This window comes from Trichosurus vulpecula, chromosome 6, assembly GCF_011100635.1.
Source record: "Trichosurus vulpecula isolate mTriVul1 chromosome 6, mTriVul1.pri, whole genome shotgun sequence".
In the NCBI taxonomy this organism is placed as follows: Eukaryota; Metazoa; Chordata; class Mammalia; order Diprotodontia; family Phalangeridae; genus Trichosurus; species Trichosurus vulpecula.
The window spans coordinates 166,027,136-166,450,034 of record NC_050578.1 but is presented as its reverse complement, the minus strand read 5'-3'; the positions used below and the strand labels follow the sequence as shown (position 1 = coordinate 166,450,034).

Genomic DNA, 422,899 nt, shown 5'->3' with positions numbered 1-422,899 from the left:
GAGCCCTGGGCCTGGTGTCAGATTTGACCTCAGACACTTAAATAGCTATGTGACCCTGGGCAAATCACTTAGCCCTGTTTGCCTCAGTTTCCTCCTCTATAGAATGAGCCGGAGAAGGAAATGACAAACCACTCCAGTATTTTTGTCAAGAAAACCCCAAATGAGGTCACAAAGAGTTGAACATGACTTAACAACAACATAGTAAGGATGGTAACAGTGAAACCTCTCCCCCTATAAACCTGGGACATGTTCTTCCATAAATACATACAGCATCACTGAGAACATATGTAGAGTTCACAAGTGGAGAGGCACATATACAGGAAATACATTTGGAAACCACATATAAGAGCAGAGGCAACTTGTGCCTCTGGCGTCTCAGGGCTGTCATTATGCTGTCACACTGTCACACTCCTCTTGATAGCCATGGTCTCAGAGTTTCTGCAGGGCACACCTCCCCTGTTTGTAGATATTGTCCCCACTGAATGTCACAGAATGCTGCTTAGCTATTGGGTGGTAGTTGCCACCTCCAGCTTATGGAGGGGATACCCTGCCTTATGGTATTGCTATGTACTTTTGGAAAGATTGGAAGCAGGGTTCCATCATCCCTGGGTTCTGCCATTTCCTGACTTTGCACATATCTCATGAACTTGATTCCATAGTTGGACTTGACTCCACTGCCTGCTGCCATGTGCTTTAGCTGCAAGATTTCATTGCTAATGGGGGAAGGAGGAGAGAGAAATCCCTTCTATCCCCTATCTTGGTATATTTTCTAAGAAGTGCAAAGGAGAAGGTGAAGAATGAACTCAAGAATTGGGATTTTTTTCCTCCATACTTGGCTCAACTCTCAACACTCTCAGATTAGGGCTGCCTTGCTTTTCATCTAGGCCTGATAGGCATAGCTGGTCCTCTCAGCCAGTCATCAGGGGCCTTCATCTAATGGTTAATCTGTCCTTCACTTGTTTGCAGTCATGTCTGACTCTATGACCCCATCTAGGGTTTTCGTGGCACAGATACTGGAGTGGTTTGCCATTCCTTCTCCAGGTCATTTTACAGATGAGGAAACTGAGGCAAACAAGGTTAAATGACTTGCCCAGAGTTACACAGTTAGTAAATGTCCAAGGCCAGGTTTGAAATCAGAAAGATGAATTTTCCTGATTCCAGGCCCTGTACTCTATCCACTGTGCCACCTAGTTGCCCTCCTGATGAATGCTTAATGATCTATCATAATAATAATAGCCAAAATTTATATAGCAATTTAATGGTTGCAAAGCACTTAAACATATATTATCTCATTTGAGCCTTACCACAAGCCTATGAAGTAAGGACTAACATTATCCATATATTACAGATGTGGAAACTGAGGCTGATACGTGAAGTGACTTGTCCAGAGTGACACATCCAGTAAGTGTCTCAGGAAGGATTCAAATTCAGTTCTTCCCAACTCTGAGTCCAGTGCTCTATTTGCTAAGCAACTTCGCTGTCACACACCACCTAGCTACCACTGAGGGCAAATGGGCCCCTCAAAGTCTGGAAGGAGTACATGCTTACATTTCATTGCCTCTTTTACCTGTCCCCTATATCCTATAATTTCATCAAGTGGACTAGGGAACTCAACTGATCAGGAAAGGGTTCCTTGTTCAACACCCAACGACACATATCCTATTTCATTTCAACCTTGCAACAACCTTATGAGGTGAGTACTATGGCTATTACCATCCTTATCTTCTAGATAGGCTCAGAGACTTGTCCACTACCACACGGCTGGGAAATTTAAAGCCCAGACCTGACCCAGGTCCTCTGGATTCCAAGTCGAGCACTCTCTGTCTTTTATACCCTACTGCTTGTCTGTGTTACAGTTATATTTGTCTCTCAGTTATAAGTGTTCCAAAGTCTCTGCCCAGTTTCCATTTTCACTAGCTAAAAATGACTGATCTCCTAATGATGATGACTCAACATCAATCCAGTCGGACTGACACACACACACACTAAGAGACAGCGTAAAGCATTGGCCAAGGGGATCTCATTGCCTTGCATCCCTCCCTGTTTGTTGAGTGCGATATGGTGCCAGGTCAGACACTTCACCTATAGATGGCATGAGAGGCAATATGGCAGAGCGGAAAGAATGTAGGACTTGGAGTTAAGAGATGTGGGTGTTCAGCCCAGTTCTGTGTGACCTTGGGCAAGTCAGCTACTCTATCCCCTAGCTCCTAAGGCTGTGGAATGGAGGTAATGTTACTTGTATGGCTGGCCTCACAGGGCTGTTCTGATGAAAGACTGTGTAAACCTTAAAGCATAGAAATGTGAGGAGCCATTATCATTATGGACCATTCACTTTGCACTTAGCGTATAGCAGATCGAGAGTTACTTGTCCATGTTTTATTGCCCTAATTAAATTGTAAATTCATGGAATGCAAGGACCACCTGTCATATTTTGTATCTTCCACATCCCTGATAGAGTGGGGCATACAAGGTAGGTTCTTTAATAATAATAAAATAATAGTTAATATTTTGGCACTTTAAGGCCTGCCAAGTACTTGGATGCTCCTCCTATGAGGTGGAGGGGTTGTATTATCATGCCCATTTTACAGATGAGGAAACTGAAGCTGAGAGGTTAAGTGCTTCAACAAAGGTCACACAGTCAGTAAGCATCTGAGGAAGAATTTGAACCCAGATCTTCCTGGCTCTGAATATCTCCTGATAACCATGTTACCTCCATAGGCAGTCAATATCTGTTGTCAGTGATGATAAGGATGATGCTAGGCCAGCAATCTGCCCCAGGATGATCATCAGAGATCTTAGAACTTGACTCTTTGGGAGCCCAACTCATTGCTCATATAGGTAGTTTTGTTAAAGTTGTTAGTTAAAAAGTCTTCTTATTCTCAATCTCCACACGTGAACCAAAGTCACCTGCTTTAAGGATAGCTCCACTGACAGAGATGATAATACTAGCATATCTTAGTAGGTGGTTTGTGAATTGTTCCAGCCAGAATGTCCTTGACCAACCTCCTGGTGATGGCCTTTTGGCACCTAGCTGGGCTGGTCCTCAGACAATTGACAAGTAGTCTTTTGCTGGGCTGACACAAGAAAACTTTCTAGGCTATGTTTCATTAAAAAAAATGTCAAGGGGCAGCTAGGTAGTGCAGTGGACAGAGCACTGGGCCTGGAGTCAAGAGAATTTGAGTTCAAATCTTTTTTTAAAAATTTTTTTATTTTTCCATACTTTCTTATTTAATATTTTTTAGTTTTCAGCGTTGATTTCCACAAGATTTTGAGTTACAGATTTTCTCCCCATTTTTACCCTCCCCCCCACTCCAAGATAGCACATATTCTGATTTCCCTGTTCTCCAGTCAGCCCTCCCTTCTGTCACCCCACTCCCTCTAGCCCCCCCCCCATCCTTTTCCCCCTTACTTTCTTGTAGGGCAAGATAGATTTCTACGCCCCATTGCCTGTATAACTTATTTCCCAGTTGCATGCAAAAACAACTTTTTTTTGAGCATCTGCTTTTAAAACTTTGAGTTCCAAATTCTCTCCCCTCTTCCCTCTCCACCCACCTTCCCTAAGAAGGCAAGCAATTCAACTTAGGCCTTGCATGTACCATTATGCAAAACACTCCCATAAATAATCATGTTGTGAAAGACTACCTATATTTCCCTCCATCCTATCCTGTCCCCCGTTATTCAATTTTCTCCCTCGACCCTGTCCCTTTTCAAAAGTGTATGCCTTTGATTACTTCTTCCCCCATCTGCCCTCCCTTCTATTGTCCCCCCTTTTTTATCCCCTTCCCCCTACTTTCATGTGGGGTAAAATATCCAATTGAGTGTGTATGTTATTTCTCCTCAAGTCAAATCTGATGAGAGCAAGATTCACTCATTCCCCCTTATTTGCCCCCTCTTCCCCTCCAATGAACTGCTTTTTCTTGCCACTTTTATGTGAGATAATTTACCCTATTCTAACTCTCCCTTTCTCCCTCTCTCAATATATTCCTCTCTCACCCCTTAATTTGAGTTTATTTTTTTAGATATCATCCCTTCATATTCAACTCACCCTGTGCCCTCTGTCTACACACACACACACACACACACACACACACACATATATATATATGTATATATATGTATATTCTCTTCATACTGAAAAGGTCTCATGTATTACACACATCATCTTTCCATGTAGGAATGTAGGCAAAACAGTTCCACATTAGTAAGTCCCTTATGATTTCTCTTTCTTGTTTACCTTTTCATGTTTCTCTTGATTCTTGAGTTTAAAAGTCAAATTTTCTATTCAGCTCTGGTCTTTTCACTGAGAAAGCCTGAAAGTCCTCTATTTTATTGAAAATCCATATTTTGCCTTGGAGCATTATACATAGTTTTGCTGGGTAGGTGATTCTTGGTTTTAATCCTAACTCCTTTGACCTCCAGAATATCATATTCCAAGCCCTTCCATCCCTTAATGTGGAAGCTGTTAGATCTTGTGTTATCCTGATTGTGTTTCCACAGTACTCAAATTGTTTTTTTCTGGCTGCTTGCAATATTTTCTCCTTGACCTGGGAATTCTGGAATTTGGTGACAATATTCCTAGGAGTTTTCTTTTCGGGATCTTTTTCAGGAGGTGATTGGTAGATTCTTTCAATTTCTATTTTGTCCTCTGGCTCTAGAATATCAGGGCAGTTCTTGATAATTTCTTGAAAGATGATATCTAGGCTCTTTTTGATCATGGCTTTCAGGTAGTCCAATAATTTTTAAATTACCTCTCCTGGATCTATTCTCCAGGTCAGTGGTTTTTCTAATGAGATATTTCACATTGTCTTCCATTTTTTCATTCCTTTGGTTCTGTTTTATAATATCTTGATTTCTCATAAAGTCACTAGCTTTCACTTGCTCCAATCTAATTTTTAAGGTAGTATTTTCTTCAGTGGTCTTTTGGACCTCCTTTTCCATTTGGCTAATTCTGCCTTTCAAGGAATTCTTCTCCTCATTGCCTTTTTGGAGCTCTTTTGCCACTTGAGTTAGTCTATTTTTTAAGGTGTTGTTTTCTTCGGTATTTTTTTTGGGTCTCCTTTAGCAAGTCATTGACTTGTTTTTCATGGTTTTCTCGCATCACTCTCATTTCTCTTCCCAATTCTTCCTCCACTTCTCTAACTTGCTTTTCCAAATCCCTTTTGAGCTCTTCCATGGCCTGAGACCAGTTCATGTTTTTCTTGGAGGCTTTCGATGTAGGCTCTTTGACTTTGTTGACTTCTTCTGGCTGTATGTTTTGGTCTTCCAAAGAAAGATTCCAAAGTCAGTCTGAATCTGGATGCGTTTTTGCTGCCTGTTCATGTTCCCAGCCAACTACTTGACTCTTGAGCTTTTTATCAGGGTATGACTGCTTGTACTTTGTCCCAAGCTTTAGGGTCCAAGCACTGCTGTTTTCAGGGCTACTTCTACACAACAAGCTCTGCCACACCAGTGCTCCTGCTCCCCTGAGAACTGCCAACCTGGACAGCGACCGAGATCCAAGCAAGCTCTCCATTCCGGCTCTGATCTGCTGCTTAATTCCTCCCACCGGGTGGGCCTGGGGCTGACCATGCACTCCTTTCACTCCTTTCCAGCAGTTTTCCCCACTAACTGTCTCTGTTGTCTTTGGCGTTTGTGGGTTGAGAAGTCTGGTAAGTGCCACAGCTCAATGATTCAGGGCCCTACAGCCTGTTCCGCCGGTCTCCTGGTCTTGGTGGGTCCTGGTGCTGTGCTCTGCTCTGCTCCCAGCTCCATGTGATAGACCCTTCCCAGTGACCATCCATGTTTTCCTGGGCTGGAGCCCTGCTTCCCTCTGCTATTTTGTGGGTTCTGCAGCTCTAGTATTTGTTCAGAGCCATTATTTACAGGTGTTTGGAGGGATTTGGGGGAGAGCTTAAGCAAGTCCCTGCTTTCCAGCTGCCATCTTGGGTCCGCCCTCAAGTTCAAATCTTGCCTCAGATGAGGCAAGCTATGTGACACTAGCTATGTGACCCTGAACATGTCACTTAACTCTCATTGCCCCAAAAAAGAAAAAAAAAAAGGAAAAGCCAAATATGAGGCTATATCTGGGTTTGAATTTCACAATTCCTATTCTTTACCCTGGATTATCCCTACTATCTCTTCTGCTTCTTGCTTCTATGATACTGAATGTTTCAGGAGGGAAGCATTCCAATTGTACAAATAAATATTCTATCTCACTGAGAGGGAGTGTTGAATTGTGCATAGAGAGCTGGCCTTGGAGTCATTTTGAAAGACCTGGGTTCAAACTCTACCTCTGACACATACTGGCTTTATGAGCAAGGCAAATTATATGATATCTCAGTGCCCCAGGCAGCTCTCTAATACTATAATTTGCACAGAAGGTAATGACCTATAATACCTTCCTAACAAAGATGAAATCATAGGACTCATTAAAAAAAATCTTACTCAAATGGATGTTCACTGCTGCATGTCCATTTTTTTTATTATTTCATAACTGACTCTAGCACTTTGCACAGCTTCAGCTATAAACCTTTTCTTGTTTCTTCAAGCCGTATATACACCAACCCTTTCCTTTCCCTCTCGGCAGATGACCTAATCTTGTACTTTACCAGGAAAATGGTGGTCACCTGTCATGAGGTCCTTCTACACAATTCTGCTCAATGCCGTCTCTCATTCACTCCTGCCTTATTCCAGTCTCTAAGGAAGTGGTGACCCTGTCCCCTGCCAGAACCAACTCCTCTACTTATGCCTTTGATCCTCTCCTTTCTTTCTTTTTTGTCCTTTTCTAATCTTCAACTTTATCTTATTTACTGTGTCCTTCCCTAGTGCCTACAACCATGTCCAAATCCCCCCATATCCTTAAAAAAACCCAACTAAACCTTTATTTGATTTTCCATCTTTTGAAACTATTGTCCTGTATCTCTTTTTCACAGCCAAAATTCTAGAAGTCTACTGTTGCCTTCACTCCATTTCCCAGTCATTTCTTGACCTCTTCTAATCTGGTTTCAGTCTCCACCATTTGACTGAAATGGCCCTTTGCAAGGTTATCAATGCTCTTAATTGCTAAATCCACAGACCTTCACTCTAATCTTATCCTTTTGGATCTCACATTAGGGTTTAACACTGTTGAGCAGTGAGTGCTGGTGGCTTAACATTCTCTCCTCCCTAGGTTTTCCTGTTTCTGCTCTCTTCTGATTTCCCTTACTTTTCTGATTTTTCTTTTTCAGCCTCTTTGGCAAGGTCATCTCATTCTAGTCCTGCCCCCAGAGAGAGGTGTACCCCAGAAGACCTCAGTCTTCTCTCTACACTTTCCTCTATATTACTAGTTCACATGGATTTAATTATCATCTCTCCATAAATGATTCCCAAATCTACACATCTAGTTCACATCTCTCTCGAGTTATATTTCAGATCACCAAGTACCTGCTGGCATCACAACTGGGTTGCTCCATATGCACCTCAAACTCAAGAAGTCCAAAACAGAACTAATTCTCTTTCCTTCCCTCCTTCCTACCTATTTCTTGCCAGGGACAATACCATCCTTCCAATCAATCAGGTTTGAAAACTTGACCTCATCTCTTCCCTCTCCTTGCCCCTCCCATGTCCACTCAGTTGCCGGGAATCCTGAGCATGCCTCCATAATATTGTTCATCAGTGATTCCTTCTTTCTATTTGAGGCTGTTGCCTTAGTTCTGGCCCTCTGCCTCTCTTGCCTCCACCATTTCAATAATTTACCAACAGGAATCCCTCTACCCTTTCTAATCTATCTTTTACACCATAACTAAAGGGATATACTTAACATGACCAGGCCACTGTCTTGTTCAAGAAACTTCAGTATCTTCTTCCTCTTACCTCTAGGATAAAAGATATGCTCCTTGGATTTGGTATTTAAGCAAGCTCTTCACAATCTGGCTCTAAACTATCTTTCAGATAAATTTCAAATGATTTCCCCTCATAATCCTATATTCCAGCCAAACTCTTTGCCTTTGAACTAGCCAAACTGGAATGGTCTCTCCTCCTTCTCTGGGGCTTTTGGAACCCCTGCCACCTTCAAGGTTCAGTTTGAATGGGACCTCATAAATGAGCCTATCCCTTCATTTGCTAGTGTCCTCCCTCAGGCAAATTACTTTGCATATGTATACATTTTCTTATTTGGGTTCACGTTGTTTGTCCTCATTAGAATGTTGTAAACTCACTGAAGGCAGGAACTTCATTTGTGTCTTTCCTTAGGGCAGGCGCTTGTAAGTGCTTAATAAAATATCTGTTGAATCGAATCATACAACTCCATTAAAATACTGATCACTCGGACTTTTACATGGCTCCAATCAATTTGTAACAAACTCTAGCAAGGTTTTTAGTCTTATTCTCCACAATAATCAGCATTTCCTGAGAATTCCTTTAATTCTTGGGATAAATATTGATTGGTTGGATTGTGCCACTAGGGCTGAGAAGAAGCCAAGTCATCCAATACCCTCATAAAGGGAAATCGAGGCCTAAGGAGATTAGGACCGGCCCAAGGTCACATAAGTAGTGAGTGATTCAGCCAGGATCAGAACTTTGTGCACTTCTTGGCAATTTGCAGCAGAAGGTACACTAGCTGTAGAAAATGAGCATGAATTCTTGCTCTGCTATTTAACAGCAGTGTGACCTTGGGCAAATCACTACACCTTTTTTTGGGCCTCAGTCTTTTCATCTGTATAATAAGGCGCTTGGCCTAGCTAGCCCAGGGATTCTTAACATGCATGATGGACTCCATCGGCAGTCTGGTGAAGCCTGTGGACTTCTCAAGGGTGATGCTTTAAAGTACATAAAAATAAAATATGTAGGATTACAGAGGAACCTAACTATATTGAAATACAATTATCAGAAATATTTATCTAGCTAGGGATCCCAGGTTAAGAACCCCTGGATCTCTAAGGCTGGTCATTTTCAACTCGAGATCCCAGGACTCCACAGCGCTAGTCAATATGCTTTGCAGTCTACATTTCATTGTCTACACCCGCAGGCCTCCCTCCCACCCCCCCCACCCCCCCCCAATCTACTTCCTTTCTCTTTTCTCCTGGATCCCTGTTCCTGGATTCTGGCTTCCTCCCTTCCACTTTAGAGAAGGGGGCTTGGAGAAGGAACTAACTGTGACAGCAGTTGGGGGTGAGGGAAATTCAAGACTATCTCTTCTGCTGCATCAGACCATCCAACCTGTCACTGGAGTAACAGGAAAAACAGGTAAATTCCACTTTGGTTTCGGTACTTGACCATGGGACTGGAGCCCAGAGTCTGGGGATTTCCCAGTGCCAGACCAAAGGCCTTCGCAAACCTCATACAAGCTTCAGTCACCCTTGGCCAGCCGGCCCTTCTCTAGGAGCATGAAATACCTGACTCTCCCAGTTAAAAGGAATGGCCTATGTGACGACACAAATTCCAGTAAAGAAAAAGAGAAAGGTCATTGTGTGTATGATGGTTTTGCCTTTTTCTTCTTCTTTTTAAAGTGATCCAGTTGCTTAAAGCGGCCCCTGGACAGGTCAAGGGCTGTCGCTCCTCCCGCCTGCAGCCCCGAGAGGCCGTGGGAGAGTGGGACGCAGCTGGCTCTGTCCTGCAGATGCAGGCGGACACTGTCACTTCTCCGTGTCCCCCGGCGGAGGCCGCCCGCCCACAGCCGCAAAACTGTAGCACGCCCGGGTGTGCGCCCCGCTCTTCCCAGGTGCGGGGCCGGTCCCGCGGTTCTCCTTCGCCCTTGCCCAGGCCGGTGCGGGCTTTGGAGGCGGGTGACCTCCGCTAGAGGAGGAGGAAAGGAGGCCGGGGGGTGGGCACCGCAGTAGCGCCGCTTGTTTATTTTTAGGCGGTGGGGGTGGGGGGAGGAGGAGGAAGAGGAGGAGGAGGAGCGAGAGAAGGTGGGGAGCAGGAGCTGCGTCGCTGCCTCCCAGCGGGGACCCCGCTCACCCCGGCGGAGCGCAGCCGGCGCTGGGAAGTGCCGCTGCAGCAGCGTGTGCCCTCCCACCCCCTCCCCCAGGCCGCCCCCGCCCCCTCGCCAGGTCTCCCGGGGCGGTGTTGGCAGTCAGCCGGCGGCGGCGGCAGCGGCGGTGGTGGCGGTTGTGGAGGCGGCGGTGGCGGCCTCTAACCTCTCCCTCCAGCTTGCTAGGACCTGCCCTGGGTCAGGATAGGGAGGGAAGGGGGGCGCCGAACGACCCCTGCGTCCATTCTCCCATCTTCAGCGGCGGCCGAGTCTGCAGAGGACCCGGGGCGTTTGCAAATGGCTAGTCTTGGCTTGGGTCTGGAAGAGCTGCAGCACGACCCTCCCCCGGAGCCCGCCTTCCACGAGGCGCAGAAGTGGATCGAGGTAGGTGCCCGCCCGCCCCTGGTCAGGCTGGGGGAGTGGAGGAACAGGCAGCCGGGCTGGAGCCGGACATCATCATCCGTGCGGGCGTGGGGAAGCAGCTCCGGGTCGCCCAGAGCTCCCGCGCTGCGACTTCGCTGTCATGTTGGCAGGGGGAGTCTCCTGCGGAAGGACACCTGAATGGGGAGGGGAGGGGGGTGCACTGTAATTGTAGCGGGCGGAGGGGGAGGGAAACCGGTACTGTCTCCCGAGCCTGGAAATCTCAGCTCCAGCAGATTTCCGTGCTCTGAGCCGTGCCTTTCTCTGCGCGATCGAGAAAGCGCCGCAGGAAGAGAGGACCCGCAGATTCATTGGTTTGGTGCACATCCTTTGCATTGGAGGTGTTGGCTGAGAGCCAACCAGATTTCCAAAGATCCACCAAGATTTCCAAAATCTGTCTACTCCTCGCTGTAGTCTACAGCAAGAGGCTGACGCTAGGTGCTGAGGACCGGGGGTAGGCGGGGAGAAGAGAGAGGACCCCAACTATAGAAGCCTTTCTCTACCTTCCTATGTTGTATTTAAGGGACGCAGTGACCCAAACTGAGGCTCTAAGGACGGATATGGCTCTACAGTCTGAGGCAGCAGAATACCTGTAGACCCTAGGTCGCAAAAGTAAAGGGGGAGAAGGTGGCAAGGGGTTTGGAGCGCCCTTTTTCCCCTGTGTTACTAGAGGTGGAATTTAGTTGTGCCAAGAATCCAGAATTTTTGCTCGATTGTCATTTTTTTCACTTCTTACTGAATAAGGTGGTAGGCCGGAGAAATCCGTAGAATCACTCATTCCTAATCTAGGAGGCTCTGACCCACTTGAATTGGGTTATTCTGATTCACGATGAATATCAGATGATGTAGACCTCAAGTTTGGAATGCCTGAAATAGCCCTTTTAGAGGATATGCAAGAGGACCCCTCCCCCCCCCCTTTTGGGAGTGAAAAGTAAAAGGAGAACCTTTGTACTGGAGATAATATAATTAGTTGTTTGTTATTATTTTTAACAGCTTTTGGGGTTGTAAAACTATTAGTTTTTTAGGTTTTTAAAAGATGCACAATTGTCGATGCTGCTGCTTCCCTTAATTAGTTGACATGAGGTGAAATGCACAGTTCTCATTTGTCACTGATTGGGGTTTGAACAGTGATTAAGCATTTCAGAGTTCTAGCCTGCTAACCTCCTTTCTACGCAAAGTCACATACATATACTTATGTCCTAGGATATTACTATTGTATTGGGTTCTCTGTAGACTTCCTTCCAACTACCCAAATGCATGTTGGACCTAAAGACATTAGAACCGATGTCCCTTACAGATATGCCCAATTAAACCTTTATTCCTTCGTGTAAAATCCTCCGCTTTTACTTCTATTTCTATCAGTTCACAAGCATTTATTGTAGGTGCTGGGAATACAGCAAATACAGAACATGGACAGTACTTGCCCTCAAAAGGCTTACCTTCTACACAGCTGACTTTAGAAGCAGCTTTTATTTTTTAAATAGAACTTAATATTCAGTATGTGTAATTTCTAGAATCTTTTTTGGTTTTTAAGATTGCTAGAAAGCCAAAGCATTTACACCAAACAATGCTGGCATTCACAGTTCTTGCTGGGAGGGAGGGAAGAAGAAAGTCTAGTACCAAAGGCTTTTATGTGGCCTTTCATTTTTATTTTTTGACACTCAACTAAAGAAAATTCCTGTTTTGATAAATACTCTTTATTACTGGCAGCAGTGGCTGCCACATTTGTTTGAGACACATGTGAAGCACCTGTAATAACTGGGTTAGTAGACATCTGGATAAAGTATCCAGATGCTTTAACTTAAATTATTTAACTTCCTAGGTTTAAAAAAAAATCTCTTAAGTTGGGGCAAAAACACACTTTGAGAGTATCCATGGCATTATTGTGGTAAATGGTCTGTACCATGTTTCTTTATATAGAAATAAAACTGGTGCAGCTGCCTTTTAAGTGAGGTGTAATTCAGATTGAGTAATATCTTGAAGCAGGTAATTATCAGATTTTGCTCTGGTTCTTCAGTTAAAAGAGTAGGTTTGTTTTTCGGGGGTGGGGAGGGAGCACTTGATTTTTGTCACATTTCCTTCGGCTATGTACATAAACTCCTGTGGAGGCCCATCCTTGGCTGCCTCTGTGTTGTCCTTGATCTGCGTATTTATGTCTACTAAGATATGAAAACTAAAACTGGACTTGTTAGTAGAATTAAAGACTTTGTAAATGCACCATACCTGGTTGTGGGACTTTTCTTTTGAACCCTGTGTACATTATTAAAAGAGCATATCTCCTTTCATTTACAGCATCTCCATTTCATTGAAAGGGTATCTTCACTTCACAAGGGTATAATAAGCTGCTACCAGAGGGGGAAAAAAGAATCTGCCATAGTTGGTTTGTAGTGGTTAACAATCTTGAAATGTTAATGCTGAGTCTGCAAACCAGAATTAACCCAAGAGCCCTAACAGATGGTTTTGGCGAGCCCTGCCCTTTGAACAAAGCTTCCTAGGCTAATATAGTAATATAACTGCTAGAGTAACTCCTGGGGGTATTGTTATCTTCAGACGATCTCATCTTCTCTAGTAGCTGCATTGTTCTCCTGCTACATCCTCATTATTACGGCTTTGTTTTTACGTGGTTCTCTTAGTGCTAGGTTCCCACCGGCTGTTTCTGGTCAGGAATTTCACCATTTCCTAAGAATGCTTCCCTATGTGGAATAGGTTAATAATAAACAATGTTTTGATTTTTGCCTACATCTCGCAGCCCTTCTACTTTGTATATGTCGGCTAGAGAATATTTATTCTTAATACTGATACTTGAAAAAAAATTAGAAAACCAGCCCAGGGAAGAAATTCCAGTAGAGATAACTCATTAATGAGGACTCTCTGAGGCTGTGCAGTCCTGCCTTTTTGAGGAATACTTTACTGGGCAGGAAACCTGGCAAGGGAACTGTGGGCTATCTTTTACCACGGCTGGCAAAGGTCGGATTCCAAATGGGAGTCAGACTTAGAATAGGCGAGGTTGATGTGGGTACAGATAGTGTTGCTCAGCGACACTTCCAGCAACTTTTAATAGCTCTGGGAGCAGGTTGAATATTTTACTATGGGTTTTAGGAGAAGAAAGGCAGCTCAGAAAAGAAAAGGTCAGTCAACATTGACCTTGCTTAGGATCTTCAGACTTCCCCAGTTGTGGCTAGTTTGGAAAAAAAGTGTTATAAATCCCAAATTCTAGTGTAAAAACATAAATTAAAACTTTCCTGACATCATCTCAGCTACAAACAAAGGGTATCTTGGGATAGAAATGAAGTTATAAGCTGCATATTACTAAAACACAATAACATTATTTTTGGATTAGAGGAAAGTTTTAGTCATGTGAACTCATACAATAACTTCTGCTATATTAAAGCATATAAAATTACCCTGTAATATTTTAAGATAAAGATGTGCATACTCGATGCATTCTATGCTAAACAGTGACAAACAATAGGAACGATCATATACTTGACTATTTTTGGCCCAGGATTCAGAGGAACTTTAGTGAATAGAAACATATGTATCATTTCTTGCTAAGAGAATCCTCCTGGGCTGCATTGTTTAGACTAGAAGTGTTTTATAGTAGGTATGTGATTTCCACCCCATTTTTAAAATAATCCTTCATTAATTTACATTTACAGATAATGAAATTGAGACCCAAGAACATTTAAGTGACTTGCCCTTAGATTACACCTCTGTTGTCAGAAATGGAATTTGAACTCATGTCCTCAGACTTCAGAACCAGTGCTGTTTGTCTCATAGTTCCTTAATGATTCACATTTGTGACTGGGCTGCTAGGGTTTTGGGAAAGGCTAGACTCTGTCTACATGGGTGTAAGGACTTTTTCCAACTCTTTACTTATCCTTAGGAGGTTTGTTTGTGACCCAATTCAATTTTCACATGGGTGGAGAAATTAGTGCCTCAAGCGGAACACTTGGTTTGATCATTCCCTAATCCCACCCCACCCCATGTGGGATTATTTTCTTCTCTCAGGTTGGGTTTGGTTCAATTCAAATAAGAAACAGAGAGAGAGAGAGAGAGAGAGAGAGAGAGAGAGTGAGTTTGGGAGGGAGCAACTAAATTAGTAGGCCACTTTAGCTCTCCAAGATTGAATTTTTAATGTTACTTGGCAATGAAGAAATGCTTGTATGTGTCTAACCTTTGAGATAATCCAGCATTTAGTGATCAGTAAAGTATTAAATGACTGATGTAAGTACCAGAATGAACATGTGTCATTTGTCATTCATTCTAATTCTTTACATCTGTAGGGTTTTGAGGACTTTTATAACTTTTGGTTATAATCAAGATTTAAGTTTTCTTCACTGTCGTCTTTGGAGAGCCAAGGGATAGGAATAAAACCTTTTTGGCTGGATAAATAGAGGAAGTAGTGATCCATGAATGGATATGCAAATTAGACTATAATGCATCTTTCTGACAATGACATTTAAATAGTCTGAGTTGTTTGTATACATGGGCTGCTGTTACACAATACAGTCACGTGATTGGAGAACTGTGAGGTCCCAGTCTTTGAGAGGGTTGGGATAGGAGGTGGGGCTGGTACTTCTTGCCTAGGAGTCAGCCTGGAGACTGATTTATCATCATGGACTCCAGATGGGCAGAGCCAGAAGTATTGGCTATTTGCAGCAGAGTGGGCAGGATTAGGCTTGTGCTCCCAACAGCTTGGTTCTCCTGGCTCTGCCTACACTTGGCTGACTGAACATAATGGAGCTGCCATCCCGGACATCTGGCAGCGGCCTTCCCTGATTACAGTCAGTGCTAGGTGGGACAAGGCAAGATTGCAAGCCTTTGGCAGCCCTTGAAGGTGCATTGTCAGTTGATATTCATGATCAGTTGGTGATTACAGCTACAGAATTAAAAGAAAAAAAGCTTTATTGACACCTATTGCTTTTATATCAGTCATTGCTTGCTATTTCCCAGCCCCCATACTTCCTCATTGAACCTTCCTTGGGACGGCTAACGGCATCTGACCCTATGTGGACTGTTGCATTCCCTACTTGTCCCCAACTTCTGGGATTGAAATTGGTCATTACAATTAATCAGAATGAGTTGCCTTTCTGTGCTATTTTCGTTTACATTATTGTATTCATTGTGTACAGTGATCCTTTGGTTCTTCTTCCTTTGTTCTCTTAGTTTATGTATGTCTTCTTGTGTTTTTCTGAACTCATCATGTTTGCTGTTACTAAGAAAATGCTAATATTCTTTGACATTTCATGTAGCATATTTTTTTCAGCTATTTCCTAATCAATGGGCTTCTCTTTGTTTCCATTTTTTTGGTAGCTGCTGAATTCCAAATGAGTGGCTTATAGTATGGGAATGAAGCTGGGGGGTTGGGGACACAGGGTAAGTGGAACTGGCTTTCCCATTGATGGGTAAATCTGGAGGAGAAGCATACATTCCACGTTTAACCATATGAGGTTTTGCCATGTGTGTTAAAAGCCTTTCTGTATACTAACCAAATATGTGTCTAGATGGATCTTAGCAAGATCTCAGATACATGGAGATCATTTTCAGGAGGTTATCGTTCCCATTTTCATGTAGAGATGATAGCATGCCATTCTGTCTCCTCCATCTCCTGCATCTCCTCCTCCATCGCCTTCAGTCATTTTGACAGGTGCCTTAAGGTAGGCCCTATTCAGTTGTGCCAGTGATTTCAGAATGGCCTTTGGTCAGAATGAAGTTAAGAAATCAATCAAATATTGAGGATATCTGATGTAAAGAGGCTGGAATAAGAAGAAGAACCTTGTTTAAGGGTCCAGTGAAAGAAGATAATGGATGTAAACCTTTAAGTACTATAAAATGCCAGTTATTGTTATTATTTGCTGTCTGCTAAAACTTTGAATACCATGAGTACCCTTGCTTGTACCTCATGCTTCAAAAGTGGAACCTTAGCATGAGAATTACTTGTGCCTTATCTTACCAATTTCCCTCTTTCGGCTTTTTTGCTTCTATTCCTCTGCTGATGGGGAGAGGGGCAAGTTTAGGTGGTGAAATGAAATTTTATAAGTTAACCATTTCATTGTTGTTGGGTTGGTTTTTTAGTCATGTCCAACTTTTCATGATTGCATTTGGAGTTTTCTTGGTAAAGATACTGGAGTAGTTTGCCATTTCTTTCTCCAGCTCATTTTACAGATGAAGAAACTGAGGCAAACAGGGTTAAGTGACTTGTCCAAGGTCACACAGCTAGAAAGTATCTGAAGTCTGATTTGAACTCAGGAGGACGAGTCTTTCTGGCTCCAGGCGCAGCACTCTATGTACTATGGCACCGCCTAGCCGCCGTTGTTCTTTTGCTAAAAGCACAGGTATCTTATGAAATGGACACCTCTCCGAAATCTTTCCTGGATAGTCTACCCTATAATGCTGTCTCTTTTCTGAATTTGTACAGTATTTATTGTCTGTGTCACATATTCTGATAGTTGATCATATTTTCCCTTATATACTTCATTTGTTTTGTTTATCTTTCCCATGAGAGTGTAAACAAGCTTCTCGAGGCCCAGGATGGTGTCATATACCTTTGGTGTTATTACTTATTTTACTTCTTGATTTTGGGGTGAAGGAACATCGCTTCTGAGTGACCCCTTGTTTAAGTCCAGTTAGTCCTCTTGACCTTTGACCCTAATGGTAATAGCTGACATTTATATAGCGCTTTAGTTTTTAGAAGCACTTTATGTAATAGTGTTCTAAAATTTTTTATTTTTTTTTATTTTTTTGGAGGAGGGGAAGGCAGGGCAATTGCGGTTAAGTGACTTCCCCGAGGTCACACAGCTAGTAAGTGTGTCAAGAGTCTGAGGCCGGATTTGAACTGAGGTCCTCCTGACTCCAGGGCCAGTGCTCTACTCACTGCTCCACCTAGTTGCCCTGTGTTTTAAAAATTTTAAAACTTCTACGCATGATTTTATTTGATTCTCATGATTACACTGCCAGGTGGGTAACACTATAGGTAATAGTATCTCCATTTTACAGATGAAGACACTGAGGCTTAGAAAGGTTAAGTAACTTGTCCACCGACAGTCACACAGAACCAATAAATGCTGAGATAGGATTTCGATCTATCTTTCTTCATTTGACTCTTAAGTCCATCACTCATTTCACTAAAATGCACACACATCCAGCCCTCTGGAACTATTTCCTTGTGGCTCTTTGATTTCCATGGAGAACATTCTTTCCTTAGAGAATTTTACCTGGGGCAAGTCAGTTGTTAAGTTCAGTCAAAAGGTGTGCTCATAGAGGAGAGCAGTTTGATGGTCTTAGATATCCAGGCTCATAGTCTGAAAGCTGGTTAATTTGCAGAAGGCTGTTTTGTGACCTGGAAGAATTTTGGCTCACGTGTGAAGAGGCTAAGACCTTATGCTTTAGTGAGACTCTCATGATGGAGGATTAAATCAAATAACGTGTGTGTGTGTGTGTGTGTGCGCGTGCGCGCGTGTGTTGGTTGTTGGCTGAATTTTATTGCTGGATCATTGTCCAGGTTCATTTTGAGCCTAATTTAATGGTGGAAGGTTTTCCCGCCCCCCTCCTCTTACAAAGTACCATCTTTTGACTGATAGTTTTTGGGGGCTATTTGCTTAAAGACGTGGGCTGGAAAAGTCCTCCTTGTATATTTGAAGCAAAAGGTCAGTAGGTTTTAATACACTAAAGAATATTTATATAGTGCTTAAAATGTGCAGAGTACTATACCTATCTTACTTCATTGGAACAATCCTATGAGTAGGTGATCTTGTTATCCAAATTTTATAGATGAGGAAGCTCAGTTTGAGAGAAATTAAGTGACTTGCTCAGGGTCACACAGCTAATTCATGCCTTAGGATTTGACCTTGGGTCTTTCTGACTACAAGTTCAACATGTCATCTGCTCTACCACTGTAATGTCAAGCAAAGTGGGACATCTTCATTGTTTCTTTCTTTTTGGGTGCTTCTCAGCACTAAGGCAATCAAGTGCCTTTGATTGAGTCTTGCCTTTGTTTGTCAGAAGGCCCACACCCTTTTGCTAGTCATGAGAGGTGTGAAACGTGTGAAGCCCTTGAGAGATGTGAAGGGCTCTGATCCTGAAAAAGTGTGTATATACTCTGAGGTTAGCATTTTGTTGGGGCTCCCTCATTGAAAGAGTGTGGAGACTCTGGGTAGCCATTAAGGAGCCCCCCTGGCTTAGAAAAACCCAGATGTTGGTGCTTCTCTCTCTGGTAACTATGTATGTAATGTCTTGGCCAGACAGCTAGAAGCCCTGTCTGCTGATTTGTGTTTATTTGCTCTGTTTATATAACTTCTGCTTGCAGTTTCTGTTTTTATTTTCCCTGAAGTTCAGGGTGCTGACTTTTCCCCCTGAACTAAGTGAATGATATATGTATGTTTAATTAAACTGAGGTTGTAAACCCCTTAAAGTTGCTTTGCTTAGATCAAAGAACCCATGGTAGTAGCCCTCCTGTGCCCTGGTGTTATTGGCCTTACGCAGTCACAGTAGTGGCAAGTAGAATTGTTGTTACAACCGCCTGATGTGTTTCTTCTGATGCCTCATTGTGTGGTGCTGTGAACCTAGCATGATTCCATGCTAGTGGAACACATACTGTTTCACGCCTTACCAAGCTAGACAAGCTTCAGGTCTACATTAGTGATATGATAGACTGTCTCTATTATCATGGGATCTGAACCTGCCCAGCCCATGTTATAGGGGTATAGCATGAGAAACTTGGTCACTAGGTACCAGCTTGTTTTTGGCTGTAGAAACTCAAGAAACCACTAAAAGGGTTATGATTTATGTTTTTAGAGAAACTGTCTACACCCAGTGAAATCACAGATCATTGGAAATATTGACGTATATGTTCTCAGTGGAAAAATACCCAGAATTTCATCTGCGGGTATTATAATTAAAGAGGTAATGTCAAAGGAGAAAACTAACAGAAAAAAAAACCCCAAAACAATGCTTGTTTTAAAGTATTTGAGAAGGTCATCCCCCTCTTCCCGCTAGTAAAATCCTGAATGACATAGGAAAAAGCTGTGAAATGGAAAAATCTTTAGGGAAAAAAATGAGTGACACAAAGTTGGAAGGTTTTGTGTGTGAGGAAGGATATTCAGTTCAGTTTGGCTGAGGTAAAATTCCATGACTGTTACTGAGGGCAAAATTTTGAAGCGCAAGGTCCTCTTGCAGTGAATTCTGTCTCAATAGCTTTTGAACTTCAGGATGGGGGAAGAAACAAGATGAAATCACGTATTGATGTGGCATACTTCAGGGAAACCTTGACTGGAACTTTTTCTCATCTAAAAACTATTTTCTAGGATGGTTTTAGCAAAAAAATTTTCTTTCTCTATTGTGCCCATGAGAACAGACTCAAAAGGATCCACGACCTTCTTGCTGCGGATGTTTTCTCCAATGGCTTACTTAGATTAAAACCTCTCCATGACTGTCCATCGCACTATATTCTTTTCCACGTCCTCTCTTAAGATCCCTTCACAGAGGGGTAAGGGTAGGCTCAGCAGCAGTGGGTTTCCTTGCTTTTTATCTTAAGGGTACCAGTGGAGCGCTTGGATTATTGAACTTTTATCACTTGCTACTGCCACATAACCAACTCATATTTTTTTGCTCTTACATTTCACTGATGACATCCTTCAGTTCAGGTTTTTTCCCCCAAAAGTTCCTTCTTATTGTTCAGTTGTGTCTGACTCTTTGTGACCCCGTGGACCATAGTGTGCCAGGCTATTCTGTCCTCTACTATCGAAGAAGTCTGTTCAAGTTCATGTTTGTTGTTTCCATGACACCATCTGACCCATCCTCTGCCATCCCCTTGTCTTTTTTTGCGTGTCTTTTCCAGTGTCTTCCTATGTCTTCTCATCATGTGACCAAAGTATGTAAGCTTCAGCTTCAGTATTAGACTTTCCTGTGAATGGCCTGAATTAATTTCTTTAAATGTTGACTGCTTTTGATCTCCTTGCTGTCCAAAATTCTTCTCCAGCACCACAATATGAAAGTGTCAGTTCTGCACCCTCAGCTTTCCTTATAGTCTAACTCTTACAGCAATTCATTGCAACTGGAAAACCATGGCTTTGACTAAGTGGACCTTTATCAGCAGGGTGGTGTCTCTGCTTTTTAGTATACTGTCCAGCCATGAAGGAGGCTGAAGCAGGCACTGTGGACGGCTTTGAGTTTGGTCAAACATTGAAGACACCAAAGCCATGCACTGCATCTTGGGCTATTGCCAGTGACCCTGACTTTTTTCTTGCCACTGGACTTTAATGACTGGAAGAGAGAGTGAGGCTGATGCCTTTGTGCAGCTCTGCCTCACTTAAATCCAGTTTGCTTGGAAGTCAAGACATCACACCACAATGTCGTTGGTCCTCTTCTAAATGAAGGATGAACAACAGGGTGCCTAGCATGTGGTAGATACTTAATAAGTAATCCATTGATTGGTTGAATTTAAAACCATTCTGACCTACTTCAATCTCATGACAAGTTTTTTGCAGACTTTTTTCCCCTTCTACTGCTTAATCTTTAAACATACTGCTTTCTCCAAATAATCTACTTTGAATCTATGTAGGGAACAATTTTCCTCATAAACAAAATAGTAAAAGAGAAGGGGAGAAGGACTTAATTGCATTTTTGTTGTTACTTTATAAGTAACACACTGTAAAAAATATCTTAAACTTATTCTTTGTCAACTGGAACAGCCCTTATCTAAATGTGGATTTGTAAAGTTATTTTTGCCTCTAGTCAGCACTGATTTTTTTTTCTTAAAGTATTACTTTGTAAATTTTTATTTTAATGGGTGACTAGTACTTGAGAATATTAAAGACACAGTAGTAGGATGAACCAAATAGTTTTCCATTTCAATCATTTGGAAATTTACTTTTAGCTATGTTATGATTAAGAAATAATAGACTAAAGTACTTTTTGTAGCTATAGGTCTATACTTCATTTATTGAGAAGAATTATAATTTTTAAAATATGATGCTGCTGCATTTGCAGACAACCCAAGAGGAAGGGATGCTGTTTGTTGGTTTGTTCTAAACCAGCAACTCCTAAGAAGGTATTATATTTCTATATCAGCACTTCAACTTGATTGTATTTGATTGAAATGTTAAAGGTATGACATTAAAAAAATATACTGATGAGATTTTAAACAAACACTTAGCACAGTATCTGGCACATAGTAGGTGCTTAATAAATGTTTATTGAATCAAATTAAATTATTGAATAAACAAGCATGTGGAGAAGCTCTGTTAAGTTCTCCCTACATGTGTCCAGTGAGGAGCTCAAAATTATGCCTGGAAATAGATTTGACCTCATAGTCCAAAATTGTACTTGATAGCTGAATGTAGACTTTACTATTTAACAAGTGTCTACCATGTGTAATGCAGCATGCTAAATACTGGAAGAAGTATGGAGAGGTTAGTCATGGTCCCTGCCTTTAAATAGCTTCCAGTCTAGTATAGATACAACCTGTCTGTATAAGATTGCCCTGACCAAAGAGTACCATTTCTAAATCACATTATTAACACATTGTGACTAAAATCAACTATGAAGTTGCAGCCTTGCCATAACATTATTCGATAATTTAATTGCCATTATAACATTTAGGGCCTGGTTCCTATGGAACTAATTGATCTCTGTAGCTTTATTTACTGTGATTTTTTTTACTTTGTGTTTCTGTAAAATGAATTAATGTTAGATGGGTTTTACCTGTGCCTCACAGGTGTTTCGTTACATGTTCCTCTCATAGAGATGGCGTTGCACTGAAGCCTCAGGGGTCCATCTCGGCCTTTGGCTTCCTGAGCCTCATTTTGGTTCTTTCTCCAGTAGAGCATGCTACTAATATATGTACCAGAAGTGTAAATTAGAGTCTTGCCCTGAGATAGAATGTGAAACAGTGCAAAGAACGATGGAATTTCGAGTCCTGAGCACCCTGCCACTTCACTTACCTTGTCCGGTCCTTCTGCTTTTCTGTATAGTAATGAGGTGGTTGAAATAGACAATTTCTAAAGTCTCTTCCACCTCTAAATCTATGATCCTATTTTCCTTCAAACAGCTGACAGTTTAATTTGAGAATAGGAATATGAAAAATGAGAGAACACTACGACAATATGGGATGAAGTGCCTGATGGAGTGATGCCGACTCCAAGTGCTACAGGTCTTTAGAGAAGGAAAGAAGAGAGCGAGGGCCTTGTAGAAAAGCTGAGTCTTCACTTGGGTCTTGAAGAGAGGTTGAATTTGGACAGGCGGGAAGATATTCTAAGTAGGGGGAAAAGTTGGGAATTAGTATGGTTTCTGTGGAGAACACTAAGAGTCCCAGTCTGACTCCTGACAAAACAGTTGGAAGATGGGTTTGGACAGATAGGATAGGGCCTAATAATGAAGAACTGTGAAAATCAAAGGAGCTAAGAGCTATTCTCCAGAAGATAATTTCTTGAAGGACATAAATAGGGAATTCTTTTTAAAAATTTTTAATTTTCTTTGTAATTAGTGGAATAAAACAAGCATTTCGACTTATTTGATCAAAGTTGCTCTTAAAACAATGTTGCTGTTCAACATTGTGTGATGACTAACTTTGATAGACTTAGCTTTTCTCAGCAATGCAAGGATCTAAGACAACTCCAGAAGAATCATGATGGAAAATACTATCCACATCCACAAAAAGAACTATGGAGTCAGAATGCAGATTGAAGCATACTGTTTACTCTCTCTCTCTCTTTTGTTTTTTTATTTCTTCTTTCTTGTGGTTCCTCCCATTGGTTCTAATCCTTCTTTACAATATGACTAATGTGAAAATATGTTCAATATGACTGTATATGTAGAGCCTGTATCAGATGGCACACCATCTTGGGGAGGGGAGAGGGGAAAATTTAGAACTCAGAATCTTATGAAAGTGAATGTTGACAACTAAAAATAAATTGATTAAAAAAACAATATTGCTGTTACACAGCGTTCTCTTGGTTCTGCTCATTTCACTTCACTATTTTGTACAAGTCTGTCCATGTTTTTCTAAGAGACGAATTTATCAATAAACACCTGAAAAGTTGTTCAAGCTCTCACATAACCAGAAAAATTCAGATTGAGGCCACTCTGATTTACCACCTGATGCCCATTTAATCATAAACTCATTGTGCTAGAGCTGGAAGGGATTTTAGAGGGTCTCAAGCCAAAAGGTCTCATTTTACAGATGGGCAAAAATGAATGGACAGAGAGGTTAGTTAACCTTTGATTTTTCCAGGGTCACTAAGTGTCAGAGGCGGAATGTGAGTCCTGACTCTCCAGCATCCTATCCATTATGTCACTTTGCTTCTCCAAAGTGAAAAATAGAAAATTCATTTTGGGGGCTGTGGAGAAACAGGTACGCTACTACAGGACTGGTAGAGCTGGGAATTAGTGCAGTCTTTTGGGAAGGCAGTATGTATTATAAAATAAGACCTTCAACACAAAACTATTCATATCCTTTGACCCAGTAATTCCACTGTTAGATTTTATTTCTCCTCTCACTAATATTCTTATAATACAGTCTTGGCTGTGCAAAAAAAATTCATAGAAATATAAAAGCAAAGACAGTTGGGGATTGCTGAACAAATTGTGGTGTGTGGATGTCATGAAAGGTGATTCTGTGAATAAAATATGACAGATACGAATAAATATAGGAAGACTTCCATAAAATGATGCAGAATGAACAGCAAGCACAGACTTGAATTAGGGATTGGATCACATGAGTTCCTCAGTCAATGGGGGCCAGGAGGCTTTGTGGGAGATCTGATGAGCTTGCCAGCTAATGAGCCTTTCTTCTATAGGGACTTTGCTTCTCCCAGGATAGTGAAACCTCTCCTTTTCACCTTGTTGAGAAGAATAACCTAATTAAGTCTCAATAACTGGCTACCCTTAACTTTGAAGTAAGTTGTCTTCACTCTTGGAAAGGACAGATTTGTGGTTGGATTTACCCTTCTCTGCTGGCTTTTAAAAGGGAATCCATTTTTTAAATTAAAATTTTTTTTAATGACCATTTATTTCCCCTCCCACCTTCCCCAGTTGAAAACAAAAACACCAACAAAACCTTTGAACAAGCATCAGAATGCTTTTTCACTTTTCTTTTCCACCTGAGAGATCCTGAGAACACAGATGTTGACAGCAGCTTTAGAGACATCTCAACTATCTCCTCATATTCTATTTCCCTACTCATTGAAATCAATCAATTAATAAACATTTATTAAGCACCTGCTGTGTGCTAGGAGGATTCAAAAAGGAGAAAAAGACAGTCCTTGTCCTCAAGGAGCTTACAGTGGAATGGACTTTGTATTTTGTATTTCCTTATCTTACACTGTTACATCCCCTCAGTAGAATGCAAATTCTATCAGGTTAGAGACTGTTTCATTTTGCATCTTTGTTCCTAGTCCTAAGCACCATACCTAGCACTTGGTAGGTGCTTAATGTTGTTTGTTCCTCCTTCTCAAAGAGGACCATGACATCAGGAAGATGATACCAGACTTGCAATTGAATTGGATTTAAGTAAGGGAGAGCTGGGCAAGGTTACCAGTCTCACTCTGTCATCCAGAGCCATCTGGATCCAGGGGCCAGATAGGGATCAGGACAACTGGAGATGGTCCCCTAGGCACTTAATAATCACTTGTTGAAGGAGTGATGTTGCATGTCAGAAGTAGATGTGCTGTACTCATCCTATGTTGCTTGAGAGATTTCCTAGACCATGACATTCCTGAGCTCCAGTCCTCTAGCTGGGGGTGTGATGTGGTGGATTTCCTAGGTATTGTGATTCTAGAATCTGGCCTACTATCCAGAGAAAGTTGATTCCACTAAATTTGGGGGATTGCCTTCTTGAATTTAGGGCTTGCCTTGTGGATAATCCCAAATTTACTTGTCCTAGAATCCAGCCTTCTCACTTCTTGTATCTCACTTCTTACTCTTTGAGGAGTACCCTGCCTCATTTCCTTTTCTTCTGGCCTGTGATAGCTGAGGTCTCATACAGCTTGAGATCTAGGATCTCATGATCCTGAGTGAAGTTACCTGCCCATCCTCACCATTCCCTTCTAACAGCAGGCACTGTCTTTCCCTGACACTGTCACACCATTTATTATACTGCTCTGTGACAGGCTTTCCAGTAGATCTGAGAGTCTGCTACACAGGTGCCAGGCTGGCGTGGAATTCCTTGGCCTGATGAAGAGTAAATAGACCTTGTTGCTATCCCTCATGCTGTCAGGAAGTAAAATGGTTGGTCTATTTATTTATTTATTTTCAGGTGGTTAAAAAAAGTAGTTTATAAAATAGTTGCCTGGTGATAGGCAGTGATTGGGCACTTCAGGAGCTATGCTATGCTTGGCTTCTAGTTAAAGAGTATTAGTTGAAGGAATGATTTAGGAAGCTGGCCTTCTCATCATGCGCTTCTGTTGTCCTCTCATCACACGAAGTTCCTGTCTGCAGGGATTGAGATCATTTTTCTTTCTTTAAATAAACAAGCCCAAGGCATCCTGTCATTTTGGGTGACTTTTCTTTTTCTTCCTTCCCTTTCCTTTTTTCTCCCCCAGTTTGTTCTGTCTCTCTTAGCATCTTATCTCACTCCAAACAGCATACCCTGGAGCTCTGAGTCTGATATAAGTAGCTCAGAGAATTAGCCATTCAATTTATTTAGAGTGTTTTACAGTTTTGTTTTTTATGAAGAGAAAGATGAGAATTAAGGAGGAAGGGACCAAATACTAATTTTATTTATGTGGATGGATTTGTTTTCAATCAATCAACAAACATTTATTAAGTGCTTATTATGTGCCAGGCACTGTGCTAAGCTGTGTGCCTACTATGTGCTAGGTAGGCACCACACTCTTAAGTGTCAGGTTTCACTGAGGGATGAATAATATGAGGGTTACTCTGAAGTTTTGAAATCCTTTCTAATGGCAGTTAAATGTCTGGAACTTTAATAAAATGTACATCATTTAGGTGAAAAAAAAATGCCCAATAGTACTGATACATGAACAACGCCTTGCTCAACAATTGTAATGACATCATGGGAACACCGAGGAGACGCCTCCTTTCTGCCTTTCCTATGGAAAAAAAAGAGAGACAAGAGAACTTTAGTGCTATTGTCAGCTAACAGATGTTGTTATGATCCTAGATGACTCTTTTCCCAATGGGCCTTGCAAAATGTGATAAATATGAAGGGTGATAAAAAATGAGATCCTCATTCACTGCAAGCAGATCACCCCCAGGGAAGGGTGATTTCCAAGAATTAGTCTTTAAGACCCCTTGGAAGACCTCAGAGTTGCAGAAAAAGGCCAGGCTCCATGATGGTGTATGTAGAACTGCATGTCATGGGGAGGAGAAGCACTTTCCATGATAACTTGAGTGACTAATAAACACCTGTTATTATGGTTTTCCCAGGAGTCACATTCAGATGTCAAAAACAGAAGGGTTGGGAGTGTGTCTGAATATGCATTTACATGTGATTTGAATTTTTGCCTAGATAGAGTTTAGAATGCTTTCCCCTAACCCCATCCTGATTTCTCTTTTTTTTCTTCTCAGATACTTAGAAAAATTGATCCAGAATTCCTTCTTCTTTACTGGAATGTGTCTTTTCCCCTGTTGGTGTATCTCTACTAATTGGGAGAATAGAAAATTGTTTCAGGAATGTGATACTAATTATAAGATGATTCTAGATTTTAGGGAATTGGAGGCAGTTACCAGAAACTTTGCCAGCTCATCCATAGCACTTCTGCCACAGCTTAGAGAACATTGGTCTTGTACCCACATGGGAAAAAAAATGCATTGAAGAAGCTGTTAGGGATCCTTTTCGGGGTAGGGAAAAAAAAAGACAACCTCATAACTTGCAAGGGTGCCACATGCCAGTGGCTCTTATTACAACACAAATGTTTGGCTATAAGGTTTCCTTTGCTGGGATTCTGGATCTCTGAATCCAAAGGGACTTCACTGGGAACTCCAGAGCCCCTATCTGATATGGGTACATCTCAGACTATACTCCTTACTCAATTCAAGTCAATTCAACAAATATCTATTATGTGCCCACTATATTCTTTTAAAGAACATTTTATTTAATTTTTAATTTATGGAATAAAACAAGTATTTCCATAATATAGTAATAACAAAGATGTTTGCATGTGAAACTGCAAATCTATTATGTACAACTTGCTGTTCCTTTTAAATATATAATAAAACTATGTAAATTTTTTACCATATTCAGAAGTGTTCTGCTACAGGCTTGGGATATAGAGAAAAAAGAATCAGTCATCCTTAGGGAACTTACATGGGGGTGGGGTAGAGGAAGGATAACATGTACGGAGATAGATAAAATGCAGTTTCTGGAGGGAGAAAGTACCAACTACGAGAGAGATCTGGAAAGGCTTTCCATAGGAGGTGACACATGAGCTGAGCCTGGAGAGGTAGAGGAAGAGGAGGCCCTCTGAAAAAGTGCAGGGATCTGAGAACAACATATGGCAAGTTGGGTTTGGTTTGGGAAACAGCTGCTGTGCCAGTTTGGCTGGAACATAGAGGACGTGAACTTTGGCAATGATATGTAATATTCATATGAATAATTTCAAGGTCTGGAAAGGTGGGTTATAATTGCCAAATGGAGGCACTTGCATTTGATCCTGGATGCAATAGGGAACCACTGGAACTGCATGGTGAGGCATGTGTCTTAGGAATATTGATTTTGCAGTTGTGGGGGCTGGATTAAAGGGAGAACAAATAGAAGGGTATTGCAGTGGTCCAGGTAAGAGATGATGAGGGCTTAAATTAGGGTAATGACCTGTTTGAGTGGAGAGAAGGGAAAGGGGTAAGAGGGGTGCTAGAGTCATGGAGTCAACAAGATTGGTTATTGATTGGATGTGGTAGATGATGGAGAAGAAAGAGTTCAGGTTAGTTCAGAGATAGTGAACCTGAGAGAGTAGCAGCATCATTCATGGTGGTGTCCTCCATAGAAGTGGGAAGGGTTTTGGGGGAAAGAGATGGTGAGTTCTATTTTGGATTAAATGAATTTGCGAGGCTGATGGGATAGCCAGGTGTAGATATTCAGTAGGGAGTTGATGATGTTGGACTGAAGTTCAGGAGGGAGATTAGGACTTGGATATATAGATTTGGGAGTCATCTGCACAGAGGCCATTGAACCTAAAGGAGCTAATGAAAAAGAGATAGCGGTAGACATAGAGTTCAGGACAGAACTTTAAAAAAATGATTTATTTTATTTTTAATTTATGGAATAAGACAAACATTTCCATAACATAGTATAATAAAAAAGATTGCACATAAAACTGCAAATCTATTACAACTTGCTATTTCTTTTAAATGTATAATAAAATTATGTAAATTCTTTTCCTTTTTTTAATCCCTCCACTACCCTCCCCAGAGATGGCTACCATTAGACACAAATATTTATATATATGTAAAATCATTCTATACATACTTCTATTTATCATTTCTTTCTCTGGATATAGATGGCCTCTTCCTTCATATGTCCTTTATGGTTAATTTGGGCATTTATAGTAGTCAAAATGACTTAGTAGTGCAAAGTTGTTCTTAAAAGAGTCTTGTTGCTGTATCCAGTGTTCTCTTGGTTCTGCTCATTTTGCTCTTCGTTGTTTTGGCAAGTCTTCCATGTTTTTCTAAGATCATTGAGCTCATCATTTCTGATAGCGCAGTAGTATTCCAGCACAGTCATATACTACAACTTGTACAGTCATTCCCCAATTGATGGGCATCCCTGCCCTTTCCAGTTCTTTGCCACAACAAAGAGAGCTGCTCTCAACATTTTAGAACCTAGAGGTTTTTCCCTTTTTCCCTCATCTTTAGAAGTAGACCTAGTAGTGGTATTGCGGGGTCAAAAGGGTGTAGGCAGTTTAATAACTCTTTGGGGCATAATTCCAGATTGCTTTCCAAGTTCACAACTTTGAGGGATGCTCCCACAATGTTCAAAAGATGGATCATTTATTCAGCAAAGGGCATTGAGCAGGATTAGCCACCCAGGAGAATCAAAGCTGAGCAGTGTCATGGCAGCCAAAGGTGGATCAAGGACCCTGGAAGAAGGAGAGGTCTATGGTGTCAAAAGTTGGACAAAGTTGAGAGTCAAATTGAAACTTAGAAAAGGCCATTCATCTCACACAGTTAAGAGATCAACTTTGGGAGAGCAGTTTCAATCAAGGTTTGATGTCAGATTACCATGGGCAGAGAATTGAGTGGGAGGTGAGAAAGTGGAGTCAGTGAGTATAACTGACCCTGCTAATCCTTTCATTGATGGGGAGAAAAGATAGAGCAGAGTAGCTTGGAGGAATTCCAGGGTTGGGAGGCTTATATGATAACTGATGAGTGAGTGGGAGGCCTCAGGAAGTTTTACTTGTAGAATTCTAGACTCTGCTGGTCCAACAAACTCTAATCTCTCTCTGGAGCAGCCCATTTTCTTGATTTTGGAAACACAGGCACCCGTGTGAGCCAGTGGTCTTGACCGGTGGTCTTGACCTTGACCCGTAGCTTCATGGAAACGGACCTGTGCTTCTTGGGAGAATTTTGCTGTTTCAGAGCCATAGAATCTGAAAGTTTGAAGGGACAACAATGGCTGTTTAGTCCAAGCATATGAACCACTAGCAGATGAACAAGAATCCTTTTGAAAACATACCTGGGGGTACCTAGGTGGTCTAGCGGATAGAGCATTGGCTCCTGGAGTCTGGAGTTCAAATATGACCTCTGACACGTAATAGTTGTGTGAGCCTGGATAAGTCACTTAGCCCTGATTGCCTGGGGGGAGTGGGGAGAAACATACCTGACACGTGGTCATCCAGCCTTTATTTCCAGACCTGTGTCTAATAATGCAGAAGTGTTCCTCCCAAGGAAGCACAGCCCTCTTTTGGATTGCTCTTACTGCCGTCAGAAGTTCTTTCTTACATCAATCCAGCATTTACCTCTGAAATTTTTACCTTTTGTTCCAAGTTTCTCCCTCTAGGGACAAGTGGAGCAGTCCCGGTCCCTAGTCTAGGTGATAACCTTTCATTTATTTGAATACAATTATCACATATCTCTCTTAACCCCTTTCCACATCCAGGTCTTTTCTTCAAGCTCCATTCAACTTATTTTCACATGGCACAGCACAGTCTTATGGCCCTTTACAATTTTTGTCTGCACTCCTAGAATGATCTCCAGCTTATCCATATCCTTCCCAAAATATGGTGACTAGAATTAATACAATACTCCATGTGTGGTCTAGCTAGGGGAGAGGGGAGTGGGATTATTGGGTTTCACACCCTGGACACGGTGTATCTTTTTTTTTTTTGAGAAGGGAAGGCAGGGCAATTGGGGTTAAGTGACCTCCCCAAGGTCACACAGCTAGTAAGTGTGTCAAGTATCTGAGGCCAAATTTGAACTCAGGTCCTCCTGACTCCAGGGCTGGCGCTCTACTCAATGCGCTGCCTAGCTGCCCCCACTGTATATCTTTTAATGCAATATAGGATATTATTGGCTTTTTAAACCTGTTGATTTATATTGTCTGAAACAGCCAAATAGACTGCTTTTTGGCCCTTCCTCCCCCATCTTGTACTTGAGAATTTCAGTGTCCATGATCCCTTCAGATCCTGAATTGCTATCACAATAGCCATGCCTCCTAGTTTTGCATCAGGTACAAAATTGATAAGCATGTCAACTAGGCCTTTATTTAAGTAATGAATAAACACATTAGCATAGAGCTAAGCATAGGTAAAGGGAGCTAGGCTACTCAGTGGTTAAGAATGCTGGGTCTGAAGTTAGAGAGACCTGAGTTCAGATCCAGCCTCTGACATCTACTGTGTGATCATGGGGCAAGCCGCTTAACCTCTGTTTGCCTTAATCTGATGGAGAAGGAAATGGCAAACCACTCCAAGATCTTTGCCAAGAAAACCCCACAGACAGGATGGTTCATGGAGTCCACAGAGTAAGGCTTGATTGAACGACAACGACAAAGCACAGATATCTGGTGTACTCCACTGGAGATCGCCTTCCAAGTTGACATTGAATGATTAATGACTGCTTTTTGGGTCTGGTCATTCAAACAAGTTTCTGTCTGTAATTATAGTATTATTTGGACTGCACCTCTGTCGTGTTCATGGGAATACGCAGAGTTGGAGGAACATCTTTCTTTCCTTTCTTTTTCTATAATAATAATAATAAATAATAAATTTATATAGCATTTCCAATGTGTTAGAAGCTGGTAACCTGCTTTGTTGCACGTAGCTAATACTTGCCAGAACTAAGATTTCAGCCTAATCTCCTGAACTCCAAATCCAACGATCTTTTCTACCATACTCTGCTGCCTGTCTTCAAAGAGTGATTCCTGTGGAATAGTTTTCACGAAGAAAAAAAATTCGTGTTTATGCTGGCTTAATGAAATGTCACTAAGAAAAATCAAGGGAAATCTAATTTGTGTTTGAGGAGTTTATAAGGCTGGAGAAATGTCATTGTCCTCAAAGGCTCAAGTGTTTAATTTTCCTTTTTGTCTCTGTATCAGAATTAAATGCTACTTCATTGGCTAAAAAGGACCTAAGGAATCAATCACAATCCTATGGGGGTTCTGTCTCTCCTCCCTTTATACCATCTAGCATTATAACATGAGTTATAAGGTGGCTGACTTTGTTTTTTACCCATGAATACTTGTGACTTTTAAGTTTTCCTTTTGTTTCATTTTTCTTAGGTCGAGATAGTTTCTCAAGGAGACCAAGCATTAGAAATATCCAACCTGTTATTGTCCTCCAGTGGAAATGCTGGATCTGGGGAATGTTCAAATCTTAGCCTCAGCACTATCAGGCATCTGGGGACTTTCTAAAAGTGGGTACAGCTGCTTTTACACAGCGATTCTTGGTATTCAATGTCCCAGATTGGCACATCACAGCTGGCATAGTATATAACACTAGTATGAGAAGGGGGGAAGGTTATTTTTATAACTGGTGGTTAGCCTGCTGAAGTTTCATCAGGGTGCTTTAAAGCTTACTGTGTTTGTCAGTTTTCTTAGTTTGTCAAACAGATGTTTGTTCTTTCATGGGGTTGGTGGATTGGTGGGGTAGGGGCTGATGGTTTTCCAGATCTTTAGATCAACGAAAACTCTCTCACATGAAACAAATACAGATGGCATTGCTTTTTATCCTGTTGGTAGGGAATTTGCAGAATAAACACTTTCCCTCATTTTCATAGAATACAAAATGTCTTTGAGCTTTGGGCATGAGTTTCTTATTTGTGTGTGCTTTATTTTTTAATCTTCATCTTTATAGGCATCATTCCCCCTTCTAAAAAAGTCTGTGTGTTGTGGAGTACTGTTCTTCAAAATAATACAGTTGGTTATATGAAATAGTGAAGAGGCTAAAACTTGTTCCCTACAGATTTTAGGATTTCTTTATAACCAAAAGAGAAGATGGAGTTGTAGTGTTGAGGCGTTTTGTAGCAAATGATGTAAAATAAAGTAGAGGTTTGGTCCTTCTATTTTACAGAACTTATTTGGAGTTTTTTTCCTTTTCCTTGTAGATTTATTGGCTTTTTTTGTATGCTGTTATTCATTATTTAAGCTTTTGAGATCTTATGTTCTGAATATAAAATGAAGAAATTCTGTGCATGTATATGCACGTGATGAAGGTAGTCTTATATTCTTTGGTGACTTGAAACTTTGAACTATATGAAATTATCTTTAGACACTTTGTGACTTTTAATGTAAGCATTACTCTGTGGTCTGTAAGACAGAAAATTAAAGCCCCAGATGACTTTTTCCTTGCATAGCAATTAAGAAAAGATATTGGATTTTAATATCTAAGACATGTAGAAAATAATGTGCAAAATTATTTTAAAAGTAAAATGACCTTGACATGACACAATATACACATTTCTTCAGGTTTTTTTTTTTTAAGAAATACTCATACATCCTACTCTGTTAAATAGAGCAAAGAGAACTTAGTTTAACTTTTTCCCCTCTACTTATCCCAAATTGGAAGTGGTGCTTTTTTTTTACATCTGTAAGTTTTTTGATTATGCAGACAGGAAAAAATTATGCTCCAATTATTAGAAATTCTATTGTATTATGTTATGTACAGAAAGCAGGCTTGTGTAGAAAATAGAATATAGCTGTATTTACCCAGCCTCATCTTATCTGGGTGTTCACTTAGGGTAAACCAGGGATGGGGAACCTGTGGCCTCAAGTACGACCCTTTGAATTCAAACTTCACAGAACAAATCCCCTTAATAAAGGGATTTGTTCTGTAAAACTTGGACTCAGTCAAAAGTCTGTCCCCAAGGACCTAGAAGGCCACATGTGGACTCAAGGCTACAGATTCCCTATCCTTGAGGTAAATTTTTGTTTCCCCTGTTCAAACTAGCTTGTACAATAAATACTTTCCTTTTCCCTCCAGTAGGGTTGAGGGTTAATCTCCTTAAAGTTGTGCACATTCTGGAAAGGTTCCAGTGTATATCACTTTATGTAGCTAGGCTGTGTTGGACTTCTATATTCTAAGAGGGGGTGGGGTTTGGGGTGGGTCTGAGACATCTCCCTGGCAGATTTCAGCTCAGTAAGGTAAAATTGGAGCTATCCAAAAGTAATCTGAACTGCTGTGTGAAGTCAGGTTTCCTTTTTTGGAGGCATTACCTATGTAAGGGATGGTCTCTTATTGAGGATATTGTAGAAATGATTTGTGCATCAGGTGAGGTCTGGGTATAAGGTTAAATCACCGGTAAGGTCTCTTCCAATTCTATATTAATAAGTATGAATTGTGCCTGGTGCTGACCAGCCTACATAATAACAATAGCCTAGCATTTTGTGCTTGAAGGATTGAAAATTGTTATAAATGTTATCTAGCTCAAGAAGGAGATAATAAAGTAGCAAGTCCTGTCTTATCTCACTGATTTTCTGTGGATACAGGTGAACTTAAAAAACCAAGGTTTTCTCCTTGATATTGGAGGGGGAAAAGAATAGAGTAGGATTTCTGAAAAAAGAATGGTGGGTCAAAAATGTTGGCATTTTCAAAGTTGAACTACAACTCTTCGACTTTTAAGTAACTAAGTCAGTGATAGATCCAAAGATGAAAAATGGCAGCCCCTAATCTCAAGGACATACAGCCTAGCCAAGAGCTTAAGACATGTATGCAATCGAGTAGTATGAAAGGTAGAGTGTGAGAGGGACAATGGAGACATTTGGTCTGAGTGGGCTAGAAAGATTGATAATGGGGAGGTCACTCTCAACTGAGGGAATCAGGAAAGGCTTCATAGAGTATTTGGCACCCAAGGAAGATGTGGCCCTTGGGGAAAGAGAGATTTCAAATGGCAGGGCTGTAGAGGGGACAGAGTGCGTTCCAGACAAGAGAGGTGATCTTTGTGAGTAAGATTCAGGCCTCTGCTCTTATGGTATCTTCAACTTCTGTCTGTAATTATACAATGTATTCAACTTCTGTTTGTCATTTTGGAATTCAGTGGTATTTTTAATCAATCAATAAATTATCTCTTGGCTCTGTTGCCATTTAACAAGTTTTTTTTTTCTTTTGTAAATGAATGCATTTCCTTCATCTACTAATGATAAGCAGGCAGAAGTAAAAAAAAAATTGTCTGTATATGTTCATTGAACATCTGTTTCTTTTCTAATTTGCTTCTACAAGGAATAAGTCCTTGACAAGGAACTAGTATATATAGACATGTTATAGGCTTACTAGAATGGGGGTGGGGGGAAGGGATAAGCTTTCATTTATTGCCTACCATATGCCAGGCACTGTGGTAAGTGCTTTACAATTCCTTCCTAGAGGCCTATGTCTTTTTTTTGTTTGTTTGTTTTAAATTTCATTTTTTTATTCTGAACTTAAACACCAAAAATAGAGCATTTCTGTATATGCAACCTAACTCCACTTCATACCTTTTGCATTTTTAAAAAAGAAAGTATAGTAAATTATTTCCCTTTCAAACCTGTCCTGCTTGTCTTTTTCCTTCTGAACTTACTTCTGTTCTCTTTGTGCATTTAAAAAATGCTTGAATGGCTCATTCTTTTTTTTTTTTTTGTATCACTATTGTTAACTTCTTCTTTTACTCTTAACACTAGCCACCCCCCGCCCCCTCCAGTTAAATACACAGAGAAAGAAAATAAAATCCTTGTAACAAATAAGCATGGTCAAGTGAAACAAATAGACATAGTGGAGGTGCCCTCAAATATATGGCTTTTTTTTTTCCTTGAATCTAATTGTCTCCGTCAGGAGGTAGGTAACATGCTTTACCATATATCCTCTGTAGACACGGTTGGTCATGGCACTGATTAAAGTCTTTCGAAGTTGTTTTTCTTTTTATTATGTTGTCCCTGTATGAATCATTCTCAGGTTTTGTTCCCTTTACTTAGGGATTCTGTGAAATAATTTCTTTTGTCATTTCTTATGGCAAAATGATATTACATATATATTTATATACCACAATTTGTTCAAGCCTTCTGGAATAGTAGATTCTAGTTCTTTGCGTTTATTTCCCCTTTTACTCCCAACCCCATTTCAGGATCAAGAAGTTTTCGCTTATGATTGTTACTTCCTAGTATCATCCTCTTCTTAACCTCCCTCCCTCCTAATCCTGCTTGTTTCCCTACTGAATTCGATGTGTTTCTACACCCCACTTCGTGTGAGTATATGTGTGTATGTGTGTGCTCCTGTAATACTCTTTTGTTTCAGAAGCCTGCTCCCTCCATACTTTCTTCTTTCTGTGTGTATACTCTTCTTTTGTTTCTATACCCTCCCCCCACCCGCCCTGTTCCTTTTACCCTCCTTTCTCTTTCCCATACTGGCTCAGAACTGAGCCTCTGTACCACGAGGTCTTCTTTTTTCATGCCCTGTATGCTCATTGAAGACAATAAAGTTCTGATGGGACATTTGTCTCTTTTCCTCCTTTTATAACGTTAGCATGCCATCACCACACAACCTCTTCCAATTGCTCAAATATATTTACCTTTCTAGGTTTCTCCGGACTTGTGTTGTATTTAAATGTTCCTCGTCAGTTCTGGTCTTTCCATCAGAAATGCTTGAAAGTCCTCTATTCCACTAAAGATCCATTTTCCCCTACAGGATTAGACTAGACTTTTCAGGATAAGTTATTCTTGGTTATAAGCCTATGTAATATTTTAAATTAAGCTTTTTTTCTTTCTGTTAATAAGCAGGCTTTTATTTCCTTTCCCTCCCACTTCTGTCTCCCTACTGAAAAAAGAAAAAGAAAAAACAAGACTCTTATAACAAATATACATCGTCAAGCAAAATAAATTCCCATATTGATCATGTCTAAAAATATGTCTCATTCTTCGCCTTTTGTCCATTACTTCTTTATCAGGAAGCAGGTAGTATTCTTCATCAGCAGGTCTCTGGAATCATGGTTGCCCATTGCATTGTCCAGAGTTCTTAAGCCTTTATAGTTTTGTTGCTATGAAGTGTTCTGTTTCTGTTCATTTTGCATCAGTTTCATTGAAATTGTCCACTTTAGAATTTCTTGTGGAACAATAGTATTCCATTATATGCCTACATCATAATTTGTTCAGTCATTGCCCAACTGAGGGGGCACTCTCTTGGTTTTCACCACAAAAAGAACTACTAGAAATATTTTTGTATCCATGGGTCCTTGTGCTCTTTCCTACTAGTGGTATTGCTAGGTCAGAAGAGATGCATAATTCCAAATTGCTGTCCAGAATAGATGAATGGCTATTTTCTTGTAGCCCCTTCAACATTTGTCATTTTACTCTTTTGTTAGCGTCAGCATGATAGGTATGATAGAACCTCAGAGTTGCTTTAATTCACATATCTCTGATTATTAGTGTTATAAGCCTATATTTTTTTGCCTTTGGGAGTATTGTATTCTAAGATCTCTGATTTTAGTAGAAGCATCTGGGCCTTCTGTGATTCTGTTTTCTTGGTACTTAGGTTGTTTCTTTCTGGATATAGGATTCTCTTTGACACGGGATCACTTTGAATTTTGTCTATAGTATTCCTGAGAAATATCCTTTTGGATTATTTTTCAGGAGGTGATCACCAACTTCTTTCTGTTTTCATTTTGCTCTCTGGGTCTAATAGAATTGAAATTTTCATTTATGTTTTCTTGATATGTAATATTAAGGCTTTTAAAATAAATCATGCTTTTCAGTCCAGTGTGATTGTAAAATTATCTCTTCTTGACTTGTTTTCCAGGTTAGTTGTTTTTGGTACCTGATATCTTATATTTTCTTCCATTTTAGAAAATGGATTTTGTTCTAATATATCTTGCTCTTTTTCATTATCACTGATTTCTTTTTTTTAAAAATATATTCTAGTTTTCAGGTAAGTTTACTGCTTTCTCTTTAAGCTATTTATTCCCCTTCCAATTATTTCCTGTAGAGCTTTTATTTTATTTTTTAAATACTTTGATCCTTTTAGGCATTTATGAATTCCTTGTCGAAAGTTCAATTTTTTTCCTTTGCTTGGGGTTATTCTCTCCCTTTTTTAGGGAATCTAGAACCATCATAATTTTTTTATACTAGTTGGTATATTCTTTTGGTTACTTAGTTCTTCAGCTTTATTCCTGAGTTGAGGATTTATGTTAAGGCCAGGATTTGTTTCCATCTCTGCTTTTGGGTAGGTTGCTTAGTCTTGTTTGCTCTTATCCTCAGTTCCTCGAAGTTCCTGCTCTGACTTCCATTTCTGGTGATTCTACTTGGAGTTGACTTTTTAAAAAAAAATAGTTTTGGAGTAGAATAAGTCACTTATTGTAGTTTGTAATTGGATTTCTTGATCGTTATTGAGTCTGATAGGAATTTCCAGTTTTTGTTGAAGACTTTAAATTCCAGATGAGTCGCCTTTCTGCCTTGCATATGGTAGATGTTTAATAAATGTCTGTTGAATCGAGAAGCAGAGTGACGTAAGAGCGGTGGTGTGAAGGGATAAGCTGGAGGCTAGAAGACAAGTGAAGAAGGGCTTCAAAATGGGAAAGAATTAATGAGGGCCCTACCCAGGGTGGTAACATTGTGAGGAGAGATGACTGCATGAATGGGAAAGAAATCTAGGATTAAATTTGTTGAGAATTAGCAGGTGGTAGGTGGCCATGTATGGTGAGCAAAAGGAAAGAGTCAAAAATGACTGGAGTTATGAGCCTGAATGATTGGGAGGATTGAGGTAGAATAGAGAAGTAGAGAAGTTAGAAGGGAGAGCAGATTTTGTGTGAAGATGAATATAATTTTCAGTGTTGAATTTGTAGTATTAGCAGGGTATGTAGGTAGAGGCATCTAATCCAGGGCTTGAGTTCTGGGGAAACTGGGGGTAGGTTTTACAATTGACTGCATAAAGTGGTATTTAATTAAAGCTATGGGAGTGGATAAGTCCACCAAGGAAGAGAGTATAGAGAAAAGAGAAGAAAACCAAGGAGGATAAGGACCTATGTTTAAAGGAAGAAAAGAAGATGAGGATTATGTAAAAAAAGACAGAGAAGAGCACTAGCTGAGTGTGGTGTCATGGAAGTGAAAGGAAGACAGCAGATCTACAATGTCATATGTTTCAGAAAGGTCAAGCAGGATGACAGAAAAAAAGGCCATTGGGTTTAACAGTGAGTCATTCATTCATTAGTGAATGTCATTTTCTGGCAGGAGCCACACCAAAGGCTGGTACTAACAGCCTTTCCAGTGTGCCATAGGACCTGCCAGAGCTTGCACTATTAGAAATCTACAAAGGTACATGCATAAAATGAAGTAAATTATCCAAACATTGTTTTGATATTAGTTTTATTAGCTTATTTCGTTTATTTCGGTTTTACAAAATTAGGTCTCAGTTGAATTAGCTTGGTCATGAATAACATTGCTATTAAAATAATAACAGTTTCAAAAGATGAGAAACAGTTTGGAGTATAGAACCAATGGAGTGAAGCAAAACCTACCTGAGCTTTGTTTTCCACAGAGACCAACTTTTTATTTTTGCTTTCCTTGCTCAGATTTTTTTTTAGACTGTCAAAATCCATGAGCTTAATTCATGCAGAATAAACAACTATCATATAGAATTGTTATTACATTTCTATACAATGCCAAAGTAATTTAGCTCTTTTTCATGGGTTATTGGCACCTTATGATGGAAGCCTGTCACCATGGCCAAGACAGCCCTGTTTGGCTCATTACTCTGGTACTTTAAAAAAAAAAAGGGCATTTTCAATAGGATCCTAGTTGTGGATGGCTGATAGAATCAGACCTTAGGTTCTTAGGTTACATTTAAACACTACTAATGAAAAGGACTTTTAAAAAAATTATACCAATATTCATTTGCTTGGAACCTGTTATATTCTTGAATTTCATATAGGAGTCTCAGAATAAAGAGCTATTGTTGACTATACTTAATCTGAAAATCTCAATCATACTGGCCCTAGCAAGCCGTATTAGGGCTGCAGCTACAGGGCATTTAAGCCTGGTGCTTAAAGACTTTGGATTTCTTGGTGATTGGTAGTGGAAATAGATGTAGGTGCAAAAATGCTAAAGACATCACTTTATTTTTGATCTATGCTTTTAGTGTGTTTTGGTTTTTAGTACAGATTTCTTTACCACGAGCCACTATGAAATTCCACTAGGAAGCAAGTGTATTGGGAAGAGCCCAAGTTGCTGTCCCTTAGGATTTTGTAGTTGGAAAGAAAGTCAGATGATTCACCAAGCATTTGCTGTGTAGGGAGGAACCTGAGTACTCTGTAGAAATTATGGTAGGGTAAAAATATTATTGAAGGCAGCTAGGTGGTTTAGTGAATAAAGCATTGGGCCTGGAGTCAGGAAGATCTGAGTTCAAATCTGGTCTCAGACACCCCTTAGCTGTGTGATCCTGGGCAAATCACTTAATTTCTGTTTGCCTTAATCTGTTGGAGGAGGAAATGGCAAAGTATTTTTGCCAAGAAAACCCCATGAACAGCATTGGAGTGCTATGGTTTGTGAGGTCAAGAAGATATGGATATTATTGAACGACTGAACAATAACCGCGATATTACCATTTATTAAACTAAGACTATGATTTGTAATCCTTGTGTACTCTTGTGTAAGTCCCTAAAATTTGTGGCAACTGCCTCAAAATCCATATTCTGATCTGGGCTCTATTATATAGCCTAATGGGCTGATCTCTCTTTCTCAAGTATCTCCCTACTGGAATCCATCCTCCACTCAGCTGTCAAATTAATGTTCCTTAAGCACAGGTCTGACCATGACACTCTCCTCTTCAGTAAGTTACAGTCAGATTAATGTTCCTTAAGCACAGATCTGACCATGACATGTTCCTATTCAGGAAACTACAGTGGCTTTCTATCACCTCCAGGATCAGATGTAAAATCCTGTCATTCAAAGCCCTTCACACCCTGGTCCTGTCCTCTATGTCTAGTCCTATTATACCTTATGTAGCCTTTTCCCCTGCATACTCAATAATCCAGTGACACTGGCTTTCTTGCTGTTTTTCACACAAGACATCCATCTCTTGGCTTCTGGCATTTTTACTGTATGGCTCCCGTGTCCAGAAGTACTCTCCCTTCTCATCTCTGTCTGCCTCCTGGCTTCCTTCGCATCTCGGCTAAAATCCCATCTTCCAGGAGAAACCTTTCCTCATTTCTCCTTAATCCTAGTGTCTTTGCTCTATTGATACTCTCCAATTTATCCTGCATATATTTTGTTTGTACATAGTTTTTTATATGTCGTCTCTCTCGGTAGATTGAGTTCCTTGAGAACTGGGACTATCTTTTACTTTTCTTTGTAGTTTTCTTTGTATCTCTAGGGCTTAGCTTAGCAATGTGCCTGGTATACAGTAGGTGCTTAATAAATGCTTAGTGACTCATTCACTTTTAAGGATATCAGTGCAATACAGTGCAGAGAGTGCTTGTTTGAAGCTAGATGGCCTGGTGAATCCTGGCACTTGATTCTACTTCAGTTTCTTCATTTGTAAAATGAAGAAGTTATACTTGATAGACTCTCTAAGGTTCCTTTTCACCTTAGCTCTATGATCTTCTGACCTTTGGGCTTCAGTTTTCTCAGTTTCCTATTAGTTTAGATGACTGCTAAGGTATATTTCAATTAAAATTCTCTTAGTGCATAACATTGACTGCATTAGAATATATGATGACTGTGGAGCTGGTGGAGTAGGTAAGAATCACACTTAACTTTCCTTGCTCCTTTTCCATTCCCCTAAAATTTTGTTGTTATATGGTGATGGTTAGACATAAAAAACATGAACTCTTTAGCTATTTGATGACAAATATCCTAATATTAATTTGAGTACAAAGAGTTTTGTAAACAGTTTAGAAAGCTTTCTTCATTTAATCCTCCAGAGAATCCCATGATGTGGGGTAGATATTATTTTAGAAATGCAAAAACTATAGCTCAGCTAGGTTATGTGACTGGCCCAAGGTTACATATATAGAAAGTTTTAGTTTCTATTAAAATCTAGGTCTTCATATCCATATTCCACACGGTCCTGTTGAAGGTGCTCAAAGAGAGCCTGGCTCACTGCCCAACTCCTATAAAATGCCCTTAGTGAGAAAGAAATGGATAAATGTTTTTAGAGTTTACTGAGAGTTTTTCTGATGTGAATTGGCATTGAGGTTACTGACATTTTCTTGATCGTTGTTACTATCGGCTATGAATATAAGCACCAACTGCTGCCACCAAGGGGACCTTTCCCTTCCCTACCTAGACAGTCTACAAGCATTTAGTAAGTGTTTATTTTGTTAAGCTCTAGGATTACAAATACCAGCCCCCCCACCCCCCAAGAGAAAGGCTATGTCTGCCCACAGGGAGCTTTCTTTCTAGTGTAGGAAAACAGCACTTAAGCAGAAGCTGAAAAATTGTGGAGTAGAGGAGACTGAGGGAGAAGTTATGTGGATGGGAGCGGAAGGTGGGGCATGATAGAGAAAATCCTGACTACAGCCTAGAGAGAAATAAGACCAACTCTTATTGTCCCATTGCCATGCTGACTTTGTCTTAACCTCTGGTAGAGGTATTCTGGAACCCCGCTCTACTCTAGCCCTTGTACCCACTATACCCTTGGTAGGAGATCATCTGCTCTGCTGCCTTCCCTGCCTAAATACCACAAGCCCTTTCCATCTACCAAGAAATATTCATGAAACCTCCTTTTTTTGTATCGTCTCCCCAGTTCTGATGTGATCTTTTTAAGCAGAGACTGTTTTTGATTCTTTTGTTTGTGTCCCCAATGCTTAGCACATGGGAAGCTTAATAAATCATTTTTTCCGTTCCATTAACAAACATTCCTTTTATTAAGCTCTTTCTTGGTCAATGTCCATTTTCTTCATCACATCCCTAGGTATATTTATAAGTTGGGCATATTCTTGAGGGTGGGATCTCTATGTACTAGTTTTAAAAATAGCAGCATCTCCTGATATGAGTTAGATATGTTAACTCTTCCCTAATCTCTTTGATTTGCCACTTATGCCACCTGTTCGTTCACTAACAGAATTATCAAGCTTTCAGAGATTCAAAAAAAAGAACAAATCTGTTAAATATGAATAATTGAAATCTTTATCATTTTCTTAAGATGCTTCTTGGTACATTTGTCACAGAAGGCAATAGTTGTAATAAATGCAGGCAAATATATAGTTCTTATACCCTTTCCTCCTTTTTACCATTCCACAAATTATACTTTTTCTACTGATCATATATAATATTGAAGACTCAAATTAAAAAAATAACTTATTGTTGAATGGTTTTTTTAGCTGTCTATTTAAACTTGGCATGTGCTTGCTTTAAGATTTGCTTTAGACTCTCAATTTCCCAGAGGCTAGGGATAGTAGTGCTATTTCACTTCCTATAGCACCAGTTAAGGTGCTTACCATATCTCTTTGGTGATGATTTGTTGTAGTTCAGTTTGTTTTGTTTGTGTCATGACCCTATGGACCATTGGCACACCAGTGCTGTCCATGGGATTTTCTTGGCAAAGAAACTAGAGTGGTTTGCCATTTCCTTTTTCAGTGGACGAAGGCCAACAGCGGTTAGTTGACTTTCCCAGGGTCACGCAGCTAGTAATCTGAGATCCTGTTTGAGCTCAGGTCTTCCTGATTCCAGGCCCAGCACTCTATCTGCTGAGCCACCTAGCTGCCTCAGTGATGTTTAGTTTTGGGAATTTCCACGTTACTGAACATATTGGTTAGATTAAACTAATTTCACTAAACTTCACTAAACTGTTAGTCTGAATCTTTGAGGCATAATGTTGGCTGAGTTCTCAAAGATATACCAGTGGAACACAGTGTCTGGAGAGTGCTTCCAAGCTAGAAAGTATTTGAGTGTGCTCCTGTTGTTGGACTGTGTGTCTTTGGTCCAAGGACATCTGACTCCCTAAATTTGAGAGCCCTAACCACCAGGTTATGGATTTCCTGACAGCCAATTATTGAAAATTATCTGTTCAGTAACTGAGGAGTTACAATCTGTATTTGGTCAGGGGCTAGCAGTGCTGATGAGATCATAGAGCCTTGAAATGTTGAAGAAAGATGGGTGGCATTTTACAATGACATCAGAGGTGGATATTAAGAAATGATAAAACTATGTCTTCATAAACTGAAAAAGACTTGTGATAATTTAGTCCAAATCATAGAATTTCAAATGGGGAAGGGATCTTGGCACTCACAAGTACAACCCATAGCCCATCAGTAATGGTGTTTTGAATAGAAACTGATGTGGGCCGATTACATTTTAACCTGGTTGGGCAGCATTGGAAAATTTTGCCATCTGCAGGCTGTGAGTTTGACACCTGCTCTACAGTACCTCAATGAGTGCTTATCTTGCCTTCCCTTGAAGACCTAGGGAAGCAGGGTATTCTGCCTTTGGAAAGCCAAGGCACATCAAGCCTAAATCTGTCTTGTTCTCCACATTAGACTGTGAATTCCTTGAGAGCAAACACTGATTCCCTCTAGCCCACACCTTTCTTTGTATCTTAGGACTTAGCAAGTGGCTGACACATAGTAGGCACTTCATAAATGCTTGTTGACTTCTTGACTCTAAGACCAAGCAAAAGAAGTCCAGCTTCCTTCCATGTCATAGCCCTTCAAAGCAGCCATCAAGTCTTCCTCAAGGTTATGTCATTCTGTTCTCTTTGTCATGACAAATGTAAAATGTAAAATGACAAAGAACAGAAAAGTTGAATTTTAAGAAATGGAGCCATTGATATTTGTAAGCATTAATAATATTATTGCGAAGTATTATTATTAATACAGATCTGTTAAATCTATATATACTGATAGTTCAGGTCATTGAATTGTCTATCCAATGCAAAGCATATCCATTTGTTTTTTCCTCTTTGAATAGTGAGGCTGAACTCTTTTTAGATATAATTTATATCATTTAAGAGGCTTTGAAATGGTTTGTGGCAAAATAAAAAGTGTGGAGGAGAGCATCTGGAGCACCTCACCATTTATAGAAAATATCCTACCATATGGGCTCTCCATTGAACATCCTTCAAGAGTATGGCACATATCTTTCGAGTGTACGTCTCAGTTGATATTAGCTTTGCTCAGCAGCTTTATTATCTCTGGTGTAACTTGACAGGCAGGGAAGCTACATTGTTGGAGGAAAGGCATTCTTTTTTACCAAATCAAACTTTTTAAAGAATTCAATTAATTAATTAATTTTTAGATTTCAAAATTCACTTCCAAGTCTTAGAGTTTTAAATTTTCTCCTCCTCTCTCCCGCCTCCCCAAGATGGCATGCAATCTGATATAGACTCTATATATACATTCATGTTAAACATATTTTTACATTAGTCATTTTGTAAAGAAGAATTAGAACCAATGGGAGAGACCATGAGAAAGAAGAAACAAAACAAAAAAAAGAGAAAGAGCAAATAGTATGCTTCGATCTGCATTCTGACTCCATAGTTCTTTTTCTCGATGTGGATAACATTTTCCATCATGAGTCTTTTGGAGTTGTCTTTGATCTTTGCATTGCTGAAAAGAGCTAGGTCTATCAAAGTTGGTTAGTGGCTGTTACCGTGTACAGTGTTCTCTTTTTAAAAAAGTCAACCAACACTCATTGCACTGGAATTTAGTATCTTTTAGGTTTTTCAGCCAGTCGTATAATAATAATAATAATAATAATGATATAGTTTGCTATGGTTCCCTTATCATGCCATCATCAGAGATGCCCTTGATGCATGTGTGTATTATCTTCATATTTTGTAGATATACCATTCCAGAAATAAAGCAAAACCTATTAGTCACAGGTTTTTGTTGTTATTGTTTTATTTTAAATCAATATCTGTGATTTTTTTTTTCTGAGCCTTTGCTAATCTCCTCTCTTAGGACACATACCACGGACAGAGACTGCTGATGGAGAATAGATTGGGCCCACTGAAGAATTGAAGAGAAGAGAATTGGGCTGGGTTGCCTTTGGAAAATTGTGCAGTGCTTTTAGTAAATCTAAGCTTTAAATAAATGAAAACTTCTCCCTTAAACAAAGGCCCATCTTTTTTATATTTAGTGCTTCTGGTGTTTTGTTTTGGTTTGGTTTTTTTGGTGGTTGAAAGTACATATGGATTGTTCTTCATAGTCTCTGAAAGATTCAAGTCACAGATCTTCCAGTGGAGACACTGGTGGTGGATCTAAATAGGCTGTGACCAACAGAGTCCTGAGCAATAGATCATCAAAGATATAAAATGAGGTGGGCCACTCATCTGCCAAAGGATGGGGTAATAATAAATGATGATGATGATGATAACAGCTAGCATTTATATAGTGCTTTAAGGTTTGCGAAGCACTACAAATATTATCTCATTTTATCCTTAGAGCAACCCTGGGAGACAGATGCTGTTATTATCCCCATTTTACAGGTGAGGAACCTGAGGCAGACAGAAATTAAGTTCAGGGTCATATAGCTAGAGCCAGAGGCTGGATTTGAATTTGGATCTTCTACATTCCAAGATAAAGCAGCTTCATTGTTATTTGCACTAAGCCAAGTAATCTAAAGAAGATCCCCTCCTGTTTGGGTAGGGGTTTCTGTTTGTACTGATGTTGGTGGGATGTGTACCCGCATTGGTAAAGTCACAGATTCTTGAAATACTTAAATATAGGGTTGTGGGTCTTTTAATTTTTTTTACAAGAAATATTGGTCTGAAAGCATATCTCTTCGAGTTATTGTTTGTAAAGATTTGGAGTGCAAACGCTTCTCAAATGGGGTAGCGAGCAGGTGAAATTAGGTTTGGCTGAAACCCTGGGAAAATGTTAACAGTGAATGTCTTTTCTGCAACTGAACTGAAATCTGAGAAGATTCAGAGTTACTGTACGAGGTAGCTTTGTGCATATTTCTCCTATTGCTGAGACTGGAATTAGATGCTTGACAGGCATCTTATAATCAATCCCCAAAGACAAGCAGTTCTCATTCTAAGCCTTGTAGGAAAATTGGGAAACTAAAAAAGTCAAATAAGTACCTTTTCTCAGTTCTCTTTCTCCCTCTTCTCCCAACCTGTCAGATATTAATTTTGGGGGGCAGGGAGTTTACTGGGAGGAAAAACGTCAATTTTCGAAACAAAAAACCCAAACAATCTCTAACTCTTAGCAGGAGAGTTTTTTCTTCCTTTCGGTAAATTTCCTGTGGTGGTGCCCAGGACCATAAAATCCAAACTGTTTAGGAAGAATTCCATTAATTAACATTTATAGGCTGTCTGTTGCTATGAAACTGTAGGATGTGCCTTTAAAAAAAAGTTTTGCAGAAACAAAAAATCTGGCTTTCATTCTCAAGTGCCTCTTATCTTCTCTTCTTATCAGATGACTTGGATACAGAAATGTGAGGTGTGACTCTAAAGGAATGAATGAAACATTTCAACGTGTAGTTTAATGAGATTCATCTTATTTTTTATAGTTATGTCAAAAGAAGGTCTGATCGAATATACCTAGAAAATGCTTGGTTTTCTTGTTTGCTATACTAAGGGTGCCTAGTGGGAGAGAAGTTGTAGAAAGTAGTAGTGTGGAGAAGTGAGAAGGAAAAGAGAAAAGTGTAAAGTAATCAAGAATATTGGAAGGGGAGAGAGTGAGATGGTTTAGTAATTTAGGAGAAAATAAAGAGAAGTCATTTGTCAGTCAAAATGAAAGAATTGTTGTGAGGAGACCTCATTCTCCCCTACTACAGAGGCTCTTGCTTGCTATGTCAACTAAAATACCCTTTTAGTGACTCCATATCCTTCAGGAGAAATGGGAAATAGATAGGTATGTTTGGGGCAGTGTTAACAAAGACATAGTTAAATTACCTTAAAACACTTTTAAAATTAAATTGATTCTGTGTATGTACATGTTATTTCCTCCTAAAATCACGTAAACTCTTTGAGGATGAGACTCTTTCTTAGTCTTTATATCCTCAGTCCTTCACATACTGCTTGGAGCACAGTAGGCACTTAATAAATCTTTGTCAAATTAAATGGTTTATGCATGTGAGAAGTTGAACTGGGTTATATGAGACCAACATGAAATTTCTTTCCATTCTCATCTTTTACCTTATCAAAGAAAATCAAACCTCCTATTTCTGGGTAAATCTTATCCCAATTTGCTGCTGGTTTGGTATCGATGGTGTTCTTCATACATCTACTTTTATGCATCTATTTTAAATTCACGCTGGCATTAATCATGTTTGGAGAAGAATGTACTTTTTGGCAATTAGTGCTGAATGTGTAGCTGTGAGTAGAAGAGGCTTTTTTGCCCTAACTTTTCTGAAGAGAACTGAAACTGTATATATGTGTATATATATATGTATATAGATAGATAGATAGATAGATAGATATAGATATTTCAGAAACTGAAATATATATATATATAATATATTTTAAAAGTATTCTAACATGCCAGTAATACAATTTTCCTTTTCTAATAAAACTAACAGTTACAGAGCAAAAATTGGAAAATGATTCCTGTTTATTAAATAGCCTCTTTAAAGGCATTATGTATGTGCATGCACACATTTTTGTATATGTATGATCATTCAAGTATTTTGATTAACCTAGCTATTTTTCTTCTAAGTAGTCAAGGAAAATATGGGTCATAGTACTACATAGTACTACATTTTGTTGACTGGTTGAGAGAATGGCCATGGCATAGCAGGCTATAGCCCGTGTGAGATAGGCAAATGTGAAACTAAGTATATTTAAAAATTTTATAACTCCTTTGTTTCATATTTTTAAAATCCCAAAGTAACAGTATCTCAGTGCTGACAAAAAGATGTGATGATTAAATATTAGGAAATATGTAAAATAATATTTCCATTTGAAGATTTTGTTTCCTATAATGGCTGTTATGACTTTTCTAAGGCCTGGAAAATTCTCAGTGAATAAATTCCAATAAAGTGAGGTGAATGATGTGAAAATATCTTAGCTGTCACTGAGACTTTATGTTGCAATATTCTCATTTCAGTTCAATTATATAATACAAAACAACTAGTAATGTATTTGACAAATACTAAAGCCCTACCATCATTAAAAGAGATTCCTTGTTTTATGTATTTCTGTAATCAAACTATTCTACATTTTAGACCATCATTTTTTGCTGATCATAGGTAGTCTCTGTTTACTAAGAGTAACATCCATTTGTTTATTGAATTAGTAGAGATTATGAAGAAGCTGCTGTTAGGTTCTAGGGAAAATAGGATAAGTTTCAATCTCAGCCCTTATGGAGTTTATATTCCCATAAGAGTGGGTCCTTAAAAATATTTGGTAACTATGGAATGAGATACTTGAACAAAACCTGTTATCTATAATTTTCTCAGTCAATTTACATTTTTAAAAAATTAAAAAATTCCTACTATAGTTTCTTGATTTTTTTCCCCTTTAAATCTTATAAAGTTGTAATGTACTTGCTGTCAGGAATAGGTGATTCTGATGTGTGTAATTCAGTTCACTCAATTGTTTCTCCCACGTTTATGCCTTATACAGCATATTTGTCCATTTGTAGTTGACTTTTGTGGTAGAACTTTGAAGAATTTTTTTATTTTTTAGGAATAAAACATTTTTAATACAACGTCTAATCTACATTAGCAGGCTGGGAAAGAATGGATGTTTCTTCTGATGGAAAGTTCTTGTTGGTTAAATTATTTCCGCTTGTTTCAGGGCAAGCATTTGTTTGGATAAATTGCAGTTCTTGAAATGTTTTTGATGTGGCCTGATGTAATGAGGCTTATTGGGATCTGCACTTTTTAGCCATCATCTTTTGGGAAGGGGGTGGTTGAGGAAAAGTTACAGTATTCTGTAGGCATACCCAATGTTGTTTTGTAGCATTTTGTTAACTGATATTTTATCAAAATTTACTTGATAGCTGTGCTCTGACTCAAAGTCAGATAGCTTTCTTTGCTCAAAGTTTATACAAGATCCATGTTCTCATTAGGGTAGACTGACTAATTATTGGTACCTATGGTGGATGATTATTCAAATTTCATTTAGTGAATTTTCTCTAACAGCTGTAGTTGTGTAAGCAGACTCTAGACTTTCCTAAGTCTTCCTGTACTTTCAATTGATTGTGAATGGGTTACAAAGTCATAGGACAGTATTTCTTAATGAATGTTGAGATTAATCTTCACTACCGTGGTGCTTAATATTGAAACCAATCCAGCATGCATTTATTAAACATATGCTCCTGGCAAGCCCCTCTGCTAGGATTTAGGGATTACAAAAACAAAATGAAAATATAGACCCTGACCTCAGGAGTTTATATTTTGGTGGGTAGATACATTTAAATAGAAAATTATGCACAAGAAGGCTTCTTTGGAGGTGATAGTTGAGGTGATCCTGGAAGGAAAATAACTAGGTACTGATTTTAACAGGTGGAGGAAGAGGAACGCGTTGCACACGACTTGAAAGACAACCTGTATACAGTCATGTATAAGAAACAAGAAGGCTATTTTTACTGGAACACAGCATTTTGACTGGAAATAAGTTAGGAAAAGTAGGCAGGAGTCAGGGAGAAGGACTTTAAATGACAACCAGAGATGGAGAGGCTTCAGTTGAGTGTCATAGCTGAAAGTCAGATTGAGAAGAGAGCAGGGGGAGTGAGGAGGTGACAACAAGGAGCATTAATGTCCCTTTCTAGTAGGTTGGCAACAAAAAGGAAGAATAATATGGGATGATGATGGGATGAAGTGAAGGATTGGTCAAGAGACTTGGAAATGTTCATAGATCTCAGAGCAGAATCCAGGAGATAGGGAGATGGTGAATATTAGCAATGAAGCTGATAATTGAAAGAGTCTCCAGAAGGAGCTGAGAAGAGTTAAGATCAAGGGCAGAAGTAGAAAGGTTTAACCTTGCCCAGAAGAGGCACCTCTTTGTCATTGATTGAAGCAAGGTAGGAGACTGTGGGATGATGTTGAAGTTCTCAAGTGAAGGATAGCGCAGATGAGGGACTTTGTGAGGACCAATCTCTCTTTTCTTAATAAAGGAGGTGGTTAGATCTTTTGTCGAGAGAGAGGAGTGGATTGTATGCTTTAGGGACAATGAAAATACTTGAAGGTTTGTAATAGCCACTGTGAAGAGTGTGCTAGAAAGTCAACTAGGGAAGAAAGAAATGATTGCTGTGTAGCAGTGAGAACCAAGTTTGAGATTGATAACATAAATCCATACTGGATCTTTTGTAAATTTGAAAGGATGTGCATATAGATTTGTTAGAAGATGACTTTTCATGTGTAGTGGAAATAAACCTTTAGTTATAGTCTGAAACTTAGTGAATGAGGTTAAAGTTGTTTAATGTTCATTTGTAGTTGTCCTCAAAATAGGTGTGTTAGCTCTCATTCTCACAGTACCATTTTGCCAAAGTTTTTTAGATTAATACTTAAAAAACCCCAAACTTGAAAGTTTATCTTTTTATAGCTGTGATTCTTTGCAACCCTCTCCTAGAAGAGTTTAGCAATGGATTTAGAGTATCATATTCTAAGACAGTGACAGGCTTGTGTCATTGAAGTAAAAATATTGTAGCAAAATGTCTGAATAATTACACCCTCCCTTTGAAGGTGTGTAGCAACAAAGTCTTAGACTTTGTGGGAGCTGATTTTTGGAACAAAGTATATTGTAAAACCTTTCAGAGTGTGCTCTCCCCGCCCATCCCCCAAGATAGTTTTCTCTATGAAACTTTAAACATTCACGAAACATAAAAATGGTTGGTACTGTTTGTTAAACTACTAGAACACTTGCGAATTTGTATGTGGGTGGGTTTTATCTTTATACCCACATGGAATATCTGACTAGCCTCTCCTTACTGGGGTTTCTAAAGTTCTCACGTATCAGTTTAGGTCTACATGCCTAGCTTTAGTATAATGGAAGCTGAGTGGAGAACAGTATTTCCATGAGAATGTGTTCTCTCTTATAAAGAATCTTTGTGTAGGTTTAAGAGCTTTCAATGCTCTGTGTTTAGGTGAAAGTAAATCCTTTGTAAATCGAGGTTTTGTACTGCTTGCTTCCGCCTTCTTCCTGTTCATTCACCAGCTCTTCCCCATTAGTGCACTCAGGTTATGTAGGACATGGCTGGTGATGGGGGCAGGAGTTTTATCTACTTGGACAGAAGTCTGCCTTAATGAAGAATTGGCATTTTCTTTGTGCTGCCTGGGGCGCTGTCTCTGAAAGATTTTTTTATTCATCCCAGATTTGGCATTCTGGATTTCAATATTGAAATAGAACATGCAGATCTTTTTTTCCAATTACATGTAAAGATAGTTTTCAACATTCACTTTTATAAAATTTTGAGATCCAATTTTTTTTCTCCCTTCCTCTCCTCCCCCTTCCCCAGATGAGAAGAGATCCGATATAGGCTATACATGTACTGATTTTTTTTAAACTCAAGCATAGGACTTTACATTTATTTTTATGAAATTATATTTTTGTAAGAACATGCAATTACACATTCTCCTTTGATAAAATGATTTAAGAAAAGACAAACCTAATGACTCTAGGGCTAAGTTGGAACAAAAACAGTATTGGAACTATGAAGAAGATGAACATCTTTGTCAAACAAATGGGAAAAATTGTTAGAGAAAAAATTGATAGTTTTCCTCTCAGGACCCTCAGGTAATCCTCTTATCCATTTTGATTACAGAGCATTGGTGAAAGGCATTTTCTTTTTTTTTTTTTCTCAGCCAAAGAAAAATAAAGTTTATTAAAGATTCACTATATTGGGTGGACTCTTAGGGAGCCTGAGTGTTTGTGACGCTAATGCTAGCAGGCCAGAACAATCTGAGCAAAGCTAGATTGAATCTGAGCTGAAGGGCATTTTCTTACCAGGAATTCCCTTCACAAATGAAATCTGGTCCACTGCTTTTCCCCTCCCCCCCCCCCAATATTGGTGGGTTTAATGATATAAATTTAAAAAAAAGATTTTACAGAACAAGTATAATATAACACGGATGCCTCAAAAATGAAAAGAAGCATATTTGGGAATAAATATTGTCAGCAGATTTGAACAAAAACCTTAACAGAATCTGTCCAAACATGGAGCAAATTTTTGATCCTGTTGTACCATGTCCTGGCCTAAATTTAAATTGGGTTCATGGTCAAAGTTGCAGCACCACAGACTTATACTAACTTATCACTGGCCTTAAGATGCATTTAGTCACGTGGGCAGACCTATTCTATAGCCCTTGGGTGTCTGTTCAAGGATCAAAACTGAGTCTCTTAATGTCTCTGCTCCTATTACTGAGCACATGCATGGTTGCATTCATTTGGAAGCAGCAAGAAATAGGTGAGTGACTTCTATGTTGTCTTCAGTTTGATGCTGGAAGTGGATATAGAAGAAACTGGGTATTAGAGTCGTAGGGTCATAACTCTTGATCTGGAAACGTCTTCCAAGGCCGTCTTGTCCAACCGTCTCATTTTGTTGATGAAGAAATGGGCTCAGAGAGATTAAGTGACTTATCCAAGATCACACAGTAAGTGGCAGAGGTGAGGATTTGGACTCAAGTCCTCTGCCTCCAAATTCTTCCCAGGGCACTGCCTCTAAGTGAATGAATCAGATGTATAATGGGGCTCAGAAGTTTTTGTTTTCTAGACTTATATATAATTTACCTGATTTGCTGGATACTCAGCCTGATAAACGATCTACTGATCTCTGCTGTTATTCAGTCGTTTCATTTGTGTCCGACTCTTTGTGATCCCATTTTGGGGTTTTCTTGGCAGAGATACTGGGATGGTTTGCCATTCCCTCCTCCAGCTCATTTTACAGATCAGGAAACTGAGGCAAACAGTGTTAAGATGACTTGCCCAGGGTCACATAGCTAGTAAGTGTCTGAGGCCAGATTTGAAGGGTCAGTCTTCCGACTCCAGGCCCAGCACTCTATCCATTGCAACACCTAGCTTTGCCCTAATTTCTTTGTGTCCTCTGATGAACCGCATCTCAAGTCCATATAGTAACAATACTATTTGGAGTAGTTTTCATTTTAATTAAAACTGCCATCCTCCTGCTATCTGGTTGGGTTTTTTTTTTTTGTTTGTTTGTTTTTAACTCAGACTAAGTTCTTTAAGCCTAGGACACATTGGTCTGAGCAGTAGGAGCTTGGGAAGAGCTATAATGTGCTTTCGTTTCCTTGGAGATGATATCATTATATACTAGCCAGAGCCATAGTTATGAATTCTCACACTGGAACAAATTCCATCACTGAAGAAGCCAGAGGCCAGTCCTTCCAAGTCAATTGAGAGAGGCAGTAGCTTGACTCCCAGGGAATCCGATTCATGTCCCTGCCCCTTGAATGAAACCTTGGGAGTGAGTTGGCTGGGAACAGGGGTCAGGGAAGAAGAGAAGATAGCAGGTAGGGAAATAGTTATGAGGGCAAAAAAGGGCCGGCCGTGGTACAGAGACCATTGTAATGGAAGGACAGGTAAGGAAATGGGGCTTGGGTGCACCCGATGGCATGGGCTGTGGTAGGTCATGGAGGAACTACCCTACCCTTTATGTCATTGCCCTGGTTGTGAATGACTTTTATGTTCTGAGAAAAGATAGTACGGCATTTTCCCCACCCCATACTCCTTTAGCAACTGGATTGCAAGGTATAGATTTTGCTCTTACTTGGTAGTGGACACATTATGGACAGAAATGGGAAAGGGATATATAATTTAGAGTTAATTAAAATGCTCTTTATTCTTATATTTTTACAATGGAGCATTTAGTTCAGGACTAACAGAGTTGCCTCAGCTTACAATAACAATTTTCTGTTCTTTAGTTTTTTCTTTTCTATTATGACCATTTGAACTTTTGTAGTTGTGGACCTCATTGGATGGGGGAATTCAGGATAGGTTAATTATTGCCTCAGTTGTAACCATGGAGCTCTTTCAACACTGAGATTGGCCCTGATGTTTTTGATTTATTCCGAGGGTGGTCAGAAATGTGGTCATGGGAGTAATGTTCTTATTTAGGCTATCTGAGTTATGATCAGTCACTGTTTGTCTGAATTTGAACAAAAATCCATAATAAAAATATTTCATGTGAGAAGGGCTCACCCTAATCCATGAGTTCATGGGTTTATGTGTTTTGCCCTCTATACTTGCTTTCAACAATAAATTTTTGGGAAAGCTCAATTGTTTTAGATCTTTTTGGACTATCCTTGAAAGCTGTTTTGGGGTTGGCCGTGGAACTACAAAGTACTGACTAGACTTGTGGCGAGGTTGTGGTATAAATATTGCTTCACAATCTGGAAATGACACCAGTATTGGTCTAGATTTTTCTTTTTGGAAAATATAAAAAATCATGTTCTTCATGAACAGTTTCTGCAAACATAAAAAACATCACATCCCTCACAAATAAATAAGGCCAAGCTGAACTTGAATGTTTGAGTGATTAGCAGCAGCAGCAGCTTCTGACCTCAGTGCTTTGCATCTTGAGGACGTTCATTCATTCTCTGAATAACTTTGGAGTTTCCCCTTGTTGCTGATCATAACTATATTGGGCCCTGGGAGGAATTATTGAGGCACCCCAGAGAATTGTTAAAGTAAATGTTTTGGGACATGACAGTTTTGCCCTCAAGGAACTTTCAAATTGTGATGTAATTAATGGGGTCAGAAAGTTTACCTTGTTGAGTGAATCGTTAGACACAGAATCCTCGAGACAAAGGTTCAAATCCTGTTTCTGACATTAGCCTAAAAGGGCCAGGGTGTCCTGTTGCATCCTAGGTCCTCTCCAGTCATCCTGATGAATATCAGACCACTGGACCCAGATGTCTCTGGAGGACAAAGTGAGGCTGGTGAGCTTGCACAGCCCTCTCTCACTCAAATCAAAGTCAACCGCAAGTTGTGTCATCATTTCCCAATGTCATGGTCCTCTTCGAAAACGAAGGACAAACACAACCTGTGAGTAGCTGCCTGAAAAGGGGATACAGCTAGTTGGGTAAACTCAGACTGTCCTCTCCCTCTCCCTCTCCCTCCCTGCCCCCCCCCCCCATCCCTCACCCTTTCCTCCTCTTCGAAGGAAGATAAATTTTGATGGCCAGAATCTGCCCACTTAACTTGGGATTTACTGGCTAGATTTCTTCCCTCTTTTCTTAATTTTTCTTTCTTTCTTTCTTTCTTTCTTTCTTTCTTTCTTTCTTTCTTTCTTTCTTTCTTTCTTTCTTTCTTTCTTTCTTTCTTTCTTTCTTTCTTTCTTTCTTTCTTTCTTTCTTTCCTTCCTTCCTTCCTTCCTTCTTTCTGTCTTTCTCTCTCTCTTTCTTTTTCCCTTCCTTTCTTCCTTCCTTCCTTCCTTCCTCTCTCTCTCTCTCTCCCTCCCTCCCTCTCTCTCTCTCTTTATTTCTTCCTTTCACAAAAACTTAAACTCAGTTCATTCTGAAGCTCCTAGATTGGACAACAATAGGTCCCTGCCCAAGCTCCACTTAATGACTGTATTTTGGTCCCTCCTGGCTTATAGTGAATGTCAATGGTAACTCTTTCTCTTTGGAACAGCAACCTTGAGGGTCTTCCTCTCCCAGCTTGATTTTTTTTTCTTTTTTTCTAATTAAGGGGCCAGCCCCTGACTCACTTCTTAAAGAGGCCTATTCACTGAATGGCTATTACCTCACTCTAAATGAGTACATGAAAAGGCCTTAGCCTAAAAGGGCCAGGGTCTCCAATTGCATCCTGGGCCATCTCCAGTCATCCTGATGAATATCAGACCACTGGACCCAGATGTTTCTGTAGGACAAAGTGAGGCTGGTGACCTTGCACAGCCCTCCCTCCCTCAAATCAAAGTCAACTGCAAGTCATGTCATCATTTCCCTGATGTCATGGTCCTTTTCAAAAATGAAGGACAAACACAACAACAACAACCAACCTGACATTAGCTGTGTGACTCTGGGCAAAGTCATTTAACCTATCTGAGTCATAAGCAACTAAGAATATAAATTTTTGACAAATTTCTATCTGCACCATGGAGAGAGTTGTTGTGCTATTAAAATCACTGTTCCTTGAGAATTGAATGAATGAAAAAAGAATTTATTAAAGGTTCTCTGTGCTAATTAAAGGCACCACGCTAAGCCATGAAGATACAAATACTGGGAGAGGGAGAAAAAGAACCGGTAGGTGAGAGAAAGAGAGAGAGGGAAAGACCACTATTCTCAAGAAGCTTACGTTCTTTCTAAAATCTAATTTTTATTGATGTATTTTGTTCTTATATCACCTTCATTTGCCCCTGTATCTCTTCCCCTCCCTCCTTCCAGGGAGCTACTATTCTCTATGACCCCCCAAAAAATTTAAGGAAAAAGAAAGAAAAAAAACAGCAAGAAACAATCCACACATTAAAAAAAATTGACATTATATACAATGTTCTAGGTGGACCTCAGTCTCTGCAAAGGAGGTAGGGGAGAGATGGCTTCTTTCAAGGTTAGCACCCGGGATTACAACCTAGGTGTCATCCCGAACTCCTCACTTTCTCACCCATCATATCCAGTCTGTTACCAAGGCTTGTCAATTTCACCTTTGCAATATTTCTCACATCCACTTCCTTCTGTCTTTTGATACTCTCACCACCCAGAGCACAATGTATCCCCCTGGACTTTTGCAGTAGCCTCAAGCTTCTCTCCCCATTCCAGTCCATCACTCATTCAGCTGCCGAAAGTCGAGGTCTGACTATGTCCTCCCCGCCCCCCCCCCCCCCCCCCCCCCCGCCCCATTCAATAAGCTCCAATGGCTCTCTATTATTACCTCCAGGATCACATATAAATTCCTCTCTTTGACTTTTAAAGTCTTCCTAACGCAGCTCCCTTCTGCCTTTTGGCCTTCACACCTTCTTTCCTTCCTTCCTCCCTGCCTTCCTCCCTCCCTTCCTTCCTTCCTTCCACCGGCCTCCTCGTACAAGACCCTTCACCTCCTGACTTCCTGTGTTGTCACTGGCTGTCTCCAATGCCTGGAATTCTTTCCCTCATCACTTTGTCTCCTATCTTACCTGGCTTCCTTCAAGTCCTCACTAAAATTGTGCTTTCCTTAAGGCTGGTGCTTCCCCTCTGTGATTATCTGCAGTTTATCCCTTCTGTATCTTGTTTGTCCAGAGTTGTTTGCATGTGGTTTCCCTCATCATCACTGAGTTCCTTGAGAACAAGGACTTTTTAATTTTTTGCCTTTTTTTTAAGTTAAGCTTTGAAAAATTCGTTCACAATACAACTACTAGAAAACTAGAATTTTTAGCTGAAAAAGTGTACTAGACAGATACGAGCTTTTTGTTGTCGTAGTCTTATCAGATGTATGTACAACATTTCTGTTCTAATCTTCGGTGGCTTGTCTCAGCGATGTCATTGTATACAGTAATATTGTAATAATGTTGAAGAGTTCGTTGTTGGCTTCTCTACTTAAATTACCTCTGCTAGAATTTAGAGCTGCAATATAATTTGAAACAATGTGAAATTTGCCCGACTCATTCCCATTAAAATGTCGAATAATGTTAGATTTGTTTCCATATGACAGATTAACTGAATGGAAAACTATCGATTATTCTTCACTGCTCTTTAAAGTTCTTTTGGGAAAGGTCACTTTCTCCTAATGCCAAATCAGTTTTCAGATAAAAATGATCTTTGTCTTTTCTTCCTTCCTTTATTGTTGGTCTTTTGCTCTGGAAGAAGACCAACGACATCATGAAGGTGATGTCTTGACTTGTGCATAAATTGGATTTGAGTCGGGCAGAGCTGTGCATAGTCCTTCTTTTAAGAAATTAAAAAAAAATTAAAAAAAAAAAGAAGTCAGGCATGCACCTGGAATCCCAGCTGATGGAGAGGTGGAAGCTGGTGAACCTGTTAAACTGAGGAGTTTGGAGGTTCCTTGGGTCCTGCTGATTGATGGCAGCTCCAAGTTCAGTGTCATTGTGGTAAGCATAGGGAGGTTAGGGGTGACACAACACACTAGATTGCCTTAAGAAGGGACATACCCTCCAAGGTCAGAAATGGAGCAGGTCAGTGTTTCCTCCTGTGCCCATCAGCAGTGAGATTATCTCTGAGCCTGTTGAAATTTCAACCTGGGAGAGATGGGGAGACTTAGCCTTTAAAAAAAAAAAGAAAGCAAAAAATTCTAATGCTTCTTTATCTGTTAAGTTCCTTAGAATAGCTGAGTAAGGTTATTGTACTAAGAATTACTAAGAAATGGGTCAGAGTCATTTTTTACATTTTGTAGAGCAGAACAATCCTTTTATGTAAAAAAAAAAAGCAACTCTTCAGATGCCAATGAAAGCATAGAAAAATGAGGACTGGATTTAACAACCTATAGTAATAGGACAATTCCCGCTTCACATGAGATGCTGATTATAATGAGATATGTATCATTTTTAATAGGCTAGATTTTGTGATTCTTTATACTACCACATTGCTACATTACCAGATTGCTTCCAACTGAAAAATTCATTTTCCCTTAGAGCATTTCAACATTCTTCCTCTGTTTGGAGTCTCAGCTATTTTGAATTTTCACATTTTTGTATACAGTTAGGCTTGGTCATTGTCATACTCTTAATTTAGTACTACGTTTTAAAAGAAATAATTATTTCTTCCTGTTTCAGTTATTTTATAACGAACAAAGATCTACCAATTAAAGAGTGATCTGCATTCAGATAATCTCAAACTGAATGTAATCTAGTTTATATAATATAGGTTTGAAAAATGCTATATATTCTAAGGAACGTAGTAAATAAAGGAGTATTTGTTTTGTTTTGTTTTTTAAAGGATTTAAATCAACAGGCATTTATTAAGTACCAGCTATGTGCCAGGCACTGGTTCTGTGCTACCTGTGAGCCCTTGGCTACCTCTAAAGACCAGAGATTATAAAACAGAGAAGAGAATAAACATTATCTAGATCAGAAGTTACCTTTCATGTCTTCTGCTGATTAGGTGTAATTCTTATGACCATCAGGATTGCCTTGATTCTGCTTACCCACCTCTTTTCTGCCATAGTTATTTCCTACTCTTGACTGCTTCTTTTGGCCTTTGCCCTTTAAATTCTGTCTGATCTTTTTGAACCTGGCTATTTGTCTACAGTGTCCAAGAGACTCTTTCTTGCCTAGCCTTTCTTCTCTAGTCTTATTATATTCAGAGAGGTTCCTCAACAGATGAGGTGCAGAATGATCAATTTTTTCAGCCACAGTAACTCACAAAGACCATCTAATGCTAAGCTACAAAGGAATTAAACTCTATATTGAAAGACTACCAACACCAATAGAATTACAAATGGTAACAGTTGGGTATCTCTCAGATCTGCTTAGACAAATGTAACCAAAAAATAAGAAAGAAATGAAAAATCATAATAGAATCTCAGAAAAGTTAAATGTGATAAACCTTTGTTGCTTACTGCATAAAAATAAAAAATAGTACATATATGTTTCAGCTGTGCATGAAGGGGTATGCTGATAAGTATTTAACCACCTGGCCATGCCCCCCCAACCCCCAAATGTATTCACAACATACCTAAGTTTAATCTTCATTAGCGTTTTTTCTCTATCACTTTTTAAAGTTTAGACAATCAACAAAACAATAAATCAAGCCCCAATTTTGTAGTGTTTTTGAGTTCTGAAATATAAATGCTTATGAAAATTTAACAATTGAACAACTGACTTTCACCAATATGAGCTGGTTCCAACAAACACCCTACAAATAAATTTGGAAAAGGTAGGAATATTAAACACTCTGTGGGCCATGTCATGGTAAAGAAAGGGTTTGAATAACTAATCTTAAAGAATTTGTGGGACGAAGAATAATCAAAAAAATAAAGTAGATAGAAGATGCCCTTAAAGAGAATGCACTAGTAGCTGGGAGGAACTAGGAACCTTCCCTTGCTGCAGAAGGTGGTGTTTGAACTGATTCTTAAAGTGCCTAGGAATAATTCTGTAGAGGTAGGTCTTTCTTTCCTTTTAATAACATCCTTAAGCTTCGTAATGGGATCGCTGAATGACTGAGCAGGATCAGATTTATAAGCCTTATTATATATTGTCAGTTGGGTAGCTGGGTGGTGCAGTGGATGGAGCACTGGACCTGGAGTTGGCAAGATCTGAGTTCAAATGTGGCCTCAGACACTTACTAACTGTGTGACCCTGGCCAAGTCACTTAACCCTGTTTGCCTCCGTTTCTTCATATGTAAAATGAGCTGGAGAAGGAAATGACAAACCATTCACTGTCTTTGCCGAGAAAACCCCAAATGGGGTCACAAAGAGTTGAACATGACTGAACAACAACAAAAATATATTGTCATATTGTTTTCTAAATCGCTCCATTCCACAGCTTCCCACTCAGTGGTAGCTTTTGTGTTTCCCCACAGCTCTGTCAGTGTTGAATTGTGTTACATCATTTAACTATTTTTGAGAATTTTTAAAGTGCAAAGGGGCCTCTCAAGTTTGTTTTCATTTTTCTGATCATTAGAGAGTTTGGATAGTTTGTCAAATGATGTAACCTGGTAGCTTCTTATAGGAAGAAATAGAGACTACTAAGAATTACCTGACAATTTGGCCGTTTTGAAACAGATGATTACTTTTTAAAATCTGTATCCGTCAGTCAAGTATTTATTAAGCACCTTCTATGTGCCAGACACTGTGCTGAAGGCTGAGGATACAAAGAAAGGTAAAATACTAGTCCTCGTTCTCAAAAAGCTCAATCTAATGGGGGAGACGACGTGCAAAACTGTTACATACAAAAATGCTATATGAAAATCTTCTGTACAAGGTGTGATTTTAACTGGTATATGAAGGAAGCCAGGAGGTGGAGGTGAGAAGAGGAAAGCATTCCAAGGTTTGGAGGATAGCCAGTGAAAATAGCAGGAGTTGGGAGATGGAATGAACAGCAAGGAGGCCATTCTCTAGATTGTGTGGAGGCCGGGATATGTAAGGTGTCAGGAGACTGGGAAGGTGGTGGGGGTGGGCGCGGTTATGAAGAGCTTTGAATACCCAACAGAGGATTTTATATTTGATCCTAGAGGTGATAGGGAGCCAGCGGAATTTATTGGGTAGTCAGGTGGCGTGGGCAGACTTGCTCTTGAGGAAGCTAATTTTGACAGCTGAGCAGAGGATGCACTGGAGTGGGGGGCAGAGATGAGGCAGGATGACCAGCCAGAAGGCTCCTGGAATAGTCTAGACATGAAGTGATGAGGGCCTGCATCGGGGTAGTCAGAATGTCAAAGGGGAGAAGGAAGATGAAAACATAGAATCCGCAGGATTTAGCAACTGATTGGCTGTGGGGAGAGGAGAATAAGGAGTTTAACGTAGCTACAAGACTTCTAGTTTGAACTGTCCAGTAGGCAGCTGGAGGTGAGAGACTGGTATCAGCAGAGAGTTTAGGGCTGGAAAAGTAGATTTGAGAAATCATCAGCGCAGATGGCTTATGGATTGTTTCAACAATCTGGCTAGCAGCTTCTGTGGGGGTATAAGATCCTCCCACAGCCAGCACCCAGAAAGCTGGCAACAGCATAGGTTCTTTGGATCTCCTTAACTAAGGAAAGCAAGGTGAAGGGGTTGACAAGCTCACTTTAATTCAGCATACAAATATCAGTCACTTAGTTCAGGGGAGAAGGCCAGCACCCTGAACTTCAGAGCAACATACAAACAAAGTACAAACATCAACAGACAGACCTAATACAGATTCATAGTTACCCACATCTAGGTTCAGCCCGGGAGCTCAGAACAAGTGCTGGCCCAGAGTCATGCGCACCACCACCGCTGCGACAAAGGGCTCCTAAGAACAGACAGCCAACCCCTGGTTTTTATATCTTTTTCACACATGGGACTCACCCACGTGACCTAGAATCCTCACAAAGAGGCGGACTTAAACCCCGTGGTCTAAAAGCCTCTGCTCTCCCCGACATGTAAACTAAAAAGAGAGTAAAATGACATAACTTGTTTCTGTAAACTAGGCCCTCCCTGGAGTTAGCCCCACCTTGGGCCCCACCTTAGTTGCCAATCCACACCCACTAAGGTTTTAACACCTAATAGGGGTTTGGGCCTGGGGCTTAGCACCTAGTAAGGCTCAATGAATTACTCAAAGGGAACAAAAGCCCAACTATTCAAGGTCACTTGTTGAACTAAGTGCTAAGGAGCCCATTTTTGCTTACCAACACATGGATTCTAGATGTCAAGTTTATAGCAGAGATATTAATGACAAATAGTTAGATTCATTTTCCTTTTAGGAGGCAAGCAGGGGCATAAGCATTCTTTTTTGTTCCATGGTACTTTAAAGATCTGTGATTTTATTCTCTTCTCCCAGTGCTGAATTAAACGCCTTTATAGCTTAGTAGATGGTCTCTGTGAGTTACTGTGGCTGAAAACCTCTATTACTCCGCACCTCATCTGTTGAGGGACCTCTCTGAATATTATGAGACTGGAGCATAAGGGCTTCTTTCTTCATGAAGCCTTTCCTGGTCCCCTTCAAAAACAATCTTGGATTAATTTTGAATGTATTCTGCATGCACTTGGAGATGTTACATATATATGTGTATATATATATATATATATACATATATATATACATACATATATATATATATCTCCTCCAATAGAATGGAAGCTCCTTGAGAGCAGAAACTGTTTCACGTATATCTTTGTATGTCCAGCACTCAGCACAGTAAGCATTTAATAAATGCTAGTCGACTAACTGGGACAACAGATCCCCTTAGTAAAAGGATTTGTTCTGTAAAACTTGGACTCAGTCAGAAGGCCACCCCTCTTTAAGGACCTAGAAAGCCACGTGTGGCCTTGAGGCCGCAGGTTCCCCACCCCTGGTTTAGAGTGAGGAGAGACTTGAGGGAGGCAGACCAATGTCTAAGCAAGAGGTGATAAGGGCATGAATGAAGGCATATGTATAGAGAAAGGGACATAGGACAGGGATGTTGTGGAGATAGAAACTGGGAGATTTGGTAATTGATTGGATTTGGAGAGTGATTCAGCATGGGTACAGGCCAGAATTAAGAACTTGAGTGCCTAGAAGGCATTGCCTGTGGGATAAAAGTATCTCTTTGATTTGACTTTCTGATCATCTCCTTTTCTTAATTTCACATTCCAGGCAAACTTGGCCAGAAGCTGTTCCATGGTCTCATCATGCCCTTTCCTCTCAATTTCATGCACATCACCCCCAAGGCCTGTGTGACTCTGGGCATGCCCCTTGGCATCCTTAGCGTCAGTTGTAAAATTGGTGGGGGAGGATAAGTTGAAATGTAGCTCTCAATCTGTGATCCTTTACTTGTCTAATTTTAAGTTGTCTTCAAATTCTCTTGTCCTCTCCCTTAATTCACTAAAGGATCACCCTCTCCATTCTCTTCTCTGTCTTCACTCAATGTCCTTTTTCTCTATTTGTATATGAGGAAAACCCTTTAGATAGGCATATTTTCAAGTTACTCTTTTAAAATTTTCCAAATATACCATAATTCCACCTTCACTTAGATATATTTGAACTTTGTTAATGCTTACTCTTCTAATTGTTTCTTCTTGTTATAGCTAGCATTTCTAAAATGATATAATAAGGTGACGGCTGACAGCCCTGCTTCCCACTTGTTTCTTGGGGGGTCCCCTCCAGCGGTTGGCCATTTAACTTTGGTTAGCATCGGGGCAGTGTGTCTGCTCACTTCGAGCTCTGAGAGGTGACAAGTCCAAAGGTTTTACAAAATGCTCTTAGTTGCTTTGGGGAGCGCCTGTAACCACTGCCAGTTTTTTTCATTTATCCTTTTCAGGAGAATGTGTGAAGTGGCTTTCCAGCTACGGGTGTAATTAAAAACTCACTTTAGTCAGGAGGGGGGAAGAGAATGGAGATTTGATTTGAACAAAGAAAGTGGTGAGGAGAGAAGGAAATGGACAGAAGTTGAACAGGCCAGGGTATTCTGATGGGCACGATAGAGTCCTGGAGGCTGGACAATTATTGAGGAGTTTCAATGAGTAGGGTCAAGATAGGTGTGTTGTTTCCTCCCGCAAAGAATAAAAAGCCCCACTTAAGGGTAACAAGTCTATTTAATCTAAATACTTCTTCCCTGTTCTTATATGAGAAAAAAAGAGAGTAAAATGACATAACTTGTTTCTGAAAACATTTTTTGAGTGTAAGGAAATAAAGTTTGCCTTCTATTATTCACTGGAATTGTGGTGTAGAGAGTAAGAGAAGATGTGTGTATGATACAAAACAATGAATAATATATAAACCTATCAGGGCCCCTGGGCAGCTTCTCTAAGACTATGAGTTACAGAAGAGTTGTCTGTTTGCCTTTGTAGAGGGGGAGTTTTCTCTCTGGGGGCTCTCTACACCAGTGAAATTACAGGTCTGAATAAAAATTCATTATTCACTGGGAAGTGGGGAGTAGGAAGGGACAGGATTTGTGTAGAATACGAAACAATGAATAATGTGTAAAATTATTTATCTTTGAAACAGAAGATTCATCTCCTCTGTGTTTTATTCTCATATCATGGTTTTTCCTTACTTTTTGTTTATAGCTGAGGTCTAAGCTCAGGGAGAAGGGGGAGGGAAGGTGCCACTTGGCTATAAATGAACTGGACTTTGAGTTTCAGTGGTTTGAGTTTTCTAAAAGTTGTTTTTCTTTCTTTTGGGTGTGAGGGAGACCTGAGTCTCCCTATCTTGCCCAGGCTGGAAGCACAGTAGCTATGATGAGGTTTGGGGTTGAGGGTCACGGTCTAAACCCCATCAGCTACTCACGGGATTCCTCTTAACTACTTGCCTGGTTTGTCCTTCCCCAAGCAGCCTGGTGGTCCCGACTCTCGGGGGCTCCGGATGTTAGTGCTACTCAGTGCAGATGCCTGATTCTTGAGCTCAAGCAACCCAGCAGTGTCAGTCTTCCAGAAGGTGAGCATTACAGGCATGGGCCACCAAGCCTGCGGAAAATTGTTTTCCAAAAAAAGCCAAAACTAAGATCAGCTTTAGTGGAAATGCTTTCAGAAATTTCTGATGTATAACTTCAACTTCATTGTAATTATTAGTCATTTGTTTAGATAAGTACCACGTAAATGAACTTTGATTTGGCCACAATAAATTAAATTCATAGGACAGATAATAGAGTATCACCATTTTTGTTTTGTTTGTCAAACCCATGAATTTCATGGGTTTCATAAGTGAGCTCCCAATAAAGAGAATAGTTAGGTGGTACAAGCAGAGAGTTCTGGAATTGGAGTCAGGAAGACCTGAGTTCAAATTCTGCCTTAGATACTAGATACTTAACTAACCTCTGTGGGTCTCAGTTTTCTCATCTGTAAGATGAAGATGCTTCACAAAAACCTTAAGAAGAATGTCCTTCATAGAAACAATGGGATCCACCAGGAGAGCAGTGACCCTGGGTTGAATCCGGGTTTGGACTCATCATGTAACTACTACTCTTTGCTTTTCTCATCTGTCTGGGGATAAAAGTGCTTTCACTGCATACCCTGAAGGGTGGTTGTGAGGAAGCTCTTTGTAAAGAGCTGCTCAGAATTACTAGCATTTATTACCAGTTCCGATTTTGCATGCCGGGTTGGGCTAGTGAATTCCAATTCCAGATGTTTTGTATGTGGGAGGTCGTAGAATCTTATTACTTAATGGGAAATTGTTACTTTTTTAACGCACAATTTCCAAATTTGAAAACTTTCCAGTATTTTAGTGATTTTTTTCATTCGAACAGTTTTCCTTATGCTTTCAAAGAAAATATTTATTTACAAAAGTTCTTACTCCTTACTCTTTCGTGTTTATGGCAATAATTGAAAACTATTTCCTAGAGGCGTGGCGCAGTGGATAGAGTGTTAGACAGGGAGTGGAGAAGAACTGAGTTCAAGTCCAGCCTCAGACACTTAATGGCTGGGTGACCCTGGGCAAGTCTGTTACTTAGTCTTCTGCTTCAATCTCCTCACCTATAAAATGGAGGATAATAGCACCAACTTCCCCAGATGATTATGAAGATGAAATGAGTTGATATTTGTAAAGCACTTTGCAAACCTCTAGGTGTTTTATAAATGTTAGCTGTTGTTACTCTTCACTTCTGGCCATCATCTTCAGGGTGTGGAGCTCATGGAACATAGATATCCTTTGAAAATGTACAGATTAAGAAAGAAGTATGACTTAATATTAGTGGGAGGTGAAGTAGACCTTCATATCTTTTAGTTTTATCACACTCAGTTAAATTGAAGTCCCTCTTATGTTGCTGATCCTGCATGGTAAACATCTTTTAAAAACCAGCATAGGACCAGAACTATTTACATTCTTAAGAAAGATATAAACTTTGAGAAAAGAACGATAATAGCCTGTTTGCTCTTTGCCTTCCATTCTGATGTTTTTTCCAACTGTTTACTTATAATGATCTGTTACTGTGTTTCTTATGTAACCCTAGTGTTTGGTTGTTTTTTTTTTTAAAGATTCTTTTTTTTCCTTTTACTTCCCATCTATCTGCATTTTTTGGTGCTCTTTGAATGTCAGTTTATTCCCAATCACCGGGTAGTTTTAGTTTTATTTATTTTTCCCATTACAGACAGAGGCAGCTATTGCTATTTTTATCCTTTCCTTTTAATAATGACCTGGGACATGGGCATGGTAGTGGGATCTTCAAGCATAAAGGTAGAATAGATTTATAACTCTTACTCTAAATTTTCTTGTTGTTCTCTGGAAAGGTTATTTTTTATGCTTTCCTTTCTCAGTCAGCTGGAAAACAAACATTTATTAGATGCCCACAGTGTTTCAGGCACTAAGCTAAGCCCTGAAGGTATTAGAGAGAGGCAAGAGACAGTCCTGTCCTCAAGGAGCTCGCAATCTAATGAGGGAGGCATCAGGCAAACAAATGAATACAAATAAGTTATGTACGGAGTAAATGTTGTTTCTCCTTTTTCAAGGAAGACCAATGTTCTTTCTCAAAGAAGACCAATGACACCACAGGTGATGTCTTGATTTGGATTTAAGTGAGGCAGAGTGGAACAGGATAAATACGAGGGAAGGAACTAGAATTAAGAAAAGCTGGGAATGGCTTGCTATAGAAGATGGGAGTTTTGTCAGGACTTAAAGGAAGCCAGGGAGGACAGTAGTTGGAGTGGATGGGGTGGGGCCCCAGATGAGGTTTAGACTGGGGCAACCCCCTTGAACCCCACCCTGAATCTTCCCAGTTGATCTGGGTTTTCATGCCCAAATAGCCTAGCCTAGCCTAGCCTTCCATTGTCTGGCTACCTCTGGATTGCCTTCTGGCTGTTTCCCATCCTTCATCTTGATCAAAATATGTATACCTTAGCTCTGTTACCCTAGCCCTCTACTGTCTGTCATCTCCACGGAGCCTTCAGCTATTTCCCACCCTGGAGTCTGACCTCACCCCAGTCTGCTCTAAACTCCTCCTCTAGTCATCCCAGACTACTCAAGACCACCTCTCAATCCCTCCCACAATCTTTCTGTATATAAGTCTCATCTTGCCTCCATGGTGGGGAATAAGGTCTAAGAAGACATGTTAGAGGTACGAGGCGCCTGGCATATGAAGGGTTTTGAATGCTAAGCAAAGCAGGTTGTATTTGATTTTGGAGGTGATAGGGAGCCACTGGAATTTATTGAGGGGTGAGGGTGACTTTATCCAGCCTGTGCTTTAGGAAAATCACTTTGGTAGCTGAATGGAGGATGGATTGGGGTGTGGAGACACTTGTGGCAGGAAGACCCACCTCCTGGCTATTGTGATAGTCCAGATGTGAGGGTCTGCACCCAAGTGGTGGCAGCGTCAGGGAGAAAGCAAAGATGCTGAAAAGGTGAAATTGACTGGCCTTAGTAATAGATTGGATGGCAGGGGGGAGGGAGGGAGAGGGGAGAGATTGTGGGAAGTTAAGGAGGACACCAAAATTGTGAGCCTGAGGGCTTGGTTTTGTCCTCTAAAGTAATAGGGAAGGTGGGGTGGGTGGGGGAGGATAATGAGTTCTATTTTGGCTGTCTGCTGGACATTTGAAAGGAAGTTGGAGATGTGAGACTGGAGTTTAACAGAGAGGTTGAGGCAGGAAAGGTAGATTTGAGAATCATCAGCATAGAGATGGTACTTCAATCCATGGGAGCTGATCACTAAGTGAATCATAAAGAGGGAGAATAAAAAAGCCAGTTTGAGGAGAATGAGTATAGAGAAAAAGCCACTGGACTTGACAATTAAGAGATTACTAGTAAGAGAGAAGTTTCCAGGGAATAAGGTTGGTTCCCTCCTCTTCCCTACTCCTCCCCTGTCCCACCCTGCCCCTCTTTTCCCCCCAGTTTGTAAAGAGAAATTTGGGATGACATTGTGTATTCACTCTGTTTAATCCTTTGTTCTGTGAAGTTTTGGATTCAGTCACTTGAGGATTAAGAGGGTCACATGTGGCCTTGAGGGAGACCTCAGACTCACCACCCCTGGAACCCAGACCATGAGGATTTCAGGAAGTAGCTGAGACTAGAGTGTGACCAAAATGAGGGGCCGCCTTAATTCTAGCTTTCTTTGGTGGGGGAAGTTGTTCAGTTCTGGGGCTATAATAGTAGATTCAGAGCAGAGAGGCCTACCCTTCTGACTTGCTTTTTCTTTCTTTTCTCTGTTTTTTGGTTCTCAGGTGTTGTGCAGTTGGTTTATATTCCTCCTTCTGTGCTGTTGACAGGCCCTTTGAATGTATTCAGAAGAATTAATTGAATTATTATCCAGAAAGCAAGCTAATAGCAGTCTTTGCCACTTAATTTTTCTTAAAATGACAACAGCTTTCTGGCAAGCAAATACCTACTCCTTCTTTCCCTAACAAGCATAAAAACAAGCCAACAAAAGAAATAAAGCTTACATTTTCTCTTACTTTTAAAATATACATAAAAGTTAGTGAAACTAATTAGACTAGAATTATTCTTGTAGTTTCTCATAAAGTAGCTGCTCATTCAGGTTGAATTGATTTAAATAGCTAGCTTAGGTCAGAGGACAGGGGTTCAAATACTGGCTTTATCATTGTGACCTTTGAGCAAATCGTTTAACTTCCCTGGGCCTCGGTTTCTACATATGTAAAAAGGACTGAGTTGAAGTAGAGGCCGGCTCTAATTCTGTTAGGCTAGTCATTTACACATAGAAATGAAATATATTCAGCTTCTTTCCAAAGCTCATTTCTCCAGGCATGTAGTTTATACCGTAATAGCTTGTTTTCAATATGTGGTACAAAAATCCATACTGGGGAAGTTCAGCTGAAATTCTTACAATCATTCTGGTTGTCTGCATATTCTTGCACCTGCAGCTTGTTGCTTGTGGGATTCCAAGATTCTTTGTGGCCTCAGGAATTATTGTTACCACAAAAGCGCTCTCAGCAGTTACTGGTCCAGATGTTTTGTCAGATTCCAGGGATACAGATGTGTGTATGGGAGCCAAATCCCAACTTTGAATTGTATTCAGCGACCGCAAACCTATTCTAAGTAATTCCCAACGTGAGAATTCATGCAAACTTGTGGTTGCACTGTGTATGAGTTGATGTAAAATGACATCAGAGAACTGGTGGGGACAAACTTACCACCCTCCCTCTGTGCAGCATTGTGTACATATTTTTCACAAAGAATTAGTTTCCCCTTTTCATAATCTTGGGGGACATTCTTCATAACTTTCCTTACTAATGGGTACCAATGTCTCATAAGGATCCAACAAAGGAGACTGAGAAGGAGCTGTCAGGGAAGGGGAGAACCAGGAGAGAGTAGTGTTGCAAAAACCAAGAAAGAAGAGAATAGGGTGGCTGTCAAAGTCTTTGAGTCATAAAGTCCCTCCTGAATATATAAACGACATTAAATCTCTGTGTAATAGGCTAAGTTGTACCTCATGCACATCTTGTTTCATTCTTAGTGAAGTTGGAAAACAGCTGTTCATGGTACCATTTGTACAAACTGTAGAGTCCGGAAACCATTTGAAATACCACTTTGCTTTGGTTGGAGTAGATGAATGAGATGGCCAACAATGTTGGCTTTGTATGAAGTTTAATTTTTATCCTTTCCTGGAAGTGACCCACCAAGCTTATTTGGACGGAATTTGCTTTTATTTTTATTCACTTATTTGGTGGATAAATTGAATGGAAATTAGATGCTTCCTCTGTTTTATATGACCCCTTTCTAAGAATGCAAAGTGTTTTTGTGTATATTATTTTATCCCAGAATAGGGGGAGGAATTGTTATTATCCTCATGTCGTGGAGGAGAAAGCTGAGGGAGGCACAGAGAGGCTATAACTTTGCAAGGTTACAACATTGCCAGTAAATTCAAGGCCAGAATCCTTAACTTCTGATTCTCTGTTCTTTTCCATAGATTTTATTGTCTTATTTTGTTGTTGTATTTATAGTTACTGTCAATAATCAAGTTTTGCAGTGGCAACATTCCTAGAAAATTGTAGAAAAGCAAAAAACATGGATGTTGATACATTGAACCTATGGGAAATTAGGGGTTGGGTTAGCACCGCCATCAACTGTAATTTTTCACTAGAGGTTGCTGAATATACACATTTGTGCATACAGTTCTTTATATAAACACACTGATTCTGATAATATGAACTTTTCCCAACACAATAACCATGAAACAATTCATTAAAATTTAGGGGAGAGGAAGGGCAGTGACCACAGAAGGACCCCAAGGTAAAAAAGGGAAAGAGGGACCCTGCCATCTCTAATCTCCCCTTTGATTGGTAACAGAATTGTTCCCCAATGAAAAGTACATGTTTCTGGGAGAATCCTGGGCCCCATCCAAGCTTGAAAATCTCATCCTGAGCTGGGCTGGAGGTGGCTGGGTGGGCCGTACATAGATTCTTAGATTGCTAGAGTTGGCATGGTCCATAAGGATCATTCTAGCTCAACCCTTTTATTTTCCATCTGAAAAAACTGAGACCTATGGAGGAGTTTTATAGAACCTTGGAGTTGGAAATGCCCTCAGAAGTCATCTGATTCAATATGTACCTGAACAGAGATCTACTCTACAAGCTTATCAGGCCTATAGTTGAAGATCCCAGGGATGAGGCAGCCCATTTCATATTTAGATAGCTTAATTTTGTTAACAAGTTTTTTTTTTTTTGACATTGAACTGAAATTCACCTTTCTGTAGCTTCTGCTTCCCTGGAGCTAAACTGAGTAAGTCCAGTCCCTTTTGTAAATGGCAACACTTCACATACTTGAAAACTTCTGTTTATGTGTCCTTTAATTTACCTCTTCTCTGTACTAGACTCCTCAGCTTCATTCATCTGATCCTTGAATGGCATGGTCCTTATTCCCCATCGTCAACCTGGACCTCCTCTGACTATGGTGTAGTTAATCGACATGTTCTGGAATGTATGAGTATTATACAAATGTTAAGTATTTTAATTATGTATACAGTGACTGTCATTATATAATGCCCATTTTCCCCTTCTTTTATTCATTTATTCAATCAAGTAAATATTTATTTTTAAATAAATATTAATTATTATTAAATTAAATATTAATGTGTAGTAAATATTCATGGTCCTTATTCCCCATCATCAACCTGGACCTCCTCTGACTATGGTGTAGTTAATCGATATCCATCAAAAACTGTGGCACTCACAGTGCTTCACACATGGTCTGGAATGTATGAGGATTATACAAATGTTAAGTATTTTAATTATGTATACAGTGACTGTCATTATATAATGCCCATTTTCCCCTTCTCTTATTCATTTATTCAGTCAATTAAATATTTACTTTTAAATAAATATTAATTATTATTATTAAATTAAATATTAATTTATAATAAATATTCATTTATTAGGTCCTTACCATGTGCAAAGCACATAGTGTTAGGGATACAGATTGAAAGGAAAGACAGTTTTCTGCTTGTATTTCCCTATATTGTTTTGTACATGGTAAACACTCAGCAAGTATTTTATTTGTAATAAATATTGATTAAATTTAGAGAATGCTATCATTTCCTTTTTAAAAGTGGTATTAAATTTTAGTGGCATTAAAACAGCATAGGTAGAATCGCAGAACTGACATGAGTAATTTTATCAAGGTCACCCAGCTGTTCTGTTGGCAAAGCTGGGACTCAGATCCAGATCTCTTGACTTCTAGTTCAGTATTCATACCCTCTTACATTTTCAAAATGCTTTATAGTGCACAAATTGTTTTCATATATGTTATTTCATTTAGTCCCACAACAGTCCTGTGATAGAAGCAGGGTAGGTACCATCAGCCCCGTCTTATACTTGCTTGTTGTCACACAGCTAGTAATGAATAGGTGGAGGCACTCAGCCCAACTCCAGTGTTCTCTCCCTTCCATTGGCTTTCTGCCTCAGTTTCCTCACTTGTAAAATGGGGATGATAATAATAGAACTAACCTCTTGGGGTTGTTGTATGGAACAAATGAGATATATGTAAAAATCCTTTGAAAGATCTTATACGTGCCATTATTATCAGCTGTCATATGCTGCTATTTGATAATCTTCAGCGGGGCTCTCAGTTACCTACCAAATAAAACAAGATAACATTCGCAAGGCATCTTGTGCTATGTGAATACTATTCTTGTTGCTGTTTTTATCATTGTCATTACTATAGCTGTGTCAACTGATAGCTGTGCTTTTAAAACTTGGAGGTAGAAATTGACAGCTGACAGATTAAAAAACTTAGTAATTTTAAAGGTAATATGGAGGTATATTGGAACTCTTCCTCATTAAAATATTTAATTTCTGTAGTATGGGAGATAGATACAATGGAAAGAACAATGACTCTGGAGTCAGACGACCTGGGTTATGTAGGGTCTGGATGGATGCTCGTTCCCTGGGTAACTTTGGGCAAGTCACTTAACATCGCTGGGCCTTCATTTCTCTACTTATAGAATTAGGGGATTTGACTCGATGGAAGCGACTACATTTTCCTAGCTCTAAATCTTTGATGCTAGGATCCCTATGCAAGCCAGGATAATTTTTCTCATAATTGGGTTGCCGTGATGTCAGTCTTCATTATTCCAATTTACAATACTTGGAGTAATGCCTTTTAAATAGATTGTCCACCTAGGAAGACAAAGCTGCTGATTGTAATATAAGCAGGGCATTTCACTGAATCTGAATGTTTGAAGGGAGCCCAGCAGGCATCAAGTCCAACCCATGCTTGAAAAAGAAGTCATCCAGCCTTTGCTTGAGGACCTCTAGCTACAAGTGACCAACAAGAAGTCATCCAGCCTTTGCTTGAAGATCTCTGGTGCGGACAGATCCTAGGACACTCAGTTCCACTTTTGGACGGCAGCTCAATGCTCTGATCCTAGTTGTGTCCTCTAGGGACAATCAGAACAAGTTTAATCTGTCTCACATGAGATGGAACTTGAAATACTTGAAGACAACTAACATGTCTTCTTTAGCCTAAGCATTCCCAGTTCCATCAACCCCCCTCATGCCTTTCATCATTCCAGTGGCCCTCCTTGGGATGCACTTTTATGCGTTGTCATTCTTTACACATAGCACCCCAAACCAAATACATTAGACATGTTTTGAGTCCCCAGAATTATCAAACTTTGGAGTGGCTTCTGTAGCTTGGGCAATATGACGAGTAATAATTTTTAGCTGTGTTCTTAAGTGTTTTCATCAGCAAGTCACCTTTCTGAACTTTCTGGGACAGCCAAGCAGATTTACGCACTGTTTCTTGCTAAACTTCGAACTTTATCACCTTCCAGGTTTATTTATTTATTTTTTTTCTGCTCACACCATTCTATCTGTCTAGAATATATGCTCTCTGCTTATCCAAACTGTTTTCATCCTTTGACCTCCAGCCTCTATTGTAAAACCTCTGTACATATCCTCCTGGAATGAGTTCTACCTCCTCTGGAAGCTTGTTTCTTTGTACTACATTTCATTCTATCTGCTGTCTCGTTGTTTCAAATCCTTCATTGTTAATTCTTCACAGGTTTGTATCTGTAAGGGCAGTCCCAGCTTGCCAAAGCCTTATGACTTTATAATAAATTCCTTGGTGATAGGGACCATATCTTCTTTTGTATCATCATGGGCAGCAAAGTAGACACTGGCAAATATTTATTGATTTGGTTTTGATACAAAGATTTGTGATGTGGCAAATATTTATTGATTTGGTTTTGATACAAAGATTTGTGATGTAGTCTCTGTCCTTAATTAGCTATGTAGGTTCATAGGACTGGAGTTGGAAGGAACCTCAGAGGCCATCTGGTGCAATCCCTTCCCATTTTACGGATGCCCAGGGAGATTAATTTCTTTGCCCATTCAGTGTCAGAAGTAGGATTTGAACTAGGTTCTCTGACTATAGAGCCCATGATGATAAGTGTTAGACAATTGCTAAAAAAAATTAAATGCTGTAAGAGCAGATGTTTCTGACTTTCATCTGTAAAATAGGGATAATAGACCACACCTTTGTATTCATTCACTGAGAGTCCACTTTGTGCAGGATACTAGACTGTATGCTGATGGAGCTAGAAAGATGAAAAAGTATAGTTTTAGGAAGGCTTCTTCTGTGCAGTGGGTGAGATAAGACACGTATTCAAGAAGCTGTACACATTTAGAGGGCAGACAGTTAAATTAATATTTATAAGACAGTCTAAAAATGGTGCTAAGGATGCTTAGCACCCTCTGGCTCTTTTTCCATGTGTCATTGTGGTAGAATTAGACAGAGGCTTCAAAGTACTTTTTGTATTTGTATTTGCTTTGTAGGTTGTGGTGACCAAAAAAGTTGTCACTTAAAAGTCCAACCTAACAGTGATGAGCTTCTCTGTTCTAGGCTAGCCTGGTTCTCTGATAGAAGACAACTTGTCAAAATCAAATGCAAACAAACACATGCACAGCTGTTGAGATGTTCCACTTTAATTTATAGGAAGAGGGATGTGGACCTATTATGCTAATGTCTATTTCCTGCTATCATCCATAGAACTTTTCAACAGTAATAAAATAATAAATACAATAAGAAAGCTATTCTGTCCAAAGGCATGTGTAATAATAACTCTTAAGATTAAGATAAGGCTCCTCAGATCCTACATGAAGGTAGTTAAGAAATAATGTTTATGCAGAGTATCTCAAGAGTCTCAGGGCAGTTTTAAGCTATTAAACCCTTTAAGCATAATGGAGTTTATCATCCAAAGACTCTCGCTCTCTCTCTCTGTCTCTCTCTCTCTCCATACATATGTATGTATGTGTGCATGTATGTATGTACATATCATACCCATAAATGTGATAAGAATAAAATCAAATATATGAACTATCTCATACTACATGGGCTCCATTCCTGTGGCCCCTGCCAGACCTAGGCCGTCCTGGTTTGTAGTCCTTTACCGGCCATTGGCATTCCAGGAACACAGCTCAGGTGCTTAGTCTTAGACCTCTGCATTTCTCAGCAAGCTTCCCTTGGATGGTTTCCCACTCATGGCCAGAGGGTCACTGTCTAGTGGATGAACTCTGATCCCAAGGTCAGAGGATTTCTCCTTTGCTTGCTTTGTTCACCTCTCCTTAGCTACCTTGTACCTTCAGTCCTTTCCTCAGATGTGACTGGCTTACTGCCTAGGTTGTACGGGACTCCAGTCACTCCTGCTATGTGTTCTTTAATGGTGGAGCCTTGGATTGGGCTTAAGGGCAGTCCCAGCTTGCCAAGAGACTGCTCCTGCACCTGCTGTTTCTCTTTATAGTCCTCTTTGAACAGCAGATTCTTATCTCCTCTTAGGTCATTTCCTTCTCCATCTCTTTGGCTCTTAAATTCTCCTCCCTCGGCTGGCAGCCAAAGCTTGGTTGCTCCTTTCTCCTGTGTTCCCTCTTCCTCCTCTTGCTTGCTAGCCAAATCATGTTGCTGCCTCATTAGTCACAGCAAGAAAAAGAGAGAGAGAGAGAGAGAGAGAGAGAGAGAGAGAGAGAGAGAGAGAGAGAGTGTGTGTGTGTGTGTGTGTGTGTGTGTGTGCATGCAAACTTGGTTGTCTTTTGAAGTCTTCCTTTGTACAATGGTGATGGCGGTCTCTTTCCCAGGCTGTGGCCCAGTATATGCAGTAGCCAGGTGCTTATAATGCTTCCGGAGTTTTTGACAGGGGAAACAGTAGAAGGTCATTGTGGTTGACAGGAAATACTGGCCCTACCCACATTTACTGCTGCCACTCAATGGGGAGATCTAATGATTTTTGAAAATTACACATCGGCAGAGCTGCTTTAGGGCTGAGGAAATCAAAGAGAAAATAAGTCTCATAGACTGGTGCTTCAGAAGCAAGAGTGAAGTCTCTCAACAGTGGACAACAGCTCTTGGCATGTTCTTCCACCATACATTGTGCTAAGAATATCTCTTAAATGACATTTTCTTGATGCCAGAAGATACTTTCCCCACTCCCACCCCCTTCCCACTAACTGGCTAGCATTTGGAATTTGTTGTTTTGGTGGAATGTGAACATATTGAGTCTTTTATTTTGGGAAGTCAGGGTTTTGCCTTTTCTTCCAGATTTTTTATTTGATCCATAATTGTGCTATCTTGGCCCTACTAATTTTGTAATTGTTTGTGAGACTACTTGTGGTCTTCTTTAAAAACCTAACTTCTCTATCCTGAGGTTTCATAGAGAACATTGCTGATGGTGCTTTTGATTATGAATAACCAGAGCTGACTGTACATGATTAGAACTGTCATTTATGAAAAGGAAATAACCAAGAAAAACCTAATATTAGCTTTTGACTTTTAGGGCTCTGTTATCTGATAAGGTCAGGGAATCAAGTATATTGGTTAATATGGCAAACATAAATAAACAGTTGAAAAAATGGAATAAAAATAAGAGGCAGCACAGTGATAGAGATGGAGAAATCTGACCTGAAGACCACTGATACACCTTGCAGGGCTCTAGACAGCTTTCTAAGAGTCTGAGTTGTAGCCCAAGTACCAACCTGTAAAGGAAGAACGAAGTTCCTGATCTAGGTGTTCTTGAGAGCAACAAAATTCTGTGTTCAGTCTTTGTCCGCTATACCTAGAATAACATAATAACAATAACCTAGAATAACAAATCTTAAGCATAATTTAATCTTTTGTATCATGATATGGGAGGCATGTATGTATCTTATAATGTCTGGAGGTTGTTGAACATTAGTATCATTGTTTAAAGAATGGCCATAACACAGTAAGAGTCTTATTTTAGTTGATGTGTGAAGTATAGATGTAATTATTAGCTGTGATTTCTGGTTAAAAGAGCACTAGGTAAAACAATTTTCATTGTAGCTTTTTAATAACTTAGCTCAGTTTGAGACTATATTCTCATTTTGTTGACAATCTACATTTTACAGAATGAGTTTAATGAAGGCTTACTGTGTTATATTTTCTTACAATTATTGATATTTGGTATTAAAAAATTAAAGTAATATATATTTGTGGCTCGCAGAACACACACATACCCACAAATAAGGAATAATGATAAGAAAAAGTCTGGAGCATGGAATCCTTCCTGGGGAAGAGTTCGAGGCCAAGAGTTGACCCTAGACATCTAGTGGGGCAATTTTAAGGATGGTAGATGCAAGGAGACACAGTTGGGACAACTAATAGCATATATTTATTATGTGATTAACAATTTTGCCTTCAGCTGACTCGGTACCAATGCTTATTTACATATATATGACAGGGAGGGGTCTATGGGGTGTTTAAGGAGGACTAGCACCTCAGGTATGAGGGCTTGCCAAGCCCTTTGTAAGGCTGCTTATCCACCTTTGTTGTCTACCTGTCATTCAACTCTCACCTGTGGCTCCAAGAAGCTGTACTAGGTGTAAATCATCCTGGCAGATGGGCTAAACCAGGTTGAGGGTAACCAGTGGGCCTCAAACCTGTTAATGAGTTAGGAGGTTGTCTGCCCCAAACATGTAAAGACTTTCTCCCCATTGGAACTAGCAGATGAGAACAATTTGTTCCAGTGGGTGGCTGAAGCATGCTCTGTGGAGAACTTAGAGCTTGGTCAGATATTGAAGATGCCAAGGTCATCCAGTGCATTCTGGGCCATTAACAGTCATCGTGACATTTGTCTTGCCACTGTACTCTGACTGGAAGAGAGAGTGAGGTTGACAACTTTGTGCAACTCTGCCTCACTTAAATCCAATTCACGCAGGAGTCAAGACATCACCCTTGTGATGTCATTGGTCCTCTTCGAAAATGAAGGACAAACAACAACAACGTATGACAAGAAGAGAGGTGATGTGGTGGACTTGTAGTCAGGAAGATCTGAGGTTGCATCCTTTCTCAAACCCTGAACTAGCTCTGTGTCTCTGGGCGAGTGAATTCACTTTTCTCAGCCTCATCTCAGCCTTTCTTCATCTATAAAATAAGAATTGCAGCACATTTATCATGGTACAGTATTGCTATAAGGCTTAGATGAGATAATGCATGTAAAATGCTTTGAAAACTTTGATCTGTATAAATGATAACTGGTAAGGCAGGCAAAAGATAAAAAGATGGAATCAGTATTTAGTGGTGTATGGATCATATAGTCACATGGAATTATGGATTTGAGAACACTGGAGCCATGTACTAGCTTGCATACAAAGAAAACTCACTTTAAGCCAAAGATATTTGTTAACATGTCATCACTGAATGTTATCACCTAATTTTCCTTAGGCAGGCAGCTCACTCTCTATAATGTGTCAACTGACAAACCTAAGAAATAGAATGTGATGGAACATGTATGTGGATTCTTCTATTTGTTTATTTGTGTCTGTCAAATTTTTGGCATAGTAACAAGGGGATTTATGCTGGTTTCTTTTTTTTGTCTGGTTTGGGGGTTTTCATTAGTGACTGTAGAATTTGATAGATTTCATTTTATTTTTAGATGGAACATGTCAGGTGGCAGCTTCTGCTACTTGTAGTTATTAATGTAAGATCATGTGTTTCAGAAATTTAATTTTGAAGTGATGACTTTAACTTGATTTGAGACAAGAAAAACTGACTAAAAACTGACATCATGAAGACTGCCAGCCAGGAAAATGTTACACAAATGTCTAAATTAGGAAGGCCCATCTAAAACTTAGAAAGGCCCCTGTTTTACCGGGGAGTGAATTCCCATACTCAGGAAAGGAAACACTGTCATGGATGTTTCCATATTGATGTCTGGTCCTAATATGTCTAGCCAGTTGCAAATTGTTTGACGGATTTCAATTTGGAAGAGACATTGGACATCATCTAGTCCAAACCTCTCATTTTACAGAGAAGTAAATTGAGGTAAAAGGGTTGAAGTGACTTGTTCAAGGTCACACAAGAAGTAGGTTATAGAGCTGGGACATGAACCCAGGATTTTGTGGTACAATGGAAAGACAAAGGATCTGATGAGGAGGGGGGAGAGAGAGAGATGAAGAGATGGAGAGATGCCTCCATAAAGGTAAGTGGAACCAGGCAAGTTAAAGAAGAGTTTGGTTAATGGAGTATATTTATTGACCGAAACATTTGCTAGGTTGTTGGGAATATAAAAGAAGTTTGACAAGGTGCAGGGAGTGCCTTTATCACAGTCCAGTAAGTGTTTGGTTCCTGCCTTCATGATTTGTAGCCATTTATCAAGGCAGAGAGTGGGCCAGGAGCCGTGATTATGTGTGTACTCCTCCAGAGGCTGCCACTCATTTGTCGGTTGCCTTTTTTTTCCTAGTGGAAAGAATTTTGTTGTTGGGTTATTTCAGTTGTGTCTGACTCTTGGTGATCTCATTTGGGGTTTTCTCAGTAAAGATACTGGAGTGATTTGCCATTTCCTTTTCCAGCTCATTTTACAGAAGAAGAAACTGAGGCAAACAGGATGTGTCACTTGCCCAGGGTCACACAGCTAGGACAGATCTGAGGCCAGATTTGAACTCAGGAAGATGAGTCTTTCTGACTCCAGGCCCAGTACTCAATGGTTGGTTGTTGTCCTTCATTCTTGAAGAGGACCAAAATGACATCACTATGGTAGAGTCAACTTAGAACTGACCAGACCAATACAAACTCAGAATGTTCCACCACAGGTCGGGCACAAATCATCCATGTGAACATTTGGGCCAGTGGAAACAAAATACTAAACTTGAACTATCAAGGACATTGTTTCCTGGTACTCATGCTATAAGATTGCTAACCCTTCTACTAGAGTAAGGGTTCTTAACTTGTGGTTTGTGAATTTGTTTTTAAAACTAGTTTCATTGCTGAGTATAATTCAGTATAATTGGCTTTCTTTGTAATCCCGTGTAAATTTTGTTTTGTTCATTTAAAAATATTATTGTGAGGAGTTCATAGGCTTCATCAGACTACTAGAGTGGTCTTAGGATCTAAAAAATTATTAAGAATCCCTTATAATGCAGGCTCAGCTTGAGTGCAGGGATTATTTATCTTTATTTCTGTGTACACTCACACTCATATTCATGATGTCCATTTTTAGCCAGTTGCTTATTCTTGTCTCAAATCAAGTTAAAATCATCCTTTAGAATTAAGTTTCTGAAACACATGATTCTGCATTAATAGATTGGGAGTAGGGGAAGCTTCCACCTGCCATTTATCTCTCTAAAAACTTGGTAATTTACTAAATTATCAAGTTTATTGAATACTATTGATCCATTATCAATAGTAGCTCAATAATATACTAAATTCTTTTTTTTTTTCCCATTGTGGATGTGGATTGTTCTGAGCCTTCACATTGGCTGACCTCTTTGGTTTTGTGTTCGTGATTTGGTGGCTCATGATTTCTGGTTGGATAAACAGAGTAGAGGTATTGTCAAGGACTGTGGGGCAGCAGTTTGCTGGGTGAAGTTCCAACTAGCCCATATGTGGGTTGAACCCATGACCTTAGCCTCAGCATGGTATTTAAACCAATTTAGTTCTCTGACATTGAGCAAATCACTTACTTTATCTGAGTTCCTTTATGTATTTCCTGTCCTTCTTTATCTGTTAAATTACAGTATAAATGATTTCACACAGATGTGCCATAATGATGAATTTTGCAAGTACTATGTAGGGCCTGTCAAGGAAAAGGCACTATATAAATTCGAATGGAAGCTAGTCAGCAATTTATATTTTTTGAGTGTGGAGTAATGCAGATATTGCCCCAAAGACTGGAAAGAGATGTAGCTAAGTAGTTGTTGCCATCTGCATTTAAGAAACATTTAAATGTTTGGGTACTCTAAGTATTTGTGAACAGCTGACCAGAAACTGGTCTTAGAAAGAAGAGATTTTGATGATTTGATCTTGGCAATTTTTCATACAGCCAGAAAAGTGATATTAAGGAGTGACAAAGAAAGGGATTGATTGTGCTAATGAAATGCTGTGAAATATTATATATGGGAATTTATACTATGGGGTCTCATCCTTCATGCTGCAGATTGTAAATTAGGACCAGGAGTAAACATACAGAAGTGAAATGAGTCTGAAAAGACAGGATGTCCTGTTTCTCAGTATGCCATATTATCAGAAGTCCAGTGTGTTAATCCTATCCTGTTGGCTCAACAACAACAACACACACACAAATGGATTCAACACAAATTTAAGATTTAATGAGGCTTACTTCATTGTCTCCTCCCTTGTGGGGAGGTTAAGGCCATTTAGCTGAGGTTAAGTGACTAACATCCTGAGGTTACATGCGGTCATTAACAACACACAGGTTAAAATGATTTCCTAGTGTTTCTTTCCAATGTCCTAATTGCAACATTGTCTCTTTATTTATGTCCCCAAATTGAACACATATTGACTACTTTTAAGGTAAATATCTATCATTTCTCTCCCACACAGCTGAGAAGTATAGCCAAGGTCAAGGAGGAATCTTTGTTGTAAATTTATGTACCTTGGTACTATCCCTGAAATTTAGGAAGCCACCACCAGAAGTAGTACAGTGGCATCTCCTGAAATGCAAACTTTTGAACCACTGACGCTGCTCTCCCCAGTGGTCTTTTTTTTTGTCTTTAGTCAAGATAGATAGATATTTATTCAAGCCAGTTTCTCAGGAGGAAAAAAATACTTTCTCTCAAATAGAGCCAGCGGTGTGCAATTAGTTCATCCGGGCTTTGTAATAATCTGCTTCAGTCTTGTGCAGTGGAGGTCTTGCCTTACTTCTGTTCTCCTGAGAGAAAATTCTCTGCAATGAAGAGAACTGCTGCTGTTCTGCACTTAATTCAGCCCAACAAAGGGCTGGTTGGTGATGCAGAAGTGAGGGGGTCACTATGGGAGTGAGGGACTGTGACATTTTGAAGTGCAGGGTAGGAAATACCTTGAGCAAGAAAGCAGAATTCAATAAGTTTGAAGGAAGATACAGCTAACAGACTCTGAACAGGAACACAGGTCCTGAGGGATGGGAGATTCTTTTCATGCTTCTCTTGATTCTTGTGTTTGAAAGTCAAATTTTCTATTCAGCTCTGCTCTTTTCACTGAGAAAGCTTGAAAGTCCTCTATTTTGTTGAAAATTCATATTTTGCCTTGGAGCATGATACTCAGTTTTGCTGGGTAGGTGATTCTTGGTTTTAATCCTAGCTCCATTGACCTCTGGAATATTGTATTCTAAGCCCTTCGGTCCCTTAATGTGGAAGCTGCTAGATCCTGTGTTATCCTGATTGTGTTTCCACAATACTCAAATTGTTTCTTTCTGGCTGCTTGCAGTATTTTCTCCTTGACCTGGGAGCTCTGGAATTTGGCGACAATATTCCTAGGAGTTTTCTTTTTGGGATCTTTTTGGGGAGGTGATCTATGGATTCTTTCAATTTCTATTTTACCCTCTGGCTCTAGAATATCAGGGCAGTTCTCCTTGATAATTTCTTGAAAGATGATATCTAGGCTCTTTTTGATCATGGCTTTCAGGTAGTCCAATAATTTTTAAATTATCTCTCCTGGATCTATTTTCTAGGTCAGTGGTTTTTCCAATGAGATATTTCACATTGTCTTCCACTTTTTCATTCCTTTGGTTCTGTTTTATAATATCTTGATTTCTCATAAGGTCACTAGCTTCCACTTGCTCCAATCTAATTTTGAAGGTAATATTTTCTTCAGTGGTCTTTTGGACCTCCTTTTCCATTTGGCTAATTCTGCCTTTCAAGGCATTCTTCTCCTCATTGGCTTTTTGGAGCTCTTTTGCCATTTGAGTTAGTCTATTTTTTAAGGTGTTGTTTTCTTCAATATTTTTTTCAGTATTTTTTTGGGTCTGCTTTAGCAAGTCATTGACTTGCATCATTCTCATTTCTCGTACCAATTTTTCTTCTACTTCTCTAACTTGCTTTTCCAAATCCTTTTTGAGCTCTTCCATGGCCTGAGACCAGTTCATGTTTTTCTTGAAGGCTTTTGATGTAGGCTCTTGCACTTTGTTGAGTTCTTCTGGCTGTATGTTTTGGTCTTCTTTGTCACTAAAGAAAGATTCCAAAGTCTGAGTCTGACTCTGAGACCGTTTTCACTGCCTGGCCATATTCCCAGCCAACTTACTTGACCCTTGAGTTTTTCAGCAGGGTATGACTGCTTGTAGAGTAAAGAGTACTTTGTTCCAAGCTTGAGGGGATGCGCTGTTGATTTCAGAGCTATTTCCATACAGCCAGCTCTGCCACACCAGCACTCCTCCTTCCCCAAGAAAAACAACCCGGACCTGATGCAAATCTTAAGCAGGCTCTGCACTCCTGCTCTGATCCACCACTTAATTCCTCCCACCAGGTGGGCCTGGGGCCAGAAGCAACTGCAGCTGTAGTTCTGTAGCTGCACCACCCCTGCCACCCTGGGGTGGTGGCCGAACCACGAACTCTTCTCACTCTGTTCCAGCAGCTTTTCCCACTAACCTTCTCTGTTGTCTTTGGTGTTTGTGGGTTGAGAAGTCTGGTAACTGCCACAGCTCACTGATTCAGGGCGCTAGGGCCTGTTCTGCCTGGCTCCCTGTCTGGTTGGTCCTGCCACCGCCCATGCTGGACTCTGCTCCCCTCCGCTCCGTGTGCGATAGACCTCATCCAGCAACCATCCAGGCTGTCATGGGCTGGATCCCTGCTTCCTTCTGCTATTTCGTGGGTTTTGCAGTTCTAGAATTTGTTCAGAGCCATTTTTTATAGGTTTTTTGAGGGACATGGCAGGGAGCTCACACAAGTCCCTGCTTTCCAGCTGCCATCTTGGCTCCGCGCCCCCCCCCCCCCCCAGTGGTCTTTTAATCACCAATTCTAATGGCCTTTCTCAATCTTCATCCTTAATGACTTCTCTGAAGCAGCTTTTGACACTGTCCACCGCTCTCATCTTGATACTCCCTTTCTTTAAGTATTTGAGACATTTTTTTTTCCTGGTTCTTCTCTTACCCATCTAACCTCCACCATTCTTCCCAATCTTCTTTGCTGGATTTTCATCCAGGTCCCCACTGTCATGATAACCATGTGTATCTACCAATTCTGTCTTCTCTTCTCTCTATATATACTATTTGACTTGACAGTTTCATCTGTTCCCATGGATTCAAAAATCATCTCCATGCTGATGATTCTTAGAAATATTTATCCAACCCCAACCTTTCTCCTGACTTCCAGTTTCTCGTCTCTTAACTTAACATCCCTGTAGACATCTTAAATTCAGGATTTGCAAGCTGAACTCATTATCTCTTCCCCCCCCCCCACCCCAATCAGCTGCCAAATCCTGTGTATTTTATCTTCATAACATCTTATGTTACCTCACTTTTCTTCCCATCACCTTAGTGCCAGCCCTCATCACCTTGTGTCTGGATTATTACAACAGCCTTTGGTTTGGTCTCCTTGCCTCAAGTCTCTCTCCATTCAGTTGCCAAAGTGATCTCCCTAAAGCACAGACCTGAACATATCCCTGTTCCCTTCCTCCCCAACCCCAGCCGTTCAGTAAACTCTAGGTACTCCCTATTACATCTGTGACCTTATATAACTTCCTCTGGTTTTTGAAACCCTTTGTAACCTGGCCCATTCAGTCCTCCTCCACTTTATTTCCTTCTACATCCCTCTTCTATTCATTGTCACTGGTTTCCTTGCCATTTCTTGAGAAAGACACTCCATCTCTGCACATTGTGAATTTTCACCCATGCCTGGACTTTTCTCCCTCTTTGTCTCTATCTCCTCACCTTCTTCATATCCCAGGTACAAACCCACGTTCTACAAGAAACCTTTCCTGTCCTTGCTAATGCTCATTTCTCCCCTCTGAGATTATCTTCCATTTATTCTGTATATATCTTGTTTACATATAGTTGCTTGCAAGTTTCCCCTGTTAGATTGTAAATTGCTTGAGGGTAGGGATGGTGTTTTTGCCTTAATTTGTATCTGCAGTTCTTAGCACAGTGCCTCGTGTATTGAGGGCACTTAGTAAGTGCTTGTTGACTGAGTTCTGACCATGACAGCGTAAGGCAGTCAGCTTGGTTTTTCCCTGGGCATAGTACTTTGAATTTCTCAGCTTTTAGGACTTGGTAATTAATACCTACTTGTACTATCTTTGTACAACAAATGAGTTAAATAAAAACATATAAAATAAGATTTAAAGACATGAAAACACCTCGGTTAAAAGAAGTACCTTCTCTCCCTAAAGTTAAAAAGTTCAATCATTGTTTCACTAATTCTGGACTTTCTTTTTTTTTCCTGTTTGCTGTGTCAGAAGGCCCAAGCCCTTGTACACGGACCATGAGAACCATAAGAAGCTGTTCTAGGAACCTTGTGCTTTCCATCTAGCCATCTCTTGTTGCTCTTCCAAGTTGATGTTTGTATTTTTTTAACTAGAATCAGATAAGTGTGGATTTTTGAAGCTTGCATCTGACCTATATGCACCTGGGCCCTTCTCTGATTTACCACAACGGTGTGGATAATTGACTATTTAGAAGGATGAGAGGGATTTTTAGGTTTAAAGCAGGATAGAGAGGAACTCAGAAATGTTCTGCACATAGTAGGTCCTTTTTGAGAATGAAGGACAAACAACAATCTGTGAGTAGTAGTAGCTGCCTCATTGGGGACCCAACTGGCTAGTTCCAGGTGGGCAATGCTGCTTCTTCCTTCCTTCCTTCCTTCCTATCTTCCTATCCCCTTCCCTTTTTCTCTAACAGAGCCCCAGAGGGTCTAGTTAACCCAGATAAATAAGTGACTGAGGTAGGATTTGAACTTCATGCTTGTTACTTCAGATCCTAGACATTTCCATTCTACCCCAGTCTCTACCCATGTCTGGTTCTTAACAAAGCTTCAGGAAAGTATGAATATCTTGTCTATGTTTATTAAATATTAGAGTAGTTTTTGCATAAGTCAGACATTTAAGGCCTTTTGTAAGTTTTTTGCTCCTGATCTTTGACTCTGGCTCTTGAGAGTGCTTGGGGGGGAGGGGCGCAAGGACAGTGGGGTTCTACTGGAAACAGCACTGCCTTAGAATCAGGAGACATCAGACTTCTAGTCCTAGTCCGAACTCTGCTATAAAAGAGCTGTGTCATCTTGAACACAGTCACTTGATCTCTGGGCCTTGGTTTCTTCATCTTAGAAGACGAAAGTGGTGGGCTACGTGATTATGAATGTTCCTTTCAAGTGACATTTGTGTTCAGTGGGAATGGGTAATGGGGAGATTGTGTGGATGCTCAGCTAGAGAGAGCAACGTGTCTTTTTCACCCTTTAGACATTGTTACTGTTGGAATTGTCCCTGTAAACTATGTTTATTATGCAGTTGGCACTTGGCCCTCATTGTCCCAAAAGGACTACCAGTGGCTGCCCTGGGGGCCTTTTGTAAACAAATTTCTTCAGCCTTGAAATACTAGTCTATTTTTGAAGTTAGTGGAAAAAACCAAGTCTGAGCCTACTTAGGTAAGAGTAATTGACATTAGTGGCTCATTATAAGTAATATTCCTCATAAATAATGTATTTATATGAAAGGGATGTGTTATTTTGTATTGCTTCTAAACACCAAGAATGGGTCTGCTAGGTATTTTCAGTATGAAGGTATTAAAATGAACACTCAATAATTTAGGGATGCATGACTAGACTTTGGGGTTATCAATGCCTCCTGCTTTCTCCTCCCCTTGGTTACTTATTGGCTTGTGAGCGTACCGTTAGGAGATAGGATAAATGGTGAAACTCAAATTGTCACTTATTCTCAGCATTTGAGCTTTTGATGGAAGATGAAGTTGTAAACATGACTTGAAGAGTAACGTAATTCTCAAAACAAAAACAACCATTTCTACACTTTACTTCCTGTTTTTAAAAAATTTAAGATTTGTGGTTTCGCTGGTACCAGCTCTTCAACTTAAGAGAGTTGTCAGAGGCACAGAGAATTTAGTGACTTGTCCAGGGTCTCACAGCCAATATGCATCAGAGACAGGATAATTGAAGGTTATCAGTAAGTCTATTTTCTTCCTACTCAGAGAAAGAACATTTTTTGGAAGATTAAAAAAAAAGTAAAGGTTTTTTCCACAGAATTTTCAGACTGAAATATTTCCTGAGTCTTGTTTTGCTGTCTGCATGATAGCTGAAAAAGGTAAGAAATGGTATATTTATCAGTTGGAAACTCTCTTTCCTCAATATTCCTCCCCTTCCTCCCAACTAGTGCACTGACCTCTGTTAGATAAGGCCTTGATGGGAAAACCTCCATGAACTCATTTCCTTAAGGAGGTGGAAGGTAAAATGTTTGAAAGCAAGACAGCTGTTCACTGTAGTGAGACATGAATGCTGCTTGTTTATTTTTCTAGTGTTTTAAAAAGGCGCCTGCTGCTCTTACACACGCATACCCCAAATTACAAAAATACAGAACAAACAAAACAGAAGTATACTTGGGGTTATCTTACTGAAGCAGGACTCCTTCCTTAGTGGGTTGTGCAAACAAATGAGTGCCAGAGTTAATTTTCAATCAGTCGCACTGATATATTAGTGCAAGTTTCTCTTCATCTTTTCATACAAATCACATTGTCTAATCTTCAGGCTTAGTTCTTGTTTCCTTACCCTGTTTAACCACCAGACTATTCTGTGGTATGTCAAATTTTAAAATGTTTACAAGTCTTCCTTGGTTACTGGCCTTTTTTTATCCACTTTAATAAATGTTCATTCTACATTTCTCCCAATCATGGATGTGGGAAGGGTAAATAGTATGTCTTAGGTAGTCTGCGAGTTGGAAGCGTGGATTGCTTGGGATCCTTTTTTTGTGACTTCCATTGTATATCTTGGTTATATCCTTGTTGGTTCGTGCTTTAGGCCATGGGAGAACCCACCACCTGAATCTTTTGTCCATGAGAAAATCCCCCAATGGTATAACTCAGTCTCTGGTTATTAGAATGTGTCCGTGTTTTCCTGTCTAACTCAAAACAATTAAGTAAGGAATTTTCTCTCTGCTGTTATGTTCTAATCTGGACTTATTCACAACTAAGTTGAATGGTACTTTGCACATAGTAGATTCTCTGTAAACGTTTGTTGTGTGAAAGTATTCCCATGGGTGATTTTATGATAATAAAAAGGACAAACATAGATCCCAGATTTTTTCCATGCTAAGACATCTTCATCAAGATAGTTGGTTATTGACTTGTTTTGGTGTTTAGTTCCTTTTTTGTGATCTCTTTACCTCTCAGGTATTTGAATCTGGTGCATGGTAAGAGCTCTTTCCCTTCCCTAGTTCCATGTGAAAGGGCCTTCTTATTTTAAATTCTTTTGCTTGGGAGAGAAAGGAAAAAAAAATGTGCTCGAAATGTTAGCTGCGAGGTGAAGAGTAGGTGCAACTATTCCCTGAGAGTTCTGTGGGAGAGAGAGGAATTCAAAGTGCTTTCACACATTTATGAACAGAAGATTTGTATTAGATTATATGAGAGAAGATTTGTATGCTGTACTGTGCATTTTGGGTTTCAGTTTTACTTTATTTCATTTGTTTTTTTTTTTTTCTGCACTTGACCTGTATCCTGTTACATTCTTGTTCTGTATCTAATGTAGCATCTGCTTTCTTATTCTTTGTATTAGTCGGAAACTTGCCCACATTTAGATATTTGAGGGAAAGAAGCTAATTTCTGAGGCATTAACTCATTGTTACAGGGTGAAATTGAGCAAAATCTATACTTAGTAAGTTCAAGTAGTGGCACGTTTGGAGGGTGATTCTGAAAAAAAAAAACAAATGGGAAATTTGGATGCATAATTCATCTTGTCATGTAAGATCCTATCATCCTAAGCGCTAATTTGGTTGTAGCTATATTTTTTTTAAAGATGCTTAACTGCCCAGAAGTTTAGGGGGCAGCCAGTGACCAAAGAAGCTTTCATTGTCTCACTAAAAAGACCCGCTTTCTTGTTTGAGGCAAACTGCTTGGCTCAGTGAATAGAGCACTGGAGCTGAAGTTAAAAAAAAAAAAAGCCTGAGTTCAAATACAGCCTCAGACATTTACTAGCTGTGCAACCCTGGGCAGCTTCCTCATCTATAAAATGGACATAATAATGGCACACATAACAGGTTTTTATGAGAATCAAATAAGGTAATATTTATAAAGTCAGTCAATAAGAATATATTTAGTGACTGACTACTCTGTGTGGACACTGTGATGCCACTTTCCATATCTAGGTATACAAAGAAAGGACAAGACAGTTTCTGCCCTCAAAGAGTTCACAATCTAATAGAAGAACCCACAAACAACAATTGTGTATAAGCAAATGCTTTTCATATGTTAAAGAGCTGTATGAATGTTAGCTATTAGTGCCTGGAACATATTTTTCTTTTTTTTTCTTTTTTTTAATTTTTATTTTTAGTTTACAACACACGGTTCTACACAATTTTGAGTTCCAGATTTTCTCCCCTCTCTCCCCGCTCCCTCCCCAAGGGGGCATGGAATCTCATATAACTACTACGTATAACTTCGTATTGAATTAATTTATACACTAGTCAAGTTGTGGAGAAGAATTATGACCAATGGAATGAATCATGAGAAAGAAGAAACAGAACCAAAAAAAACCAAACAAACCCAAAAACAAAAGAGAAGAAAAAAAGGCGAGCATGAAGTGTGCCTCAATCTGCATTCAAACTTCATAGTTCTTTCTCTGGATGCAGATAGCATTCTCCATCGTGATTCCCCTGGAGTTATCCTTGCACCTTGTGTTGCTGAGAAGAGCGAAGTCTGTCAGGGTTGGTCCTCACCGAATCCATGTATCTGTGGTTGTGTACAGTGTTCTCCTGGCTCTGCTCCGCTCACTCAGCATTATGTCGTGTAGGTTTTTCCAGGTTGTTATGAAGTCCGTATCATGCCCATTTCTTACGGCACAATAGTATTCCATTACCTTCATATACCACAGCTTGTTCAGCCATTCCCCAATTGATGGGCATCTCTTTGATTTCCAATTCTTGGCTACCACAAAAAGAGCCGCTATAAATATTTTTGTACCTATGGGTCCTTTTCCCGCTTGTGTGATTTCTTTGGGATACAACCCTAGAAGTGGTGTTGCTGGGTCAAAGGGTATGAACATTCCTGTGGCCCTTTGGGCATAGTTCCAAATTACTCTCCAAAATGGCTGGATCATCTCACAATTCCACCAGCAATGCAACAATGTTCCAATTTTCCCACATCCTCTCCAGCATTTATCATTTTCCTGTTTTGTTATTTTAGCCAATCTGACAGAAGAGATGTGGTATCTAAGAGTTGTTTTTATTTGCATTTCTCTAATCAGTAGTGATTTAGAGCATTTTTTCATATGCCTTAGATAGCTTTAATTTCTTCTTCTGAAAACTGCCTGTTCATATCCTTTGACCATTTCTCAATTGGGGAATGGCTTATATTCCTATATATTTGGCTCAGTTCCCTGTATATTTTAGAAATGAGGCCTTTATCAGAGGTACTAGTTGTAAAGATTTTCTCCCAGTTTTCTGCTTCCCTCCTAATTTTTGTTGCATTGGCTTTTTTTGTACAAAAACATTTCAATTTAACATAATCAAAATTATCCATTTTGCATTTTGTAGTGCTCTCTATCTCTTGTTGGGTCATGAATTCTTTTCTTTTCCATAAATCTGATAAGTAAACTATTCCTTCCTCTCCCAAATTACTTATAGTATCAGCCTTTACTCCTAAATCATGAACCCATTTTGACTTTATTTTGGTATATGGTGTAAGATATTGGTCTATGCCTAGTTTCTGCCCTACCATTTTCCAATTTTCCCAACGGTTTTTGTAAAATAGTGAATTCTTAGCCCAGAAGCTGGCCTCTTTGGGTTTATCAAAGAGTAGATTGCTATAGTTGTTGACTTCTCCATCTTGGATTCGTATCTTATTCCACTGATCCACACCTCTGTTTCTTAGCCAGTACCAGGTAGTTTTGATGACTGCTGCTCTGTAGTACAGTTTAATCTCTGGTATGGCTAGGCCACCTTCTCTAGCATTTCTTTTCTTTAATATCCTAGATATTCTAGACCTCTTGTTTTTCCAGATGAATTTTGTTATTATTTTGTCCAGCTCAGTAAAATAATTTTTTGATAGTTTGATTGGTATGGCACTGAATAGATTAATTTAGGTAAAATTGTCATTTTTATTATATTAGCTCGGCCTAACCATGAGCAACTGATATTTTTCCATTTATTTAAATCTGACTTTATTCGTGTGAAAAGTGTTTCATAGTTATGTTCATATAGGGCCTGGGTTTGTCTTGGCAAATAGACTCCCAAATATTTTATAGTGTCTACAGTAACTTTGAATGGAATTTCTCTTTCTATCTCTTGCTGTTGGACTTTGTCAGTAATGTATAGGAATGCTGAGGATTTATGTGGGTTTATTTTATACCCAGCAACTTTGCTAAAGTTGTTTATTATTTCAAGTAGTTTTTTACTTGATTCTCTAGGATTCTGTAAATAAATCATCACATCATCTGCAAAAAGTGATAATTTAGTTTCTTCTTTTCCTATTCTAATTCTTTCAATTTCTTTTTCTTCTCTTATTGCTACAGCTAACGTTTCTAGTACCAAATTGAATAGTAGGGGTGATAATGGACATCCTTGTTTCACCCCTGATCTTATTGGGAATGCATCTAGCTTATCCCCATTACAAATGATGCTTGTTGATGGTTTTAGGTAGATGCTATTTATTAATTTAAGGAAGGTTCCATTTATTCCTATGCTTTCTAGTGTTTTTAATAGGAATGGGTGTTGTATTTTGTCAAAGGCTTTTTCTGCGTCTATTGAGATGATCATATGGTTTCTGCTAGTTTTGTTGTTGATATGGTCAATTACGCTAATAGTTTTCCTAATATTGAACCAGCCTTGCATTCCTGGAATAAATCCTACCTGGTCAAAGTGTATTATTCTCGTGATAAGTTGCTGCAATCTTTTTGCTAATATTTTATTTAAAATTTTTGCATCAATATTCATTAGAGAAATTGGTCTGTAATTTGCTTTCTCTGTTTTGACTCTACCTGGTTTGGGTATTAGTACCATATTTGTATCATAAAAAGAATTTGGTAGGACTCCTTCTTCACCTATTTTCCCAAATAGTCTGCAAAGTATTGGAATTAGTTGTGGAACATATTTTTCTATGTCAAGTTTTATTCTTTAAATTGTAGATTGCAGGGGCAGGTAGGTGGTGCAGTGAGTAGAACACCAGCCCTGAAGTCAGATGAACCTGAGTTCAAATTTGGTCTCAGACACTTGACACGTTCACTAGCTGTGTGACCTTGGGCAAGTCACTTAACCCCAATTGCCCTGCCTTCCCCCCTCCAAAAAAAAATAAATTGTAGATTCCAAAGATATAGAGTACTTGAGCTAGAAGGTACCTTATATCTGAAATGATTCGACCCTCTGAACTTGCAGATAAGCAAACTGAGACCTTGAATGGTAAAATGACTTTCCCACAGACTCATAGCTAAAAAGCAGCAGGGTTGGGAAGAGAATGCAGGTCTTGAGAATCTCACAATCTAGTGTTCTTTCTATTATAGCTTGCAAGATTAATTAACCTTATCACTTTTCTGAAAAAATTTTCAGAAGTGAAGAGTTGTCTAATCATTCCTATTATGTATCCATTTTGAGTCTCTGTTTAAAAATACATTGCTTTAGCTTATTAGCCTGAAAATTGGAATGCAGCTAAGTGAATTATCTCTTTTTATTACATATTGTATTAAATTATAACAGAATTCCATTCATGGTCAGTATTTTTCTATTTTTTACTTTTACTCTGTATCCTTTAGTGCTGAAATTGGACACAGACCAATAGCATTGCTTCATGGTGGAAATTATAGCAATGCTACACAATACACAAAAAGGTTCAGTCATTAGAAAGATTAGACAAGCGTCTAAAGTTTCTTCTGATCCTCTAATCTGCTCCTAAATGTCCAGATTGTTATTGCTAGACTTTACCCAGATGCCTTCCCAGTTCACCGCCTCATGCTCTCTTGTGTGCTTCCTAGTGGATTATGAGTTGCTTCCTAGAGTCTAGACATTAAATGAAAACTGATTATGCAATCAACTTCCTGCCACTCTTTACAGAGTTCAGAGAAATATTTCAACAAACACTGTCCCCCCCTTGCTTGACTTGCCACATCTAGAAAGTGGCAGTGGTTTATGCCTATGTTGTTTTACATGTATTTTCTCCTTCTGTATGTTATTGAAGCCCATTGAAATGTATATTAAAGGAAAAAGACACCTATTGATGTGGAGTTTTTCATAAATATAAAAATATACGGTATCTTAAGACTTTGAAAGAGTCATAGCTGATTTAGGAAAAAAAATATTTTTCCACTTCAGGAAAGTAATACATCTAGGTATATAATGAGAGATAGTATGTCATGGAGAATGGCACAGTAGATAGGGTGCCAGATCTGAAGTCAGGAAGACTCATCTTCCTGAGTTCAAATCTGGCTTCAAACACTAGCTGTGGGTTCCTGGCCATGTCGCATAACCCTGTTTGCCTCATTTTCCTCATCTGTGAAATAAATTGGAGAAGGAAATGGAAAAACACTCCAGTATCTTTGCCAAGAAAATCCTAAATGGGGTCATGAAGAGTCGGATGACAGAGAGCAGGCCTCAGAGGCTAGAAGTTTCAAGGCCTACCTCTAGCAACCTGGATGTGTGATGCTGAGCAAATTACTTAACTTCTGAGAGCTCTAGAAAACTCTCTGAGAATCTAAGTTGTAGAAGAGGTATCAAGATGCCCTGGCAGAGGGAGTTTCCAAATACCACTGATATCACATATCTGGTCCTTATCCTTATCCTACCATGATTTGATTTCTCTATGATGGCCTGTATCTTCAGGGTAAGGAAGGCCACTACTTCGGTAGAAATTAGAAATGTTTTTGTTTCATAACTTTGTATTTCTCGAAATCAGAAGAAACTCAAGATATGTAAATTCCATGCTTGCGTTTATTATTCATAGGTACCAAAAATAATGGTGTCACCTAATGGTTCTTGGTTCATGGTCATTGAGTTTTACCATTCTTCCTGGTTTATGAATAGTGATTAATCTGTTGCAGTTAAGTACCGATAGGTGCTTTAAAGGAATAGAAATCACTTCCTGTGATTCTGTTAGAAATAAAAAATGGGGCATCATCTGTGTCATTAATATGTGGGTTAGTAACATGAGTATGAACTATTTTTAAATTACTGTTAAAAATAGAGGCTTGTATACTATTTGTGCCTTACATTAAAAAGTGAATTGGAAGGTGCTGTAGATGGTGAACACCAGATGATGTCCCTTTGCTGACTCTATCTTAACTGGTAAGAAGGAAATTGCTACCCTCTTAGTTATTTCCAAATCAGATATCTTTTTACAGTCATGTAGTTGTTATTGTTGTTTGTCCTTCCTTCTTGAAGAGGACCATGACATCAGGAAGGAGATATCATGACAAGTGAATCGGATTTAAGTGAGGGAGGGCTGTGCAGAGTCACCAGCCTCACTTTCTCCTCTGGAGCCATCTGGGTCCAGTGGCAAGATAAAGATCAGGGCGACTGGAGATGGCCCCAGATGCAGTGGGAGCCTTTGGGTTTTTTAAGCTAAGATCGTTCCTAGGTCTCAGTTTATCTGAGAGAACACCCCTTCAGTGATTAAGGCTAAGTTAGAAATGAGGACAAAAATGGCTTCTTTTACCTTCTCCTCCCCCCGCTCCCAAAAAAAAAAATCAATCTGGGAGGGGAAGATCCTCAGGGTTTCTGGCCAGAACAGAAACAGTTGCTATTTACACTCACTCTTTCTTAAAACTTTAAACATTTTTTAAAAAAGGATGACGTTAAGACATTAACTCCTTTAAGACTTTAAACAGGTCTTGTCCACTGCAAAAAAAAGGGAGGTGAGAAAAAAGACATTGACCTCTAAAAAGATATTCTAAGAGAAATATAACCTGTACAAAACAACTGCTATAATGAGGAGTGCAGAAGAACCTAGAACCCATCTTAGGTATCAACAGTTGATCCTGCCAGTTGCTGAGAAGTGGCAGCAAGGGTGACTGAAGATGACAGGGCTCACAAAACAGGTCTTAGCAGTTGAAGAGAAAAGTCTGGGCATCAGGTCCAGCTTAACAAGATCATCCTGAAATCAGCAGGACAAAAACAAATAGAAACAAAATGCAATAGATGTGCTGCCGTGTCTGGAGTCTGTTTTTTTAATTGGTGATGATGAAGCTGCCAGAGAAAAGATGAGAGAGAATACTTTTTAAAGTAAACAAAATATCTGATTGGTAATCTTTATGAAATGGTTTGTATGTTTTCTAAAATTAGAACGGGCAGCATTCCACAGATGTTTTTCTACAGTAGACCAAATCCTTAGACACATAAGATTAAGAGGTGTAGAAAAGATGAGCTGCCTCTCTATTATTTATCATTTTTGAGCTCAGTAGAAAAAAATGCAGCTTTAATGCTTCTTTTCAAAGTAGATATCTGTCACACATATATTAAAATTATGTAGCGTTTTATGATTAGTACTATTAGGGAGATGTTAGCAGTTTTTTTCATATCAATATCAAATGAGGTATAAAACAGGAAATAATATGTTCACCTAAGATATTTGCTAATGTGAGCTTCTTGAGGGTAGGGACTATTTTTTGCCTTTCTTTTTATCCCCATTTACTACAGTGCTTGTTACATAGTAAGTGTTTAATAAATGCTTCTTGACTTTTAAGGAGTATGTGCTACAAAGAATTCAAATGGGATTCCTTACTGTGATGACATCTTTAAATGTTCCTGTTAACAGATGACATTGTACTTGTGGCATTGGACGATGGAATCATCCTAAAACTTCCTCAAGTGAAATCCATAATTATTTTAAAGTTTAATTTTTAATTTTAATTTTTGTGCTGTGGAACCCTTCGGCAGTCTGGAGAAGCATCTGGATCCTTTCTCAAAATAATGGTTTCAAATGCATGAAATAAAATACATAGGATTCCAAAGGCAAACAACTATGTTGAAATATAGTTAACAAAATTCTAAGAAAAAGTTTGTAGTCCTCCTGAACTCTGTCCATAGATGTCCGGTTAAAAACTCCTACTCTAGATTTTGAATGAATCATCTCTGGAGAGTTTACAGGAACACGCAGAAGAGAATCTACAACCAGCATTTATATAGCACTTTAAGGTTTACAAAGTGCTTTACAGATATTATCTCATTATCTCGTTGTATACTCACAACAACCCTTAGATAGGTAGGTGGTGTTTTACAGGTAAGGAAGCTGAGGCAGGTAAAAGTTTACCCAGAGTTACCCAGGCTGAACTTGAACTTGGGTCTTCTTGATTCCAGGTCAAGCACTTTACATCCAATGTGCTTTGTAGTGCCTAGGTGTATTACTAAGATCCAGTGAAATAATATTATGTGGATGATGATGATGATAATGAGAGGTGGAAAGGTTGCAAGTAAAGTGGGTAGAAACACCAGTGAGTTCACAGATCCATCAAAATAAGCTGTAAATAGATATTAGAATGGAAGTCAGGTAATAGACACTATATACTTTAATAACAAAGGTATTTTTTCTCTCAGTTCCTGAAAGTTTATTCAAGAAATACTTTATGGGAAGGGATTATTCTTAGGTTCACACATACTAAGCCCTGCTTAGGCTCAGGGTGGGTTCTGAGCTTCTACCTCTGGCCTTCTTTCAACCTTCCCCCCAGGACTGATTTAGGAGAGTTTCAGGGCAGGCCCCTGAAGGCCTGTTTTAACAACTGCAAAAAGACACCACTCTGTTAACAAGTATAAATTATCAATTGCCTTGGGTGTTTTGAATGAGCTCCCTATATTGTGTCTTTTCCTTGGACATGTAGGGAAGATTCTTTGAGGAAGAGGGAGGCGAGAGCCCAAACTTTTTGAAAATTTTATTTTTATTAAAATCTCTTATTTTTATATCACCAGATTTTCTCCTTATATCCCTCCCCTTCTCTTTCTGAGAAAGCGATCCTCTATAACAACCAAAAAATTTTAAAAAAGAAAAAGGAAGACTAGGAAAAAATTATCAAAACCAATGAATCCGTTGGAAAAATATGGCGTTGTATACAATGTTCCACACTCATGGACTCTCTCTCCCTGTTTCTTCCTCTCATCCGCATCCTAACTTCCCTCACTAATCATATCTCTTTAAGTTCAGTCTTCTGTCTTCTCAATGCCGGTCCTCCCCAGGTTCTCATCTTCCTCACCTGGAGATGACTCTGTGCCCTCCAGATTAGTGAGTCTCTGGCTAGAGGCCTCTGCCATGTTCTCTTCACTGCTGCTCAGCTGACTGCCCTGACAGCTTCATCTCTTCACCAGCAGCTTTTCTCCCTCGTCTCTTTTCTAGCTCCTGTAGAATGTAGGCTTCTGGAGAGTAGACACCATCTTGGTTTTCCGTCCCTGGCACTTGGCAAGGTACCTAGCACACAGCATTTAATAAATGTTTTACACATATATAAATTTCACAGCAGTCATTATCAGTTGTTTGTGGTAGTGGTTCTTTCCAATCTATCATGTAGTCATTGTAGACATTTTCTTATATCTCCTTGCTTTACATTGCATCAGTTCCTCCTTTCATGCTTCTCTATATCCATAATGTTTATCATTTCTTACTGTAGTTCATCAATGCAGGAACATCGATTTTGTTTCTAGTTCTTTGCTAACACAAAGAGTTCTGCTATAAATATTTTGTTATCTATGGAGCCTTCCTTTTTAATGGTAACCTTCTTGGTGTCTGTATCTGTCTACAGTGTTGTGTATGCCTAATGCCTAGCTGTAGAATCTGGTCAAAGGGTGTGGACATCTTAGGTACTTTATTTACAGAATTCCAAATTGCTTCCTAGAGTGGTTGCAGGAATTCACATTTGAATCAACAATGAGTCAGTCTGTCTCCTTCATTTTTGCCAATTTGCTGAGTGTTAGGTGATACCTCAGGCTTGTTTTGATTGGCATTTCTTTTAAAATGAATGATGTGGAGCATTCTTTCAAATGATTGCTAGTAGTTTATGATTCTTTTAAGAACTGTTTATTTGGCAGGGTGGAGCCAAGATGGCTGTTGAAAAGCAGGGACTTGCATAGGGGTCTCCCCCAGGACCCTCCAAACACTGATAAAAATGGCTCTGAAAAAATTCTAGAACTGCAGAACCCACAAAATAGCAGAGGGAAGCAGGGCTCCAGCCCAGGGCAGCCTGGATGGTGGCTAGGTAAGATCTATCCCCCAGAGCTGGGAGTGGAGGGGAGCAGAGCCCAGCATGGGCTGCGCCCAGACCAACCAGACTGGGAGCTGGGCAGAACAGGCCCTAGTGCCCTGAATCAGTGAGCTGTGGCAGTTACCAGACTTCTCAACCCACAAACACCAAAGACAACAGAGAAGGTTAGTGGGAAAAAACTCCTGGGACAGAGTGAAAGGAGTTCACGGTTGCAGTGGTGGTGCAGCTACAGAACTACAGCTGCAGTTGCTTCTGGCCCCAAGCCCACCTGGTGGGAGGAAATAAGTGCCAGGATCAGAGCAGGAGTGCAGAGCCTGCTCAGATCTGAGTCTGGTCCAGGTTGGCAGTTCTTGGGGGAGGAGGAGCACTGGTGTGCTTGCAGAGCTTGCTGTTTCGAAATAGCTCTGAAAACAACAGTGCAGCCCCTCAAGCTTGGGACAAAGTACTCTCTACTCAACAAGCAGTCATGCCCTGCTGAAAAACTCAAGGGTCAAGTAAGTTGGCTGGGAACTTGGCCAGGCAGCGAAAACAGACTCAGATTCAGACTCAGACTTTGGAATCTTTCTTTGGTGACAAAGAAGACTAAAACATACAGCCAGAAGAAGTCAACAAAGTCAAAGAGCCTACATCAAAAGCCTCCAAGAAAAACATGAACTGGTCTCAGGCCATGGAAGAGCTCAAAAAGGATATGGAAAAGCAAGTTAGAGAAGCAGAGGAAAAATTGGGAAAAGAAATGAGAGTGATGTGAGAAAACCATGAAAAACAAGTCAATGACTTGCTAAAGGAGACCCAAAAAATGCTGAAGAAAATAAGAACTATTTATTCATATCTTTTGATCACTTGTCTGTTGGGGAATAACTTTTGGTTTTGCGTCAGTATATCTTATGAGATATATCTGATACAAATTTTATTCTCCTGTCCCCCAGTTCTTCCATGACCTGAGATGCACTAATTTTGTTTGTGCAAAAGCTTTAGAATTTAATCTAAAATATATAATAGATATAAATAATAGATATATAAATAAATATAATAGATACAAAATCTATTATAAAATAGATGATCTTTTGTAATTGCCTCTATCCCTTTTTAGATTAAGAATTCTCCAACCCATAGCTGCAAAAAGGTATATGATATGAAACCTAGTGTCAGGAAGTAAAATGATATTTTGGGTTGAGGAAAGAGATTATCTGGGGTACCAAGGGAAATCTGTGAATAGCTTGAATGGTTATGAAGGAACCATCTCTGCTTGCTTTTTTCTAGATCTTTATTGATGGCACCCTTATCATTCTTTCTAGTCACCCAGTTTTGTACCCACTTAATTCTCAGTCTCCCACACTCCTCACATCCAATTGACTGCCAAGTCTTGTCAATTCCACACTATCTTTTGTATATGTCACCTTCTGGCCACTCCCATGGCCGCCGCCACCTGTTAGCTTTAAAAGTCCCCTAATTTGTCTCCCTCAAGTTTCTTCCCTTTCTAGTCTATACACTACATAGTTGTCAAAGTTCTCTGAAGCCCAGGTCTGACCATATTACTTCCCTACCCCAAGAAACTTATTTATTACTTATTTACTCTCAACAACCTCCTCTTTCCCCCAACAAAACAAAGAAAGTACACACACACACACATACATACACACACACACACACACACACACACACACACACAACTTTATGCCTAGGTTCCTTTGGGAAGGATTACTCCTATTTTCTCATTCAGGAATGCCTTTGTTGTTATTTTCTGTTTAAAAAATATTTTCTAAAGTAAAAATCAAATAGTAGCTGAGTGTTCTAGGGCAGAGACTGTAGGAACTTATCTTTCTTTGCTTTCATTTCTGAGGTCCACTTTGTTTGGTGACATTTTTGTCTTAGTTGTTAATGTTCAGGACTTTTGGAAGAGTGCACTTGGAAGTACTCCAAGGGGATACCTAAGTTTCTGCTTGGCACTTTTAATTTTCTTACTGGCAGACCAATCTATTGCATGATGTTCCAATCCAGTTTCATGGTCCTTTTGATCCACTAAAGCTAAACCAGACAGGGGCTCTCTAAGAGTTAAGACTCTGGAATTTCATACTTAACAATCTGTATTATGTCCTATGCATTCTTGGGGAATTTTCTCACTGATCTCAAAAGGCTTGGTTTGTTATGCTAGACTGAGGTTGGGTGACTTTGCATATTCCATTCTCCTTTAATAATAAGGAGAATCCCTGTATGCTTATTGGAAGGGAGAAAAAAAGGAGTTGGCTACAGATGAATTAAATGATTCTGACACTGTGAGGTGAGTGAATTAAAAAAAAAAAACTAATGCAGCAAAAACATAGCTCATCCACAGAACAGTCTGAGTTGCATTACAATTATATTTATCATACTTTCATCATTTTGCTTTATAACTGATTTTATTCCTTATTCTCCAGGTAGTTGGTATCTATATTTGACAAAATGATAAAATGAGGCACAAAGTGAGAGATTGACTGGACCAAGGTCATATTCTGTAAGACCAAGTGGCAAATTTAAATCAGATCCTCCAGAATTATATGAAGAAAAAGATTTGGACTTCAGTATAATAAAATTGATCTGTCTTCATACTTAGCAAAGTAGGGTTCTTGAAGGTTCATTAGAAACTTGGCAGTATCTTTTCCCACAGCAACAATGATAGGCAGGATAAGCAGTGATAGTGAATGGATCTGGTCAGGAAGATCTGTGTTCATCTCTAGCCTCTGAAATACACAGGCTAGAGGACCCTAGTCAAATTATTTAACTTTTCAGTTCCCCCGGTACCTCTTTAAAACTATAAATTAAAGGTGAATTGTTGAGCTTGATTTGTGGTGGGAATTTTCCCCACCATGAGTTCGATACCATTCTAATCACAGCTCTCTGAGTTGCCCCTTCAAAGAAAAAAAAATTGGTATAAGTAATGATATTTAGGTTCCCAGGCCAGCCTGCAAAACCCTACTTGACTCATAACATAGTAGAATTACAATTTTAATTGTGCTGCTTCGGTTGTATATCTAGCCACTGTTGATACTTCTGTTTCAATTGGAAAGCATGTTTCCACATTCTAACTATGCATGTTTGGAGTATATGTCCTGTCCTGTCTGTGCATAAAGGAAAGCACTATCTGAGTCAGTCACTATTCCCTTGTTCTGAACTAAGGAACAAAGAAAAGTTCTTCACATTAATGAACTTGACTGATTCCTCTCAATATTCTCGGCTGTATTATTTAAGGAGATAATAGGTGAACTACTAGAAGAGGAAGTAGGAATCACAAAGAGCCAGCTTGGTTTCATCAAGAACAGGTTATGCCAACCTAATGGAATTTCCTTTTTTGAGAACATTTCTACACATTCATTATCATGTCATAGGCATAGGTTATCTAGATTTCAGCAGAGCATTTGACAGTCTATCATGCCATCCTTAGGGAGGAGATGGAGAGGTGTGGACTAGTTGATAGTATAGGTTAAGTGCATTCAGAACTGGTTGACACAAATGGACCAAAAGAGTCATCAACAATGGTTTTACATGTCTGGTGGATTATTTCAGGTATATATTTGACTCTGTGATGGCCCCATCAGAGCCTTGGAGCAAAGTATAGGTGGCATCTTTCTTAAATTTGCAGATGACACAGAGCTAATGTGATCTTAGATAAACTAGTCAGAAAGACAAAGAATCCAAGAGTAGACAAGGAATAGTTCTACTAGTTAGACCCTGTCTGGGGTATTGTTTTTGGTTTGGGGTACAATAGCTAAACTATAGAGCATCAAGAGGAGGGATGATCTGGATGAGAGATTAGGGTTTGAGGATGATGTCTAGCCTGGAGAAGAGCTTGGAAAGTCAGAGCATCACAGTATTTGAGGATAGTCTTGGAGAAGGGGGGTTAGATTTACTTTGCTTGGTCCTGTGGGCAGGTAGTACTAGGATCAGTTGGTAGAAGTTGCAAACCAGAAAAATTCTTAGCCTTTATGAAAAGAAAACTTTTCTGACAGAGCTATCTGAAAATAGAATGGGCTGTCTCAGGAGTAGTGGGTTGCCTTCCAATGGAGCTCTTCAAGGAGAGGTTGAATGGCAGTTTGTGGGAAATGTAGAGGTGACCCTTGTGCAGATATAAACTGGATTATCTGGCCTACCAAACTCTGTGGGTCAGCACTGGTACTCCTCCTTTGTACAGATCATTGTCTTTGCTTTGTACAGGTCATTCTTAAATTTAGTGTTGGTGAATTGAGGACTGCCTGGATTGTGAATATTCTTAGCAGGCAGAAGGTATCTGAGAACCAATATGTTGTCTTTTTTTTTTAATTAGTATTCATTATGCTTTGTGAAGTGTGAGTTCTAATTATTATCATTCTGTTTTGCTTGTGGGATAGTAGACAGCAGTGGGTAAGCAGCACAGGATAAACCTGAAATCATAGCAAGCTACGTGTGACAGGAGGTGTTGGAGTGGGGAAAGGAAATCACATGTTTCTGACTTACTGGGTACAGGCCATAGCCATGCACTGAAAAGATCTCTCAGTGAATGTTACAGATGTTGTAGTGTCTTTAGTGGAGGAAAAAAGAACAATTGATATAACCTCTAAAAACTGGTGTAAGTATCAAACAGAAGCCTTCCATGTAAGTGCATCAATCTGTAAGCATTTATTAAGCACCCACTTTGTGCCAGGCATCACACTGGGTGTTGAGATGACAAATACCAAGAAACATTCCTTACCCTCAAGGAGACCAGTCACAATCTGTTTGGCTCTGTGGTCCCCACATTGATGAAGTGGCTAGGATTCTGAAGTACCAACTACATGTGGAGAATGTTTAATTCAGTCCTAACTTAGTGTCTTATCAAGGTTTGTTAAGTACATGATAGGTGTTTGGAGAACTCTATGGAGACCTCTGGAATGTAACCCCCACTTCTACCTTGGGAGGCAACATGGACCTCTCCAAGAATACTCAAATTTGGTCTTAGGCATTTACCAGCTGTATGACCTGGGGCAAGTAATTTCACTTCTGAGCCTGTCAAGGGTATTGTTTTTGGGTTGGGGGACATTAACTAAACTATAGAGCATCAAGAGGAAGGGTGGTCTGGATGAGGGACTTGAGACTGACCGGATCTAGTGAAGGATTTGAGGAGGACGTTTCGCCTGGAGAAGAACTTGGGAAGCCAGAGCATCATAATGTGTCTTGAAATATTTGAGGGTAGTCATGGAGAAGAGGGGTTAGATTTATTTTGCTTGGTCCTGTGGGCAGGTAGTACTAGGAGCAGTCAGTGGAAGTTAAAACCAGAAGAGTTATTAGCCATGATGAAAAGAAAGCTTTTCTGACAGAGCCGTCTGAAAATAGAATGGGCTGTCTCAAGAGGTAACCTCAGTTTCCTCATCTGTAAAAAGGGGATAATAATAAATAATAATGATAATAACACCACCTATCTTGTTAGGGTCGCTGTAAGGATCAAATGAGATGATTGTAAAATGCTTAGCACAGTGCTTGGCACAAGTGCTATATGAAATGAACCCTTCAAGCCAGGGTCCACGTCTTGTTTGTGACATATAATCAGCAAGTCCCTTAACCTCTCAATCTTCTAGATGACCCTCTAAGACTAAAAGTTTCAGTGAAGATGCCAATTTTTTCTTGGTAGAGGAGTCTACACACCTGGGAGTTCCCTATACTTTCCAGGGAAGTCACCCTTCCAGTCCCCATCCCTAACCTTAATATATTTAATGGAAAAATGGTGGTATGGGTCAAGCAAAAAAAAGACCAATTAAGAAGATAAGTTAAACATTGGATAAAGGAGGGCAAAAATGTGGTCTTGTTTGCCTCCTTAATTATCTTATCTGAAAAGAACTCCCTTAATCTAAAGGTACACACCATCCTAGGAGTATCCTGGATTACCTGTCAAATATTAGTTAGAGACAGTTTCACATCCTTTTAGTTATGCTCCGTGTAACTTGTGGAAGTGTGCTCGCTGCTAACAGCCAATCGTGTCTTAAGAAGATTTCCCAGAAAGGAAGCCGGAGTTTTGTGGGTGCTTTATTTTTTTAATTTTTAAATAACAGGAAGTTTCTCTCTCTTTAACACCATTTGTTTCCATTTAAGAATTCTGCCAAGTTTAGACTTCAGTCTTAAGTGGTTGCGTTTTGTAAGGAAGTGGCACAGAAGGGACCATTCTTCAAACAAGCCTTGTCAAGTCAAATGTGACCTGGTTGACCTTTAGCTTTACTGGTGTAACCAGAGCCAGAAATGTGAAAAGAGCTCCACCTTGATGGCTGTGTGTTCTAAATTAGTCCTGGCGTTTCACTTTCTACCTCCTCTTGGGACCCTGGCTTGGATGATCTCTGCTGATTATCATGCAGATTGATAAGTGGGGGAAAAATAATGCAAGACTGTCATAATTAACATTGCTGTTGACTTTTGTGTATTTTACTGAAGTTATGTTTTGAGGGAATCAATACATGGCATTTCTTGAGCATCTACTATGTGCAAGGTGCTGGGGATAAGATAAAAAGAGTTTATTGGATTGGATTAGAAATGGAGGAGAGTGATAGCATCATGTAATGGGAACCTTTTCAGGAATCACTGTTGTTCAGTCCTTTCAGTTGTATCTGACTCGTCATGACCCCATTTGGCATTTTCTTGGCAAAGATACTGGAGTGGTTTGCTATTTCCTCTTCCAGCTCATTTACAGATGAGGAAACTGAGGCAAACAGGGTTAAGTGACTTGCCCAGAATCACACAGCTACTAAGTGTCTGAGGTCAAATTTGAACTCAGGTCTTCCTGATTTCAGGTCCAGTGCTCTATCCATTGTGCCATCCAGCGTCCATTTCAGGAATTAGAGACTGCCTGATTTAATCTTTTATCTCAGAAGCCTAGTAAGTGACCTGCAAGGTTGTTGTTGTTGGACCTGTGATTTATCTCTGTGGGGTACCTCCCTCTGCCAATGTAACTCATATGTAACTTAGAGTCTTTTTAAAACAATTCGTTTTTTAAAAATTTAATTTCATTTTGTTTTCAGGTCCACATTCCCTCCCCCTCCAAAAAGAGGACAGAACCCATGTAAGTTAGAGCCTTAGAAAGTTACTTGGTTAAGTGCCTTTATTGCAGGAGGCCCCGCAGTCAGTGTCAGAGGCATTGGAACCCTGGAACCCAGGGCTTCTCACCTGGAAGCTGGCTGCCCCTTTTTTGCCTTACACTTAGTACAGTCTTTTTGATAGGATAGCCTTTACAGAAATCCACTATATAGTCATCCTTCTATGAACGAATAAGGCTCATAAATCAGGAAATACTCCTACCTTTTTTGAGAAGCAATTTGTTTTAGATCCTGCTGCTTGATTACTTTTTGGTTCTCTAGGGAGAGGCTTTAAAAAGCTCAACCAGAGCTCTAGCTGGCCCTCCTGTGTGTTCCTTCATTCTAAGCCATCACTTCTTTCCAGGGCTTGCATATTGGAAAAAGATGGGGGTGGAATTTTTAATAAAATATTTGGAATTGTTCATGGTTATCATGCGTCACCTCCCCCCTTTCCCCCAAAGGAACGTCTAAAATATGCCGGTGATTCAAAATAGAGAACCAGGGTCTTTAATAATAGTTTTTTAAATGCCTTTCTGAAGGGTGAAGACCTCTAATTTCTGAGTAGTGCCATTTCATTTACAACTGGATTGCAAAACAGTGCATAATAAACATCCCCTAATTTTTTTTTTCTGTAGTTTCTATTTTGACTTCCTAAAGAATGGAAGGTGCTGTTTCCATAGCAATCATTTTAAAGGATCTAGCCATTTCCTTAATTTAAAGGAGCAGTTGCTTGATATAATAGCATATTAGCTTACTGAGAGGATGTTGATTATTAGGTCTCTGAAAAAGAGGTGGGTGATATTGGATTCAGAAAGTTGTTTTCAGCCCCTGCCCGAGGCATTCAGATAAATGTTGAGTTATTGATAATTTAGGATTAAAGAGCAGTTGGAAGAGTACTTGGCCATGGGAATTAAAAAAAAAAGTTTGCCCCTAGGCTCAGTTTATTTTAAACTTATTTTATTGTTCTTTAAAAAAGTACTTTATTCTTAAAATTTATTTTCATAGAATGTACTAAATAAAAATAAATTAAAAAAAGACAGGATTCTTTTTAGAATTAGCTTTATTTAAAAAGAAACAAGGTCGATTTGATTATGAATCTGTTTGATTATGATTATTGTACAAAAGCACAGGGATTCCAAGGAACAATAGAAAATTTTGTATGAAATCATACATTTCTTTTTTGTACATTTTGTTTTTTAAAACTGTGTTACATTGAATAAAGTAGTAAAATTTGCCCTTTTCTCCTGAAATTTTAAAATTCTCTTCTGTGTATTTTTAAATGCCTTATTGATCCAAGCTTAATTTTAAAGATGAAAGAATAAACAGAACAAAAGAAACCACAGATATCTATTTAGGTGAAAATTTAGTTGGATGCAGTGAATGATATTTAACTTAGGCAGATAGCTCAGTAATATTCTTGCATTTTCTCCATTCATATGGATGCTCTGGGTAGTAATGGTGAAGGGGACATAGGGTAGTGGAAAGAAGCCTGTATTTGTTGTGAGGTTGCCAGGGTTCAAGTCCCAGCACCTGGGAGTTCTTACTAGTTATGTCTACTTGGGCAAATCATTAAATTTTGGGGGCCTTAATTTTCTTATCTATGAAATGGAGGAGAACGATGTAAGCCCTATCACACAGGGTTATTGCAAGGTTGCAAGGTGATGATATCTGTAAAAGCAGTGTCAAATACCATGCAAGTGTAAGGCATGATTATTTTGGAGTATCATTAATAAGGAATGATGTTCCAGGTCCTTAAAAATGGTCCATTTTAAAATAAATTAAAATTTAATTTTCATCTGAAGTTTGGAACATTACATTTTAGTATTTTCATAAGCCTCATTGGATAACAATCTGAGCCTTATGGTCCACATTGCAGTATGTTATAGTTTTCAAATAGAACATAAGCTCCTTGTGGACAGGGACTGTTTTGTTTTTTGTGTTTGGATCCCCAGAGCTTATCACTAAAGAGGTACTTAGGAAATTTGCTCCTTACATAGAATTGAATCGCTATCAAACTCTTGTATTAGGATAAACCATAGAGATATTTGAGACTCTGTATGGTTAATTTCTGATGTACTTTTCCAGTCTCAAACTCTTTCCTGACTTCTAGTCTTGCATCTCCAATTGCCTCTTGGACTTCTGGAACTGGATGTTTCAAAGACACATCCCAAACTGAATTCAGTATCTTTCTCCCTAAACCATTTCCTTTCCTTAACTTCCGCATCATGGACAGGGGCTCCTCCATTCTCCCAGTCATCTAGACTTGAAACCTAGGTATCATTCTTGACTCCTCACTCATAGCTCTCCATATCCAGTCAATTGCCAAGTCCTGGTCAGTTTTGCCTTTGCAACATCTCTGCTATGTGCTTCTTTCTCTCCTCTGACACTACCACCACTGTAGTGAAAGCCTTTATTTTCTCACTCCTGGATTATGTCAATATCAGCAGCTTGGTTTCCCTCCTTCAGTCAAGTCTCTTTCCAGTCCATTCTCCACTCAGATATCAAATTAATCTTAAAGCACAGACCTGACCGTGTCACTCTCTAATTCAGTAAACCACAGTGGATACAATGACACTGGCCTCCTTGCTATTCTTCGTATACGCTTGGCTCTCCATCTCCTAACTCTATGCATAAATCCTCCATTCCTGGAATTCTCTCCCTTTTCACCTTGATCTTCTGGCTTGCCTGGTTTTTCTCAAGACCCAACTAGAATTTCAACTTCTATAAAAAGCCTTTTCTTATCCTTCTTAATGCTAGTACCTTCCCACTGTGATGTTCTTCAATTTCTCCTGGTATATCTTGCTTGCATATAATTATTTTCATGTTATCTCTCCGATTAGACTGTGTACTCCTTGAGAGCAGAGACTATTTTTGGCTGTTCTTTCTATCCTTCATGCAGTGCTTAGCAGAGTGCCTGGCATATGATAGGCATTTAATAAATGCTTATTGACTTGGCTAGTAGTTGATTGGGAGTTAGAATGTACCAAATCTAACTCACTCATTTTACCAGGAACTGAGACAAAAATTACTTGAATTGCAACAGTGACAAACATAATAATGATGGAACCTGGATTTGAACCTAGGTTCTCTAACTCCAGATCTAGTAATCTGTCCACTGTACCACCCTGCCTTCATTACAAAATAAATGGGGAAGAAGTTGTAGAATCACTAAGGTGTGGTGTGGTGTGGTGTGGTGTGGTGTGGTGTGGTGTGGTGTGGTGTGGTGTGGTGTGGTGCCTAGTGATTCCCCTCTTCTTATGGGGAGAAACATTAACAATTGGGGAAGTAGCTTAAGTTGTAACTTCCGATTTCGGATGCCTGTTCTATCAAGGGAGAGGCAATACAGTTTTCACTTGTGCTTGGTTAAAGAGAGCCAAATGAAAAACATAAGCTATCAGGAGACACCCTCATTTAAAAAAAATCCATCATTATTGCTTTGTCTCTCATGTTCCTTGTAGAGAGCACAAATTCACATTGGATAGAGGTGTCATTGACTGGCTTCCCTGACAACCCTGGGAATTCCATTTGTCTTGGCCAACATTGTGGTTTCAGACCACCTGTGAGACACCAGAATCTTTTCCAGGCTCTAAATCTGCTTAAATAACATTTGTTTGGAGTACTTAGAACAAAGCAAAAAATATTCGGATTGAGCAGCGAATGGAAGTTTTTCATATCAACTGTGCTCTTCCTTACAATGGTTTATCTGAGGAAGACTCTTCTTTCTTTCTTTTCAAAGCAAAACAAAAAAATACAACCCTTCCCAAATTACAGGAAATAGAGACAGCTGTGTGTGTCTCCCTCCCTCCCCCCATATGTGATCCAAAAGTATGTTTCTTTTAGGAGAATTAATGATGTGTTAATGTATAGTATTTATAAGCAATAGTTGTATTCCCTTTAGAAGACATCAGGAATACACCTGGTAGAAAGAAAGCACTTCTGCCAGATAAAATGATATGTTCTGAACTTCCTTCTGGGAGTGGTATGAGCTTCTAATTCAGGACTCCTAAGGAAAATGAAAAGTAAACATGGCCTCGTTGGCAGGAGAATATGGTTCAGTAATTTCCCCCTGAATTAGTTTCCTCTGTCTTGTACCATATGTGATAATGTCATTAAAAGACTTATGTAAACCAAAGAATATCTAGGTTAAATAATAAAAGGTTTAACTAGACCAATGATTGATATACATGGATATAGCTGCCTGGAAAGGTTTTAGAATCACAGATAATACAGATATTAATAACCAGACTTAACTGTACTCAGGCTGATTTAAGGGTGATGAAATATATGCAGAGGATGGGCCAATAGCTAAAGAAGGCTTCCAGTTCACATGAGTTTATGAATGGCTCTGAAATCTTAGACTACTCATTTAGTTCGAATTTAGGTTCTGGCAAGTTTTATTCCAACAGATTTTATTTTTAATATTTCTAACTGTAGTTTTTAAGAAAAGCACTCTAAACTACAAACCAAACCCTAACAACTCTGCTATCTGATCCATTTATGTGCTATTTCTCATTACTTTTTTTGGGGGGGGGGGGTTTCTTTGACAGGGCAGTTGGGGTTAAGTGATTTGCCCAAGGTCACACAGCTAGTACATGCGTGTCTGAGGTTAAATATGAACTCAGGTCCTCCTGACTCCAGGGCTGGTGCTCTACTCACTGTGCCACCTACCTGCCCCTGTTTCTCATTACTTTGTGGTACCGAGGCATACAGGGGCCATTGGTGTAAAACTCACCTAAGTTATGTAGAGTATTTTTATCATAATAGGATTCAGTGTATGAGTGTTCATTTTCGGGTAGTCGTTAGATAGCTAATGTGGCATAGAGACTTGAGTCTTTGAAGCCAGAAAGATCTGTCTGGGTGCAAGTTCTCCCTGTGGAACACACTGGCTACATGACTCTGGGCAAGTCCCCTAACTTCCCAGGGTTCTCATCAAGTTGCAGAAATGGTGCTGACCTGTGTTGCTAGAGCGTATTTCCTCATGAACTCTTCATACCAATGCATCCCTAACACATGCATGGGCTAATAGTAATCATTGCTCTATAATAGTCAACAGTCTATCAGTCAGTCTTTTATATATTTTGTTTCTGAACTTAACAAATACCAAATAAAAGGTATCATTTCCACATAGGAAATATAACAGAAAAAAAGAATCCTACAAGAAACTGCCCATCTATACAGTGTACAGCTTGTTTTCCCCTTTAATAAATCAAACAACAAGCATTTATTGAGCCCAATTCTGTGTTCTAGGCATTGTGCTAAATGCTAGGGAAACAGTTCCTGACCTCAAAGGGCTTACATTCTAATTAGGGAGCCAATATGTACATTCAAAAGTACATACAGAATAGATAGAAGGTAGTGTTAGAAAGTAGGCTCTGGCAGATGTGAGGAGCAAGAAAGGTCTCTTGCAGAAGATATCACTTGTGAGCCTTGGAGGAAGCCATGGATTCTAAGCAGTGCAGGTATAAAGCAGATGCAGGAAATCTCCCTTTCTTTCCTTTTGCTTTCTTTAATTGTACTTTTTAAAAGATAGATAATACTTTAAAGTCTAGAATAATTAAGTTAACTGAAGACGGTAGCTGATCTTCCCAAACTTGTGGTGCTTGCTGTATGCCAAGAACAGCAAGTGGACTGTTATATAGCTGGTCCTTAGAGAATACTGAGGGGAGAATGGAGAGGCAGCAAAGGGCCAGGTGGTCTGTTATCTTCCTGGGAGATCTTGAAGGTAGGGATTATTTTGTTTCATTTTTACCTTTCTTTGTATCCCCAGGTTTTACTTACTTGGACTTGACTTGGTCACATGTCCAGTCACATTTTCACCTAAGAACTCCTTTTTAGTGGTTTATTTTGGTCAGATATTTCTTTTTTCTCCCTTTTCCTTTCCCCGTTATTTTCTCTTTCCTTTTTTATTTTTTTCCTTTTCCTTTTCCCCTTTTCTGGAGAAGGGGGAGGGAGAAGATACAGCATGGTGACTTCAACAGAGTGCTACACCTTGAGTCAGAGGGCCTGGGTTTGGTATCTAGCTGTGTAATATGCTGTGGGACCCTCTCTCAGCCTAGATTTTCCTCATTTGTAAAATGGAGTTGGATTAGATTATCCCAGGTCCCTTCAAGCTCTCAATCCATAAGCCTATGAGCTTTTCCTTTGTCTTTATCTTTTCTTCCCCATTCTTTTTCCTTTTGCTTTCTTTAATTGTATTTTTTAAAAATAGGTAATATTTCTGTTTTCTAAGTCTAGACTCATTTGTTTAACTGAAGGCAGTAGCTGAGCTTCTCAGACTAACAGTAGCAGTAAAAGAGTTAATACTTGTTGTGCCCTTACCAAGCTCAACAAACACTGAAATTCCTAAAGCCGTAAAATTGGGTATCCCTAGAAACCATCTGCCATTGGGTAAATCCACAATTTCTTTGTAGTCTCTAGGCCTGCTTTATATCGAATCTTCCTTCCCCTCAGGGGTTAGTATCACAGTCCACAGAAAGACATTTTTCCATGGTCTATATTTGGACCTAGTTCTGAGTACTGATAATCTTTTGTTCCCTGAGTAGATCACTGACTTGAGTTTTGAAAGAGCTGCATTATTCATAGTTCTTTGGTCAGCAAAGTTCAGTAACCCATTATCATAGACTATCTACTAATAAGCTTACTACATTTCTGGGATAAGAGAATAATCTTATCAAAACACATAATTTATGTGCTTTATATTAATTTATGGTAAGGCGAGTATGCTAAGCCTAAGATTTGTGTATGTGTGCAAGAGGCCAAACAGTTACTGACCATTTGTCCGAACTGGCATGTGCTTGGAAGATTATCACAAGGCTGTTCTGAAATGAGATCCTCTTAGAAGATAATACCTATACACAGAAGGGAGAAGGGGTCAAAGGCACCTATTCTGAACATTTTTGGCAATAAAAAATTGCAACTTAAGCTCATTCAGCATATCAAAAGCAGTTTCTTCCCCTCAAAGTATAGTAAAATATTACTTAACTTTTAATTTGCCTAGTGACTGATTTACCCCCCCTCCCTGGTTATTTATTTGTCTTTGTGCATAGTGCCTTGCCCATAATAGATGTTTGATAAATGTTTGTGCAGTTGAACTGAATGTGTGTTTGGACAGGGGGCAGCCACTGACCTTTAAATCGTATTTGAGTATTTGTTGATATTGGCCATGATGGCAGTCATTCCTAGAGTGATCTAGTCAAGGTCTTGGTTTCCATGGAGTTACTTTGGTTAGTAATACAGAAAAAAAAATTAATCTGGAGATATTTACACATGCCTGCTTATAGTGTTACAAATGGACAATCATGGAAAAGAATTACGAGCTCAAATCTAACTAAAAGCTAGTTTCCTTGAAGGATTGTGGCTTGAGCCTCATTGCATTAAGAGTAACTGCTTTAAAATAGTGATTCATTGTCAGAAACTTTCAGGTTTGGTGTCAGTTCATTTTCATGATGAAAGAGAACAGAGTAGATTGGAATATAACTTGAATTCCTTGCTGTCAATCATTTGTTCAACGGGTGAAGAGCACTTGGCTACTCTAAGAGAGGGAATGATCTCAGCTTTGGATGAAATAGCTAAAAGATTCAGAAAGCAGCAATGGTGATTATCCAACTCAGAGGAATAGGACTTTTTGACTCATTTTGCTTGGCTTTTTTTTTTCCTCTTCTGTTATTCCCCCATGTGTGTTTTGGGAAGCCTTCAGTGTTGGGCTCCTAGTGAGTTTTTACAGCGAAGTGACTTCTGGGAAGGACCATAACTAAATAAAGTAAATAAGAGCAGCATGGTTCAGTGGATAGAGAGCTGACTTAGGTGGCACAGTGGATAGAGTGCTGAGCCTAAAGTCAGAACCCTGGGCAAGTCACTTAACCCTGTTTGCCTCAGTTCCTCATCTGTAAAATGAGCTGGAGGAGGAAATGGCAAATCACTCTGCCAAGAAAAACCCAGATGGGGTCACAGACATGACTGAAACAACTGAACAACAAAAAGTCATGAGGCAATAAGGGCCTGGACCAAGGTGTCATCTGTGTGTGTGGAAAGAAAGTGACATAAAATTGTGATGTTTCAAAGGTAGAATAGACCAGATTTGGCCACAGATTGGATACGTAGGATGAGTATAATGAGGAGTAAATGATGACATCTGGATTGTGAGCTCGGGAAACTGGATGTGCAATGGTGCTTTCAACTGTAATGGGAAGGTTGGGAAGAGTTCAGTTTTGGACATGTTGCATTTGAGTGTTCAGTTTGAGACGTCCAAAAGGCAGTTGGTGATGCAAGACTGGGGCACAGGAGATTGATCAGGACTGAATAAATGCATCTGAGACTCATATATATTGAGATGCTCATTGAACTCATGAGAAGCCTGTAAGATTATTAACGGTCTCCAATATTCTTTTGCCAATTGTTTTTCCCCCTCTTTTATTTTTCCATGCATGACTTGTGGATCAGGATTGTATATACTGTGGCTAAGAAAATGGCAGTGAAGCAAGTTTTCTTGGTGGCAGTGTGTATAGCTGTTAATAAAGTGGGTCACTCTGACCACCTCAGTAAGACTGAGGCTTCTCTTGAGTTCAGCAAGCATCTTAGTATAGAAGAAGAACCAGGACAGGACCTTGGTGGATGCCCATAGTCAGTGGGCATGACTTAGAAGAAGATTCAGCAAGGGAGATTGAGGGGTCGTCAAACAAGTAGAGAACCAGGAGAAAGGAGTGTCATGTATGTAAACCCAGAAGAGGGTAATTGACCATTGTGAAAGGCTCCAGAGAGGCCAAGAAGGGTAAGGACTGAGAAAAGGTCATTCAAATTTGGAAATGAAGACATCATTGGTAACTTTAGAGAGAGTAGTTTCAGCTGAATGATAAAGTCAGATTGTAGGGGTTTAGAAGACAGGGAAGAGGGCAGAAAGTGGAGGCACCAATGATGAGTATTTCCAAGACTTTAGATATGTAGAATTATTATTATGGGGGATGGTTAAATCCAATGAGTTGCTTTTTCTTTTTTTTTAAAGTATGGAGGGGACATGGCATGTTTATAGGCAGCAGGGAAGTAGCCAGTAGATTGAAGATTAGTGAAAAGACTGGTGATGATACAGGGGGTCTTCTGGAGAAGATGAGGATGGAATGGGATGACAGAAGAATGTTCACAGTTTATGTTGGGAAGGAAGAGAAGGATCTCCTTTTCATGTAGGATCGAGCTGAAGGACAAAGTAGCGAGGGAAGACACCAAGTGATGTAAGAAGAGGAGGAAGGAAAGTCTTCGTGTAGGAGGTGGCACTGGAGCTGAGCTTGGAAGGGATAGAAGCATTCCACTGGGTCTTAAAAGCGAAGCCAACAGATCACAAACTTTGACAAGCCCTAATGATCTGGAATGTCTTTGAACGTGGACCGTGTATTGTTGGAGAACCAGTCTAGCTAATTTTGGAAAGGCTCATCACCAAAAATTTGGCAACCAGATGTTGATTTTTTTTTTGTCCACAGCAATTCAGGAAAGCTGCCAAAATAATCTTCCTAAAGCACATGTCTGATTGTCATGTTATTCCTCTGCTCAAAAATCCCTAGTGCTCCTAGTTCCTTCTTGATTAAGATACAGATTCCTCCCCCTGGCATTTACAGCCCTTACATTCTGGCTCCTGCTTACCTATTGACTCTCTGTTCCAATAAACCGCTGAACTCCGTGTTCCCATGCAATTTCAGACTTCCATGTCTTTGTACAAGCTGTCCCCCCTGCTTGGGACGCATTCCTTCTTTGTGAGTCCTTAGCTCCCTTCAGGGTCCATCTCAGTTACCGCCTGCTTTGATGCTTTTCCTGATCTGACTGTTCTTTAGTGTTTTATCCTTCCTTAGATGATCTTTTATCTATTTATCAGTTTATATATTGTATCCCCCTCTCCCTCCCCCAAGATGTAAATTCCATGTGAGTAGGGACTGTTTTTAGTTTCTTGCCTTTGTATCCTTGGCCCCGGCTCATGGTAGGCATTTAGTAAATATTTGTGGAATTGAATTGAAAGGAAATTCTCTTGGGATATTGATGCATTGTGGACTACATCCATCGACACCAGTGGAGTCAAGTCAAGTTAACAAACATTTAAGGGTCTACTATGTACCAGGCAGGCACTGTGCTAATAAGCATTGGAGTGACAGAGAAAGGCAAAAACAGGGTCTACCCCTTAGGAGCTTACATTCTATTGTCTAATTAGGGGTGGAGAATTTGAGGCCTCCAGGTCACGTGTGGCCCTCTAGGTCCTCAAGTGCAGCCCTTGGATTCATGTGGCCACGAGGCTGCAGGTTCCCCATCCCACTCTAGTAAATAAAAATAATGTGTGTTAAATCACAGGTAAGTGTTGAAGAAAATATACTTGTGGATGGCTCAAAGTCAGAATAGAGTTAAGCTGTTACCCAGAAGGCAAAAGAACTTTGAGGATATAAAACAACTTGGAAAAAATTCTGATTTAGGTTGTAATTCTAATCTCAGCGCTTTACTCCATGTGTGACCAGGGGCAAATTAGTCAACAAACCTCCCTTATCCTCCAGCTTCTCGTTTGTTAAATGGTATAATAATACTTGTACTGCTTACTTCTTAGGTTTGTTGTAAGGGAAGGGCTTTATAAACCTTAAGGCACATTAGACATGTGACGAGTTGTTTTTATTATTATACTCTGATTAGCTCATAATTGGAACACTCAGGGGTCCATCACAAGTGAACAAATGCATAACTGAGAAACATCAGAGAAAAATGATTAAATTACTGAATCGCCTTTCAGAAGGACCAAGCTGTTTAATAAAAAGCTCCAGGCGCTGAAAATGAATTGGTTTAAATTCTTATTCCTAGTGATCCCTAATGGGGTCACCGTTGTGTTCTGTATCTGGAAACAAGTAAGATAAGGCTCAAGCTGTAAAGGGTAATTTTTTTATTATTATTGCAGTGATGTAAATGCAAACTATGATTCATAGAATTTCCATGAAAAATTAAATATCCTTTTTTAATAAAGCAGCATATTGGGGACTTTCCCATCTGTTCTTAAAAATCTGTTTCTCATAATGGAGAACGTGTTAATAGCTACATCTTTTACCCGGTTAAGAGCAAATTCTTGTTGAGTGGGTTAATTCTAGATCCTAGGCACCTTGAGAATGTAGAATGACAAAAAGAAATATATCCTGGAAAATGGTTATTTGTCCTACCTCTTTGTTTCTGAAGACCATACTGTATTTTTGCTAGTACTAGGAATCCCTACCCTTGTATATTGCAAGAAGGGCCAGGAGCCATTCACTGTTCAGAGGACTTGGGGGAATGGCTGATTTGGTTGCTGAATCAGAATTTTAGGTTCATCTACAGTTGATTTTAGGGTAGGAGTTCTTCCCTTTTTTTTTTTAAATCATGGACCCCTTTGGCTGTCTGGTGAAGCCCAAGGACCCTTTCTCAGAATAATATTTTTAAATACATAAGAAGATAGAGGAAATATGATAGTGAAATGTAGTTAAGAGTTTTTTAAAAGAAATTTACTAGTCTCAAGTGAAGGACTCTTTCTTGATGGTGTACTGTAGCAGAGTATCTTATAAAGCTTCATAAGCCCTTCTGTACAGTAGAACTAAAAAACATGAGCTAAATTGGAGTTGATCTGCTCCAATCCAGCATCCTTTAGAATGGATATGACCATAATACGGGGTGCTTCATCTTCTATCTAGATCAAGACTAGGACCCAAATGGGAACTCCAGGAGTGGAGATGCTCACAGCAGTGTTCTTTTCCCTTTTGGTTTTCACTCTGAAATCTAGGCATAGCCAAAGACACTCCATTATGAATTCCAAGCCCTTGCTCCCAGTACCCTGCTTTCTTCCCAGAGTAGGTTTCCTCCTTTTGTAGAGGGATTTCCACAGACATCCTTACTGGCCCAGACGGTTTTCATTTCCACCTTTCTCTCCCTCAGGACTGAGTGTAGCCGTCTATGCTACTGTTTCCTTCTATTCACTGTAGCAATCAAGGAAAACCTCATTAGTTCAGACTACTTTGGAGAAAGACTAATCTAAATAAAGGAGAAGTTAGAATTATAAATTTCAGATCTAAGTTTTAAGACTTTGAATAGTAACAGTTCCTACAAAGTTGGCTGCTAGAGTTAGAGCCTCCTGAGGGAATCTTTCATTGAATCAATAAGAATGATTTGATTTGTATGTAAGTGGATACATGCATATATAAAATTGTTTCTAACATTGTTGAGGAAATCTCTAAGGGTAATATGAAACCTCTAAGTTCTAAAAAAAAAATTGCTTAAGTATTGTTAAAAGTGTTCAGGTTTGGTAGGGGTGTTATCTATCTGCACCTCCCTCTCCCCCTTCTCCCTCTTTCTTCAGTCTGCTATCTCTCATTAAAAGGTTTTATTGTCAGTAGGCTAGGCATCTTCTTTGAAATATTATTTACATTATTTTGTTTTTCCTAGCAATTTCATTCCCACAGGTAGTTTAAAAGTGAATTCCAGAAAGGCAGCTTGGCATAGTGGATAGGATGTGGCTTCTGAGTTGGGAAGAACTGTGTTCAAGACTGAGCTTAGGCACTTACTATCTGTGTGACCCTAGGGAAAGCACTTTGCCTCTCTGTGGCTCAGTTTCCTCTTCTTTAAATTGATGGGGTTGGACTCAGTGGCCTTTAAGATTCTTTCCAGCTTGAAACATGATTCCGTGAGACTGAGTTGTATGCTTTTGTCAAGTCATTTTACAGCTTGGTCCCCCAGGTGACTCTTCTTCAGAAGAAGTGGCAGTTGCCATCAGGTTGTTTAGAAAGGGATCTCCTAGTACGAATGGGAGAAGATTCTTGGCTTAGGTAAGTCATTGGAGTAAACAGAAATTAGAATGGATTCATAGAGCTAGAAGGAATTTCTTAAAAGGGCAATTAGAGTACCTTCCTCACCTTATAGATGAGAAAATTGAGAATAAGAGAAGTTGCCCAAAGCACACAACCAGTTAAAAGTGGAGTTAAAAGACAAGGAAGATATGAAAATGGAGGGAGTAGAAGAAAAGAGAGGGGCTGGAAGTGTAGTTTTCAAGCACAAGAATTTTAAGGGAAGTGCCTACAATGTGTTTTGGGATAATTTATGCATAACCCAACAAAAGCTAGTCTGTAAGGGTTTTTTTTTTTTTTAGGCATCTTTGAAAGTTACTGGGTTTTGTTGTTTTTCTCAGAAACAGGAAAGCTTTTTGTTTATGATTACCATGGAGTTCTTGGTTTCTGGAAAAATGAATTTAGCTCTCAAGGCCACCCCCACCAGTATAGGTTGTTGAGTTCTGAACTTGAATATTTATTGTGTGGGTGTACTTCAGGCCCAGGAGGAATGGGAGCCCAAGAACTCTGCTGCCATTAAAACAAGGAAAAAAGCAGTGAGGGTAGAGGGGAGGGAACAGGGCATTTTACAGAAGACATTCAAACCCCTCATGGTCTTTCTTTACTTTTGTGTGATTTCTGTGTATATTAATGTAAGTAGCCATTCCAGGGCCCTCCATCCATCCCATTCAACTTGCTCTGAAGCCCGGCATTCCCTGGGGCAACTCCTGCCCTGCCAGTCCATTATTTGCTTTCTTGGAACAGAAACCATGCAGATAGTTGAAAGCTGTCTGTATGATGAGTAAAAGGCATACTGTAATTAGGGTGGTTATTAAATGTGTGTGTGTGTGTGTGTGTGTGAATACTGAAGACACAGGTACCAGGCCTCTTCTCATACTTATCTAAAAACTTGGTTTTCCAATTCTTTGTTCTTGTTTCCCCACTCTTCTACCCTTCCTCCCTATAATGGCCTAAAGGCCTTTGGTGTTCCTCAACGCAGCATCTTTCTATAGTGACCCAGACCAAGGGAAGGGCACGTGGGTATACTCAAGCCCAGTGAAGTTCTAGTCTCTTTGCAGGGGTTTATATATATATTTCACCAAGGGGAGAATTTTACATTCTTTATTCCATCTTGTGATGGAAGATCACTGTTTCTTGTCTTTGCCCCACTCCCGTCTTTCCCTCCCCTGGTACCTTTTGGGTTTTAAAAGGAGAGAAGATATTTTCTCTAGTTACCTATCCTATCGAAGGAGGCTTCATCTGTCATGTTTGCTTTCCTGTAAGCTCCTGTAAGTGGGATGGTGGGGGTTTGGGTAAGGGGAGGGGTTGGGAGAAAATTGAGAGACCTCTGGCTGACTTTCTTATCCTCTAGGCACAGACTGTCCCGAAACGTTATAGAAACAGAAGGAATTCAAGAAAGGATAAAGCTTACATTTAGTGCCGTAGCAACTGCTGCTTCTTCATTATCCTTTGGAAACTCCTTGTTAGTATGAAAGTAATTTCCCAGCTACCTGCCAACTAGGCTCAAAGCTTTCAGCTCTTTCCAAGTTCACCCTTTATTTTAAGAATATGTTTTCATTGAAATTTTTTGTTTTTACATTACCTACGTATTTCAATGTATCTCTTCCTTCTTTCCTTCCTAGAGTCATCCTATATAATCTTCCTTAATGCTAGTGTTTTCCCTCAGAGATTACCTGCAACTTACCATATATCTGTATCTGTATTTTATTTGTGCATAGTGAGAGGAGAATGTGAGCTCTTTGAAGGCAGGAATTAATTTTGCCTCTCTTTATATCCCCAGAGTTAGCCTGGTACATAATAAGCACTTAATAAATGCTCATTGACTTGACTAGATTTCATGACTGCCTATATAACAGAGAATAAAAGAACAAAAAGAAAAAAACCATCTGTACATATTGAGGTAAAAACAAACCACAAAACCATCCAAAGAGCTAAAGGAGGAACTATCTCATGTCTAGATCGCTGCTTTTAATGTTTTAAGATAAATTTTCATTGGTACCTTTAGTTTTGACATCGCCTACATTTCCCAGTGAATCTCTTTCTCCACCACTTTCCAAAGAACCATCCAAAGAGATCTAGTAAAATAGCTTGGCACAACGAACCTACGTATAGACCGAGTCTATTATAATTGGCGTTTTACACCCACAGTTCTCTAAGCTTCTTGTTCAGAGACGGCGAGGGGGCGCAGGGAGAGGCACCTTTCTTCTGTTTCTCTTTTGATGCTAAGCTTGTTGTACTCTCCCAGCATTCAGTTTGGATTCTTTGGTTGTTATTGCTCTTTCTATTTATATTGATTTAAGCACTGTGTATAATTGGTTTTCTGCTTCTGGTTACTTCATCTTGCTTCAGTTGCCTTAAGATTTCCCATGCTTTTCTGTACTTCTATGTAAATAAAATATTCTGTCACGTACCACAATTTATTCATCCATTCCCTCATCAGTGGACAGCTGGAGCAGGCAGTGTAAGGGAATCCTCAATATCAGGTGGGAATTTAGCACCAGGGATAGTTGCCATGAGCAAAGCTCAGATTGAATTTTAACTTCCACTGTCCCAAGGCAGTCCCCTAGCTGGACTTTTATTTAGAAGACTGCAAGAGGAGAGAAGTACTGTGGATGAGGGCAATGAGGCTGCAGTTTACAGCGTATATATGCAGAGGTGGATCTGGAACTAATTGTGAAGCTAGCCTGGCTCGCCCAAACACTAATTTCATCTTGTCTATCTTATCTATATCCTAATGTTAGAGAGGAGAGCTGGAGGGTCCTAAGAGATCTAGACCAACCCTCTTGTTTTCTGGGTGAGGTACCTGAGGCACCTGAGGTTGATGGATGTTAAATGATTTCTGTGAGGTCACAGAAGAAATAAGTGAAAAGGCTGGGGTTTGATTGAGATTGTCTCATCCAGAATCACCAACCCTCTTTCTACAACAGCGTGTTGCCTCACAGTAATTACCCATAGCTTAACAAAGCCCAAGCTCTTTAGACCTGGCTTTAAATCCCACCTCTGACTCCTAATAGTCATGTGAAAATAGGGACATAACTCAGTATCTCCATTTTTATTCATCTGTAAAATGAAGTCAGTAATACCTATAATAGCTACCTCATTGTAAGGCTCAAATAAATAATGCAGTCTTTTCTCGTTCACTATTAAGAGAGATGAAAAGAAATGTATTTTGGCTTTTTTCATGTGATCAATGTAAAAGACTTGTAGACTTCAAGTATACTATAGGGATTGGGCTGTTACAAGGTCAGTAAGGAGGGAAAAAGAACCAGTAGAATATGTAAAAAAAAAAAAGGCTGATTTAAAAAAAAAAACTGCCTACATTTTGAATTTTTTAATCCAAAGCGAAGATTTGTTTTTATGTTTAAATTCTGGCCCTCTAATCATTTCTATCATGACATTCAAAGCTCTTTTTGTTCAAAGTTAATTTAACTGGCTTTCCCATCCCAGGGTCAGTATTCTGGGGCTGAATTCCTTAGCTGGCACTCTCATTACAGATATTAAATTCTGTTTCCTTTACCAGTGTCTGTCCCTTATATAGCCCAGCAAGTAAACATCCTTTTTATCACCTCATTTGTATGCATATGTTGAGGGAGATTTTTCTTGTTTAGCAGGTCTAAAAATGAGCTGTAAAAATAGCAGGATATGTGTAGAATATTTATGAGCAATATATATGTTGGAAAGAATATTGAACTTGAAGTTAGAAGACCTTCATTTGAATCCTGGCTCTGTCCATCACTAGTTCTATGACCGTGGAAAAGTCACTTGATTCCTAGAAAATTAGAGGTTCAACTACATGATTCGTAAGGTTCATTCTGCTTTCAGCATTTTGTGATTCTGTGATCTTGCTGTCTCCGTGTTGTTCTCCTCACTATTAGTAATAGCAGTAATGGAGCTCTCATTTGTACAGTGCCTTAGTGCTTGACAACACCACCATGGAGTATATCAGTTCCTAATATTATGTTTCGAGCAATTGTAAAATATGAAATGGCCAAAAAAAAAAAACCTGACCCCCAAGTCAAGCACCCTTTTACTAATTCTTCTCAATGTCATTTGGTTCCTTTGACATATCAGTGTCAGAATTTAATAGCATAGATAAAAGTTTCCATGCTTGTTGGGTTATTACAACTTTGATTTTAACAATCATCATAGGGGTCCCATCATATTTAAGGTCTGATCTGACTTTTTAGGTCTTGAGTTTTTGTTTATTCATATGTCTCATCTAAATTTTATAAATGCCCTTAACCACGTTCTCTGCCTCTTTAAATCCCTACCAGCCCAATAGGCCCAGTTTAATGAGAGAGGAATCTGCCTTTCCAATCTTCTTTCCTTCTACCTGTCTTGTTGTGTCCCATACATTGTAATTATCAACATTTTGTTCTGTCATTTTTCACTTGTGTCCGACTCTTCATGACCCCATTTGGGGTTTTCTCGGTGGGATACTAGAGTAGTTTGCCATTTCCTTCTCCAGCTCATTTTACAGATGAGGAAACTGAGGCAAACAGGGTTAAGTGATTTGCCCAGGGTCACACAGCTGTTTTAGGCCTGATTTGAACTCAGGAAGAGGAGCCTTCCTGACTCTAGGAGAGCCTGCACTCTATTCACTGTGCCACGAAATTTCCCCAGTTATTAACATTAGGAATAGCAATAATATGTGAAATATTATTATATGCGAAATATCTGAAAGCTTGAATTATTCATGTTTATTGCCACGGCTTATGAGCAAGAAGGAGAAAGATTTCTTGATCAAAGACTTGTCCGTGGGTCCTAGCTTTTTACCACTGCAAGCAACATCTTCTGCAATAGGACCCAGTATTCCCATCCCATTCACAATAGTCTAGCACATTCAGTTGGTAAGCATACAAGTAGTCTTTCTTTGAAGTATAAAGGAATCTCTGAGCATAAACTACATACAGGATGTTCCAAAAAGCTTAGAACCACAGTAAGGCTTTGGGACACCCTGCACAGTTGATATCTATCCCAAGTACAGTTTCATGTGACTTAGTTCTCCTTAAGTAGATTTTAAGGGTGCTTAATCCTTTCCAGGCTAGGGTGAAGCCACTTGTTCCAAACTCGGACCCTCTTCTGAGGGTCTTTTGGCTGTTATGAATAGCTTAGCTCACTTTTCTGTCTTCCAGTTCTAGATCAAACTATCACTTTTAGCTGGACCCATCCCCCTCCTTTTAAATATTCTTTGAAGCATAAGAGTCTTTTTTTGGAGGGCCACTAGGGACCCTAGTTCATTGAAGCAATAATTCTTTCCATTATGTGTGTGTAAGTGTAACCCTAACTCAGTGTTTTCTTCAGTCAGATCTTTCGTTTAAACGTTCTGTTGTTTATGGTTTTTTTTTAATACTTCTCTTGTCGCCTTGGATTCAGAAAAATTGTTTACATATTTTACCAAAAGGGAATGATCTACTAAATGGGAGCTTTTGTTCAACATCTGGATTGGTGAAAGAATGCACGGGTGGCAGTAAATGTCAACTGGGGAGAGACATCTATGAGAAAACAATGGCAGTACTTGTGGATCATGCTTTTAGTATCAGAGCAGCTTGTGCCATCAGGTCTGGTTTGGTAAGATGCCTTACCTTACCTTGATTGCTACTTCCTTTTTTTTGTGCTCTGGTAGAAGCCTGTATGGGGCAGCTAGATGCTAGATGGTTCAGTGGCTAGGGCACTGGGCCTGGAGTCAGGAAGACTCTTCATCCTGAGTTCAGATCTGGCCTCAGACACTTCCTGGCTGTGTGTCACTTGACTCTGTTTGCCTCAGTTTCCTAATCTGTAAAATGAGCTGGAGAAGGAAATGGTAAACTACTTGAGTACCTCTGCCAAGAAGACCCCAAATGGGGTCATGAAGATTCGGACATGATCAAAAAATGACTGAACAACAAAGAAATCTGCAGCTCCTGACCTTAGTTTTGAATATGAGTCTAGGCCAAGTAGGGTCTATAGCTTAGTGAAAACCCAAGGAAGATATATACAAGATGGTAATAATGAATCGTTTCTCTAGAAGCACTTTAGAATCAGAATGTCCCCCAGCAGGTTGTTTAGTTTCTTCTGTTTTAATAAGAGCTAGTATTTGCATAGTGCTCATTTGAGCCTCACAATAACCCTGGACTTATTTAACCTCTAGTCTTCCTGTTTTCCATGTCCAACACTGTCTTCTGATACCAGACTGTTCGAAGGCCACTAAGATGTTTTATTCTAGTGTGAAAGGCCAAAGGAGATGGGACTCTTTGATCTTTAATGACTCTACGTTCTGTGACTGTATAGTTAAATGTGGCTGGTTCTTTGTACCTTCTGCACCTTTCCCTTTATTTCTTCCTCCTTTCTCCAATGTATCTTCAAAATCAAATGGCGGTATGTATTCTTTGAGGGAACTTATTGATGTGAAGATCATGCATCCCTAAGTGTGGATCCCTAAAAAGTGGCATTTATGCATTTTTGTTTTATACCTGTATAAATAGGTTTTGTTCAATTTATCGAGCCAACTATAATTTTCCTTGGAACAGAAAGAATTAATGGGCGATAGATCTCAAAGCAACAGCAAGGAAAATAGGAACCTTCTGGTAATAGCAGTGTTTTCTAAAATTTTAGTTTTTGATTAAAAATTAGATAATTCTTTAAGCAAATTTCAGTCCACCACATCTGGGTGTGTTCCCTTTCCCGGTAAAATGAGAAGGGTGAGCCAAGAGTCAGTGGAGGGTGTGACTCATCTTTGATCCAGTGGGACTGGATTGATATGTCCTGGAGGAGGTATTGCCTGGATTGGTCAGAGGATGAGTTGACTGGATTTCCTACAACCGTGCATGCTATAACAAAACAAAACACTGCTATTACCAGAAGGTTCCTATTTTCCTTGCTGTTGTTTGGAGATCTATCACCCGTTAATTCTTTCTATTCCAGGAAAAATTATAGTTGGCTCAATAAATTGAACTCAATAAATTTAGAGAAACTAAAGTGATACTGTAATAGCTTCTAATGGGAAGATATATGAATTAAGCAATTAAATTAATAAAATATATTAATTTATGTATTAATAAAATATTTATAAAGTATAAATTAAGTGATTAAAGGTAAACAGCTTCACCTCTCTTTCTGGTCTTTTTTTTTTTAACAAAGAAATTCCTTAATTTTTGAGAATAACTTAACCTTTTCTCCATAAAACACTGGGGAAAAAAAAAACCGCAACACTTTGATGAAAGGGTGTATGTTTGGCTATCAGGTGAAAAGACAATGATTAATGTATTTTTTTCAGAATACATTGTTCTGATTACTCTAGGCTTCATGCATGATAGCATCACAGGCAGATTTATGATACTAATTTATTATTGGGCTGCTCCACTAAATTCCTATCTCATCATCGTGTGGAGGTGACCTTGGGTTCTCAAACGCTTATAGCAGCAAAACTCAAGCTTTGACACCTCCTTTTAAGTTGAACTGCCTTTGAATACGGACCAAGGGATGGTTTTTATGTCCAGTGCCTGAAAGCCAGCCGATGTTTGTAGATAGTTGTTTGTCACCAGGTTGGCTGCAGCGTGCAGAATATTTTGTCCATAACATCATTCAAAGACCATCTATCCGCTAAGTTAGAGAGGGGGTGTGATCGTGTGCTTGAAGACTCCGACCAACATTGTTAAAATTTGTTTTCTTTGGAGTCTTGTTGGAGTAGGCGTCTTCCTAGTTACATGACACACTGCTTTATGAAGTATTGCCAATGCTTGACAAATTCCTAGATGCTGAAGTCTATAATGATAGTATACAAACTACCCCATGCTGAGATCACTGGTTTTGCCAGAATCATCCCTGTATTTGCATCTTTTTTTTTCAGCTCATATACCAGATAACAATTTTTTTCTTTCTATGGAGGTTTTTTTTTGGGGGGGTCTCCTCGATATAGCTTATAACTACATTCTACTCCAGTATTTTTCCCCCTAATAACAGAATATTTAAGTCTTTTGGTCAGGATATTTTTATCTTAATATGAAGATGGTGATATAGCTATTTGGGAAAAACATTCTTAGGTTGATATTTAAAGTATGATTCAGTAATATATTTGAGGGTTAGATATGATATCTTATTTTTTTTTCATTTTTAAAATTTAATATGTTTAGTTTTCAGCATTGATTTTCACAAGAGTTTGAATTACAAATTTTCTCCCCATTTCTACCCTCCCCCCCACTCCAAGATGGCGTATATTCTGGTTGCCCTGTTCCCCAGTCAGCCCTCCCTTCTGTCACCCCACTCCCCTCCCATCCCCTTTTCCCTTCCTTTCTTACAGGGCAAGATAAATTTCTACACCCTATTGCCTGTGTATCTTATTTTCTAGTTGCATGCAAAAACTATTTTTTTTTTGTTTTTGAACATCTGTTTTTAACACTATGAGTTCCAAATTCTCTCCCCTCTTCCATTCCTTCCCACCCTCCCTAAGAAGTCAAGCAATTCAACATAGGCCACATGCGTATCATTATGTATAACCCTTCCACAATACTCATGTTGTGAAAGACTCAGTATATTTTGCTCCTTCCTAACCTATAGATATGATATCTTATTAAGTGACAGAGAATGGGTGGTGGTTAATGAGTTGGGTTTGGCATAAGGCAGTAGTGGGTTCAAATCCTGTCTCTGACATATACCCTATCTCTGTGACTCTGGGTAAGTCATCTGCCTGCTCAGTGAGTCAAGAATTTTAACAAAATACGTTGTAAAAGAGTTAATTATCTGCATTGGAGAGCTCCCTACGTGGATGAAACTACAGGTTTGGCCCCAAAGCAAAATCATATCCCTCCTTTTCTTGACCCCCTTCAGATGGATGTTCCTCAGGGTTCTGCCCTTGGTTGTCCTCCTTCTTCAGGTTTGTTTCTACAGTCTCATCTACTACCTGTCTGCAGAATGACTTTTCAATCTTGTCCTTAGCATTTACCTTTTTCAAAACCCCCAACTTGCATGTTCAGTTGTGCAACAGATCTGTTCCTGAACTTACTGCATTTCCCCCAAACATCTTCCTCCTTAGGACATCACTCACTGTCAATGATGCTAAAATTTATCCAATTCTCCAGTGTTTGAAAACGTGGCATTCTCTTCCCTCTCCTTCACCACTCATCTCATCCATTCAGTTAATAATAGCTAACATTTATTCAGTGTTTACTGTGTGCCAGGCCCTGTGCCAAGTGCTTTGCAAATATAATCTCATTTGATCCGTACAACAACCCTGGGAAGTATGTGCTGTTATATCCTTACCCCCCCCCCCCATTTTACAGATGAAGAAACTGAGGCAAAAAGAGGTAAAGTGACTTGCCCAAGGTCACACAACCAGTAAGTGTCTGAGGCCAGATTTGAACTCAAGTCTTGACTCCAGGCTTTGGTGCTCTATCTCACTGAGTCACCTAGTTACTAAATCCAGTCAGTTTGTCATTATAATGTCTCCTGTCCCTTTTTTTACTGTACCACAGTGGTACAAATTCCCATGATCACCTCCTTGGACTATTATACTATTCTCCTTACAGATCTTCCACTCTCCCCACCCTCAATCCATCCTGAGTCAGTTACTCTCCCAGCCTCAGTTTCCTCATCTGTAAAATTTAGCTAATTTAGCTAAATTTAGCACCTACTTCATAGGGTTATTGTGAGGTCCAAATGAGATAATATATGCATAAGCACTTCACAGAACCTTAATGCACTATGTAAATGCCAGCTATTATTATTCAAGGATATACTCCTCTCTTCAGTGAGGATTGCTTACCAAATAAAGGACAAGTTCTTTTGTCAGGTCCTCTTTCCCCTGTACCACATGACTGCAATCTAGGTCCACCATTCCTTTCCAGCCTTATCTCCTACTACTGTCCTCCATGCAGCTGATGCTCAAGCCAAACTGGACTCTCCTCTGGCCCCCAGACATGCTTTGCATTTTCTGGAATCAGCCAGGATGTCACTTGGTAGCCTTTGGCACGAAGTTTTTCAGGCCATGGCAGGAAGGCAGATTTCAAGGTCGTTTAGAACTCTAGCCACTGTGCTTCTGGGCAGTGTGTGCAGCTCAGGGATCACGGCTGCGCTACTCAGTCAGATGTGATTGGTTTCTAATTCCTAACATCATACTCAGGGAGAAACCAAGTAATCAGGGAACTAGGAGCTTCTAGCGTGGCATAGAAGATTCTAGATATGAGAAATTCTGGAAAAAGGGGCTAGGGCTGCTAAGAGATACAGTGGATAGAGGGCCGGGCCTGGAGTCAGGAAGACCTGAGTTCAAATTTGGCCTCAGACATTTATTTACTAGCTATGTGGCCCTAGGCAAGTCACTTAATTCTGTTTGCCTCAGTTTGCCATCTGTAAAAAGAGCTGGAGAAGGAAATGGCAGACCACTACAGTATTTTTGCCAAGAACACCTCAAATGGGCTCACAAAGAGTGAGACAGGAATGAATAACAACAAAAGAAAATGGGCTGGGATGAAAGGAGTGGGGGGAGAGTTGGGGTCATAGACCAAGTGAGAGTTGGGGGCAAAATTAGAGAAAAATGAAATGAGATACAAAAAATGTTATTAGGCACTTGCTGTGTTCCAGGTACAGTGAGGAGGCAAATGCAAAATCTGTGTCTTCAGTGTGTCTAATATATATTAGGGGTGGTGGGAAGGAAGGATATGACTTTGGTGGCTCTGGGTGAGGTTAGTTATGGAAAACCCTCACCAGTCAGAGCACAGGGCTCCAGGGCAGGAGCGAGAACCCTGGGAGGCTAGGCTGGCTGGCATGAATGTGGCAGCAGGGTATAGGGAGCCTGTTGAGTTTAAAAAAAAAAAAAGAAACCAGTTTTTCCAAATTCAACTAATTACATATATCCAAAGAATTACATATATGCAGAGGAGGACCTTCCTCCACTAATTCAAATCACCATCCATATCAGACAAGCTCTAGGAGCTTAATTAAGTGTTTGGCTCAACATCCCTCTACCTGTGTAAGAGGTGATTTTGAACCTTAACATTCCTGACCCCTAAGACCAGCTATTATTTTACCTTTAGTGGTGTGTGTGGAGCCGGGGGGTGGGGACGGGAAGAATATAATTGCTGTAGAGCAGGGATTGTTTAGTTGTTTTTTTTTTTTTATTTTGGTCATTTTGTAACCCTTCATGCTTAGCGCAGTGGCTTATACATACAACTTTCAAAAAATGTTGGTTGAGCTGAATTCATCCAAATTTGGATTTGCAAAGTAGATTCTAATCATTTGATGTGTAAATCTCTTAATTATAAGAAGTACATTCAGGTCTTATTAGATTAGTCACATCTTGCTGTCAAAATTTTATTGCCCTTGTTACCTATTCCATTTAATTAACTACTTTATTATTATTAACTCAGCCCTTACCTAAGCTAGCCCAGCAGGAGTCTCCAAAGGAGTACTTGTAGGCCAAAACACTTTTCTCCACACTCTGAGGAAAGTGTGTTTGTGCCCAGGAAATTAGCAGAGTTCTCTCAGGTCTGCTTTAGGCTATGCTTAGTACTAAGAAGTGATGTTTCTTTTTTCTAGCATAGAATGGAGATCAGGAAAGGAGTAGAACAGGGGGTAAATTTGTTGTTCCCATACTGGCCTTTTGATTTCACTTCTGTGATTAATCACTGAAACCCTAATGCCCTTGCAAAGATCAATCAGCCACCCCCTCTGCTTCCCTCCGGGTGACTCTTGAAAGCATAGGTCTGACCGTGTCATTCTCTTGCTTAGTAAACTTCTGTGATAACCGCCATTTGGCATTGCAAGCCCTTTGCAATCCAGCTTTTACCTCTCTTTCTGTCCTTATCATACATTCCTGGGGTGACTAGATGCTGCACAGTGAATAGAGTGCTGGACCTGGAATCAGGAAAGCCTGAGTTAAAATCTTGCCTTGGCCTCAGACACTTATTAGCTGTGTGACCTTGGGTAAGTCCCGTAACCTCTGTTTGCCTCAGTTTCCTCATCTGTAAAATAGGGATGATAATAGCACCTACCTCCCAGGGTTGTTATGAGGATTATATGAGGTAATAATTGTAATTGAGGTCATATGAGGTAACAATTATAGCACAGTGCCTGGCACATAGTATCATGTAAATATTAGTTATCACTCCTTCCCTCCTCTGTAGTCCAGGCAAGCCATCCTACTTGCTACTTGCCTACTTGCCTTTCCCTTTCCCTTTCCCTTTCCTTTTCCCTTTCCCTTTTCCTTTTCCTTTCCTTTGGTCAGTGTTTTCATTTACAACATGACTAATATGGAAATATGTTTTGTATGACTGCACATGTACAACCAATATCAAAATGCTTGCCCTCTTGGAGTGAGTGATAGAAGGGAGGGAAGAAAGAATTTGGAACTCAAAATCAAAAAAATTAATGTTAAAAATTGTTTTCACATGAAATTGGAAAAAAAAAATTAATTTAAAAACACTATCTCTTCTACAGCATTTTTTATTCCCCCTGTACCTAGTACTTTGCCTTTGTACATGTAATTTAAATATACTTATATGTACATGCTATCTTCCCCTTGGAGGCAGAAATTGTTGCATTTTTGCCATTTGTCTTTGGCATCTAGTGTATTGCCTTGCACATAGTGGACACTTAGTAGGCCAGTTGATTGATTTTTAAAGACCTTAAGTTTAGAGGAAATAAGACAAATACCCAAATAAGTATAGCTAGGTCCTGATTAATGCAGATGATGAATCCTGTGAAGTGGTCATATGTATTCTAATTTGAACTTATGATTTATATAAAATGTGGTCATTTGTTCTAGTCCAGTGGAAATTTGTAGAGCAAGTTTATATAATGTGACCATTTCACAGGATTCATTATTCACACTCATTGGAAACTGGCTGTAAAGCCAAACATGAGAAATATCATCAAAGAGGTATTGGGCTTGAGGGGATACAAAGATCTCTTTTGGTTGATGTGATTAGGCAATAGTCAACGAATAAACATGTAAGAAAAGATAGTATGGTATCTGGTTTTGCTCCCACAGAAGCTATCCATATAGCTGAGTTAACGCTTATTTGTCAAGACAATGGCCATCCTGGTGCCAGGGAAACTAGAAAGGCCAAACTGGTTGAACCAGTTCAAGCTTATCATGTCAGTTCAAGGGTCTGGTCTTGGTCAAGGGTCCAGGCCTACTGATTTGCAAAATTTGCATATGTTAAAGAGGGAAGGTAGGGGAAATAAAGAATGTAGATTAATCCTAACTCAGACAAGGAGGATCTAATTAACTTCACTTCTGCTTCTGTATTCTTATTATCCTACCTATATAAACTGTATAACCTAGGAAAACTATGTAAAAAGTAAAGAATGTAAACTAACCATAACTCAAACAGGAGTGGAGGTGATGGTTACCCCCATTCCTGCTGCTGTATTGGTGCGAGTGTTCCTAGTGAGCACTGCACCCACTCTATTGAGGGGTGTAATAAATGCCTTCCTCTGTCCACTCTGGCCCTGAGTTCTTTGGGTGAGAAGGGGCAGATCACATGGATCTTCCTAGGGTTATGCTACCAGGAAAGCAATGAGCTGTGGAAGCCAACTTCCTGACCCTGCCTTGGGGAATCTTGTGATCCCCACTGTGGTGTTATGAGGGCTACCACTTGGGATTTCCCTGGGGAACCCTGTGGTCTGCACAGCCTTCTTAAGGGGCTATCACTTGGGTCTTCTGGCACTGTCTCAGGAGCCTTGTGATCTTACCGCTGTTCTAAGGGGCCATCACTTGGGTCCTTCTTAGGGTCTGACCCCAGGAAGCCCTGTGATCCCCACAGATAAAGGTGGGGCTACCACTTGGTCTTCCTTTGGTCTGCATAGCCTTCCTTAGGGGTTGTCATGTGGCTCTTTCTCAGGGTCCAACCCTAGGAAGTCCTGTGATTCCCCACTACTGTTCTAAGGGGCCATCGCTTGGGTCCTCCTTAGGGTCTGAAGCCTAGGAAGCCCTGTGATCCCCACAAATAAAGGGGGGCTACCACTTGGTCTTCCTCTGGGAGTCCTGTGGTCTGCACAGCCTTCCTTAGGGATTATCACTGGCTTCTTCCTCAGAACTTTGCCCCTGCTTGGGAAGTCCAGTGATCCCCAAAACTGTGTTTCTCACATCAGATGCCTACTATGTGGCAGGTACTGGGCTAAGCACCAGGGAACATAGAGTCCTTGCACATTTGTTTATGGATATATGAGGAAGTTTGTTTGTAATAGAGCAAAGGTTTAACAAGACAGAGTAGAAAGAATAGCAGAGAGCCTAGGATATGTGTTGGGCTGCATAGGATGGAGTTGGTTGAAGGTAAGAGTCCACAGGGAGAGAGGAAGGTCCCTTAAGCAGCCAGTGTGAATACAGAAAGCAAAAAAATGGCACATGTTATCCTTAGGAGAGTGGGTGGACTGAATATGCTTTGTATAACTAGTCCCAGACTTTACAAATCTTTTTTTTTCCTTATATCTGCAAGATAATATTTAGTGGAATTTAAATAGTTCCATGCTATAGGATAATCTTCCCAGTGCAGTAATTTCCAGAGTTCTTCTAGAATAGGGGTGGGGAACCTGTGACCTTCTTTGTCCTTGGGCCTTTTGACTGAGTCCAAGTTGTATTTATAGAAGAAATCCTTTTATTAGGGGGATTTATTCTGTCAAGTTTGGATTCAGAAGGCCTCATTTGAGGACCTAGAGGGCCACATGTGGCCTCAAGGCTGCAGGTTTTCTCTCCCTGTTCTAGAATCACCCCTTGCATTGTCCTTTAGCAGATTCATAGAATCAATTTACTATAGTAATCTTTAGCCACTTATTTGACAACTGCAAAACCTGTTTCTTGGAAATATTTGGCCAGCTCTGGGAGCAAGCCTTTACATTCTCAGTCTTTTCCTTTTGTATTTATTTCTCTTTAGCTTCAGGTAATTGAAGAAGTGGGTGCTTTTTTATTTTCCTTTGTTAGATAAGTCCTTTGTTTAAATGACCACTTTCATGTGACTGATCTCACAAACTGAAATGGCTGCAAGGAAACCCCTACAAAGATGGACTTCCTGCTGTCCTGAGTTCTCCCAGGCCCAAGGACTTTAGGTGCCACAAATTCCTCATTTCATGAGCCTCACTCTTCTCTCAGCAAATTTCACTTCGCTCTTAATTTCCTTCCATTCTTTTACTAGACCAGACGAAGAAAATATTTTTGTTCACAATATTAGGGAACCCAGAGGAAATTCCCTTTCCCTGTTTTTCTCCCCTTCAAGCCATAGTGATTCCAAACAAAGTGACCATTTTCAGTAACCTAAAGTGAAGTGAACAAAGCGGTCTGGTCTCACTGATTTATATTTGTGTTGTCAGGTGAACTGTTTCAATTATCTTTCTTTCTTTTTGACCACTACCTGTAAGTGAGCTTTACAGATCATTTCAGAAAACCTTTTAGTCCATCAGGATTGTCAGTAGATGCAACTTTAGGTTTAAAAGGGCCATCTGAACTTGCCTTTTCCCACAAAAGGACTAAAGGGGCAGCTAGGTGGTAGAGTGGATCAAGTTCAGGTCTTGGAGTCAGAATAGACCTGAGTTCAAATTTGGCCTCAGGCACTTACTAGCTTTGTGATCCTGGGTAAGTCACTTAACTCTGTTTGCCCCAGTTTCAAGGAGCCGGAGAAGGGAATGGCAAATCACTCTAGTATCTTTGCCAAGAAAACGCGAAATGGGGTCATGAAGACTGAACGACAACATAGAAGGCCTAAAAGAGTCTGTCCAACAACCCAAATAGTTCCCTGAGCTTTCATGAAAACCTGAAAGAAAGGTAATTGAAAGGAGATTTTTTTTTTAGGGCCACGGCCTGATTTTTGTTATGTTCCAGAGACATACTAATATGCTGGGTGCTAAGGAAGCATTTCAAATGCTTTAAATTGTGAAGAGTTAAGACTTTAAAAGCTGTTGGTGATACATTAGCACAAGTGACATTCCACCCTCAGTCCCATGTGTTGTCTTTTTACTTTGTATGGAAGTGATTACCTCGGTTTTAGAAACTCCAAGGAGTAAAGTCCCCAGACCTCAATAAGATGCTAATGAAATGAACATGTGCAGACCACAATACTTTGCCTTGACCTGGACTTTGATGAATTGTTCTGCAGTGCTGTTTAAATCAGTAGCATGTTTTTGGACAGTTTGCAGAAAACTGACCTGTTTAGCATTTGGCCCATGTTACCAAATGGTTGCTGCTTCAGGTTTGCAAAGTTAAGATTTGTCTGCTAAATAATTATAAACTAAACTGTCGACTGGAGCATCTGGCTGATGAAGTGATGGACTGACTGAAAAGCATGCTGAGGTTCGTATGTAACATCCACATCTGGTTAGCGAACAATGTATCTAGGGGCAGTGTGCTTGGCATCTGTTCTTTCTACTTTATAATATTCTTTTCATGTTGTTTTCTGGGTCCCAGTTGACTTTTTGTTTTGTTTAGCGAAAGAAAAAAAGTGGGGGTGTGGCAACTAAAATTAATTAGACTGGAAAATCTGGAAAACCTTTATTAGCAACTTGCATGATAAGAGAGAATTTTTCATGGGTAAAATACTTTTCAAGTGTTTAGTTTCCTTCTTGAGCAGTGTATTTTTTCTAGGAGATGCTTAAAAAAATGCTAGCATCATGAAGGTCAAAAGATAGAGGAGGAGGAGAATTGAAAAATCGCACATGTATCAGAGTATTTGGCTTCGGAAAGACAGAAACAATTCAGGCATAAACTGGAAAATGCTTGGAATGGCATTGAAAAGCACACCTAAGTCATAAGTTGGTGCTGGATGCCTCTTAAAAAATTTGAACTTTTCTACATAATATAAACTCAAAAGGAGTACAGGTTTTATACCAGTGACCAGGGACCACGGAGTAATTTACTTTTATTAACCTTGGAGTAAATACCACTGTTTGCTGGCTTGTGGTTCAGTTCTCAAACATAAAAGAATCCTATTTGGCTCCTGCTTTGCTTTTTCTCAAACTAATAGGCCTGGCAAAAGGCAGCATTTTTTCTTACTTGTAATTGTCCGGAAATTTAAAATGGGGCTTGTACTCTTCAAACAGAGTTAATATTGAAATTCCAACTTCTCATATAAGTCATTGAACATAGTCGTAATAGCACATGTTGAATACATATTTAGAGTTTTACGATGACCAGGGTGATTTGCAGCATCAAGATGATGAAATATATTCTAAGAATTTTGCAGGATGGGTTTTTCCAGGCTGTCTCATACCAAATCCAATAAAATCCTGGAAGACAGGAGCTAATTTTTCTATGTGCATGTCTTTGAATGCCTCGGTATAGTGCTAGGTGCAGAGGGGCCACTTGGTACAATTGATTTGAGTTTACCTAATAATTCCTAGTCTGGCCACAAAAGGCCCAGGTTTCTGCTCAAAGTTATTGATTATAAGAACCGAATACAAAGATCTTCAGAGTTTAAGAGTTTCAAATACTCAAATAAGTTCAGTTTTCTTCTACTAATAGTAGATCTATAGAAATTATAATAACTGATATATTTTATAACAGATTACAGGCCGGGGGTCTGAAAAAAACTCCATAATATTCTTGATAGAGTTAGAAAAGTTTGAAAGTTGGTCAGATTTAGGAGAGAGATAAAGAATCTGCTTTGGATATCTTCAGTTTTAAGTATTAGAGTATCAGAGCAGAGATTGGCAATTGATTTGGGACAGTACTTCAGGAGAGAGATTAGGGCTGGATATAGCTTTTGGAAGTCAAATGTGTAGAAGTGATAATTCAATCTCTGGGAGCACCTCTGAGATTATAAAGGGAGATAATGTAGATCCAGAAGATATGAGAAAGGGCCCAGTTGTGAGCCTTACTCATGCTCATGGATAAGTTGTATGGATGATAATAACAAAGAAGACTGAACAGGAAGAGAACCAGGAGGAAGTAGTTTCAGTGGAACCAGGGTAGGAAGGATGAAGGGGTGGTCAACAACATCAGAAGCTATTAAGATGGAGAAAGTTGAGGAATGAGAAAAGATCATTGGTTCATTCAAAACTTTGGAGAAAACACTTTCAGGAGGGTGATGAGGTCAAGCCAAATGGCAAACAGTAGATAAATGAATGGGTGGTGAAGAAATGAAATGTAAATTCTTTCTAGGGATTTTCTAGTGTAAAGAGGAGAGAGGATAATAGCTTGAGTCAGTGGTGGCAGTGGTAATAATATCTTGTAGTACCTGCTTGAAAAGTCTTGAGCAGGGAAGTTTAAGAAAAGCTCTCGAAACAGATATAGGAGCCCTTCCAAGAAGGGGTAAGAAAACCAAGGTAGGTTGGTATAGATGAGTTTCTGAATTCTTTTTTCAATAGTTTAATTCTGAAAAGAAGTCAAAAAGATTGAGAGCTGAGAACATTGATATTCAACTTTGTAGTTAGAATGCTTGTCGCTGTAGGAAGAAAGTGTCATCAGTAAGTGGTACAAGTTAGATGCTAAGGACTCAGTGGATGACAAAGAAATTGAAGTAACAAGTCTAGATTAAAAAAAAAAAAGTATGTGTATGGGTTTTTTTCTGTTTTCTTGTCTACCAGTCTATGATGACTGCCTCCCTTAGGACCTGGCTCAAAACTCATTTTTTCTAGGAAGCCTTTGCTGATCTTTTTCATCTATTTTATGAGAAAATATTATCCCCTACTTGAATCATTCCTTTATTCTGCACATGTACCCAGCATTCTGCTGTTATGTAAATATTAGTTTGTGTCCGTGTTTAGATGGTAAACTCCTTGAGGGTGACTTCAGTTTCTTGATTAGCTTTCTACTGTGATCAGTGTGTTCTCAACATAATGCATAGTAGAGTATGGAGGGGTGCCCTGCGGGCGCGCAGGGAGAAACATCCACCAGAAAGTGGTTAGAATAATGGGCTTGGAGTCAGGAACAGCTGGAACAGCTGGATTAAAATTCCACACCTGCCTCTTACTACCTATATGACTATGGCAAGTCACTTTTGAGCCTGTAGCAGTTCTGAAACTTGAAGTTATAGTCGGGCTTTGGAAACTTCCAGACCAGGATTTGATATGTTGGTATAAAAAACAAAACAAAACTATTTTATGCTTCTTGGAGACCTAAACTTAGTGGTAGAATTGTTACTATATGCACATGTACTATGTGCATATAATTGTTACTATATGCATATATATTCATACATATGCTCGTATTGGCCAAACAGAAAATCACATTGGGAAAGTCCCTATCACTTAATCAATTGATTTCCACCCCCCCCTTTTTGTTGTACCCTGATATGGTTCAGGGGCGAATCATTTCTTCATATCTGCCTTGATAGTGTCACAGTGCCTAGAATACAAATTGATAGACATTAATTTCATTTCTATTCAAATAGTTAATGTTGGGCAAAGAGGGAAGAGAGGAAAAGTGTAAGCTATTTATTTGGCTAAGTGAGAGGGGAGTATGATTGTTTGAGCTTCTTCACCCAGGTTGGTCATTGTCTCAGGGGCCGCTCTGAGTCCGGTCCCTGCCAACATACTGCATTATGGATGAGGGTGCACGAAGGGAGGCAGCAGGTGTCCTAGCAATAAAAAAAAGGAACATTGTTGATTGTTTCAACCCTCATTAATCCTCCCTCCCTTCCCATTACACACAAAAACTCCCTGTGTCAAGCCGCTGTAAAGAGCTATTGGCTTGTTCACCCAGTTCTACTTATTACCTCAATGGCAGTGTAGTGAAGAGATCTTGATTGAATCTTGTATGTCATTAAGTTGTAAGTGGTGTATTTTTTTTCTTTTTGTCCTCCAAAAATGTATTCCAAATACTCATGTACTCATGGATTCCATTTAGCAGAGATTTGCTCCACTGTACACTAGAATAGCTTGTAAATGGTATTTTTGCTATCTTGTGGTTTCTGTCTTTTACTGCATAAAAAACCCCATTCTTTTCTTCCTCTATCCCCCAAGAAGGAATATGTGTGTGTATACATACATATAGAGAGAGCATATATTATGAGAATTAAAAACTGAAGAATGCACAAGCTGAGAACTTGATCATATTTTTTTTTTTATTTTTTAGCAATAAAGTATTTTTATTAATTAATTATTTTTTTTAGTTTACAACACTCCGTTCCATAAGTTTTTTTTTTTTTTTTAAATGCAATTTATTTCTTTAACATATTTGGTTTTCAGCATTGATTTTCACAACAGTTTGAATTACAAATTTTCTCCCCATTTCTGCCCTCCCCCCCCACTCCAAGATGGCGTATATTCTGGTTGCCCTGTTCCCCAGTCAGCCCTCCCCTCTATCACCCCCCTCCCCTCTCATCCCCTTTTCCCTTCCTTTCTTGTAGGGCAAGATAAATTTCTACGCCCCATTGCCTGTGTATCTTATTTTTTAGTTGCATACAAAAAGTTTTTTTGTTTTTGAACATCTGATTTTAAAACTTTGAGTTCCAAATTCCCTTCCCTCTTCCCTTCCCACCCACCCTCCCTAAGAAGTTGAGCAATTCAACCTAGGCCACACATGTATTATTATGTATAACCCTTCCACAATACTCATGTTGTGAAAGGCTAACTACATTTTGCTCCTTCCCAACCCATCCCGCTTTATTGAATTTTCTCCCTTGACCCTGTCCCCTTTCCAAAGTGTTTGTTTTGATTACCTCCACCCCCATCTGTCCTCCACTCCATCATCCCCCCACCTTTTATTTTTTTTTTATCTTCCTCCCTCTTCTTTCCTGTGGGGTAAGATACCCAACTGAGTATGTATGGTATTCCCCCTCAGGCCAAATCTGATGAGAGCAAGGTTCACTCATTGCCCCCTCACCTGCCCTCTCCCCTCCTCCCATAGAACTGCTTCCTCTTGCCACCTTTATGCGAGATAATCCACCCCATTCTATCTCTCCCTATCTCCCTCTCTCAGTATGTTACTCTCTCATCCCTTAATTTCATTTTATTTCTTTAGATATCTTCCCTTCATCCTCAACTCACCCTGTGTCTGCTCTCTCTCTTTTACATATATATATATACACATACATACATATACACATAGATACATACATACATACACATTCACTTATATATATACTTAAACATATATATATGCATATATATATGCATATATATATATATATATATATATATATATGCATATTCCCTTCAACTACCCTAATACTGAGGTCTCATGAATCATACACATCATCTTTCCATGTAGGAATGTAAACAAAACAGTTCAACTTTAGTAAGTCCCTTGCAATTTCCGTTTCTTGATTACCTTTTCATGCTTCTCTTGATTCTTGTGTTTGAAAGTCAAATTTTCTATTCAGTTCTGGTCTTTTCACTGAGAAAGCTTGAAAGTCCTCTATTTTATTGAAAATCCATATTTTGCCTTGGAACATGATACTCAGTTTTGCTGGGTAGGTGATTCTAGGTTTTAATCCTAGCTCCATTGACCTCCGGAATATCGCATTCCAAGCCCTTCGATCTCTTAATGTAGAAGCTGCCAGATCTTGGGTTATTCTGATTGGGTTTCCACAATACTCAAATTGTTTCTTTCTGGCTGCTTGCAGTATTTTCTCCTTGATCTGGGAGCTCTGGAATTTGGCAACAATATTCCTAGGAGATTTCTTTTTGGGATCTATTTGAGGAGGCGATCGATGGATTCTTTCAATTTCTATTTTGCCCTGTGGCTCTATAATATCAGGGCAGTTCTCCTTGATAATTTCCTGTAAGATGGTATCTAGGCTCTTTTTTTGATCATGGCTTTCAGGTAGTCCAATAATTTTTAAATTATCTCTCCTGGATCTATTTTCCAGGTCAGTGGTTTTTCCAAGGAGATATTTCACATTGTCTTCCATTTTTTCATTCCTCTGGTTCTGTTTTATAATATCCTGATTTCTCATAAAGTCACTAGCTTCCACTTGCTCCAATCTAATTTTTAAAGTAGTATTTTCTTCAGTGGTCTTTTGGACCTCCTTTTCCATTTGGCTAATTCTGCCTTTCAAGGAATTCTTCTCCTCATTGGCTTTTTGGAGCTCTTTTGCCATTTGAGTTAGTCTATTTTGTAAGGTGTTGTTTTCTTCAGTGTATTTTTCAGTATTTTTTTGGGTCTCCTTTAGCAAGTCATTGACTTGTTTTTCATGGTTTTCTCGCATCCTTCTTATTTCTCTTCCCAATTTTTCCTCTACTTCTCTAACTTGCTTTTCCAAATCCTTTTTGAGTTCTTCTATGGTCTGGGGCCAGTTCATGTTTTTCTTGGAGGCTTTGGTTGTAGGCTCTATGACTTTGTTGTCTTCTTTAGGCTGTATGTTTTGGTCTTCTTTGTCACCAAAGAAAGAATCCAAAGTCTGAGACTGAATCTGGGCGCGTTTTCGCGTCCTGGCCATATTCCCAACTAACTAACTTGACCCTTGAGTTTTTCAGTGGGGTATGACTGCTTGTAGATTACAGAGTTCTATGTTCTACGTTTGGGGGGGAGGTGCCAGCTCTGTCAGAGCCACACTCCTCCTTCCCCAAGGACCCCCAGTCCAGACTGGGCTCAGATCTTTGGCAGGCTGTGCACCCCTGCTGCGATCCGCCACTTAATTCCTCCCACCAGGTGGGCCTGGAGCCGGAAGTAACAACAGCTGTAGCTGCCCCACCTCCGCTGCCCCCGGGGCTGGAAGCCGAACCGCGAACTCCTTCCACTCCCGCAGCTTTTCCCACTAACCTTCTCCGCAGTCTTTGGTGTTTGTGGGTCGAGGGGTCTGGTAACTGCCGCAGCTCACATATTCAGGGCGCTAGGGCCCCCTCCGCCCGTCTTCCGGTCTGGATCGTCCACGCCGCTCAGGCTGGGCTCTGCTCCACTCCGTTCCCAGCTCCCAGCTCCCAGCTCCCAGCTCCGTGTGGAATAGAGCTCACCCAGAGACCATCCGGGCTGTCCTGGGCTGGAGCCCTGCTTCCCTCTGCTGTTCTGTGGGTTCTGCCGTTCTAGAATTGGTTCAGAGCCATTTTTATAGGTTTTTGGAGGGACTTGGGTACGGAGCTCACTCTAGTCCGTGCTTACCAGCCGCCATCTTGGCTCCGCCCCCAAACTTGATCATATTTAAGGGCCAAAGAAACTAAGGTTTTTTTTCTAAGTGTAAACAATATAAGCATGACTGTAAATAATGGAATGAAAATGGTTTATTCTTTAGCCTGTTATTCAGCCTGTTTATTCTTTGCATCTAGAATTTCGAGGGTAAACTGTAGTTTTTCCTTTTCTCTTTGTTCTTCAGATTAATTTGTTTAACTAGAAAATGTGACTTTTATAGATAAAATATGTAGTTTCATAACATGTTTATTACACCTAAATACAAATATATGTATGAATGTATCTGTAGATTGTGTGTGTGTGTGTGTGTGTGTGTGTGTGTGTGTGAGAGAGAGAGAGAGAGAGAGAGAGAGAGAGAGAGAGTTATAATAACGCTTTACTATAATAGTTGTTGGACAAAATGCAATGCTGTTGTAAGGCACCTGTGATAAGCCATCAAAAATAACAGTGGAAATGTTGAAAGTATATACAGAATGTCTAAAATATTACTAAGTTACCCTAGTGGGCATACGTATGGCTAACTGTGCCTGTGGGATCATTACAAAAGGGTAAATGCTGCAAAAATGACCTAGGTTCCCTTGTCATTCTTTCTCCCTTCGCCTTGTTCTTTGTCCCTGGCAGCTTAAGATACCATGTGGGTGGAGGGTGAGCAACCTGTTTGCCAGGTTGAGAATTATCTTTCCCTTATTAGGTTTATCAAGAGGAGTCTTCTCATACCTTCCTTCCTTTCACTGAAGTACTCCTATGTTACCGTGCTTTGTTATACGTCTTTGTAATATCCTAGACAGTGGTTCTCCCTCCTCCTTTGAGGTAGTGTTTTGCTAGATAGATAAAAGTTGGGTTTGGCATTCAGGACAGATGAGCCTGGGAAACTGTCTCTCCCTTTAAAGCCTAGGCCTGCTGCTGCATCGTCTGTCATTGGCAAGGTACTTGCCTTCTGGGCCCACCATACTTCTGTGTTCTGTGCAAAATGTGGAGCCATCGTGATAAATGGTGGTTCCATCAAAGGGGATGATCACCTGCTTCATCACTGCTGAGCCAAAATAACAGATTCCCTGCCTTAATAAAACATTTATTAGATTTAGGAAAACAGTGGAAGGCAAACAGGGAAATGTTTGGTAGCAGAAATGACTTATGTTCTTAAATAATAGACATCTTTTATTTACTCACCCACCTCCTTATATAGCAGACATTTCCAGTATTGTGGCATAATGGAAAGAAGGCAGGGCTTGGAATGAGGGAAATTGGATCTAAATCTTGTTTCCTGACACCTAATAGCTGTGTGGCCATGGGCATTTCACTTAACCTCTCTGAGCCTCAGTTTCATCACTCGTAAAGTAACTCTAATATCTGTTTCACAGAGTTGTCAGGCTCAGTGTATTTGAAGTGTTTTGTAAATCTTGATGCCTACAATTTGTTACTCCATAGATTTGAATTTAAGATTATAGCCATTGGCATCTCCTGGATTTCTGATAATGGGACTACTCTATATTTGCCCAAATAGAAACAGCCGTGTAATTATTTTGTAAAGTTGATCTTTGCCTTAAAATAGACTTATTTTAAATATATATATTTCCATGTACTTACTGTGCCTGGATCTGTCTCCCTCCTCATTTCTACCTCCCAGCTTCCCTGGCTTTCTTCAGGTCCTGCTTTCTGCAAGAAACCTCTTCCAGTCGTCCTTAATCTTGTTACCTGCCCTCAGAGACTACCCCCCAATTTATCCATTGTATAGCTTGTTTGTACTGTTGTTGTCTCCCATATTAGACTGTGAACTCCTTGAGACCTCAATTGTCTTTTGCCTTTCTTCATATCCCCAATCTTTCACTTAGTGCCTGGCACATGGTAGGTGCTTAATATGTTAGTTGACTGATATAGGTAAGCTAAAGAGGCCTATCTTTTCTGTTGTGTTTCTGTATTGACTTTCTTCACAGCTGTGAAGAACAGCAAAAGAAAAAAGAAAATGAATTGTAGGTCACAAACCTCTTGAGGATAAGTGTGAGTAGCTTGGTGGTACTCATGTAGTAGAACTTACCATTGTTAAAGGCCCTCCCCCTCTTGCCCCATTCCAGCAAAGACCATTTTCCTTTGAGCCTGGCACCTTGGAAAGTTCATCCTGGGGAAAAGCTACAAGAAGTCATCAAATTATAGAGCTGAAAGAGACCTTAGAAAAGGATCTATTGCTTATTTCACAGAGGAGGAAGGAGGCCCAAAGAAAGTCAGGACTTTCTCAAAACCATTAGGCTAGCTAATCAAAGAGCTCATTTAGATCCCAGATTCCCTTCCTAACAGAAGTTCCAGGACTTTCAAACTTTTTGGTGTCGGCACTCCTTTACACTCAAAAATTATTGAGGAATCTGTTTATACTTTTAAAAATTATTGAGGATTCTAATGAACTTTTGTTTATGTGAACTTCTACTGGATCATCTCCTATTACCCCAACAAAAAAACCTGCCTCTCCCCTGAAAAAAAGTTAACACTTAAAAAAAGTTTAAAATATTAATTCATTTAAAATAACAATAATAAACCTATTATATGTTAATATCAATAACATTTTAAATAAGAATTTTATATAGAAATTTTTTTTGTAAACCTCTTTAATGTCTAGCTTAATAGAAGACAGCTGTATTCTCATATCTGCTTCTGAATACAATCTATTATGATAGATTGCTTTGGTTGACATGTATGAAGAAAAATCCAGTCCAAAGTGGACAGTAGCTGGAAAAGGGAGTATCTTAATAGGCAAATAATATCTTAGTATTATCATGAAAATAATTTTGACCTTGAGAGAATCTTGGGGACCCCTCCCCCTCTGAGAACCACTGTAGTAGGCCATTCCTACACCAACTAATTAGAGGGAATTCTCAGCTTCCCCCTTTTGTGGAGTGAAAGCTGAGGAATTGGTGATGTGAGGCTGAGGAGAAGCTCTTCACTTCAGTCACAGAACTGAATTCTCAGCTGAAATACTGTAAATTAATCATCTTAAGAAAACTTTGCAGCACTGCTACTTTATGTATGTATATAACTTGATGACTCTGTCATTCAGACTTTTACTCTTTAATTTGAGCAACTTTAAAAATCTTTTCCCCCCCTAGAATCGCTGTGCAGTGGGTAATGAATGCATGCTATGGTCTCTGATTAAGAAAACTAGCTGAGCTATATTATTATTAAAGGGAGATCCATTTTTTTTTTCTGAAAGTTTTTCCTTTGCTGAAAAATGTGGTAGTTTCATGCTGTGAGGTCCCTTGTGAACCAAATCAAACGGAAACACGCCCTAGGCGTTGATGGTAGAAACAACAGAAGAAAAAAATACTATGGCCTTATGTTCGCCTCCTTCCCTCCCCCACAGTGAAAATGACAAATATTTTGCCTTATATCCTAGCTGTTTTCTAAAAAGTTATATGATTTTTAGACCCTACTGATGTTCTAACTGCCTGTTTTTAAAAAAGCTGAATTTGAAAATGCTTTGCCCGCTTTGTATGCCGAGGAGGTGGATGAGAACAATTTTTGTCCACTTCTCATTCTTGCCTAAATATATCAAGTCAGACCATCTGATTGCCACAGATTTTATTTAGTGCTTCTTCAGATTTCTGTTAGCAGAGGATATTACTGGACCCTGTATTTATCCGAGTCTCTTCTTTTCCCCCAGTGCCATTGTTACTCCCAATCAGGAAGCAGACTGGCCTTTTTTTCCTTTTCCCTTTCTTCCACACTAATGCCACAATCCTTTGGTAGCTGGTAGATGCTCTCAGTGTGGAGAGAGCAGGTAGAAGTGAGCAAAACCAAATTGATAATTACCGAGCTGACCAACGTGATTCAATCATCAAATGAAAATCATAGATCTTACTAAAATGTGTGAGGTCAGAGGAGCATATGCACTCTAAAATGAAAGAATCCAAAGTCGCTGAAAGCTTTTTTTATCCATTCTTCTCCATAATCACTGAGTTCCACCTGGGAGAAGGGATAGGCGAAGGTGTTATTACCCCAAGGAACTCGTTTGGATTTCGGGACCAGTTTGACCCTAATAACCATTCCCTGCTACTTCCATCTACATTTTCTTCGTTGTTAATACAGTTTGGTTTTCCTTTGCCCATTCCTCCCGCTACCCATAGTACCGCATCCCTTCCCTATCTCTTTGCTGACTGCTCCAATCTCTCTACGTCCCATCCTCATGGACCAGGAGAAAGGAACCAGTGCTTTCCTGACTCTTGACTTCCAGGAACAGACCCTGCAGCTTCCTCTTCCTTTGAAGCTCATCTCTTCTATAAGTGTTTATTGATGTCCCTGTCAGTAGATGAGAGTAGCCGTTGCTCTCATCTTGTGATCTCTGGGTCGTTTTTCCCTCCCTTGGCAGTGAACTCAGTACATTTATAGTCTTTATAGTACCTTTATAATCTTTCCTCCTCAACCTTTGCTTTCATCCTTAGTGACATCAATATTTGCTTTATTATCTATTTGAAAGTAACATCTTTGAACACCGTGGGCTCTTTTCACATCCTCTTTTCCTGTAACTTCTACTACCTCTTTCTCTGACATAGCCACCTACAGGGGTGGTCACACTTTAGACCTCACTACCCCCTTGTTCTCTGAGATCTTGAGTTCTGAGATTACTCTCTGTTCAAAATCTCCTGAGTGGTTTTTTTTCCCTTTTGTTTTTTATTTATTTTTTTGCCCACAGGAATAGAAATGTGGGAGGGAGGAGACCTGGCACAGAGAACACTCTGGCCACAGGTGCAGTCATGCTGGGAGAAGGGCGCAATCCAAACTTTGAAGGTGGGCTCTGCAGGAGGCCCCATGAAAATGGAAGGTGGGGAATGTGGGAGGTGTTGGCCGGAGGCAATTACACTTTGTGTGGGGGCATAGGGCAGGAGAAGCCTGAAGATGAGGCTTATTGTAGTGTAGAAGTACACGCTCCTGGGGAGGAAGTTTTCCTATGTTCAGAACGCTCAGACAAAGCCCCGTTTTCCGTAGCTTAGTTATAGATCTGCTTTCCCCTCTCCCATTGTTTGTGACATAGAACAGATACAGTGATGACTCAATGATCTCCAGTACCCCATTCTTCTTCCCATTCTGTCACCAGTGTGCTGGCTTTATTTACCTCCTTTCACAGTCTCAGGGATGGGGCGCCTGCAGCCTCAAGGCTCCACAGGTTCCCTGCCCCTGGCTCTAAATCTTCGACCATACTTTGGAAAGACTTAGCCTCTGTTGTCCTCCACTCTTTTCTATCCTGCTAATTCTTATTCCTGTCTCTTTCACCATCTGTCTTCTGTACATCTGTTCCCAAGCTATTGGTGGATGCTGAAGGTGGCCATGAAGCTGTACATCCTGGGCCCACTACAGATATGTATGATCTCATCTCAAAAGAGACACCATGGCTGTACAGCATTCCCGTTATTGGTCTGTGACTCACTCTGTCCCACAATGGCAATTTCAGACCTTCTCTTTTCTTCAAGCCCCGTCTACTCTTCAGCAAATGACCTTCCCTTCTACTTGACTGAGCACATTCTGATTCTTTGTGACTTTTCTCATCTCTCCTGATTTCATCATCTTGACCTTTTTGCAGCATTCAATGCTGTTGACCACCTCCCTTCTCTTAAATGCTCATCATCTTCCTCCTAAAGCTTGCCCCTCACCCTAGCTTTCCTGTTTACATCATTGGTACCACCATCCCCCCAGTTACTTGTGCTCCAAACCTTTGAAGCAGCCTCATTCCTCACCTCCGACATACAAGCAGTTGCTAAACTGTGTGGATTTCTGCCTTCCCCTCATTTCTCAGGCTCATGCTCTTCTTTTCCATAGCTTTGACCCTCCCCACCTTTCACCTGAACTATTGTAATAACCTCTTCGTTGATATCCATGTTTCCGTCTCTTTTCTACCCAATCTATTCTTAAAACTGCCACCAAAATAGGCTTTCTAAAGCACAGGTCTGCACAGATCTGTGACTTCCCTGCTCAGAAACCTTTAGCGGCTTCCCTCATCCCCTTTAAGAGTAATGCCTTCCCTCTGTTAACTATTACTATTCTGTCCTGTGTATAACTTATTTGCACATAGTTATTTGCAGGTTGTCTAGCCAGTAAACCCTAAATTAAGTGGGCAGCTTCTGGCTATCAAAATTTACCTTCCTTTGGAGAAGAAAGGGACAGGGAGAGGGAGAGAGGACGAGCTGAGTTACCCAACTAGCTGGATCCCCATTCAGGCAGCTTGGTTTACTCACAGGTTGTGTTTGTCCTTCATTTTCGAAGAGGACCGTGGCATCATCCTGATGAATATCTGGTCACTGGATCCAGATGTCTCTGGAGGAGAAAGTGAGGCTGGTGACTTTGCACAGCCCTCCCTCACTCAAATCAAAGTCAACTGCAAATCATGTCTTCATTTCCCTGATGCCACGGTCCTCTTTGAAAATGAAGGACAAACACAACCCCCATTAGACTGTGAGCTTCCTGAGAGCACAGACTGTGTTTAGAGCCTTTCCTTGTATTCCCAGTACTTAACACAGTGCCTGGTTTATCGATAAATGTTTATTGACTGACTGATGGACTGATTATGCCTCTAAGAATAATCACAAAATCCTCATTGTTTAAGGCCTTCTATAATCTGGTTCCAAACTACTTTTCTGGAGGTCAGGGACTTTCTCTCTCCTTGTATTTGTATTCCTAGCACTTAGTACAGTGCCTGGCACACAGTAAATACTTAATAAATGCTTGTTGATGTGACTGAGCCCCACCCCCCCCTTCTCCGCTTTTGCCATGTACTCCATGTTCCATCTAAAACTGGTCTTCGAAGCAACCATATAGTGTAATTCATAGAGTGTTGTACTTGGAATCAGGAAGACCTGAGTTCAAACTCTGCCTTAGCTACTTCATAACTCTGTGTGACCTTGAAGAAATGACTTAAGCCCTCTATTCTTGATTTCCTCATCTGTAAAAAATAATGTTGTCTCTTGCGGTTGTTTTGAATATCAAATGGGATAACACATAAATCATTTTGCAAACCTCTAATGCTAGCTATTAACAGATTTCTCAAACTCCACATACCATTTCCTGTTTCCTTTTGCTCCTTCAGAATATTCCTCATACCTAGAATTCCTTCATTATCTCCACCTTCCAAGCTCCCTCTTAAGAGTCACTTCTGGAACTACCTTCTCCATAAAGCCTTCCTTCCTCAAGCCTTTTCTTCCCTCCAAGTTGAAAATAATTTCCTTGTTGTCAAATTCTCCTGGAACTCTTTGTCTGCATCCATCTCTCTTTTGTCCCTGCCTCACTTTAGTTTATGTTGTAATTGTGCGTATATTATTTCCCACCAGTAGACTAGAAGAAGCTATTTGTACTTGGTTGTGTTTTAGCTCTAGACCCCCAGTACCTAGCAAGCACAGAACCCCAATGAATGTTTGTTGAATTGAATTCCATTTGCCAATCCCACCTATATCTTTAGAAAGTCAAAATTCTTGTGTCCTTGCTGTGTCTCCTTTGGACTTCATTAATTCTGTTGAGTACAAGTTGCATGTGAAGGCACCATAAAGGGTGTGGAGGGAAAGGAATTAGATATTTTTTATTTCTTCTCTCAAGGAGATTATAGTTTAGCAGAGCCGGGAATTATTTTCTCTTAGTTACCCTGTGGACCTTAACATACCAATATTGTCTTGGCAAAGACTTTGGAGTGGTGTGCCATTTCCTTCTCCAGTAGAAGCAAACAGAAGTTAAATGACTTGATCAAGGTCACACAGCTGGTAAATGTCTAAAGCAGGATTTGAACTCAGGTCTTCCTGAGTCCCGGCCCTATTTTATTTACCTTTAAAATAAGCTGTAACAAAATTTTCAAGTTTAAATTTTACATCGGTCATTCTATAACTTTCTTTGTTGTGTGATTTTTAAAAAAATCGACAATAATGATCATCCAGATGTTGATTTTATTTGACAAATTTTGAATGGTAAATCATTTATTGTCTGGATGACTCAGCACTTTGGGCCAAATCCCTATACCATTCTGACAGATGTACACATGAGAATTATTTGAGAATAAACAGTATAATGGGGAAGGAAATTACAGAGTCAGATCATGTATTTTAGAGCCAAAGGCTAATTGCATCTTTTGATTTGGAGTATCCCTACCCTGACTTGCTTCTATTAGAATGGATAAATTGAGAATTCCCGTATACTTAAATCTGCTGTCACTCTAGTGGCCTCACTTTTGATGCCCACCTGGCACTCAACTCTCACCTGTGGCTCCAAGAAGCTGTAGCATGTGTGGTAGCCACATCCTAGTAAACTAGTGGGGCGGATGGGCTGAACCAGGTTGGGGAGGTGTCTACCCCAAGCATGTGAAGACTTTCCTGGAGGAAATGGGTGAATGAGAACAATTTGTTCCAACAGCCAGGAAGCCAGCTGAGCAGGCACTGTGGAGCACTTAGAGCCTGGTCAGACATTGAAGACACCAATGTCAGCCACTGCATCCTGAGCCATCACCAGTCATCCTGACTTTTGTCTTGCCACTGCACTCCAGAAGAGAGAGTGAGGCTGATGACTTGTTCAGCTCTGACTCATTCAAGTCCAATTCACAGGAAAGTCAAGACATGGCCCATGATCTCATTGGTCCTCATTGGTCCTCTTCTAAATATAGGATGAACAGCAGTGCTTAAGAAGTACCTAACTGATTGATTGAATTTATACCATTAAACCATTCTGAATTTATACTATTATACCATTCTGAATGAAGGACAAACAACACTACCAGTCTGTATAAACTGGCAAGGAGTATTTTTGTTTTACTTTTTAATTATCTCCTTGGGACCCTTTAGAATGAAAATACTATAGTTTGATTCTTTGTTCTCTTGGTCCTTTGAGGAAAAACAAAATTGGCCTTTTTAGACTGTAAAATAATGACTTTACTGGTATTCTCAAAATATGAAAGATCTTTAACAAAGATTGACTTCATGGCAGGAAAGATTTTAGTTTCAAGAAAAATGTTTCTTGGCTTTACATTGGGATCCACAGCCAATGGAGGTTAAGGAGTCCCTGTTCTCTGAGATCTCTATGATTTCCATCATAGATATCCATCTGTTCCCAATCATTCGTGTCCTTTGAGTCTCAGCCAAAATCCCACCTCCTGCAAGAAGCCTTTCCCTGTTTCCCTTAGTGCTGGTGCCTGTATTGGATTATCTTCAGTTTATCTTGTATGTGTCTTGTTTGTATGTAGTTATTCGCATGCTCTGTCCTTCATGAAACTGTGAGCTCCCTGAGTGTAAAGACTATTTTTGCCTTTCGTTGTATCCCCAGTATTTTGCATAGCGTCTGGCAGGGTAGACTTTAATATGAAGTGCCTACTTTATACCAGGTGCTAAGGCTGATGGAAGGGTAGCCTTCCGTTGATTATCTCATTCCACTTAACATTAATGACCTTTTGTTGGGTAAGAACATATTATTGATCATTCAGTCAGAACTAGGTGTGAGCAAGGCCATAATACCTCAGAATTAGGGTTAGATTTGTTTATTTAACTGTTGTCAAATGAAAGATCGTTTGTAGCTTTACGGAGATATACATCAGGTATTCAAAATGCAATTCAACTTACCAAAAATCATTCTTGCATGCAGACTTTGGGGAAAACAGCCATTGCTTACAAAGCTGTAATTCTGTTATTCAGCCTTGAGGGCCAGGGGTAGCTAATGTGAAGTTTGTTTGGGAGTATGGGATGACAAGCTGTGCATCTGTGATATCTAGAGGTAGAGATGAAATCAAAGTAGAGGACCAAAGGGGAGAAAGGATACCAAGTAGATTGATAGAACTGTCAGGAGGAAGTGGCAACCTCCTGAATGAGATCCTTGAGCTCTCAAGCTAAGGCAAGAAAAGCCAGCCTCTTCTCTGAGATTTCCATAAGGAGCTGCTGTTGCTGATGAGGCTGGCCTACCTCCTCTCTTACCTTCCTAATGAGGAGCAATTATTCTAGTGCCAGAGGCAGACATGGAGGGAGCAAAAAGAGACTAGAGATAATGGAAGATGAGAGTAGAAACATGAGGATAATAGCTCACCAGAAAATCAGTCATCAGTAAGCCAGTAAATAAGCATGTTTTAAATGCCTACCATGTGCTAAACACTGTGCTCATCTGTTTTGGAAAACAATTTGTAATCATAGAAGAAAAGTTACTAAGCTATTTGTGTCCTTTGAGCTAGCTCAGACTGAGTATAAATAGCAATTGTTTCTGTTCTAGTCAGAAACTCTGAGGGTCCCCCCTTCCCAGATTAATTCTTTTGTGAAGGCAAAGTAGACCATCTTTTGCCTTAATTCTTATCTGGCCTTTACTCACTGAATGGTTGTTGCCTCAGACAAACTGGGACCTTGTAATGTTAATGGGGTGTAAGATCTTCCCTGCCCATTAATAGGCCTCACATGGGAGCCCATTAAAGGAAGCTTGCTTAGGGAAAGCTTCCCTGTAGGAAGGCTTTCACACATTTTGCTAATTTCTGATTAGGTATGGAGTCATGGGTTGTGATGCCTTCTGGCTCTGAGAAGTATATACACTCGGAATGGGTATTTTGCTTTGGGGGCTCTCTTTATGAGAAGGACCTTGTGATTCCCTAGTTGAGACTCTGAGTGGCTGTATGTTCAGAGCTCCTCGACTGCCCAGAGGTAAAGGCTCTCTCAATCCAGTGGTGTATGTAAAGTATATAGCACTGTTGCTTTGCTTCAGGCAGAACCTGCAAACAGAGCCTTGTCTGTTGGTCTTTATTTCTCTCCGCATATTTTCTCTGACATTCAGGGTTCTGACCCTTCCCCTGAATTAGTGAATGTAATTAAAAGAAGATTATTGGCACCTTTTTGAACAGATAAAAGCAGATAAAAGAACCTGTGCTAGCAGTTATCCCTGGGTATGCCAGTGTGGTTGCCATTACAGACATGGGAAAGACCTTAGCTTAAAAAGCCCAAGGTTTCCCACTCCATCTGGGGTCATCATCAGTCATCCTGACCTGTGTCGTGCCACTGGAGTCTGATGACTCTGGAGAAGATAGTGAGGCTGATGAGTTTGCAGAGCCCTGACTCACTTAAATCCAGGTCATTTCCAAGTCAAGATGTCATTAGTCCTCTTTGGGAAGAAAGGATAAAAAACAACAAACCCCTGAAGGGTATAAACTCCCAGGAGGTTAATGACAGAAACAAAGATACTGAGATATAATGATAGCAGTACATTTGTAGTATACTTTTCCTGCCCAGGAATCTTTTTGTTTGACTGATGCTGGCGGGTGGGGGTAGATGGTTTTAATTTGGTTTTATCACATGTACCTTCAGAAAGGCAGGATGGATTGGGGTCAAGAAGATCTGAATTTGAATCCTACTCATTCACTCTGTGGCACTGAGGAAGTCACTTAATCTTTCTTGGTTTCAGTGTCTTCATCAATAAAATGAGGGGGATTTCCGATATAGAATTATAATTCTATGGTCTGTACAAAAAGAAAAGGAAATCACATATTTTAACGAATTCAACGAGTTTTAGGGGACTGTGGCATATCTAAAGGGAAGTCTCCTGGAAACAGCTGGAAATGGGGGACTCTAGGTCAGGTGTGATGGCAAGACTGGAGGTGCTGTTTTGGTAATAATCAGTAGAGAGGTGACTTTTTTTTTTTTTACAGCCAAAGGAAAACAAACTTTATTAAAGATTTGTCATAATGGGTAGACCCTTAGGGAGCCTGAGCATTTGTGATGCCAATGCCAGAGGGCCTGATTGAACCTTGAGCTAGATTGGATTTGAGCACCTTCATGGAGGCAAGATGGAGCTTATATAGAGAAAGACTGTGGGGGGGATCTAGGGGTGGTCAAGTAGTCTGGGGTGATGGGAGGAGGGGTTTAGGGAGGATCTTGATGGGACTGGGGGACTAGGGTGAGGTCAGACTCCAGGAATGGGATTAAGGGTGAGAAATCACTGAAGGCTACCTGGAGATGACAGACAGTGGAGGGCTAGGCTAGTTTCAAGGTTAACAGATTTGGGTATTAGAGGTGACTATTGAAGGGGTAGCTGTGGATTGACTTTCTGAATGAAATGTAGAGGAAGACTAAAATCTGTTCCTGGCAGATCTAAACTGTGATCCATGTTCAAGGACACTAGGAATTAGGTGACAGGGATAAGAACAAGAGACAGAAGGAGGTCATGGGTTATCTTAGAGCAGTCTCAGCCAAGGAGGCCAGAAGTGAGCAGGGGGATTGAGAAGACAATACCTGTGGGTGTGATGTATGGATCTGCAGAATGAGGCTGTGAGAAGGAGGGAAACAGGATGGCAAGTGATTGAGACAAGAATCAACAGTGAAGCTTTGCTTTTTTAAAATTGGGAAATTTTTCAATGTTTGAAGTCAGAAGGAAAGGAACCAAAGAAATTGGAGAGCTCAAAGGTATGGTAGAGGAAGACACTGTGTAGAAACAAGATCCCTGGGATGGCCAGACCACAGATGGAAAGATTAGCTTTAGAAGAAGATGGACTCCCCACCACATCCCAGACTTGTGGAAAGGGTGATAGGATAGATGTTGATAGAATTTATTGAGCAAGAGGAGGTGCTTGTAGGATCAGTGAATACCAGATGGTGTTGGTCAACAGCTGTGAACAAAGGTGGGGGACAAATAGTTGAGGGAAATAACGGGAGGTCAAGGAAACATAAGGAGGAAGACTGCACAAGCCGCTTTGGGGATCAAGAGAGTTGGAGAGATGATGATAAATTGGCTTGCCAGTGATACGTAAGAAATGCCAGCACAACCTGACTTTCAAGAAACAAGAACATCTGTACTACAATTTGCATACAAAATTATGCTGATTGGTGTCATTCTTGTAAAATTTATGGAGCACACCTAAATATAACCTTTCCCGGTATAAAAATTCTGAAATCTCAATTTGGACTTTTTTACTACATTTTGAGGAAACCATATTCCTCCAAATGTTTGTGTTCTCTAACAATTTAGAGATAAAATATGTATGTCCGACAATTTTAGCCCCAAACCTTCACGTTTATTTTTTTTTTAGCATTTCAAACACTTACTTCTAGTGTGTGGCCTATGGGATCTACTAGTTAAATCAAGTACCATGATTTTCTGACTTAACACATACACATGTTATATACACCGATCACATTAAAAGTTGTTGTTCGGGTGGGTAGGGTGGTCCCGTAGTCAGAACAACTTTTCTTCTCTCACTTCGCTACTTGTTGGGATTTTCCTGCCCTTCTCTCTTTTTCTACTAGGTCTGCTTTTGCTTAGCTGACTCCATACCATCTCTGCTTCTCACCTGGTACAAGGCCACTCCTGGGCAAAGAGTTGGGGAGATCAGTTCAGGTCAAGCAAAGTTACTGCTCTCACCCTCCCACTGTGCGTACCCCTAAAAGTTGAAGTGCTGATCCTTTGCAAATGCTTTTGGAGACTTTCATTTTTTGGCGGGGGGGACTTTGAAAAGTGGCTGGTGATTCCTTAGGCAAATAGGCAGTGTGATAGGGAGTTCTGGACTTGGAAACAGCTTTACATTCTGGCTCAGTTACTGAGTAGTTACGAGACCTAGGGTTAGTCAGAATCAATTTTCTTATCTGGGAAATGGGGATTAAAAAAAAATCACCTACTTCCCATGTTGTAAGGACCAAATGAGATAACATGTAAAGTGTTTTGTAAACCCCATTCACTAATTGATGGGCATTCCCTTGATTTCCAATTCTTTGCTACCACAAAAAGAGCCGCTATAAATATTTTTGTACATACAGGTCCTTTTCCCACTTGTGTGTATCTTTGGGATACAGCCCTAGAAGTGGTATTGCTGGATAAAAAGGTATGAACATTTTTATAGCCCTTTGGGCATAGTTCCAAATTGCTCTCCAGAATGTCTGGATCAGTTCACAACTCCACCAGCAATGTAACAGTGTTCCAGTTTTCCCACATACTCTCCAGCATTTATGATTTTCCTGTTTTGTCATGTTAGCCAATATGACAGGAGACATGTGGTACCTAAGAGTTGTTTTGATTTGCATTTCTCTAATCAGTAGTGATTTTGAGCGTTTTTTTCATTTGCCTATAGATATCTTTAATTTCTTCCTCTGAAAACTGCCTGTTCATATCCTTTGACCATTTCTCAATTGGGGAATGACTTGTATTCCTATAAATTTGGCTCAGTTCCCTGTATATTTTAGAGATGAGGCCTTTATCAGAGACACTAGTTGTAAAGATTTTCTCCCAATTTTCTGCTTCCCTCCTAATCTTTGTTGCATTGGCTTTTTTTATACAAAAACATTTCAGTTTAACATAATCAAAATTATCTATTTTGCATTTTGTAATGCTCTCTATCTTTTGTTGTATCATGAATTTTTTCCTTTCCCACAAATTTGATAGGTAAACTATTCCTTGCTCTCCCAAATTGCTTATAGTATCAGTCTTTATTCCTAAATCATGAACCCATTTTGACTTTATTTTGGTATATAGTATAAGATATTGGTCTATGCCCAGTTTCTGCCCTACCATTTTCCAATTTTCCCAGCAGTTTTTGTGAAATAGTGAATTCTTAGCCTAGAAGCTGGATATTTATAGCATCTCTTTTTGTAGTAGCAAAGAATTGGAAATCAAGGGGATGCCCATCAGTTGGGGAATGGCTGAACAAGCTGTGGTGTATGAAGGTAATGGAATACTATTGTGCTATAAGAAATGGGGAAGATACGGACTTCATAATAACCTGGAAAAAACCTACACGACATAATGCTGAGTGAGCGGAGCAGAGCCAGGAGAACATTATACACAACCACAGACATACGGATTCTGTGAGGACCAACCCTGATAGACTTCACTCTTCTCAGTAACACAAGGTGCAAAGACGACCCCAAAGCGCTCATGAAAGAGTGCCCGACTTTTTTATTCCCTTTGTTTCTCTCTCCCCTTCTTTCTCATGATTCATTCCATTGGTCATAATTCTTCTTTACAACTTGACTACTGTGTAAATAAGTTCAATGCTAACTTATATGTAGAAGATACTTCGGATTCCATGCTGTCTTGGGGGGGCGGAGAGGGGGAAGAAAATCTGGAACTCAAAATTATGTGAAACTGAGTGTTGTAAACTAAAAATAAAAAATCTTCATTATAAAAAAAAAGTCTTTTACTCCCACCCCCTGGGCTAGGAAAGGGAGGGGAGGCCTAGAGAAATTAAGTGATTTACCCAAGGTCATGCAGGTAGTACTTCCTAGAGTCAGGATTTGAACGCAGACCCTCTTACTCCAAATCTTGTATTCTTTCCCATGATCTACACAGCCAGATGACTATTCTGAATAACTGGTTTACCTACAACCTTTTAATTAAGCTGTTACCTTCATTGGATGATTTGTTCCCATTTATTTTCACTTTAAACTATTTTTGCCTCTGCAATTTATTATTGAAGTTTAGTTTGTCAGAGAGAGTATTGCTTTATGTTGATTTTGGAAGGTAAATTAGTGTATTTCTAAACTAAAATTTGCACAATGTAATCATCCTTGAGGCTAGGGTAACTAATTCTTGGTCCTAATTCTAACCTTTCCAGCTATGACATAATAGTGAAGGTAGCCAATTAATTAACATTTATAGTCATATTATACAATGTGTTATATTGTAAACACATAATAAAAGACATTGCCTTGAAGTTATGTTATGGACTGGGTTACAGTGTGGTTTTCCTTACTGTAGTCATCTTAAAAAAAAGGAAAAACAAAAGGCTTGAATGTTCATTTGTTTCAATGAGTCAGATCATGTCATTTAAACATACGTCATTTAAACAGACAAAACTCTGAGAAATAATTACCCCCAAATGAAACTGATGGAGCTCTCCCTGAGAATACAGATAAACTTCTTACCCACTAATCTCCTAAAATAGAGTGATGACAGATGGCCTTCTCTGGGCGCATGAAAGCATTTCCCTTTTCCTGCAAGGGGCCACCTCTTACTTCAAAGGTTTCACCGGTGATCCTTGCGCTTGAGATCATTCCTGACCAGTGGAGTTTGAGACAATTCCTGACCCTTAGGAAAGGTGTTTTAATTTGAGACTTAAAATATGTGGCACCACTCACCCCTCTGGTTTTTTGTTTGTTATTAAAGACAAGAAATCAGCATCAGCTAGAAAGCTAAGCAGATTTTTGCTTGTCATTCAACATAGGCCTTGCCCTCAAAGTGCTGATGGTCTAGATGGGGAGATAAAGCAAATTCAGAACAGGACTATGATCCGGAGTCTGAGTACGTCTAAACTGGAGATTAATGCATAGAAGGACATAGAATGAACAGCTTGTTCAAAGGAGATGATAACTAGATTTTCAGCTTATTCTTATTATATTTCATCCCAACGTCTCAAAACTCCCTGTCTCTTCCTTCTCCTCCCCCTCTTTCCCCCTCCTCCTCCCTCTCCTTCCTCCTCACTGTCTCTCTCTCTCTCTCTCTCTCTCTCTCTCTCACACACACACACACACACACACACACACACACACACACACACAGCCTAGTTTAATCTATTATATATTGAAAGGCAATGGATACTGGATAGAGAGTCCTGGCCTTAGAAACAAGAAAACCTGGATTCAAATCCCAGCCAAGACACTTCTCAGTTGTATGACCCTGTGCAAGTCACTTAATTTTTCCACAGACTCAGTTTCCACATATGCAAAATGAGGGTAAAGTACAAAAAAAAAAGGTGCTTTGCAAACCTTAAAACTCTGTATAAATATTAGCTAGTCATTGTAAATATTTTTGAATGAATGAGCTAGATATGATGAGTTTTGAATGAAACAGACTGTGCTGTAGGCTGAATTTAACAAAATCCACAAAAGCAGAAAGCCACATCAGATAGGACTCAAGAGAAACTGCACTGGATCTTTCTAGCTGGAAACTTTCTAGCTAGTTCTTTCTAACTTTCTAACTGGAGTAAAGGGCTTTGTGTTTAAATCTTCCCTCCAATGCCTGTTCAAGAATGAACAAGTCATTTAACTTTTCTGAGCCTCAGTTTCCTCATATATAAAATGTAGAGATCAGACTGAATCCCCTTTCAGGTCCTTTTCATCTGATTTTAAGTTTTTATGGGTAGTAGATAGACAATAAAAGTATAAAAAAACTGTCTAAATTTAGATTTAATTGATTCAGGCAAGACCACGTGACTAGGGGAGAAAACATAGGTATAATGCATTTTTCCCATTCCTGGAATGTCACTGATAATTTCCTGGGCTATTGAATTACAGGAAAAATATTGAATTTCCTGATTAGAGAGAAACGTTAATACCTTTTTCTTTTTCTTTCCCAGCAAGTAACTGGCAGGAGTTTTGGTGACAGAGATTTTCGAACAGGACTAGAAAATGGCATCCTGCTCTGCGAGTAAGTAAAAATTCGTTTGAATTGTTGGCATTAAAAGGGAAAAAAGAATCATATTCATGTTGTCTGTAACACTAAAATTCTCATTGGTGTTGGTCTCATTGATACTCTGTGTGCTGTGTCAAGCTATAGCTCTGGTATCAGACTTGTAAAAGTCTGGGCTCAAGTGTGGTGGTACACACAGGAGGGAACAAGAAGTTAAATGACTTACCCAGTCTGGGCTGGGATTTGAACCTTCCTGTCTCTAAGCTCAGTGCTCTTTCTTCCTTAGATAACACCAAATGAAAAGAGAATTTACCTTCTGTTTCTTTCTCTGTTTTATCTCTGTTCTCTGTCTTCTCCCTCATCTTTTCTCTATCTCATTTCCTCTGTTCTCTGCTTTCCTCCTTTCTCTCTCTTCATTCCTCAACTGCCTTTCTCCTCCATTCCTTTGTCTTTTTTCCTTTTTCCTCAATTTTCCTTTTCCTCTTATCTCTTTCCTCTCCTGTCATTCTTTTCTCTTTCGCTCTCCTTTCTCCTCTCCCATCTCTCTGCCTGTGTTTGCCTCTTCTCTCCTCCCCCATGCAGTGAACAAGTGAGCCTTGATCAATGCAATGAATCATTTTTAGTGATTATGATTAAAATATGAATACTAAATCCAGAGTTAATCTCTTTTGTCTCCCTCTCTTTCGCTGATCGTGTGTGCTATATCTTGGAATGCTGTAGTAAGGATGTGCTTGAAATTTTTTTTCCTTAATAAAACAGAATCCTATTTTTAAACTAGTAATGAAATAAGCAGCAGCTGTAAAAATTTTAGGAGGGAGGACATGAACTTCAACTGAAGTTTTCAAAGATTGGATTTAATAGTTTACTATGATTTGGATGCTGATAATGGTTTTTTAAAACCTTTTTTTTCTTTTAAGAAACAAAACAAAACAAAAAAAAGGCCAAACTGAAATTCATAGTTTTGTCTTTGAAACAACTTTAAAAAATCTGCATCTTAACAAAACATGTTACACTCAACTCTATGCCACAGCAATTTCAAACAGTAATAGTATTCCTCTGTGGTTTCTTTCCTTCTTCATTGGTCCCAGCTGCAGGTTGGGTTCCTTGCAATGTGCTTGTTGTTTACAAAGCCTGCTTCTGTATATAGCACTGTCTTCTTCAGCAGATTTACACACATGCAAGTCTTGCCTTATGTTAATTTACAATCTTAGACCATCAAGTAGATACCATATTTTAGGGATGTTCAGATGCTCATGTAACTAGAAACCACAAGTAGATCTAATAAAGTTGAATTGGGTCCTATCATGCACTATTATTTCCAACTCAAAAGCTTGATGGCAAAATTCTTCACGTTTATTTCTAAACTCCCTCTCCCTCTACAAGTTCACTGCATTTTTTTTTTGAAACCTCATTGCTTGGTGTCTTTGAGAGACAGGCACCTTTCTCAAATTGCAGGCCAAAGATATAAGATATTTGGAAATTATTTCTCCCTCCATAGAGTCAGAGAATTATCAAATCCTGTTACTTTTTGAAACACTCATTTGGAATTCCTTCAATCTTAAATACCACACCAATCCAGAAAGACGTTAAAAATTTTGGACCTTTTGGCTTTGTGTTATAAATTTATCCATCTTCTAATTGGGATCCTCGTTCTTTTCCCTTGTGCTAAGTAAAGGAATGGGTTGAAAACGAAGGACTTAAAACTGGAAGGAACCTTAGTGATCACGTAGTTTAAACCTCCCTTTTGCAGATGAAGAATCTGAAACCCAGAGAGTGTAAGTGATTGATTGAAGGTCACAGAGAAAGTGATCATCAGTGTCAGGACGTGAACCTGCCTAGTGATGGGAATTCTCATTAGCAGCACCTTTCTTTTCACAGTGTGAGGTGATCCTTTGGCATTAAAGTGGAGACATGGTCTTGGCAGCTTCGTCTCCACCTCTAAGGACCTCTGGTGGGCAGAGAAGCCTGCCTAGATGTTGTAGTGATGCCTTTAAGAAGAGACCAGAGGTGGCGTGAAGAGAGCTACCCCACGTTGGACCCTGAATCCTCAGGATCCTGTGCCTGAGAGTCTGAGGGCAACCTCGGAGGAGACCAAGTGTCCTTTATAAGGATTGTAGCTTCTGCTTCTTCAGCATACCAAGCCAGAAAGTTTTAGCTCCCAAGGTCCAGTGTTTCAACATCAGAAACCAAGAAGTTAAATTTTAGATGTTCAGTCAGTCAAATACTTATTAAGCCCCTATTATGTGTCAGGTAGTTTGCTAAGACAAGGTGAACTTGAAGTGATAGCATATTCAGGTGGAAATATCTCAAGGACAGTTGGGAATGAGAAATTTGTGAGACAGTCAGGACTGGAGAAGTATGTTTGAGAGTCCCTGTACATAAAGGTGACAGCTCAAGTAGTGATGGGGCATGACATCAAAAGTGCCTTTTGAAAGAACACGTGAAGCTTTGTGTCCCTTTGGGGACAGTCACTGCATCGCGTGTTACTTAGCTCTGTAAATGGCTTTTCTTCCTCTTCTAGGTCCCAACAGCATCATGTCCTCTATATCTTTGTAATCCCTATGGTGCCCAGCACTGTGGCCTGCCCCTAGAATCTTGGATGAACCAACTAGTTGCTTCATGATACGCTGATGATTTTAAAACAATGATAAATATTATGAGGTGTTGCCTACACCTTTTTTAAGCTTGATATCTGACATAGGGTCTTGGAGTTATATGATGATGACTCCTAGCCTAGCAAAATGTGCCTTCACAATACATTTTAAGAAGAACATGTTTCTTGTTGTGATTTCTTGAGTGATTTCCCCACACTTGTAATAACTTTCTGTTCTGATAAGAGCTTTTGAATTCTTCATTCCAGGACAAAATCCTCATCTGGACTTAATTCATTTCTTAATTTCCTTGCTGCAGTTTTTTTTTAATCATCTCTTATTTCATTCAAGATTAACTGATTTGATTTCCAGGGAGAAAATTCTTCTTTCTCAAATTCTGTAAATATAACAGCATTTCTCACATTTCAGTGTCTGACCTTTATTTCTTCCGTTCTCATCATCCATACCTTTAAAGGTCTCAACATATTGTTCATTCTTTGCCTCTCTTTTCTATCAGCTATAAAATCAAAGAATAGGAGTTGGGAGGGACCCTAGTCCAACCCAAACAAATTCCTTCTTTCCTCCCTTCCCACACAGATAAGCATTCACTATTTGAAAAGCAGTGTGGTTTAGTAGAAAGGGATTTAGAGTCAGATCAGATGGGTTGAATCCTTGCTCTATTACTTGCATATCCTTGAGTGAGTCATTTAACTTCTGGGCCTCAGTTTTATCATCTGTGTGATGAGAGGGGTTGCCTTCTGGGCCTCATTAACTTCCAAAACCACATACTAACATTATTTATATTTAATATTATTTTTATTTATTTTATTAACTATCTCCCAATTGCATTGTAATCTAGTTTGGGTTTTGTGGGCCACATGTTGACCCTTCAGCCCTGGATGACTTCTGAGACCTCTTTGAACTCTATGTGATCTTATATTTGACTCTGTTAGAAATATGCTTGACACTGAAATTCTGGTATCAAGGGCAATTTATTAGTATTGAGGAATTCAAAGGAATTGGTAAACATTCCTGGCCAGGAGCGGACTCCACCCTTCTTTAGGAAGAGGGAGTGGAGTGTACAGGAATGAGACCAACTTTATTCTGTTAGACTGACATAGATTGATGCACCATCAGCTCAGTACCTCCCTTCAGAGAATGGATTGGTCCGCTCCCTTCTAGGCCACAGTTTTCCCTATATGCCTCGAACTTGCAACTCCTTGGCATGTTCCCGCCTCCTCAACATACATCCCATGTTCAAAAATGGTGGAAAACTCCTCCCTGTGGGTGTGTAAGGTAATATTCAATTAGCCAATTAAGCATGCATAGTAGCCATTTGACCCAGTTTTCTGTTCAACCCTGGCCATTATCTGACCAGTTTAGACCAGTTTTCCTAACATGCTGGATCTGCAGTTTCTGCAAAACCACAAACTCTTTTCCCATTGGCTGGGGACCCTCATCCTGGGTAATTTTTACTCCTTTGTTCAAGCTGACACTTCATTAATTATTTTGTGGAACTCAATTAACTTCTATGGAAACCTAACTTTCTCTAACTTTTACCCATCTCTCTCAGCTCTTACTGACTCTCTTTTCTCTGTACCTTCTCACTACTTCATACCCTTTTGGATCCACACCCTTTCAGTTCTACTTATTAAGTTTAAGTTAAAGCTCATTTTTAGGTCAAACTCAATCAGTAGGAATTTCATAAAAGCTAATTCTTAAGTACTTCTTGAATAACAAGCACATCTCTAGACAGTGGGGAAAATAATACAATCCTTGCCCTCAAAGGGCTTACTTACATGCTTTTGGGGCTCACACACACACCCTCACACATTGTTATTAATGAAAGGACAGAGGCCCTTGCAATCCTTTGGTCCTCCTTCTTTTAGTACTTGCTTTTCCCTGTGGGTTTGTGTTCAGTCCTCTCTTTGTACTAGCAGATTCTGAGTCAAATTTTACGTGTATATCCATGTTATAGGACCCCCAACCCCCTCCAGCACTGCTGATTGCCAGTATGAAACAGGTTTCTCTAAGAATTGGTGATTGCAGTACAGAGCAAAGTCTTTGGGTGAACCTTCATAGTTCTAACGGGCAGCTAGGTGGTGCAGTGGATAACGTGCCAGGCATGGAGTCAGGAAGACTCATCTTCTGGAATTCAAATCTGGCCTCAGACGCTTCCCAGCTGTGTGACCCTGGGCAAGTTATTTAGCCCTGTTTGCTTCAGTTTCCTCATCTGTAAAATGAGCTGGAGAAGGAAATGGCAAACCTCGCCGGTATCTCTGCCAAGGAAACCCCAAATGGGATCAGGAGGAGTCTGACTGAACAGCAACAACAATCATGGTATGGCTGTCACAACAGCAAAGGTCTACAATAGGAGTATTTTAGAATAGGAGCAGTCACTATTGGTGAATCTGTATGAGAGGCAGTGTGGTGTAGTGCATGGAGGGCTAGACTTCAGGTCAAGAAGACTTGGGTTTAAATCTCCCTGCAGATGATGACTAGCTGTGTGTGACTCTAGGAAAAAATAACTTAATTTCTCTGGGTCTGAGTTTCCTCGCTGATAAAATGAGGGAGTTAGAGTTGATGACCTGACAGATACCGTCTTCCTCAGTCTATGATCTCAATTGAGAATAAAATTGGTGTTTACGGATGGTATTTAAGAACAGCTGCTTTCCTCATTTGAAATTGTTTGGTGCTTCTTTCTGACTTGGAAAGTAGGGATTTGGTTGGCATCTGATGACAAGGAATGCTTAAAACCCCCAGTTGACAAATATGTAAATTGCAACTGAGAACCCTTTCTCTTTGTTCAGGCCTAATCTTGTTATTATTGGTGGAGCCAATCCTAATGGTGTTTGCAGCTGTGTTTAGAAGCCAATGCTCTGTGTGTTTGGTAAAACATTTCTGTGCTCCCAGAAAAGCCCCGTGGTTCTGATCAAATAGAAGGACATTCACGGGCATGAAGCCGATGATGAATTTCTCCTTCTGCCACCCTAGTTTCTGAGCAAGGCCTATCTTATTTTGTTTAATTTAATTTAATTTCTCCTGCTCAACTAGACTTCTGATATTTTCTCTGATGAGTGAGTTCAGTAAGTTGGGCTTATCCCTTTACTCCTGGTTTTCCTTGGTCTCTGTGGGATTCTGCCTTTCTCTTGTAGCATTTGACTGAAGGTCAGTCACATTCATGAGAGGTGGAAGAATATTTACTGTGGCAAAACTGTTTGCCTTTATGTTTGTCCTTGTCACACAGTTGTCACTTCTTTCACCCTTTCCTTGCTTATTTCCCCTTCTTCCTCCGAGAATCCGCCTTTCTCTAGTCCGTGCTGCTGGGGAGGCCGAGGTTGTTGGATCTCATGAGTTCAGGAGTTCTCAGCCGTGGGGAGCTAAACCAATCAGGTGTCTCCACTGATTCTAGCTCCAATATAATGACTGCTCCTCCTTCCACTCTTCCTCCCTGCTCTGTAGAGAGCTACCAGGTTACCCAAGTAGGGATGAACTAGCCCAGATTGCAGAAACAGAGCAGGTTAAAGCTTGATGAATATAGGCATACCTTGGAGACATTGTGGATTCAGTTCCAGACCTTCGCAATAAAATGAATATAGCAGGAAAGTAAGTCGTGTGAATTTTTTGGTTCCCCATGCATAAAAAAGTTATGTTTACACTATACCGTAGTATGTTTACACTATACCGTAGTTTAAATATGTAATAGTATTGTGTCTAAAAAACCAATAAACATACCTTAATTTAAAAATATTTTATTACTAAAAATGCCAGCCGTCATCTGAGCCTTCATCAGGTTATAATCTTTTTGTTGGTGGAGAGTGTTGATGGCTGGTGAATGATCTGGGTGGTGGTTGCTGAAGGTTGGGGTGGGTGTAGCAACTTGTTAAAGTAAAACAACAATGAAGTTTGCCACATTGATTGATTCTTCCTTTCACTTGAGCACTTAGAGGCCATCTAGGATTATTAATTGGTCTAATTTCCATATCGATGTGTCTCAGAGAATAGGGAGGCACAGAGAGAAGAAGAGATGGGGGTGGTGGGTGTGGGGAGTTTGTGGTGCCCCAAAACAATTACCATAGTAACATCAAAGATCGCTGATTGCAGATCACCATAACAGATATAATAATAATGAAAAAGTTTGAAATATTGTGAGAATTACCAAAGTGTGACACACACATACGATGTGAGCACGTGCTGTTGGAAGAATGGCTCCCATAGACTTGACTCCGCACAGGATTGCCACAAGCCTTCAATTTGTAAAAAATGCAATATCTATTAAGTACAGCAGAGTACAATGAAGCCTGTATTAGGATCAGCTGTTAGTGGCTGCTGTACTTCTAGCCTAAACATTGGGGGTGGGGGTGAGGAGCAAAAATGGAGAATTCAAAATTAAAGCAGCGTAATTTTACAAAATCACTGAATTTAGGGCTTAGGGTTCTTTGGTTCCACATTTGAGGGCTCTTGTCAAGTCTGATTCTACATTTTGATTTCCTCTTTTTTTTCCTCCTAATTCTCATGGCTCTTTGTACCTTTCTCCTGTTACTTTTGCACTTGATTTAAAAACAAACACAAAAAACTCACTGCTGCAGTTATTCGAGTGTATGAATTATCCTGATTTTCCAAGCCTTACAATTTAAGAGCTCGGGGAATTCAGTGTCAACTTTGAGGGAGCAAGCTTACATACATGTCCTTAGGAGTCCAATAGCAGACTAGTAAAGTAAACACAGATGGAAAATCTTATCGCTTGTATTAGATTGACAGCTTTATGAGGCCAGAGACTCCTTAGAGGTGGGGAAATGTGTTGTTTGCAGGGATAGTGGAGGAAAATAGCCTAGATTTGCTGGCATATAGAGTATGTGGAGGATAGTGGCAAAAGAAAAAGCTAGAAACGTAGGCTGGGTAAATCCATATTGTTAGAGCTGTGTTTCTGTGAGCTGTTTGGACAGAGGACAGAATATGAGATTTTGAGTCAGAAGACTTGGGTTTGAATCTTGCTACTCCTTGTGGGACATTGATCATGTCACCTCACTGTACTGGTCCTCAGTTTAGTTATCTATAGAATGGGAGAGTTGGGTTTTATGGGCACTTCTAGTTTTGTAGTTTATGAAACCTAGTACTTCCCTGCTATGAGGGAATGTATTTCATTATCTCTTCTCCTTGGTTTTTCACTTACTCATTTTGTCTTCCTCTCAACAATACTTTGGCCATTGTGTATATTATTTTCTTGGTTCTGATTCCCATGTTTCTGGAAATTCGTCATTTTTATCAACTTTTATAGTACCTTAACATTCACTTACATTACCATACCACAGTTTTTAGGTTAAATTTTTTTTTACAATATTTAGCATCTTCCCACTGTTGTTCCTTCAGTAGAACAATACAAAACAAAACCCCCAAAACCCTCACAGTCAGTATAGATAGCACCGTGAAACAAATGTCCACATTGGCCGTGGCCAAATATGCATGCCTCATTCTCGATTTTAAGTTCATTATCTCTCTGTCCGGAGGTGGGAGGTGTGATTCATTGTCAGTCCTGGATACATGGTTTGTCATGACATTAATCTGTTCTAAGGTCCTTCAAAGTTGTTTTTCTCTCTCTTTATTATTGTATACGTTGTTTTCTTAGTTCTGTTCACTTCACATCACTTTACATCAGATCATAGTAGTCTTCCCTGTCTCCTCAGAAAATATCTGTTTCATCATTTCTTATGGGACAGTGATTTACTGTAATTCATTTAGCCTCATTCCCTGGTAAATGAAGACACCCTCAGTTTCTTTCTTTTTTAGCACTTCAGAAAGAGTTACTCCACATATTTTCATTCATATGAATTCTTTTTCTCTGATTTATTTTGGGGACAGGCCTGGTAATGGTATGGTTATGACAAAGGATATGCACAGTTCTGTTTCTTTTGGGACTAAACTGCTTTCTAGATCAGAAGACCCAATTCAGGACTTCACCAACAGTGCATTAGGATGCCTATTTTCCTGTAGCCTCTCCAACATTTGTATTTTTCCTTTTCTGTCATCTTTGCTGATCTAATGAATATGAGGTGGAACGTCGGAGTCGCTTTAATTTTCACTTTTATAATTGTTAGTAATTTGGAGTGTTTTTTCACATGGTTATTGATAGATTTTGAATAAATTCCTTCCATATCTGATGACTTTTTTTTTCTTTTTTACACATTTCCTAAATGGTAGATGCTCACTTGGTTACCACAAAGAGTGTTGCTATTAATATTTTGCTATATGAGATTTTTGTTTTTAACTTTGGCTTTCTTGGAGGTGTAAACTTAGTCATGGGGTGTCTGAGTTACAGGGTATGAAGAGGTGAGTCACTTTTCTTGTACAGTTCCAAATTTATTAGCAGGATGATTGGAACCCTTCCTAGCTTTACCAACAGGGTATCAGTGTGTCGGATTTTTCCTATGGCCCCTCCAGCTTTGACGGTCTCCATCTTGTCATCTTTTCCTATTTGTGCGATGGAGCATTAGTAACAAGATTTGAACTCATTTCTCATCTTACCAGTGACTCCAGTTTTCCCCTTACCTTATTTCCTTTATCTTACCTTGTTATTCCCAATAATTGCCATGATAATGGATTACATTTATGTAGTAACGTAAATTTTGCCAGATGCTTTTCTTGATACAACCCTGAAAGGTAGATAATACAAATATTATTATTTTACAGATTGTGATTGCGTGACTGACAGCAAGATCTGTGCTTTTTTTCCTTTACGTGATGAATGAGTCTAGCTATACAGAATAGATCCTATTATTGATTAAAGAAATTTAAAAGAGTGGCGAGGGTTTACGCATGAGTGCCAGCTGTACAGATGAAGTAAAAAATATGATCGTGTTAATTTTTGTGAGGTGTAAAAATTCTGTTGAGTTGAATTCCCAATAGCTTTTGTCTTTATAAGAGCCATTCATTTGCCAGTATGTGTTTTGCATGTAATAGGGAATCTGAAGGCTAGTTTACATTTAAATGACGAAAGAATTTCTTAGGAAAGGAATAAAAATCTGCCCTGTTGCTAAAATAATTCTCTAAAGATAAAAGATCTGTTGGCAAACACTTGTTTATAACGTACTTGCTAAAAGGACTTCTTAAGAAAGGATTAACAATCTAACCTGTTGCTAAAATAATTCTCTAAGGATAAAAGATCTATTGGCAAACACTTGTTTATACCCTAGAGTTGACGAATGAACTGCTTAATCCTAAGAAGGAAGATTGTCTTGGATCTTTGTCATGACTTGAACACATGATCCGCCATAAGACTGATATGTATGTTCACATCTTCCAAGATAGGTTGATTGTAGGCCAAATTAATTTTTTTCCACATTAATTTTACAATAGCAGGAACAACAATAACTCTGGACTATGAAATAATATTAACAGCAGGAACAGGTGAGAGAATTGGTGGTCGTATTCTGTTTATGAAGCTGCCTGTTGCTCAAATCATAGTCACGGAGTAAAAGATCATTAGAGCTAATACGTATGAGAATACCTTGAATAAACAGTCACGTTTTGAACCTAAGGTATCATCCAGTACCTAGAATGCTGGTTGCGTCATTTTTTTCCACCGGGTATTCAGTCAACAAATATCTGTTGAGTACACTGTGTGCAGCTGTAGCACTGTGTTAGGTATTGAGGGAAAATGGGAAAAAGGAGCTGGAATTCTTCCTCTCTGAGAAATTTCAGTCCAGTTGGGAAGATAAGACAGACAGACAGACAGACACACATTACATAGCAATAAAAGGTGATGCATGAATTAGGTTTCAAAGAGTAGCTAGTGTTCAGAGTGGAGGAGATTAATGTGGGCTGAAAAAAATTTATGGAGAATATGAATCTTGAAGAGTCTGTCGACAACAAGGGAGAGAGAGTCAAGAACATTGTGTCCATGAAAGAAAATATGAATGAAGGATTCTTATTAGAAATGAATATATTATGTTTTGTCACGAGAAAGACGATAGGCTGATTGTAGTGGAAGTTTTCAGTTGAGGACTAGTATGAAGGTGAAAGGGAAGAGGATAGATAGTTTGAATATAGATTATGAAATGACTTAGCTGCTAGTCTGAAGAACTTAGACTTTATTTTTTAAGCATTGGGGAGCCACTGGGAGTTTTTGGATAGAGGAAGAACATAATAAATTCAGTGTTTTGAGAAGAATAATCTGGTGACAATGGGTGAGGTGGTTTGGGTGGAGAGAAGACCTTGAAATTGGGAGGTCAGCTCAAAGACTGTTCCTGTAATCAAACTATAATGTGATGAGAATTTGAAATAGGGTGGAAGCAGCGGGAATTGAAGAGAAGGGACATATTTAAGAGACATTTTGAAGGAAAAATTATTAGCACTTGGGCAACTGACTGGATTTATTGGATAAAGATTCTGCAGAGCGTTTCAAGGCCTAGGTGATTAGAAGTTGTTGATGAAATTGAAGTTTACTTGTGGGCATTGTGAATTTTAATGTGGTGGTAGTGGGTCTGGTAATTGGAATTGAAGAGATGAGATTTGAATTGATATGATGTCGAGGTGAGATGTGGGGTCTGGGGATAAGTATGTGAATACTATCATTTTAAAGGTTAAAGTATGGAACTATATTTAATGAGATTATAGACAAAGACGTAGTTTTTGTGAATGCCAATAGTAGTAGTGTGGATGTGAAGGAGGATAGAAAGGAGAAGAAGAACTAGCAAAGGAGAAAGGGAAACTGCCGTCTTGGGTATAGAAGGAAAACCAAACAGGGTTTCCATGTCATAGAAACAGGAGGAAGGAGCTTAGAATGGAGTAGCCAGTTATGCCGCTTTTAAGAGAGTTCAAAAGGAATGAGGCCTGAGGATTTGTCAAGAAGTAAGCCATTGAAGGGCACTGAAAATCACATCAGAATCAAGATTTGAAGGAAGGAAGCAAAAGCAGTGAGAGTATACTACCAGTAGGCGTAGTCGTGACAGTGTAGTACCAAGACCCAGTTAACTCAAGGCAGTGAATAATCTAATGTCCATTCATATCTGGTTACAGAGTATGCCCCACATGTTGGCAAGAGGTTGATAAGCAGTTCTGACTTCCTAGTTTTATTTTGCTCTGGATAGGCTTAAAGTGGGTGGGTCTGAATTCTTCTAGGGCTCACTGCTTGGGCATCAAGTAGAAAACATATGTAATGTGCAATGAAGAAAAAGTGGCCAGAAGTTAGTTTGATTTAACATGGAATGCAATACTCAAAGCTGACAGTAATAATTAAGAAGGGCTTAAACCCAGCCCACTCTTCACCCACCCCCATCCCTGAAAGAATGCTGTAGTGATTTTTAAGAGGTAGGACCCCCTTTCCCCACCCCGTTTTCTTGCCCTCTCTTTAAGTTTTGATCCTTTAGATATTTATTCCTCCTTTACCTGTGAAGACTTCCATTTATGCCCGTTACAATTGAAGGCACTTGATAGGACCTTTAAGTTTTGAATTATTAAAATTCTTGGTGTTCAAAGTTCTGTCTGAATGGTTGCTGAATACTTAGCCTGACTTTAGAAGCAGAGCCTAGGCCCTCTTACCTTTATAAACTCTGGTACTGAGTCCTGGCTTGAGAATTCAGTAAACTCTGTTATGTAGGTTACTTATGTCTCTTCATGCCAAAACATCATTGGCATCATTCACTTGGCCTGCCTCCAGGTATTTGGGGCACCAAGGCTCATTAAGCATTAGCATTTAGGTTCAAGTGAGGACATCTGGAGCCATTTTATTTTATTTAAGAGCTTTAGCTGTACTGTGGTCCAAGGGAACACTGCAGTTTGAGTCGTATGCCTGTTTTGGATGAGGCCCCAAATTTAGGAAGATATAAAATTCCACCTCTACCCTCACACCAGGCCCCACCCCCACCTGACTTGTTGGGAAAGAAAAAAAACAGATGGAGAACTATGGAGAAGAATCTGCACAGCCTCTGAGCTGCAGAATGCCCCTAGTTTTAGAGTATTTTGGCAGCATTGCAGCCTAAATGGCCTCTTAGTCTCTTCTACTAAAGGGAGACTTCTTAGAGATACACAGAGCACAGTGGGGAATAGTGACCCCATTCATACTGCTCTCTGGGCACACATTATAAAGATCTCCTCATCGTGTGTGTGTGTGTGTGTGTGTGTGTGTGTGTGTGTGTGTGTGTGTGTAAATGAATAGCAGTACTTCAGGAACCTTCACCCAGATGCATAGTAATGCTTGAACATGAAATATTTTATGTAATAATGATATCCCTGGTGAAGCATCCATCTTCTGTTCTCAGTGCTTAATGTGAACTATCCAACTCTGGGACAGAACTGATAGATTTCCTTTAAGCTTACAAAAGATGATCTGGAAACTATTTAAAATAACTGTTATCTCGCAAACCCCTGCCCCTCAGACATTTTGGGATTTCCACCCCTTAATCTCTCTCTTTTATTTAACACTTATTAAACAACTGCTAATTGGAGTCATTGATCTTATATCCCATCTCCTAAACAAATTTATTGCACAATTGTTAGAATAATTGACTACTTCTTAAACTTTACTTAATAACCGCCACAAAATTCTTTTTTATGTTGAAGGAGAAAAAATTTAGCATAACTCAGTGCTTGCCTGTAGTACTTATAAGTCACCTTTATTTTATTCCTTTAATCTATTTTTGGGCATCTTTAATGATCAAGTTGTGTTGGATGCTTTCCTTAGAAAATGAATTTGATAACAGTACTGTCTGCTTGAAGAAGTTAGTCTGTGTAAATATTTTCTCCAGGTTATAGATTTTTGCCTTTCTTGAAATCATTTTGTGATGGAGATACTTTATTATCTAATTTTTTTTAGGTCAGCAAATATCTGAATATCTGCTAGATTCCTTCCACCATGTAGAAACCATTTATTTCACTAATGTTAGGAAGTTCTTTTGAATTTTTATAAATATGTATATATAGACATGTGTGAATATACATCTATACATACACATACATGTACATACGCATATATGTATGTATGTGTCTCATACCAGGACTGTTATTATAAGGATTACATGATTTAGACCCGGGAAGACCCTTAGTGATAATTTATTCCAACTCCTTCATTTTACAGATGGGAAAATTGTAGCCTAGACATGACTTGCCTTAGTAGTAAAAGAACTAAGATTCAAGTCTAGGTGGTCTGATTTCAAACCCAATTTTCTTTCTACAATATTCTGACAAACAACCTCTCTATATGCCAATGCAGCCTGCACATATTGTCTATTTCACTAGTCTCCTAAGTGGTCCCTAATTGATGGTGCATACCATATCAGGTCAGTTAAGTGTTGTCTAACCTAAATTTTGGCCTCAACTCATTATGTTAACATGTACTATGTGCTCCAGCCAGATTGCACTATTGTGTTTCTCCAGCATGCCTTGTGTTTTCTCTCCTTTTTTTTTTTTTGGCTCATCCTGATAGACTCTTTCCCCTACTGAAATCTTAGGTGATGTTCAGGGTTTGTCTCAAATCCTCTTTCCTCAGAGCAGCCTCCTGAGATCATCCACGTCATACTTCTGAATTCCGGTAGTATTTTGTATTATTTATCTGGTACTTATTACTTATCTGGTTTTGCTTTGTGGTACCTACCCCACTACACTTTAAATTCCTGGAGGTCAGAGAGGATCTTATTCATCATTGCATCACCCTACAGTGCTCAACATGGTGCCTCATGTATGGTAGTTAATTTTCAACAAATATTCATTGAAGAAGGTTAATAACAATTCAAGATATCTGTAATATCTTTAGCACTTTGATAATTGGTCATTTTGTTTGAAGCTCACGCTATAATTTAGTTGTTTCTGCAGTCCCGAGGCATTTAAAATACATCCAACAATATATTCCTAACATGATGTTGTGCATTTCTAGATAATTAAAGCTCAGTGCCATATGGGAAGTTCTCTCCTCTTTCCTGAATGCATCCAAGAGAATATTGAACTTCAGCCCTTTTCAGCTTTTTGCTTGAAGCTTTCGGTCCCATCTTTAGATGAAAATGCTTCTCTTGTGAGGCTGATCCTTTGCTCTCCTTGTGCCTATGGCCTTCAATGACATATTCTCCAATGGTTTGAATGAAATCGGTTCTGAATAAAATTACTTTTTTGTATTTCTTCTCTGTACCAAACCAAATAGAATTATGTGCCTCCCAAGGAGAAAGAGCAGGGAGCTTTTCTTCTCTTTTTTTCTATCTGGGAAGTGACTGTACATATTGGCAAATTCCAAGGCTTCATTGCCTTCTTCTCTGTTCTCTTCTTCCCGCCCCTCTATCTGTGCCCCCTACCCCCCAACTCAACCTTCCCTTAGAGGACAGCTCTGTGAATTTTTATCTTCTTCCCCCCTCCTTTCCCATTATTCTATGTTGCTATGGCAACAAGCAGGCAGCAACTCGGTGAAATAACAAAAACCAGTGGGAATGAGCTCTCAGTGTGTCAGCTGATCCTTGCATGAAGTTCTGTTTCTCTGAGCTCAAACTATAGTCTTGGTACATACTGGAATGGAATCATGAAATAGGATTTTTGAAAAAATTAACTCTCTTAAAAATGTTAATTGTTAATTGCTGTTTCATTACTGTTGTCTTGGCGATCCAGCTGTTTTTCATTTTTGGTATACTTCATTATTAATTGGTACACATTCACCGAGCATCTACTATATCCAAGACACTCTGCTAGGAGCTACAGGGGCAGTTGGTAATGGAGGAGAAGGTTGTTACAAAGAGGGACAGAGTCAGTCTCTCCTTGATTTACATACCAGTTGTCTTCAGAAAGCTCATATGCATGTCTATTGTTTGAAACTCAAAATGTACTTCTCCCAGTAGGAAAAATGTGATATAGTAGTGTTTAGATTTTAAGGCTAATTGACACAATTCTTTATTCTATTCAACAAATATTTCTTATGTATCTGTTATGTGCTAGGTTTATGGTGACCCACAGAACAATAAAAGGCTTCATGATGGGTATAAGTAGGAATTAACATATTACTAAAATGTTTTATATTAGTCTCATTGGACTTGTGTGGCCAGAAAAGGAGTTGGTCTAGTCATGTAGTAAGAGCAAAGGACAACAAGTGGAAAGCCCATGAAGTATATACGCTGGTGTCTACAAAACGTTACCGGCCCATAGAATTGAGGCAAATATTTTTACAATTCTCAAAACAAGAAAGAGTATAATGTGTGCTTGTTTTGGGCAGTGAGCTTGCCCTTGATTCCTGGCAAAAACCCTGGAATGTATTGTTAAAAGGATATTAATGATTGTGTTGAAAGGGATACCTAGACTTCTACCTAGTAAACTTGTCAGCAAAGAAAATAAATAAGATTAGTCTAGTATAACCCACTCTTGATGAAACCATCATCTTGGTGATCAATAATTTCTTTTCTAGATGTTCACTAACTCTTAAATTTTTCATTCTAAATTTTTGCCAGGACTTATATTGCTTTTATCCTTCATTCCGACATGGATGTGAACCTAGGTTTTTAAAAGCTATGCCGGGGAAGTACTACCTCTGGCAGGTTTTGCTATGCTGGAACAGCTGTCTGTGTACTCCCAGCTACCATACTATGTCTGCTTTCTGAATATGAGCTTAATTGAATAAGAAATACCTCATTACAAAATAGGCTGGCTACTTGGTGCTAGTTTTGAAGTCTCAATAACCCAAGATTTTTGTCAACAGGAAGAGTTGGGTGGGTTCAGAATTGATTTAGTGATTGGATCCAAATTATAGTTATTAATGGTGTGATGTTCGCTTGGATAGAGGCCTCTGTGGTTTCTCAAGGAGCTATGGGCTGGCTCTCTCCTATTTAATAGTTTTACAAATTATCCAGATAGATATATAAATGGGACACTTATCAACTTTGCAGATGACATCAGGATCCAAAAGGATCTTGATAGGCTAGAAGGTTGGGGGGAAAATCCAATAAGATGAAATTTAATAGGGATGAATGTAAAGTCATAGAAACCTAGATTTAGAGTTAACAGGGACCTCAGGGGCCATCTAGCCTAGTCCTCTCATTTTACAGATGAGCCTATTGAAGCCCCCAGAGTCACATAGCTAGTAAGTATCCGACATGGGATATGAACCCCAGTTTTCTTGGCTCCAAATCCAGACTGTATGCAATTTAGCACAGTGCCTGTGTGATGGTAGGTGCTTAAAAGATGTTCATTGGCTTCAGTCATGCTCTACACTTGGGTTAAAAAAGTCAGCTTCTCATAAGAGTGAGAAGTTACGGCTAGACTGTTAGCAGATGATAGGAAGAAATTGTGGGGTTTTAGTGCTAGCTCCGTATCAGTCAACAGTATGATGTGACAGCCAAAAAAAACAACCTAGAGCAAACCAAAACAAAATCTCTAATGTGCTCTTGGTTGTATTAAAAAAGGCATGATATCTCAGGGCTTGATAGTTCTGCCTGGGTCACATTTCATTTAGAGAATTATGGCCAATTCTGTAAGCTTCAGCACAATCCTAAGGAGAGCAGCCAGGATGATGATAAATAATGAGTGAACATTTATGTAGCACTTTCTATGTGCCAGGTAGTGTGTTAAACATTTTAAAAAACAGTATCTCGTTTGATCCTCACGGCAACCCCAGGAGGTAGGTACTATTATTATCATCTCCTTTTTACACACGAGGAGACTGAGGCAAAACAAGTTAAATGACTTGCTGAGGGTCACGCAGCTTAGGAAGTATCTGAGGCTAGATTTGAACTCAGATCTTCCTCACTCTAGGTTTTCTTCATTGCAACACCTAGCCTTGATGAAAGACCTTGAGTTCAGCTGAAGGTACTGAGAATGTTTAGTTCCAGGAGATGTGAGACCTCCTTTTATGTGTTTGAGGGGCTGCTATGTAGAAAGAGGGACTAGACTTTCTTTTCTTGGCCTCGGAGGGGAGTAGTACAAGTCATAGGTAGAAGTTAGATTCAGATGGGGGGAGAGGGGAAGGCTACCTGGGAAAGTAATGTATTACCTCTCAGTAGAGACATTCTTGTTCAGGTACAGGTTAAGTGGACAGAAGAGTGCTCAGCCCTAGTTTGAACGCCTCTCTTGAGGAGTCCCAAATGGTACTTTCCCAGGCAGCTGTTGCACTTTTGGATAGCTCCAACTGATGGGGAGATTTTCCATCTCCGAGACCATGTAGTTAAGTAGTATCATTTCCTCTTTTCCTTCAACAGGATTTAGCCACTTTATAGCAAGGTCAGGATAGGTGGAGGGTTGTATGAATTTTTCAGGATTTAGGGTCAGTAGAATGGAAAACAAATGAAAGGTCAGGGGCAAGCGTGGAACAGAGAAAACTTTCGAAATGGCTGTAACCAAGCCCTGTCAGTTCCTTGTTTACATCTCCTGTGTTGCTTTGCTTCTGCTGTTTCCCCCAGAATTGTATATTATCAACATCAGAAGAGAGTTTGGCAATCGTCTAAGTCCAACTCTGTCATTTTGCAGTTATGAAAATTAGTAGGAGAAAAGGCAGATCTAGAACAGAATCCTTGGGAGAACAGGGAAGAATACAATGATTAGATGTCTTGGTTTGTATTGAGGCAGGTAAGGAAGGAATAATATGCACTAGATTATGGTCAAAAAGAGGAGTTTCAGAGTTAGATGTAGAGTAGCTCCTCGTGATGGCACATTTGTAAATTGTAGCCATCCTATTGGATGGTGGAGGTCATATAAGTTGAGACTTGTTCAAGGACTGAGGATAGGCTTTCATTTGAGTTAGCAACAAATATATCTACATCTCTGAGGATAATGACAAGGGGAAGTGTTGGGGAGAGATTCCCCAACCGCCGCCATAATCATGGGGTAAATTGGGGGCAGGAGTGGGTGGGGAGCGATCAGAAGGTTTCAGTAGATCGTACTTACAGTTTATATAGCATGAAGTTCATAGGACAAGTTACCAAGTGACACAATCTGAAAGTAGCACTGGGGAACAAGGAGGTATCCTGGAATTAGAATCAGTCAGTACTAGTAAAGACAACTAGAGAGCCAAGGTTCCCTAAGGGAAAGGCAGATTGTAGTTAATAGGAAGAAATAAAATGAATGTAAGTAGAGAGACGGAGTGGTGATACTTAAGAATAATGTAGATGAGTTTGGGGAGACTAGAATCTGAAGAGAAAGTAGTAATATTGCAGTAATTAAGCTAGTAGGTTGGGTTTTATGCCCAGGGTATTAAGAACTAAATTACAAAATCAGAAAAATAGGATAGTGGGAGATAAGTTGAAGGGACCATTAGCCAAAAAAGTAAAAGAAAGCACCAAGTAGTTAGAAAAGCTTGATGGTTCTGTTTATGATATTGAAAATGAGCTCCCACTGACTTGTTCCTCTTAAGTGAAGTTCACCCCATGACTTCCCCAATGGGCAGGCTGCTATAGAGTTTATGTGAGGAGTAGGAGTGAAATGAAGTGTATCTAATGGTACTGTAGAACTTAATGGCCTTGGGTACCCAATGCTTCTGTGGGAAAATTCATTTAGGGTTCCAATTTGAACACGTCTCTCCTTTTTTCCCTCTTCCTCCTCGAAGTATGGTCAGACTCTTTGGACAATAGAAATGTGGGGCTCTGAGGGGAGGCTCAGGAGGTTGTTGAGGGACCAGGACAGGGGCTTTGGAAACAGTAACCTACGTGGAGGCTGTAGGCAAAGAGTTGTAAGGTCCTGGGATATGGTGTTTGCATAAAAGTTCAAGAATGTCTGCAATAGAAAAAAATGCTAAAACTGGAAGGGATTTTAGAGGTTTTCTGGCTGCTTAGTACAGTAGGAAGAAAGGAAATCCGATCTGGGTTCAAATCTTGATCTTCAAATCTGATCTGATCTGGTTCAAATCTTGAATTTTCTACTTAAATTACTTCACAAACTTGGGCAAGTTACAGTAAATCCATCGAACATCAGTTTTCTAACCTTAATGTGACCTTTTCTAACCCTAATAGAGCTTCGCAAACTTTAAAGCATTATTTAAATGCTAGGTGTTGTTACCTTTAAATTTAGGTGTTTGGACTAGAAGACTGGATGGATTCCAAGGTCTAATGAGCGTGTAATTTCACTGCTGTAGGCACACTCCCTGTTCTGCTGCTACCTCATCCTGCTTCGTTTTCTCTTCCTATGTTTCCTGTCTTCCTCCTTCCTCCAACATATCCCTTTATTTCCCTCTGTCTTCTTCCCTTGGCTCTTGTTAACTACCAGACTATCTTTCCTCCTAACTTCCTCCCCACAATAATTAAAACCTGACTTTTCCTTAAGGACTCCACATCTTTGACTTGAATCACTTCCATTGACCAGGGACTGAACCATTTGCTTCTTTTGATTTTGATCGGGGACTTTGTTCTCATCTCACTGCAGAACAGATTAGTCTTACAGCGTCTTCCATCACTTCTTGTCTTTGAAACAAGTAAATTATCCTTTTTCAGGTTTTCTACACTTTTATTGCTGTAAACTACCATGCATATCATCATTTCCTTCCTTCCTGCCTTCCTTCCTTCCTTCCTTCCTTCCTTCCTTCCTTCATTCCTTCCTTCCTTCCTTCCTTCCTTCCTTCCTTCCCTTCTTCCCTTCCTTCCTTCCTTCCTTCCTTCCTTCCTTCCTTCCTTCCTTCCTTCCTTCCTTCCTTCCTTCCCTTAAGTTGGCATAGAAAGATGAGATAAACATCAGCTGAGTCTGGCCACACAAAAACCTGAAATAAGATTAAGCGGTATTTCAAAGGAAAACATAATTTATCCTGGATTGTTTTCTTCGAAGAAGGAAGGTAATGGAGAGAACCCAACCTCTGTGGGTATTGGGGAAAGGAATAATAGGTTACTGGAATGAAAGCAGTGCTGGGATTAGAGGAGAGGGATAATAGTAGCCTGAAGGGTTACATAAAAACCAGCTAGGGTAAGGAGAATTAAGAATTATATATGTAAAAAGGTAGTTATGGATATAAGACAGTAGGGCACAAAGGCCCATCCAGTGATATAGACAATAGGTGGTATTAGAGTTCAGAAGAGGGAGATAGGACTGTGGGCTGGTAAGAGGTTTCACTGCAACTATAAGAACTGAGTTGTACTTTGCAGGGAGGGACAGGATTCAGCTAATGAAACTTGTGAGGCTTCGGGATCCCTGTAGGATCTGCAGTTTCAAGGGAGGAAGATGGGAAATCCCCAGCACTGGTCAGGGAAGGGCCATGAGACCTCCTGACTGTATCCTTCAGTAGAAAGGCCTGGAAATTGGGAGCTCCTGGATGGCAGTGTAGTCAGGAATAGTATAAATTACCACCATGAACACCCTTGGATTGCTACCAGGTAGCAAGCACTATGAAGTCTTAGGTACAGACGGCCTTCTCTGTCCAGCTCCAAGGTTCCTAGACCAGGCCACCATTGGTATCGTAGGAACAGAGTGCTATGCGTTCCCTTGCTGGGCTTCAGAACCCAGTGCAGTGGTACTGGCTGTTCAGGGGACTGGCTCAAACAGACAATGCACAAATTTCCTCAGAACCCACAGTTGTTATTTTTTTTTTAATTTCTAATTTCTCAGTGATATCTTACAGTTTTCTGAAAGCAGATTTATAGATGAGCTAATTGACAACTATGTACTTTAGCCAGCTACCTTTACACTTCATTAGTACTTTTGCCTTTGAGATAACTTAAAACAAGTCCCCCGAGAGGATTTGTTTTCTCCCAGGCCCTCAAAGCTGTCTCAGGCAGCCTGTTGCGTTTTTGTTATTGTAGTTTTTTTTTTTTTTTTGGACAGAAATTTTTTTTTTGTACCCTTTGTCAAATAAAATATGCAAAAAGGACATATATGAAAGGGACAATTTGTTACACAGGCATATATAAGGTTCTTGCAAGGTAGATATGTAATAATTTTAGCGGAGAAAGACACTATTGGGGTAGGGGGTGAGGGAGACACCAGGAAAGGCATTCTGCAAAAGATGATGCTTAAAATAAATCTTGAAGGAAAATGGGGAATTCAAGAGATAGAGGTGAAGGAGGGCATCCTCCTCAAACATCGACTGAGCGCTTATGTTCTGATGAAATAAAGATAAGTAGAGATATTATCTCAGCCTTCAGAGGACCTACAATATCAAAAGGATATCTTTCTCTCTTTAAGACCTTCTCTACTTTGCCCCTGAAAACTGAAAACAAAGTGCCCCTTTGCACTGAGAACAAAGAAAAATAGCCCTAGGCTTTGGATGTGCTGCCCAGGGAGGGAGTCAGGTCATGGAGAGATTCATTTGTTTCCCCTATAGTTTATATCAGGGATATGGAAACCCACTGGCCATGGGCAGGACTGGCCTCCCCAAGCAGAAGCATCCCAGGCCCTCCACTTTCTTGGTGGGCCCAGAGTAGATGCCAGTCAACCCTGGCGACTACTTGGACACTTGTAAGAGGGCACAACTCAAGGCCATCCTGTCTCAGGTGAGTCTGAGGTTGTGCAAAACAAACAATAAAGACATAGGGGTACAGGTGAGCCCACGGGCGGATAAGTTCATCCAGTGTTCCATAGGGCTGCAGACCCTGTCAGCGGCTCCCCGCATGAAGGCAGCAGCCCCCCTGGCCTCTCCACACGAGGCTTTTATTCTCCAGTGCTTGGTCGGGGGTTCCTGATCCTCCTTAGCAACCAAGAAGGCCAGGGGAAAGGAAAGATGTCCTCAGAGGTGGTGGAGTCCAGACCTCAGCAGCCCTTTTTCCTGGAGCCAGAAGGGATCAGGGAGGTGGAGTAATAGCCATCACAGCTGGAAGAGAAGTCCAAGGAGGAGGGGGATGAATTGACTGCTACCCTGGAGCAGGAGACCCAAGATGGGGAGGTAGAGCATCAGAAGGAGGGAACCACAATTCTCAAGAAGCGCACTTTCTAGTTTTTGGAACTGAAGTATAGCTACTTTCACTGTCAAGAGACTGCAAGACCTGGTGGGAGAGTGCTTATGTCTGCTGTATTTCTGGGAGTAATAAGGTTTATTTCAAACAGATCTGTTGCAAGGCCAAAAGAGCTTTGACCCTTATCGAGCGAAAATTTCACTGGCCACTTAGAGTTTCAGTAGCCCTCCCTGCCTTCGCAAATGTAGCTATACTTCCAAAAACTCTAATAAGCCAGGCTTCTAAGAATTGTATTCCGCAGAATTCCACTGTGCGTACCCTTTGGCCCAGTGATTACCACTACTAGGTCTGTATCCCAAAATAAAAGAAAAAGGGAAAGGTGCTATACGTACAAAAATATTTATTGCTACTCTTTTTGTGGTGGGAAGAATTTGAAATTGAAGGGATGTCCCATCATTTGGGGAGTGACTGAACAAAGTTACGGTATATGATTGTGATGGAATGCTAATTTGCTCTAAGAAATGATGAGCAGGATGGTTTCAGAAAAATCTCAGAAGACACATGAACTGATGCAGAGTGGAGTGAGCAGAGACAGGAGATGGTTGTACACAGTAACAACTATATTGTATGATGATCCATTGTGAATGACTTAGCTGTTCTCAAGAGTACAGTGATCCAAGACAATTATGAAGGACTTAGGATGAAAAGTGCTATCCACCTCCACAGAAAGAACTGATGGAGTATGAATGCAGATTGAAGCATACGGTTTTTACTTGGGGCAGGGGTTGGCTTTTTTTCTTTTGGTCTGTGTTCTCTTTTGTAACAAAGCTAATATAGAAATATGTTTTGCATGACTGCACGTGTATTATCAATGTTGAAGTGCTCACCTTCTTAGAGAGGAAGAAAGAGAGGGAGGAATGGAATTTGGAACTCAAAAATTATTTTTAAAATGTTAAAATTATTTTTACATGTAATTGAGAAAATAAAAACTTTCTTTTAAAAAAAGAAATATGTTCATGAAAACTCTTCAATCATAAACATCACATACTAAGACCTAACCTGTGAAGGTTGTATTTTAAACACAGAGGGAGCTGTGGTATAATGGAGTGAGAACTGGTCTCAGAAGCACTGAGACCTGGGTACGGGTCTCACCAGGAATGCCCCCTGAGGAAGTCACTTAACCTTTGTTTTCTAGGTAACTCTCTGGAACCATAAATTCCAGAGAAGGTGCTGACACTGGCCATCTACCAAAGAGGGAGCTGCCTTATTTAGGTGTTCCCTATATCAGTGAAATCACAAGTCCAATCCCAATTCTATTTGAGGCATGCAGAATTAAATTCATCTACCCAAGTCAACTAAGGCTAAATGGTGGAACATCCAAAAGCCATGCTGTGTATGGCCTTGTCTATGTTTTCTTGGTAAAGGTTCCCTTTCTGTTGGTGATAAACCAAAGATCGATATGTCCATTATTCATCCCTTAAGTGCATGTGACAAAAAGTATTATTTGGCTATGGAACAAATCATGTCTATTTAAATTTTTTTTCTTCCATTAATTACATAGTTGAAGATTTCACATATCTGTGTACTATTTTTTGACAACTTATCACTTCTAGTAATTGTTCAAAAGCAGAAAAAAAAGAGGTAAATCGCCCATTTTTGTTGTGGGACAAAGATATTGAAATGGATGTCCAAAATAAATATTTAGAATTATTTGTACATTTTATTTAGCCATACTTTCTGTCCTCTAGGGCTCTAAATAAGTTATAATTTGCTTTATACATAAGTATGTCTATATACTTCTGAAAAGAAACCCATAATTAGCCCAAGGATGGAGTAATGATATCTAGGTCGTAATAGTATGCATTTAATTGTACTTGGTGGCATGGTACTTAACCCTATGAGCTAAGAGAGCAGAAGAGAAAACATATTCCCTCCATTCCTTGTGTGCAGTAGACATGTAGGCCTTCCAGAAAACCTTTCAATAGGTCAGAGTTAAAATGAAGTATCACTGGAAGAAGTGAGCAAAATATCGTCGGGGCTTTTTGAATTACAGCTTTTGCAGAGTAAAACTATTGCAGAGAAATAAACAATGTTATTCTGCTGAGTGGGAGATTGGATTGTAGAAAGGAATTAAATTAGGCTTTCCCTATATTTCCTAGCAACAAAAAAAATTTTTTTTCGAGATCTTATGGTCAAAAACGGGATCTATTTTTTTCCATGTTTAGCTAGATGACATCAGTGTAGTAGATATATCCTGGCTTTGTCTTTTGCTCCTCTGAAATCTTTTCTTGTTGGATCTTTATTATTGTTCACCCATTGTATTTGGATAGAATCGGTTGGTGTTTCATTGGTATGTGGATATGGCTGTGGCTTCTCAAAGGTCATATGTCAGCAGAGACTAAACTCTGGTAAGTCCTATCATTTTGGAAGACTTTTGAATATGGCTCCAGTGAATGGCCAGTTGAACCAAGACCAGCCAGAGAGCCTCAGAACTCATGTTAGTCACAGAATAACTTTTTTTTTTGGCCGCCTGTATTCTATTCCATAAGACTATGTACAAAGCTTGAACAGCACTCTGATATTTAGAAAAAAGATTAGACTTCTTCTAAGTGTTCCCAGAACTAGGAGAAATGGGCAGAAGTTGCAAATTGTCAGTTGCATTTAGTGTAAAGAAAGACTTCTTTTATTTAAACATGCACGCACACACTCACACTCACTCTCTCTCTCCCCCCATATTGATCAGGGCAGAAATATTTGACACTGTGGTGCTAGAGGTCTGTGCACCAGAAGTTTGGTCCATTGTAAAGATTTAGCAGCCTGTGTTCTCTCAGTGTGCAGTAAGAAGAATGGTATGCAGAATCTCCATGTCCATGCCTGCATGACGAATGAAGAGCTCTGCCACAAAAGGTCCTGGGTGTCAGATGTCTTAGAGGCAGTTTATCATGTGCCATGATCCTGGGTGGATCACACAGCTAGGATGATGGACAACCCATGAATTGCTCAGTTTATAGACTGGTTACTATGAGACCACATATAGGTAGCCAGAGGCTGAAACCTCAGTGGATATTTGGACCAAAATGGAAACAGTAGTAAGCACAATTTGATATTTGGTCTATCTTTGCTCTTACCATTTTGAGCAATGTCAGAACCAAATGTGACCATGTGTCAGGAACAATTTCTTAACAGTCAGAATTGTCTTTACCGTGTTTAAGGTAACAAATTGCCTGTCACTTCGGGCATTTCAGCTGTGGCTTGATGTTCAATTGCAAGAGAACATTCTTACCTCATGTTAGGGTTGGACCAGATAACTTTTCTTCTTTAATATTTTTTTATTTGTTTGTTTTTAGTTTTCAACATTCCCTTCTATAAGATTTTGAATTCTAACTTTTCTTCTGTTCCTCCCTCCCCAAGATGGCATGCAATCTGATATAAACTATGCATGTACAATCATATTAACATATTTCCACATTAGTTATGTTGTAAAGAAGAATTAGAACCAAAGGGAAAAATCATGTGAAAGAAGAAACAAAAAACAAAAAAAGAGAGGAAATAGTATACTCTGATCTGTATTCAGACTCCACAGTTCTTTCTCTGGATGTGGATAGCATTTTCCATCATGAGTCTTTTGGAATTGTCATAGATTCTTGTATTGCTGAGAAGAGTTACGTCTATCAAAGTTGGTCATCACACAGTGTGTACAATATTCTGGTTCTGCTCACTTCACTCAGCATCAGTTCATGCAAGAATTTCCAGGTTTTTCTGAAGTCCACCTGTTCATCATTTCTTATGGAACAATAGGATTCCATTCCATTCATATACCACAACTTGTTCAGCCATTCTGCAATTGATGGACATCCTCTCAACTTCCAGTTCTTGGCCGCCATAAAAAGAACTGCTATAAATATTTTTGTGCGTGTGGTGTACTAGATAACTTCTACCATCCTTTGTAACCCTTAAGATTTTCTGATCCTTTGATTCCAAGCAAATTCCTTGAGGGTAAAGACTGCTTTTACTGCTTTATATCTTCTCACTGGGTTATGTCTTCCATGGGACCTTGTGTCCTCACCTTCTCTTCCTGCAACCCCTCTCTATTTCCCTGATAACTATGGCCTATAATCACTACTCTGGAAAGGGTATGTAAATGGACTGTGCTATTCCACTATTAACTGTGCTTGTGACTTCCTGTACCCTAAATCTTTTCCCTGACCATCATCCCCCATTAGAACGTAAACTTCTTGAGGGCATGCACAGTTTCACTTTTGTATTTGTATTTCTAGAACTTAACAGTGCTTGGCTAATAAATTTTTTTCCCTCATTCAGTTAATACTTGTTGATTCCAGTGTGCTTGTGCATACATTTCTGTGGAAAGGACAGATTTGTTCTGTAGTAAAAGTACAGGTTGACACCTTCATACTTGACCATGACAGTGTTGTTGGACTTCTCATATGATACCTATTATTTGCAACAACAATAACAAAAATTCTTAAGTTTTCAAACTGTAAGGCAAGCAGGTATCTGGCATGTTGGACACTGTAGATTCAATGTTAAATATTATTATCATAGACAGTAAATTGTATATGGCATTAGGGAAATATTTACATGATAAAGTAATACAGCTGCCTCAATCATGGAAATATTAGGCATGTTTATCCTCATTTTTGTCTTTTGTCTATAAACTATGAGACATTTGTGACCTGACAGAAATAGAAATGTTGTTGTTGAGTCATTTCAGTTGGATCCAACCCTTCAGGACCTCATTTGGGGTTTTGTTGGCAGAGATCCTGCACTGATAAAGCGACTTGGCCAGGTTCTCACAGCTACTAAGTGTCTGAGGCCAGATTTGAACTCATGAAGATGACTCTGCCTGACTCTAAGCCCGGTGCTCTATTCACTGTTCCTCCAGCCTTCCCTCTTGCACTTTTAGATCTAGGAAGTAAAAGCCAAAATAGAAGGTTTCCAGGTCAGGAACTTTTATCTTTTCTTGTGCTGTGGACACCCCCTTGGAAGTCTGGTGAAGCCTTTGGACCCCTTCTTAGAATAATGTTTTTAAATATATGAAAAAAAATGCTCAGGATCACAGAGGATATTGAAATAAAGATGTAATATTTTTTTCTTATACAAGTTCGCAGATCCCCTGAAATCTGCCCATGGGCCCCAGGTTCTTGGTTAAATTAAGAAGAGCTAAAATGAGGGATCTTAGAATAGGACTTAACTGTTTACATCTACCTCAGGAGAAGATAAATACGATGAATTTTAGTCAGCTAACCAAGTCACCCCGGAATGTGGCAGTAGCAGCAGCACACATCTCAACAGAGGGCAGTTGAATCAATTGCTTCATTCAGTCAACAAGTTGTTATTGGGTACTTTCAGTGTGCCCAGCACTACATTGGACACTGTGGCACTTAAGAGACTGCCCCTAAGCAGTTTTTTTTTTAGGGTATTTTAATAACATTCTGATGGAATTTAAAACGTAAATGCTCTTTTTGGAGGGGAGCATCCCAGCACCTTAGGGTTTGAAAGGCTATCGGAGTTCTAACCTGAATCTGAACAAGAATCCTTTCCTACTATTGTAGACAAGTGGTCAGTTAGCTGTTCATTCCTTCAAGCCTTCCAGTGATGGGGAGATCATTACCTCCAAATGCCCCCCTTCCTGCTTTTGGACAGTCAGGTAGTCCCTCCTGGCATCAAACCTAAATGTGGTTCCCTATGTCTTCTACCCTTTGCTCCTCTGCCCCCCGGGACCAAACAGAACCAGTGCAAATCTTTCTTCCACACTATTGTCCTCAGATATCACACTTCTAGAAAGTAGCTTCTGCAGGCAGCCAGTTTGGTGGGTTCTCTGATTTCATATGGTGAACTGACTTGACCGAAAGCCAGTTTTTTCTCTTTAGTGGGCTTTTCAATCTGCCCTTTTATTTGTAAGGGATGTTGTCTCTTTTAACTTTGTGTAGAATTTGCTAAAGGAGTTATTATCGAAGGTTGCTAGGGGAAACCAGAGAACTCTGCAAGAAAGTAGTTGGTCAACCCCCTGTTACTTATAACCAGTTTTCAGTACCGAGCAGGCAGAAGGACTTAGAGTGACTCTTCACAAATTTGGGCTTCTATGTTTGGAACGTAAACGCAGAGCACCAGGGGCTTTCATCAGCAGGATGCTAGCTAGCATGCTTCCTGAGAAAACCAGAAGGAGGCAGGATACTTGGGTGGAGAAAGAGAAGGAAAACCTTGTTCCTGGAAGTAATCATCTAACTCAGAAGCAAGACCGATGAATCCCTAGACTGGCAGGGAAGCAGTTATAGAAAAGACCTTCTTGATAGAGAAGGTATCAAGCTGTGAAATTGAAAGTAAACTAATGGAGGGGCAATTGGCACCCAGCCAAGATAGGGTGAGTTGTGTAACTTTACTATTGTAGGAATTTGGGAGTTTGTGGGAAAGTCATGAATTTTATTCCTAAATTTCATTCATTTTAATAGGTTTGCTATGAATAAAACTCCATGTTGTTTAGTTGTTAAGTTATAAGATAACATGCATTTTTAATCTGCCCATATTTGGCAAATTTGTATTTATAAATCTGTGTTAAGCAGTGAGCTATGAACTTGATCCTTAGTGAAAGTTCAATTTTTGGACTGATCACAATAGTAACTCTTGCCACTTATTGGCAATGCCTTCGAATTGCAGTGAAAATGACCAGAAAAAGAAAGGAAGCTCTTCATGTTAGCTAACAACACAGGTTTGCAAAGTATTTTCTATACATAATCTCACTTGATCCTCATGAAAAGCCCTGTGAGTAAGGGTGCTTCTTTTCACTATTTTTCACTTGGGAAAACTTACTCTCAGAGAGTTGAAGTGATTTACCCCTAATCATTTGAACCCAGCTAATGGGTTCAAAATGTCATAGAAACCCAGGCCTCTCCTTACTTCATGTCCAGTGCTCTTTGTCCCACACTATTTTTTTTTTTTTAACAAGCGGCCTCTTTTTTTTTTTGCCATTCTGTAGCTTAAGCGATGGAATTGTAAAAACAGATTTCATCAGGACACCTTCAGCATTTCCTGACTCAGTTCTTTGGCAGGTGTTCTTCAACAACCCTATCAACACATATGACCAAAACCCAAAGAAGCATTGGGAAAAACTGGTGTAAAGAAATTATGAGGCAACTAGGTAACCTTGTGAAGAGCCCTGAGGCTTGGCATTTGCATCTCTCCCAGATACTTCTTAGCAGATTTAGTCTTCCTTGCCTCGTTTTCCTCATCTGTCAAATAGATGTAATGATAGAACCTACTTCATAGGGTTGTCTTGAGGATCAGATGAATAAAGCTTCATATAATAATTAATGAACTTGGCTACTTCCCTGAAATTCAGATTAAATGCTATTGATGAACAGAGATGGGTGGGTGTGGAGTGGAGAGAGTGCTGGAGGGGAGGGACACGGATATGTAAATTGGGGTTATTCATTTTTGGTGTGTTTCTGTACCTTTATTATGTAATATGTGTCCCTGTAATGCTGAAAGGTGTGTGTGTGTGTGTGTGTGTGTGTGTGTGTGTGTGTGTAAGAAGAGGGTGGTTATTTAGTGGGACATTTTCAAACCATCCACAGAAACAGTATTTACAACTGGAAAGGTCATTTGAAACCAGATAGTCCAGCACCCTTACATTTACAGAAGAAATGAGGATGAGGAAACTGAAGCCTAGGAAGGAGAATTGACTTGCCCAAGGTCACAGAGGGTAGTATCACTGGTAGAATTCAAATACAAATCTTGAGACTCCAAATCTAGTGCTGTTTTTATATTATATCTTCTCTATCTGGGATGATTTCTGGGTGGAACTCTTTTAGAAGCCCTCTTGATTAACAGAATTTTACTTTTGTTGTTTCTATGAATAGTCTTTTAGCTTTAAATAAGTGTCCCAGGGAAAACCCACTTGTGATTTGGAATATGTGGTAGCTGGAGAGAGAGAAAAGTTGGATGCTGGATGCAGGGGGTACCAAATTTCCATATACAAAAACTATGTTCCGGGCCAAAGGTGAGGGGGGTTCCCCAGATTATTTTGAGGAAGAAACTGATTCCCAGGACATTGAGGCCTAAAAGGGCCTGAACATTGAAGCCTTAACAGAAGTTCCACAGGTAGACAAGTGTTCCAAGGAGTACAGTTTGCTAAGAAAAGCATCCAAGGTGATGGCTCATTCCAAGATGGTCCCTGACTCTTAAAGCATGCTGAAAGTGGAGATCTCAACTCTGCAATGCAGTAACCTTTGTGAACTTGAGGACACATCCCTTGACCTCTGGGCTTCCATATCCTCAACTTTAAAACTAGAGATGAGGATAAGATACTTTCTGAGGGCTCTCCCAGCTCTAAATCTGTGATCTTTATAATCCCATGTGGGCACTTGAATAGTAATCTCCTTTGCATTACCATATTATTGTACTTGGGACAACATTGTTCCTATGAATGCCCACCTATGGAAGACAAAATCAAGTGCCAGGTTAAATTCAAGACATATTGTTAATGCCCCCTTAGAATGCATTTGTATACTGCTTTTCTAACAGATGGCGGGTTAGTTAAAATCCCCATCACCAATAAATTCCAAGACTTGGCATCTTTGCTAAGCTTCTGTAAAAAGGCGAAGCCAGGTTTTTCCTCTTGGTTTGGAGGATTGTAATAAACCCCGGCCATAAGGTTCCCCTTGAAACTTAACCCAGAAATTTTTCTAGCCACTGGTCTCCTCCTACTTCCTGCATGTGGGAATAAGCACCAAATTTTCCCCTATCCCCAATCTGGCCTTTCTGAATAGACTGTATTCTCTTGTATTCTGTTTCAACATATTACCATAATGCCAGTCAAAACAGACCTGTCTCTAGAAAGTGAGATTTGTCATTCTTCTTGCTCATTTCCTACTCTCCCTGTGTTTGTCTTCCAGCAGTTAACCACGGGCTCCTGAGGCCTGTTCTCTCCCGCTGTCATTCCCATCTCCTTCACTTGCATTTTCTTGTTTTCAATTTTGAGTTCCAGAAATACCTTTTCTCCAGAATGCCTTTCACACCTGGGGGTTGTTCCCCACAAAGCATACCTAGTTTATATATCGTCCACATGATTCAGTAGTAGCTCACGTTTGTGTATTTTGAAGTTTAAAAAGCATTCCCCTCCCACCCCCCACAACAACCTTTGAGGTAAGTAATGCAAGTCTCATTACCCCCATTTTATAGTGCACGTGGGGGATACTAAGACTCATAGTGAAATGACTTGCCTAAAATGACCAGTGAATATTTCCTGTTTACTTTAAAAGCCTGCGTGTGAAAGGCCTTCCTTTGATGCGTGATTCTGCCTCCATAACCTCCTTGTTCTTGAAGAGTGCCCAGGAGCCCAGGCTCTGGCAGCTTCTACCAGCCTCAAGGTCCTTTGAACCCTTAGACTGATCTGATAATTCCACCTTTTCATTTTAGGCGCTTTCTCAGTCTTTTCCCTCAAAGTCCTCTATTATATTAATCCAGCTCATTCCATTGTACCCCATGTTGGAGGTGACCCATTGGCCTCTTTCAGGTTTGTTGTTGGGATGAAATGAGTCAGCCTTTGAAAGTCATTGAACAATTAACCAAAGGAGCCTTACTTTGTCCTCACACAGCAAGAATATTCAGTAAGGATATTCTGGCACTTAGCTTTTCTGGACAGACTACCCCTAATCCCTAACCTGTCTCCATATGGAAAGGCACCTCATGGGGGCAGGATGTGGTGACTTTCATGGTCTTCAGAAATTGACCCCACCTTGGTGAGACTTTTTTTATTCTTGGGTGACCATGAAGCTGCATCAAAGAAGCAAGGACAGTTAGGATACCACTTTTGGGGGAAAATTAATCCCTGTTGCAAGAAGGAACAACTTTGGGATGTAGGAGCTGTTAGCATTCCTATGCTATAATTGAGGAAACTGAGGCAGCCGTTGATTAATTGGCTTGCCCAGGGTCACATGTCTTAAGTATCTAAGGCTGGATTTGAACTCAGGTCTCTCCGACTACAGGTTCAGTGCTCTGTGTACTGTAGCACCTACCTGCCTATCGTAAACTAGGTTTGCTTACCTCTTGATTCTCTCACAATACCTCACAAACTGTGACTGGTGCAGTGGATAGAGCGCTGAGCGTGGAGTCAGGAAGACTGAGTTCAAATCTGGCCTCATACACTTTTTCACTGTGTGACCCTGGGCAAGTCACTTAAATGCTGTTTGCCTCAGTTTCCTCATTTGTCAAGTAAGAGTAATAAGAGCAACTGCTTCCCAGGGTTGTTGTGAAAATCAAGTGAGATAATTTTAAAATGCTTAGCACGGTGCCTGGCACATAGTAAGCCCTATGTAAATGTTAGGTTATTACTACTCTTATTACCCTTTCCCTTTCTCTTCTCTCAATGATATTTTTAAAATTAATTTTTTTAAAATATTTTTTCATCACTTTCACAAATCTCCACAAGATTGACAACATAGACAGCGTTTGACAGCTCTATGGTCTTTCCACACCTACCCACTGAAAGGAAAAAAATCCCCTGACTTTTTCAAATACTAAAACTTGAATCAACACAACCAAAGTTGGATATTGCCAAATCTATTTACGTGTGTACTTAACGTAACCTGCTTTAAATTTGCAGCTTTTTTTCCATCTTCCTTTTGTATCGCTGGATAAAAATGATTTATGTGGTCATCTTTATTTCTTACTTTAACATATTGTCTTTCTCGTGACAGGCTGCTGAATGCTATAAAACCAGGACTTGTAAAAAAGATCAATAGATTGCCCACCCCCATTGCAGGATTGGTGAGTATTCTGAAGGAATTGTTTTTTTTCCCCCACTATGACTTGCCATAAGTGTAAAAACATGTTGATGTAAGTATTTGGCTGCAGCATTGAATGAGACAGAATCCAATCCTTTGGATGTAGAGGAATCTGAAAACGCAAGACTGGAGGCAACCCCACCTTAGTGGCACCTGGATCTTGGCTCAATCTCTTCCTTCCCCCTAACATGGAAGTTCATTGTTAGGGAGATGAATTTGTTTCTGGGTGAGATGTTTATAATTCATTTGTACTTGTGGATGAATGCAGTAGTAATTACCTCATTTCAGTCTCTAATTCATTTGTTCTAAAAATTGAAGGAAGAACTTTTCCTAACTAAAAGACAATCTTGATGAATTATGTTTTTCACTTGGGTTTAAAAGGCAAAAAAGCAATGCAATCCTCTGTACAGGGAGTTATAATAAATAGTATTGTCCTTGATAGATGGAAGTTCTAATAGTGTGCTGAGTTAATATAATTTAGTGGGCTCTCTACTTAGTCTTATTCATTCAGCATTTAGCCATTTAGCAAGCATTCACTGTGTACCTACTGTGTGTAGAACCCAGTGCTAGGCCTTGGGAGAACACAAAGCTTACATAGGACAGTCTCTATTCTCATGGAGTTTGTTGCCCAGGTTCCTCTGCCCTCCAGAATTTCATACTATTTAACAAAGAGAGGGTAGCATTTACATTGAGGAATAAACACTGAAGAAAAGAACAAACAGCTTAAAATGATGTATTAGGTTTCTAACTTGGGGTGGGGGAGTATTGTTTTCATTGCTTTAATTAATGCTCATAGAATCATGAAACTGTAGAATTAGAAGGCCTCATAAGCCATGAAGTCCAGCCCCTTCCGAAGCATTAATCCCCTCTGTGATATCCCAGACACCCTCCAGTGGTAAAGGACTCGCTACCTCTCAGGACAACACATTCCACTTAACTTTTTAAGGAAGGATTAAATCCAAATCTGCTTACTGTAGCTTCCATCCATTGGTCCTAGCTCTGGCCTTCGGACCGAAGGGGAACTTCCACATGAAAGTTCTTAATATTTGGAGACAACTATCACATTACCCCTGAGGTTTCTGTTCTCCAGACCATTAAACATCTGGAGGTTTCTTCAGTTTATCCTGGAATGGCATGATTTTGAGGCTCCTTTCCATCTTGGTCATTCTATTCTCAATGTGTCCCTGCTTGTCAATGGTCTTTCTAAAATGTGGCATGCATGCAGAACTTGACGTATAACTCCACATTTGATCTGACCAGGGCCGAGTACACCCCTGTTCTGTACTTCTGTTTTTGTAATGTCAGGTCAGATGAGCTTTTTGGATTTTGGAATCTGTAGAGTTCTTTTTTTAAAGGAAGATAATTCAGTGTGAGGGTGGATGAGAAGAGGGAGGGAAGGCTATGGACAAGCAATAGTTTAGTTACTGCAGAGATAAGAAGGTGGATTCCAAATGGTTTGTTGGGTATTCCTTGTGGTGATAGCCACCTTGTTTGTGTATACAGACTCAAAAGTTCAGAAAACAAATGGGAAAAGTGTCCAGAATCTAGGCTTTAAGGATTGTTGTTGCCATAAAATGATTGCTAATTGAAGTTATATGGGACTGAATAATCAAGTAGCAATGAATTTATTAGCCAATCATTCCCATATGAATTTATGTTTCATTCCCATTTTGTCATTGAGTGGCAATGAAATACATGAGGTCACATTGATGACATATGTGGGCTCAGGCCAGTCCCATTTCTCCATGGATTGAGGTTTGTTTTTTTAAGTTTGCAAAGGTGAGTATACTCTGGAGCTCTTATGCCAAGTCCCACTTGCACTAGGATTTGTACTGAAGAGTTAGGGAAGAGATATCTTTTCTAATATTGTAGCTCATAAGCCCCATTGGTGTTCGTCATGCTATGATTATTGACTTATAACCATTAGTTGGACAGAGTCCTGAGGAAAGGTTACTCTCACTTAGAAAGTATATGTGGCAAAGGGGTTACTCACAGGCCCCAGAAACCTTTTAGGTAGAGTCCTCAAGATGGCCCTGTAGGCAAAGTATAGCTTTTTTCTGCTGGATTCTTGGCAGAATCTTGTGTTCTCTCATCTGTCCTTGATTCCCAATACAAATATTCTTTAGCTGAACTGGAGACTCTAATAGGATGCCTATGAGAAGATGAGAGTCCTCTTATCTCCCAAGTTTATGAAGTCCTCTTCTAGTCAAGGGGAATTGTAAGGCATCCAAGAATAAAAACAAAGCAGAGGCTAGGCTCTATGGTCCTACCTCCCCAGCCCCAATTGATTTTTTTCTCAGGGGTTTGAATGGAACGTTCTCTCTTCTTTGTTTGCTCAGATTTCTTGGGTTCTGAATTAATTCCATAGTTTTATGCAGGCCTCACAGGCTACTACCAAGTCCTTCACCCAGTCCCTCACCCAATTCAAACAGGTTTCCTGTGTAATATCCCTGGAATTCATCCAGTGACTTCCAAGGATTTTTCATACTTAGTCCAAAGTCTTTGTTTGATTGAGCCTTTTTCTCACCTGATAAACATAGAGCTAACATGGGGGAGGGAGGCGATGACTTTGATTCTGTCTTTGCATAGTTAATTGGTTACTTAATTTTTTGCCATTTCTATTTTAGCTAGTTCAGAACGTAATTCCATTCTTTAGTAGAATCTTTAAAACTGATCATTCAGGTTGATTTTCATAAAATGTTAATGGCATAATTGTAATGAGGTTGATTCTGACAATTTCCATTTTTTTTTTATCAGTCATATGAATGCCCCACTCTCACCTCGAGGCCCAGAGAATTAATGTCCAGGACACTTAATTATTTATCCATAGAGTTAGTACCAACCCTGTGAAATCCAAGAGGGGAAGAGGGAAAGTATATCTGAGGCAGGCTCTTCAGAGGAACTCTGGAACCATGGGCAAGGAGTTGATCTTCATGAGTCTCAAGAGGAATTAGATGTACAGTGTGGACTACGAGAAGACCTTAGTTCAGATTGTACAACCCAGAACAGTTCCTTGTACCTCTGTGGGCCTCAGTTACCTAATTTGTACAAAGAGGGTTTTGGGCTTGATGACCTGAGATCCCTTCCAGCTCCAAATCCATGAGCCTATGATCTATGTGCTGTTTCTGTTGTGCCATAAAATAGGGCTCCTGATCTGTTAAAACTGATTCAGAACAAAGGAGAAAATCATCCACGGAGAAATCAACTGAACTTTTTGCCCATCTGAAAGTTGAAACCTCTTCTCTTTTGTCACCTTGTATTTTCCTTCCTTTGATTACATCTTTTCTTTTGATTGATATATTCCCCTTCAGCCTTATGTCTTGGGAAATACCGCCTTATCATCTTCCACCCTACTGGATCCTTAGGTCTTCCTGGTCCAGGCCTCAACATTTGCCCTTCTTATATGTGCTCCAGACCCTGGCATTAGTATCTGCCCCACCACTGTAACATATAGGACTTCTGGACCTTTCCTCCTGCTGTGCAGTTGAGCCTTTTCAAGGTTGTTTCCTCCAGTTGGAGCGTGAGTTCCTTGAGTGCAGGGATATTTGTAGTACTTACAACTTTGCTGGTCACCTAGTAAGTGTTAATAAATAGTTTTTCATTCAATCATATCATTCATATGTTAATAATAAAATGAAGACAGTTGAAAATAAATTGATCTTTTCAGCCAAATCCATTGCCATTAATAGTGTTTTCTTGGCCAACTAGAAATGACATGTTAAGAAAATCCAGTCTACAAAAATGTGAACTGGAAAATATAGATACAGATAAACCAAGGATTATTGCCCTTATCAAAGAATTTATCATAGTGTGCTTTTACATAGCAATCTCCTACTATGTTTAGTAATTACCCATTAAGCCTAGTAAGTTAATTTTTTAGCAGCATATTTATTTAACATGAGAGTAGCATTGCATAATGGATAGAATGCTATACTTAGCTTCTAGAAGACTTCGGTTCAAATTCTGCCCCTGGCACTTGTGAGTTTATCTCCACAAGCCTCAGGCAAGGCTCAGATTACATATCATCTGTGGATTGTGATCTGTTGTAGTGAAAGGAGTTTTCCAAGTTGGGATTTCTCATACCAAAACAGTCTTGAGTCCTTGATGTATTGACATGCCTATCATATGAAGAAATGCAAGTGTGAATGTATCCATCATTCAACAAGAATTTGTTTAGGTACTGTTTTGGACTTGTGAGTTATACAAGAATTTTATATATATATATATATATATATATATATATATATACATACACACACACGTATATGAAGTTTTATTGGTGGGGTAGAAGGTATGCTAGGCAATACAAAGTTGCTGTTTTTTTTTCTTTCTTAAAGTATGCTTATATTTTCCCCCATCTTGGAAAATTTCAATTCTTTTATTAATGTTCATTAGGGGATGAAAATCAAGCTGTCAACGAGCATTTATCAGTCAGCTGTTAAGTGGCCGGCACTAGGTGCTGTGTATGTTCAATCATTTTTCAGTAGCGTCTGACTCTTTGCGACCCCTTTTTGGAGGTTTTCTTGGCAAAGATACTGGAGTGATTTGCATTTTCTTCTCTAGCTCATTTTACAGATAAAGGAGCTGAGGCAAGCAAAATTAAGTAACTTGCTCAGGTTCACCCAATGTTTGAGGCCAGATTTGAACTCAGGAAGATGAGTCTTTCTGATACCAGGCCTGGCATTCTATCCACTGAACCACCTAGTTGTCCTTAGGTGCTGGGAAAAGACAAAAATGAAATGCCTTCTGCCCTCAGTGAGCAGGTCTTTTATGAGTGAGATTATCATGTATGCATGTGTATGTTACATACATGTTAAGTATGTGATATATAAATGGGGGTATGTTTATGTGTATATTTACATATATATGTATGGAAAAATATACAAAATAAATATAAGGCAATTATTATGTGGGGGTGGCACTAAATACAGGAGAATTGTCCTACTGTTGCTTAGTAGTCCGAGACCAGAGAAGATGGAGATATATTCAGCGATATATTAAGAAAACAGATGCACTACTTGAACAATTATGTCTTTTTCTTTTTTTTTCAACCTTAGCAGGTAGTCTTGGAGTTAGCCAGGTATTTGGGCCACTGTAGATATAAGTTAACATGACCGTGGTTGCATAGGAAATCTCCTTCACTTTCAGGCTTCTAAACCAGAGGAAGTGAGGGGATCAGAAGCGAATGACGAATCATTTAGGCTTCTGGTGCAGTTTGTCCATCATCGGGGAGAGGGACGTGTTGTTGCTGCCTGTGAGGGTGAAAATGTCAGCACAGCGACATCCCTGATTTGAGTAATTGAGCCAGGAGTGTATTCCCCTATGCCTGGACACCATGTGAGCCTCTTTAGAAGTGCGCCATAACTGCTTTGTGGTGTTGAGAATGCAATCCGTTTAGATAACGCAGCTGTTTGACTTGAAGATAAATATAAAAGCGCGTTTAAAAATAGCGATCCCAAATTATAAACACGTGGAGACTTAAAAGCTGAGACTTAGGTGTATTTTAGCCCCTAGGTTGAACTACAGTTACAAAGAATTCAGAGGTGAAGGTGTTAAAACAAAGTAGTTGAAAATCATTTCCTGGCAAGAAAGCCAAGCCCTGAGTTCAGGGTCTGTGTTTCTTCTGTAACAATTGCTGACATCTGAAGCTGCGTAAGGGCTGCATGCAGATGCTTGCATTCTTTGTTAGGTGTTAGTGATGCTATTAACTGTGGCCAGAGAGAGAGACAGCCTCAAATAGAGGCTTGGCCTTGCCAAGGAATTAAAAATGCTACCCTCCTGTGGGCCAAGTCTTGAACATTGCACAATAAAACCACAAAGCTGGAGCCCCAGTTTAGCGGTCCGGAAAGAGCATCCTGAATTTCGTTTCATCTTGGAATGTTAGACATCCTTGTGAAAAGAACATATGTACAAAATGCTTGCCTATAATCCCCTTCTTTGAGTTAATTTTCTTTTTCTTGTCCCAGATGGGATAGTTCTCTTTATCAGTGAAGGTGATGGCAAAAAGTGGGGCCTGCCTTTGGGTTCTGGTTGTACTGGCAGACCTCCTTCCCCTAGGGCTTCCTTTCTAGGCTTTCATCAGAATTTTGCCTTTTCTCCAGGGCAATTCTAAAAGAACAAAAGATATCTTAGTCTTATCGAATCTTAGAGTTTTTTTGGCCAGTAGAGATCATATAATCTGATTTTCTCATTTCATATGATAGGGGAAAACTGAGGTCTTCCTTGAAGTTATTCAAACCCCTACTAGAACCTAGATCTCCTGACTTCTAGTTATCATTTAATCCAAATGCAAAGTTTTCTCCAAAAAACATTTTTTTCCAATAAATAAAAATCTATCTTTTCTCCCTTCAAACTCTGTTCCCCTCTACACCCAACCGTGAGAAAGAAAGGAAAGCAGAACTCCTGCTACAAACTTGTATGATTAAGAAGCAAAATCCCCATATTGGCCAGGTCCAAAAAAACCATGTCCCAGTCTTACTCTGACCTCTCTGTCAGAAGGTGGGTAGCACGTTTTCATCATGAGACCTCAGAGCAGAGAATTTGGAAGACCCTATTAATCAGATATTTGCTCAGTTCAGTTGCAGGAATGAAGACTCTTTTAAGTCTGTTTAATGAAGATATTCCAATTTAATTTGTCCAAACTGAAAATTCAAATTTGAATTCACTTTGTCTAGCTGGTTTTGTTCAAGCTGGCAACTCTGTAGTGTGCTTAAAAGAGATAGGTGGGGGGAAGTAGGTGACACAGTGATAGATAGATAGATAGATAGATAGATAGATAGATAGATAGATAGATAGAGGCCCAGCTCTGGAGTCAGGAGGACCAGAATTCAGCTCTGGCCTCAGACACTTACTATCTGTGTGACCCTGAGCAAGTCGTTTAACCTCAATTACCTCAAAAGAAAGAAAAAAAGAGATAAGCAGTTAGCTTTGGGAGACAGACCTTTCTCTTTTCTCCTTCGGTTTTTTTTTTTTTTTGGTTTGTTTTTTGTTTTCTTTTTTTAGACAAAACCTCATTTCTTAAGAATCATTCTAATGCTACCAGTTATTTTAGCCCTGGTTGAATTGCCAGTGCCATAGAGTCAGGTCAAAAATAACAACAGAAAGGTTGCTGGTTGGAAGACACTCTACCAAAGTAAGGACAAAATTTCAATTTGGTTCGCAGCATTCTAAACGTGGCCATTTGGTCACCCTAACCCAACTCAGGAATGTATTTTTTGGAAAAGTGACTGAAAATTTTTTTTTGTAACCTAAAAGATAGAGTTACAAAACAGATTGCTTGCAGTGGGATTTACTGAAAAGGATTCAAATGTAAATTTCCAGAAAACTCTGTGTACTTAAGGAAGTTGGTATTTGCTTGGCTTTATGAAACCAAGAACAGTGGTAGCTTGACTATTGATCAGAGGTCAGAGAAGGGCAAGAAAAATGATGAATGTTGAGGAGACATTACCATATTTGAAGGGAAGGAAATGTTAAAATCTTTAAGAGTTAGTGTTGTGGAGGGGGAGTTGGTCTTGGAGTCAGGAAGACCTAGATTGAAGTCTTGTCTCTGGCACATTGTGGCTGTTTGACCCTGGGCAAATCATTTAACTTTTCAGAGACTTGGGTAACTTTTACATTGCAAAGTAGGTGCCAGTCTGCCTTGGGAAAGAGAGAGTCCTCACAGGGGCCTGTTTGAAGGGGGAAATATTTAAAATCATTAATATTTTCTGCAACCGTTAGGACACAGGAATTTTCTAAAAACTGAATAATTGAAAAGAAAATTTTCACCAAGTAAAGTCCAAATTTTTAAGGAAACAATTTTATTAAAAACACTTAGTGTTTGCAGAGCACTTGTGCTGCTATGTTCTGGGGAATATTCAAAGTTTAGGTAAAGCAGCCCCCATCATCAGGGCGCCTGCATTCTATTGGGGGATAAGATAGAAACATACACAGTTGCAATATACGTCATTATACCATGGAGTTCCCTTTCCATGGCCTATAGTGATAAAATTGTAGGCCTGGAGTCCCTCAAAAACTCTGTCAGAAAATCACAAAACAAAGGGGCTACATAAGAATGGAGGGGAAGAGTCATTATGGATCACAAGTACCAAGAAAGTTTGATGGAAGCATTTGTGTTGGGCTTTAATGACTGATTAGGAATTGAACAGGTGATGAGGAAGAAAAAGTATTATGGGGATAGCCTACGGATGGCAGCTCCAGTGGGAGTAAAAAACATGGAACTGCCAAAAATGCCGGTTATTTATTTATTTATTTACCTGTCTATCTATTTATTTATCTATTGGCAGGGAGCAGAAAGTATGTGCAAGGCACTAATCTTTTATTATTAAATAATCTATTTATTAAATATTATTATAATATTATTATAATAAATATTTATTAAATAATCTATTTATTATAATCTTTTATATATATGTGTGTGTGTGTGTGTGTGTGTGTGTGTGTGTGTGTGTGTATAAAATAGTCTAGGGTGAGTGGTGATGAAAGCATATGCTAGCATTCTGACAGTGAGAATAGAGAAATGGGGATAAATGGGAAATATTGCAGTCAAAATAGGACTTACTGGTTGATTGTATATAACAGGTAGAAGAATCAAAGATAACTCTCAGGGTATGCAGAGCAGGATTTTGAAGAAAACTAATGAGTTCAGTTTTGTATATATTGAGTTTTAGGAGCCAGTCCAGACATCTGATGTCCTGTACGCATTTAGAAATGCTGACTAGAACCAAGAAGATAGGTGAGAAATGGAGATAGCAATTTGAGAGTCATCTAGTGATTTCCAAGAAAGAGAAAAGAGTTATATACAGATGTCATTGGGAAGAATAGGCAATAAATTAACATTTGTCAGCCAAAAAAGGAGTTTTCTGTAAATCCCCACAGGCATCACAACTCAAAAGTCTGACCTACTCTCTCCTTAATTTCCTTGGGATGAAAGCAAGCTTGAAGGGTGATAGAAAAAAAAAAGAGAAGAGCTGTGGAGGTAGAGGTTGACTCTCCCCATTCAAGCCTGTAACTCACTGCTGACACCCTTTGTCTCTAAACACACTTCTATGGACAATTGGGGAATAGCTTTCTTATAACTCTCAAAAGACATAACAATTATAAAGGCTTAGCATAATACCTGGCACATAGTAAGTGCTCAATAAATGCATGTTTCCCCTTCCCCACTCTTCTCTCCCAATTCACTGAAATTTCAAACAGCCAACATATTAACAAGGGATTTTTTTGTGTGTGTGTAAAGGGAAAAATGTATGTAACCCCCAGTTTTTGTAATCATTGTTAAGTACTAAGCACTGCCTGGGTGTACACCAGTGTGCATTATTTCATGGATTTAGATGTTATCTCTATGATTAGGTCTCTGTGAAGTCTTTGTCCTATTCTTTTGGGGACCAGTACTACTGTACAAGAAATGTTGCTCCCTTCTGGCAATGGGAAATACTCAGTCCTTGTGAGGTAATATGGCTAAAGTTGAATTTAGTGACAGAATTTTCTCTCTCCTCACCTTTGGCACATTAAGAGAAAAACTTACCCCCTCCCTGCCAAAAAAGATGCCCAGTTTTGAGCTGTGGAACTTGGCCCTAAAGCTTGTCCTAAATGGGAAAGATATCTGGCACTAATGCAAGATCTTGCACAGACTCGAGGTAGGAAACTCAGCATACTGTGGAGTTTCTGGTATACCTATCACTATAGCCGGTAAGGTAGAGGCTCAGGCGGATGGCTTAGTTCTTGATTTATTTAACATTCCTACTCAGTCTACCCAGAGAGATATGCCCACCCACACGATTTGTAACTAGAAAAGGCTTCCTTTACACAGTGAATTCTAAAATGAAGCAGTTGGCCAAAAAAAAAAAAAAAGAGCTCTACCCACAGTGGGACTGGCTTGGGGGAATTCCAGCGTGCATTGGAGCATGCATGAAACCATTGTGTCATGTTTATATGTATATTATCCTTAATACATGTAGACATGCATAATTTAAAATATATTATCACCAGTGTTCCTTTCGTCAAATCCCTGTGTAACGTAATGCATTTGCCTTTCTTTTTATCTTTTCTGAGTATTTCAGAGGATTCAGTGGCAGCTTCCTACTTTTGTTATTTTCCCCCCTCCTATGAACGTTATTGCTTCTGTGGTCATTTGCTTGGTCCTTTTTAATGTTTGAATCAGTCAGTCTTTGAGTCATACCACTGAAGTCTTGTATTTTCTTGAGCTCTGACCCCTATGATCAGGGCTTCAATGGTAATCGAACCTTTTACTCCCTCACTCTCCTTCATACCAGCTGAAGTCTGTTTCCCATTTCGCATTCTCTGTTGTCCAGTCTTGCCAGAAAGAGAAGTAGTCAGCCCTGGAGAATGAAGAGAGAGTGAAGACCTTCTTTTACCTCCCAAATAAGGCTGTTTGTTATTCTCCCACTCCCATTTCTCAAGTGAATAAATGTGAACTAAATATTCAAGTGAAGTAAATATTCAGTGATTTTTGTAACCTGTGTGAAATAGTCCCTCACCTTTATTCTTTAGAATGATGACTCTTAAATTTAATATTTTTTCAGAAGTTTGAGGAGAAAAAAAACATGCCATGCTATAAGAAATATTTGTGTGAAACAAAGTGTGAAATGAACTGCAAATCTGGATACGCCTTTAGATAAATATTAATCAACAAATATTTATTAAGTGTATGCTATATGCCAGGTCCTATACTGAGCCCTGATGATACAAAGATAGTAAAAAACAAAACAAAACAAGGTCCCTCGCCTCATGAAGCCTCACATTCTAATTGGATAGACACTATCTAAATAGCCTCAGTAAATATATATTCAGTGTAAATGGAAGATGATATTAGAGGGAAGGCACCAGTAGTAAAGGGTTGGGGAGGATGGGAAAGGTGTCCTACAGAAAGTAGGATTTGATCTGAGTCTTCATAAAAGCTGTCAAAGCTAGGAAGAGGAGCAGAGGAGGCAATTAATTCCATGCGTGGAGGAGAGTGGGACAAAACATGGAGTAAGGAATGTGTTGTGTGAAGAACTCTAAGCTGATCCATGTAGCTAGATCCTAGAGTATGTAGATGGGGGCATTAAGTTTAAGAAGACTAAGAAGATAAGAAGGGACCCATTTGTGAAAGTCTTTAAATGCCAAACAGAGCATTTTGTATTTGATCTTGGAAGTCAGTAGGAAGCCACTGGAATTTATTGAGTAGATGGGGTGACCTATTAATTGACAGATTAGTTCAGGCTATTCACTGGAAGGTCAGATGCTAAAGTTGAAGCTTAAATAACTTTGACCACATTATGAGAAGATGGGACTCGTTAGAAAAGAAGCTGTTGTTGGAGAAGATTGAAGACAAAAGGAAAAGTGGATGGCAGAGGATGAGTGTGGATAGATAGTGTCGTGGAAATGACGAACTTGGATGGAGTGGAAGATGGAGTTACAGGCTCTTCTCTTTTTTTTTTCTATCACCCTTCAAGCTTGCTTTCATCCCAAGGAAGTTAAGGAGAGAGTAGGTCAGACTTTCGAGTTGCGATGCCTGTGGGGATTTACAGAAAACTCCTTTTTTGGCTGACAAATGTTAATTTATTGCCTATTCTTCCCAATGACATCTGTATATAACTCTTTTCTCTTTCTTAGAAATCACTAGATGACTCTCAAATTGCTATCTCCACTTCTCACCTATCTTCTTGGTTCTAGTCAGCATTTCTAAATGCGTACAGGACATCGGATGTCCGGACCGGCTCCTAAAATTCAATATATACAAAACTGGTGTGCTGTGGTCCATGGGGTCACAGCTGAACCTGAACAACAATGGAGTGATATAATTAAATCTAACTTTAGGAAAATCATTTTGACAACTGAGAGCAAGATGGATTGGAATAGGGAGAAACTTGGGGCAGGGAGAGTAATTAGAAGGCTCCTGCAGTAGTCCAGGTGAGAGATGGTAGGGTCTGTACAACAGTGGTGGCAGTGTGAGTGGAAGGACGGTGATGGGTGTCCAGGTAGGAGCAACAGGACTTGACAATAGATTGGATGTGAGGAGTGATGAGCATCCCAACAATGTTGGGAACCTATGTGACCAGGGGATGGCAGTGCCCTCGAGAGTAATAAGGATATTTGGAGGAGGAGAGGGTTTTGGGAGAATGCTAATGAGTTCTATTTTGGATATGTAGATGCTTACAGAGCATCCAATTTCAGATATCCGAAAGGCAATCAGTGATGTGGGGCTGGTGGTCACGAAAGAGATTGTGGCTAGATATATTTAGATCTAGAAATCTGCGTAGAGATGACAGAAATATTTATTGAGTATCTGCTAGGCTTTTTCGAGACTAGTATGAGGTATAGCTAGGAAAATTTAGACCTAGGAGGAAGATTCACCTGGTTAAATAGGTTGAAGCTTTAAATCATGTGTTAATGATCATTTTTAAGGGCAAAAGTTTGAGAAATTGATCATTTACATATTAAATCCCAGTGATTAGAATCAGGCCACAATGACTAGAAGTTTGATTTTTCTACATCTTGCTCTCCATTTAACTCACTGTTAGATTAGTTCTTTTTACTGGTGCTGGGCTGGGGTATAGAATGTAAGCGTCTTGAGGGTAGGGCCTCTTTCTTTGTCTTTGTGCCCCCAGTAACTAGCACAGTGTCTAGAACATAGTCAATACTTTATAAATGTTAGTTGAATAGAATTGAATTTGGGAAGCCAATCAGGGACTCATTTGAGGGACTTCTGTTCATTCCCCAGAGGAAAATCTACTTGGGTAGAGGTCTGTGTTTGTAAATCAAGGTGTGAAACGCTCTCTCTACCTAGAATCGGTCATTTTTTCTCTCTTGTTTTCATAATACTCTGTGTCTCAGCAGAGGTGGAAGGTTATATATAGCAATTCTGTAAAAAGTTTTTCTTTTTTAAATTTTCCTTCCTGTCCATGAAAAATGGCATTCTGTGAGGAAAGAAACCACTTATTTCTGCCTTATCTTTTGTTTAACAGAATGTAACAGAGCTTATAACATTACATCAGTTCCTTATACTTTACCCTTAGGAATAGACATTCCCTTTAAGAACTCTGCATTAAAAAAAAAAAATAAGAAACTGCGAGTCTAAATTGTATTGGACTTTTTCTCTTCTCAGTTATAGCTGTTCTAAAGAAGGACCTCCATAGGGTATTAATTTACAGTATGTACATAGAGCATGTCCTTGCAAGGAGTTTTATCATTAGGCAATAGGAAAAAACAGTTCCCCAAATAACACCTCAGTGTGTAGTCAAGGCACTGTATGAAAAAGAATCATAACATGCTGTGTTCTAACAGCGGTCCTCCTGAAAACTGCCTTCAGCTGAGATTGTTTTTGTAGGAAGTTTGTCTTGGCAAGCAAATTCTAGAGAACTTGCAAGACATCTAGTTGGTAATTAGCTGGCTGCCTGCAGGAATTTTCAACCTATCCTTATTTCCAAATATATGCAAAAATTTGCCCTTCCCCCTATTTTTTATGCAAGACAAAATATTTCAAAGTTTTATTTTGATTTTAAATTAAGGTTTCCCACAGTTTTAATTTATGCATCCCAAAGCCTTGTGTTGTTTTGACTTGAAAGAAAATTTCCCCACAAGTTAAAAAAATATCTAAACCATAAATCATAGAAGAAAACAGAGGCAGAGCATAGATATTCATTAAAACTGTTAAATAACTTTAGTCATTAGCTTGCCACATGTTACAGCATTTATATTAAGAATCCGTGGATAAACATTTTGTACCCTTTTGGGAGGATTAGAGAAGAATGAAAAAGTGGGAGATTAGTGTGATATTTTCCATAGCTTGAACCTCTATTGCCATCTTTGCTAGTGCAACAGATTGTCTCGAGTAATTGTAAAAATATGTCAAATAATGACAGCAGAAATATAATGTTCAGTAATAGCTGAACTTTTGGCATATAAGATGAAATGACCATATGTAAATGATGTTCCCCAAAATTTATAGCTTAATCTAGAATTAGGAAATTTAAAGATACTAGGGAACCTTAAGTCTAGTCCAACACACTTACTTTTACAGATGCAGAAACCAAGTGCTAAAAAGAATAAGTGACTCACCCAAGGTCACATTAGCTCCTTACTGGCTGAGCTGGGACTAGAGTCCTGGCCTCTTGATTTTCAGTCTTGGGTTCTTTCTATCACCCCATGAGGTCTCTCTTGCTTTCCCCCAGAACTGGGAAGTAGGCCCCCACATGGACTTCACTTGGGCATTTATTTGACTTTTCTTTCCTCAAAGGCAGTGAGATTCTCCTCCCTCCTCAATAGGTGTGGTCATCAGCCTCTCCTCCAGTGAGTTCCCTTTTATTGCAGCAGCATTCCAGCTGCTAAGAACTTCTTTGGCTTCTCAGTCTGCAGACCGCAGTCTGCTGTTGGCCAGAGGAGTGTGTTTACTATGATGATGACTGCTTCTGGAAAGAAAATGTAGCAAAGGTCTGGATAATGTGTTTGGTCCTGAGTTTGACCAAACCATGAAAAGCATCCACCTCATTTCGAGTGTGGCTATGTTGGTGTTTGCCGATACAATTGAGAAGCTCCTGGGGTAAGTGAAATATAAATCTCAAAAAATAGAAATTTGGATTGGAGAAGGAGGGAAATCATTTGTGCTTTAATATTTGGCACAAAATGTGAGGTGGTGGCATTGATGGCATAAAATCAAGTTGGGCTTTCTTTTCAAGTTTGGCTTTTCCACCAATCTTTCTTCAACTTTCTTGGTTTTCATTTACTCTTCTTTCATTCAAAGGGAGAAGAGAATTCCTGTAGGAAGGGAAGTAAGTGAATTATATTGGCCAGAATAAGGCAATTAAAAAGTATGATAGTTCTCTACTGAGAGCTACATCTTTGAGAAGTTTGCAGCCTCAACTGTTGTGTTTCAGGAGTATGCGCAAAGCATGGTTTCCACTCCCCACCGTTTTGTTTGAGGAGAACACGTGGGAAAATATGGTAGCTTGGAAAGGAGAAGTTATTCTTTTAATTGAAGTAGCTTCCTTTCAGACCATTCCCTTCCTCTTGCTTATATGAATCCCTTCCCTTGCTAATATCTCCTCTTTCACTTCCCTAGGGATATAGGAGAGGGGGGCTAGAAGGAAAGAAGCTCGGGTCTACTGCTGCCAAGCCAAGCAGGACCATCTGAGCCCTTGTTCCCACAGGGTCAATATTTATTGTTAGCTAGGGATGGAATAAAGGCTCTTTATGGAACAGAATTTGACAAGATCCAGGCATACCTATCTTAATACTAAAGATTTCATGGCATTAGATTCTGAGTAGGAAATTTTCCATTGCCAAGTTTCTGGAACTGGACTGAAACAAAGCCCAGAGTCCCAGCAGCAATATCATCATCTTCCAAGTGCTGAGAAATCTATTTTTATGATCCTTATAAGCCAAGTCCTCATTTTTTCCCCTCTCACTGCTTTACTGATATTTCCTACACTGTGCTTAATCTACCAAATGGCATTAATAGTCTGCAGTTTCTTCCCGCAGGGTTACTCTTGTTGTGGCTGATTCAGCAGCCACTGTTAGGATGGCTATGGCTTGGCGTTGCCTGAGTGGGTAATAGACTACAGAAAGGTTGCTTAATAAAAAGTTTGCATGTTCCATTAGCCTGTTGAAACTTAAATTCTTCCTTGGTGTTCATGCTGACCTTTGCTCCTTTCTCTCAGGCACTGTGGGTAGCTAGTCACTGAGATCCGTTTGACTGCTAATGGAGAAGTCCCTTAATCACCCTATCCCTGCAGATGTTGGCCCCTGGGCCACCTGGGAGAATATGCTGCTCTATGTATGGTTTGCCTCTTTTAGTATTGACTAGTATGCGAAAAACTTCTTCTAAAAGTATTTAATATAATTCTAGATCCTTCAGCCAGTTTTATAACAAAGCCGCTTTATGGAAATGGATATTTTTATTTTATAAATAGCTGTTTCAGTTTCGCCTTTCAGTGAAATACAACTGAACAGGTAAGGAGTTATTCTTCTCTGGAAGATCTTTTTGGAGAGATAATCTGGATTTTTTTCTTTTTCAATAGTATTTTGGATTTTTTTTTCCAATTACATGTAAAGAAAGTTTTCAACATTCACTTTTATAAGATTATGAGTTCCAACCTCCCTCTTTCCCCTCCCTAAAATGGCAAGCAATGTGATATAGGTTATAGACGTACAATCATATTTAATATATCTCCACATTAGAATTTGACTTTCTTTTTAAAATGTCTTATTAACTCTATCTAACATCTTTTTAAGGCTTAAATGTATTTAATTGGGTTTTTGTGGGGGGAGGGGAGGTAGATGGAGCGTTAGAAACCTTGTGAAAGGTACTTTGTCTTAAGCAGTAATTGAGATGTTATATTATCTGTAAAGGAACAATTTTCATGAACTGAGAGAAGAGGACTTTCTTTACAGCCTTTTACTTAATCGAGACTCAGGGACACTATGGTTGCAGAAATATAGATGAGTTTTCTGTAACCTATAACTTTTCTTTGCTAAATGGTAAGCATGTCTTTAAATTACAATGAAAATGAAGCAAGCCTAGGTAGGTAGGACACTGGACTCCGTGAATTTAAGCAATCCATTGCTGCTGCTAATTTGTCATAATTGGAGAAAAGTTATCAGTAAACTTCGTTTTTTCCTCTTTACACATGAGTAGTGCTTGTCTTTTTCCTTGGGATCCTTTGAATTTCACACAGTATTTTCAGAAAGGAAATAGTTCAGAAAGAACTAGTGTGTTCTTTCATTCCAATTTTAATGTAACAAATATGTATGTAAAGGAGTATGGCTTAGTGAATAGAGAGTTTTTTCTGAAAGTCCTGGCTTCTAGTCCCACTTCTGACCCATACACAATGTGATATCCTTGACAAATCAGTTATTCTCTCAGCTTCTTAGACCAGTGGTGTCAAACTGAAATAGAAACAGAGTGACTAAATGTTACCTGGGCTGCACATTAACTTAGGAAACCACAGATTAATATTATCTGTTTTCTCTTGTAGTTTTATTTATTTTGTTAAATATTTCTGAGTTATATTTTAATCTGGTTAGGGCACATGTATTTAATCTCTGCCCTAGACAACTCTCTAAGACTAGAATGAGCTCTTTTGTCTTGAGAGAGAAAGTGTCCTTATTGAGAGTTTTCTATACTAATAAAGTCTTAAGTCCAATTCTATCCTAATCCCATGTGTAAGTCACAGTATTTGGAGTTTAAAAATGAGGACTCTGTCAGTCTACGGAGGGAATTTGATATGAACGTAGATAAGTAAAATGCAATTTGGAGTCATAGAAAGGGGAGATCCAGACAGATCACTCAAGGAAATTTAATGAGGAAGGAAACGCTTCAGTTGGGGTGGGTAGGAAGGGGAGGGCATCAGGAAAAGCTTCATTGAGATATTGGCACCCAAGTAGATCTTTGGCGGAAGAGAGAAATTTCAACAAATAAAGATGAAATGGGGAGTATGTTCCAGGCACAGAGGATAGGCTGTACCAATGTGAGGCAGACAGGAAAGAGTGCGGGATGAGATCAGGATTGATTAGTCCAGTTTGGCTAGACTGGCAGATTTGGAAGATGCAGTAGCAGAAAAGTCTGCTCTCTGAGTATTCCCAAGAGACATAGAATGTACTTCCACATATATAAGATATATGAAAGGGATTGAGGATCAAAGCAGTTTTGTGATGATTAGAATGAAGTGAGCGTCCTCCCCTTCAAATATTGACATCAACAAGACTTCAGAACATCCTGGGTCAACTTTGAAGGGGTGAATTGGAGTCAGCCAGATTGGGCAATCTATGCATGAAACATGCTGTGTTCCCAGGGTTCTCTGTATTCTAGTCCCTTCTTCTCTGCCTCAGTCTTTGGCCAAACTTCTGTCATTGCCTGAAGACTCATGTTGCTAGACACTGGCATTAAAGACGTGGATGGAACAATGTTATTCTTACTGTTATTTTCACATGATGTACAGTATTTTGGTTTTAGTGGCCTTCTGAAAGATGTCTTACCTCCTCATTTCACCATGTATTCCTTCATTCTTCTCCAGACTTTTTTTTTTTTTTGGAGGGTGTGGGGCGCTGTTGGGGAGGGATAGCTGTGAAATTGCCAGATTTCTTGTGTCACAGAACTTTTAGGGGACATAAAGGAAGTCTAAAACAAAAAAAAAAATTATCTTTCCTGCCATAGTGTGGCTAAGGCACTAGAGTTTATTCGCATTTATTGGTCATTTGGCCCACCACAGCTATCTCTATAAAAATGTAGCTTATGAAATCATTAGGGCATGTTTTAGATGACTTTGGACTCTACTTCTGTTTGATTCCCATGTAAGTTTTGGCGTGGATCACCATGAACATTTCTGTGGGTGGTGGCGGAGAATGAAACTGGTAAACAGCTCCCTAAGTTGTTGGCCATGACCCTGGCTAATACCATAGAGGCTGCAGCTTAAGAAGTCATTGGTTTTCTTACACCTCCCAGGGCTGACCCCAGTCCTGACATCTGAAAATCTGACCTCATTAATACTTGTGGCATGACCAGTGGTCTAGAGAGGAGCTGTGTTTTTTGGCTCCTCAGCTGCTTTGCTCAGGGTCCTGATTCTTCCCATATCATTTTTTCTTTGCTCTCTCGTGTTATACATCTTCATTTTATTCCTCTGCTTTCTGGATTCTTCTTTGAAAAGGAGGAATTTTCATTTCCCCATATTCTTCTGATTTGTGACTCCCCAAAGGAAAGATTAACTTTTGTAAATTTCCTATTACTGAATTTATTCATGCTGCTGTATTACTATTTTTTCCCCCTAAGAACAACTCACACTGAGAGAAAGTGTCAGGTTTCCCTGTTATTTTTTCCCCTCACAGTGAATGAAAGGTGCTAATGTCAAGATGCTGCAGATCTAAAACTATTTGTTCTAAAAGGATGACTGAAGTTTGTAGAATTTGAAAAGATGAAATCAGCAGTGGAGGGCAAGTAGAGGGGGAGAATTGGAGAAAGGAAAATTAAAAAAAAATAGTTATGTTGTTCAAAGTGACTAGTTATCTTTCCTCCTTATATTGCAGAATGCATTTCAGTAGCATACCCTCTAGAAATTAGACATCATAGTAGCTGACAGGGAGTCAGCAGATCAGGGGTCTGCTTTCTGCTTTACCACAAACCAGTCATGTGATCTTTCCGAAGTTCTTTGAAACTCTCCATAGGGAGGTCAGTTTCCCCATCTGTAGAATAAAAATGATAGGAATCGAACATGTCACTTAGAAGTGTTCCTGGGGAGGAATTTCCTTTACCATTACAGATTGATCCCCTCCTTCTCTGTGACTTCAGTCTTAGGTATTTTAAAACCCTGAGGAGTTAAATGATTTATCCATAGACACGTTCAGTCAGAATGTGTCAGAGACAGGCCTTGATTCCAGATCTCCAGACCAGCTCTCCATCTCCTATTCCTGCTGGCTCTCCCTAAAATAAAAGGATATCAGGGGGTGGGGAACCTGTGGCCTCAAGGCCACATGTGGCCCTCTAGGTCCTCAAGTGCGGCCCTTTGACTGAATCCAGAGTGTCACATGTGGCCTGGAGGCCGCAGATCCCCACCTGGACTAGAGATATTCTCTCAGGTCCCTTCTAGCAGTCATATTTTATATCCTCTCTTTTATAACTTATTTTCCCTGTTGTTATCGTCCATACATCTAAGACAAATTTGTGTAACAAAATTCCATTCTGGAATATGCAATTCCAACTCTTTTCAAAGCTTCAAATTTCAGGTTGTCTGTTACCTGGACACTGTGGAATGAGATATGAGATTGGTCTCAATAAGAAAGACAATAATTTTGCTCCCACAATCAAAAGGTGGTAAGGTCTTTCCTTATCAAAAGAAGAGAGACTCCTTCATCCATTTCATAGGGCAGATGTGTAAATTAACACAGTCATACTGAGTGTAAGAATTACAGAAATAAAAAGTTGTGTGTATCAGGAAGAAAATTGCCTATTTTCATTTTTCTTATAATTGATTGGAATGCACAATCATGAAGATATACAGCTAACTTTTAAATAAATTATCTGCAGTATCTGTATGATCATGGTAATACTTTTTTTGGCATGAGAATTTTCAGTCAAAAAATAGCTGAATTTCTAGATTGGTAGCTAAGTATGCTGATTTGTGGGGAGTAGGGTGCTGTTTGGAGCAGATATTAAATACGGTCTGTTGACACATATAGTATTTCCTTCCTTTATGGTTTTATGAGAGTTGGGGTGGAGGGAACATTGTTGATAGAAAGCCACCCCTTGGACATAGTTAGACCTGAGTTCAAATCTTGACTCTTATGTATGATAGCTGTGTGACCAGTCGTATCCTAGTCAAATCGTATCCTCTTAATGCCTGAGGCATCATTGTAAGGCTATAATTTCCAGTAGATTGCCCATCTGAATTGGTGGAGGGAAGATACATACTGGGAGTTCACTGTATCTTCTCTCAAGGCTGTTTAATCAACCCAAAGGAATTTCATAATACCTCCTTGCAAATGTAACTCAAAAATGTAAGAATGTAGGGATGTCGTGCTCTTTGCTCTAATGAGTACATATAACATTGAAATAAATTGTACTGGTATCTCTCTCAAATAGGCCAACCTGTGACCTTTAAATAATCCACTTGTGGAAGAGGTAGACAAGGTAAAATTTAGGGAAGTTAAATTTACTAGTTAGAAGGAATTAACTTTATGTTAATTTGGAATTTCAGTCTTTTTGTTAAGTATATATGGATCAAGGGGTGTAAACTTGATAATGTTCATCCTTTTGGCTCACTTGTTGCTCTGGCTTCTCTCCCTTGGTTGTGGATGTGATCAAGTAATGGAGATGCAACCCTGCTGTCTGTGCCTGGGCCCATGCATAATTTGTTTTCTACTGCCTTAGACCAGCAGCATCCTCTGGGGTTCAGCTAAGCTCTGCTTCTGATAAGGCTCAAGGCAACAGTCACATTAACATACCTATATAGAGCACATAGAGATTTTATTTTTTGATGGCATTTTACCACTTAGGATCTGTAACCAGATGGTAATATGTTTAAATGGATGGTCACTACCCCACAGACTTTTTTTTTTTAAAATAGATTTTGGAAGCGTGCCTTTTTTTTTAAACAGAAATCGCAGATTTTGGTAGTCGATTGACAAGACTACTTTTGAATTATTTTTTTTTAGATGTTTACTTAGCATTTTAAAATTTGAAACTCAACCCTTGTAGCTAGGAGCAATCACTTTTCTACAATTAACAATATGACCTAATGTCAGTTTTCTGTTTTAAAGTCCTATCCTCCACCCCTCACCCCAAAGCTCAGTGCTTTATGTGTTATGCTTTGGCATATAATGGACCTTTGAAAGATGAACTGCAATTAAATAAATCTGTGACCCTTATAAGAACACATGGAGCTGTTGAAAGAGTTCAAGAACACAGTGTCTCCATGAAAGATGATCTCAGCTCATGAACCCTTTGAATACTTGAGTTTTGTTTTTGGTGGGTGTGTATATACATACAGAAACTTATTTAAAAAAAATCTCGGTAGCAAGATATTTGAAGCTTTTTGTGTTCTTAACCCAGGAGCATTTCTGTTGGCACGACTTGAAGGAAACTTGTCTGCCGTGTACTTGGTAGTCCTGCTGTGGGCAGCAGTCTATAGCAGAGGAGACTGAAGGGCAGTAATGGAGCAGGGAGGCAGGCACCCATGGAGCAGAGAAGATGGACAGGAAGATTCTCTGCGTCCCCAGACACCCAGCCTCCGCCTCATTTATACCATTGCAGACACCAAGCCAGGGCAGCTGGGTGGTGCAATGAATAGAGCACCTGGCCTGGAGTCAGGAAGACCTGAGATCTCAGTTCAAATCTGGCCTCAGACACTCACTAGCTGTGTAATGCTAGGCAAACCACTTAATCTCTGTTTGCCTCAGTTTCCTCAACTGCAAAGTAGGGATAATGATAGCACTTACCTCCCAGGGTTGTTGTGAGTATAAAATGAGATAATTGTATTTTGCTTAGCACTGTATCTGGTTAAGGCAAAGTCAGCCTCCTTTTTTTAACCATTCAATAGACTTGCAAGTACCTCAATTAATAACAATAATAATAGCTAATTAATAGATAATATATATTACCTATTATAATTGTTATTAATTAAAGCACTTGCTAGTTCATTGAGTAGTTAACAAAAGGAGGTTGACTTTGCTTTAACGAGCAAGAATATCCGAGGAAGATACCATAGCACTTAGCTTCTCTGGACATTCCCTCCCTCCCTTCATCTCAGTATGGAAATGGATCTGGTCAGTAGGTCAAGATATGGAAATTCTCCACTAAATCCACCAAGAGGGGCCTGGACTGCCTATGTGCTGGACTCTTTATGCCCTTAGGTAACCACAGGAAGATGCTAGGGAAGGGAGGGGCCAGTTAATTCTCCCAGACAGTTTCATTATCTTCTTGGGAAAACTAATTCCTATTGTAAGAAGGGGTGGGGAGCTGGGAGTGATGGGTCTACTTCTTTCACCATTATACATGCTGTAAGTATAAGAAAATAAAAGAAATGTAGACAGTGCTGGGGACAAGGAGAGACTATCTACATGTGTCCTCTCTGGCAGCTAGGAGCCCTTTTAGGTCTATATTCAAATATTAGTACAATGGTACAGATATTATCATCACAAAATCCACCTCCGGATATAAGTTAAGGCCTCATTCATCAGTGCTGTCGGTAGCTGGTTAAGGTATCAGTCTTAAAGCTTTTATGGAATTGTTTAAGGTTTAAAAAGTACTTAACATTGGTGTTCTCATTTAATCTTTTCAATGACTTTATGAGGTCAATAATAATAATAATAATAATAATAATAATCATAAAATAATAGTAGTAGTAGTGATACAAGCTACCATTTATATAGTGCTTACTGTGTGTCAGGCATGGTGTTAAGCAGTTTACAAATATTACCTCACTTAACCCTCACAATAATCCTGGGAGGTCAGTGCTAATATTTTTCCCATTTTATTGTGGAGGAAACAGGCAGACACAGGATACTTGCCCAGCATCACACAGCTAGTAAGTTTCTGAGGTCAGATTAGAACTCAGGTCTTCCTGACTCCGGGTTCAGCATTCTATCCACTTCATTATTGTCTGGTTCTAATTGGTACAAGTGTTATCCATCTCCATTTTATATATTGAAAAACTGAAGCTCTGAGAGGTGATTTGCCTATCATCACAGGGCTATGAAATTATGGCAGTCAAGAAACAAATTCAAGTCTGCTGACTCCAGGCTTCCTTTGAAGTCCCCACATTTTACCTCCAGGATTTCTTCTGTATCCTTTTCTGTCTCTTACCCATAAGGTATCTTCTTAGTTGCCAGGATACAGATTCTGTTAATGATTATAATAGTAATGTTAATTAAATGCTAACATTTCTGTAGAATCTTAAGGTTTTCAAAAGACTTGACACTTAAATTATCTCATTTGATTCTCACAATAGCATACCCTTATAAATAAATAATAAAAAATAATCCTTATTTTACAGATGAGAAAATTGAGACCGAGAAAAGTTAAGTAATTTGACCAGAGTCACGTAGTTAGGAACCTAGGTTCCCACTGTCTACTATGCCAGCTGTGAACACACTGGATTGTGATATGATAGGAATAAGTATTCTAATAGCAGTGAGAGAAAATATAACCTTTGTACATTTTTTGAAAAGCGAATATTTAGGACCAAAAAGACCAGGCAATTTCTCCGATACACAATACATTTCAAACCTTTCTGACATAGAATTATGTGCAAGAAATAAGGTATTTCACCAGTCTCCAGTATCTAAGACATCAAGGGTAATTAGAAGGCAAAACCCCAATGAACCAGTAGTAGGGAAGGGCTAACTCCTAACCCCTGATACGTTCACAAAATACTTCATCCTCCACAGTCAGCGTCACTCTGGCTGCTGCTAATGATGACCCATGGGATTATACTAGAATTCAGCTCTCTCCCTCTACCCCCAGTGCTGTGGAAAACTAAAAGTCAGAATCTTATCTTGACCAGAATAGCTGTGAAGCCACTTGCTGTGTTACAACAGTACTCAGCTAGAGAGGTGAAGTACAGAAGGAAGTGGGGAGGGATGCTAGCATTGTGTGGCTCTTTTGCAGTTCACTAAGTTATATGAATAAGGGCTAGCATCTAGCCGTGGCCAGTTCTGTCTTCTCAGAAGTCACTTAAGGTGAAAATTGAGGCTGGTCAAACTGGAATTCCTCAGCATGGGAGAAGACTGAGACTTTGAAATCCATTCCTAAAGGAAACTGCAATCAAAGGGGAAGGAGTCAGAATGTGAACAATGGAGGAATATAAGGGGAAAAGTTCACAGAAGGAATAACACTTAATTAAACCTAAAGAACTTAAGCATCAGCAGATATATCAATAGAGAAGATATTAATAGAAGTATGTATGCTCTCCAAATCAGGTGAGAGTTAAGGAATCTATGACTAAATATTATAAGACAGGGAAATCAATAAATGTCTGATGAGGCAGCGAACCCAGTTGATTCCCAAGAGAGCATAGAATTACATCAGGATAGATGTTCCTGATGTGATAAAAAAGAGAGGTAAGAATGATAGAGAGTAAGAATTATGAAAGCAGAATTTATGGTCTGTACAACAAAAATAATTGACACAATAGAAAAACTTGAATTTACAATGGTAAGTCTCACCAAAGAAACAAAGTAGAGAATAAATGATTAGGAATGCAAATACAATCAAAGTACAGTTTGGAAAATGACAAAATAAAACAAAAACTAACCTACAAACTATAAGACACATAGTGGTTAAATCGAACTCCAATGGCAAATAAGAAATACTGCAAGCAAACAGAAGGACCTTCAAATATTAAGGGATGGAAATACAAATAACACAAGATTACTCTGGCACCAGATTAGACGAGACACCCCAAGAGGGAATGGAATAATGTGTGCTCTTGAGCAAAGAAGCAATCCAAGTAGACCTTTCCTGCAAATCTGAGCCTAATAATTAATGAAGCAAGATAAATATTCAATTAAAAAAAATCCATTAGAAGAATTCCTGCGGTGGGGGGAACTGGAACTGAACAACACCTCAGACAACAAAAACATAGGGGAAAAAAGTAAATGACAACAACAACAAAATAACAATGGAGAGATTCTTAAATGATTTTTTTTTTGTCAAAAGATAGAAGATCAATGGTTTGGCTAAATTTAATCTCACAGTTTTCTGCTTACAAATAAATGTTTTCATATGACCTAATTACAGAATGAGAGGTTACATAAAAGGGGGGAGTAGGGAGGAAGAAGATATAGGGAAAGATGTGTTATACCCTAATCACTTCAGAGCTTAACAGTGAAGGGAAAATAAGTCCTGTAGTCACTCAGGAAGAAGAGAGTCTGCAGGTGAATTGATAATTTATGAAATTATGAAGTAGGGTCAGGCATGCCAGGTTCTTGGAGTACTTGGTAGGAAAGAACACAATTGCAGCAGGAAATGGGGCTGCAATCACACTTTAATAAGGCAAACAGTCAAACAGCAAAAAATGAGGAGGGATACAGAGACAGAAAGCAGCATAGGAACAGAGGATAGAATAGTGAAGTAAGGCAGGCGGGATGGGAATAGAGAGAGGCAGAGAAAATCACTCATGTAGCCATGGAGTAGAATTGGGAGCACTAGGCAGCATGGACCAGATGGAGATGGAAGAGGTCTGGGGCAGGGAAAGCTGAGGAGGTGTCACCTTGGGGTTACTTCATTAGCATATTGAAATCATCTGAAAGTAATCGATCAAACTTCAAAGTCTTCATCTCAACGTTCTCATCACCTTTTTGATGTTCTGATGCTCTCAAACTGTGGAAATCTGGAATTTGTTTGGAATTTGCGTATCATAGCACCAGCAGTTTAACAGCAGCACCTAGATCAATTCTACTGAGTCATCACCTATTACTAGGATGTGAATTTTGTTTAATGTATGATACAATTTGTAAATTATTCTCCTTTGATCTCTGGGATGGTTTGTATGTGACTTCCAGGTTTCCTTTTGCAGTTTCATTTCCTGCTATTGCCCCTCTTTACTGTCTACTTATAAACTGTACTGACTGGACGAGGGAATGTGTGGTCAGGGGGACCAGAACAAGATTAAGTTTTAACACAACAGAAGGATGGGCAAGGAGGCAAAGGAGGGAGGTGGTGTGAGGTAACACCAGTATATCCTTCCTATGGGGGAAGAAAGATATCCTATAAAGGAGAGAGGGGGATCTTACAGTGGGTCTAATCTTCAAGGGTTTAGTGTTTGTTTATAGAGAACACTCATCCCAGGTTGGGAGAAAAGGGATCATAACTCATAAGTTCAACTGATATCCAGAAATGTGAAAGAATGAACCCAGAGAGGAGATTTTATAACACAAGTTGAAAAATGACCACGGGGAAGGCAAAAGTTAATAAGAACTGCACAATCTGGGATATAAGGGAAATTACTGTCATGGGGCAGTATCTATCATGAGCATGAATTAATGTCTCTAAGAATGAGGCACAACAGGGCCAGGGGCAAGATCTACAAGACAATAAAATAGGAAGTGTTTGGAAGTTAGAATGCTAGCAACGTGGGTACTTAGAAATTTTAGTTCCATGAGGAATATAGAGACTAAAGACTAAAATACAAAGTTGAGGATACACAAAAGGGAAGATAAATAATGAAGAGAGTCAGAGAAAGAAATTATTTTTTAGAAAAATGCTCAGAAAATGAAATTTTGAAAAATGAATGAACAAAACAAGTTGACTGGTAAGAGAGAGAGAAATTTTACTTAGCTGATAAAGTGAGAAGAAAAAATTGAGGAAGAATTAAATAACTAGATAAAAGGAAGAAAGATAAAGAAAAAATAAGGTAAGCAAAATGCCAAACTAGAAAAGGGGTTAAAAAATTAGGACAAAAAGAGGTGTTAAGAATAAAAGGACCAGTAAGCATAGGGTTGCCTTAAAGTAGATTAAGCTAAAAGTGATGAAGAGATAAAGTACTATGTTTATAGAGGAAGAGAGAAAATCCCAGTTCAGAAGAAAAAAAAACAAACCAACATAAATGGCAAAAGATATAAACCTGACTTCCATAACTTTAAATGTGAAAGGATTAAATAATCCAATAAAATGAAAAAGATTGTCATATCAGATACAAAAAACAAAACTCCCAAATCTGTTTCTTACAAGAAAAACACCTAAAAACCAAAAATAAAAATGAGTAAAAATGAGGGGCTAGTACATTTACTATGCATTAACTGAATCCAAAAAAGCAAGATTGCAATCAGCTGTCAGACAAAGCAAAAACAAGCATTAATAATCTGAAATAAAAAAATGAAACTGCATTATTCGAAGAAGAACTATAGACAACAAACCAAAATAAATATTAAACTTATATGCTCCAAATGGCTTAGTGTCTAAATTCAAAAATGAAAAACTAAGTACAAAAAGATATAGACAGTAATATAATAGTGGCAGGAGATTTCAGTGTCCCTGTGCCAGTTTTGGATAAGTCTAGCAGAAAAATAAAAGGGAAGTACATACACATACACATATTTGAATAAATTTCTGTGAAAACTATAGACAGAATTCATGGCATATTCCAAATGAAACTCCTGAAGGATATATGTATTTCTCAGGAAAACGTGGAACTTAAAAAAATTGACCATGTATGAGGGTATGTGGATATTACAAATATATAATAAAAAGTCAGAAATAATAAACTCACCATATGCAGGTTGTAATGTAATAAAAATAGTAATAATTTCAGGGAGCAGAAAGGCTACCAACCCAACTGGAGATTTAACAGAGAAATCCTAAATAATGAGTGGGTAAAGGAATAAATCCTAGAAGTAAATCCTGAAGTCCTAGAAATAATTATGCAAAGGAATGTGATAATAATGAAACAGCATGCCACACTATGTGATGCAGCTAAAGTAATCTTCAGAGGAAAAATCATATCCCAAGAAACATGCATTAAGAAAACAAGTCATATCCCAACAAACATTTATTAAGAAAATAGACAAAGGGAAGATTAACTAGCTGAATATGCATTTTAAAAAATTTAAAAGCTAATAAATGAACCTAAATTAAACTCAAGAGGATATATTAAAATTTACAGGAGAAAAATATAAAGAAAACTGTAGAAATAATGAATAAAACTAAAATCTTTAGCCAATCTGATTAAACAGAAGAGGGAAGAAAATCAACAAAATAACACATGAGCAAGGCAAAGTCAAAACCAGAAGAAAATTTTCAAAAATTCTCACTCTGCAAGTTACTTATGTGCATAAAAAAATAACACAGAAGAAATAGAATACCTTCTATATAGAATAAACTATCCAAAATAATAGAAGACTAAATAGAGATCTTAAATAAGCTAATCTCAGAAAAAGAAATAGAAATAGCTACAAAGGAACTACCAAAATAGGGGAGATAAAAGTTTCTGGTCCTGATGAATTCATGGGAGAATCCTACCTACTACAGAATTAGTAACAGTACTTACTACACAATCTGTTCTGAAAGATTGAGAAAGAAAACACTCTACTAGAATCCTTTTATGAGACAAATATAATATGTAAACAGGGAAATATAAAGCACAGAAGGAAAAAATATAGACCAATATCATTAATATTGATTCAAAATTTTAAATAAAATTTGATCAGAACCAAAACATTCATATGACCAAGTTGGTTTTCTACCATTGAAGCAAGGATGAGTCAACATTTGGAAAACAATCATCATAATCATATTAAAAACAAAAATGTCCCAAACCACTTAATTAGCATAATAAATACAGAAAAAGCCTTTGAATGATATATAGTACTCACTCATACAGAAAACTCTACAATGTATAGACACAGAAGGAACTTTTTTAACATAACAATTTTTCATACTAAGTCTGTATCCCAAAGAGATTCTTTTTTAAAAGGGCAAAGGACTTAATTTGTACAAAAATATTTATAGTAGTTTTTTTTGGTGGTTAAACATTGGAAATTGAGGGGATGTCCATCAATTGGAGAATGGCTGAACAAATTGAAGTATATATGATATTATTATGCTATAAGAAATGATGAGCCCGATGATTTAAAAATCCTGGAAAGACTTAGTGAACTGATGCAGAGTGAAGTGAGTAGAACCAGGAGAACATATTACACAGTAGTAGCAATATCGTACAAAGAACAACTGTGAATGACTTCGCTCTTCTCAGCAATACAGTGATCTAAGACAATTCCAAAGGACTCACGATGAAAAATGCTATCTGTCTCCAAAGAAAGAACTGATAATATCTGAATACAGACTGTTTTCTTCTACAAAATGACCAATGTGAAAATATGTTTTACATGATGATACGTGTATAACCTATATCAAATTGCTTACCATCTTAGAGAGGAGGGAGGAAAAGCAGGGAGGGATAGAATTTGGAATTCAAAAATGTCAAAAATTGTGTAAAAATAAAATATTATTTAAAAATTTTTTCATTTAAAGCCAAAAGCAAGGCTCATATAGAATAGTCATGCTAGAGCCTTTCCCGGTAAATGTCAGAATAATGCAAAGATGCGTGCTCTCCACTGTTATTTGATATAGATTTGTATATGCTAACAATAGCAAAGTCACAAGAATTGAAATTAAAGGCAAAAAGGTAAAGAGGAGATAAAATTATCCTTATGTGCTGAAGATATGATTTACTTGGAAAATCCTAGGGAATCAACAAAGATACTTATTGACATGAAGGCTAAAAAAAGAAACCTTTAAAAATCAAAGACATTTCTGTATCAGAATAATAAGGTCCAGAAGTCAATAGTAGAAAGGAAAATTCCAGGGCAGCTAGGTGGTGCAGTGAATAGAGCACCAGCCCTGTAGTCAGGAGGACCTGTGTTCAAATCTGGCCTCAGACACTTGATACTTACCAGCTGTTGACCTTAGGCAAGTCACTTAACCTCAATTGCCTTGCCTTCCCCCCTCAAAAAAAAATTAAAAGGAAAATTCCATTCTAAATGATTACAAAATGCATAATCTGTCTGGGGATCACTCTACCAAAGTACATAAATTACAGTTATCCCTTTCACATCCCAGCACACTGTGGAATCTGCAATCTGGAAAATCTGTGTAAAAGTTTTTGGCTCTCTTTTTGTGCTAGAGAAGAAGTGTGATTTTTTTTTTCTTTTATGGGGTATTTACAGTATCTTATTGAAAAATTTGGGTTAAGTATTTGGTCATAGGCTATATGTAGGTCAATGTTAAGTAAAAATACTGTATGAAAAAGAAGTTTACAAAAACCACCCTGAAATACTACAGGAATTTCTTATGCTGACCAGCGATATATTGAAACCATGTTGGGGAAAGTCACAATGTGGAAAGGATAACTGTATTGTATAGTTTCCTTTACAAAGAGCTTTTTAAAGAAATAAAGAACAATTTGAATAGCCAGAACAGCTATTCCAACATAATGAAAATGATAATACCATTAAAGTTAATTTACAGTTTTTATGTTACATCAAATAATCAAAGGCATAACTTTATAGAAATGGATTTTGTATTAAAAAACCCAAAATTCATTTGGAAAAGTAAAAGAAGAGATCTAGGATATTATTAGAAATGATGAAAAGAGGTAGGGACAAATCAGAATAGCTTTTCCAGACCTCAAATTAAAATAGCAGTAATCATGACCATTTCATCTTAGTTAAAGAATAGAGAGATAGCTAATAGAAAAGATTACATAAGGGAGAATCAGAAACAATGAGACTTAATAACCCAGTGTTTGCTAAGCCATAAAACATGGATTGGGAAAGAATTTCCTATTTGATAAAACAAAATAAAAAACTTGGAAAATGCAAAAATAATCTGGCTGAAATTAGGTTTATATTATTACCATACACCATATTCTAAAATACATTCTAAATTGATACATAACCTTAATATTAAAGAACGATTAAAAGAGAAGCACATCAAATATTTTTGGGTAAGAGTTGTATTTTTAGCTAAGTAAGGGATAGAGCCAATTACAGTAGATGATATAGATAACTTGGATTTATGTGAAGCTGAAAAATTTCTGTAGAAACTAATGTACCTAGGATAATAAGGGAAATGGTTGAATGGAAAAAAAAAATCTTTGTTTTAAGGTCCTCTGATAAGTGTCTTGGTTCCAAGATAGCTAAACAATTAACAATTAATATATTAATTTAAACTACTAAAGCTTAAAACTACATTAAGATGTTTGGGACACCGTTTTGTATATACATACACAATACATACATACAGACATACTCGTATGTGTATATACATACACAATACATACATACACATATACAGGCACCCATGTGTATACCCATACATGTATCCAAAAGCCAGTCCGCACTAAATGAATGGTTAAAGGATGTGAATCAACATTTCTCATAAGAACTTGCAAAGTATGGCAGTCATAGGAAAGAATGCTCACAATCACAAATCATAAGAGAAATGCAAATCAAAAAGACCCTGAGTTTTCACATTAGTCCGTGCATATTGACAGAAATGACAAAAGTGGTGAATAGTCCATGTTGGAGGCATTGTGGGAAGATAGATGGAGTAGTTCACTGTTCATAAGAGCAGTACCTCATCAATACAACCATTCTGGAAACCAATTTGGAATTATGCAAACAAAGTGACTAAAGTGTTCATACATTTTGACCCAAAGGTTCCATTGCTGGGCTTATACGCCCAAGGAGACTATTGATCAAAAATTCCCCATATACACCAAAATACTTACTGTAGCATTTTATTTTAATAGCAAAAAATTATAAATAAAATTAGATTGCTCATCAATTGGAATTTATTTCTTCTTTCTGTTGGGGAAATTAGTAATATCTTCTCATCATAGTTTTGCTTCTTTCTTGCACACCTGATTGTCACTTAGTCTTTCTCCTACTGTCCATTTTCTCTCAGGCTTATGAACTCCCTAAAGCAAGCTAAGTAGGACTCCAGGGGTCCTGTTTTGAATTAGTAAAATTCTAGAGTTCAACCCATTTTAAGAGTAAGGCTGAAAGTTGATAGAGTAACTTCTAGTGCTTTACACAGCTCTGCCAAATAGAGATCTTTCCAGAACTACTCTAGTCAATAAATAAGAATAGTTTGTTAATTGACATTGATTATATTTAAATGGATGCACAAGTCCTTGAAAACCTTTCCCTCCAGTGATAAATTGTTAGAAAGTCCTTTTTTATAGAGAGTGCAGAGATTAACCTTAACCTTATCCAAATTGAAATATTTGTCAGGTATTTCAGGAGCTGTGAGACACACATTTTGAACTAAGATATATTTATGTACATTATACAATTAAAATTAAAAAGAATTTTATCTTTCATATGCTTGGAGCTAGGCCCTCTGATTCAATTTGAACTTTAACCAAGAAAACCCATATAATAAGAACAATAGACAGGTAACATTAGCTTATTTTATGCATCTTTGCATTAAGAAGTATGCCCCTTTTTATGTCTTGAAGAAACAGCTTGAGGCAATCTTGTCTCACCCTCTCTTTGTGCAGTGGGTTGCAAACACATTCTATTCTCCCTCAGATTCCACAAGACAGTTTGTCTGGGCGTGGGCAAGAATTGTCCCTGTTTTTTTATTGTTTGTATAACTATTAAATGCCGTTGCAATGGAGATCGGACAGGCTATGGAGAACAAAAACATATGGACAAATGGAAGACAACATGAGACGGTCCTTTGGTCAGAAATATTTGCCTTTGAGTTATTTGGATCCAAGTGAATTACTAACATGGTTTATAGTGTGCCTATATAAATATATGGCATTTCTGGTATATTTATGTCAAAAGCTTTTTATCATCCTCTTTGATTCTGAATAATCAAAATGATCTTTGCCAACCCAGTCATTTAATCCTTACTGCTACCCTAATAAGAAGATGTCTTTCCTTTCCAGATTAACAGATAAGGGAATTTATTTTGCATGTGAATCTCAGTTTGTTGGTTGTAGAGTTGAATAGTAATTCAGATCGTTTATATACTTCCTCATGCTGTTTGCTTTGGTGTGTGCACCACCAACCTCGACTTTATGGGTTTGTTATTATTAGATGATGATAACCTTAATGCAAAATGTAACTATATAGCAGATCAACCTTTGAGGACTCTTACTTAATGGATATATGGCAGTGGAACTGTGGCATTTCTGTGGAGCATTTGACAGTTATTTAATTAATCTTTTACAATGAACTTTGTCTTATGTTAGTATTAAGGTATGAAGAGTAGGCATTCTGTTCTCAAAGCTATGAAACATCTAGGGACAGAATGAAGATTCCTAGAGTCATAAAATTTTAGACACGAAAAGGGCCTTAGAAATAATTTCATCCAATCTCCATATCTTCTATAGCTTTTTTTCTCTGAGAGATGGCTGTCTAGCTTCTGCTTAAATTAATGGTTTCCAAACTCTATGTAGTAAAAATGTCACATACCCCCTTTATAAAACTTACTATGCACATGATTATCTTAACATGTATTTTATTCAGTTAAAATTAAGATGACAATTTATGTAACATAAATCTTTTAAATTTATGTCTAGTTTTAGACAATCACTTTTATTAGATTGTGAGTTCTATATTTTTCCCCTCCCCAAGATGAGATGCAATTTGATATAGGCTATACATGTACATGTAACACAAATCTTAACCAAATAATAACACAATGTAATATATTTACTGATAAGTAATATAATATTTACTGATAAAAACCATTATAATTTTTATATTTATACCCTATAAAATAATGACCACAATAATACTACTAATATTGTAAGTGGGCTCATTTTTAGTGCCAGCCTTCTTGAAATTTGTTAAAGATACATTTTTTTTCAATCACTAACAAGATGGATCATTTCATCTTTATAAAAGGTATAGCAGAAAACTCCATTTCACAGAAATAAGATATTATGAGTGTTAGTAAAATTTGTATCACTTAGATTATATAGAGGACTCAGCTCATTTACAGCTTGAATATCATACATTCCCTAGCTTAAAATAGCTGGTTTCGATGTACTTTCATGAAACTACTCATTAATTGGCCTTGTCTGAGTAGAATAAGACCAAATGTGTTGTATTTGCCTATGGTAATCAATGAGTACTTCACCCAGTTATGTTTAGAAATACCCAGGTCTCTGAAATAAAAAGAGCTTTTTTTTCCTCCTCCTGCAAAACTGTTCATCTGACTAGCAAACTTGTTAGTACTTTCTTCTGTTTCATTTGTGGGGCAGGTTTTTGTGGTTTTAATTGGAGAAGACATTAAAATATTTCATCATCCATTTGGATTTACATATGGATTTACAATCCATAGTTCCAACCTTTGCATAAATGTAGTAACTTTATCTTTCTAGATCTATTATTTTGAAAACCTCTAATTGACTCAGTTTTTAAAAATCTATCAAATTCACAAGTTTCAGGAGGATATTTTGTTATAAAATAAATTTGCTTTATTTTTGTTATCACCAAGAAAAATTGCAGTTTCGCCTTTTAGTTCAAATACCTTTTGGAGTGCTTTGGCACAAGAAAGCCAACAGAAGTGCCTTATGCTCTGCTTGATTTCATCACATAATTTTGCAGTCTTTCTTTTAATTAACTGTTCTATAACTAAATTTTAAAGCTGCGAAATTTGAAAAACCTCATGTAACACCTCACTTACATTTCTCAATACAAGTGCTTGTTTGTGAAGTACACAATATGTCCAGATTGCTCAAGAGCCTCCTTTTTTAAAACCAGTTCATTTTGACTTGACATTGATGGAGTTACATCCGTTTAGCATCCAATATGTTTTTCCCAGATATCATTTTATTTGGAAAAAAACTATCAATTATATTGGAACTTTCTCTTAATGTGTCTTTGCCGTCGATGAGTGTGCAAAGTTACAGATATTTGACATCAATTTCAATATTGTTGAATATTCTGTCTTTTACATATGTAATCAGATGAACTTCTTTCATCATATCGGTTCCTTTATCCACTTGCAGTATAAGTTAGGAACATTTTATCTTTTCAGTTAATTGATCAGAAAGGTCTAAAAGCATATGGTCTGTTCTCCTTCCCACCATATCTTCTGCATGTGAAATGGTTCCAAATTGCTTTGCATGTAGTTTGCCAAGCACTATTTTGACGATATTTGTTGCTAAGATGGGATCAACATTTTCCCTATAAAACGAGGCTTCTTACTCCCAGCAATTCTATGAGCAACCTTCTATGATGCAAGCTTTCCTTTTGATAATACAATTCTAGCTTTGGAAAATTTGTTTTTCTTTGTTAAAAGTATCTAATTTTCTCTGAAAATATGGATGCTTTGTTAATATATTCTACATATACATTTTCAAGATAGTTGGATTTATTAGATTTGTTGTTATCTTCAACTAAAACATTTATCCAACAGGAAACCTAGCAGCTTTTCCTCTCCATAAATGGTAGTATTTGTGGATCCCAGGGATAAGTACAATAGATCACATTTTCTGATTTTTGTCTTTTAAAAAAAAAATTCTTCTACTTAAGCTGTTGTATCCCCAGCACTTAACACAATGCCTGATATATAGTAGGCACTTAGTAAATTCTTGTTGACCTGACGATTTTCTTTGCTTTTAATAGTAAGTGGTGCTCTTGTGGTTTTCTCTTTAAATTAGTTACCTACCTGCCCATCAAAGATAGTGTAAATTCATGTTTAAACATTTCATATTCAAATCTGTGTTATGAGCCTCTGACCCTGAGCATGTTATTTGCGGAGCATATCTGCACTGAGATTTGGCGCCTGCCAATAGAAATTTGAACTGACTCTTTCATAATATATTAAATAATAACCATGCTGCATTCCCCATCAGTTGTAATGAACTTACTTGTTAGTTGTTAGTTGTTAATCTCACATTTGTTGACTTTAATTTGAAGGGTTTCCACCTTCAGGGACTGTAAGCTTCCTGAGTTCAGGGACTGTCTTTTGTCTCTTTTTGTATGCTCAAAGCTTAGCACCCTGCCTGGCAATTAGTAGCCCCTTTGTAAATATTTATTGAATTGTACTGAACCTCCCAATTTAGGGAACTCCAGTTTAAGTAACTCCATTGAGAGGCAACTGACTACTTTCCAGGGCAGTCAGTGTCAGTAATGGACAGCTCCATACAATAGTGTTCTTGAGCTAAAATTAAAATCTACATGTAACTTAAAACATGATGGTGTTCCTCCTTGGGTTGAGCTAAAATTAAAATCTACATGTAACTTACAGCCTATTTTGTTCTTTTGAAGCAACATGGGACAATTTTTAAATTTTAAATTTAAATTTAAAAAATTTGAAGACATATGTCATTCCCCCATTTTAATTTGATATGATTTTTAGACCAGTGATAAAGATTATCTTCCGTTGGATGACATCCCATTGCCCTTTTTAAAATGTAGCCTCCAGAACTGCATGCAGTGCACTAGATATGGTCTTGCTTGTATAGGATGGTACAGTGAAGTTCTTCCTTCCTGTGATCTTCACACTGCACAGAAAAATGCGAGTAAGATAATATTCGTGTGTTTAACATTTGAGTTGCACTGTTCACTAATTTTCTGCTTTGCCTTATAGTTAGAAAAAGGTATTGAACTTAGCACCAGAATATCTGGGTTTGAATCTTGACTCTACTGTTTACTAGCTAAATGACCTTGGGTAAGTCATTTACCATGTTTGTATTACAGTTTCTTCATCTGTAAAATGGGGATAATGATACTTGCATTGTGAGGAAAACACTTTAATGTACTGTATATAGAACGTTGAGTTATTTTCATTTTAATTTGACAAACATTAAGGTCCTATAAGTACAACGTCCTGAACTACAACTCATATCCTCTACTGGGCAACCGATTTGAAATACCTCAGTCACTATTCTTTTCCAATAAATTCTGCCAACACCTGTCTTTTGTAGTCAAGTCAATTCAGGGAAGACTTATTAAGGACTCGATATGAGCTTGGTATAATGCAAATCGCTAAGGACCCAAAGAAAGCCAAAGCAGGAGAGATGGAAAGACCTGGTGGTCCTTATTGTAGTGGCTGGTCATATGACAATTTGGCAGTCTGAATAATTCATTAGACTATATGTGGATTTTAAAACTTTCAGAGGACAAAATAGATCTTATTGATCAAGGAACTGGGATAAAAGTGTATTGCCAGTTTTGTAACACCTTTTATCAATAAGGTCACCCTCCTCTAATTTCATGTCCTACAATGTCACCCTCCTTTATCCTGATTGTGTTTCCACAATACTCAAATTGTTTCTTTCTGGCTGCTTGCAGTATTTTCTCCTGGATCTGGGAGCTCTGGAATTTGGCGACAATATTCCTAGGAGTTTTCTTTTTGAGATCTTTTTCAGGAGGCCACTGGTGGATTCTTTCAGTTTCTATCTTACCCTCTAGCTCTAGAATATCAGGGCAGTTCTCCTTGATACTTTTTTGAAAGATGATATCTAGGCTTTTTTATTTTTTGATCATAACTTTCAGGTAGCCCAATAATTTTTAAATTCTCTCTCCTGGATCTATTCTCCAGATCAGTGGTTTTTCCAGTGAGATATTTCACATTGTCTTCCATTTTTTCATTCCTTTGGTTCTGTTTTATAATATCATGATTTCTCATTAAGTCACTAGCCTCCACTTGCTCCAATCTAATTTTGTGGTCTTTTGGGCCTCCTTTTCCATTTGGGTAATTCTGCCTTTCAAGGCATTCTTCTCCTCATTGGCTTTTTGGAGCTCTTTTGCCATTTGAGTTAGTCTATTTTTTAAGGTGTTATTTTCTTTAGTATTTTTTTGGGTCTCCTTTAGCAAGTCATTGACTTGTTTTTCATGGTTTTCTCACATCACTCTCATTTCTCTTCCCAATTTTTCCTCTACTTCTTTTACTTACTTTTCCAAATCCTTTTTGAGTTCTTCCATGGCCTGAGACCAGTTCATGTTTTTCTTGGAGGTTTTTGATGTAGGCTCTTTGACTTTGTTGACTTCTTCTGGTTGTATGTTTTGGTCTTCTTTGTCTCCAAAGAAAGATTCCAAAGTCTGAGACTGAATCTGAGTCTGTTTTTGCTGCCTGTTCATGTTCCCAGCCAACTACTTGACCCTTGAGCGTTTTGTCAGGGTATGACTGCTTGTACTTGGTCTCAAGCTTTAGGGTCCAAGCACTGCTGTTTTCAGAGCTACTTCTACACAACAAGCTCTGCCACACCAGCGCTCCTCCTCCCCCAAGAACCAGAAATTTGTGTTGCTTGACTATACATACTTATTATAGGGGCTTTGTTTTTCTTTTTCATTTCAATTTTAGAGTAGGTGGAAGGGAGACAAAAAATTAATGTTTGATAATTAAAGAAATAAAATTTGATTTACTATACATTTAAAAAATAATAGTGGGTCTCCTTTCTGGAGATGCTCACAGTTTTTTCACAAAGTTATTTTTAAATGCATTGTATTTTCATAGAACAATATATAAATGTCACTTGTTCGTCATACTGGGTGTGCCTGTCTTTACTTCATAACAGTGGGGAAAAAAAGGAATACAAAAAGAAAAACAAAAGAAAAAAGTGTCTTCACTCAGAATTTCCAGCACTGAGAAGTCTATATGATTGTGTCATCTCACTATTTATAAGAAGCTACTTTAGGTACACACTTCAACTATTGTCTGAACAATCTGATAATCTTTGAACTTGAACTCACTTATTACTGCTGATATGCAGAGGGTGGGGATTGTCTATACTGTAATTTGGCATAAGGAAAACTATTTGTTGTTTTCTTCCTTTGTTGTAGTTATTTGACCCACAGCCTAATGTGCTTATAAATATTTTCAAAATCTAAGCATATTAGGAATGTTTGATTTTGATATTAAAGTCCAGCTTACAGTATATTACAAGGAGATTGCAGATCTTTTGTCTAATTGGATGGCTAAATCCATGTTAATTTCCCTTTAGTAACAGCATGGAATACTTGAAAGCTGTGGGTTTTTCCTCTATGATTATTCTTTTTATATACTGACCTTTTAAAAAGAGATAGGAGAAACTTAAATAAAACACCCTGTCATTGCTGTTGTTGAAACAATTGGAGACAAATAAAAAAGCTCAACCCTATTTTCCTTCCTTCCTGCCCCAGATTAAGTTTCCCTTTTGTTTCCTAGGTTAACCTGGGTTCTTGGTCTTCACCCCTCCCATTTCCTTCAGGACCTTGATCCATCAATAACCCTTTTTTTTGCCTTTTTAGTATCTGTCACCATTGGCTCTATTCCCCATGCTTATAAATGCTTTCCAGTCTCTTCTTTCCTCAGAATACAATCAGCATGCCTTTTATTTCTGTAGCATATCCTTTTCCATGGCAGATCTTAAAGACAAAAATAATTATAAGTGGTTACCATTATTAATAAAGAGCTTTATCCCTGCTAACAGCTTCAGCTATCATCCTTGTGCAAATATCTAGTGCTTTCTTTATAACATAGTTCCTGGCACATAATAGGCGCTTTCAAGGACTCCTTGTTGACAAATATTGTTCTAATTTTCTTTGTGAGTCTCAACAATTCTTTGTACATAATTGCTACTCAATATTTTTATTGAATTGAATTAAATTATGTAGTTCTAGTCCCAAACTTTCTCTGATGATAGCCAAGTGTTTCTGAATCTCAGCATGTCTTAAACCTATCTTGTTCTTCCTTCAACCAGCTCTTTCTCCTGACTTTCCAAATACTGTTAATGATACCACTGTTCTCTTAGTGAGATTCACAACACTAGAAACAAGATTGACTCCTGCCACCTCCACATTTAAATAGTTTGTTCTTTGTTTTTCTGACTTCTAGGATCCTAGTTCAAACTCCCATTACTCCTGGTCTCTGCCAATGAAGTACCATCCTAGTTTCTTTACCATTTTGATCCATCTGACACACCACTGGCATATTAATTCTAAATAGCCTTCAGATGCTTCCGAGCCTGGCATTCTAGTCTTCTGTGCTCTGATTCTAGGTCAGTTTTCTGTATCTTGAAAGCACTGTATCAGAGTCTCAGATTTGGAAGGGACCTCAGACACAATATAGCCCGACCTGTATCTACCCGAATGAGAATCCCTCCTACCCAGCAAATCACCATCTTGATTTTGGTTCAGGTTCACATCTGAAGGTGAGCCCAAGTACAACTATATGGCCACTTTCTTATCTCTGTTATATCTTAATGAGACTGGTCTGTGCCAGGGATGGGGAACCTGTGGCCTCGAAGCCACATGTGGCCCTCTAGGTCCTCAAGTGCAGCCTTTTGACGGAATCCAGAGTTCACAGAACAAGGTTCCCCACTCCTGGTCGATGCACTCATCAAGGTCATTTTCAATGGGAACCTGAAAAAGGAGCAGTCAGGCTTTCATAGGATATTGTCTATTGTACACTCTCTATGGTCATATGCTGAGATGTAGCTGTGGATTGTGCAATCATTTCAAGAAAACATTGGCCTCTGTAGAGGAGTAAACATATTTGTAGATCTTCTTCACATATGGTGTCTTATGAGTAAAAGTACATCAGAATTGCCCATGCAATTTACATAGTAGGTAATAAGAGTTTGCTGAATGCATATATACATGCATGCATGAAGGATTGAATATAGCAAGAGCCATTCAGACATTCAAAGGACTTCAAGGAAAAAGTCTAATTCTGCTAAACTTAAACAGTTTTTAAAGCTCCCTTAGCTGAAATAAAACAGGGTGACATTTCTGACAGCTAAGTCTAAAGAAATCCATGGGGAGAAAAGGTTTTATTCCAAAGCAACTTCTAGACTCATTTTTATGAGAGAAAAGAGCTACCAGTTGCTGATTATTGCAAAGGTATAAAATTTGGCAGAGTGCAACCAATTTTCTAGCACCCAAATGCCAACTAAGACTTGAAAAAGCAGAAATTACTCATGTAGATAATTTTTTTCCTAAGAGGAGAGGTAATTGTTTGTACCAAAATAACTTTTAGTGTATATGACTTGCTCCCTCCTCAGTAAACTCCAGTAACTCCCTGTTGCCTCTGGGATTGAATGCAAAACTCTCTCTTTGGCATTCAGAGCCCTTTATAACCTATGCCCTCCTAGGTTTCCAGTGTTCTCACATCTTACACTCCATCATGTGCTTTTCTGTCCCGTGCTGATAGCCTCCTTGCTATTCCATGAACAAGATACTCTATCTCCAGGCATTTTCTCTGGTTGTCCCCCTACCTGGAAAGCTCTTCCTCCTCCACTCTGCCTACTGGGTTCTCTGGTTTCCTTTACATCCCAACTAAAATTCGATCTTTTATAGAAAGTCTTACCCAGTTTCTCTTCAAATGCCTTCCCTCTGTAATTCTTTCCTCACTTATATAATGTATATAATTTGTGTTTGTATATGTGTGTGTGTGTGTGTGTGTGTGTGTGTGTGTATTGTCTCCCCCTATCCACTATTATGAGGTCCTCAAGGTAGGGAATTTTTATATTCCCAGCACTTAGCACAGTGCCTCACCCAGTATAGGTGCTTAATACATGTCTGTTGATTGATTGATTTAGTAACTAGTCCAGTGTTTATAGACACCTAGGTTATAAAATTGTTTTTTCAGTCCTTCAGAAGAGATTAAATTTCTTTAACAGAGAGCAACAAGACCACAGAGAAATATTCTTTTAACTTTTTGTATTAGTTTAGTTTAAAAATAAAACAAAAACTTGAAGAAGCAAAGGTGAAACCACATTTCAATTGCCAAAAATTATAGTGATGTTTGTAAAGCGAAAAGAATGGGACCATTCTTGTGGGTGCAAAAATGCATTACCTTTATTTGTGAAAGCTCTATGAGACAGGCAGAGAGCTAACTTTTTCTGTTCCAAAAATAGAAATAATAAATATCTTTCTGGCTGATAACAAATGGCTAAATATGTGAATCTGTTACATAACATAATATAAAATCTGCCTTAAGGCATTCAGGTTTCCTTTTATTTACCAGTGTCAGATATGGGTAAGGGGGAAACTAACAAAAGTAAGAAACTTTTTCTCTAATCAGCAAAGTGGGGAAAGGTATAGAAATGCACTCCACACCAGATATGGTCAGACTGGCTCTAAGCAAAGTGCTGAGACCCTGAAGAATCTTCCTTAAATGTTTCCTCCCAATCTAGCATTGTGACTCATCCTCCCTTTCATGCACCAACCTGACCTTTATGCTCAACTTCCAATCAGAAAACTTTTTTCCAGTGTCTTCCATTACTTTTCCTCTGGATCATCTGGACATCATTTCTCCTGACTGCCTTTGACACTTAATGCTGCATCATAAAATGCTAGACCTGAAAGAAACCGTAGAGATCATGTAGTCCAGTCCAGTCTTTGAGGAGCCTCAAAGAGACTAATAAGTCACCCCAATTCACACAGTTATGGAGACTAACACTGAGTTCTAAGTGTTTCTTTCAGTGTTGCAGGACTGCTTTTTATCTTCATTGTGTTAATCAAGACAACACAGGAAAAAAAAAGCATCTTTGATTTACTGTTAATCTGGATTGTTTTTTCAGGAAACATAGGAGAGGTCGACTAAATTCATTTGTATCTAACCTTCCCATAAGTTTTTGCAGCATCTTTTGAAATTTTTAATTCATTTGTGGCATTAGTGAGGACTGTAGAAGAGTGCACAAGGAATCTTCAACTAGGCAGATATTAATCCCCGAGTGTGGGCATTTTATAGGTTGTAGAATGGGACTTTATGGTTAGGGTAGTTAGATCTGGGCAGTAGTTAAGAGTGTTGTACTTGGAGTCAGGAAGGCCTGAGTTCAAATCCTACCTCAGACATTTACTCTGACCTTGGATAAGTCATTTAACCTTTCAGTCTCATATTACTCATCTGTAAAATTGGGCCAATAAAAGCACCTCCCTCACAACGTTGTTTCAAGGATCAAATTAGGTAATATGTCCAGCACTTGGCAAAACCTTAAAGTACTATATAAGTGCCAGCCATAATAAGTATTCTTGTTGCCATCATTTATTATCTCTTCATGCTTACATAGATGAGGAATGATTTAATTTCCTATTGGTCATGATCTTGTTTTAAGCAAAGACCAACAGCTGAACTCAGATTTACTTGATTTATACACAGTCATGTGACTATGCTCCATCATAGGAAACATGCTTAGGAGTAAATCGACTCCTCAAAACGGTTTATATTGCTCCATTGTTCATCTTTTCCACCTGAAGTTCATCTGGTGTATGTAGTTTTGTTTTTTTTTTTGCTGTGCATAGTCTGTCCTATGGCTTTTAATGTTTCCTCTGTCTCAGTGTAAAAATATGACTTACAGTTTAATGGCTTTCATCCCTAAGGATCCCCAAACACTTTCCAAGTTCTATATATCCATCTATAACTGGCATGAAACAGCCTCTAGGGTGGTAGGTAGATGGCCAGCTGGCTCGGGAGTCCTGCGCAGAAATAAGTGGAGACATTCTGGCTACAAATCATTGCATTTATGAAAAGAATCACAGAAGTTTTAATATCTATATTGAATAAAAAGAAACTTCTTGTATATAATATCAAATAGAGGCATTTCCCAAGTTAAGTTATGATCACCCAAATTGTGAATGCCCTATTCATCAGAGTAGTTGAACGTACATGTACTTTCTCTCCCCACTGTCACTTAGGCTACATCAGTCCTCTCCATCTTCATTCACATTGGATTGTAGACAAGCTATGTTCAGCTAATGGTGCTGCTGGATAGCCAGCATGGGCAGCTAAGTGTCTCAATAGCTTTTTTCCTTCTAGTCTTTCTTCTCTGTCAGGTATTTCATGCACATCTCTTGCTTGCTCCATCCCTCCCATTTTCCTCTCTCACTTCACAGCTCAGTGGATTTCATCTTAGGCAACCTCTTTTCCACATGTTCAAATACTCTTTCATCTCCTTTCTTCTTTCCTGTCTCCAAAGTCTTGCGTACTTAGTTCAGGAAAATCTCTTCTTATCTTATTTTTTCATTTGTGAAACTAAAATAGCCCTAAATGTGGTTCATAAGTATGATAATTGTGTTGGTGACATATTTACATCAAAGGAAAGAGATATTAAGTGTAGTCAGATATTGCAAAGGATGAGAGCCACTCAACCATTAAAACTTTTGGAAAGAACACAGAAATCTCCCTTAAAATCTCAGTGTTTCCTTTTTCATCTACCTTTGAGCTTGTTTTTTCTCAGTCACAACCATTTAAGATGAAAAATATATTCAATTTTTTTGTCTCTGTTAATTTATTCATATTACAACATAACTTCTAGCACTATAAAGGATTTCAGCTACATTATGGTTTCAGTTGACTTTTGCAGGCTAACATAGGAATCTAGCTGTCATTTATAATATTGTATAACAAATTTATTGTTCCTTTGGGGAAATGCATTCTGGCTTCCACAAAACTAACATATAAAAGAACTTTCGAAACATAAGCCACCTGTAAACTATGAAGGGAGAATGAATCCCATAGCAGAAATGCAACCTCACCCATTTTTTAAACCTTAGAGAACTAAATGTCTTGATTAAATATTCCCTCTGGTTTACCTTGATATCAAAAATCTAAAATACTTTTTGTGGTGAGTAAACTGCCTTACATCTAGTCTAATCCTTGTTTTCCTGAAAAATTTATCCATAAATTGAGTTTTGGCAAATTAAATTCTACAGGAATCTATCAAAGAATCATGTAGTAAATATTGGTATTACTAAGTTAAATCACCCAATTCATAATTTAGATAAATTTCACACTGGATTTACCTACAGTGAGATATTCCGCATCTTCTGGTATGTTCCAGGCTTTATATGCTAGAAACAATGAATGAAACAGTCCTCACTTGAAATGTGCTTACGTTACTTTTCCTCTGTTCTATTTATTCTTTAGGTAAGTCATTCATCCATTCATTCATCTCAGCTCTGCTTCTTCTCCAGGTGAACAATAGAAACTTAAAAATGAAATGCTCATAACAAATGTGCATAGTCTATCAAAACTTTTTCACATTGGCCGTGTCTAAATGGCCTGTGCAACAAGCTGACAAACTAACAGGGGAGACAAATACATGTAAACATCTGTACAGCATACATATTGTTAATAAGTATAAACTTATACAAAGTAGTTCAAAATAAGGTGGTTTTGGAGGGAGGGCAGTAGCAGTAAGTGGATCAGGAAAGGTTTCGTGCCCAAGATCATTCCTGAACTGAATTTTTAAGGAATCTAGTGATGTTATGAAGCAGAGACAGGAAGGAAGTACAGATAAGGAGGGAGTACCTTCCAGCCAGTGAAACCCAGTGATGGGACATGGAATATCCTGTGTGAGAGAGAAATAGAAAGAAAGCCATTTTGGCTAGGTCACAGAGCATGGGAGCAAAAGTAATGTCTAGTGAGGCTAGAGTTTTGGGGTCATGCTGTGCAGGTCTTTAAAAGCTTAAGAGTTGTTGTTTCATCCTATAGATCATGGTTGGTTGGTTGTTGTCCTTCACTCTAAGTTACAGTGTGTTGACTGTCGCCTGTGGCTGATCAAACCAGTATAAGCCAAGAATTTCTGCCATGGGTCAGCACAAATAGTCCATGTGAGTATTTGGGATGGATTCTCTAAATTTGAGCATTTCTTTTGAGCTACTTAAATTCTGCTTTGCTCATAGAGCATGGCACCTTCTCTGATGAGCCTGCCAGGCTGGGCAGTCCTGTGCCAGTGTCTCCCATGTCACAAGAAGTTCCAAAGTTCTTAAGAGAGACCTTGAGAGTGTCCTTGTATCGCTTCTTCTGACCACTATGTGAATGCTTGCCATGTGTGTGTTCTCCATAAAATAGTCTTTTTGGCAAGTGTACATTTGGCATTTGAACAACGTGGTCATCACCCATATAGTTCCATTAACCTAAATTTTCTCTCCACCAAAAAGAAAAGAAGGGTTAACTCGAGGTAGTTTTAGTTGTTGAGTCATTTTTCAGTTGTGTTCAATTCTTTGCGACTGTGTGGGGTTTTCTTGGCAAAGATACTGGAGTGGTTTGTGACTTCCTTTTCGACATAGACTATTTGTGCCCAACCTGTGGTAGAACATTCCAAGCTCATATTGGTCTGATCAGCCACAGTCGACACACTGTAACTTGACTCTAGTGTAGTGATGTCATTTTGGTCTTCTTCTAGAAAGAAAGACAACAACCAACTTACCATTATCTGTAGAATGGAACAGAGTTGGGCTCTCTGCAGTAGATTTTGAATGTTTAGCAGTTTAGTTCAAGAAAGGACCTCAGAGTCTGGTATGTTATCCTGCCAGGTGATCTTCAGAAGCTTCCTAAGACAATTCAAATGGAAGCAATCCAGTTTCCTGGCATGGCGCTGGTATACTGTCCAGGTTTCGCAGACATATGATGATGAAGTAAGCACAATAGCTCTACAAACCTTCGGTTTGGTAGTCAACCTAATACTTCTCTCTCACACTTTCTTTCGGAACCTCCTAAACACTAGCTAGCTCTGACATTGTGTGTGTAAACCTCATCAGTGTGTGCATCCCTGGAAAGTATATTGCCAGGGGAAGTGAACTTACCCAGAGCATTCAAAACTTCTCCATTTGCTGTAACTAATGGTTCCACATATGGATGGCATGGTGCTGGCTGATGGAGCACATGTGTTTTCTTGGTGTTAATTGTTAGGCTAAAATTAGCCAGCGAATCAATCATATTTTGTCATATCTGAGCTTCAGAGCCAATTGATTAGATAACCAATTTCCTACATAGTCAGATGGGCTCTTATGGAAAATAACTTTTTAGGCTATAGCTTTAGGGTGGGGCTGCACCAATAACCCAGCCCACTTCATTACCTGTTGGGTAAGACTTTTTGATTGAATCATTCAGTCAGAACTGAGTATGAAGAAGGTCTGTACACTTTGAATGAATCAAAGCCATTGCCTGAGAGACTTGGCCGTGCCCAAAAGAAGTTGTATAAAAGGAAGGTGCTGTCTCAGAACCAGATGGCTATTTCATGGATTTTGAAACAGAGAGGGAAGGAGCTGTGTTAGACAGCTGAGACGCAAACCTGTAGCCTGGGGGAACCAGCAAAGGAAAGAGAGAAGGCAGGCCTGAGGTGTGGTAGAGGAGGGAAATATTGACTGCTGTTATTAGTATACTGACCTACTTAAAGACTGGAGAAAGTTCAGAGAGAAGATCTACCCTTTTCCTGACTACCCCTTCTGAATACCTGTATGTCCACAAACACTATGATATGATCTGCTGGTCATCACTCATATAGTTCCAGTTTTGCCTCCACCAGAAGGAAATCAAAGGTTAATTAGAGGTCACTGTTGTTTTTCAGTCATGTTCAAATCTTTGTGATTCTGTGTGGGGTTTTCTTGGCAAGGATCCTGGAGTGGTTTGCCCTTTCCTTCTCCAGGTCATTTTACAGATGAGGAAACCAAGGCAAACAGGGTCAAGTGACTTGCCCAGGGCTACACAGCTGCTAAATGTCTGAGGCTAGAAGAATGAGTCTTCCTGACTCTGGGCCTGGCACTCTATCCACTGTTCCCCTAGTCTGTATGGGTAGAGACAGATAAAAGTGTAAATTTAGGCAAAGACCCTAACATCTTCCTAAATATTAGGAATTGTTGATGTTAACTTTTCCCATTTTAGCTGCTTGTCTATCCTTATTGATCCCCCTGATGACCAGCTTTAATGTTCTAAATTATATTTTGTTTTAAAGTTTGGGAAACAAATGTAAGAGTCATGATAATATGCTAAAATGTAGAATTACAGTGAGATGAAGTTTAATAGGGATGTAAATCCAGTAAGGCCAAAGGCAAAGGGGTAGCATGGTGTGCTGGGAAGTGTGTCGGGTTCTGATCTAGTCCACATTTTACCATTTGTTATTTGCCATGTCCCCCAGAGGATGTCACTTATCCTCTTTGAGGCTCTCTTTTGTCCCTGACCTTTCCCATGTTACAGAATTGGTAAGAGAAGCAAATGCGAGTAAGCTTGATGTACATAATTAACAGTCAGAAAACTAGGGTTCTGATACTAATTTTTTTCAGCCTAGTCACTGAATTCAGTTTGGAAGGTGCTCTAGAGTCTATCTAGTCAAACCTTTACCTGACCATAGATCCCCTGGACAACATCATCAATAAGTGCTTTGCTTAAAGACATTTACTATAAAGAAACCTACTAACGTCCCTTTTGAGTAGCTCTAATTGTTGGTAAAATTTTTTCCCCTTAATATTAAATTTTCCTCCTTGAAGTTCCTACCCACTGTTGCTCATGCTATCTGTCCTACAAAGCCAAGCAGAACAAATCTTCCATATTATACCACTTCAGGTACATGAAGGCAGCTATCATGTTTCCCCTCCCAAGTTTTTTCCTTGCTCAGCATCCTCTCAACAAATCCCCTGTCATGATCTTGTATTATTTTGCTGTCCCTGTTGCCCTCTTGTGGAGATTCTCCGGCCTATTAAAATCCTTCCTAAAAGGTGGCACCCAGAATACAATATGTTGACATTTATACAATTGACAAGTTGGGTTAGATGATTTTAAGGTTCCTTTTTCAGATTTATAATTTTATATGAAGATGTGTTGTAAACTGCAGAACACTATACAGATGTTAGGGTATTGGTATTCCAGTGAGATCAGAAATCTGTGATGGTTGATTAAGAGAACTGGGAGAAGGAAGTGCTAACAGGATTCCTCTATGTCAGGGAGTCTATGACCTTGGATTAAATTTTTAAAATTATTTTTATTTATAGTTTGATTTTGTTGTTTATTCTTTTTTAATTAAACTCTTAATTGAAATTTAGTATTTCCTTCCCTATTTTTTGGTATACATTTACAAATATTATAGGCTTTAGCAGACTGCCAGAGGGATCCATCCAAAAAAACTTTAAGAACTTTTGCTCTGATGGATATCTTTTTTTTTTAATTTTTTTTCTTTTTAGTTTACAACACTCAGCTCCCCAAGTTTTTGACTTCCAAATTTCCTCCCCATCTCTCTCCTTCTCCCTCCCAAGATAGCATGTAATCTGATATAGGTTCTACATATGCCTTCACATTAAACTTCTTTTCCGATAATCAAGTTGTAAACAAGAATTATAACCAATGAAATGAACCATGAGAAAGATGTAACAAAGCCAAAAATAAAATTTTTTTAAAAAAGAGAGAGCAAATAGATTGTTTCAATTTGCATTCAGTTTCCGTAATTCTTTCTCTGGATGTACATAGCCTTTTCCATCGTGAGTCTTTTGGAACTGTCTTAGAACCTTACGTTGTTGAGAAGAGCCAAGTTGATCAAAGTTAGACATCACAGAAGCAATGTGTCTGTGGTTGTGTACAATGTTCTCCTGGTTCTACTCCCTTCACTCATCATCTGATGGATATCTTACAGGTTTTCCTGTTCCTGTATAACGCCCCCTCAATGTTTTACTTATAAGATCCTCTGTCCTCTGAAGTACATTACATTCTTAGGTGGTTACTCATATATGACTACGAATAAATGAAAACCACAGATCATTTTGCAGCATTTTACAGTTCTTTCTCCACTAAAACTTAGTGTCAAAAAAAGGTGACAGGTTTAAATTTTGTCTCTTCATTTAGAGTAAGCAGAGAATGAAATTGGTTAAATGGTAAACAGCAAGGAGAGCAGTAGTCCATGACTAATTTATTTGATGGTAATTGGAGAAAAAGTACAGGGGTAAAAAGCCAGCAAAAGTCAGCAGAAAGATTTGTGATCATAGGGGTTAAGGGTCACTTGAGGCCTTTAGCTATAAGTACTATTTAAGTACATTGCAACCTTGCTTTAACACTTTCCAGTGTCTGCTTGGGCAGGCATGACTTGGACCCCATCTGGGGGGGGGGGTTTTTACAGAAAAACCAAAAGGCCCTCATTATAAAGCAATTTAACCTTTGGGGTGGTCTTTCATGGCATGGACCCTGAGGGTAACATTGTCACAATGGTTTAAATAGAATGTTGGCTGCACGTGTTGGGGGAGTCATAAAGTACATGGTGGTTTAGGGTTGGGTGTGATCTGACAAGAGTCATGAGGTGAATGTTTAGAAAAAAGGAATTTGAATGACTGCCAGTCAGAGTTTCTTCACTGTTTGGTGTAATATCGTGTCTAAATTCCACTCCGAAGACACAATGTTCCCCGTTCCTATTGCAGAGCTCCAAAACTAAAATATGAAGGCATTGCATAAGTTCCAAAACTTCCCACCTGCTTGCCACCCAAGTCTTGGTTTTAATTTGTTTAATTTTAGCCACCTCGATTTCATACGCGTATGGCCCGGTGAAGACAGAGAGGTAAATCACATGATTGTTTTCTAAATGTTCAGTTCAGTTAAACAAAAAAGATTATCAAGTTTCATAGATTTAAGGTTTTAGCTATGGATACAGGGAGAGGTAGTGGGAAGAACACTGGATTTGGAGTAAGAAGGCCTTGGTTCTAGTACTGCCTCTGCCAAAAGTTACAAGACTCCTGTTTCCTCATTTGTAAAATGGGTCTAATAGACTGTGTGCTGTCTGCTTTCAAAACTTATTGCTGAGAAACCTTAAAATGCCAATATAAAGGAATGCCAAGCAGCATCATTACTTTTATTTAAGAAACATTTCTTAAGTGCCTTCTATGTGTGAGGCACTGTGCTAGGTACTGGGGATGCAGAGACAAACATGAGAGTCCCTGCCTTCAAGGAGATGACATTCTAGGAGGCATAAAATATGTACAAAAGTAAGTAAAAATTATATAAAAGCTATACAAAGTAATTTCCATAAAGAAAAGTGTTAATAATTGGGTATGACATAAAAAGCCTTGTATAGCTTAGGTTAGAAGGGAAAGGAATAAACATTTGTATAGTGCCTATTATGTGCTAGTCCCTGTACTAAATTCCTTACAAATATCTTTTTTAATTCTCATAAGAGCCCTTTGACATAGGTGCTGTTATTATCCCCATTTTTACTCAGTTTTGACTTTTGAGGAAAGTGAGGCAGAGGTTTAGTGACTTGCCCAAAGTCACACAACTAGGTCTTCCAGACTCCAGGCCCAGCGCTGCTGGGCCATAAAGGAAGCCAGGAAGTATATGAGGTAGCAGTGAAGATGGCATATATTCCAGACAAGGGTAATGATTTGTATAAAAAGTACATCAGTGGGAGAAGGAATACTGTGTGTGAGGAACCCTAGTAAGCTAATTTGACTGGAATAGAGGGTGCATGAAGGGGGAGAGAGATTGCAATGTGAAATTTGCCTGGAAAGGTTAGTAGCGGCCAAAATGTGCTAGATTTCACAAGCCAGGCTGAGGGCTCTTGATTTTATCAAATGAGATGACTTATTTATATAAAATGCTATAATGGTGAGCTATTATTATCTCATCTCATCTATTTCATCTTTTTTCTTGATGTTCAGATAGAAATATTCCCAGGACAGGTCTGTTACCTCATGCACCTTCTCTTTCTTCTCTTAGATCCAATGATTTGCTTTAACTAGACTTGTCATTTCTATTCATATTGACACTTTCCAACTTAGTCTTTTCTGTAAAAAGATTATTTATTTTTAGCATTAACAAAATTTTTTTTGAGTTCCAAATTTTCTTCCATACTTTCCCCATCCACTGAGAAGGCAAACAATAGGATATCAGTTATACATATGAAATTGTGCAGAACATTTCCATATTAGCTATTTGGCAAAAAAAAAAAAGCAAGAAGAGGAAAGAGAAAATTATACTTGAATTTTCACTCAGAGTTCATCAGTTTTCTCTGCCATTCTTTCTCTGGAGGTGTAAAGCATTGTTTCATCATGAGTGCTTTAGAATTATCTTGGATCATTTTATTGATCAGAGCAGCTTAGTCTTTTCACAGTTGATGGTCATTACAATGTTGCTATCACTGCGCAAAATGATCTCCTGGTTCTGCTCATTTCCCTTTGCATCAGTTCATATAAACCTTTCCATGTTTTTCTGAAACCATCCCCCTTGTCATTTCTTATAGCACAATATGATTCCATCACAATCATATGCCACAATTTGTTCAGCTGTCTCCCCATTGTTCATGCTCATGGGTTCCTCAGTTTCCAATGAGCTGCTATTAATGTGTGTGTGTGTGTGTGTGTGTGTGTGTGTGTGTGTGTGTCCTTTTCCTTTTTCTTTTTCTTTGATCTCTTTAGGGTACAGGCCTAGTACTAGTATTGCTGGGTCAAAGGATATGCGCAATTTCATAGTCCTTTGAGTATAGTTCTAAATTGTTCTCCAGAATTTCACCAGCAGTTCATTAGTGTACCTGTTTTCCCTTATTCCTTCCAACATTTATCATTTTTCATAGGTGTGAGATGGTATCTCAGAGTTGTTTTAATTTGCATTTCCCTAATCAGTAGTGATTTAGAACATTTTTTCATATGACTATAGATAGCTTTGATTTTTTCTTCTGAAAACTGCCTATTCTTATCCTTTGACCATTTATCAATTGGAGAATGAATGGCTCTTCTTATTTTTGTAAATTTGACTCATTTTCCTATGTAGTTGAGAAATGAGGCATTCATTAGAGAAACTCTGTAAAATTTTTTGATACTACTTCATTTGTGTATGGTACATTTTTGGCAGAATGTAGATTTCCTGATTATCTCTTTTGATTAGGTCTATTTTTATTTTTGCTTTGTCTGATACCATGGTTGCTGTGCCTGCCTTTCTTACTTCAGCTGAAGCATAATTCTTCTCCAGTCTCTTATTTTTAACTGTGTATTTCTTTCTGTTTCAAGTGTGTCTCATGTAAAAAATGTATTGTTGGCTTATAGTTTCTAATACATTCTTCTGTTTTATGGGTGAGCGTCACCTATTCACATTCACAGTTATGATTACTAACTGTGTATTTCCCTCCGTTCCATTCTCTTCTGTTTATCCTTCTCTCTCTTTTTATTGTGACCTTCTTCAAAAGTCAGTTTTCCTTCCATCTGCTGTCTCCTTTAATCTCTCTTCCTTTCTGTTACACTCTTCCCCTCCTACATAAGATAGATTTCTATATCCAACTGAGTGTGTGTATTTGCATATATGTGTTTATATATATACATATGCATATGTATATATGTGAGGTTAAAGCATTTTCTGCCACTCTCCACCACCCAATTTTCCTCTCCACTTTAAAAGCTCTTCCTTGTGCACCTCTTTCATGTGAGTAAATTTTCCCCACTCTGTCTTTCTCTTCCCCCTTCTCCCAATACATCCCTCCCTCACCTCTTTTTTTCCTGTGACTGTCTCAACATAATTGACTCACATCTATGCCCTCTGACTTGTAGACTTTTTCTAATTGCCTTAATGATAAGGTACTTAGAAGTTACATGTATCATCTTCCCATATAGGAATGTAAACAATTGTGTTAGAATATCAAATTTTCTATTCTGTTCTGGTCTTCAGGAATGCTTGAAAATCCTCTATTTCATTCAATATCTATTTTTTCCCCAGAAGGATTAGATTCAGTTTTGCTGGGTAGGTTATTCTTGGTTATAATATCGTATTCCAAGTCCTCTGCTTCTTTAACATGGAAGCTGCTAAATCTTGTGTAATCCAGACTGCGGTTCCTCCATATTTGAATTGTTTCTTTTTGGATGTTTGTGATATTTTCTCCATGACTTTGAAGCTCTGGAATTTGGTTATAATATTCCTGGGAGTATTCATTTTGGGATCTCTTTCAGGAGGTGATGAGTGGATTCTTTCAATTTTTATTTTACCCTTTGGATCTAAATTACCAGGGTAGTTTTCCTTGAAAATTTCTTTAAATATAATGTGGATGCTTTTTTTTTATTATTATGGCTTTCAAGTAATATTCTTAAATTGACTCTCCTTGATCTATTTGCCATCTCAGTTGTTTTTCCAATGAGATATTTCACTTTAAAATTTTTTTTCATTCTTTTGACTTTGTTTTATTGTGTCTTGATGTCTCATGCAATCATTAGCTTTTAGTTACCGAATTCTAATTTTAAAGAATTATTTTCTTCAGTGAGTTTTTGTACCTTTTTTTTTCTTTGTGTGAAATTGTCCAATTTAGTTTTTAAGGAGTTATTTTCTCAACTGAATTTTTGTGTCTCTTTTTATCAATAATCCAATTCTGTTTTTTAAGGGATTATTTTCTTCAGTATTTTTTTCTGCCTCTGTGGCCAAGGTGTTAATTAATTCCGTTTTCATAATTTTCTTGCACCACTCATTTTTTTTCCCATTTTTCCTCTACCATGCTTGTCTTCCAAGAATTCTTGTTGAACTTGTGTTCAATTAGCATTTTTCTTTGAGACTTTGTAGCTGTTTTCTCATTGTTTTCTTCTTCTGAGTTTATGTCTTAGTCTTCCTTGCCAGTATGATAACTTTTTATGGTTGGGTTCTTTTTTTATTGTTTGCTTGTTTCTTGACTCCGAACTTTATGTTAAAGTTGGGCTCTGTTCACCTGGAGTTGGCGGGACATTCTCCCATGCTTCAAGCTTTTTTGTACTACTGTTTTCAGAACTAGTTCTGGTGGTATGCAAGTTCCTGGTGCTTTCAAGGTGCCATGGTCACTGCTGTCCTGGTCTGTGCTCTGATCTTTACCAGGAAGGTCCTTGTTCCCCTGCAGCTACAAGCAATAGTGCTTCTCTTGGTCCTGGACCTGTGATAAGGTTTACTGTTTTCCTATAGCTGCAAGGACTCTTTTTCTCTTTGTCCTGGAACAGTGACTGAGAACTGCTTATAGGCAATAAGGTTTCTGGTGGGTGCCAGACCCGATGATACTGCTGAAGGAAACCATTAACATTGGCACTAGGATGCTAATGGGGGAGCTCCCCTGCTTTTTCACTGCCACTTCTTCTGCCACTCAAGACCTTGAAATGAATGGAGTAAAGGGACTAAGTGACAGGAGTAGTTCATTTTGATGCCCAACTGGCTGGGGTGGGGAGAGTCAAGGCAGAAATGAAGGGAAATCTCAGGTGGTAAAAAAGAGAGGGGTGGGAAGATCTTTTAACCAAGGCCATTTTGGATGGCAGTTTATATGAAAAGGGATATGTGTGAATGTTGCCTTAGTTAGGGTCTTCCCGTCTACCCTTCTCTAAATAGTTTTTGTTTTATTGTCTTGATTTGAAATTTCAAAACTAGACAGAAGGAGAATTCTCATGTTCACCTTATTACATGGGAAGTTCTTGTTTTACTCTATAAATGTGAATAAATTAATAATGAAATATATCTTTGGCCTTTCTCATTTTCATTTTCATTATTTAATGATTGAGAGACAGTGTAAGTCTCTATATCATGGAATAACACAGTGGTTGTAGTGGATATCTTTCTTCACCCCAGATACAAATAAACTCAGATAGGAGAATTCTGTCTTTAGTCATACAGACTTTTTAAAAAGCTTTGAAACTTTCATGTACTATAAATTGAATTGGCTGTGTTTTATTTCAGATTGATATCTCACTTGTTCATTTTCTTATAATTTTTTAATTGGGACGAAGTTATTATTGTGTCTCCCAGTAGTTTGAGAATTAAAATCAGATGGAAAACTTATATTGGGAATGTCTTATGAGTCTCAGAAACATATCTATAGCTTGTCTAAGACCTGAACATGAGAAATTATTAAAAACGTGTACACTTTGGCAAGAAGAGGTCATGTTAAAGAGTAAAGGGATATTTGGGCTTCCTCTCCAAGATGCTATTTTCTAACCAAGAACTAATCTCTCTGTGTTACTGTGAGGTGCCTCTTAGAGTTAAGGATTGGGGCAGTTTAAACAGTGACTCCTGTAGCTGCTCATAGATACTGCTGGGAGGCAGCACAGCCAGAAGGTTAGTTATGGGTCCTTCTTGCTGCTGTCCTGTCCAGTAGAGGGGTAGGTCTCCATGATGGAAAAAAAAAAAAGATGCCAATAGTATCAGTTAGTTGTTATTGCTTATTAGAGTTAAATAACTTATTTAATGTGAGAAGAGAAGAAGATTCAGGAGACAAATAAAAAGGAGGGAAACGTTCTGTCCCATTAATAGATAGCATGGTAACAAAAACCTTGAAAGATTAGGATGCCAGATGGCCATAGAACCTGTTCATTTTCACACATTTCATGTTTGAAATTTCTTATACTCTAAATTCTGTGTTAGCATTTCATAATCCTCTCATTAAAAAAACTGTCATTATAGCAAGGAAGCTCTTATATTTGAAGTGTGACTTGTCTTGGGCTTTGAAAATTAAAATCATTTAAGTTAAGGCCTTATTGGAGTCTTTAGATGCGTAGTTGGAATAGCAATTGAGTGTAGTTTTAATTACGGATGAGCAATTTATCCTACCAGATAGAGCTTTTCTTTCGTTCGGACCTTGGGCAAATGATTTAGCTTCTCTGGGCCTTGGAGTCCTAATCTGTAAAATGAGAGCACTGGACGAGTTGGCCTTAAAGACACCTTCCAGTTTTCAATCAAATCTTATCTCTTTACACACATTCACTGCAAGGAACTGCTTTTTGAAATGCCACCTTAATACTGTGTTTAAAAAAAGATGAAACCAGCCCTTGAATCTATAAGTATAGTGGAAGCCAAGCTGATCAGAAGTTTGAATCATCCGCTTGCTGGTCTTCACATATATATGACTGTCAGATCAGAAATATTCATCACTATCTTAGGAGATGGACTTTAATGAGTCTCAGCAGATTGAGGGGCCATAACTTAAGGTCACTTTTGGATGCATATTGCTGGTATGGATACATCGAGGAGGAATTTTCTTAAATTTACTTCATCCTGTGAACATGTATATTGTGGAGTGGGGTATGGGGGTGTGTGTGTGTGTATAATACAATAGTATATATAGTTATATTTATATAATATAATATATAAGTATAATATAATACTTTTTAGAGGAAAAAATCACAAAATTTAATTTATAAACAAAGCATATAACTAAAAAATGTGGAGGTCATTGTGTTAGAATCTAATTATTTTGTCAGAATAATATTCAAATAACCCTGTTATAATAGAATTATTTATACATATAAACACATATACACACATACTACCATCATTACACAGACTGGGAAGGGGGGCTGCATCTTGGAATGTAGATTTGAACCCTAAAGAGAAATGGGAAACTCCATTACTGGATTCCTTAATCAGTCCATAATTTTAAAATGCATTTTTGAAATGATTTTCCTAATAGTGAACTTGATCTGGGACATAGAGAGTGCAGTTACATAGAGAGTAGGGTGGTTCCTTTTTTTAATACCACTAAAACATTTAGCTACTTCAAAAGACACTTGATGGAAGGCTGCCCTTTCTATGATTGTTTCAGTATGTGTATATATATATCACAGTGTTTCTATTTTACCATATTGTATGGTCACTGAGCTGCCAACCAGGAATACTAGATTTATTTTAGGATTTTCAAATGCTTCCCTAGCAGTGGCTACTTTAGAAAGGAAGTGTTTAGAGGCACTTCCCCTTCAATATGACAGATATGTTAATGTAATTGACAAGGCAGCTCAGTACCAGCTATCCCTCACTTAACAAATCCACTTAGCCAAATTTCTCCTATGAGGAATTAATTAATTTGAATAATTTTCTTTAAAACAATACCACTGGAACTTAGAGAATCAGAGCTTCCTGCTCTACCATCCAGACACTACTACCTTCTAAAAGAGCTCCCTCTCTGTATAGAATTTACTTGGCTAAAGTCCAATAGCGTTTAGGAGTTTTCCAGGTGTAGGAAACATCACTTTCATGATCTAACAGCCTGCTATTTAAATAGTTATTAATGTTCATAGCTAATCACCTCATGAATTTAAAAAAAAATTCAAGTGTTCTGTCTGCATACTTTATATACCTATGTGCATGTTGCACGTACACATATTTTCTGCATTGAAATAACTACTTGTATAGCCAATAGTCTCATTTGAGCACGGTGCAAAATAAGTTTTTTTTTTCCAGGGCAAAGAAAGGTAAAATTGAAGGAGGATTCAGCTGCCTTCTGTTATCTGAGGTGGAAAAATGAGAGAAACTCCTCAGCCCTCTTCTGCTCTGAGCCAACATCTTCCTCCTCCTTCCCCTCCTTCTTGGATATCTCTTTCCTGTGATTAAGCTATAGATTAGATATACCACTGACCCCTAAACAGTTCTCCTTCTTAAATAGATGGCATGCACTTTTCTTTGTCCCATAATTGGTTGGTTACATTTCAAATCACAAACTTTAAAGAAGAGGAAATCCTAAATATGCCCATCATCTTTCAGTCACAGATCACCTCTATTTCATTTTCTTGCACAGACTTAGACTTTGTAACAGAGACTTTCACTCTATGTAGTCAGGAATTGCTGAAGGAAACGAGGAGTGTCTTAGGTCTCAGTGTCAGTTTATTTTGCTACTGGTTCCTCTGTAACTATGGGTGAGCCATTACACTTAAGTAAATAAAGTGATGATATCAGAGATTAATGAAATTTGTTAGCCATGGCAGTTTAGGACTCAGATGTTTACATATCCTACACCTCCCCTGCCCCTTTTAAAGGCTAGAATTTTGAGAGAAGGAAAGCAGAGAAAATAATATAACTAAATATGGTAAAAACGAACCACTGTGGCCAAATATTTGTACATTGCCATTTACCTATCCCAGCAGCAGAGAGTTGGTAAATACTTAGACTTTTCAGTCCCTAATTTATGAAGGTTTATCTCCTTTTGTGCTAAGATTAGGGCAATATATGTTATCTCTGTTAGAAGGCAAAGGTGTGTTTGGAAAGTGGCCATTAAGTTTAGGAGAGAAAATTACAAAATTAATTGAATAAATAACTTGCTTTTGAAGAAAAAGAAGAAATGTGGCATTATGGGTAGAGACCTGGCCTTGAAGCCAGGAATACCTAGGTAAGTCACTTAACCTCTCATTGCTCTAGGTAGCTCAGAGCTGACTTTCCTCACCTGGAAGTTCCCCTATACTGATGAAATTACAGGTCTAGTCCTTTCCTTTCCCTATAGGGAGAGAAGCACGTCCAGGGTTGGGGAACCTGAGCCCTCGAGGCTGCATGTGGCCCTCTAAGTCCTCAAGGTGCCACTCTTTGACTGAATCCAAACTTCATTAAACAAATTTCCTTAATAAAAGGATTTGCTCTATAAAGCTTGGACTGAGTCAAAAGATTGCATCTGAGGACCTAGAAGGCCACATATGGCCTTGAGGTCATAGGTTCCCCACCCCAAAGCAATTCAGTCTGGTAAAAACAAAAACAAAAAAGAAACTACCACCGTCAACAAAATAGCCATATTTTCAGAGTTTTAAGAGAATACTATATCTACAGTTGCAACAATATTTAAAACAGGATGTGAAAGACAATTATACCATTTCTCAAGCTGTGGCATATTTTCCCTTTAGATTTACCTATTTTCCAAGTAGCCTTGAGGATATTATCTTTTTTTCTTTTAAGTAATTCTAAAATATCTACCTTCTGAAGTATGTAATTATGTCCCACACGTAAAGTACAAGACGTGTGTGTGTATGTGAAGTACGCGTCATCAGGAAGAAATGTTTTCTACAATATTTTCCCAATATTTATGTTTCCGGATAGTCTTTTTCTGATTTTCTTCCTTCTTTCTGTTTCTCTCTATTGCTACCTTTAGTAAGCCTCAAACTACATAGTTCTATCAGTTCTATCCTAGGACTTTTCAACCACTGACCTTTGAAACCATTTTATCGAGCTCTAGCTAGTGGATGTTTGGGGAGAAGGATGTGTAAGGATTTTCCATTATGATGTCATCCTTGGAAATTTGTTTGCTAGATAACTCCAACTTTTGAATATATCATTAGCAATCTATCATTATTTTATCTAAGCCCTTTTTGAACTTAACATTTTTTTGGCATGAACAACATCTTGGGGTAGGAAACACATATTTTTATTATTCACTGGTTACACATACATTTCCTTTTATTTGTCTTAAATCTTCCTTTTTCAGGTTTCAAGGGGTCCTCCTTCATCCTAGAATTCTGAAATTTCATGAATATTTGTTCCCTTGGCCAAGATCTTCCTGATTTTATAGGCTTGGGAAATAAATCCTGCCACATCCCATACTGAAAAGTAATCTTATAGTTTCTCCTTAAGAATCCTTTCATACCCTTCATCATTTTAGTTCCCCTTACTTTTCTTGCTTAGTGAGTGAATCATTTGCCTCTACTCTTCCAAATTCTTCCATGAATTATATATCTTCCATGAACATTTTCATTAGTAACTCCCTAGTGCAGGATTTAGTAAAATTTAAAGTGTGAGTAAAAAAAATCTCTGGTGAGAAATGGAAATTCCTTATTCAGGGAATCTCAACTGTATTTCTGTTAAATTATTTGGTTCCATTTCATTGGCTTGCATGATGGTAGGACGAGAAGATCCTGGGAAAGAATCCTAGTTTCTCTACCATTTTTGCTGGCAGAATTAAGCCGTAAAACCAGAAGGAAATTAATGTTAAGTGAACTACCAGTTTTGAATGTTATTCTTGGGCCATTCAATTCATATTAAAGAAATATGTGATGAATTGAAAACTGTTAGTAATTGGTTTGTAATGGTCTCCCACACTAAAGATTTTGATAGCCATAGTTAAAAATAGAATTTGAATTTGGATGTAACTCTAATTTCCTTTGAATAACAACTTAATTTTTCTGTTCTTGAATTACTCAGCATATCAAAAAATTGAGCTTAGAATCTTAGAAGTGGAAGGGTGCATGGCTATGAGCTAGTTCAGTTTCATTTTTGGTACAGGAATGCCTTCTACCACACCCTGTTGAAGCCCGTTTTGGGACTTGAACACTTTTAGTGATGCGTAGACTCATTATTTTGCAGTCAGTATTCCATTGTCGTTGGCTCACTCCTTATTGTTAGAAAAAGAGTTCCCTATGTTGAATTGGAATCAGCCTTCCTGGAGTTTTCTATCCATTAGTCCTAGTTCTGCTTGGAATACTCTCACTTCTCTGCTCCAACCACTGACTTCCTTTAAATCCCTAAAATCCAACCTTCTACAGGAAGCCCCTTCCAACCCCTCTTCATTCTAGTACTTTTCCTCTTTTAATTATTTTAAATATTAATTAATTTTTTAATTATTAGTAATTTATGTAAGTTCCTTGAAGAAAGGGACTGTCTTTTGCCTCTTTTTTATATCCTTAGCACTTAGCACAGTTCTGGGCACATAGTAGGCAATTAATAAATGTTTTATTAAATGAATGAATTCCCTCTTTCACATAACACTTCTTCAGAAATTTGACTGTAACTTACCCTGTATATTCTTTTGCTACCAACTCCTCTCTTCTCCATAATTTCTTTGTTCTTCAACTTTTCCTTGTGAGACATTATTTCTGAGTCTTTACCATTCTGATAAATGGGGAAGCTAGGTAGTGCAGTGGATAGATTGGGAACCTGGAGTCAGAACAACCTGAGTTCAAATCCAGCCTCAGGACACCAACTAGCTGACCTTGGGCAATTTAAATGAATGAAATTATTGGGGGTGGGGGCAAGTGACTAGTTTGCCTGTTTCCTCATATGTAAAATGTGGATAATAATAGCACCTGCCTCCCAGGGTTGTTGTGAAGATCAAATGAAATAACATTTGTAAGGCCTAGAACACAACCTTTTAGATGTGATCTGATCAGCACAGAATGCACAGTGAGGACTGTATCTCCCTTGTTCTGGAAATTATGCTTCTGTTAATGTAGCCAGGAATAACTCAAGTCTAAAAGAACAATCATGTCATACTGTGAGCTCATAATCAATTTGTGGTCAACTAAAATCCTTGGGTCTTTCTTTTAAAGTAAGTTCCTGTTAAGCTAATCCAGCATCTTTTCAATCTTTTTTAAGAATCTCAATCTATTTTCTATTTTTTTAAGAATCTCAATCTAATTTCAATCTATTTTAAGAAAATAATATAAATGAAGGACTTTATGTTTATTCTAATCACATTTCATGTTTTATTTTCCTGCACCATCTCAAGACCTTTTGAACCATGTTGTTTTTGGGTTTTTTTTCAGCGTATTGAGTATCCCTGCAAGTTTTTATATTGGGCATAGATTCTATATCTTAATCTAAATTGCTAATAGAAACGTTGAATGGCACAACAACAAGGATGTCAAAAGGAGATTCCCAACACCCTCTACCCTCTTACCCCTCTCTCTCCCCCACCAGACACATATCCCAAGTTGGCACTAATTATAGCACTCTTTGGGCATTTTTCTTCAACTAGCTATGAATCCCATCTACTTTTCTCAATTTTGTGTTCAAGGATGTCAAGAAAGGTTGCAATTAAGAAGCATAATTCCCCAAATCATTTAGTCTGGAAACCCTATACCAAAATAAGTTATTACTTTTATATAGATTGCAGTGAGTCCATAACACTTAAGCAGCTCCTGCTTCTCTTTCTAAATTCTCACAATATTATCTGCTTACAATCTACCTTATTTTTGCATACAAAGTTCAGTGTTTAAGCTTACTTGTAAAATCTTTTTTTCCTCCAATTTGAAAATTAATCATTTGGCTGTTCCAGTGTTAATGACACTGCTCAGCATTCTTCTGCTTCCATAGATTTCTCACATTTACTGGCTACATTTACGAGTTGTTTCATACCTTGGTATTCGGTTTGTCCAGGACCATAGACAAAAACTAATGTTAAACTGTTAGGTGTTCACTTACTTTCATTTCCCCTGTATGGGTTTTCAGTTCTCTCCATTATACTCGTTCTACCCTCTCCAGTTTGAACATTTTTCTTAATGGGAAAGATAAAAGCAAAATAGAAACTGAGTAGTTCCATCTTCTCTCTGTCCTCTGTTACTGTACGGTTTTCTCCCAGCAAAGACATTTTTTCTTTTTTGTTTTTAGTTCTGCAAGCCCTTTCTGTATCTTTAGCAGTTTCTTTAAAGCCTCAGCTCATTCTTGGAGGCTCATTCCTGGTCCTCCTGGCACTATTCTTACAGGTTCAACTGAATCTTTTGTGCTCACTGTAGATCACCTATTTCCTCTCATATTTCTGCTCATTTTTCTCCAATCTGACTTAATGAGAGAGCTCTATCTGTAGACACATTGCCTCTTCTCACCCCCCACCCCCAATAATTTCATTCATTTAAATTGTTCACATTTAGATTATATTAGATTAACTTCAGCATTGGACTGCTTGGCTTATTTTGGATGCTGTCTACATAGGAGGTACTCTTCAGGATGTTAGAGCCCCCATCCAGTAGTTTAATTTTTAAATTAGGCCGGTTGTACACTTGTAAAGTAGGTGTAGAAAATGTATTCTGATCTCTTCTTTATTTTTGTGTTTCTTGAATATGACCTGCACTTTTCATTTGTGTATAATTACAAAGAGTCTTTTCCCTACATATTTTTTAATTATAGAGAGAATTGCCATTATAAAGGAGAAGCTCAAAATTAGGTTGGAGTCCTGATAAGTTTGGGGGGTCGGGTGGAATTGATGTTTTGCCAGGTTTTTTCCCTCCTTGGTTCTGAAGCCATCAAGTAAATTTTTTCTCAAGCTGTAAATTTTGACTACCAAAATTACTTCAGGCAGTGAGTATAAGTCACCCAGTACAAAGGTTGCCTTTGGGTTTTAATTTGTGGTATTTCCGTCCTTGGTGACTGTTTAGCCTTCCAGTAGGAAGGTTATGACCTGCAAACGTGATAGGGTAATGGTTATTTTGATCTATCAATATAGCTCCTACTTCGCACACCAAGTTGGCCACTCTACAAACCTGTTTCTTTGTCTAATGTCATCCATATGTCTGACCTACACCATGTGATACTTTGTTCTGAGGTCACTCCTAACTACTAAACTGTAGTCTTGACTTGCAGAACTATAAAGACAAGTGTGAAAACTTATTCATATTGTAAGGATGAAAGAAGTGGAGATGGGCCAAGCCCCATCTGTCTAGTAAATTGTAGGGAGATGATTGGCCTGCAGTGAATGTTTGGTTCACACTAAGTTGTCATGTCTTATGAATTGACATCTCCCCTGTAATAAACTGGTTGAAGGCTATTCAGAAAGATTGTCAGTTTGGGATTGGGGTTGCAAGAGAAGTTTGATGATTGCACCTATCTTGTTTGAGTATATTTTGAACCATAAACCACATTTTAATGGTTCAACTACAGAGTTTGCACAAAGATCATTTTATAAATAGTAAGATTGTTTCAAATGTCAGATAATAGATTATTTAACTGAACATGGCAATTACTTCTAGCTGATTTTTCTAGAGTATCAATTTCTAGGTAAATCTTATTTTACATTTGATTTCCATTGTAAAATTAGAGTTACATTGTACTGGAAATATTTTAACCAAGTGTGTACTAAAATCAGTCAAGGAGAAAAATCTTTTAAATTTACATTGAATGGGAGAACTATAAATCTAGTTACTATTGATAATTATGCTTTAACATTATTAATAATAATATGATTTATTTCAAATATTCCAGAATTTAAGAACTGAAAGTGAAATTGTCAAGATCATAGTAGCACAGCACTACCACAAAGTCAAGAGTTTTGTCCTGATTAGTGTCTGTTTTCCCTAACGTGGTAGCATTAACAGTTTCATACTGCCTTCTTTCTACCCATCTTTTCTAGCAAATAAGAGCTCCACCACTGGCTTTCGTGGATTTAAATGGGAAGAGAAAGCAATGTACAAAGTTAGGGATGAAATACTTAGCAGCCACAATTTCTTGGGTAATCAGATAATATCAAAAAAATGCTAAGTCCCACTTAAAGTGACTAGTTCCACAGCTAACAGTTTATTTACTGTTCACCTCATTGTTGGTGGCCTTTTTTTTTTTTAAAAAATTCAATTTTATTTTCAGTTCCAAACTTTTTCCCCCTGCACCCTCCTTTGCCTCCTGAGAAAATAAGAAAAAACAAAACCTATTACAAATATATACATATAGTCAAGGAAAATGAATTCCCCATTAGCCATGTTCAAAAAAATACGTTTTTCAGTCTATATTCTGAGTCTATCTGAAGGTGGATAGCATGCTTTACTAAAAGTCCTATGGAATTGTAGCTGGTCATTATGTTGATCAGAATTCCTAAGTCTTTCAAAGTTGTTTGTCTTTATGATATAGTTATAATTATATAAATTGTTCTGGTTCTGCTCAGTTCACACAGGTCTTCCCAAGTTTTTCCTAAAATGGACCCCTCCCTCATTACAGCATAATAGTATTCCATCACATTCATATACCGTAACTTGTTTAGTCACTTCCTAATTGATAGGCATCCCCTCATTTTCCAATTCTTTGCCTGTTGGTGGCCTTATGAAAGGCATTTAGCACAGTGAAATGTTTTTCACCCTAGAAAAAGACATTAGCCAGTTTTCTGAGTTTAGCTGTAGCACACCCTTCAGTAAGGAAATCTCAAGTCCAGGACAACATGGTAGGAACAAAATAGTAACAGAATTATACTTTAATTAATTTCTTAAGTTTCGAATGCTAAGTGAATTTCTGTTAGGGGAGTATATTTATATCAGATTAAAAAAAACACTCAACAGAGCGTAATGTGAGAAAGTCACGGTATATACATATGGACAACAGTTTGTTAATCAAATAAAAGATGGGATTTTTGCAGAAATTTAATGATTTTTATACTGCATGTTGGCTCATCTTTCTTCCTCTGCCTAGTAGCATTATTTAAAGGAGTATTAAATAATATCTCCCCCAAACCTGTTTAAACCTATTGAAAGGCAGGATCTCTACTAGGGGGGATCAAAGGGAAGAGCCTGAAAAATGGAGGTAAAAGGTCTATTTAAAAGCGCATATAAGAACCCTAGAAGTGGAATCAGTAGCCAGCTGCTCATCAATCAGTGGAAGGAAGAAGTAATTTTTTGATAGAACTGTTCTACTAGAAATAGGATCTGCTACCAATATTCAAAATCATATGCAAGATCTTATGCTAGACATCTTATAAGAATATGAAAAATCTCAAGACATAGTCCCTGCCCTCTAGGAGTTTATAAGTTATTTGGAGAGAACACACTTATGTATGCAGATAAACATAATTCAAATAGCCTTAAGTGTTTGCATTTTCACTATAGAGAAGACAGAAGACTGTGTACTGCAAAGAGGAGTAAGGGTTGGAGGCTCTTCTGTGTCTTTTCTCCAAGAACTAGGGGATGACCGTATTATTTTGGAGGCAGGAACATAATCTGAGCTTGCCTACTGGTGCTGAGTGCAGATCAGAGAAGAGAAGGGGAGAGAGAGAGAGAGAGAGAGAGAGAGAGAGAGAGAGAGAGAGAGAGAGAGCGAGCTGGCTTTCCTAGCCACGAGAGAACTACAGGGGCACTGATAGACTTGTATGTATTCTTCATGGACAGTGATTCTGAAATCCACCCTACTAAGTAGAGGAGGGACAAATTTTACATCCAGAATATAGCCACACACACACATATGTATATGTACATGTATACCATATATATCTAGCATATACCAAGAAGGGAGATTTCCTGGGCAGTGCCAGCCTTGGCTGTTGCTTCTTAAGTGACCGAAAGTCTGGGAATTCACAGGTTCTTGAGTTCCAGCCCTGAGCATTCTAGACAGAGAATGGAATTTCCTCCTGAAAGTACTTCTGATTGAATAGAGAGTAAATTTATAGTACCGTCTAATTAGCCAAGAGATGGTAAGAACTTTTCCATAGCTAATGAGCCAAGTGTTACATCCATCATATATCCTGTAATCTGTCTTAGAGTGGTTGTTTTTTCATCAGATAAATTTAAAACTATGGCCCATCTAAGTTGAAGAACAGACTTTTTAAAAATAACTTTAAGCTCATTTAAAGCATCATAAACTGTTGCTGAACTTTTACTAGAGCTGAAATACTACTTTTCAGTAAAGAAAATAGTAGTAAACCAGTGTCTCCCTACCTACTCTCATTCAAAATTTAGACAGTATGATGTATTTTGGTTGGAATTATAGATGTGGAAAAATTTCAGTGTGAAGAGCAAGCCAGATGGAATTTACAGGATGCATTTCATGTAATGAAAGTTTTTGCCTTTCCTGGTCACTGCTGGCTTTGCCCAATGCTTAACTGTTGGCTGGGTGGCTCTTTCTCCTGGCTTCCCTCCTGGTTGGAACTTGGCAGTTGTCCAGAGTCATTAAATTGCATCAAGGAGCTGGAAGGAGACCTACAGCAATTTCAACCTTCCAGCTCAGATTGTTCAGGCTGGCTGGCAACACAGTGCCTTTGTGCCCACTGTTCACGCAGTGAATAAATACCATGCCATTAGGGTGAGTGCTTGTCCAGGATGGCGGCATGTAGAAGAAGTATATGCAGACCTTTCTCAGGAGTCTAGACAAGCATGGAGTTAGGGAATTTCTAAGGGAGTCTGTTGTGATCACGGTGAGTGTCTTGATTAGGATCCTAAGTAATTCCTAGATAGTATCTTTTCTCATCTCCTTTTGCCCCTTATTTTGGGCAGTAAGCTCTGAAAAGGATTTATTCAACCTAATCAGAACTGCTCTAAATATACTGGAAATTATGTTCAGTTATGTTCAAATCAATTCAATGAACATTTAAATATTAAACATTTACAAATGCAAGGCATTTCACTAGGTGATATGTCAATAAAGCCTTTAAAGAACTTCCCTCCCTCCCCCCAAAAAAACTGGGTGCAAAATACAAAAACAAATCAAATGTGCTTCTTTTGTGTTCTTTTGAAGGTGCTGTCTTTTTAGTAATATATTTGCTTGCATGGTTGCCATTTCATTTTGTCAGTTTCAGAGTCTTTGGTGTGATATATGAGGACAGAAAGAAGGAATCTGGAAACTGGGGAAAGAAGGGGTCTATATGGAGAATGTTCATTTTCATATTGAGATTTCTCATGCCTGGTCAATTCTGCTTTTCTTTCAGTTTTTGAAAGGTTTACTTTTAAAATTTTTTTTTCTTCCGGGGATGTGGAAAAGAGCTTTAGTTTTTTTTTCCCCTTAAATCTGGACCTGTTTTATCCTTTTAAAAAAATAATTTACAGCATTCAGTTCCACAAGCTTTTGAGTTTTAAATTTTCTCTCCCTCCCTCTCCTCCCCCCTCCCCAAGACAGCATGCAATCTGATATAGGCTCTACATATAGATTCATATTAAACATATTTTCACATTAGTCATGTTGTAAAGAAGAATTATAACCAATGGAATGAACCATGAGAAAGAAGAAACAAAACAAAACGAAAAAGAGAGCAAATAGTATGCTTTGATCTGCATTCTGACTCTGTAATTCTTTCTCTGGATGTGGGTAGTGTTGTCTATCATGAGCCTTTTAGAGTTACCTTAGAACCTAGAGCCAAGTCTCTCAAAGTTAGTCATCACACAATGTGGCTGTAACGGTGTACAGTGTTCTCCTGGTTCTGCTCCCCTCACTCAGCATCAGTTCATGAAAGTCTTTCCAGGTTTTTCTGAAGTCTGCCTGCTCATCATTTCTTATAGCACAGTAGTATTCCATTACATTCATATACCACAACTTGTTCAGTCATTTCCCAATTGATGGGTGGCCCCTCAATTTCCAATTCTTCACCACTATATAAAAAGCTGCTATGAATATTTTTGTACATTTGTGCATTTCCCACTTGTATGATCTCTTTGGGATACAGCTCTAGACATGATATCACTGCGTCAGAGGGTATGCATATTTTTATAGCCCTTTGGGCATAGTTCCAAATTGCTCTCCAGAATGGTTGGGTCAGTTTACAACTCCATCAGCAATGCATTAGTGTTCCCATTTTCCCACATCTTCTCCAGCATTTATAGTTTTCCTTTTTTTGTCATGTTAGCCAATATGACAGTTGTGATGTGGCACCTCAAGAGTTGTTTTGTTCTGCATTTTTCTAATCAAGAGTGATTTAGAACATTTTTTCATATGACTATAGATATCTTTAATTTCTTCCTCTAAAAAAACTGCCTGTTCATATCCTTTGACCATTTCTCAATTGGAAAATACTTTTTTAAATTTTAAATTAAAATTACTTGAACTTATCTTAGGAAAATATTATTGAAATGTCAGAAGTCCTTTTCTATCTGTAACTTCTTTCACCGAAAGAAAATTTTTCAAGGGAAGTAGTAGGACTTGGTCTACATTCTAACACAAGTACCCATAGTGTGTTTAAATGGGTTCTTAATATCTACAAAATGTTTACCTGTTCCTTGGCTAAAATCCCAGTCACAGCGTCTTGGTGCTATCATATATTATGACAGTACTCTGTTAGATATTCTGTTAGAGGAAAGGAATAAGCATTTGTTGTGTATTGTGTATGTGTGTACTATGTGCCAGGCACTGCGCTAAGCACTTTACACATTTTATGTCATCTGCTACTCACAACAACACTAAGAGGAATTATCCTCATTTTATAGTTAAGGAAACTGAGGCACACAGGCTAAGTGACTTGCCCAGGGTCATACATTAAGTGTCTAAGCTTGGGTCTGCACTTAGGTCTTCCTGACTCTAGGCCCACTTTGCCAACTAGTCGCTTTATTTCCTTTCCCCCTCCCCCAAATTGTCTTGTATATGCTTTGTAAATATTTCGCTTTATTTATATGTGTACATTTTATTTCCCACTGGTAGAATGCAAAGTCTTTGAAGGCAAGAAATATTGGATATTTATTAGCTCCAAGCACAGTATCTGGAACTTACTATGGTTTTTAAAAATGTTTGTTGATTGGAGCAAAAACACCCTACAAGCAAATTGTTTTTCCTCTCCTTTCATCCATCTCACCATCTAATTTTATATTTTACATTTAGTGCATATTATACAGCTAGAATATATGTAAATATATGCCTTTTATATACACACACACATATATGCTTATACATGATAACGTGTGTGTATCAAGTAGTATTGTACAAATTTTCAAAGAATTAGAATTCAATAAAATAAATAACAGTAAAACTATAATGAATATACTTTAAATTTTTTTGGTAGTTCAGAAAGCAAGAAATTTCCTATTATAATAATGAACAGACATCAGTCATCTAATATCAAATTGGAAGGTGCCTGTTAATAAAACTTGCTGATGGATGATATATAGGGTGAATTGGCTCTTAACTGGCTTACTATTGACTAGCACCTCGATTGCTTCTTTTATTAAAAAAAATTATTTAGCCCTTTTTTTTCCCCAGCTACATGTGAAAACAATTTGTACATTGGTTTTTTAAATTCTCTCCTTTTCTCCCTCTCCATCCCTCCTCACTGAGTAGACAGGCAGTTTGATATATGTTATACATGTGTAGTGACGTAAAACATTTCCATATTAGTCATGTTTTGAAAGAAAACTTAGACAAGACAAAACTCAAGAAAAATAAAATAAAAAAAAAGTATGCTTCGATTTGTATTCAGACACCATCAGTTCTTTCTCTGCGGATGGACAGCATTTTCCATCCTAAGTCCTTCAGAGTTGTCTTGTATAGTTGAGAATAGCTAAGTCATTCGCAGGTGATCATCTTATAGTATTGCTGTTACTTTGTACACAGTACATTCACTTTGCATCAGCCCATGTAAGTCTTTCCAGGTTTTTCCGAGAGCATCCTGCTCATCATTTCTTATAGCACAATAGTATTCCATCATAATCATATACAACAATTTGTTTAGCCATTTCCCAGTTGATGGGCATCCCTTCAATTTCCAATTCTTTGCCCCCAGAAAGGAGCTGCTATAAATATTTTTGTACATACAAGTCCTTTTCATTTTTGTTTTTTTTTTAATCTCTTTTGGAATACAGACCTAGTAGTGGTATTACTATGTCAAAGGGTATGTGTGGTTTTATAGCCCTTTGGGCATAGTTCCAAATTGCTCTACAGAGTGGTTGAATCAGTTCACAATTCCACCAACAATGCTTTAATGTCTCATTTTCCCTCCAACATTTGTCATTTTCCTTTTCTGTCCTATTAACCAATCTAATAGGTATGACATAGTACCTCAGAGTTGTTTTAATTTGCACTTCTCTAATCAGTAGTGAGGTAGAGCATTTCTTCATATGGCTATAGACAGCTTTGATTACTTCATCTGAAAACTTTATCTTCTGAACATTTATCAGTTGGGAAATGGATCTTATTTTTATAAATCTGACTCAGTTCTCTTTATGTTTGAGAAATGAGGCCTTTATCAGAGAAACTTGGTTCAAAATTTTTTTCATAGTTACTATTGCTAATTGTATTTCCCTCTGTCTTACCCCCCCCACCTCATTTATTCTATTCTATTTCCTTTTCCCTTGTCTCTTCTCAAGTGTTTTGCTTGTGACTACCCCCTCCACAAATCTACTCTCCCCTTTATTATCCCCCACCCTTCTCTTGTGCCCTTCCCCTCCTGATTTCCTGTGGGATAAGATAGATTTCTATACCCAATTGAGTGTGTATGTTATTCCCTCTTTGAGCCAATTCTGATGAGAGTAAAGCTTACTCACTTCCCCCCTTCCTGTCCACTTCCCTCTTTGGTGTGAGATGATTTGCCCCATTCTACCCCTCCCTTTCCCTTTCTCCTAGTACATTGCTCTCTCACCATTTAATTTTATTTTTTTAGATATCATCCCTTCATATTCATCTCACATCTGCTTAGGACTGCTTGTAACATTTTCTCCTTGACCTGGGAGCTCTGGAATTTGGCTATAATATTCCTGGCATTTTTCATTTTGGGATTTCTTTCAGGAAGTGATTGGTAGACTCTTTCAATTTCTATTTTACCCTCTGATTCTAGAATATCAGGCAGCTTTTCTTGATAATTTCTTGCAAGGTGATGTCTAGGCTCTTTTTTTTTTGATCATGGCTTTCAGGTAGTACAATAATTTTTAAATGATTTCTCCTGTATCTATTCTCCAGGTCAATTGTTTTTCTAATGAAATATTTCACATTGTCTTCTATTTTTTCATTCTTTTGGTTTTGTTTTATTGTTTCTTGATTTCTCAAATTCATTAGCTTCCATTTGTTCAATTCTAATTTTTCAGGAATTATTTCCTTAAGTGAGCTTTTATACCTCTTTTTCTATTTGGCCAATTGTACTTCTTAAGGAATTTTTTTTCCTCAGTGAATTTTTGTGCCTCTTTTTCTATTTGGCCAGTTCTGCTTTTTAAGGCATTCTTTTCCTAATTGGCTTTTTGGACCTCTTTTACCATTTAGCCTAGTTTGTTTTTTAAGGTGTTATTTTCTTCAGTATTTTTGTGTGTGTGTGTGTGTGTGTGTGTCTCCTTTGCCAAGCTTTCGACTTGTTTTTCATTATTTTCTTACATCACTCTCATTTCTTTTCCCAGTTTTTCCTCTACCTCTCTTACTTGATTCTCCAAATTCTTTTTGAGCTCTTCCATGGCCTGAGACCAATTCAAATTTTTCTTGGTGGCTTTGGGAGTACGAGCTTTGACTTTGTTATCTTTTTCTGAGTGTATGTTTTGATCTTCCTTGTCACCATAGTAACTTTCAAGGTCAGAATTTTTTTTATCTCATTTGCTCATTTTCCCCAGCCTATTTCTTGACTTTTAACTCTTTGTTAAAGTAGGGCTCTGCTTCTAGGGTGCAGGGCACACTGTCCCAAGCTTCAGGGGTTTTGTGCCGCTGTTTTCAGAGATACTTCTAGGTACCTGTAAGTTTTCAGTTCTTCCAAAGTGGCGTGGCCTAAGGAGAAGTGTGTTTACTATTCTCCTGGTTTATGTTCTGGTCTGTGAGCAACCACAAGCACTCTTTTCTGCCCTGGAACTGTGATGAAGGTCCCTACTCCACTGTGGCCACAAGCTCTGATTAGCTAGTGCCTTTCTGTGCCCTGGGACTGCCACCTAGGACTGTGACCCAGATCTGAGCATGGGCAAAGGAACAGTGCTGCCCCCAGGGCCAGCAAAGAGATCTCCCTCTGACCAGTTTTTCAACTCCCTTACTGTCTGTGGGCTGAGAGCTGGAAGCAGCCACTATCACGATTGATTTAGTGGCTCCCAAGGCCTTCTTCTTTTTTGTTAGGCCTGGCTCTCTGCTGGCACAGCCTGTGCTGTACTGTGCTCCATTTTCACCCAGGTAGGACAGACCTTTCCTGCTGAACTTCTAAGTTGTCTTTGGCTGGAAAATTATTTCACCCTGTCCTTTTGTGGGTTCTACTCCAGGAATTGCTCCAGGAATTGCTTTATGACATTATTTAAAGGTATTCAGAGAGGTTTTGAGGAGAGCTTGGGTGAGTTGCTGCCTTTTCTCTGCCACCTTGGCTTTGCCCCTGCCTCTTTCTGTGATTACTTCTAATGGTTAGAAAGAATTTGAGTAAAAGAAGGATATGTAGTACCATTTGTAGTAGAATTGCTGCCTCTATTATGAGAAGGGAAGAAGCAGGAGCCCCAGATGACTGGGCTATTTGTTTTATTGTTACTGTGAGGATAGTGAGTGAGATGATGGGGCACTATCTTTGGATAATTGGGGAAACGGGTGGGAGTATTTTGTAATGGTTGTGGGTAGTGAAAATGTTTTCTATTGCAGATATGGAAATGAAGTAGGGTAGAGGGGGGATATATGAGCTCTATTGAGTTCCTTCACCAATGGGTCTATATATTTATTTATTTTATTTAAATTATTTTGTGAGGAGAAAGGATAGATTTAATATTTGAAATGGCATTCAGTAGAACCTGCTTCAGGCATCTCTGATTTGGTCAGTGGGATACTTCCTCCACTCAAACAGATGTTTTTAGTTTAAACTTTTTAGTTTAATCGATGATCCTGGAGAGTTTTATGACCACAGCATTCATCGCCCTGCCACCAACCTGATGATGAGTCCCTCTGAACTCAGCAAGGCTTGTCATTAGACAATAGAGGTTCCTGGCCCAATATAGCACTTTGTTTTAACAGAAAGCTAATTTTACATCATAGGTCATAACAAATGCCTTTTGCCATTCTACTTCCCCAGAACTGTGTTAAGAAGGGGAAAAAATGACCAAGAAAGTTTTAAAACTTAGTGATCTACAGGGGTGGGAGTAGAAAATACAGAGAGATTGGAGAGAATTTCCTCAATTAAAAGCAATTGCTTTGATTGATAAGAGAAACTGATGAGGTTTAGAAATTGTTTTTGACTTAACATTTCATATTTCTTCGTGCTTTGAAAACATAATACATGTGAAACTAATCTGGGTTGAGTACTATGACTTAGGTTATTTCTTGGAATAAAAATGTTCTCTCAGAACTGGGAAAAGGTTCATGATCATTGCTGAGAATTTTAAGGCAAAAGAATTAGAAGACATTTTGGAATTTTAAATATTTTGTAAGCTATTTTGGTGGAAGTTCATCTTTCCATGGGGAATATTCTGCTTAAGAGTTGAATAAAATATGATAAGATTAAATCTGGCTGAAGTTTATTATAAAAAATGATCCAAAGCCAGAATTGTTTGATTGTTTGAGGAGCAGTGAGTGAAAGAGGGGATTAAGCCATGAGATCTACTCAGTATGACATCACACATCCAGAATGCTTAAGAGTGACCCTTTTAAGTATAAAAACAAATAATTTGGGCTACTTCTCTGAAGCTAGACTTTTAGCTCTTGCCCAGTTGCCCTGTTTATGTTGCTACTGTAGCTCCTAGCTTTTGTTTTCCTTTTTGTTTCTACCTTTCCTCCACTCTCCAACTCTCTTGTTTCCTTTCCAGGTCTCTGTACCTCTGTTCCATTTCTGCCATTTGTATTCTTCAAATTTCCTGAAGGGTCTAGTTAAGCCAGAGATGTGGATGAGGTTCTTTTGTGCCTTCACAGGAACTCCCCCAGTCTCCAGGATGCTGCATGAGTCACAATCACCCAAACTACCTACTGTCATAGGGCTTAAATCACAAGTACTTGCCCTCAGTGAGCTTATTATCTAGTCTGGGAGAAAAGACATACACAGAGGAAAATTTAACCACATAAGGCAAGAGCATGTAACTTGATATGTGAATGTGCCTTAATTTCAATTGTTCCACGGTAAACAAAACATAATGAACTTAACTCGGCTGTGTAGTGTTATTTTATTGTGTAATATGAGTTGAGTTCAGCTCAAGTTGAGCTGAATATGAAAGACTAGAGTCTCTATTAAAGAGAAGAGACTAGTTTGCCAAGATATTCTTAGATGAAGAAGAACTGAATTTCTTTGCCTTCTTTCAGGACAATATCATCTTATTCTTAAGAGGCTGCAAAGAGCTCGGGCTTAAAGAATCTCAACTATTTGACCCAGGTGATCTCCAGGACACTTCAAATAGAGTAGCAGTCAAGTAAGTAATAATCTACATTCATATATAGAGCAAGTTATATATCTTTTGTGTTTTGGGGGAGGTGAGCATGTACTAAGAGGATTGATTAGACAGTCATGTAACAGTGATGATAAAAATCAGTTTCAGAGCAACATTTACACCAAGTTTCTTTCCTGTATACTTTTTGATAAACCAGTTCTTTCAGATGCAAGATACTGTTCACGAAGTCCCGATTTTTAGAGTAAAAAAGGTTCTGAGGAGGGAAGAACGTAAACATTTGTACAAAATCTATTGTGGGCTAAAACCAATTTGAAGAAACATTTAGGAGCTACGATTTTTATCTTTTGAATAGGCTGTTCAGAGCTGCAAGACAAGTAAACAAAGCTACACCAGATTGAGCAATGAAAGCAATTGATTATGGAGAAATCTCTCCATTTCCTCTGTCAGCTCTTCAGTTTTCTGAAGGTGGATCCTTTACTGAGCCCACCGCTAACAGCATCAATGCAACATGACTAATCCAGTAATCATTGGGACCAAAATGTTCCTGCAACATGGTGTTAGTTAAATGAAAAGGCTTACTAATTTCTAATGAAAGAGGGAGCTTATGATCAGGATGAAAAAGAAGTATTTTGTGAGATCTTCATGGTAAATTTAAAAGTGGAGTGGAAAAGTCCGTTCTGCTTCCTATTGTCGTGTGCAGGTGATCATATTTTCTGAACAACTGTTAAATTGGAAAGTCTTTGATTTTGTGGGTAGAGGATAGAGACTAGCTTGGGGTTATCTGAGGAATGGTCTAGTTAAGTCTGGAAAGGCTTATCACCAGAACAGTGTCTAACTCATGATGAATTTTTTGAGGGGGAGAGGCACCATTCCTCGTGTCATTGTTATTCAGTCGTGTCTGAGTCTTCATGACCCCATATATGTGACTTTCTTTGCAAAGACACTGGAGTGGTTTGCCATTTCCTTCTCCAGTAATTAAGGCAAACAGATTAAATGACTTGCCCAGGATCACACCGCTAGGGAGTGTCTGAGGCTGAATTTGAACTCAGGTCTTCCTAACTCCAGGCCCAGTGCTTTATCCAATGAGCCATCTAGCTCCCCCAAAACTGTCTACATAAGATGTAGAAGAGCTGCTGACTGCATTATTTAAAGGGGGGGACCCACAAATCTCCATAACCAATTGCTTTCATTGCTTCAGGGAAAAGACAGGCTAGCCCCCATATTGAATTGTGCTAGGTGTTTTTTGTTGAACCTAAAAGTCAGGTGGCCAGGAGTAATGGTCATTTAGTGACTTGACAGAAATGTTACACACATTTTCATCTGGCGAACCAGAGAAAGCATACCTCACTTAGGTGCACAAAATTCTAAAGCCAGAAGTGACCATCCCTTTGTAAAATTATGGCCTTGATGTCATCTACACAGGATTTTAGCAAGTCTAGTTCTAGGGGAATTCTAAAATCTGTAATCATTTTAGAACTTTAGAAAAGATAGATGTTTCTAGGCCCTGCCTTACAACTGGCAGTGTTCAGATTCAGGAAACTAAAATTCAGATTGCAAAGGAATTTATGGTAATTATAGTAGTACTACAGTTATAAAAGGTGAAGGAAAGAAGGGGGGGGAGGATGGGAAAAAGAGAGGGTTGAGGGAGGGGGAGGATCCAAGGACAAGAGCCAGTATGTTTCAATTATGTGGATACAATTACCTCATCATTGATGTCTGTCTTCTTATTTCTCCCCTCTTCCCACCCTCCCCCCATTCTTCTTTTCTCCCTCTCTTCCTACTCATTTTTCTCCTTTTCTCTCTGGTTCTCCTTCCTTCTATTTTAGTCTCTTTCCCTCCTTTTCTTTCCTGTCATTCAGTTCTCTCGTTTCCCCCCTTTTCCCGGTCTTTGACTTTTGTTTTCCTCATGCTTTTCCCTTTTCGATTTCCTTTTCTCCATCTTGATAGTGGTAGTCAAATAGGTATTAGTCCATATGTTCCCAAAGTGGGCCATACCATCCCCAGGAGACACTGGAATGATCCAGGGAGGTGGTAGTAGCCTCGGGTGCAGTTGGAGGGCGTTGAATAAAAATAAGGGGGTGGTAGAAGCATAGGGAAAGAAGAGAAGATAAGAAAATTTTGAAAAACTGTTTATACATTTTTCATCTATTATGTAATAGAGTTAAAGTTGTAGTGATTACATTATTTTCCAAACAAACACACAAAATACAAGTTATAACCAATCAGTGGTCAAGTCTGCCAAAAGGTCTTAACAGGCAAGTGCTGGCAGGTGAGCATGTCACGCATTGTCAGGAAGTCCATTATGTATCAGCCGGAATATGTACATCTAATGACTTGTTTATAATATGATGCTAGATCTCTGCATGATACAATATTGTGTCATCAAAATTTCAATACAGGGAAAAAGCACAAATTTACAATAAATTTTTAAATTTAGGATGTATCATTTAAAATATATGGTTTTTTTTTTTGAAATGACACTAATTTTTAAAAAACTGTTAAAGGGCTAAAAAAAAAAGTAGATTTCCGGGGGATACTGAGTAATTTTTTTTTTGAAAAGGGGGTGGTAGGCCAAATAAGTTTGGGAACCTAATAGTCCATCATCTTCCCTTAAGTCTCTCCCTTTTCTTTAGCATGGTTTGAATGTAATCATTTTAATATAAAGATTGCAATGCTACATTACTTGTAGAAATGTTCTTCTTTTTGTTTCTGCGGTTCAGGTATGGAGAAGAGTCAATTTCCTGTCCTCAAAGCCCTTCATCAAGGGTGTTGGTTTTATTTGTTATCATTTAGCCCCAAAATACACTATACAAGGGGACATTATGAAGTTATTATTGCAGTGCTAGATTGAAGCCATAACAGCATGTTCTCTAGTTATTTTTTTATTCTCTCAGATCAGAAGAGTTGGTGAATACATAAAAGAATAATTTGTTATTTACATTATTTCATGATATAATCTATGATGTATGGTAACTAATCTTAATGAGCAACTGCTGAATTTTTTTCTGATACAAAAATTTAGTTTTTAAGTAATGGATAGTACCAAAAATTATGAGTCAGTGAAGTAAGGAACGATGAAGCCTCTTTAAGAGCTTCTGCTGTTCAAAGTACATACAGTAGTGGAGATTTCAACTAGAAATCAGAAGGAAAAGTCCATTGGTCCTGATAGCAGCAAGGCATGTATGGTCATGTACCTTCTTCAGTACCATTTCATGTGTGTTGAAGCATTTGACAGTGCCAGGGATTTGGTGGAAATACCTTTTCACTATTTCTAATTTCATGTAATTTGGCATGTATGAAAGGCAATTGGGATGAGGCATCAAAGTTTAGAAAGGTGTATTAATAAATATCATTCCAAGAAAGCAAAATAATGATTTTGGGAAAGAGTATTGTGAGATTTTCTCCAACTATTAATTTGTATTATTTTAGTAACATTTTCACTTTGTTCTGTAATTATTCTGTATAGTTAAGTGAAAATGTTCTATATTTAAGTGCTTAGCACAGTGTCTGGCACATAGTAGGTGGTATATAAATGCAAATTATCTTCCCTTCCCCTTTTAGGTCCCCAGTTTTTAATTAATTTTACATAAAAAGGATATTAAAATCCATTATGTTTGAATGATAGAAGCTTTCTAATGGATGCTTTTACCTGAGTGTTTTGAATTTTCACATAAACATATAAATCTACCATAAAATAATCCTACATAACTATCTTTACATACTTTTGTTTAATTTTGGAAGCCTTCTTGAGTTCATGCACATGTCATGCACAATATTGTAGTTAAGACTCCAACATTTGCTGATGTTCACAGGTTAAATAACATCATTAATTATATTGCTTCTTAAATATCTATTATCAAACCTATCATGATTTAAATAAGATTTTTTGTGCTTATAAGAGGATAAGTGAATGAAAGTATTGACTGAGTTCCCTAGAGTGAAATGCAAGACTGATGAAATATACCTACATTCTCCCTTACTAATTGTTTTGATCAAACCTATAGTTTTTGAGAAAATAAGTGTAAAATACATTTATGTATTTATGAATTTAAAATTTATGAATCTTAATTGTTCTTCCATGTTACAACCACTAAATAGAATTTAATTTTAGAGAAAGTTAGATTAAAGATTAAAGAGTATGGGATAATGAAAGAGAGGTAAGCTTGAAGCCAAGAAGACTGGAGTTCAAGTCCCAGGTTTGATACATACTGAAAGTGTGACCATGTCCAAGTCACTTAACCTCTCACAGCTCAAGTCAACACTCTACAGCTCCTAAGTTGTAGAGGAAGCAGACTTGTAGAAAGAGCTTTTTCACTGGGGAGTTCCTATACCAATGAAATTACAAGTCCTGTCCCTACCTTCATCTTGCTCTTTCACTAAAGTGCTACAGTCATGCCTTTCCTTCATGAAGTCTAAACTCTGCACTTTATCTTTGTTCTATTTTTGAAATCCTTAACATATAGATGCTTTACTTCTAGTTACTTTGTACTTGTTAACTTCCAAAAATATTTTGTGTTTTTGGAGGAAAGTCACATGAGTTATACCCCTATGAGGAATTTGCTTTTCTAATTGCTTTTCTTCTCCTTTGCTTGTGTAATAGGAGCATTGACTGTAGCAGAAAGCTGAAAAATGTAAGTTTCAATTTTACTTTGTGCCTGCATATATAGATCTGTTTTATTGTGTACTTCTGGTTTTGTTCATGATCAAAGCTATAAATTCAGTTTATGAGACGGCACCTTCATTTACCTAAAAATTCTCAGAATAAAATTACGTATTACATTGATGGAATCATTAATGACATTAATGGGAACAGAAATAGCAGAATTTTAGGGTTTCTTTATAATTATAAAAATACCAAATTTAGAAAGAAATGAAAGCTTATCTCCAGTTAGTGGTTGGGTTACTTAGAGACCAAGTGACATGTGGTAATAGTTGCATTACACAGTCTCTCAACCAGGTTGGTAGGCACAGGTGAGATTATTAAATTAAGATGTGTGGGCAAATTGTTTTAACAGTGGAATAATCTAAAGTGGCAACAATTGTAGATAGTCTATATTTTTTTCAGACTTAACGCTTTTCCATGGGCCTTTCAAGTGTTCATTGGTGTTTTCCAAAGACAAAAAAGAAACAATGAACATGAAATTACTTTGTAATTGTAGGGTCATATGGAGCAAGCTTCAGTTCCAAACCAACATTTTCCATTTGGGTTTCATTTATAAAAAGCAAATAGCTTAAATCAGTTCCATTTTAAATTTTAGATTGGAGAATATCAGAAATGGTCTAATGCTTATAATATTGGCAGAGAGTGTCTGGATTCTCTTGGTTACTGGTATAGTGGCAACTTTGGAGTTTGTTTTTTCATCCCATCAGCTCATAAACTTGACTGACATCCCCTTTTCCCATTCTGCCTCTTCCTCATTCTGAAATTTTCAAGGAGGTGTATGCCATTCTTCCAAGCAAAGTTTCAGTTGTGAACAAAAAAGTCCATAGATTTAAGATGCCCGTCTTTTAATGCCTTTGTGTCTGCCATTATGATTTTCTAAATCACCTAATACACTTAGCATGCTTTAGAGTTACTTTATGGCCCTGGTTAACGTACTGACATTTGGAGGATTTTATTCTCTGGAAATTTGCTTACTAAATGTATTCAAGCTCCAAGACTTGCATCAAAATGGGTGTTTTGGGAGAATCATGAAGGATATTTTTCCTGCAGAAGTATGAAATCAAAATTTAATTGAAGCCATGATACAAATGTCATATTTTGGGCTTATTGCCATTTGAAACCATGTGTAAACGCTGTGTTCTCCAGTATATATTCAGATCTGGTTAATGAAGGGAGGCAAGACAGAATGAGCACTAACTCCAATAAATATTTAGAAATCTCACTAATTTTGTTAATAAAAACAGTGCAGAAGATGGAAATGAAGTAGCAACCTTGCCTCCACTGAGATTTTTTAGACCTGAACAGTTCTCTTCTAAGCCTCATCTGAAGCCTTTGTGGCCTTGATTTGGGGAATGCACCTTGATGTATGTTTTTTTTTTCCCCGATAATTTTATTTTGAGGGATAGAGAAACCACACTAACTTGGGATCACAGCTTCACGACATTGAATTGAACATAAAATATTAACAAACTGTTGAGATGTTAATTGGTAGCAGCATCAGCATCAGCAAGGTTCAAGTCACTGAGTTTCAGAGTAAATGTAATTTAATTGTCGATTCAAATCAAACCCCGAGACTCTTCTGATTCTATCACTCATTACATTCCTGGCTTACAGTTGTAGCATTATTGTTGATGGTTTTTCCCCCATCTTTACTCAAATGCCATTTCATGGTAGGCACGCTGGTGACTCATAATCTAATTTCATTCCTACACGTGTTGTTCTTCCCGTTGGTAATACATGGCCAAAACCCCTTTGAAGAACTAAGAGACTACATTTTGGCCTTAAAACAACCCACTGTGTTTCTTTAAAGTTACTGGCAGATTGCTCTGTGTCAATGAATATTCCAAGCAATTGCTGAAATTTTGCTTGTTTATTTTTGAAACACTTTCACTCTTTGAAAATAATGTTGTAGGATTTTCTAGTTCTTTCTTTCAGAACCCTTTCCCTTGACTAAACTTTCCCTAAAACCCCTTAGTCTAGTGCTAACTACTGAACCTTGTTTGCGTGGATTGACAAAGCATTAGGTTCTTATTAAAATGAATTTTACATTTAATGGGTACCTCATGGATGGTGAGCGTTTTATAAATCAATATCAGACATTCTCCATCTTCTGCCTTCCTGTTAGTGCTGAGTATAGATTCTTTAGTAAGTTGAAAAATAATCTTACAAAGGGGTTCTGTACTTATGCCTCCTTTTTTTCCCCTTAGGTATTAGTTACCATTTACTGGCTGGGGAAAGCGGCAAACAGCTGCACAGCATATAGTGGTACCACACTGAACCTGAAGGAGTTTGAAGGATTGTTGGCACAGATGCGAAAGGTAACTAGACTCTTCATCCTTGGCTTGTGAGGGCTGTTAAAGGATGAAAAGGAACAAGCTCAAGTCTCTATTTTGAAGGGCATCTCAGTTCAGCTTTGCAGTATTTCATGGGGGCACAAATGTTTCAGACATGTGCAGACCACCACATTTTAAAATGGATTAAATCTTTGCCACATGTATCCCCCACATACCTGAACTGTCTGGCGTTCACATCCAAGAAAATTGAGTGCAATTAGGATTTGATAACCAAAGATCCAATTCAGACTCGAGTTGTCTTTCACTGGCCTGGGTGAAATCTGGCAGTGCTAATTTTTTTTTTTAAGAAGGAAACAATTTGATTAAAACAATGCAGTTTTATGGAAAGTGAAAACTTATCTTGCATCTTAATTTTAAAAGTCATTTTACTCAGTCTTTTCTAACCAAGGGCTTTTTCTGAACATGACTTAGGATCTGGAAATCTGGACGAACTAAAAAGGTTCTCTCTATACTGCCAATGTACATTATAACTATAAGACAGTAATGAATTGCATATTGAAAAGACAATTCAGCAGCTTAATATCGTTCTCATTTGTATAGTACACTTATCAGTTTGGAGAAAAACCAATTGAATTTTTTTAAGTCTGAGTTAGGAAATTTTTAAAAATGTAATGCAAGTTTGTTTTTATCTTGAACTGTATGTACAGTAACTTATGAGATCTGCTAACAATATTTCCCAGTAAAAATGCTGTTGAGGCTGCTTTGATGTATAGATACAATATGTTTTTAATTACCAACATACATTTATGTGCATTTATATGCATCAAGGGTTTATATGGCTGGGAAAATATTTTAGTCTTTTGAAACCAAATTGATTAAAAAACTTGAAATGGGGATACTGGAATGCTATATCTAATTGTTTTAAGAAGTGGGATAGGAAACCATAATAATAGTGATGCTAACTGACATTTTTATAGCACTTTATGCAAAGCACTCCACAAGGTAGGTAAAACGTACCTACAGATGACAAAACTGAAGCTAAGAGATGTTAAGGGATATTCTCTTGGTCACTAGCAGTTTCTTCTAGTAAGGACACAATTTGAACCCGGGTCTTTTTCATTTTAAGTTCAGTGCTCTATCTACCCTTCTGCCTTCTTTCTCAATCTGTAAACAGGCCTTAGGAAGTCTCTTTGTTAGTTCGACGTCGTACTTGTCAAGATATTACATCTCATACAATAAAGCATTTCCTGAATTTGCCTAGTGTCTCATCTCTTAAAGTGCACGTTAATCTTCAAAATCTCCCCTGCTCACAGTTTTATACTAGCTCTAGACTTTCCTACTATTAATGAAAATAATCAGTAATATTTATATAGCACATTGAGGTTTTCAAAGAGCTCTATTTTACCTAATTGAATAGAATCAGAATCATAACACTTTTGAGCAGAAAAATGTCATATAGACCGGACCATCAACTGACTGATCAGTTGAGCCCAGGCCAAAATTGCAGTGACCTCTTGTGTACCCTATCCCACTTTTGATCAGCATGGAAGCTTTAACTTGCTGTTTCTAACCTGGAATAGTTTCCCTCTCCTTAGGCATTCTGGGTCTTCCCATGGTTCACTATTATTGGTGCTGGACCTAGTGCGGCCTCCCAATTGACTTTAGCCTCACTGCATCTCAAATAGAACCCTGAGTCCAAGTGGGCCAAGAGCCTCAACCTTCTGGTAGCAGAGTATTATTGGTATATGCCACCATGCCCCAGTGATGTGCCTTTTTGTTCAACACCTCAAGCCTAATTCAGCATGCCACATATATTCATTGGAGCTGTAGCTGTTTTAGATAAATTAAAATAAATTGTTATCCACAAGTGATACTACTGATATTTTTATCACATTAAATTTGTCTCTAATTTTAAAAGAAATATAGGAGAGCACTCCAAACATACATATAAATAAGTTTTAATTACTTTAATATTTTCAGCATCTGTAATAATTTCATAGAATCACAGATCTCAGGCTAAAAGGGACCTTCATGTGCATCTAGTTCAACCCCTTTGTTTTACAAGTGAAGATATTGAGACCCAGGGAAGTTGTGACTTACCTAGTGTTATGTAAATAGTAAATGTCAGAGGTGGAATTTGAACTCTTGGTCTTCTGACTCAAGGCAACACTCTTTCTTCTGTATCATACTAATCCTGAGAAATTCCCTTTTATTGTTGTATTTATACACAGCCCAGTCCCCCTATGCCTTTGTAGATGTTTTACTGATGCCAAACATGAATGGCCCAACTTGTAGGCATGAACCTCTTCAAACTTAGCTAGGCCTGTCTTTGGAAAACTGATGTGCAGTCCATCACCAGGTCCATCTGTATGTGTGGTATGTGTGTGTTATGCAGATTCAGCCTGTGTAAATATACTTATACGTGTCTATATGCTGGCACATACAGGGGAACCGCCTAGTTAAATGGCTGATCACAGTGGGAAGGAGAGCTGGCCAACAGCAGGGAGCTCAGAAAGTGATGTTGGCTCCAGCCTTTTAACAGATTGTTTCTTTTCCTTGCACGTTTTGGTTCAGCCAGGCACTCGGGATGGCAAATAAGAACCCGTGCCCTCTTGCTCTCATGTCCAGAATTCTTTCTGTTGTATTCACTAGCAGGTAGGTGTCTGGGAGCCTGCCAGAGTCACTCCGGTGGGCGATCAGGGAACAGAAGGCAGCACTACGATGGTACTTTGGTAGGAGCCTAGAGAGGGTTTGACTTGTTTCTGGGGCCCACACATATATTTCTGGCTGTAATACAAGATGCTCACTCTGCATTTAGATTCCTAGGGGAGGGTGCTGGCAAAGGATGACTACAGGTGGCTGAGTTTTCACTTTTCTAATGGGCCACACCACACTGCTCTGTTTCCAGTTCCAACACTGATCCAAGTTTTCTGTTCTTGGCTTGCTGTGCAGTCATGAACATATCTGACTTTTGTACTGTTTTTCTTTCCCATAACTAGCTGTGTGAGAGCAGATGGAGCTCAAAGTAACCTATTGACTTACTTGCCCCTCCACCCACTTTCCTTTCTCCTGTAGTTGGGGGAGAGATATTTGAACCCTTCTGATATTTTCCCCCTTTGAAAACCCATTCTGATAGTGAGATGCCAAATAACTATGAATGAGACTTATTTTTTAACAGCTAGTTTTAGATGAGGTCAATAGTAGCTAGGTTTTTAAGGTCAAGTACAGTCAACTTTGAATATTTTGAAGTTGATTATCCATAATGATTAGTGTTGCATATGAAGTGACTAGTAAATAGTACTAATCCAAGAGAGAAATGGAGGCAGATAGGGGGCTCAGTGGATAGACCATTGGGCCTGAAGTCAGGAAGACCTGAGTTCAAATATGGCCTCAGACACTCATTAGCTGTTTAACAGTGAACAAGTCACTTAACTCTTTTTGCCTTGGTTTCCTCATCTGTAAAGTAAGCTAGAAAAGGAAAGCCACCCCAGTATCTTTGCCAAGAAAACCCTACACAATGGCAGGGCAAGTCCATCCGTGCCTGGATGACTGAACAACAGCAAAGAGAGAAATGGAACAGGACATAGACTGGGTATCTGAGTTTATTTTCCAAGATTTTGTATTTTCTTGACTGTATGGAATAGAAGATAGAGAGCTGGCCTTGGAGTCAGGAAGACCCAGGTTCCAGTTCTTCCTCTGACTCAAAACTATGTCTTCGACCTTGCTCGAACCTCTAGCCCTTTAGTGCCTCCAGGCAGGTCTCCAAGATTTGAATTTGCAAAGCATTTGCAGATTCGATGAGATGACATATGTGCAGGGTTTCTTGTTGATTAATCTTCAGGCACTACAGAAATATTAATCACTGTTTGCTGTCTCCGATGAAACGCCAGGTATGAAGAGAAAGAATCTTGCCTTTAAAAATGCATATCATTTTTGGACTATAAACAATTATATAATCTCTGCAGAACCATGGACCTCTTCTAAAGGACAGTATCATTCAGAGAATAGATTGTCATAATACTGTACGTCTAATAATAGTGTTGGCAGTGATGCTGATGAGAGCATTAGCCTGCAAATCATCAGACCAAAAGATTTATTCAGTTTTGGAATTGATTCACTTTTGGTGAATCAGTTGTGTGCAGCTAGGGGCACAGTGGATAGAGTGCCAGCCTAGACTCAGGAAGATCTGTGTTTGAATCTGCGACAGATACTTACTAGCTGTGTGACCCTGAGTAAGTCACGTAACCTCCATCTGCCTCAGTTTCCTTATCTTTAATATGAGGATAATAATGGCACGTTTCCTCCCAGGATTGTTGGGGGGATCAATTGAGATAATAATTGTAAAGCACTTAACACAGTGTATTGACACGTAATAAACACTACATAAATGTTAGTTATTATTATTATTTTGATAACTGTAGCATCTCTCTTCAGAGCAAAGTTCCTCGAAGTTTTTGTGTTGATGGAACTTTACAGTAAAATCCTTTCAAATTATTCTAATGCTTATTAATAGTTGTCCCAGAAGATGGAAGGCTGATTTCTTAAAATTATGTTTTCAGAGCATTTTTTTTAGAATCTAACAAAATATTTAAAACTTATTTAAAAAACTAAAAAGTTTTTTTTTTACTGATATCTTTTTTTTTTTTTACATCACCACGGCTTCCCTCCGTATCCCTTCCATTACCCCTTCCAAAGAATTATCACATATAACAAATAGTATTTATTTAAAACATAAAAAGGAAGAAATCAACTGGTCAATCCAACCCAAAATGTCTGAAAATATATGCGAAGTGCAAACTTGTGGACCTTCCTTTTCTGCAAAGGGGTGGAGTTGGGAGTGTCTTCTTATAATTCTTCTTTCGAGCCATGCTTGTTCTTTATAATATTGGAGCATTCACTTAAAAATTACTTATTGAGAAGGATATATTTGTTTCTTATAAATCAATTTATTTTTAACTTTATTTTTATTATTATGTAGTTATTAATTATATAATTATATGATATCTAATTTAAATAAATTAAAATATTTAAAAAATTTTAAATTGTGAACTATTACTGGAAATGATCATTCACTTTCCCTCCTTTATTTATATAGCTCATTTTGGTGTTTTGGTGGGTTTTTTCATTAATCGTATTTTTAGTCTTTGAAAACAAGACTTTTGCCCTGTTTTGTATTTAAATGCTTTTGTAGTTACACTGACCATGGAATTTTTTTTTTCACTAACATGACTCCAAGAAAACCCAAACTGGTGATTGCTCTCATATTCCTAGTTCTTCTCTATTTGGGATTTTGTACTCAGTCTGGGTATGGGAATATTTGCTTCTTAGTTTTTTTTTTTCTCATCTTCCTGATTTTGACCAATTATCCATTATGAGAATTACTAGAAATATAGTGGACCAATGCATGTATATTGGTATATTTTAAAGAATCAGCAAAGACTCTAAAGGGACAAATGATTATTTGCCATTGTCAGGCATATTAAATGATTGATTCTGAGCCTATAAGAAGGCAGCTTTTTAGTCACAAGGTTAATTTCATCCAATCGCTGGTGTTTTTTCCCATCCCCTTGAGCACACACAATTGTAGACAGTGGTCACAAAAGCAAAGTAAATGGGTTTCCCTGGCGTGCGTGCGTGTCTTTTTAACTTTTGTTACTGTGGTATCCCTAAACTGCTGCATGCATGCCCCCTCCCCTCCTGCTGCCCTGCATTCCCTCATTTAAGAGAAAGGCTATTTTAGAGCATCTTTCCTGTGGCCACATGGAGGATTGATTGGCAGCTCACTCTTTAGTTGCGCTCAGCCCTCTCCTATGAAGGAGTTAGAGGGTGCTAATATTTCAGCCTTGCCCTTTCCATCTCACCCACTCTTCTTTTTAGTGCCAAGCTTTTGTCTGTCTGTGCGCATTGCAGCTACCCCCACCACCCCGGCATCCTCCTAGGCTGAGGAGGGGGTGGGAGGCACTTCGATCAGCTAAACTGACACAATTGAGTGGTAACACACTTGTCCCAGAAGGTGGTCGCTGCAGCGGCCTTGAGTCTTGTGGGCCTAGAGGACTGCTCCCGCCTCTGCTGACTAACTCTCGATTAGTTTTAAGAACTTTTCATATTTTGACTTATCTTTTCATTTCTATAGTGTGGGAGGACATCTTGGAATGAATTTTTAAGCATCTCCAGAAATTCCAAGTTTCCCATTTCAGACTTTTCAGCTTAGAAAATGCCAATCTATGAATGTCTGATTTTTAAGTGACCGTCTGGGAAGTGGGGTTTGGGGTGGGGGGGTTGGTTAAGAAATTAAATCGAGGTTTATCTTTGAATGACCATAGTTATTTTTGTTTTCCTCAGCCTGGGCTGTTGTAATTAATGCTAAGACACTGGCTAAAACAAGGGATTTATTATAACACGAGGGTGAGGATGGCTTCGGCTGACCTTTCTCTCTGCTGGAGTTTCAGTGTTTTAGTATGTGTTGCTTGTGCTGGAAAGAATTTATAATCACAGGACTGTCAAAGACAACCATTGTTCTCCCTGCTCTGAACATGTGGGTCAGCTCCAAGTGCTTTCATATCCCCCTCGAGCCAAGAGCTGGCAGAGAGGGAAGAGCTCGATTGAATTCTTCTGAGGCATCGGGAGAAGCATTTTGCATATTTTTCATTGCTGATTGCCTCCGAAAGACATCTCCCTTTCATAACAGGAATTTCCCTTCGAGGTAGAGGGAGAGTGGGAGCCCGCTAGCAAGGATTTTGCCCAGTTGATTCTACAGCATAAACAAGTGCTTGCCTGCCATCAGCCAGATAGAGAGGACTAGACAGGAGCAGTCCTGAGGCTAAGCCAGCAGCTTCTCCCCATTCTAGACATGTAGTTATGGACTCCGAAAGACAAATCAAGGTTAAGGTCTTTGTCATTTCTCTTTTCACATGTTGATCGCTTCGTGTCTTTTCTTGTCAATTCAAATGATTTGACATTCTTTCATCTTAATCATTTCTGTGATTTAAAGATTGGATGGCTGGAGATGTATGTGTGGTGCTGGTGAGGATTGGGTTGCTTTGGAAATTTTTATTGTGGTTGTATGTGTTTTTATAGTGGTGAGAATTCAAGCAGAGAGGACAGAATGGGAGGGAGATTATCAATAACTTTAAAGTGGCAGCCACATGTAACCCTTACATTCTTATGTCAAATAAAGGACAATTACCTATAAATGCATCATTCGTAGAGACTACAGTAGAGATTTGGACTTTAATAGTTTCTGTAACTTTTTTTTTTCTTATAGGAGACTGATGATATTGAAAGCCCCAAACGCAGCATCCGAGACAGTGGCTATATAGACTGCTGGGATTCTGAACGCAGTGATTCCCTCTCTCCACCCCGGCATGGTCGAGATGATTCTTTTGACAGTCTGGACTCTTTTGGCTCCCGTTCTCAGCAGACACCCTCCCCAGATGTAGTTCTCAGGGGAAGCAGTGATGGTAAGTTGCTGTTGCAATTAATTGCATGTCTCAGGATAAAATATTCAGAAGGAATTTGTTGTCAGGGGCTAGAATTTTAAGTTTCATCTTAGGGATGATCTAGCCCGGTAATTCTGTAGGCTGGCAGATGAAAAAGTGTTTGGGGATAAAAAGAAAAAAAAATGTTGATTTAGTGATGCAAGAGGTTTTGATGACTTTACCAGAAGTTTGTTTGAACTTTGCCTCAGTTACTCTATGTGCTGTTGGAAAATGTGTTACATCATAATACTGAACTGTGTTTTATGAAACCATGCCTGTCTGGGCTTCAGCAAAACAAGATGCTGCACAGACACATTAACTAGTAAATTTTCCTAAAAGTTTATGTATTTCAGGTACCAGTAGGGGAAATGTTTAAATGAATATCATACCATCTACAAAAAGAACTGAACTTCAGATAAATTGAAAATACATTTTTAAAAATGATTATGATCTTGCATGAACCATGATATTATAGAATCTTGAATGGGGTTCTTTTCTATAATCTGTTTGATATGTAGGGATCTAACAGATTGACTGGAAGTTTCAATAGTTACTAAGACAACAATGAATAACACAGACAGGTTGTATGTTTGCTCCCAAGGTACATCTGATTTAGATAAAATTGATTTTAAAATCACTAGCCAAGAATTGATCTAAATTTTCCCTTTCCATAGTACCTTCCTGGTGCTTAATTCAACTGTATTACGTGTTCTTCATAACTCCTTTCGTTCAGTACGTGTTCATTGTCTGGGAGAGGGAGAGACGTGATGACTTCGCTCTGCATAGACTGCGCTCTGTTAGGATGGTCTTGTATTTGTACATACTGTGTTTCATTGCTTCTGAAACTTGTAGCTATAGTTTGAGATCTAGAAGTCTTCTCTACAGTTTCTTTTCTTCAAGCCGCTATGCTGGGGTTCTGTGATCTTTCTGTAGTGTTTCCTTCAGTGCTTAGATCAGTGCCACCTCCTGGGTGAAGCCTTTCTCGATTCTCCTCCCCACAAGAAATCTTCATTCCCCCCTCCCAAATTACCCTGTATTTATTTTATATGTATATGTATATACATAGGATCATAGATTTAGAGCTGGAAGGGACTGTAGACCGGACATCGATCTGGTCAAACCTCCTAATTCTGTAGATGAGAAAAGAGAGGCCTGGGTCGGTCAAATAGCTGATTGAAATTTACCAAGGTTACATAGGACCAGACGTGGAATTTACCCCCAAGATCCTCAGACTCAAATAGAATATAAGCTCTTAGAAGACAAAATTTCTGTCTTCATGTCTCTAGTACCTAGCACAGTGCCTGGCACATAGTTGCTACTTAATAAAAATTTTTGTTTGAAAGATTAAAAAAAAGGGATTATAAATTGAGAACTAGAATAGACCTCAGAGGTCATCTTGTCTAGAGGTGTCAAAAATATGCAGCTGGAACCAGATTAAAATGTAATTCAGAAATAATTTAACAAAATTAATAAAAATTCAGTAAAACACAGATAACACTAATATATGGTTTTCTAAGCCAGTATGTGGCCTGCTGAGTTCCTTATATACTGTTTACAGGGCCCATTTCTATTTGAGTTTGATAACACTGATCTGGTCTAGTCTTCGGAGGGCCAGTGAGGTTGAAGGAATTGCCAAAAGTCATCCCAGTAGTAAGTAGCAGGACTGGAGTTTGAATTCAGGTCCTGTGACTCCAGAGCAGATCTTTCTACTATATGATGCTACTCTAGACTATCCGAGCAAATGAGTTGCATAGTGAATAGAGTGCTGGACCTGAAGCCAGAAAGAGTGGTTTCAAATCCAGCATCAGATAAGTACTTAACTAGCTCTGTGAACCAGAGCAAAATCATTTGACCTCTCTCTTCCTTGAGTTCCTCACCTGTAAAATGAGATACCTGCCTCCTAGGGCTGTTGTAAGGATAAAATGAGATCATATTTGTTTAGAAGGCAAACCTTAAAGCTCTATATGAATGCTAGCTGCTGCTGCCGCTGTTACTGTTGTGATTTATGAACTTTTGGAAATCCAGAGGATTAGACTTCCATGAGCAATTGTCACTTATTCATAAGACATTTCCAAAATGGGAAAAGGGGAGAGAAGAATAAGCATTTCTATGGGGCCTGTTATGTGCCAGACCCATGCTGAGTGCTTTACACAGACATTGTCTCATTTGACCCTCACAGACACCCTGGAGGTAGGTGCTAGCATCATCCTCATTATACTTTGGGGAAACAGACAGAAGTCAGGTGATTTGCCCAGCAGTCTGTCTGAGGCCAGATTTGAGCTTAGGTCTTCCAGACTCCAGCCTCAGTGCTCTAACTACTGCGCCACCTAGCTGCCCCATATATCATTTTAAAGCATCATTTAATATGTATCATTTAAAATAAATGCATTGTTACTTATAGCTGATATTTGGATGGTGATGTATTTGATCTTCAGGGTGGCTTAAAATATCTTGGCATGGAATTTTCATAAATTGCAATAAAAAATTTAAAATTTAATGTTTTGGATTTTGGAAAAAGAAATAAAGGTTATTACGGTTTAAATTCAATTTATTCCATAGCTATGATGTGAGTCTTTATAAAGCTATTATTAGAGCTAATAATAATAGATAACAATACATTTATGTCTCACTTTAAGGTTTGTAAAACACTTTACGTAACATGTCATTTGTTCCTAAAAATAGTATCATTTTACACATGAGGAAATTGAGATTCAGAGAAGATAAGCTTCCCATGAAAACACACAGCCGCTAGGGCTGGAGTAGGATTTGAACTGAGTCCCCCTGACTCCAAGTACAATTCTCTTCCATCACAGCTGCTTGAATATAATACTTTGAAACTGAGTAGAACGCCCCAGATGTGCACAGCCCCAGGGAAGAGCACAGTAGGGCAATGACGTCCCTCATCTTTGGTGCTGTGCTTGTCTTTATACAGCCAAAGGTTGCATCCTCTCTTCTGGCTGCTATACCATTCTGTCGGTTCGTAGTGAATTTGTTGTCCGCTAAACCTCAACACCCCAGTCTTTTTGCATGAAAGCAGAAACCACGTAGCTACACTTCCACCTTGTAGGCAGGGGCTTCTTTTGGGGGAGGGAGGAGAGGACATGTCATCTGTTTATGCTTGATTTATCCTTGAATTTCATTGTTTTAGATTAAAACTGCCCAGACTTTCTGAACTGTCAGTATATTTTTAGACACTGACTCTGATATCCACATGTTAGCTATTTCCTGTCTTTCTGTGTCACCTTCAAATTTAATAAGCGTGTTACCTATGCCTTTATCTTAGTCACTGATACAAATATTAAACAATACTGGGTCAAGGATAGAGGCTGGTGAATTGTACTAGAGACCTTTCCAATGTGGCATCAGTTCATTAATGACCCTTCTTTGAGTCTTTAGCCAGTTCTGAATACACCCAGCCATTTGTGTAGCTTTTTTGTTGGTTTGGTTGTTTTCATTCATGTCCAACTCTCTGTGACCCCATTTAAAGTTTTCTTTTCAAAGATACTGGAGTTGTTTGCCATTTCCTTCTCCAGCTCATTTTAAAGATGAGGAAACTGAGTCAAACAGGGTTAAGTGACTTGCCCAGGGTCACATAGCTAGTAAGTGTTCGAGACTGGATTTGAACTCAGGAAGATGAGTCTTCTTGACTCCAGACCCAACACTATATCCACCATGCCACCTAGCTGCCCTTTGTATTGCTTACATCTTACTGTCTTTTCTCCAAGAAAAGCATGAGATACTTTATCAGATGATTTGCTAAGTGCTAGGTAAACTATATGCTAGTCAAACGTACAACATTCCCAGACCTACCAGTCTAAAAACTTAGTCAGAAAAGGAAATCAGGGTTATTCTGGTCTAACTCATTCTTATTTGACCCTTTATGACTTCTTCCTTTTCCTAGATGTTCACTAATGATCTTTTTAACAATTTGGAGAATTTTACATACAATCTAGGTTAAGCTATTATTAACCTATAGTTTAAAGATTCCATCCTCTTAGCTCTTTTGAAAATTAGGCACTTTACTCTTTTGCATTCCTATGTCTCCATTCACATTCTCCATGATCTTTCAAAGTTCACTGATAATGGCTGAGCAGTTAACATCTCTTAGTTCATTAGTGCCTTGGGATGTGGATCTTATAGGCTTAGTGATTCAAACACATCACAGGTAGAGTCTTAACTGATTGTACAGCCACTATTTTGAGTGTCAGCTCCCTTCTTAAAATTTTCATTTTATCCTTTCTGTTCCAAAAAACATGGCCAAGTAGGCAGACTACAATATAATTTGAGGAAGAGAAGAACCCTAGGACCCAAGGGGCTCAAGAAATGCTTTATTTTGGTGTTGATTTCTGAAGACAGAAAAGGATTTTGTGAATTTTAGTTTTATTCCAGGTTCTGGGGGGAGGAGGCATAAGGAGACAATTAAGGTAAGACCTGAGATGTTGAGTTAGGTGAATGGGTGGTTGTCTAATTTGGTTGGAATGAAGAATTTGTGAAGGGACTAGTTTCAGGTAAGGCTGGAAAGATAGACTGGGGCTGGATTGTAGAGGGCTTTATATACCAGGAAAAGGAGTTTGAGTTTTGGACTAGGCACAGCAGGGAACCACTCAAGGGTTTGAGTAGGAATTTAGCTTGTTTTTTGTTAGGGGTATGGGAAGGAATGGAAGGAGTCTGGACCTGTGATATTATTGGTGTAGGGAAATGTAATTTACAATGAAGATACAAATACAATGATTTAAAAAGCCTCTACTTGCAGTGAGCTTATAGTCTAATGGTGAAGACAGCAAGTGTGTGTGTGTGTGTGTGTGTGTGTAATCAGGGTGCAGTTAACAAGAATCTAGGCAAGAGATGATGGAGGCCTGAGCTAAAATTGTACCTGTGTGAGTATAGAGAAGAAGGCAGATATAAGCGAAGGAGCAAAGAATAAACACCAAGATTTGGCATCTAAATGCACAGGAGTCAGGGCAAGAAGTGAGGAAACCTGAATTAAGATGATGGTCATGTGAGTAGAGAGGCGACATATGGGAGAGATGCTGTGGAGAAAGAAATGACAAGATTTGCATCTTGCTAGTAAACATCCTTCTCGGGGCAATTAATTGTTAAAAGCATTTGCCTTGAGTTCGGGTCAGAGCAAGGTTATAACAAAACTGGAGCTTGGGAGGAGCTTTTTCAGCATGTCAAGAAGCACAGACATTGTGCTAAATGCTGATGATACAAAGAAAGTCAAAAAACAACCCCTGCTGTCAAGGATCTCACAATCTAAAGAGTCAAGCACAAATGAGGTTTGTGGTTATGTTGGATAAATTGGAGATAATCAACAGAGTGAAGGCACCAGCATTAAGGTGAGATTTTTAGCTGGGATTTGAAAAGGTGAGCCGGGAGGCAGAGATGAGGAGGGAGACTGTCCCAGGCATGGAGACAGCTAATGAAAATGCCAAGAGTCTGGGAAAGAGGTATATTTTGTATGAGGAACAGCAAGGAGGCTGATGTCACTGTATCGAGCTGAACTCCTGTCCCCACTCTTTACTTAGATTTATCTGAGCTGGATCCTTGGTATCTTACACATAGCCTTGCCAGGGAGTGTGAGTTTGCCAAGTGTATACAACTTATTGAGATGTAAATAAGAAATCCCATACTAACGATGACCAACCAAGGAATGAGACTCTCTTGAACCACTTGCCCAGGGCTATAGGTGAATAAGCTGAAATTTGCTCATTATTCTTTATTCTCTGTTGGCATGATCTGCTGTTACAATTCACAGTAATGTGCCCTTGCCAGCATATTCACAGATATTGGCTTGTATCTGATTATCTTAGAGTTTTAGACCTGGTTAGTTGCCTCAATATTTCTCTTGAAGTTCAGATGAAGATCTATCCTGTTGCACCCCCTATTTTTTTAAAACTTACAAAGAAAGAGATTTTTATAAACTTCTCTTGCCAGTCCATTCCAACAAGTAATAATTTTCCAATAACAACTCTTGGGGAAATTCTTCCATCTAACCCGAATTTCCACATGCTGTAATTGTCTCCCTTTTTCTCTTCTCAGTGAAGACTTGGGTTCATCATACTTTCTGTGACAGTGTATCAAATATTTGAGAACAACTTTAATTTTTACTTTTGGGACTGTGCTACTTTCAAGTATCATCTCTGTAGAGACATGAGGTTCCCATTACTAATTATCTTTGGCATCAAATAAGAACTCTATGTGTCTTTCAAAATCTTCCACAGTTTGGCTCCACCAGACCCCTCCAAACCTTACTTCTTACTCATGCCTTCAGATAAGCTGTATCTTTCAGCCAGGCTGGCCTCTGTTCTGTCTCTTCTATATCAGGTATCAGTGGAAATGGCCAAAAAGAAATCTTCATCATATATAATTATAATGATCATACTTAGCCCTAGAGAAGAGTTGAAAAAATGTACCCTCCCCTCATGTTGCATATACTGTCATTCCTAAGTGTTGTTTGGCTTTTCAGCTGTTTAAAAAAAAAAAAAAACAAACTTAGTCAAAAGAAAAGGTTCAGTAGACATAGAAGGGGTTGTAATAAATGAATGTGGTTTTATAAGGTGACAATGAAATAAAAATATAAACCGCACATGTGATAGTGCAAAAATAGTATCTCTGTTGTAATTTTGCTACTAGTTGAAAAATCTTACTGTTCGGACTTTTGAGCTTGTTTTTTTTTTTCTTTATTAAAGTACGAGTTACCTCTGGTACCCAGAATATACCAATTTATATTAATACTTTAGAATAGTTAACTGAGAAATGGATGGAAGGAGCCCTGTACTCTCCCAGCCTTGAACAAATCTTTTAATTCCATAGAAACTTGTCATTTCAAAGAAAGTCGCTCTTTTAATCTCTCCTAACGGACAAACACCCCATCCCACCCCCTAATTATCAACCCTTTTCCTCTCTTACCTAGGCAGAGGAAGTGACTCAGAATCGGACTTGCCTCATCGAAAGCTGCCAGATGTAAAGAAGGATGACATGTCAGCAAGAAGGACTTCTCATGGTGAGCCGAAATCAGCAGTGCCTTTTAACCAGTACCTCCCCAATAAGAGTAACCAGACAGCTTATGTACCTGCGCCTCTGAGAAGGAAGAAGGCAGAGCGAGAGGAGTACCGCAAGAGCTGGAGTACTGCAACCTCACCCCTGGGGGGTGAGAGAACTTTCAGGTAGAACTTTCACCTTTTTTTCTGTTTTTCTTTTCTTTTCTTTTTTTTTTTCATGACCTGAAAGAAGTGCCCTTTCTGAACATATGTCGAATCATGGCAATTTCAGCCCGGTTACACAAGATTCACCACTAGGTTGTGACATTTGCCTTCTTGACATGGGCGTTGAGAACACAGGTTTCCATTCTGTGCACAAAACTCTCCTGGTCGTAGACCCTTGTCTGGCTTCTTCCAAAGAAACTGGCTTAGGTGCGGTTAGGTGCGGGGAGACTGCCCTATGAATTGGGAAGTCTGTGAGATCTTCCTTGAGAGTTTAACATAGAGGAAGTACTAGTCAGCTGTCAGGAACTTTGGTTCTTCCAATTTGGAGGAAGTGTCCTAAGCAATTTACTCTTTAACTCTAGTTTATACACCTTTACCCTTGGGCAACACTTTACAATTTGAAAACAACTTTCAACCTGCTTATCCCATCTGATGATCATAATAACAGCACAATGAAGAAGACAGAGCATTTTCCTTTTACCTCAGAGGAAATGGAGGCTCATAGAGGTTAAATGATTTGCCATTTACTACCTGTGTGAAGATAAATCAATGTCATGATTTGAACCCCGGTCACTTGACCCCTTCCTCCTCCTCACCCCATCATTCCAGTGTCCAGTGTTCTTTCTCGGATAAGCTGTAGAAAATCGCTGAGGTGACTGTATTTATCTGATTGTTTTCTGTCTAGTTGTATGGTTTACTGTTGCATAACTTTGAAATGGAAATGATCTTAAATGGAAATGATTGTACGTTAGTAGAAGGCATTTGGAGTAGCACGAAAGAGCTACTGGAATGATTGTATATTACATTAACTGTTGAGAAATGGTTAACTGTATGTCGTACAAATTATGACTTTTCATTTTTAGAAGCTAAGATTAATTTTATAACATTTAAGAAAGATATCCAACTTGGTCTCAGCTCAAGCATCCATGTGGCATTTCCAGTTTGGTAAATTGTACTGTACAACTCATTAGCTACCCAGAAACCATAGAGGAAGAAGAACAAAATGAAGTGGGGGCTCATGATGAAGAGGAGCCGGCCGCCCCATTGGATCCTAGTGGAAAGCCTTCGGACACGGGGTTAGACTTGAGTGAGCAGAATGGTAAGGAACAGTCTCTTCCAGAGGGTGCAAAGGAAACGGTAGCACAGAAAGCCGCACAAAAAGATCTCGAAGAGATGAGAAAACGCAGAAGGTTGGAGCAAGCTGGTATCAAGATCATGCCAGCCGCACAGCGTTTTGCCAGGTTAGCTCTGTGGTTACAGGATAGGCGTGCATGTTTTGTGCTGTGAAATGCGTTGGGTATGGTTGGCATTCGTTCTTCAGTTTCTCTCTTTATGACTCCCCTCCTATCCCTGCTTCCCAAAGCTGAGTTGGTGGAAAAGTAAGCGGCTGTTTAAAAGTGTCTGCTGTTTCTCTGCTTTTCGGTTGGGTATTTTAGAAAGCATACATGCCTGAAAAGGAGTGACAGCTTGAGTGGGCTTGAAAAAGAATGGTTATTGTTTAGTGCATTTGTTGCAATTGCATTTCATAACTCCAAACCACCATGTGATGGTTTGTCTTGACCGAGTCAGTGCATTTTACTTACTGCTCTGTTGTTACTAGGGCTTTGTTTATTTTTCTACCAGTTTTAAATGGCTCATATCCAAACATCGTTAGGGAACGGTCAATGTTACCATTCAATGCAGAAGATTTTATGAAGAATCCTTATGAAGTCCTTCCTTACTAATAGCCCCTTGCCTTCTGTATCTCAAGTGGCTAGTAAATAACCTTGCTATGTAAGGATCTCCTATGAACACAGAATGCTAGTTGTTGGTAGTTTGGGGTTTTTTTTAACCAGGGGTTTGGGGTTAAAGATTTGAGTAGTAAGTTGAAAGTCTGCCACTAGTATCTAGTTATGACTGTGTCCTATTACATATCAGAGAACGCCAAGCAATCAGAATCAGAATAATACTAATATTAAAATAGGCAAATATATTTATTGTTCTGAAACACTAATCAGTTAAGAGATGTTTATATTTAATAACCAGGAAACAACATAGGCACATAAATTGAATTAAATAGTTTCTCTTTTTCTATGCAGTGGCACAGTCACCATATATAATTATTTCTATGATTCACACCAGTCCTGAGTAGAACATATTGACTGTATTCTTATATTCTTTTGTTTCAAGAAAAATAAATGTCCTCCTTTCTATGGTAGCCAACATATAAACATACACACACTACAGATATGTATCTTACAACATGATACAGATATATATGTTAAACATGTGCTTAAATGTATATACACTGTCTGCACTTGACTCTCAGATACCATTTATACTAAAGAAAGAGGACAAGGAGAACAGGTACAAAATAATAAAAAACCATTCATAATCTTTATATTAATACATGTGTGTAACATGTGTATGTGTTGTGTATATTATGTAGAACATGTGTATTATGTGTACATATTGCACTATAGATCATGAATACAGTATGTACACACACACATCTCTGCACAGTCATATTGCATATGCCCTCTTCTAAGCTCCCAGTTCAGTTGTCCACTTATTCCCAAACCCCGGGTCAGGATTATTGTCCAGCTTCCAGGCTCTTTTACTCCTCAGTTTTCCTTGTACTATATGCATGTGAATGTTTTGTCCCATAATAGAATATAAGCTCTATGAGCTTAGGAACAGGTTTGATTTTTGTTTTATGTCCCTGGCCCAGTGCCCTGACCATAGATTCTTAATGATGGAGGGTACTTTAGGTTCTACAGATAATGTAATTGTGAGTATGAATTCACAAATAACCATGGTTTTGAACTCTCAAATTTCCTCACAATTCAATTTTCTATAATTTCTCCCTATGAAATGGTAATTTTTCCTATTCTTTGTCCTCACCCTGAAATTGAGTCCCTCTACCCTTCCCCATTATTGCAGTCCTTCACCCCTGCTCTGGCATCACTTTGCACTCTTCAGGGCCTTAACCCTGTACTTGACCGGTTCAACTGTGCATTATTATTCAGTCCAGTCTTCTTGCCTCATTATCCCTGTGGTCACTTAGGCTCTGCCAATTCTTAATCCTGGACCATCTCCGCCATCTGCCTTCTGGGTTCCCACTCTTGTGCAGCTGAACATTCTTGGAAGACAGCGAGTCACAGCGACCGCTAGTCTCTGCACGGCAACTCCTTTTATTCTTCCATATCTTTGAAGCAGCTGCTTCGGACAGTCTTCTCAAACCCCCTATAATTCCTTCATCTCCTTTTTTAATTACTCTATACTTAAAACCTCTCTAAATCATCCTCTTCTTCTTACTCTATTCTAGGAAAAGGTGTCTTTTCCTGATAAGATGAGTCAGTCTGCTTGGGCAGATATGGATCCCTTCCCTTCCTGTATTCCTTGGCAGCTCATCCTAGTGACTGTCATATTCAATCTCTCCTGTCTGACTCCTTCCTTTCCACCTAGAAATACGACTATGTCTGCCCTATCCATAAAAATCCTTAGCTCAATTATACCTCCTCCTTAAGCTGTTGTCCTTTACCTCTCTTCCTTTTTTTCATTGCCAACCTCCTGAAAATAGATTTGTTGCTTTGACTCCCTCATCACCCATTCACTTTCCAGTTATTTTCCATGCAGCTTTTGACCCTACCACTTTAAAAATTACCCTCTCAAAGGTTACTCACCATCTCTTAACCAATATATCTCATGGTCATGTTCTCATCCTCTGATCTCTGTAGTGTTTAACATTTTTGTCTCACCTCTTCTTACTGGATATTCTCTGCTCCTTTATTATAGCTGCTGTAAATATTTTTGTACATATGCATCCTTTTCCTCCTTGTAGATCTCTTTGGGATACAGCCCTAGAAGTGGTATTGCCGAGTCAGAGGGTATGCACATTTTTATAGCCCTTTGGGCATGGTTCCAAATTGTTCTCTAGAATGGTTGGATCAGTTCACAACTCCACCAACAATGCATTAATGTTCCAATTTTCCCACATCTTCTCCAGCATTTATAGTTTTCCTGTTTTGTCATGTTAGCCCATCTGATAAGTGTGATGTGGTACCTCAGAGTTGTTTTGATTTGCATTTTTCTAATCAAGAGTTCAATTTGATGTAATCAAAATGATACATTTTGCATTTCATAATGGTCTCTATTTTGTAACACTACTTTCTATGACTGTGCCCTGTGAATCGATATTAATCTCTAGCTCCTTGGTATCCCCTCCCCGAGCCTTTACTATGTCTTCTATACCAAGCATACTTACCCTGGGGTCCACAAACGTGTGTGTGTGTATGTGTGTGTGTGTGTGTGTGTGTGTGTGTGTGTGTGTGCGTGTGTGTGTGTGTTTAAATTTTGATGACAATTTCAGCATAATTGATTATCTTTGTATTGCTGTGTATTTTATCATATACTTTTAAAGACACTATTTCAAGAAGGGATCTTTTAGGCTCCACCAGATTGCCAAAATAGGAGTCTGTCACACACACACACACACACACACACACACACACACACACAGAGGATTAAAAACCCCTGCTCTATACTCTGCATGATCCCCTCAGCCCCCATGAGTTCAAGTATCATATGTAGATTACTCCCAGTCTAGATAACTAGCCACCTAACTACTCTTTCTACCTTCAGGCCTGAAATGTCCATTGCCTGACTGACAGTTTCCATTTGTGTGTCCCACGCGCATCTCAAATGAATACTTCCCAAACAGAGCTGATTATCTTTTTTCCTGTAAATCCTCGTCCAGACTTCCTATTTCCATTGAGGGTGCTATCATCTTCACAAGGAACCCAGGTTTGCGACCTTGGAGTCATCCCGGAACTCTTCCTCTCCCTTAACCGCCACGTATCTAATCAGTTGCCAAGCCCTGTCAATTCTGCCTCTGCAGCATGTCAGACCTCTCTCCCCTTCAGGGTCCTCAACACCTTTTACTCACACAATTGTCGCATCCTCCTAATTGTTTTGCTACTTCTGCTTTCTTTTCCAGGCCATTTTCCACACGGCCCCCAAAATAAACCTTCCTAAGGCACCACCTTGATTGTATTACTCTTTGGCTCAGGAAATCTTCAGTCGCTTCCTTTTTCTCATAATAACACAAAAACACCATGGCTTGGCACTTAAGGCCTTTCATAGTCTGTTTCTACTTGCCCTTTCTAGGCTGACTTCATTTTATTCTCTTTCACAAACTTGATATTTCAGCCCAACTGAAGTACTAATTGTTCCTTGAACTCAACATGCTGTCTGCTACCTCCATGCATTCCCATAGGCTGCCTCCCAGACCTACCAAGCACGCCCTCCTCTCTCCTCTGCTCTCCTTTCCATCTCCTTGTGAACTTTCAGATAGTTACTTTACTTCCAGGCACAAATCCAGTGCCACCTCCTTTGTGAAGCCTGTGTTAGTGTTTCCTCCCCTCTCAAGTTACCTGGTATTTACTTCTCTATGCATTTATTATATCCCTCAGTAGAACTTAAGTTCTTTGTGTGTGAGGACTTTGTTGTTTTACTGGACTATTCCTAGCATAGTCCAGTGCTCCTTGTACCTTCTGAGCTGGTACTTAGTAAATATGAACATTTCTTAAATTGAATTCCAAGATGACTGGATGATCAGTGCATGGCAAGTGTTTACAAATTATCATATGGCATCTCAATAACTTACATATTTGTTTTGCCATACTTTAAAGTAAAAACAAACATTGTTGGTTTTTGAATTTTATCTATGCAAGCGCTGTGAAGAGCCTTGGCAATGAATGTTTGTCAGAGAAATAGCCTTTCATGAATTATAGTCTGGGGCAGAGACATCTTCGTTGTCATGGTTGACTGAAAGGTGTAGAGAGTATAAGAACTACTCTTCCTGTTGTTAGCTATTAGAAAACCTTAGATTTGGTAGAACAAAATTCTGCCTTAAAAGCTCTCTTCCCAGGAAGGGCTCTACCATATTATATAAAGCAAAATTTTGCGATTTGCCCAAGGTTCCCCAGGTAATCTGTGGCAGACCCAGGATTCAAATCTATATTGTCTGGCTCGAAATCCACTACCCATTCTACAGGAGCACATCGATTTCTTCTCTTGGCATCGCTTTGTACGTCTTTCCATTTTTCTTTGCATTCTTCATATTTGCCCATTTTGTGATGCATTAATATTCTGTCATACTAATAAATGACACTTTATTTCACCATTTATAGAATTTAATTACAAGTGAGATTAATATTACAAATCAGAAGGGACTATTGGAGTCTAAAAACTTGAACATGTTAGATATAAGGCAGTATGTGGTTTTGTGAAGAGGAGTGCTGAGTTTGTATCCCACCTCACACCCTGGCCGTGTGTTATTTCTGGCAGCTTATTTCACTTTTCAGAATTTGAGTTTCTTCGTCTATAAAATATTTGCAGTACTTCCTTCACGGGGTCGTTGTGAGAAAAACACTGCAAACCTAAAAACCCTCTATGCATGTAATTTGGCCTTATTCTTACTAGTACTATTTTCCTAAGTCTGTGAATTTTAATCTCTGTGAATTTTGAATTTAAAGTTTGACATTTGTATTTATGGTTCATGAGTGAAAGTGGCATCTGTTCTAGAATCACTTTTTTCTCTACTGCCTTCCATTTCTGGATACCTCTCCCCACCCCCACCCCTGTGGCCTACCATTCTGTATAGGTGGGATCCCTATCCCTATCCCTCTGCCCCTCTCTTGGTCTTCTTTGTTTCTATTCTTGGGCTCATGAATGTTGCTGGAGGGAGGGGAGGAGGTGTCACACTGATATAATAATTCCTATTATTTCACTCAGCTGGGCCAGTATGACCTTACAGTATTCCTTCTACCCCCACCTATACTTCTCTACCACCATGCCCCACCTTCTCCCTCCCTCTTAGCAGATGATCTTGCTCTTCCTACTTTACTAAGAAGACTGGGATCTCTGAAAAAGAGCTGACCCTTCTCCTTCACAAGCTCAACACCTCTATTTGTGCCCTGTCCCCTCTGGTTCACCCCACATTTGTCTCCACTGATCTTCAGTTTTCTCTCATCTTTGGGCTCCTTCCTTTTAGCTGTGAACATGCCTAGTTTTCTCCCATTCTTTAAAGCAAACCTTCACTTAACACTGCCCTCAGGCTATTGTCCTGTATAACTTCTCCCTTTCAGGGACAAATTCTAGGAAAAACATGTACATTCATTGATTGCATTTCCTAACATACACACATACCCCACTGACTTCTTAATCCTTTGCAATGTGTCTATTGAACTCACAATTTAACTGAAACTTCTCTCCCTTTGAGGTTGTTGGTGGTATCTTGAATACGAAATCCTTCTGTGAAATCCTATTGCCTTTTCTCAGTTTTCACCATCTCCAAACTCTGAGAAGCTTTTGACTTTGTCATCTACCCCCTCCGCACTTCCTTCTGGATAATTTCCCCTCCCTTGGTTTCAATAGCATTGTTCTTATCCTAATTCTGCTCCTACCTGTTAGACTACTACTCTCTGAATCAACATTTGTCTTCCACCCAGTGTGCCCCAAACCACTGTTCAGGACCATATTTTCTAATTTCTCTTTTCATACCCTCTCATTGCTGTCATCACCTGCCATGGACTCAATTATTATTGATAGACAGATAAGTAGGAGGCTCCCACATTTATATATTCAACCTTAGGCTCTCCCTTGAACTCACCAGTTACCTTCTGAACATGTCTCCCTGGATCTCAAGATGCTCTTCTCCTCAAACCTGCCCCTCATCAAAACATCAGCATTTCTACTTAGGGTGCCATCTTGACCTCCTTTCATTTAGTCTAGTTTGGGTCATCTTGGATTGATCCTCATCCACTCCTCTTTCCAAGCACTTAACGACTGAGTCATCTTGATTCTTACTTCAGAACAGACCATCACGACCCTAATTTAGTCCTTCATAACCTTTTGCCTGTGATCTAGCATTGGGTCTCTTTGTTTTGTCCTCCTCGTGGCTTTCTTACGCCAGTGTTACTCCAAAAGCAAAGTCTGACCGCATCCCTCCCCTGCTCAGATATTTTGAGTGGCTCCTTTTTCCTCTAGGGTAAAATGTGAACTCTTTAAGGCCTTCCGCAAGAAGGATCACACACCTCCCTTTCCTGTAGGACTCTTCTTCGAATGCACACTATGTACATTCCAGCGAAACTCTCTGCTTAAATATTTTGCAAGCTTGACAATCCATCCCCCACTGTGTGTCAGCACCCTCCTTCCTAAACTCTGCCTCCTAGAATCCCTACCTTTTGTAAAGGCTCCTGTAAAGTGTTCCTTCTGTCCTCCTCCTCCTTTGAAGTTGTTCCTGATACATCGAGTCAGTGTTTTCTGCCTTTACAACTATATTGCATTTACTTATCTGTGTATGGGCTGTATCCTCAGTAAATTTCAAGCTTCTTGAGGCTAGGGGCTGTTCTGTTTTTGCCTTTGTATCTCCCCCCGCCCCAAATTCTTTGTTAGTGCTTAAAAAAAATTTGTTGAGCTGAGTTCAACAAGTTATCCATTTGGATTTAAGAAATTTCCTCTTGCTCCCGACTTAAGCCAGTACAAGCCCCAAATTCTAGATGTATGAGTCAGGTTGCTTGGTACATAGGGCATGTGGGAGAGGGGGGATCCACAATTTAATACCTTGCATTTCCAAAGTGCTTTTTAGTTTCAAAGTACTTTTACCTATGCCTTCTTATTTTATTTTTTAAATAACCCTGTGGGCAGGGGGAAGAGGCAGAAAATAAAGGTAGCTTTTATCCCCATTTTCACATGACATTAGAAATTCAAGAATTCTAAACCACTGGTATATGTATATTTTAGAACAACTTTCATAACAAGACCTACTTTTATAACTATGCAGAAATTAATATTTATTGGTATTTATGTTCTTTTAAAGATAAGCTACTTTCTAATTTCCTTTTTTAGTTATGATTGATTTACTTTGGTTAGTTTTTTCAAAATAAAGGGCTTTACAAATGCAGCCAAGAACTTAGATTTTAAGAGGATAAAATTAGAACCAGGATTCACTTCCTCCAAATTAAAATGCCATGGAGATTTGAGTTCAGTTGTATAGCGTTTCCCATTGGAGAAGTAAACTTTTTTTTTTAACAACTGAATTATAGGTTTCACGTGATTGCACTTCTTTTCTAATTGTTTTCATATGTTTCAGCACTCAGTATTTTTCACTAGTCTGTGAATCTTCTCAACCACGTAGTAATTAATTACAGAAAAAAAAAACTCTCCAAGGAACAATAGACATTTAAGGATTCTGTGGAGGAAAAGCAGATGTAGCTAAGTGCCAGACACGTATTCCTCTAAGTCCCCCCTTGCCAGATGCCTTTTTCATTGAATATGATCACACTATACAGGGAAAGCAGTCAGAGAATTTGTTCTTTACCTATCATACCGAATTTCATTGCCTTTTTTTGGAAGTAGGTGGATGGTGAGGTGGCCTGTGCTGCCCCCAGCATTCACATGTGGCATCATAGACTTTCGGGCTACTTTGTTTCTTTACTCGAGGTCCCCTGACTACTTGACTTTAGCTTTTTGGTTAAATTATCCTGGAGACAGAGTGTCACCTTTCATTTTTGTCACTTTACACATAGTAGCAGCTTAATAAATGTTTGTTGGATTGAGTATGTATTGCCAAGTCATAGGAGCCAGAGCAAATTCAAAGGTGTCTCTTAATTTCATTGAACTCTATCAGTACGTCAGTCAAGGTCAGACTCTTCGTAGAATGTAGTTAAAGTCTCCCACTAAGTTGATCTAACTGTAGAATTTATTGAATAATATCCATACCATCTGGATACTCTCATTCATACAAGAAAGATACGAGACTTACCATACCCTTCTCACTACCATTCTGAGAACCCGTCTTGGGCTGGTTTGCTGAAATGAAGCTAAGGTGTACGTAATTGAGTCCTTGAGCCAGTTTGGTCCAAGTAATCAACTGGTTCCAGATGCCCTACGACTCTTAGGTGGGGCTGTGGAGTTTTATACTGAGATACTCATCTGAATTTCTGTACGGGCAAGGTATCTACATGGATCTTAATCTCTTAATCAGTCACTCTAGCTCCATCTAGTTCCCCTGCTTCCTCTCAGTGAAGAGGCTTATTTCAATGACCCGCATCATTTAGCCTCAGCCGTCCCCCGGTTAGATAGAACCCAATTGAGTATTCATGGAAGGACATGAGCAATAATTGCACAGGATGTGAAATCACGAATGGGTTGTGATCTGCTGCACAAGTTTCTACATCGACGACATCTTTTTGTCTTTCAAAGTTCGCCTGAACGTTTGACATGAATTCAGGAACAGCAGAGAGCTGTTGCTCTGGGTTGTCAGTCTTGTTACCATACACAAGGCTATCTTTGATTCAATATCATGATTTTATCTTTGAAAGTTGGCCTTACGCATTGGCAGTGGTAAAATGATCCCAACTGTACTTGAACCTCATATTTGAGTCACTGGACAAAGCTCCAATGTCAGAAGAATTTTTTAACCACAGCTAACCATCAGTTTTGACTTAACAACTGCTCACATAGCTAGTCATTGCCCGACACTATTCCTAGCTCCTCTCTTGACCTCCTGCTTTCCAAAGTTCATCCATTTAAAGCAGCTGCCCCCCACCAAAGAAAACCAAACCAAAAAGCAAAAACATACCACTTTCCCTACTTACCCTACTTAGTAGAATATATACTTTAAATAGAAATACTCTACTGCTTTCCATTTGGTCTCTGAGCTCTACCCAACAATCCTGGTCTTACTATGACCTGATCCTTCTTTTTAGGTCTTTGACCCTTACTGATTTGTCCTTTGCCCTTGGACATCACCCAGAATGTTTTTGTGCAGATGCTTGCTCTTGTAGAACTCCTTGAAACCAACAGTGCTGATCACCGAGCAGAGAAGAGAATCAACGTTGTACTTTTTATCCAAAATAACTTTTTTTGGACTTTTCTTCTGTGAAACATTAGCACTGTGAGGGCATAGAAGTTATTTTAGGGGCAGCTAGGTGGCGCAGCGAGTAGAGCACCGGCCCTGGAGTCAGGAGGACCTGAGTTCAAATGTGACCTCAGACTCTTGACACATGTACTAGCTGTGTGACCTTGGGCAAGTCACTTAACCCCAATTACCCTGCCAAAAAGCAAAACAAGAAAAAGAAGTTATTTTAAACTAGTTCTCCAGGAACAGTTGCAAAAATAGGTAAGGCAATAGTTGATTAAAGAGTTAAGGTGTTTTAGTCACCTTTCCTCCTTTTTTTTATATCTCTTCTTTCCATTGTGCAGTGGAATGCAGCATATTGCACCATGTAGAAAAACCTGTTTCATTTTTATTGGTATTTTTTTTCTTTCAAAACTGATGGAGCAACCTTATGAATAGTTACCTGGGTAGTATGATTTAAGAGAGTACCAAACAGAGCCCTCCACCAGAAGACAATTCCACCATCAATCATTGTGTGTGTGTGTACATATATATCTATATATATTTATATATATGTATTATATATAATGTATGTCTATACATATATTTTTTTCCTTTATTTCTTAATAATTTTTGGTTTCCTTTGAAAGGGGAAATCTCCTGAAGGGGTAGAATAGAGTTACATCCTGAAGGACAATTATCACATAATAATTGATCAGGGATCAATGGAAAGTTGAAAGCAAATTCGGGCACTGGGTGTGTGACTGAAGGTGTGGAGATACCACAGAGGGGAATAGATACAACAAAGCAGGCGCCTATAAGCCAACCAATTTCATCAAAACTCAAAATAAGACAATAAACATTAACACCAACTTCAACCACGTTTCAAGTGTGCCACCAGAGTGCTGTTTCATTGGTTATCATTTTCCACCAAACCGGCCTCTTTGTCCCAGCAATCTACAATGATTTATTGACCCAAAGGATGTTCAGCCCCTGAGCCGAAAGGAGATTCATTTAGTTTAACAACTGGGTAAGCCAGGAATGAGAAGCAGCATCGCCCAATGACTAGACAGTGGTTCTCAGAGTCAGGAAGACCCAGGCTCAAGTCCAGCCTTTCACGCATGCTTGTGTGACCCTGTGTCAACCACTCCTAACCCCTGGGAAATTCCCTAAGGTTATAAATTACACAAGGGTTGTTCATGAGAATAAATGAGTAGAATTTCCTCACTGGGGTTCCTGATACCATAGAAATTGCAGGACATAAGAAAAACTAGGAATGTCATTTAACTATTGAGAGGACTACTTAACTGTTCACCTGTTTAATGGAAAAAAGAAAATCCCAAATTCTGAGCCATTTAGAACATAGGAAAGCTGTGGTCAGGAATTAGCCAGGTCGTGTTGTGACACAGACGAGATGTCTTTGTGGCTAGTGACTGGCTTAAAAAAAAAAAAAAAACTTCAAAAGACATGCTTTCTCCTCTCCCATCCCTGATTAAAATAACACACAGAGATCCTGTCTGAACTAAGAGTGTTGAGAATGTTTTTAACTAACAGCAATCTTGAGGGGGAGATGTTGCCTTTCCTGAGCACATGTGGGTTTCCATTTAATTCTGTTCTGTTAGTCAAAAGCAAGTAAGTGAAGAGAAAGAAACTGTTCCAGACATTATCCTTCGAAAGGAGAACCCTTTTCTGAAATGTCAGTCCGGTCATGAATCTGAGCCAGAAGATGGTGTGGAATGCAGACTTCCCGATCTAGAGAAGGATGACTTTGCCGCTCGGAGAGCAAGGATGAACCAAACCAAGGCACCAGTGCCATTGAATCAGTTGCTCTTTGGGCCTTATATAAAAAAAGAGAACGATGGTGTCAGACAGTCCTTCAAGGGGACACCACAGAAGAAAAGTCAAGGATCCTCAAGGTGTGCGTTCTTACGTGAAAATATTTGTACAGAGGTATTATTAATCTGAAGTGGTTTTTTCTCCTGTTCATACTTCTTCTATTTGTTTCAAACATTCTAGAGAAGCTAGACCTGTGAAGCTATTTGAGAAAAGAAGCCAATAGAATATTCTACTTACTCAAAGGCATAGGTCCATGTTGCCAAACCCCTTTTAGTGTTGAGAGAGGACCTTGGTTCTATCTAGGGTAGGGCTGGAAATACCACATAATCTATGCCCTCTGCCCCCCCCCCCAAAAAAAGAGTAATAAAGATCATTATGTGTATGCATAACCACAAGCATGCCCAGTACCCATTTGGTATACTTTCCTGGACTTTAAGGGCTATGGTTACAATTCATGGAGGATATTCTTTGCTCTCCTTAATATCTTTCAGCTATTTGTTGGGAAAAGATGTGGAGCTTATTCTAAATTACCAGATGATAGGCATCTTCTGGATTGACTATTTCCTGGGGAAATGATTTTCTTTAAAATAGAACTTTACATTACAATTTTATTTGGAATATTTTCCTGAAGAGGATTCCCTCCTTTCTCCAATTTTTCTTCTATGTTATTTTCCAAGATGGAGAGAATCAAACTAGAGGATAGAGAGTTTGTTCTTTAGAACTTTTCATTGGACCTCAGTACATCAACTGGAATTTATAAGACACTAGTAAGTATAGTACAGCAGAATTCAAAGTTTAGTGAACCTGGCGTCAGAGATTTGCAGGCCATCCCATTATGACGAGTATTTATAGTTTATTTGTTGTGTTCTGTCATGAGACATTCCTGAGGCCTTTGAGAAAACCACTGTTGACAATGATACCAAACTCATTTTATATTCAAGGAATCAGTGAGATCCGGGTCATAATGAGAAAAGGGTCAGCATTTTGAATTGGGGAAAAGAGTAGATGGTTATATTTTCTTCCCCCTCTCTCCATTGCTGATATATTTCTAACTTTTGTTGTCTACTAACTCTCTATTACAACAACTCGGCATTGGTCTGGAATAGCACGTGTTCCTTCTAAAGAACAACAAAAGAAATGGGGTGGGAGTGGGTGGAGAAAGGGCCCTTTGTTATTCTATGTCATGATTTACCTATTTTACCCTGTGAAGATTAATAAAAATGATATGGTGCTGTCTGCTTGAACACTAAATCTCATAGTTCTAAATCATCTAGGCTATATGTATTTGTGCATGTAGACATTATTTATGTGTATGTATGGGTATATACATATGTTTGTATATATGTATATATACACACATGTGGATAGACATGCATTATTGAGCTCTCCTATTTTAAAAAGCATAGTAAATCTTTTCAGGCATGTTTTACTGATACTTTACTTTTCTTGTCATAGGACTAGAATATGTGTATATATGTGTGTGCATATGTGTTAGAACTTAAGTGCAGGCCCTAGCTATTATCAGCATTAACCAGATTATGTTTAATTTAGGAATATAAATTTTAAATTTGTAATTGCTATTAATTTTACACATTCAAGCCAGCTCACATTAATTAACATGTAAATTTATACCACTCGGTAAGCCTAGTTAGTGAAAAAATTCTATTTGTTCTCCTTGAGATTTAACATTAGCTAATTTGGCTAATATTAACATCGTCCAAAGATATAACTTTGTTCATGAGATAACAACGCTTCCATTATCTTTTTAGACACATTTACTGTTAGCCATAGATAAAATGTACTTTCTGGCAATGGTGGACTTAGTTGAAATGTTTAACATGTGAATAATGTCCTAGTTATCTCAAAACTAATCCTAGAATTTGGATCATGCGGACCTCGTAACAAACATTTTACTGGTGTTATAAAAGACATTCCAGAAAACTTGAATTCATTAAAGTAACTTGAATAGTGTGGGAATTGGGCATCATTAATGTCAAGCAAACCTCATTACCATTCTTAATAGTCTTTCAGTGAGTTCGGGCTTATTTGCCTAAGCTAAATCAAGAAACTATCTCCTCATAGAGAAGCATTAGAAGGGTACCATAGATGAAAGAAAACTCAGCTTCAGTGGATTCCATATTTTAGAGAAAGAGGAAAGTGTTCTCTCATTTCACTCTGTCTGTACTTTCTGACTTTCTGTGATTGATGTTATTTGCTCCTTTTCTCACAAACAATTTTCCTGGGGACACGGGGGCCATACTAACTTGGCAGAAGTCGGGTGCAAAGGGAAGAAGTGAAGAAAATTGTGGTCCACAAAGAAAACCTGCAGCAGCCTCCAGGGGATTCATGTGAGACCGAAGAACCCAGGAAGGCTCCTGATATCCAGAAGGATGATCTGGCTAAGAGGAAGATTCAGAGTAGTAACCTCTCCTCACACCGGGAGCCTGTGAGTTTTGTGAAGATTTCAAACATAACAGAAGAAGACATGGAGACATGGGATAGATTGAAAGTATCAGGAAAAACGAGGTGTGTTACGTTTTCCTCTGTGACTCCCTCTTGGTGACTTATTTAATTTTGAGGGGAAAATGCAGGAAAATACTTAAACTTGTGTTACATCAGTTTAATAACCTAAAAACCTTAATTTAAGGCAAAACAGTGTGTTCCCAGTGAGTTGATGTGTAGTAAGCCATATAGGCTACATGGTGAGAAGATTGTCTGGCAATACCCTATTCTCCATAAGTGGTCTTTCTTTTTGTTGCCTTACTGTAAGGATTTTTGTCCTAATCAAGCTGTTTAGGGTTTTTTTTTATATATTAGAAGTAATCTTTGAATAACTAGAGATAGCTTAGTGTTTACTGAGGTGAGTTGTTTTCCATATTTTGATCAATTAGGAAGAAGTGTTTTCCTTAAGTTACAAAAAATCTATCTCATCATGATGAAGTTTTTAATATTAAGTTTTTGCTTCTATTTCTGAATCTTCCTTTGAAACGTTTGGAACTTATTTCCAACTCTAATTAGTGACGAAGACACAGAACACAACAGCACCCCAGCCCCGTCACCTGAAATCCAAGCAGAAACTGCAGTTCGTGATGACTTTGCAAAACGCAAAGCAAGGGCCTACCAAAAAGCTTCCAGCCCTAAGCAAAAGTTTGTGCACTTTGGACCAGTGACAGAGATAGATCAGCAGAAGTGGAGGAAACTTAGCATTGGCAAGGTTGGCCCCAAAGAGGAAATAGAAGAGATTCATAGTGATGGTGATAAGATTCACGTTTGTCATGTGACCCCCAATTCAGCAGCTCCTCCCAGCCTAGAGGATGACAGATTCCCTCGTCCACAGAATGATTCCAGGTATTCTATGCTGTGCATGGGAAGAAGGATTGGAAATCTCATCTAACTGGGTATTAACTTTGTAGGGAGTGAAGGGGTCCAATTTTTAAAAACTGGAAGGTTGCAGAATAATGTAAAAGAAAAGTTATAATGTCACACCCAGTGGGAGTGTTTTTGGGAGTTTCAGTTTCAGTATCACATCTTGATAATCCTAGTCAATAAAATCACTAGTTTCACTAAGCATTTCTTTTAGCCAAGAATTTTGGCAAAAGTTCTTTAATTTTTCTTTTCAGTCCTGATCTTGGTCTCAGTAATTGAACTTTTTACATAATCTATTTTCAATTTTGTTTTAATTTTTTTTCCTTTTGGAGGGTTGATGATAAATAGAGTACCTGCGTTTTCCCATTCTGTGAAACCTCTTGGAGGAAAAATGTAGATATTGCCAACAATATAAGTTCAAGCTCTGGGCCTCCAAATCCCCATCCCATATCCAAAAAAAAATGTTCATTTTATTCTCTAATATTAGAAAAGAAATAGATCTCTAGTGGAGGTGAAGGTCTTTTTATAGGCACCTTGCAGCTTTAGGTCTTAGTTCAATGATGTTTACATGTATGGTCATGGTTTTGACAGCAACCTGTTATATGATGATACAGTTTGCCACAGGCCTCGTCTCCAGGTTCTTGTGCCTGGTAGTGAGGACCCCAACTATGTGTTACTTGGCTCTCTGTGAAGGAAAAGACTATTATGAAGATAATCCCTCTTTCAAAAAGAAAGGAGTTAAGGGAATGGTTAGCGGAATCTCCAGACAACCCAAGTAATCCAGCTTCCCCTCCAAGTAGTAGGAACAGCATGATTTTCTATCACTTCTAGGGGGATGGCTTCCTTTTCACTTGTAAAAGCAGAAGTAGATAGGAAATTCTACAGGAGAGGCTTCCATGCTCTCCCTCATCCCTTCCTAAGCCCAGTAGCACACACATAGCTTGGTTTTTTTGAAAATTTAGGGTCCCCATTGGTAGGTAAGGGAATGAGATCACAAAGAGATTCAGCCTCATAATTGTAATCCTGAGATTTCCTTTACTTAAGCATTAATATGGCATCTGTGTCTTCCTTGTACGTCATGTCTAAGTCCCCCTGCTAACATTTATATACTTACATCTAAACTTATTCTTTATGTCATTACTATTGGAAATGGCAAGCATTTCTAGGAGATTACTTGGTACTAACCAGTCAGTTATTAATCTAGCTCCACTTGTTAATCAGCTCCCATCAGCCTTCTCACTGCTCCCACATTTTCCAACTCTTTTGTTCCCCCTTTCTTCCTTTGCACCATCAATACTTTACTACCAGCAAACTAGCATATTCCAGCTTAGATGAATGTTGCAAAGGGAGCCCTGCTTCTGAAGCCATGGACGAGGTTCAGAAGCAGAAGGCCTGCATCTTGGAAGACCATCTGGGAAGCTGCAAGGAAGGTGAGACCTGAACATGGACCCAGCTTCCAAAGAAGATTAACCACTGGGTGGGTGCTTCCAGTGTACATGTTGCCTCAGTAACAAAGCTGTGCTCTTTGGCTTCAGCCACATCCAACCAGCTGCCACAGTATGACCAAAAAGAGGATAGGCTTACTAAAGGAGATTTGGAGACTGAGCTGAAGAATGGAAGATGTGGGAGCAGGAACCAACAACTGTGAGCTGCTTGCCTGTGTTTCATGTTGTGCTGTCTCATGCTGTACGGCCGTTCCATCCAGCTTGAGAGAGATACGCTTCAATTAATGATCTATGTAGCATGTAGTAGAGTTACCCATATGGGTCACAATTCTGCCTTCTGAATTTCCTGTAATGAGAATGAACAGAGGTTTCAAGGTTTGGGTGGTTTTGTTGTTTGTTTTGCATGTTGGTTTTGTGTGCAGTGAATTGTTTTATTCAAAAAGCTTTTTATCACTGGGATTATGAAAACCTTCATTGGAAATGTGCCACCATGTAAGTACCGGTTATGCTAACTTGGTGTCTCTCACCTGCCAAAAGCCTGATGAAAGTTTGTGCTGTTAAAATAGTCATTCCTTACTCGTTTTGTCACACATGCTTCTGACGCTGCCGCGGACATTAGCTCTGGTCTTATTCCTTTAATGCCTAGTGAGCAGTGCTTCTGAAAATAGCCTTGGCAATAACCGTCCGTGTGACTGGCCCAACTGAATGTTATCCTAGAGTGAACTCTGTTGCCCCTGTGAATGGGACTACAGGGGCAGAAAAGAGTCTGGAGATGACCACTCGTGGCGTCCAGCTTGGCGGTGGAGCCCGAGGGCAAAGGAAGATGCCCGACCCACAGAAAGATGATATGATGGCTAGAAGAACAGGGGCATTCCTTAAGCACCCTCCATCCAACTCAAACCAGTTCCTTCCGGTTCCATTTGCAAAGCAGCAGAATGAAGAGGAATCTCCCAAGGGACTTCAAAAGAAAGAGGAGAGGTCAGAAGGTTATGCTCTTCCATTGCCACTTTGTTCCCAAGATGGATTCTAGATAAATGTTGCTTGATAAATGCTTGTTGAATTGTATTTCTTTAAACGCTTTAGTGGCACTCATTGCTCACTATTGAAAGACTGGAATTGATTGGACCTGCTGGAGTTGAAGTAATGATTTTTAGTGTCAAAAGGTCCAAGAGGTAGACTTTTTGAGGGGTCAGCACACTATGGCCCTTACAGCATTCTATCTGAACTTTCAGTAGAATGGGACCACTAACTACTAACTGGGAAAATTGAATTTGCATGTATTATATTTAGTCTTATTTGGCAATCAGGATCACATTAGGCGCTTCTAACTTCCAATGGGTAAAGGAGGTAAGCTCTGATATGGATGGGTCTCTACTAATGCCCTAAGTGGCAAATTAGCCTGTTTGTATTGTTCATCTTTGAGTGCTTACTCTGTATGGGACCCAGCAAGATGATGATTTAATTTTGGGTATAGGATGGGAAATGAAAAAAAATCCTTTCCCAAAGGTGCATGATTTGCTTGAAATTTTGATCAAACCAACCCTATATCGCCAATCTAAGTAAATTAATCATCTGTTTAACCTGGTCAGCACAGGGGAGAAGCACTGACTCTGCCTAATCATATATAATTCGACTGAGCAAATATTGGATTGCTAAATTGAAAGCAGCTGAGAAGATGGAAATTTTTGAGGGAAAGGGCTCTTTCCTAATGTTGCCAGTGACTATGCCGGACAGCTCATCACCAGTTCAACATTTCCTCTTGAAAAATAATGGAATCATGCCCTAACACTGGTGTCAGGAAATAAGGATAAAATCCACTTTTGGCTAAATAACGTGTAATTTTACCTTTTCACAATACACATCTCATTTCATCCTTCAAGCTTCTCACAAGAAAAATGGAGTAAATATTGTTGTCTTTATTTTACAGATGAGGCATAGAGAATTTGTGAAACATGCCTAGTTAACAACAGACCTGGGCTTTTTTACACCACCACAGTTTACCCAGTGTAACCAAGAGAGTGCATGACATTGTATCCGTGATCCACTTGAAAGCAAATCTATATAAAATTAAATACTGAATAAGTTAAATTTGATGAGAAAATATGGAATTCCAGACCTCAATTGAAGGGTCATACCAGTAGTAGTGAATTAGAAGGGAAACCCCAATTGTTTAAAATAATAACTGAATCTAGTAAATTTAGTATAAGTAAGGATGATTAGTGTAATTCTTTGGTTATACGTTGTCCTCAACAGTGTCCTTATCATTAACTTCTTGCTTCAGAGGTAAAATGTGATGAATGTCAGTTGGCCCTGGGAAAGTAGGTACCAAAAATAACTATTTTCAGATGCTTTAAAAGTGCTGAAAAATTACATAAATGAAACATCTATGCCATATGTTAACTTAATTGTGTTAAATTCACTTCCCTAAATATGAGTTTTCATTAACATACCATAGAGTTCACTCTTTTGACTTCTCATTGATGTGTCTTGTTTTCAGCTTCCTTTTGACAGCACCCAATTATATAATGGAGTCCTTTGTTGATAATTTGTATTATTTCTATTTACTTTTATTTTGAGTGTATCTAGTAAGATCAGCGAGAAAGACCTTTCATCAAAGCACTAATTAACTTTACATTGCCGGCAAGAACAGCTCTGTTTTGAGCTGATGCCTTATTTTAGTCTATGAGGTGAAACATTTCTTTATTCCTAGTTCGTTATGTGTTATAGGGGAGCGATGAGGGCAGAATGGCAAATATGGACAGTTTTCAAGCCTTTCATGAGTAGGTATTTATAGGATGACTTCATTCATTTGAAATAAGGTAAATTCCCCCAACCTGCATTTTAAAATTTAAGTACGAAATGCATATACCAGAACATAAATTGTTTCTGGCGTACAGGTTATTTAGAATTCTCTGTTCCTCTGTTCTCTATTACCATCACTGGTAGTCAAGAAAACACTGCTTTCTATCTGCTTTCCTTAGTTTATCATCAACTTAGATCTATTACAACTCTAGCAGGCCTATTGATAAATCAATAAACATCCAGCCAGCCAGCCACTAACCATTCTTTCTTCAGAATGCTAGTGCTCATAGATTCCCACTGGAATGCTAAGCCTGCTGTAATTTCCTACTAGTTTTGAAAATTGGGTTCTGAATCTTAGTCTGAATCTTAGCATGTTCTGAAATTCTCCCTGAGAGAAACAGCAAAAGATTCTTATTTCCAGTTGATGAACCCTCACCAATATGAAAACAGCTACCTTAGCCAGCCTCCATCTTGCTTTGTCTCAGTTTAAATCTTGCCATTGCATTTGCATACTTGTCACCTCCATGAATGCTAACCACTTCAGGTGAGGGTGTGTTGCCACAAAGCAATCAAAACATGGTGTGTCTTTTATGTTTCTTTTAATTCTTTGAGGAATTACGGAAAAGAGGTTCATATAAATTGCCTCTCTTTCTCTGTATTATTGTAGCACCTAAGGTCAGCCAGGGAATTTTTTTCTCAATTCAGTTTTTTGGGAACCAAAGACAAGGTATTTTCCATTGCCTAAAGAATTCCCTACCCATACAGGGCAGAGATAATCAACTTTAGCAAGTTGCAGTTCCTTTAATTGGCCTTTCCTGAGATGTGTATTTAAAGGGAGCTTCTTTTAAAAATATACTTAAAATAATCTGCTGAATTCTATTGGTTTTCTATACTGAATACCTTTTATTCTATGTTTTAGCAAAGTAGAACTAATGCTTTTAAATTTGTATTTGCCTACTAAGGTGACTGTACTGCAAAAGATATTTCTGTAAATACAAAATAACTGAAGAATCTTTCTTTTTCAAGTTGTAGGAGGTTAAGATCCAAGGATAGTTTTATAAAGGAATTGTGGTTTCTTTCAAATGGCTGCTGAAAGCACTGATTGGTGCTCTGGTTTGTTTCCCAAATACTGCCAATTAGCTTTGATATAATTTGTGTGAATACATTAACACCTAAGGTAATGGGTCAGTGACATCTGGCGTTTATGTCAGGAGTCAGTTATAGCCCACTATTACAAGCCCAAAAACATTAACAGTTTTCTTATTGTGACTATTGACAATACACATTATTTTTAATGTTGATTTTCTTTGCATTGTTATACTTAATTTACCTTTTTTTGAATATTCAGAATCAACTGAGTGTCTTTTGTGGGTAATATGCAAGTTGTTTTCTTGATTCCTTTCTTGGGTTTTACGTTGTTTTGTCCTGAATTTAAAACACTTGCAAAAGAAAATCTAAGAAGTTTTCTTCCATTTATATACTTGATGAATATTGAAATTTGCATAATGACACATTTCTTTTCTAGTATATTCAGCAAAAAGGTTTGGAGCTCATGTTATGAGCAGTTTTTATTTGGTTTTCTTTGCAATGTTAACTTTGCGTGCTGTCAGCCTTCTAATTTTTTATTTGGTCTTGTAGATACGGTCCCAGAACTGCTGTGTCTGATGACGCAGAGTAAGTTGTCTCATATTCATAGGGTTACTTTAATAAAGTAGTCTAAACTGCATGTTTCCATTACTTACCACTAATTAAAATGCAAGGGATGCAACAACAAAATTGAATGGCTTTCTTCCACGTGCTGCTTCGGGGAAGGAAAGTACTTGAAGTTGGAATGGAGACCATGTGTTTTCTTGCTGCAGAAATGAATTAGAAAGTAACTTGAGCATGATACTAATATACATGGCTGAAGCTTCAAACTCGACATTTGCTCATCATCAGAATGGCAGTGCTGGCATTTGTTTTCTTTTGATGGCTTTGGAATTTTTATGTCCACTAAGTTATTCAGTTACCGCCCCCCCCCCCCAAATATTGGAAGTCAGATGTATTTTATTCTTGCAAAAATTGAATCTTAGAATAACAATAATATAGTAAATCCTTTGGCCACAAATTTGAGTTAAGAAAATAAATCCTTAACCACTAATTATAGACTCAGAGCTCAAATCCTTACTATCTTGGGCAAAACATTTACATGTTAATGTTGATACTTAGGACCAAAACTTTGGGGTTTTGTTAGAATTCAGTGGTTTAAAAAAAACCGGATGGGGGGGTTGGGAGAGGTAAATTAGGACTCTCCCAGGAAATATGGTTGCTAGTTAACTAGTTCTTTTCAGAGGTTAAAAATTCACATTCCAACCAAATCTGACAATAATTAATGTCTGTTCTTCCTCCTTCTGTTTTTAAATGTTAGATTTCCCCATGTTTTAGCTCATTGTTAAATTTGCCATGACAAAAACAGGAGAAAAGTTTCAGATTTGAGCTCTTCTGTATAGAGTCAGTCAGCTAATTACTGCTCAGTGGGTTAAGAGTTGTCTTCATCTCTTAATAATATTATGGTACCTTACACCTCAGAATGGATTAGCTCAGAGTATAAAACTCATGACCATTCAACCTTGGACTGAATCACCTTTTAGGTGATTGGGATTCACCAACAAATTTTCTATATAGTGCTGACTTCTGACTCCTTTGACCATATAAATAACCAGATACTCCTAGTCGTCTTCTCTTCCAGCTTGAGCTCTGGTTTCATATGTGCATAGTAGGAACTCAACAAATGTTTTCTGAATGGAAATTCCATTTTCAGAGCAGAAAATTCAGAGCAGAAAACACCTAAGTAACACTTTTATGCGGTCATAAATAAAATTTAGTAAGATTAAGTCTTTCCAAATGGACACTTTCTGTTCTTTTTTTTTTCCTGCTAAAAGATGCCAGCTGGTTTAGAACTACAGTTGGTGCCTTTTGAAGGAATGTAAGCCTTGTCTGGGCCAAGCACCAATTGCTTTTCAGTGTGCCATTCTTGGTTCATATTTCAGCATTTCGAAAATTCACATTAAGGAACAGAGCTACTGAATTCAGCTGGCTGTACTCATGGACATAGTTTATAAAATTTAGCTGTGGTTCCTTATGTTGATTGTGTTCTGATATGAGCATTTGAACCTAAGTGAAATGAAATTGTTAAGATGTACAATCAAAATAAGTCTTTCCCCCTTTTTATCTGCCAGAAAGAAAAAAAGAAAGAACCCGATAGGCAAAATTCACTGCTTGGATTTGGTTTCCAGAAACATTTTGATAGTCACAACTAGAATGGTACACATCTGTCATGCAGTTTTCCTGAAGTATATTTAAAAAACTGAAACAAGAAAAGGTAGTTCTGAAGAACTCTCAAATTGGAAAGGCTTCAGAATATTGTGCTAAACTTTCAGAAAACAGCACATCCACAGCAAAGGTTAATTCATGGGTCAAAGAGGGGCCTGGAAAAAGAAAAAAAAATGATTTCCAAATTACAAAAACCGGGCTGACCAAACAAAATAAGCAGTAGCTAGTGAATATGATTGGCTTCTTCCTCAGCTGACGTTATGTAGAAATGTTGAACAGAATGCTGACTTTCCTTCCTGAAATACTGCTTTTAAAACCCATCTGATTTCAGAATCTCTCAAAAAAACTTTTTTTTTACTAATATTTAAAATAGAATCAGAGTAAATAACACAGTTTTAAAATCCAGCCAGTAATAATAACCAGAAAGACCTTTAAGGACAGTCCATGGTATAGGATCAGTCAGAATGGCACAAGGAAATTGGAGATAACCAAATGTTCTTCTAACTGCACAAAATGCTTATGTCTCACATAGATTATTCCTTCCTCTTATCCTTTTCCTCAATTTTACAAATGGCTTCATCCCCACAATCTCACCCCCAGGAAGTCAACATTTAAATATCACAAGGATCTTCTGATCTCTTCGTGTCCTACCCTGTGAACCAGGCACAGAGACAGTTCCCAGAATGTCTTTTAAGGTACTTAGCTTTTGCCCTAGAGAATCTTGGATTCCTATATGATACAGTACTAGGGGAGACTCTTGGGTTCTACAGAAAAGCTTGCCTGTGATGATAACTTATGGCGACAGATTGAACTTTACCTGAGAGGAACAAAATCTATTTCAAGCACGCCAGGGTGCTTCAGCCTGCTGGGCTCCACCATCTCCTCTTTCCAAAAATATACTTCTCCTTTCACTCTGCAGATTGAATCTAGGCTCTGAACTGGAGAAACTCTTCTGATTGGTGACTCAGCTCATTTTCTGCTTATGATGACCAATTCCTTAACCTTTTTGGTTCCTTTTTTTTTTTTTTTGAGTTGGCCAGAAAAGGACCTCTCCTCATTGCTTTTTTATTTCTTTGGCAGGGTTAGTATTTACCCCAGTTACTAAAAAGTCAATTAAGGAAGCTATTATCCTTCCTAGGGTGTAAGGACAGGGTGGGGGGGGGGAATGGGAAAAAACTTGTTCCTCTTTTTATTTAACTTCTTAGCTTTAGGGCTCAGTTAGCCTTAAGGGACCCATTTGTCTGTTTTCAGTGCAGCTGTCTGTACGATTCTGAAATTCCTATTCTGAATGCCCAAGCCAAATCTAAATTAATAATCTAAAAAAGATATAATATTATTTTTGGAATCCTCTTTAGGTACCCTGGCTACCTAGTATTAAAATCTGACTTGGTCTTGACTTTTAGGAAATTTAAAAATTGATTTTAGAAAAAGGGATTCCATTTTTCTTCTCCCAAGTCAGTCATCACATTGGTGAATTAGAAGGAAGGTCATATTTCAGAGAAGCAAACATCTTCTGGGGTGCTGATAAAAATTTCAGAGTGCCCTAAAATGACCCCAGAGTTGAACTGATTGGATTGGAGGTGGCAGTAAAGGCTGTGTTTAGAGGTAAGACCTGTTGGGGATGGGATGGGATGGGAAGGAGGAAAGGGAATGGCATCCTGCCTTGCAGATCTTGAATAACTATCTGTCACCTTTAATGCAAGGTTACTAACTGAGAATTTATAGCCTTCTCCCCTCACTTAGTAAGTCTTATAGCTGTCGTAGAAAACATCCACTAATGATTGAAAATAGGTTAGAAATCTGTCACTCCATAGAAGTTTACAACTCCTCTTTTTTAATAAGCCGTTCTTCTTTATGGCTGCTGCTAAGTCCAACCAGTGATAATGAGACATTAAATTAGAAATGTCTGCCATGTTTGCTGTAGTAGCAAGATGAGCCTCTTTTCTTTCCTTTTGGTGGGCAGACTCTCCACCAGATCTGTTTGTTGTCTTCTGTTGTCAGATATAATTTTCCCTGACAGTTGGGGAAGAATCAATGAGTGAACCTTTATTAAGCACCTGTATGTTCCAGGCACTGTGCTAAGCACTGGGGCACCATGGCAAGAAGAGAGATGTAACACCAGATACTGATGTAGGTTGAGTCAGGGGAAATGAAGCTGGGCTTCCATCCATTCATTGGATACGAGCAGGAAATCTCTAGTTTCCTGGGTAGGACCTACTATTTTCATCTGATGTCTCTGCTGTCGATTATCTGATTACAAATAGCTATCTTGGAGCATAACACTAATGACATCTGCCCTCTGCTGTGAAATTCCCTCAGATGAAAGTGCATGCCTACTTTTTTTTTCTTTTAAACTAGCACCTGAGGTTAACTTTTGTGAATACTGGTCTGTTCCCGGTAGTTAAATCCTGCTTCATGCTTGTTGTTTGCATAAGTGTCTGCTTTTCCTGGGAATATGCCTCTACTATCCTTGAAGAGTTGGAAGGTCTTCTTTCATCTTTGGCTGCTGTTTTTGTCCTGTTGCTTCTTTGTTAAGTGTAACCAAGGACAGTGTAAGCAGCTGTGCACTTACACAAGGTTTGAACATCTTGGGCAAAATGCGGAGTGTGGCCACAGCTTGTCAGGATTTTTTTTAATAGTTACTGCATCCTTATTTTCTTCAAAGAGTGAGTTCAGAGACATCTTTAGCAAAAAAAAAAAAAAAAAAATCCTTGGGGGATTTCAGAAATAGAAAGTGGATATTATTTTACAGTTTTTGTTCTTTTCCTCCATTTAAAAGAAATACTTCAAATAGCTCAGAAACACTGGTATTAATTCAGAAAGGATTGAAGCAGGGTCTTTACACCAAGGAACATAATGTAATGATCTTCATTGCATGCAAATCTCAGGACAGACTTTGTACAGCTTTTTCCAGGGGTGTATCCTCAAATCCTGCCAGTACCTCCCTTCTCCATTCTCTTCATTTTATTTTAAATACCTTGTAAGATCAAGGAAATATGAAACTTCCAACAACAGTATTTCCTGATTTTTTTTTCTAGAAAGAGTTTTCTTTGGCTTCTGTACTTGTGAAGACTTAATAAAGATGAATCAAGCTCATCTTTAAAGACAAAGGCCATCAGCATTTGGCTTTAGCCAGAAGGAATAGTAGAGGCTGGTAGTGCTGACGTGCTTATTTAGAATACTCTAGGGCAGAGGTGTCAGACGTGTCAGACAGGGCCCATAGCTCTCCAAAGTGCAGCCCTAATCAGATTCAGTCAACAGTCAGCAAACACGTGTTAGGCTCCTACTCTATGCCAGGTGCTGTCCTAAGCTCTGGGGATACAAAAAGAAGCAAAAGAAAGTCCCTGCCCTAACGAAAGGCAGGGAGTTTGCATGCTGTTTAATATTCATACTACCTACATCCCAGGTTGTTGGGAAGAAAGCATGTTGTCAGCTTTCAATTGCAATGTAAAATGCAAATTCAGACTGAAACAATAAAGCTAGGAAACAGGAAGCCTCTGAAGGTACCTGAACAGAAATTTTAGGTTAAAATGTAGTTACTATCTCATTTTAATGTGTGGATGTATAAGCCTCTAAACTCGTGGTTTTCTAAGCCGCTACCAGCCCACAGGGACCCTTCAGTGCAGCTTAGTGGCATCCCCATTTCTTTGTGAGTTTGACACCACTGCTCTAGGGTAGGCCACCACTGTGATTTGGTAGTTTCTGCTGCTTCTAAAGAGAGATAACTTTGCTTTTGCCTTAAAGTGTCCCCCTGTGGTGGCATCCTGCAGAAACTGGAGAAAGGTACCTTGGCTGTCTGCTGCTGATGATTGCATTTTTAATTTTTTTTTTTTTTTGCTTTTAGGAGTGTGAGTATGCTAGATATGCGGTGTGAAGAAGAAGCCGCTGTGCAGCCCCACAGCAAGGCTCGTCAGGAGCAGCTGCAATTCATCAACAGCCAGCTGAAGGAAGAGGATGACAAATGGCAAGATGTAAGGACGGCACGAGGCCGCTCTGATATCCCACTGCAGCCCGCCCCAGGGGGCCACCTCAGCCTGGTGATTAGTGGAAAAGGAGATGGTTTCGAGAGAGTGGGTCTGGGAAGCCGCAGAAGCCGGAGACCCACACTTATATTTGATATGTGAACTGGGGCTAAGCCTTAGTTCTGCTGACCTGTAAAATGGGCAACACCAAATCACTAGATGTGATTACATGATATTTGGTCAACTTCCAAGCATTTATTCAGTATTTTCTATGTGCCAGGCACTGCTAAGTTCTAGAAATACAAGTAAAAAAGGCAATCTCTCTCTTCCCCCGAAAATCCCAGTTCCTACCCTTAAGAGTTTACCAATTTATTAATATTCACACCATCTACACCGCAGGGTTGTTGTGGAGAAAGCTTGTTGTCAACCTTCAAGTGCTATGTAAAATGCAAATTAAGAGTGAAATTATGCAGCTAGGAAATAGGAAGCCATTGAAGGTATTTGAATAAAAATGTGACAATGTAGGTGAAGGTTTTTTTTTTTTTTAAAAAAAAGATTAGCATTGGAGGCAGCAATATGTCACAGTGTAAAGATTGCTGGGCTTGGAATCAGGAGGGCCTAGACCCTGGGCAAGTCACTTAACTAACTCTATAAGCCTTGACAACCTTGAAGACTTATTTTCTAAGTCATTGATGAGGTATAACCTACTTGGTAAAACCAGTTCCCACACTGGGAGTTCCCTCATGCTGTCAAAATCACAAATCTTATGCACATTCATGTGATCTAGCATTAGTGACCAGGACATATTGGAAGAGGCAATCATAAAAGCTATGAGTTCACTGGGAATTGGGATAGTGCGTGTTCTTATAGCTCATTACGAAGCACACAGAAAGCAGCAGGTAGAATCTGTATCATCTGTCCTCTTATCAAATCCTATACCTAATCATTAGAAAATTAGAACTGCATATCAAGTCAGAACTATGAACTTGAAGCAAAATTCATTTGAACACATTCCTTTCTTAAATACATTCTCCCTTCTTCTGTCCTGTTATTGCCAGGGAAGAAAACATTCCTTGCTTTGTGAAAGCTTTGGATTCCATGAATTAACCTTGATCTGACTATACTAATGGGAGCCAATGACACAAGTAGCTTGGGGACTAAGTGGTGGTTTGAGGCTATCATTTCAGTGCAGGAAGCTGTATTAACCTGGAATTAATTGGTGAGGATCTCTTGATGGTAATACTGTAATTACCACAGATTGTTTCCTCTACAGAAGATGTAAGTTGTGTAGAAAAGATTTTGAGAGCATAAACTTATTGTGATGGAAGTCCCTGGAAGTCTGCCATAGATGACCAGGACCATTGTGCAGTTGATTCCAGAGCTCTTTCTGGAGAAATAAAGACCAATATTATATAATAAGTATCTTTCCTGACCATGAGAGGATTCCATTCTAACAAGACATAATTAATCATTTCTGAAAAATCTAGAGAAAAAAATAAAAGGAAAAAAGGAAACTGGAACATTCCATTTCCTCATCTGGTTTCCTTCAAGCCTATGCACAAATCCTGCCTTTTATAGTAGACCTTTTCTCTTTCCCAGTTCCCCACCACCCCCTCTCTCCTTCTCTTGCCTTACCTCTGAGATTATTTTTCATTTACCCCATGTATATGTATACATGTGTATTTCCATGGTGTCTCTCGCATTAGAATGTGAACTCCTTGAGGGCAGAGCTGTATTTTTGCCCCCCCCCCTTTTTTTTTTATAACCCCAGTGCTTTGCACAGTTTCTGGCATATAGTAAGCACTCAGTAAATATACTTCTTGACTTGACTGTCAAAAACACACCTAACGAACAAGTTGAGGTGGTGACTAAACTGAAAAGCTCTTGAGGAGAGGGGTGGCATGTATTGGATAATGTGAATCTCTGAAGGAGAAGAGCGATTTGTTATTTTTCCTCCTTTCTAGGACCTGGCTCGTTGGAAAAGCCGTAGAAGAAGCGCATCTCAGGACCTAATCAAGAAAGAAGCGGAGAGGAAAAAAATGGAAAGATTATTGGCTGGAGGCGATGGGACAAGTGAACGGAGGAAAAGCATTAAAACCTACAGAGAGATTGTTCAGGAAAAGTGGGTTCTTTTTTTTTAATATGCAATATATTTTTAAAAAGTCTTTCATTATAGTCTTGGCTATGGGGTCACCTAAAATTCGATCCCTAAGCATCCATATGAAACCAAAACCAAATCTAAAAGAAACAACACAAAAGTTTTATCCTAGAAGCTCTTAATGCTCAATATAATGAATTAGCCACAAAGTATAGTTCTTGTATTGTTCCTTCAGCACCTGCCCCAGCTTCTACTCATGGCCAGATCTTTGCAAAACATTTTAATGGCCTCTCTATTGTTGCTTTTTCCCCACCTCCGTTTAGGGAACGGAGGGAGAGAGAGCTACACGAGGCTTACAAGAATGCTCGTTCGCGCGAGGAGGCAGAGGGGATCCTCCAGCAGTACATCGAAAGGTTTACTATTAGTGAGGCTGTTCTGGAGCGCTTGGAGATGCCAAAAATTCTGGAAAGAAGCCATTCAACAGAGCCAAACTCTTCCCTGAAAGACCCAAATCCCATGAAATACTTGCGGCAACAGTCACTGCCTCCTCCCAAATTCACTGCCACTGTTGAAACTACCATTGCTCGCCCCAGTGAACTGGACCCCAGCGTTTCAGCAGGCAGTACGTCTCCAAGCAAAACTGTGGTTCCAAAAGCAGTGCCTATGCTGACACCTAAGCCTTACCACCAGCCGAAAAACACGCAGCAGGTTTTGAAAACCTTTAAGGTAGGAGCGGCTCTCTTGAGTGTGGAATGAGACAATGGCCTCCCAAGAGGCAGATTAGAAAAGGCAGTCTTAATCCAAGAAAATGCAATTCTTCCTTTTTCAAACAGAGCTACAATATACAGCTTCAAAGCGTGTGTCCCTCCAAAGATTTGGGTTGAGTAATAATTAGGAAGGGGAGGTCTTACTCCTCTAAACCACAATAACAGAGATTTAGTCTTCATGCAGTCCAATTCCAGACCAGCTTCTATATGTTCCATCTGTTCTCTGAGATGGCAGAATGTCACTAATGATTCTCAGCCCCGGTTTTGCAGCACCCCAATGTGGCTTTGGTTATCTGCCTAGGAGAGGGAGGGAGCATGATGTCTAAGTGACTTGCTGAGGGTCACAAAGCTATTGAGTGGCTGAGGCAGGATTTGAACTCACTCCTTCCTAACTCCCATTTCCAGCATCCTAGTCCCTGCATCACGTAGCTGCTTTTGTGTTTTTGTTAAGCAGATGGTGATTTTTAAAGTATTGTGCTAATGTAAATTATTATTTGAAAGGGCATGACAAAACTTTCCAAAAATATAATTTAAGAAGTAAATACAGCCTGTAAAGAGTAAATACAACCTTTAAGAGGGAGGTGCCGTGAGATCAAATAATTATCATACCTAGGGTATTGCGACTTTAAAAAAAAAAGTAATGGGAACAAATGAAAGGGTGATCAGAGATGACTTTGGTGCCTGGCTATCCCTTCTCTCTGAAAAGTGGGATGGCAATATAAGCTTGTAAGCCCTATTGATTATGGAGATTGTACCCAGAGAAATGTAAACCGGGCCCAGAACCAAGGAACTTGTGAAAACTGAAGCACCCTGCCCATATCCTCAAACTCTGCTCTTTATTCTTAGAGAGAAAGGTTTGGGATCGTGTCACAAGGCAGCATTCATCTTTTGTCTTCAGTTCTTTTCATGGCAAAGAAAAATCAGCTTCTATTATCACTCCAAGCCACATGGGGTTAGAATAGCTTCACAGAAGACAGAGCTGGAATTCACTACTAGGAGATTCAGACTATGAGTGCAAGGACATTGTTTACTTAAATTAATTGGTTAGCACAAAGTAGTTTATCTTCCTCATTTAATTTCAAAGTACACAAGCCTAAACTTTCTGACCTTGGCTGAGGGAGGGAGGAGGTGGGGGGGGGGGGGGGATTGAGAGAGAGAGAGAGAGAGAGAGAGAGAGAGCGCGCACTTCCTTTTGTCTTCAAGTCATTTGCTGCTTTTTTTTTTTTTGAAGCAATCAGGATTACATTTGCTATATTTTTAAAGTCATGGTTTTATAGCTTCTGTTGAAAGGACAAGTGAAATTTTCCCTGATCTAATTCACTCAGTGAGGTTGAGAATTTCTGTCATTTCACTCCTGGGAAGTGTGAAATAAAATGAAGAAGCAACTCCTCAACAGTTTCTGTGGGTACAGGCAGCTTGAGCTGACCAGGAGACCTGTTTTACATCGAGCCCTATGAGTTAAGTCTCAGATATAGCTGAGGAATAGCTACATTACCTGCTTAAACCAACAAGCAAGCTATTCATGAAAACGATACTGTATTGAGATGACGCAGAGCAGGAGAAGGAAATGAGTTTGTTTAATTCTGCATCTGAGTGGATAACCTGCATGTCTGCTTAATGTAAATAGCATAATGTTTTATTTCAAACAGGAATATTAGAATGGATGGCTTGCACGCCAGTGTTGTGGTTTCCTTCCCCACAGCCTCTTATACTTCCACTTCTGTTCCCAGGATTCTCTCAGCCTGGTCCATTGGAATGACCAGAAATAACATTTGACAGGATCATCGGCCTCTTTATTTGTGACAGCATTGGCTCTCGTAATCAAAATCCATTGAAGCAAATTGACATGTAGAAATAGGAGTAATGGGAGCCTGGGATTTGATTTGAGAAGCAGCTGAAAGCTTTCGATTGTATGGGGTCCACTCATCAATTCTCACTCCCTTCATTTAATGAATTATCCCAGCACAGAAGCCATGGATTGTTAAAATGCATGGAAGAGACTAAGCTGAGACAGAGGAAGAAAAGTAGCCTGCTCTTAGGCAAGAATTATTTGTGTTCTTTTGCATTGTGCATCCAGAGCTGCTCTATATGACAAGTCTGAGCAGTAGTGACAGGTTTTACTCCTAGGTACCTACTTTTCTTTGAACATTTAAATGTGATCCTTACGAAGGAGTGCTTTCTGCTCCCTCTACTTCAGGGCTTTTTAACCTGGGGCTTGTGACCTTGGTTTTATTTTGCTTTTAAAGCTTTTTGGTAATTGTAATTTTAATATAAGCTTCCTTTGTATTTTGGAGTCCCACTGTATCATATTTAAAATCTAATATGTTTTTTTTTATGCATTTTAAAACATTACTCTAAGAATGGGTTTTATCAGACAACCAAAGGGGAGGCCATGACACACAAAAAAGTTAAGAACACCCACTTTAGTTCCAAGAGCTTTGATAGGAATGTGATAGAGAGGCATAGTCTAATCTTCCTATGACGGTATATTTTGCTCCATCTTATGTGTTTGCCTCATCTCAGGACTACACTTCTCATTTTGTTTATAAAAAAAGAAAACCATTCCCAGGGTTAAGTATGGACAGAGAGGTTTTTCCCCAGTGGCAAACCAGGGTGACATAGTTGAGCTGGAAAGCTTTATATTAGGCCTTGAAAAGCTCAAGGAGTTTCCCTGTATAGTTTCTTGCTGCTAACACGAACCTCTGCTACAAGATCGTCCATTCCCTCCCATAGTTTAGTAAAGCCTGAGTAGGTCATAGGAACAACACAGTGAGGCCTTTCAAGGAAGGGGTGAGTTAGGGGGGCTTCATTGACCAGCACCATGCTTCCTGGATCACTAGACATTTTCTTGAATCTTACTGCCACTGCCCCAACAGCTCTAGCATGTTCAATGAGGTTCCTTGGGAGGAACCACCTTATTGCAGAAAAGATACATTGATGGTCAAAGGCGAGATGTAACTAGACCAGCAGACACCAAATAATAACAAGGAAGAAGCCACGTAGATATGGGCAATGGTTCACATATTTAGCCTACTTCCCTCAAATAACTATAATCATCACTGCTATTAAGGAGTATGGAGTAGTAAATAGAGTATTGGGCTTGGAATTAGGAAGACCCGAGTTCAGATCTGGCCTCTAATAGTAGCTGTGTTACCACAGGGTAGCCACTTAACGTTTGTGAGTCTCCCATTTTCTCATCTGTAAAGATGTAATAATAAGTAACTAGACAACAGGAAGAAAAGTAATGTAAAGGGGAATTTTAAGAAGCCTGTGGATATGACTGATTACCTTTTAACTATTATGTGAAAGCTTCTTGTAAAGATTTCAAAGTTGGAATTTGGAAGTTCTGGTTTCTCAAACACTTCCAAACCTTCAAGTATTCCTTTCTACTTGATACTGATTGATACTGATAAAAAAAAAAAAGGATACAGGCTAGATCCGTGGTTCCCAAACTGCATTGCCAAGCAAACTCTTGGGGATTCCAGGGTGCTGCGGGATATTAAATGTTTGACCTAATTATTTAGTAAATGGAAATATTAGGACTTGACCTCACTTAATAAACATAACTATTAGATATTTCTTTTGACCTAGAGGATCTGGGCAGAAATTACTGAGGCACTAAAGGTACCATAAACTGAGAAAGTTTGGAAGCCTCTGGGCTAGATCTCTGGGCCAAATCTGAAAAAGATCACATTCAGTAGGAATAAATATTAAAATCTTACACTCAAGTTCAATTTCACAAGCATAAGATTGAAACCTGTGACTAGACATATTTCTTCTAAAAAGATCTGGGAGAGGGGGAGTGGGTTAGAGGGCTTCAAGCTCAGTATGAGTGTGAGGAGCAAATACTCTTGGGCAGCATTAAGAAAAGAGGTAGCAAGGTGGCCCCAAAGGATAGAGCACTGGGTTTGGAATCAGTAAGACTTATCTTCCTGTGTTCAAATCTGGCCTCAGACACATACTAACTGTGTGACCCTGGGAGTCATTTAACTCATGTTTGCCTCAGTTTCCTCATCTGTAAGATGAATTGAAGAAGGAAATGGCAAATCACTCCAGTATCTTTGCCAAGAAAACCCCATAATGGGGTCACGAAGAGTTGGTTAAAACTGAACAAGCCCAGGAATAGGCAGGTTATAGACCCACCGTTGTCTACCCTACTCAAGTTAGATCTGGACTGTCTGCTCAGTTCTGAGTGCTACATTTTAGGACAAATTGGAGAAGATCCAGAGGAGGACAGCCAGGGTGGTAGAGGGCCTTATGATCATGTCATCTTAGACTCAGTTAAGAATGAACAAAGGAATAAATAGTCTTGTTCTACTTGGTCCTAATGGTCAGAATTAAAAGCAATTAGAAGTTCCAGTGGTTAGATCTTACAGAAAGGTCTATTTAGGCTTTGGAAGAATTCCTAATGACCAGAGCAACTCTTCCATGGAATTTGCTGCCTTGAGAAAGAGTGCTTTTCTCTTCCCCAGAAGCCTTCAAGCAAAGGCTAGGTGACTGTCAGCTTTGTTGTCATGAGGATTTTCTGTCTGGGTATGAGTTGGACTAGATGTGTTCTAAGGTCCCTTCAAACTCTTAGATTATACAGTTCTGTGGGTTTATCATCATTCTAGTGTTTTACATTTGCCATATTCTTTGGTTGTTATTAGGTCATCTAATTTTTTTGTCTGTTTTCCTATTTACAGGTAGATGAAAAAGTCAGCGTGAATGGAGAAACTTTTAATGGCGTAGAAGAAGAGAAAGAAAGAGAGTGTCCAACAGCAACATTTTCCCCCTCGTTAACTAGATCTCAGAGGTTTGAAGGTGTGGCCAGAGTAGACGATTCCCCAGTAGAACTGAAGCAGGACGGCGGTAGCATTGAGATCAGTATAAAGAAGGCAAGCTCACTGAGCAGAGAATTAACAGTAAGGAAAAGCTAAGATGTGTTATTATATTTAAGATCTTTCTGTTTTTGAATCACACCACTAAGAGGAGAGAAATTGAATTCTCTAGAAATTGATTTCATTTTTTGGTGATTTGGGTTATAAGATCATATGATATATGGTTTATGGATGACTTATGAAGGGTATATTTAGATAGTGTCCTTGTTTGGACAGAATTGCTTGGCTTCACTTTTACTTGCAATTTGCATTGCTGGAATCTCAAAAATTGTTGAAAAAGAGGTATGAACTAAAAAAATGGATTTTTTAAGTCCTGTTATATGTATATACACATACACACACACACACACACACACACACACATAGTGTGTGTATGTATGTATGTATATACCCCTGAAGCCATTACAATAATTTGATAATGAGTACATGTCAGTTGCCAGATGATACATGAAACCTGGAGATGTGTAGCCCAAAAAAGAAAAAGAAAAGAAAGAAAAAGGTGTTTTTTCTCACTTGGAAAAAATAATTGGAAGAAGGGGGCTAATGAAAAGCCTTTAACATGAGCAGGACTGACTTAAGATTAACCCATTGGTCTAACTTCAAAGAGAAGTGACCAAATTAGAGTATCGCAGTGTTCTGTTGCTATATAAATTTTCTCTGTGGAAAGCATCTAATACATGGTAAATTCAGTGTTATGTGAACCCCTAAAATTATTCAGAGCAGGCAATAACATCTTCATAAATGAGAGAGGCTTATATTCCTGGTAGCAGAACTTTGAAAGACAAAGGACTAAAATTCAGAACTCATTAAAAATAGCAGGAAAAGGATTCCAGTGATGGGGGTCAGAGTTTGCTTCTTTGGAGTGGGAAAAATTATCATAAATATATAGAGTGGGTCTTAAATTGATCAGATCACCCGCTAGAGAGGAGTTTTCTTTGTTTTACTGAACTAAACATTTTACAACTGTGCACCCTGCAGATATAATATGACCTTGAAAGGATAACTTAGACCTTTTTTCCAACTCATTGATCCTGACCAGCAGTGGAGATTTTGCAGTTTGAGCTTACTGTCTTTAGATTTTTAGAATGTGGCTGTTAGCAGTGTGGTAGTGGTAGTTTTTCCCTTTCTTTTTTGTTTTCCCTAGCAACGGCTGCTTTGTTTTTTAAAATTAGCATATTGGAAATATGAATTCTGACTCCTAAGTTGCTAGTGGGAAAGCTAGATGAGTATTTGTGCAACAGAAGATGTGAATTTTCCCTATTGTTTGTGCATTAGACTTCTAAAGAGTAAAGCCATCCTTTTTGTACCTTCCCTGGGGTATTTAGGGAGGCTGTAAGTCTGCCCTGCCACATCCAAGCCCTGCAGAGACACAGGATCAGACTCCAATGGCCTAAAATAATTTCCTCACCATGGCAACGCATCTCCTTGTCTCCAGCAACACAGCTTTATCATTGAGTCAGATGCCGATCCTCCTTGTGTGGAAGTTGGTTTTATCAGCTGCTTCAAGTAGACAGATCTTCACCTGAAGGGTCTTATAAATTGTCTTTATCGCATGGTGCACCATCTGAAGCACTATCGGAGTTTCTTTGGTAGGATAAACAACAACCTGTGCTTACTGAACTCAGTGCCTAGAAGATTAGGCATTTTTCACAAACCAGTTGCACTCATTCTCAGTATTTCTTTCCATCATCATGAATTCTGTCCTTTGTGCTCCCATTGTTTCTAATGAATGTATGAAGTACCTTGCTCTGTATATACCATAGATTTATTTTTATGCTCTGTCTTGTCATTTCTTCATACATCCTGATGTACATACAGTATTTCTCCCTTGCCATACTGGGAAGAGCCTCAAACCTGTGTATTTTTCTGATCTCTTAACACTAGTGATAGAATGGTTACCTCTGACTTACATCATGCAAAGCTGACTTCATTATGAGAATAGCTGCTCAGGTTTTTTGTTTGCTTTTAAATGAAGCTCTTATTGCCCTCTGACCATTTTGGGGTTTGAGTTTGTGAAAAACCACACCAACATCCCCACCGTCCATTCTTACACCATAGCCAGACAGAAAGCCCTGTGCCTGCCTGTGATCCAGCTTGTGATGTTTTTCTCTTGTGATCATAATATATTTTATTCCTGACAGAGCCCAAGTGAAGGTAGAGAGTGAAAAGGCTCCAGATTAAAGGCCTAAGCTACTGGTGCAGATTGCTTGGTGCTTGTACTTTTGGTTTTAAGTTTGACATTGATAATGATTTCCCATCTTTTCTTGTCCGTGGTTAAAATATAAGGGATGAGCATAGGTGTGGTAGTGTAGACTGCTACTGTGGTAGGCTGAGGCTGGTAGGATTGCTTGAGTTCTGGGATTCTGAGCTACAGCAGGGCTAAAGCCTGGGGCAGCTAGGTGGCACGGTGGATAGAGCACCAGACCTGGAGTTGGGAAGACCTGAGTTTAACTTTGGCCTCAGAAACTTATTAGCCACGTGACCATGAGCAAGTCACTTAACCCTGTTTGCCTCAGTTTCTTCATTTGTAAAATGAGCTGGAGAAGGAAATGGCAAACCACTTGAGCATCTTTACCAAGAAAACCCCAGATGGGGTCATGGAGAGTCAGATGCAGCTGAAAAAAATGAACAGCAAAAAGACTAAAGCCAGTTAGGCATCTGCTCTATTTGGCATCAATATAGTGAATCCCTGGAAACAAGGGGCTACCAGCCTGCCTTAGCAGGGAGGGGAGGAAGCCAACCCAAATCAGAAGAAGAACAAGGTCAAGCTTCCTTGCAGCTCAGGAGTGGAGGTGGTTCTGTCTGCTGCTCTCGCAGTTGGGATGAGATAGGGAGATGATCCAGTTAATTGATCTATCTGTCCATCTGTCTATCTAAAATATATAGGATGAGGTATTTAGTTCTATAATGGGAGGAATTTATTGGCTTTTTAAATTAATATTAAAAATGTCAGATAATCTATTCATATTCTAAGTAGCAAATTGCTACTTGCTAGTAAGTTGTTTTGTTTTGGTTTTTTCCTATTTAAAAAAAAAGAACAAGATAATTCAGAATTAATGTAATGGAATTTTTCTGTAATGGAAGTTATATCCTAATCCCATCCCAAATATGGAAGATTCTCTGCCCCCCAAAACTTACATTGTTGAGTCATGTCCCATTCTTTGTGACCCCGGGGACCGTACTATCTATGGAGTTTTCTAGGCAAAGATACTGGAAGGGTTTGCCATTCACTTCTCCAGTGGATTAAGGCAAGCAGAGATTAAGTGACTTGCCCAGTGTCAAGCCAGATTTGAACTCAAGTCTTCCTGATTCCAGGCCTAGGACTCTTATCCACTGAGCCATCAAGCTGCCACCCGAAACCTTTTTAAGGTTGTATCTTAGTTCTGTTTTAGCATAATGAGGTTTTGTTATTTGGAGTAAGGTGTCTTTTCAGCAACAAAAATAATAAATGTCTCCTCACAACCTGTACCCTCCTCCAACCCCAGTATGTTTTTACTAGATAATCCAATAGAAAAACACACACACACGGGATAAAGTTGGTTTGTGGTTAAGAAAACTGGGATAAAGTATGGTCCTAGTTATATAAGCTCCAGGCTCCAGGTATATGTCTAAAACTTTAGTAAAACCAAAGATTCTGCTCTTGTATTGAGTCAAGAAATAGATAACCTAGAGTCGTCCCTTGCCCGGGTAGACCCTCAAGGAGCCTGGGAAACTCTGGAACAGACCCAGATATGGCACAGAGACTTAAAAATGGTAAGATACCACTTGCCAAATTGTCCAGCCTCGTCCTTACAACTGTAGGCTCTTGAGCTAAGCATCTCATTAATAGTGTGTGACTTACCTCATTAGTTTTCCCTAACTACATTTAGCTGAATTCAGAAATCCAACTGGAACCTAGAAGTAGAACAGAAGTTAGGTGTTAGGCCACAATGAAGTTTGGTTTTTTGCTAAGATGTTTTAAAGCTCGTTTGACTATTGACATACTAAGTATTCTACTGGGAAAATTCTTAGCTCTAGCAAAAACATCTTATTAAGAAAGTCTTTCCATAGTGAGCTGACTTCTAATTTTCTTTCATTCCCTGTTGTTCCAAGAAAAACATTTTCTTGGCTGTATTTCGTTCTTTCAGCAATTACATTTCTATCGCAAAGACAAAATTATTTTGTTCAGAAGACCCAACAACCAAAAGAAATAAAAGCTTATGTGGCAGATGAAGGTGACTGGCTAACAATGGGAGACCCAACTCCAGTGCCTCTGGGGGATTGAAATTAGCCCCGAGTTTATTTCTGGTTTTGACCCATTTCTCCAGTTCTGTATGATTCTCAAAAGAATAGTGTTCTCCTCTTCAAATAGTGTCTTTCATCCTCAAATGCTTTTCCAAAGCATCCTACAGAGGAGTCACCTCACCCACCACCAAATTGTCACAATTCCTCGGGAATGAACGCCATCTGTACAAATGGCCTCCTTCATCAGTGGGCAGGCAAGATGGTGAAGTTACCAAGTGGGGAGTAACCTCAGCCAGATCACAGATTTCTCCAGTTGGAAGGAACTTTGGAGCATATATAGCCCAATTATCATCCAGAACACAATTCAATCCCCTCTTTTTAATCTGAAATCCCTTCTTTCTTGATCTGTGATCAGTGATCAGAGGCTCTGTTTGAACACATCTAGTGAATGGGGTGCTCACATACATTAATCGTACCACTTTGGGACAACTCCTATAGCAGAGAGATATGGCTTATATTGAGTGAAATTTGCCTCCGTGTTAACTTCCACCCCCTGGTCCTAATAGATGTTTGTGAAAATCCAGTAAGAAACAGACAAGAGTGGGAATGTTACCCTAACATTTTATGGCACTGAGTTTCCTGTGCTACTTTCATGAATCGTGCTGTGATGTCTTGAATTAATTTAATTTTCTTGTCCCTTCCTTCTCTTTTTCTATTCAGTTTTTCCCCCTTTGGAGAGAGGAGGAACAGTGATACTCACATTCAAAAACAGGCCCGAAATCCAAAGTAAATTGATAAGCATGATTTTAAATTAACATAGCTTGATCTGCTAATGCTGGAAGACTGCATATAATGATCCTCTCAGTTCAGATCCATTCACTTTGGCAATTATTAAAAGCAAGATACCGTAGTAAGCACAGATGAGATCAAATTGATAAATATCTCAGAAAGTGGTCAAGTAGTTACTAGGAAAATATACTCCAAACAAAGGCGTCAAACATGAGAGTGGCCTGAACCAGAAGAAAATGTAATCAGGAAATTTTAACAAGATAATTAAAATACAATACAACATAAATAACATTATATTTTAAAACTAACTCCATCTGTAGCCCCAGAAAGGCAAGTGGGTGGCCCAAGGTCATAGAGGAAGGATTGGAACCCAGGTCCTTTGACTCTAGGAAGAGGTGTAGGTTGGTAGAGGTTAATCGATAGAAGAAACTTGAAGGAAAAATTAAGGCAAACCCTTTGTACGCTAGTGGGGGGGGGCATTCTACACAGTTGGGTGTACATTTTCCTCATCTAAGAGGTGCCCTGAGACCTTCAGCATCAACTGCAACCCATATCTGCATTTGGCAACTATTTGTTAAACATTTACTATGTGCAAAATATTCTCCTGAGCACCAGAAGCAGATACAAAGATAAGACAGCTTAGCTTTATTGGGGGGAGGGGGAGTTGGAATGTGGCACATAATTATGAAAACAAATAGAATAAATTAAGAGCTTAAGAGAATTGAAAGTTTGGGGTTTTCTTTTCTTTTTTTTGTGGGGGAGGAGATGTCCAGATGTGATTTCATTGAAGGAGAGCTCCAGGAATGGAATGGAAACTCCTTGGAATGGAAACTTATAGGGTATCCTGGGGTTATGGTTTCCTCCTGGCTGACATGGTCCAGATATGTCAGAGACAGGACTAGAACCCAGATCTTTCCGAATCCAAGCCCTTCCATCTATTCACAACACCATGCTGCCTCTCTAACTTGGGTTTTTATAGAACTCTGAGGCTCCTAAAACATTTCCTTCTCAACGTCCGTCGAGGTAAAAATAAGGAACCTGAAGCTCTGAGAAGTGACTTCCCTGTGAACGCAGAGCTAGTAATGTGTGAAGCAGGATTCAAACCCATGGCTTCTGACACCAAACCCAGCATTCTAATCTATTATGAGTTTTGTGCCAGAGGAGGTAGAATTTGAGCTGTAGATCTCAAAGGAACGATATCAATAGGCGGCAGCACATTTGTGAAAGGAAGAGAGCATTCTCAGGGGATAGGGGACAGAATGGACTGAAAACCGTAATAGCAGTGTTGTATTTAATGGCTATCAATAGCTAGCCAGTGTCCCCAAATTCATTTCATAGGAACTTGAAGTTAGAGTTTCGAGATCCCCTGGTCTAAGTGACATCCTCCTTTGGCGAATGAAGAAACGGAGGGGGCATTGGTTTGCCAAAGGTCACACAGCAAATGAATACTAGCTGTTAGGCTAGCGTCCAGATGTCCTGACTCCCAGCTCATTGCTCTTCCTGCTGCGCAAACCTGGCATGCAGATTTCTTAATAGATCTTTGAAATTGTACCTTTTGTGAGTAAATGTTTGCTCGGACAGCACAGGGATAAAAAGACATGCCAACATGCCAGTTATAAAAGATTGTCATTTGATCTAAATAGACTTCGCTCATAGAAATGATTTGGTGCTGCCTGTTAGAATCTCCAGCTAGAGAGGATGTTAGTAAGGCTTACTTCTACCCCTCAGTATCTCAGCTTCCTGAGATAGGTTTTAAAATATTATTTTTATTGATATCTTTTGTTTTTTACAATATCTCCATTTCTGGATAGAGCTTTTCCCACCCCTCAAGCCCTCCCTTATAAGGGATTAACAAAAGAGAAATAGAAGGGAAGAAAAAAAGCAGTTCAAATAAACACATCAGTCGTGTCTGACAATATATTCAATATTCCACATCCATAGCTCGCCACTCTACAAAGCAGAGAGTGTTAGGTGTATTCTTGGCTCTTCTCCAGGGCCAAGCTTGATCACAATGAAGATGGCTTATTTTTAATGACCTTATTTTTAAGAACAAGGGCAACCCTGCAAACTCATTCATACTCATCCCCATTGGCCAGATACAACTCTGATAGTTTGACCTCGTTCTGTCTTAAGGCGTGGGGTTGGAGTAGGAAAAGGCAGCAGGTGATATTCCAAAGGGGACTAACACAATGAGATGTCAGAGTACAGTGAAAAAACAGCAGCACTGGCTTTATAGTCAGAGACTCTGGGTTCAAATTCTGCCTCTAACATTGACTTCCTAGGCAAATTGTCTAATTTCCTTAGGACTCAGCTTCTTTATCTGTAAAAAAGGACATTGGACTCTATGGCCTTTGAGATCTTTTTCAACTCTAAATCTGTGACCCTACTAAGTGCTATATAAAACCTTAAATTTCTGTAGTTTTAAGGTTTAGAGAGTACTTCCCTTGCAACAAACCTGTCAGGTATTACAAGTATTGTTATCCCTGTTTTTCCAGAGGTGGAAACTGAGGCATAGCAAGTTTGTGACTTCCTCAAGGTCACAAAGCCACTCTCTGGTATTCAAATTAAATACTCTTAAGATTTCCCATCCAGTGTTTCTTATACTATCTACCATACTGCCTCATATATGAAAAATCAGCACAACTTGTAATGATTGTCTATACTGAGCCCGGACTGACCTCAGAGATTTTTGTGAAGGGTTCCTTCTGGGAATTGAAAAGAAAGAAGAGAAAATGGAAATCTGTTGTGCTTTTTTCCTCCCAGAAACTTGAGGAAGATGGTATGGATAACATTTAGCATTAAAAAATAGAATAATAAAAATGGAATAAAGATTAGACTGTTGAGGGAATATACCCCTATGTCATACAAATAGGGTGGCTTATGTGTATCTTTTTCCAGAAAAAACTACAGGTCTGTTCACTACTCTCCCCCTGCCGCATACATACATACCCATTTTTTTTTAAAAGAAATTTACAGGATTTAAATATTTATCATCATAAGATGATAGCTCTTCCAGACACTGTAAAGATTTCCATTTGGCTTTTTCTCTGCATTTACCATTGTTCATTATTTTCACTCCCTGGCTTCCTCCTGCTACCTCAATTCCCCAAACTCCTACCCACTGCCCTCCCCAGCCATCCCTCCTCCTGTTACTGTGGACCAGCTTGCTCCCTTCTGCCAACCAGTCCCAAATAACCTCTTCCCACTCCCTGCTGGCCAGCTCCTTCCCACCAGCTTCATTGCTCTTCTCCCTCATTCTTTTAATTTCACATTTAGCAAATATCAAACAGTTATTTGGTACCTAACATGCCCTGTTTCTACTACCACCACAAAATTAATAAGGCTAGGACTAGAGGTAAGATTTTTCTACCCTGATGAAGCTATAGGAATTCTACTTCATAATTCAGTACCTTGGTGTTGTCTCCTACTAGAAATCCTGAAAATGTACAATCAGATATCTATTGAAACATTTCTCACTGTATTAAAGGCTTTTGAGAAGGAGCTGGGGCCAACTGCAAATTCCTTTTCAAAAGCAGATTTCAGCAAAAGCCTCTTAGAAAACATGTTTGTGTTCCTTCCAGATACAGTTGTAGGGCTATTGGGTTTAGCCAGCTCTATTTATAAAAAAAATTCTGGCTTTGTGTCTAATTACAGCTATTCACACAAGTGTATGAAATGATACTGGCTGCAAAGGGTCCTAGCCAGAGGTTGTTGACAATTCACACATGGAGGGCCTGTCACTTCTGGGTCCTCTTGACTGTTGCATTTAAAATGTGAGGTGTATAGTGCTGAAGAGAGAAGTAATTTAAAGTCCTTAGTTGGGGTTGGTGAGTCATTTTCCAGCAGTGTCTGACTCTTTGTGACCCTATTTGGAGCTGTCTCAGCAAAAATACTAGAGTGGTTTTCCATTTCCTTCTTCAGCTCATTTTACAGAGAAGGAAACTGAGGCAAATGGGTAAGTGACTTGCCCAGCGTCACATCAGCTGGTAAGTATCTGAGGCTAGATTTGAACTCAAGAAGATGGGTCTTCCTGATTTCAGGCCCAGCACATTATCTACTGTGCCCCCTGGCTTCCCAAGCCTAAGTTAAAAGAAATTAATGCAGTTTAGGAAGTTTGGGGGTTCCATACTAGCGCAGTTCCACATCAGCACAAGTTGGATATGTTAGTATGCTTGCTATTTCTCTTAAAAGCCTTTAGCCTGTTGGTGTAATGGAAAGAGCACTAAACCTAGAGTTGGGAGCCCTGGGTTCAAATCTTGGCTTTGACCCTTACCTAACTACATGATCCTAGACAACTTCTTTTTTTTTTTTTTTCATTTATTTTTTTTTAATTTATTTATTTTTTGGAGGGAGCAGGTGAGGCAATTAGGGTCAAGTGACTTGCCCAAGGTCACACAGCTAGTAAGTGTCAAGTGTCTGAGGCCCCATTCGAACTCAGATCCTCCTGACTCCAGGGCCAGCTCTCTACTCACTGAGCCGCCTGGCTGCCCCAAGTCATTTAACTTCTGACTTTTCAGTTTCCTCTTCTATAAAACAGGGATAATAATATTTATACTCTCCACCTTTCATGGTTGTTGAGGGGAAGACGCTTTGCATACCTCAAAACACCGTGTAAATGTGATATTGTTGCTAGCATTGTTTACATTGTCACTCTTAATTGCAACCTTAAATTAAGTGACTTGCCCAAGGTCATGTACCTAGTTAGTCTGTGAGGCTGAATTTGAACTCAGGTCTTTCTGATTCCAAGCAGAGCACTCTGGCCACTGCCTGCATTGCCATCTCCACTTGGTACATCAGAGTTCTTCAGAATCCTCTGCCACCCTACTTTCCTGGTATGGAAGAACCCCGAATGCCATTCGGAGGAGTTTGAACTTTACTCAGTAGCCAGTAGTATAAGCTATGTAAAATGCTTTCTATCAAAGCTGTCAGTAACATCCACAGATCAATATGTAAGGGAACATTTTTTTTTCCCCAAAGAAACATAAACGGTTGTTGATGACTAGAGTGTGGTGTTTTTGTTCAGGTTTGTTTCAGTCACATCTGACTCTTTGTGGTGGTGCCATTTGGGGTTTTCTTGGCAGAGGTACTAAAATGGTTTGCCATTTCCTTCTCTAGCTCATTTTGCAGGTCAGGAAACCGAGGCAAACAGGGCTAAGTGACTTGTCCAGGGTCACACAGCTAGTAAGTATCTGAGGCTGAATTTGAACTCTTTCTCCCTCCAGCCCTGGCGCTCCACGTAGCCGCCAGAAAGCTAGACTATAGATTTAAATGAAGTCTGAAAATCACGGATTAGGTGTACTGCTTGGGCCATGGCAACTCTCCAAACCCTGCATCTAGAACTCTTTGTGTAGCCGTATTTCTTGGTCGGCTTGGTCTTAGAGCTGTTCTAGGAAGACCACTGTGACCTCAGGCTTTCCATGTGCAGCACTGGCGATTTTGTGCCTACTGTGGAAAGAATATGGGGGTGAAGTAGCCAGTAGGAATGGAGAGAAGTCAAGTTAAGCATTTTCTAAGTGTTTACTCATAACCAGGTGTTAGTGCAGCTAGATGCTGCAGTGCATAGAGCACAGGATCTGGAATCAAGAAGACTCATCTTCCTGAATTCAAATCCTGCCTCAGACACTTACTAGCTGTGTGACCCTGGTCAAGTCACTGTAACTCTGTTTGCCTCAGTTTCCTCATCTGTAACATGAGCCGGAGAAGGAAATAGCAAACCACTCCAATATCTTTGCCAAGAAAACCCCAAATGATGTCACGGAAGAGTCAGACACCCATTAAAACAACAACTAGAAGCAAGAAGAAAGGCAGTCCCTGCCCTTGAGGGGCTTACACTTTAAGAGGGGATGACGACAGACCAAAGGAAGTTGAAAAGCAGGGTGCAGAAGGCAAGGATGAGAGGTGTTAGGGCATGGCAGAGAAAGGAAGCCAGGAGTGGATGGATCCCAGCTAGCCTGGCGGACCTTCTAGGAAGAAACAAAGAGAGGAAGAGGCCACATGGGTGGAGGTTGCTTTCTAGGGTGAGAAAGGTGGTGGAGAAGGCAGCTTCCAGAGTGAGAAGGCTGCTGGGAAACTGTGGAGGGAAAGTCTGGAGAGCTCCTAGCAGGACACAGAAATGAAGGAAGGAAGAAGGGGAGCTATGTGAACCATTTTGTTTTTAAAAGTTGGGACTCTAGCTTTCAGATTTCCTCTCCAATGAGCCATCCTTTTTGGATGCTTGGAACTAGTTTAAGTTTGGGAATACAACAGCATATACTGCCACAGCATAAAATATTAAAGTGTTTAAAAGGGGATATATAGTTAATAGAAGAATTCGAGGTGGTATATTTGTTAAAATAATAATAACAGATTCCAAATCAGATAAGAACACTTGAATATTTTTTTTTCTTTGCAATTAGGTTTACAATAGGTTTGTAGGTATACTGCATTTTTAAAAGGTTTAGAGGTGAATTTTTAAAAGATTTAGAATTTTTAAAAGGTTTAGAAATGGATTCTTTTGATGTGTTACTGAGGTCTGCTGGTGCATTTTGAGGGTCTTTTTGTACTTACTTGTGGTGAGTAGAAGCATTCACATTCTCAGGAATGTAACTCAGCCATCTGGAGCGGCATATTGGCATTTCTCAGCGTCAAATAACTTTTATAATTTATCCCATTTGCTTAGAAATTGCTAGAAATTAGCATTCTGCCAATATTATCCATGTTAATGTAACAGGACAATGGGACTGTCATTTTTACCATCACAATATGCATCAGGCCCTCTGAATTCTCAAAAGTCAACTTATTCCTCAGTTGATTTTAATGTTCTAGAAGCATGTCAAATTATTCTTACTATAATAACTAAAAATAAAGTCTATATTAGAAATATTTATTATGATGCCAGAAACTCTGACCCATTCAATTTGTGCTCTTTGTTAAACCTCCAAAAGTCATCTATCCCCCAGCAAACCATTTGTTTAAAAACAAAATAGGAAACACTAAAAATTTGTAGGAGATAAACTGCCAAGTACAGTTTTGTCTACTATTTTCAAAAGTATATATTATCATTAACCATTATGGTCTTTCAGTATAGAAGTAGGGTTGTCATTTTTAGATAGGCTTCTTAAAAGCCTTGACTCTTTAGAAATAAAAATTATATTTTATCTCTAAATCCACCATTTAGGTTGTTCATACCCAAGAGTTGAGGGCTTTGATTTAAAAAGCACTTTTAAGTTTAAAATTTTCCATTAAAACCATAACTTAAGACCTTAACCTAATATAACATAAGATCTCATTCATACTTTTTTTTTAACCATTTGGACACAGACTTTAGAGGAAAAATGCATAATTGTCAAAGGTGAGTAAATTTAATTTTTGAAAAAGCCTTCAGAATTAGTTTGTTTTTAGAATGTGTAAAAAAAAGAATAACCACCTTAAGACATATAACAGCAAGAATTTTTCCCTGCTGAAAAATATGCTAATAATAACATGTTAATCTTAGTTATCCTAGTACAGGTCATTATATATTTCATTTATTCAGTAGATATGTATTGAGAATCAACTATACACAAAGTACTGTGCCAAGTTCATTAGAGGATAGCTTACAGTCTTAAATATAAAACACCTTCTCAAATCACAATACACTGCAGTGATAAATACCATATAAGTGCTACAAGTTAAAGTATAGAGGAAAGAAAGAATCGTATAGAAGGCATTATGATCAGAGAAGGCATCATAGAAGAGATGATCCCCGAGCTGAGTCTTGAGGAATAGGCAGGATTTTGATCAGCAGATATTGGGAGGACTTCTAGACAAAAGGAATGGTGTGAGCACAGGCACGGAAACATAGAAGCCCAGTGGATGTTGGAGGAACAGGGAGTTTAGGACTTTATGTAGGGGAGGAATAGGAGGTAAAGTTGGAAAGGTAGAAGGTAGCTAGATGGAGGGCCTTGAATGCCAGGCGAAGGAATTTGCACGTTACTTGATAAGGTGGCCTGGTGACAGGGTTCTTTTAAAAATGCTTTATAAATATTCTAATGATAACAGTATGCAGGATAGTTTGGCCCGGAGAGAGAATAAAGTTAGGAAGACCAGTTAGGAAACTACTCTAGTAGTCCACTAGTTAATAATGTTGTTGTTTGTCCTTCATTCTCAAAGATGACCATGACATCAGGAAGGTGATGCTGTGACTTGCAAATGAATTGGATTTAAGTGAGTCAGGGCAGCACAGAGTCACCAGCCTCACTCTCTCCTCTAGAGCCATCTGGGTCCAGTGGCCAGATATGGATCAGGACTACTGGATATGGCCCTGGATCAAACAGAAAAATATATATTTAATGACTTAATGTCATTAAATTAATTAATTAATCCACATTAATTAATCCAGAGAAAGTCTACTTTTTTTAAAAGGAGGGCAGATATTAGTGCTCCAGCTCTTTTAATGAAAATGCTCTTCCTTACAGATTTCCACTGTTGAGGAAGATGATCTGCCCCCTCAAAAGGATGAAACTGATTGTGGACAAGAAGAAAGTAGGAACACGGAATGTGACTCACAAGGTTTGTTCCATGGAAATACAGTTTTGGGGTTATTCACATGGGCTTTTAAACTGTAGTCTTTTTCTATGAAATGCTAGTTAATCAGCCCACAGGCTCTCAAAGGACCTACAGAGCTTAGGCACTGGTCCAATGATAACAAGCTATCTGAGCGCCATCCGAGTTAATCACCGCAGCTTATGGGGAAGGATACCATCCCTATCCTTTACCTCTCGTTATGGCTTGCTCAGGGTTCTGCTTTGAGGGACGCCTGACATCTTACTAGAGATAATAGGCTTCTGAAATTCTCATATTCATTAACTATTCATACATATGAGGGCTTCCCAAGGAATGTGGCTAACCACAGTAATAGTACCTTTTGCTTCAAACTAGAATCAAGAGAGGGAGTGGAGGAGTTATGAGGAGGAAAAAAAAAATTCCAGTTTAGCGGTGTACCAGTAAGGGTCAGATACGGAGCAGGTTTATTCCCACTCATAAAAAGGAGTGAAAGCCACAGCATATGTTGCAGAATGATTAAAAGAGTATCCAACAACTTGTCACTACTTATATAATCACTTGGGATGCTAATATTCAGGCTTCATCAAAACATGAGTGTTTTGGGAAAGGTTACCAATTAGTACAGTCCTATCAGAAGGTAAGATTGATCTTTCAGGGCCGCCCCCTTCTTTAATCCCATCAATGAAACTACTGACCTTCCAAAGCATTGAGTCCCTCCCTCCCTTCTTTACTTTTTTCTTTCTTTCCTTGTTTCCTTTCTTCATTCCTTCCCTTCCTCCCTTCCTCCTTCCCTGGGGGAAGAGTCCGGACTATCCATTTTGTGTAGGCAGCTTCTGGTTGATGAAACTCCCTCTACTAATGTAGGTCAGCCCCTGCTCTGCAGCTTGTGTTCTTAGTTACTTGGGGGCATTGAAGAGTTAAGATGACTTGCCCAGGGACACACAGCCAGTATACCTCAGAAGTGAGGCTTGAAACGTTGTCTTCCTGACCCAAAGTCGTCTCTCCATCCATTGTCTCTTGTTTCCCCTCCAGTAGATCTGCAAACATGGATGGCATGAGCCCTTAGTGTCCTTCCCCAATGATGGGATTATACTGACATCTAGAGGTCTTATTAGAAAATTTCTTCATCTTGAAATAGTGTCCCAACTTACCACTATAGATATGCCTCAAATCTGCATCCTAAACTACCAATCATAACCTAATTCATTTTTCCCATGGGAGCAATGTTATAATTGGAGGCTTAATTCCTGACCAAGGACTCTACACCAAACAAATCTTTGACCAGAAATATGTTTTACAAGCAAAGAGAAAAACTCCAAATCTCTATGACCATTTAAATAGTAAAATTAAATTCCAAGTCCTATAAAGTGGATGTTAAGTATCCATAATCCATTGATTATATGGGGGGATTTAGATGTATAATGTGGATGGCGCATGCCTCTTAAAAGCTGTCCAAGGATATTCAGATAGAGGCCTTCTTTTTCTGTAGACAGGTCATTCTGTAGCAAGCACAGGAAATCAAGGTCATACTGTAGCAATTGCCCAGCCAGGTGAGGTATAGTAAGAAAAACCCTTAACTTGGGAGTGGGAAGACCTGAGCTTGAGGTCTGCCCTCTGACATTTACTATCTCCAGAGAGACATTGGCAAGCCACTTGATCTCTCTGAGACTCAGTTTCTTTATCAGAAAAAATGGTAATAATATTTTTTCCTGGCTTCTTCCCAGAGCCAAAGATAAATGTAAATTATTAGAATCATTCCAATATATCATCTCATTTAACTTTCATGTAAATTATCATTTTCATTTTTGTATTTTTTCACTGACACAAACTAGAGATTTTATTGGAAGGGTTGGGTTTTAGATTAAACGACCCCAAATTAGCTATTCTGTATCTCATTCCTTTCACCATGTCTGATCTAACTTCTTGTCCAGTACTTAAGCCATAATGAAAGATAAACACACTTTGGAATATTGTATTGTGAATAGTTCACTTGATGTTTTGTTAATTTTTTAAGATCTTGTACACTTTTTAAAAATTGTGTTTATTCTTCTGTTTATGTATTCATTTCAGAGTGTCAGCACTTTACAACAACTGTGACCCGAGCCAGCCCAACTGTGGCCTTTGTGGAGTTCAATCCCAGCCACCAGCCTAAGGACCACGAAACAGAAGACAAAGACCAGAGGAAACTGGAGAGTGAAATGAGTGGGAAGGTGGAGTTGGTGCTGTCACAGAAGGTGAAGGAATTAAGAGATCAGGCAAATGGCAGTGTACAAGTTCAAGTAATTTTACTTTGCAGGTGTTTTGTTTTTTTTTAAGGCAGCAGGTTGTATAATGTTCTCCAATCCTCCTCATGCTTCTCAGTGTCCAAAGGCAATGACCCATCTTTCAGCTTTCTGTATCAAAATGCTCAAAAACTGCCATTCTAGGCCAGTGGGTCACATATTCCATTTTTCTTAAGCTCACTTTCTTAAGTTAATTGCTTACTCAGGTTGACTTCTAAACACAGAGTTTACAGGACTTTGCAAATTGTGTTACCTTTGTATTATATGTTATCATGACAATTATTTTTTTAAAAATAACTTCTAATCCAGAGTGGGTCTGGAAGTTAACCCTGGAATTTGCCAATTGTGGCTCCAATTCTCTCTATTGAGTGAAGGAATCTTGGACTAAAACAAAGATAGCAGGTAGTGGGCTCTCGGTGGAAAGCCCATGATTATTGTATAGAAATTTCAGATACTTATGTATGATACCGTTGCATGGACGTTTGTGGGGTTTGGGTAGTTGCCAGGGAGAAAGGGGGAAAAGATAGGGGGTCAGGAAGACTTGGCTCTGTGACCATGGGCAAATCATTTAAGGTCTCAGGACCAGGAGGTCATGAGTTGCAGCAAAGAAGGTGCCCATCTGAATTGGTAGAGGAAGCTCCTCCCTGAGAGGGGGCCCTATGCAGATGAAGCCATAGGGTGTGGACTTTGTATTTTTCCTTATTGGTACTAGAGAGCCACTGAAGATTTTTGAAGAGGGGAATCTTACTTACACCTGTGTTTTAGGAATAGTAACAGTGTAGACCATGTGCTGTGTGAAGTCCTGGGAATGAAGGGTAGTTCTGATTGTGGGAGGGGAGGAAATGAGGAAAACCTCCAAGGACGAGATAGCATTTGAGTTGTGTCCTAAAAGATAGGGAGCATTTCAACAAGAAGAGAAATGATCCAGAAGCTTTCCAGTCTTAGGTAACGGCGTGATAAGATACACAATACAGGGTTAGCTCAGTTGGGCTAAAACACACAGTATATGGAAAGTAGTAGTGGAAAATAAGGTTAGAAAGGGTAAGGTGGTGCCATATCATGGAGGGAACCAAATGTCAGATTGAGAAGTTAAAACTGCTCCATAAGGAAGGAGAGAGCCTGTTAAGGGTTTTAAGCTGAAAAATGATATGATCCAATCTGTGAATATAGAATATGAATTTGGCAGTGATGCAAAGAAGGAATTGTAAGGTATGGGGCAGCAGTATTGGAATATTGGAGGGAAACTGGTTAGGTCAATCATCAAGTGTTCATTAGGTGCCTGCTATGTGTTGGGTGCTGTGCTAGAGGTACAAAAATATAATTGAAAAGGTCCCTGCCCTCAAGGAAATACATACCAGGTGATTTGGAGATATAGGCCATAGCAGCTGAGGGCATCCAAGAAAGGCCTCGTGTGGAAGGTGGCACTTGAGCTGAGTTTTGAAAGAAACAAAGGGGGCAATTGTAGTAACCTAAGAAAACCTATGGTGGCTATGGAAGTGCTAAGGAAGGAGCAGATTTGGGAGAGATTATGCTTGAGTTCTGATTGCCCTTGGCAGGAGACCAAACACTGAATCCTTGATAAGTGGTGGAAAAGAACTAGGACATTAACAAGTCCAACCTTCTCATTTTACAGGTGAGGGAACTGGAGCCTTGGGGAGTTAAGGGGCTTACCAAAATCACATACATACTCAGTGTCAGGACTTGAACCTAGGTTCTCTTACCCCAGAGCCTATGGTCTTTCCACATTGCTAGACCACCTGGGTTTCGGGTGTGAGTGACTGAAAGAATGATGCTGTCATTGACAATAATAAAGCCAGGAGGAGTGAGTTAGAGAGCCATGGCCTTTATTCCTGGGCTACCTCCAGTGCACAGAATAGTGACTCTCACACAACAAGGTTCAGCAAATATTTGTTGATGATCGCTTTGTGTGCTTCCCCTGTGAAAGTTATTCCCTGTCCACAAATGGAGTGATATCTGTTTGCAGATAGGAAGAAATTACATTTCTCTGTTGGAAAGACCCATAGAGGAAACTGTCCTCTGATGTTCAGCCTCTTTTTTAATGAACTCACAGGTGAAAAGTGCTTTGAACTAATTAGGGAAAAGCAGGAGGTTTAGCTTCTGCTCAGCCCCCATCAGGAACTGTTCTTTGCCTGCTTTGCATGCAACAGTTAAGACTCCATCATTGGAAGGAGAAAAGAGGTTCGTATTTGTAGTCACCATCACTTTTTCAGTTTCTTTGAAGACTTATTTTTTGTAAAACAAAATCAAAACCCTGCAAATGCAGACAAGGGAGCGTCTGATAAAAAGCAAAAGGATTTATCTGAGTTTTACACAGCCTGCTGTTTCTCTGCTGTAGGTTGGGCTCCATCTTTCACACCCTCACTTGTCTTTTTTCAGCCACTGCTTGTAGAGAAAGAGTTTAAAGTTAAAAATTTATGGAGTACTAACTCCTGTGTGATTATAGGCATTGTAAAAATTTTAAATTAAGTTTTAGATACTACCCTGACCTATGTGCTACAGTTTATTCGGTCTCTCATTTGGGTCGAATTTATAATCCATAAGAGAAAATAGAATTTTACCAGGAACGTTAAACTTTTGTAATTATAGAAAAGTTACTTGTGAAGTAAATCCAGAAACACCTCACATGCAGAAATCCCCCTGTCCGATAAACTCAGCTTTCTAGCCTCCAAGATGCAAGCCATTGTAGCCAAAAAAAAAAAAAAAGACAGTCCAAGCAGAAATTCCATGCGCTTTAGCTCATTGATTTAAGAGTCACAAATTAAAAGAGAAAGAAGTACTGCTAGAATGGGGTTCACCAATCATAGTGCAAGGGGATAGCTGACAGGCTGATCGTGAGAGAAGAAACACAATGGAGGTTATGGAAAGAAGAAGGCATAGAAACTCAGAGTCAGAGGCTATTTCCTCGCACTCAGGACAAATAGCCCAAGATGCTCCAGTGACCAGTGAGGGCATTCCATTTTGTAACTCAGTACAAGAATCCATCTCAGTGACTCATTCAGCAAACAGAAATTAAATTAGTTCTCAGAATTCTTTTGAGAAAGCAGGTTTGTGTCTATGTATGTATATGAGCGAAGACTGAGGAAGTAATCTAGAGGGATGTCAATAAGGTTCAATGATTGTTAGGTTATTTTCTGTACAAATGCTTATTATAGAGGCAGCTTAGGGAGCAAAAGTCAGCGTTGAGTCAGGAAGATCTGAGTTCAAAGCCTAATAACTAACTTTGTGACCCTGAGAGAAAGTCACTTAATTTGTCTCAACCTTATATAGTTCATAACTGAAACTATAAGCATAAAAAAGGCCAGGAGTAGGCATATGTAAATAAGAAAATTCTGTCCATCAAAAAGTTTTTTAAAAAAACTTTTATATATATATATATATATATATATATCTGACTTTGGAAAAAGTTGCTTTTGTACTTATCCCTTTAAAACACTTAATGAATAAGCATTGACATTTGTGAGAGAAGAATATGCTGACGTCAATCATGAGAACTTGAGAAAACAATGCATAGTACCCCCTCATTTATGTAACTGAGTTAGAATTTTGCCTCCTTAGGGTTACAGGAAGTACGTGATAATCATGGCCCTTCTGCTACATGGAGTTTGGTTTTTCTGGGAGAAAAAGTGGTTAATGCCAGTTGGGGTCATGGAGAAGTTGCCCAGTTTTAAAATCTCCAGTGATGATCATTTAAATGCAGAAACTCAAAAAGGACCAGTAAGGTCAAATGTTTTGGCTCCTCCGATTTCTGTAATAGAGGAATGTTGTCTGCTCTGTCCTTAGATTTTCTTTCTGCCTGAGTGTTTAATACTCACAATAGTCATGTCTGCTGCTTATTTACACAGGCAACGAAGCCAAAGTCTCCAGAACCAAAAGCAGTTCTGTTGTTTCCATACCTGAACCAAGTACCAGAAACCAACGAGTCAACTTTGCCAAATCTTGATTCACAAGGTAAAGAAAAAGAAAATGTTTCCTATGAATTTCTCCTACTTTTATTTGGGGCTGTAATGAAAGGTTCATTTTTCTAAGAAAAGATAAGGCATATCCTATATATGGCAGAACCATCAGCCCTGATCCTTTCCCAGGGTCTCTAATGGATTATATGACTGGAGAATGGGGAGGTGTAGCCTACAAATAATCAGGTCTGTGACCAAAGCTGCCTTCTTACTCAGAAATCCACAGCTGTAGCAGACGTGTCAAACACAAGCCCCGTGGCCCACATGCAGCCCACAACACTCCCAAACCAGATCAAAATATAATTGGGAAACAGCTGGGATTTAACAAAATAAATAAAATGCAATATAATACTAGTATAGGATTTTCTAAGATCCTGTGTGGCCTGTAGGGTTCCTTATATGTAGTATAAGTGGCCCCCCCACTTCTATTTGAGCTTGACACCACTGCAGTAGGGGACCTACTTGTACATCCAACAGAGCTGCTACAATCCTGACACTGCCTTCCCCTCTGTCAGCCAAGGACCCCAGCAGCCTTCAGAGGGAGACCGCCTTCCTCAAGGCCTTAATAAGTAATATACTTATTGTGAGCTTTGTTGGCTCCATTGCTGAAGGAGAAGCAGGTAGAAGAGAGGAGAGAGAAAAGCATAGTTGATTAACATTCAGTAGGTATGATCTGGAGCGAGACACAAGGGTGCAGGCCAGAGATTCCTGGTTATTTGTTTCCACGTTTCTTTTCGTTGAAAAAGTGCCTTTTTCTGACTTAGTCTTAGCAATGAAGAACTATTATTTTGATACAGCATTAGAGTTGACTGTCATAGTTTATATTGCCTTCTGGGAAATGATTTAGGCCCTATCTTCACAACAGCAAACATCTGTTTTAGGAGAGAAGCGGTGCACATATTTGTGGGTACCAACTTCTTAATGTGAAAACTGCTTCCATTCTGTCATTAAAGTATCAGTTTCAGACCAGTGCATTTAAGGGATTAAAGGCCGATAATTGCCTGTCAGTGAATCCCACTGAGTGTGGTTCCAATCCATTTGGTCTCTGTATCCCCAGCACCTACCTCAATCCCTTAAACATAGTAGACACTCAATAAATTCCTGTTGGTACCAGTGGACATAAATGGATATTATATGCAAACAAATCTTCAGTTACATGTTTAAAAACAATTTTATGCTAGAGAATGTGCTGTTAAACCAAAGGTATTTACCTCACTCATTATAAATTGCTCAAATCGTAGCATTTCTAAAACCAGTTAAGGAGCGTTGGCATATAGATGAATTTTAATGTTCCTCTCCACCTCTAAATCCTAGGAGTTTAAACACATTTTCTTCAAAACAAACATTTGTATTTCTGCATTTCCTTTATGCTCCTGTGATTGAACATATCCATTGGAGAAAATATGTGTTCAGTTCTCTCTTCATACATACTTGTGGTGTGACTACAAGTGCTAGACAATTAAAAGTGTACATTAAGGGCACTGCTGATAGGAAAATAAATTATAGCGATGTTTTTAGTTTATTGGTTGTATTTTTCTGAGAAACACAGAGCCTTGGATTGTAACAATAGTGCTGCTTGCAGCTACTGTGGAGGTGTAAGGTCAGTAACACCAGCACACAGGAGGGCTGCTAGCACAGGTTCTTTGATCTGCTTTTCTAAGGAAAGCAACTTTATGGGGTTTACAATCTCATTTAGTTCAAGGGAAAAAGTCAGCACCCTGAACTTCAGAGAAGACACAAACAGAGATTACAAGCAGGAATTATAGAAATAGAACAAATAAAGAAATCAGCAGACAGGACTTCTAACTGTCTGTCCATAGCAATACCTACATAGTCACCAGAGAGAGAAATACCGACATCAGGGTTTTCAAAGCCAGGGGGCTCCTTAATGGCTACCCAGAGTCTCCTCTGGCCAAATCACATGAACACTCTTCCAGTGAGTGAGCTCCAAAGCAAAATGCTAACCTCAGAATATATATACACTTCTTCAGGGTCATAGGATGTCACAACCATGTGAATCAAACTCATGTGACTTAGGCTTTCTTATGACTTAAGCAGGTCATTAACGACTCTTGATTCAACCAAAGACTCTTGATTCAAGCAAAAGTGAGGCTCAATCAAAGGCACTTGTTTGCCTTTACATGTATATATATATATGACCTTATGGGTTATGTTTCCCCCACCCCCCTCTTCTTGTGAAGTGAGGGTCTTCAGATCTCTGGCAATTGATGTTGAATAGTATTTCTTCTTATAAATTGTAAAAACTGAAACATATTTAGGTGACTTTTCATATCAAAGTAGATGTAAGATTAAAACTAGGTCTCCTGGCTCTCAACCTATTGTTCTATGCACCACTAAATCAATCAGCATACAGTTATTGAGTGCCTACTATGTGCCAGGAACTGTGCTGAGCTTGAGGATACAAATAGGAAAAAAAAAGAAAGAAACAGGGAGGGAGGAAAGAAAGAACCAACCCCACATACAAGGAGCTTATAATGAGGGAAGACAAATAACAAAAGGAAGTTGGGGAGGGGAAGTGTTGGGGAAGGGGGCTGAGCTCCCTCCTTAAATGGAGATTTGAGAGTTCATAGCTCCACATTCCAATCAGAGGGACCAAGGGTGGTGAATGAGGTAGAGTACTGAGGCCACTGGGATCTTACAGGATGATGAGGTTCCCCCAGTAATAAGCTTCCTGAGGCACCATGGAAAGCCCCAGGAAAACTCAAGAGAAGACCCAAAGTCATACAGCCAGGTGAAAAATGAGAAATCAGATTTCAGTGTCTCCTGATTCTTCATAAGGTCATATTTCTAAATTAATGAAGCTGTTATTCCAATATCTTTTACTAGTACTTCAGTGAAACTGTGATTTCATCTGTGTGAGGACTATCTCTCCTAAGACAGATCTCTCGAGTTTTCCTCCAAATCTAAAATTGTGATCCCGATTTTAGCGTATACTACCGTGTCAACAAAAGATGGCAATCCCAGTCTTTTTCTAAAACATACCCCAAAAATGTGGAGGAAAATTTCAATAAAATGTACTCATACCTTAGTAACTTTATTTGTAATGAAAATTATGAATATTATATAAAGGAATAAGCATTTCTATAGTGCCTGCTTTGGGGACTTTTATAAATATCGTCTCTCTCAGTCCTCACAGCAACCCTTAGAAGGGGGTGCTGTTATTATAACATTTTACAGTTGAGGAAATTGAGCCAAACAGAAGTTAAGTGATTTGCCTGGAGTCACACAGTGAGTAAGTGTCTGAAGCCTGATTTGAATTCAGGACTTCCACCACAGAAGTCAAAACTGTGGGTCGGTCTGCAAAAGTCTTAAAATGTAATTGGGGAATGTTTAACAAAATAAATAAAAATTCACTACTGCAGAGATAATGTTCATTTTTGAAGTTTCCTTCCTGGGAGTTTCCTTTCCCAATAAAATCACAGGTCTAGATTTAAAAATCCTTAGTATATTTGTAAATATTATGTAAAAGGCAGCATGTAGTGGTTAGAGTGCTGGGTTTGGAGTCAGAAGACAGAATCACAGAATTTGAGTTTTGGAACCAACCTCTAAGCTTATCCAATCCAATCTATAGTCAAAAGGAATCCTCAATAAAACTTACCCAACAAGTGGTCATGCAGCCTCTGCTGGGAGGTCTGTGAGGAGGAGGAACCCCTCCCCACTAACGGCAGCCATTCCACTTTTGGACAGCTGTAATTGTTAGAAATTTGTTTCAGACTGCAAGCTGAAACAGGCCTCTTGGCAATTTGCTGGTCCCAAAAGAACAAATGTAATTCTTCCTCCATATGACAACCTTTAAGGCACTTGAAGACAGTTATCTTGTCCTCCTGCGTTCAAACCCCACTGCTAACACACATTATCTGGGCAACTCTGGGTAAGTGATTTCACCTCTTGGTATAGGCACCAAGTTGAACAATTCTGATTTGGTGGAGGGAGTTCACTACACTCAAAGATCCATACTGCCAAAAGGAAGGCATTAGCATCCAAATTGTATGCACATTTTATTGAAATACTTCCTTTTTTCAAATTCTCTTGACCTCAGCCCATGCATCACCTATGACCAGGACCCCATACATACACACCCTTTTTCCCCTTCTCTTGAGGTTCATTTTTGTTTTCCTCCTATTTTTCAGTTTTGTAATCTGTTCTGTTCTAACATCTGATCTAGAGTCGCCTGGCACAGCCACTGTTCCGCTTAGGGTTCGGAACTCTTGGCGACGTTCACAGTTTTTCTCCCAGTCAGGTAAACGACGTATGGGATAGTTGCACATTTCTTCTGTCGCACTGAGTAGTCATGAATACCTCCTTGGGGGGGGGCATGAATCAATGATGGCTGGTATTTGTTACCCCTTCTGCTTTCATAGAAAAGTACTTGTTTCTGGCACACAGTTGGCAAAGAGCTGTTTCTCCAACATAGAATCTACGTGTGACATTTCTAGACCTTAAAAAATACAAAACAAAACACTGATCATTTTGCCAGACCAGTTTTGTTTTGGTTTTCGAGACCCTAAAAGAACACCATGTCATTTACTTATGTCTATTTTTTTGGTTTTGTTTTTCCTCTTCTGTTTTTTTTAAACAAGGAGATCAGAAGCATTTACTATCTAAGGGTAATGGTTCTGTTGGTAACTGTGGCACGAGGTCTTTTCTTCTGTCTTTTCTCTGCTTAGTATTTCCCTGTAGGAGAAGAGAAGACATAAGCCAGAGTACAATGTGCATCACAGAAATTTCCTATCTTTTCGAAGTAAGGAATAGTTGCTGCCTATAGTTTAGAAACTGGTGCTAATTTATGCAGTAATATATACGTGTTACATATCAATCTTACCTTCTCCTGGTGTTGGGTCCACCCTATTTCTGTGGTCTATTTCATCATGATTTTCTAATGCTCTTGACTTATGAAAAAGCAGTAATTGGTTTTAAACCAGCATAGGAATCACAAGTGCAGTCACCAGAAGGAAAAAGGAAATTGGAAACAATTCATTTTATTTTTTTTGTTTTTGTACAGTGGAATCTAATAGCAGTGAGAAGTCACCTGCAAGTACACCTGTAAGTAACTGATTTTATTTTTTTTGATGTGATGTTTATACTGGTTTAATAGGATAGTTGATTTATTTTGAGGGACCTCATTTGTGTATTACCAGTCAAGAAAGAGGAAATTGGAGCAATGAATGAATGAAAAGAATTTAAAATTTTCAGGATGCTGAAATTATTCATATTTTTAGGAGACTAAATGTGGCAGCCTTTTTATCATTATACAATATTGTCATTATACCTTGAAAAGGTAACTGGTGTGCTTCAGTTAGTATTGATAAAATATAAAGTAAGCTATTAAAAATAAATATGAAATGGGGAGCCAGTATTAAAAAAATCCAAAAGTATGTGAACTTAATTCAGTCATTTATTCAAAATAATTTTTTAAATAAGAAAACTATATCCATAGTGATGGTAGAGGAGATCATGGAAGCTTTACCATGAAAAGGTAGCTTGATAGTTTTCAAAATGTGCCAAATTCGGCATCAGAGGAACTGGATTCATTCCCACCTCTGCCACTTCCTGGCTCTGTGACATTTGACAATAACTTAATTTCCCTAGGCCTCAGTTTTTTGAAGTTGACTATCTGTGTATTGAGATTTCAGGCATCAGGCCAGTAAATGAGGATCTGCCATCATGCTGGAAAAAAAGATCTCAAGTATTTGAACTTTCCATAAAAGTTCTATCCCTCTCTCTCCCCCAAATAGACTGTCCGCTGCCCCTCTTTTCACATCTAATCAGTTCATAACCCTCGGGCCTGCTTTTTTTGAACAAGTGACCTGTAGCATATAATCTGAGCCCCCTTGTGGCATCTATGAACTGTTCTTATTCTTTTCTTTCTCTCTCTCTCTCTCTCTCTCTCTCTCTCTCTCTCTCTCTCTCTTCCCCTTCCTTCCTCCCTCCCTCTCTCCCCCCCTCTCTCCCTCCCTCTCACTTCTCATCTCATCTCATCACCATAGATTTGCAGGGGTGGGGAACCTGTGGCTTCAAGACCACATGTGACCCTCTTTAAGTCCTCAAGTGCAGCCCTTTGACTGAATCCAAACTCCACAGAACAAATACCCTTAATCAAAGGATTTGTTCTGTAAAACTTGGACTCAGTCAAAAGGCCACACCTGAGGACCTAGAAGGCCTACCCCTGGATCTTATGATACTTCCTCAAAGTTTATCTTTCTACTCTCTAACTCAATAGGTTCTCTCTCCTCCATGAGACTTTTCAGCTGTGGCTATGGTCCATGTCCTTTTTAAGAACTGCTGTTAAAACCCAGCTGAAGCCAAGAAGCCATGGACCCAGTGCATGGGCCATTATACTTGTCCCTATGGCTCTGAGCACCTTGATACCATGACTCCACAATCTGGTTAGTGTAGAGATGTATTCATGTGATTCAGTCCCAAACTGATAGGCATCTGAAAAGCTGGTTCACTCAGTTATGTTTTTGCCAGCATAAAGGCTTGATCTGATCTTGGCGCTCTAGTTCTAATAGACTAGAATGCCCAGAAGGGTCCCACGGCTTGTTTGTGCTTTTTCTGTACAGGCAAATTGAGCCATGGTCTTCATTCTGGTGTTTACTGAATTCAGAGTCCACCAGATAGATCACCCTTGCTAGCTTGGTAGAAAAGGGACTGAAATGATGTATATTTCTGAGTTTGGGAAAGAAGTATAACTCAAAGAGAATCTAAAGAAATATTTCAGTAAAGTATCCATGAGCTTGCATGCCTGGGGTCCTTTTGGTAAAAAAAAAAAAAAAAGGTCCACCTGCTTTCTCACCTGCCTAGAAAATAATAAACATTTAATTATAAAATAATGAACTTAGACTCTCTAGATGTTCTACTAATTAAAGGACTTTCTAAAAGAAAAGCTTTGTTTCCTCTGAAATCCTCCAGCACTGTCTTTGTACCACTCATGGCATCTATTACCTGCTAGCTTTTACCATAGTGATCTGTATACATGTTTATTTCTCTTACTTGACTGTAACCTCCTAGAGGGCAGGAGCCATATCTTATTCATTTTTATATTACTCACAGTGCCTAGCACAGTGCTTTGCCTATGACAGCTTCATAAACCAATGTCAAATAAGTGAACTAAGACCAATCCTGGTGATGTTTTTATGGCTCTTTTTCATTGCTTCCTCTTTCAGGAGGCTTTAATTGTCCTTCCAAAAGGACCAATCTTTTGCTGCATCTCTTATTCTGCACTTTATTATGGGCTCATTCTTGTTCACTCTGATTCTCTCTCTCTCTCTCTCTCTCTCCTTTTCTCTTTCTCTCCTTTTTCTGCCCCCCATCCCAAGAACTTGACATGATTGATCCGTGCCAAAGTTCCCACACAAATTCCACATAGGTTAGCCCAACTCTCACTCCATGATTAGCTAACAGAAATGTAATTTCCCTGCTGAGTTTAGCAGAATTTTAGTTGTATTCTATGTTTTGCTAAGTGCCATGACTAGTACACCAGATAAGATTGGTCTGACATATGTGAACTGACCTGGGATCTTCGTTCTGAATGCGTGTACATCCTGTGCCCAGAAATATTAACAGATTTTAAACGTCATTCCTATGGGGGATGAAGCAAAGGCTATCTCGTGCCAGGAGCTAATTACTGTATGCATTCATTAACTCATAAAGGACTCATTGAATCCAGCCAGCTCTTGGAAGAAAACCAAAGAGGGGCAAAATACAAAAGCTTTTTAACCAACCAGGAAAGGCCTTTAGAAATGTTAAAAACTTAAGCTTCAGCATTTTCACTTGGGCGTTAGACTATAGCTTAATTGTGTTCATTTGGCCCTGTCTGCTCTTGAGATATATTGCTGGATTCTGATCATGGCTTTATTTTTCTAAGCGTTTCAACTTGTGGGCATGGGATCCAGAGGAGGAGCGCCGCCGGCAGGAGAAATGGCAGCTTGAACAGGAGCGTTTGCTTCAGGTACCACCCAAGTTTTGCTTATCAACTGTTTTTTGTTTGTTTTTAATTCAACTTTTTATTTTTTTTTTTCTGTTGCCTACGGTAGTTTTTATCTGGGCCTGAAAAATCATAGGATCATAGATTTAAAGCTGGGATGGACCTTAGAGGTCATCTTACCTTAACTCCTTCATTTTACATTTGGAGAAACTGAGTCCCAGAGAGGTTCAGTGATTTCCTCACAGTCACAAAGCTAGTAAGTGTCCGAGGTGGAATTCAATCTAAGTCCTTCCTTACTTCCAAATCCAATTCTCTATACTATGATGCCTCTCAGCCAAAATCTCTAAGGGTAAGATTGTAGTCTTATCAGTTGACTAGTCTGACATTTTATCTGTGACCATTCAGATGTCGTTATACATCATTTCATGTTTAAAGAGAACAGCTATTAGCATGAAGTGGGGAAATCTACATATTAACATTTTATGGTCAAAACAGGTCATCCTGTTAATTAATGGTTGATAGAATCTCTTCCCACTTAGTTACTAATCAAATTCCAACCCAGATAGTGATAGAAATCAGTTCCCAAACAGCCCTGTGATAGCTTTGGTGAAATGAGGCTATGGTCTCTGTCCAGGTTCTGGTAAAGAAATGTTCTGTTTACAAAAATTCCACTGTCTGACTGTGATCCACATCTCTTTTAATTTTTTTTTCAAAATTAGGTGGTATTTAATAAGGAAGCCCTGGAAATTCCATACCTTTCAATCCTTGACTTACTTTCTTCCCCCGGCCCCACCATAGGAAATGAACACTGAATTTCAGAAGCATTAATTACATTATTCAGAAAATAATACTTAAGGCAGTTGTAATTTACATTTTAAAAATATTCTTTCTTTTAGAAAATTAATTCCAAAACTATTGTGAATCAAACAAGGCTTTAGTTCTGCTTTAAAGGATTTGAAAAGCCTGACAAGTTTGGTGTATTTTAAGTTGGGGCAAGCAGGGGGAAAATAAAACATTTTTTATGGCTTAAAGAAGCAAATGTATTTGTAGGAAAGGTGCCCAGTTTTTCTTTAAAATCTAGTTCATTTAGTTCTAGTCACATGCTTTTCTGCTCATAAAATTGACGAGATGGAAACTATATGTGCCTGTCTTCTGGAATCCCCATGTTTAATTTATTGGCCTTCTGCCCATTTAAATGGTAACATCTACACCAAAAATGCCGTAGTGTATGGAAAAGGACTTCTGGTGCGCCCCTCATCATAGTGTTCTTTCTGTTATGCTAAGAAGATGCTCTTATTGCAGATCCTGGTCACACTTTGCCTCTCAGCTCATACCTGCCTTTACATCCCTCCCTGCCTAGTTTCCTCCTGGTTGTTGGGACAGGGGCACCTCACAGAGTTAAGAGAAATCTAGGCATCTCACCTACACACACCATAAAGCCGTTCAGGTCGTCTTGTTGATCATTGGCCCTGTTGGCTAAGGAAGTGACTGGTTTGTGTTGAATCGTATCCTTAAAGGCTGGATAAAAGCTCCCAAGCCCATGACTCTGCTTGTTATACCTGCCATCATGTTTGAAATTCGAGGGTTGGGGTCTTATAAGCAGAATCTTTGTTGAAATTCTTCTAGGACTTCACTGAAAAGTCAGGATTTCAGAACTGGAGTTTAGTCAGCCCACGTGGTTCTGGATTGTCTCATATTACCCAACACTGCTTCTTCTGGAGCATCAAGAGGTATAGGAGTAAGACAAGTGTTCAAAGGATCGAGTTACATACTTTTCCTGCTGGTACGGTGGTGTGCTAGCTTATAGTAGCAGGCAAAAATGGTGGATGCTCAGTATTCCAAAGGATACTCAAGAATGATATAAAGGAGCAACTCGTTTTTAAGTGTAGTTTAATGACAATGGCACAATATTTGCCTGGAGGTTCTACATTTCAGCATTTCTGTAGCTAGGTGGTGCAGTAGATCAAGTGCTAGGCTTGAAATCAGGAAGTTCTGAGTTCAAATCCTACCTGAGACACTTAACTAGCTACGTAGGAAACTTAGTCTGGGCAAGTCCCTTAACATTTGTCTACCTCAGTTTCTTCAACTGTAAAGTGGGACGATAATAGCGCCTACTTCTAAGGACTGGTTTGAGGATCAAATGAGATAATATTTGTAAAATTTCTAGCAAAGTGGCTACTACACAGTAAGCACTTAATAAATATTTGTTTCCTTCCTTCCCTCATTCTGCCTAGCCATTGAAGGGTTAGTTGGGGAACCAGTTTTAAATTTTAGTTGTGATTTTTTTGCATCAATTTATTAATTTCTTCCTGGTCAAGACTCCTGGTTAAATATTTCAATTAATTTTAAAGACTTCCTTATACAGGACATTTGTGTTCCCCTGCATGTGGTGACTGATTGCAACATTTCTGAAAACAAGAAGGGCATTTCTAATCCTGACAACATTTTAATGGGCCCTTAAAAAGCTTCCCTTAATTCAGAAGTTATTCAGATCAAAAGATTCCATTTTGGTGGAAGTCTATAAGGATTATGAGCAAAAAGCAATCCAGGTACTTGGCTAATTGTTATCTTATCCACTTTTTATAAAACCATAAGAGACTTTAAAAAAAAATTAAACTACCCTGGCAGCAGCTTATTTCTTTTAGATCAATGCCCAAACTTATATTTGAATATAGAGCTCACACATTGCTATAAAACTGCTACTGAAGTTTTACAAAGCACATAGTTCAAACAGTTGTTTGGGGTAGGTAGTTTAAGGAAGATATTTTTACTGCATTTTACAGAAAACTGAGGCTCAGAGACATCCCCTCAGGATCACACAGGGAGTAAGGGTTAGAGTCAAGATTTGAGCATAGGTCATCCTCACTCCAAATCTAATATTCTTTTCACTGAGCTGAGTTGCCCTTTTGAACAATCCAGTTATAGTAAACTATAGGTTTAGCTTACTTTTTAATGCACAATCCCTTTTTTTTACAACGTATCCCTAACCCCTCCAGTTTTTAAAAAAATTATTTATTTTTAGTTTTCAACATTCACTTCCCTAAGTTTTAAATTTTCCACGCTTCCCTCCCCTCCCCCTTCCCCAAGACAGCATGCAATCTGATATAGGCTCTACATATACGTTCTTATTAAATAGTCTGCACATTCTTTTAAAGGTGGGTTTTAGCTTGTTTTCATTTTTCTTAGAATTTTCCATGTCCATAAGTTAGGATCCAAACTAGTATTCCATAGATGAGTATGTCTACAGAAAAGTCCTAACCGATGCGGCTGAATATCTATAGTATTTTTCTTATCTGCTCTTGAATAGTGTTAAATGACCACAAAAATCTCATACTGCTTCATTGTATCATGTCATCTAGTCAACTTATAACATTGCAGCAAGAAGTAACTTTTGTACCATATTGTACACAGAATGCAGGGTTGTTCGTTTGTTTGCTTCTTAATGACTCCCAATGATGTATGAGGTGCTCAATTCGGTCAAATTTATTGAAATATTCCATAATAGGAGAGATACCAGAAGGAACAGGACAAATTGAAAGAAGAATGGGAGAAAGCACAAAAGGAAGTGGAAGAAGAAGAGCGTAGATATTATGAGGAGGTAAGAAAAATTACTGGGAAATAGATTGTGAAATGAGCTTGCTGTCACAACTCAGCAAAATCTTAGTCTTCTGACTTGGTAGGTGGGTGTCTCTCTGTCACCAGGAAAGCCTACTTCCCGGCAGCCCTTTTGAAAAGAGTCTAGAAGAGCCTTCTGATAATAAATTCTCCTCTAGACAACAAATCACGTTAAGTTGGTTCCTAGAATACAGTCTAAAAATAAAGACAGTTTTGAGCCATGATGGGAGGTTTAAAGTTTTTTGTCTCTTAGGGTGTGTGTTGTAGCCTATCGCACGTGTGAGAACATACTTGCTTTATTAGGGATTGGTTTGGTTTGTACAGGTGAAGCGAAGAAATCATTTTTATAGTATTATGGTAAGCATGTTGGGTAGCAGTAAAATAATCTAGTTGGGATTGTTTTTATATCAAAATTATTTGAATTTATGTACCCCACTATCTTCACTTTGTGACCAAGAAGACTGTATGCAAGCACACACTGCCTACCATCATTAAATATGAGATCATAGGATCCTAGATTCAAAGGTGGGAGGGTCCTTGGAGGTAGCTAGTTCAATCCTCTTTTTACAAAAGCCTTATCCATGACCACACAGCTGGGATTCAACTTCAGCTGTTTTTAGCCATATGCCACATTGCCCTTGGGTCAGGGAAAACACAGGATTCAGCAAAACAATATTAGGTCAGTTAGTGCCAAAGTCAGTAGGCATTTATTAAGTTCTTAGTATGTACCAGGTCCTGAGCTCAGTGCTAGGAATGCAAAGAAATGCAAAAGGAGTCCTTATCTTCAAGGAGCTCATCTAAAGAGGAGTAAGGGGTGAAGGTAGGATGGAAATGTTATTGAAGACTACATATTCTTAGGTTGGGAATGGCAAGAAGAGGAGGTAAGGGGCATTATGGGGGACTAAGCAAGTCAAAGCCATCCAAGTGGGGAATACTTAGGTACGGTGGGCACCAGGGCAGTGCTGAGTGGAGCTGAACCAGTAAGGGTGGGGAGAGAAAGGAGAAAAGTCAAGATAAAGGGCAAGAGGGGATGATGATGATGGTGATGATGATGATGGTATAATTGCATTGGTATAATGCTTACTGGTTTGCAGAGCACTCTATATAGGTTATGTCATTTTCCTCAAAACAACTTTATGAAGTAGTATTATAATCATCCCCCTTTTATAGATGAGGAAACTGATGCTGAGAAAGGTTAAGTGATCTGCGCAGGGTCACACAGCTTGTAAGTGTGTGAAGCAAGATTTGAACTCAGGCCTTCCCTGACTCTTAAGTAAAAGAATGTGGATAGATCGGCACCACCCAGCTGCCAGTGCAGGCAAATTTGAAGGCAGGCATTGAACAAGAGAGTTGGGGCCAGATGGTGGAATGAGTGGCTGCTGAGATTTTTTTTTATGATTGACATAACAGCTTAGTTTTATAAAGTTAAGGTAGGGGTATGGTGGCACTCTATTAGTGATATTGTAAAATCATTTGGCTGGGACAGTGTTAACATGGGGCATAACTGGTGTGTTTTTAGCGTAATTTTAAAATACCAGCTTATATTAGATACAAAGGCCATATTCTATGCCCAGCATCTTCAGTTCTCATATCATTTATATTATTGTGAATTCTCTCTCACAATAGCAAATTATATGTTTAATCTGCTACCTAAAAGCATTTTAAATTAGTCTTAGTAATTAGGGGTCCTTTGTACTGATTCATTTGCGTTTTGAAAAAAATAAATCTTCCCACTTACTTCTGAAGTTTACTAGTAAAAAGTGCCCTCTTGACATGTACATTTTGAGTTACATTTCTCCTTGGCTAACCTTGTTCCTTTTCCTTAGGAACGCAAAATCATTGAAGACACCGTGGTTCCCTTCACAATTTCTTCAAGTTCAGCTGACCAGATTTCTACCTCCTCCTCTGTCACGGAAGGAAATGGGCCAGTGGTGAGATTAAATGATTCAAGGACTCTTTCATTCTTCCCGTAGAATGACTGAAACTCCTGCATGGGGGCAGTTTCCACCATGGTGTCCCAGCCATTGATGGAAGCAGCAGTGTAATCAAGCTCATGTTTGTATATTGCTTGTAGACTTACAAAGATACTTCCTTCCACCAAGCCTATGAGCTAGGCAGCGCAAATAGTCATATACTCACTTTACCAAGGAAAAACACTGAGGGATCAGAGAGATTTGGGCCTATACTGTGTATGCATACAGGAAACTTGAGAGATCCAGCCTTCTCCGCATTTTACAACATGAGGACACAACAGGCAATGTCTGGAATTCAAACCCAAGTCTTCCAGCTTCAAATTCAGTGATCTTCCCACTCCATCACACAGCCTGTTTCTGTAGAATTAATTTCCAGGTAGAAGGAAGTAAGGTTTTCTCCCAGTCAGACTAACTGAAACCCTTTATGGGAGTCTAATAATACCATGCAAAGGCCTACAGTAATGAAGAGTTCTCTACGTCACTGTTGTGGTACCAGGGCACTTGGGATTTTGATGGAGCAGAGGGTGTGACAACTACAAGTGGGTTCTTAAAAAAACCAATTCCAGCCCCATTCTTGAAATTCTTCATCTGCCTAATGTTTGGATGTATTATCACAAGAGGCTGAAGAAAAAGCTATCGTTTGTTCCTATTACCTAATCCCAAAATGCATCCCCTGAGGAATGGATAGGGAAGCACCAAATTGCTGGATGTTCAATAATCTGAATCTACAACCCCTGAAACATGATATAGTTTTGATGCTGATGTGACCAATCATGGAACCTGTCTCCCTTGTCCCTCCCCTGCATTTTTGGGGAGAGAGGGGCAGGATGGGACAGTTGTTTTATTATCTGATATGAGCTTTTGAGAGAGGCTTCAATTAAACATTGATGCCACTGGCACAGCATGCAGTTACAGTTCTTTGAGACTTAGAGACATCCAATCATTTTAAAGGTCTTTGAATCGTAGGAAACATGAATGAATAACGATTTGACTTTTAACACCTGTGTTGTGGGTGGCATAAGCTGTCCACTGTGATTTTGAGGCTCCCCATTTTCAGGTTGCCCTTAGCCTCCTTTTATTTTCTAGAATAAGATGGATTTGGAAGATTCTAAAGAGGAAGAAAAAAGACAAAGACCACTCTGGGAGGAAGACAGTGACTCACTGCTGAAGAATAAGAAGAGTGATGCTTTAGAGGAAACGAGGAGGTATGAACCTTTGTCCAAACTGGCCCTTGAAGAGCAGGAGGCAGTGGCCCTGCCTGCCGACCTTTGAGGAAAACACTGCCTCATTGTTGGGTCACTCATTACAGGTTATAATCAGCCTTGACAATGTTATTCTAATGATATATTATGCTCTTTTTTTCACACGTTATTATTTTTAATGACTATTAAGTAGAAGTCCTTACTGTAGGAAACACAATGAGAAGGGCTGTTTTTAAACAGGAATTAACAAAGAACTGTATTGGTTATCCTAGGCTGCACACATGGCTTTACCCTTTCTTGTAGTTCCATTGAATGAGCCATCTGATTTCTCTGTTTCTTAGTCAGCAATGACCAGCAACACCAAAGGAAGAGGAGTGGCCTGGTGTTCCTGTAACACACCTTGGGTCCCACTGCCCTTTCACTAGTTTACTAATCATAGCATTAAAGCAGTAGCCTTCCCGTCCTCTAGAGCCAAGACTATGTCCTCAGGCACAGATTGCTATCAGGATGATCATTCCGTTCCAGCTCCTGGTCTAAATGAGGACCAGGTGAGCAGATCCTTGCCCACAGGGCTTCTAGTCTATTCCATGAGGATTCTAGGCAGCCTGGCTCAATCTAGATTTGCTTATCAAGGAACACCCCAGAAGCAGAACCAAGTCTTTGGAGGGTTCCCAGAGCCAACATACCAGCTGGAATTTCCAAGCCAGCCTAGGTCTAAAGCAGTTGTAGGTGTGGGTTAGAATGGATTCCTTAAGACCACCACTCCATCCAAACTAAATACTCATCCTACCCTGAGGAGACCTTTGCAGAACCACCAGAAATCTGGGAATACTCTGCACCCAGCTGGATTCATTCACATGAACATTTTGGCCATGACTCTTCCCTCCAGTCCCTGGTGACAATAGCAGGTCAGCAGGGATGCCTACAAAGAGAAATGTTGTGTCTCTTGTCAATGCTGAATTTTTCCAGCTTCGTCATTATTGTATTGGCTCACATTTACATGGGACTCTGTAGCTTTCTGAGTACTTTCACATACATTCATCCATTTGATCCTGTGTTCTTGTTACATCTCTATTTTTTTCATATTATTGACCATCCCTTTCTCCTCATTACTTTCTTGTGCCTTGGTTTTTGTATCTCTCTCTCTCTCTCTCTCTCCCTCTCTCTCTCTCTCTCTCTCTCTCTCTCTCTCTCTCTCTCTGTCCTCTTTCTTACCACCCTCTCTCTTAACCTTTGCTGGGTAATCATTGATCTCCATCTCCCTCAGGACTCTGTCTTTTTCCTCTAGATCAGGGTGGGGAACCTTTGGCTTCAAGGCCACATGTAACCACCTAGGTCCTCAAGTGCATCCCTTTGACTGAATCCAAGCTTCACAGAACAAATCCCCTTAATAAAAGAATTTGTTCTGTAAAACTTGGACTCAATCAAAAGGCCACACCCAAGGACCTAGAAGGCCACAGGTTCCCCACCCCTGCTCTAGATCAAGGGCTCTTAACCTTTATTGTGTGCCATGGCCCCTTTACTAAGCTGCTAAAGAGACTGGCCCCAAAGAACTGGAAACTGAAAGGATACTCACTAGTTGGACAATGGCTGAACAAATTATGATACCTCAACGTAGTAGAGTACTACTGTGCTATAGGAAGTGATGAAGGGGATGGTTTCAGGGGGACCAGAGAAGACTTATATGAACTGATGCAGAGCGAAGTGAGCAGAACCAAGAGAACAAGTGATAACCAGTAAACAACACTGCAGAGAAAAACAGCTATGAAAGGTTTAAGATCTGATCACTACCACAATCTAATTCTAATCTAATTCATTCCAGAAGACTAATGATGAAGTAGGCTCCCCATCTCCTAAAAGAGTGGTGATGAATTCAGGCCGCAGAATGGGGCATACATTTGTGGATATGGACAGGGTGGGAATTTGTTTTGCTTGACTATGCATGTTTGTTATGAGGGTTTTGTTTTTCTCTCTTCAGTTGAAGTAAGAAGAGGAGAAAACAAATACTCATTAATTGAAAAATATTTTTTAAGAGATGACTTAGTCACCTACACTGGATAAAGCAAAGGAGATGGGGGAGATGTAGATGCTTAGATAACTAGGCATGGACTTAAACAGGCAGCCCATTAAGTTTATCCATCAGTATTAGTATCATGCTGCTGGTGAACAAAGAGCTGGGCCCTGAATTGAACAGGAAGCAGTGATTGTTGTAGATCACATGTGAGAAACTCTGAAGTGCTTTCAAGCCCAAATTGCTCACTGCCTCCAAAGCCCATCTTGTTCACATGAATGGATGAAAAAAAAAACATTTCTTTAGTGCTTTCCATGTGCCAGGCGCTGTGCTAAGCACTGGGGATACAGAAAGAAAAACAAGACAGTCCCTATTCTCAATGAGCTAACTTTGTCCTGGGAGAGGGAAAGCCCAAAGAGGGGCTTTCAGCTGCAAGTCCAGTGACAAGGCCCTGTGGTCTTTAGGGTGCCGTGCCAAGATGGATGGTAATGAACCTTCTTGGATGTCATTTCCATTAATAAAACCACATTGTTTTCTGATGTTGAAACCCTTTGACAGTGCCAAGGACTTTGGTGGCAAGAACTTTCTTTTGGGGGTTTTCAGTAGATGTGGCTGCTGGGGGCAGGAGGCTGCAGGTGGGGGCTTTAGCACCTGTAAGGTCACATCTCTGCAAGGGACTGTTTCTTCTCCCTATAGCAGCCTGGGGTCAAGGTCAAGGGTCTGAGACAGGGGTGGGGGACCTGCAACCTCGATGGCCTTCTGGGCCCTCAAGTGCAGCCCTTTGACTGAATCTAGACTTCACTGAACAAATCCCATTAATAAAAGGATTTGTTCTATAAAACTTGGACTCAGTGAAAAGGCTGCACCCAAGGACCTAGAAGGCCCCATGTGGCCTCGAGGCCACAGGTTCCCCACTCTACTCTGAGAGGTTGGTCCTCTCCATTATAGCCACAAGGGCTGAGTTGGCAGCAAGGCCCTGGTCTAGAGGACACTAGTATTCCCCAAGACTCTTGGCTTTAGTTTCCTGGGCTGTCTCCATGAGGGTCTGAGGGGGGAGATGGTGGTATATGTCAGTATTATTCAGGTGATACTATATGGCCACAGATGTTGATGTCAGAAGAACCACATTGCAGGTTATTGAAGGGGTGATAAAAAAAAAAAAGATGCCCAGTGAATATAAGTAGGCTACAGCAGACTGCCGGTAATGACTTTCATATGAGAAGTAGCCTAAAATACCACCTCAGAGATATGTTACTGGAAAAAGTGTCCCAGTCATGTAGTAAGAATGATGGATGAGATCACAAATCCATTGGAATAATAAGTAATAGAGAATAAGCATTTAAATGCTGTTTCATTCATTTTGGAAGAAGCTATAGTAAAAGTTGCATGAGTTGGAATTACCAAACTCTAGAAACCAGCATTTCACATACCTCCCAATAAACTCTGTAACCCAGCAATTATTTCCAGGGGTGCCAATCAGAACACCTTGCTGACCAGCTGTGAGTTAGTTACATTCCTGCTGATTTCTTTGGGTTAGAAGGGAGCATGTTAGATCCCTGCCTCCAAAGGCTGTTTGCAAATGATGAGGATTCATTGCTCCTTCCTTCACTTAGTGGTTAACAGGATAAAAGATCAAGGGGAATGAAAAGAGGAAGGCCACTGGAATCAACATGAATTAAGTCATAGTTAATCCTACATTCTGTAAGTCTTTCAATTAACTCTCATGCCCATTTTTCAAACATGCTAGGTCACAAAGGTTTTCCTCCATTCGTGTGTTCTCTTCCTCCTCTCTGTTTTTAAAATACCGCATGATTTTATCATTAGCCGTGTACCACCGGTGACCCCAGCACATCCAGAGACCTCCGTACCAAAAGGAATTCATCAGGACCATCAGTTGTCAACAGCTGAGCCTGGTACGCCAGACCGAAGGCTGAACTTAGAGTTATCTCAGGGTAAGAATAAAAGGAAATAAATCTTTGCTTACTTCTTTGTAACAAGAGCCTCTCAAAAACCAGAACGAATTAACTTTGTTGTTTTATAGTATGCTCTTCTTACCCTGCTGGTGCTAAGCATTGTGGTCCTTCCAGTGTATTGAGAGAGAGCATGGAGTCACGGATAATGTGTGGATTTGTAATTAGGAGGCAAGGGTTCAAATCCCACAAAAATCTGTGTAATCATGGACAAGCCACTTAACCACTCATAATCTCAATTTCCTTATCTGCGAAGTGGATATAATGACTTCTCCACTACGATGTTGTTATTAGGAAAATCCTTTGCAAAGTTCACATATAAAAGTGAGGTGCTGTTGGCACAGTTCGATGTTCCCCTTTCCATTTCCATCTCATTTTTTTGCTGGGGGCATGGGAAGGGCTGGGCTGGTATTAGAGTGGCATGTGAACCTGAGTTGCCTTTCTCATGAAAAATAGGATTACTCTTAAAATCTGATATTTAGGGCTAGAACAAACAAATTAGAGGTCATCTAATCTAACCTCATTTTATCATTGGGAAAACTGGTACTCAGAGAGAGAGAAGAATTTGCCTCCTGGCAGGACCTGTTCAAACCAAGGCCTGCTGACTAGATCTGGCCATCTTTGTGCTAGACCCTCCTTCTGTAATGGTCAGCATAAGAGTCAGAAGGGCATAGCTGAGAAGAGCAGCTAGAATGACAAATGTATGTAGAGTCAAAGCAAGACATGTTGACCAAATAAACATTTTTGGTAAGATAAATGAATTTATTGTAACATATTGCCAACATGGCTGCCTGCCTTGGTGGGTTATGATATGTGTCTGGACAATGATGTACATTTAGGCACAGCTTATAGAAATGTGCTATACAGTCCTTTCTCTGGGGTACCACTCACTGCCTTTTATGTGGCCCACATCTGAGGGTGTATTTTAGAAGGTACATTCCAGGTTTTGTTTGATTTCCCCAAAAATGGGGGAAAAGTTCTTGTTGGTATGCCTGACTTTTACTGGAAATTTTTTTTTTAAACTAACCTCTTAACTTCAGACACATCATGGAATCAGCCATGGTCACCTGCACCGTCACATGCGTTAGAAGATGTGAAACCGAAAACCCTCCCGGTGGATCAAAGCATCAACCATCAGGTTGCCTCTCCCAGTGAGAGAAGGAAGTGAGTACCTAGTAGATTTCTTTTTTAATTCAGTCACCAAGTAGAAAGATGAAATAAAAAGAAAAACAAACAGTAGGGTATTGGTGTCACTTTTTGTGACTTCCGCTCATTCCCACTAAGATAAAGTTCTGACTGGTGACTAGTTTCCAAAGCCAGATCAGGCATCTTGACAACTAAGGTATTTCACACTATATTCTTTAATTAAATACAAATAGAAACTAAAAAATGAGAAAAATGGATTTTTAAAAAATAAAATTAAACAAATAAACTAAAAACTAAAGAAATTATAGGTCTGCTCTTTTTACCAGATTAAGTAGCAAAAGAGTAGAGTTCAGGAATTATTTTAAGAAGATTAAATCACATGTTTCAGAGACTAAAAGTGAAATATGGGTTCAGGAAATAGGAGTTCATCTAAGATCTACTCTAATTATATGAAAAATGTCTTATCTTTCTGCTTGATCCGGGGCCATCTCTGGTAGTCCCAATCTGTGTCTCACCACTGGACTTGGATGACTACAGAGGAGAAAGTGAGGCTGGTGACTTTGCACAGCCCTGCCTCACTTAAATCCAATTCACTTACAAGTCATGGCATCAACTTCTTGGTGTCGCGGTCCTCGTCGAGAAGGAAGGACAAATAACAGCAACATATCTTTCTGCTAAGACTATGACAAGAGTATGCCTAACCCTCTGACCTGTTATCAAAACTTAGTTATCTCCTATTTGAGCAATGAGGCTTGTGGCAGTTCTAGCAGTTTTTATATGATATTTCTTATAACTTAGCTAGTCATTTCACCTGCTATTTTTTAAGATGCCAGTGTGTTGGCTCTTATTCAACTTCTTTGTTAAAGCCTATGACAGGCTGCTTTTCTTAATTGAATGTTCAAATTCATTTTTTTTTCTTTCTTTGGGGTGTATCTCTAGAGTACATACCACTTTAAAAATGAGCTGAAGTTAGGAATTGAATTATTCATATCTGTGTCACTAACTTTTTTTAATATGTATCTTAAGGGTGTATCCTCTTAACAAGGTAGGAAGTTATAAACTCTTTTTTTAAAAAAAAAGCACAGAAATAAGAATTTTAACCAGATCTATCCTTGAGGCATTGATTTTACAAGCTGAGAAGGATAACATATTTAAAGCAATGCCTTTGAAATGCTAATTCAATATATGACTATATAGATTCATTCCCTAGTGGGAGGGCCTATTCAGAGTGAGGCTGACCACATACCATATGCCATATATCTACACTTTGCCATTTGTTTTCTAACTCTTTTTAAGGACAGAGTTGTTGGTGGACATTTTCTGCTGGGGCAGGTCACATTTTGGTATAGAGAATAATAGGAACATCTTAGAAATTTTAGTTTAAAAGACCTGCCAGGCAAAAATAAATATTAGGAAAGGCATCCTGACCTTTCTAGCCTCATTCTATCAAAGCCACATTGATTTTTATCAATTATTTTCAATTATTAGCCTTTGTAAATTACAAGTGTTATTTTTTCATCCTTTTTTTTTTATCATGGAGAGTTGCTAGGGTGTTTGTTATTTTCGTAGTGAAAAAGCTGCTGTCCTGTGATTGGCTTTTGGTGCTTTATTTATCCTTGTTATAATTTTTATTTTCTTTTCCAAATTTCAGGACAAGCCCTCGTGAGAATTTCAGAGCTGGGCAGTTATCCCCGTGCTCTCCCACCCCTCCTGGCCAATCTCCCAGCAGGTATGAAAGGCCAACAGGCCCAATGGGCTGCCTTGTTTTGTCTTGGATATCCTCTTAGCGATGGTCCTTAGAAGCCTTTATAATTTTCCCTGATTTGGTTTGGGGAGTTTGTCTGCAACCCCTTCGAATACAGAAAACCCGTTCTATTTCAACTTCTGATTTGGTACAAGAATAAAGAAAAGGCAAAGTACTGGGTACTGGCTCTGTTTTTTCCACAGGGCTTTAGAATGTCATGGACTAGAGTTGCACAGGATGAGAAGGCATGTATAGCTTGCAACCCTGATCCTTTGGAACAAGTGCTGCTACTGATAAGATCAGAGAGATTCATTGAGTATTGAAGCAGAACCTTCAACATAATAGGTCTTTAATAAATGTTTGTTGAGTGAATGAATGCCACTCTTACAGAGGCATCATGCCACTGAAATTGTGCCAGGTTCAGGGCAGAAAGCTCAACCAACAACAAAGACAGTGAAAGATAACCCATGGACCTAGTTAGCCAAGTGTCTTTTTAATCTTCTAGTAAATGGGCTATAACACTATAAGGTGCTTAATAAATGCTTATTGAATTGAACATTTATTGAATTTACTTAATTGAATCTTGGATTTCAGGAAGCTTCCTGTCAGTACTTGTGACCATCTCAGTGACTTAACTCGGTCACCTTTAGGGGCAGTGAAAATAAGTAGTCATATGCCCTTTTAAAATTTGCATTTTCATTTCTTAGCAGCAGGATGAGCTAGCCTGTCCTTTGTCATACAGATGGTGTGCAAATGTGTTTTTATCCAGGTCTATAAGCGGAAAGAAGTTATGCTCTGCTTGCGGACTTCCTCTGGGGAAAGGAGCCGCCATGATCATTGAAACACTTAGCCTTTATTTTCACATCCAGTGCTTCAGGGTATGTACTCATTACTTCTCAGGCTAAATAGGATCCCACAACACCTTTTTTTCTGTCATTCTGTGTGTGGAGCACACAGAATGTGTCAGTATTTATAAGAGGGATGTTGTTCCTCATTCTACATTGCTGCTATGTTGTCTGTCCTGTCTTAATAGCCTCATCTCTGCCATCTTGTCACCCCTAGAAGGCACAACTAGATTTGTTTACCTGGCTTTGTAGGTGTTTGCCCCAGCGTGAATAGTGTGTCACTGGAAGAAATGTGTGCTCAAGTAGGGAGCTAAGAATGTCACCCTGAAATACTCCAAGAGGAATATGCTAATTACAAGTGTGTTAGCCTCTGGATTTATTTGGAATCTGAAAATTCTTTCTAATCCCTCAAATTCTGATGAATGAATATTAGGAGCTGTTAGTATCTTGCCCACTTCCCTTAGGTAATAGAAGATTTTGGTTTAACCTTTGATTGAACAAGCTGACTGGTTGCTGTAATCCTAAGTCTCCAAACCTTGTTTATATTGAGGAGTGTAGGGTACAGAGGTGGGTGTTCATTAGACCTCTCCTTCTCCCTCTTCTCTCTCTCTCTCTCTGCCTCTAGCTCCAAACTAGAGACAAATGGCATCTCCTTTCAAACTGTCGCTGAACAGGGACCTAAGCAGTGTATGTGTTCACTCGCAGTCCCTAAGTGTGCTATATATCCAATCCGTGACTTCCTTAGGTTCAGTTCAGCAACCATTTATACCTACTCTGTGCAGAGCATTAGGCTCTGAAGAAGTAGCAAAAGTTTAGAAAGGGTACATGCCGTGCCCTCAGGGAACTTTACAGATAAGAGTCGCGGGGCATAATGTGTTGGATTAAAAGACCTTCTGGTCTGCGGGCTGTCAAGGACTGAAAGGAAAGAAGAAAAACCTAATAATGCTAACAAATAAATGATAGTGTGGACACTTGACATTGTCTGATGGGGTGGTTTGTTTATTTGGGGGTGGGGGATGGGGGAAGATGGTAAACATTTATTGGTATAGAGAGCTCCTGGTGAGGAAACTGTTTCCACCAGTGCAGAACAGTAACTGGTTCATAACTTATAGTCTTCCAGGGCTTCCTGGTTAAATGAGAGGTTAAGTGATTTTCCCAGAGTCACACAGCCTGCACATATCAGAGTTTGAGACGCAGCCCAGGCCTTCCTGACTCTCAGGGCTGTTATCTATCCCCAATAGCACAATGCCTCTCAATCAACTCTTTATCCACAGTATTAGGATGAATATGGTGATTCTCTAAGTTATATATATTTTTTATCACAAAGCAGTTCATAAAAATACAGGCAGGCTAATTTTAATAAGAATTTATAATTAATATACAAATTGGTTTTTTTTTATTTTGATAACTTCAAAGAATAGATACTTTTCAAAGGTACAAATAGTCTAGGAAGGCTAAGCAGAAAAAGTCTGGAGCTCCCACCCTCTCCCACCTACTCACAGACCTCCAGGCGACACTCTCTGGGCTTGTAACTACCCCTGGTTTCTGGCCTCCCCAGAAAAAGACTGTACATGAGAGAGACACCCCAATGCTCCTCCTTAATCACCACCACCATCCCTAACCCAGTATTGAGGAAACCAGAATGCCCTCCACTGCCTTTCCATACCTGAACAAATGCTGCTAAAAGGAACCTTGTTTCCAGTGGAGTTTTAATTAGAGATCACTATATGGAAAACAAATCTGAAATCTCAGAAAGAAGAGCTTTTTGTTTCCTTGAACCACATCTCTTGGAGCTTCAGCAAAATCCTGGAAATCTCCTGAGGTCTTATTTATAGATTTTCCCCATGAAGGATTCAGAGAAGTTTCAGTCAGTGCCCTGAATGTCATTTGCTTATCCAAACCACCAGTGGGGTTACATTTGATGCGTAGGAAGGGTTTCTGCTTCGTGATGATTTCTCTGCAAATGGCATAGCCAGTCGATGCAAGGATGCCTTTCTCACGTGTCTTCCCTCTCGTTGCATGGACAGTGTGGAATCTGCAAAGGACAGCTTGGAGATTCAGTGAGTGGAACAGATGTCAGGATTCGCAATGGTTTGCTAAACTGCAACGAGTGCTACATCCGGTCCAGAAGTAAGTGCCGCAGCCAACCCCACAAACCCTGAGATGAAGGAAATCACTTGTGTCCACGCCCGCACACTTATTGGGTCCCAGGTCTCCCTTTCTATAGACTTTCTGCTCCATAAAGTCATGTCTTGTGAACAGAGCTTAGCATCCAGGTGAAAAGAAGTTAAATGTCAATTCAGGAAGCACTTACTAATGTGCTAGGCACTGGGGGTACAACTCGGAAAGCCAGGTGGTGCAATGGATAGATCTCTGGGCACCTGCAGTCACCAAGAACTGAGTTCAAATCCAGCTTCAGACATTTACTAACTGTGAGACCCTGCACAGACTTCTGGGGGTAATAATAGTCCCTACCTCCCTAGGAGGTTGTGAGAATCAAATGAAATAATATTTGTAAAAAAAAAAAAAAAAAAAAAACAAAAAACTTTGCAAACCTAAAAATGCTCTATTTAGAAGGAGTTTTATTTGGCACAGTGGATAGGACTTTAGACCTGGAGTCAGGAACCTGAGTACAAATTCAGCTTCAGACACTTACTAGCTGGGTGACCCTGGGCAAGTCACTTAATCACTATCTGCCTCAGTTTCCTGAACTGCAAAATGGGGACAATAGTACATACCTAGCTCATAGAGTTCCTGTGATGATCAAATGAGAAAGCATTTGTAAAGTGCTTAGTACATGGATCTGGTACATAGTAAGTACTTAATAAATTCTTATTCCTCCCCTCCGTTCCCTGGTACAACATGTATCCAGATAAGAAAATATGAAGTAAATTTATTGTTATGAGGATGGGAGGAGAGAGCGTGGAGATCACCAAGAGAACATTAAACTATAAAGAAATCCCCAGAGCCTTTTTTTGGGCACCATTACTCCCATCAAGCCAATATCCTTATTGGTCTTCACCTGTATTATGTGGAATATGCCCATCTCCATTTCTTTGCTCAGGTAATAACCTCTAAGCTGGAAATGCATTCTCCTTCCTTCTCTCCCAGGCCACATGTTTTCCTAAGGGAGCATTGCCACAACCATCTTCTCTAATTACTTAAGCCGCATTTAATTTCCTGAATTCCTCCATCACTAAAATATAGCATATGCCTTGCATTGTGGTTCTTGATTACGTGCTGAAATATATTTGCAGCATAGAGTTCATAGAACAAAGAATTAGAAAGGAATGTAGAAGCCATTTTCATGAGCTCAAATCGGGCCTCAGACGCTTACTAGCTGGGTGACCCTGGGCAAAGGCACTTAGCTGTGTTTGTCTTGGTTTCCTCATTCGTAAAATGAGCCGGAGAAAGAAATAGCATCCTGGTATCTTTGCCCAAGAAAACCCCAAATGAGGTCACGAAGAGCCTCGGACATGACTAAAGCTATGAACAATGACAGTAAAATCCAATTCCCTCTTTTTCTAGCTAAGGAAACTGAGGCCTAAGAGAGAAAGTGATTTGTCCAAGATAACTCTGGTCATGAAGTGGGGAGTCAGGATTTACCCTCTGATTCTAGGTTCCAGGTTTTTTCCACTAAACTGTGACAATCTTCCCAATTCATTTGTAAACGTAAGAAAAAGAACCATCTCTTCTACTCCTGGGTATCCCCGCAGTCCCTAGCAAAACAAAAGGGGGAGAAAGTTGGTGTTGGAAGAAGAAATGGAGTGCCCTGGGAAAAGGCTGCTTATATATTTTGTAACACCAGAGGGCGCTGTTGCACAACTGCTCTCTTCCCTTTAATAAATTCTGTTCCCAATTCTGAGCGCTACTTAGAAAACACTAAGTCTCTTAATCTGAGAAAATTTTAGTCAACTGCAATACAATTAGTCAGAAATTCTGTAACCCTTTTGGTGTTTTGTGTATGTTTTAGGTTAATAAGATCTTCTTTGATCTGAGATAGTGTTTTTTTTTAAATCAGATAAAGTTAAAGGTTTTCATGTTTTTACCAAAAATGTTTAAATACAATACATAAACAATTTTAACTGAGGAAAAAAATTGAAATTTTAATTTATGATCATTTAATTACAATTCATTTATTTTGTTTGGATAGTGTTTTCCTTTTAAAAAGTGAAATTGGTATGGGGGGCAGAATAGGCACCCATACCTGTCACCTTAAAGAAAATGTGGGAGTGAACAGCTAAGTGGATTCCCAGCAAATCTGGTTTGATTATTCTGAAAGCCTATCTTCGATGGGCATGGGAAATAAATACATATACATACATAATATATACATAATACATGTACAAAATAAATACAAATACATACATAAATACATACATACATAAAGTGGCTATAACAGAACCCTAGCAAGAGTTATGTATACAACTGGGTTTACTTTTAAAATATACTCCAGGGGAGAAATACAGCTTTTGACCACTATCTTTTTTCAAAGTGATTTTCCCCTCATCTTCTGAGATGAAGTTCTTTCTTCAGCATTCCAGTTGAATGTGACTTGAGTAATCAGAAGAGGGCACTGTTAAGTTGGAGAAAACTATTTAGAGAAATAAAAGCGATAGTGTGTGGTGCTCTGTGTCCTTCCTCACCTGGAACTGCACTGAGGATACCAGAGGAACATAAAGATCCCACAGGCCCTCAGAGTTGGAAGGGGAAGAGCTAGAGTCCTTTCATCTTGATTTCATTTTTAAGGATGTTTGCAAATTAAACCGTAGAAATGTGACATTTAGGAAAATTATCTTGTTCAAAGAAATGTTTTGTTTTAGCATTATAATGTAAGATGAAATACTTGTAGAGGCAAGAATATATTGAGAAGTTCCTTTATAGCGTCACTGATCTAGAGCTGGAAGAAGCCTCTGAGGCCATCTGATCCAATGCACTTAATTTTATCCCATGGTCTGGGGAGCTTGCTCAGGCTCCCAAAAGAGAATAACCATCCGAAGTGGGATTTGAACACAGATTCTCTGATTCCTTAGCCAGCGTGCTTTCCCCAGGACCGCATTGGATCTGTATAGTTATTATGCCATTCTCTGTAATCTGAAACCTGGGAAATCAAATTTCCAGTGTAGTGACATGGCTACATTTTTCCTTTGCAGACTTTTATTAAAAGTGACATGATTTAAGCCTGTATTTCTCCTCAATAGACTCCAGACGTAGAAATTGCACTGACAATTGGAAGATCAAAAATGTTTCCAAGAAGGGCTGATGGGGTTTTTCATGAAAGGGGCTTAAAAACCCTTATCTACTTCAGCAAGTGCTCCTGCCTTTCTTTGCTGTTCTAAACACTGAATTAGCTTTGAAAGTTAAAGGGGGAACCATACATTTAGCTGGAAGAGTGTTAATGCATTTGAATGAGTGAAGCAATCCCAGATACCAGAGAAATAATCAGATCTGGAGGTAAGCTCTGGAAATGTTTTTACATATCCTTTCTTATTTTTATCTGAGAAAAAAAAGCGACGGAGAAAGGATCAGTATGGAAGGCTTACTATAATAGTTTTCTAAGGAAATGAAAATAATTTTATTCAATTGAATAATAAAAACGAAATATACATAATCTTGTTTTCTAGGAGTAAGGAGATATATTTAAATAGTTTTTAAACTGATAGCATAAGAGCATATTAAAATGGAATTCCTGAAAGCTACCTAAATACGTTTAAGATCTTATGCAGATAGCATCCAAAATGGGTCATAAATTGGCCATAACACATAATGCTGTCACTTGCTTAATTTCTGTCCCTGGTTCCTTACGTGTTAGATGAGTTTGTCTCTGTATACAGTGTTCTGTTGAATCATCTCTTACTATGAAATACATTTAGGAAAGGTCCCTGGGTACTTTATAATTGAATATGCGCCTCTTCCTCATTCTTTTGCTGAAGACAGAGAGATGCCATGAAGATTTCAATGAGAGATATAGAGACCCTCCCAACCCATTGGTCCAAAATGATGCCTCGCTTATTCCCTACCACCCACTCCCAACAGATGATGTTTGATCCCGGGATAATATCAAGGCAAAAGAGGGAGAAATTTTCCAGCCATCTTTTTTTATCCCCATAGAAGATAAATTCTAGAATCCCAGAAATTTCCTTTGGCTCACCATAGAGTGAGATCTCAAGGTTAGGAACTGTCCTTTGCTGATAAAAGATGTCACGCTTCCCAAGTTTTCCTTCTTTCTCTAATACTAGGGGGAAATGGTCAGGGTGGCAGGTACCCCAAGTGCAAGACTTGGAGTCACAAAGTCTAGAGCTTGACCGGCCTCAGCTGTGTGACCCTGGGCAAGTCCCTTAAACTCTGTCTGCCTGTTTCCTTATCAATCGATGGGAACAATAATAGCACCTATTTCACAGAGTTGTTTTGAAGCTCACATGTATAAAGCCCTCTGCAAACTTTATAATATAAATACTAGCTATTATCATGATTGATTCCTTATTTGTAATACAAGCAAATGATAGCCCATATTTACCATTCTCGTAAGAAACTGTGATGAATCTCTTGGAAATCAGGCAGTGTAGTATGCCTAATGAGAAACTTGACCTTACACTCTCTCTCTAACCTGACTCTCATTGGAACCTGTGTAGGTAGGACTTCAGGGTGCATTTTCTTTGGGCAGATACCTCTTGCAAAGAATTATGTGGAATGGCAAAGCGCAAAAGTTCTTAGCAAAACTGAAAAGCAGTATAAATACAAACTGCAGGCCTTTCTGAGACTGTTCTGTATAGGATCTATAGGTTTATGGAATAAAGAAACCAGAATTATTGAATGCTGTCACTCAGTTCTCTTTGGCTTTCTTTTCACCTAGGTGCTGGTCAGCCAACAACATTGTGACACGGTTTTCACATCACCTCCCACAACTCCCTTTGGGGATGTCCTGGACAATCGCTTACAAATGCCCATATTTGTGGGGCTTCGTGGCACTCATTTAATTTTTAAAAAGCTATACTAAGAGGCTGTGTCTGTTCCTTTATAGCGCAATGTATGTTTGTATTTTCCTTTTTTTTTTCTTTTTGCATTTGCACAGTATCTCTTAAGAGAATATTGAGTTGTGTTGATCCCAAATCCTTCAGAAAGTTGTGTGGGTTGGGTTTTTGGTTTTTGTTGGTTTGTCTTTTTTTTTTTTTTTTTTTTTTTTTTTTTTTGTAAGGCAAGATATATTAATGATTTAAAATGTGATATTATCCTCTTCGGGAATTAAGATAAAAAATGCAATAAAACCTTTTGTTTTTAAATTTCTAGAAGCTAAACATTTTAAGTTTACAAAACGGAACCATAGAAAGTGCAGGACATGCCAATGTAAGATGAGCACTCTGCCGAGGGAGCATCTAATTAATACATTTCTGAACTAAAAATCATAGAAAGGGATTTTCTGTTACTGAGCTATAACCTTTTTTTTTTGTACAAAGATACTAGTTTGATAATACATACTGTAATTCTGAACCATTTGTGTTCTATACCTTTCCAGGGCAGGCCCATAAATTATTGCACCATTAACCTTCATGTACTTTCAAAGTTACATCATTAATGTAGATTATTCTGTCAAATAAAGAGAACTCTTGTAAAGCCTGCTGGCCCTATACTCTGACTGAATGGAAGCATTTCCCAAGAGGATGAGAAAGAGAGATGAGATTATTTCAGTCCGTCTTTTTTCCGGATTATTGCAGTACTGTACTACCCGAATTGGAGAGAGGAAGAGGAAGCTGACTCTCTCCCAACAAGTGGGATGTCAGTAGCAACAATAACGTGATGTTCTTAGTCAATTATCATTTATAACATTCCCAGGAGTTGTCACATGTCAGTCTGGGAGTAAGGCATCATATGCCTTGGGTACCTGGTGCCCTGTGCCATATATGTGCAGAGATAAGCCTTGAGAATCTCTGCTGTTATATTTAAAAAGGATGCAATGATGTGTGATATTTCACTGACTTATGTGTGACCGTTAAGATCCTACAGTTTACCCTGTACCTTGTCCATTTTAATGGCTATTTGCATGTTCCCCTTAACTCTCCTCTTCATTGTCAAGAGTTCCAGCTATTAATCATGGAGAACTTTAACCAGGAATTGATTTGCTGTCTCCTCAACTCCATGTGTCACATAATGAATTCCAGCTGGCTGAAGAAAGGAGAAAGTTGTTTAAAACCCTCATTTTTAACTTTCCCTGGATTTTTTTTTCTTTAAAACTAGGGGTGGGAGGGCAGGGGAGGAGCAGGTGGTATTGGGACACCTATTTATTCTGCCTTAAAACCATGTTAAATTAATAAAGATTTGTTGCAAATGTAGAGGACGAACCCATTCATGGTATGTTGCTGTATTAGTAAAGGGATATAACGTGGATGTTTATTAGATAAGCAATAATTTTTCTATGTGTTATTTGATATAGCTAGCCACTATTTATTTACATGCTATGCTAGATGGTCCTTTGCATGCCAGTGCTTGTGCAGAATTTCTCCTCGGCCACTGAAGGTATTTTTACTATGTTGTCATTTGGAAATGTTGTTGGATTGAACCTTACACATCATTTCATTAAAATTGTGCCTTAGAAAATGCAAAGCTATTGCACATAGTCAGTGATGACTTATGGATACAGTGAATTCAAGAGGAATGAAGTCATTCCTGAGACCTTCAGTTCCCGAGACTCCTTCTGGTAATGGTTGCTGTTTTACAAAAATGAAAAAAAAAATAGTTTTGGAAATGTACAGATATTCGGTCCGATATTTTGATTAACCACCTGCATGTTTTATTGTTAGATATTTTGATAATGTCGATGTTTACATTTTGCATGGTATTCACAGAGTACTCTCCCATGGTAATGCACAAAACATGCACAATTTCAACATTCATAACCAATTTTTATAGAACCCTTTTTACCTATGAAACTCCATCCGTTACATAAGGAATACATGAATATTGAACATTCTTTTCTGGTTCCCACAGCCTCCTTTATACATCTTTCTTAGTGAGTCTCATCACACATGTATTGAAGCTAGAATCTAGTCAAGAAAAATAAAGACCCATTTTCCAACACAAGATGCGCTTTTTTTTCATAATGAACTCTAGTCACCAGCACAGAATAATCTCCAGCATTTTAAATTCTAATTGCCAACTGTTCCTATTTCTATTTGATTTATATTTCATTTGGAGTCTGTTACATGACATTTTAGAAAGCCTAGGCCTTGTTTTCTCCAATTCAACATAATAAGTATGAAGATTTCTTGTTTAAATAATCTCGGAGATCCCGGGGGAGGAAAAAAAACGATGCTTTACTACACTGGGTTGTAATATATATGTGTGTTTAGTTTTAGAATGAAACAGTGAAAGAAAAGGAGAAAAGTAAATGATTTATTATTCTTGAGGAAAGAGGAGATCTGATTTTTTTTTAGATCCTCCAAAAGCTATTCCCTTCTCATTCTTCAGAAAACATGGATAACTCCACTATAACTATGTATGTGTGTTTCACTATCAGACTTTCATGGTGTTTCCTCACTCTTTCTATGTAGTGTTATTAATACAAAACATACTGTAGCTATCTATTTGAAGCATCAAAGTTAATGAAATAAAAGGACCTACATCATATGCAAGACCAGCCAGAAGAATAATTACCATTCTGGGCTGGCTAATGTGCTATATAAGTTACACTAACCTTCATTTACAATATTTATTCTAAAATGCCTCTGAAGAGTAGCAAAAAGTTGTCTAAAATGCAACAGCTTTTATAGTAAATGTACATTTATAAATAAAATACTCAAATGAATTTTGGCATCCTGCTGTTTTATGGGACTATGTTTGGTTTCTTCCAGGAACTGAAGATTCTTTTCTTACCTGCCTCAGATCTCTTCCCACTCCAATCCATGCTCCTATCAGCTCTCAAAGTTATTTTCCTAAAGCACAGGCCTGACCACATTCCCACCCCACCTCCAACTCAATAAACTCTGGGGACTCCCCATTATTTCCAAGATCAGATCTTTGTTTTGGCATCTAATGCTCTTCACAATTGGCCCAAATCATCTTCTTTTTCCTTCTACATACTCTACAATCCATCCATACTGGCTTACTATCTGCTAGTTGTCCCTTCCATATTATCCCACTAAGGCCTGTCTCTGTCTATTCTATTGCCCGTGCTTAGAATGCCCTCCCAACCTCCAGTTCTTAGAACCTTTGGTTTCCTTCAAGACTCAGCTCCAACAGCATCTCCTCCAGGAGGCCTTTCTTGGTACCCCCATCCACCCGTGCCACAGTGCCATCCCCTCTGAGGGGATCCATTCTTTATTCAACCTGTCCTGATCTGTATGTTTTATCTCTCCCATTCAAATGTAAGTTCCCCAAGGGCAGGAACTGTTCTTTCTTTTTCCTTGTATCCCCAGCACTTAGCCCAAGACCTGGCTCATAAACATTTTATAAATGCTTATTGTTTGATTGGGTTGTTCCAGAACCCCTCTGACTTGGTACAGTTGGATGGAAGGTATGAATTGAGGAAAGTCATTTTGGATAACTTCTACTCTGACGTTTTTTTTTGTGAGATTCTTCCAGGGGGGGATAAAGCCCCTCTGGGGAGGAGGATACAGGAGCTTCTCATTGCCTCAGGTGACCATATATACAACTAAATCTCTGTGGAGTCACAACCCAGGTAGAAATGAAATGGGAATTGATCATTGGCTGCATGACTGTGGCCTTCAACACTGATTATTGAAACCTGATGTCCTTCTAGCTTCCTTAAATTCCTCCTGAGCCCTCCTTCCTCCCCAGCCTGTCTCTCACACACCTTACACAAGAATTTATAGAACATGAGTAACTCAACTTAGTTAAAGATGATGGCTCAGAAGCCGCACCCACCCCACTCCAAGTCCTTATATGGATTTCTTTTTGTTGCTCTGAAAGTATCGTTTTGCCCATTTCTGAGTTTTAGAAACCATTAAAGATTTATAGTACTGTCCACCAAGAATTAAAAGTATGTCCAATCAACTGGGAGTTCATCTTAGCAACTAACTAGAGCCCTTAAATAATAAATAATAAATAAATAATAAAAGCAAAACTTAGCATCCAACAGGTCGTATTTGTTAGACCTGGCCAAATGATAAAACAATATGTGCCATGTGTCCTTCCATACTAAGCCCTATATCTAATGATTTGTTCCCGAGACCTGAAGTATGCCAAATTTAAACACATAATAAGCCATTGTCATCTTCTGCAATACTTGAGTCAGTGGAATGTTTGGAGAAGAAAACAACCAGGTTGGAGAGGGCTCTCAAAATAATGCAATACAAGGATGGGTTGACGGAATTGAGAATGGATAGCCTAGAGGAGAGAGCCCTGGGGGGTCGGAGGGGAGAGCTTTTATGTGAAAAATCCTATTAAACTCGCCTTGCTTGGCCTCCAGGTGGAAGTAAGAGCGACAGGTGGGAATCAGAGAGGCTTAATATCAATATATCTTCCTGACAAAGCACATTGCCTTGCCACATAGCCACTTAATGCTTATTGACTTAGGACTGCCCAAAAAAATAGAATGGGCTCCCTCACAACCTCAGAAACTTACAAGTTACCTTACAGAACACCTTTGCCAACTTGGACCCCAGCTGTCATCTTGACAACATCACTGAAAAAGGGGTGATCCAGTGTCTGTTGGAAGACCTTTGTCATTAAGCAAAGTATTCTTCCAAATCGCTAGAGGTCTGTAAGGGAAGGCTGGATGAACCACTTTGCCAGGAATGTGGGAGAAAGGGTTCCTGATCCAGCACAGTTCAGACCGATGACCTCTGAGATCCCTTCTTGTATGGAGATCCCGGGAATCTGTGATTGATTTTCTTTGTGCCGCTTCCAGCTGCTACCCAATTATCTTCCTGCTGTGAGTCACTCTGGGAAATACGTCTAGAACAGGCCAGGCAGCCCATTTCCTTTTAGCAGTACATCAGGTTAAGTGAGGGTAAAGCAGCTTCAGGAGTGACTCATCACTTGGTCATCATGATAGTGGTTGGACTTTGTAACATTTCATGTGTTGGATTTATACAGCAGCAAAAATCATTTATTAAATACCTGTGTGCACCACTGAGTCTAAAACTGCCTGCTGGGGGCTTAAAATCTCTATTTATGTGGATAAATGTATAAAACCGCCCATGGACCTCTATAAAACACAGACATTAAATGGTCTTTTTGGCAATCAAAGCATGTTTGTCACAAAAGGTGAAAGCTTGCGTAATGGATAGAATACTAGAATTGGAATCTGGAAGACGTGGGTTTGAATCCAGCTTAATAACTGTGTGACCCTAGTTACTTAACATCTTTGAGCATGTTCTATGTCAATAAAATTGGGATAATAACACCTGCTTCAGAGAGTTTGGTTTTGCAAGGATCAAACAAGATAATGTATGTAAAGTGGTTTGCCAACATAAAGGCTAATCAGTGAGCTAGGGAAGGGAAAGACACGTAATCACTTGGATAATTCAAGGAGTGATTTTTATCTCCATGGATATTCCTTTATCTTCATATACCACTTGCATTTCATAGACTAAAGCTGGAAGGGACCTCGCAGATGATCCTGTCCAGTCCTGTCATTTTACAGATGAGGGAGAATAGTTGAAGTAACTTGACCAAGGTCATATAGAGGTAGTAAAACACGGACTCAGATCCAGGGTCTCTGTCTGATGGTTCAATGCGCTTTCCACTACCCAATATCCGCGCAGATTACCCATCCTCAGTGTCAATTTAGAGGAAAGGAAGGGGAGGGGAGAGAGGAGAAAAGGCAAAGGAGAAGGAAAGAGAAAGGAAGGGAAGGGTGAAGAAAAGGGAAGGGGAAGGGAAGGAAGGAAGGAAAGAAGGATACTACTATGGCGAGTCAGGAGAAACCTGGGTTTGAATCCTTCCTCTGACACCAATTGTGTGACCCTTGGCAAATCATTTTACCGCTTGAACATCAGTTTCCTAATCTGTAAAAAGGGGATGATAATGCCAGTTGTCAACTCAAAGGATGAAATGAGGCAGTGTGTTTAATGAACTTTTCAAACCTTCAAGTTTATTAGCGAGTGGCAGCAAGAGTAGAAATAGTAAGCGGTCATTTATGAATTACAGTGGCCCTCCCAAAAAAATCACCTGACATTCTGTCCACCTGGTCCAAAGGAGTCTTTTATCAGATCCTTACTTAAAGTCTTTTACAGCTTGGGAGGATCGCCAGAGTTTGTGTCCTGCTGTTGTGGCCTCAGGAACCAAAGGTCACCTTCACAGATGAAAGATGAAACATCAATCAGAAAAGGACTTTAGTGAAGGAAGAATTATGATCTCAATCTGGCCAAAGAAACTGAGAAACAATGAGAGGAGGCAGCTTGATTTGGAGCACTGGTCAGAGAGTCCTAGGTTCAAATCCCAGCTCCCCTTCTTACTGCATCTAATAAGAATCCCTCCTTTCACTCTACTGGCAGCTCAAGGGCCACTTTCTCTATGTGAAGGCGTCCCAGATCTTTCCCCCTCCCCACCAAAAATTACTAGTACCTTCCCTCCCAAGCCATTCTGTCCTTTTTTTAATTTATTTGCTTTATGCTTACTCTGGATGCACTATACATATTTATATTTAATCTATATGATGCGGCTAGATGGTTCAGTGGATAGAGCTCTGGAAGTCAGGAAGACCTGAGTTCAAATCCAGCCTCAGATTCTCAGTTCTAACTGTGTGACCCTGGGCAAGTCACTTAATTGCCATCTGCCTCAGTTTCCTCACCTCCCAGAGCTGTTGTGAGCATAAAATAAGAAAAGCACAATATAAATGCTAGCTATTATTATATATCTTGTACACACACACACACACACACACACACACAATCTATATGTAATACTTGTCTCCCCTATCAGAATGTGAACTCATTGAGGCAAAGTACTATGACAATTTCACATTCCTGCTGTCTAGCAAAAAGGGGATGTTTGCTGATTGACTGATTAGGACCTGGTGTAAAGCTGTTCATCTCTCTAAACCTCAGTTTCTTCATGTGTGAACTGAGCAGGTTGGACTCAATGACCTTTAAGTTCCCGTTAAATTCCTGATTCCATATCTTACAGCAAACTACTGGTTTGTGCTTTGGTGAGATAATAATTTTTATTATATTAATTAATAGAGATTAACTCCAAATGCTTGATCTTTTCGGTAAGAGTGGTTTCATTACCATGAACAGAAAGAGGAGGATGGGGAGGGGAAGGGGGAAGAGAAGAGAGAGAGGAAGAAGGAAGAGGAGGGGGAGGAGGAGGAAAGAATTCATTCTGGGGGTAAAAAATACTAAGTTTGAAAGTTACCATAGGATTATAACTACTGGAAACTTAGCAGGAGTAAACCAGATTCTACAGACAATACAATAAATTATGGTATTGATATTCAGATATTAGAAAAATTCCAAGTCATTACTTCTGAGTGTCTCCTGAATCATTCATTTCAATTCAACCGTTATTAAGTTCTAGCCCAATACAGTGGCTTTAGGACTTAGAGGAAAGTGAACAGACTTGGTTCAGTCATTCAATTCCAAAAGCCAGAGACTTTGGTTTGGCACATCAAAAAGAAAGCCATTTGGCTTAATTGGAGACGTCGAAGGCTGAGGGAATGGAGGAGGAAGCAAGAGAAACACCCTTCCCAACTAGATCATCGGTGGCCACTTCCAAAAAGGATGGAGAAGGAGATGGAGAGGATCCAACCATATTGGCAGAACTTCGGTCAGCCATGATGCTTTCCAGATAATGACAGGGGGAAGAAGGAATTCACAACGGTTCTCCCTGGGATCAAGCACTTGGTTACACCAACCCCAACTCTAATGTTAGTCATTGCCCTATATATAACTGGACTTCTTTGAATTAGATATTCAAATAGATTTGAAGCTTGTACTAGGATTATAGTAGGATTTGAAGCTTATGTTTATATTCATGTCCATTTACCTACGCAGGGAGTCAACAAATCTCAGGGAAACTGGGGAAAACATCTGAATTTAATTTCTTTACTTCCAACTTGTTTAAACCAAAGTATTTCTAGGTTAAGTGTTTTTACATACTTACAGAACTATTCTGTAAGGAAATAAGAAAAAAAAATCTAGCTAAACATGCCCCTGCTCCCACTAATAAGACCTTGAAGCAAATGGCTATAGGGTCTTTGTCCACATTTTGAATCCTTTTTACCATAAAATTCTCCCAGTTAAATGTTTTTCTAAAATATGACCTAAATAGTATACCCAGAGGTATAATTGTAATTTTGGCACTCGGGTCAATAACATAAAAGCCCCTCAAATCAATTTTATAAATTATGATGTGAAAATAATGTAAGACATGATCAAGACATTCAGTTGAGTGGGATGGGAATTAGGAATGTAACTATGTGTTGCACCCTCTAAATTTTAGTATGCTATGGCTAAACCTCAGTCACCCTATCCTAATTATAATTCCAAATACATCAATATAAAAATCAGATATAAAAACCATCTATGGAAAATATGATGCTTTGATATAGACAGCTGATACATCCTGGAAGGTTGCCAGCCACTTGGTGTAACATGTTAGATTAAATTGGACTTAGGGTCAAAAAACCTGACCTTGAGTCCCAGCACTATTGCTCATTAGCTGTATGACTTTGGCCAAGTCATTTAATTTCTCTGGGCCTTGGTTCTCTCATCTATAAAGATAATAAAACATGCAGTACCTGTCTCACAAGGTTGTTGTAAGGATGTATGCAAATGTGTGTACAGCTTTTTGTGACTGCCCAAATGTTATGTAACTGTAAGCCATCCATACACTACCTGCTTGGTGTCTGGGTATCTTACGGTCATTACATAGGAGGTCAAATATCAGACATTCAACTAATTTCTGAAATGGGCATCCACAGTTCTACCTGAACCAAATAATCCCAGGAGCAACAAGTATATACTAGGACCAATCGGCCTCTGGTGATATGGGGGAAGTAAGCAAGAAACCCACGGGAGGTTAGGGCTGGGATAGCAGGTAGATAGGAAAGAGATGGGTTACCCTTCAGTTATCCTGCTTTTCCCAACAGAACTCACCAATAGCAAATGTATGTTCCCTTTACCAACCCTGTCCTAAGATACGATTGAAAATAAGAAACAAGCTTCTCTCTATGCCAGCCCTCAAATAGACAAGCCATTTAAATACAAGTCATTAATAACACCAAATAAACATAAGCTCTGAGGATCTTCCCCCTTAGATGCTGATATATTGCAAGAAAAAGAGTAGATTCTAGAATCAATGTCCTTCTCCCATATCCGCAAATACTTGCCACAAACCCTGGAGAGATGAGGCCCCAAACACAACATCCAAAAGGATGCCATTTTAATCTGCAATATCTAGAGAATTACAAAGGGCATGGGCCTCAATTCATTTTTCCATGGGATGCAACTCCTTGAGCTGGTCTTAGAATATCCAACATAATGATGATAATGATAATTATAATAATAATAGCTGACATTTATATAAGGCCTTAAGGTTTGCAAACCACTTTTCATATATATATATATATATATATATATATATATATAAAATCTCATTTGATCATGTGAAGAATCATACTGTGCTAATAGAGGAAAATGTTGATCATTCAATCCATATGCTGCAATATGGAATAGCAGAAAAAGTCTTAGACAAGAAACCAATAAACCTGGGTCTGAGGAGCAGCCCTGCCACTTACTGGCTTTGTGTGACCTTGGGGCAAGTCATAACCCCAGCGTCTTTCATGAAAAATAAAGGGCATAATATTTGTACTACCTGCTTCATGGTATTATTGTGAACTGAGAAATGTTATGTAAATGTGAGCTATTATTATTATTTTAAGTGGTCTCTGGACATCCAAAATAAAAGACATAACTACTTGCATCCATCCCCCTCTACACACACACACACACACACACACACACACACATCCCACCCTATTCCAAGCCCTCATCATCTCTTGCCTGACCTAGACTATTGCAATAATCTCCCACTTGGTCTCCCTGCCTCAAGTCTCCCCACCACTTCAATTCATCCTCCTCCACCCAGATGCCAAAGTGATTTCACTAAAGCACAGGTCTGACTGTGCCACTCCGCCACTCAACAACCTCCAGGAGCTCCCTATTAATTTTAAAATGAAATGCAAATGCCTTTAAAGCCCTTCACGATCCTGTCCCCGAATTACCTTTTCAGTTTTATCATGCCTTAACACTCTTTCACACAGGCAAACTGACTTTCTTATTTTCCCCCTATATATAACACTGTGTTTCTCATCTTTACCTCTTACATATTATAAGAATGAGTAACCCCTAGATCTGGTGTGTCTTATCTCACTTCCCAGGTACCTGCCACTAACTCTGGGGACATGAAACCCCCAGACCAGCACCCAAAGAGTTCCTCAGCCATTTGGAGCTTCAGTACCAAAGCACAGATGGATGCTCTTCCATCCACCTTCCCAGAATATCCTTCCTCCTCACCTCCACCTCCATGGTATCTGAACATTCTCACTGACAGTACCCTACACCTGGAATTCTCATTTCCTCATCACCCTGTCTCCCCATCTCCTGAATTCCTTGCCTTCCTTCAGGTCCCAAATAAAATCCCACTTTCTGCATGAAGCCTTTTTTCATCTTCCTTAATGCTAGGCTTTGTCTTTATTGATTGTCTCCGGTTTGTTCTGTATAAATCTTGTTTATACATAGCTGTTTCTATGGTGTTCCCCTCTCCTCCTATTAGACTGTAAGCTCTTTGAGGGCAAGAACTGATTTTTTTTTGTTGTTTTGGCACATAGTAGGTATCTTATAAATGCTAGTTGATTGACTGACTCTACCTCTTAGAGTCTATATTTCCTTCAAACACCAGGTCAAGTGCCACCTTCTGCACGAGCCTTCCCTAATCCTCCCAGCTCCTAGTGCCTTTCCCTCCAAAGCTAACTTGCATGTACTATGTCTATATTTTATAAATTCCTATATATGTAGGCCTTGTTCCCCCACCCCCACAGAATGTAAGCTCCTTGAAGGTAAGAAGTATTTCACTTTTGTCTTTGTGTCTCCTGCACCTAGCACCGTGCTTGGTAAGCAGTAGGTGCTTTACAAATGCTTATTGATTAGTGAAAGTTAGCCTTATGGATTCTCCAGGGACTAATGCATTGTTTAAATGACTAGAGGGCTAGGCCTGGAGTCAGGAAGACTTGTCTTCCTGAGTTTAAATCTGGCCTCAGATACTTATTAGCTGTGTGACCCTGGGCAATTTGCTTAATGCTGTTTGCCTCAGTTTCCTCACCTGAAAAAAATGGCAAACTGTTCCAGTATCTTTGTTAAGAAAATCCCAAATGGGGTCATGAAGAGTCAGACACAACTGAAAACGACTGAACAAATAAACGACTAAACAAGATTGTCCTGGATGAGGAATTTATCTTGCTTTTCAAGGCAGTGTCTCTATTTTTCTATCATTAGAATATAAACTCTTTGAGGACAGAGACTGTTTCATTTTCTGCCTTCGTATCCTCAGTGCCCGACACATAGTATGCATTTTATAAATGCTTGTGGCACAAATGAAGTGGGATAAAAATCATAAATTTAAATCAAGTCTAACCCTCACATTTTCAGTATCATGAATGGGACAAAACATTTAATACAGGCTCTTTTCTAGCTATTTAATTGATCTTGAAGAGAGGGAAAGGGGGAAACCAAGGAAGAGAAGGCTATCTAAATAAAATAGTCATTGCAGTTCATAAGGGTCTTTTTTTTCAGCTTGAATGGTATCTACCTCCAGGCCCTAGTGGAAAGAAAAAAACATGATCATAGGAGCACCGACATAAGAAAAACTCACATTTATATACACTTTGCAATGAATAAAGTGCTTTTTTTCCGCACTTTTGACTAAGTCAGTATAGAGTCAAGATTCAAAGCTGAAGATGTATGTGAATAACCCAGGAGATGGGGCTTGTTAACCTAGCTCCCCAACTCTGCATTCTGTAATACCAGCCAGCAAGGTGGTTCCTGCAAAGCCTTTCCAGAAGCAACAAGGAGCATGATTATATCCCTAACTGCCTCTGCTGAGGAGGGGGAGGGAGGGTGGATGATGGACTTTGTATCCCCCAGAGAGCTATTTAACCCCAACTCTACTCTCAAATCCCATTAAAATGAACCTAGGTGGCTAGGATGCCTTGGGATGCAGGGCCGTCTCAGCTTGGCTAGCTTGTGTTGACTCTTAACATTGGCTCTGCTAAGTGTCTGCAGTTTCGCATTAGCAACATTTCCGTCTCTGAATTTTGGTTTTCTCTGCTCAATCATTTGCCTTTTTCTTCATTTTGTATTTCAGGTAAATGTGGGAATAGTTCCCAAGCTCCTTTTTCTGTTCTTTTAACGTAAGGGAAAAGTTTAACGTGCTTTCTTAAGTCAACACAGTTACAGCCCCATAAAAATTCTGGAAAGCTAGCTGCATTCATGGAAGGAGGGCCCCCTCCTGTTTATGAGGTCCCTACATAAATAATAAAGGCCAGATACTCCTCAGTTGAACAGAGTGATGGGAAAGAAACATGGCCCAGCACAGTTTTGTTCAAGAATAGCCACCTGGGAGTCAAGTCCAACTCCATATTTTTCTACCATAAATAGCAAGCAAAATAATGCCTCACAGGTCTTACATACCCCTTCCTAGCATCCTTCTTGAGACTTAAGAAATAATGAAGTCTAAAGGCTTTAGGTGAGTAAATGTGGTAGGCATGGAATTGTCCAGCTGTTTTTGAAATCAGATTTAGGGGTGGCATGGGGAGAGGCTGGGGAGGGCAGAGGCTCACATGTTACTCTTAACTGTAATGCAGCTAACAAAAGTAGTAGCTGAACCCAGGTCTTCCCTTCCTGACTGCTGAAGGACCTGACTAGGAGGTCAGGAATGTGGCAGAAAAGATTCTAATTCAATTCTATATTTCAGCCAGCATGCTAGGTGTTGGGCATACAAAGACAAACATAAAATAACTGTTACTCTCAGAGAATTTGCCTTGTATTGGGCTTGGGTCAGATCTGATCATCTGAAAAATCCCTTCTGAATCTGAAATTCAGATTATTTAAATGTCTTGAAAAGAAGCTTCCTGGGGGGCAGCTAGGTGGCCCAGTGAATAGAGCACCGGCCCTGGAGTCAGGAGGACCTGAGTTCAAATCCAGCCTCAGACACTTGACACAAACTACCTGTGTGACCTTGAGCAAGTCACTTAACCCCAATTGCCTGCTCCCCCCCTCCAAAAAAAAAAGCAGAAACAAAAAGAAGCTCCCTGCTTCGATGTCCTCTTCTTGAAGAAATAAAATTAGTGTGGGAGGTACAGAGTAGGGTGCTAAAACACCTTCAGAAGATATTCCCAAGTGACATCTCCACAAAGATTGCTTCCCTGGACTATGGCTGCCTAGGCCAGGCCAGAAGCAAGGCCACTGCTCTAGCAGAGGGGGAGTGGGGGGATGGAGAAGTGGGAGCATCTCATTCCTGAAATCCTTGGGCTTATCTGTAAGGTGATGGCTGGGTTAGACCCCTTCTTTATTTTAATTTTCTTTTTTTCTTACAATTCAGACCCCAAATAAAATGCATATTTACATACACATCACAGAACAGAAGAGGATTGTACATTAATCTATTAATCTATTTTAAGTATAAAATTAATTCAACACATAACTTGCAAAGCTTCCTGATCAGGATTCCTTCTGACATTCATTCTGTTCTCTTTTCTTTTTATTTGGGGGAGGGGGAGAGAGAGAGGATCCATACTGTCCTCTCCATTATACATTTCCCTGCTCCCATTATAAAAACAAAAACCTTGTAGTAAATATACATAGCCTAGCAAAACAAATTGTGGATTCATTTTCCACAAGGGTCACTGCTGATGTAAGCAGGGTCAGTGATCTGGGGAGAACAGCTATTACCAGGGCTTGTGGAGTATATCCACCATGGGCTGAGGGAAGATGGTGGGGTGATTTGCCCCACCTGGCGTATGTCACCTGCTGTCACTCCCTCAGAGCGCCTTGTCCTGAGGAGTTTTGGGGAATTCATAATGTCACCAATTTCCCTTCTACCGACCCCAGTGAAAAGCTTCTACTATACAACCTATGATTCTAAGAACAAGAAAAAAATGAGCTCCTATCATTTTGCAAGTCACATATGAGTTAAAATTCAAGAGACTCACACTGTTTGTTTTTCCAGAGACAAAGCCAATCTCCAGATTTCCTACTGTGATGTGTTTTGGAGTCTATGGGCTAAAGGAGGAGGATATTAAAAGAATTATAAAGAAATTATTTTGTCTTGGTGAATACCCCTGCTAGCTTTTTTTTTTAAAGAGTCTGTCTAAGCTCCAAAGGCAATTTACCTCCAAACCCCTATTTCTCATGACTACAAGGGTTGCAAGTGGAGTCATTGGCCACCAAGCTTAAAGAGTGAAAGGCACTTCAGAAATCAAATTTCAGTCAAGGAGATTGGTTTTGAGAAACAAGGAGCAAGACGAAATCTCTCTGCTGGAACATCTGTGTGTCAAAGTTTATCATCATTATATTATTGCAAGAAGAAAAAAAAAACAAATTAAGACAGTTAACAGCTGAAATCTTGGAATACAATTGTGTTTAATGCTGTAAATCTGGTTGTAGTCCCTGCAGGCTTACCTTTCCCACACGTTAGGCCTACTTTGGAAGAGCAAGTATCACTGTTTATCATGGAATGGAACTGGGCTAAGTGGATTATTGTGCCCCTGGGTGCCCTGCCCATTGAAGAGAGTTCTGCTATTGCCATGAGTCACTGAGAGAGGAGAGACGTGGGATCCAAAGAGTTTGTGAACCGGACAGGACGTCCTTCCAAATAGGAAGACCTTAAAATCTCCTCCCATGCACCCAGCTGGAGGAGCCTCCCACCCCAACCCACCCGACACCGTGCATTAAATTAATGGCAGTTTTAAGATTACACATGTTCTAGCTTTTAATATCAGGGGTCATTCTGACTCTCCCACTGGTTATCCTTTCAAATTGGCTTTTGGGAGGAAAGACCCATTAAGGCTTTAGTGATGTTCCAAGAACTCTTCTTCCAGAAGGGGAAAAAAAACTGGCTCCTTTTTTTCTTGGCTGGTAACCTAAATTTTAATTGAATTTTGATGAGATGATGGATGCTGTACCTTATTCCAAGTCTATATGCTAAATTAACAAGGCTGTCTGCTTATTTTCCTCTTTTGAAGCCACCCCAAGATGAGTTTCTGCTAATTCTCTTACACAAGACATGAGGCAAGTGAGGTAAGTGTCTCAAATTCTTGCTGGATGCTTGGAAATCAACATTGTTCTCCAGGCTGGGGCCAGTCTGACCAAGAAGCATCTGGTTTCATCAAGAATCCCGAGCTGAATGATTTTCAGTCAGCCTAGGAGGATAAATCTCATTGCTCTGCAGGCATTCATTAAAGTTATTTTGAGCTTACTAACCGTATTTTAAAAAACATGTTTGTGCTTGTCACTACAGGAAGGACACTTCTCTAATATCTGTTGTATGTAGTTCATAATTATCTACAATATAGCAGTGATGAATGGAACAAGAGCAAAATGAATGAACAATTTCAGCAAATCCTGGGACACAAATACTGGGCCCCACCTTTAAATCAACAGGGATTTATTTATTACATGTCCGGTGTGTGCAAGGTACTGTGCTAGGCACTGAGGATGCAAAAGCGAAGAAGGAAGGAAGGGAGGAAGGAAGGGAGGGAGGGAGGGAGGAAGGAAGGAAGGAAGGAAGGAAGGAAGGAAGGAAGGAAGGAAGGGAGGGAGGGAGGAAGGAAGGAAGGAAGAAAGGAAGGAGGGAATGAAGGGAGGGAGGGAGAAAGGGAGGAAGGGAGGAAGGGAGGAAGGAAGGAAGGAAGGAAGGAAGGAAGGAAGGAAGGAAGGGAGGAAGAAAGGAAGGGAGGAAGGGAGGGAGGGAGAAAGGGAGGAAGGGAGAAAGGGAGGGAGGGAAGAAGGAAGGAAGGGAGGGAGGAAGGAGGGAATGAAGGGAGGGAGGGAGAAAGGGAGGAAGGGAGGAAGGAAGGAAGGGAGGAAGGAAGGGAGGGAGGAAGGGAGGAAGGAAGGAAGGGAGGAAGGAAGGGAGGGAGGAAGGGAGGAAGGAAGGAGGGAATGAAGGGAGGGAGGGAGAAAGGGAGGAAGGAAGGAAGGAAGGAAGGAAGGAAGGAAGGAAGGAAGGAAGGAAGGGAGGGAGGAAGGAAGGAAGGAAAGAAGGAAGGAAGGAAGGAAGGAAGAGAGGGAGGGAGAAAGGGAGGGAGGGAAGAAGGAAGGAAGGAAGGAAGAGAGGGAGGGAGAAAGGGAGGGAGGGAAGAAGGAAGGAAGGAAGGATGGTAGGAAGGAAAAAAGAAGAAAGAAAAGAAAAGAAAGAAAAAGAAAGAGTCCCAGGCTTCAAAGAGCTTGATACTTCTCTACGATTTGAAGGATCATTGTTCCCCTTTGTTCTAAAGGTACAATTGCTGCATCTGAGATGAATGACCCATTACCTAGAGGACAGTCTATGAAACATGGGGTTCAGAGAGGAATTCATACTGTGAGCTGAGTTTTATCACATACACTCCTAAATTCTTAGATTCAGGGAACGTAGCTGTTACCATTGAAATAGGGACCAAGGCAGCTCTCTATGACCACAATTTGCATTAAGAAAGTGACTCTCCTCCCTGGAAGTTCCCTATACTCTCAAAATCACAGATCTTGATTCCCACTCCTCTCACGCTTAAAAAAAACACAGATTTTTAACACTAGCAAATTCCCAAGGGATGTGTGAGATCAAAAAAATCAGAGGGCAGGAAACTAGGTTGCATTTTATCCCCCTGGAACAGCCAAATATGGGGCTCGTTTCCAACAAACTGTATCTAGCTTCCGTCCAATATAATCTAACATTAATGGCAGTGGACATATTGCTGGGCCAGGAATTATAAAGACCTGAGTTCAAATTGGGTCTCAGACACTTACTAGCTATATGGCTCTGGACAAGTCACTTAACCTGCTTGCCTCAGTTTCCTCAACTACAAAATGAGAATAAAAACAGCAGCTAGCTTACAGGGTTATTGTGAGGATTAAATAAGTAATATTTGTGAATGCCTTTTTGCAGCCCATTGCTGATATTTCTGAGTGCTTGCCTCCTTCAGATTAATTTCTCTCTTGAGTGGCTTTTGATATACTTCTTTGTCCATGTTACTCCTCAGTATATTGTTTCCTCCTGTTTCAGCTTTACTAATGAGATGGTTAGAGGAGGTGGACGGTAAAACTCTGAGTTAATTCTTCTCTGCCTCTTACTGCCCTAAATAAATAATATTTGTAAGGCCACTTTTGCTGGCATGTAGTATGTGTTATATAAATGCTTGTTTCCTTCCATTTCCTGGACACCCATGGTACCATCTATTCAAGTGTCATTGGGAAAATCCTCTCCTCCTTCAGTACATCCACACCCTACTTCCCAGGTTATCTCCTGATTGAATATTATAGCAGACACCTCTCAGAAGATGGTCTATGCACTCAGCAGCAATGAATGAATTAGAGCCCTGTGCCCCTTTTCAATTAGGAGTAGAACAGGGTGAGTACCTGTACAGGATGAGCAAGCATGAATGGAATTGGAACTGTTTTGCCAATCTCATGACATTTTCTTCTACCTTCTCCCCATCTAGGGAGAAATGTCTTTCCAATGACCCATGCACATCCCATGCACAATGATCCAATGCACATCCAAGCAGTTATCAAATCTTGTAGCTCCTCTCTCCGTATCTCTCACATCTGTCCCCTCCTCTCCACTTACACAGCCATCACCCTAATCCGTCCTCTTCACCTCTCACCTGGCCTATTTCTGTGTCCTTCTACCTAGCCTCTGTCTCAAGAGTCTCTCTTCTTCAGGTTATCACACATAGCTACCTCAGGGATTTTCCTAAAGCACAGGTCTGACCATGGCACCCCTCTACTCCATAAACTCCAGTGGTCTCTGTTACCTCTGGGATCAAATACAAACTCCTTTGTTTGACATTTAAAGCTATTGACAGTCATATTATGTAGACATTACTTCCCTCCCACCCCACCCCCCCGCACTCTAAGGTTCAGCCATGCATTTTATTTTCAAGCAAAAACAAAGCAAGAGTATACAAACATGAATAGGGAATTAAGGTATGATACCATCCTTTAAGAAGAATCATAAGAAGAAGCAGAATTGATTTGCTTTGAAAACTTGAATTCAAAGTAAATCAGATTGTAATGGAATATTATTGTGCTTTAAGAAATGACAAGCAGGCTAATTTCAGAAAAAACTGGAAAGACTTAGGTGAACTGATACAAAGTGAAGTGATCAGAACCAGGAGAACATAGTACAAAGTGACAGCAATATTATATGATGAAGAACTGTGAATGACTTAGCTATTCTCAGCAATACAATGATCCAAAACAATCCCAAAGGACTCATGATGAAAAATGTTATCTTCCTCCAGAGAAAGAACTGAGGTGGTCTGAATACAAACCAAAACCTAATATCTTTCTCTTTCTTCCTTCCTTCCTTCCATTCCTTCATTCCTTTGTTCCTTCTTTCCTTCGTTCCTTTGTTCCTTCATTCTTTTGTTCCTTCATTCTTTTGTTCCTTCCTTCCTTCCTTCCTTCCTTCCTCCCTTTCCCTCCTTTCTTCTTTCTTTTCCTTCTTTCTTTCTGAGTTTTCTTGCATAAAATGACTAATATGGAAATGTTTTACATAATTGTACACGTATAGCCTATAGTGTACTTACTGTCTCAAAGAAGGGGGAAAAGAGGCAGAGAGGGATAGAATTTGGAACTCAAAAATTTTAAAAAATGAATGTCAAAAATTGTGTTTACATACAATTGGGGAAAATAAAATATTATGTAAAACTTTAAAAAAATAGATCAGAGACAATTTTTTTTTGCATTGTATATGATGCCTGCAGAGAAATATAGATCCTTTTCTAAAGCTGTTTTGTTCACTGACTGTTATGACCTATTATTTGACTGTTATATTGTATACCTTTCAATAAGAATGTATATTTTAAAAAAACTTTACCTGTTTGGATAGACACATCAATCAAACACACTGAATGATAACAAACAATTATGATTAACGAGCCCACTCTATCACCCAGGACATAAACGTAGGGATTTTTTGAAAAATAAAGGCATATTTTGTCACAGTGCTCTCAGGAGCAGAAAGGATTTTTATTTCACTAATAAATGCAATTAAGATATTTTAAATTTTGCATATTTATTTCATTCTTTTAAAATTCTTTAAGTTACTTTTATTTTAAATGTATTATTTAAAATATTTTGTTTTATAATATACATAATAATTAATAGTAAAGTACATACATATTATTTACAAGTAAATAAATACATATATATATTGGGCATACATGCTTTAAAGTTTTTTGGGGGTGAGATAGGCAATCAAAAAGGTTTGGAGACCGTTAGAATGAGACATAAAGATGCCAAGTCAATTTGTATGTTTCACAAGTGAAGCCTCCAAGCCTTCAATGGACAGCACTACCTCTAGGGGGAGCAATTTTCAAACCTTCCCAGGGCAAATAAAAGCCTTCTGTTGACTCTGGTCAATGTTTTATCTGTAGACCCTCAGCGTGCCTGGATAGCTAATGATGGATGGGGGTGGAGGGGTGGAACAGTGGGAAATGTTTTTTCCACTATGGGAAAACTTCAGTGTGAAAAGTGCTGGGTTAAAACTGAATGATTTCTACTGTTTCTCCTGATCACTAGATGCCTAGGATTCCATACTAGGAAGCTCAACTCTATCTTTGTTCATCATTTATTCACAGAAAATCATTGTTTTTCTTTGACAAATTGGAGGGGAAAATATGTTTTGGGGCTTGGGTTTTTCCCCCATAGAAGATGAAACAGGAAATGTAGAAACCGTATATTCATTGAATTAAATTCCTGCTGAAAAATTCTTATTTCCACTATTTAGAAAAGTTTCTCATGGCTAATTTATAGCCTAGCTTTTATTTCAGTTCATTTTTTATCATTAGAATAGCATTTTCTAAGTGTACTTTTAGGAGATAAATTAAATTGTTGTCTTCTCATTTAGCATCTTATATTAGTAATAATACTTGCAGAAATAATTATGTTTCCTTTTAAATCTCACAGTTCGGTTTTACAGCCCCCACTAAAATCAATTTGCAGGCTATCAGGTGCTTTCTCACCTAAATATACCAAAGCCTTGCTTGGGATGTAGGGCCTTAGTTTCAAAAAAGAAAAGGGAGAAACTCTCAAAAAACAAAGACCCTCTTCCAGAGCTATAGTAGAAGATGCAGGCAAGTTAGATATAGAAGAGGTGTGGGAAGGTGAATAGGAGTCAAAGATGCAGTAGAAGATGACCTTATTCAACCTTCTGCTTTGAGTAAGTGTTCACCTGATAATTCTAAATGGAAAAATATCTTAATTTTGTTCTCAAATCCCAATTTGGGGGGGGGGGGGAACCCTTGCTTCCAGAGCTCAAAGACATCAGGAGTAGGAAGGGGAAGCTGGAATAAGAAAAAGGTGGGTAAAACATCGTATTCCTAAGGCAGGGGAAACAGGGCTTTGCCCCCAGGACACTGAAATTTAGAAAACACAAAGATTTTAAACAATTTTAAGTAGTTGTAAAAATTTTAAATTTAGTCAGTTTATACTTTGATGGAATTTTAATCCTTCAGAAGCATAGAAACTAATTAGGAATTTTTTGTTGCTATTGAGTGGTTTCAGTTCTGTCTGATACTTGGTGACCTCATTGGGTGTTTTCTTGGCAAAGATACCTGAGTAGTTTGGCATTTCCTTCTCCAGTTCATTTTACAGATAAGGAAACTGAGGCAAACAGGGTTGAGTGACTTGCCCATGGACACAGAGCTAGGAGTATTTAAGGCTGGATTTCAAACTCAGATCTTCCTGACTCCAGGCTCAGTGTTTTATCCACTGATCACCTAGCCTCCCTAAGGAATTAGCTTCCTGGTTACACTAGGCAGTCAGCAAATGGCATACCCCTTCCCTCTACTCCTCCTACTACCAACTCCACCCTTGCAAACCAGATAAGCGCCTCCCTGACCTGACCCCAGGTTGCTCCATCCTAGTAGTGGCCTTGCAGAGTCCCAAGGTCCCAGTCTTCCTATTACAGAGTTTCCCTGTCTATCCACGCCGCCCCCCCGCCCCACCCCCAAATGATTAAAGGCAAAGGCTAGGGCTACTTGGCATGAGTGCTCTTCTGCACTGATTGCCCTGAGAAACATTTTATTCATTTTGTCAAAATTGCTAGTTTTAGCCTGTGGGATGCCTGCAGACATTTCTAACATGCAAAGGATCTGGGATCCTCCTGTTTTCCCTGAAGCCCAGTGGGGATCTGTACCAATGGAATTAGGATACTCCAAGACCGAAAACATTGCCACCACCCCACACAGTTGGGGTCAATGGGTGGAGAAAGAAGGCTTGAAGTTGGGAAGCAGGATTCCTCCAGCCTCCCCTTCCTCCACCCCAGTCCCCAGAGAATAGCAACTCTCTTCCAGACCTTCTAGGAGAATTATTCACATGAACTGAGAATTGCACTTCAATGTAAATATCGAGAAGGTGAGAAAGTCTCTCGCAGCTCCCAGAGTCAATGTAAATATAAGCACCAAGCTTATATTCAAGAGTCAAGGAGCTCTTGGAGTATTTTGAAATTCAATTGATATGACATGTAGATTTTTGGACATGGACCAGTAGGAATTTGTTTTGCTTGACTATGCATATTTTTACAAGGGTTTCTTTTTTTTTCTTTTAAATTAGTGGGAGAGGGAGAGAAAATAGGTCAGTATTCATTAAAAAAGGCGGGGGGAGCAAAAGAAAAGAAGGAAAGAGCTGTTGAATTTTAGGATTTATAGGAAGACTAAAGGATATTAGAGAGCAGACCTAGGAATTTTGTCCACTAGCTACATTACCTTGGGAGGCTTTGACAAAAAAAAAATGCTTGGATGACTCTAGAAAAGTGACTAGTTGGGAGGGGTTTCCCAGCTCTGGTAGAATCAGCCATTGTGAAAGAACCAATATGAACTTCATCCCAGCAGTCTCAGTAGCTGCCAGGGAGTGTCTGCTCTTCAGACTTGTGCTCTTCAAAGGGATCATAAGATCATAGTCCTAGAACTGGGATGGATTATGGAAACTATGAAGTCAAACCTTCTCATCCTACAGATGAGAGAGTGAAGCCAAGAATACTTCCCAGCCTGGCACATCTCATAAACGTTTCAGGTAGGATGTGAACCTAGGTTTTCCTAAATTTAAGTCTAACATGCTATCCACTATACTAAGCCTTCTCTCTATTGTCCTAGGGAGCAATGGGGGTAGGGGGTGTGGGAAGGCATGCTGTCAGAGCATGCCCTTTTCAGAAAGTCCCATTTACTGACTGAGATCTATCATTGACAATCAACTCTCCTTTTCTTGCTCTCTCATCTCATCTTATTAACCATGAACTTGAAACTAATAAAAGGAAAGTGAGTGATGAACAAATAGGATTTGCTCTTCTTGGAGTCAATCAGGGTTAAGTGACTTGCCCAGGGTCACACAGCTACTAAGTATTTAAGGTCAAATTTGAACTGAGGTCTTCCTGATTCCAGGACCAGTGCTCTATCCACTGTGCCACCTAACAAGATTCTCATTCAAGAAGAAACCCCCAATGAAAGCAAATTGTAGGATTGAACTACTCCTTCAACCTGAGATGAATTTTCACTTTTTAGCAAATAAAAAAGAGGAAAGTCTATAGAGAAAATCAGCACAGAGAAATGTTTCAGAGGATGAGTAAGGATCATTTTTGTCATGACAGATAATGTCATTTCCTTAGCAATGGGAAGGAATCAATTTTTAAGGAAGTTAAATGAGGAGAATAAAAATACTTTTAAATTACATGCTTGCTTTGCTTCTGGCAAAAATAAATCTATGTTCAAAAAGTTGAATATTGTAACTTGTTACGGGTTCCAGTACAACACCTGGGCTCCCAAGACATGCCTGGACCTTCCCCTTTCCTAATCACGTATTCCACAGATGATTTCTTTTACGCCATCCTCTAGATTTCTTGACATTACAGGACTCCCCATGCAGTATGTGGAATATATAGCTCTTCTTCATTGCCTTCACTACATGGCCAGCCCAACTCCCTTTCTGGTCATGCATCCCCTTGAGAATCTATTGTATACTTCATTTTGCTTTCACTTCACTGTTTATGTCCAATATCCATTTCTCCATTGACCTTTGAATGACCCTCAGTCTTCATCTCTTGAAGACGGGTATTCCATGACTCCCCTGACCATACTGGGTAGAACCTTTGATTAGGATTTATGGACAACATAGTTAACAGTTGCACAGAGTGAAGAGTGAAGCATGGGTTGCAATCTACACTGTTGATCAGACTCATTTGTGTAGGGAAGTGTCCTTCATGATACTTTTTACACATCAATAGCCATTGTTAATACATTTTAGCCATCCTACAACTGTCATGGATCATTGTCCCTTGGATCGCCTATAGTTTGGATTCCTCAGAGATTGTGATATTCCATGATTTATGGCTATCGAACATCAAAAAACAGAAGTTGAGAAATGGCGGGTTTGTATTTGGGAGTACCATGGAATCTACAAAAAACACTGTACAATTGTCCTCCTGTGATGTGGCCTGCTCTCTTCCTCTTATTCATGCCTAAACCCATTTCATTGTCTGACAGGAGTACCTATCCAAGACAGATGGCTCCCCAAGCCAAGCCATTCCATAGGCATTCTCCACCCAATGGGTTTTTTTCTAGTATGTATTTTTAGGCTAGTATGTTTTAAGTTGTCATGAATTTCATTGAAATGGCCCTATAATATTCTGGGACTTGATACATACAGCAAAATATCCAGAAACAGGAGTCATGGTGTCCTTTTCTGGTTAGTCATCCTTTTCCTAACCCCTTAGGGTGAGTATTTTCCAAGAATGTACCCTTGACCCGCTTTTCTTCCTTCTCCACAATTTCTTTGTTGGCAATCTGATTCATGCCCATGACTTCAAATATTCTGCCTATGTGGATGATCCTCAAATCTCTATCTACAAGCCTTTTATGTCTGGGTTTGTATGATAGCCATCAGATCTGACAATTAAAAATCATTTGAGACTCTGAAGAGGGCATTTTCAGTTGAATGATGATGTTGGAAGCCAGATCGCAGGTTTCCAAGAAAGTGAGAGGATCTGAGTGGAGGCAGCTAATGTACACTGGTTTCTCAAGAAATTTAGCAAAGAAAGAGAAGGAAGATATGGAATGATAGTCTGCAGTGATGGCAAGATGAAGTGAAGACTTCTTAAGGATGGGGGAGATAGGGGAATGTTTGTAGGCCTAGAAAGGAGCCAGGAGATAAAGAGAGACTGAAGATTAAAGAGAGGGTAGAAATGATAGTCTTTTCTGCTAGAAAAAAAAAACATGAAGGGATGGGTTGATACATATAGAGAAGCTTGCCTTGGCAAAGAGGAAACACACTTGATCAAAGATGAGGTGAAAGTGGAGATGTGGGTGCCAATCATCTGAGTAATGTGAGAAGAGAAGCGTGGAGAGGAAAGGCAGGATTCAACCCCAATTCTTCCTCAGTCCAAGTCCAGGGCTCCATCCACTATACCATACTGCCTCTCAAGATAAATGAGAAATAGTGAGAGAACATCTCATTATTCTTAATGATATTAGCAATTTCTATTTAAGCTCTTTTTGACGTATATAAAACAGTGTCCTATGAGGCAGGTAATATAAAGGTAGTGGGGGTTTGATGTATTCCTAGACTGCATGGCATCCCCATGTAGAACAATGATAAAATGAAAATAAACATGGTACATATATCAAATTTGCAAATTACATGAACCTGGGGGCAAGGATAACAAATACTCTACAAAACAGAATTATGGCACAAAATATATCAGTAGGAGAATGATGAGTCAACCTAAAAAAATGAAATTTAATAGGAAGAAATGTAAGGTCCGAAAATTAGGTTCAAAATATCAACTATAAAGGTACAAGATAGGAGAGACAGTTCATGTGGAAAAGATTTGGGTATTTTTGCAGGCTGTAAACTCAGTTTGAGTCAACAATGTGACATAATACTAATAGGTACCATTTATACAATGCTTTGAAATTTGCAAAGTGCTTTACATATGTTAACTTATTTGTTAGCATGGGAGTCAAAAAATCTAATTCTGTCTTTGTCAATACTAATAGGTATGATACACATAACAAGGAAAGTATTGTATTCTATACTGAAAGTATTGTATTCTGCCTTAGGTTATTGTATCATATTGTGTTCACTTTGGGGTGCCATGTTTTAGGATGGGCATTGATAAATTGGAGGGTGTTTAAAAGAGAGTAACCAACATGCTGAGAGAACTAGAAATTGTGGCATAGAAGAATCAGTTTAAGAAACTGGGATGTTTAACCTGGAGGAAAGAAAACTTAGAGGGGATGGAGTAGCTGTCTTCTAGTATTTGAAGGGCATTCATATGGAGTAGGGAATTCAACTTGGTTTTTCTTGGATTCCAGAAGAAAGAATTATGAGTGCTGAGCAGAAAATTCAGAGGGGTAGATTTTGGCCAAATATAATGGAAAATTTCCTAATAATTAGAACTTTGCAAACATAGAATATGCTGCCTCTGGACACATTGAGTCATATCACTGGAGGTCTTCAAGTGAAGGCTGAATGAACACTTAATGGGGAATTGTGTAAATGGAATTCACTCCAGAGTTTGAACTTGATAAGCTCTGATGATCCTTCCAATTCTGAAATTGTTATTCTATTAAAATTATGGGGTTGGGGTTCTGGCAACCAACTTAGAATTATCCAAAAAGAGCAACAGAATTGTACATAGCTTTTGACCTAGAAATTCCACTACGGGGCATATGTCCCAATAAAGTCAAAGACAACAACAAAGCTTCAATATGGACTAAATAAGTTATGGCAGAACTTATTGGATGAGCAAAGAACTGGGAACAAAGAGGGTGCCTATTGGTTGAGGAATGGCAGAAAAAAATTGTGGCATGTGAATATAATAGAAAATTAGCATTCAGTAAGAAATTAATATATGGAATTCAAAGAAACATGGGAAGCTTCTTATGAACTGCAGCAGAATGAAGTAAGCAGAACCAGAAACCAATATGTAAAATTACCATAATAATGTAAATGAAAAGACCACTTAAAAGAAACCAAAACTCTGAGTAATTATAACCAATCTTGGTCCCATGGAAGAGATAATAACACATGTCTTCCTCTTCTTGGTAGAGGGGGAGGGGCAATGAAATTGAATGTCTCATACATTATCAGGTATATAGATTGTTTTTTGCTTAGCTGTTTTGCTTCATTACAAAGGAGGGTTCAATTCTGGGATGGGAGGCAACCTTAGAAAAGGCTCTCTTCAGAAATGACTAATTGAAAACCCAAAGAATCAAAACTGATTACTCTAAATCCTATGATGATCTCTTCCAAACTGTAGACATACATCTCAAAATGCCTGCAGGATATCTCAACCTGAGTATCTCACTGATAACATTGATCAACCAGGATGAAGATTGGGTTGATTTATTTGGTTTTGGCTTGGGAATGCAACAAAAGGAAAAGAAGAATCAGAATAGACTGCCCAAAGGGAAAGAAAGAATTGGTGAAAACAACAACAAAAAAAGGCCAGAATGAGAAAGGAGAGGGGGAAAAGCGCAGCCGTTGTAACCCAGTGACACTGGCCTCCTTTTTGTTCCTAACATGCAACACTCCATCTCCTGATCCAGGCATTTTCACTGGCTGCCCCCTTGCTTAAAATGCTCCTCCTCATCTGAACCTCCTGGCTTCCTTGACTTTCTTGAAGTCTCAACTCAAGTCCCACCTTCTAAAAGAAGCCTTTCCCAGTCCTCTGTAATGGTAATGCCTTCCCTCTCAGACTACCTCCAATTTATCCTGCATATATTATTATAAATGCAGGATATGCATATGTGTGCAAATATATTATTTGTCTACAGTTGTTTGCATGTTGTCTCCCCTGTTAGACTGTGAGCAGAACCCTTGAGGGCAGGACTTTTATTTTTCTTCGCATCCCTAGCACTTAGTCCGACACATGCTTCGTAAATGCTTGTTGACTTACTCACCTGGGTTTATAACTTGGTGGGTGGTAGCTGCTTGGTTATCTGAGTTCACCAATTTTGAGGACTTTTTTTTCAGGCAAGATTTAGAGTTGGATGTGATTTTAGAGAACATCTATTCCCACCCCACAGAGGCCCAGAGATGCTGGGTATAGAGTGGCAGAGTCTGAACTCAAACCCAGGTTATCTGATTCCAGATCCAAGACTTTTTACCTACCCTATACTGGTGAGAAAATTTATATGGAGACACAGTTTCTTCTCATCTTGTTAACTGAAAATGAAAAAAAGGAAGTCAACAAGCACTTACTAAATGTTTATTATGTTCTAGGCAGGACAGTTAGGACAGGATATTTAAAATGATGAAGAAAGTATAGCCAACTATCAGAGCACAAGCACAGGGACAAAGTGGAAACCAGCCCTTCTTCCAGTATTGTAGGCCATGGGATCTTTAAATATTTTTGGAAATGTTGAATTCAAAGCAGTTTACCAAACATTTACTAAGTCCCTCCTATGTTCAGAGTGGATAGATTGCTGTTCATCCTTCGTTCTCGGAGAGGACCAATGACATCAGAAGGGTGATGTCTTGACTTGTAATTGACCTGGATTTAAGTGAGGCAGAGCTGTGCAAAGTCATCAGCTCCCTCTCTTTCCCCCAGAGAAATAGCCTGGGACACGGTGGATGGCTGGCTGAATTTGACACAAGAAGACCTGGATTCAAATCTCATCCACAACATTTTCAAGCTCAGTGACCCTGAGCAAGACATTTAACGTCTTGGAGTCTGAGGCAGCTGTTAAGGACATGTTGATAAGTCAATGATGGGTTGGCATCTGCCTTGGTAGATGGAGGTCCTACACTAGGAGTCCTTTATGCTTTGATACCTTTCAATTGCTCATAGATTACGGACAGCACAATCTCAGGCAATGTGGGAGCTCTAAAGTTCCGATAAACCTCTCTGCCCTCATGTAGCTTATAATCTAGTGGTTTATTGAGTGATTACAGACTCTAATGGGACTAAAAGAACTTATAGTATACAGTCTATAAATTTAATACTTACTGATTGATACTTAACAATATTGATTCCACTGTATTAGATTGAGTGGTTTATTTTAAACTGTTATTTCAATGCAGTGAGTACTACTTTGCTGGAAAGTAATAAAACAATAATGATAGTAATTTTGCTTCTACCCTCCACCCCCCCCCACTCCCAACTAAGCTTTGGCCAAGGGAGGATAAATAAAGGAAACTACTAATTTACAAAATGTGCAGATGACCTAGTTTATTCATAACCATAGGAGTTTTAATTTATTAAGCAACAATTTAATATAAGCAGTGCCTAGTAATTCCAGCTCACTGTTTGTTTTGGAGAAGAATAATGGGTTACTTAATGGGGAAGATATATTTATTATTGGAAAATTTTAATAATAAACAAAATTACGTTTGGGGGGTTTCAAAGGAAGTAATTGGTTGGAAAGTCAGCCTTCCCTGAAGTGGGGCTGCATGTGTGGCAGGGGTGATTTAGTGTTGAACTAACTCCCTCTTGGAGAGGGGCCTGTGCAAGGCAAGCCTTAGCCAGGGCTGACCCTTGTGTTTGCATAGTGTAGGTGGCCCCAGAGTGAGTGCACACCACTCCAGGGACCTGGAAAAAGCTCATTAAGGATTGGTCTCCATGTGCCCCAGCATGGATCCAAGTTCCTGGTTACCTCAATGGGGAACTTAGAAAAGGAACATTCTCTGGTACAGAGCCTGCAAGGGGCGGGGGAGGGAGGGACAGAAAGAGGATGTCCAGCTACCTGCAGCCAAGAGAAGGCCCTGGGTAGGCAACCAGAGGCCAACAGGGAGATGAACAAAGACTTGGGGGAGAGGAAGGCACTCAGAGGCAAAGTAGCAAGTGACTCTCCCCTCTCCCTCACCTCCCTGGTCCAGGAAATTCCCAAGTCTTTGGAAGGTTATACCTCCAAAGCTTCACTCCCGTAATGTCTCCCACAGGCATCCATTTCTTACCATTCACACAGCGGCTGTCCTACTACGTTACTGTCTTAGCTCTCTCCACACCTCCCACTTGGACTTGTCATAGCCTCTGTGTCTTCCCTGCTTGTAGCAGCCAGAATGATTATCCTAAGGCCTAGGTCTAACCATGTCACTCCTCTGCTCAAAAATGTTCAATGGTTCCCCATTATCTATTAGACAAAATACAAATTCATTAACCTGGCAATTTAAGGCCCTGGACCATCTGGCTCTTCCCTATCTTATTTCATATTGCCCCCTTTAACTAATTCCAGGCAAACTAGACTGCCCCATTCTCCGAACTCAAATGGTCCATCTCCTACATTCATCTAGAACGCCATTCCTGGAATGCACTCCATCCTTACCTCTGCCTCTCAGAAACCTTGTTTTCCTTCAAGGCAACTCAATTGCTATCTCCTCCTAATACCCCCAATAGTTAGCTAATTCACATTTCTCAATTTTCCTTGTATTAGATATATGTTGGAACATGAGCACTAGTAGAATGTCAGCTCCTTGAGGGCAGGGACCCTCTGCATCTCAAGAAGCCTAATACTGCACATAGTAGGGGCCTAATGTTATTGTTCAGTCATTTCAGTCATGTCTGACTCTTTATTACCGCATTTGGGGATTTCTTCTCAAAGATTCTGGAATGTTTTGCCATTCCTTTCTCCAGCTTATTTTGCAGATGAGGAAACTGAGGCAAACAGGGTTAAGTGACTTGTCCAGGGTCATGTAGCTAGTAAGTATCTGAGGTCACATTTGAACTCAGGTCTTTCTGACTCTAAGCTCCACCCACTGTACCACCCAGCTGCTGCAGGGGCTTAATAGGTTTGTGGAACTGAACTGAATTTCACTGAATTGCAGGAACAATGACTTTCCAATTTTTCTAGCACTGCCTAAATGACATGATAGATGATAGATGATAGATAGGACATGATAGATAGGAGGATCCTGGTACAGAACACCTTGTAGGAGTTCAGTCCTTTGTCCAAGATCTTTGTTTGAGGGAACTAAAGCCCAAAGACATGAAAGCACTTCCCAAAGTTCACAAAGGAAGTTTTAGCAAGGCCAGATTCACACCTTCCAATCAAGTGTTCTTTTCACTAGGGGTCATCTCCAGTCATCCTGATCTATATCTTACCACTGGACCCACATGGCTCTAGAGGAGAAAGTGAGGCTGGTGACTTAAATCCAATTCAGTTGCAAGTCATGGCATCATCTTCCTGATGTCATAGTCCTCTTCAGGAACGAAGGACAAAACACAATCTTTTCACTAAATCACACTGAGGAAGTATCAAGTATTCTATGAATCCTTATGTCGTATTTCTTCAGTCACTCATCAGCAGGCTGCTGCAAGCAATGGAGACTATCAAGGAAGAAAAATCAGAAAGAAGGGAAAGGTGTACAAATATCCTTCTCTACCCTGATTTTTGACAACAATACCAATGACTCACATTTATATTGATGCTTTAAGATTCCAAGGTACTTTTCTTACAGCAACCTCACAAAGTAAGTTGTGGCTTACTCAGGATCATAGAATACTAAGTAGTGTAGTCAGGATGAAGCCAGTGCTTGCCTGACCCCAAGGCAGCAGACAGCCTCTCCTAGCTAAGCTTTAGTTTATTTCCCTCTAGAGCCCCTCTTTATTCAACATTTGCACATTCAATGGGATAAATGCAGAGCTCCATGTGCTAGGGACATGAACTGTAGAAATCCACTTTTTTTGGTAGTAGCAATAGTCTGAACATAGAGAATGTGTCCTTTGATTGTAGAAGAGCTAAAGTATGTGAATGCAATTGAACATTTTTGCTTGGCAAATGTAAGGAACCTAGAAAAAATATGGGAGGATGTGTAGGAATAGAGGCATAGCAAAGAAAGTAGAAGCAGGAAAATTAAACAAAATATAGAAAAATGGAATAATGACAACTCTAAAAGGTAAGAGAACTCGGATCAAGTGCAATCTTGCTTCCAAATTACTGCTATTGAAATACACTTCCTTTTTGTAGAGAGGCGATAGACTATGGTTCTATGTTCTATGTTCTGTCAGTCATGGTCTCTGTATTGGAGAGTTTTGTTTTAAATGATTGTTTAAGTGTTTTTGGTTTTAAAAAAAATTGTCAGGTAGGCTACTATGAGAAACAGTTACAGTATTGGGAAATTCCTCTGATATAAAAATAAAATGCATTAATAACATATTTTTAAAATAATAAATAACATAACATAACATAACATAACATAACATAAAAAATTAACCAGAAGAATCTGTGGGCATTATATCCCAGGGTGTGAATATGATCTAAGTTAGAGGAAGAGACTGGTTCCAGCTTATATTCTTAGAACATATTCTTCTCTCCTGCAGGAGCTCCTGTAGAATTCTGTGGATGTGCAGAGATTCTCAACAAGAGAGACAGACAGACAAAGACACATAGAGAGAGGCAGATAGAGAGACAGAGACAGAGACAGAATTGAGAAACACAGAGACAGAGAGAAACAGAAAGACAGACAGACAGAGGGGGTGGAGAGAGAGAATGAAGGGGTGGGGGAGGAGAGCCTGAAACAGAGAGGGCTCAGATGTGCAGTCGGCTTTCTGGCGAGAGCTTTAAGGAGGGAAATTACAGGGCACTCCAGTCTTCCCACTTATGGATCCTTTCCTGCTAAATTGAATTTGAAATAGAACGTGCGTTGGTCAGAGTCTTTGTGATTTCACAAAGCATTTTGTCCCCCTTGTTTTCTCAATAATCAATCCACTTCCACAAGCATGGCAGAGCAGCGGTTTCCTTAGGGGTCCCATCAGCACCGGTATCTTTGGGTCTGCCCCTTTCGGGACATGTTTAGCTATCTGCTCTAGAGAATAACTCCACACCTAAATGATTTCTGTTTAGGTCCAAACATGGATGGATCTTTTAAGAAATCAAGCTGTGAAAAACTCTGAATATCATTTAGAATACGCGAGACTCCTTCCAAGAAATGCACCTGTTTAAGCTGCTGGTGTTCTACGCGATCTTACGCGTGAGCTGTTATTATAAGGTATGACCAAGGATTCAAAAGACCTGTGGAAAATGTGCCAGGCGTATTATTGAGTCTATCTGCAAATGTTCTACGAGCACTTTACTGCTATCTTCCTCAGTTTCCTCGACTGTAAAATAGGATAATAATAGCACCTACTTCCCAGGATGGTTGTGAGAATCAAATGAGATATTTGTAAAGCACCCAGCACAGTGCCAGAGATGGCGCGGCCGAGCAGATAGAGCATTGGTCTTGGGGTGAGAAAGACCTGAATCTAAGCACTGCAGCAGAAGCCTACTAGGGACTGGACCAGTCACTTAACCTCTGCTTGTCTCAGTTTCCACATCCATAAAATGGGGATGAGGATAGCACCTACCTCACAAAGTTGTTATGAGATCAAATGAGATTTTTATATATATATATATATATATATATATATATATATATGTATAATATATATACGCACATATATACATATATGTGTGTTTATATATATATATATATGTATGTATGTATATATAAAAAGCTCTCTGAAAACCTTAAAGTACTATATAAATCTTAGATTTTATTATCATCATGATTTGGTCCTTTATTCAGAGAAGGCAAAGTAACACATCCATTAGCTTAATTCTAAGGATATTTGTTTTGCCAAAGCAAATTCGGGCCAGTGCCAGAACCAAAAAGAAAAACCGAACAAATTCATGAGCTTTGCTTTAGTTCATGTTTTTCTTTCCAACTTAAGTGTGTAAGAAGAGATTTATGGGTTATGATCACAGTCACTTAATAAATTCAAATGTGTTTATGTTTTTAAACCTAGTTTTGAATCTCTAGTGAGCAGTTGGCATAATTTCCAGAAGGCTGGCCTTGGAGTCAGGAAGATCTGGATTCAGATTCTGCTTCTGACACATACTACCTGTAAGAATGTACAGTTCTATGGAAGAAATTCAAAGCTTGAGATAGTTTCCAAAGGAGGGTAATTCCTCTTCTGAGCTTACTTTAAGTTATAGTTTATTTTGGATGTGGGTTGGGGGTGGATATAGAGAATAGCAATGAGAATAGTAATTGGAATGTCTCTTTTTCTTAGTTCTCCATGACTGAGGAATGCAGTCCACTAAGCCTTGGTGTTACCAAGACACCAATATTCACCTGGAAGCTAAAACTATGGATGAAGACAGAGAGTAACATTATAAACCTCTATGGGACTTACACAAAGACCAAAAATCTTTTAACATTTAAGACAATTAGAAAAATATAAGCCATCTTTTTTTTTTTTAGTGGGTAAGGGGAAAGGAATAAACATTTATTAATCACCTATTATTTGTCAGGCACTGTGCTAAGCATTTTACAAATATTATCTCAGTTGATCTTTTTTTAGTAATTAATAAAGAATAAGATTATTTTTTGCTTAATGAGTCAGATCTTACGCTTCCCACACTACTGTCTATCAATTTACAAAAGACAGATTTGGAGTCAGAAGGGATCTTAGAGGTCATCTCATGCAAGCCTTCATTTTACAGGAGAAGAAATTGAGACTCAGAGGAGAAATGACTTGCTGAAAGTCACACAGGTTGTAAATAGCAGAAATAGGATTTAAACCCAGATGCTCTGACTCCACATGGAATGTTCTTTTCCCAGCACTGCACTACTTCTGTCAAATCAACTCAGCAAGTATTTAAGTACCTACTGTATGTAAGACTTTGTGCTGGGTACTTGGGACTGAAAGAGAAAAAATGAAAGTTTACCCTCAAGGTGCTTACATTCTGCTTGGAGGGATATTAGTCTATTCAAAATGTATGGAAAATAATGGGGGAGGGGCATGAACTTAGACACCCTTCAAAATATGAGGGACATGTGGCTCAAATCCTATATCTTTTATTCCCACATACGTTTTTCCAGACTCAGCATTTCTAATTGCAATACAGGCATTTGCTCTCACCCTGATGGGATGCTATGTCTGAAAACTCATCTGTTGCTTTCTGATTCTATAATCTTTAGGAAAAGTCCCGGGTTGGTTTATTTCCTTTGAAAGTGCTTCTGTGAATTGATCTGAGCATTCAGAAGGTCCAGGCTGGCTAAAGCTGCTACTGTCCCCACCCGAGGCTGGAAATGATCTGATTGCCAGATAACTTAATGTTAATATTTCTTTGACAACCACGAGCCAGGCCTGGCTCCTCCAGGTCTGATTTGCCAAGTCTTCCTTTAACTCTCTGTTTCTAAGTGTTACTTGGGCAAATCAATATTTCCAGAATGTGGTTCTGCTGAGTGGAAGTGGGAGGGGGAAAAGGAGCAAAGGGATACTTTTATTCTATTAGTTTCCCATCTTAAGTTTATTTAAAGGGAAAACAATGCAGTATAATCCTAGAAAATGGTCACAGCTGTTTGATTTCCCCACTACTGTCTCCTCTCATACTCATCTAGTCCCTGTTCCAAATGGTTGTCTCCATAGAGTGATGTGATCCAGTGTACCTCCTTAGCTCTGAAGGACGAGGAGGGGGTTGGTTCTGGGCCTTCGAATTGGTGTTTGGGGATCATGCTGCCCCAAAGTTATATGTAGCCCAACAGGGAGAGGCAGTATGGTCTAATGGACACCTTTTTTGGAATCAGAAGTCATAGGTTAAATTCCCAACTCTAACACTTGTTGCATTTGCAACCCTGGAAAAGATATGTCTCCCCTACATGTTCGATTTGGAGTCAGGAAGACCTAGGTTCAATTCATGCCCCTGACACTTGCCAGCAGTATGAACTTGGGTGAATCATTTACCCTCCCTATAAAATAAGGGGGTGTACTTGAGGACCCCTAAGTTCCCTTTAAGCTTCAAATCTCTGATTTGAACGGAAGCTAGAATCATGCTCTTGTTCCCGCGAGGCTGAATTTCCAGGACTAGCCTGATTTTCAGGGTGTGTACATGCTTTGGTCCCAGCTGCCTATTGTAGCATTGATTCAAATGACTTAAATGAGATGGAAGGAAATATACCCCACTAGGGGCTGAGTAGTTGTTCCTCTCCCAGGAGAACAGCTGAGCATGGAGAGAGAAGTGGAACTTGGCAGAACATGAGCTTGTAATGGCAACTGGTTGTTATAATCCAGAGAGCCATTGGACTTGGAGTGAGAAGACCTGAATTCAAATCCTACTTCAGATATTTACTAGCTGTGTGACCCTGGGCAAGTCACAGCTTCCCTAAGTTTTAATTTCTTCATCTGTTAAGTGTTGATGATAATAATACCCATCTCAAAGGACTGTTGTAAAGATCAAACAAAATAATATATTTAAAGTGCTTTGCAAAGCTTAGTTATATAATTTATATATAATTAAATTTTTATATATATAATATAATATATAATTAAAAGCTTTATTATTAGCTTTTCCCAAATGAAACTGAGCCTCTACTCTTCCTCCTAAGTGTGGTGCCTGCAGAGTCCTGGCTGAGGGCATCTCTTGCATTCAGTCATGTTGGGTTAAGTGAGAGCAAAGTCAAAAGGGAGCTTGCTGAAGCTTTACTGTGGGAAGCACAGGGAATTCTCTCTCCCCCCTCTCCAATCACACCAGTAAAGCCTCAGCATACTCATGTAATCCGTGTTCCCTCAGAGCCCACAGTCCTTGGGGTGGGGCCATTAGTTCATGCCTACTACCTGCATAGATATATAGAACACTTCTCTTTTAAAAAGATATATAAAATATATTAATTTAATATATGAATTATGAATTTATGAATTTAATATATGAAAAATTTTTAAATTTCAAATATATGAATTTTAAAACATGAATAAATTATTGATATTTTATATGTTCATTTTTTTTTATCCCAACCTGTGGTTTCCTCAATGTAGGAAGCTCTCCAGAGATGACACTTCTCTTAAGAATGAAGATAAGCAAATGTTCCTCAATGTGGAGTCTTAAAGGGTTTTCTGGAACCAAGGAAGGGATGAGCAGAACATTTCTTTAGGATTTGTACTCAGGGAATTTTTTTGAAGCAGACATTTATTGATTATTTCATCATAAAGGACATTATTTGTGTTTGTTATACTAAAAAAATGAAAATAACTAAAAATTACCTATTAAACTTTACTTAAAATACAAACTTGAATAATGCCTGGGCACACCTGGAAGGGACACATGCCTGTGGAATTGAAAGGTTAAGTGATTTGTCTAGGGTCACACAGCTAATATTTGTCAGTTAGTACTTAAACCAAGTTCTTCTAAACCAGAGGATAGCTCTATCCATTATCCCACATTTTGTTATTATTTGTCCTTGGCTCTCTAAGAGCACTATGGCAACATGGAGGTGAAGCCATGACATGCAAGTGAATTGGATTTTAGTGAAGGAGTATGGTGCAAAGTCACCAGCCTCACTTTCTCCTCTGGAGCCATCTGGGTCCAATGGTGAAATATAGATCAAGACTTGAGATGGCCCAGTGGGAGATCATGGCCTTTTTAAGCAAAGGTCTTCAACTGGTCTCAGTTTGGCTGAGACAATGCCTATTCAGTGATTAAGGCTAGGGAAAAAATGAGGCAGAGAATGGCCTCTTTACCTAGTCAAAAGGAAGACCCTCAGGGTTTCTGGCCAAAACAGAAACAACTGCTATTTACATTCATTCTGAGCCAATCAGGTCCCAATGACCAAGCGAGGCTTGACCTGGGACCTATTGTTGGCCAGTCAAGGAGAGCCTGAGTAATTTGGGTTTAAGGAGGAGTCCTTAAGAAAGAAAGTTTCAGCAATCAAAATTTACATTTCCTTTGGGTAGAGCACCCAAAGGGTATAATACCCTATGTGGACAGAAGGAAAGGAAAGAAGGGAAAGAAAAAAGCAAAGGAAAGAAAAGGAAGGAAAAAATGAAGGAAGGAAAGAAGGAAGGGTGGAAGAGTGGAAGGAGGTAAGTGTCCTGCCCAGAACCTTTCCAGCAGTGTTTGTGAAGCAACTACTATGAACAAGGCACTGTTCTAGGCACTGGGCATACAAAAACAAAATGGGGTGGAAAACCACCTGAAAACCCAAGGCATTCTGCTTAAAAGCAGATTATATTAATGATAACAAGTGAGGCCAGAGATTAAGTGACTTCCTCTGATTAATCAAATGATCAGTTAATAAACATTTATTAAAGTACCTACTATTTGCCAGGCACTGCGCTAAGCACTAGGGGTAAAACAGAGGCAAAAGACAATCCCTTCCCTCAAGGAGCTCACAATCTAAATGGTAATTAATCATTTTCCTTCTTGGTTGAAAAGGACCGAAATGACCTCACTATGCTAGAATTGAGTTTTAATGTGTTTGACTATGGCTGATCAGACCAGTATGAGCTGGGAATGCTCTACCACAGGTCAGGCACAAATAGTCTGTGTGAACATTTGGGGTGGATTCTCTAAATCTGCGCATCCTGCATTTCCTTTGAGCTGTGTCAATTCTGCTTTGCTCATAGAGCACAGCACTCTCTCCGATGCGGGCACGCCATGCTGAGCAGTCCTTTGCTGGTGTCTCCCATGTCACACGATCAATTCCAAAGTTCTTAAGAGAGACCTTGAGAGTGCTCTGGTGTTGCTTCTTCTGACTACCGTGTGAATGCTCACACAGGGCAAGCATTCACATATTTCCTTCTAAATTTAAGTAGCATTTTTATAGTTTTTTCCCCGTAATTCTCATTATTATTGTTCCTGCTCTTATTGTCACAGAGCTAATAAGTTCCTGAGATGGGATTTCTCATTCTTTGAGGTCTTTCTAAATCCAAGGTTAGCACCCTGTCACTTACTTTCTATCGTATAAGTGGCAGTGAGGTTGTCTTCTACGCAAAGGGGACAGGCCATGTTAAAGACACAGAGTCTGGAGATAGGACACAAAGTTTGGGAAGAAAAAGTGGAATGGAGAGTGGGAGAAAGGGAAGAATAGGCAATAATCCTAGAAAGGTAGGAAGGTTACATTGGAGTTATATTGGGTTTGTACTGGAGTTTTGTTATGAATGGCTTCAAATGAAAAATAGAGGACCTTGTATTTTATCTGAGTGCCAGAGAGAACCACTGAAGATTTGGCTTGTAGACCTTACACTTATATAACACACACATATGATGAATGCTACGCTTGGTGAAACAGGGGTTAAAGATGTCTTTCTATGTGTGATTGTTCTCTAATGAGGCCATTTTCAGTAGCTTTTGAAATGAGCGGAATAATTCAAAAACTCAAACTTCTTTGGACAGTATTGGAAATTACTTTTAAAAGAATATGAAGTCATTACATACTTTAAAGATTAATTTTTGCTTCTAAATTTTTATTGGAGCACTTATTCTAATATTCTCTAGAGATGCATAATTAGTTAAGAAAAGGTAGCATTTTATCGTGTTTTTTCCTCACCTTTCATTATTGTTATTCTGCCTTAAGCAAGACAGAGAAATCAAATTTATACAAAATGAAGCTGAGATGGCTATAGAACCGCAATGAATGGGCTCATTTGTTCCTAATATCAGACTTCCTTCCCTCCTTCTAGTATGATGCTGAGGTTGAAGCATAACCTCAGGGAACTGGTGGGTGAAAGGTGGAAAAGTGAGGATAATTCTGAGTTCTAACCCCAGGCTCTGACACTGTGCAGTGATATTAGGACCCTCCCTCAGTGACCCTCAATGAGAGTCGATTGCCATTTATAGTTGATAGTCTATAAATTGAAGGCTAAAAGACTGACCTAGCTGGTTGAATGAAGTTCCTTTTCTTTATTTTAAAAATTGCTAAATATAGTTACATATATGCATATACATACACACATACATACATGCATGCATATACATATAAATGTGTGTGTAGAGAGAGACAGAGACAGAGAGAGAGAAAGACAGAGAGACAGAGAGAGAGAGAGAAACAGAGAGAGAGGCGGAGAGACAGAGAGACAGAGAGAGAGAGAGAAACAGAGAGAGAGGTGGAGAGACAGAGAGAGAGGGAGAGAAACAGAGAGAGAGGCGGAGAGACAGAGAGAGAGAGAGAGAGAGTGAGAGAGAGAGTTAGAGAGAGAGAGAGAGAGAGAGAGAGAGAGAGTGAGAGAGAAGGAGAGAGGTTTTGTCATGTCCCTTGTACATTCTGCTTCTTGACTGGTCAATACAGGGCTAGCTTTGGGAATAGGGGAAAGTAGACAACCACCTCTATGGTGTGATGTGGGAGACATTAGGAAGCTCCCTTAAATGAGCAGTAATAAAACCATTTTTGACTATCATAGAGACTGACATTCCTTCAGAGGAGAGCTTCTTAACCTGGGGTCTATGAAACTATTTTTTAAACTTTATATTTTGACAATAGTATTTCAATATAATTGGTTTCCTTTTTAATCCTGTTTTAATGTATGCATTTAAAACATTCTAAGAAGGAGTCCATAGATTTTATTAGCGTGCCAAAAGGGACCATGCTATTTGACCATCCAACATTTGAGAATCATTCTTTTGGGTCTACCACATGTGGAATGCTATTCTTCCTTACTGCTACCTCTTGGAATCCCAAGGAGGTCAATGATGGAAAGAAAGGTCCTAGATATAACAAAATATTCATAACAATACTCCTTTTGGTGGCCAAAAAGCCCAGAAACCATGGGTAACTGGGGGATGGCAAAACAAATTGTGGCACATGAATGTGGAATATCATTGTAGAAATAACAGGAATTCAGAGAAACATGGAAAGACCTGTACAAATTGATCTTCAATTTCTCACTCTCCCCACCCCCCATGTCCAAACAGTCTCCAACTCTTGTGGATTCTACCTCCCTAGTGTCTCCTGCATGCATCTCCTTCTTAGCTACCACCGTAGTTCAGGCCCAGTATCTTTCTAAGTAATCTCTCTGCTTCAAATTTCTCCCCTCTCAATCTATCCTCCACACATAGCTGCCACAATGATTCCTGGAGAATAGGTCTGACCATGTCACTCCTATGCTCAGTAAATACTGGTGGCTCCCTATAACATCTAGGATACAGTGCAGACTTTTTTGTTTGGCATTGAGCCCTTCATGACCTTTCAAAGCTTCTTTCATAGTATTCTCCTTAAGGTACTGCACAATCTACTCTACAATCCAGCCAAACTGGCCTTGTGGCTGTTGTTACTCATGTACAATGTTCCATCTACCACTTCCGTGCCTTTGCACCAGCTGTCCTCAATGCCTGGAAAGCATTCCTTCTTCATTCTCACCTCCAAATTCCTGGTTTCCATCAAAATCAAGCTCAAGTATTCTGTTGTCCTCCATGAGGCCTTTCCTTATCCCTCCAATTGCTCATGCATTCCCACAAAAAATTATCTTGTATTTTATATTTTATATACTCTTCCTATATACTTTACATGCTATATATGTATATACTATACTTATATACCTTGTATACTATATTTATAAGTATATACTATACTTACATACTTTATATGCTATACTCAGAAGTATAGTGTCATCTCCCCAATCAAATGTAAATTCCTTGAGCGTAGGAACTTTTGCCTTTGTGTTCTCAGTGCCTAGCTAGGTGGCACAGACTAAGTACTTAATAAATGCTCACGATCTAACCAAAGTAAGAAAAACAAAATACATGACTGCAATAATATAAACATATAAATGAAAAGGAGATATCGCCTGTCTGGGTGATTATAATGATTATCTTTGAGTCTTTTCTCTTGAGGAGAAGAAATGAGAAAATGCATTTCCCTCCTTTATTTGGAGAGGTAGGGAACCACAGTTACAGAGTGTTGCATACATTGTCAAATATTTAGTTGCTAAATTGGTTAGTGTTACTTAATTGTTTTTCTTTGTTAGGAGGGAAGGTTCACCGTGTAGGGGAAGGAAATCCAGAAATGGTTCTGATTCTTTAAAAAAAAAAAAAAGCTTTAATAAGCCTTTAATATAAAATTTAAAGGGAGTGATTTGGGCTTTAAAATACTGTGGAAGCAGTTGGCCCTAGGGCATTCTAATGGCTAAAACAGAGACAGCCTCTGATCAAAATGGTGCCAGTCAACTGAATCAAGTGATTTCTTTTCCCCTCCCTAACCTTTTGAAAATGGTCTGTTAAGACAGCTGAATCATCCTTACTCTCCCCTGCTTCCTGACTACCTCCCCCGCCTCCGCTGATAAGCATGAGTGACTGGTCTTTTAGAATTTATTAAACTTTATTTTTATTTTAGAGATTTTGTTCTTGAGCTTTTGTTTTCTAGGAGGCAGAGAGAGGCTCATTTGTCCTCCAACATAATTTAGTTGAAGAAACATTTACTAAATGCCTTCTGTGTGCAAAGCACTATCCTAGACAATGGGAATACAGTGACAAATGAAATGGTCCCTGTCCTCTAGGGGCCTTCCTTCTATTGGGAATGTATCATGTATACAGATAACAAAATGCAAAATATTTGGAAAATATTAGCCATTTAAAGCAGTAGAGAGTACTCACAGTTGTTTGGTCTGTTAGAACTAATCCGTAAGGAGAATTCACAAAGGGCCTGGTATCAGAGGAAACTAGATGGAAGGAGTTTATTTTAAACATGGGGGCACAGCCTAGACAGAGTGATGGAAGCAGGAGATGTAATGTCCTAAACAGGAAACCCAACTTTGGAGCTAGAACTCCTTATTATTCATAATTGTTTGGATCCTTTAGTAAAAATAAACTGAGACCAAGGTGACAGATTCTCATATAAATGGTGTTATTGCATACATATGACTACAATCTGGATTCAGATAGTGGTTGTTTTCTTAAGGAGTTCATAGAACTCTGTTTCCATTAGAAATCCAAAATATTCTTATGACCAAACCTTAGCCATCGTCCCTATCCTACCACCTTATATTGGGAAACACTTGGTGTTAGAAATGGATCTGGACCCAAGACTAGAAAAGGGAGGACTTTTTGAAAACCTTAGTGCTTCTGCCATCCCAACTGTCAGGACTATGATATATGAGTATCTGTATTGACATCTATTCCCGCAGTCTTCACTTCATAAACGTAAATGCTCTCCATTTCATGTCCTATGCCCCCGGCTACTCCCTGTCTGGTTCACTTACCGGGAAAAGGCTGAGAGACATAAATATGTTACCATACAGAAAACATGCTCACCACACCCTGGTGAATTCTGCTCTGTACTTCATGTACCAGACTGCTGGACTAACTCTTGCTCAGAATTCTCTTTCTCACGTTTCCCTTTTTATGGCCCTTTCCAATCATCTCATGCATTCTGCAGGCTCTTTGTAAGTTCCACTCTGTCATAAAATAACAGATTAAGGGGGGAAAGGAACTTCGAGGTCGTCTGTTCCAAACTGCTCATTTTACAGGTGAGAAAACTGAGGTCCAAAGAAGTTAAGGGACTGGCCAAGGTCTCACCAGAAGTGGCAGAGCCAACTCTTTAATGGTCTGTGACCTCTTTGTAACTTTTCTTTCCATATTTCTGTGATTTACTGGCTAGGCTTACTTTCCATATTCTTCTGGATCCTCCTAGTCCTACTTTTCTGGGTCGTCTGTCAAAATGACAGCTAAATAATCACATCTCAGCCTTTCTGGGTCCGATCTCAGCAAGGATCATCTTTCCTGTACCTGATCTAGTTGTATAGATCTATCTCTTCTATCTGATGTGGAAATAGCTTATGTTGCACTAGAGATTGCTTTCCAACTCCCTTGAATATGTCCCAGGGGTTCTTAAATTTGTACCTTTGATCATATGATGCCCTGTGCCTAGAGTGCCCTCAAGTTTCATCATGATCGATTGAAATGTTACCTATCCTTCAAAGCCCAACACCACCTCCTCCAGGAAGCCTTTAAAAATAACAACAATCAACAACAGCAACAGTGTTTACAGGTGCTATTTAACTGGATCCTTACAACAGCCCTGGGAGTTTAAGGGCTATAATTAGCTTATTTTAAGAGATGAAGAAATTGAGGCTAAACAAGGTTAAAAAACTTTTCCGGTATCACACAGCAAAGTAAATGTCTGGAGAAGGATTTGAATGCAGCACCCCATCTACTGAACCCCCTGGATGCATCTATATTTCTTCTATCCAAAATCAACTTTCTTTCAATAGACTACAAATTGCACTTTGTATCTCTTTAACATACCTAGCATACACATACCTTATTTTCCTGGAGTATAAAAATAGAAGTTTTATACTTATTTCCTTGAATATAAAAGTATAAGTTCCTTGTGAGCAAGCACTATGTGCCGTTTATCTTGATAATATGTGAGCTCCTATCAGGATACTCTGTACATAGTAGGTACTTATTAAATACTTTAATTGAATGTCTAAAAACCCAAGATGTCCACTGGCAAGAACCCAGGACATCATTTCTTCTGGTTTCAATAATCTGCTGTTGTCTCAGTTATCAGCTCTCAGGAGCCACTCTCAGCTTTCCTGCAGCTTACCATATTGATGAAGATTTGGCTTAGAGATAGCCCCCTGGCAGCAGATCATGCTGCTTTTGTGAAGTCACATGTGGTCCTGAAGTTGCCAGGAAAAAGGATGCCTTGATGAGCCAAAATGGAAATTTCAAAGGAGAAGAAAAGTGAAAGTGAGCTTGTTCACACTGTGAAGGGCTCCAGCAGATGATGGAGAGACACAATGTCCTGCCACTAGATAACACAATAGAAAATCATAGAATTTTAGAGCTGGAAGGACTTTGGAGAGCTTGAGGTCCAAACAGCTCATTTGACATTTGAGGACACTGCAGCCCAGGGAGATTGAGTCACTTTCCCAAGGTGACTGTGGCTGAGCAGGGACTGCGATCTAGGTCTCCTTATTTCCAATGAGATGGGCTTATCACTATTCCACACTGCCTCCTGTCTAGTCAGGGCATTAGTTTTGGTTTTAGTTATTAATTTCAATTCTTAAACTAGCTTTTTGCTACACTGCTCAATAAGAAAAGCAGAGGTGACAGGGACTATAAATAAATAGCTGAAAATATTTCTTAGAGGAAAGGAGAAAAGAATATATCATATAAACATATATTGCAATTCCCTGCCCAAGAGTATGTCTTTCTCATAACTGTAGTATAGAATTCTCTTGATTTTCTTACATGGCAGAAAAAATGCTTTTTTAACAGCAAGCTTTTCTTTAGCAACCTCCAAATCGAGGCAAAGAAGATTGGGGAGGAGGGCAGGAATGTCAAGGCCTGGTAGAGGTAAACTATGACCCTGGGGCTTCTCAGAAAAACTTGAGGCGATTTCTAGTCATTCATGACCATCCCTCCACAAAGTGGAAACTTTTATTGACCATTTCTCAGTCCTTTCTTTCTCTTATTCCTCCTTCTTTTCCCTTTTTCCCAGATGCCAATTTCATTGGACCTGCTAGCAAAACTCAGTTACTTCCTAATCTGTCTTGTGGCCCTCAGCGCCTTTGTTCTGGGACACCAGGGATACCTGAGACTGGGACTTCCTTTTTCGTCCATAAATTCCTCTCTCTTTGCCTCTTCCTGACCCTCAAAGTTGTATTTATAGCCAAATGCTGGGGTCTGAGTGATCTGGGAGGCTCTGGAATTTCAGCCCAGAACAATTAATGCCATTGTCTATGGACAATACTGTTCTTCTGGAGGGTTTACTGAGGGCATTTAAAGACTTTTCCTTTTTTCTTTTTTGTTTTTGTTTAATCCTTTTGCAAAATCTAAGCAAAAACTAGAGATATGAAAATGAAAGTCTGGGATTTTCAACGGAAACTTCCTTGATTGCATCAAATACTTATTATCATTATTATTATTTATTAAGACCAAGATCACGATTAGAAGTTCGGGGACTAATTCTACATAGAATTACATCATTTCCCAGACCTGAGATTTTTGGAGCCAAAGGAGCAGATAGTGACCAGATCTCACAAAGCCAGTGAGACCAGGATAAGATTGGTACTTTTACCTCTTCCAGGCATGTTCCAATTATGGTAATTAGTCCTTTTCACTTTTTTTTTTTTAATGGTTAACCACTGGTTTCCTTTTTAAGTGGAATGTCAATGGACTGGCAGAAACCTGATCCTGGCTGGTGACAAAACTAGGGCTGGAATTTTTTTTTTATCCCTACTGAGATGAATTCTTTTTGACTCCATCCCCTGGTCTCTTCCTTGTCTGTTCCTAGCACTAATCCAGCGATTCTCCTTTTTTTTTCTATTCTTTTCTCCATTGTTCCAGTCCCTGCCCATTACATATCCTTGAAGCAAACAGTGACTCCCACAGAACTCTCCCGATATTTTTTGATTCCATGTCTGGGAGAAAGAAGTTTAATTATTTTCCTTGTTACTCTCGGGTCTGTAGGTTTGGGAGATGTGGGAGGAACTCAAGGGAGAAGGCTATTCTATTCCACATGTGCTTGTTTCCTGAAGGGTGCTGGGGATGGAATCAACTCTTCCTATTCATTGCCAAAGAGGCACTGCTCCTTGGACTATTGACGCTACAAAGTACCTCCAGTCTCCAAAGAACGAATATTAGTATCACAGAGTGCAATAAAGAGGCACATAGAGGATGTAAGCAGGCTATAACCTATAACCAACCCATCATCCAGGTCTCCAGATAAGGAGGAATAAATGCCAAAATATAAACAGGAATAATGTTGTTGTGTGTATTATTTTTCCTTTATTACTCAATGATTAATTAGCATAGACTAGCAGAATCCTGACTGCATTCATCCTGATTACTTTTCTTGGCTGCTCTGTTTCTGAAATGAGAAATTGGATCTCAGAAAGTGTATGTAGGGACTAATGCATTGCTTGTATGATATAATGTATGTAAGGCACTTAGTAAACCTTCCAGCACATACGTGGCAGTTTTTATTATTTCTATTATTATTGCTCAGCTACTTTCAAATATTTCCTTCTTTCTTGTGTTAATCTATTTAAAAGTTTTGCGGGTTTTTTTTTTTTTAAAGAAAAAGGCAGGACTCCACTGGTAGACTTGTTTTTGTTTTTATTATCAACAATCAAGTTAATGGTACACTCTTGGAAAACTATATGCACATGTAGAAATATTTCCCTTTTAAATAGAAGCATTCATTATAACCACATATAAATAAATCTGTAGCTCCTGAACATAACTTATGACAATTATGCTCACAAACATATTCCAACAGGGAGAAAAAAATCAGACAAACATGCAACTGATAACAAAAATATATCCCATGGTCTCTCTAAAGCAAAGGAAGGGAACCCGTGAGAACTTTATTACTCCATAAAGACACGCCAAAGAGACTACAAGGAGGGAAAACATTATACGGTCAACTAGAGTAGACGATCTCGTACTGATATTAACACTATACAATTGAGTCACAGAAACACAGTTGTAGAAAGACACAGAAAAAGTTAAAGCATCGACATTCAACTAATATCTATATTTGTGCCTTTTAAAATAAAAATAAAAAACCCAACAGAGATGTAGGTCTAAACTGCATGAACAATGTAATAATAAATATACATCCCATCTACCATAAAGGATGTGAGTCCGGAGAGGGACATTCAAACAGGCTCTGCGACCTTGCGCACTGTTCCCTGCACGGTATATTTCTCTGCAGTCAGTTGCATGGACTGCAATAGAAAAAATAAAATAAAATCAGTGCTTTAAAAGTTCAGTAAAAGCTGGTGGAGGAGAAGAAAGAGGAGAAAAGGAGGAGGATTTGCGGGGAAAGGGAGAAAAAGAAGAAGAGAGAGACTGCAGAATAAGAAACACCCCCAGGGGAAAAATACTTTTGCAGATTTTACAGATGAAAAGGCCATTAAAAATTGTTTGTAGGGCAATCTTCGAGCTCGGGAAGCCCGCGAAGATTCGGGGTTTGGTTCTGCTCGTTTTGGATTTCTGTTTTTGACTCGAGAAGTCGTGTGAAGGAGATTACCGGAGACACTGGGCGCGGTGCAGCCTGGCAGGGTAACGTGGCAAACAGGCCAGGTGGCCGGCAACCTGAGACCTTTGAGAGTCTCTGCTTCGGGAATCCTCGCTGCGGCTGATCTCTTCGGCGGGGAGGACGCGGGGACTAGCGAAGGGGTGGATGAAGTCAGCCAGATTCTCCCCCACAAGAAGCAGGGGCCCAGCGAGGGTCAGCTCGCGCCATTCCGAGGGTCAGAATTTAGGGCTTCCAAAGACCTATACTCCAGTCCAGTTCGGACAGTTGTCCACCTCTCCCTGCCTAATTTTCGACTTATTTCTCCGTGATTCTTTGTCACCCCTCCCCCGACCCCCTCTTTTCTCTCCCATTTTTCTTTTCCAGTAGTTTTTGCTGTTTGTGAGTTGGCTGTTTGATCGTTGTAGCGGGTGGATTTCTTTTTTGTGTGTGGGCTTTTGTTGTTGTCGGTTTTGTTTTGGTTGGTGTGTGTGTTTTTTGGGTTATTGTTTGTTTTTCAGTCACTCACTGAGTTGGTTCCAGCCCCTGTCTCTCCCTGTAACCCGCTCCGGCCACACACATACACATCCATCCACGCCCCAACAGACACACACGGACACACAGACACAGCCCCCTGAGAGTCCCCGCAGCGCCGCTCCTCTTGCTCCTCCGGCCCCGCCCCAGACCTGCCCGGCTCCTCCCCGCAAACCCCCAGCCCCCTGGCAGGTGCGGGGCCAGGAAAGTTTTCTAGTTTTGTTATTTTTGTTGGGGAAAGCGCGGGGAGGAGGCGGGGGAGAAGGGGGCGACGCCTTTTTCTCATAATTCTTATCGTGATCATTTTTGGCTCGAGGTGAAAGAGCCGCGGCAGCAGCAAACACAATAGCCCTGGGCCCGCCCACTCGCCCGCCAGACCCCTTGCTCGCCCGCTAGTTTTCGCAGCTGCCGCTGGGTCCCAGATCAGAACATGCTGCTCTTTACTAAGGCGGCTTTGGCGCCGTTGGGTCTCTGGAGGGAGGACAGCACGCTGGCGAAGGGGCCCCCGAGGGAATCTGGGATGGAAGTGATGGGGCCGGGCCCGGGAGCCCAGCCTTGTCCAGGTCCCCCAGCCGCAGCCAGGCCCCCGGCAGCCGCTGCGGCCGCTGCTGCCGCCGCGGCCGCCGCTGCAGCCGCCGCCGCCGCCGCTCCCCCCTTGCCGGGTTCGCCCCCCGGGCCTCCGGGCCCCGCCGCCCCCGGGGCACCTGCGGGGCTGGGGCCTCCTCCGCCTCCACCGCCGGCCCCACAGCTCGGGGCGGGGTTAGGGTTGGGCCCCGGGCCCCCAGTGCTGTCCGGGTCCGTGCTCTTGGCATCTTTGCTCTCGTCGTCCCGGGAAGCATCCGATTTCTTGCCGGATGAGCCGTTCTTGGCTGCGGCCGCCGCGGCCGCCGCTGCCCTCTCCTGCTTACGGAATTTGGCCCGGCGGTTCTGAAACCACACCTGGTAGGCAAGACAGCAAGGGAAAAAAGGAGATAGAGAGAGTAGAGGAAAATGAGAAAAAAAGAAAACAAATGAGAGGACAGAAAAGAGAGAGAGAAAGGGGGGATGGAATGGGGGTAGAATAGGGACAAGGAAGAGAAGGAATATAGAGAAAGATGGTCGAGGGAGGAGAAAGGCAGGTTAGATTGATAGCATTCTTCCAACTAAATCCCGCTACCGCCAGCGTAACATACTGTCTTGCCCCCCCCCGCCCCAGATTGTTTGTTTCCTAGTTTCCTTCCCTCAATCCTCCGCTTCCCCCTCCCTTTGTGAAGCCTGGGCGACATGTTTGTTTTTGGGGGGAGGCGGGATGGGGAGGGGGTGGAAGGACGAAGGGAGAGCTGAAAATTCGGGGAATTTGTCCACGTTGGGTTGCCCTTACTTCGGGGAGGCTGCACAAGACTTTTCCAAAAAGCTTAGGTATTCTGACCCTGGCCCAGTAGTCCTAAAGGTTAAAGACTAATCTCTGAAAGGAGCGGGGTTAGGTCTGGCTTCTACATCCTCGGTTCTTCCAGACAGAAGCACAGGCTAGATGTAGGGACAGTACGCAGAGGCCAGGAACGCCACTGGTATCCTACCAGAAGCAAAGAGAATACGAGCGACCACAGAGCTGAAAGCCCAGAGCATGTTTCTGGAAAGGGAAAGCTCCCATGCGTCCTTCTGTGATCGAGCCTGTGGTAGCATGAATAAGGACCAAACAGTCTTGGCTCCGGATCACTATCAGACCTTGGCTTTCTCCTGTTTGGAGGAGGTCGGTAAGCCCTATCGGTATGTCACCACTACCCGTAGAAGTGCATATACATTACACGTTCAGACACTGAATCAGATGGGGCACTTGTGGCTGTATAGAAATTCAAATGCATACACATATACGTCATAGAGCCATGGCTGTATCTCCTCATGTGTAGCTAGCTAACTTTGTAATGGAATGGCAATATATAGTTAGCA

General features: G+C 39.3%; 2 protein-coding genes across 3 annotated transcripts in view; one reads left to right on the top strand and one right to left on the bottom strand.

The window, feature by feature from the left end:
• Positions 1-10,069: 10,069 nt before the first annotated feature.
• Positions 10,070-376,365, top strand: LIMCH1 (LIM and calponin homology domains 1). Of its 2 annotated transcripts, XM_036762932.1 has the most exons (34): positions 10,070-10,312; positions 159,122-159,192; positions 192,244-192,313; positions 267,239-267,345; positions 271,925-271,955; positions 274,195-274,305; positions 281,546-281,741; positions 288,676-288,928; positions 289,939-290,208; positions 301,475-301,768; positions 303,960-304,214; positions 304,707-305,036; positions 306,363-306,484; positions 306,590-306,698; positions 307,217-307,477; positions 310,940-310,975; positions 316,458-316,584; positions 318,540-318,697; positions 318,997-319,399; positions 324,126-324,344; positions 337,769-337,862; positions 339,927-340,090; positions 344,002-344,107; positions 349,136-349,176; positions 352,001-352,084; positions 355,566-355,658; positions 357,502-357,606; positions 358,735-358,853; positions 362,686-362,813; positions 363,872-363,995; positions 365,629-365,706; positions 366,491-366,599; positions 368,594-368,696; positions 373,420-376,365. In XM_036762932.1, the coding sequence occupies exons 1-34, from the start codon at positions 10,226-10,228 to the stop codon at positions 373,443-373,445; spliced, it is 4,884 nt and encodes a 1,627-aa protein (XP_036618827.1). In that variant the 5' UTR covers positions 10,070-10,225; the 3' UTR covers positions 373,446-376,365. The 2 variants fall into 2 exon arrangements, with proteins under 2 accessions (XP_036618827.1, XP_036618828.1); XM_036762933.1 differs by lacking the exons at positions 289,939-290,208; positions 301,475-301,768; positions 303,960-304,214; ... (2 more) ...; positions 306,590-306,698; positions 307,217-307,477 and having other exon boundaries at positions 10,074-10,312.
• Positions 376,366-421,396: 45,031 nt separating this feature from the next.
• PHOX2B (paired like homeobox 2B) overlaps positions 421,397-422,899 on the bottom strand; it is a 3,217-nt gene continuing 1,714 nt past the window's right edge. The window contains exon 3 of the mRNA XM_036762407.1: positions 421,397-421,912. Coding sequence (XP_036618302.1) covers positions 421,397-421,912 — 516 coding nt within the window. The remainder of the gene's footprint in view (positions 421,913-422,899) is intronic.

Bases quoted from the DNA above. Each gene is read 5' to 3' on its own strand.
- LIMCH1 (XM_036762932.1), top strand. From the start codon at position 10,226: ATGGCTAGTCTTGGCTTGGGTCTGGAAGAGCTGCAGCACGACCCTCCC. The intron at 301,769-303,959 runs GTGTGCGTTCTT...CTAACTTGGCAG, and splicing joins AAAAGTCAAGGATCCTCAAG to AAGTCGGGTGCAAAGGGAAG. The intron at 324,345-337,768 runs GTAAGGAAAAGC...TCTTCCTTACAG, and splicing joins CACTGAGCAGAGAATTAACA to ATTTCCACTGTTGAGGAAGA.